At 42.6% G+C, this 487,172-nt stretch overlaps 18 protein-coding genes and 2 long non-coding RNA genes across 44 annotated transcripts; 11 read left to right on the top strand and 9 right to left on the bottom strand.

Annotated features, from left to right (window-relative positions):
* Positions 1 to 10,095: 10,095 nt before the first annotated feature.
* On the top strand, positions 10,096 to 80,850 carry SNED1 (sushi, nidogen and EGF like domains 1). The gene is made up of 33 exons (XM_053389932.1): positions 10,096 to 10,610; positions 34,802 to 35,089; positions 36,125 to 36,265; positions 38,335 to 38,497; positions 41,115 to 41,240; positions 42,861 to 42,974; positions 44,527 to 44,640; positions 45,021 to 45,134; positions 45,342 to 45,458; positions 46,053 to 46,178; positions 47,708 to 47,812; positions 49,623 to 49,736; positions 50,737 to 50,856; positions 51,800 to 51,916; positions 52,034 to 52,150; positions 53,857 to 53,970; positions 54,564 to 54,737; positions 55,653 to 55,766; positions 60,290 to 60,403; positions 61,658 to 61,771; positions 61,958 to 62,071; positions 63,662 to 63,958; positions 67,175 to 67,358; positions 69,350 to 69,462; positions 70,199 to 70,477; positions 71,918 to 72,062; positions 72,194 to 72,276; positions 72,407 to 72,508; positions 74,357 to 74,473; positions 76,131 to 76,218; positions 76,820 to 76,903; positions 77,213 to 77,243; positions 78,467 to 80,850. The coding sequence occupies exons 1-32, from the start codon at positions 10,401 to 10,403 to the stop codon at positions 77,232 to 77,234; spliced, it is 4,344 nt and encodes a 1,447-aa protein (XP_053245907.1). The 5' UTR covers positions 10,096 to 10,400; the 3' UTR covers positions 77,235 to 77,243; positions 78,467 to 80,850.
* Positions 80,851 to 81,561: 711 nt separating this feature from the next.
* MTERF4 (mitochondrial transcription termination factor 4) lies at positions 81,562 to 86,389 on the bottom strand. Of its 2 annotated transcripts, none has more exons than XM_053389933.1 (4): positions 86,275 to 86,389; positions 83,888 to 84,398; positions 82,886 to 83,070; positions 81,562 to 81,945 (listed from the first exon to the last, which is right to left on the bottom strand). In XM_053389933.1, exons 1-4 carry the CDS (start codon positions 86,308 to 86,310, stop codon positions 81,592 to 81,594), a joined length of 1,086 nt encoding a protein of 361 aa, XP_053245908.1. In that variant the 5' UTR covers positions 86,311 to 86,389; the 3' UTR covers positions 81,562 to 81,591. The 2 variants fall into 2 exon arrangements, with proteins under 2 accessions (XP_053245908.1, XP_053245909.1); XM_053389934.1 differs by lacking the exon at positions 86,275 to 86,389 and adding an exon at positions 86,129 to 86,268.
* Positions 86,390 to 87,566: 1,177 nt separating this feature from the next.
* PASK (PAS domain containing serine/threonine kinase) lies at positions 87,567 to 108,119 on the bottom strand. 2 transcript variants are annotated; one of them, XM_053389929.1, is made up of 19 exons: positions 107,979 to 108,118; positions 107,122 to 107,316; positions 106,299 to 106,534; positions 104,346 to 104,513; positions 103,806 to 103,946; positions 102,360 to 102,494; positions 101,499 to 101,816; positions 100,942 to 101,116; positions 99,861 to 100,029; positions 99,344 to 99,727; positions 97,961 to 99,141; positions 97,000 to 97,181; positions 95,382 to 95,549; positions 94,148 to 94,273; positions 93,322 to 93,456; positions 92,543 to 92,742; positions 91,865 to 91,998; positions 90,621 to 90,767; positions 87,567 to 89,669 (listed from the first exon to the last, which is right to left on the bottom strand). In XM_053389929.1, the coding sequence occupies exons 1-19, from the start codon at positions 108,043 to 108,045 to the stop codon at positions 89,464 to 89,466; spliced, it is 4,467 nt and encodes a 1,488-aa protein (XP_053245904.1). In that variant the 5' UTR covers positions 108,046 to 108,118; the 3' UTR covers positions 87,567 to 89,463. The 2 variants fall into 2 exon arrangements, with proteins under 2 accessions (XP_053245904.1, XP_053245906.1); XM_053389931.1 differs by lacking the exon at positions 95,382 to 95,549 and having other exon boundaries at positions 107,979 to 108,119.
* A 4,641-nt stretch (positions 108,120 to 112,760) lies between these two features.
* Positions 112,761 to 129,220, top strand: PPP1R7 (protein phosphatase 1 regulatory subunit 7). Its single transcript, XM_053389925.1, has 10 exons — positions 112,761 to 112,883; positions 115,766 to 115,888; positions 121,108 to 121,163; positions 122,489 to 122,554; positions 123,677 to 123,807; positions 124,552 to 124,714; positions 126,037 to 126,153; positions 126,751 to 126,855; positions 127,979 to 128,065; positions 128,806 to 129,220. Exons 1-10 carry the CDS (start codon positions 112,826 to 112,828, stop codon positions 128,980 to 128,982), a joined length of 1,083 nt encoding a protein of 360 aa, XP_053245900.1. The 5' UTR covers positions 112,761 to 112,825; the 3' UTR covers positions 128,983 to 129,220.
* LOC128414523 (uncharacterized) lies at positions 117,078 to 126,791 on the bottom strand. Its single transcript, XR_008330682.1, has 2 exons — positions 126,702 to 126,791; positions 117,078 to 117,211 (listed from the first exon to the last, which is right to left on the bottom strand). It is a non-coding gene; the product is annotated as an uncharacterized LOC128414523 (long non-coding RNA).
* An 841-nt stretch (positions 129,221 to 130,061) lies between the features above and the next one.
* LOC128414522 (uncharacterized) lies at positions 130,062 to 131,386 on the bottom strand. Its single transcript, XR_008330681.1, has 2 exons — positions 131,296 to 131,386; positions 130,062 to 130,346 (listed from the first exon to the last, which is right to left on the bottom strand). It is a non-coding gene; the product is annotated as an uncharacterized LOC128414522 (long non-coding RNA).
* A 764-nt stretch (positions 131,387 to 132,150) lies between these two features.
* On the top strand, positions 132,151 to 164,663 carry ANO7 (anoctamin 7). Of its 4 annotated transcripts, none has more exons than XM_053389924.1 (24): positions 132,151 to 132,238; positions 136,614 to 136,879; positions 140,060 to 140,135; positions 141,043 to 141,203; positions 142,124 to 142,231; positions 144,876 to 145,018; positions 147,199 to 147,256; positions 147,825 to 147,935; positions 149,913 to 150,078; positions 150,854 to 150,944; positions 151,319 to 151,415; positions 152,134 to 152,277; positions 152,358 to 152,495; positions 153,581 to 153,679; positions 153,769 to 153,871; positions 154,697 to 154,808; positions 156,228 to 156,282; positions 157,015 to 157,112; positions 157,690 to 157,829; positions 158,233 to 158,438; positions 158,675 to 158,817; positions 160,139 to 160,229; positions 161,920 to 162,039; positions 163,584 to 164,663. In XM_053389924.1, exons 2-24 carry the CDS (start codon positions 136,643 to 136,645, stop codon positions 163,641 to 163,643), a joined length of 2,757 nt encoding a protein of 918 aa, XP_053245899.1. In that variant the 5' UTR covers positions 132,151 to 132,238; positions 136,614 to 136,642; the 3' UTR covers positions 163,644 to 164,663. The 4 variants fall into 4 exon arrangements, 2 of the variants coding, with proteins under 2 accessions (XP_053245899.1, XP_053245897.1); XM_053389922.1 differs by lacking the exon at positions 132,151 to 132,238 and adding an exon at positions 132,272 to 132,363; XR_008330680.1 differs by lacking the exons at positions 132,151 to 132,238; positions 160,139 to 160,229 and adding an exon at positions 132,272 to 132,363.
* A 2,011-nt stretch (positions 164,664 to 166,674) lies between these two features.
* On the bottom strand, positions 166,675 to 219,043 carry HDLBP (high density lipoprotein binding protein). Of its 3 annotated transcripts, none has more exons than XM_053389919.1 (28): positions 218,920 to 219,043; positions 195,090 to 195,154; positions 193,216 to 193,328; positions 190,580 to 190,734; positions 189,825 to 190,040; positions 187,070 to 187,276; positions 185,324 to 185,539; positions 184,504 to 184,710; positions 183,671 to 183,778; positions 181,894 to 181,998; positions 181,317 to 181,395; positions 180,649 to 180,788; positions 180,272 to 180,376; positions 179,019 to 179,132; positions 178,486 to 178,572; positions 178,219 to 178,350; positions 176,391 to 176,609; positions 174,247 to 174,468; positions 173,903 to 174,121; positions 172,938 to 173,076; positions 172,124 to 172,278; positions 171,614 to 171,718; positions 171,055 to 171,189; positions 169,642 to 169,780; positions 169,221 to 169,411; positions 168,238 to 168,354; positions 167,890 to 168,018; positions 166,675 to 166,888 (listed from the first exon to the last, which is right to left on the bottom strand). In XM_053389919.1, exons 3-28 carry the CDS (start codon positions 193,289 to 193,291, stop codon positions 166,802 to 166,804), a joined length of 3,804 nt encoding a protein of 1,267 aa, XP_053245894.1. In that variant the 5' UTR covers positions 193,292 to 193,328; positions 195,090 to 195,154; positions 218,920 to 219,043; the 3' UTR covers positions 166,675 to 166,801. The 3 variants fall into 3 exon arrangements, with proteins under 3 accessions (XP_053245894.1, XP_053245896.1, XP_053245895.1); XM_053389921.1 differs by having other exon boundaries at positions 195,090 to 195,157; positions 218,920 to 218,938; XM_053389920.1 differs by lacking the exon at positions 218,920 to 219,043 and adding an exon at positions 208,858 to 208,963.
* A 27-nt stretch (positions 219,044 to 219,070) lies between these two features.
* On the top strand, positions 219,071 to 235,117 carry SEPTIN2 (septin 2). Its single transcript, XM_053389926.1, has 13 exons — positions 219,071 to 219,357; positions 221,047 to 221,074; positions 224,158 to 224,281; positions 225,137 to 225,223; positions 226,741 to 226,864; positions 227,747 to 227,881; positions 228,017 to 228,134; positions 229,304 to 229,405; positions 229,704 to 229,849; positions 230,790 to 230,873; positions 231,007 to 231,064; positions 232,092 to 232,204; positions 233,494 to 235,117. The coding sequence occupies exons 2-12, from the start codon at positions 221,066 to 221,068 to the stop codon at positions 232,194 to 232,196; spliced, it is 1,092 nt and encodes a 363-aa protein (XP_053245901.1). The 5' UTR covers positions 219,071 to 219,357; positions 221,047 to 221,065; the 3' UTR covers positions 232,197 to 232,204; positions 233,494 to 235,117.
* A 15,067-nt stretch (positions 235,118 to 250,184) lies between these two features.
* On the top strand, positions 250,185 to 314,606 carry FARP2 (FERM, ARH/RhoGEF and pleckstrin domain protein 2). Of its 6 annotated transcripts, none has more exons than XM_053389912.1 (29): positions 250,185 to 250,302; positions 254,428 to 254,660; positions 255,743 to 255,778; positions 268,821 to 268,925; positions 270,834 to 270,876; positions 272,108 to 272,186; positions 273,645 to 273,742; positions 274,509 to 274,623; positions 277,881 to 278,028; positions 278,715 to 278,810; positions 279,864 to 280,027; positions 280,202 to 280,270; positions 281,193 to 281,250; positions 282,582 to 282,834; positions 294,026 to 294,189; positions 296,013 to 296,102; positions 296,427 to 296,560; positions 296,952 to 297,033; positions 297,461 to 297,698; positions 299,972 to 300,102; positions 301,929 to 301,997; positions 303,558 to 303,647; positions 304,235 to 304,317; positions 304,831 to 304,949; positions 306,394 to 306,533; positions 308,224 to 308,331; positions 311,159 to 311,310; positions 312,895 to 313,453; positions 313,485 to 314,606. In XM_053389912.1, the coding sequence occupies exons 2-28, from the start codon at positions 254,457 to 254,459 to the stop codon at positions 312,983 to 312,985; spliced, it is 3,159 nt and encodes a 1,052-aa protein (XP_053245887.1). In that variant the 5' UTR covers positions 250,185 to 250,302; positions 254,428 to 254,456; the 3' UTR covers positions 312,986 to 313,453; positions 313,485 to 314,606. The 6 variants fall into 6 exon arrangements, with proteins under 6 accessions (XP_053245887.1, XP_053245885.1, XP_053245888.1 ...); XM_053389910.1 differs by lacking the exon at positions 306,394 to 306,533 and adding an exon at positions 305,646 to 305,809; XM_053389911.1 differs by lacking the exons at positions 250,185 to 250,302; positions 306,394 to 306,533 and adding exons at positions 250,574 to 250,733; positions 305,646 to 305,809.
* A 757-nt stretch (positions 314,607 to 315,363) lies between these two features.
* On the bottom strand, positions 315,364 to 331,380 carry STK25 (serine/threonine kinase 25). 2 transcript variants are annotated; one of them, XM_053389918.1, is made up of 12 exons: positions 331,243 to 331,380; positions 330,219 to 330,330; positions 325,415 to 325,645; positions 324,206 to 324,262; positions 323,668 to 323,776; positions 322,712 to 322,869; positions 321,304 to 321,489; positions 320,911 to 321,056; positions 320,276 to 320,390; positions 319,258 to 319,329; positions 317,752 to 317,888; positions 315,364 to 317,054 (listed from the first exon to the last, which is right to left on the bottom strand). In XM_053389918.1, exons 2-12 carry the CDS (start codon positions 330,246 to 330,248, stop codon positions 317,015 to 317,017), a joined length of 1,281 nt encoding a protein of 426 aa, XP_053245893.1. In that variant the 5' UTR covers positions 330,249 to 330,330; positions 331,243 to 331,380; the 3' UTR covers positions 315,364 to 317,014. The 2 variants fall into 2 exon arrangements, with proteins under 2 accessions (XP_053245893.1, XP_053245892.1); XM_053389917.1 differs by lacking the exon at positions 331,243 to 331,380 and adding an exon at positions 328,235 to 328,400.
* A 17,300-nt stretch (positions 331,381 to 348,680) lies between these two features.
* Positions 348,681 to 373,365, top strand: BOK (BCL2 family apoptosis regulator BOK). The gene is made up of 5 exons (XM_053389909.1): positions 348,681 to 348,962; positions 350,617 to 350,989; positions 360,278 to 360,406; positions 370,346 to 370,509; positions 372,392 to 373,365. Exons 2-5 carry the CDS (start codon positions 350,761 to 350,763, stop codon positions 372,515 to 372,517), a joined length of 648 nt encoding a protein of 215 aa, XP_053245884.1. The 5' UTR covers positions 348,681 to 348,962; positions 350,617 to 350,760; the 3' UTR covers positions 372,518 to 373,365.
* A 4,171-nt stretch (positions 373,366 to 377,536) lies between these two features.
* Positions 377,537 to 398,614, bottom strand: THAP4 (THAP domain containing 4). 3 transcript variants are annotated; one of them, XM_053389905.1, is made up of 6 exons: positions 398,472 to 398,614; positions 393,701 to 394,854; positions 386,880 to 387,039; positions 384,252 to 384,361; positions 383,958 to 384,061; positions 377,537 to 377,855 (listed from the first exon to the last, which is right to left on the bottom strand). In XM_053389905.1, exons 1-6 carry the CDS (start codon positions 398,552 to 398,554, stop codon positions 377,736 to 377,738), a joined length of 1,731 nt encoding a protein of 576 aa, XP_053245880.1. In that variant the 5' UTR covers positions 398,555 to 398,614; the 3' UTR covers positions 377,537 to 377,735. The 3 variants fall into 3 exon arrangements, with proteins under 3 accessions (XP_053245880.1, XP_053245881.1, XP_053245882.1); XM_053389906.1 differs by having other exon boundaries at positions 393,701 to 393,882; positions 398,472 to 398,612; XM_053389907.1 differs by lacking the exons at positions 393,701 to 394,854; positions 398,472 to 398,614 and adding an exon at positions 390,212 to 390,331.
* Positions 398,615 to 398,958: 344 nt separating this feature from the next.
* Positions 398,959 to 419,768, top strand: ATG4B (autophagy related 4B cysteine peptidase). 2 transcript variants are annotated; one of them, XR_008330678.1, is made up of 13 exons: positions 398,959 to 399,347; positions 405,908 to 406,006; positions 406,527 to 406,598; positions 408,527 to 408,625; positions 409,201 to 409,302; positions 411,894 to 411,966; positions 412,531 to 412,610; positions 413,087 to 413,283; positions 413,566 to 413,644; positions 414,254 to 414,399; positions 414,660 to 414,739; positions 415,527 to 415,620; positions 417,942 to 417,966. XR_008330678.1 is itself a non-coding variant. In XM_053389908.1 (13 exons), the coding sequence occupies exons 1-13, from the start codon at positions 399,338 to 399,340 to the stop codon at positions 418,013 to 418,015; spliced, it is 1,182 nt and encodes a 393-aa protein (XP_053245883.1). In that variant the 5' UTR covers positions 398,961 to 399,337; the 3' UTR covers positions 418,016 to 419,768. The 2 variants fall into 2 exon arrangements, 1 of the variants encoding a protein (XP_053245883.1); XM_053389908.1 differs by having other exon boundaries at positions 398,961 to 399,347; positions 414,660 to 414,716; positions 417,942 to 419,768.
* A 3,214-nt stretch (positions 419,769 to 422,982) lies between these two features.
* DTYMK (deoxythymidylate kinase) lies at positions 422,983 to 429,578 on the bottom strand. Its single transcript, XM_053389904.1, has 5 exons — positions 429,338 to 429,578; positions 427,799 to 427,907; positions 424,178 to 424,268; positions 423,708 to 423,905; positions 422,983 to 423,457 (listed from the first exon to the last, which is right to left on the bottom strand). The coding sequence occupies exons 1-5, from the start codon at positions 429,465 to 429,467 to the stop codon at positions 423,347 to 423,349; spliced, it is 639 nt and encodes a 212-aa protein (XP_053245879.1). The 5' UTR covers positions 429,468 to 429,578; the 3' UTR covers positions 422,983 to 423,346.
* A 1,520-nt stretch (positions 429,579 to 431,098) lies between these two features.
* On the top strand, positions 431,099 to 439,707 carry ING5 (inhibitor of growth family member 5). The gene is made up of 8 exons (XM_053389903.1): positions 431,099 to 431,231; positions 432,169 to 432,240; positions 433,165 to 433,331; positions 434,517 to 434,628; positions 436,305 to 436,398; positions 436,664 to 436,799; positions 437,449 to 437,510; positions 437,896 to 439,707. Exons 1-8 carry the CDS (start codon positions 431,192 to 431,194, stop codon positions 437,933 to 437,935), a joined length of 723 nt encoding a protein of 240 aa, XP_053245878.1. The 5' UTR covers positions 431,099 to 431,191; the 3' UTR covers positions 437,936 to 439,707.
* A 3,483-nt stretch (positions 439,708 to 443,190) lies between these two features.
* D2HGDH (D-2-hydroxyglutarate dehydrogenase) lies at positions 443,191 to 458,482 on the top strand. Of its 7 annotated transcripts, none has more exons than XM_053389896.1 (10): positions 443,191 to 443,269; positions 445,926 to 446,338; positions 447,424 to 447,481; positions 449,307 to 449,446; positions 450,064 to 450,257; positions 451,349 to 451,517; positions 452,882 to 453,025; positions 454,653 to 454,795; positions 455,737 to 455,902; positions 457,694 to 458,482. In XM_053389896.1, the coding sequence occupies exons 2-10, from the start codon at positions 445,933 to 445,935 to the stop codon at positions 457,954 to 457,956; spliced, it is 1,683 nt and encodes a 560-aa protein (XP_053245871.1). In that variant the 5' UTR covers positions 443,191 to 443,269; positions 445,926 to 445,932; the 3' UTR covers positions 457,957 to 458,482. The 7 variants fall into 7 exon arrangements, with proteins under 7 accessions (XP_053245871.1, XP_053245877.1, XP_053245870.1 ...); XM_053389895.1 differs by lacking the exon at positions 443,191 to 443,269 and adding an exon at positions 443,321 to 443,452; XM_053389902.1 differs by lacking the exon at positions 445,926 to 446,338 and having other exon boundaries at positions 443,236 to 443,269.
* A 442-nt stretch (positions 458,483 to 458,924) lies between these two features.
* Positions 458,925 to 463,835, top strand: GAL3ST2 (galactose-3-O-sulfotransferase 2). Its single transcript, XM_053387442.1, has 2 exons — positions 458,925 to 458,936; positions 461,972 to 463,835. Exons 1-2 carry the CDS (start codon positions 458,925 to 458,927, stop codon positions 462,788 to 462,790), a joined length of 831 nt encoding a protein of 276 aa, XP_053243417.1. The 3' UTR covers positions 462,791 to 463,835.
* Positions 463,836 to 465,800: 1,965 nt separating this feature from the next.
* On the top strand, positions 465,801 to 473,840 carry NEU4 (neuraminidase 4). 3 transcript variants are annotated; one of them, XM_053389892.1, is made up of 4 exons: positions 465,801 to 466,027; positions 468,571 to 468,797; positions 470,549 to 470,804; positions 472,294 to 473,840. In XM_053389892.1, exons 2-4 carry the CDS (start codon positions 468,597 to 468,599, stop codon positions 473,343 to 473,345), a joined length of 1,509 nt encoding a protein of 502 aa, XP_053245867.1. In that variant the 5' UTR covers positions 465,801 to 466,027; positions 468,571 to 468,596; the 3' UTR covers positions 473,346 to 473,840. The 3 variants fall into 3 exon arrangements, with proteins under 3 accessions (XP_053245867.1, XP_053245868.1, XP_053245869.1); XM_053389893.1 differs by lacking the exon at positions 468,571 to 468,797; XM_053389894.1 differs by lacking the exon at positions 465,801 to 466,027 and having other exon boundaries at positions 468,786 to 468,882.
* Positions 473,841 to 478,284: 4,444 nt separating this feature from the next.
* TM4SF19 (transmembrane 4 L six family member 19) lies at positions 478,285 to 483,786 on the bottom strand. The gene is made up of 4 exons (XM_053387454.1): positions 483,570 to 483,786; positions 482,253 to 482,333; positions 480,706 to 480,890; positions 478,285 to 478,474 (listed from the first exon to the last, which is right to left on the bottom strand). The coding sequence occupies exons 1-4, from the start codon at positions 483,744 to 483,746 to the stop codon at positions 478,285 to 478,287; spliced, it is 633 nt and encodes a 210-aa protein (XP_053243429.1). The 5' UTR covers positions 483,747 to 483,786.
* Positions 483,787 to 487,172: the final 3,386 nt, after the last annotated feature.

Genomic DNA, 487,172 nt, shown 5'->3' with positions numbered 1-487,172 from the left:
TACAGAAATGCATAACGTTGTTTTCAAAAATGTGCCTATTAATCATTTTTGGGGAGAAATTCTACTAAAATGCTGGTGAATTTTTATGAGGTTTCCTTAAACAACAAAAATCACAAATCATTGCAGAAATGTGGAAGACTAAATTTAAGATGGGAAAAATTAGTAACTGAAAGAACCAACATTGACAGATCCTTCCATCCCTAGTTGCAGTAAATTATTTGGGCTGAACTTCTGAAGTAAGGTGCTTGTTCCTTAGGACTAGTTCTGATCCTGAGCTGGTGTCAAACCACGATTCTGTTAACTTCTGCTGGGAAACACACACATGCACCCAAAAAGTGCTGTTTAAATGCATGTAAATTAGGATTAATTTAGTTGAACTGCCACAAGCCTTATATTGAGTGACTAACAATGGCAGATGACTTTTCAACCTTTCGATACCACGAGCATAGTATGTCAAACTGTGGTCCACAGACCACTGCTGGCCCTTTCATGTAATCCACAGAGAGGTTGCAGAACAATCAGAATATCTGCACGTGGTCCTGCATTTGTTTAAATTTTTTTCTGAGCAGAGATTGAGGCCATTCTGATCAGGGCCAAATTTACTGAGCAGCTAACAAGGCATTACCCTGGACCCCATGACAGTCATGATATGCTACTTGTGCAGTCCATTGATCTTTCCCTAAAACTTTGCCAGTTAAAGGGACACCACTCAGTCACCTGGCTCAGGGCCCTTGACTTCCATAATATGTCACTGGTTCTGACAATGGTGCTGGGAGTTCATGAAGGGGTCCACTGAGATCCCCAGCAGTTTGCAAGTGGTCTATGAAAAAAAGAAGTTTGGGAACGCTGGCCTGGACCATTAAGTGCCAGATAGCAAAGGGGATGGTATGCCAGCCTTTGTTGCCATATGTATTAGGAGAAGTTGAACGCTGCCCAGTTTCCACCCCCAGGTTTTGAGCTATCCATAGGCACAGAGCTGGGAATCCCAGAAAACGTCTATCCATTGCTGGCACAATCAGGCTTCAGTGAGGGAAACTTTCCATGGGGGAATTTAGCTAATCTGCTGCTGTTCCTTCTGAGCCCTGCTGTTCTTTTCTGCTCAGTTTCAGTTCTTACACAGGAATCTGTTCCTTGGCCTCAGTTCAGCATTGAAACGGACCTTGCAATAATTACTACGGCGGATATTTCTATTGCCTTTTTATTGAATACAATCACAGTTTCAAAGCATGTTCCCAGTGGGAAAGAGTTTTATCTTCAGAATGTTGGAAGCTAAACACTCGGTTGCAGCTACCAACAAACCACTACGCATAGGACCACTTTTTGCTACAGATACTCAAAGTATAATAGCAGTTGCAATGGTGTGGTCTTAAGAAAAGAAGAATGCAAAGGGATTAAACATGTCAGCTTTGTTCTGCCACTTCTCTCTCTCCCCCCGTCCCCCCCCGTCCCCGGATCACAAGCTTTGCAGAAGAATTTAGAGCTCAGGCTAGTAGCACTGAAGCTGAGAAACCGAAGCCTTGAATGTAGTGCATTAAAGTAAGTCCTCTCAAAAGCCAATGGGACTAATTTAAATGTACTGGCCACAAATCCTGCAAAACCTAGCTAAGGCTAATACGATTGAATTGTATCCAGCTCCATTCCAAACTCTGCCCAGGGAACAGCAGGGCTTTTACTGGAGCAGCAGAGCCACTGCTGTACGTGTACCCTGTGTAGCTCATGCCAGCTGGGGTGGAAGGTGGGGATGTTGGGAGGAGGCAAAATGCCAGTGTGGTGTAGTGGCTAAGAGCGGTGGACTCGTAATCTGGTGAACCGCGTTTGTGTCCCTGCTCCTCCACATGCAGCTGCTGGGTGACCTTGGGCTAGTCACACTTCTCTGAAGTCTCTCAGCCCCACTCACCTCACAGAGTGTTTGTTGTGGGGGAGGAAGGGAAAGGAGAGTGTTAGCCGCTTTGAGACTCCTTAGGGTAGTGATAAAGCGGGATATCAAATCCAAACTCTTCTTCTTCTATTCTTTGGGATCCTTTAACTGGCACAGCAGCTGGGCTCAGATTGGGACCAATGTCACTGTGTGATGGCAGTGGGCTAGGACCCAGAGCTTGGGCTGCCCTTTGAAGGCCCTGTGCCCATGGCCGGCGCACCAGTGAGGCGACCTGAAGTGGCCCGCCTCAGGCAGCATGCTTCACGGGGGGTGGGAAATCCCGATTCCCCCACTATCACCACCGCTTACCCTCTTTTCTTCCAGCAGCTACCCCTCTCCAGCTTCTGCAATGGCACCTTCCAAGTGTACTTTGGGTAAGCTGAAGACACAGCTGAAAGCCAAAGCTGTGGAGAGCAGCAACAGCACCTCACGGAACACCCCAATTTCACCAAGACTCATCCAAAAGGCATTCCCACAGAGTGGCTGTGTTGCTGCTGGTCTTCCACTCCTAGAGCAGTGGGGAGATTGGCACCAATGCCTCACAGAAAACCCTCTTTTTGCCAAGACTCTCGGTGGAATGCCCCCATTCCTTCAGAGTGTCTGAGTTGCCACTAGTTTCACACCATTTGGGGGTGGGTGTTGACAGTGTGTCTTACCCGAGGCACCAAAAGGTCTCTGTGTGCCCTTGCCTGAGCCAATGGAGTGGCTTTGGCGTTCCACAGATGGTGGCCAGCAGAGGCTGGTAGGATTCAAACAGCTTCCAGCCTGGAGCAAAGAGGGTTTGTATTGCAGTGCCTGTCAGTTGAGCTTCACTCGCTTTTATAGCAATGGGACTCATTGCATTGATTTTAGTGGAAGTGAAGTTCAGCTAACAGTCTGGATCCAACTCATTGTCTTATACATACTTACCGTACTTGGGATTAGGGCCAAATGCATATGGCCTTTTGGTAAATGGACATAGGAATAGCCTGGATGTTCCATTCAAGGCAACAGAGTGGGAAATGCCAGCCCAATCCTATTCATTTTCATTCAGAAATAAGTCCTGCTGATCTCAGGCTGGTTTTTAGGTAAGTACACGTAATATTGCAGCATTAGTTATTAATTACATGAATGGAACGTAATTGTAGTAACTTGTGTTGGGTTGTATTAGGTGTGATAAGTGAAAGAACTCAGCTCCATCATTAGAGCATGAGACTCTTAATCTCAGGGTCTTGGGTTCGAGTCCCGCTCTGGGTGAAATTTCCTGCATTGTAGGGGGTTGGGCTACATGATCCTCAAGGTCCCTTCCAACTCTACAATTCTTTGGTTTTATGATTCTGTTTTAAGTGCTATTTATCATGACCATATTGACTAGGATGACCAAGACCACACTTACTGCAGCATAACTTCACAATTTTTCAGTTATTTTGCAAGATAGATATCCCCACTACTGTCTTATAAACTGGAATCATGCATGACATAGTTAAGAACATAGCACAGCAAGCACACTGCTTCAATGCTTATTTAATTTGTTATCAATCCACACAGACCCCCTCATTCCATCTGAAAGCCCAACCCACAGCAAAAGTTTGTGAGGGTGAGCCACCAAGCATCTTTCCCTGCTTCCTTAGTAGGGTAACCAAAGGCATCCCATGAGATTTTGCTTCCTGGGGCAAAGAACAAGATGGCACCGACTCCCCACTCCACATACAGAAGCTGACCTGATTGAGAGTTGACTCTTACTTCAACACTTGTGATGGGGTAGCATCCCTCATATTATCTGTCAGCTGGCTAGATCATGGTCTCAAGACAGACTGTGTCCTCCAAAGCAAGCAAAGGCTGCTGGTGATGGGGGCATAGGCACAACAGTCAAGGGGCTGCCAGTTCTTTCTCTCTGCAGCTGCCACCTGAGGCGGTTGCCTCACTCTGCCTAATGGCAGGGCTGGCTCTAGATTGTGAGAACTATGGACCTGGGCAACTGGAATGCGGTTTGCAATAATGAGGAATGGAGGAAAGAACAGAAGTACATAAGACAAGAAAGGGGAGGAATGCTAGATAACTAAAGGGATTAGTATTAGAGATTAGTTCACTTTGTGGAAACAAAGCATGTATTTAAAGGCTCTGTACACTGTTCTTGTGGCTAGTTCTCATGTAACCTTTCCAATTATTTTCGAGACTCCCACCCTCGCCCCCCAAGTAGAAAACTGTATTAGTGGATACTAATCAGGGGTTTTGTGATGGTGGTAAAAATGCCCAAATATTTCTCCGTGTAAAAATGGGGTTGAATAAGAGACTGCTTTCACAGGAATATTCACATATTTGGATGACATCTATGGACTCAGCTGTGGTTCAGAGAGAAGCAGGCACCCTTATTTGAGGATCCAGTTTAAACCATTCAGTGCTTTTTAAACAGATGGAACAGCCATGTGGTGCCATAGCAAAGTACTGGGATACATATTCATGGGGAATGTGGTGACCTCACTCACTGCTTGTACGACCATTTTCCCAGGGGAATGAAGCCACAAAAGGGAACACCAGGACTTGCCTTTTAATGTTCATGTTAACGGCACCATATGTCTGAAAGTGGGTACATGGCTTCAGTTAACTAGTTTCCAAATTACTAATAAGGAAAAGAATTTGTGCATGTAAAACGTGTCCACAGCCAAAGCTCTTCCCTCTGCATATGGAGGTGCTTTGCTCCTACTTCCGTGAGATGGAACTGCCTCCCTACATGCAAATTGCCAAAAAGTAGGTGCAAGCCTGGTTCCAGCACTGCTGTCAACAAGGAAAAAGGAGAGCGCCTCCAGCTGGCTGGGACACTTCCCCGGAGACCTTCCACAGGAAGATGGGCAACCCAAGTAACAGGGAATATTTGAGAAGCTGCTCTTGGCTTATGCTCCTCAGTCCAAAGATGAAGGCCATCTCTGCATTCAAAACACTATTTCTGTGTCAAGAGTAGGGGACCTTTTTCACCCCAAGGGTCACATGCTCTAGGCAACTTTCTCATGGGCCTGTTGCAAAGTGGGGGGAATTATGAATTCAATTTTTAGCTTTATACAGTAGGCTTATTTCTACACCCATGCTCCTCTCTAGCCACCATCCAGGGGAGCAAGAAGAATTGTCAGAGTTTAAAGACATCTTCCAGCCAGGCAAAAATTACTTAAGGCAGTGCCAAGCAGGACCAGCAGGGGTGTGTGGACTGAGGAAGCATCCTGAGGGCCAGACAAAGAGGTGGAGGCCTTGGGCCTGATATTGCCTCCCTGTCCCCACCTGTTTCAAGACAGATTTGTACTACAATTCAACCAGCAATGATCTCAGCCTAAGACAAATAGGGCTCCAAGTGTGTTTTGCCTTTGGGATCATTCCCACTGTAGGAATGTAGACTCTTCCCTTAAGCCCTTCATAGGGTGTGCATGGGCAAAAGAGGCTATATGTTCTTCACCCATGGCATCCAGGCTGCAGTTGGTTCTTTCTGGCTTGGTTGCCCAAAACTTGGGCTGCCAGTCTTGTGTTTCCTCCTGCACTTCCAGTTCTCTATCTTTTCATGTTTACTTTGTTAGTAGGTTAGTAGGGTTAGACAAACCTTCTTGGTCCTCAGCTTACTACTTACAATTCTCCCATCAAATCTCATCAGCTGATTCTCCTCAGCCATTCCTGACTGGGAATCTTGCAAGTGGACTTCCACGTCCCCTTATTTGACCCCAAAAGCTTTTTAAGCATAAATACCTTCCATAAAGAGGAGGCTGCACTTTGCAATTGTCCAGGGCTTCTCAGGCTAATTTCATGGCAGGCTTTAAGACAGGGTGGAGGACCACTGGCTTGTGGGCCATAAACAGTGTGCAAAGCCTTTTCTGAATGGCCCACAAGACTCCTATTGTTTTAGGCCCCTAGTTGAAGTGGAAACAAGCAAACAAGCCGTTTGCTTTCCTTCAGCTTAATTCCAAATTCTGATGGGCAAGAAGTTTTCATAACTGAATAGCTGTCTCTGCTGCCAACATTCACTGGCAACATGAGGGCAACATCCATGTGCAACCTTCACTCCCTGCTGCTTTTGACGTAATTGCAGAGAACTTTTAAAAATGCAGAATTTCTGTACATAGCTTAGGGATCAAGCCCATCCTTGGGACTCCCTCCAGATCTTATTCCTCCAGTTTCATGGTCAGGGTGTCTCTATCCACAATTTCCAGGATATAGTTTGAAGATGCATAAATGATGCAGTAACCTTATGTTATCAAACCTAAGCAGGTTTGGCTTAGATAATAGACTGCTGAGTGACCCTCTCTGGATAATTCTGTGTTCCATGGAAGAAAGAAAGTACTGTTTATAAATGTAATAAATAAAATTGTTAGGGGGAGAGTGGTTATTTATAAGAAAGGCCCAAATCTTGTGAATACTTTTATATCTCTTATTTGAATTAGGTGGGCTTTCTCAGGTTTGTACACATATGTAGAAATGGGTATAAATAAATAAATGAGACTTTTGTGGGTATAGTGGAGTCCTGAACTCTAGTTTTTTTTATAAGATCCTGATGTGCCAGTTCTGTCATAGCATCATAAATCCACAGCAGCAATTTCAAAGTATTTGTTTACCTTATACTCTGCAGACTACATTTTCATAATCATTAAGTGGGAAGCATTAAACAGAAAATCACTGCTCTGTTTGAGATCTAAACTGAACTTGTATTTAAATTTATTTGTATTATAATTGAGAGTGTCATGGGGCTTTCATAGCTCTGTGAGGGTGTTTTGTGCTGCCTTTGCAGTAGTAACTTGAGCCTGCTAGATAAAATTATTTGCTTAAGATAAATGTTGCATTCTTCCTAAACCAAGACAAAGGGCTACTTGAGCATGACATGTAACTGAAAATGTTGCATTGCTACAAATAATTTCTCAATAATATTTTTAGCACCACAAAACTGCAATGTGGTATTTACTGTTAAAATATTGCATACCCTGACTTTGCAACTGTATTTAGTTCAGTGACATTTCAGGTGACGGAAATGTCAGGGGTAGAAGACAGGTATGCTTTACCTACCTCATCATACAAACTCTGGAAAGGTTCAAAATTCACTCTGGAGAGTGAAGTATAGGAGTATTCTTCAAAACAGAAGGAATGCAGCCCTGAGTCAGAAATGTCATATTCAGAATATCTTCTGGTACCCCTCTCCCAATATGAACCTACTGGGCCTTCAGATCTTTATCTGAGACCCTTCTCCAGGTTCTTCTTCTGAGGTAGGCTAAGAGGTGAGTGACAACAGAGGGGGCCTTTTTTTTTTCTCCTGTGACTGCCCAGTGACGTCTGCCTGGTGTCTTTGGGGCCAAGTAAAGACTTGTCTTTTTTCCCAGGCCTTTAATGGGCTGAGCCGATTCTGTTTTATTGCCAGTGTGCTGCCAAAGCTTCCTATGGCTATTGGCAAGGGTTGCATATTGTATTAAAGAGTGCTTAGGTTTTATATGATTTTTTCTTCTTTCTCTTCATTGTATAATGTATTTACATCTATGCTTTAAATGCTGGAGGTGTATGAGGTAACTGGCAACTAATAAGTTTAATCAATAATTACTATTCCAAAAAAAATTATTTGCACCTCTTTGGAATGAGAGTACTGAGTAACAATGCAATTGTATGCATACTTAATCATGAGTAAACCCCACTGAGTTCAATGGGAATTACTCCTAGGTAAGTGGGTATAAGAATATAGCCTTAAGCATTATTCCTATCCCTTTGTCCAAAGGAGGGTGAATCCTGTTTGGATTCAGAAGACTTCAGTTGTGATTTTGATTGGTTTTACTACCAGTATTAATTAGTCTGGGAATGTTTTACAGTAATTTTCAATAAGAATATGCAGAATAAAGACAGAAAGTTGAATTTGCTGGTGAGACAGAGAAGCTAGACTATATTTGTAATTAATCAATGGTTCCCATCAGGAAATTGCTAAAGGGTGGTATTCAGTTTTACTCAAAGCAGACACACTGAAATTAATGGACTTAAACTTAGTCATATTCATTTATTTCAGTGGTTCTACTCTGAATAAAACTTAGCTGAATAATATCCAGTTACTTTGAAGGTGCTCAGTTTTAATTCGGTGTCACAAACCACTACAGCCCCAGCTGCCCATCATTCTTTTGATTTGCTTTTTCCATGAATCTGGTAAATCAGCAGGCAGAGACAGAGTGAAGCTAGACCTCTTCACAATTAACAAAACTTATCTTATTATAAGATTGAAGACTTAACTTTCAGTGATGGGCAATTCGCCCTCATACTGAGTTCAGTGTATACAAAGGGCATCAGGAGGGATGTAGGAAGAGGAACAAAAAAGAACAAATCAGAGTTCCCCAAGAAAAGCTGAGGAAGTGTTCACTGCCATCAACAACCACATCAAGCACATACACACAGACACACACAAATTGTAGATGTGCTTTTCATAGGGCAGTTTGCCTACCATTTTCTTACTTGATGACTTCTGGCAAATTTGTATGCATGCATGGTGACACGAGGGGCAGAGCTCATGTGCAGGCGCACATATGCACATACATGCCTGCACATCAAAAGGTGCTGAGGCAGAAGATTTAAAAGTTACAAAGCTCAGCTCAGCTACTAGTTTTGCTTTGCACATTTGCTGAATTTGGCCATAAGTTATACTATCGCTGTTGTTTTCTGGCGCTCTCCCAGATTTGTTCTGCTAAAAAGGCCTTTAGAGGTTTCAGCGTGTAGCACTTCCAACAAGCAGCTGGTGTAAATTTGTAAGAATATGTCCTAGTTCTGCTCCCAAAATTAGATTGTATCTCTGTAACCTTTTCACTCCCAAGCAGGCCTGAGCTCACTTGACAAGCATTGTTTTAACTAACATCAATTCCTCATTGCAGCATTCAGATTACGCTACCAAGGGAGTTGAGAATAAAGTCAAGCTTGGTCTTGCAGGCTGTGGCTGATGGGAGTTGTAGTCTAAAACATCTAGAGGGCACAAGATAGGGGAAGTAGTAGCTGAAGCGCTGGTCTAGGATTGGTGAGATCCAAGCACAAATCCCATTCAGCCTAGGTGACTCAGGCCAGTCAATAACTCTCTTTTGGCATTCTGCCAAAGTCCTCTAGTGACTGGGGGAGGGGGGAGAATGTGGGCAGCTCATGCACTAAACCTGCACGCAGAAAAATGAGATTGACCCATTTGCAGTACAAGACTCCCATCCAAACACCTATAAAATTGATAAGGTACCTTTAGTCCAATTCATTTTTGATGCAGGAAATGATAATAAGTCAGTGATGAAAGAAAGGAAGTTTTTTTTTGTTTTGCAAGGACACCACTATTATTTTATGATACTCTGAATTCAATGTTGTTCTGCGATCACTCAGATCTCTTTTCAGTGTTCACACCCCAAATCTCTGCTAGGAATAAAAGGAGCTGGCTTAGTCCATATGGCTTATTGTTGTGACAATGGCTGGCAGCAGATCTGCAGGTGGGGAACTAAGCCTGGACTCCTTCGCATGCAGACGCAGCCCCGTAAAGGAATACTAATTAGGAAGAAGGCATCTTTGTCTAGACACAGAACACTCTGAATCCTCTCATGCCTGGGATTGAGGCGATGGCCCAGAGTGGGTGGCAATCCTAACCACTCACAAGTAAATACCATTGAATGGGGCTTACTCCCAAGTAAGTGGGCTTAGGACTGCATCCTTAACTCGGAAAAAAGGGGGGAAAGTGTGACGTGGCTTGCAAACCGATCCTATGCGTGCTTACTCAGAAGTAACTCCGTCACCCAATGCATGCAGTCAGCTGGGTAATTTTAAGACGCTGGCCTTAATGCTCTCGCCGGAGCTCACATGGCAATGGGTTATTTGCCCACTTCAGAGTTGGCGATGCTGCGCTTGGGGCCTTTCCACTCATCCTGCGGAGCGAGGGGCCCCGGACGGACCTCTGACCCCCTGGCGGTTCCAGTGCTTCCCCGCACACTGAGGTCCTAACTCCCTTGCTCCGCAGGATGAGCACCGCAGCCTGGACGCGCCCGCGGCTCCTCCGCTCGCCTGCCACGCGCTAGCCCGAGCTGTAGCGCCGCGCTTTCGCCGGCCAGCTGTCCTTAGCGCTTTAAGAGAAGACGCGATCCTTCTAACCCCGCCCCTAACCTCGGCGGCCGCCTCCTCCAGGTCGCGTCCTAATTGGCTGACCAGGGTATGAATATGTATACCTCCGAGCTGTGTGAATGAGCCGCTGTCCCCTCCCTCGACGCTGCACAGAGAGGCTCAGTGTGCGCGCGGGTCGCTCAGCAGCTGTAGCAGCCGCCGTCCCGAGCAGAGCCCTTCTCGCGTCCCGGGAGCCGGCGCTGCCCTGCCGCCGCCGAGCCAGAGGCAGCTCCTTGTCCCTTTGGCGCCACGGTCTCCCTTCCTCCCTCCCGGCCCGCGCCGTCTACGCGCTCCCTCCCTCCCTTGCCTCAGCGCCCCGTGTGCGCCTCCGTGCCAGCCCCGTCGCCTCAGCTCAGCTCTGCCCGCCCGTCCTTCGGCGCCCGCCGGGGAAATGCGGGGCCTGTCCGGCTGGGTGGTGCTGCTGGCGCTCGGCAGCTGGCTCCGGCTGCGGGCGAAGGGCGCCGTGCCCCTGGCTGACTTCTACCCCTTCGGGCCGGCGCAGGGGGACACGGCCACCCCGCAGCAGGACGACGGCGGCTCGGGGCTCCGGCCCATCGCCGTGAAGTTCCCCTTCTTCGGCGCGGCTCACATGGCGCTCTACGTGAGTAGTCTGCCTGAGAGAGACACCCCCTTTCCCCCCTCATCCCCGAGGTTGCTTACCGCGGAGTAGTTACCCTGGAATGCTCTGTGCCTGAGGGCCCCTCAGAAATACTTCACCCAACATACTTGGTCCTCGTAATAAAAGGGAGAAAGAGCGGGGAGGGAAACTCTACCGGGCTCACGGCGTGAGAGGCTTTTCTCTACAGAGCGCGCTTGCTTCCACCGACCGGGATGCTCTGCGTTGAGCTTTGCAATGCCACGCCAGGCGTGCTTTCGCTGAAGCAGGTCCCACGGAAGTTGGGTGAATCTCTCTCTCTCTCCCTCCCTGGGAATAAGTGCTCCGGGCTGCAGCCGAGACCCTAAAGCAAGCTTGGCTAATCCGTGGCGCTTCGGGTGTTGTTGGGACTCCTGGCCGTAGGCTAGGAGTTGAAGCAGCAGCGCAATGATGTCTGGAGGAGTGCCTCAGGTTAGCCAGCTCTGCTTTAAAGCTTATAGCATCTGAACTGGGCCAAAGGCAAGCGGGGATCTTTCACTGGCTTTCTCATTCCTAGGGATGAGTGTGGTGCAAAAAGCCCTGCCTTGTACTGCAGCCAGGTAAAGGTGGTGGGGTATTTTGAAAAACTTGGTTTCTTAGACTATGTTCACATGGATTCTCTTCGATACACATATTCAGTAGCCTATGTCAGGGATGAGGGACCACAAATCTCGCCACCCCGACCATTGCCCAAGCTGTCTGGGGCTGGTGGGAGCTTGAGTCGCAACAACATTTGAAGGGTTATATGTTCCCCATATCTACTTTCTGGAGCTCCTGGGGGACCAGTACAGACGAACCACAGGTGGCATGGTAGCTACTTTAAATCTGATTTCTGCAAACTATTGATAAGAAACATCTGCCACGTAAAGAACTGGGGTTTCTGCACACCTGTTTGAATGTGTTTGCTGCCTTTCTGCAGATATGTTCTCAAAATAGCCCATCAAAACATATATAAATAGGCTAAGTATTAGTGCACTGGTGGGTTTCCCAAAGTCCATCCATTTTTCTTCAGCACTTTGACTTTCACATGACAATCTTGGCTATGGGATTATATAGTAAATGCCATATAACAGGATAGCATGGTGGGGATGAGATCCCAGTGATAGGAGGCACCTCAAAACCACCAAAGAAGCAAAAGTGGAGGGTAGAGGTGGGGTAGGAGCCTCAAGACAGGATGGACCAGTGGTCTGTTTTAGATGCATGTTTTTAATGTGTCTTATTTTGGTGTGCTGCCTTGACAATGTATTCTTGTTTATATAATTGTATATTGCATTGTTGTAACCTGCCCATGGTGAAGGATAAATGATAATTTTTGTAATAATAAATAATAATAATAAATAAATGAGCATTGCCTGATAATACCAGAAAAATACATGATAGGTACTTCCAGACACATGGCTTGATAATGTAAAGGAGTAATTTATGATAGTTTTTTTAACTCCTCCTAGAGTAAATCCAGATTAAATAAGGGGGGGGGATGGACAGATACTTTTATGCCTGTGATGCCATGTGGATGCTGCAGAAAATTGCAAGCATGAAGTGCCTTCAGCCCACACTCAGCACCCATCTGGAAGCACCTAATGACACTGCCCTTGAGGAAAACACTGAACCAAAGGCATTCTGACCAATCTGCACATAATTGGTTGCAACTTGCAAGCACCAACTTCGGACCTGCTCCCTTGCACTAAAGGGCTGTTGTCCAGCCAGCTGAGTGTGCTAGCCAGCAAGAGTAAGGTTACCAGACGTCCCTGTTTCCTGGGTGCAATCCCTGCATTTACAAATCAGTCCCCTGACAAAACCCATCTATTTAGTAGGAAGTTGAAAAGTGTCCCCGGATTCATTGAAAAAAAATCTGGTAACCTTAAGCAAGAGGAACCAAAGAGTTAAACTACTGCTAGCCACAAATAACTGTCATGATTCCAGAAAACTGCATGGTGGATTTAGAAACAAAATCTCAAAAGACAATTGCTTGCCATCTGTCTTCCGGGCCTTTCAGTCCTGTTACCATGTTTTTAAACTCTTCCCCCCACTGCAATCATGATCATTACAACAACAACAAAATTCTTCCCATCCCCAAAAGCAGATTTTCAAGATTCTAATGACAGCAAATATACCACTAACTGCCTTGGCAACCGCATAGTCCGCAAGCCAGATGTTTGTACAACCAAAACCAAATTTCGTTAGCCAAGATAGTTAGATAATATAACTTTGCACTTAGGTTGGCTTTAAAGTTTGGTTTGTTTTCCAGCTGCTCTTTCCGTGTGCCTATATGACTTGGCAAGTGTTGGAGGTGGGATAGCCAAGCAGACTATTGGTTAGGCAAGGCTGTTGGGGTCAGATATAACACCAAGCCAAGGTTTGTAAGCCAGCAACAAACCATGGACTTCATCCTGTGGTTTTCCAGGAAACAAACCAAGGTTAGTCTCTGGAGCTGGGTCTACACCATGGCTAAGCTAAACAAACCATGGCTTAGCATTATGTGCAAAACAGGCCTGTGAGTAAAATCTCTAAAATCTGTTCTGATGATGGTTGGAAGAAAAACGTGCTGTGGTAGATGGCTTGTGATCTAATCTAGCCTGGTGGTAGTAAAAAAAATAGCACCATTTACATGTTCAAAGCACTTCACATGAGCCTCACAACAACCTTCGTAAGGTTCAACAGTATTATTATCTCCGTAATGCAGGTGGAGGGATGAGGGTGAAAGAGACTGATGCACCACATTATCAGTTCATTGCAAAGTGAGGCTTCAACCAAGGTCTCTCTGATTCATCTTTGTCTCTCGAGCTATATGCTCCAGCAAAAACATGTACCCAAGCCTCAGTGGATTGGACCCTAAAGTTTGACAATCTGATCAAAAGTTTGTTAATCTAACCTGGTGCCTTCCAGAAGTTTTACACTACATCTCCCAGCCAGCACAGCCAGGTTGGGAAAGACAAAGTTAACTTCGGAAGGTCAAAGGAGGACAATTTCCTGCCCCATCTCCCCTCCCATGCTCATTGTTCAGGAGCCGCCCCCCGCCCCCCTGGAAAGGCTTTTCAAGGATCATAAGGGAAAGAATGGCACATGAAATTTCCTTGTCTTATGATTCAAGCCAATAACTGTAACATCCATTGATTCACAGTCTTTAGACTGATGGTTTGTGCTGTGCAAATAGATCCTTGTTTTATACAATATGACTGGCATCTTTAAATCTAGCTGCCTTTTGCTTGGTTCCTTTTCTTTCTTTTTTAGGTCACTTCAAATTATTCCAAAGTCATCTGGATTTACTTGGGGACAGTCAACAGTTTTAATTTAATTTAAGGCATCAAAGCTGTAACAGGATGTTGCGAATCGGCATGTCTTTGCTATATTTGGCAATTACACTCTGCCGCCAAGGGGTTATAATGGCCTAAAGATTCTGGGTTCAAGGAAAATCCTTGAATGGCTTGGCCTCTTCCACTGCCTAATTCTATTGGCTGATTTGACTCTGTTAGATCTCTGAATATGATTTGTAATGCAGTGTTGCACCTTTGGGTTGTCACTGCCAGTACACAAATATGAGTTTGGCTGCATGAAACTCACCGCAAGGACATTCCTGAAGAGTAGGTGTAAAAACTAGGTGACTCTAAAACTTTTTCCCTTGCCTGCCATGATAGGAGACAGGAAATTGCTTACAATGATGACCAAGCAAAATCTAATTTCCTGGACACATTAATAGATGTTGACATTACCTCAGGAGAGTCTGTTACTGCAGCAACACAATCCAGTAGCCTTAGAAGATGTCTCTTTCTCTGCCTGTGAATAATTCACATGGAGGAGAGTCTTGTGGTTGAGCTTTCATTTAGTCTTGGTGCTATAAGCAAAGAGGGTGCTTCCATGATTGATAATTACTTCAATGTTTGTTTCAATTTCATGCACTGTCATGACATATGACAAACAAATGGCCCTCTTCTGTTCCATGCACAAACACCAGGAAATGGTTACCAATGCAGTATGTGTGCAGGGTGCAATCATTGACTTACTTGGAGGTCCATATTTGCTTACGTTCATCCTGTGTGAAGCTGTATTTAAGGTAACAGAGTCCTAAAATGAGAAAGCTGTACTGGCTTGGGTTTAGCTAGTCCGTTGTCTGGCATTTACTTTATCTGCTTATGAGGATACTTTTTGGAAAACATCTTTTACTAGCATGCATTCTTCACTGATCATCCTTTCCTGTGCCTTGTGTCCAAGCACTATTTGTTAGAATATGGCAACACTTTGGTGCTGTGAGGAATACACGCCCTATACAATAACGCTCTTGGAAATGGATGGTTAGTATACTTGCGCATGGCTGGGGTCAAATAATTTTGAGTGGCCAAGCAAGACTCTTAACCACTAGCACATGCTCTTGTCCCTGACTTTGCACTACATTTTAAAAATGCAACAAAGGGTCAGAGGCGCACCAAAGCACTCTCCTTCAAACTGGCTTTCTGGGCCTACTTTCCTGGTGGAATCTAACTGCCTTGCAGATGCAGGAGCAAGCCAGTGTATCCATTGTCCCCCTGGAGCTCAGAGCTAGCCAGAGGCAGTGGAGGCATGCTGGTGTTCAAACCACCCAGTAGATGCTAAGGCAAACTTCCAACTATGGGCTCATCCAGACTACCTTTCGTGCTGTATTTCTAGGCACAGGACTGCACTTTAAAGTGCTATGTCCAACCCCTGCCCCCCCCTTTTCTCTCTGATACTTTCCCTGTGAAAACCTGCTCTTTACCACTGAATCAGAGCACATGACAATCTCTAGAAAACCCAAATTGCTGTTTATTCTGATTCAGTGTTTAAGAGTGGGTTTTTGCAGAGAAAGCACAGAGGCGAAAAAAGAAAAGAAAACCATTCAGGCACGGCACTTTGAAGCTCAGACCTCTGCCTAGAAAGCATGGGGTAAAAGGTAAGCTGAGTCCTATATTTGGGGCCAAGGCAGATTTAGGGCAGCGTGATTGGTTTCGCTGCATGGGATGCAACCTTGTTATCCACATTATGTCTAGGAAAGATAATGGTATAAAATGCTGGAAAAAGTGCTGGCAATCAGTATAGACCAGGGGTCAGCAACCTAAGGCCCATGGGCCAGAAGCAGCCCACAGAGGTAGTTTGACCGGCCCATGAGCCACCCCGAACTGAGCTGCTTGCTCGCACGCTGCACTAAACCAGCACGGTGCAGGGACTCGCTTTTGTGGCGCCGAAAATCGCGGGTGCGCACAATCTAGCCAACGGAGGGATATAAACCTTGCTGACTCCTGGTATAGACAATAAGGTAGTTAGACCAATGGTTTCACTCTGTAGTGTAGAGGATTCCCACCCACTCCCTGGAAAGTTTATAACTTGTGGTTAGTGATGGGGAGGGGAGAGAGAGATTAGCCAGAAACCTGCATTTGGACAATATGGTAAGTGAAACCTTGGCTTAGCTCAACATGGTGTGGGAGTTTAAAAAAAGACCAGGAAGGCACAAAATATCTGAGCCCCTCTCCAGGAGCCTGCACGATCCCAGTAAGTTATCGTTTGGCTTATTGTGACATGTGAACCAGGCAAAGCCTCTCTGTGTGATTAAATCTGGCTGCGTGCCAATGTCACTGAAGGCAAACATAGTCTTTTCAGAGTAGGGGCAGTGGTTCCTGGACAGGTGAAAATGACAAAGAGCTTTGCAGCATCTTTAAAGGATAACAGACTTACTGTAGCGTAAGCTTTTGTGGACGTTCATCCCATTTAATCAAATGCATGAACTGTTAAGTCTTTGATTGGCAGATACGTATACACCTGCCAGCTGAAGATAACAGTTCATGTGCCTAATTAGGAGTGCTGTGAGTCCAGGAAAGCTTGCACTACAATAAATCTTAAAGTGCAAAGAGATGCTTTGCTGTGTTTGCTGAGGCAGACTAAGAAGCCTGCCCCTTTGGAAGTTGTGATCCTGAACATTCTTGCACTCTTTTCACACTCCTGAATATGTTTGTGGAAAGCAGTACTTCTGGTTGAGCTCTGTAGAGTTTGGAAAGAGAGCACTGCTAACCCCTTTGAACTGATATGTTCAAATTAGTAAGGAGTTATCCAGGGCAACCATGATAACTTTATGGGGGGGGGTCTACAGGGAGAGAGCAGGACATAATTTCCTGTCAGTGATGGTTTATTTTGCTTGACCCACTTGCAGGCGTCCCGAAAGGGCTCCAAGGAGGGGGGTAGATGAAGAACAGGAAGCAAAGCAATTCACTCCTAACCCCACCCAGTGTCTCAGTCCAGATAAAACCATGCAGTGGAATAAGCAGAATAGAATGGTCACATTTTTAAAATACACTTTTATATTTTTATTTTTAAAAAATACTTAAATGCCAATGGAAAACCAGCACATTCATCAAATGTGTTTCCTTGTTCTGTTAGTTCCTGGATTTATCTGGCTTCTTTCTTTTACCGTGGGGGAGTATTCAAAAATTGTACCACCCATATATCCACAGTCTGAGGTGGCCCATTCCAATCTAAAACCTCTACATATTATTATTCCCATCAAACATAGGTAAGTGCCAGTCCTTTCTGTATCAAAAACAGTGCCATCCATGTACAGAAGGAAGGTATTAGCTAGGGGAACCCAAAGTTTTACAGACGTACAAACAATATTTAGAAATAAAGCCCTAAAACAGAGGAGGAGAACTACAAAACAGACCTAGTGCAGACTGAGCATGCTCTACAGCCATAGACCCCTCACATACACGGTTGTAGTGAAGATAAACTGGAGGTGGGGCATGTGTTGTTCTTTAAACTGATTGGACAACAAATGTGACAACAGATGCAATTACTAAATAACATGTATCCCATTCTCAGTTGCTGGTGACAGGTACAGGTACCAAAGCACAGTTCTGGCTGTTTGGGTGGTAAGTGAGGGGACACTCTTTCTGCTTCCAAAGGATTAGTCCTCATTGTTTGTTGAAGGTTCTACACATGAAGCAGAAACGTATCTCACCAAAGTCAAGAATGGGCAAATGATTAAACAAACAAAAGCTCATTTTGCTCTTCTGCAAGTTTGTACACTTAATCTAAGAAACAGTGCCTTACAAACAACGGTGATTGCATTAAACAATGAATGTGGGAGAGAAAAGGTCAAGCCAGGACAGTGCAAACTACTTGCAGAAGAAAGTAGAAGGCGTAAGCGGATGCTAGTTGCAGGATTTCCATAGAAATGTCTTTGGCTTCCCACAACATCACAAGAAAGATCCAATGATGAAAAGCCTGTATGCGGATAGAACATTGGATAGTTCATTATATCAGGGGTGGGCAATTTATAAGTTACAAAGGGCTACACTGGAAGTACATAATTAGCAAGGGCTGTGTTTAATTTGCACATTTGAATATAATTAATGAGCAACTCGGCATTGGTAAGACCTCATCCGGAATATGGTGTTCAGTTCCTGGGCTCTAATGCCTTGAAAAGAATTGACAACTGCAGAAGTATTTGGAGAAGACCAATGTTGATGAGGAAAAGACTAATGAAGGGAGTGTGTTTCTGTCAATGGAGGTTGGATGGAATGTATGGGTGAGTTGTATGAGGTTGTTGGTTTTTGAAATTTTCAGTGTGTCACAATAAGAGGCATAGTTTCTTGAAAGGACAAGAGACACAATGATTTTATACAAAGACAGATTGTGGTTCAACATTATGAAGGTTTTGAAATGGCCTTTCTTGTTGATCTCAGGAAGAAGTAGGCCAGGCATCTGGTAGGGATGCTTCATATTATCCCTTTGTCACGTTTGTGTCCCACACTTTCCCTCTTAAAGCCCAAGGAGTCGCACATGAGGTTCCTGTTTTTATTGCTGTAGCAGCTCTCTAAGATAGGTTGGGTTAGGACACTATGACTTCACCAACACCACCCAGTAAATTTCATGGCTGGGTGGGATTCGAGCCTGTGTTCTGCACATTGAACCCCTGCCCTGTAGTTCTTATGCAACACTGGTTCTTGCAGGGACAGAGGCTGAGCTAACAGAACTACCAGTATTATTCTGTTCTTGCTCACAATTGGGGTTAGTTCTCATATGCAGCAGATGTGGTGATAAACATGTTTCTAGATTGTACCACTTTAGACTGTAGGGTTTATGTGATATGAATGCTTCCCCATTTAAACCAGTGGTGGCTAGTCCAATGCTGAGGGCTTGATGCTGCCCTCCACACAGTTTTTTTCTGCCCCCCACCCCCAAGACCCTACTGAATTTGGCAGTGGCAGCTATAATAATAAAAGTACACTCCACACTGGGGGGGACAGAGAAGTTTTAAACTCCAGCACCCTGTTGGCATGTAAATCACCCCCTCCCCAGTCATCAGTTTGATTGTTTAATGAGCAGTGAGGGGTTCTAACCCCCTTCAGTTCATGTAAGGTTAGGCCACATCCATTGTTGACATGCAACCCCTGAAGGCTTAGTAAAGAGTGAATGCAGCCTTTAGCCAAAAAAATGTTAGCCACACACCCCTGCTTAAACAATACAAAAAGCTGAGCTACATACAGAAAATGAATAATAGAGTCATAGAATTGTGGAGCTGGAAGGAGAAAGCCAGACTAGAACCATACACTCCTGACATCTAGCTTTCTAGGAAATATGTTTTTCCCACTTTGCCTTTACCTTCTATGAGGAGCTACTATGGAGGGTGCTGGAATCAAGCAGGAACCACAGGCAGATTCTGTTCCCTCCCCACTCCACTCATGAAAATGTTCCAATGGCCATTGTTAACTTTTTGGTTTCTACTGAGATTAGCATGTGTGTATTTTTTTCTTAGCCTGCTGTGTATCTTAAAGGTCAGTAAAACATACTGTAGTTGGTTTGACTTGTTTATAAGATGCAGTTGGATAGAAATGTTAAAAACATTACTAGCTATTTAAACGAGAGGAGAAGCCAAGGGTTTATTGATCCATGAAAGCATTTACTTTTACTAAGAAGTGAAGCCAGTCAGTCTTTATTTTATTTTATTTTAGTATATGGGCAGTTCTTCAGAAGAAACTTTGCTACTTTGAAGCAGCAAAATATCATATATGTTAAAACCAATCTGATGCTTCTGATTAATGGGGAAGAGGAAAAGTGGGACATTCTGGGATGGCTTCTGTAAATCCAGGACTGTCCCTGGAAAATAGGAGGGTCAGCAATAATTCTAATTTTAAGATATTGCACGCAAGAATCATATTATGTTGAGATAATGCTTGTGTTCTAAGCAGAACTGCTCCATGCTTATACTCACTGCTGTGACTGTCACTGCCCTTTCCCCACCTTAGGCAATCACCACAATCACCAACTTAGTTTGTGCTACTGTGAGCCAATAGTTGCTGTACCTCATGGTATTTATTCTTCCTGTGTGCATCCCATTCTAAAGATCTACCCAAATCCTTGCTCTTTATGTTTTTCTTCAGCCAGCACCCCTTTGTCACGTTCAGGTTCACTAACTGTTTATGCAACAATATCTGTGTTGTACTAGCTGGCTGTTGCCACTCTATACAATATGTCTGGGAGCTGCTTTGAACTTCCATTTGTAGTTATTTTACTGGCAATCTTTCATCTTCTTTTACATTTGACTTCTGGGAGCATCAAAGTCTTTTGTAATGTTTTGGTTCATATCCTGCCAGTGACAATCAATTATTCCCATGTTTGCTGTCATTCATATTCTGTCATAAGGTTCCCAAGCGATATGTACTTGCAGCTCTTTGTGAATAATTGTAGACCACAAACATGACGACTGTGTACTGAATGTACAGAAAGTCTGCTCTGCAAAATTTGAACTTCCAGTAAATATTATTGTTGACCCAAAATAGTGGATTTGGGAGGCACTTCCCAAAAGCTTGCCACATGTATTAATCTGGCAGCAAAGAAGTGGGAGTATTTTTGCAGCCAAAACCTTACAGCAGTTCTCCGTTCTGAGTAGCAAGCCCATTGCTGCGAGTTTTGATATTCACACCAGCAAACTTATAAGCGTGGATTGCATGCATATGTTTTTAAATATCTGTGTTCATGCATCTGGGAACCCTAAGTGGGCAAACAGTTTCTCTTAAATTTTGAAACAGGGTTTATGTTTTAAAATGATTTGGCAAGGCAAATGAAAACTCTGCTCTAACATGCTCTCTAGTTTTAAAACAGATACAGTACAGTGATGATGTTGCATAAATTTTTGAGATGCTGCAAGATTTGAGGGGTGTGTGTTCAGGGACAGGGGACATCCATGCTGGAAATGAGTTTTCCCCCAGTCTTATTTTCTAAAATAGAAGGTGCTGGTGTCCAATCCCATCTGGAAGCTGAGCCTCTAATCCATCTCTGGGGAACCTGTGGTCCTCCAGATGGTGTTGGCTCCAATTCCCTTCATCCTTGACCATTGACTGATGGCTGGGGTTGATGAAAGTTGGAGTCCAAAATCATCTGGAGGGCTACAGATTTCCCATCTCTGCTGGTAATACTAATAGTATAAGGATTCAAGGCAGCTTCTCAGTGGTGAAAGACAAAAAGTCACATACTTGCGCCCAAACCTCATGTGATGTTGGAGATCAGAGGTTGTGGGATACACAGTATTAAATGAATAAATACACCCCCCAATATTAAGCTGTTCCCTGTGGTGCCTGTGACTTCTCTTACTTGTAAAAGTTACAGTTTTGTATATTCGTCCTTATAATGCCAGCAGCAACTACAAGCAAATAAAACCTTTCTGCCTTGTTATAGTTGGACTAATAACACTAAGGTAGGTTGATGAACTTTTTCTTAAAATACCGTACAGCTTTAGAAACCAAACTCAAATCACATTTGTTTGACATGCAGATCTCAAAATTCAGCCTTGACCTGCAGGGAGCAGCTGTTTTTGCTCTACGCTCTCTCTCTTTTTTTCTTTTTCTTTTTTTTTTTGTTGCTTAAGGAAGAATTTTACATGCTCATAATGGTACGAGGTGAAAAGAGAACTCCCCCCACCCACATTCCTGGTTTTGGCAGAATCTATACTTGAAAATTCCTTAATCTAAAAATGCTCAAACGTATCCACACACTCCTCACTTCTCTCATCTTTGCTTCACCAGTTTAATTCTTCCCTTTGTTACCCTAATGTGTTGGGGTGTAGTTTTGTAGCTTGTAATAGTATTATGTAATAATTTTATAATCCGCCTGAGATCCTGCCCGGCATATGGTTTTGGAGAAGAGTTGTGTACTATTTTCCTTTTCATTGCTTATTGTTAGCGAGGGTTGGGTGTTTTGTTTTTTTTTAATCAGTAAAATCACACAGCCCTCCTGCATACGTCGCCCCCACCCAGACCACACTGGCTGAGCTCCAATCTCTACAGAATGGCTGTAAAATGCTCCTATCCTTTGTAACAGAGCCAGACTTTTAGTGGGTTGCCTTTGGCAGTGCTGTAAAAGGCAACACCAAGTGCAAGGCAAAGATGAGTCAGGCTGAGAAAGTCTCCACTAGATAGATTTTCTTGGTGCAGTAAAAGCTTTCTTCCTCATGGAACATGAAAAGGGCTAACAGGGAGGCTAGAATCTCAATCACCACCCCTCCTCCTCAAATCCTATCCGAAAATGTGTGTGTCCATCCTCTGCCTTGCCTCCCAGGTCACACAGCTGGTCCCTGTCACTGATAAGGACTTGTTCCTGGCACTGGAAATGCTAGCAGTTGTCCTCTTTCACACAAGGAGGTAATTGAACAAATCCTTTAGCAACATCACACATGCACACTTGGCACTCCAGTCTGCCTCTCTTCTGCCCTCTTCCAATATGGAATGCGGAAGGGGGCTCCTTTTCAACATGGTGCTTGCAAGTGGCGGAGTGAATGAACATATGTTTTAAATCCAAATCCTCCCCAGTTCTGAGCGATTTTATCACCACCATGGGCAAAATATTTAAAAATCAACTCCTTTCTTGGTTGTTGCTCTGAAACTTTCATTATGAGAAGGGGACATTGACAGCGATAGCATTTATGCATTGCCTGCGAAAGGTCCCAGGTACAGTTCTTGGATTCACCTGGTAAAAAGGATTGTTACCAGCTGATAGGAAATATCTTTGTCAGGGATCCTGCAGAGCTGTTGCCAGCCAGAGTAGACTGCACCAGCTTAGATGGGCAAATTGTCTGGCTTAATATAAGTTGGCTTCCTATGTTTCGGAATCTTCCAACCCTACGTTGGCTCATTGATCTTGTCAGGCCCAGTTTCCGTCTCCCACACTCTCCAACATTCCAGCAATATAGTTTTTTGTCTTCTACTGCCCATGACCAGGACTATACATGGTGTGTGTGTAATTCTAAAGATTAAGTACAGCCAGAGGTAATGGTTGCAAAGCTCAAGCAGTTTTTAGCTCTGTTTCTAGGCTCCTCTTGTGAGGAATCCGAATAGGTTTCCATTTTGTGCAGCAGAGAGGGTGAGGGGGGTGAGAGAGGAGCAGGGGGGTGGACTTTAAATATATGTGTAAGATTTCCAGGTCCGTGGCAAATGCCATGTGCAACATTTGTCTTTTAGAAAATGAAAAACCAACAATGTGATAACTGCTGCTGGGAAGCTAGTAATACTGCATATCATTTTGCACAGTGTGTTTGACATTTTATTAATTCCCACAAAAACTAGGACAAAAACACACAAAATTTGGGATTTCTTTATTCTTTTGCTGACACTGGGACAATAAAGGCATTAGTGACTGTGGATTTCCATAGTGTCTGAAAGGACTCTCTCTTGGCATGCCTGTCTCTAGTGCTGTGGGAGAAAGCTCAAACGAAGGAGAAATCTGCACAGGTAGGTGGAGCAGGATGCACACAACTTAGAGTATTTGAGAAGCTAAGCTTGGATAATAACTCTTATGTCTCTAGCCTCTAGCTACTTATATCTTTAAGAATTTTATCCTGAATATTGGATTAACAGCAAAGCAGCAGATTGTAGAAATATGAGGCGCCAACTAGTGCAGCAATTCCTTTCGTGGCAGGAGATGAATGTACTTCTCCCGTTTTCACAGGTATTAACAGCAAAAGGTTTAAGCTTCAGTTTCCATTCGTGCATGATTTCAGAGCTGACCCCTACAGCCTGCATTTCATATGTTCTCCATAGCAATGTTTTATTTGGCAGCGACCACATGGGGAGGACTCGAGGGAACCAGAATGCACTAAAACGAAATAGCTTGATGCATGGGTCCTTTGGGAAGAGATGGGTGTAACTTTAAAGGAGGTTTTCCCTCATTAGCATACTGAACTCTGGTTTCTGCTGCTGGCTGTGGTGGAAAAGACTATGTGAACGGCCTACGTCTTGGCTAAGGCTCCCTTTCCTCACAAACTTCAGAGGTGAATGTGCGGGGAATCTTGCACAGCTTTTTCTAGTGGGCCGAATTGACACCATTGCAGTAGTGCTCTGTGCTGAAGAGGGAGTCCTGAGATTTTATCTGAAGATATGGTCAAGTCACTTCCCTCAAAAGCTTGCTGCTTATATTCCATGCTGTGATAAGGTGATTTGAAGTGTAAGATTTAAAGGGACCTTTCCTGGGGTGTGTCCACACACACACACCCTAAAAAAAATGCCTTGTTGACATAAACGTACCTGTTTTACAAAGGAAGGAGAGTGCTTCAAGAGAGCCCAGCACGTCAAAAGCCCTGACAATCAGCTGGGATCAGTTCCACTATGGGAGTCCCTATAGTGCAGCTGAGGGGGCAGAAGGAGGCTACTTGGACTCAAAGCACTTTAAATCCAAGCCACTTTCTGTGGAAAGAAAGAAAAAAAATACTGCATTTTAAAACAGCATATATTTCTTTCCCTTTCCAGAGGAAGCAGTTTGTATTCAGTGCACTGGAGAAAGCACTTTGAATACATCTTATTTCTCTGCAGAGAGGAAAATGACCCATTTTTAGGAGCATTTCCCCCTCTGCGTGGACTTCAAAGGGGCCCCATACAACCAATGATCATCTGATCAGTGGTTACAGGGAGGCTATGTGAAGACATGCTCCAAGGACCAATCAGCTGGTTGGCACTGAAAGATCTTCAAAGGAGGCTACCTGAACTGCTGCTCAGCACTTCCAGTACCTTTCTTTGGAGATGTGTTTTCATCGCCAAATACATCCACCTGTCAGCCTCCAGGGGGCAGGAGAAATAAGGCCTGCCTGGTGGATTCACTTCCCTAGCCTTTTTTAAGATGCTCAGCTGGTGAAATTAAAGCCTAGTTTATAAACTTGGCTTAACAGTACATGTGAACCAGGTTACTTTTCTATTGCTGGGGTTGAAGTAAGATTCAGCTGCCAGTCCAATCAGCTTCTATATGGTGAATGGCATTGGAGAGCAGCATTTTGTATTGGGTCAGCTATGGTTCTGGGGGCTTTGGGTGAGACTTCTGGCCTATTTGGGATTAGCACCCACCAAACACATTGATCTGTATGAGTTCTTGGAAGCACAAGAATATCTACAGCTCAAAGTTGTCAGTCCTTGGTTTCATGTTGGATTTGCAGTAACACTGCAGTCCTATACAGTGGTACCTCTGGTTATGAACTTAATTCATTCCAGAGGTCCGTTCTTAACCTGTCACCGCACCGCTGGCATGCGATTTCTGTTCTCATCCTGAGGTAAAGTTCTTAACCCGAGGTACTACTTCCAGGTTAGCGGAGTCTGTAACCCAAAGTGTTTGTAACCCCAGGTGTTTGTAACCCCAGGTACCACTGTACACATTTACCTAGGTGCAGCACTCAGTGGGACTTACTTCTGGGTAGACATGCATGTGGTTGTGCTCTATGAGACAAATTGCAAAGAAGTTGCTGTGTTAAGGCATGCAACAAAAAAGAAAAGGGCCTATGACACTTTTAACAAATTTGTGGCGGATGCATCTGGCAAAAGTGTCTTACAGTATTACAGGCTTATTGCTGTAATACATTTGTTAGTTTTTAAGGTGCCATAGTCTGAACATTCCAAAGCACCACTTGTTTTTTGTTTGTTGTTTTCCACTAAAGGAAAATCAGTACAACCTTATGGTGGGAGCGGGGAGGTCTTTCGAGTTTTCAAATGGATCCTCTGTTGCCAATTGTTTGAGCTATTGAAGAACTGTGTTTTTGAGCTTTCTTAAATGTCAGCCACTAGAGAAGGGCACCACATGTTTCCGAGCATGTTAAGCTGATGTTTACTTTTTGTTTCCCCTGTCCTCCCCCACCCCACAACTCCCTCGTGAGTGTTAATAAGCTGCAGGGTTCACCCAGAAGATTGTGCTGTTCTTTGCACCACTGTATGAAGCTTGGGAATGTTCTATTTTTATCTTTAAAGACATTGGCCAGGATGTGACAAAAGCTCATCTGGAATAAGTAAAGATTTTTTTTTTCCAATTGTGGGGCTGTGACTTTTCCAGATAAAGAGAAAACTTCTAACTGTAAATGGGAGAGGCCCATTGCTCTGTAAGAACACCAACTGCCCTTTTTGCTAAAGTGGATTATGTTTCTCGCATGAGATACATGGGTGGTGTCCAGATTGGCACATATGTTTGTGGGTGCGTTACTTTTTGGATTTCTTCTTTAGGGGTTAGGTATTATTTGGCTTGGGAGCTTTTTTCCCCCCTTCGTGATGTTTCTGGGTTTAATTTAGATTTTCTCCTAATTGTTTTGCTTTCATGTGTTGTGTTTATCATTTTCCTGCTCAGTTTCTTTTTTAGATTCCGAAAACAGTTTCTGCATGAGTGCATCATCCATGACATATGTCATCAGCAGGTGGCTCTGACAAATGGCAACAATTAGAAATGGGGCGCTCTCTGGGAAAGCTTGTGAACCCCCTTCCTGGTGTGGCTTCCCGCAATATCTGCAAAGTGTGGATCTTGTGATTCATATACCTCTACTCTGTACATACATGGAGCGCATCTGCATTTAATTTAGGAATGTGCATTTTCAAACAGAATCTAGATGCAATGCCTTTCCAAAAATAGTTATTTATAATTTGGAAGCCACATCTTAAAGACTTTGTTCAGCCAACTCTCCTAAAATATAAGTGACAAGAGCATCTTCAGATGAGTCCCACTCTAGAGCTTGCCTTGAATGTGCACATGGCTAGTGAGAAATGCAGATGTTATCCCCTAAAGAAAGGTATACACCAGGCTAGTTTGGAACAAACAAGAGGGAGTTCTTTATAATGCCATAGATGCATGTACAGTCTCTCACCATGTGAAATGGAAGCTGTTGGGCTACATGGGATAATAGTTGGATTGAGTAAATATGCAGTGTATGCCCCTAGGTGATCCTAGGCTATCTCCAACTTCAGCTGAGTGTGCTTAAGCTACATTCCTAAGCACATTTGTGTGGAAGTACATGCTGGTGCTGTGGGTTAACCACAGAGCCTAGGACTTGCTGATCAGAAGTTGGCGGTTCGAATCCCCGCAACGGGGTGAGCTCCCATTGCTCGGTCCCTGCTCCTGCCAACCTAGCAGTTCGAAAGCACGTCAAAATGCATGTAGATAAATAGGTACCGCTCCGGCGGGAAGGTAAACGGCATTTCCATGCGCTGCTCTGGTTCACCAGAAGCGGCTTAGTCATGCTGGCCACATGCTGTACCCCGGCTCCCTCAGCCGATAAAGCGAGATGAGCGCCGCAACCCCAGAGTTGGTCACGACTGGACCTAATGATCAGGGGTCCCTTTACCTTTACCTTTACATGCTGCTAGAGCTTATTTCCAGTGAAGTGCACTTAGGACTGAAGTTTTAGTTTGTCATTTAAAACTGTGAAGGATGAAGAGAGACATCAGAAGGTGCCTATCTGGAGACGCTGCAGATTCAGTCAGGGATATTTTGCATGCAAACCAGATGCTCTACAACAGAGTTGCATCCTTTCCCCTTTGAACTTATATCCTTCCATATTTTGACTTGGTATCACTTAAGTTCCCCTGTAGATGCATATAGAACTGATTTCCGCCCATGACTATGGGCAAGAAATGAATGAGCCATCTTGTGAATGCATGAGCCTTTCCTGAACCCCAGCTTTGCAGCAGTGGGAAATAAAACTACTCCCTGCATTATCTGTTGTAGTCAGAGGACAAGGCTTGGTAGAACATTCTAATAACTCAAGACGTGCAAAGCATTTTCAAATGACAAACTAAAAACTCAAGCCTCCTTTTAAAGTAAACACCACTGAAATCAGCAGCACTTACTTCCATGTAAATGTGCTGAGGCTCTCAGTGGCTGTTTGCTGTGACATCCTCGTTTTGTTTTGTTTTCTGTGGACATGCTCCTGGCATCTAAATAACCTGGATTGCTTTGAAAAATCCCAACTAGCTTTAGGCAGCTCTTTCTGAAAATCTTGGCCTCTGCTTCATCCCATATTGCTTTAATAATAGGAAGAATGTTCCCATGTGGACATTAAAAGGTTACTAAGAATTTATGAAACAGTAATCTTATTCCCCTTAGTCATGGCAATAACTCAACATGTGTTTACACAGAAGGGTTTGCCTCATACAAAATGCTGACCTGAGGGGTTGCTATACCAAATTCTTCAGCAATATGCTCCGGTAAGCTCTAGCCCTAGCATCAAGAACATGTAGAGGTTAGAGGGGGTTTTTTGTTTTTCATTCTCCCTGCAACCCAGCTGGGAAACAAAGCAACAGTGAACTGCAATGTGTGAAAAAATTCTTGGGCTTACAACCTTTTTTCAGGAAAAGTGTATGTTGATCAGTTTGAGTAGGAATGTCAAAAAGGGTCACAAGCAGTGTGAATTTGTTAACTTTTGAGGTGGTTTTGCAATCCTTCTCTTACAGAGGTTTTTGAGCCATGTAGAACAAAACCTCTGTTGCTTGCTGGTGAGATTATTCAACACTTATTTTAACCATCTGGATGCAGGGCCCGTTAATATTTGGCAGCTATGATTTTCAGTTAGCAAATCTAGAGGTTCTCTGGGCTAGTCATATCCACACTACGTTTAAAGAACTCTTAAACCACTTTAAGAATCCCAGAGAATTCTGGGAACTGTAGAATTCTGGGTAGTATAAGTCTGTGAGGTCAGCACTCTTGATAAACTTCAGTTCCCACGATTCTTTGGAGGAAGCCATGGCAGTTAAAGTGATATAAGAGTGCTTTAGATGTAATATGTGGATGTGACACAAGGGGCCATGTGTGTAGGCTGCCCTAGGTGTGCATGCTTTCTGTACATTACTTAGGCTGTGTACAAAGTTCAGCCTTTGAAGGGCTATTGTTTCAGGATTCCTAGAAGCAGTTTTGTAGACATCACTGCAAGTGTCCATACCTGTATGCCATGCAGCCCACTTGAGGAGTTGTTAAATCATTGTCATTTGTACACACAGATGGCATGTCCTCTTCCACTAGTGTGCATTGATATCATTGCTCCCTTCCCTATCAATGCCCACCTCACTCCAAATAAATAAATAAATTCAATCCTTCAAGTTTATTGATATACCAAAATGCTGGTAGCAGAAAAGGGATAGGTTTTGAAAACTAGGAAACAGGTTTTAAACCCCATCAGCAGTCTAAGCATTAGGTTATATGATCTGACTTACTTACTATAATTTATTAAATTTGATTTATTAACTTTAACTTTTCTTAGCAGAAACTTTTTGTGATAAGATTGCTCTCAAAGCTCTTAAACTTCATCTTATGTAAATAAATCAATGGGACTTATTTGCATGAAAATATGTTTGATAAGCTGCCATACTCTCAGATGCATCCATAATTGAAACTGCCTTATTTTCCTTGCAAGAATTGGAGATACATACCTGGTACGAGTGGTAATCCTTTTTGAGTGGAGAAACAGGCCGTGTTAGGGCGTTGTAGGGTCATTTAAACAGACTATTGATACATGAAATAATAAGGGCTAAAAACCTCTTGTTTTCCTTGTAAATGAATCTCCTTTCAGCTACATTCCTGCCCATTGTTCACCCTCCACCACCAACCATGAATTCTATTCCTCTACTATAAAATCTGAAAAACAACAAAAGCTCGTTGTCTTTCAGTGCCTTACATGATTTTGTTCCAATTATAAATTTGACAGGGCCAGTCTGATGAACTAATCCCAATGGGATTCCATTTTTGTTTTGAGTCATAAGATGTACAGTGGTACCTCGGGTTACAGATGCTTCAGGTTACAGACGTTTCAGGTTACAGACTCCACTAACCTGGAAGTAGTACCTCGGGTTAAGAACTTTACTTCAGGATGAGAACAGAAATTGCATGGCGGCTGCGCAGCGGCAGTGGGAGGCCCCATTAGCTAAAGTGGTACCTCAGGTTAAGAACAGTTTCAGGTTAAGAATGGACCTCCAGAACAAATTAAGTTTTTAACCAGAGGTACCACTGTAGTCTTAAAATCTGTCCAATTGATGCTTATAAATTGTGCCAGAAGTGATATTGGCGCTTCCATCTTTTGCCTATGACAGTTCCATTTCTTTGAGCCAAAATGGTTCCTTCCTTACAACGTTTGATAAAATCTCTCATGACCTCAATGACTTCTAAGAAGAATGCACTTGTATGTTTTCTCATGATTTCAGAGCTCCCTCTCTGTTTCTCTGCCATCCAGACTGCAGGTAAGCCCTACTTGGGTGCTCAGACTACTTGTGTGTAAGGAAACATGCAAGGGGAAATTCACTGCCAAGTCCCATTCCCTCTCAGTCAGTTTTGATCCTTCCATAAGCTTGAGGGGGGCACTGCTGTATTGTACTTAATGCTGGGCTCTCCAAACAATTTAGAAGCCCTGAATTTCCAGGGTTCTGAATCATGTGGTGAGTCTCTACAAGTAGAGGTGACTCTGTCCTTCAGACCTTCACCCTCAAATTCATTGTGGATGGTAAACTCAATGAAGGTGATGCACCAGAGGTTGTAGCCTTACCAGCACACATCCCTTCTGCTCCTTTTGTGCTTCCTTACCTAAATTCAGTTTGGGCTTTGTACATGTACAGCAAGGGTGGGGAACCTTTTGCAGCTCAAGGGCCACATTCCCATCCATACAATCTTCTGGGGACCACATCCCAGTAGTGGACAGGGCCAGGTTCAAAAATGGGTGGCGCAGCACATGTTAACTTACTCACACATCCTTCTCGAGACTCCTTGGCAAGCAAGAAACATTATCAAAGACACATTCTAACCAGACACAACATCCAAAGAAGGACCAGTGTAGGATGTGCCATTGTAATGGAAGTGTGTCTACGAAGGGTTGTGTTGCCTGGAGAGAGTTCCAAGCATGGGCATAGTCAGGATTTATTTATTTTTTGGGGGGGAGGCTTTATGTTGGGGGGCAGAACTGAGTTATTTGCAATGCAATTGGTCAGTTCAGTATTTTTATTTATTTACTTGATTGGGGGTGGCAGCTGCCCCCTTGCACCTCCCTGGCCACATCCATGGTTCCAAGGGCCAGATAGAAAAGTCTGGAAGACTGCATTTGGCCTTCAGACCTGAGGTTATCCATCCATGGTGTATAGCAAAGTTAAGAACCAAGTCCACATGTTGAAAGGGTGGCTTTGCAGACTTTGGAAGAACATACGCTTCAGGTTACATACGCTTCATGTTACAGACTCCGCTAACCCAGAAATAGTGCTTCAGGTTAAGAACTTTGCTTCAGGATGAGAACAGAAATTGTGCTCCAGTGGCGCGGCAGCAGCAGGAGGCCCCATTAGCTAAAGTGGTGCTTCAGGTTAAGAACAGTTTCAGGTTAAGTACGGACCTCCGGAACGAATTAAGTACTTAACCCGAGGTACCACTGTATCTTTTTATATATATCATGGTAGGCAAACTGCTTTTTCAATTACTTTTTGCTGTAATGTATCATAAATGTAGAGCCTCGAATGAAGATGGTGGTTTAGGAGGGAAATGACATATTAACTGTGTGTTTCACAACTGAAATAATACACATGGTTGTTTAAGCCCCAACCTTGTCATAAGGCCATCAAATCCAGGGTCTAATATTACCTACCTATGATGTCCAGAGCATTGTCTTTGAGAGAGGCATCCTCTCTTTTCTCTCACATAGGAGGGAATGCCTCTTCTAAGAAGATGACTGCTATTGCTGAGCTTAAGCAGTCATGCATTCCTCCAGTCAACAGAGGGCAGGGTTAATACTAACAGATAGGGAAGATGCAGTTTATGGTTTCCAACCTAACACCTAAGCTCAGCACCTGCCTCCTGCATTTTCTCTCTCCTCTTGCACAAAGCAGCCATGAAACTATCTCTCACGATTGTAGGCTTAGAATCCAAAGCCATCCATGTGTATATGAAGTAACTGTTAAGTAAAGAACCTTTCCCCCCCCCCTTTACCTATGGGACTCTGTGCATTTTTTTTTATCCTATTAAGCAATGCTAGTGATGTGTGAATGAGACAGACGATGGGTGGTGAGTTAGCTCCTGCTTCTGAACTATTTTTACTCTGCTAAATATATATACACACACACACACACACACACACACACACACTATAAGTCAACAACTTTTATTTTTTGAAACTTATTAGTAATGTCACATGTGTTCCCCTAACAAAACTAATGATTCTTACTTCAGAATGATTATTTTTCACTCATATGCATATTTAATTGATGAATTGACTAAAACTCCTATTATTAATTGACCAAGTGTCAGATCCAGGCTTAGCCGTGCTTAAAACATGACAAATTGATTTCAATGGGTCAACTCTAATGATGGCTACGTTTGCATCTAGGGCTAGGGTTTTATAATTGGATGGTAGCCCCAAGAGGAAAGTAATGTTGGTTGGTTGGAGCTGGTCCTTATTGAGACTGCTTCTGGTAGCCAACCAATGCTCTTCAAGGTGCTCCTCTTCCAAAGCAGAGCACATGCAGGTTTTATGTTGCCTGCGTTAATCTGCCTTTAATCTGTTTTACATCTGCAGAGGCACTGGACTCTACCTTCACTTTCCTGTGCTCTGCTGTACAATGATGCTGTGATTCGCAGGCTCTGCTTAGATTCCAAGCCCATAACTGGCCACTCACGCATATACACAAAGCATTATTTGAATTCAGAGTTTGCTCACCAGAGTGAAACAGCCTCCTCTCCTCACCTCCCCGCCTCCCAATGTCACACCTGCATCTCAGACCACATTCCATCCACAAACAAGGCTTTAGCTTCTTTCCCCAGCAGAATTTTCCTGCTCCTTTCTGTACAGGCCAGAGTTCAGAAGGTTTGTGGTTTCTTCTCATTCCAGAGAAGTGAGTGATCCTTGTGTGCACATGGAACACGAAGGAGTCACCAAGCCAGAGGGGGCTTCCTGGGGGTGGGGGGCAAAGGACTAACTTGGGCTTGGGTTTCTCTTGTGAAATGCTCCTTTCGGTGGTAAGCAAGGCACCGCTTGCAAAAAAACAAAAAATGTTGGCATGCCGCACATGGGGGCTCATTATTACTAATTCCCTGCCTGCTTTGGAAAATGCTACGGTAAAGAGAAAGCTGTCGACAAATGCTTTGCAGCATAGCCTAGCCAAACTCAATGGAACTTGTGGTTTAACTTAGGAACCCTCTAGTTTCTAGTCTTAGAGTTGTCCTTGCCAACTTTGGAGTCAAAACTCTGCTGCTTGACCAGAGAGGTACACACTACAGAAACCATAATATGCTTAATTTACTAGATGATTAACCAAACCAACAATGTACTAATAAAAGCAAACCTGAATCAGCAGCAAGATGGATGCCTTAGGTGGCACAATTTGAAAGGGACAATAAGGATATCATCTCCAAAGCTGCTGTGGGACCAGTTTTGTACAGAGGAGCCCACATCAAGACATGCAGTGGCTGCAGTTAAAGTTTTATACCTTGCATGAAGGCATCTGCAAAGCAAATCGCCCCTAGAGCAGGGGTGGGGAAGCTGTGGCCTTCCAGATATTGCTGGACTGCAGCTCCTATCATCCCTGGCCACTGACCATGCCAGCTTGAGCTGATGGAAGTTGGAGCCCAGCATCCGTAGGGATGCAGCTTCACATGATACAATCAGAGTCATTCAGTAGTGAGGGAAGGAGCAAAAAAGAGCAAGAGACCTTTTTCAATCTGGTTCTTCAAAAAAATGCCCCTCCAACCCAATTGGGACATAACCCAAATCGATCAACTGTGATCTGGCTGTGGGCCCAGAAAAATGGATGTGATAATCACCCTTCTTGAACTGCAGCAGTTCAGAATGAAGGCAAGAGATTGCATGATCAAATGCTCCCTGCCCCATTGAAATCTTAGCAGGCTGAGGAATATGATTCCATTCCAGGTAGTTTTTTAAGCATTCAAATATGCAGTCAACACTAGCATAGTAAAGTCAAATGAGTGCTCTGTTGGATTACTTCTCTGAATGTGTAGATTGATCCCAGTTCTTCCTTTTTCATGTGGAAAATTCTATCTGTTGCTACCCTGCCTCCTGTCTCTGTTGCGTCAGTCACAAATGTTGCAGGCTCAGGATATGATATTAATCAACAAAGGTGCATAAATGGGGTGTAACAGTCCAGCATAGTAAGGAAGGAGAGATGACATCCTGCCTGCAAGGGTTTTGATTTTAAGAGAGGGAGTGGTGTCTCTCCTGCTCCAGCAGAGCTGCTCGTGTATATATACCCCAGTGTCTTTAACTTGACCAAAGAGGCAATAAATAACCTCCTCCATCTCCTAGTCCCTTCAGAATAAACCCTTTTGCCTCTTTAACACGAGGAAGTGAATAGTAAGTCCTGCTGCCTTGTGAGGTGAGTGACCCAAACGAACTGCACCCTGTTTGTTCAAATCACTGTGGCTGCCGCAGTTTTCTCAGCTGTTCCTCCTTCCTTTGGCCCATCTCCGGCAGGAGAACAGGGCATGACTTGTTCTGCCTCCTTTCTCAGACCCCTTGGCCATGGCTCTCAAGCCCTCATGTGCAGCAAGCAAGTGGCAGGGGTGGAGAGAGTGGGAAGGGGGGGTGTTTGAAAGGAGAGGCAGTTCCCTGGATTATTTTTTTGGCACACAGTTTTTCATCTACAAGCTGGAAGGGTGGTGTGCCTGCATTTTAAAGGCTAGGAAGGGGAACACGTACTTAGAAAAAGAAAAATTTCTAAAGTGCGAGGCTTGTCTTGTGGGGCAGATCCTTCCTGAATTTTTCTGCCGTCGCTGCATCCTTTTTTAAAATCACCAGTGGAAGGCATGCAAGAAAACAAACAACCTTCAGGCACAGCAATGTTTCTACCCTCTGCACAAAGTCAGGGCCCGCGAGTTCAATTTAATTCAAATCCCCTGATTGTTTACCCTTTTTCCTTTTTCACCATGCCTCACTTTTTTCTCCTGTCTAGGTCAACAACAATGGAATCATTTCCTTTTTGAAAGAAGTGTCTCAGTTTACACCAGTGGCTTTCCCCATCTCCAACGACCGGCGTGTGGTTGCTGCTTTCTGGGCGGACGTAGATAACCGGCGTGCAGGCCAAGTGCATTACCGGGAAACTAAGGACCAAGCCATTTTGATGAGGGCCACTAAGGACATCCAGCAATATTTCCCAGAATTCCCACAGTTCTCTGCCCAATGGGTATTCGTGGCCACTTGGTACCAGGTGACCTTTTTTGGAGGAAACTCGCTTTCTCCCGTAAGTGGCGAAGGATGTTGGTGCTGGGTACTGGATAAGGGGGTTATTTCCCATAGTGGATATTGGGATAACCAATGTGGTTGAATTACAGCGCACATAATCCTTGACCATTGGCCATGCTGTCTGGGACTTACAGGAGCTGTAACCCAACAACTTCCGGAGGGCACTATGTCAGCTATCCTTGATGTATATTCTATTTCATGTTTTACAGTTGCAGGCTACAATGTGCAATGAGCTGCTGAAGCAGTTAAACTTTTGTTTATTTCAAACATTTGCATTCTACTTTTTTGCTATGTAAGCCCTTATGGGGCAGGGGGAGCACACAATCCAATAACAAGAAGAATGAGTTTTAAAAACTAAAACTATAAAATTAAAAAATCATAAAAGCAGGTAGTAAAGGTAAAGGTACCCCTGCCCGTACGGGCCAGTCTTGACAGACTCTAGGGTTGTGCGCCCATCTCACTCAAGAGGCCAGGGGCCAGCGCTGTCCGGAGACACTTCCGGGTCACGTGGCCAGCGTGACATCGCTGCTCTGGCGAGCCAGAGCCGCACATGGAAACGCCGTTTACCTTCCCGCTAGTAAGTGGTCCCTATTTATCTACTTGCACCCGGGAGTGCTTTCGAACTGCTAGGTTGGCAGGCGCTGGGACCGAACAACGGGGGCGCACCCCACCGCAGGGATTCGAACCGCCGACCTTTCGATCGGCAAGCCCTAGGCGCTGAGGCTTTTACCCACAGTGCCACCCGCGTCCCTATAAAAGCAGGTACAAGAGCCCAAACAGAAAGTATGTTAGAGAGTGGCAAAACGTGTTAACTATTAAAAACCTGGAATACCCTTGCTGAAAATTCAGGCTCAGACCTTCTACGTCTTCCTGTAGTTAAATTCTGTAGAAGGCAGGTCCTATGGTCTGAGAAGGGATTAAGAACCATTGTGGCTGACTTTCCAGATAAACAGTCTGGCTCAGATTACTAATTCTGCAGTTTATTGTGGCATTTTCATGGCGGCTTTTGCGGTGCTGTTCTTTTTTCTTTCAGGTTAACACCTTCCAAATAGTCCTCATCACCGACGGCATGCTGTCCTTCACTATCTTCAACTACGAGTCCATCACCTGGACCACCGGAATGCATGCCAGCAGTGGAGGAGACGCAGCAGGCCTGGGAGGCATTGCGGCCCAGGTAGACTCCATGGTCACACCTTGCAAGCAAGTCTTCTTTCTAATACATGGCGTGCATTTTTCCAGACAGTAGTTTTGAAATAGCAAGGCAATATTTCCTCAGCCCCAATTTCTCTCTCTTACTCTCTCTTCAAAGCCATATCGGGGGCCTTGTGATAGAGCAACCACAGCTCTTTACATTGGCCAGTGCCTCGTGGTTCCTTCCCATCACAACCTCAGACTCTTTAAAGAGCCACCCAGCAGAGGCTGCAGCAAGTACAGCCTCCCTTTGGTATTCCTGCCCCCCCCCCCAATTCTGGTGTGCTGTTTTCTTTCTTTTAACCAGTGGCTGTTCAGATGTGTGAATTTACCACTAATTGATCTATGCTTGGCTGGCTGCCGGCTCTCATCTGAGCGTCTCCGGTAGGCAGGAAATTGCAGGTGTAAAGGAAATGGACCCATTTTCAATCCCAGAAATTCAGAAGTGCAAGCTTTTTATGACTGTAAACAGAGCAGTAACCACATGCTTTGGAATACTGTACAGTGCTTCAGGAACACCCTGCCCCAGTCCAGCCAAAGCAGGAGAGAGAGAGAGAGAGGAAGTTGAAAAGTTTTTCACCAGGCTTGTGACCAAGTTTGCAAAAACGTGCTGCTGTAACTCGCAAGGCGATAGTGCGCCTCGGCACGAGCACCTCACGGCTCAGCATGGCAAAGGCTTCTGCTTGGCTAGAGCTAGCAAATCTGTTCTCGTTTCACGGAAAGGAGCGAGAGTGTCCAAGATTCTCTTGGATTCACCCTGTGCAGATGAATGAGGATGAAAATAGGCTCAGCGTTCTGTGTGCGTTCCAGCAAGTGAGTCATGGATGTGTGGGGATTGCTGAGGCTTTATGGTGCCAAGAGCCATTTGGGAGAAGGGTTGCAATAAGTAGATCATCCAATCCCTCTCCCTGTCACCTTTTTTCCCCCCTTTTAATGCTGACAGTTCCTCATGTGTCATAGCCAAGATCTTTAATCATAGCTGACATGCAAAACAGTTACAGGATGCCTTCGAGGATCCTTGACTGCTCAGATGTTCTGAAAGCAACTGAAATCGAGGCTCCATTGTGATGGGTACCCTGGAGAAAGAATGCTTGCCTCAAAAGAGCCTTGCAAATAAGTTGGTCGCCCACAAAAATGTGCACTAACTGCCAGCGAACATTAGTCATTTATGGCCTGAAAAGAAAGAGCGAGCCAGCTTCTGTAAACTTTCCTCGCATGGTGGCCACAGATAAATTATCTTCATCACAGGTGACCAGGCAAATTATTGTTTACGTGGCTGCTCAAAGAAATTGCATTCTGAATATATTTATTACATTTATGTAATAAATATATTTATTACATTTGTGTCCCAACTTCTTTTTATTTTCTGTGGAAATAAAGGTGGTGTACCTAGGGGAAAGGAAATGGAGGGAAGTCAGGAGGTTAAAGAGAACCTCCGAAAAGATCTTTTCTTTTTTCTCTCTCTTTCTTTTTCTTCTCTTCTTTCTGTCTCTTTGCATCCCTTAACATTTATTTCACTTTTTATTTTTTATGTTGGATATTTTGTATCTTTAATTCTGCTTGATGGAAAATAATTGTCGAAGTTGAAATTATAAAACCAATAAAAATTTTATTTACATACATAGGGTTCTCCCATTCAGGCACTGATCAGACACAAGCCTGCATGTTTGCTGCATCATGGGCCTTCAGACCATAGTTCTAGATCTTGCATGATAGGGACTGAATGGGAAAAGACATCCAAGTCCTGGAAGGAATTATTTTCCAGGAAGGCAAAGTGGGGCCATCTTAGCAAACTGCTGCCCCCCCATCAGGGACTGGAAGAGTTGTTGTACTGGGGGGTGCACTGCCTCTGATCCAAAGCAGGAAAATTTCAGGTGGGAAGTGGTTGTAGCAGTAACCAATATGCAGAGGAATGCTTCCCTTCCTTGTGTTCTTGCAGTCCATTCTTCTGCAGGGCACTGGGGGGGTTGGAGAGAGAAGTCCCTTGCTTATCCCCACAGCTGCCCTGCTTTCCCCAGCGAGAGGTTTCACTCTCTGCCCTTGTCTTCCTAGGCAGGTTTCAATGCCGGTGATGGAAAGCGGTATTTTAACATCCCCGGATCCCGCACTGATGACATTGTCGACGTGGAGATGACGACAAATGTGGGTATCCCCGGGCGCTGGGTGTTCAGAATCGATGATGCCCAGGTGCAAGTGGGGGGCTGCAACAACACAAGTAAGAGGACAGCAGTTAGGTTTATTTAACCAAACCAATTCTTCCATCCCTTCTCTTTGTCCCTGTGAAAATCCCAGCGCTTATGAAAGAAAGGCAGCCACTGTGCAGCTGGGGTAGTTTGGGTGGGGCAAGTGGAAGCCCTGTTTTCCTCTGTGCATAAATACGGCCAGCAGGACATGGGAGGCTCTGGTGGAGGAGCCATGTTCAAGCTGCAATTTGGGAGGATATGACTGTATTGCTGCATGAAACCAAGAGCGCGTCTCTGGCTGCTGGAGAGCTATGATGTCTTTTGCCACTGCCGGCACAAGTTTTAGAATGAGGCAAGGGGAGTTTTAGAATGAGGCAAGTAGGATTATGTGTAAAATGGGCCTCCAGGCTTAGAACTGCAAGCTTTAAATAGTAGATGCCCTCTGAATGGTTGTTCAGTCATGGGAGTTGATTGGTCATAGAGTAAATAAGTGCAATCCTAGACATGTCTACTCAGAAGTAATTCAGTTGGGCGTACTCCCAGCTAAGTGTGTGTAGGATTGCAGCCCTAGTTTAATTGGGGTGGGCCAATTTCAAATCATGAGACTGTGAGTTAAGGTCATGCATGTTTGGTTTTCAGCTACTTTGGTGTTACCATAATATGTGATGAAAAGCAAAATATGAAAGATGGCCTTGCCTTTTAACAGTAACTGGAACTTCAAATGTATCTCCCAACTTACTTTGTATCTTACACTTCTTCATCGCCAGAGTACTTTATAGCTGTCTTGCCTATGCATGTGTGTGTGGTGTTGCTGTTTTGCATATCTGCTATTTAATGGGAAAATTCTTAATAAAAAATTGCAAGAGAAAGTACACTTTTAAGAATCTAAGGGCTTGTGTGCATCAGAGTTTACTGTGTGTTTGTAACTGATTGCGTTCTCATTTAATTTGTGTAGTCCACATGATGTTACCTTCCAACAATACCAGTCGTGATGCTTTCCCCCTGCAAATCTAAATTTACCCAATAGGGGGATAATCTGTTAAATTGGGGAAAATCAGGCTCCAAACTGCTCCACGTGGGGTTGCAGCAATGTGTGTGTGTGTGTGTGTGTGTGTTTGGGTGGGTGGGTTGGTGAATCAATCATCATTGCCAGTCCCCTTACCACCCCCACTACTGTATTTTCTGGCATCACTTGTCAGTATTTCTGGCACACTCTGGATGGGGGTGGTGATGATGATGATGATGATTAGGATCCTTCAGATGTGCACAAAGCTAGAAAACTGCACAAGCAAATTTACAATTGCTTGACCGGTTTAATTTGAATGAGGAAAAAGTGGATTACTTTACCTTTAATGCTCAAATGTGGAGAGGCTTTAACATGCATAAAATACCACATTTCAGCTCTGTGATCAGTTAGTGTAATCCTAGTAGAGATGTCTCTGCCACCATTTGCTTCTTTAGACTGCAGAAGGAAGATGCTGCTAGGTTCTACTAGAAATGTTGCCATTTGCAAATCTGTTCCATAGGCCTCATAAAATACCTCTCTACAAATTGGTGAGAAGCCTAAATACAATATGTATTACAAGTATACTGTAATAGTCTTCCTCAAACTGGCTATTGGTGTATGCAATGTGAGAGTAACAGTAGTGCCCAGTTTCTTGTCACAACAATTCCCCAACATTGGCACATATTTCCAAACAAAAACATATACCCAGACTTTACCAGATCTATGGCTGCTTAGACTCACATGAGTTCTCTTCTGACTCTGAGACCAAGACTTGACTAATCTGCCTATATTAAGGCTATGCACCTCTCTACAGCTCTCTGGGGCTATATTTCACCCCCTGAGATTGCCCCATCTTGGGAAATCAAGTGGTTTGCTGTCTGACTGTTTCCCAAACCATTTTGCCTTTGCTTACCATTGGTTCTTGAAGATCTGAGCTTATTTGTAAGCATGCATGCCCCCGCGCGCGCGCACACACACACACACACACTTTAATTTTTTGGTCAAAGAGTTATAGAATGTTGCTGGCATTTACCCAGCTCTTGATTCTTGGTTTTGTCACCAAAATATTGTAACTTTCCTAAAGGCAAATAGCATGTCTTTGCAGAATGCATGTTATGGGGTGTGCACAATGGGACACAGAGCTGGTCTAAACTGTTGCATGTCTGAACGCTGTTCAGAATTTCTAAGCAGAAAGGAATACTGGTACAGTCATTAACATTTTCTCTTTGTGAACTACTAATAGTTTGCCTATAAAGGAGGATTAATTTGACATTTGATGGTCAAAATGATAATGTAAGACGTTTAGAGAGCAAACAAAAGTCTTGACATGAACATCAGAGAGCAACACACACACAAACAAACAAATGGAAACAAATTTAATATACAGTATTCAAAATATTTTGAGATCGTACTATAACTTCCTACAAAATTTCAATCCAGTTTAAATGTGGATGTGCTAATTTGAATTGGAATGTGGCACTTCCATCCATGAGCCCAGTGTGTTAATTACAGAGCAAACGGGCCAAAGGCCGCAGGGACAATGGAAGCTGGATCAGTTCAATGTTATTGTTGCTGCAACACATTCTAGTAGTTCTCTAGCTATGCTATCATTTGTTGAACACTGGGTTTGCTTCTTTGTGCAGCATCGGTGTGCCTGACACTCCGCCCTTGTCTGAATGGAGGGAAGTGTATTGAGGACTGCATCACAGGGAACCCCTCCTACACCTGTTCTTGTCTGGCTGGCTTCACTGGAAAGCGATGCCATATTGGTGAGTCTTGCTCAAACTTTGCTCGCAGTCTTCTATTGAGGGGCTTCAGTGAGTTTAAGAAGAACCTTGCCAGATCAGACCAAAGGTCCATCTAATCCAGTATTCTGTTTTCACAGTGACCAAGTAGATGCTTATGAGAAACCCATATGGAGGACATGGCCCTCAACTGTGAAATTCAGAGATGTACTGCCTCTGATATTGGGGATAAATAGCCATCACGACTATAACCCACTGATAGCCTTACCTTACATGAACTTGTCTTTTTGAAACAATCCAAGTTGGCCATCGCCAGACCTTGTGGTAGCTAATTCCACAGCATTTGTCTATCCTGAATTTCTTCAGCTTCATTGGCTGACCTTGTGTTCTAGCATTATGAGAGATGGAGAAAAATTCAGCATGTATATTTTTATATACCTCTGTCATGTGCCCTCCTTATTTTTCTTTTTTATAAACTAAAAAGCCCCAATTGTAGTAATCTTGCTTCATATTAGTTTTGCTCCAATCCCCTTAATCATTTTGGCTTCCCTTTTCTCAGGGGCTGCCCATCCTGTTTCACCACGAGGTGAAATGGGAAGGTTCTGCCCTCCAACCCTGCTGCTGCCCCCCATCCCTTTCAGTGAGATTTTCCAGTGAGTGTGGACTGGGTAGAATTCTGCAGGCCAGATATAGATGCCTGGAAAGCTTCCTTTGGTCTCTGGGCCTGAGGTTCCCCACCACTGGTATAAGGCTTCTTCGTTTGCTAATATATAAATTCATGTTTCTCTTATTGACTTATTACTGCCCACCTGCAGCTGCTCCATTCCTTGCTGTAGATGTCCCATTCTTGAAGAACTGAATACCCATGAGAACTGACCTATGTTTGTCTTTGGCATGTTGTCATTATTAAATTAGCCAGTTACTTCTCTATTGAAGTGTCAGGGTGAACAAGGAACACACTAAAGCTTTCATTTAATTGAAGTCCTGGGACACTTCTAGAAAACCTCTTTGTTGAGTTTTCTGCTTGATTTGTTTGCAAGAAGATTAGATGATGTTGGCCAGTTAATAAGCATTTGTTCTGATTTGTTTTCAGGGAGGTTAGATGACATGTCAAAGAAAGTATTATCCCACACTTTGCAGTGTGTTTTTCTGTCACTTTCCATGTGACAAAAAGTTTAAGTTTTGGGAAAGTGGGCTTTTTGCACAAGACCTCCAAATAAAATATAATTTTACCAGCTGAATTTGTCGGTATGAGATTGCATGTCATCCAAAAATAGCAATAGTCTGGAAGTGCCCCTGGTGACTGCTGCCATAATTATTGCTAATAGCTACTGCAGTGTTAGAAAGTTAAACCTGTTGACCTTAGGGAAGTCATTTCTAGCCTCTCAACTCCTATAATCCTCTACAGAGGCATTCAGGCTGTCGCCAGAGAAAAGGGTATATAACCCAAAGCATCTTAGCATAATCAAAAACATATAAAGGAAGGGTTTGTTTTCTGTCTTTGCATGCAATCCACACTTCTGGGAATGATGTATCCATAGTAGACATGCCTGGTTAATTACAGATGGTAATGCATGTGAAGTGTTTCGATTGAATGTATGAGAGCACACCCTACTTTTTCGCTTCCTTCCTATTACCTTCCAGATGTGGATGAGTGCGCTTCCAGCCCATGTCAGAACAAAGCCTCCTGCATCGATGGCATCAACAGCTTCAGTTGCTGGTGTCCACCAGGATTTAAAGGAGCCACGTGTGAAGTTGGTGAGAAACATTGCGTAATTGCAAAAGGACAGGGAAATCAGATAACAGCTTACAGGCAGGTCTAGGTGGACAAAGTGTTTATAAAGGCATTCCAGTACCAGAACCCAGTACTTTTTTCTAGAAAAATAGGTGCCAGTACTCGCCACGAAGTTGTTACAGTAAGTGCCACACTTTTTAAAAACAACAAAAAGAGGTGCCAGTACTGCGTGTCCTTGAGAACCCCTTAAAGAAGAAGAAAGCACTGCCAGTACCTCTTTATTTCAGTTCTAGTCTGGGGGTGGGGCAGAAGTTAGGGATGGCCTGCTCAAACTATGGTACTTTGCGGAACAAATTGGGATAGAAAGCAGTTAGCAGTTGTAGTGTGGGAACTGTATGCAGGAAAGTTGTCTTTCTAATTCTCTGCTGAAACATTCTGGATTAGGAAATGTTAGACTGTACAAATCATAAAATGGTGTATGTTTAGGTGTTGCCCCTCCCTTTAATCCTAGTGCCAGCATCCTTCCAAGTACTAGAGGGTGGCTAGTGTGCAGTCACAATAGTTTTTTAATCAGGTCTGGGGATGGGAGACCTTGGTGCAAAAGGTACAGGTGCCTTTCTGCAACACATATATACACAATCATTCCCCAGAAGAACAGAACATATGTTCCCACAGCCTGCATAGGATAGAAATATACTATGGCTGGAGAAAAGCGAAGAGGTAAATGTGATCAGGTTTTGTACATGCAAGTTCGTGTGTGTGTGTGTGTGTGTGTGTGTGTCCCACACAGCTCTACCTGTGGCTGAATTAACCATGCAGCATACCTGAACCACTGCCCAGACAACACCTCTAAACAGAATGCCTTGTTCAGGGGCTCCTGTCTGGCTTGCCCTTTCCCAAACCAGAGCATTCCTTGGAGGCAAATCAAGTCAAGCGATTGATTCATTTGCCTGTTGATTGTTAAGAAAGTAACCATGCAATGCCCTTCACGGTGTGCTATTCACTTGGCAAGGAGGTAGGGAAAGATGGACATAAATTTGGCATGTAAATGGCCACTAAAAGGAGTCTTTGTGGCTGCTGCAGGCATCACCATCCTCCCCAATATTATGAGAACACTCCAAATTTATCTGGTTTCAGAAGTTCAGTTGCATTTTTCCAACCTTGTAAGAGCCATTGGCTGCAAACTATAAGGTGTACAACAGATTCATAGAAGGCGGTTGTTACCACAAATTGGCTTTTTGCAGCATCATTTTTTCTTGCACAGAGTCTGAAGAGAGCTGTAATTGAATCATATGCCTAAGGAAGGCACTTGAGCTTTGAGAGACCATAACTTCCTATATTCTGCCATTTCCCAGACCCCACATAGCTTCTCACTACCTATGGTGTTACAGCCAAGAAATGCTACTAATTCTGAAAGCAGGAGAAGCATGTCTGGGAAAGGGACAAACTAAGTCCCTTGTCTGAAGCACCCATGCAGCAGCCTTGGGAGGAAACCACACCACACATGCTTGTTTGTATCAATGGAATGGGCAAATCTTTTGTGAACTAATTTAAGCTCCATTTCTTGTTCTAAAGAGGAGTCTCCATGTGAAGCCAAAGAGTGCCAGAATGGCGGGGAATGCCAAGTGGCCAACAGAACAGCTGTGTGCCTTTGCCAGCCAGGTTTTACAGGAGAAGATTGTGAGACAGGTGAGCTAACAATGAATACATTTAGGCCACCAGTCAAGCAGACAAAAAGAGGTATTTGGAAGCTGTTCCAAGGTAAGTCAAGGGGATTCTACTATCAGAGGCTGGACCGCAAAGAGCCTATGTACACACGTCCACAGTCCAGCAGCAAGCATGTCTTTTTCTGCACACACATGGGATTCTTTGCTCTCTTCCATTGAGTGGGCTTATGATACCATGGGGAATCTTCACAACAGTGATTCCCAGCTCTGTTTCTACCTCCATCCTCATGAATGACAACCCTTAAATCATCCATATGCAGAGACCTATATTTGTTTTAAACATGGCTAGGCCTGCAGTTGTGGTCAGGTGTTGATCTTTTTGTTGTTGTTTCTCCTTCGCAGAAATAAACGAATGCGATTCCAACCCATGCCTGAACGGTGGGCGATGTATGGACCTAGTGGACAATTACACCTGTGTGTGTGTGGCGCCATTCACAGGACAGCGCTGTGAAACAGGTGCCCTGATTTCATAACTGCGTGGTGGCACCCTCCTTCTCCTCCCCACATAGCCAGATTCCTCTCAGTGGCGGACTCTTTGCTCTGAGCCTCTCTTTCTTTACTCTGTCAGACTCTCTCCTTAGGCCCAGCCCTGTACTTATTGTTGTGTATAGTTATTCAGCTGCGTTGGGCTGTACTGAGGCTCCCTACTCTTCTCCGCTCTAGATCCTTCAGCCTGTGAGGGCAGAAACTGCAGGAACCGACAGACATGCAACTATATTCGCCCAGGGCGCTACATCTGCACATGCTCTCCAGGCTACTATGGGAACAACTGTCAATATGGTGAGCAGGATGACCCCACATCACCTCAGAGAGATTGTCTAAATCAGGGATGGCAAACCTGTGGCTCTTCAGTTATTATTGGGCCACAACTCTCATCATCCCTGGCTGTTCCCATAAGGCCGAGGCTGATGAGAAATGGAATCTAATAATATAGGGGAAACTGGTTCGCTATCCCTGCCAGAGTAGATTCATTGAAAAAATCTGTTCACCCTCATTTTCGTAAATGTGCACCCTTTGATTTAGGGTTTTGTTTTATAAAATTATTCAGCTACTTTGGATCAGATCTACTCAAGTTAATCAACTCATATATTTATCTAAGGTTCTTTTGCAGGCTTCCACTACTGAAAATTCCAAAACACCCTAGCAACTATGCAGTTAGGATGCTTTTCCTGATATCCAACCAAAGTCCTTTGGGCTGCAGTTTGCACCCTGTTATCTTCTCCACTGTAGACATGGAGAACAACTGAACCCCATCCTCCTTCAGAGTAATAATTCATGTGTTTGAAGAACACCTAGCCCTTTTTCTTTGTGCAATATTAACCAGGCATGTCCCCTCTTTCCTCATGTTGTTGATCTCTCACAAATATTTTGTAGGTGGGCCCAGAATGCCCAGTGCCTGCATGTCCAATCCATGTCAGAACGAAGGCACTTGCCTTGAAAGCAGCCAAGGATATGTGTGTGAGTGTGTGGAAGGATACACAGGCACCGACTGCGAAGACAGTAAGTGTACCCCAGTCTGTATACAAACTACGCATTCTCTTTGCAGGGAGGGGTGCTTTAACCAAAGCAGCTATGTTGCAGTCTAGCATGAAAGGTCATATGGACAGGGGAGCCATTATATTGAGAATTGGGTTTTTGGTTTATAAACACAACGGTAGCAGAAAAGCAAATTAAAATAATATAATATCAAAACAGGGGTGGGAGGGTGGAAGTGGTGCTGGTCAGTGTTCATAGCTTTTCTCACTTTCAGTTTACAGGGGTGTGAGAAAATGCCTTTACATTCAGCCAGGGATGGAGTTCAGTTTAGGCTTCCCAATGGAGGCAAGTTATTAAGAAACAGGCATGCATGGAAGAGATAAGTGTTCCCCACCATAATAAGCATGTCTGATTCAGACTCTGGCTTCTCACTGTTGCTTTGGGTAAAATGAAACCCCACCACCAAAAAACAAACAAACGAAAACACCTCTTAGGGGAAATATAGAGAATTATGTGTGGTTGGGCACTAAAATATATACATGACCACTTGCATGTAGTGATGATGGCACAGACATCCCAGCACAAGTTGCCAGTAGGGGAAGGACATGTTAACCAGTGCTAGAAACTCTCAATGTAATGCCAATATAATGACTTAACCTGAACTACACACACACAATTTTCAAGAGCAACCTGTGATCTTGGCAAGTTCCCAGACCCAACAAGTGCTCCAAAAGATGGCAGTCCTTTGGTTTCCATTAGGTCAAAATGGGTTGTTTACATCAGCCCCTAACTGTGGGACCACATTCAACAAAGTCAGAGGTTCACATACCTTTCTTTTTTATACGCTTGTGTGGAGCAAGCTCTTCTTTTGATGATTCAGGTCACATAACAGCCCTTTCCCAGTCTATATAGACTTCCATCACGCTGTTGCAATTGCTAATGCATCGCAACGTGGCCAGGTGGTACTTCATTTAATGGAGAGTCTCCTGTGCTAAATTTATTACACACTCTGCAGTATTGTGGGAGCTGCAATTTTCTCCATCCTATCACTACGTCTTCCTGTTCCCCACCCCACTTGCCCCTATAAGTCCTTTTTGCAATCTTCCATTTGGAGGCAGTGACCCCATGCAAGGAAACACTGGCTCATGTCATTCTCCAGAAGGAGAGGGGAAATGGGTTGAGTGTGAGGTACGTCTCTTACAAGAAGCAATGAGGCTCATTAGAGTCACTGAACAGAGCACAGATAGGACCACAAGGGAGCCTTTGAAAGGTGGAGCTTGATGACTCCAGTGGGGAGCAGCAGCAGCTGGTTTGTAATTTGCAGTCTCTTGGGTGTTAATTAAGGTAAATATCTGAGGTCATGAGAAAGGGAGTAAAGGTTCTGTCACCACAACACTTGTAGCCAAACCTAATCCAGATCCCTCCCCACAGCAGCCTGAACAACACTCTGTTGGTTACTGGTAGGGGTTGTGAAGGCCTCAGTAGCTTGAGCTTTTGCTGGCACAGATGAGCCTCATTAGTCCCCCCCCCCCCGCCCCCTTGGCTTTTTGCAGAGCTCTCAGAGGACTGCGAGTGTCGGAATGGGGGGAAGTGTCTGGATGGAAACGTCACCATATGCCAGTGCCCTCCAGGATATTTTGGTCTTCTCTGTGAATTTGGTAGGAATGTTGTTAATGGCTACTGATAGGCTATTCTGTCCACCTTCTGAATACTGGTTTCTGTAGCTCAGTAAAGCTCTCCACCAATGAGCTCTTGCTTTGGAGAAAGATGAGCATTTTTCAGACAGCTTAAGGCAGGTTGAAAATTAGGTTGTTGCTTGTGTATACACTCATCCCACTTTTACTTATGGCAGGGACATAGTCCATATGCTGTTGGACTCCAGCTTTGATTAGCCCAGCTACTATGGCCAGTGGTCAGGGGTGATGAGAGTTGCCGTCCAGTGGGACATGGTGGCACTGTGGTCTAAACCACTGAGCCTCTTGGGCTTGCCGATCAGAAGGTTGGCAGTTCGAAATACTGTGACAGAGTGAGCTCCCATTGCTCTGTCCCAGCTTCTGCCAACCTAGCAGTTCAAAAGCATGCCAGTGCAAGTAGATAAATAGGTACCGCTACGGCGTTTCCATGTGCTCTGGCTTCCGTCACAGTGTTCCATTGCACCAGTAGTGGTTTAGTCATGTTGGCCACATGACTGGAAAGCTGTCTGTGGACAAACGCCAGCTCCATTGGCCTTAAAGCGAGACGAGCGCCGCAACCCCATAGTCACCTTTGACTGGACTTAACCGTCCAGGGGTCCTTTACCTTTTTTTTTAAGTCCAGCAACATCTGGAGGGGGGCTGATTTTCCCACTCCTGGCTTGTGGTAAGTGAGTTTTGCAAAGCCTGTTGGATCAGAGACAGCGGTGGGACAAAAAAATACAACCCACCATGTATACCACAGGAAATGCTATTTCTCTCAAACCACTTCAACACTCTTAAATAATATTGTCCATGTCTAGCCTTTGTTTCTGCCTAAGACAGGAAAAGGAGACTCCTGTAGTGCTTTTGTTATGGAAATCCAGCTCTTTTTCAGTTACCAAGTCATCAAGATGACTCTGAAGATTCCCATTGACAAGGATAACTGTCTTGATTTTGAGTGTATCACTGTTACATCAGTCATGCTCAGTTTCAATCTCCCATCTAGAGATATAAAAGCTAAATAATAATAATAATAATAATAATAATAATAATAATAATTTATTTATACCCCGCCCATCTGGCTGAGTTTCCCCAGCCACTCTGGGCGGCTCCCAATCAAGTGTTAAAAACAATACAGCATTAAATATTAAAAACTTCCCTAAACAGGAAATCTTTTTCAAGCCAGCCATGTTTCCACAGGTTACATCCCAGTGCCCCCCCCATAAAAAAAAATCTAAGGCAGAGACAGTGGATAACATTGCATGACCCTCTCTGCTCTTCTGATCATCACCTGAAAAGCATAGAGGACTCAATTTTCTTCTTCCTTGGAGTACTGGGTTGGGCACAGAAAGTAAACCTCTTTGCCCCACTCAGCACTGCAATGGTGAGTAAAATATACATGCACACTGCAAGGATCAGCTGACGAGTGGAGGCGGGGTTCTTTGCATGTTTGTGTGAGAATGTGGGGTGTCTATACCCACTTTTGGGCCACAGTCACTATAGGCATGTGGCCCCCAGGGGGGTTGCAATGGGGCAGTGTAAAAAAGTTAGCCTCCCCAGTGTAGAATCCTCTCAGAGTTAAAAGCAATTTAGAAACATGACATAAAATCTATTTTAAGGGAAAGTGCCTTCAGATCCATGTATCTGCTGGTTTTACTTGTGTGTTTCTTAATGCAGGCGTCACCCCAAATGTTTCTTTTAACTGTTGGGGTATTTTTAAATAAAGCTCGCCTGAATGGTACTGAGCTACATGACAGGGAACTGCTGTGTGTTTGTTTCCTCCCCGCCACTGCAGAAGTGACCGCAACACCTTGCAATATGAACACCCAGTGCCCAGATGGAGGCTACTGTATGGAGTACGGTGGCAATTACCTTTGTGTGTGCCATACGGATTACGGCACAAACCACAGTAAGTAGGATAGGGAGTCTGGGCACATCAAAATGGGCTTTGAATCTGAGGATCAAGGTGGTGGGAGAATGCCCAGTACTGCATACCAGAGAAACTAATCCAGAACCCACTCTGAGTTGTGAATACTAGGTAGGGTCCATACCCTGCAACATAAATGAAGCAGTTTCTTTGAATGCAATAAAGACTTGGGAAGGTGCAATGCAGTTAATAGAATGTTAGTTCTGAATGCCGTGGTGAAGCTGCATGTGAGAAGGGGATGCATGAGCAATTTATATCTTCTTCTGTCACCTCTTTCTCTTCACATGCAAATCAGATCCAGGTTGAAGTCCCTGAGCAAATTGTTCCTTCCCTGGTAAATGAGATAAGACTGGGCAATCTCTTTGGGCCAAACTGCACATAAAAGTAACTGTGTCTGCACTGGATACAGGGATTGATCATTATTGGAATCGCAGCACGTATGCATGAAAAACTAACCACCACCACCCGTTCCACGGCAGTCCCAAGGAAAATCCCTCCTCTGAAAATGGTATTTGCATTGGCAAGAAATCCCCCCATTGGTGTCAGTAGGAGATTTCTTTCCAAAGTAAGTATTTGCTTCAGAGGAGAGATGATCTTCGGGACTGCAAGCAGGGGCTAAGTTCCCCTTCCATGCCTTCTGCAGTTCTTATAATAATCAGCCCCACCCTTCTCATGCTAGTTGTGTTTTTAAAAGCCTGCAGCACGTTTAACATCAAGTTTAGTTTGTATCCTGAAAAGTGCTGTAAGCATGCTTTTTTTATTATAGAGATTGTGTAGCTTGTTTGTCTGTAGCAGGCACTAGGAAGATCCCCATAAATAAATATCCTAAGAAACAAGGAGTTGTGGGCTAGAGGACCCCTGGGCTTATTAATTCAAAGATGTGTGTCCTTTTTTCCATGTCATTTAATTGAGCTCCTTTCCGTGGGGCAGGTGGGGTTTTTATTTAGCATCAGCCCATGTGAGGCCATGTCTGCTTTTGCAGCTGAGCCACCCTCTCCTTGTGACTCGGATCCTTGTCTGAATGGCGGATCATGTGAAGCTCAAGATGATTCCTACACCTGTGAATGTACCCGAGGCTTCGTCGGCAGGCACTGTGAGAAAGGTATTTGCCAACCCTGAATGGAAGAACAGAAGCTGCCTTTCCAAATCTACTTTGATGCTATATATAGGACACACTATCATTTTTTTTCCTAGTGCAGGGTGATGGAATTGACTGCAGGTAATGTTCTTCCCCTCCTTTTCTCTCCCGTGGCTGGTCCAGTGCATGGTTCTCTCTCAGGTCAAAAAGACATTGTGAGAAGCCAAGACAAACAAAAAACAAAAAACCTTCAGGTTTTACTAAAATGTATTCTTCTACACAATAACAGCAATGCAGTAAAACAGGGTTTCCCAAACCTGGGTCTCCAGCTGTTTTTAGACTACAATTCCCAACATCCCTGACCCCCATTCCTGTTAGCTAAGGATGATGGGAGTTGTAGTCCAAAAACACCTGGAGACGCAAGTTTGGGAAACCTTGCAGTAAAACAATTCTGAACGCAGTTTAAAAATAGAAATGGATATAGCTTAATAGCCTGGTGCCAACAAACTAGCACTTCCAGTTGCCAAATATTCAGAAAAAAACAGCTTCTAAACACCAAAATTATATTCAGCATACATTGTAAGGCAGAAAAAATGACATAGCAACCTATCGCAAATAAACACCACTTTCAGTTGCTGTTAGTCTCTTCCAGTTGAGCAACACTTTTAGTTGACATAACTGTGAGACTGAGCAATGGTGATGTGCAAAACATAAGCTGATGCAGACATCGGGACTCCTGCTTTGGAAGCAAATTCAATAAAAATTAATGACGCTTTATGTGGAAGTGCTTTTATTTTGTCTGCCATGGATCTGTTGCCAGTCCTATTTCATTGGATTAGTCAGGGAAGGTGTCAGGGACACAGTTTAACCTGGCGAAAGGGCTAGAGGGCCAGTGAGTGAAACTCTTCCTTCCACCTGTCTTTTAAAGGGGCTTGTAACAAGTACGGATGCTTTTTTCCCTTCCCAGCAAAGCCAAAGCTGTGCAGTTCTGGGCCCTGCCGCAATGGAGGGACGTGTAAAGAATCAGACGGAGAATACCACTGCACCTGTCCTTACCGCTTCACGGGGAAGCACTGTGAGATAGGTATCTCTACTGCATGCACTGCCGCAATTTTAGCCGAGGGGATGTGGACGTAAAGGGACTTCTTGGGAGGTGTTAGGGAATTGTTTGCTATGTAACCTGGACCTTCTGTTTTCACAGGCAAACCTGACCCCTGTGCCTCAGGGCCTTGTCATAATGGGGGTACCTGTTTCCACTATATTGGCAAGTACAAATGTGACTGCCTCCCAGGATATTCCGGGCGACACTGCGAGATAGGTATTAGTGTATTATTTATTTCATTTATGAATCGCTTCCCATGAGGCATTTGCAATGTTGAAATATATATTTGTGAAACAGTTGCATATGTGTGTGTGTATATATATATATATATATATATATATATATATATATATATATATAAACTATATATAAAAACACACACATTTTAAAGCAACTGTAGCAGCACATCCCACATGGATGTTAACTGGGTTCGAGGTCTCCATTTTGGAGGTTTGTTGAAAGAGGAACACCAAAAAACAATTGAGAAGGGGGGAGTTCCAAATGTAGTTATGGGATTGGAGGGCATGCCCTTCGGGCAATGACTAAGCCAGAGGCCTATTGACATTAGGCAGCAGGTATGGTTTCTCTCCCCAGAGGGTAAAGCCATCAGACGGGGACTCCTTTTGGCAACCTAAGGGAGTTAAGAACATAAGAGCCTGCTGGATTAGGTCGATCAGCTTCTTCATCTCACAGTAGCCAACCAGATGCCTATAGGAAGCACACAGGCCGAACATGAGCACAACTCATAATGGCTAGTAGCCATCCAGTCCACTTTCAGGAGACTGCAACACTATTGTTTCCTTTATTTACTTCATAAAACTTACACACCGCTTGGTTGTGAAACCTCAGAGTGGTATACAAAAAATATAATGGCAAAGTCAATAAAAGTTCAGAACCCTACCTTCAAAACATACAAAAGTTAAAATATTAAAGCAGATTAAAAGTACCTCAACTTTCTAAGCATCTGGGTAGGCTTGTCTGAACAAGAATGTTTTATGCAGGTGCTGGAAGAGTACAGTGAAGGAGCCTGCTTGATCTCAATAGGCTGGGATCAGGATGTTGAATCTCCAAGGAGTTATAATTTACTGAAATCCCTATTTAGAAATACTCAACTAAATGAATGAATGAATGAATTGTTTATATCGCAGATTTGAGCAAAGTGTTGAAGATTTGATTGCTTTCCATCGTAGAGGTAAAAAGTAAGCTAGATGCCAGGCATGCTATGAAATTAGGAGCTGGATTTATCCTGAACAGCAATCAAAAGTACTGATCAGTGGTCTAGGTTGAACCATAGCTGGAAGCTTAGAACATAGCTGCTTGGGTGGCATAACTACAGGTTGTGATAATTGTGTGCCTTGCAGCTATGTCATTGAACTTCTAAAAATTAATCATAAGCACAGTGGAATGGGCGATTTCCATTGATTCTACAGTTCTTCAGGAGAGGAGGTTTAATCTTCTCCTTCCCTTCTGTGATCCCAATAGAAATCCCCTCTCCCTATGCTGCCTTTAGTGATTGGGGGCCGACAACTTCCATTGGCACCAAAAGGGCTTCCACCCTCCTTTGGTACCAATAGAAGTTTCCCCACTCCATTACTAACTGGAGCATGGGGGGTTATTTTCATTGGAATAGCAGCTGGTGAGGCAAGAATTAAATCTCCCCTCCTCATATGCTGCAGTCCTGGAGGAAATCCAGAATCCAAAATTCCAACATTGATGCAAGCTGAGCAGTTAGCGTAACACAGAGTTAAGTCTCTGGTGTTGGTGGTATAAAATATCCTGCAGTGTGACTGCATTACTAGGGTTAGAAATCATTTGTGTTACTGTCACATGTTGTTTCATTTTTTAAAGGTGCTTTTGTAAGCTCTGTTTGGAATACTAAATGGAACAATTTTGTATTGGTGGGCTGGGCTCTGCTTTCACAGCTCCTTCTCCTTGCCTCCTGCATCCATGTGAAAATGGAGCCACTTGTCAGGATCTTGGCAACAGCTATTTGTGCACATGCCCAGCTGGCTACACAGGAAGGCACTGCCAATCAGGTAAACGCATAGAAAGGTAATGCCCCATAGTCAGCTGTGATAGGTCATCTGTCCTAGTACAATGGGCCATGCCAACGTTTTCAATTCTTTTAAAAAGCAAAACCATTCAGCTAATGTTCTGGACTGCTTCCGGAGGTTTTTGGAAGTTCTGTCTGAAAATTTCAGCTTCTGTGAAATTTGTGTAAGACAGGTTGGAACTTGCAGCTCGGATCCATGCTAATTATTTGCAGCACCACAAACTGCATTTGGGAGCTAAGAGCAGTGTCTCTTGGAACAAATGATGCTAACCGCTGAAGGCTTGCCCTGGCGACATTAATTTTAGAGGCTGGCATTGCAGTTTTTGCTTCTCTGATGAAGGCAGGCCACAGCATGAGAACTTTTCTAACGTAACTCAGTAAGTCGCTCACACAAAAGGGAATGTCCTTTTAGGTTCTGTGTGAAGAACTAGGCCTTCACTATCCCCAGTGCTCTCATCAGGGCAGAGCCCTTATTTACATCAGTGTTAATTGTGCAGCTCATAGACTATATAACAAATGCATTGCTCTATAACCTTTCTTCTTCCACCCCTCCCCCACTCTTTCTTTTCCTTATAGAGGTAGACTGTGGTACCCCCAAGGAGGTGAAGCATGCCCAGGTGGCATTTAACTCCACTAAGCTGGGCTCTCTGGCAGAATACCGGTGTGATCTGGGTTATGTTCTCAGTCCCCAGAATAACCCCAGGGTGTGCAGAACACAAGGCGTCTGGAGTGACCCTCCAGAGTGTAACGGTAACTTGATTTTGTATTTGAGTGAGTGAGTGAGTGAGTGATCAGGTCCTTTTCAACTTCAAGCAACAGTTTCTGGTGACTTTAATATTTCATCAGAACTATAGTACTGTACTCTTCAGTGTCTGATACCTGCCTGTTGTTCTTGTGAGAAGACAAAGTGGAACCAGACCAGTGCCAGTTTTGGTTCCTGTGATTATTCCGGAGTTCTGACGTTCTTGTGTATCTTGGAAGTCTTGGAGTTGATAAAAGGAGAGAGGAAAATCCCCTTGGGGAAACCATAGCACTTCTCAAGCTTAAGGAAACGATAAGGCAGATAAGCCATTATAAAAGAACACTAGGTGCAAGCTGGGCAAAGCTGACATAGCCCATACTGTGAAAGGGAAGCAACCCCTCTTGACCAGCAGCTAACCGGCAGCATGTTGCCCCTGACTAGTGGTGCTTACTGTGTGACTAGATTTGTGTTTGCACCTCTGGTTCCTGTTATCCCCGGTTCCCATGCTGCAGTGGGAGGGGTTGTTTCTAACATGCACCTTTCCTAATGTGTAGGCTGCTCCAATCCACATGCCCTGGCACATAAGGGAGGGGTGTGGGTGTCTGTGTCTCTTTCAGGGCTTTTATGGTTTTCCATTACAGCTAGATGGTCATCACTGAGAGCCAGTGTGGTGTAGTGGTTAAGAGCAGTAGACTCGTAATCTGGTGAACCGGGTTTGATTCCCCGCTCCTCCACATGCAGTTGCTGGGTGACCTTGGGCTAGTCACACTTCTTTGAAGTCTCTCAGCTCCACTCACCTCACAGAGTGTTTGTTGTGGGGGAGGAAGGGAAAGGAGAATGTTAGCCACTTTGAGACTCCTTCGGTTAGTGATAAAGCAGGATATCAAATCCAAACTCTTCTTCTTCTCCCCTCTCTGTTACAGAAATTGATGAATGCAGATCTCAGCCATGTCTGAACGGAGGCTTGTGTAAAGATCGAATTGCCACTTTCCTGTGCTTGTGCAAAACTGGCTATACAGGACACCACTGTGAGTTGGGTAAGAGAATGTGCAAGTATGTGTGCCAGAAAGTCGCATGACGTTGTTGCCCATAGCACCACATCAGTGCTATGTCAGGGCATACCATCAGTGTTACCATAAGCCCCATTGAGAAAGCCCTGGTCCGTGATAGGCTTAACATCCAGCCATTTCTGAGCCAGGATTATTTCCTAGGAGACTTGCTGTGGCCCAGAGATTCAGCAGCAAAGTTGCAGCTGGAACATCTGAGGACTGGTGGGGAGGCTTCTAATGCTTTTGCTCTCCCAGCACTTTCTGCATCTGCCACTGTCACTAGATCCTGCGAGAGTCATAAGCAGCAGCAGCAGCTTAAGAAACCCAGCGAGGGACTAACATCTGGTTACTTCAACAATCCATCCCAGGCCAGGAGCTCCAGCTGCAGAGTGGCATTTGTCGAAACATTGGAGAACTGGGGCGTGTGTGCGTGCACCGTTGTCATCATTGTACTGTTGTGTGTTCAATATTTTTAAATAAGAACTTTGGCTAGGGAGGCCGGGTATACATACACCTAAAATAAAAATGTATAATTCTTTTTAGAGTACTGTGGTTTTCATAGTAATGTAGCTTTTGGTTCTATTCATTATTTAATTATTTCCAATATTTATATACTACCTAATGACAAAGTCCTCTGGGCGGTTAACAAAAATACAACAGGAGACAGAATAAAATCCGCAACAGAGAATGGCATCCAGCAGAACAAATAGAAAAAGCAGTCAAAGTAATATTTATGACTGAAAATTTCGAATTCAGAAAGGACCGGGAAGATTTTAGCAAGGGACCTGCCTTTCTGTATTAAGGTTCAGTCACCTGCAGAATGGGAATGCTAAAAGACAAGAAGAGTTTTGCTGCATCAGGTTAAAAGTCCATCTAGTCCAGCATCCTCTTCCCACAGTGACTATCCAGGTGTTTATGGGAATCCCGCAAGGAGAACCTGAGTGCAACAGCACTGTTCCCACCTCTGGATCCTAGCAACAGGCATGCAGAGGTATAATGCCTCTGACAGTGGAGGTAAATCCTTTATTGAGATGGTCTTGGTATAGCAGCTATAGTATAAAGAGGCATTATCAACAGCAAGCTTCCCCTTCCTCCTGACAGCAGTGAAGAGATTTAGATGTGCAGTTCCAGGTGGGAGGCCCATTTTGGGCTAGGGATGAGAGAATGAGGAGATGGGAGAAAAGGACAAAAGCAGAAGTGATACTGATAGATAGATAGATGATAGATAGATAGATAGATAGATGATAGATAGATAGATAGATGATAGATAGATAGATAGATGATGATAGATAGATAGATAGATAGATAGATAGATAGATAGATAGATGATAGATAGATAGATGATAGATGATAGATGATAGATAGATGATAGATAAATAGGGGGGAGAGAGAGAGAGAGAGAGTCCAAAGGAAAATGAATAACCTTTACTGGATGAATATTTGGTGAAGGCCAGTGGATGAAGTCTGATCCTGCCCAGATGTCAGTGTCAGTTTTATGCAGAGATCTGTCATTATAAATTAATAGAAAGGGTTCCTGGAACCCCAAGGCCATTTGAACTAGAACACTGAGACTTAATAGCTTTCTGAACTTTTTCACAGCCTGTGTTAGTTATTTCTGCCGCCGCCAGATTTATACTGCTTTATTATCTCTGCTTTTACTATCTACCTTTTAATATTTAATAATTTATGTATTTTCCCGTTGCTACTTGTTTTGATGTTTCTTACGGTTTTTACATGTAGCCTAAAACACTTCAGTAAACTGGGCGGCAGGTTTGAAGTAAAATTTAAAACCCCATGCATTTGTGAGATGCAGTTTTTGTTGCACTGCATAAGGAGAGTTATATTTCTCAGTATTAATTTGCCAGAACACGCTGTGCACCACCTCCTAAGTTAACCCACCAGTAGTACTTCTTCTGTCTTGCCTGGATTGAGATTGTGTATATTGGCTGCCATGCAGCCAATTACAGTTGTGTGAGTAATGTGAATGAATGGGTGTGCATCATAGTATATAAGGGAGTGGATGCAGGGGTTGCTGATGAAGAGTTGATGGTAGTCCACTTGGGTTGCTGGCTTGTTGAGGTAGCTGTGATAAGTGTTGTGGTGGCCCAGTTGAATGCATAGAGGTCTTGGTCATGATGGTGAGCACCAGGAAACTAAGGCTACTTAAAGTTTAGCAGGACTGCAGTTCAGATAAACTGTGCCAATTAGGCTTCTACTCTGTGTGCTCTCTACATAAATCTGAGTACTTTTAAAGCTGTGTACACACTATATAGTGTGCTGGACCATGCTGGATTTCGTCATCAATGTCAGCCCTTGTGGAAAGATAACTGCCTAGGTAGGAGAAGTGATTGACATTTTTCAACGTTACACCATCAAGTTGGATTTGTGGCACTGCAGAGGGGTTATTTTGTACTTGTTGGTGCAGCACTTTGGTTTTTTGGATATTGAGTGATAGGCCAAGCTTTACATAAGCTTCTGCAAAGATATTGAGGATGGTTTGGAGGTCATCCTCTGAGTGTGCGCACACTATGTTGTCATCAGCATACTGAAGCTCTATGACGGAAGTTACGGTAACCTTACTCTTTGCTTTCAGCCTGCTCAGATTGAAGAGCTTTCCATCTGTTCAATCTATGATTTCTACTCCGGTGGGGAGTTTCCCTTTGACAAAGTGTAGGATCATGGCAATGAAAAGAATGAATAGTGCTGGGGCAATAACACAACCCTGTTTAACACCAGATCCCACTGTGAATGCTTCACTTTGGGAGCCATTGTTATCTGCGATTGTTGCTGTCATATTATCATGGAGGAGCTGATTTTTTCGATGAGCTTGTGAAGTTGTTGTGTAAGTTCAATTCCGCCCACTTTGAAGATTTTGGCAGGTATCCCATCAGGTCCACTGGTTTTGTTGTTTTCCATTTGGTTAATAATCTCCTATCTTCCAATAAACTGGAAAGAGATAACATAAAACAAAACAATGCTTTTTAAAAAGCCACATTGACTGATTGTGGGGAAAATAACAATGTCATTGAAATACCCAAGTCATCTTTTTGAGATGTGGTATAGAAAGGCCCATCTTGCTAGAAACCATGCCTTAAAATATGGGGGGGGGAATAAACTTTATTATGTAACAATATTTCAATTGTGTTGCTTAATAACATCGCCTTGTTTCTCTGTGGAACGAGTTTGTGACTGGGAGGGGAAATTGGCAAAAGCAAGCTTTGGATGATCAGTGATCTCTTTCATGAGAGTGTTTTCTTTAAACTTGCTGAACTGAGTAACAGGGGAAGACTGCATAACTTCCCATTATATTCATATTTTCAGATAGGAAAAATTCTGTTTTCAGGTATGAGAAATGAAGACACAAAACCAAGCCCAAGCCCTTAACACAGTTGACATAGAAAGCCCTGCCTTCTGACAGGAATGGAAGGAATGGCACGGAACACACCTACTTGCTTATTAAAGAATGGAGCAATGCAGGCTTGAAGAAATGCCATTGTCTATTAATGAGGGGGAGGGGGTGCAATATAAAAACAGCCAGTTGGTTCACTAACCAATATTTTATAATGTAGTAGTTATTAATTTTCTTTATTCATATAATACATTCCTATCAATTCTAAAGTACTTTTTAACTTGCATAATGCTTCATTTACAAACTCTTATTTGTGCTTGCAAACAGGATGTGAGATGTGAGGTTTATTATTCTCTATAGCCTTTGGAAATCCCCTTCCTAAGGTCAATTATTAGTGCTAATGTGCTCTTAAATATGACTGTTCATTTCTTAGGACGCAGTGTTAGGAGTTCTGGGTGTCCCTTTCTCTTTTTCCATCCCCACCTAAAAGCTGCTTTGTGCAGAGCTGCTACCTTTGTAGGGTTTCTTCCCAGCAACAATAAAATAGCCTCTTACCCTGGTGTCGGGGACCTTTTGGTGAATCCTGTGTGCTGTTACCAGGCAAGACTATATCTGTTAATGAAGTGATAATTTTAAAGCATCAATTGGTAAAGTACCGTATTTTTCCGTGTATAAGACGCCCCCATGTATAAGATGCCACTTATTTTGGGGGACTCCAAATTACGAAAACACCCCTCAGCACTACCCGTGTATAAGACGAGCCCCAATTTTAAACCTACTTTTTTGGTTTTTTAAAAAACACACCTAGTCTTATACACAGAAAAATACAGTAATTGCTGTATAAATGTTTGACATCAAACCTCCCTGCAACCCCATTGTTCTTTGCAAAAATAAATATTAATTAATGTACTGTAAACAACACTTACACCATCATATAGCTACAGCTGGCAAGAGTTAAAATTATCTTGCTTCTCCCCTCTTCCTGCCCCACTATTTTTGCAGAATTAAAACTGTTTTGCCACAACAGAGCTTAAGATGAGGAAGAAAAACACAAAGTTCTTCACTTTCTACCCCATTACTGCTGGTTTTCTACCTTTGATAGTGTTGTTGTGCTGATGAAGTCACTGTACTGCTCCCCCTCTCCCTTCTGCATTCTCTACAGAGATTGATGAATGCCTGTCTGATCCATGCAAGAATGGTGGGACCTGCACAGATCGACCAGGATCCTTTGCCTGTCATTGTCCTGAGGGTTTCATTGGAACTCAGTGTGAAACGGGTAAATAGTCTGTTGACCCTTCTTGGAACTTCTATCACTACTTCCTACTAGCAATTCAAGATCACTGGAATCTCCCAAATATCCTTAAGCTGCTCCATCTGTTCCGCTGGTACTAACATATCCCACTTTCTTTTAGCATAAATTTCTTAATATTGGTAACAGTTCAGGTTCAAAGGCAAAGCTTTGAAAGAGGTTATTCTTGGAAAACCTGAGTTATTTTCTTTAACCAATTCAGCTGCCATAGGCTGTGTGAGCCTCACACAGTAGTCATACGAAAATTAGCATTATTCTAACCCATAGAAAATGCTATTTAAAGACCTTTCTAACTCAGAAGGTTTCAGACAGCATGGTGTCATGCACTAGCTGGCTAATACACATTATCAACTTTAAAAAATAGCAAGGTTGTTCTTTTCCTCAATTTGGATCAAAGCTGGCTTCTGGGGAAAACATCCAAGTGCTGCATTTCATGATAGAATAGATACAGGATAGATAGGGACGTGGGTGGCGCTGTGGGTTAAACCACAGAGCCTAGGGCTTGCCGATCAGAAGGTTGGCGGTTTGAATCCCCGCGACGGGGTGAGCTCCCGTTGCTCGGTCCCAGCTCCTACCAACCTAGCAGTTCGAAAGCACATCAAAGTGCAAGTAGATAGGTGCCGCTCCAGCGGGAAGGTAAACGGTGTTTCCATGCACTGCTCTGGTTCGCCAGAAGCGGCTTAGTCATGCTGGCCACATGACCCAGAAGCTGTATGCCGGCTCCCTTGGCCAATAAAGTGAGATGAGCACCGCAACCCCAGAGTCGGTCATGACTGGACCTAATGGTCAGGGGTCCCTTTACCTTTACTTAGATATAGATTGTGGCTAATGTTGTAGATAGGTGTACGCAGCCAAGGTCTCCCCATGGAAGCAACTCATCTGTAGTGAGTGGCTATGGTCTAATAAGAGGTATGCAAAATCTTGAACAGGAAATTCTGTAACTCAGAAGTAAATGGTTTGGTGCTGCATGTAAGCAGCAATTAGACAGGCTTAAGGAAACATGCCACCATCTATCTTGAATTTCTGCTGATTTCTTATTTACCGGGGAGATTAATATACTGTGCAGATGGATGGCCCCAGGGAGGGTTTTCACATGGAGCTAATGCACTGTACTACAGCAGGCATCTTTGCAAGGGATTCTCCACCAGATGCAGAGTCATCCTCTTAATTCCATGTGACACCTCCTACAGATATCTGAGTGAGTGTATTTATGCCCTCCAGAAGTGGATGCCTGTGAATCAAACCCTTGTCGGAACGGAGGAGATTGCGAAAATTACAGTGGCTCCTACCTGTGTGTCTGCCCAGAGGGCTTCTTTGGCTACCATTGTGAAATAGGTAAGCTGATATAGAATGGGAGCACACGTAGTACATGCAAAGGTTCTTAGTAGCCTTTTAGGAAAGGTAGATTTGGGGGGGGGACAGTATTTAGTCTGATCCTCTCCTGACATATTTTCCTAAGGGAGCCTGCACTGTCTTGAAGAACCACTGTTCTGAACTGTTCGTTTTGCACTTCTTCCCCAGCTAGTGACCCCTGTTTCTCCAACCCCTGTGGGAGCAGAGGCTACTGCCTGCCCAGTAACGGATCTCACATCTGTACCTGCAAAGTGGGCTATACAGGCAACAACTGTGAGAAAGGTAAAAAAGCCATTTCCATAGTTGTCTGAAATAGAGTCATTGCTAACCATGCTGATCCCAGAAAATGGTAGACATATAGCAGGCAATAAAATCCTTTTAAAATAGGTTGGGTTTTTTAATTGAGTTTTTCAAAATGAATAACATCACTTTTTATATTTTACAAATAACAGTAAAGGTAAAGGTAAAGGTACCCCTGCCTGTACGGGCCAGTCTTGACAGACTCTAGGGTTGTGCGCCCATCTCACTTAAGAGGCCGGGGGCCAGCGCTGTCCGAAGACACTTCCGGGTCACATGGACAGCGTGACAAGCTGCATCTGGCGAGCCAGCACAGCACATGGAAATGCCATTTACCTTCCTGCTAGTAAGCGGTCCCTATTTATCTACTTGCACCCGGGGGTGCTTTCGAACTGCTAGGTTGGCAGGCGCTGGGACCGAGCAACGGGAGCGCACCCCGCCGCGGGGATTCGAACCGCCGACCTTTCGATCGGCAAGCCCTAGGCGCTGAGGCTTTTACCCACAGCGCCACCCGCGGCCCCCTACAAATAACAGTAGTAAACTACAAAAGAAAAGGAAGAAAAACACAACATTCAAACCAACATTGTATTTTACAAAACGCAAAGCAAACCTATTCAGAAGGTGATTAAAATCAGCATCAACTTAAAAGAACTAAAACACATGCAACTTCTATATGTCTAAACATGCAACTTCTATTTTTTCTAAACAAAAAATGTTTTCATCAGGCACCAAAAAGAAAAGAATAAAGTGAAGGTGCCTGCCAGATGTCAATAGTCAGGGATTTCTAAAGTGTAGTAGGTGATGCCACATGAAAAGACCAATTTCTTACAAATGCAGAACAAGTATTACATGGCACCTTAACACTGCCAGTTTCACAGATCAAATCAGCTGAATGGGCATATATGGTGTAAGGCAATCCCAGAAGTAAACCGGTCCCAAGCTGTGAAGGGCTTCATATATGTTTGTTGAAAGTTGGGTTACTTTGGTGATTCCTGTCCAGTTGAACTGAACTGAAACCAGAAGAGAATATCATTCAAGGATCCAGTGCTAGATCTTAAGAGTCAAATGAGTAAACTAATGGGAGCCAAGGGCCCACAGAACCTTGCTGTAGCATTACTACCCAGTATGAATGCTCATCAAGAACTTGTTCCCACTGTGGCAAAGTAGACGAGCACATTCCCATCTGTTGTGCTCATAATGCACCATGTGATGTGGATTCTCTTTGCAGATCTGCATACTCAGTATCGCCTCAAAAAAGTTATGAAAGTTAATGCAGTTCAGAATTCCATATTTGAAACACAGCATGTTTAACGCTAGCATTCTGCCAGTCTTGCCTTAATATATTAAGTTTATATTAATCATAAACTATGCATTCCCCAACCTTGGGTCCCCACGCTGGATGGGAATGATGGGGGTTGGAATCCAACAGCAACTGGAGACCCAAGATTGGGGAAGGCTGCCTTACCTGCTTCCTCTTGTATGAAAAATACGATAATGAGATGAGGGAGGGCAATAATTCTGTTTGTTAACATGTATTATGCTTCCTTTTCTTTCATTTGCATTGACACCCTGAAGAGCTGCTGCCACCAACGTCATTAAAGGTGGAAAAGGTGGAGGAGACAGGGCTGACAATCTCTTGGCGCCCTCCCATGGACCCGGCTGCCAAGCAAATGATTGATGGCTACGCCGTGACGTACGTATCCTTCGACGGCTCTTACCGCTGGACTGATTATGTGGACCGAAGCCGTGCTGCCCACCATTTGCGGGCACTAGCCTCCGGCAAAGCCTACAATATTTCTGTCTTTTCAGTCAAACGCAAATCGAACAACAAGAATGATATCAGCAGGCCCGTCATGCTCGTCACTCGTACTAGTGAGTAGCTCATTCAGCGGGATAGAGTGGTGGGTGCAGAAATGCCTGGCTCCAGCAGTGAGGCAACTGTGTTTGCAGGTCTCTTTCAGACCCATAGAGGCACACAGCACGTTTCCCAAGCGATATGGAACAACAGAGCACAATGTCTTTTGTTTATAAGAGGAGTTTCTTCCCTATCAATCCAGTGTCATTGCTGTCACACAACAAATTAAGTTTATATATTCAAAACACAAAAACATTGGCCTGCACCCATGAATTTCCACTCCTCCACCCCCGGTACTTGTTCTCCTGCAGTGTCATCTGTTAAAAAGAAATATGTAGTGGAAGTTGCATCTCCGAAACAAAACAATTGCCACACCCCACACAATTGTCACTCGAGAAACATTTGTAGAAGAACATCTTGTTTCTCAGTGTCTACTAATCCTTTAAGTATAATGATGTAATAGAGTCCAGAAGAGGCTAAATTGCTTGGATTTTGCTTTAGGTGCATAGCAAATATTGTAAAAGGAAGAAGGAGAAAAAAATGAAGGGGGAAATGCAATATCCATTCCCATTAACATGAAGAATCCAACAATCCATTAAAAAGTTAAGAATGATGCATCAGACTTATTTAAACATATACATTTATATAAGCCATTGAAATTTGTGTCCAAATGAGATTGTCGATTATAAGATATGTTCAGATGTCAAAATGGACGTAAGATCTTCAGACCACTAATAGATGGTGGGTATTTGGGTTTTTCTAGTGGTGTTTGAAATGCCCCCAACAAGGTGTTAAAGTGCTTGTTCCCTGATAGCACTCTGTGCCTAGCTTTCTTCGCTAAGCCTCAGTAGTGGTCTCTGAACTATATGTAATAGCTGGCTTTTTTATTTATCTTTTTTTAAGCATAGAATTTCTAAGAAAAGGAATAAAAAATATAGTGGAATCACAACAGTGGATAATTCCACTGTATAGTTATGCTCGTTTGGAATGTATGTTTGCTCAAAGTAGAGTCCTGGCGGGCAAGGGAAATTCCATCTAATCAGAGAGTATGATTGAATTTCTTTTTTTGGTAGGGAAAACAGATGCCAACAAAATGACAAATGATCTTGGGGAAGATCTGCTTGCACTCTCTCCCCCCCCCCCCCGACTTTCAATTTTACTGAATGCTCCCCCCCAACACTTCTCTAGACTTTAACAAAACATGCAAGGAGCATTCAGTAAAATTGAAAGACAGCATATTGAAACCTGATGAAAGAAGAGGATTTTATGCTCTTATAACCTGCAACAAGATAATAATTAAAAGCAAAAGGAGAAGTGAAGCAGAAATTTTATATTAGGTAATGAGGCTGCCCTGAGAGATGTCGCAAACAATAGACTTTTTTTCCTAGAGGAGGGAAAATATCTCTGCCTCAAGGGCATGAACTGATAAAGCCAGAAAGAAACCACCCTGAGGGTAGATTTATTGCATAACTGTTATTATTTTACTCTGAAATTCTTAGTGATGCTCACTGTTTCGAAAGAACCAGATAGACCATTGCGCCAATCTCTTCGTCTATTGTGCTGTACATATTTCTTGTCAACCAGCTGAAGTTGGAGGCCTTTAATACAGAGCACACATTATGCTTAAAACCAGGCTTCCTCAACCTCGGCCCACCAGATGTTTTTGGCCTACAACTCCCATGATCCCTAGCTGGCAGGACCAGTGGTCAGGGATGATGGGAATTGTAGTCTCAAAACATCAGGAGGGCCGAGGTTGAGGAAGCCTGCTTAAAACCTCCTTGCTATAACTAATGTGTATATCCCATGAACTGTTGAGGGAGCTGAGAGTCTCCCATCATTCACCATCAGAGACTTTTGCTGCTTTGTAATCCTTTAAGAATTATATGGAAAAGGCTTCACTGATAGTTGTCCATCATCAGTTTAGCCTGTAACAATCCATTACTTTAGGCATTTCCATATGCAAGTGTGGTTTCTCCCCCATGTCAGTTATGCCACTTTGTCAACCTTAATGGGATGGGGATTGTACTGTTTCACATGACGGAACTAGCAGGATTGGTTGAGTGATACTGACTGAACAATCCTGGTGCACAGATAATTTATAGGAAACAGTGCTGCAGATTTGCCATATGCATTCCTCTGTAGCCTTCTAACTCCTTCTATAGCTTGTGGGATATTTGCATGCATATGATGTGTCTTACTCCCATACTAGTTAGCACCCTTTGCTTTTAACTACTTTCCTACTCACTTCTGCTTTAGTCCTACAGCATTAAGTTGGCCACACAGGAAGCTGCCCATCTGGACGGAGCCTTAGTTCACAGATTTATACCATCAAGCTTTTTTTTTAATGCTCTTGGGCAATCAGCTGGTAACACCACATCGGCAGATCTCAGTTTTGACAAATCACTTAGCGTATTCATAGGAACATCTTGCTGTTACCAGTCAAGAACAAGCCAAACGCTGTACATGGTTCATACATAGCAAGCCCTTCATCTCCCTCACCACTATGAGGTTATATGGAGCCTGTAAATAGAAGAAATCATGCTTTGAATAAGTATGGTGGCAGTGTCTGCTGAGAGAGCCTACCTTGATGTCTGGGGCATTCTGTGGTTTCTATAAATTGTAGGTTTATCCTGGCTATGCTAATCCTCTGTGTGATTTGGCATTAAAGCTCTTTTAGGTAGGGGTTAGCTGTATTGGACTCTGCTGCATGGGAAGCATAACTCACCCTTCCTAGGTATTGCCATCCATGTGGGCTAAGGAGCTCAAGGTGGCATGCCTGGTTCTCCTCCATTTTATACTCACAGCAACCTGGAGAAACTATGACTGGTCCAACATCAACTCTATGGTCCTATCACCTAGTGAGCTTTATGTCTGAGTGGGGATTTGAACCATGGTCTCCCAGGCCCTACCCTTAACACTAACCACTACGCAACACCAACTTTACTAAGTGACTGTGCCATATGGTGTCTTATGGGTGACCCTTGAATGCAAAGAAGGGTCCCATGAGGTTGCAAGATGTCATGTCCTATACTCCCAGTAAGGGAGGGAGCCCTCTGCTGTAGAAGTCTTGCCAGAAAGCCCAGACTGACCCTTTTCTTCTGTAGGAAACTACTGAGATGAGAAGGAGGCCTCCAGCGGGGCAGGGCTCACCCATGAGGATCAAGTGAGTGTGTCACTGTCAAGTGGGGTGAGTTGTAACCGCCTCCTGCGTTTCCCCTCTCTCATCCTGCCAGGACCTCACCCAGTGGAGGGATTTGAAATTGCCAATGTGACTGCTACAACCATTACTGTGCAATGGGCTCTCCATAGGCTCAAGTACGCTACGGTCAGCAAGGTGCGTGTGTCCATACGGCAGCCGGATGATGTGGAGGATCGTGCTGTGGAGTTAAACAATACAGTGACAAAATACACATTCTGGTGAGCAAGAAGCAAGAGACTTCCTGGGGGTGGAGGGAGGGAGGTGATGGTGAATGAAAGTAGGTCAGGTGGTGGCTTGTTACTTAGCCAGTCAGTGGTGCTGGGAGGCAATGAAGAACATAAAAAGACCCTGCTGGATTTGGCCATTGGGCTACCTAGCCCAGCATCCTGTTCTCACAGTGGCCAACCAGATGCCTGTGGGAAACCCACAAGCAGGACTCAGTACAAGAGCACTCTCCCTTCCCTTGTGGTCCTAAGCTATTTAAGGCTTTATAGGTCAAAACCAGCACTTTGAATTGGGCCCAGAAACTAATCGGCAGCCCATGCAATCAAGCCAGAATTGGTGTTATAATGCTCAAACAGCAACCTGGCTGCTGAATGTTGTACCAGCTGAAGTTTCCAAACCGTCTTCAGAAGCTGCCCCATGTATAATGTGTTGTAGTAATCTAACCTAGAGGTTACTAGAGCATAGACAACAGAATTTAGGCTACCCCTGTCCAGATAGGGGTGCAGCTGTGCTACCAAGCTGGTGGAGGGCACTCCGCACCACCAAGGCTACCTGATCCGCAAGCGACAGCAATGAATCCAGAAGTACCCCCAAGTTATATACCTGCCCCTTCAGAGGGTATGTAGCTACGTCAAGATCATGCCACTTCCCATCCATTTGGTCTAGGGAAATGCCCACTAACAGTGCCTCAGTCTTATCTGAATCAAGGCAAGACCACAGTCCAGCACATCCACATATACAGGTGTAAGAAGTAGAGTTTTGTTTGACAATATACTTCAAAGCATCAGGTGACCCCACTCAACAATTTCATGTAGATGTTAAGCAGCATGGGGGATAAAATTGAACTCTGAGGAACCCTCCATGGGGCTGAAGAGCACTCCCCAAATATCATCCTCTGGAAATGATAATCAAAGTAGAACCAGAACCACTGCAAAGTAGTGCCACCAACTCAGGCAGCTGCTCCAGAAGGTTACCATGGTTGATGGTATTGAAAGCAACTGAGAGGTCAAGGAGAAATTAACAGGGACACCGTCTCTCTCTTGCCAGAGATAATAATCAAAAAGGGTGACCAAGTCGTTTCTTTGCCAAAACCCTGATTGAACTGGATCTAGAAAATCAGTTTCCTCCCAAAGTGCCTGGATCAGGTCTGTGACCACCTGCTCAATAACCTTAACCAAGAAAGGGAGAGTGGCAACTGGTCAGTAATGACTTAAGATTTTACCATGGCAGGGACCACCCCCTTTTGCAAGGAGCCATTAATCACCTCTCTGGCCCAGGCAGCTCCTACTTTTTTATCAGCCAAGAGGGACAAGGGTCCAGAGTGCAAGTGGTCACCCTGATGGATCCACACACCTTGTCCAGATCCTTGAGCCTTACCAAATGAAACACATGAAACACATTCAACACAACAAGAGTAGACTGTACTCTGGGCACCTCTTGAGATTTATCTGTTCTAACAGCGGAGTCAATTGATTTTATCCTCAAAATGCTTTGCAAACAAGTCACAGTGAGCTACTGTCAGTTCTGCTACTTCCTTTGGGCCAGACTGTACTATCTGGAAAAGCTCTGCCAGATGGCATAGTGAGGATGCAGTGGAGGCAACAGTAGATGACTTCTTTGCTGCCTTCACTACTGCTGTTAGGCTAGATGATGAGCCCTCACCAGTGTTTTCTTCCACTTGCGTTCAAGCCATCTCCCAGCTTGTTTCATTGCCCTGAGCTCCGAGGTATAACTTGAGACTCTTCAATTAGAAATAATTTGAGGCTCAGATGGGACGGAAAGGAATTTGGAATTGACATTGCTTTCAGGTATTTGCCTCATGCATTCAACAGCTCTCTGTGTGCAGTAGATATTTGTTCACATTTCTATCTGAGTGGGTAGTTTATGCAAGTCTCTGACTCAGCAGCAGTCAATAAGCTTGTTCTTTGTTCCCAAATCATAGCATCTGACTGAGACTTACCCAGCGTTTCTAATCTTCCAACAGGGACCTTCAGCCAGGGCAGAAGTATCTTATTCACATGTGGACCTTGAGTGGCCTCAGTGCAGAAGACCATCCCACTGAGAGCTTTGCTACTGCACCCGTCTACGTGTGGACACGTGAGTTTGATAGAAAATTTCTCGACTTGCTTCTTGCCTCCCCACCTTTATTGCCCACTAACCAACTTTTTAAAAGCACTTTTTCCCCTGTGGTGAATCGTACTTGGCCTGAGCATTAGCTTCAGAGTTGGAGCGCAAAATGCTTAAGGGAGAGTCAGGTACAAGAGTCCTATTTAACAACAAACTCCTATAAGGCTATGTACCATACTACTTTTCATTAATATATGTTCAGAATAACTGAAAAGCTCTTTTCCGTGTGTGTATATGTCCATTTTATATTTAATGTTGCACAACTGCAACTATCAAACTTTTTTTGCTAGATTTCTGAAGCACTTTAAGGAGGTACCTGCTAAATTTGGAAACTTCCTTTTGCAAGTGCAACTAGCAGTTCTATGGTAGAGGTTCCCTGCAGAGCTGTTACAGGCATCCTTTGGATAGTGCCTATGACAGTCCCTCCTTTGTCCCCATGTCTCTGAACAGTTTCTCTTTCTTCTGTGGGAATGCAATGCCTGTTTCTTGGTAGAATCCCAGTGGCCAAATAACAACTGAGCCACCCAGAGGCTTGCAGCAGCCTAAGAGGGCACCTTTGTTTAACCATCTGAGAAAGCATGGTGGAAAGAGAACAGTTATGCCTCCAAGGGCTCCCTGCCCCTTGTTTCAACTGCCCAGTGGATGAGAAGAGTAAAGGGCAATTGAAAGGATTTCCACATTGATCTTCCTCCTTCTCCCTGAACAGGACCTCTTCCTCCTAGAAACCTCACGGCATCCAGAGTCACAGCCACCTCTGTTCAGATGGTCTGGGAACAGCCCCTGGTTGGCACGGTGGAAGGTTACATAATCAATGTCACCACCAGTCAAAGTGTGAAGAGCCGCTATGTGCCCAATGGGAAGCTGTCTTCCTACACAGTGCGTGACCTGAACCCAGGTCAAAGATATCGCTTATCAGTGATGGCTGTTCAAAACACAGATCAAGGACAAGTAACTAGCGAGCCTGCCCACCTGTACATTACGGCCTGTAAGTCCAGCTTCCCATTTCCTATGTTCATAGCTTCCTGCAAGCCTTTTGTTTCTTTTGTAATATGACATTATGTGGGCCCTAGCCTCTTAGGATGTCAGCATGTATATTCAACATATCATGAGAGAGAGAGAGAGAGAGAGAGAGAGAGAGAGAGAGAGAGAGAGAGAGAGAGAGATCCATCTACAGTCATACCTCGGGATGAATACGCTTCAGCTTAAATATTTTCGGGTTGTGCTCCGTGGCGACCCGGAAGTAACAGAGTGCATTGCTTCTGGGTTTCGCCGCATGCGCAGACGCACAAAATGACGTCACATGCATGCGCGAAAGTGGCGAAATGCGCAGACACACAGTCGCGTTTTATGTTCACTTCAGGATGTGAACGGGCTCCAAAACGGATCCCGTTCACATCCAGAGGTACCACTGTACAGCAAAAGATAGTGTTGGCCCATAGTGATTCTCTGTGATGAGGAATTTTCTAAGCGAGAGCAGAGAATACCCATTTTACATGCTGCTGCCCTGGGGATATATGAATGAGCAAGAAACAAGTAATTACAAAATTAGAAAGGTTCTCTTTAACACCCCCCTTGCTTTTGCTCATTTAGAATTTAATATCCTTGCAGATATTAAGAGAGCAAGTAAATTGTGGTTTTTCAACAACAGAATCAGCCAAGGAAGAGGGCTGAATCCAATTAGAATTGTGACCTTCGGAGGACTTAACCCATTCCCACAGTACTGTGCTGTCTGCTATTTTGTTGGTGTGGGAGCAGGGTCATTGAGAAATAAAACTACCACCACCACCGCACCAAAGCCTAATCACACCCACTGCTGTAAATATTTTTAAGGGAGTAGGAGATCCAGCTGGAGAGGGGTCTCCAAGGCAGATCTTATTATGTGGGCAGGTTCAAGTGTAAAGAGGCAGTCCCTGAGGTACTTGAGTCCTAAGCCATTTAGGGCTTTATAGGTCAATAGGTAAAGGTAAAGGGACCCCTGACCATTAGGTCCAGTCATGGCCGACTCTGGGGTTGCGGTGCTCATCTCGCTTTACTGGCTGAGGGAGCCGGCGTACAGCTTCCGGGTCATGTGGCCAGCATGACTAAGCCGTTTCTGGCGAACCAGAACAGCGCACAGAAACGCCGTTTAGCTTTGCTCCGGAGCGGTACCTATTTATCTACTTGCACTTTGACGTGCTTTCGAACTTCTAGGTTGGCAGGAGCAAGGACCGAGCAACGGGAGATAACCCCGTTGCGGGGATTTGAACCACTGACCTTCTGATCGGCAAGTCCTAGGCTCTGTGGTTTAACCCACAGCGCCACCCACATCCCTTATAGGTTAATAGACGTACCCTAAATTGTACCTGGAGAAGGAGTTGGTGTAGTTGTATTAAAGCTGGCATGATTCACTCAGTCCCAGTAAAACATAACCTTCTCTGGTCTGCAGTGCAGAAGGATGGCACCCCAGAAAGGCGCTGGAGCCAAACAGGGCATCCCCGTGTGCTGAGAAACCGGGTCCCCCCGGCATTCCTGCCAGAACTGCGTCTGCTTGCTGATCACAATGCCCCTGAGGAACCCTCACAAGCACCTAGGTAAAGAATGGGCCTCAGTTGCCATGCAAAATGAAACAGATTACACCTTGCGACTCATGAGATGCTGAAATCTGAGTATGTCAGTTCAGCTGACACTGTATGGGAACGTCCAAGTGTTTTTCTTTTTAAAGGTTTACAGAGCTAGTGGATGGCAGAGGGAGGATCACCACTAAATTCAGCAACTTGCCCAGTAGATCTGTCACTGTGAGAACACGTAAGTGCCTACTTGTATTCTTTGTCTCCTAGCGGCAAAGAATATTCTTTGTCTCCTCCCTACTTGTATTCTTTGTCTCCTAGCGGCGCACTAATCCTCAGGCTAAGGTATTGTTGGCTTCCTTTTCTAGAACCTGAGGCTCCCATGAAAGTGGAAGAAAATGGGGAGGAATCAACCAAACAGGTCAGCCAGGCACTGCATCTATCAGAACCTGAGAACAGCAAGAGGGAAAGTAAGTTTAAAGAGATAACGAGCATCTCTGGAATAATCCAGAAGTCAAAGATGGTACAAGGCCACACAAATAAAATGCACAAATAAAATATAAGTCTGCTAAAAATGAAAATACACTTAAAAGCCTGGGATAGCATCTTTGCCTGGCACCAAAAGAATAACAATGTATGCAACAGGGGAATTCCACAAATGGGTTGCCATCCACCTTCCATTGGAGAAACACCTCAAGGAACAGGCACTTTAGGGGAGAAATAGATTTGTTGTGATAATAATTAGGATTACTCTCTTGTTCTAAAGAAATAGTAATTGCTGGATGAGCCCAGCTAGAGATAGAACTTCTCTCCTTTTTATTATTTGTCATATACTCTCACTGCTACTTAAACCACCCGTCAGTCTAGTCTAGTGTTCTTTGATAGGATCTCACTGCTGTGAATTGAACAGTGGACCATGAGCTAACTACTACTCAATCCAAATATATATATATTGTCTAGAACATTTTTGTAGGCATAACACTAAGGAGGTTAAAGGAGGCTATCTTGCTGCTGTATGTGTAATCCTGAGCAATATGCACAGGGATTGAGTATTGGTCTCTGTATATACCCTGATGGGATGTCATGTGGACCATTAACTACACTAACAAATCGAACAAAAAATGGGCCATGTCTGATCAGTAGTGACGTTCACAGGGATATAGAAAGGAACAGCAAGATAAAATTATGCATAGCCTGTTAAACAGTAATAAGCTTCTGTTTTAATAGAGACACATGTAAGGATGTGCACATGTATTTGTCATTAACAATAAAGTGCACTTCTTGAATACTGTTTTTTTCTGCAAGAAAATTGTTTTGGGTGACAAGTTATCTCGGGGACACTTCACAGACAGTCCTAAGTTTTATAGCTGGAGCAAGGGGAGAATCTTTCCAGTAACTAAGAACTAGGGATTGCTCCTTATGATGTGTACGTTACATTGCACTTTTCACCTCTAGGAAATAGGTTTTATATTGTTTAAAAAAACCACAATAGAAGAGTGTGTGCGCGCAAAAGACTTTTTACTTTCTCACACACTTTTTTTTACTCCTGCTTTTTTCCAATCAGCATGTGGGCAAACTAGTCATATACAAGGTTGTTCTCTGGCTTGGTGGACTAACTCATGATCCCAGCTTGGGCACTTGCATGGTTGGCTACAGTAAACGATTGCAGCTGACAATTCCCACCCTCACCTAAAGATTTGACATAATAATGAACCATCCGAGGAGTTTCCCAGCCCCTGCAGGATCCCATGGCTCATTCCTGCACACAGGACAGACATACTTGCAAGTAACTGTGAAGAAAGCTGAGCAACTTGCCTTTGATTCACCTACTCTCAAATCTGAATGCTAGCTCCCATTTTCCTTTCTAACATAAGTAAGACATAGTACTCTGCCTGTTGCCTGGAAGTACTATTCATGCATGCTTTAACTGTTGAGTGCAAATTCCAGGATATCTTCCTTTATGCAGCCATAAATTTTCCCTTTTTTGCTGGCCCATGTAGGACCAGCATGGATAGCTGGCTTGGGTGAATATCTGATGTTTCCTCCCTTTATGGTCTTGATTTATGAGCTACTACTAAAATGAGGCTGCATTTTTAAGCTGTATTTTAAGCCGTATTTTAATTGTTTGTTGTTGTTGTTCTCTATTATTTTTTATTGTAATTTATATTTGTAATTTATTTATTAATTGTAATTTATATTATATTTTGTGTTAGCTGCCCTGAGCCTGGCCCTGGCTGGGGAGGGCAGGGTATAAATATTATTATTATTATTATTATTATTATTATTATTATTATTATTATTATCCCTTTCCTCACCAGGTGGCAAGCAAAACTGTTCCATAAACTTCTGCCAAAATGGAGGGACCTGTGTTGCTGGCCCAGAGTCTTATCACTGCGATTGCAATCCTGGATTCAAGGGCAGACAATGTGAACTAGGTGAGTTAAGAACAACACAGGCTTCTCTGGACTCTTCTAACGGTATGATACTATGGGTGCTTCCAGATGTGGATGATTTTTAATTGTTTAGTCAATCTTGACCTTCCTCCTAAAGGAGCCCAGGGCATCAAAGGGTGAAGTGATAAAACAAGTGATAAAATAATACAATTAAAAATAGAAAAGTTAAAATTTTAAAAACAACTAAAAACATGTGAATATTAGTAGCACCCAGTTGTTCCTGCTCTACTGCAAGTAGAAGAGTCACTCTGATTCCAGGCTTTACACTCTGCAGCCAAGTGGGCAACCATCCCTTTTCCCAGTGTGTATGCAATACAAAGGCACTGTGGGTTGGTGGTTCCTGTATCTGGGAGACCGGCCAGTTGCCTATTCTGGATGGAGTTCTCTCAGAAAGAAGAGTTTTGGGGTGCTTCTGGGTCCATCTTTGTCTGGACGCTCTGGTTGCCTCAGTGGCTAGGAGTGCCTTTTACCAGCTACAGCCGGCATGACAGCTACAGCTGTTTGTGGACAGGGTTAGTCTGGCCACAGTAATTCATGCAATGGTAACATCAAGGCTCAATTATCACAATGCACTACCTTGGGCCTGTTCTGGAGGCTCTAGCTAGTGCAAAACGCTGCACCCAGGCTGTTGATAAAACACTTCGTGCAGTGCATAGTCAAACTACAGAGCTTGCTCCCCCTGGAGGCAGTGATGGCCACCAACTTGGATGGCTGTAAAAGAGAACTAGACAAATTCATGGAGGAGAGGGCTATCAGTGGCTACTAGGCAGGAGTGTCAGCTTGGCCCCCCTGCCGTGGGTGCCCAGGGCCGTGGGTGCCATGCAGCATGAATAACCCTGGCACCAAAATCTGTGGGTGCCCAGTCCCTTCATGGGGAATTTTGTGGGTGCTCAGGCACCCAGGGAGTTGGCACCTATGCTACTAGGTATGATGGCTATGCTGTACCTCCACAGCTAGAGGCAGCAATGGAACCAGTTGCTGGAAACCAAAGGATGGGAGAGTACTCTTATGCTCCCTGGTTTCTAGTTGGCTATTCTTATACTCTTTATGTTAATAAGGAGAGACCACTGCAAGCAGATAACTTCAGTGCTCAAAAGGTTGGGCTGGCTGTCCACAGGATACTGGGAACAGGTTCGAGGTTCGTTATTAATTTACAAGGCCCTTAGCAACTTGAGTGTAGGGTAACTCAGGGACTGCCTGATCCCTTAGATTCCTGCTTGATCACTGAGGTCTTTGAAGGGGTTGCTGTTAGTGGTCCCCTGTGGCTCAGATGCATAACTTGTATTTATAAGGAGCCATGTGTTCAGGATGGAGGGCCCAGTTTTATGGAGCTCCCTTTCAGTTTAGCTGAGAGGCCTCTTCCCTGTTGAACTTCTGGCGCTTACTGAAGACGTCAAGATTTTTTTGGGTATGGGAATACAGTGCTCTCTCCTTCCAAACTGTTGGTTTAATGGGTCTGCTTATCTCCCTTCACTCACCAGCACTTGGGACAGGAATGAATTTAGAAGGCATTGGTTCTAAGTCAACCTGCCTTTGAATAATAGGAACATTTAACAATGCTTAGAAATTGATCTTGAAATATCTCTCTGCTTATTATAGTCCTCCCTCCTTCTCTAACCATGCCAATTTCTCTCTTCAGCCTGCAAGAAGGTGCCTCAGTCTTGTACTCGGCTTTACTCAGAAACCAAATCCTTTCCAGTCTGGGAAGGAGGTGTCTGTCATTATCTGTAAGTACTGTCTCACAGAACATTAATTCAGAGATCAAATTAGCTCTCAGTCCCATTTTGATAGATGATAGGGCCTTGTACATTCCATTTTTGTTGTCCTGCTATTAATCCCCATACACAGGGGTAAAAGTACATGAACCTCTGAAAATACAAAGAATTCTGTGAATTAAATATTCCCTGTTCTATCAAAAAAATGGTTTCTAGGATCCTAGAGAGGAGGCAGGAATAAACGTGGACAGTAAGCCAACTGAAGTTTGTAGTGCAGACATACACAAATGGTTGCAGAATGTGATTGCTGTGCAGCTTCTAAGATGTGATAGATCATGAATGATGCAAATGGTGAGCAACTCAGGGAATGGTGAGGAACTCATAATTTGGCTGCCGGTGGTTTTGGAGGGGCGGGCACTTGGGGAAAGACAGGAACTTGAGGATATACAAATGTCCATTTAGTGCTGTAGGTTTCTCTGTCAAAGTAGGAATGTTGGTGGAAATTAGGGAGGTCCAAGCTATGTGAGAGGTTCACAACCAACATACTATTCAACAGTAGCCAAGCAGACTTTTCATCATTCCTACTCTTAACTTGCATTTGCTGTTGTGGTAGATACAAGAGGATCTACAAAGTGCACCAGGATGTCTGCTACAAGGAGAGCTGTGAGAGCACTGTTTCAAATAAGGCACACAGCAGGTAAAGGAATGTTGGTGGCTTTGTGGGAAGTCATAGCTGTGGGGGAAACCCTTGGAATGCAATAGCCAACTCCTGATTTCTGACATTACTGATGGTTTAGGTTAGCAGCAACCATCTAATCTTGATGTTAACTTATGGGTTGTTTAGACCGCTGGAGTGTTTAAACCTGTGATCATTTACTCAGTCAATATTATTGCTACTTTAATTCTGCTGCCATTGCCCAACATCCTGCTGGAGCAAAGTAGCATTCAGAACAAGCAGAGTATGTTTGAATGTTTTATAGATTTAACGTTCTCTTGTTTGTTTCAGAAAACAAAGTAACAGACACTGAAGCCATATAGTAAGTATCTTGGCAGGAAAATATAGGGAATGAGGGATCCATAAACCTCTGTGCTGGATAAACCACAGAACAGGGTTGAGGAATCTGTGGCTCTTCAGTAGCTGGCTACAACTCCCATCCCTGATGGGAGCTGAAGTCTTAACAATAGCTGAGGACCATAGCTTCACCAGCCCTGCTAGAGTTAGGGATCTTGTAAGGAACAAGTTATCTAGAAGCTCGCTGGGTGGGGCATATCCTTTATCCTGCTACTTGCAGCAAATTCCTTTTGAAAAGTTTTCACAGCTGAGGATGTTGTGGGTGTTCTCTAACTGCATCATAATGGTGAACAAATGCTTTATTTATTTAGATTGATTTGTTTATTTAAAGTATTCCAAGAGGCTCTCAAAGTAGCTTATGAAAGATTTGCCCCCATCATTCTTTATTTTTCCTTGGTGTCACCAGGCCACAGGCCTACTGAGGTGAGGAGGGCTGAGCAACTGGATCTTGCTCCATCTATGGTGGAGCAGTCTCTTTGCTGGCAGAAAACTTCAAAATATTGATGGGTAGGTAGCTTGCTACTAAAGGAAAAGTGGCAGTGATTATTGACTACCACAGAAGATTTCATGAAAGGTGTAAGTGAGACAAAGAAAACAGCACCCTGATCTTTTATTCCAGGCAGATGCTGGGCGTCTTTAGTACCAGAAGGCTCAGACATGACAAAGTGACAATCTCAGAAAATTTCAGAGAACACCTCGAGAGTGTTTATACATATCTGACACTTAAGCCTGACCTTTCTACATTACAAAGATAATTGTCAACCAGTTTTCTGCCTACTTCCCTACGCATGCTGAGGAATGAAACGTCAGAAGCAGCCTTTAGCGTTCTTTGATTCTGCTCATTGAAAGCAGTATTTCTTTCAAAGCTCTTTCAGTGTGACTGTGTCTCTCTACCCTCGATAAAAAATTTCATTAATGGATCCCAAAGCTATACCAACAGAATTCCTCACCAGGATTCTTCTTGCTGTGGGAATATCAAGGATCTGCTCACCAGTGGAACTTTGACATTTTACTAAAGAGTTCAGTGTAAATATGAATAAGGAGTAAATCTGCTTGTTAACTTTTTAACACAAGTGAAATAAACTTTTTAGTAGTGAAATGGAGGAAGAAAAGAATCTTTGTACCTGTGTTTTATGCATGCACACATAATCTAAATGTTAGCTGTCGTGTTTTATTTTTCCTTTGTAGGTTCCAGAACACTCAACATTTCTTCTAACTGGATTGGAAAAAAGGAGAGACCCTCCAGCAAGATCTATGAACTTTTCTTCCTTTGCCTTGTTCAGGAGGTGTTCACCAAATAGCCATATACCTCTCTCTTTGGCAGGATTATAAGGGTCCGCTTACCTTTCTTCATAGCACCTGAATTTATACAAGATGAGTGACATGTTAGAAAAGTCTCTCTCAGGATTGAAGTCTATATGGGCCACTTGCCGCAAGGGCAGAGCCTAAAGTTTCACCAGTGATGGAGAAGCTGGTTATATAATCTGTGGCCACTGGACTACCTTAAAAGAAAAGCAAGCCCTGAAACAAATGTTCTGGATTATAACCAAAAGGAAAACCACCCTGGCATAAAATTGGATGGTCAAAGCTAATCACAAGTCTAAAACACTCCCATTTGCAAACAGTGTGTCTTTTAAAAAACACTAGGTTCTTTTCCTTTGTTTTTCCCTTTGCAAGATTAGTTAATGAAAAGCAACAAATCTGACAGCCAGCTACTGCTGTGCCTTTTTATTGCTAACAAATTACTAGCATTTCAAAAGTTATTCTAGAGGAGGGGGGAAAGGGCTGCAGAAGCTAGAAGTCTATATCCATTTTCAACAACAGATCAAACAGGCTTTTAGTTATTCAGCCTGTGGACATGCTTGTTCCATAAAGTTATTAGAAAATGCAATGCCTTAATAATTAAAAAAGTTGAAAACCCTTCTAACCACTCTATGAAGGGTAAATAGATTGCTTTCCTATTTAAGTCAGGATTGTGATGCCAGTGGAGGAAAAATAGCAGAGCATTTCTTCCTTCTTCCCAGATGTTCACTTGCTACAACTCCCAAGAATGGCCAGCTACTCAAGGAGCCTTACTATTTCCTAGATTTGCGAGTTTGTATGACTAAATATAAAATTGTGTTTAATATACATACACTGTATATTTTATAAATTAATACAGCCAGAGGTTCAATTACAGTTTACCTATTATTATTCCCATAAGTGCTGGTAGCTCTCTAGCAGCCCATTCGGCAATTGCAAAAAAGAAAAAAAAGGGGGGAAGCAGCCTTGTTCCCTAGAAAGCTAATCCTGGCAGCCTTTAAGTGTTGTAAATATAGTTTCTTCAGCAAAGGATAGCACTAACCATACCCAGCAGGAAAAGGCCCTTCCCACAGATATCACAAAAGGATAGCCTCTAGGAGAAGGGCTCACTGGAACCAATAAACATTTAGGTTTATTCCAATTATTTACATAAGTTTTGCAGCAGTATTAGCTAAAGAATCCACCTCCCCACAGAAACTGCATTTTTCACTACAAGCCTTCTCAAAAGGCATGGGCTGTAAGAGAAAATCATATACTTAATATGACTAATACAAGATCTCCAAACTCTCCCCATTGCAAATTGTAGCATTTCAGTTGGATGTTCTGTAATTTGCCGTTTTATGAAAAGAAATAGAAATCTGGATTTCTCATTCAGGGAAGGCTTCTTCAAGAGCAGTAGAAGAAAAGGAGAACTTTTAAGAAGGCCTAGCTTGTATAGATTGGCAAGAGTAGACACAACACCAAAGGACCACAGATTGCATTGTCGGAGTAGTGTTAAAACTACGTTTTAAGCTTTTCTAGAATTTTAAGCACTGATTTGTCTGAGCAGCCAATCATGTACTGCCACAATGAACCTAGGCATTGAGAAAATATGCATTTTCATGTTTCATTAGCAAGTAGAGAATTTATCATGCCCTCTGTTTCTGATGTTCAGGTTGTGAGCAGCTTATGTAGCCAAAACAGCACCAGGCTTGGGGGGGGGGACTTAATGGTTTGCAAAAGTACAAAAATAAAATCATATGGGGGGGATGACTAAAAATGGACAGAACCCCAAAACAGCCATGAGGCCACACAATGCTGATGGGAGGTGAGAATTGGAATGAAGAGGTGGAATACTGAACAGAAGCACTCCACCTGCTACAACGTTTTGTTTCCGGTCTTACTTACAAGCACTAAAATCCCAACTGCTTCAGTTTAATTGGCTTGAGGGTACATGGAGGCAATCTCACTGTTAAAAATACAGCTTCCAAGGTCCAAAAAAAGGGGGTGGGGGAGGAAAGGGGTAGTAATCCCATCAGCTAAATAGCGCATCTTTCCAGGCCCAGTAAATTGACAAAGATAGTGAGAGGTCTTCAAAGCCAGTTTCTTGTCTGCCGCACAGCAACACTGGTTTTCCCCCCAGGCACAGTCTAAAGTAGAACAGTCTGTATCAAGTCAGTATTTTATAGCCAGATTGAGGCATATATAATGCAGCAATAAACTAAAAAAGATTTTATTCTGTCAAAGTTATTTTGTTTTGCATTTTAGATTAAAATACAATTTATTTAAAAGCTAGTCTGCTTTCTTTAAGAATACGTGAGGATGCCAGTTGGCTACCAAAATCCTGTTCCTTTACCAACAATTTTAGCAGTTGTCAGCCACCAACAATCAGCAAAAGCTGTTCGCTATCCTGAGCATGAAATTTCTGCTTACAAACTGCACCTAGGCCCGCATTTCCTCTCCCATAAATCGTTATCTGTGTTTTGCTTCACAGAACCCACAACACCCACTTCTCTGTTCTGAGAACATCTGACTTTTTATTTCACAGCCTGCATTTCATCTTCCTTGACAACCCATCCCTAGCATTGCCTATTTCAAGTCCCTCAGAGAAAAACAAAATTGTTGCCATTCTTAAAAAGAAGTGCATTCTTATCATCTAGAGTAGAGGTGGGTAACCTGTGGCTCTTCACATGTTCTTGGACTTCCATAATCCATGACCTTGTTGGGTGGGGAGTTTGGAGAGACCCTGATGTAGAGGAATTCCTCAGTCCAACTTGAGAACTCCCACCTCAAGCTTACCCCACGATTCTCAGTGGTTCTAAAGGAACAAGCCAAAGTAATGACAGGAGATCACAAACATTTTGGGTTCCATTGCTTTTACACAGCTGCTGAGTAGACTTTACCCTTATTGACCACCACCTCTCATTTTTACACAACTGATGCATTTTCATTCCCCAATGTTCAAGCCAATGTTCTAGACTTGAACAGATTATACCAGTACCAAACTTCAGAGATTTTTAAATTTTATGTACTTAGTCTGAATCAGACCCTTCGCCATCACTCTCTGAATCGGAGAGATCGTTTTTCTCTGCCGCTTCTTCCTCTTTCCGCCTCCGTTCTTCTTCACGGGCCAGCAATTTCTTAAATATATTATACTCTTCCAATGAGGAACAGGCCATTTTTTCTATAAAGTCACTTTCAGAAGCTCTGATTATGCTTTTCAGTTTGGGGTTGACAACCTGGGTCTGTCCTTTCTTGTCAGGAGTTTGAAAGAGTCCCAACCGCTCCAAGAAAATAACCCGGTTTTTTATCTCAGCCAGTGATGCTTGGAACAAACCAGAATTCACGATTTCTCTGTGTTTAATCCCCATCCTGAAATAAGCAAACTGAGAAAAAGAAGAAGGAATCAAACCTTGAATAAGATATTATCAATATTCAATGCTAGACTGTGAACCAAGGGCTGGAAAGGGTTTATTATTTGGCTAAACGTGTTTTGGGATCTTTACCTTTGCTTCTCTACTGTGCCTCTTTTCCTGCCTTTATAGTCAAATCAAGGAGGTTACTAGTTCACTAACACCAGTGCCACTGGATTTCATGATGTTTCCCCCCTAAAACTGGAAAAACATCTGAAGTCCTTAAGAAGCAGTTGTGGCAACAAAGGTTAAGACAAGAGTAGCCATCCAGAGAAATTCCATACAAAACTAAGAGTGAGATACAGCACAGCATGGATGGGTGTGCGTCTGCAAAATGGTTTCCTCACTTCTTCCCCTTGCAGCCCAGCAACCCCTCCCAGATCTTGAGTGGGTCAAACAGATCCCAGGATGCATGGGAGCTGCAGGAGGAGGGGGAAACCTGAAATGCCATTGCACAAGCAGGCATATGTTGTGCAACAAACGACCATCACTTGATGTGACCCAAAGATATGAAGTCACAGCCTTTAATGCAATAAATTCAAAAGCATGTCCATTAGATAGCAGAGGAAAGTCAAATGTTACATTTCTCAGGGCCCACATGAGAGATTCTAGAAACAAATCAATGGAATGGGAGGCACAAAAGCAAAGTTTATTCTAGCTTCCATTATCTATATCAGTATTTGGAAGAGGGGAAAGAAAAGATCCTATTTTTAAAGCACATTCTAAAAAATGAGTTATATGGAAACTCCCTGCTAAAACGTATCTTTGGTCTTTGCAAGATCTGTGAGTGGGATCTACTGCGACTGGATCTTTACCAGCTAATCCACTCTGGGAATGTGCACTAACACTATATATTTGATATATAGAACCTGTCTATTATGAATTTCTGAAAATATAATGCAGCATACATTACCTGGAATTTGTATTCCACATCACCTAGCTCCTCCAGCAAAATATTTGGGCATGTTTGCAGAATTTTTGATATCTGCTGCACAGAGAAAAGGCATTTTTCTTTGAGGAGATTCTCTATGACCTCAATTCTCTTTTGTGGCAAGGTAAAAATTCTTGGGAAATGAACTGCCATATGGTTAAGGCCCACTGTTAAAATAAAGAGGAAAAAGACATAAACAATCATACCCTAGGCTTACTTTTTGGTTTGCTCCTCAGTACTCCCTGTGTACCTGTTATACATACAGCCACCCAGTCCTTCAGGCTAAAAATGTTTCCAGAGTATATGTCTGGCTCATTATTTATTGTGCAGAACTTTGTGCATTTGCATGTGTATGTACTGCAACTGCACAATGCTGGAATAAAGGAAACGCTGAGGAGCAAATGAAAAAAGAAATGAAACAATGATTAACAATACAGAAGGAATTCTTTAGACTGAGAAATACAACTTTTTCATATAAAACAAATTTGGAGGACTAGAAGAAAGCCTGAAAGGAAAAATTATGCTTTTACATCCTTTTCTAACCCAAGTTTTATCATGCAAGCACTTTTAAAATCTGCAATTCAGTTTCAAACTTTCCCTTTTCTGCTGTATTTGTAGCATCTGGGAGCACCTGGAGATGCAGATTTGCCCTTTACATTCCACCTACGATTGTGGGCCAAACTTTCACAGCTGGATCTAATCTTCTTTAAAAGACCATCTAAATCTGTGATGTATAAAGTGATCGATGAACATTTATTTCTATCAACATAATGGAGCCATGGTTCCTATCACTGCATGCGCAACTTAATTTGCACCCTTTCCTAGAGATCAGATTTTCTGTCATTTATTCCATATAATGCCCACCAGAAGAGTTAAAGATAATGCTTACAGGCCCCAAACAGGGTTACAAAAATCCAGTATGGCCCACAGCATACAATACGGTACAGATGTTCCACTCATTGCATAGCACAGAGAAAGCATTACCTTCCTTGAACGCCAGCCTCCTCAGCAGATCTGCACGGTCCTTTATATGCTTTGATGACATTCCCAGCAATTCAGGGCTCTTCTGTAAGACATTTAGTGTGGCGTCTGTGCTTAAACCCAGAAGAAGGAGCTCTGAAACTACAGCCAACCTGAGCTGAGGAGGTGCATATGGCTGCAAGCTGAACAAGTGTATTATCTGAGCAGGTCTTAGCCCCATGTCCAAGAATAGATCTGCCACCTTCCCCAGCTTCAGGAGATCTAAATCAGCTGGTCTCTCTGGCTCTACTTGGGAAGTAGCAAGAGTCTCTAGAAGCTTCTGAGAGGCTTCATTGGTGTCTGTTTTACAGCTTCCATGGGACACATTTGCTTCACTTTGTCCAGAAGAACTGGTGCCAGTCAATCTGCAGCCCAGGTGTTGAAGAGAGCATACAAGGGCAAGTGGTGATGCCTTCAGATAAGACAATTGGATAGAGTGACAGGCAAAGGGGACAAATTTGTGCTTCTGCAAGACCTAAAGGAACAGACAACAAATTTTAATATATTATAAATTACAGTCATACCTCGGGTTAAAGTTACTTCAGGTTGAGCATTTTTGGGTTGCACTCCGCGGCGACCCGGAAGTAATGGAACACGTTACTTCCGGTTTTCGCCGCTCGCTTCTGCACAGATGCTCAAAATGATGTCACGCATGCGCAGAAGCGGGTTACGTTCACTTCAGGATGCGAACCGGGCTCCGGAATGGATGCTGTTCGCATCCAGAGGTACCACTGTATTGTGTTGTTCAGAAAACTTTAGGCATCAGGGAACTTTAGGGGACCAAAGCATCCTTGCAAAAATGAAACCACACAGTCATTCTAACAAGTTTTTCAAGCCATCAGACTAGTAGTATGAGTCCATGGTGGTCATTTACTCTGTCAGTGTTTGTATTACAGTGATGCCCACAAGCACCATGAAGACAAATAATAATATTGATTTATAATCATAAAAGGGGTCATGGATTACTATATACAAAACTCAATCCGGTCTGGTATAAGTAACAAATACAATGAATCTTACACTGCTGATCCATCTCAGATCACTTGTTAGCCAACACTTGCAAAGCACCAGTTTCAAAGCAGCTCTCACTATCCCCTAAAGTAGTATGCTCTCAAAATCACAGTGCGGACTAAAAGTATTTTAATCCATTTACAACAATGTTAGCTGAAGATGGTTTAAAAAGGTAGTTTCCAACACCTCCAATTCCTACTTACAGACTGGCAATTCTAAACTATATTAACTACTGTATTGTTAAAGACATGGCAATTTTTTCCAAATTAACTATGGACATATATACCTGGGAGTAAGTCCTATTTTACTTGGTGGAACTTACTTCTACCAATTAAGTTTAGGATAGCCATTCACATACGAAACACTAAGCATACCTTAGGAGGGTATAACAGTGAAAACTAATCTATTACTTATCCATTTAAAAGCTTGTATGTCCCATCTTTTTTCACCAAGTTTACTTGGAAGCTTAAGCTTATAATAACATAAACATCAAATTTCAAACAACACAAACAAACCAAAACACACAACCAGAAAAGGAAAGGCGCTCTCTAAGTTGCCATTAATTGACTAGAAGCCCTTTCAGGCAAACTGTTCTCTCTTGCTGCCATCCTACCCCCACAGGTAACATGGGGGTACCAATACCAACTTACTATACACCCTTGTTGCAATGATTCAGTGATTAAAGTGCTGTTATTTACTTCAGGGGTGGGAAACCATTGTTCCCCCCAGACGTTGCTGGACTACAATTCCTATCATATTTGCTGCATATTTTGGGATCTCTGCTGGGGTTCTCTCACCAAACAGTACTTGCCCCAAACCTGGATCTTTGCATCCAAGAAATTATTCTTTTATGCACTTTCCCCCCTTCTTTACTTGCCAATCAACATTTAGCTGTTCTTATTTTATCTGTAAGCCACCTTGAGTCTCTGTCAGAGGAAAGGCGGTATACAATAAGCAAATGTATAATAAAAAAAATAATAATAATTCTAAAGAGGCGACCGGAAAGAGAAGTGGGCAAAGCGCCACGGACTCTAATGAGAGCCGTGCCAGAAAAGCCTCTGCAAGGGCAGGAACGAGCGAGGCTGCAGGCAGAAGAACACGCGTGTATCTCGCGTGTCGGCCTGCTACCACGAACGCGAGGCTCAACGCGCAGAGGTAACGCTTGGGCTCCACTCCGTCTAGGCTGTCTCCCACCGTGAAGCTGGGAGTCTCTCGCACATCCGCCACGGGGCAGCGAAGAAGCTGGTGCTGGTGGGCCTGGGTTTCTCGGTAGGGCTCGTCGCCTCGGGGCCAGATCTCTACCGGCCCAGCCAAGCCCTGCCGCCAAGACTCCTCCCTACCTGCGCGCAGAAGCGCCCCAGCTGCGCGCCCCTCATCTTGCGAAGTTTCCTCTCCGGCGCGAGGCTCTCAGAGGAGGAAGGTGTTCGGGCAAACGCCTCCCCCCTCGGAAACGGAAGCTGAAGGGAGAGTTCCGCCGCACGGTTGAGGGCTGGGCGACCTCCCTAGGCCCTTCCCGTGCAGGAGAAAGCTGGCTGCGTTTAGGCCGATCGATGCGGAGGGCAATTGAGCTTGGGATTTAGTCTGCTATTCTCCCGTAAAGAGTCGCTTCAGATGACATTTTTAAAGTCACACCCTTAAGAGTTGAGTGCTCGGGGTGGGGGGTGGGGAATCTGTAATGCGCACACCTGTCCCACTCAAAATAATGTAGCTAGACGCGTCCAGGAGATGGGTTTTGACCCCGGCCCTTGTTTATCAAAACAATGTTCGCTTGGAGGCAAACAGGGGATTATTCACACCCCACTTTGAAGATATATATACAGTGCCGGATTTACCTGTAAGCTAAACAAGCTATAGCTTAGGGCCCCACTCCTGGGGGTCTCAAAAAAATAAAAAGGAAAAAACAACTGGATGTACATTTCCAAAATATAAGATAAAAAATAAAATAAAACCTACATACAGCAAGTGTTTTGTGTTATGTAGGCTCCTATGATGTAAGTAATGGGCCCCGCCTGCTAGCCTGCTCCCTAAAATATCATTGGTTTGCTTATTTCTATATTTAAAGGGTGCCTACATTCTGCATGGACTGGTTGCATGGCAACATGTGCAAATGGCTTTAGATACAGTGGTACCTCTGGTTACATACTTAATTTGTTCCGGAGGTCCGTTCTTAACCTGAAACTGTTCTTAACCTGAAGCACCACTTTAGCTAATGGGACCTCCCGCTGCCGCCGCGCGATTTCTGTTCTCATCCTGAAGCAAAGTTCTTAACCTGAGGTACTATTTCTGGGTTAGTGGAGTCTGTAACCTGAAGCGTATGCAACCTGAAGCGTATGTAACCCGAGGTACCACTGTACCTATAAGGTCCATAAATTACCATATGGCACATATTCAACACAAAAAACAGCAGCAATTTGTTGTTGACAAGGGACAGCTGGACATATAAAGGGCCCCATTACCTTCAGTAGCTTAGGGCGGAGGAGAGAAGAGCTACATATTCCACCTCTCGTTCTTTGAAAGGGGGAATAAAAGTACAGAAGTACAGAAGTTTATTCTGTTCCTGTTGGAGAGGAACATTAGATCGTAATGGCAAGTGTGCAGAGCAAAAAGGGTTGCAACAAGACTGGGCCACTGCTGTTGATAACAAGAGCCTTTAGTAAATGCATACAAAGCGATTCAGCACAGTTAAGATGGAAAATCATAGCAATCAACAAAATACATTCTAAAAAGTTACGTTTTAAAATACAGCCTAAGTTAAAAGTCATGACACATGACTTGCTAGACCATTTAGCTTAAAGGTATCACAGCAGGTTAGAATTGTTTTGCTTCAATTCCTCCTCTCTTTAACCATGCTGTAATGTAGGGCAATTCATAAGCAGTTTGCACAGTAAACACTCCAATAACAAGTATCAAGATGCTTATGTAACTTTTAGGGGTGGACTATATTAATTAGACTATTGTCTTAGAGGTACCTACCTAGCATCATGCCACAATGAGCGCTAACATGACTAGGTATTCTGTTCTGTAGAAACTGATAGCTTCCTTCAAGATAAAGGAAATGAAGGCTAGCATTGGAAGTGTGCTTCAAAAAAGGTACCTCTAAATTACAGTCCAATAAAGGTAGAAGTAGTAGGGCCTATTCTATACATAATAATTTGAAGATAGTTATATTATTGAAGTGCCTACCTTCTAGGTGCACCAGAGCCAAATACAACTTTACCAACTCTTTTCAGAGTGCTCACCTGTCAGGTCATCCAGAAATGGAGCTGGTACAGAAAAGTAATCTAGAACACAGTTCACTTGAAAAATATGAATTGTTCCCAAAAGATTTCAAAACAGAATCTATAAAATGTAGATATTTTGTTCTTAGAATATATAAAAATAGCTAATGCTTCCATGAAAATTATAATTTTGCCAATTACCTGCAGAATCCATATAAAATATATATTTTTAAAGACTACTGAATATGAACTACCTAATGCCTAATTCTTTGAGCAGAATCGGTGTTTTTCTATGTCAACCAGCCAGAAATATCTGACTAGAGCTTTTTCTGGACAAAGGAAAGGATTTCAGTTTCAAATCCAATAACTGAATAAAGCTGTAGAAAAACTTTCTTTTCTCAGGTGAGCAAGAAATTTGACCTCCCACTGATGTCTACCAGATACAAAATGTCACCATTTATATGTGAACCTCAGAAACAAGGTCATCCAAGAAGCCAAGACATGGAGTGTTGTATGCGCCAATTGATAAGTTTTTTGGCTTTGAATCGTAGATCTGCTCCAAATTGTAAGGAGGAAAATAGAAGCTCTTCAGAAACCCTTCCCTAGGCAAGCCTCACTCAGTTGTCAGTTTGGCCAATACACAGCTAAAATTCATAGTATCAGTAATCTCAAACAGAATGACACCACTTGTGGCCTCCCTTTCAAACACTTCAAACATACCTGGAGTGTAGGACATCTACATCTAAGTGTCTAAAATCAAATACCAGTCCTATCCGTTCCTATCAGTTCATCACTCAATGCAGCTTTTGTAGTAAAGGTTCTGTTGTGATGAGTAATTACAATAAACAATTTTAATGGCAAATGGACCAGCTCACATGAATATACCCACTATGTAGGGTGGGCAAGTGGGATTGTGGTTGCCTGACTATTTCCCTCCACCATGAGCACCTGCTGTCTCTTCTCCAGGGCTGCCAGATGTTCAAATATAGGTGTTGCTTATATGTCTGCTCCCACAAAATCCAGTGTATAGGTTTGAATCACATGGTTGTTTCCTAGATTCTATGTAGAATATTTGTCACGCCATTTGAGTCTACAAGCAGTAGATCTTTTTGAGAATAGCCATTGTGAGAAGCCGGTACCCACATATACATCTCTAAGAAGCCTACGGGTGTGGCAGAGGAGTTCACAGTGAACAAAGTGAGCTACTGCTCTGACTCTGGTATTCCATCTCACGTAGGCAGTATGTTTGTCAGAATTCCACGTCCTCAGGGCATTTTTGTAAGGACTTGCAGGTGAGTGAGGAAATATTCTTCAAGCAAGTACCGAGGTAGATGGCCCTTGAGCTGCAGAGGTCGATGGCTCTTGCCCTGAGGCAGCAGTGGCTCCTGTCAGCTGGGGATCCATCAGCTCATAATTACTGGTGTCATCACTAAGGCTCTGCTCACTCTCCAGACTTGGGACTGCCCAGATGCTACCATGGCTGCAGCCAGAGGAATTCATTTTGAAATGGTTGTTTTCTGAGGAGTAAAAAAAAAAAGATATAAATGTATTGACTAAAATAAAAGATATAAATGTATTGACTATTAATAAACACTAAGCCACAAATATTATTCTACAGCCATTACATACTATTACTGAATTGCTCAGGTCAGCTGGCACTATGTACATGCCCTAGAACTATTTGACTACTAAGCTTTACAAGTGAATGTGCAATAAGTATGGGACTTGCAAACACAACAGGTGGAAGCAGGCATTGGTTTATGCAAGCTATCCTCCCTAACCATCTTTTTGGCATATTCTTTTGTTAAAACCCAAAGTGGGACATTCATTTCCACTAATTCCTCCAAGTGCAATTGCCATTGTGGCATGCAACAATCTCCAAATTAAAGATCACCAGTACTGCACCTCCATAAGTACAAGTGTATGTGAGTTCACATACACAAGCAAATAGGGACATGGGCAGGCCTGGTAGCAATACTTCATGAACAATGAAATCCTTACATGTCTGGGAGTAAGTCCCACTGAACTCAAAGGAGCTATGTAGAAATATATAGGACTGCAATATAAAACTCTAATCCTGACTATAGTTGTCTAGGAGGAGTAAACCAACTTAACACAATAAAGTGTACTTGCCAGTAGGCATACACTGATTTGAACTGCACAGTAGTCATACAGATCTTTTTCAAATTAGTGGAATTTGCTGCCAAGGAGTGTGGTGGAGTCTGCTTCTTTGGAGGTCTTTAAGCAGAGGCTTGACAACCATATGTCAGGAGTGCTCTGATGGTGTTTCCTGCTTGGCAGGGGGTTGGACTCGATGGCCCTTGTGGTCTCTTCCAACTCTATGATTCTATGATTCTATGATTCTATGATCAAGTCTAGTCATTCCTTTACAGAATTCATTGTAGACCTTTCTTGTTTGGAAATGCAATATAAGTTTTGAAGACAGCTTTTCGAACCTTGTCTCCTACCTGGCTTGGCAGAGACGTACACTCCCTCCCATGAGTAGTTAGCAAGGTTCAGGGGTTGTGTCACCCAAGGATCCTCCACTACCACTTCTAGAGTTGTACGATCCTCTGGAAAAGGCTGCAAGAGCCCAGTCAGCAGATTCATCAGGTCTGAGGACAACAAGGAGATGAAATAACATCAGCAGCTTTTATGCTGGTTTTCAGCTTGCCTGTCAATTGAACTGAGATTAAGCACAGCCAGTGCAAGTTTGATCATCTGAGCATAATGTTTAGCATACATCCCCATAATTTAGAAGTGTTGTACATATTCTTCCCACAGCTTCTTCCTCCTTCCTTCCTTCTTGCAGGATAACCTTTGCTTGGCTATGAAAATGACTGAAGTAGAGCCAAGCTTGCCAAATACACACCTTAGACAGCACAACAGACCAATACAAGTAGACAGGTGACTTTCTAGTTCACAAGCTAGGTCTTATGAACAATTCCATTAAATACCGCCCCCCCAAAAAAGTGGTTTTTAAGCACTGACATTCATTATTTAATAGACAAGTCACATGAGAACAACCCAATAACTATTGAATGCCACTAACTTCCTGGCATGCCTGAGGGTGGAATGGCACATTACATGCATATGTGCATAAAAAACCCACATGGCTGCTTTTCCCGCCTCAGGATGGGAATCTGGAACTGAAGGGATGAGAGGCAAGAGAAAGGATGAACACCTTCTCTTCTACACAAGAAACTAGCAATACAGAAGTTTGGATTAACTTTTACAACACATGGATAGCCGCTACAGCCAGGAAATGGTTATTCTTACTATATATATATTTTTTAAAAAATTAATGCCCAAGAACAATTAGGCTGGTTTTCATGTCACACCAATCATCATAGATTGAAGCATATGGACACGATAGGCCAATAGTAATCACCTCTGACAATGCCCCATGATGATGCCTAAAGTCACAAACTAACCTGCAGCCTTGTATTTCCAAGCTCACTGGAGGCTTGACTGGAGATGGAGGGAGGCATGAAAGTGATCTACTTCCCTACCCTCTCTAGAGCATCCAAACAGAGCAAGGGAATATTTCCTTTGATCCATAGTCCCATTCCCACTAACTGAAAACCCCATGTAACATTTTGGGGGCATGTCAAATTAAATGCACACTGAAACCAAATATAGTTGACTTGCCCAAATTCCATTCCCCTTCCTTTCAGACAGTAACTCTTTTAATAATTAGCGAAATACACACCATCCGACACTTTGTAAGGAGGTCTTAGTACAGCATCCATAGTTTCTTCCAGCTCACAAAAAGGATTTTCTCCAAAGACTATGGTATAAAGAGTTATACCAAGTGACCACATCTCCAGTTCTGGTCCCAAGTACCTATAGAAGAATGCATAGTTCAAGTCAATAAAGTTCACGCACACACACAAAAATCAAGCAAAAGGGGAATTTACTAAAAAGAAAACGCAATTAACTATCATGATATCCAGGCAGCAAAATAAACTGAAAATGATTCCTTACCAACAGCCAATATATTTCCCCTCCCTCCCTCCTACCCACAGCAGATATGGCTGAAGAAATGGTGGTTGTGCGTGGGTCTGTGATTGGTAAGGGATCATAGCTGTCAACCTTCCCTTTTTTGCGGGAAATTCCCTTAATCTAGTGCTGTTTCCCGCTGCTGTCCCGGATTGTTAGATATCCCGTAGAGTGTCCATGGGACAGGTGAGGCTGCTGATCCCTTATTTTCAAATCTGAAAGTTGACAGCTATGTCAGGGATTCCTACTGCAGCAATAAAGAGCAAGGAAGATAAAAACACTCTGTCTTTCTCTACTTTATTCTTGTTTGTTTTACAGGTCCTACCCCCAACCAAATCAAGCTACTGTTGGGCAAGGTCTATAGGTTTTCTTTCAAACTCATACATACGGATTTCCTGAGAGCACTTCTGGTGAGCAGTACTCAATTGTCCCACAAAAGGTATAGAACAACTTGTTAGGTTCCAGGTAAGCAGCTGAGCCAAAGTCTATGAGCTTGATAGTGAAATCTTCAGCAATTATAATGTTCTCATCCTTGATATCTCTGTGAAGGATGTTCTTACAGTGCAAATAGTTCACTGCAGACACCAGCTAATGAACACACAGAAAAGACCAAAATAGGTATCATTGCCAATAATATTTACTAAATGTAGAAATATTATTTTGGCTTTCCCCCCTGAAAGGACATTTAGCTATTTAAAAGAGGATATACATAATCATTTGATAGATTTGCTTTCCTCTTTTTTTTTATAGTAACTGGGCATAATATTTATCAGTTTTTTAATCCCATCCTTCCTCCAAGGAGGTCAGAGTGACTTACATCATTCCCCCATTTTATCCTTACAACAATCTTTTGATAATGTGATGATCTATATCAGAGAACGTGATGCATTTCTAAGTCTCTCTGAAATAAAATTACCAATAGCATGAGGGGGGGGTTGTTGTTTTTTAAGTAAACAGCAGCTGCAGAAGTCCCCGTTCTAACTGAGATTGTGACACAGGAAGTCTTTAATGTTTTGCCCCTACCATGAGCTCAGTTCAGATCCCTCAACCACCAATAACTATGTTCTTCTAGACAGCTTTCCGTACGATCAACTAACAAGTTGCAGATCCAGTTCATTCATGTTCTTTCTACAGATTTCTGCAGATTTCACTTCAACCAAATCTTACCTGTCTGAATATGTAACTTGCCAAAGGCTCATCCAAATTAGGTTGGTTATCAATGAATGTGAAGAGATCCAGGCCTGACCCATGTCTCTCCATCACCAGCTGGAAGAACTGCTGGTTCTCAAATACATCTAGCACCTGGTGATAAAGAGTACTGCTTCAACTTCACAAAATTTACACCCGCTCCCATCCCTCCCTGAATAGGAAATGATCTATTAAGTTCAGGATTATGTCAAGCTTACATTATAGAACAATTAAAGTATATTCCACTGATCCAAAGACTAATAAGATAATGCAAATCAGGAATAAGCAATGGAAGTTTAGGAGGATTTCAACTTCCAAGGTTTTCTATGGAAACATTAACTAGATTCCTTGTACAGGATAACTACTTAAGCCACATGGGCCTTACTGTATGGACACCTGCCCACATAGTATCTATTAAAAGCCACATATGTCAAATAGCTGTCTTCTAATTACATTTTCATCTTCTAACACCAAACAAAATGAATCTGTGCCACAACACCCAAACATGCAAGGAATTCACTACAGTGGTACCTCTGGTTAAGAACTTAATTTGTTCCGGAGGTCCGTTCTTAACCTGAAACCATTCTTAACCTGAGATACCACTTTAGCTAATGGGGCTTCCCACTGCTGCCACACCGCCGCCACATGATTTCTGTTCTCATCCTGGGGCAAAGTTCTTAACCCGAGGTACTACCTCTGGGTTAGCGGAGTCTAACCTGAAGTGTTTGTAACCCAAGGTGTTTGCAACCCGAGGTACCACTGTATATGAATTTAGATACGCATTTGCATATTGGATGAAGAGTACCTTAATAATATTAGGGTGCTGCAGCTTTCTCAGAATTGTAATCTCTTGAGTAACTCTCCCCAGCTCAGGATCGTCTACCCAGCAGTAGTCCAATACCTTCCCTTTCCAAATGAACTTCACTACAGCCTGGGAACAAAGCAAAGCAAATGAGGTAAAGTTGGGGAGTAAACTACTTTAAATAAATAGAACCTTTAATTGCTATTAACATCTAATCAGTGAATCTTAAAAGACTGTACATTTACAGAACAATTCTTATTGGATTGGGGGGTGGCATAGTGGAGCTGTCATCTCTTGAAAAGCCTTGCCAGTTCACTGTAGCCAGCAACATACCAATGCAAAATTACCGAAGACTAATTTTCAGTTTATATGGTTGTATAAATTCTCTAAGAGAAAGTGACCCCAAAATGTGAGTTTTCAGGTGTCTACTTATAGCCTGTACTGATAGGGTCACATGCATATCACTTTGGAAGTAATTCCATAACCACACACGCTTTATTGTGGTCCATAGACCCACAATACACAGTACAATAGTAAATATCAACAGTAAGGTGTAAAATCAGGCTTGCTAGCCAACAGAGGAGGTGAATTCCATAACCACTGGGGCCATCAACAAGAAAGCTGTCTCTTGTGCCCACCAACACGATTCATCTTGCCTGTGAGCAAGCCCTCCAGCACAGCTCTTAGCATATGAGGTTTGTACATGTAAAAAGGTGGTCTTTCTAGTGTTTTAACTAATGCACAGATGTGCTCACACACATTCATTACTAGCAAGGAGAAAAAACACCAACTGAAAATTACAGCAAAGTCTAGTTCCACTGACCCTTCTGAAATGCTATTTATATTGAACCTGTGAGAAACCACATCCACACAAAGCTTTAACAAATGTTAACAATTTATCTAGCGCATAAACTCTTTAACACAGTGAACAAGACCTGAAGAAGAGCCCATCTAGTCAAGCATTCTCTTCTCATGGTAGCCAACAAAATGCTTTAGGTTGGTGCCACAAGCAGGGCATGAGCATAATATTTAAATCACTGGGGGTGAAGGAATCACTGGCAGAAAACAGTGTCAAGCAACTCACTTTGATTGGAAAATAAAACAGTACTATGTATGCTCATATCTGAACTCTGAAATCTAGATATGTGAAGGATTTTGGAAACTACTAATAAGCACTTCATTCCAAAAAGCAGAAGGATTATCTGTTAACATTTGATAAGTAGTTTTGCTCTTTCACCTCCTTGCAATCCTTTTTGCACCTGGCTGTCCAAACAAATCCAAACGCTCCTCTGCCAATGAGTGTAAGTGTGTCATATTTCTTTCCATAGTCTCCCTCGCAAGCCCTCAGTCTTTCTAGTTCTTCAGCTCTTCGTGAATTCTCAAACACAGGGGTCGCTTTGATCAACTGCAGACAGATCAACAGACAGATGCTACAAAATCAGAGAGAACTAGCTAATGTTTGTCTAATCTAAAAAAATAATGAAATACCCAGTACTCTTTGTATAATCCTAACAACATGCCAGTGAACCAGTCCCAGCAACTTAGCAATTCCAGCAATCATCACTAAAGTATAAATACCACTATGAATCATGGTCAAACCTGTCAGTCAGGCTTCCCATACCTTTTTATTGTTAGGAAGACTGCTCCAGAATAGCCAGCAAATAGCTGGAAGGTGGCTGAGTGTTCTGAATGGGCTAGGGGGCATTTCTTCTCCTCCCCTAGCTAAGGATAATATAATATACCGGTAGGTTGTGGTGTATCTATAAAGCAGGGATCAAGAATGCTTTCTGCTCCACAGGTCAGATCCTTATTAGGATCAGTCTCATGGGTCAAATTTGACAGGTGGATGGGGTTCCCCGATGGTCAGCCACAAGCAGTTATGATATCACATGACTGGCAGGTTGGCAACCCTACCATCCTCTCAAAATCCCTTGTGTAACTATTAGAATCATTTTTTATATTTGATTGTGGATGTTTTTTCTGTCTTTAATCTTTATCGTGAAATTACTTGGAGATGCCTCATAGGAAGATAAATTAAACAAACAAAATAATAAAAGCTTTTAGCCAGAAGCAGTCACTAGGCCACTGTATTTTCCAGTCAAAAGTTCCATCTACCTGCCGAAATGTTTTGGGGCAACAGATTTAGGAATTGGCATTGCCTCCCATTTCTTGGGATGCATCCAAACTAGTATTCCCATCATATTTCATTTCATTTTTAACCTTCATTAACCCAGCAATAAATCTGGGCACTCTCTTTTTTAAAACAAACAACACTAAAGCAAAATGAAGCTGACTACTCCTTTTTCTAAATAAAACTGAATTTGTGAAATTACACCTGGCACCTATGCATGCTTCTGAAAATACAATGCAGTTTGCAAAAGGCCAACGTGACAATGGTGGGGAGAAGGCAGGTTTATACAGTATTGGGAGTGGACCATCTGGGGATTTTGAACTAGGTCAAGTTAGTTTCTGCCAGAAGCAACTGACTTGTGATACTAAGGGTAGATGAAATTCAACATCAAACCAAGGCAATTGTTCCACCAGTGCAAATATTTCTGCTTGCCAGACTGAGCTATCTCTTCTCTCCTCCCCCTGTACAGTGTTCTGAGGGTTCTCCGGGTTCTCCTGACCCCCCAAGCTGACAGAGGAAGGGTCTTGCTATGCTGGCTCCCATTAGTGCAGTTCTGATATTGAATGTGACCTACAGTGTGTTGCACATCCTATTTTCATATAGCTGGTTGTTTGTGTAAAAAGGAACAAACATACCAACCAGCCAAGTTAGCAGGTTGGCCTACTATTTTTATTTCATGCCCAAAAGTCAGGGGCAGGGCAGACAGAAGATCCAATATACTTACTTCTGCCAAGCTAAGTGCAGAGACATCACTTAGGTTTGGGGAGGAACTGGCCAAACTGGAAAGTAAGAACTGTGTTTTTGCTGCTGCTTGTTTCCGACTCTGAAAGTGGTCTCTCATAACCCAAATGCAGAAGAGGGCAGCAGGGTCATGCAGTTCCACACGTTTCACTTCAAAGAGTATAGCTGCAAAAATAGAAAGCTCATCAAGAACGCACTCTAATACCCTAAATAAATGGTGATACATATAATTTAAACTCTTACCCTGATAGTAAGAATCTGAAATTCACAAATGTTTTTCACTGGATAGGCTTTTAAAAACATAAAACATGTAAATTCTTAAACATGAGCAAAAAGGGTTTAATTACGAACCAATTAAATAAATAAATAGTAGAAGATGGAGTTTCATCACTGGATCTTTTCCAACAGAAGAATACTCAGTCCTTCTTAAGCAGCAGGCTGAGCAAGATCATAACCACATAAGATCATTCTAATGCCACCCATATAGGAACACCAAGCCGTTGGCCTTCAGACAGCCTGCTGTTCACTTTATAGGACTGACAAGCACTCCAACAGCTGACCAGCCCATTTGCAGTGTAAAAGCTGCAAAACCATAAAGCTGCTTGATGAAAATTAAGGCAGAGGTTGACAAGCTCTGCCTAAACATTTTGGCACACCAGAAGTTCTCTCTCCTACTTTCACTGCCAATCAAGTACAGATTGAATTCAAAATGTTAGTAAAATCAGATTAATGTTTTCCTCTGCTACTGTTTTTGCATTCCGATTGTGGATGACCAATGCATTAAACCACAGCTTGTCTCTTATCCTTGCATCAACAGGTTTGTTTTATCATTCCTTGCCTGCTTCACTCACACTGAACACCAGCTTCATGTAACCTTTCCATGCACACTTATGTCCAATTAAATATACTAATGCAAGAAGCAAAAATGTCTACTTTGAACTTACCCAGTCGAGAACCATCTCTGTGGTAGCAGTTACCCGAATAGTTGCCTTCTAGGATCTCATTGTTCAAAGTAATTGCTGAGGACTGTACAGCTTCTTGTTTCACAGGAGTTGATGTTAACTGTGCCATGCTCTGCTGCATTAATGGCATGAGATCTTCCTGGGACTGTACATCACAGTGCAGTGAACATCCTTCGAAATGTTTCCCCATTCTCTCTGCAACACTTTTGTCCTCTGAAGCACAGCATGTAGAGAGGTCGAGGTCCACATACCCTGAATGCTTGCTAGAGAGTAAGCCCTTCCGATGGCCTATTGGAGAACCGTCGCACAGTAGGGGGTCTATCTGACCACTTACAGAAATATTAATTTCCTGGTCCATGGGCCGCTCAAGATCTTCCTCACTTAACAATGGAAGCTTTATTGGTCTAGAGGCAGCAGAAAAGTCTGAATTCACCTCGCCACTAATCCTCAAGGTCAGGTCCGTCAAACCACAGCAAACAGAATCAACCTCATCACTTGGTTTCTTACCACCCACAATTTCCAGTGCAGAGACATCACAAGGTATTGATGATCCTGCTAGAATGGGAAGGCTGCTGTTCCTTTCATCAGGTAACAAAGCTAATGAATCCTTTGCTGAATTTTCTAATTCAGTATTTTCAAACCTCAAGCTCTTTCTACTACTTGTCAGATTTACTGTTGGCAGGTCATCTATCATCCCTTGAGTGTGTTTGGAACATGGCACTTGCTTGCTACACATTGGCTCATCCAGCGTGGGAGTCCCACAGGACACCTGCACAGCATCACAAGTCACACTTGCCCCAAGCCCTAAATCCTCTTCTAAGAAGCACGTCACAGAAGTCTGATCACCCATGAAAAAGTTCTCTCTTTCTGAAGAAGTAGTGGCATAATGGCACTTCATGATTTCATGTGGTGAACCAGAACTGTGTATCTCCAAAGGGTCATCTTCTTCTTTATGAACTAGATCAGATGCGCACCTGGCAAGACTCTTCTCTCTCAGTTTAGTTCTACCTTCCAACATGCATGGTTCAGAATGAAATCGTTTCGGAGAATGTATTTTGTACTGCTGGCAGTCATTTAGTTTTGCAGCCTCTGTCTCAGGGCAGCCTCCATCCTGTGAACTCTCAGAAGGTAGCGCTTCATTATGGACCAACGCATAGTCCCTGCTGTGTAAGAAAACAAGTTACTAGTTGGGTTATAATGAACGAGGGAGCATCTTCCCCATTACATTACATTACATTCCTTGCCCTTCCCTATCCCGTGGTGTAAGATCCCACTGGAGCTGTCCAGTTCCGAACATCAGTGGCAGATGGATGCCCAATATTCTTTTGTAACTGGCAAAATTTGCCACGTGCAAGTAAAACCTACCCATTCACTGGTGTGACTGACTCTGGAAGTGATGATACAACAGAAGGCAGGCCACCCCCTCTGTCCAGCTGGGTATGGAACTCTACTCCATCGCTGCTCATTGTAGTGGCAGATTGGCACTTCATTATTTCATGTGAACCAGAATCACACATCTCCAATGGCCCATCTTCTTCCTCAGATGTGCACCAGACAAGGTTTCTGCCTCGCCCTTTAGTGCTACCTTTCAACGCACACTGTTCTGAATGAAACCGTTTGAGAGAGCATACTTCGTACCGCTGACAGTTAGCAGGTTTTATAGTCTCAGCACAGCCTCCATTACATCGACTCCCAGAAGGCAGCACGTCCTCATGGGCCAGCACATTGCTGGAAGGTGTATAGCCCCTGCTGTGAAAGAAGACAAGCTGCTGGTTAGGTTATGTTGAACGAGAGCAGAATCTTCACCAGTGTTTCCCACCCCCTGATAAAACATCAGAGCCAGCTGCGTTCCTAGTGCACTTTTGTGACTGTCAAAACCTACCCATTCGGTGCTGCAGCTGCCTCTGGGGAGGATAACAGAACAGAACACAAACTACTCCCACTCTTTGGCTGGGTTTCCTTCCTGGTACAGAGTTCTGCTCCATCACTCCTTGCTAAATCCTGTTGCTCTTGCAGCAAAGCCACATCTCCAGCAAGGAATGGGCGAGTGCCTGGAAGAAAGAAAGAAAACTGTGGTATGTTGCAAGTTTTCAGCAAGGCATGCACTGGAAGACTCTATGGGCCATTCCACATGTTAAACGTTTTTAATGGCTAAATGGCTCCCCACAATGTCTTTTCTGCTGGATATGAAAGGTTAAATGAGATGTAAGTGCTTAAAATGTTAAAAATTTAGCAAGTATGTCTTGTAACATTTACATACTGACATTTTATCACCTTCTGTAATGGCACCCAGAATGTGGAATTATTCCCCTAGAGAGTCAGCCTGTCCCTTACAATTAGTTACTTTTAGGTGTCAACTCAAGACATACTTGTTTTCTCAGGCCTACAATACTGGTTGAGAGGAATTGGCTGTTGGACTGTTTTGCAATCTGGAATTTGGCTTATATTGTTGTTTTATGATATTTATATATATATATAAAATAATAATGTAATAATAGTACCTCTCACAGTTAGCTAAAATTATGTTCTTGAAGTCTCGAGCAGGCCATTCTAAGGCTAAAAGAGCAGTTGTTTAAGGGAGGGACAAGAACGCTGCTTATTTACTGTGGACAGCCCTTCCAGGGGCCATGCATCAGCCAGCCAGACAACAAAGGTTAACACCCTATTTCCTTGAATTGCTGTGTAGCAATTCTCCAGTGAGGAACAGTTTCTAGTATCAAGATCCATGAGACATATAAATTAAACCATGTTTCAGGTAACTCTGTGGTACAACCATTTCAAGTTGTTATCCTTTTATTTTTGCAGATGGATATGTCCGAAAGAAGTGAGAACAAAAAAAATTCTATCAAGAGAGAAAGTGTGAATATGACATTCCATTCATTATAATGTCAGATCCACTCCACAGCCTATTAAAAATAAAAAAGCATAGCTTTTTGTTGCATTTCCCACCTCTGTAAATTTACCTTCACTTCCTTCCACCATACCACAGCCATCTACCTCGGTTACTTTGAATCCCCCAGAGGAGCTCACATTTTCTGAGTCCACATCGTAACTTTCTCTAGATTGTGGGAGTTGCAAAGAGGAATCATCAACTCTATCCATGTACTTATAAAAACCAGGAATCAAGAATGTGATGTTCTGAAATACAAAATAAATGTGATGAAATCCCTCCTTTACCCCTCACTGCATACTGAGAAATACCAGAATAATATGTGACTGAATAAAAATATCATACGAGTAATCTTTGTCCAATATGCACTTTAAAAACCATTGTGCAATGTAGTTTGTTTCTGAAACTTTGAAAGCGAGTTCCCCCTTGCTTTGGCAGATCTTGGCTAATTTCTGACAACTTAGTTACAATGCACCACTCTATATTATGCCACTGTCGAATGGCGTCCCTCCACCCAACTAATCCTCAGCAATCAGCAGTGGACTGGATATACTTCCCAAGTGGTAGCATTCCCATGACTTCACCGTGATCTTTCTCTAGAGGAAAACAAAAGCAACAACAAAACAATACCTTCCCTAGCAGCTCCTTTTTCTCATAACCAAAGAGCATTAGAGAAAACGTATTGTTGATTCCATAAATTGTACCATCCGCTTGAACAGTGATTAGTCCACTGATGGTGGTGAACACCCAGACGGAAGCACGGAAAGAACAATCTACAGGGGAGGTGATGCTGGTGTCATCTTCTAAAATTTCAGCATCAGGTACTGGTGCAGGCTTATCTGGTACAGGGATGGTGTCTTCAACAGGTAAGTTAACTTCCAGTTTCAGGCTGAGAGGAAATGTTGTCCCCTCTCTTGCTCGGCCAACAGATCTCTGAATTTTGATATTCTGGGGGGAGGAAAAGAAGACTTGTAACATAATGCAAATTTAAGCAAATTAAAAGCTCAGTGACAGTGGCCAGGAAATCAGCCAGATGAATTTTGACTGAAGGCCTTAAATGACTATCACAGAGTTATGCACAAGAATCAATCCATGCAGAAAACTTTAAATCTTGTGAAGTGGGGACTAACAGATGGACAACAAAGTGGATCTTGTGAACCTTTACAATTACAGAAAGACCTATATTTCAAGGCTGGAACTCTAAAAACACACCATCTATTACTCAGCAGTTTGAAGATCCTACTGTTCCCTCTGCATATTTGCATGTGTATCTTATAATCAACAATCTCATGTAACTATTTGGACATGGCTTATATTTATACATTTAGAATACGTTTTATGAATTGTTCTTTTTTATGCATTCTTATTGTTAATAAGAACAGACTCCTCTTCCCCTTTTCCTTCTATTTGCAATTAAGAAGAAAAAAGAAACAAATTACCCAAATAACATTTAAAAGAACAGTTAAGTACATATAATTTACATCATGGTACCTTTGGTATTTTCTTGCCAGGTATAGGAATTTGAACAGATGGAATCATGTCTGTTATGTACTGACCAACTACTTCTTCTGATGAGGCATAACCATAGAGATGAGCAAAAAGGAGGTCACAGGAAGTAATCTCTCCCTTAAAATGAGAGTTACAAGAATTAGGGTCATGAGGATACTGCATTCTAAAATATTAGTTCTTGACAGTAATTAAGGTAAAATGGCCAAAATATATGCAAAGAGGGTAAAACTATTCAGCACCACTAATTCAGCAGACTTGGTCTCAATGAAATGCCACTTTAAGATGGATGATGAATTTCCTCGTGGTTGTTTCTTTTTATCCCCTGAAATCTAGCTAATTTAGATGCATTTGTTTTATTTACAATATTTTTAGGATGATTTTCTGTCCTACAAAAAGCCTCCAATAAGAAACAATAATTATTAAATCACATTTTTTAAAAAAATACAATCATTTACTTTCTTGAGTGCCTTGCAAAGCCAAGCAATCCCTTCACATCAACAAAAGTTCCTTACCTATCTCAAATTACAGCAGCAAGGTTAAATCATTTCTTTAAACAATTCCAATCCCCAGTTTGTTGTTTTTAGGGAGCCTCCAGTCTCGTGGGCCTAATGAGACATGGTCCTAATTTGACCCACAAGGGCATTTTCCCCAAACCATGCCCTTCTGTTATATATCTGTTATATATTCCATTATACAGCAATGGAAAACTCAGCTTTAAGCCTATTCCAAATTGTTCCTTGAGCAACTAGATTCACTGGCAGTCCCTATCAGCTGATCAGCCTGCCTGCAAACCCCACTGAAAACAGCTTCACTAGGGAGTTCTTCATCACAAATCCTCTAGTATACAGGACCTCCAAAAGGGACTCACAATAACCACCGATCACCTGATTAGTGGTGGCAGAGAGCCTCATTGAAGTTTTCTGTTTGCAGGCATGGTTTGATTTCAAACCATAACTGCAAAGAGATATTCCACCACCACCACCCCACCAGTCTGCAGAAGAAATGCCCATCTGTGTGCATAAACTGAATCCAAATCACACCTGCAAATGGACTTCAAAGTGACCTCTCTGAAGTTGGTACCTGATGCCATAATGACTTAAGATGATAAGAAGGCAGGCAACACTGTCCACCTGTCAAAGGTTAGCCCAAGGGAGGTGGGGAAAGGAAGGATCCTGCACACCGGCCAGATCTAGTTTACCAACCCATTTTAAGCAAAATGTTGTTCAAAGGAAATGGGTCATTTGAAAATCACTAGCACAAAACAACTGATGAGCATTTAATATATATATATAATGACAAAAATTGGCTGGTAAATTGCTTTGTGTGTGATGAAAACCAAAATTGTTTCAATAACTCCTAGTACCCCATAACTGTAATTGATAGCTAGTTGAAAGACATTGCTGCAATTTAAGCTAACTGGATACTCACTCTGCTTGTGAAGAAAACAGAGGCAGAAAGTCTTTCCACAGGCTCCAAAACCACCACACAGTACTGACTGCAATGGGTTTTCATTCTTCTCATCCATACAGAAACTGGGATCTTTTCATTGCTATGGGAAATAACATCTACCTATTGATAAAAGACAGTGTTAAATTTCTAATCTGTAGTGCTTAAAATTTGATCATCCATGTGACTTTAACTTTCAGTGACTTACTTTCAATATAAACCTTTTGTGTTTTTATTTGTGGAATTTTGCAAATATAATAGCTTTACTATATGGGATATGCAAGTGTGTAAGCAGATATGCATACAGTACATTACTTCTGAAGTAACAACTTTTAGGTGTTTAAAAACTGAACAAATGTTAAAGTACCTCTTCATTAAATATGAGCAAGAGCAGCCTTATATTTACATGTTGGCTTCCTGCAGGCCCTTCTGTGGCTATTAATACCTATATGAGTAGTAGTAAAAATTCAGAAATGGTAGCATATAAATTGCTGCTATGACAAATATTCTGTTCTCACATACCACAGTTCCAGGAACTACTGCTTCATATTCAGCATCATTGTGCTCTTCCTTCAGTGCTTCCATAATATCCCAATTGGATTTTGAAATCATCTGAGATAATTTCTGGCCAATCACCTCCTGAGTACTGTAACCAAGAAGCTTGCAGGCTTTGTCATTTGCAACTAGAATCTAAAACAGAGGAACAAAAGTAAACTCAGCTTTTCTTCTTCTGTTAAAAGTAGAGTTTAATGCTATTTCAATGGGGAATGAGTTATTCAGTTTACATTGATAATCCAAGTTACTTTGTACAGAAGCATTTTTATACATGCTTACTCAAAAGGCAGAGTGGAGCAACTGTAACTTTCTCCAGATCATGCCCAAAATATATGACCAGGACAAATGTCTGCTAATCACTGTTTCACAATTTACCCTCTAAAAGAGATACTGTTTTCAGTTTTATCTGCGTACTGCTCAAATAAATGTATTGTATAAATATCCCATTAACAGTGCACCATAGCCTTGTTTACTAACATGCCTTCAGTAAGTGATTCAAGCTAAAATACCAACAAGTCAGACAACTAGCAAACTACAAGATTATGGGTTCTCGGATATAGGCAGCAATCTCTAGTTAAAAGAACAATTACTTAATTGGCCCTTAACAATAAAAGTGGCATACCAAAAACAGTTATTACCAAACCACATCCAGCCCCATTTTGGTCTACAGTTTTACAGACATAGCCAGCTGCAGCTGCTCTCAGTAAAAGGGGCTGTTTGCAACTCCAACTATACACAACAATGTAGCAGCAAAGTGAAAAATTATCCATATAGATCCCATTACATTTTCAAGATAAGATATGGAGTAGACACTCTTTTCCAATATTAAAAAAGAGCAAAAGCAGCCCGACCCTATTCTTTAGCTATCAGCCAGTTTCCTTTCACCCCAACTTGGCTACTCATTTAACAAACTAGTTAGCAAATTCAAAATTGATTCAGTAATCTGCCTTGCCTCTGTCCCATGCTTCAGCTGAGCTGTCCGATTTTTTTTTTAGTTAATTTGTACAGCACAACAAGGATGTTCGTTCATTTGATGCTAGTCTGGTGCAGTATCATTAATATTTTTAAAGTTTTAAAAAGCTATGTTCAGCTTTTTAAAAGAAGAAAAACTGTTCCAGGAAGAAATTTGTGACATTACAGGGATCAAACAACGTGCCTTCTGAATGGCTGACATCTGATTTAACAGGAAGAAAGATATTAAACCCTCACCATAAAGTCAGTGCTCAAGAATAAACTATAAACCTGTACAAACTGTAGGCAGTTCAATTCCCCAGTTCAAGTTATGTACATCTCTACATGCATCCTCATACCACCATTCCTCTAACCACTTAGTTGTGCAGCGGCAGCTTAGTCACCAAACTTTATTACACTGGGCCAAGACTCCTCACTACACTGGTACAAAGTGAAGATAAGCACTCTTGTACAAGTCAATGAAGAAAATACTGAACTAGGTGGACTAGTGCTTTGACTCTGTGTAAGGCAGCTTCCTGTGCTCACATATTTGGGGTCTCATCATGAATCAGACGGATATCAAAGGTTGCAAGCATTGTTAATGATTTTTATACGGTTATTTTACCGGTTTTCTACACACCACTAAAGAGAATATTTGTATACTAACAAATGTACATGTACACATGAGTCTTTAGGAAGTGGGGGGGTATTTTTCTGCATCTGAAAAGTATGATTATCTTATATTAGTGCTGCACTATAAAATTACAAATATCTTTAGTTTGTTTGATTTTTCCCCCCTCACACACTCTGCCTGACCCAATCCAAAACTACACATTATGATGCAAATGAATTACTGCAATATATGTATAGGACAACTACAACAGGCTTTCCTACCCAGGGGTCCTCTACATACACATTCACAGTGTGCAATTGTGTGTAAGGTAACACTTTACAAAAGCTAATTATTACCTCAGTTGTTCTGACATCCACAGTGAAAACAGCTTTGTTTGGGTTGCGCACAGCAGTGGCCAGAGCCTGGATGGATTCTTCCAAAGTCAGAGCATTTAAGAGAGAACATGAAGAGGTACTGCATATCGAGCAAGAAAGGGAATTGTTTTCCAAATGAGTCCAAGTGTTGTGCAACTTACTAGCACAGATGTTCTGGGCAGCTAACGAAGATAGGCAAAAGGAACTCCATCCATTTTCTGAGAAGAAAGGGGGGAGGGAAAGTTCCACAAGTATCTGTCATTAAAATATATGTAAGATTTCAAGACAACCACGTATCAACTGTTAAAAAGAAACATAGTTACAGGCAATAATTTGTTTTTAAAAAGTTACAGGGAAGAACTAAGCATGAGAAAAAGATTAGAAAGGCAATTGTGTTTTAATAAGTTACCCTAAAGAGACAAATGACTCATTCTCTGAATACTGTCTCAGAAAGCACAGGGCACCTGTACCAGATATCAACCATTATATGACGAGATCCCATCAGTGGGAGGAAAAGGATCAATAATGGCAAAATGCCAAGCATCTAGTCAGCAAGGCTCAGCATATTACAAAAAATCATGGCATGCCTACAAAAACATTCACAATTCATAGACAATTATGATCTGTTTCTGTCCAATTTTCCAATAAACTCCTCTTTTGTTTCTATCCCATTCCCTTAGTGTTCCTTTCTCAAAGCTCTTTTTGAGAAACACAAGCATGTCCGCATGATTAAAGAGTTGAAAATTACCCCTCTGTCTTTGACTAACAAATACATTTCATACATCTCCACCTGCCAAGTAATCACCTGACAAAGATGTTTTCTTCTTGCAGAGCCTGGAAAGCCCACTCTTCCTTTTCTTGCTTATCCAGGGAAATGACTTGCTTAGTTCTTCACAGACACCAGGATGGGACAAGGCTATTGTAGAACCCACAAGGGCCTCTTTGGATGGTGACATGGTCATGCACGGACTAGAGTACTTCCGCCTAAAAAATCCAGCCTCTGTGAGGGAAACAGAAGTTGCACATTAATATCTCAGGCTGTACATAGCATTCAGTTTGACTGAACAAGATTCTGATATGTTGGTAAAGAGGCAGCAGGGCAAAAACAGGTATTGTGGGGCATGGGGAAGTTGGACAGCAAAGAGATGGCCAGTGAACATAAGACAACTCAGCAGGAGAAGGATGACCTGAAGCACTGAAACAGGGGATAGAACTAGACAGAAGCCAGCAGAAACAGATGCCATTAAAATGCTTAACAGCAATTACAGTTGGAAAACAAAACATGCATTTAGGCAAACAGCAGCCAAGCACAGGATAAAAGCTACAGTACTGGGTTTGCCACCCAAATTGGCAATTTATATCCCTAGTGGAGAGCCAACCAAGAATGAGCTGATGGGCAATGGTAGAGGCTGCTATTAGCAGTGGAGAAAAGTGGTTGAAATCACAGCTATATTCTGACAGCAAATAACCCCCATCACATGATGGGGAAGGGGCACCCAAACCAACCCACATTGTTTGGGAATGTAGTCATTGATTGATAACAATCGGATGTTTCCAGAGTCTACTATATGGAAGCAGGGGAGAACTAAGTTTACCCAACCAAGAAGGAAGCGCCCTCTGCACATGTTCAGAGGTACCCTTTATATTTAACCCTGTATGTACCGGAGCTAGTCCCTGGGGCTGAAGACGTGCTCCGGGGCTGAACCGAAGCACCTTCCTTCCCGCTCATCCCAACTTCTCTTCACTCCTGCCCGACTTCAGACGCAACCGCCTTCCTGCCCGCCCGCGGGTTTCCAGGGGTCGACCTGAGTAGGCCGAGAGCAGAGCCGAGAGCCAATGAGACGCGGCAGAACTAGCGACGGACAGCTGGGCAATCCAACCAATTTCGAGGCGGGGGGGGCGGAGCCAGCCCCCGCGCTGGGAGACAAAGAAGTAGAAAATCCCGCGCAAAACGGTTGTTAGGGACGCGCCAGCAACGTTTTATAGAGCCATGGGGGCGGGAGAGAAAGAAGCCCAACTCCGTCGCTTCCCAGTCGTCAGGCGGGGAGGGAAAGGGAAACATGACGACTTTCTCTTGCCCAGCGAATAACTTTCTCAGCGTGAATTTCTTCCACTGCCTTATACACGTTTCAATATATCTGCATGTTTATAGTCCTCACGCAGCTTGTGGTCGCTTTAAACACAGCATATTCCAAATTCTGAGTCTGGTCTCTGCCTTCCCTCGTCGTTAAACAGGCATTGGATGTGTTTTCGGATCAAGCCAATGAGCCCCTTTCTTCCGTGCTATACGCAGCTTCGACTACCCCTCGCCTGTTCCCGCCCCGCCGCCCGTTTTTATTGCCGTTTCATCTTCCGCCCGAAAGTTATTTCCCCGCCTTTTGGTCTTCCTTTCTGTATCCTTGAGGCCAAAAGCCAGCCACCCGCCACCACGCTCACTTATCCTGCGTTCTCCTTCTTGCCCCCGCCTTAGTATTTACCTCCTGCTCAACTCCTCAACTCCAAAGCTAACAAGCAAATTCTGGGCTTGAAAAAGCTTCAGGAGACACCTGTTTGGTTCCGCTTTACTCAGACCGATTAAACTGGGGCTGCGTATACACCTGAAGCAATTTTAAAACACATTTCCCTCGCCTCCCCACCAAGAACCCCGGGGACTGTGATTTGCCCCTCATGCTACAATTCCCAACAGCCTTAGCAAACTACGGCTCGCAGGATTCTGCTGTGCTCTGAACATTTCCCTAGGAAACTCATTTCTGTTTTGGGGACCATTCTGTGGGGGGGGGGGGAAATAGGCCTATAGAGATGCAGAAGCAAGGAGTTTCCCCTGGGGCATCTAAGTTCTCAAATCCTGGCAGCAGGCCAACCACAGTAGTCAAACTGCTGGCAAGCCAGCTGGTCTTCCAACATACCCACTGCTGCTGATTATCAGAGCTGGCAAAGCCCTGTGCAGTTTGATTTCAAACTGCAGGCAAAGGAAAGCAGAGGGCAGAAGACTATGACACCAGATGATTGACAGGTAGGCGACCTTGCCTACCTTTCAGGTGGCCCATGGGGGTGAAGAAGAAGAAGAAGAGTTTGGATTTATATCCCGCCTTTCACTCCCTTTAAGGAGTCTCAAAGCGGCTAACTTTCTCCTTTCCCTTCCTCCCCCACAACAAACACTCTGTGAGGTGAGTGGGGCTGAAAGACTTCGGAGAAGTGTGACTGGCCCAAGGTCACCCAGCAGCTGCATGTGGAGGAGCGGAGACGCGAACCCGGTTCCCCAGATTACGAGACTACCGTTCTTAACCACTACACCACACTGGCTCTCAGAAGGAGGTAAAGATCCAGCCCACTGAACAATCCAGTTTCCCACCCCCAATCTAGATCCTTTGCAGTCTAGGTGCAGGCCTGGTAGTGGGACAGAATCAACCTGGGTGCCTCATAGATGAGATTTGTGGAGAGCGGGGCAGAGGGAGTAGGACTGTTCTTGATCTTTCTGTGGCTTTTGATACTTTTAACCATGGTACCCACTTGGACCAACTCTGTGAGATGGGCGCTGGAAGCACTGTACTGCAGGGCTTCTGATCCTATTTGCAGTGTTGAGTCCAGACAGTAAGATGGGGTGGGTGTGTTAATTGGCTCTATGGTGCATATCAGGGCACCATTTTATCATCAATGCTTTTTAACATCTATATGAAGCTGCTGGGAACAATCATTAGGAGCTTTGGGCAGGATGTCATCATTATGCTGGTGCTGACTACACTCAGCTCTTCTCCATTACATCTTAATCAGATGAGGTTGTGCGAGTCCTGGACCAGTGCCTGGATGCAGTGATGGGCTGGATGAAGGCCAATATACTGAGCTTCAGTCCCAAGAATAGCTTCCTAAAAGAAGCAGTGGTGAGATTTCTTTTATTATTATTATTAAAAAAAAACACCTCCCTGAATCCCATGGTATTTTCAACCAGTCTCCAATCTTCCATTATTTGGCAAGGTGTCAGGGCTTCCTGGATAAAATGGATTATCTAGATCCATTTCAATCTGGCTTTAAGTCTGGCTATAGAACAGAGACTGTTTTGGTCACCTTGGTGGGTGATCTATGCCAGGAACTGGACAGTGGGAATATGTGCCTGTTGGTGAGCTACAGCTCTCCCAGCTCGTAAATCACCACGGCCGGATTCCACTCCACCACACTGCCCAGCCACGGAGACTCTCCAGGTCCTCCTCGTCCACCAGCATTCTGGCACAGCTACTCCTTCACTCATTCACAGCAAACACTCCGGCACCGTACAGCCAGACCTCCTCAACACTCTGCTCAACCTCAGGAACCCATCAGAGTAGCAAAAAAACATTCTGGGCGCATGACCTGTCATGGAATTCTACTCATAGTGATCCAGAGCAGAACTCCAGTGTATAGTGAGCAGAGCAAAAACTTAAACACATTGCAGGATTCCCAAAAAATAGACCAAAGACAATTAATATTTCATCCAACAGAGCTTTACTGCTACTGAAGGCAAATGAGCATAATGGTCACAAATCCAATACATTTAGGATTGCCACTGTCCATAAAAAATCCAGTTGCAGTAGACTTAACTTAAGCTTAAAACAACTTATAATAAGACTAAAGCTTAACAATATACAGAAAACCACACCAGAAGAGAGATAGAAAGATAAAGTGAAACCCTGGCTCCTTCTGGCTTATTATAGTCAGCATGACCTTGACTGAAAGAGATAACAGACCAAGTTTAAGCCAGCTGTACTCAGCTTCTCTGAAGGAATAACGCAAACATCATGAACCTTCTGCTTGTTTCTTTCACACAGAAAAGCTTCCAGAACCCTCTTGAATTAATCAGAATAGGAAATATCTCTACACATCAGATCAATACTTTTTGTACTAAAAAATGCAGACTGACACTGTTGGGCCTCTCAGCAGATCTTGGGGTGGGATTTGGGGGCACTATTTTACAATGGCTCCACTCCTTGTAGGGGCAAATTCAGGTGGTGATATTGAATCCCAATTTGGGATATAAATACACTAGATAATAATAATCTGTTTTGCTGTGTTTTTAGATTTTGATTGATTTTGATTTATTTTTTTATGTAAGATGCCTTGGGTCACTCTGCGAGAAAAGTATCTAACAGATATAAGAAATATTTAAACAACTCTGGCTCATTACAAAAGAAAGCTCCACATAACAAGCCATTAATTAATGGAATTCACTGCCACAAATGCTATGAACTTGGATGGCTTATAAAAGAGATGAGACAAACTAACAGAGAATTAGTCTCTCAACATGGTCATTTGGGCATTATATCTAACAGAATCTCCATATACAGAGCCAGTGTACCACTGAATACCAGTTGCTGGAACGGGGCCAACAGCAAGGGTTATTGGATTGTTTGGTTACTGTTGTAAACCACCTTCACAGATAGTGGCTGGGAAACCCAGCCAGATGGGCGGGGTATAAATAACGTATTATCATCATCATTATTATTATTATTATTATTAAATATTAAAACAAATGAATTGTAAAAAATATAGAACAGTAACACTAATATACGCCTTGCTGTGGGTTTCCTGAAAGCAGCATGTTGGTCTCTTTCAGGGCCTTCCCAATACCTTTTGAGGCCTGTGGCAAGACATGCCACCTACACTTCCCTGCCCCCACCCCAATAGGGTGGACGGAGCATCCCAAGATGGGTTGCCTCAGGTCACCTCACTGGTGCTCCAGCCATGCTGGAGCAGCAAGCTAGCTTAGTTGCTGGAGGGCACACCTTTCTGGCCACTTTCCACCCTTTGGAATTTGCTGTGTGAGGCAGCTGCTACACTCTGCCTCATGGTAGAGCCGACCCTGGTCTACACATATTCCTTTGATCCAGCAGGGGTCTACTTGTGTATGCATATCCATAGTTATATGCATTTGATATATTTGGCAAACTTCTGGCGGGGAGAGTAAACAGCACAACATTGCAATGAAAGCTGAAGAAAAACAGATGAGCCCATAGACCGCACACTAAGATCAGCCACCAAAACCCAGTTATCCAACACAGGAAGTGCAAGCACCTCCTCCCAAGATCTCCAGGGATGGGCGAACGGCAGGGAAAATGTAGTTGAGCCCTTTCCCTTCAGCCACCCTTATTTCCCCCATTCCCCATCCCCCCAAAATTCTTATTTTTTTGTTATCCGAATTGCTGGCATGGAGACAGCCAGCCTTCACATCCCAATCCAGGGGCGACCATGACAGCGCGTCCCTACAGCTGACCGACAAGCACCGCGGGGGACGTCCGCTGCCCATCCAACCCCCCTGAGATTGTTCCACCCGTATTTCCTCGGCTTGCCGCCGAGTCTCCTAAAGGAGAACTACATTTCCCAGAAGGCCGCGGGTCCAGGCGCAGGCGCAAGAAGCCCCCTGGGAGCCGCTGCGGCGAAGCCGGCCCTGTGATTGGATGCAGGCGGCTCCGATCGAGCTGCCCATTGGCTGTCCCGAGCGCTGTGCCCGATGCCGGAAGGGGGAGGGGGTGGAAAGCGTTATGGCGACGACGGTAGCTGAGACGGAGAGCGGGGAGGGCGCGCAAGAGATGATGGAGGGTGAGAGGCCGGGCCGTAGCGCGCGGGGTCCGAATCTGATTTGGGGCGGGCGAGGTTGGCTTCGGCCGTTGCGGGGAGGCTGCGGTTCAGGAGCCGTTGGGCGTCGGCGTTTTGCGGGAGGTGGGCGCTGTGGAGGAGGCTCACCGTGTGTTGGCGGGGAACCTACTTATGGGTGCAGGGGGGGCATTGGGAGGAAGCATGGTGGAATAATGGTATTGGGCAGGGGAAACTGGGGGTGTATGCAAAGCAGAGGCGGGGGGGGACTGTAAGAACCTCCCCGAATCTATATCCATATCCAGTGCATGTTCTGCATGCAGCTTGTTGGGTCTCTCTCCCCCCACCCCCAATTTCCCCCCCAAAATAAACACTTGGGTGTCTGACTTCTGTTACGCTGTTTGCGTGACCTACAAAATATATCCCTCCTGACACTGCTAATATAATTTTAAATGGGTGACATCTTTTCGAAGAAGAGGTATCTGATAACCCTCCCGCCAGATTAAGCGGTACCACTAAGTGGTCACTGGAATCCTTGGTGTCCGCAGTTTAAACTGACACACAGAGGGATCTTTGATATTCTTTAGGACCCCATTAGTTGCGTCACATGCTGCCTCTTGCCTCCCCTTCAGTGCTTTACTTTACCTTGGAAAATAGTGCATTGGGGTGTTCTGTATGGTAGTGTAGGAATTGAAATTTTAATATGTATGACTCTCTTGTACTGTGAACAATAATGTGTGACTGCTTTTTGTGGGGACAGGAAAATTATTTAGGAGAACTCTGTTCTTGGACCTTTGAGGAGGAATTGCTGGTTTTGTTAGTATTTAAGAACGATGGGTTATGAATTATGAAAAAATATTACTCTGGGGCTTTTAATCCCAAAGGCCAGTAACCATATTAAGGCATGAGACCAGGAAAACAAAACATAATGGGTGCTCCATCAGTAGTGCAAAAGAGCACTGCTGTTGACCCTCTCTATGTGTGTTCTGTTGAAGAACAGTAGGAATAGTCATCCTAGCGTCTTAGTACTTTCCCCAGTCATTACTAATTCTATTCTGCAGAGAGCAAAAAATATTAAGAGCTGAAATTTCTTCACATGCACTGTTTCAGTAATCCTTACAGCAACTCTATATGGTAGGTGAATATTATGCCTGTATTACAGGTGCAAAATTAAGATTGACAGAGTGATGTGCCAAAAAATAGGGAAAAGAGTAAGTTTATGATGCAAGCTAATCTGACATTTGAATCAAAAACATCCTAGGGCAGGCTCTACTATAGGGGTGGCAAAGTTCACGCTTGTTTGATCTGTTGTTTTTTACTAGAACCCCAAAATCTGCTGACAAGAAGCAAGTGCAAATGATGTAGAGTTATAATTAAAGGGTGTCTCTGAACACATTCTGAACCTAAGGATTTGTTTTCAGTACTGTACCAGAACTGAACTGAGCTCACAGTTATTTAACACAAAAGTTCACTTCTGGTTAGCTTTCTTCATTTTAGCAGCCCAGTATTTTATTTTATTTGGGGCAGGGTTCTTTTGTTGTTTCTCTTATTTAACAATTGGAACTTAGAAACCCTATCTGAATTACTGCAAATCATCCTGAGATCTACTAGTAGATACAGATATTGCCCATAGCTGCTGTACCAGTTCCCTCCTGTAATCAAATCTATTATATAGATTAAGCACATAAATTTTAAAAATGAGTCATCTTGGTCCCTAAGCAGGTGATTTTAAAGTAAGCTCCATGTAGGCTTGATATACTTAGGTTACTTTGTCAGATTCTGTACAGCTACTGTTTTTCTTTAACATCTGTTTAGACTTTGTGATGTTGGATACATATGGCAAACTAGATGTGTATGCAGTGATCACACATGGCGATCTGTGTGTGGTTGGTCCTCTTTTTCTCACATACATAGTATGTGCAGGAAATTCATAACATCTGAAGCAGTCCTGAAGTCTGTGGTGGTGTCTTGGAAAGATTTCTATGCCATGTGTTACATGAAGTAATTATAATCTATACCTGCAGACTAGGTGGAGAAAAATGTACAAAAATCTTGGCAGGGTGCTCTTTCCTTCTCACTGAGTTGCCATAGAACAGTCCTTGGGCATCTGGTAATAAGGTTTCTTCCAGGAAGCTTGGAGAAGAGGAATCCTTGTTTGGGCTAATGTAGTAATTTATAAAAACAAAGATCATGTAAGCTAAACACACATGATAGTTCTATGCTCCCCACTTGGATCCATAGAGAACAATTACAAGTCATGTCTTACTTTTAGCTAGACACTGTGTGAATATGCCAGTTAGCTAGTAGCTTGTGGTAGCATTGAGCATTCCAACTAGCGATGTTGTTCTTTGAATCCTATTTTAAGGCTATAGACATCTCTGCATAATACCTGTGGGTGAGTCCTGTTACACTCAAGTCTTGTGGCGACTTAAAGCCTAACCAATTTTATTGTGACATAAATTGCTTTTTGGACAAGAGTACTTTAATCACTGAAAGCTTATATGCCATAATGAAATATTAGTCTATCGCAGCAAAATCAACAAAGAATCATGGCTATTTCTCTGGAAACAGATGAACTCAGTTGGGCATACTTGTGAGTAAGCATGCACAGGAGCAGGCTGCCCTTCTCTTATGTTGCAAATATAGAAATTCCAATAGCAGGAGTGGAGAGGTTACCTGTGCCCCTCCAGATGTTGTTGGACTACAACTCCCATCATCCCTAACCATTGGTCATGCTGGCTGGGTCTGATGGGAGTTGGAGTCTATCATCTGCAAGATGGTCACAGGTTCCCCACACCTGCTTTAATACAATTAGTAGTTTATATGTGTGTCATTGTTTGCTTCCTTCCAGAAATAAAACTTAATTACAGAGTGTTTCTTTTACACAGTTGACAGGAGGATTGAGTCTGAAGAGTCGGGAGACGATGAAGGGAAGAAGCAAACGGTTTGCATAGTAACAGACCTCAGTCAGCAGAGTTTGAGGGATGAACAGAATGGCGAGAATTCAACAGGTAAACTGTTATTCAAGAAAGAGAGATCATATGCTGGTATACACTTGAAGACATATCATAACCCATCACTTTAAAGCTTTAGGAGATGAGTTAAAGCAGGAGTAGCTAACATGGTACTCTCTAAATGTTGAACAAGCATTCCCATCATCCCTGACTACTGGCCATGCTGACTGGGACATATAGGAGCTTGAGTCCACCAACATACAGAGGGCCATAGGTTAACCATCCCTTCTACCCCTTATTAAAGTGTTCTATACTTGCAGGCTTTGGGGTGCAATTTTTATACTGCACTGTATCTCCGCCTCCAGTAATACTTTTGTATGTTTTGGACCGCATTGTTACTCATTTTCTGATAGTGTGCTGCTGCTGTTCTTTGATATACTAAAAACTTAATGCACTTTAATAGATATAAATTAAGATGTTCTTGGCTGTCGTAGAATATAGCTGTTCAGTTCCTATGAGCAAGATTTTTTATTTTTGTTTCTGTCTTTGTCATTCCATATAGCATCCACATTGGCCTCTTTGTAATGAGAAGTGGCTGGTTAGTTCCTTGCCTAGCAGAGGGTGTACATGGTTCAAAAGAGCTGTACACAAGAGAATTCACAATGGTTGAAAGTGAAGTTTGAGCTTATGACCTCTAATGGGTCTGCTCAGTAATTTCCCCCCCTCAAAGTCTTACAGGAATACATGTTTGAGCATGCCATCTTTTAGAGGCAAACAGTGGTGTTTGGGCATGCCTGTGTCCAATGAACAGCAATTAAGTCTCCTCTAATTTTTTTAATCTTCAGTTTTTTATGTGATTTAAAATTGAAATTTTAAATCAAACAAAACAAAAGATGTTTATGGTTAATACTTTAAGCTTAGTACCTTTTCTTGTATTTAGGCTACTGTAATATTTTTATTGTGAAATCTAATATTGGCCAGCAATCAATTTTGATGAAATTCTTACTTTGCAGAAAAATTGTTTGTATTTGGCTTGATTTGAGAGCTCCTACTTTAATGCTGGGTTAGAGTTCAAACTTTTGGAGAAACTGTCTTGGCTGTTTCACTCATCCAAGCTGTTCTTGTTCTAATCCAACCTCTTCCTTCTGATTCAGTGTAGTACCCATAATATGTTTTAGAACTTTCTGCTGGCATTCTGTTTTGACTTGGAAGTCCAAGAATAAGCTACTCGGGTGTAATAATATGCTCCTTTTTCAGTGAAGTTTAATTTGGGGCTTTTCCAGGCAAAGTCAGACTGGAACATTTATTAAAAGTCCTCTGTCATCCAAGGCAGAGATGGACAGCTTCCCTGCTTGCTTAGGCTTGCTACATTTGGATAACCTGCAGAGTCATATAAGAACAAAAGAAACTAGAACATTCTGGAAATTAAACCCACTGTGGTCTGTCTGAATCCAAAGGATAAGCATGGGTAAAAATACCTATTTGTTGCATACACCTTTTCTTAATCTGCTACTGAATGGAAAACAGAATGTTTCTTCTTCATCCCATGCAAGTTTATAAAATGTCATACACCTTCTTGCCAATCCTAATAGCATTTTTCTTAGTTATAGCACACACATATCCACAAAGAAAATGTGGATATTTTTGTATGAATGCACACCTTTCAATATAGAGGCATATTCCTGCAGTGGCCTCAAGTCATACCAAATTATAGGTACCCACCTTGAAGGGGTTATAAAGCTGGATTGTGTTAGGTAACACTACATAAGGAGCCCATGTATGCTAAAGAGATATCCAACATTTGGGGTGGAAATGAACATCACACTATTACAAATGTTCTGTCTGCATAAGAATATCAGCTTACCAGATGGAACGATCCCCGTTCACTGATCTGGGGTTTTCCCAGCACCCTCAAGAGCCAATTTTGGGAATAGGGGGGAGCCCCAATGTGTGATCCCTTAGTTCAGTGATGGCCAGACTTGGTCCTCCAGCTGTTTTGGGACTACAGTTCCCATCATCCCTGACCACTGGTCCTGTTAGCCAGGGCTGATAGGAGTTGTAGTCCCAAAACAGCTGGAGGGCCAACTTTGGCGATCACTGCCTTAGTTGAATCCTGCCCATTGTTTCCAACCTATTGCATAAGAAACATCTGTTGTTCCTGGGATCTATTTCAGATGGCATATGTTATATGGAGTTGTGAAACAGGAGAGCGAGAGTTTTAGAGTATCATGCTAATAATATGGCAGATGCACCAATTAATATCTGAGGTGGAATGATTATGTTTAGCTGGTGATAATGTGAGGTTTAGCTGCTAATAACATTGCAGTGTTTAGCTGGTGAGTTATCATGATGTTGAAAACCAGATTTTGCCTAGCTCTTACACAAATTGTGATTTGTGATACCACCTCAGATATTATAATTATCACGATGTGAACTTCATACCAGTTTTGGACAATATTTCGCCCAGTCCTATCATGCATTTTGAAAATTCTGTGAACAATCTGGGCATAATGGCAGCATTTGTCTGGCTGTGAGTCTGGCAGGAACTTCCTGAACAAACTGCTTTGCCACAGTGGGTACAACTGGGAGTAACTGAGATGATTGGAACAAGCTCTAGTATTGTGTTCCTAATGCTGAGATAGCCTACTGTTACACAAATGACTAGTTCTGTATTAATTGCCAAGACCACTGTTGGGTTTTTTCTAATCCTGGCCTGGGGCGGGTTCATAATCTGGCATGCAAGTTTGGCACGGCAGCCTGCTTCTTTCAGCCCAGTTTGTTTTGGGCTGAGGACTTGCAGCCTGTATTTCATCTCCTGCACATGTGCAGTTTTGGCATTCTGACAATTTTGAGCTCCTTTATTGTACTTTGCCTACGTCCCTGTGGTGCGCTCAGAGGGAATTTGCTTTCAGCCTCAACCACACGGTGGCAAAAATGTCAGCTGACTTCCCAACAGATTGTGACAACCGCTTTGATCATGAATATATGCTAAATTAATAATAAGTGAGGTGGGCAGGTGGTTGCTTTGTATGTGTTTCAGTATTAACTGAATGATGACATTTTCACAGCAAAGTGTCTCTTCTGCTGGCTTGTAGACTAGTGTTGGAGCTGCACGCTGCTCATCCCTAAAATGCAAGAATTCTTGCTTTACTGGATTTCAGAACATTGGTGGCTTAGGCAACTATTATTTAATCGGATTGCTATCTGTATTTGTCCATGAATGAAATATACTGAGATGAATTCAGTGCTATTATGATCATTCTGTCAGCACAAGCATTTCTACTTGACGGTGTGAACATGCCCCTCTCCTTCCCCTACACACTGCTTTTGGGGTTCTCCCAACCTTACACACACACACACACCCCGGAGCTGTTTTTTTGGAGGGGGTAGGTAAGCAGGATTTGTCATGCTGGCTCCCACTAGCACAACTATTTAGTTAAATCCAGTTCATATCAGCCGTCCAGTGCTTATCAGGTGGTGGGAATGTGTGTGGAATTTGGGGGCATAAAAGTTGACTGTAGCAGAGTAAATAGGCAAGAGCATCCAGTTGTTTTCCCCACACCTTTCTTTCCATTAGCCCTTCTTGCTTCCTGTAGCTGATGATTTGTGAGTGGAAGCTTGCAGAAAAGGATTTGGAGGAGAGAGGGTGGCTTTGCACATAAGAGAGCAGGTGTGGGGCACCTTTGGCCAAACTACAACTCCCTTCAGCCCCAATGGGGCCAATGGGATGGTGGAAGTTGCAGTTTAGCAAAATCTGGGGAGCTAAAGATTCCCCTTGCCTGAGACAGAGCAAGGGGGAACTGGCAGAGTTGTTTATGAGATCAGGAGACCAGCTCAAGAGGTGAGGGCAGCGAATGGTTCGGTGGGTGTCAGCAAATCCTGTGTGCTGGAATAAATGGCTTCTGTAGCCTTCCTGGGTCATTATTTGTTCACATGTTTGTCAATGTCTGAGGGGGAGATTACGATGAGCCTCTTAGTCCTTCCATTGCATCCCTGCTTGCTTCTCCTGCCACATGTTGGGAAAGCAACATCTATAGTAGGAAGCTCCCTTTACTTGTGCAGGTTCTGTGCACAACTAAGAACCTTGACATTTCAGGGTTGCAAATTGCTTGGGGAGCCTGCACAAGTACAGTTAGCTCCCCACTGTCAATGTTTGCCCTTCCATGCTTGAAAGGTGGTGAAACTGGGGGTGTGACAGAGGAGATTGGAGCCCCTGGACTCTTCTCCCAAAGCAAAAACAGGCCGCAAAACCAATAAAAGCACTGCTGACAAACTTTGTTTTGAAATAAAGAGAAAGAAACTTCAGTTGCTTGGCTGCTACATTTTGGAAACGTCCTTCATTGGGAACATGTTTTATATAACAATTTCCACCAAGTACTTGAATACCGGCTTCTGTTTACTATAGTGGCTGGTGAACTTGATGGAAATTGCTATACACCTAGAGTTCCTTTTTTCCCCTGCTTGTTCCTGCTCATTGTGTTGAGGCTTGAACGCCTGAAGAGGGCTTATGTTGCTGAACATTACGTGAAGGAGAAAATCCACCCACCTGCCAAATGGAAAGCTTGCATGAATTATTCAGCACAAATCTCTGAAGTCCACTTCCACTCATGCATACAGAGTGAGAATTGCATTTAGGAATGAGGTTGGGTTTTGAAGGGGGGCGGGGAATCAAAGCAGCAAAACAGTTTCTTCAAACAGCTGGTAATACCAGGTTCCCAGTGTACTCTAATGAAAAAAGTGAGACCTAATAATATAGCTTGCAAATGTATCTGGCTGACTTTAATCATGAAGAATGTGGCTGTAGTTCTTCAGGTGACTAGACCAAGAAATTGGTGTTCTGCCACCAGATAGTCCTTGTGATTTTTGTTTCTTCCATTCCAAGAGCTGTGCCATGTTACCCAAAGGGAGCAGGCTGCAAAGATGGCCGATGACTAATCTAACATTTCTGGTAACAGTTATATAGTTTGTACAGTTAGCCACTTTGCCGGCTATGACTTTCCTCCTTTAGCCACTGAAGCACAACTTCTGTTAGTGCAATGTTGTAAATGTACTTTTTTTTTAAGGGTTCATCAGTATTGCTTCCTTCAGTGTATATCACACTTCTTATTGGCAACGTGACCACCAGGTTAGGAGGCCTAATCCACTTCTGAATACGTTAGGTGTTCCCTCTCTCTTTTGAAGGCATTCTTTCTCCTATGGGACAGCTGACATTGCAAGCTTGAGTTCAGTTGATGAGCAGCATGGGGTTTAAGCAAAGTGCATTTGTTCTATTGCAGCTGAAGCCGAGACGCCGGTGGATATGGAGACGATTAGCCTGGATCCGGAAGCAGAGGTAATATAGATTTAATTTCCATTGTAGCAATACACGGGAAGGGCCCACCGAGGAAGAACTCTGAAGCCTGTGTGATCAAGAATTTCTTTTCAAGAGTTAACAGATTTCCCCCCTTTAAAATGTATATATTGTTTCTGTGCTGAGATCTAGCGCAATGGTGGTCAGGTACTTGGTATGAGAAGAGCTGGATCACAACAGCAGAGAAATTGGGGAAGAGAGCTTCAAAGGCAACAAGATACTTTGCTGATGGAAAGTTGATACAAAAAGGGGTAGAGGCATCTGCCGTTCTCCTTTTTGTCTTTGAAGATCTGCACTGTCAAGCTGTTTTCAGATTCGTTGGTATGGTGGAAAACTTTTGATTAGACAGCATGTCAAAGGGCTCCACTTTCCCTATAGAAGACTATAAAAAGGAATTAGCTGCCTGCTCTGTGTGTCTCATTCCCCAAAATGCAAAAGCAAGTGGCATACATGGTGTATTTATAAGCATATAGTTGTAAAGCATGTAACTAACACTTTCCCCACAGGATTTTCATTTCATTCAATCCTGAATGCCTCGGTTGTGATACGTTTCAGTTCTCGAACACCGAAAACCTGGAAGTAAATGCTTCTGTTTTCAAACGTTTTTAAGACCCCAAATGTGCGATGCAGCTTCCGCCAAGGGCAAGAAGCTCTTGCAACCAATGGGAAGCTGCGCCTCAGTTTTCAAATGTTTCAGAAGCCGAATGGGCTTCCGGAATGGATTTTGTTCGAGAACCGAGGAACCACTGTACTATGGTAGTAATGTAACCAGAAGGAAGAATCGGGTGGCTTTGTGTGTTGACAAATGTACATTTGTTTACATATTTACATAAATGTACATGTGCTTTTTACAAAGGGGAGGGGGCAGCCAACTTGCTTGGCTGATGCATGGGGAGGGATTTAGCCTGACATCTGAACTAGCATTGACATCACATTTGACTTTTCATTGCAAGTTGAGGAGCTGGGCTTGTCCCGCAGAAGAAAAATAGGGCCAAATCCTTGTGTTTCTGATTGCTGAAAAATATGTAATATATTCAGCACAGAGCCCCTTCTTTTAGGAAAGAGATGTGAGTCCTGCACAGCAATTGTGCTGATTTGTTTCTCTCTAAGCAGAAGGCCCTTGGGCTTTGAGGGTTTCCATCTAGTTAACAAAGGCCAGCTTTTCTGCACACTGTGATGATATCACCCACCCTTGCAGCCCGCATGCTATAGGCCTACAATCTACCTTCATGCTACTTTAGAAGTAATGTTGAAATAAACCTTTGTGTGAATACTAAGACGGCTTGTGGCTTTTTATTGCCTTTCAGGATGTTGATCTGAATCACTTCCGAATTGGCAAGATTGAAGGGTTTGAGGTGCTCAAGAAAGTGAAGGTGAGACTCTTAAGGAGCCCTCTCTAGTTGAGCTGATATGGCTCTGCCATGGTTGCGTAACTGAGAGTATGCGTGGCAGCCAAAGTACTTTGCTATATTTCTCTAGCTAGAGGGATGCCGCATAATGGAATAAAGGCTGCATTTGAGAAGAGGGAAGCAGAGGGCACCCAGAAGTACACTAGTAGCATTCCACTGTGGGTCAAATTACATATGAAGAAGAAGAAGAAGAGTTTGGATTTGATATCCCCTTTATCACTACCCTAAGGAGTCTCAAAGCGGCTAACATTCTCCTTTCCCTTCCTTCCCCATAACAAACACTCTGTGAGGTGAGTGGGGCTGAGAGACTTCAAAGAAGTGTGACTAGCCCAAGGTCACTCAGCAGCTGCATGTGGAGGAGGACCATGACTGGATCTCCCAAACTCTTTAAAAAGCAAATTTGAAATCAGCCACTGAGTGAATTAACAGTGAGTGAATGAGCAGTGCTTGGGTGCAAGAATGTTCATTCCTTCACCATACCCTAAGCATTTCCTCCAATTCAAATTCTCATGCGCACACAGAGCTACTAATAGTTTCACCATGAGAAAAGGTAGACACAATACAGATACTTGTAATATTTCCCAAGTGGGGCTAATATCCACTTCAAGGGCAATTTTAAGCTGGAAAGTGGCATGAGTGCAAGCCTCATTGACCTGAGCACAGTTGTTTTTAGGCTTTATAAAAGACATTGGAAGATCCAGTAATTTGTACCACTTAGTTTGATTCACTATCTCCTTAGCTGGGCTGTGCAGTGGTATGCTATAGATGAAATTTCATTTTCTTCTGGCCCAAAGACTGCCAGGATTGGCAACAACATGTCGTCCCGTCCCCCCCCGCCCCAGTGAAAATGCACAGTAACCCTTTTTGGCCACTGCAGCAGTCTTCATCTGGTGGGGAATGGGTGGAGATATTAAGAATTGGTGGAGGAGCAGGAGAAGAACAAATAATTTGAGTGAGGGCAGCATCCACCTGCAGAGAACTTATTTTCAAAGCTGTTTCATACACCGTATTAAGTGCATCTGTTGGGAGTGAGACTTGTGCGTTATTGTTTTTACATCCTTTGTTTATCTTCTCTCTACACATCAGACTCTTTGTCTCCGTCAGAACTTGATTAAGTGCATTGAGAATCTGGAACAGTTGCAAAGTCTCAGAGAACTGGATCTCTATGACAATCAGATTCGAAAGATTGAGAACTTGGAGGCCCTGACAGAACTTGAGTGAGTACCTAGGCTATATAGGGCTTTAAAGGCTTTAAAGGTAATTGCCAGCACTTTGAATTGTCTTGGAAATGGACTGGAATCCAGGAAAGTTATTTCAATATTAGTGAGAGATGTTCCCATGTTTGTCTCCCTCTCTCAGAATGGCTATCCTCATTCTAACATGCTTCTTTTCCTGGATCATAGATCTTACTGTAGCTTGCATGGCTATGTAAGACAATGGCTTCATGCAGACACCATTCCATTGTTAATTCAGACATTGTGCCTAACTATACTTAGTACAAAACATGGTTTTTGGTTGCGTGGCCAAATTTGTTGTTCATATAAAGAGAGACTACAAGCTATCATCCCACCTGCAGAAGCTTCTTTCAGCCAGTATATACAAAGCTCTTTGATTTCCTTAATCTGTTGCTGGACTGCAATCCCCATCATGCCATTCTGCTGGCGGAGGTGATGGTCGTTGGAGTCCGACAACATATGGAGGGCCACAGATTCCCGCCCCCCTTGGTGTAAAGAGTGAAGTTACAGATTTAGACTGGGGGAATCCAAGTTCAAACCTCCAGTGAGCCATGAAGCTTGGATCAGTCCCATACTCTCTCATCATACCCCACTTCTGAGTCATTGTGAAAGTAAAATAGGAACCAGCTACATATATAGCACTATGAGCTCTTTGGAGCAAGATTGGGATGCTATGCCTTAGAAGATATCTACATTTTAAAGTATTTTCCTTTGTTTCCTGTTTAGGGTCCTGGATATTTCGTTTAACATTCTACGGCACATCGAGGGGCTGGACCAGCTCACTCAGTTAAAGAAACTCTTTCTTGTGAACAATAAAATCAGCAAAATTGAGAACCTAAGCAACTTACATCAATTACAGATGTTAGAGCTGGGATCTAATCGAATCAGGGTAGGTATTTGATGGTGGTCTGTAAGGATCCGTCATTGGTATAGCTGAGAAATCAGCCATATCAGACAGGAGTGGGGAGAAGTAAAAACTTTCAGGTTGCAAATGTGCTGCTGCTGACTGCAACAGTGACTTCCAGAGGGAGACTTAAGAAGCATGGAAGAAGTGTCCATTTGGCCTCCAAATGCTTTCCTTGGCTACCTCCCTGATTTCTATTAAAAAGGGTGTTGCTCCCCCTTCTGAGAATAACTCAAGAAAAGCATTTTAAAATGCAAGAGGGAAACTCATTACAGTGTTGATTGTGGTTGGCACATGGTGCTTTCAAACAGCACACAGAAAGACAACTTCAGGTTGTTACATAAGGGGACCCAAACTTTGAAAAGTACTGGAGGAACAAAGGCTTGTAACTGTATACTACTGACAGCATAGATTTGAAGGTGGAAGAAAGCCAAACTGTAGACTTGGCAAGATCAGATAGTACATTAAGAAACGTATGATTTTAGGAAACAACCCCCCCTCCAAAAAAAAAAAAGATAATGAAAGCAGGGTAAACAGCTGATAAGCAACAAGAAGTTGAGTGGAACTAGTTATGTGAAAGCGGCAACTCAAGCTAGAAGATGAAATGAAATTTTGAGACACAAATAAGCAGAATATTCTCTGTTCCAGTACATAATCAAACATCAGTGAAATAATATGACTAATAACTATTTATATTGGATAGTCAGCATTCTCTCTTCCAATCCCTTCATGTAATCACTTGTTTTGAAAAATAGTTTTAAACATAAGATACTTTTTATTTCTTTTATTGACAATGCTGACCCTGTCTCCACCCCTGAATATTCTGCCAGGTGGAATTATCTCATTGTTCCAGCTTCACATGGATTCCCCAGGTGCTTAATAATTAAGAAGGTACATCCTGCTAATGGGATTCTGTAGGCCACTTGTTCTGAGTGAGCCGCCCTAAAGATTCTGCCTTCTTAAGGAATTTCTTCTCAGAGCTTCTTTGGGAGTCCAAATGACAAAGAACTCAAACTTGAAACTGAAAGTTGCTATTCTGCAGCATTTCCACACAGCTTAACTATGGATACTGTGTTAGTTCAGCTTGCTTGACCAGTGCAAAGTTGAAGTCATCAGTCATACAGCATGAGACTTCTGATCTGAATCATCTCATGAGCCACCTTCAGTATACAAGTTTGTGATAAAGGAGTGGGTGGGGTGATGTTGGGTAATTGACTGTGCTACAGTCTTACTAAGTAGTGAATGTGTTGCAAGAGGTTTGCTTGCTAGAATCAAGGATTGTAATGTTTACTGCGGTCAATTTGCAGGCAATTCAGAATATTGATACGTTGACTAATCTGGACAGCCTGTTTCTGGGAAAGAACAAAATCACCAAGCTTCAGAACCTGGATGCATTGACAAACTTAACAGTGCTTAGTATACAGGTATCAGCCCTGGACTTCCCATCCCATTTATTTATTTATTCATTTATCATGTCTGCTTTTCTCCTTCATATGAACTTTGCAGCAGTTCAGACCTTTCAAAACTAGAATGACAAAAAGACCAGTAACCTCTATGAATGAAGGGAGGCAATTATAGTTATAGTTCAGATTGTGGAAGGAAGGAACTGTCAACCAGTTCTCTCAGCTTATCATTTTCTAGTCTTAAAATGAGTTCTCTACATTTCTTCAGCAATTTGCAATTGAAAAAATGAAAATTCTTCAGCATCTTAGTGTGAATTTATTCTAATAAACACATTTGTGTATACAGTTTTGATTAATGTACAGATTTTTACAAGCAATTTCTCCTAATGCATTTTTGGTATGATATTGTCACTAATAGTTTCATTTTTATGCATGCTTTCCTCTTAAGTAATGTGCATGGGCCAAGGTGTACATGTGATATTGTGCAGCTGCACAATGACTCCAAGACTTGTATAAAATGTGCCGTGCAAATACAGTGAGTTCAGTAGAGAGACATGTAATTTTTTTACTTGAAAAGTCTGGTTCTGTCATGTTAATCCATTTTTATCACTACCCTAGAGCAATCGGTTGACCAAGATTGAAGGGCTGCAGAGTTTGGGGAACTTGAGGGAGCTGTACCTTAGCCATAATGGCATAGAAGTCATTGAAGGGCTGGAAAACAATGTGAGTTGCCTATTTATTGTTATTTATTTGGTGCCATCCTTGTACATCCTTGTACATCCTTTACAAAGAATGAGCAGTCAAGTTTCTACCCCAAGAGGTTTGTAAACTAGACACAGACGCAAGGGAGGCAACAGAGGAAGGGGACAGAAATGGGGGAATATGGAAAGAACACACATTTATTTTAGTTACACATGTATAGGCTTAATTTCAGTAGAGCATTGGGACTAGGTGGTTGTTCTAATGACTTCATGGAACAGGTGAGTTTTGAGGAAGGAAGGAGTTGCATCATAGAGACATCCTGGAATGGCAGCTGAAGGATACGGGACAGCAATGAGGAGAGCACAGAGTTGTGTGTGTGTTTGTGTAAGCAGAGTCTTTTGAGGGAGCAGGAGACCTTCGGATTACTGAAGGTGATTGGAGATAGATGACTATAAGCCACAGGCAGGGATATGTCTGGATATAAGTGTGTGGAGATAAAGGAGGAAGGCCATGGAGGGGTTTGAAGGTAAGGAAAAGAAGCTTGTGTGGTGAAGAGGAAGCTAGTGTGAGGATTTAGGAAAGGGTGTTAATGTGGTCAGTTACAAGAGAGGTAAATAATTTTGGCAACAACACTGGATAGAAGTAGGGAAACCAATGTGAGGAAGCAGAAGACCTGCAAGGATGATGCGCAATGTGAACATGAGTTTCTGCCAAAGGGGAACAAAGGGTTGTCTTTTTTGTACTGTGGGAAAAGGAGAAGCATAGAGTATTTAGCCTCACTTGGTTATATAAAGCAATATTGAGGTAATTCCAGCACACTAGTAGTATTTTGGGAAGTGGGTTGTGGTTTTCTCTTGAGGCGTTATATTTATCCAAAAAAATTGAGTTTATGTCCAAAATTGGCCTGCTAGTTCTGGCCAGTTCAGTAATTTTTTCCAATCATGATGTTTAGATGCCAAAGGTCAAGTAGGGTTATACCTTAGGGAGAGCAGTTGACTCTGCAGTATGTATGGTTGATGAACTTTGGCTATTTTGCTACATGGCATGTCCCTTAACGCCTATTAATGTTTCGTCCAAGGGTGCACAATTTGCAAGAAGACAAGAATGAAAATAGAGACTAAAGTTTTCTTTATGCTTGTTTCAGAATAAATTGACAATGCTGGACATTGCGGCCAACAGGATCAAAAAGATTGAAAATATTACCCATCTAACAGAGCTCCAAGAATTTTGGGTAAGTCTATGAGAGGGAGACCAAGAAGTGCTTACGGACCAGTGTTTGTCTGGGAATCATAGGTGGGCAGAGTACTGTTGTGCTCATGTCCTGCTTGCAAGCTTCCCATAGGTATCTGGTTGGTTACTCTCTAAACAGGAAGAGCTGGACTAGATGGGACATTGGCCTGAATCAGAAGGCTGTCCTTAAGTTTTTAGAATGGTGGCTTAAGAGCCCGATAACCTGATCTAGTACTCAGTCGCTGATGGTGTGAGAGAGTTTCCAACTCTCTAAAGTTCTGCAGTGACAGAACTTTAATTCCAGGCTGTCCTGCCAAGCGGTCAGAAATTGGGGATCCAGAAAGGCACCTTTAATACAGCGCTCAAACAAAATTATTGTACTGTATTTTGGGGAGAGCGGATGTCATTCCCATACACTGAATTTGCATGTGTGTGAGAGCCACAGCATGGGAAGCACTGGGCTCAAATAATTAAGTCTACCACGTGCTTCTCAATCCAGTCAAAAGGAGGAACAAGCATGCATCCTCCTGTCCCCACCCTTGCCACTTGTTGGGCCTTAGGACTGCTCCTTAGCTTATACCAGTCATGTGGGAGCTGCAGCAGCAAGGATTCCTTTTGTGCCATTTGACTTAATAGGAAAAGCCCTGGCCCATCTAGGGCCACGACCCTGAGATTAAGAGTCTATTCTCTACCGACTCTCAAGAATTGCTGGCACTTTTCTTTTGTGTGTGTTTTACCCAGATGAATGATAACCTCATTGAGTGTTGGAGCGACTTGGATGAGCTGAAAGGAGCCAAGAACTTGGAAACAGTCTACCTGGAGCGAAACCCACTGCAAAAAGATCCCCAGTACCGACGTAAAATCATGCTGGCCCTTCCATCTGTCCGGCAGATTGATGCCACCTTTGTCCGGTTCTGAACCCTCTCCAGTCCCTTACCTTCTTCCTCCCTCCCTCCCTCCCTCCCTCTCTCCCTCTCAGAGTTTCACAGATGGGATTTTCATCCACACTGCATCCTCTGTCTTCAACCCTCTGACACTTAAAGAGCAAACGGCTAACCAAGAGCACTGATAACAGACCTTGCGTATAATGCACACACTTGTTGTTTTTTGATTATTATAATTATTATTATTATTAAATCTTAAATGTGTGAGATTTCCTGGTTGTGACAGTGTCTGTTCCTACTGGGCAGTCTAGTAGCATGTTCAGAGATGTACTCTGAAACCTGAGCATTTTCTGTCTGTAAAGTGTTGGGCGCTTCTGTTCTTGAAGAATTGCGTGGTGACCCATTGGTCCCCTAAGCTCTTTCCCTGTCACTGACACCTAGTAGTAATAGCCTCTGAAACAACTGTTCAGAGCTGAATAGCATCAGCATTGTTTTACATATTGAAATAAGCCCAGGAAATGGGGACAGGGAAAGGATGCTCACACTGCGGAATGCAATCTGTAATTCTGTTCCCTTTCCTAAACTGAGGCAGGACCATCTTGGATAGCCTGTCTAATGAGCATAGTAGCAAGTAGTTGCAAGCCAGCCTCTATTGTGTAGTTTAGCAGCTTCTTCCAGTCTACACTTTGATCTGCATTCCATAATGTAACAGCTGGGTGTTGTACCTGTCAATATTTGCACTGGAAATGATAGGTCACATCCTGGTTCTTCTCATTGTGCAAGCATGCCTGTATTCCATATGCTTCTATTTGCCATTCTAGCCCTCCCATCTGCAGGCGTGCGTTCTGATGGGATGCAGTTTAGCAGCATGACGTTTCCATTTGTTTACATGTACTTGAACTACTTGAGATTCCTGCATTGCAGGGGTTTGGATTAGATGACCCTCGGGGTCCCTTCCAAATCTATGATTCTATGAATACATTGCATTCCTCCTGCTGATTTATAAAGGCAGACTCCTTTATAGTGGCAAAACGAGCTGCACCACTTGTGTGTGAAATTCATATGGTGTTAATTTGTTGGGGATGAGGGAAGAATTAGCAATTCTATCGATGATCAAACTGTGACTATTATTGCCAACTAGTTGTTTTATTTATTACAATTAGTTATATTTCTCATGCGCCTTTCAAGATCTAAATCCTACCAAGGCAGCTTACAAGTAATAGTCAAGTGCATACCTCAAAAACACAATAAACAATACTAATATATTAAAATACATCAGAATCCTTCCAGCAGGGCAGTAGATCACCGTGTGGTGAGGGGAGCAAATCTAAGGGTGGGGTGTTCTCCTGTCTCCCGTTCCTAGAAGCCTTCCTACAGGAGAGTTGATGGTAGATTGTCCTGGTGGGAAAAGGGGGCAGGAGAGTAGGGAAAGGGATCAGGGTGAGATGGTGCACAGTTTTATATCTCTTAACGCTAAGTTATTTAGGACTCTCCTTTGTTATTTAGGAGTAACCAACTAAATGTATGCATAAATTTGAAGCCAATGCCTTTTCTTAGGGGCTGTTGGACATTACTTTAACTGTGCCTCATGAATATACCCACAGTGGAGGTGAACGGTCCTCTATTTTGAACAAGTGTCCTGGAAGGCACCATATTGCGAAGTTATCTTTCGGCAACTCTTGAGAGGGCCCTCGGCAAATAGTCAGAATATATCGGTTTGAAATCGTCTTTGCAGAACAATTTTCTCCAAAGAACTGAGGGCAGTACATTGTAACAATATGGCTGAACAGTGAATTGAACCTGGGTCTTCTTGGTCGACCTAGTGCAACGCTGTATTCAACTTATCCCATGGCTCTCCTGCAGAGAGTGCCGAACTTTTCTTCAGGAAAGCAATTCCGGTCAAGCTGAGCAGAGTAATGTGTGGTGCTGTACTGGCCTTGAGTAAAGAGATTTCACTCCTGAGAACTTGGCACCACAGACATTGCAATCTTTATTGATCATCTACCTAAGAGTTTTCTCTGCATGTTGAAGTGATTTCTAAATTGACCTCTCTGTTGTACCCCTGCAGCAGTATGCACTAGTCACAAGAAGGAATCAGAAAGCTGAAGAAAAGCCAATGGAACAGCTGGCATCTAGAGGAAAGAACTGGGAGGGGGGAGCAGTGTTAATGTTAATACCTTTCAAGTTTATCTTGGAAATAAAATGTTAGTTCAGTTGAAGACACAAACCACAGGGAAATGGAACCTATAGAAATGTAGAGTTTAAGGTAGACGTGAAAAAAGTTGATGCTCCACTATGTGTATGACTTGTGCCTAAATGTTACCCATCTTGATTGATCCCCGGGTACCTGTAGGTGTGAGGAATGCATATCCTGTAAAATTAAGTACTCTGGTTTTCCTGGTCCTTTCCTTGCCTGTGTTTTCCCCAATTGCCTGAAGGTTTTCCTGTTGTCTGAAGACTGAGCTTAGAAGTTAGTTAGGTTTGTTGGTTTCAGAGCTGCTGAATGCCAAGCTTTCCATCACTCTCCAATTATGATCTCATAGGCGACGGCTTCAGAACTCTCACGTCAGCAGCAGCAGGTGAGGTTTTAACAACTCTCCGTAGGACTGATTGTTGTCTAGGCCCTCCCCAACCTGGAACCCTTCAAATGCTTTGGACTACGGCTGCCCTCCACCACAGCTAATGGAGGAAAAGGCTATCAATGGTTACTAGTCATGAGAAATGTGTCCTACCTCTCCTATTGGAGACGGTTTGCCTCTGAATACTATTTGCTGGAAAATGACTCCAGAAGAGAGGCCTATTTTGCCTATGTCCAGCTTGGGGACCTCCCATAGGTAACTGATTAGTCACTGTAGGGAACAGGATGCTGGACTAGAGGCCTTTATTTGCATCCAGTAGGGCTCTTATTAGGAAACAGGAGGCATCCAATGGAGTGAAGGAGCAGTAGTCCCTCCTCCCTTTTTTTCTTCCCACCTCCCCTTCCTTCCCATTGATCAGACAAAGACTCACTTGACATGCTAAAACCTGACAAAATGTGGCTGCTTACGTTTATGCTCGGTTCTACAGATCCACACCCTCTTACCAAACAAAGGCAAGGTCCGGTAAAATTATTAAACAGGAACAGTCTTGGGAACCTGCCTGCAAGTTTCAGATTCCTCCACCTTATGCATACACCCAGGAATCTCTTGGAGTGGATGGTGAACAGCAACAGAGTGGAAAAGTAGAGCAGTGGCATTTTACTGACTTCAAAACTCAAGGGAAGAAAGACCAGGAGGAGGAGGAGAATAACAGTACGTTTAGCATCCTTTGTATGTCCTTGGAATCTCACGGGATACGTGCAATGGAGCCACTATCTGATAGCAACTCAGCAGAGGGAGGGAGAGTATGGACACAGTAACTTCATCAACATTACCAGGTATTTTACAAGCAAACCTTTCTGCATATAAATTGGAAAGCAGTGCAAAGTAGTGTTTGGGCATCAGGGGTGTTTGGGAATTTTGAACTTTGATTGTCATACCATGACCAGATTCAAAGTCCCTCCCACCTTGCATTCACCCCAGCTGAACTGGGAAGCTCAGCTCCAGTCAAGCCTAAGTCTGTCTCCTGCCTAGATTCCTTGTCTTATATGTCTGTTTTTTTGCCGTGATAGAATTTGACACCATCCACAGTCTGAAACAACTGGAGTGCAGCAGGTAGCTTCATTACAATAGCTGCATCTGTCTAATGAAGTGTTGGTTCAACACCATCCACTAAAACAGGTAGCCAGTGTGAGCTCTCCAGGTATCATTGGACTACAGCTCCCATCATTGTGCCATTGTAATGGGCTGGTGGGTGTTGTTGTCCTACAACATCTGCAGGGCACCACGTTGGCTATCCCTGCACTAAAACCCCAAGCAAGCAAGCAATGCCACAAACTGCAGAGTAAAACCTCAAACTCACTAACCTAATCTGCCTGGGATGGAGGAAGAAATCCTTCCAGAAACTCAAATCACAGGTCAGCCCAACCCAACTTTGAACTTGTAGCCACCACTGAAAGAAACTGCTGGGGTGCAAGTCCCCCTGATGTGTTAGCTGTGAAACAGAAGTGCTTCTATGTATTGCAGTGGTAGGATGTTGCTTTATTTATTTCTCAGGTCCCTTTGGCATTGGGCTGAGCATATTTCCTGGTGGCGGGAGATGGGAGGGAGAAAGACTTGCAGCAGGACATCTTCTCATACGTTTCTCTGGATTTCATCTTGGAGTCTGATCTGTACTAGCACTAGTTCTCCAGGGTTTCAGACGGGGGTATTTCCCAGCCCTAACTGGAGATGCTGGGATTGAACCTGGGAATGTTCTGCATAGAAAGCACGTATTCTACCACTCGGCGATGGCCTTTCCCCCACTTGCACTAGTGGACGTCTACATCAGAGAGATGCATTCCATCACTAGTTCCAATGCAGTACAATCCTGTGTTTGTCTAATGGGATGTAAGTGTTACTGCGTTCAATAGGACTTAACCCCCAGGTAACTGTGTATGGTAGATGTGACTAACCTGTAGCCCTCCGTATGTTGGTGGATGACAACTCCTATCATCCCTGGCCCTGGCATTGCTGGTTGGAGCCAATGGAGTACCAAAGCATCAGGAGCTCAGAGAACCACAGGTGAGCAGGATTGCAGTCCTGCTCCAGAGAAGTAAGAAGAAATACCTACTTTATTAATTTATATGGGATATTTCTAAACCTAGCCGGACCCTGAGATCATCTTCTGGGGCCCTCCTTCGTGGGCCGCCTCCTTGAGAGGTCCAGAGGGTGGCAACACGAGAACGGGCCTTCTCTGCAGTGGCTCCCCATCTGTGGAATGCTCTCCCCAGGGAAGTTCGCCGGGTGTCTTCATTATACACCTTTAGGCACCAGGCAAAAATGTTCCTTTTTAACCAGGCCTTTGGTTGACCTGATCAACATCCCATACCCATTTAAAATGTGGCTCTTTTGGGGGGGGGGGTTATTATTGGGTTATTGCTTTTATTTTTATTTTATATACTGTGATCTTTTTATGTGAACTGCCCTGAGACCTCCAGATATAGGGCGGTATATAAATTCAAATAAGAATAAGAATAATTAAACAAAAAACAAAAAAACTCTTAAACGTTACCAAATACCATCCTGTTGTACAACTGCAATGAATAAAACAGTTAAAAACAAATTTCCAAAGAGAAATTGGATACTGTCCCCAAGACAATCTTCAGTTATTTATATTCAAATGGTTTGCATCGGTTGTGAAAAAGAGCTGGACATTGGTGCAGGATTCCATAATTAGGAAGCCTAGTGTAGAATTTGAAGTCCATTTAGGAAGTTTTTTCCAAATGGTTGAAAGGCATTAATTAGTTCAAGTTTGCTATCAATTCACCATGCAGTGAATGCGGCTTTTTTTTCTTGGAAGCTAACATTTTGTTTCTAATTTCACCCTCCAGTCAGCACACAAACTGAAGTAATAGAGCCAATAACCACAGCTAGCCTCTTGTCCTTTTCCTGAATCATTTCTGGTCAGACAGGTTTATACTGCTCATTTACCATAGTTACACAACCCCAGCTGAGCTGCCAGCTGGCAAATTCAGGAAGCTGTCAATTAAGGGTGAAGTTTGCTTTCACTTCCTATGTTTCTAATTTGGACCCTTGATTTGAATTTCAAAGCCAAGGTGTAAAAGAGCTCAAACACAAAATCTGCATGTCTGTTGTTGTTTTGAAAAGATATATTCAACATTTTAGTTATGTAAAATAGTCTGGCATGGTTTTGCTGCTGCATATCACTCATTATATTGGATATGCACTAGGGCAGTTCAAGAAGAGAGTTTTACATCCGTTGTCCTGGCCCTCCCTGCCGAACAAAGAACTCAAGCTCCCAGTTCAGTTTCTGCCAAAGTCTTCAATGCATAAATCAGAACGGTACAGAGGCAAAGCACAGATTAATTACAAGGTGCAGCAAGCACACAAGAGATATAGATACAGTATATGGCCAAGCACAAGCTAAGCCATTGATCCAACAAGCCACATGCCCCCCTGCACCTTGCTTTTTGAAGGGCAGGGTGAGCACAGCATTTAGTGCAGCAAGCAATGGGAATCTCTGGAGTGAGCAAACAAGCGGGCACTCCTCCCTTTACACCTCAACTACTCCCTTGCCTATCCTCTCTCAGCTTGACCCTCCCCTCATAGCTTTGCCAAACCCCTCTGTGAAGCGGCTCTCCCCCTCCACTAAACAGCTCACCTGAGCCCAAACTGCTTGCTCACTTGCCTACCACTCTGTTATCATGCTAGAGTGGGCATGGACACCTACTGGTGGTCACGCAATTTGCAGCATGACAATAGCCTTTTTAATATGTATAGGAACATACATAGTACAGTGGTACCTCGGGTTACGAACTTAATTCGTTCCGAAGGTCTGTTCTTAACCCGAAAGCGTTCTTAACCTGAGGTGCGCTTTCGCTAATGGGACCTCCCACTGCCAGCACACGATTTCCATTCTCATCCTGGGGCAAAGTTCGCAACCCAGAGCAACTACTTCTGGGTTAACAGTGTTTGTAACCCAAAGTGTTTGTAACCCAAGGTACGACTATTCTAAAATTATAAAGAAGAAGTTTGTAATCTCAGCAGAGGCATCCTGTGAGGGCTTCTGTGGTTAAAAGGCAGCCTTTCCCTTTTTTATTTCTCCCCTCACCCCCGCAACTAAGTCCCTCATGACAATGTCTGAGGAGAAAATTGTAGAGAGCAAAGGGAGTTCTAGGACCAGCCATAGCTTGGATAGACAGACATAGTTCCTCTCATCTAATCTCATTTTATCTCCTATGCTCTCACGAGTTTAGAATTCCAGGATATTGGGCAGTATATGCAAACTAACAAACAAATAACCACATGGAAGAGCTATCCCCATGTGCATGTTGATAACTCTGGCCTTTACTGGCTGGAGGAACAAGAGGCTACATTAAGGGGTTTGGCTAGCTAGAAAGCCTTTCTCAGCTCTCCTTCCATTAACTTCCTTAAGTCAACTTTTCTTAGGTTCCAAGTCTAAGTGTTTAAAAGTTGTGGCTCAAATTAGAACACGAGTGTCAGTGAGTGCATATAAGGGTTAAAATTCCTTGTAGGAAAAGCCCTTCGAACTGCCTTTGGGCCTGCTCCCCAACATTTGAAAGTCAAATCCATAGGTATTTCCATTGTTTGCCTAGCAAAAGGAAATGTCAGTTCTGCTGCTTCAGTACATCTGGTGTGGTGTTGACTATTCTGGCAGTGAACTACACTGAGCCATTTCCTTCTTTCTGGCTACTCAGGTTGCATTCCTAAAAGGTGGAAGCTTTAAGCAAGTGAGCGGGTGTCTGTGGCTACTTTGACAACACTGGCTATTTTCAGACGTGACTTGAAGGAGCTACGTCTGCCTGCTTTTCTTGCAGGGCAGTCCTCCAACTGGACTTGTGGCCACGTGTGCTTACCATACTCTTCCTTCCCCTTTCCCATATGACTTTACCAGGATGTTCTGCTGCCTTTGTAAGCAGCTGGACTGGTTAGACAGGGAGCAGATTGCCAGCAGTAGTGGTTGCATTCAAGCTGTCTTCCTGAGGAGAAGGGGTGGGAAATTTTCTCCTTGCAGCACACATGCTTAGACTCTTCTGTGCTTTCCTGTTGGCTCAATTCCTCCTAGACGGCTTGATGGTGGCATGAAAAATAAAGATGCAGCGGAGAAAGACCAAAGAGGATGACACTCTGATCACAGATGAGCAGGATCTCCAGGAGGCCGGTTATGGGAGCTTAAAGACCACGGAGGACTACATATATGAATTCATCACCTTGGGCCCCGAGAAAGTCTCAAAGCAGACCACATATGAAAGCTTTGCTGATAACTATGGGCAGAATATAGAGGATGCCAAGGGTGGGAGGCAACCCATGAGTTACCCTGAGGTCCCACGGGTAAGAAAAAATTACTTGTCTTTTTTAGGGTTGAGGAAGAACTGGCTGTTTAGGTACATATTTTCTAGGCAGAGGTGGGAAAACTCAGGACTGGGGCCAAAGTCAGCCCTCTAATCCTCTCTGACTGGCCTTCAGGACTCTATGTGCCAATCTCCACCCAAACCCCCTATTCCCAGGACTCAAGACTCACCCCTCACCAGCCCTGCCTTGAGTGTTTTTGCCTCACCATAAAGTTGTCCTTGGACTCAGATAATGTCTCTTATCCTTTGTACAGTAGACTACATTCCAGTCGCACAAAAATTAGAAGTTCCTCCTATACACGCACCCCTTCCTATCTTCCAGGGCCAGTGAGAAGCGTGGCCCAGAAAGGAAGAGAGACTTAGGGAAAGTTCAAAGGGCCAGACAGAAAGGCTCTGAACACCACATGCTTTAAAGTTAGAGGCACATCTTCTACAGCAGGGATTCTCAAACCATTTTCCTCTGGGCCACACTTTCAGAATAAAAATTTGCTCACACCACATTTTTAAAGTGATAAGATACATTGGAAAACAAAAAGAAACAACTAGCAGTTCTTTTAAAGATCCATATCCTGCAAATAAAAATAAAAATATTTCGATCCTATCCTATCCTATAGGATATGTTTAAATATTTCTTTGATTGCCTCTGAGTCTTCCTGCCGCACTTGCCGCCCTCTCCTGCCACACCAGTGTGGTGCACAACACTCTTTGAGAACCACTGTTCTAGACAGTATTGTTACAAAAGCCCGGCGCCTGCCTCCTCTCTCTGCCAAGCAGTGGCCAGAGCGCATGGGGTCACAGGCACACATACAGGGTCTGTGTCCCTTCAGAGAACAGAAGGCACAGTGGAGGCTGCCGTACTTTAAGAAATAGGGTTTATTTGTCTATTAATACCTTCCATCTGCATGGAGGGCGTCCAGATCTTACAGCATGGCCCAGAGCATGGGCAGGCAAACTATGGGCCGGATCCGGCCCAATCACCTTCTAAATCTGGCCCACAGACGGTCTGGGAATCAGCGTCTTTTTACATGAGTAGAATGTGTCCTTTTATTTAAAATGCATCTCTGGGTTATTTGTGGGGCCTGCCTGGTGTTTTTACATGAGTAGAATATGTGCTTTTATTTAAAATGCATCTCTGGGTTATTTGTGGGGCATAGGAATTCGTTCATTTCTCCCCCCCCAAAAAAAATATATAGTCCAGCCCCCCACAAGGTCTGAGGGACAGTGGACCGGCCCCCTGCTGAAAAAGTTTGCTGGCCCCTGGCCCAGAGCATTGCAGGCAGTCCTTCCTTCACCCTCACCAAGATGGACCTCCCCTTTCTTCCTCTTTCTTTTTCCCAGAAGCCACTTGCCCTCCCCCAGAACAGTTACCCTGGCAACCTTCCAACTCTCCAGTCTCTTGTCACACCTGGGACAAGGAGTTGTTGACCCTCAATTGCTCTCTGTTGTAATGCTAACAGCTCTGCTCTTCCCTCAGCCAGCCAGACTGGTTTGCATAAGGCTGTCCAGGAATCCCCCTGCAGTTTCTTATTCTCCCTTCATATCACAAAGAACTCCAAATCCTAGCATTTATTAATTTCTAGGGTTTAGAGGAGTCCCCCCTATTTCTATAACAGTATAATTCTATAGAGCCCTATTGTGGAGGAGGTGAGCAGGGATGGGGAGGAAGGTGTTTTTGCCCTCACACTTGAACTGTTGGGAGAAGAAAGGTACAGTGGTACCTCTGGTTAAGAACATAATTCGTTCTGGAGGTCCATTCTTAACCTGAAACTGTTCTTAACCTGAGGTACCACTTCAGCTAATGGGGCCTCCCACTGCTGCTGCACCATTTCTGTTCTCATCCTGAAGCAAAATTCTTAACCCGAGGTACCACTGTATTAAGGCGGAACAAGCCAGCCCTCCACCAGCCAGCATTGTGATATCAGACCTGACATGAGAAGCCTCTGTTCTCTAGCAACAAGACCTAGATTGATTTACACCCCACTTTATGTGAGTGGGATTCCACTCATGCAAAGGGACTTCCTCTTCTCCCCCTTGAAACCCCTTGTGTCTCACAAAAGGCTGCTCTAGCAACAGTTCCCGAACCCTCACGAGCAGATTTTGAGGGGCACTGGGGCGGGGGAAAGGACAAAAAAATGAATTTCTGCCAAGCAAGTAGAAATCTGTTCTGCTCATGCACACAGCTTTGAATACAACTCATGGTTACTGTATATGACTTGTATATTATTCAAACTAGCTTGTCCTTATTGAGGAAGGAAGAGGAATAGGCAGATTTGGATGTAGTAGTGCAAGGTGGTAAAACTGGGCATGAGAAAAGCTAAACGGTAGTTGGGTCAGCCCTACTGTGCAACAAAGTGAAGCTGGTGGCTTTAGGAAGTGGAGTTTAGGGGAACAGATGAAGGTACGGTAGTATTTGGTGTCTCATGGAGGGAGACTTTTTCGAGTGCTAGCAGGTGATGGTGCCATTTGGTGCTCTGTTTCAGATGCAACAATGGCTTGAGCCAACATTAATAGGTTGTTTCATCCCTCTTCTAACTCTGCAAAGTGAGACGTTCAGCTACAGGACCCTCTTTGAGGTTATGGTAATAGTTGTGGAGGGCTGAGGAGAGCCATTGATTGTATTAGCACATAAATGATAAGACATGAACCTTGCATGCATCCTAATTGTTTCCACTTCATGTGAGTGGGCAAACAATCTATAATAACTTAAGGTTGTGTCCCAATCCAGGATTGTGGTTTGTTTCTTCTAGGCAAGCCAGGATTCATAAGCCAGCAGCAAACCTTGGCTGACAGCAAGGCTAACCATCTTGGTTTGTTAGAGAGAACAAGCCGTGATTCCAGGATTTTCCTTTCCAGATGATTTACCGACTTGCATGAAGGGTATAGTGAAACAGATATGGGGTGATCAGGCTGCGTGCACCAGTATGCAGCCCATGCAAAACACAGTATATTAAGCCAATGTTCTTGCTTTGGCATTATGGGCAAACACTGCCATACTGAGAGATTCAGCACTCAAGGCTGGAGCAGCAAATTCTTGCTTCTTGTATTTTAGTGATGATTTGGACTGACCAAAAATGATGGCACTATTCTAATCTCCTTTAGACAGCTAGCACTGCTGGACTGAGAAATATGACCCTATCTACTACTATCATTTTGTTTACAGAGGAATAAACAAGTGCCATTAAGCCATGCTGTGAAGAGCGCTGCGAACCTCTTCAGTGATGAGACAGCCAGGATAGGTAAGAGAACACAGTTCATCACTAAATGCACAAGCTGGGTAAAGATTTCTGAGATCAGCAGGACTTCCCTGATATTCTATGATATCATAGAATCATAGAATTGCAGAGTTGGAAGGACCCGAGGGTCATTTAGTCCAACCCCCTGCAGGAAGCTGAACACGTAGTTCCCCATCCAATTTGAAACCATACCAGAACCTACTTAGCTTTACAAATGTGCTAGCAGTTTTTTTGCTGCACCACTAGGAGGTGGTCATTCTTGAAGGAATGCTGCCTTAGTTCCTTTCCATTGCTCTGAGAACTCAGCAATTGTCTTATAGACACGTTTTACAAGTTTTATTCTTTTTGCAGATTTTAACTTTAAGTATGTTATTCAGGTTTTAATTTTTTGGTTTTGTAACAAGTGCATATAAAACCCCCAAAAGTTCAGGAACACAGTGACTGGAAAATTGATTTGTGCATGAGTTCCTACTCCTAACTGCTGAAGTATTACTTTTCTCAACATAGTCAAAGTTAAACCCCCCCCCCAATTTTTCTCTTTTCTGTTCTGTTCTTAGATAGAACCATATATGATATTGAAAGGCTGAATTTGTTTTGAATGTTTTGTAATGTCGATCCATCTTTTTCTTTTAAAAATCAGTTAAAAACAAAACAGAAATGTGATTTTCCTGTGCATTTGCATGCTCTAATTGGACAGCAGGAAAAGGTGATAGGTAGTGCAGCAAGAGTGAGTCCCTAGTCTGTTCCTACCTTTCCTGTAGCACCCCACTGTCATCTAAGATTCCCCTATGTCCACTCCATGCTGTTCCCCATACTTAGGATGTGACAGATGTTTAGGGTGACTAATTGCCTTCCTACTTGGCTTACTGCTGATGTTATATTTGTATTGTGTGTGTGTGCTTTGTCTCAGACTTTATTCTGGTATGGGAATCAGATTACCAGAATTTGGAAGGACAAGGTGATGTGGCTGAGAAATCAAATCGAAGGCAGAAGAGATCGCTTGAAATACATAGTGTGTGGCGAGAGAATTTTCTGAAGAAACTCCAGAAGAAAGGGATTAGAATGGAAAAGGTAACCGGACTCTTCTGTTCTAGTATTTTGTGGGTTTTGTTTTGGTTAAGTGCTGGGTGTAGCGGGGTGGGGGATGGAAGAGACTTCTTCTTTTAGCTTTTTCTTGATTGTTACTGATGTATCTGCCCTCCTCTTATTTAACCCTTTTAAAGTTCCACTGCTCAAAATTGTACCTGAAGAGTGGAGGGCAAAACAAACTCAACTGTAAGCTCAGCTCCAGTTCCCCTCATCAACAGAGCCCTACTGGTCAAAACTGTGCCTGTGTTTGATTACTCACAAGGTTAAAAATTAAAGCATAACAATACGGGTGGGTCAATCTACATCCTTTCTGTAAATAGAAGTCCCAATACCAACATTTTGTGTATTTATTTTATGGAATTATTTACACCCTGCCTTATTTGTAGTCCAAAACATCTGGTGGGCACCAGATTGGTGAAAACTACACTAATGCAATGACATGGTTTCAGACATTTTTTTCCTACTGCATCACTGGTTTATGAATGTGTCTCTCAGTACTGTGGATATGACTATACCTTTATGGCAGCCTTTCTCAACCTGTGGGTCCCCGGATGTTTTGGGACTACAACTCCCATCACCCCTAGCTAGCAAGGCCAGAGCTCAGGGATGATGGGAGTTGTAGTCCAACAACATCTGGAGACTCACAGGTTGAGAACCACTGCTTTATGGGATCAAAGCTAGTAAACTTACTTTTGGGAAAGGAAAAGTTGAGATTAATTTCAGCATAGTATAGCTGTATGAAAGTAATGGAAACAACAGCCCTATGATGCAGAGGGCTACATACATTTGTCCTCAGCTGTAGAAGATTGCTTGAGTGCCTCATTAAAAAAATACTTGTCTTGCAAAGAAGCTCCATGTAGCTGACTGACCCTAATGCTTCCCATCTCCTTTTTCCTTTCTAGCACATTGCCCAGAATGCAAGGAAGCTGGTGCACTTTATATTGCTGAGCGCTCCTTGGAGTGTGCTCTGTTATTATGCTGAAGACCTCAGGCTGAGGGTTCCCTTGCAGGTGAGAATGTTATGGAGCTTAAATGCCAGTGGGTCAAACTTTGTTCTCTGCTTAGGTTGTAAGTTTCAAGGTGGCAATGCTTCTGAAAACCAGTTGCTGGAAACCACAGGCGGGGAGAGTGTTCTTGTGCTTGAGTTCCCACAGGCATCTGCTTGGTCACTGTGCAAACAATATGCTGGACTAGCTAAGCCAGATCCCTGCAGTGCTTGTCAGAAGCCCAGTCCTGTTCTTGGCATGACAGCGTAAGTCCAGAAACTCTCTTAGCCAATCTCTTGCAGAAGCTGGCTTGACTTGTTTTTTAGGTCTTGCTGTATCCATTAATCAAACCCCACATTTACTAATACCAGAAATTATGGGGAGAACCTGGCAACCAATAATTTTAGGAGAAAGTTTCCACCTGCAAACCCATAACAATGCAAACAGCAAATGGGGCGGTAAGATTGTTGTTCCTGGACTGTGTCTTATCAGACTGCAGGTGGAGGCGGGGGGTTGCATATTTAAATGCTACCCCATTAAAAAGGTTTTCTACATAACATTCTATGTTGGAAACAAGAGTAGGCAAGAATCTGATTGTGGAATCTAGTTTCTATGTACAGGCTTTTGTTTTTATTAGGCAAAAGGTTGTGTCATTTGGTCCTCCACCAAAAACCCATGGGTCCCCTCTTCCCTGAAACTGGGCTTGAAAGAAGCATTCTGTTGTAGCCAATAGAATAGTGTTACAAAAGCTGGGTGCCTGCCCCTCTCTGCCGAGTGGTGGCAAGAGCCCGAGGGGTCCCAGGCACACACACAGGGTCTATGTCCCTTTGGAGGATAGAAGACACGGCGGAGACTGTTCTGGCTTTAAGAAATGTGGTTTAATCACCTATTTCCACCTTAAGTCTGCACTGATCTTATGGTATGGTCCTTTCCTGAAGCAGTTGTGCAAGCAGTTTTGCCAGCATCCCCTTCCAGCTTTTCTTCCTCCTCCTTCTTCCCGGAAATCTCTTGCCCTCCCCCAGAGCAGTTACCCTGGCAAGCTCCCAAATTCCCAGTCTCTAGTCACACCTGGGGTGGGGGGGAGGAGTTCCCTTGTATTGTTAATGGCCCTCTATGAACCGTTGCTCAGTCCCTGCTCCTGCCAACCTAGCAGTTCAAAAGCACGTCAAAGTGCAAGTAGATAAATAGGTACCACTCCGGCAGGAAGGTAAATGACATTTCCGTGCACTGCTCTGGTTTTGCCAGAAGCGGCTTAGTCATGCTGGCCACATGACCCAGAAAAACTGTCTGCGAACAAATGTCGGCTCCCTCGGCTAGTAAAGCGAGATGAGTGCCTCAACCCCAGAGTTGTTCACGACTGGACTTAACTGTCAGGGGTCCTTTACCTTTTACGAAAAGCTTGGCCTTTCGCTCAACATCCAAAAAACCAAAGTGCTGCACCAACAAGTACAAAACAACCCCTCTGCAGCGCCACAAATCCAACTCAATGGCATAACGTTGGAAAATGTTGATCACTTCTCCTACCTGAGCAGTTATCTTTCCACAAGGGCCGATGTTGATGCCAAAATCCAGCATCGCCTGAGCTCTGTGAGTGTGGCTTTCTCCCAGTTGAAGTGCAGAGTGTTTGAGGACTGGGACATTCACAGGGAAACCAAAATGCTTGTTTACAAAACTATCATACTACCAACCTTACTGTATGCTTGTGAAACATGGACCACTTATAAACGCCATCTCCAACTCCTTGAAAGTTTCCATCAATGGTGTCTCCGAAAATTTTTACACATCACTTGGGAAGACAGGCGAACCAATACCAGTATACTGGAAGAAGCAAAGATCACCAGTGTTGAAGCGATGATTCTTCAACATCAACTTCATTGGACTGGTCATGTTGTGTTGATGCCTGATTATCGTCTTCCAAAGCAACTACTCTATTCCAAACTTAAAAATGGGAAGTGTAATGTTGATGGTCAACAAAACAGTTTAAAGACTGTCTCAAGGCAAATCTTAAAAAATGTATTATAAACACCAACAATTGGGAAACACTTGCCTGCTAGTGCTCCAATTGGAGAACAGCCTTTACCAAAGGTGTCATGGGGTTTGAAGACACTCGAACTCAGGACGCAAAGGAGAAACGCGCAAATGCACACCGTGATCAACTCCTGCCCAGAAACCAATGTCCCCACTGTGGAAGGATGTGTGGATCCAGAATTGGCCTCCACAGTCACTTACAGACTCATTGTTTAAACCGTGTTTATGGAAGACAATCTTACTCTGCTACGAGTGATCGCCAAAGAAGAAGAGATTGTTCTTTTGATAGCCATAGCTCGCCAGGTTGGTTTGCATAAACAGCCCAGGAATTCCCTGTCTGGTACATATCCCCATTAATCAAAATCCTAGTACAGTATTTATTCATTCTTAGGATTTAGTGGGGACCCCCCCCCTAGATCCATAGCAATAGATTCTGTGTGTGTGTGTGGTACCCACAAATGGGCCCAAAAATGTTGCCAACCCCTGCTTTAACAGAACCTCAGGTTCTTTCACCTTTTGCTTGGTCTTGCCTGTGTTATTTCTCTTTCCTCCCTGTCTTGTATGCAGACTGTTAAGAGTGTCCCCCTCCCTGCACCTGCTTAGCATATACAGTAGAGTTATCTGTTGTTTTATCCCTCAGGTTGTGCCCAATATTCAGGCTGTAGCTAACTGGTCTCACAGGTTGCTGGTGAAGCTGGGCATCCCCAATATGCTCTATGATGAGGTTCCTAACTTTCCCTTGGATTACTACACCTGTCATTTCAAGGCAAATAAATTACCCTGGTAAGAATTTGGAATTAATTATTCTTTGACCCACCCTCTTCCCAAATTAGAGCAGACATTCAGCTATATATAAATGTCACTATTTTGGTTTTATTTGCTGTTTTTGATTTTCCACTATCTGCTGCTTTCATGTAGCACCTTCTCGTTGCTTTTATTGATGTTGGGAGATGGCTTTTGGAAAGCTCCCTCAGCGGCTCTTCATGTGGAAAAACAGGGCAAAATTTTAAGAAATACATCTTACTACTGGCTTTAAGGTTGCAATTCTATATCCACATACCCAGGAGTAAGCCCCATGAAACTCGGATGGACTTCTTAGTCGACATGGTTAAGACTGCAGTTTGTGGATAGAAAAAAGTCACAATACCAGTCATATTTGGGAGTCAAGTGTACCTTAGTAAACCCATGTGAACAAGATACCTCATGGACGTTATTAGGCATGACCCCACTTGCAAGTTTAAAAATATCAGAGCCAGTGTGGTGTAGTGGTTAAGAGCGGTAGTCTCGTAATCTGGGGAACCAGGTTCGCGTCTCCGCTCCTCCACATGCAGCTGCTGGGTGACCTTGGGCCAGTCACACTTCTCCGAAGTCTTTCAGCCCCACTCACCTCACAGAGTGTTTGTTGTGGGGGAGGAAGGGAAAGGAGAATGTGAGCCGCTTTGAGACTCCTTCGGGTAGTGATAAAGCAGGATATCAAATCCAAACTCTTCTTCTCTTCTTCTTCTTCTTTATTGGGCCTTCCCTTTTCCAATAAGACAATATAGTTACACAGAAGTTTTGTTTTTCATGTATTACAAATACTTACCTTTTAGGATACATCTCCTTCCGAGTCTGCTTACAGTAAACCTTAAACTAAACTTTAATCTTAAAAACCACAATGAACAACATAAATATATTAAGAAGTAATCAGGATCCCTCCAACAAGGCAGTTGGTGATAGAATGGCCTAGTGGGGTGGGGGAGGGGAGACCAAGTGAATCGGGCCTTGATGCCATCTTTTTCAATATCGCATCCTTCTCTCTCTAAAATGTTCTGCATATTGACGCTTGTTTTATATTCTATTATACATCACCTAGAGACTTGTTGCATGAGGCGGCTGATAAATAAGTAACTGGGGTCAACAGTGCCTTACAAACTATATGTGAGGATCTGAGGGCTTATGTACACTTTCCTTTCCTTTGCTCTTTCCAGGCCAGGTATCCTCTGAGATTTAAAGCTCTGTGTCCGAACTCCTTTTTTTCTGCTCTGGAGCTTTCTTTGCAAAAAGCTGATCTTTAAAGCTCAGTTGGAGCAAACGTCAATCCACAGAAAACCCAAATTGACGTTTGCTCCAATTCAACTATAAAGAGCGGGTTTTGTGGAGAAAACTTGGTCAACACAATGCACCCCTGCACGCTCTGACACGGAGCACTAAAGCATGGACCTCTGCCTGGAAAGAGCGTGGCAAAAGCTAAGTGTGAATAAGCCCTAATTGTCTCAGAAGTTTTTTAAACACACACATTATATTTTACCAATAACTTCTCCTTTTCTCGGGTTGCATACACATTGCATATACATTTAAATCACATTCAAAGTACATTTCTCCCCTCAAATAATTCTGAGCACTGTAGTTTACCCTTCACAGACTTACAATTTCCAGTAAGCTTTAACAAACAACCATTTTCTTGAGGGAGAAAATATGCTGTGAATGCACTCTAAAGTTTCAGTGTGTATGCAGCCTTGGTGTTAGAAGTGGTAGGCTCTAGGATTTCTGAGGCTGCCTCTCTTGACATTCCTGGTGATCTGCATATGTGTCTAGTCTTTTTTGATCAGAGATCTATAGTCTAGACCATGCAGTATTCTTCATATTTGTTAAGGATTAAAAACTATTACAGTGGTACCTTGCTTTTCGAACATAATCCGTTCGAGTTCTGAAACGTTCGAAAACAGAAAACTCAATAGCCGACAGCTGGGCCTCAGGATTTTGCACTCAGTAGAAGCCGCGTGGCGTGTTCGACTTCTGAGGCATGTTCGAAAACCGAAGCATTTACTCTCGGGTTTACGGCATTCGAAAACCAAAATGTTCATCAATGGAGACGTTTGAAAATTGATGTATTACTTTATTTGGGATTAAAAGCAATTATTCTCTCCTGCTTTGAATTTTCAGTAAGTTGTTGTTGTTAATATTAAACATTTCTCTCCAAGGTTTCTTGGGAGTGAACATCACGATACCTTCTTCAACACCACACAACGACACAGAATAGTAAGTCCCAAGTCCACATGGTGAAATGAATGCAAGCCTGGTGAAGTATGCAATGGGAACTGGAACTTGACTGCAGCTTCAGCACTCTTGATGGGTTTTGATATCCACCCAGTATGGTTACTGACTGGGCACAGAATCAAACAAACAAACATTTCACTTTTTCCCCTCATCCTGGCCTTTATTCTCTCTCTCCTTATTCAGTTTTTATCTGTTATTTTCTTCTTTGGTTGTGACTTTTTCTCCCTTCATCTCTCTGTACAACGTTTTGCCATTTCATAGGTCTCAAGATTCCCTTTCCTACTTCTTAACTGAGTGTAGCAGGTAGATTTATCTGTGATGACATTATGTTAAAAAAGGTAAAGAAAGAAAAACCAAGTCCTGTCATCCAAATTAAAGTATAGCCAGACTCCTGATAATGAGAGAAGGAAATGTAAAGTGAGAAGTAGAATATGAACAGTTAATCAGAATGATGGTGGAGAGGTACTATTGCAGATTTACTTTTTTTTAAAATATGGATGATGGCTGCTAACTGTAGAAGTCAAAATAACCTCTTTGTGCTTCCCTTCAGCTATATGAGATCCTGGCCACCACGTCATATGGCAACCCAAAGGCAGGGCAGGTTGGAATAGAAAGGCTGCTGAATGAGGAGGTCTTCACAGCTGCATTCCCATTGCATGATGTAAGTTGGCAAGTGCTCTTCCTATTCCACTTCCAAATGGGTTAGTTAGCCCATAGTGACACTGAAATAGAAAACAGGGAGATTTGAAAACATGAGCAGGCTGGCAGTGGCCTCAGGCGAAGGTCTTTCCATCATCACCTGCTACCTGACCCTTTCAAAAGTGTGGTGAACCTTTGGCCCTCCAGTTGTTGCTGAACTACAAATCCCGCCAGCTCTGTCTATTGGCCATGCTTACTAGGGCTTGGCGCTGTAGGTTAAACCACAGAGCCTAGGAATTTGCTGATCAGAAGGTTGGCGGTTCGAATCCCTGCGACGGGGTGAGCTCCCGTTGCTCGGTCCCTGCTCCTGCCAACCTAGCAGTTCGAAAGCACATCAAAAAGTGCAAGTAGATAAATAGGTACCACTCTGGTGGGAAGGTAAACAGCATTTCCGAGCACTGCTCTGGTTCGCCAGAAGCGGCTTAGTCATGCTGGCCACATGACCTGGAAGCTGTACGCCGGCTCCCTCGGCCAATATAGCGAGATGAGCGCCACAACCCCAGAGTCGGCCACAACTGGACCTAATGGTCAGGGGTCCCTTTACCTTTACTAGGGCTGATGGGAGTTATAGTTCAGCAACAACTGGAGCACCAAAGGTTCCCCCCACCTGCTTTAACTGGAGATGCCAGGGTGCCTTCTGCATGGTAATGACCCTGCCACTGATTTTGTGGAAATGTATGTCTCCAAGGACATCACAAAACTGTTCACTCTCAAGTATACAATCTTCCTGAAACAGCAGAATATAGAACATGCTAATTATGTATATAGGGAACAGGATCCTATGTAAAGTCTAGAGTGGGAGTTGTATACAGTGAGCTCCACTTTAGAGTGCACTTCCTTGCTGCAGACTGCTGTTTATATTGGCTAAACAGTTGTGCCTACATATTACCATAGATGGCAAAGAATCAAATGATCTCTTTTAAATCTTCAGCTAGGTCTTTTAAGTAGGCATTTTGCTCCTTTACAATACTGTAGTAATTTCACAAACAGAACTTCATTAAACCCAAGGTGAGGCTTCTTCAGGTATCTGCAATGGCACAGGAAAAGTGAAACTAAAGTAATTATTTTCGCCCTAGGCAAATGTTACGGAACATCACCAAATGCAAACAAATAGATATACTGGATTCTTTCCTTGTAGCCTAAAAACACCAGCCTTATTTGGCTTGCATTTGCCTTTGATCTGTCTGCATTTGGAATGGAATAAAGATTTGCAGGACTTGCTGAGCTTTCAAAATCTGAGTTCTGACCTACTTTGGGAGCTAAACAGCTATTTGCTTTATTTTAAAAATAAGTAAATTTGATGTAGCAGAGTTTGAGAACCCTGGCTTTAAAGCTCATGAATTATTCTGACTGTGCTGTAGATAGCTGGGGGGGAGAAATTCAGTTCAGTTTGCATCACAATGCGAGCTTACCCAGTTTGTTCTTTCCAAAGCAATACATGAACCAAAACGCAGCCGTCCTTCAGAATTTGCAATTGATGTGGAAAAATGGGAAACTGGACTTAAGCTTGGAAAGATGAAAAACTGAGTGAAACCAAATTTGACAGATTCCTTCATCCCTAGCTGAGTGTAGAGCATCTGACAGGGTTTTGGCAAGCAGAACCCACCCCTTTCAGTTATCATCTAAATATCTCCTTGATTGTTCGGAAGACAAACAATATACTTACAGTTTTGGATTTTGTTCATGCAATTCTGTGAAAGAGTGAATAGGTTTAATACTGGGCACCCCGTTTTCTCTGTTACAAATGAGGAAGTGTTGGGTTTTTTTCTAATACATATTAAAATTATGACCTATTCATGAAGGCTGCAATTGATTATTCTATTTTAAAAAGATACGTTATTCAACTCTTAACAGGGAATTTCTGCAAATTAATATAAAACACAGCACATTTTAAACAAATCTGTACTTGATATGGGTACTTTCCCTCTTCTGCCAAAAGGGTCCCTACAAGATTCCCCAGAAGGAGATTCCCCATATTCAGCTAAATCAGAGGCAGATTCTTTTCCACTACTGGGCCCAGTGGAGCAAGTGGAATAAGTACCAGCCATTGGATCACATCCGCAGGTACTTTGGGGAGAAGATTGCTCTCTACTTTGCCTGGCTTGGTGAGTAAAAGGCCGCTTATGTCCATTTCCCTAGCATCTTGTTCTAGTGCCAAACTGAGCCCAGCGTGGTTATTCTGAAATGGATTTCCCCTCCTATTTGCTCCATAGGCCATAGCTCTCAACGTTTCCCTTTTTTAAAGGGAAATTCCCTTATTCCGAATAGGATTCCTTGCAAGAAAAGGGAAAAGTTGACAACTATGTCCATGGACATGGGCATGTCAGTCAGTATAAACTGTTAGCCTGTTCTCCAACCTGGCAAAAATGTGCATTTTAGTAAGCCAGGTAACTGGTAATGGAGAACTGGGGGCATTTCAGCATTACAGACTTTAACTGGTTTTGTAGTCATTCCCTGAAACTAAAGGAATTATGGTTCACTGGAGGAAGAGATCTGGAATCTCTGACAACAATATAGTTGTCAACTATTCTATGGGAAAAGGCATGACTGGGTAGTATAAAACCAATATAAGTCTGTAGTGTAGAATACTGTTTTAAAAACGTGATTCATTTTGCTGTATGCAACTAAGAAAGTTTGCCCATGGAGGAAATAGATCAGTGCTTTTCTTGCAGTCAGAATGCACCCATTCACATCCCTAGTCCTAGCACTTTGCTATGCCTGGAAATATAAGCCTTTTTTGTAAGATGGGTCCTTTCCACAAAATGAATTAAATTGGTTCTGGCTTTCTGGAAAGCAAGTTGGTGATGGGCAACATTTAGACATAGGTAGTGAGGGCTCCCCTTCTGCAGTTCTAATATGCTTTTACCTCTCTTCATTTAGGTTTCTACACTGGGTGGCTTTTGCCAGCAGCTGTAGTGGGGACACTAGTCTTCATAATAGGCATATTTATGATGCTTGATGACATCCCTACGTAAGTTCTAATTTCTTCTTTCTCACTTTTCTGCTTGTAAAACCATTGACAAGCCATTTGGCTTTGTAACCCCCGGCTTTTTCACAGATCTGGAGCAGAATGTGGCAGAGATTTCTGCTCATTAGAAATAAGTTCCTTGGGGATATCAATAGAATGTGAATGGTGGCTTTGCCTATGCAGCTAGTGTTAAGTAGTACCTAATGTGGCCATACCTATCCTTGCAAGAATGGGAAAGGCAGCCTTAGGAACAGCAAGAGCCAAAGGCCAGAAAAACAAAGTGTTTTTTGAAGAGAAGCTATGAGTCAGTAATTTTAATGTGGTGGGTTAATTGCTTTTTTCCTACCCTTTTATTTTTGCTCCCATCTGCACAACAGGAAGGAGATCTGTACCAGTGAGGGGAAATACAACATGTGCCCACTCTGCAAAGTCTGCCCCTATTGGAACCTCTCCACCATTTGCCCAATGTTTCAGGTACAGTTTGTGGCTCTGGGACAGCGCTGATTCAAGCATAACGGTGAAGCATTTGTCAACACTTCATTAAAGTCATGTGTTAGATTAGGAGTACGTTGTGTGTTCTCACATAAAGGGTTACACAGAAAAGTACATTGGATTTACTGTGATATGCTGATCTTCTACACTTCCATGTGGTTCAGATAGCCTCCTCCACACTTACTTTGCCTTGAGCCTATGTACTTGCCCACAGACTCAAGGCAAGACATCAGCTATGTGCTATCAGTTTCCTCGTAAAAAATAATTTGATCCAGCCTCTGTTCATGTAGCATTTGTTCACCAGCATTAAACTGATACTCAATCTTTCACATTGCGTAACACAACTTTTTGAACTCAGGGCTTGCTTTTAGTGCATAATGCAACTAGCTCCGCCTTTATCTTTTGGGGCCAAACTACATGCAACATCAGCAGGCCCATGTCTTAAAATGCATGTAAAGTGGGTGACTGAGATTTAAAGGGACTTGTGGGCAGGGAAGGTTTAGCAGGAAGCGTGTTTGTCCCCCTTTGCTTCTTTAAACCACACCCCTGCTCCTCAATTTGTGATTTGGGTAGAACTGCATTTTAAAAACTGGGCTATCTGTAGTTTGCCCTTGATACAAATTCAACTCTGTCCCAGTCTAAGAGTGCCTTGGCACATGCTTAAGTGCAGCTCCTTTCCTTTTTTCCCTATTCTTTTCAGGCTGGTCGCCTCTTTGATCATGGTGGGACTGTCTTCTTCAGCATCTTCATGTCTTTATGGGCAGTCACATTTCTTGAATACTGGAAGCGGCTGAATGCTACCTTGACATACCGCTGGGACTGTTCAGACTTCGAAGATATCGAGGTACTAGCCTTGGGGGGGGCTCTAATACCACAAAAGCCCAACGGTGACACAGAGCCCACTTCAGGTTTCCTTTGTTGTAGGAACGTCCACGGCCCCAATTCACTGCTATGGCACCCATGACAACCACAAATCCAATCACTGGAGCGGAGGAGCCCTATTTCCCCACACGGAGCCGTTTCAAAAGAATCATGGCTGGATCAATGGTCATCATCATGATGGTGAGGGAGCTGCTGTTTGAGGGTGGAGGCGTCAAATAGGATGGAATCCTCTTGAGTAGGGATAGGGGAGCAATTTGATACAGTTCACATTTAGTGGTGAATCTATCTAATCTGCACTTTCAAAAACAGCATGAGAACTGAAACACAGGCATCATTTGAAATTCATACTTATCTGAATTTTGCAATGCAGCTCTCCAACCAATGTTTACAAAAATGCATACATTAGGTAAAAGATGTGTTCAGTTGAATATATTAGTGAACATAACATAAAAATGCATTATATTAAGTCTGCTTAAGTCCAAGTCTGCTGTGGCTGTGGGAGAAGCCAGAGCCTCATGGGTGTTAATGCAGTGAACCCCACTATCATAGGCTCAGGTTGTATATATGTGTAAATAAACCATATATCATAAAGACATTACAGTCTCTACTGTGCCTCATTTCTAAAAGGAAACACATACCCTGGGTAAGTGCACCTGGTACCCCTTGAATCTCACACCACTCAGGGAGATTGAGATGGCATGTAACAATATGTTATTTCTGCCCTCACTTCCTCTCTCTTGGTTACCATTACTACGTCTTGCTTTTTGTTTGGATCAAAAGCCAAGGAAAAAGCCACTCAGAAGGGAGGAAATCACGGTTTCTATGTCTGTTGTGGCTTCTATGGTCATTATTGATGACTGACTCCTCACTGACACTCTTCTGCCTCACTAAGGGCAGTTCCACACAACACATTTAAAGCATATCCAATGCACATTTAAAGCAGACGATTCCCACCAAAGAATCCTGGGAATTCACTGAGTGACTTTAGGCGAGTTGCTATGTCTTGCAACCTAACCTACTTCACAAGGTGGTTGTGATAAAAAGTTGATTCTATGAAGGAAATACATGATGTAAATGTAAACAGATAAAAAGAAATAAAAATCAGATAAAACAACATGCCACCTTGAGCTCGTTGGAGGCAGGAAGGATGGATATAAATGTAAGTAAATAAGTAAAAAAAAGTCCTCCCCAAGTCAGATCCATTTACAATAATAAAACAGCAAACTCATATTATTAGTACTCATTCAGCCTGGTTCTGTCTTCAGATTGCTGTGGTGGTGATGTTCCTGATTTCGATAATCCTTTACCGGGCCATCATTGCCGTAGTTGTAGCCAAGTCTGGGAAATACCTTCTTGTAGCTTCGGTAAGACACTTCCATGACTCTCTACCACTCTAGCTTAGGTGTGCTATTTGCATTTGGACTTCACATTCTCTCCTGTTTCCCCCTCTTAGGCTTCTCGTATTGCTAGCCTCACTGGCTCAGTGGTGAACCTCCTCTTCATCCTCATCCTATCAAAAATTTACACTTCACTGGCACTTTTTCTTACCAAGTGGGGTAAGTAGGCTGTATCTGGAAACACCGAAGCAGGTTCTCAACCTGAAGGTGCAGCTTCTTGAACCAAAACATTAAACCGGGGCTTGAAGTTGTGGGAGAGGGACAGGGGCAGGTAAATAGAAGATCTTTATTGAAATCCACAAGCCTTACTTCCTAACTCACCCTAATATTAACTAAATTGTGCCTTGCCATAATCTTTTAAAAGCACCAGCTAAAGTGGGTGGCACTAAACGTTTTTATGGTGGTGCATAGAATCTGGAATCCCCAAAAGAGTATTTTTTTACTATCTTCTTAGTGCTTGGTTTAGATCTTTGCTGTGAATTTTGGATGACATTTTGGAATATTGTCTTGCTCTGACCTTTATAGTTGTTTAAAAGTCTGCCTCTTATTTTTCCTGCACATTTTTCCTGTTTAAATTTTGGGATCTTGATTGCATGAGCATCTCCCTCATTAGTAGGCAACCCTCTACAGACATCTGCACTCAGTTCACAGGCATCCAGAGAAGGGTTTGAGTGGGTCTGGGGGCACAGCCTCACTCTCCTTCCATACAGTACCACTACATGTAAAATAAAGGCGTGAATATGGCTTAAATCAGAAATTACAAGAGTTGTTTTTCGTCCATCTCAGCCACAGTATTTAATTAAACTAGAAGGTACTTGCAACCCACAATGTGCATTAGAATTCTGTGACACTGAGATGGTTGGGGGTGGAGTTTGAGTCACCTTTGTTCACTTAAAGAACTAAGGATGCTCCTGTTGTGATTTACCACTGAGAGGGCTTGGAAGTTCCCATCATTCTCGTGGTACTCTGTTTTTTCTGCCATAGAGATGCATCGTACACAGACCATGTTTGAAGATGCGTTCACCTTCAAGGTGTTTGTCTTTGAGTTCATCAATTTCTACTCCTCTCCCATCTACATTGCGTTCTTTAAGGGCAGGTAAGCTGTTTTGGAGACGGGCAGCTTCTCTAAAGTGGATGCCATTTTCCTTTGTGGCCTGGGCATACTTGAAAGACTCATCTGCACCATTGAAATATGCCCCTACTACACGCTCAAATTTGTATAATACTGTATCCTCCTTCCCCATAATTCTGTTTCCATAACATGATATCCCATCTGCATTCAATTTAGAGAACAGGACTGCTTTCATTAGTGTGGGAAGGATACAGACATACTATTGCCTACATACTATTGTAGGTGATTTAACCATGGCCAAACTATGAGGAAAGCCCTATCTCTTGGCTGTGCTGTGAGAACAGGATGCTGGACTAAATGGGCTATTGGCCTCACCCATCAGGCTCTTCTTAAGTTCTGCCCCCCCCCCCAACAATAAAAAGCTCTGCAATGTTTTTCAGCACTGGGTCTCCAGGTGTGTTTAGAAAAATCATTAAACTGCCTAACCAAATCTATACATATATATTTTTCTATGGTGTAGATGTTGGGCTGAAACTCCCATCATCCCCAGTCAGCTTAGTCAATGGCCAGGCATGTTGGGAGCTGTAGTCCAGACATATCTGGGGACCCAAGGTTGAAGAGCAGTGGTCTAGGCCACACAGAAAGAGAGTGGAACTCAAGAAGGTGAGGACTTCTAGCCGTTCTTTTGAAGGTGTGGTCTTGCTCCACCACTCTTACCCTCATCCAAGTTAAATTCAGTAGCAAACTGATGCTTCTTCTGATCCAGCCAAGTCTCAGTTGCAGCAAAACTCAAAATTCAGCAGGAATTCTAGCTGCAAGTAGTTGCTATTGATAGCCATTGAGGAAAAAGTGAGGCCCTGTTGCCATCTACTGCCCAGAAGTAGTTATAATTTATAATGTGAATCCTCAGCGGTGAGTATTAAAAAGTCAGACTGGTTGTAGGTGAACACAAGACTGAATGTGCCAGCTATGTTAGTTTGTGATGTTTGCAATGACCTTGGGATCCTGAATCCAGGCATAGCTGGAAGGTTATGGTCGAAAGACTGATTTCTTCAGGTCAAACTAAATATTATGCATAAATAGTAAAACTCCACAGACCTTAAAAGAAGAAAAAGAAGCTATTAGGAGGTAGTGGTTTGAAGTAGAGAAGTATGAACGGTTTTGGCTTAAGAATGGACCTCCAGAATGAATTAAGTTTACAACCAGAGGTACCACTGTACTCTTTTCTGTGAGTCTGAGGGTTGTGCTGGCTGAGCCATTTGAGGCAGCAAATTGTATGAAGGTGCCTTGTGATTGGTTACGGTAGATGGAATTCTGGTCACTGCCAGCTTTTTTCCTGTGGCTTCTCTTTATGCACAGAGTAGGATATTTATGCCATGAGTAAAGAAAGACCTTGCAGCTGACTGTCTTGGCCTTTTATTTTTATTCTTTCTTCACCTTCAGGTTTGTAGGCTATCCAGGACGCTATTCCACGTTGCTGGGTATCCGCAATGAAGATGTAAGTATCTAAAGAGAGAGCAGTGCAAGACGTGGACTCTAGAAATAACAGCTGATTAGGAGTTGTTCTAGAGTGGCTGGCACCATTAGCAGCTTGTATGGGTCGTTTAAGACTGGAGTTAAAGTCTGTATAATAAATGCAGCAATAAAATAAAGAAGGCACCCTCTTTGCCAAGGAAACAGGGTCAGCCATTCCAAAGGCAGAGGCCAGATAAAGAGGGCATCAGGCTCAATGCTGGGAGTGGATGTTTCTCTAAAAACCAAAATAATCCCTCTTCTAGCTCCATCTATCCAATGTCAAGTGCTTTTAGCCAGATTATTATTATTATTTATTGAATTTATATCCCACCCTTTATCCTTAAAGAGCACAGGGCAGCAAACAGATATACCATTTAAAAACAAAACAAAGCAGAAACAGATTTAGACGTTCTGAAAGCAATTACATTTAAGGACATACAATTAAAAAGACTCATTCATTCTTTCCTTCCCCGACGTTTTAATGTGGTGGAAATCTTTTAAGTAGGCATGATGTGCTCTGAGACCCCAGTGTTTGGTGTAGAGATTCCCAGGGGAGTAGAGAATTGAGGTTTCCTTTTCACCAGCAGCAAATGAAGTAGCTAACCTGCCTCTAGACTGTTTCTCTACAGATGAGGGATCACATGACTAAATGCTTCTCCATATAATTGTTTCTCTGCTGCATCATCCTTCTAAAGCCTCTCTCTGTTTTCTCCAGTGTGGTCCAGGTGGCTGCCTCATTGAACTTGCCCAAGAGCTGCTTGTCATCATGGTGGGAAAGCAAATAATTAATAATGTGCAGGAGCTCCTCATCCCGTGAGTCTTTGTGATCTTGTGCTTTGCTGCAATGGACTATCCAGACATGGCCAGACCTGTAGAGAATCAACAAGATAAACAGACATATCATTCCCCAAAATATATAGATTTTCACTAATGTATTAATTTTTGTGCACATTTCCCCCTAACATAATATACATTTTTGTAAAGGTTTGGTTGGAGAACTGCATCATAAAATCTGGATAAGTGCAAATTTTGAAGGAAGGCTATATTTCCGTTCTCATATTGTTTCAGGAAGTGCTAATTTGATATGCTGCTTTAAATGCAAACTGAATAATTTTTTCTCCTCCACCCCTACCTCAAGATGTTGTGGCACTACACCTCTGTCAGCCCTAGCCAACATGGTCCAGTGGTCAGGGAGGACAGTAGTTGTAGTCTAACAGCTTCTGAAAGATGCAACATTAGTTACTCCTACCCTATAGATTCAATTCTGGGGCTAGATCAAAACTCTGTCTAGGCCTAGATGCAGACATGTAGCCACTAATTGATCGTCTCTTGTTGAACAATAAGAGGGCAAAACCTGAACATGTTAACTGTGTCTTCTTGCTCTCCACAGGAAGTTGAAATCATGGTGGCAGAAGCGGAAGTCTCACTCCAAAAGGAATGAGGGCCAGGAAAGCTCCACGAAGCAGCTCTGGGAGAGTGATTACGAACTGCTGCCCTATGAAGGGCTCTTTAACGAATACCTGGAAATGGGTATGAATCATTTGGGAAGGAAGGAGATGAGCAACTGAGGACAGTTCCCTGACAGTTGAGGGCTTAGTCTGTGTAAGTGCGTGAGGCACACTGAGTCCTGTATCTCGCTTTGACTATACCATGTTCTCAGGTCAACCGTTCTGGTTCAAGAGCACTTGTGCTTGTTCCACTCACCCACCAGTTGGTAGCCCTAGAGGAGTGACAATTAGAATACATGGGGTCAAAAGCTTTACTCAGGTCAAAAGAGTGTGTGCGTAACCTCCTAAGAAAAGGAACAACTTAGCAAATGCTATCCAAAGTTCCTGTGGACAGAATTCTTGTATGGGCTCATCTACATTATCTCCTGCGTGGGATTTCTTTGTGCTTGCCTTCCCTTATAATGTCTTCTTTCTTTCCTCTTCAGTCCTGCAGTTTGGCTTCATTACCATCTTTGTGGCCGCCTGCCCCTTGGCACCTCTCTTTGCCTTGCTCAACAACTGGGTGGAAATTCGCTTGGATGCTCACAAATTTGTTTGTGAATACAGGCGGCCGGTTGCTGAGCGGGCCCAAGGCATGGGCATCTGGTTCCCTATCCTGGAAGTCATCACACACCTGGCAGTCGTTAGCAATGTGAGTAGCACTGGGTCAAGGTTCTCTACATGCAGCAATACTGAGCTGGGTCAACCAATGGTCTGACTTAATAGAAGGCAGCTTCCTGGGTTGCTATGACTTTGCAGAAACTTGATACACATGTTGTGTAAAGAAGTTGGGGTAGGACGGGAAAGTGGGTGGATGTGTTCCATTTAACACTTGGAAACGAAATTGTTCTTTAGACAGAGACTATTATTGCGCCTATCTTATTCCAGGCCTTTCTGATTGCCTTCACCTCTGACTTCCTCCCTCGGCTATATTACCAGTACACTCATGCCAGCGATCTACAGGGCTACATTGACTTCACCCTGGCCTATGCCCCCAAATCTTTTGTCCTGGAGCACAATGTCACATGCAGGTAGGATCTCCTACTTTTCTGTTTTAGCTGTCTTCCTCATGGGGGACATTGGACAGGTCCATTGCTTCTAAAATTAAACAGAGGGCAGGTTCTTGAGAAATAGCTTGCCTATTTTGGGACAAAGTGTTTTCTCAGAAAATCAGATAGTGCAGGATTTTTTAAAAAATTGGAGGGGAGAATCATGGACTACTGCACATGGAATAACATACCACATACTGTCATAAACATCTGGTATGGCAACCATCCCTTGTGGGAAAACTGGTATAATATTCACCAAGAAACCAAATACAGTGAGATGTGTAGCATGTTTACTCAGAAGTACGTCTCTATGTTCTGTGGGAAACATAGGAAGTTACTTTATATCAGGGGTCACCAACCCTTTTGAACTAGTTGGCATATTTCAAATTTTGACAAAATGATGGGGCCATCAGTTTCAAAATGGCTGCCATGGGGGGTAGCATAACACAAAATGGCTACCATGGTGAGTGTGGTATAGGACGCAGAGGCAAGTATCCCAGTAAAGTGGTACCTCGGGTTAAGAACTTATGGAGGTCCGTTCTTAACCTGAAATTGTTCTTAACCTGGGACACCACTTTAGCTAATGGGGCCTCCCGCTGCCGCCGCCGTGCAATTTCTGTTCTCATCCTGAAGCAAAGTTCTTAACCTGAGGTACTATTTCTGGCTTAGTGGAGTCTGTAACCTGAAGCGTCTGTAACCCGAGGTACCACTGTACAAGGAAAAACATACAAGGTAGCCACACCACTCTACAGAAATTGCTTAGAGGGTACCCACACATTTTGTCTTATAACTTTCTTTCTCGGAGGACTAGGTGATATGTTGGTGACCCCTGCCTTATGCAGAGTCTGACAGTGTTGTTTACAGTGACTTGGCAGCAGTAGTCCAGGGTTTCAGGGGACATTCTCAGTCCTACTTAGAGATGCCAGAGACTGAACCTAGGATTTTCTGCATGCAGTGCATATGCTGTACTTCTGAGCTATGTTCCTTCCCACCAGGCTTGTTCACAGAAAAGCATGCATAGGAATTGCAGCCCTGAAAATAAGCATATTTTGGCTCCCGCCCCCCCTTGCTATAACCAAGTGGACAGGAGACTTAATCTTTAGAATGACAACCAGGATCCATATGCAGCAAATCTACTCAGGTCTCTCTTAGTTTAACTAAAGGGAATTTAGTGGTGGCTTACAGGAAGGCATGGAGAGAAGCAATAGACATTTAGTTTGTTTCCTGCAAATGTATGGTTGCAATGCTGACCACTTCAGGGCTACTCAGCATACCTCTTTAACTTACAGCTCTATCTCCACAGGTACAGAGCATATCGAGAACAAAGTGGCAGGTATTCACTAGCATATTGGAATCTACTGGCAATCCGCCTTGGCTTCATAATTGTATTTGAGGTATGTTTCCCTCCAAGTGTCCCCAGAATGCTGCCCATTCATATCTACCCACCTATTACAGCGCTTACCATATTTGGGCAGTCCTAGTTGGATTACATCACATGGTGGTGGAAGGACAAAAAAAAAAGTTGTGAAAAACGGGTTGGGGAGATGAAATGGTTACTGGAATGTGCCCCTGCCCCCAAACATAACTTTTTGCACCGGCTCACTTGTTGTTTGCAGCCCTAATGTCATTATTTGTTTATAAAGACCCAGTGTCCTACAGTAAGGTAAAGGTAAAGGTACCCCTGACCATTAGGTCCAGTTGTGGCTGACTCTGGGGTTGCGGCGCTCATCTCGCTTTATTGGCCGAGGGAGCTGGCGTACAGCTTCCAGGTCATGTGGCCAACATGACTAAGCCACTTCTGGCGAACCAGAGCAGCACACGGAAACACCGTTTACCTTCCTGTTGGAGCGGTACCTATTTATCTACTTGCACTTTGACGTGCTTTCAGACTGCTAGGTTGGCAGGAGCACGGACTGAGCAACAGGAGCTCACCCCGTCGCAGGGATTTGAACCGCTGACCTTCTGATTGGCAAGTCCTAGGCTCTGTGGTTTAACCCACAGAGCCACCCGCTTCCCTAGTGTCCTACAGTACAAGATGTCACATGTTGACTGGAGCCTCGGAGACAAGGTTCAAATCCCACTCAGCCATGAAACTCACTGGGTGATCTTGGGCCAGTCCCTGTCTCTTCACCTAACCTCTCTCATACGATTGTTGTGAATATAAAATGGGGAGGGAATAGAGTCATGTACTGCACCTCAAGTTCCTTGGAGGAAAGGTAGGATATAAATGTAATAAATAAATAACCCCCTTTCTGAATTCACTTCAGACATTGGCACGTAGGCAACTCTGTTGTTAGTGTGTAGGACCTTAAAAAAAAAAAAAAAGGAGCCAGCTGTGGTTGCAAAGAAGCTATTTAGCTGCCTTAAGTCCCAGTCCGGGGGAAAAAGGCAGATGATGATGTCAGGAACTGGTGCTGAGATGGTTTTGATGGAGCTGCCGTTTCTGCAGAATTTAGCAGCTACTGCAGATCTGGTCCAGGCAAGATGTTAAAACGCTCCATCTGGATGAGGTCATTGCTACATCCTGGTCAAGAGTCTACTGACAGTGCCACCAGTGTGTGCCTTGTTCTGTAAATAATCTACAAATGCACCTTCTTGGTGCTTGTGGAAGTCCTCTATCCCAGCTTATTCAAAGGGAAATGAAATTTGTATAGTAGAGCAATTTATATCCCATGGGTAGCTTGCTCCATGCTGATCTGTACGTAGTAAAACACAAACTACTTTTCTATTGAGTTTTGACTATTACACGTAATAAAGGGGTCACATTTTCAGACCACTGTAGTAAAGCTACATGTGCACTAGTCCTGCTTTCTGGGACACAGGAGATCCCTTATCGTCTTTGATAAAGCACCCCTTAATTGGTGAGATAGACTCCAGTCATATTTTCGCTGCAATTACATATAACTGGCAGGCTGGAGGGAGAAGAGAATACATACACTGGAGTCAGACATGCAGCAGGATTCCCCATCCATCTAGTTCTGAACAGCTGGGCCTGAATGCTGCTGCATGGTCCTGACTTGCTTGCTCCCACTCTGGCAAATTGGGCCACTGACTACCTGCAGCTTTCTTGCCTCCTCTTCCCAGCACGTGGTCTTCTTCATTGCACGTCTGATTGATATGATGGTGCCCGACATCCCAGAAGTGGTGGAGATCAAAGTGAAGCGAGAGCAGTATCTAGCTAAAGAGGCTCTGGCTGAGAACAAGGTAATCGTTTATTTTTAAATATTATTTTGAACCGGTACTTGGATTTTCTCTTCCAAAGACCATCTAAAGTGCTTAATGCCATAAACCTTAACCTAAACCAAGCCACACTGTTCCTGTGGTGAATCCCCTTCTTTGTCTCCTGGGAGAGGTTTCTTTTTACAGGACTAGGTAAAGCAGCAACGTTCACTTGCTGTCAGAAATATAGGATGTCAATTTCTCTCCCTTTCTCAGTAAGCAGCCTTGCAGCTTATGAGGGTAAATATAACCTTTGTTTCCTGTCTGGCACATGAGTATATGTCCATTGGTCTTTGTCAGGGAATCTTAAGTCCCTGTACCCACACTGTGAACCATCATGGGGGAACAAAAGTGTTCAAACATACAAGAGTAGCTCCTCTACCCTACCTACATTCCTCCCCAAATAACCTACTTTTACCTTGATACTGTATTATAGAGTTGTATCTGGTGAACTTGTCCTTCTGCTTGCACAACAGAATTGCCCTACTCCATTCCTTGCATGTTTGGGGGTTCCCCCAACCCTCCAACGCAGATTTTTTGTGGGGCAAGGAAGTTCTGTTGCACAAGCAGAAGTCCTTGCACTAATTGGACAAGTTCATTAGATACAAACCAACAGTAACAGTGTTTCCCAAACTTAGGTTTCCAGCTGTTTTTGGACTACAATTTCCATCATCCCTGGCCACTGGTCCTGCTAGCTAGGGATGATGGGGTTCAACAACAGCTGGGGACCCAAGTTTGGAAGACTGTGTTAAAATAATAGCATAGTAATTTTCTTGTATTAGATAACTAGTGACACCGGTCTATCTGTTGTGGGGGGTGTACCTTATTTTTGGAAGCTGGTATCAAGAACTGGCAATTTCAGCTGCTGATTGCGTTAAGTTCCAGCCTGTATCTCAACACCAATCTTTTTGACACATACCTTTTAAGGGAAGGTCCTATATTTTTCCTAGTTTGTGTCATGTGACAAAGCAAAGCAAGATTCTGGAGGTTGGCTCGCCCTTTGATCACACATACGGCTCCTCTGCTATCATTCAAAGCATATTCTGCCAACAATCTATGGACAGCTCCATAGAATTTTTCTAGTAACAAGCCAAGTTTCAACTCTTTTGGTCTCAGGTATGTTGACTTCAAGGTATTAGGAATTTGGAGCTTACTTTTTTGAAGCAACTTTACTGCCGGTGTGTTACGGCTGAGTGAGCTCTTTGCTTAAACTGCATGCTCCAATTACTTTACCGTATCTCAAGGGTGGCAATACTGAGGTTTGGGTAATAAGCAAATTGAAACGTAAGCTGTGTAGAACTGACACAGCTATGTATCTTTCGGTGGTATAGCAGCTGTCAGTGGAGTGGCATCACTTACCTGGCTTCTCATCACAGAAGTCACTGTAGGCCAATCTGTGATTCCACCTACAATGTGTTAACCTCACCATCATTGTCTTGCCTGTTAGTTATCACCAGCGACCTCCATGTTGGGAAGCCAAGAAAGCAATGCTTCTCTACCCTGTTGACTGTTGATTTCTCTTGTGACAGACCCTCACCGAAGTGATAGATGCGAGAAATCCAACCCCTCTGGCAGAGAAAGCACCATAGTAGGAGGCTCATGATGCTGAAAGACATTCTGGTTTTGATCCAGGCCAAGTTGCCAAGCTTCTGGAAGAGCAAGGGGTGGGGAGGTGAGCAGCCTAGAAGAATTTGACAAAAAGTAACACTTCTCTGCACAAGTGCTGTACTGTAGAAGGAGACTTGGAGCTTTTAAAGGCTTCAGGAATTTGATCGATCCAGCTGCTGCTTTAAGGACTTTGAGAAGTGTTAACTTGGCAAAGGACAAGATATACATGGAGAATGGATTAATCTAACCAGCCCACTCATCAGCTCTGCAATCATTTGCCTAACTGAACAGCTTTGTCAGGCTTTCCATGTCCTCACTGCCCAAGAAGTGACTTCTACTGATATTTATAGAGTTATAGTCTAGCAGTGAGCACAGAGGAGTCCTACATTCCTGTTTACAAAGAGGGAGGGCTGCTTTTTAACTTGTGAAGAAGTACTGCTTAGCGACAAGGAATCTTCCAAAGAGGGAAGAAGCTGCATCACTTGGATGGCTTATAAGAGTGAGAGCTGCTCTGATGAGCTAAGGGCAGATTACTGGAGAGTAGCTGTGCACTTTGCTTAGCATGCAGTGGCCAGCTTAACAGAAGATTACTGCTTGAGAAGGCAACCATTTGAGAGCTTGTACTGAGCTTCACAAGCTGCCTGCTCCTCCCTTCCTCTCACACAAGCAATACAAGACTGTGAGTATCTTCTGTACATCAGTTTGAATCTGCTTTAGCTGGAAGCTACATGTTTCAGCAATGTGGCATATGCCAAATACTAGTGATTGCAATCATGATTAAACAGTACCCCTGCTGACAGTAAAAAGGCAGAATCTGTCCAACATTCAGTATGAACAGCTAAAAAGTGCAAGTTCTTTTACAATTGTTTGGAATTAATTGTGAAAGGTTAAGAGTTAGCAGCTGTTCAGTATTTCATTAGGAAGGCAGGTAGAAATTTTGAATTAGTGACTTCTTAAAAAAAACTATAAAGTATGCAGAAAATAAAGACAACCACTCAAAAGCTGTTTCAGGTTTTATTTTATTTTTTTAGAATTTATAAAATTCCAGTGTCATCCATACTCATGAGCCTTTATACATGTTTTGCATATAATCTCCAAATTCCAAAGTTAAGGCCAAGGGATCATTGCCATGGAAACATAATATGGAAGACATTAAGAGGACATGGAGCACACCTCCGCAGAGCATCTGCTGCAAACTACATGGGACAGAGGGGGTAGAGTACTCTCAACAGTTTGAACAAATGGCTGGGTTGGGGGGCCATGCTCAATGGCAGTTGAAGCCTAAAAACACATGTGCAAGTGATGTGACTGACATTCAGACACCAGGTATACTACTGGCAATACATTAAAACACTACTACCCTGTTTGTCTCCTGCTCAGATAGTAAGAGGGCTTGTCCTGCCCCAAGTGGAATTAGCATAGAGAAACAAATCTCTCCTCCCTTCAGCTAGGTTTACTGAAAGAAAGAGACTTTCTTGACCGCTAGCCCAACAGGAAGGAAAGACAAGAGCCTTGCAGACCTTTTCCCAGTATGTATTAATGGGGGCATAAGCAATCCTGGGGTTCGGTTTTAGCTAATGGCTCAGAAAAGCTCTTTGGAGGGGAAGGGAGGCAGTAGGCAGAGAGCAGAGTTGGCACCAGACCAGCCCTGGCACCAGCACCTTCGGCAGAAAAGATATATATACCATGTAATGGCTGGAAGAGCAGCTTTAATACAAGCAGCCTTGTATCGGTTTATGGCAGCAGCTAGAATGCAGAAACTACTATTGTATGAGGGACATGACAAAAGGACAAAAACATTTGCTGCCAGACTACAGAAAGGCCTTTGCTGAATGTAGGTATTCTCTCCTCCCCTCCAAGAGAGGCTTGATTTAAGACTGAACTGCAATCCAGCTTCTTCAATTTAAGTGAGAGCCACTCCTTACCTGCCTCCCTCCCCAAGGCCTAACCTTTTGTCACAAGACTACAGACCAAATTATGTGACGGTGGTTAAGACCATCTTAGTAGGAGGGGATGTTTGATGGCATGTAGCCAGGCTGAAGCCACACACAGATCCCTCTGCTCACAGAGGAACAACAGTCATGATAACAGGAAGCAAGAGGGGCTTGACTGAAGAAGCACAGGCCACTGTCATTCCGGCTTGAGGTAGAAAGAAGGCAATAGTAAAAAGCAAAAAAGACACACTCTGAACCCTGGTATTTAAATGCCATCACTATCAAGCCTGGGGAGGGAGAAAGAGTAATGTACCCTCTAACACCACACTAATAGCTCACCACCTTCTGTGACATGCTACCATGGCACTTTTGGTTGAACCAAGTTTTGTTAGACCCAATAATACTGTCAGTTTTCTGGTTCCACTCAGCCATACTACTGCTGGGAAGGGAGAACAAAAAAGAGTGTACGCGTCCAAACACTGGTGATGAGCTGTGATTCAATACTCACACCAACAAGGGGAGAATTTTGGTACACTCAGTGATGCAGACTAACACAGCAAGGGTTATGCCCCTCTCAGTGCTTCCTGGGGCTGTATCTCCAGGCTGAACCTCCTTCTCCACCTATCCATTCTGGCCAATTTCCTCTCCCATAGCAGTATTAGATGGGTACGTGTTTTGTTTTTTGTTTGGCAGTTGAAAGGGAAAAGTTGATTGCACTCTACAAAGGTAAGGCCTTGGAGAAACAGGGCAGGAGGGGAAAAGAGCAAATATTTTGGCTTTGTAGAAAGTTGAGGAAATGCATTTCCTGAGGTTGAGAGACAGGAAGTAGATTCCTAGCTGCAGTGAGGAGATCTCCTAATGGAGCCTAGAGTGCTTTTTGCAAGGTGTACCTGGGAGGTTTGGTTACTACACCATGGCCAACATGAGACTGAGTGAAAGTTGAAAGGCAAAAAAAAAATTATGTATGTGTTTTAAGGTTGGAATCTACGTGGAAAGTTTCTTCCAGGGCAAGGAGAAAGGAAAGAGTCAAACTGAAGCATAGTGAGGCCTAAGCGCAGGGACAACAGAGAACCTCAAAAGGGGTAGCACTCTAGTTTCATTAAGAGACCCCCATGGGCAATCTGCACTGGATCCAGCCACTAGATCAGAATTCAGAAAGGAAACCTTGTGGCAGGTGGCTGGACAAGATTGCTGCTTCCACGCTATTACCGCTTAGGACCCCAAGGTAGAGTTTTGGGGGCCACCTGAGCTCCAAAACTTGGGAAATCTTCAGAACTGGTCATGTCAGGGGCCTGTAAGGAAACAAAAGCCAAGACCATAACTAGTACAAGTGCTCTGCTGCATTAAACAACATCACTGACTGTAAGAAGAGGAACTTAACTCCTCTGCACATCACTACCAGCCCCGAAAATGCACCAAGAATGATAAGCTTTGAAGGTAGTGTCTCATCCACTGCTACTACAGACAGCTTGAGGGAAGATTTTTCCAACAATACTAAAGCCACCTCTTCCAAGATGAGACTTTTAAAAAAAACCAGCTGCACCCACTCAAGAATGAGGGGCAGAGCAATACGAACGTCCCTTCAAATGGGCTGGGTGGAGGGTTCGGACTGGAAAGAGAGAACTCTCCAGGCTAAAGATGGCTTGGTCTCACTGCCGTCATGTGACAGCATCAGGCCCAACTGCCCTGCACCCCTCTTTCCGTGGCAGCTACCCTGCCTGCAGGGAATGAGGATATAGAATAGAGTTCTACAGTAGTATGATGCAGGAGCAGGATGGTGGAGGTTGCAATAATCCACACCAGTGTTCATAACCCATTGGCAATTTACAGCTTTTTTATGAGTGGCGCTGGGAGGAGTAATTGGCTAGGTAAGATGTATCTGGCCTAGTGTCTCAGGTTGTAGTGCAAAAATTCCTGACAGCTAGGGGGAAACAGACACTGTTGGAGGGCAGGTATTGGGAAGAGAGGAAAAAGGACAATAAAAAGAAAGGATGACAGAAGAGAGGGGCATACGTATTACGTTTTTCAGGGGTCAGGTGTGTATCAACTTCCATAGTCCATTTTGCACCCGTGTGCTGGCCCCCTAACCGGATACGAACATTATGACAACAGAAGTGGTGGCAGAGTCTCTCGCACCACTCCATTTTCCCTTTTTCTTTTTCCTCCTTTTTTCACTCTACACACTAATAAGAGGACTGACTCTTAACTTCATAATGAGAGGATTCATCTCTCCGGCCAAAGTCCTGGCCATCCTTTCAGTTCAAAGAGTAACTATTGAGGAAGCAGCACCTACCTTCTCGGTGTTTCCTGGTGTCCAGGGGGCATCTCTCACCACAAATCCCTTTGATGCAGCCTTAGCTTCCCCATGAGCAGGTGGTTTCATGTAGACTTGCATTGCCTCATTGTCCACCACATCTGCCAGCTGCAACACCATACAAACAAGTGTGGTCCAAGTTAGAGATGTTTATCGCAGCACAAATTCATGTGTATCCACCCCCCCAGTGCAAAAGGAGCAGTATTTTCTTGATATCACCCATATGTGGTGTATACATAAGATGCAAGCTGAGAAGTTTGGAAGGTCCACATACTGGCGTCTCTCAAGTACTAAAATCTACCTGGATTTAAGAACTCTGACACTCACATATTCCTCCTCCAGGTTCAGGATATGATCAATGGCTTCCTCCACATTCTCAGGGAGTCCAGTCACAGTCACACAATTTGGATCAGCAGCTCCACTCTGGGGGAAGCGGATGTCCACCTGAAATGACAAAGATTTCAGATCAGCTAACAAATTAAGAGAAAATAGGTCTTTGCTTGTCTCATTTCCCTGCCTGCCATACACCAAGAGACTAGAGAAAGCAGAGTGATGAAGACAATACCAGAATATTGAGGGGCCTGGCTGAATTTGTTTACGTCCCCATATAATAGCGATGGGAGAATCTGTAGTCTTCAATACATTGTTGAACTACAGCTCCCATCACACCCAGCCTGCATGGGACAATCAGGGACGATGGGAATTGTTCCCTATCCCTGGCATATATTCCCTATCCCTGGCATATAAATCAAGTTGTAGTCATATTTTCACAGTTGTACAGATTTTGTTTTCTGTGCAGTGACTGAGCGGAAGCCCTGTCTTGTGCAATTCAGTTGAATCATCAACATTTTTTCCTGACATGCTCTTAAAGGTGTTGGAAGACCATCTTCTCCTAGTTACTCCTAAAAGCAAGGGTGCATGTCTGTGCAGCCACTAAGTTATTTTCTCACTACAGCCATACATTGGAATCTGTTCCAGAAGTCCGTTCGACTTCCAAAACGTTCAGAAACCAAAGCGTGGCTTGTGATTGGCTGCAGGGAACTCCTGCAGCCAAGCAGAAGCCACGGAAGCCCCGTCGGACGTTCAGCTTCCAAAAACAGTTCAGAAACCAGAACACTCTCTTCCGGATTTGCAGTGTTCAGGAGCCAAAACGTCCGAGTACCAAGGCATGACTGTACTCATACTCTCACTGCGCAATCAACCAAGTGCCAGGGTTCTTGAATGCATTCATTACACTCAGCAAAAATAAACATCTCTGTTGTCACAGATGACACCATCTGTCTATCAGATACCATGTGCCCTTTACGTACCTTGAACTCATCCATGATCTTGCGGATGGCTTTCCCCCGCGCTCCGATAATGCGGGCGTGAACACGATGGTCCAGAGTGATGTCCTCAGATACCATCTGCTCCAATTCACCAACAATCTTCATGATGGCATCTCGGGCAGATTCAGTATTCTTCTCATAACCAGTGATGGTGATCTGATCCTGGGACTGAGGTGGAAGTTTGAAGAGTTAGTCCCAGGCCCCGAAAGACAGCAGCACATAGCATAGGTCTCTGTGGCAAGGAAGGGCCAATAGCCCGACAAGGCCGCCCAAGAGGCCATGATGGAAATTGAGCAGACGGTGCTCATTGGAGCTCTGCTCAAAAAAAAGCTCCCTCCATTCTGTGGATAAACAGCCCCCTCCCCACACACACCAGCCTCCCTCCCAGAGCTCCTCACCTGAGATTCATCATCCTTATCTGGAAATTGTATGGTGACATCATGCTCTGTGCGGATTTGAGTGATCACAGCCCCTTTCCTGCCAATGATTTTAGGGTGGTATCTGGGCTCCACAGCAACAGTCAGCTTAAAATTTCGCAAAGCCTACAACGATCAAGAAGGATGTTTTTAAGGATCTGCACAGCTGCTGCCTCTAATTAGGTGAATTATTTGTATCCAACTTTGGTAAATGTCAGATTTAGCTACATAACAGGGGAGTCCTCATACGATAGCCAAAAATATGTTAACTTTAACTCCCATCACCAAGAGCTGATAAGGCCTTAATATCATGCCCTTGCTCACATGGTTTTACTTTTTAGAAAACTTATTGGAACATTGGACCTGAATCACAAAAATCTTGCACCCTGTGTTGTAAACACTGGTCTTCATAAGAAGTATTATCTTACAAGCCCACAGAGCATCCCTGCCTCCTGTTGTCTCTCTCATATTGGGAGAATACTTTTGCCTTAGCCTTCCACTCTCTTCTAGGTGGCAGCAATGTGATATAAACCTCTTAGATTTAAATCTTAAAAGGTAAAGGTATCCCTGACCAATAGGTCCAGTCACGAACGACTCTGGGGTTGGGCGCTCATCTCGCTCTATAGGCTGAGGGAGCAGGCATTTGTCCGCAGACAGCTTCTGGGTCATGTGGCCAGCATAACTAAGCCACTTCTGGCGAACCAGAGCAGCTCACGGAAACGCCGTTTAGCTTCCCGCTGGAGCAGTACCTATTTATCTACTTGCACTTGACGTGCTTTTGAACTGCTAGGTTGGCATGAGCTGGGACTGAGCAACAGGAGCTCACCCCATCGCAGGGATTCAAACTGCCAACCTTCTGACCAGCAAGCCCTAGGCCTCTGTGGTTTAGACCACAGCGCTACCCACGACCCATAGATTTAAATCTTATTACTCCTAATTCTCATACTACAAATTATTAAAGCCCTTGCCTCACTTTTCCTCCTTTGTTTTACTTCATACCATCTCTTCATGCCCACACCAAGCTTTTCCTTGCAACCAGACTCAAAATTTCATGATTCAGAAATGTTGTTTCGGTACATGGTCTGGGACTTCAGTCTAAGCTGCAACTGCGAGTTCTGCCAATTGAGGCAGTGCTAAGACAACAGTGACCGCATGGCAGGAATACTTACTAACCCAGAACTACAGAGAGCCACACCCCTCACCTTCCAACATTAGGCATTAAAGCATTGTCTGCATTAACTCATCCTGCTTAAGGCTGCTGACAAGATCCCCTAGTCTCTTCTCACAGCACCACTCTTAATTAAAAGATCTATATTTTCTTCCTGATTTATTTATTTCTTAATAAGACAAGGCAGCTGGGAGAGACTGACAAATCACAATGGTTCTGGCACAACACATACCCGATCCTCTTGCTCAGCTTGCAGCTCCTTCACCCTCTCAAGAAGTCTGGCCTTGGCACGGTCCAGGTTAGTAGCAAGCCCACTGATAGAGATGATGTCAGACTGAAGCTCTGGGGCAGGGACTTGGATGTTCACCTACAAAAAATCCCAGGCAGCTATCATTATGTCAGGACTGGGCAGTTCCTGTACAGGAGCATCTTTGCAGCCACCCATAACCTTCACAATCAATATTTCTTCAAAGAACTGGAATTCTCAAGTATTTAAAATTGCAAAAAAACACCCCAAAACCACCACCCTTAATGTATCATTGCTGGGTTTATACAGGCTACTTTAGTTCCTTATAGCACAAAAAAAAACCACTACAACGAACAATAGGAAATATGTTATAGTACATCTCAGGTGCATGTGCCAGCACATGGATGAAAAATTGTGCTTGACTTCTTCAGTGGTCTTAAGACTGTTTCAACATTAGGATAATCAATAAGAGTGGTATTCATATTTTGGCCTATCTGTTCTCCAAAGCCCAAAAACGGAAGGAGTCAACAGAGAGCCTGCTCACCTCAAACTCGTCCATCATTTTCCTGATTCCAACGCCCTTCTGACCAATGATGAAACGATGAAGGTCGAAAGGAACTTCTACTTCAATGGTAACTGGAACCAGTGCCTGAAGAGGAAAGGCTGAAATTACACCAGCTGCAGAACTTATAAGCAAAAGAATCACTTTGCCAACAAGTACTTGTCCAGAACCCACCAAGCAAACTCTCACCCCAGCAACACGTGAAGCTGTCAAACCAAGGCCGTAGAGTAAAATAATATTCAAGATACTGAGTGTGGGTGCTGCATAACATGCCCCACAGCTAATCACCTCAAGAGGTCAATTATTTACCTTTTCCACTCAGGCCAACATCCTGCTTCTTCAGTGGAAATTATTTAATAGTCAATTAAGCAGTCCCTGGAGCCATGTACAATTAAAAGATCCTTATGAGCAAAATATGGCTGGGCCATTTTACAGCACCTAGTAAGCAAAGCTGTATTTTTTCAGGGCATAGCAGCCAACAAATAATCTTACCTGCAGGGCTTCTTTTGCTGCCTCACACTTCTCTCGACGACCAGAGATTATGATAGTATCACATTTCTTTGGGGAGCCAGGATCTGTTTCTTTGTTCTCCTTCCCTTCTCCACCCTCTTTGCCATTCTCCTGGGCTGGCGACTCTGCAGTGGGAGCTATGATCACAGAGGTGAGAAGAGTGACTACATTTTCAACTGGTTAGCCTGAAGTTGCCGGCTTGTTATCTCCAGGGCACCCAGAGGTATGGATTGTTCTCACTGTAAAATTCCTGGCCTAGGCAGATCATAGAAAAGCCAAGTCTGAAGTGCCACCTATCATTATCCTCTGTTAAAATTGCAAGAGCCAACTTCCACACCAAGTTTATTTGGTTTCCCAGTAGTGATGCCTGGCTGGCTGACATCTCGGATGCGGCCTACTGCTCATAAATGAACTACAAAGAATTACCCACCTAAATAGTCAGTTCTCAATGTGTGGTGGGATAGCCTTATTTGGAAAGGCTCGGAATCATTAAGAGTTTGCCATGTTTTCCCTTCTACCTAGGTTTTTAGTAGACGATTAACCAACTCTGAAAGTGTGCTGCCCTTAAGACAAGTCTGTAGTAAATGGAGGGCACATTTAGCCAACTCCCAAGGCAACACATCTGGGTTTAAGGAAACTGGGTTGATTAAAAAAAAAATCCACTGAAAAATAGCCATTTCACTTCTTAAGCACAGTGAAAGCATCTCAGAAGATATGAGGCACTTTTGTGTTGCTCCCCCCCACCCCACCCCCCGCGGGTGCCTGCTTTTACTGGCAGGCTTGTAAGATCTCGTACCCACGTTCTCCTCCCGGTCTGGGAATTTGATCTGAACACCATGGTCGCGGGTGATCTGCTGGATCCTGGAACCTTTGGGGCCCATAATAGAGCGGTGATACTTCTGAAGAATGGTGCATTCTATTGTCACCTGGGCTTCCTAGGGGGAGGAGAAAAGAATTTATTCCTATTTTTATCCCACTTTCCAGGTAATGATTGCCTCCCAAAGTAACTCACATCAATTTTAAACTCTACTGGGTGAGATGATCCCACACTTCCTGTGTGTGCTGTTCTAGGGTATGACCTGACCCCACCAGAGCCAATCTCAGGGGGCCCAGCCCTATGGGCAAAAGGACACCCTCCTGCTGATGAGGTGAATCCTGCTCAATATTTTCAGAAGATTCGTGTGTTATACCATTTTTATTACTGTGATTTTTATCAACTTCTCACAGTGTCCTTCTGCGGCGTGCCTTCCAATACTGCCAAATGTTCCTTTTAGAATGTCTCTGTTTTCCTTGACAATCTCATCTCTGTCCTTAGGACAGCAAAGTTCTATGGGGTTTTTGGTTATGTATTCAATCTGCCAGGATCAGATTGCATGCTGTACTGCATTTATGAATTGTTTGTTTGTTGACTATAATGTGTGCAATAATGGAAGAAAAGTATGACTGCTAGGAAATACATGCCAGGGTTATAAGAAATTAAATCACAAAGAACAGGTTCCTGCACGTCACGGTCAGACTGTTCCAGCAAACCCTTTCTTTACTTTGGCTGCAATTAGAAGGCTAGAATTAGTAATTAGTAATTAAGAATTCTTACCTAGCTTAGAATCTAAAGAGGCTAGTTTCTCAGGTGTTATGAGAGTTTATGATACACCCAGTTTTTGGTTTTTTTAATAAATGCTAGACCAAAACAGAAACAAAAACACCTAGACTAGAAAAAAAGTGACCATGGGGAAGAGAGGCTCCTCTAACATGGACACTCACCAAGTCATCAATGATCTCCAAGATGCGCTTCTTTGCCGCTTCCACACAGTCCTTTGCTCCTTTAAGGGTGACCTTGTCACTCTGTGTGCCAGGGCGTGGAAAGCTGACCATCACACCCCCATACTCCTCTGCAATGGTCCGTAGCACCTGCCCTTTCCGGATGACAAAGTGCCGGTGATGCTTAGGGTCCACCGTCATGGAATCTTCAATCACATTGTCCTGAAACACACAAGGCATCGTCACTGCCTGAAAATTCTCCAGGGCAATGATCTCCCTTAAGTCCATATGTCAACATCAAAAGGTTATCACTTCATATTGACAAATGAAGAGATCCTTTTCCTCACCAGGTTCTTGATGAGCACTTCCAGCTCCTTCTGGGCCTCTTTGACAGCTTCCTCTGTTCCCATGATAGTAATCAGCTCCTGATCTTTGTCCTCTGAGGTGGGGAAGATAATCCGGGCACCAGTATTATCACGCACCTTGCGAATGTTACCGCCTCCTTTGCCAATCAGGAACTTGTGGTACTCCGGTTTGGCACGCAAGTCCACAGTATAACTCTTTGTTTGCTAAACAGCAGGAATAAATAAAAATAAACACATCAGGATTTGGAGGTATTTCTTTACATTCTTGTCGCCGTTGTTACTGGAGAAAACTAATATGACAGCCCTACTGAAAAATCTGTGGAGGTTAACAGCTTTGAGATCCAGATGTTCGGAATAAATCAGGTTAAAAGCCCTTTTCAAGGCATGAAAGGTAGGAGTTAAGCAATGTTCATACACAGAAGCAGAACTCTGTTGGCAGGTTTCACAGTTGTACTATTACAAACAGCAGTCCAGCAAAAGTCAAATTATCTGTACAAATCATGCTAAATTGAATAAGTTTGCATATAGCTACTTCGCTTGTCACAGGAAATATTCCAATGGCTCTATAAGCAATCCCCTCTATGCATGTGCAGCGGGTGCTCATGTTAGAGAGGATCACGCCCTAAATATATGTACAATGAATACTTTTTCTAAAGTTAGATGATAAAACATGGGAAGCTGTTTGATGTAGAGTTAGACCATTAGTCTACCTAGCTCCGTATCATTTACTGTGTGTGGCAGTGGCTCTCCAAGGTTTCAGAAACGAGCCCTTTCTTGCCCTATCTGGGAGATGCCAGGAACTGATGCCGGAACCTTTGGCATGCAAAGAAAGTACTGTGCCCCATCGTTTCAGCACTCTTCCACCACACCCTCAAAGGGCGGTACAGAGGAGAGTAGAACCAGAGAAGACTTCTGTTCAAATCTCTGCTTAATCCCGGACACTCACTGTGACCTTGGACAAGACACTTTCTCTCAACTCTTAACCACCCCTGAGAGTTGCTACGAGGGCTTCTTCAACTGCACCGAAGAACGAACCGAGAGCTGCATATGTAGTAAAAGACAAATAAAATGCTTCTTCTGCTAGAAGCCAGGAAAGTATGCCAAAGAAAGTGCTTTGAGATTCTGCATTGGCTCTGAATTTGCCTCTAGTGGAGAGACCAGCCTCAGGGCTGCAGACAAATGGAGTGAGACATTATAGCTAGACAGAGGAGCCCAACAGCAGCTTGCTGTTAAGAAACCTGACAGGGCCAAACGCCCTGCCATTAAATGCAGCGTAGGCAGATTCCACCTGTTCTGCAGATTTAGGACATGCTGTTTTCAGAGCAGCACCTAAGAACTTGCACGTAAAGGGTGTTTATTTAGTTAGTAAACAGAGAGAGTCAGTTCTGAGTAGCTCAGGATGAAGCCTGGGCCTGTGAAGTTCCAGGAAGTTGCTCCGAAGGCTCCAAGAGAAGCCAAAATTCCAGACAAGCTGCATATTCTTTCGTACCCAGCTGAGTCTCCAACAGAAGGAAGGAGCAGCTCAAGTTGCCCCCCCTTCAAGTATAAATATAGTCAGCTGCAATTATTAAAGCAATGATCCCCTGATCCAAACACCAGACAAAGGGAGGGAGGGAGAACTTTTTCATAGCACAGTGACGTACAATAAATTCTCAATCACCTTTAGCAACCCTGTTGGATTAGCTATTAGCAGGAAGGGAATAAATTTAGGGAGCAGCCATATTTTAGTGGCAGATGAATTGCATGTCTGATCTTGGCATCCACAGTTAAATTGCCTTTAGGTAGCAGGTCCAGGAAAGACCTATGCCTGAGACCCTGGAGCACTAATTCTTGTTAGAAGAGACCAGGAGTTCTCAAACTTTCTATCCCCAGGGATCACTTGAGAGAGCTGAAAATTTCTAAGGCCCATCAGTCAAAATATGGGGCACAGCCAGCCACAAAATGGAAGCAGAGTTTGGCGTAATAGGCTAGCAACTGCCAACTTTATTTCCTATTAGTAGTTAATCCCCCCCCCCCCCGGAATGTGTAAATTTTTGCCACAGTGATTTCCTTGTGACCACAAATTCAAAGCTTATCCATAGGAACTGTGCTGGCAGCACCTATTTTTCCACATCCACGGTTCCTACCTTCTCTTCTGCCAGTTGTAGGAGCTGTTTCTTGGCCTTTTCAACGTCCTGGGCAGGGCCCCTGATGGTGACTGTATCGCTGCCGGAGCCTTCTGTGGGGAAGTGGATGTGAACCCCACCGCATTCCTCCATGATGGAGCGGATGAAACGACCTTTGGCACCAATGAGCGAGTTGTGCAGCTTGGAAGGGATGGAGACCTCCACCTCTGCAATGTTAGCCTGGGGCAACAGCAAGGGGGCAGGGAGAGGCACGGACAGAAAAGAAGAGGTATTTAGGCTTTCCCCCTCTTCCCTCATGCAGAGAAATTGTAGGAAGGCACAAAGAACTCCCTCTCCCCAACTATGTGCTCAGGAAGTCCCCCCCCCTCCATTATTTCTTATTCAAAACTAAGACTGACAGAGGGAATCTGGGACACGTGCCAGGAACCAGCTGGATGTGTCAGCAAACGACAGTCACTGACTGCATCAGGCAGCACTACCCCCACAGAAGCACGCCTATGTGCTTCAACACGGAGTTCTAGGGGAGTGTCCTGCTCACAGTAAAAAGAATAGCTGTTATTCAGAGATACCTTCATATTAAACCTCAGATCAGATGGATGTAAGCTGAAAAATCCTGCCCTTCCTTCTCTTTTTTACAGAGGTCCCCAATTGATTGCATATTAAATGCACACAGATCAACCTGTTTGGGTTTTTCTTTTCTCAGCTGCTGGTGAAAGCGGCAGAAGGGAAGTGGAGAGAATAACTGAAGCGTCAATAGCACATCGCTTAAAACGTACCTCTGCTGCTTTCAAACAAATACCTAAAGAGCTAGCCACAAAATCTGGCCGGCTGCTCAATTTCTGCATGCCAGCGATGAGAGGAGAGATATGACATGACAATTCTTTTCGCCTGAGAGGTTTCTATTTAAAGTTAAAAGATTTCTGATCCAGTAGCAGGGGGAAAGCAGGCAAGAGGACATCCTGAAAATGCAGGGATGTGAAAGCTACAGTCTTCCAAATGTCATTAGACTACAACTTTAATCATCCCTCATCACCTTTGGTTATGCTGGTTGGGACCAATGGGACGTAGTCAAACAGCAGCATCAGAGGGCTATAGGTCCCCCATCCTTGTGCCAAAACAATGTGTTTCAGATATACTTTGAGATCTTCAGCATGGAGGAGTCTCTGGCTCTATGTTCATTCTACATGTTTACTGTAGAATATGTACTATATAAACATATTTATTTTATACTATGGAAACAAGGGTTTCCATAGTATATAGTGTTCAGTGGGTTGTTGTTTTTAGTTGTAGCACACACTGTACTAGATGGGGAGGGGAATCCCTTGAGAAAAAGCTTCCACAGAATCGAAACTGCTATGATTCAAGGACTTAAGAGCAACTCTAAATCAGTAACTGACAGAAGCCTCCCACAAAGCCATCACCACAAAATCTCTCTTGCAAATAAACAGTGTGATTATTTCTTAGAACTGCTACCTCTTCAAACTTGACTTCTGGAGTTTACTCCAGAATCCCTTTCCACTTGAGGGTTACTGTAATACAAGCCCAAACATCTTCCCAGCATTGTGACCTTTTGATTATGTGGCTTTTATCAGGAAGAGTTGAGGGGCAACCAAGATCTTTTGATTTCTGGATGGCAGTTCACCTGGAATATTTGGTGAGTGATGTCCGATAAAGCCAAAAGGAAAACTAACACACATGCCCCCAAGAAAACCAAGACGTTGCCCAAGAAAGTTGTGGTTTCTCTAAGGAAACTGAATCAATCTGCTTGCAACTTTTTTTTTACTGAAATTGGTAATAGCCGTTATGATGAAAGGGCTGCTTGTCTTACCAACTCTTTTTGGATGGAGAGAATCCGATTGCGAGCAGCTTCACAGTTGGCTCTTTTCCCTGTAATGATAATTGTCTCCGAATTGCTATTCTCTGCTGGGAGATCAATCTTGGTGCTGCATTCTTCACGGATCTACAGCAAAGACAAAAAAAAAGTTAAAGGAACAGACATGGCTGCCTCCTGGGCCAAATATCTAACAGGAGGTGTCAGAAATACTGAGAAGTAACAAACTACAAGGATAACAAGGAAGAATCAAGGAAGTCTCACCTTTTTGATATTTGCACCTCCTTTCCCAATGATGTTCTTGTGGAATTGTTTGAAGATGGGAACTGAAATGGAGTAGCTGTTTTCAACCTTACAAGAAAGGAAGCGTGGATGAATGGAACAAAGAATAGACACAAAGTTGTATGAGTAAATGTGACTTTACCTATGTTTTACTCATTTCTCTGGTGAAGTCTTCCTTTGCCCACGTGGTTTGAAATCAAGCCACAAAGGAAAAGTGGCAGAGGTTTGAAAGCATTGCCAATCCTCTGACTCACAGTGCCAGCAAACCCCACTTTTGGCAGGGAGCTGTGTCTTTTCCTGACTCACGCTCCATGTCCTAAATTACACCAGCTGATGCACAGGTAAGTGTGGCTTGCAGGAAACAGCTTCATGAGCCAAATGAATAACCCTGCTGGATCTCATTGAGGCGTATATACCGCTGGTTCCCTATGCCTGATATAGTGGAATGCTTGGCACTAACAAAGCCCCTGTATTTGCAAACCAAACCGAAAGCAGAGGCAGAGATGATCACCTACCAGATCTGCCACCATCTTCTGCATGTACTTTGTGCATTTTTCCACCTCATTCTTGGGTCCTCTAAGTTGGACAATGTCACTCTTGTGTGAAGGATCTGGGAAGTTGATAATAACCTGCAAGAAACAGTTAATCCAAGATAATGTTAAACAGGTTGCTGAGTCTCAGGAGGTTATTTCCATACTGTGGAATTCAAAACTCAGAGTTTTTCTCTGTGCTCCAAGACATGGCCCTATACTAGTTATTGCTATATGACATCATCTTGCTATAGGTGAATTAGCACAATGTAATATGAGTGAGAAGTAGATAAAAGAGAAGGAACAGTAAAACAAAAACCACACTCTGCTGCAATAGTTGGCTAACACCCACAGCCACCCTTTTTTGTATGTGTCTAAAACAGCACCTCCAAACATTATTTCTTAAGAGGCACAGAAAGAAAGAAAGAAAGAAAGAAAGAAAGAAAGAAAGAAAGAAAGAAAGAACCTGGATAGGAGGCTGCTTTACTTTGGACCACTTCAGGCGAGACCCATTATGCTTTGAACCAAAGACAAAGCCTCACTTTGATTTTCTAAATTTTATTATTCATTTCATTTCTATACCGCTTTATATTTTAAAAGAAAAAATCTCAAAGCGGTTTACAGCACATTAAAACATCAATTAAAACAATCCAGAATAAAACATTACTGAAGAAAGTCAAATGTAAAGTTTTGGGTATCTCCTTCCCGCTATGTAAGTCGAAAGAGACAGTGTTGTCTTGACTTCAATGAAAGCCTGTTTTACATTTATGAGGAGAGGGATGTGTCAGAAAAGCATGAAAGAAGGAGCCTCCTACGAACAGTTTAAACTATTTTGAGGGGAAAAAAACACACAGACAGGATGTACCAAATAGGCAATGATTCTGCCAACCTGATGCCTTTTTAAATTTTAAATAAAGAAATATTGGGGCCAAGTGAATGGTCTAGGACAATTAGAGTTGCTGCGGAGTGTGAATAGGAAGCCACTAGGGGCCCCATTTAAGAGCACTATGCAATCCCCAATTGCATGGGGGTTCCATTCCTGGTCACTGCATGCATCAGCAGGACGTGCGCAAGACCGCCTTGCACCACACCCTTTAGCCACTGAAAATGGTGCGAGTGTCAGTGTTCACATGCATGCTGATCATGTGCAAGTGGGGAGATGCCTGTAATCAAGTCAATATAAAAATACATTTTAATCTGTCTCTCTGTCATGTGTGCGTTTCAAAGACTTTTGTTACCTCTGGAAATTTATCCCGGGTATCCCGAATCCGTTCACCCTTCTGCCCAATGATAGTTCTATGGAATTTCTGGTCAATGATCAGGTCCTTTGTGCGTTCATTTTCCTGGGGAGGAAAAATGGGGTGGGAGTCTCCATGATAAAAAGTCCCCTTGCTTGAAACACATGTTGTATTTCATTCACACTTGCACAACAGGCAGATCTACCAACCAGTCAAGCTGCAAAGTTTGACAAGCCACAAACGTCACCACAATGACGCACCACCCAGGTAGAGAGATAAAACAGAATCGCTTCCTGGTGTGTGGGAAAGTTTGGCAGGAAGCCTCGCTAGTAGTTAACACTTCTCTCCTGGACACAGTCCAGTTCTCCATGGCTCACCATACGCGATGCAAGTTCCAGCAGCTCTCTCTTGGCCTCTTGAACTCCCTGAGGGTCTCCTTCAATTCTGATGAGGTTGCTCTTCTCATTGTCTGGAGGGATTCGCACAGACACTTTGTACTGATCCTTAATCCTGTTGACTGCAAATCAAAAAGATTCTGCTAAGAACACTCGTCCACTGCATATGCTCTGCAATCAAGGCTTCAGAGTTTCAGAACAAGAGGCTTTCTCCTTTAAGGATTACTTGCGCTGTAGGAGACACTGACCTATTCACAGAGGACAAACTAGTAGAGGGGGCAGCGGGATTTCAATGCTTAGTCAACACGATGTTTTAAGAAAGAGACACATATCTTCCCATTGGAAACTGTGTTCAATAGAATAATTAGGAATTGAATGGGATGAGGCATGCAGAGGTTATTTCCCCAAGATTCCCCCCACACACATTTTCTGTTATCTATTCTAACCAGAAACAAACTAAGAAAGTTTCTCAAGAAGAACCTCCCATATTTGCAGAGAGCACATTATTAGTTCTCCAGAACACCTCAGTCCTAGAAACCCAGAAGTATAGCTAGAGACCCAGAGAGATGAGATTGTAAGTTATCTCTAACAGGGACAACAACAATGCATATTACACACACAGGAAGACACTGAACAAGCATTTAACTCACTGTTGGCTCCACTCTTTCCAATGAGATGTCTGTGGAATTTATGGTCAATATTGATTTCAGTATAATCCATCCGGTTAATCTGCAAAGAGCACGCCACAGTTAGCCAGAATCAGGAGCAAACACATACTCCTCTAGCCGAGGAACAAAGAACAGAAACAGGACAGCAACATCAGCCATGACACAAAAGATAACTAGCCACTATTAGATCCAGATGTTCTGTTGAGGAAAGTAGCTCAAGCCTGAGCAAAGAGCACACAGCTTGGGGACACTCAGCAGCTTCACCATCACTTGACCCAGATCATGTTTCTAACACAGCTCTTTGTTCCCTTTATGGCCATTCCATTGAAAAAAATCAACAGCCTCCTTTTGTCTCCAGAACTGCAGTCCTAAGCACACATACCAGATGTCAACTCCACTGAACTCAGTGCACTTGCTTTGCTATGGAATATAAATTGCATATTTAATCTAAGTAGGAGGACACAATATGAGGCTTGATGGTTTTTAGTGATGGCTTGCATCTGCACCTTCCATTTTGATAAGATGGCCACACAAATCAAACTAGGGCTTCTTAACTCACCAGATCCTTGACCATGTTCTCGATTTGTTCTTGAGCCATGTTGACATCTTCAGTGGGTCCCTCCAGAGTGATTCTATCTTCTCCTTCAGTGAATTCTATGTGAACCTTCCAGTAAGGGAGAAAATTCAGCATCAGCATGAAACTACTGAAGAGGGATCCATGTAATGGCAGGGGAATGAATGTGGCAATATGGCTTTTGCCTGCAAGCGAAGATGCTGCAAGAAACCCCTTGAACTTGTGTTTTCTAAAGATGGGAAGGAGGGGTAGGATCTAGGGAACCAGTTCATGGTTAAAAACATGTGCTGAAGCCTTATTCTAGCCAACTTAAGCTTTGGGTGAAAGACAGTTGCCTAGTAGAACAAAGCTTTCTTTGAGGTGGCACTCCATTGGTGGAATTCCCTCCCCAGCCTCATTCAACAAGCATCTACTTGACTAAACCTTAGGCAAGAGCTACCCTCTTTTTACAGATGGTATCACACACTAACAGCTGGTCAGAGCCATTATAGCCAGACATTGGAAAGACGTAGTAGGTGCCAATCTTTTATTGTGGTATAATGAAGTGTGGGATATAGGCTTTTTAGAAAAGCTTACATACAAATTAAGAGTTGGAAGAGGACAAAGCAAAACATTTTTTGTGATATGGGATGTATGGCTTTATTTCATATGTCCATGATGATTCACACAGCTTAAATCTGCACATATTAAAATAATATGTTTGATTCAGTAAAATATACATGACTAAACTGTGCTCCACTTTTTCCACTATGTATATTTCAATGTATCTTGCTCTACTCGTCTTTTCAGAAACTGTATAGAATGGCCTTCATCAGTACACTTCAGTTTCTCTGTACAGTCCTACCTCGGGTTAAATATGCTTCGAGTTGAGCGCGTTCGAGTTGCGCTCCTCGGCAACCCAGAAGTAACAGAGCGCGTTACTTCCGGGTTTCGCTGCTTGCGCAGACACTCAAAATGACATCACACGCATGCGCAGAAGTGGCGAAAAGCGACGCGCGCATGCGCAGACATGCCGTCACTAGTTACGTTTACCTCTAGATGCGAATGGGGCTCCGGAACGGATCCCGTTCGTATCTAGAGGTACCATTGTATTTTGTAACTTTTTGTGTTTTTTATATTCTTATTCTGTATAATTTTCAAAGATGCTCTTTAGTGAACGCTCAGGACAAGGTGCTTCAACACTGTATTTTCCAATCAAATATTTAATTAATAGGTTATTTACAGAAAACAACTTAGGCATTAGTTGAAAATTATATGCAAACTTTGAGGAGCACTAAGTTTTTTCACTGGCTGTGTTTAGCTGCTGTTTGGCCCTATTTGTGGTGAAATTGTTTGGGGTTTTTTACTGTTAAGATAAAAAACACAAAAACACAACCACCACAAATTCAAGTGTCTCTGAAAAGCTGATCCTATCAAAAAGGGTAATGGTGACAAGTGAAATCTGCTTTCTCATTTTCTGTCTTGCTGCCAACTTAATTTCTCCCAATTTCACAAGTGTAGAAGTTACTTGGAATCTCAGGCTCATGTTTCAAAATGCCCCGAAAGTGTGGTAAAAAGCCACAAGGGCTTTCAAGGTTTCAATTTCTCTATTCCTTCTAGGAAGACCAAGATGAGACTCTTTGCAGACTTTGCCCCTCAGACTACAAGTCTGCCTCACAGCTAATGATATATATGTGCACACACACCTTTTGAGACATTGCACTCTAACAATTCCTCAATTCCAACACCAATAGGTGATAATTCACTTTTGAGGTGCTCATACCTTTGGCATTTGCTGGGTGATTTTGGCCAGGTTTTGCCCTTTCTTGCCAATGATGAAACGGTGAAGCCAAGAGGGGGCGGAGACAGAGGAGACTGTGAAACTGTTGGCCTAAAAAAGGACAGTGTTGTTATGAAGAAATTTAAAATTCAATTAGCAATATGCATTAACTGAAACCACTCAGATGCCGGATCACTCTAGTTCCCATCGTAATCCAGTATCCTTAGCTGAAGGATCTTGTCGGGTACCAGACAAGAAGTTGCAGCGTTCAGCAAAACACAACAGCTTAAGAATATTATTATATTATAACAGCTATCTATTAGCATTTTTATGCAGCATTTGTGAAAGTTTATTATCACATAACAATTGCCCAAGGCCCAACTGTGGTCCTCACCTGAATGCCATGAGGCCCACACTGTTCCTGAATTCAAAGCCCACCCCCCACACTGCACAGTGATTTAGCCCTAGGAATAGCTGAGTGGCACTCCAATAGGAGCTCTCCTCACCTGTTCCCAGCACTAAACAACTGAGTAGCAGGGGGTAAGCACGTGACAGAACCTCCTCATCCCTGGACAGAGAAAGGGTGAAGGCTGTCTGTCTCTTTGTTTATGTGTCTGGGGTAGGGGTGTGGAATCTGTGTCCAGTTAATGCCCGCTGCCACCACCCGCTTCACTCCACTGCCCATTTCATGCAGCAAAAATTTTTGTCCCCATTGTTGACTGTAACTGAACACTCTATATGCATGCATTCTGAGCCATGCTGCATTCCAGCAATTTAGCAATCCTAACAAATGCACTGACTACCAGAAGGGCCTAGCTGCGTGGCAACCTGGTTACCTTGGCATAGACTTCAGTCAGTGCCTGCCCAAGCTTTTCAGGTTCGCCACGCAGTATCACAGTCTCTGAGCTGCTGTCTGTGGGTGGTATCTCGACCGAGACTCCAGTTTTCTCCAAGATCTCCTGCAGGGAGTTCCCTTTGGGACCGATGACGTACTTATGCTGGGACTTCTTCACCTCCACAGCAATGGTGGTAGTCTTCTTCTTCTGTAGGGAGAAAGGAGCTAGGGCATCAGTAATAAGGGCTAGGGAAAAAGAAAGGGGGTGCGTTGGGGAAGTCACCAGTCAATCTCTAGGATTAGAAATGGGGCAGACCAGAAAAGGAAACTTGTCTGTGTGTGCTCTAAAAGGAAGGGCTGGATTTTCAAACAAACAACAAACAAACAAACAAACCATGAAATATGCTAAGACCACAAGCCATCTTCTCTGTCTTTTTATATAGGAAAGACACAGAAAGAGCACATCTGTGAGCAGTTCAGTCCGCCATAAAGGCTTCCTGTGGTTTTGCTTCAGCTATGACTTTAAATACAGCTACATAATCTTGATTAGCTAATCAAGCCATCAGTGGATCTGTGTTTGTGCATAAGTTCCAGTGAGCAAGTCTCATGATTCTGTAGGTAGTGTCCTCTCCTGGCGAGCATCTGTCGCAAGCTGCAAAGATGCTAGGAGAATGAGCACACTATACGTCTGTCCCAATTCACATTTATGGAGGTGAAGGGAAAACTAGACAGGGAAGAGCACCCCACAAATCAGAGGGAAAAGACAGCTCAGGGCTGGTCTGTGCAATGGGGAAGTGCTCAGAGACCACGAAGAACCTTACCTTCTCCTCGTAGATCTTCTTAACACAAGCAACTGCTTGGGCCAGCTGCTCCTTTTCTCCAGTGAAGACTATCTCCGTTCTGTTGACGCTGGGAGGTGGGATGTTTATGCGTGTCCCTGTCTCCTGCATGATCTCACCGACCAGCTTGTTGAAAGGGCCAGCAATGAAGGGATGATATACCTTCTCCACCTCCAACCTTTCAACTGCACGCTTATCCTGGGAAATAAAGCAATATGTGCACGTTCTATTGTTTTTCCTACACAGCAAAGCCTAATATTGCAAGGAAAGAAGTGTTCCAAGCAGATGTTACCAAAGGATGTCAAGCCTACAGGAATTTCACTGACATTCCTATACTCCTTAGTGTGAAGCTCTTGAGACTGATGTTCACATGCCTCCAGCTTTTCCTGAAACATTACTCCTCCCTTCCCCAAAAGTGGCACCTTGGATAACCTGACCGGGCTGCAGACATGTGGCTTGTTAAAAGCAGAGCCTGGATCAGCAAAGTTATTAGAAGTGCTGTGGAGTGTGGGATAAAGGAAGGACATTGAAGGCAGAGGGAATTCAAAACTAGAGTCCAGAAGAACAAGGAACAGAGTGGGGTGCGGGAAGACTATTATATGATACAGTTCACCGAGATTGCTGCATCAGTGTTTATTCTTAACAGTCCACGTAATCCCCAAATATATGGGGAATGGAATAGGGGACTTGGTTTGGTTTCGGACAGTCTATGGGCAGCATTGCATGTGCAGTGGTTGAAAGTGCAGATGCAATTCATCTGGAAAGGCAACTGAAATAACCAAAAAGCCTAGGAGGTAAAGGATGATCTCCTTATTGCAGAGAACCCAACTCAAGAGTAACCTGTTTCCCAGAAACCCTCCAATTGTCTAACCAGCCTCATGCCTTAGGGCCGCTCTACATATTGATGACTGTTGTGGGAAAAATGGGTGTGTTATATGTGCATTTCCTGGAGTTGTCATCAAAAGGTAGTGCCACCTCGAGTTTAACCCACTACTATTTGGACACAGGTCGCTTCTCAGCGTGATTGGACCTGCACATTCCATATACATGGCAGGTAGTAGAGAACAGCGTATAGAGTCTTGGGCTGCAACCTGAATCCAATCCACCCTTAAGGCTTTGGGGAGCCACCATTGCACCTGCTGCCTGGCTGCTCACTCTAGCCATGGGGTGGGAGGCAAGATGCTCAGGCAGTCTTGCTCAGGTCTCACAGCTGATCTGGCCTACCATCAGTGCTTGTATGCCCCTTTGCAGATAGCATCCCCACCAGTTCAAAGCCTCAGAATGAGGTGTTCCAAGGGCAGGGAGGGTGGGGACTGAGCCACATAAGGATCCCTGTTTGGTCCAGACAGCATCCGTCCCAGTCCAGACCTGATCACTGTGCTGATGAAAGAGGCACTTGGATTGCTCTGCCCAATCCTACATAGCTTCGTATACAAAACATCTTGGTGCTCTGTTTACCCAGAAGTCCAAATGATGTTAATGGAGCTTATTTTTCAGATGTGCATGTTTAGGGCCATAGATTTTAACCGCCTGGAAGAGCAGAACAGCAGTACCTGTAATATCTTATTTGCTCAGTATAGTTGCTTATAAAACTACCCAATCGGGGAGGTGCTGTTCTGGTCTGCAGAGGCCAAGACTAAGTCAGCTTGTCTTAAAAGTACTCCCCTCAGAAAAGGCGTAACGACAGCAATGTTCCTCAGAAGCGGTAAAGGTGGGAATGCTGCTTACCTGCTCAGCAGAGATCAGCAGGATCTCATGCCGCGCCTTCTCAATCCCTTCCTTGGTGCCGGTGATCTTGATCTGGTTGCTGGGGTCATCCGGGCGGGGGATCTGGATCTTAGTGGCAGTTTTGAGCTCAAGGTCCTGCAGCTTCTCTCCACTTTTGCCAATGACAAAGCGATGATGCTCCTTGGGAATGGGCACCGTTGCTGAAGCCTGCAACAGACATCAAGATGCGGGATGAAGCCGCAGGCCAGTTCCATGACACGGATGTGTCTCTGTCACCTTAAGGCAGGGATGAGAAAACCTGTAGCCCTCGGCCTAATTTTATGCAGAAGTGAGGGGAGAGGAGGAGAAGGAAGTTGAAATGGGTGGTGCAGTGGAAGGAGGGGGAATAAACCCTCAACAACTGATCGATAGAGACTTCTGTCAAGAGCTATCTGCTTCTCTCCCGGCAGACTGCTGTGTGAGGGAGTGTGTCTGCCCACTACTAGCACCAGACAACTTATCCCCAAGAGAAAATGGCTGTACACACACACACACACACACACACACACACACACACACCTCCATTCCAGCCCTAAAGTTGGTTGACCAATCCAACAGAGCTGTTTTGCCCTGAATGCCATAATGGAGGACAGAATTTCAGCAGTGCAATTTCTCCCACCATATGCAGGAGGTGGCGGCGGGGGACTGTGCATGTCCAAGTTCACCACTGTATACAATTATCAGAGATAGAAGGTGTTTATCCAGCAGAATCAAGTAATAAAGAGATTTGCATGAACTGTACTACTTGAGGTTTCAGGTAGAAAAGCTCTCTGTCTACTGGCATCAGGCAGGCACGTTTGCTGAGCTCTTTTCAGTGCCTACTTAAATCATTTTTTGTTTAGGCAAGCCTATCCAGACACATAGATGCTGAAAAATTACAATCTTTTACTTATTAATTATTGATCATTCCAATATTTCTGGTAAACCACTTAGAGGTACCTACATTTGTTTTTCAAAAAAATATGTTTGACTGCTTCCCCAAATTAAGAAAAATAAAAGCCCCTGCCAAGTTCTCCCAGGCACACATTCTGTCCACTCAGCTTTATTAAGACTCAACCTAGCCTTCTCTCTCCCTAACATAGCATTTCATTCAGTAAAGTTATGTGGGTAGGCGAGTGATGGTGGAAGGAAGCATTCAGCCGTGCAGACTCCCATCTTCATTTAAATTTCTCAGTCTTCATTGGAACAAAAGACTCCCAGCTGTAGTGTGAATTGGAAACACTTCAGAACAAGCTCAACCACTCAGACTAGCCTGACTGTATGATCTCTAGACTCTAATGCTATATCACAGATTAAGCATAATTATGTTGAACATACCCCTCAAGCTATTTCCTATGTCCTTTCTGAACCTATTAAATTTTAGATAGTACGGGATATTAATATTTCCCTTGGTGGAGGGCATAATGCTCAAGTAAGAGTTTTCCATTGCCAGAGGGGCTTATGGGATAAATCAGGATGCTCTAAAGCCCTGACCAAGTCCCACTCGTAAACTTAGTCATGGTGTCACAAATACAGAGAGTTAGTTCAAGGTTCTCATTTATCCAAACACAGAAGTTCTCAACTGCAAGCTAAATTCTGGTGGTTGGCAGACAGGCTACAGAAGAGTTGAGAATATATGTACTTGCCCATGCACCCACTTTCTCTTTCCTGGTGATGGAGACAGAGCTCTGCCCATGATTTTCATAGCAGGATTTCAGACCAGGCAGGCAAAAAATAGGTCACTTAATGTCACTGTGATATCAAGTGAGTGGCCATGCCAACCTGTCAAAATTTGGCCCACAGTGTGTATGGAGATAAGGGTCTGGCCCCAGCCAGCCAGTTCTAGCTCCCTACCAGTTTTAGCCAGTTACAAATTCACAAGACAATCCATCGTCTTATACTATAACTGCTATGTTTACTCAGCTACCTTTGAGGGACTTCACACACCTACCAAAACCTTTTGACAGATGTCTTCATGATCACCCCATCTACATATTTACTGACATCCCACTTTTTTCTAAACACAATCCATTCTAAACTGGCTCATAGAATTCTTTGGGCCATCTAGTCCAAGCCAAGTCTAGTACTTTAGTACTTAATTAGCCAACAGCTTAGGGTCAATGGGCATTAGCCACCTTAAGGGATGCAACACCCACCACAAAATGATGTAGGGGACTCAGTCCACTTTCTCTTGCCAAGGGAGTAAGAGGGTTGGATGCTGTTCTGCCCATCGCTCATGCCTTGCCTCTCTTAAGGTAGCTGTAGCATCTCTCCTCTAATGTTGCCAAGTGCTTTACCACAGAAAGTAGTGGGGAAGAGATCCTAATTTCAATGTATTCCCCCCACCCACCCACTCCTCAGGGAGCACTGAGCTTTTGGAAGAAAAAACTTTGGGGAGTACATAGTGCTACTGTTCACCATAAAAATTGATCCCATTGTACCTCGTTAACACCCATGAATGCACCATCTATAACAATCACCAGGTTCTGGCTTCTGGAGAGATTACTTGCCTAACATTGGCTGCTAGAAAAAGTATGTGGGAGGCCATGGTTAATTAAACTGCAATTAGCTTTTGAAGCTCAGTTGAAAACATATGGCATCACTCCAGTGACCTTCCATGCACTTAAGATGCACTGCAAAGGTGAGCTGGCCTACTAAAATCCATGTTTGCTTTTATGAGCACCCGCACCTTGAGGAAAGTCACGCAGTGGGAAGAGGAGAGAACCAAGTCGCTCACCTGTGTCTGAAGCTGAGCTACGATCTTCTTTCGAGCCTTCATCACTGCTTCTAGCTTGCCAGAGACCATGATCGAGAGTCCCTGATCCTTTGCGAGAGACAGCTCCAGGTGAGCTCCCGTCTTCTGCATGATGTCCAAGCAGATTTTGGCCTGCTCCCCTTCCCCAAACTGGTTCATGTCCTTGTATTTCCTCTCTTCCAGCGGCACATGGAACACCTGCTCAGGTAAAAGGAAGTTTTGTTCAACTTAGAACAATGGTAAATTTACTTCCCTTTTGCAGATGAGCAGAGACACTTCTGCTGTAACAAGACACTTAAGCACTCAACTGATAAATACATACTGGGCACAACCCTCCATGATGTGAGTAAGCGAACCCTTAGATTTCAACACAAAAAGATACTTAACTTTTAGAGTGGAGGCTACTTTCGGAGATCAGCTACTCTGACCACCCCTTTAGTTTCGCACAGGATTAATGTAGCATTCAGGGCTCTGATGTCACTAACTGAGTAAGGTCAATATCTGGGAATGCCTCAGACTACACCGACAGAATTCTCCAAAAACTGATTGGTCAAGCAAATGCCGTCCTGCTCCAAATAGTCTTTAAGCTAGCTCTGGTCACTTAGTTATCTTTATTGCAACACTTTCTCCCCTGCAACAACATGCTGGAGGGATACTGAAAAGCATTTGTCTTCAAAGCTTACAGTAGAAAACCAAGTGTTGGATAAAAGAGGAGGGAAATCCTCTTTTGTACTGACCTGAGTGATGACAGAAGCCTTGATTGGTCGGATTTTGCTCCAGGCACCAGCAGGTTCCTGGGCTGGCTCCAAACATGCTGCTTTCTCAGGGAGAGGAGGGAAGGCATCCTTGTAAGTTGGAGGGTCATTTTCTTCTTCAGCATTTAAAGCTGCAACTAGAGTTGAGCAAGCAAAGAAGCAATGAAGGATTTCATACACAAATAGTGCTCACCCTGCTGATTTCCAAACATGCTCGAGTTCAGCGGCAGAAAACAAAGACCACAACTTTTAAAAGAAATGATTGAAACCAGCAAACAAAATTAAGCAGCTTTCTCTTTGGTAAACCACCAGTGGTTGTTTGTGTCTATCAAGCAATTAGGAAACCTTTATCTTTTGTGGAAATCAGAGTTCATCTTGACATTTAACACACATGCCCTGGACCCTCACCACCCTTTTTCTTACTGCAGCCAATGGAATTATGGGATGCAGGTTTGGCATGAAGAACAAGTGGATGATCAGTTCGGTCACCTCTAGTGTCAGAATGACCCCGCCTGAGAGTTAATTCCAAACTACTTATTGACACTGGCTGTTGTGTAGCCGACCTCTTAACAACTTGCTGAATTGGCAAATTATTTTCTTATTGAGAAAGGGAGGACCAGCAGCTAACTGATCTTCCTCTGCTTCTTTTGTTAATGTTTTACTTGGGAGGTAGGACATATTTCGCTTGCAGGCTGACCCATTGATGCTGCTTGACTTCAAGGAGCCCCTGGCCATCTATAAAATTCATTTCGGCAATTTTCACACGGCTTCGTGCATTGACGTGGGAGTCCCTTGACAAACTAAACTGACCTGGTACCTGATCACGCTTATTAAACCCCATTCATTATTCAATTTGCACCTGCCTATTACTTACACTACCTTGTGACAAAATAGTTAGATACTATTTTCTTGATAAGAGCAGCTAACAGGATTGTATGGAAGAATGATTAAACATGGTAAAGTTAAGCAGTGTTGGCTGCTGCCCATATATTGTAACTTGCTCAACACAGCACTATGAAGGACAGAGAAGAACAAATATTTAATCGTTTTGGTGGTTGTGATAAGGCTTCCAATATAGAAAAATAGGATTAAGAAAGTCCAAAAGATCGTTTAGCTCACCCTCTTCTCCTGATTAACCTAGTATTAACCCATGTGATGAAGTGTATATAAATACACCACATGGAGAGAGGGTGCACATTAAGGAACAGCTTGAAAAGAACAGAATGAAAAGAACTAGGAGAAAGGAACAGAATGAAAAGAACTAGGAGAAAGAACCTGCAGGTCAGACAACTCGTACAGTGGTACCTCGGATTAAGTACTTAATTCGTTCCGGAGGTCTGTTCTTAACCTGAAACTGTTCTTAACCTGAAGCACCACTTTAGCTAATGGGGCCTCCTGCTGCCACTGTGCCGCCGCTGCACGATTTCTGTTCTCATCCTGAAGCAAAGTTCTTAACCCGAGGTACTATTTCTGGGTTAGCGGAGTCTGTAACTTGAAGCACCTGTAACCTGAAGTGTATGTAACCCAAGGTACCACTGTATTCCGAACCTCTCTTACCTTTGTATTTTGTTGTTAGCCCTTTGCCACAGCAGTATCAAACTTACTGTCTCATTCAAGCAACAAAGACCCCAGGAAGGCCAGCTTGCACTCCCTCCCACAACAGGGGTGGGGAAACCTTCTTCAGCCTGAGAACTGCATTCTACTTGACCAACTCTATGGTAGCTTGGCCAACCCTCCATCACCAAAAGGAGTATGGTCAAGGAATAAGTGGGCGAGGCCACACACACAATATCTACACAAACACACACGCCTTGTAAAAGGTTTAAATGCTTTCACACCCCAGCTGAACCCTCTGGGAGGGTTCTCCCACTATATTTAGACTAGAAAAGGCCTTCTTAGAAGGCTCCCCCCTAGCCTAAATATGGTGCAAGGGGCATTTCTGGAGGTATGTTAACTCTTCCCTTCCTAGCTGTAACCCCCACCCCCTTCTGTGCCACAATTAGGCTTGAAAAAACCTTTCTCAAGGAGAGAGGGGAAGTAGGAAAAGCAGCAGATGATGAGGGCTGGGTAGGGAGGCCTCAGGGGCAACATCCAGCCCTCAGGCTAGTGGCTCCCCAGCAAACAGTATTAGAAACTGAGATATGAAAGCTAGGAGCTAAATGGCACCTTGAAGCTAGGTTCTGGGTGCAACAACGGAATGTCTAGGCACTCTTTTCTTATAACAAGAATACAAAGCTGAAAATGAATGAACCGTAGCTAAAATATTATGTTCATTTTTCACATGATCTAGTCCTTCTCCTGCCCACCCCCCTAATATTCTTAAGAGGGTCTCTTATCCAGTCTTCAGAGAGTAGCTGGAAGTGGGGAAGCAGAAAAAGGTCCTCCTTTCCTTCCACTCTGCAGTTTTATTCTGAAATCTATGGCGCAGTACTGCGCCCAGAGCTCAGACAATGTGTGCACTAATGAAATCCCCGGTTGCAAAATGTACCTAGAACAATGGGAGTTTTGAACACTGCCAGCGAAGTAATATTTGAGTATGTAGTAGAAGCTGAATATGCCACTTTCATGCAGAAGTTATCAAAAAGGGATTTTCCAGTAGCCTTGCCTTGCAGTCTTACCTTTCACTTGCTGCTGAGCAAGGCCGCTGCGATGTTCAGCAAAGCTCTCCTGGGTCAAAACTGCCACGGAGCTCATGGTCGATTTCCCACCCACGCACAATCCGGGTATGCCACTGGTAGCGCAAAAGGGGAAACACCGTAATAATTACTAGCAGGATGCATTTAAATAAGGAGCGAAAGTAGAAGTGGCGTGACTGGCCAGTTGCCTGGCACAAGCTGAAACTGTCCCTAGCTGAGTACCTCTTCCTAGCCACAACTATTTCTCCTAGGGCTGTAAGCAGTGCCTTTCTTCCCAGCCAGCCTGGAAAAACACTGATCCATTGCTTTAGCTGCTGCATGGTATTACTTCAGTTATTCCTTTGAGGCTGAGAAAGCACTTATTCCCCTTCTAGAAGCAACAGCAACATGCCCACCGCCTCCTCAAGCAGCCTTAAACGTCAGTGACAGTAAGCTGCACTAATATGAGGAGCTGTTGGCTGAATTTTTAACATTACAAAATATAAAATGAAAAGATGTTATCTTGGGAAATTGTTGACTAAATCAGTCTGCCTTTGCTGCATCTGCCACAAACAGTGGGCTATTATAGATGTAACTCTAGTCCTCTTCACATGCAACCTCAGCATGTACTTTTACACGTTGCAGGGCAGAGAAGCGAACATTGGCCTTATATGCTCCCCCCTAATACACAGAACCTTCAATATGACCAGAACCTAAATCAGGGATTAAGGTGCATCAACATTACTTCACACGCAGGGTTTAGTTTCTTTACCAGTTGACAGCAACAGCCAATTCTAGATACGTTAGAATAAATAGAGCAGCCTGATTTCTTTGAAAGAGCAATGTAGCCAATAATCACTTTGCGATTGTCAGAAAGTAAAGAATACCTGGACATTGGGACATATAACCCCAACCATCTTGGTTAATTGGGCATGTACAAAACTCTCTAGCACTATTCTGAATGCAGTTATACAAAGTTGGCCTTCAACTGTCCCAGAGAACAAGTTAATTGTGTGCCATGTTAAAGGTACTTACTTTTTAGCCCTGCTGCCTCTTAATTATAAGAATTAGGAAACAATTTGTGAGAAAGGGAACATAATCTCTTTTCACTTTATCTACACAATTGTAAACCTCTTTTCTGTCCCCCTTAATTATCTTGTTTCGGAGCTAATCTAGGTATTTTAAGCATTTACACAGAATTTCTCTGCTTAATCGTTTTATCACTTTTTATACTCTTAACTTGGGTATTATTGTTAGGAGGAGATGGGAATATTCAAGGTATGGGTTTGGCAAGAAACACTATTTTTTCCCTTTCCTTCTTACTGGAACACTAGAAACAATAATTCTTAAAAGCAGCAGCAGCTGAAGTTCATTCCGCATTAGGAATGGACCATATTCAAGTTTCCTTTTAAAATACCAGCTTTAAGTGCAAGCATGCATGCGCGCACACACACCTTGAAGAACCATTCTTTGTTACAGGCAATTGCAGGAGTATTTCAGGTAAGTCATGTGAAATCTATGAATAATTAATGGGCACTACTAAAAACAAGGGTGGTAGTGAACTCAATAGCTTTGCTAGTGCAACAGGATTCCCCCCCCCTTCCCCTGCAACACCCCCAAAACTGCTCACAAGGGTAGGGGGAGACCGCCAGAACAGACTGCATGGGTAAAAGGCGAAAGATTTATACTATCTGAAGAGAAACCAGATTGCATGGGGTGGTGGGAGGAGAGGTGGAGAACGTTCCATAGAGCAAAGAGAATTCCTTTCACGGGTTGAATTTTTTTAGCGCTATGCTGAATACAACTCCTAGCGTTCAATAGGACCATGGGTCAGAAGTCTGACATACAAACTTAACCACATAGATCTGTAAACTTACCAGCTAAATGGTCAGTAGCCAGAAAGTCCGTCCTGTGAGCTGCCTGTTTGTCAGCCTGCCAGCTTCTGCTTTGGGGAAAGAAAGAAACAATAGTTACTCTGCTCTAAGAGTGCTAAAATTCCTTGAAATTACAATACAGTTTCACGAGTTTGGAAACCACTCAGGTAAACCTGAATCAGGATCCGAAGTGTAAATTATTATTTTTCAATAATGAATTTGCAACCTGCCTTGCAACAAATGTACTTCCCCACAAAAAGCAAAATACAGAACAGACAAGTAAACAATTTAAAATCAACACACAAAAGGAGGAGGAAACGTCACTGTTCATATCCACATTTCAGCACATTCTTAACCCACTCATCCACATATAATCTGAATGCTGAACATAATGAATCTATACAATCAAAAGTTATACCAGCAACACTTAGTATTTTATTTCTAGAAAAATAAAAAATTGTACTAGCATTTGGGTGCAACAGTACAGCAAAGTGTTCTGCGTCATCCAAATAATCTCATCAATTTCAACTGCAAACAATAATTTAAGATTTCCTATGGACTTTGGGCTTAACTGCCTGTCCATTCTCCAGCACAAAACTACCCAATGTAATTTTAGGCTAAGAAACAGTAAATGAATAGCAGATGTAAGATATGAATTTGAAGTTTCATGGCTGTAAAAGCATCTCCAACTGGGTGACACACAGAGAAACTAACAGATTAAAAACCTGCCAAGAAAACGGACATCAGTCAGAAGATAGGAATGTAGTTTAGTGGAGCCTGGGTAAAACATGCACTTTCTTACAATCGGAGGCTGAGAAAAGTACAAGAGTTTTATTAAATCAGCTCCTGGCAATTCTAAGCTCTGATATGTGCATATGCACGCACACACATACCAATGCCCAACTTGTGCACATGTGTATGTGACTGGCATTTTGAAAACTCTACATGAGGCAAGAGCTCCAAATTTGACCAGAGATCTTTGTTTGAAAACAAACAAGTTACCAACATATTTCCAACATCCCAACAGGAGGTCAGTGGGAGTTAGATGTCTAACTACAAATACCTGTGCTACTGGGTAAAACTGATCAAACCAGCTTAGAAAAACAGCAGCAGCAGCAGCAGCGGAGACAGTCAGCATTTATGGGTAGGGCCATAATCTACTTTGAACATTTCTTGGAACAAGTGCAATCCCAGCAAAGTCAGCTTGAACGAGGCTGGAGCATCTTCGTATTTCCTCGCTTTTAAAACTAAATTTGAAATGCACAACTCTAATCACCTAAGAAGCATGTGATCGCTGCTCCAGAAGGAAAATGAAGGACAAGGATAGGAGCCTAAAACTGTAATTGTTGGGAAATGACCCAGAAGGAAGAGAGCTGAAAATTTAATACAAATACATATATTTTAGCAGGGCTAACATGCTTGCCACTCAGAAAGCTTACAGCATTAACACAGGGCCCTAACATCAGGAATTTGGTGGCTCTATGACACGGATCTAGGCCTGGTATTGGTAAATAAAAGTGGATAGATTTTAAATGGTAATCAAGAATGTATATACCGAATCATGACAACTGACTTACTGTGAACAAAACTGGGGTACAACACAGTGTTTCTTGCACCAGGGTCAAGCTGGGATAGACTAGAAGAGCATGTGCTCTGCATGAGCCAACACTGAATATTCATGTCACTATTCAAGGCCTGTCACTGCTTTAGACAAGGTGGCTTAACAGAAAACCAGTGTGGCATCTGCACTATTGTGGGACAGAAAGTACATCTGCCGGCACATGTGGCCACAGCTCAGACTGCAAAAACAAACAATCTGTCCTACAACCCTTAACGGAAGAAGATCGTCAAGGAGTTCATGTTAACTATGCTTCCCATCTATTTTATCAAACTCTTTAGAGCTTCATGGAACCATAGAATTGTAATGTACACCAAGGGTCATCAAGTCCAACCCCTTGAAATGCAGGAATCGCAGCTAAAGAATCCCTGGCAGATGGCCGGCTAGCCAACCTCTGTTTTAGGTTAGGCTGACAGAAGACGGCAACCACCCCAAGGTTGCACCCGATGAGCATCACAGCCAGGTAGGGATTGGAACCCTGGTCTCCTATACTGGCTCTCAAGAAAAAGGTACTAGGAGGACTCCAGGGTTAATCATGACTGACAGGCTCAGCAAGCTGCAAAACAGGAACAGTGGTACAGTGCTCTCCTTACTTTTACTGTCACCAGCATACAGAGGTCTGACTAATTATGTACGCTCTCCCCTTGATCTGGCCCTATTCTCAAGGCAGTCATTCTCCTGGCTCTGCCACCTTTTCTGGCCCCCAACACCCTTTGCTCAGATCTTCCTGCTAGCTGGGTATGGGTTTAGTGGCTTAACTTTGTTCCAGGAAGGCTGAGCTCAAGTTGAGACCATTTGGGTGCTGTAACTTGATTTAGTGCCTGCCTGACAGGAATGTAACCTCGTGGCACAGCTGCTGGTTTCATCATGCCCCCAGAAGCTGCGCAGATTTGAATGGCAGAGGCTAGAGAAAATGTTACTTATGAAAACAATGAAATGGAATAAAACCATGTTCAAAGCATGCTCAAGGAAGCTTACAACATGGGGGGGGGGGAGAAAATCATTGGTTTTCAACCAGTGTGCCTTGGCACCCTGAGGTGACTTGAGGAATGGACTGAAACGTTGTTGTATGCTATGGAGATTAGACCAAGGCACTGCTTTAGCAGAATATAATAAAATATTATTGGGCAAGGTGAAGAATGGCAAGGGAAGGCGACAGACAGAAGGGAGGGGAAATAGCTTCAAATCACTTGGAAATGCCAGAATTTTCTAACAGCTGGGGGTAATTCTGATGTCAGTTCAAGCTTCCCATGAATAATAATAATAATAATAATAATAATAATAATAATAATAATAATTATTATTATTTATTTATACCCCGCCCATCTGGCTGGGTTTTCCCAGCCACTCTGGGCAGCTTCCAACAAAGTATTAAAATACAGTAGTCTGTTAAACATTAAAAGCTTCCCTAAAGAGGGCTGCCTTCAGATGTCTTCTAAAAGTCTTGTAGTTGTTCTTCTCTGACATCTGGTAGGAGGGCGTTCCACAGAACGGGTGCCACTACTGAGAAGGCCCTCTGCCTGGTTCCCTGTAACTTGGCTTCTCGCAGTGAGGGAACCGCCAGAAGGCCGTCGGTGCTGGACCTCAGTGTTGGGCAGAATGATGGGGGTGGAGACGCTCCTTCAGGTATATGTACAAGATGCATGGGGGAACTGAGATGAAGAATAAAAGACTCATGTATGTTAGACTAATGCCTGACCATTCCAGTCATCTTTACCCATTTTCTTGTTGCTTCCGTGTCTACGTAAGACAGAAGTGCAGAAAGTTATTTTAAAACAAAGACAAGAAAACTATGACAGGACACTGCTAAGTCTGTCTCAAGCATCTTATGAGGGAAAGCAATGAAAGTAAGAAATTAAGAAACCATCTGGCTTCAGAGGGCAAGTCATCACCTATTTCATGTGTGATCTTTCAGAAAGAGAGTATGGCGCTCTTGGAATAAGAGGGCAGCTTGGCTACATGAGTTGTAACTGTCGAAGAATAATATCATTAATGGCTACTAGCCATGATAGCTAAGCTTTGTCTGCACATTCAGAGGCAGCAGTGCTTCTTCTGAACACCAGTTGCTGGAAACCATAGGTGGGGAGTGTGCTCTTGGGCTTGAATCCTGTAGCCATCTGGTTGGTCACTGTGAGAAAAGGATGTTGGACTACATAGACCACTGGCCTGATTCCACAGGCTCTTCCTAGATCATTATTAATGGCTGGCCGGTTTATTCAAATCCTGGGGCCACAATGAAAATACAATGCAAACGCATGTGTGTATTCTAATTATACTACTAATAAATCTGCATTAACATAATGGATGTTAGGCCACAATTAGTGAAAATATTGCTGTCTTCAGTTATGTTATGCCCTGTGGCACACTGCCAAACGCAGATGGCTGTTGTTTAAGATTAGGATCACTTCATCGATCAACTGCTTATCAACGTTTAACAAAGAAAACATTTTATCTCAAAAGTATGCAAGCACTGTCAAAAAAAGAAGCAAAAAGGCAAAAAGTGCTGCAGCATGGATTAATTTAAATCAAGGTGAAATGAAAGTTCTTTTTCAATTATTCATCCAAATAATGTCTCTCACTGTAAAATTCACATGTTTCTTGGCTGCTATAAAAACAATGAAAGGCATTTGTTTAACACTGAGCAGAGCCCAGGAGCATAATTCAAAACATTTTTTTGCATATGTGCAACAGGCACTGTAGAATTACATCTGCATATACATGCACAAATAATAATTTATTTTTAGTCTAAGAATACAATCCTGAAAAGCTAATAATTAAATATAAAATTTTGATAGATACAAAAGAAGAGGGGCTTTGCTCTGCCAGACTTGCAATTGTACGAGGCAGCTTGTTTGTGTTGGTTAAAGGAATGGATTATATTGGGTAATGCAGATATTTTAGACTTGGAAGGCCAAGACTTAAACTTCGGCAGGCATGAATGTGTTCGGTATGAACCACATTCTCAGGAAGAATTTGTATAGAGTCTGGAAGAAATATAAAGATCTGCTAGAAAGAAAAACACCCCACATCGAAGCAATTACAATTAAGAGAATTAATATGGACAGACAATGGGCGACTTACAGGGAATTGCTGGACTTTGCAGGAGGCGAACCCAGACTGAAACCTACGGAGAACTTAAGAAGCCAAGTAATGGATTGGTTACAATACCACCAAATATATGCTATGTTTAAGGTAGACCAAAAAAAATAATGGGTTTTTGGACCAAAGCTCACAATTTGAAAAAGAACTTTTACAAAATAAGGATAAACTTCTGTCTAAAATGTATAATTTCTTATCAGAATGGGAAACAGTAAACAAGCCAGAAGAGTTTATGTATGCAACAACAGCGGCCCGTGTTCTGTTAGCCCAAAAATGGAAAGTGAGTGAAGTCGCTTGTAAAGAGGACTGGCCACTTATGATGTTAGAATATGCAGAACTTGCAAGAAGAACGTATAATTAAAGAAGAGTGGGAAATATTTAATATATGGAAAATAATTGTACACAGCTGATCCATTTTATTTGCTTAGTAAAATGAAGATAAATATTCGTAATTTCGAATGAAGCACACTGCAAAGTTCAAATAGTTGGAAGACTTAAAACAGGAGTACAAATATCAACCATAGAGGCTTCCATGCATAAACCAAGTGACAAACAGTCCAGCATCTCCTACCTCCTTGCTAGTCTGTGGTTGCAGAAAACACATGACTTGTGACTCACTCCTCCCCAACAGTTTGGGTTACAGGCGCTTCAGGTTACAGACTCCACTAACCCAGAAATAGTACCTTGGGTTAAGAACTTTGCTTCAGGATGAGAACAGAAATCGCGCGGCGGCAGCAACGGGAGGCCCCATTAGCTTAAGAACAGTTTCAGGTTAAGAATGGACCTTCAGAACGAATTAAGTTCTTAACCCGAGGTACCAATGTAAATGCAGCCTTTGGTTCAATATAATTGATAGGGGATCATAATACCATTTAAGCCATTATAAGAAAAAACTTTTAACATTATTCAAATGTACTTTAAAAACAGCAGTGTCCTTTTAATGTATCTTTTTTTAAAGGGGGGGAGTAAATTCTTTGACTGTGTGACATCTGTTAGTCATACTCAGAGCAGACATATTGAAATTAAGTTATTTAAGTCACTTAAGTCCATCCATTTCAAGCAATCTACTCTGAGTTTGACTAATGTTGGATATAACCTTATGTATTTTATCCTGTCCCCTGAGACAGGTACATTTCCAATACTGGAGATCAAATAACTCTTCACTTCGAAATTCTCAGGTGGCATAGCAAAATAAGTAAATAATAGATAGTATTACTTAACTGAGACAGCCATCTAGCGCTACTTTTGCAACATTATCATGTTACTTTTTCAGTATGTGCCTCACCTGTTTATTTATTCATTTATAGAAGGACAACCTGCTCCTATACAACAAGTCTTTGCTCCCACAATTTCTTTGCAACCCAAAAGCCTGGATACTGCCAGTGCTAGCCACTAGAAATGGTTACAAACAGCAAAATAAATAAATCCTAACATTTCATAGCCATGCATTTGTTATTTCTAATCCTGTTTATACACACCCTACTCTCTAACTTCTCTTTGCAATTAAAAGTCAAACTTTTAAAATTTTGTAATAAAAAAAATAAGTTAAACATGGCTCATTTTATAATAAAGAACTGCAAGAATCCCCCCACCCGAAGTCTTATACTATTTCAACTACCCAGGGAGAGAGAGAGAGGTACCAAAACATATGGGAGGTGGATATTTAAAATCAGCCAGCTGAAAGAGAAATGCTTCACGAATCAAAAGCTGAGATGTCAGCAGGTGGAGAGGCAGACTCCTAAGGTTACAGAGACCTAACAAGCAACAGTACCAAGCTCACGTATTTTCCATTTTAGCCAAAGAACTAGACTGCAGGAATAATTATCCACTTTGCTCAAAGAATGGCCAGAAGGAAGAATTAAGAGTAAGCTTGCAGAAAGAAAGTTAAGTTATCCAGTGGTGAATCCACCATAACATTCCCCTGTATAAGTCCCAAAGAAATGAACAGGCAGCAGCGCTCTTGCATTTCAATGGGTTTATGCTGGGAAACATATTGGTGGATTGCATCCCTTGTCTCATTTGCAGCAAAAAGGAAGATTTGTGTATGACCTTCCCTCCTCTGACACAAACAGGAGGAGACTCCCAGAGGCAAAGGAAACTGGTGATGGATATGGGGATAAGGATGGATATCAAACCAGAGAGATGAAAGGTGAAAGAGGACAGTGAATTTGGAGCATTCATCACTGGCAGCAAGTTGAAGAGCAAGAATACAGCAGAACAAAGGGAAGCATAAAAGAATTCAGCTCTAGGTAGCAAACTGCAAATGCCTCATAAAGGAAACTGAAAAAAGTAGATCTGCACACATGTTTGGACCAATGTTATTGGGGGAGGGGAAAATAACAAATAAGCCACATAATTATTATTATTTTTTTAAAAAAACGTATTAAGCAAGCAGCAAACTCCTGTTAATTCCATGGAAACGGTTTCTGTGCAAAACACCAAGTATGCATGCACCCTACATGTCTAGCTATAATTTAATTTGCAACAAAATCGGCGTTTTCAGACAGCAACAGCAAATCATGTGGCAATTTAATCTATTTTAATTTAAATGTTTAGCATTTTGTTAATAGAAGCCATTATATATAATTAAATGCAGAACAAAAAGGGCTGAAACAGTACACTTCAAAGTCCTGTTGATTACAGCAAGGTCAAACAGAACAAACATTCCAAATCACCAACTATTTGTTCTCCACAAACTGAAAATACACAAGCATGCTTAACACATTTCTTTGGCCATTCCTCGACTGTATCAAAGTTTAAGCTTTTTAAAGAGGCAGCAGCATTGAAAAGAGCCAGAGCAAGGGTTTTGAAATATATTTTAAAGCCTTATGTGATCAAACTTGGACTTGTCTTTGGATTAAGTGTTATGGAGTTGTGGTGTGGTAGTTAGAGTGTTGGACTATGACCTGGGAGACCAGGGTTTGAATTTCCACTCAGCCATGAAGCTCACTGGGTGACCTTGGGCCATTCACCATCTCTTAGCCTAACCTACCTCACAGGGTTGTTGTGAGGATGAAGGAAAAAGGTGGTATAGATATGTAATAAACATACAAACCTTCACTTTTAAGTCATATAGATAGACAGATAAATAAATAAATAAATAAATAGATGATAGATATTAAAGCAAGTAGAGCCAGAAATCACGTCAGGCCCCTTGTGCGAGAACACAGGTATGGCCGTTCCATCTATTAGGTTTCCTCTTGAAGTCCAATGTTTATTTATTATAGTAAAGAAAGGAATCATAGCTAGGCAAGACAACACCAGTGCTTCAACTGCAAAGTACATGATCTTGCAGAAAAAAGCATCTACCTCCATCCTAAAAAGAAACAGCTCCATTTTTTGTCGATCACCACCTCCTGTACAGTCGTACCTTGGTTAGCGAACTTAATCCATTCCAGGAGTCAGTTCGACTCCTAAAACCATTCGCAAACCAACGCACAGCTTCCGATTGGCTGCAGGAGTTTCCTGCACTCAAGTGGAAGCCACACCGGAAGTTCAACTTCCGAAAAACGTTCGCAAAACGGAACACTTACTTCCAGGTTTGCAGCGTTCGGGAGCCAATTTGTCTGGCAACTAAGCCATTCAATAACCAAGGTATGACTGTATACTGCATCCTTACTTCCCCCAAACCTAGTATTCCCAATACACCACCCCTTGACTTTATATGCATGCATGCTAATCAAAAAATGACAACATAGCTAGATCCGAACTCAATATCCATCTCATCAAAGGGCTAATAGTACTTATGGATGCTCAGGGTTGGGCTGCAGGCTTTTTGCCATGTTAATGAAATAGCTGCCCTGTCTACTTTTTCCAAGGTTTGGCTTGCTAACCATTCTGCCCTCATGGGATTAACCAGGGCTCCATGTCACATAAGTTTTCACAGCCCAAAGTTATAGGTCCTAAGACTTTCAGTTTCCTGTCATGAAACCCTATCACGGGCATCCCCAAACTCGACCCTCCAGATTTTTGGGACTACAACTCCCATCAGCCCTAGCTAACAGGACCAGTGGTCAGGGATGATGGGAGTTGTAGTCCCAAAACATCTGGAGGGTCGAGTTTGGGGGTGCCTGCCCTCTCACAAAATGGAAAAGCTTATCAGGGTCTACGAGGGTAAAAAGGCTCAGTTATGCGAAACAATGGTGATTAGTAAGAAATAACTGATCATTTTAGCAACCAATCCCTGATGAAGTAGTATGGTTGGCAGTTTGGACCAGTTCCCATGCAAGGTCGGAGCGCCGATCTTAAAAACCCCACACACCAAATAAACAGTAAATGTCTATGTGTCTTCTCAGAAGTAAATCTACTTTAGTACAGCTTACCCCAAGGTAAATGTGAATTCTTTCACAATGCAGTTGGGTTACAGTTCTAATGACAAAGAAAATGTTTCATGCAACTTATTCATTCATTCACAAAAACTAGGAGTCAACATGCAGGACACACAATGAAAAACCGAGTGTGTTCTGCTAAGGGCCAATCATATTCAATCACCTATCTACAAGTAATTATTAATGGAAATAAGGAGGTTATTTTTATTGCAACATATGTTTACAACATAAACATTAATATGGAATGAACAGTCACATTGGAATGAATGGTAGGAGCAAGGAATTTTGTTTTGTGATATTAAAAAAATGTAAAAACTGTAACAGACTGTTTTTATTTTATGTAATAACCTGAGGGGGGGGGAGAGTATTTCTTAAAACTCTGGTTAACATTCCCGCCCCAAGAAAGCTCATTTTAAAATTAATACATTTTTACACATGAACGCGCGTATGCCTATCTCCCAAGCCGCCTGTTATTTAGAGGGAGAAAAGCTTCGGAAGGGTCCTGCAGCGTATCAGTGTCAGCACAGAGCCAAGTGTAATTTTCACAAATGCCACCTCAGCACTGCCTGTACCAGAGACCATTCACAGCTTTGGAGGGGGAGGGGAAAGGATAATCTTAAAGGGCTAGCAACCCTCTGAGAAAAAGAATTGAAAAGCATCCTTGTATGCTAAAGAGTGCTACAGAAATGAGCAAGGATAGCAATCCCCATTTGTCTGCTGCGGCTAGAAGCTTAAAACCTCGGCAAAGCCAAGTTCTATACTGGCTTGCCAGGGTTTTGTTATTTGTTGACTGGCTCATAAAAGTTGTCTGTCAGCACCAGCAAGGCCCTGACAGGATGCCATCTCCTGATCTGCGGTAGCCTGCCGGAAAAAACTAGCCAACAGTTTTTGACCCGGGGTTTCATTCTAAACCACACGCCACGGACACAGAGGTACTCCGCTCCACAGCCGACATAATTTGTGATATAAGCCATACTAAACCTGGGCTGAGCAAGAATAGCAAAATTACACTTGTAAAACCATAATTTAACACAGGAGGTAACTGTAAAGATACAGCAGCTAGGCCATACAAAAGCAACACCACACAGACCCACATTTGTGGCAAACAGATTAGCCACACATTTCTAGTGGAATACAGCAGAAAGTTTGGCACCAGTTAATTCTACAGCAGAAAAATGATCTTCCATTTAATCCGTTTAGCAAAAGTTACCCAGAATATAGAATTCTGAATATCATCACCCATAGAAAGAGTTTAAAACAGAGAAAGATACACTTTTTCATTTATGATAATGAGCAGCTGTTTAGGTTTTTTAAATAACTCCTTCAGACAGAAATAAATTCACTGTGAGCATTTACTATGCATGCGTACCCCTAAATTCGAAGCCATCTACAGAAGAATGATCCCACTGATTGGATTTAAAGTAGCTGGCTTTGTTAAAAGAAGAGTTAGGTGTGTATAAAATAGATTCAAAACAATTATTAATCTATATCTATTTGGAACTTACACTTTCAAAATTAGTTTGGCTTGAAAAATTTATGAGATTCAGATAGGAAGCTTTGAATAACTCTAAATATATTGAAATAATGAGTAACAAGCATTTTTATAAGGCACATGGCATGAAACAAAAGACTCAATATTCTCTACCACAAATCCTTAGGATATCTCCAGCAGACGCTAAATCTCAAACATATCCCACTGGTTCAATATGGTTTTTGGAAAACCCTAACATTAGTTCCATGATTAAAAAGCAGTAGGGCAGGAGAACATGCATACAAAAAACAGGAGGCCAGAATAGACAAGTTCCCATCCCCAAATCAAATCTATGGTGGCTGAGACTCACCAATTCTGCAAAAGCCTAAATATCCCTTCAACGGTGTGATTAGTCTGTTGACATCAAAGCATTTCCAAGTCTCGGACAGCCACAAACACATGCCAGACTGTGCAAGATCAGGGTCAAGACGTCTTCCCAGCATCCAACTCTTTCATGGTGACACTAACGCTTTATTACCACATACACACACCCTTGCTAGACAACACCCAGCCTAAGAACTTCAAAAGCACAGCAAGGCTTCTTCTTCTATATGGCAGACTTCAACGCCACCTTTGCACATGAACCAATTTTGAGTGATTAAGACCTGCTCTGTGAGTCAACCGCCCTCATTCCCATGCAACTGCTGAGTAGAATACAGCTTCTGAAACCTCCCCCCCTCCTGTTTCCTTGGGCCTTACTTTTATTCATGGCCATTACTTCACTGTTTCTTACATGTGCTAAGAAACAAGGTAATTGTAATTAAAGCCTGCCCTACCCTCCCAGGCCTGCCTACCAACCCAGGGAACCAGTCTCACTGGGAAGGCACCAGTGTACTGAAAGACAACCAAAGAATTGCAGGCAAAGCCAACCTCAAAGTTACTGGTGCGGTGAACACAGAAAGGGAGAGAGGAGAAGAGTGAGGTTTTCATGAATTCTACAGGCATGTGTGTTATGAGTGATTCAAAATTCCTGGCTCCAGTTGAGCAACTTGCAATAATCTCTGGAAAGGTGCCCATATAAACCTAAGATCAGCAAGCAGTCTACAGAAAGTTACAGTTTGTCCTTTACAGGGCAGTTTTGTTTCTTGTGGGGTCTGGAGTTTGCCAATAGGTGCAGAAGCTCACACAAGGAGGGCAAGGCGGCACATGCTGCCCCCGTTACCTGTAGCCTCACAAGCCCATGCCTCAGGAGGCCCCGACAACGCAGACCCTGACAAGCTGCTGCAAAGTCGCTGTGGTCCTGTTCTCTGCTGGGTACAGCAAAAGCACCACTACTTTCTCCCCACCTGCTCCCACCTAAGACTCAGGGGGAAGGGGGCACAGAACAGTTGCTGCTTGCATTCCCACCCCCCTCATAAAAGCAGGTGAATGAGTGGTGGATGCAAGGAACAGCTGCCATGTTCTCTAATCACTCATTGTTTCTCTCACTCAGTGAAGGAGCCTTTGCCACTCATTTGCCCTCTTTCACTACACATTGCTGCAGAGGATTTCACCTGCTGGGTCCAATCCCCACAACTGCGGTGCCCAAAGAGACAGCACAGGTGCAAGCTGCTCACTCACTGAGCGGCCACCTCATCCTCTTGTTTGCTCACCTATGCTTTCTGCTCTGAGTGGTGCAATGGTGGTGGATGCCTAGTGATCTGGCCTTTTCAGTCAAGCCAGTGAGGAACACACCAGGTGAGGTGCTGCTGTTGCTTGAGGGTAGCCAAGCATCTCCAAGCACAGAATCACCCAAAAATGCTGGGAAAGGATCTGTGGGGAGAAGGTGCTGCTGTGTGTAAGGCTCTGGGAGCAACTTCAAGCAGGCATCGTGCTTGCCACAGGGCAGTGCCACACACATTGCGGCCAACTTGTCAAGTGGAACGGTTGAAACCTGGCCCAGTAAGGAGGACTGAGCTCCCTGCAGTGCGAAATGAGGTGGCTCCTTCTTCCACCACCACCGCCAGCTGGCCCTTGGCAAGCCTATGCTTACCCTCTGAGGGCCACAATGGTGGGGACTGGGCGAGAGGATATCTCAGTTGGTAGAACATGAGATTCCCAATCTCAGGGTTGTGGGTTCAAGCCCCACATTGGGCAAAGGATTCCTGCACTGCAGCGTGTTGGACTAGATGACCCTTGTGGTCCTTTCCAATTCTACAATTCTATGAAGACAGGAATGACCAAGAGGTCGTAGCAGCAGCTCCCAGACTCTCTCTCTCTCCCTGACCAGTGCCAGAGGACACACTCCTTCCAGCCATGCTGTCCACAGTGTGTGTGTGTGTGCGCGTGTGTGCGCACGCGCGCTCACATGTGCAATTTTATGCCCACTTGCTCACTCTTTCTATGTTCATGTAGTAGACTGGGATGCACTTGGGAGGAAGGAGGTTGTCGTGTGCCCCCCCCCCCTCCAAAAAATAGCAATACTGTAGGCAGAAGGAACTTCCATAACCTGCAACCAGCTCTCAGGGGGGAGAGTAGTCTAGCAGGCTTTAGGGCCGCGTCCCGCTTTTGCCCTCTGCAATGTCCACATCAGCCACAGGATTAGGAATGTTGCCTGGGGCCCTCCTGCAAAATGGAGCGGGGTGTGTGGAGAGGATAGAGTACAAAGCCTCTCGTTTCGCCCCCTCCCTTTCCCGGCTTTTTCTTCTGGCTCTTTTAAGGTCAGGAGCCTAGGACGCGCCGGCCCGGAGAGGGAGGAGTGGGCTTTTTCTTCTTTTTTTCTGCCGCTGCTGCTCCTCCGCCCCCGTCGCTCCTTGGAGGAGCAGGAAGAACCTGGCCAGGAAAGTTGGTGCAAAGTTTTGCGGCTGAGTTGGGAGGGGGGAGGAGATCCGGCTGCCGCGCGCCTGTGACACGTAGCCCGATCGGTTCCCCCGCCCCTCCTCCTGCTCCTCGCCTCCCTGCCGAGGGGACGGAGCCCCGGCGCGAAGCGTGCGCCCTGTTCGGGTCGCCCTCCGTCTTCCAGGGGGAGGAATGCGGAGAGAGGGGCAGCTCCGCAGGGGAGGACGCGGGAGGACAGCCCGTGTCGGCGCCTCCTCTCTGCCTCCACGTCGGCAAGCAGCTCTCGCTCTCTCTCCTCCTCCTCCCAACCCCCCTTTCTTTTTCTCCGCTGCCCCTTCTCCGCACCCCCGCTCCACATTCCCGCCGCCGCCTCCCCGTCTGTTCTCCCGCCGCCCCCGGCCCGGGCGCCCGCCCTCCTGCCCCGTACGTGGCACTCACTCCGGCCCGTGCCTGCTTAGCTCGCTCTGCTGGAGAAGCCCCGAAGCGCTCCCGGGAAAGCGGCGAGGCACCTTCCCGTCTGCTATATGGGGGAGAGGCTGCCAATCCCAGGCTCACACGTCAGACGAGCCGGGCCCCTTCCCTTTCCCTTCCTGGGAAGGCCCGGCCCAGCTGCCAGCGACTGGGGAGGCGCGGAGAGGCGCTGGGTCAAGCGACGCCGACGCTGCCGCCTGAGCTGCAAGTCCCCCAACTAGCCCCGCCGCCAAGGGAGGCGAATTCTCCCATTTTGACTGAAGGGAAGGGTTCCAAAAAACAACTCTTCCCCCTGCCACCTCCTCCATAGCAAAACGTGGCGACCATGTGCACGTTTACCCAGAAACAAAACCTTGGGCATGTATTCCGAGGAAACGTGTAAAAAGATCGTGCCGCGTGCCTGCAATCCTAAACTCGCAGACTACCACGGAATAAGCCCCGGGAACTCGGTGAGACTTAACACGGAGTCGGAGTGAATATGCTCGAGAAATATAGGGAACCAGGCAGAGGGCTTTCTCGGTAGTGGCACCCGCTCTGTGGAACGCCCTCCCACCAGATGTCAAAGAGAAAAACAACTACCAGACTTTTAGAAGACGTCTGAAGGCAGCCCTGTTTAGGGAAGCTTTTAATGTTTAATAGAGTATTGTATTTTAATATTTTGTTGGAAGCCGCCCAGAGCGGCTGGGGAAACCCAGCCAGATGGGCGGGGTATAAATAACAAATTATTATTATTATTATTATTATTATTATTATTAACAAATATTCAGTTTTAATCGTGGACCTCAGGTGTTCAAATCAAAATACTTTGCCTATAATTTCAACATCGGCACAGGAGGCAGAAACCGCCCACACCCACACCATACGATCCAACACATTTAAAGCACAAGGCTTACCTCAAATAATTCTGGGAGTTGTAGTTTAAGGGGGCAGGAAAAACTCTAGGGGTTAGATACCTGTATGAAAATGCCTTGTCACCATAACCTAGTGATTCTTGTACACAGCACATAGGTTACATTTCATAGGTGGTTTCCTAAGTGGAGTTGGATAAAATAGTGCTCTTGGGGGAAAAGTAGGAGAGTGTATGGAACAGCAGTACGCTATATTGCACCAACCACTTGAGAAGGAAGTAAACAGTTGTACTTAATTTTCAACCATCAACTTTCCTCTGCCAGTAATTAAATAAAGAAACAACAGTAATCTAAGAGCCACATCACACAATGCAATAATTACTTAAATCTACCCTTGACTTTTAAAACCATTATTTCTATCTTCAGAAGATGGACAACAATTATTTACCCTCTCTTCTGATGTTTAAAGTATCTGAGAACTGTTAGCATATCTGTTCCCACTACATCATCTTTTAATTTGTTAAACCCTCAAACGTTATTCAGCATTTCTTCATCTAAATATGCTTCCTAGAACAGTTATCGTTTGTGTAGCTCTTATAAGATTTTCTTTTAATTCAAAATTGACAACATTCTACTTGAACTGGGATACACAGAACTGAAAACAACTTCAGATGTGGTTTTACAAGCACCAGGCAGAGCAGTAGTATAGTACTACTGCTCTGGGTCAACAAGACATGATGTTCTTGTTGATACAGACTAAAACAGGTTTGGTCTTATGTGCCATTGCATCATATTGCAGACCTGTCTTTCGCTGTTCATCCACTACTTTATGATTCTTACATTTTTATCCGAAATGCTGCTAGTTGGCCATCTCCTTATACTTGTGCATCTGATTATTATTTCTTACATGTAATACTTCATATGGTAGCAACTATCTGTCTCCTTTTCTCAGTCCCTTCAGTATCGTCTGCAGATTTTATAAGCATGTTGCCTGCTCTGTCCAAGTCTTGCAGAAGATCCTGGAACACTGCCAGGACATGGTTTGATCTCTCTTTATTGTCTGATATTGATCCACATGTTGCAAACCTTGCATTCACTAGCTAAACAAATAGGTGCCCAATTCTCTCTATGCAATACGGAGTCTGTTGCCTGATTCACATTACCTAGTATTACCGAAATATATTATTCTTGAATATTTATTGCAAATTGTCAGCAAGGAGAGTGCTTAACAATGGGCCTGACTTAGCTTGGCATGGCATGGGTATAAATAAATTCATGAAAGAGCAAAGTGGCTGCAAACTGTTTCTTAGGAGCCCACACATTTGCATGGTCCTGGTAAGCCATAGTTTGGCTTACTGTATCATGTGAATGAGGCCAGTATCAACCTGTCTTTTAACCTAGACAACATACGGTACCTTGGGGTTTCTTGAATAATGTAATGAAAGACCAAGGCTGCCATTTTAAGCATGTTTAAGGAATAAGTCCTATTAATTACACATGCTTAAAATAAAACATGCCTCTTCTGCATCAGTTTTTACAGCCCCAGCAAGCACTGTAACTCTGCAACGGTTTGAGTTTATCCCCGAAGGTGTACTCTTCCATTGTCTCCCAAGACAGACAGATGCCAACATCAAAAGAATCATATTACACGTCAAAAGACACAGTCCAAATGCATATCAGCTGCATTTTTATTTGTTCAGAAAATGTGATGTTTTGACAAAAAATCAGAAAGAACAAAGCTGTGTTTAGACTAGTAAAACAGTCAAATATCACTGTGTTGAGCAGCAACTTTTTATTGTGGTCAGTCTTCCCTATTCACTCAGGTTCACAGCTTTGAGTCAGGAAGAAAGAAAAGGTTAGGAATTAAGTAATATAAAGATGACCACTTACACGAGACCAACTCCTGTGCAACCACATATATGCATGGTGCCGGGAAATCAATGAACAAATGGATTCAAGCCTGGAAATGGCGGGGGAGAGCTGGAGAGTCCTCGTGGCTTTTGAGGACACCCTTCCCAGAGCCCGAAGATAATGTCAGTGAGGTGACTGGTGGCACAGGTGGGCTTAGTTTAGGCTGCTCAGCCTCCCCACCCAACAGCTGACATGTGGGGTAGTGCAACAGCAGCCAACACTTTTCCGCACATCCTCTAACCTCCAGCCAGCCCCAGAGCTTCAATTCTAGTTCTGGATATTTTGGATCCAGTATTTTTGATCTGGATTGGAGAAAGAGTGGTAGAGAGGGTGTTTAAAGGGTGCTCCCCAATTACACAATTTTCACTCATGTGCACGGGGTCCCAGAACGTACCCCCCCATAAGTAACGGGGGAGCCTGTATTGCCTTTCATAGAGCTTGGCTCACAGTACATAATTTAATTCCCCAAACTGCACATGTCCCCTTTCTCTTCCATATTGCAAAGCAAAATCCTCAAGTATAGAAAAATCCTCTAATATCAAATATAGTTAAATGCAATCAAAATAAGTTGTGGTTAAAAACCTTTCCATGTCTCCTTCAAGAAGAAGTGGAACCTTGGTTCCTGAATGGCTTAGTTACTGAACAAATCAGCTCCCGAATGCCGCAATCACAGAAGTAAGTGTTCCGGTTTGCAAACGTTTTTCGGAAGCCGAACATCCGACGCAGCTTCTGCTTGAGTACAGGAAGTTCCTGCAGCTAATCAGAAGCTGCGCCTTGGTTTTCGAATAGTTTCAGGAATTGAACAGACTCCTGGAATGGATTAAGTTCGAGAACTAAGGTACCACTGTACTCTCTCATTGCGAGACTACCACCATCCAGCTCGTTCTAAGCTCCTCAGAACCTGATGTGAATTCTTTTAACTGATTCACATAGTACAATCATCTTCAACTGGAAAAGTGTTTAACAATTCTTCCTGTCCAGCCTCAATGGCCGAGGTCACTATGTCTATCAATGTCAAAACATGCGAGAAGGAAGGGAAGTGCAGCATTCTGACGCTAGACAATGTTGCATCTCCATATTCACTTAAAAAAAATTAGTAGTATTAGTAATCCTCATGAGTATAGTGTTTGCAAGCGTTCAAAGTGCTTAGCATGTGTTATTCCTCTCTCGCCTTTTAAAGTTTGCAATTATGAGAGAAAGTGTGGGCTGGGTGTGCAACCATACCACTAGGGTCTTAAACGCATGCTGGTCCACACTGAAAACAGAACACTCTTGAGACCCATGTTGTCACACTGAGGGGCTACTTCACAGGAACTGCCTTCTCCACCTTGGCTTTTAACAATTTTAACATTAAAAGCCAAGGCAGAATATAACTTCCTTTCCAGGTAACTGCCCCTACAACAGCAATCCATAAACTTTCGTGAGAATCAAATACTCTCTTGAACCTCTCCAGGCATTTCTCAGCCAGATCTCCATTTCACCGTGTTTCCTTGCAATGTTTTCCCTAAACGTGTTGCAACATTCTACAGAATAAACCACACAATCGATCACATGTACTGCTAATAGATGGTCTGCAGCAAGATTAAATCCATCACAGTATAACAGGCTACTAGATCTCATTCTGTTGTCTGTGCAAAAAAACACCCTGACATTTAAGCAGATATTTTACATCCTTCAAAATATACGGTTGCAATACGAGATGTGACCTAACATGCCACCAACTCCATGCTGGAGATAAAATATATTCTGGAAGGGTTCCATTGCATCCCATTGTTTTCTGCTCCTAATGTAGGAATTTCTGGTTGTGCTAACATGTCACAGCATGACTTCAACAGGAATTAAAGTTTCCAAATGGGGGAGGACAGCTTGTCATAACTTGCACCTCCCCCACACATCAAGATCAGACATATCCTGTAGGAGGATAAAGAAGAAATTTCAGGGGAGACAAAAGGTCTGTCTTGACCTGCTTACCCTCCCACTGGATAAAACAGCTTCAGTAAGACTGATTTGCCATCGTTCGCTCACGTTTTCTCCTCCTAGGAAAAGTTGTTTATAGTATGCCCTCACCATTCTCAGATTATTAGGATGACACAAGTCTCAAGCAAGTGAGCTTACAAGAGGCACAACAACTTTGTAGTAGGTAGGGGGGAAAGAGAAAACAGGTCTGCATTGTGGATTCACAAAAAGCAAAATTTTGCAATGAGTAGTTTCACTTAGGCCCTTTAAAAATCAGTTTTTATTTCTTAATGGCCAGACTAAAGAACGTAAAAACAATTCTATAAAGTGTGCCAAATAGAAATCAATTTCTGTTACTAATTTTGGAAGAACAGGATTATCCCAGTTATCCAAGAAGGATGTCTAACCCAATCCAACTATTCCCAGAAACAAAAATGGCCAGAAAGCATTCATCACATATCCTAATACATGATGTCTTCAATCAAAGAGTGATGGGATGGTTTACTATTCAGGAAGCCATTACCCCTACGAAGGTTAATCATAACACATCAAGCCTCTTGTCTGTAACATCATGTTCAGCTGACTATAGCATTCTTCAGATTGAAAATGGCTATTAAAGTTCTCAGAGAACTGGTTGTCTGTATCGGGGTCCCCAACCTTGTGACACATGGGGGCCACATTCGAGATTCCAATGCCTAAAGAGGGTGGCTGCTTGAATCAAAATGGGACTCAACGTTATTAATTTGCTAATCAAGGTCAAAAGTAAAAAGCCAGAGGTCAACGAAGAAATGTTAACCTGAACTCAATTTACACATGCTTACCTGGTCATTTCTGTGGTTTTCTGTTAGCCAAGGCACTGATGTCCAGGTTAAAGTCTGTGACAGACACTCTTAAAATGCCACGTAAATGTCCGTTTGTAAGTTTTGACCCACACTTGGATTTGACAATTTTCATCTTTGAAAAAAAAAAATCTATGTGGTGCCAAAGAGTATAAGTATGCCTGCAGCAAATTTCTTTAGGTTGGTAAATATATCAGGTAGGCCAGAATAAAAACTATTTGTATATGTCACTGGGATTATCATTGGCTTGCAAATCAACGAATTTCATCTGAAAATAATTCACTTGGCCACTTCAAATGGATTCGGAAACATTCCTATATACAGAGGCCGCTATGGTGCTACTTGGAGGCCAGAAGAAACAATGAAGCTGGTGTATATTTGCAGGGGAAGCACAGGACAGTGGCAGTAGATGGTGTCCCTCAGGACAATGAGAAACAGTGTAGGGCTGAAGGAAAAAGCCAGGAGAGTAACAGCAGCAGCCAAGTAGCTTGGGAGCTGCCCTGAAAGAGTTTGGGGGCCACCTGCAGCTCAGGAGCCACAGGCTGGGGACCCCTGGTCTACATATAAGACAAGGGGTCTTATATTTATCTAATCTTGCAAAACTTGTTTCTGGTAGTCTCAAAGGGCATCCATATGAACAATATGATGGTATGATTAATTTATTCATTCAAGGAATTTGTGACCATAAAGATGGCTAAGAGTTTGTAATTACATTTGAAGATATAATGCTGCATGATAATACCATCAGTGACTAAAGCTGTCTTATCCAGTTTCCCCCAACCTGGTGCCCTCCAAATGTTTTGCACTATAACTCCCATCATCCCTGGCCATTGGTGATACTGGCAGGAACTAACAATGTTTAGGTCTAACAATCTTTGGAGGGCACCAGATTGGGGAAGGCTGGCCCAGCCCATGCAGCAAGATAGGCTTAATACCTGAGGGTTCAGGCTTGCATAACTCCACTTGCCAACTCACTGCAGGCCCTCTGGCATACAGGACACTCAGCACAAGATTTCCACCTGACAGTTTTCACTTGTGCGGCAGTCTGGACAAAAATAACAGGGATTTCTTCTGAGGAGATATTCCTGCCATATACGTTCTCCATATGCCAGTGCAAATAAGTTCTCACTTTTCTCTTGGGTGAAAGTCTGAAGCCTTGGGAGAAGGGAGGGATTGGCCAGACATGACAGCTGGTTCATTATCCAAGTCAACATTTGTAGACCTCTGCCACGTTTGATGGTTAAAGGTAAAGGTAAAGGGAGCCCTGACCATTAGGTCCAGTTGTGACCAACTCTTGGGTTGCAGTGCTCATCTCGCTTTATTGGCCGAGGGAGCCGGCGTTTGTCTGCAGACAGCTTCCGGGTCATGTGGCCAGCATGACTAAGTCACTTCTGGCAAACCAGAGCAGCGCACGGAAACACCGTTTACCTTCCCCACAGAGCGGTACCTATTTATTTACTTGCACTATGATGTGCTTTCAAACTGCTAGGTTGGCAGGAGCAGGGACCGAGCAACGGGAGCTCACCCCGTCACAGGGATTCAAACCGCCAACCTTCTGATCAGCAAGTCCTAGGCTCTGTGGTTTAACCCACAGCGCCACCCGCGTCCCTACGTTTGATGGTTATTTCACCATAAAGCTGCAATTCAATACAAATTTATCTACAATTTAAATCTATTAGCTTACTTGTGCTCAGTATTATTTAACTGCTCAATATGAACTGTGTAAATGTGTTGTTTCAAGTGATATGAAAACTTTCATACACTGTACATACACCTTTCACCCACAATATTCATTGGTAGCTGGAAGTTAAATATCTGTACACCAAACTTTACCAATAGGTATCTCAAGGGAAAGGAAATTTTCCAAATAGGGAAGGTAAGAACTGCTTCTGTTGTTAAACTGATTTACCACATTCAGAGGGTCATACTTCATATTTTGTCCATGCACACAATTCCTTCACAGCTTCCTTTATTATGGCTTCAGCAATCAAGCGAGGGAGTCTCTAACCATGGTTTATCATTTCAACAAAGTCAGGAAATTCTGGCTATTAACTTCAGTAACTATGAGTTACTAGCCTGGCTTGCTCAAAAGCTGGTAATCACAGTTCCCTAGTACAGATGAAATGGGAAACCAAGATTAATCAGTGAGACTTCCTAGTTTGATTACTCATACCACAAAGGGAGGAGTGAAGGGGCTGTGTACATGAAAAAGGCTTGTACATATCTCAGCTTATTAAACAGAGATAAAATCATCCCAACTAGGCCATTATCTAAGCAATCTTAATATTAAGAGTGGTTCCTTCATTCGAAATGTTTATGGATGTGTTTAAATTATCTGCATTGCTTAAGAGAAGTGAAAAGCTACAAGGGACAAAAAAAGGATTTTTAAAAAAATGGCTGTCTCAGCATTCTTCAAAAAGTTATAAGGCAATAGTTGAATTCATGCTATCTGACCAGGAAGAATACTGAATTATTCAAAAAAACATAATTCACCATGTAGACCATGGGTAGGCAAACTAAGGCCCAGGGGCCGAATCCAGCCCAATCACCTTCTAAACCTGGCCGTCTGGGGATCAGTGTGTTTTTACATGAGTAGAATGTGTCCTTTTATTTAAAATGTATCTCTGGGTTATTTGTGAGGCCTGCCTGGTGTTTTTACATGAGTAGAATGTATGCTTTTATTTAAAATGCATCCTTGGGTTATTTATGGGGCACAGGAATTCGTTGATTTCCCCCAAAAAAATATAGTCTGGCCCCCCACAAGATCTGAGGACAGTGGACTGGTCCCCTGCTGAAAAAGTCTGCTGACCCCTGATGTAGACCATACTAGATACAAGTTTTTTAAAAAAATAAAATACTGTTAAATATGCATGCTGTATTTTGAGTATGTGAAGAGCCCAGTTCCTTGCATTTTTGAAATCTACATTCTGTTGGTATTTGAGACAATAAGTGACAGAGAGTAGGAACAGGATAGGAACTGGTAGTAAGAGAGAAGTGGAAGCAAATGCTGTTACACATTTAGGCTTCATTGAGGAAGAATGCAAGTACGGGATATGACTGCAGACCAAACTTTAGCAGTGTATGTCGGAAATGAAATTCTAAATAGTTATTCAGAAGAAAGCTGTCATTCAGCCAGTAGACCTTACTTCTAAGTAAAAACACACAGGATTGTGTTGCATGTCCCATCATGCAAAACAAGAATTGCTTTAAAGTAAATTTGCAGGGGATTAGCAACTGAATCTGCATTTTCTGTTACTCACTAACCTGATTTGAAGAGTTCAATTTCAAGCTCTTCAAATTTTGCTGAGATCACACCAACTCAAATTCTGCAAATGGTTATCTTGCAGTTCATACCAGTTCCTAATAATTTATTAGCAAGTTAAATAATTCTTGTCTAATTACAGAGCTTTGGAAGTTTCTACCTTTGTTGCAAAAATATCCTGCTTATTTCTACTCTTCTGCATCTATTCTTTTATTCATTAGCAAGCTACCAATTCATAACATGCAAACCCAGGACTACTAATAAGACTGGTAATGTTGTCTTGCTGCAGTGCACTCTAATGCATGGCTACTCTAAAGTAAGTCCTGCAGAGTTCAATGAGACTTATTTTCAGATACGTATAACAAAAAAAAAAATCTTAAATAAATGTTATAAAAAGATATAATAAAATCTGTAAAGTGGCAAATGGGGAAGCTATTGTAGCCTGGGCCAACATCAAATTCACAAAAACAGCTGGCCTTTGTAATTTAACCACAGCACAAAACCAAGATGAAGGGCTTTTCAAAGCCAGAGATGTGTCAGCCTGGCAGAAAATAGTATGAACAAGTGCTAAATTCTCCATTGTATAGGTCTCAGTAGTCCATGAACATAACAGGGTCACCAGGTGCAAAGGAGAACAGGGCTTCTGTACATTACCAGTAGCTTAATATATGGCATTTGCTAGGTGATTGGCATGTAGCGATGAGGAAAAACCCCATCCCTTTTGTGAGAATTGTATCTGGCTATCCTATAGTAGGGAACATCTTACACACATGATTTTGCTTCTGTGGGAGTGGAAAATGCGGGCTCGAGATCACTTAAAGTTTTCACGGCTTGCAATGAATTACTGGGTTAAGAGACAAGCGCAAGGTTCACCGTTCGGAACCTAATACGAAGTAATGCAAAGGAACCCCCACAGCTGGTCACCTCTAGACTATCCCCCTACGACCTCTCATTCCCGCACTCTCTATGGTACTGGGCAAGTGACACCACGTGCCCTCCAGCAGCCAATTGAAATTGAAGACACCATAGAGTTACTAATGAGGGTTAATATCGGAGCTCCCGCGCGTTGCAGGCCCTGTTCCGGTAATGTGATCTCGCCATAGCCACAAAACCTTCATGAAAAGAAAGGTCAAACTAGAAAATTGCTCCGTGTATACCTTTACCGCTCCACGCTTTACGTTCTGGCTGGCCTGCGGGAGGCATACGTTCTTACCTCGCATGGGCTCGCAGCACAGCTATGCCGAATACGAAGGACCAGCCGCCATCTTGGTAAAGGAAAGGGATTGTGCGTGACCCGCCAAGATAAAGGGGGAAACTCCTCCCCCCATCCTTTTCCTCGGGTATCACTATAGCAACTGGGGGAGGCGGGGCTGAGCGAGCCAGTATTGGCTGAGTCGCGCACGCGCCTTTGTTACTACCCACCCCCATGCTTTTGTCGCGTGCGAAGGCTGGGCCGCGGGGCGGGGCCGCTTTTCGCGAAGAGGCTTGTCTTTGCCTCACGCTGCGGATGGAGACGGGTTAAGGACACAGGCCGCGGGAGGGGGTGGGAAGGCGCCAGCGCGCATGCGCCGCGGAACTCCGTGAAGCGGTTGGGCGGGTTCGAAGATTTGCGGCGGCGGTTTAGCAAGCGAGGACGGGGCGCGGCTGCCAGGTGAGGCGTTGCCCGTGAGGAGGTTCTCTCTGGGGCTGGGCAACCGCGGGGGATGGTGGCCACGGGCTCTTTCCCTCGGCGCGCGCCCGCGTGCGTTCGTGTGGCCCGCTGGGAGCCGCTGCCTGTCTCTCTGTGAGGCGAGGGGGGAAACCTCGCTTTTCAGGCGAGAAAGACCCCGCCCCCCCCCGCCATCCCTTGCTCTGGTTTCAGCCCCTTCGCTGCCTCCCGGGCGGCATTTTCGCCACGAAATGCGGGGCAGCGGATGGGAATAGGAAACAGCGGGCTGGAAGGAAATGGGGAAAGGGGTGTGTGGGGAGGAAAAGGGTTCCGACTGACGCTGCCAAAAAGGCAGATATCTGGTTCAGCAAGTTTAGCTGACTGCAAAACGTGACTTATCCACGAAAACGCATCGGGGAAGGGGGCCCTCAAAAACACTTGAGATCACTGTATTGTGGGGGGGGGGTGTAGACTAGACTAGATGGCCCTCCGGCGCCCCTTCCCACGCTGCGATTCTATGAGGCAGTCAAACACGGGATGGCGAGGGAGGAAAATCGCTTGTGAATTGAGAAGGGCTCATAGCTCCGGTGGGTGTTTCTCCTCCAAAAGAGGCGGGCGGGAGGCGCCTTGCCCTCGAAAGTGGAGGATTTCAAAAATGCCATTGCGGAGAAGAACAGCACAGCTGTGTTCGCTCTATATAGCGACAGATTTCCGGTTGGAGGTTGGGGATGTGTCGTGTGTGCTGATAGAGCAGGAGTGACGTGCTGGGTGGGCCTTCTAGGGGGCAGTTTGCAGAGGATGTGCGATTCTCGCTTACGGAGTGGGAGTCATGATTACGTTCTCCCGACTCCTGCATCTATCTGGATAACTTCCTCAGCGCTTATGCTGCAAAGTTGAGTTACGAGCGAAATGAAAATTTCCCCCCAACAATAGTTCTCTACTTGTGCATGTATAAGGTATAGGGGCAAAACCTTTGTAGGTTGAGGACATGCTGGGTGGAAAGCTCTCAGGGGGCCCACATTCCAGTCGTGGGCGGGTTCAGCTCCATACATAATTCTGATGTCCACAGAGAGCTATTTCCTATTGAAACAGGCATATGCAGTATTTAATTATTAGGAATTCCACTCGGATTTCACACTCCTATTCTGCAGGATATTATGGATTTTGGTGCTTAAGTCACAACTTCAAAATGTGTTCCCAGAATTACACTCAAGCATGTAGATATGACATTATTAAATTACTAACTTTTCCCTTTTGATTATTTTCTTTTATTATAAAAGATGTCAGTTTGGCTGTTGCTAATAATTTACCCATTCATATATGTTTGGTATTTATGTTACTTCCAGCATTTATCATATCATGACCTAGTGGTTACTATCTAGCTAGTCAATTCTTGATAGATGATCTTTTGTGGAGGTTAAAAGAGAGAACACACTACCTTCTCAGTTAAGGTTTTTATTTCCCCCCAGAACTGTTTTAGTACATGGTCATGTACTAACCACATGGTTGACATCTCTTCAGTTTTTGCCATTTTACCAAAGTCTCTTTCACTTGCTCCTTTTCACAGAAATTTAATAAGATTTTATCAATTTTAAACAACAATTTTCTGTGGGGTTTTTTTTTCAAATTTTGTATAATCTCTCAAACGCCTGTTTTTAAATATCTCAGATTAAAACTGATCTCTCCCCCCAGATTCTTCACCTCTATAAACATGTCCAAGGTAAGATGTGCCTTTGCTCATAACTATTTTGATGGTTTGTTCTTTGAATAAACATTTATATGATACTGGTGTGCTAAATTAACTAATGAAGGAATATAATCACATTGGTTTTATGCTCTCTAAAAAAATCTCCATGTTAATCCATGTTAGGTGATGGATTGGATGGATTTTTTAAAACTACGTCTACCTCTATGAAAATAAGAAGAGTCATGTTTTCTCCCGCAGTCTTTTTACCATGTCACTATTTCTATTTATTATTTTATTAAAATATTATTTTTAATTATTATTTCCAATACTTATATGTCACTTTTCACCATAAATTGCATCAAAGCAGGTTACAGAACAATAAATAAAGCAGTGGATAAGTCAAATAATACGCTGCTTAAAAGTATAGAAACCACAGGTAAACAGAAAATAGGCCTAATAAAATTTACTTTAAAGCCTTTATCAAGCACCTGAATTTCAACAGGGAGGGTGCCTGTCTGATCTTAGCCAAGGTGAAGTTACGCAGAACTGATTGCACAGCTCCTGGTGGACATGAGCTGTGCATCTGAGCCATGGGGGGGTCAACAAACAAAACATCCCCCAAAGATCTCTGTGATCAAACTGAGATATAAAGAATCAGGCACTCCTTAAGGTATCTTAGACAAAAAACAGTGTATATTTGTACAATAACCTTTAACTTGGCCTGGTAATATTGGCAGTCAATGCAGGATTTTAAGCACTCAGGTTATGTGCTGACAGTAGTCTTTCCCCACCAAAAGTCTAGCTGCATAACTTTACACCTGGAGCATCCAGACCAAGCACAAAGGTAGCACCACGTAGACTGCATTTGCAATAATCAAGTCTTGAAGTTACCAGTGCATGAATCATCATGGCCAGGCTATCCCTATCCAATAATGACCATAGTTTGCATACCATCTGTAGCTGGTAAAAGGCTCTCCTAGGCACTGAGACTGCCTTATCCTCAAGTGAGAGAGATGGATTCAGCAGCATCCACAAACTACAAACCTGTTCTTTCAGTCTTGAGTGCAACCGCAGCTGGAGGAAGCAACTGGCCATTTTCCCAGACAGGGGAACCACTCACTCACAGTGACTCCAATGTCTGGGGTTCAGACTCAGTTTATGTTCAGCCTCTCCTAACTCTGATGTTATGGAGAAATAGAGCTACATGTCACCAGTGTAATGAATATGCTTTGCCCCAGAACTAGTAATAGCTGCTACTAACAGCAGCATATTGGCAACAAGATTGTGCCCTGAGGTACACAATAGCACAAGGATCATGGGACTGAGACGCAATCCCCCAGTGTTATTCTCTGAGCACAGTGGCGCTGTGGGTTAAACCACAGAGCCTAGGACTTGCTGATCAGAAGGTTGGCGGTTTGAATCCCCGCGACGGGGTGAGCTCCCATTGCTCGGTCCCTGCTCCTGCCAACCTAGCAGTTTGAAAGCACGTCAAATTGCAAGTAGATAAATAGGTACCACTCCAGCGGGAAGGGAAACAGCGTTTCCGTGCGCTGCTCTGGTTCGCCAGAAGCGGCTTAGTCATGCTGGCCACATGACCTGGAAGCTATACGCCGGCTCACTCAGCCAATAAAGCGAGATGAGCACCGCAACCCCAGAGTTGGTCACGACTGGACCAAATGGTCAGGGGTCCCTTTACCTTTACCTTTTACATGGGACTGAGACACAATCCCCCAGTGTTATTCTCTGGGCACAGCCCTACAGGTAGGAAAAGAACCACTAAAAAAGTTCCCCTAAAGCACGGGTGTCAAACACAAGGCCCGCGGGCCGAATCCGGCCCGCCAGACCTCGTCATGTGGCCCATGTAGCCGCCGCTGGCCCCCAGCCTTCACCTTTTATTCTCACTTTTTTTTTTTTTGGACACAAGAAAGCCGCCTCTTCAGCGCATGCGCGGCAGCCTACAAGCCAGAGAACGTCTGCCCTCTAGCGGCGCCGGCCGTTCTACACAGGAAACTTCCACTTTACATGCATTCAGGAAACCTCCACTTGTTTTTATATTGAGCGCATGCCATCCTGTGATGTGACAGATCCAACGGCTGCCTGAACAACCAGCCCTTTGAGGGTGACCAAACTGCTGATGCGGCCCCCCGATGAATTTGAGTTTGACACCCCTGCCCTAAAGCTATCTAGCAGAGCTAGTCCAGGAAGATACTGTAGCCAACAGTATCAAATACTGCTGAGAGCCCTAGAAGCAGGAACAGATGCACTCCCTCTGTCTTGTGTCTGGGCTAAACACTCCTCCCTCCTTTTTGGTTGAAAATCCTGGCTATGTCAGGGTTGGGAATCAGAGGCGTACCTAGGGGCTAGCAAAACCCACCCCTTGTCGGGAGCGCAGAAATCGGATATTGGATTATGGAGTGCATGACATACAGTGGTACCTCGGGTCACATACGCTTCAGGTTACATACGCTTCAGGTTACAGACTCTGCTAACCCAGAAATAGTGCTTCAGGTTAAGAACTTTGCTTCAGGATAAGAACAGAAATCGTGCAGCAGCGGCGCGGTGGCAGTGGGAGGCCCCATTAGCTAAAGTGGTGCTTCAGGTTAAGAACAGTTTGAGGTTAAGAACGGAGCTCTGGAACGAATTAAGTACTTAACCTGAGGTACCACTGTATATGTGTGTGTGACAATGTGATGCTGCTGTCATGGTGAGATCAAATGCAGGAAAAGCTTTCTGTCCTCTGCAGTAAAGTGATATTTCCGGGTGGGGGAGGGGAGGTGCCAACACAGCTCCTTACCAAGGGTGCAAGGGAGCATAGGTACACCTGTGTTGGGAATTCTGTCTTAAAACAAGCCAGAGTTTGTTAATGGCAAAGAGGGGCAAGGGAAAGGGTTTCAGTCCTGATACTTCTGTTGTAATAAATTGTGGTGTAAGAAGCCTGGAATGATTTTTTTGAGCCAGGCCAGACTCCACAATTAGAGTCAAGGGGAAGGAACAATCAAAGGAGGTATAGAGAGTAGAGTAGGTAGCTTTTCCATGAACAATTTTTCCACCTCAAAATAGCAGAATGTAATAGTATTTAAACTAATAATCTGTAATTTACATTCTTTTCTTTTCAGCAACAGCCTGCTGAAAAGTTTACAAATCCAGAAACTCCTGGTTATGTTGGATTTGCAAACCTTCCAAACCAGGTTCATCGGAAGTCTGTGAAAAAAGGCTTTGAGTTCACCCTTATGGTGGTTGGTAAGATCACTTTTTATTTTAATAAATTAAAGTAGAATTTAGTAATTATTCATAATTTTGTTCTTGAAGATCCTGTATAGACATTATATCTGAAGTAATCATTATTCACAAGAACTAGCAGGTATAAATCTGAACCTATTAAAGAATCTGTAACTCAGTTATAGAATAGCGGGCCAGCTTCTATTGCTGAAATCTTTTTTAAGGTTCTCCGATAGCAGGATTCGGAAATGCCTCTTGAGAAGTAAAATTAGGAAATCAGGAAAGTTGATCATGCAACTTCTGGGTAACCATGCTCTAGCACATGAAAGAATAAACGGTTAATGTGGGATTTCAGATAAAATTGTCCAAACACTTGTAAAGATTATTATAGGGATGCTAACCTGCAATACAAATTAGATCCGTGCCACCATCTGAAACAATGCTGCCTTCCATTCCAAGACCTTCCTTAATTAATTATTTAAAAGATTTATAGCCTGCCGCTCATTAAGAGTGTTAACAGGGCAGGATAACAAGATAACATTTCACAAAAAATTGCAGACATATTTTGCCATATGCAAATTAGTAATCTCTCTTGCAGGTGGTTTGGAGTTCCCAAAAATAAGTCTGGGAACACACACAAGTATTAAGATGTCTGATGGGCAGAATGTCAAGATGTGAAGCTTTCCCCATAACTGGGTTTCTCCCAGAAAGAGCTTGTTCCTACATGCAGGGAACACTGAAAATTAATTGTTCATTGACTGTTGCCAAGTTTGGAATGAAATAGGTAACAATGTACAATAGTGAAAGGTCCGACCTTCTGCTGATTCATTAATATGTAATACTTTCTTACGGTTTTATTTTCATATTAATTCATAGGTGAATCTGGCTTGGGAAAATCTACTCTAATAAACAGCCTGTTCTTAACAGATCTCTATCCAGAAAGAATAATCCCAGGAGCAGCTGGTAAATATGAAATTTTGGTGTCTTCTGTTTTTGAATCTTATTAAACAGTTAATTTGTGTAAGCCAGGGTTGAAAAGCGGTGGGGAGGGGGACTTCCAGTCATGGGTGCTTAATGTAGTTTTGTACCAGTTAAGTACCTTGTTTCTTACTCCATGTGGTCACAGAAATACACAAAGCTTTTTGCAGACTTCTGAGCAGTTGAAAACCATTTCATGAAAGCCACCTGGCTGGTTTGAACATAATACAGTGGTACCTCAGGTTACAGACACTTCAAGTTATAGACGCTGTTAACCCAGAAATAGTACCTTGGGTTAAGAACTTTGCTTCAGGATGAGAACAGAAATTGCGTGGTGGCGGGAGGCCCCATTAGCTAAAGTGGTACCTCAGGTTAAGAACAGTGTCAGGTTAAGAACGGACCTCCAGAACGAGTTAAGTTCTTAACCCGAGGTACCACTGTATTAAACTGTAGTTTAGCATGAATGAGACAAGGAGGTCCTGGGCTCATGTCCTCTTCCTTCCCTCCCTCTCTGGTGCAGCATCAAAGAGCGTAGAATTTTTCTTTCAGCGTAGTTTAAATTCAGCACAGTTTAGGGTTGAGGCATACACTAAATTGAATTTTATCTAAAACAACCCCAATCCCTTCTCAACCACTCTCAAGGGGATAGGGCATGAATCCAATGCTCACTGTGACTCATTCTCATAACCTTATGGTTAAGCTGGACATGTGAATAAGACCACTGTTTCTGACACAATAGTCTTAGATGAAGGCTCTTACTTTTTATAGTAAATCATTTATAGTTGTTTCCTTTCATCTTTCCCCTTTTTGATCTTTAAAAAATACTGACAAAGTTCAAAAGTTAGAATGCAATGCAGTATTCCTGGTGAGAGAGTTGTTCCCCATTTCCTAACTATTTTAGCCTTCATGATAGGCCTTGTTTCTTTTGCCCTTCCTTTGTATCTTGTAGTTTGAGTCTCTTGCTTTTGACACTTGCATGTATTTGCTCAACAGAAAACCTTGTTGGGCCCATAGCAAATTGTGATCAAGGCCATATAGATTGATCTGTTTTAGGGTGGGGGAGCAGATGTCTTTCCTTTTGTACCAGAAGGCCTTTAAACTTTTTAATTCTACAATATAACCAATACAGTGGAACCTCGTGTTACGTACCATCCTCCTTGCGAATGCTGCGGCTTATGAGCTCTGCTAACCCAGAAGTAGATGCATCTTGTTGCAAACTTTGCCCCGGGATGCGAGCAGAATTCGCGCGGCAGCAGTGGAAGGTGCCATTAGCGAAAGCACGCCTCATGTTAGGAGCAATTTTGGTTTACAAATGGACCTCCGGAACAGATTAAGTTCGTAACCGGAGGTACCACTGTGGTTAAAAATACAGATTATTTTGCTGTTTGTGGCTCAGCTGTAGTTTAGCTAGTTACTTAGTTACTGTTAATTATTGATCTTGCTTCAAAGGCTCTTGATCTTGCCTTCAGACATCCTGAGATCAAATTTTGTTTCCTTTCCAGAGAAAATTGAAAGGACTGTGCAGATTGAAGCTTCAACAGTTGAAATTGAGGAAAGGGGTGTAAAGCTCCGTCTAACTGTGGTAGATACACCAGGATACGGTGATGCCATCAATTGTCGAGATTGGTATGTTATATACTTGACCATAGGTCAAAAATATGTACTCAAAGTTGTTCTTGAATTCATTAATTGGCTTCTTGCCAACTTAATTTCCTTTGATATATTATTCCTGTATGTATTGGTTAGTGTATTTAGCATGGGTTTTTTCCCTCTAACCACTTTGTAATCAAATCTGGAAAATGCAGAATATGAATCTACTGACTGATTATATGTAATAGGCATGTTTGGGGCAGGCACTAAAAAACTTAATTGTGATCAGGACCTCCATTTTCTCCCACTCCACCAAGTCCTCTTTCAAAACCTGATTTCATTCTGTAAGTAATGTCTTGCAGCCTCATGGTGCAGCATGCTGTGTTGAGACAGCTTCTACTTCTGTTCTTTAGCATCTGTTGGCTGGAAATACTGTATTTTTGTTTGTGCTCATTGCCAATTCCATAGTTCAGTGTGCATCTCTTCATCACTCCCTAACTTTCTTGGACCTCTGTCATATAAGCATAGGATTGCATTTAAGGGTGTTCCTCGGCTGATGGTAAATCTTCCCTTCGTACAACAGAGCAGGAATCAATTGCCAGTGCCCCCCTGTTCTCCCCTCCCCACAAAAAATCCTCAGGAGGATATGTCAGCCCTCTTTCAACCTTACCATCAACTGAGCAATACATTTGGATACCACCCAAAGTCTTATATTTGGTGGATATAAATATTTTGTTTATATGTATACACACGGACATAGATGTGTACTTTTTTTTGGAGTGACTTTAAAGTACTGTTAATAGCTTCATTCCATTTTGATAACTGCTCTTTCTAAATAATTGCTTGATTTGGCATAAGCAAGTATTGCTCAGCATTGTAGAAAAGGGATGTTTACATAAGTGTGGTGTTTTATTTAAGTTTCAGGACCATTATATCCTATATTGATGAGCAGTTTGAGCGTTACCTTCATGATGAGAGTGGTTTGAACAGACGGCATATTGTAGACAATAGAGTTCACTGCTGCTTCTATTTCATTTCACCATTTGGTCATGGGTATGTATAGCAGTACTTGTAGATTTGTAGTAAAAAATCTTTTATACAGTGGCCTAATCTTTATGCATAATATTAGGCTTTTTATTTTTTAAAAATTATGTAAATAACTGAAAATTCTAACATTCTTATTTTTAGACTTAAGCCCTTGGATGTTGAGTTCATGAAAGCCATACACAACAAAGTGAATATTGTGCCTGTAATTGCAAAAGCCGATACTCTTACTCTGAAGGAGCGAGAAAGACTGAAGAAAAGAGTAAGTTTTGGCAAACTTTTCAGTTGTAGTTTTTCGTGTCATGTTGAATCTTACTCCAAGGAAAGCTTTAAATTTTAGTAGCTACTTGGATGTCATGGAGGGATGCAGTGAGGGGGAGCCCTATTGTACCTCTGCCCAGCTTTAGCAAGTGCAGTCTATGGGTGGACTGCCCCAAGTCTGTAGAGTTCAAGGAGGCTACAGTCTGGTGCATGAAATTACAAAATAATGGTAGGATAAGTCAAACATGCAAAGTCAAAGACATGACAGGGTCAGGCATGAGTAATCAGTTGAAGTCCAAAACATCATCCAGGGTCAGCGTCAGGAGGAATCAGGAGTCAGCAGCCAAGGAGATCTAGTTTAGGCAAGATAATTCAGGGAGCTAGAGATCTGTGCTGCTCCAGCAGCTAGGAAGCTCAAAGTAAGGGTTGTTACAGGCCAGCTGCTGGTCTTTAAGGGTATCCTTACTCCCAACTTGGGGTTTTACTTCCAAGTTACAAGGTGTCTTAGGGCTCTCAGAAACACACTTTATTGTGGGTCTGTGGCCTGGACTTGAATCTTTAGACACTTGAGCTCTTGAGGACAAAGATGGTTCAACCTCTCCCTCAGACTCTTCTAATGGCTCATCTGCTGGTTGAAATGACAAGAACACAAAGGGCATCTCTGGGGGATCCCCTGGAGATGGCTCTGGGGAGGGCTGTCGGGATCTCTAGGGCTAGAGACAGTCTTTGGTCAATGGGAGATCTAGTTTGTTCTCGGGGGAGTCATTGGGCCTTCTGGCGGTTCTCTCACTGTGAGAAGTGAGGTTACAGGGTACGAGGCAGAGGGCCTTCTTGATAGTGGCGCCCACCCTGTGGAACACCCTCCTGTCAGATGTCAAGGAAATAAACAACTCTCTGACTTTTAGAAGACGTCTGAAGGCAGCCCTGTTTAGGAAAGTTTTTAATGTTTGAAGTTTTATTCTATTTTTAATGTTCTGCTGAAAGCTGCCCAGAGTGGCTGGGAAAATCCAGCCAGATAGGTGGGGTATAAATAAAATTATTATTATTATTACTTATTGTCACACTCCAAGTCAGGGCTGGGCATAACAGCCTGCAGCCTTTGGAGCTTGGCCCATATACCTTTTTTGTTGTTGTTTAATTTTGTTTTGTTTTTTGTTTGTTTATGCTCAGATTCTAGATGAAATTGAAGAACATAGTATCAAGATATATCACTTGCCTGATGCTGAATCAGATGAGGATGAGGACTTTAAAGAACAGACCAGGCTTCTGAAGGTAAAGCCTGTATCAGTGGTGGAGAAACAGTGAGGCATTGAATGGATCAGATGCTGTATGTCCTCCTCTTTATAGACTGTTCCCAGTTGTCCTCAAGTTGTAAATGAAACACCTTCAGATAAGATTTGTCCTCTATTGCAGTTCAGCTACACAACTTATGCTCCTAAGCTCCCACGTCTAATAAAGTAATTGACCACTTCATTTGAATGCTTGAGATGGTGGTTATTGCTATGGAACTACTTGCATAGGAAAGTACCATATGGTTGTAACATACTTGTTTTATCCTGTTCAATTTCAGACCAGCATTCCATTTTGTGTAGTGGGTTCCAATCAGCTGATTGAGGCCAAAGGCAAAAAGGTTAGAGGTCGCCTCTATCCTTGGGGAGTTGTTGAAGTGGAGAACCCAGAGCATAATGACTTCTTAAAGCTAAGAACCATGCTAATGTAAGCATGTTACTTTACTTCATTACTTTATCCGTTGTTATTTCATCTTCCCCACATAAACATTCAACAAGAACTTTTAAGGAGGATTAGTATGTCTCCCTGATTATTAACAGGATTAAAATAATTTCAGGGGGCAGAAGTGTTCAGAATCATCACTCTCTTTAAATGCTATACCACATGGCAATTCTAGAAATAATCTTTCCAGAAATTTTGCTGTTAGATTTGATTTTTGGCTTGGGCCTTGCACAAGTTAGCTAATCTTGACAAATGATATAAAAGTTGAAAGTCACTATACTGCAGTGTCAAACAGCCATATAGGGAATGTGCTTTTTAAAGCATTAGCTGAATTTACATAAATTGGCTTTGGTTTGTTTTGCCCTATCCTTTCTCCTGACTGTTTAGAAATTGGACCACAAAAGAAAATGAGCTGAATATGTGTGCATAGGTTAATTGCATGGTTCATGTAAATGATATTGATGTTGTTGTCTTTAGCATGGTTATTTTGTCCAGAATGAACATTCACCAGTCAGATTTCTATAACTTTACATTGCATTACTTCTTCTAAAGTTAGTTTTCAAATGTGTAGTTTTCTGAGAAGGACTGGACAGGGCTGGGGGTATGACAGTTCCCAAGATTCTTTGGGTGATGCCATGTACTTTATAGGGTGGGTGCGATATTAGCTTTGCTAATTTGCATAAACTATGTTCAGAACTGTGTGTGAAAAGGTAGCCTTGGTGATCCATGGGTAAGACTTCTGCATCTTGTACAGGTCTGTTGTCCAGGGTGATTTTCCCCTACAGAATGTAAAACCGCAGTCCTCAGAGTCTCCCAGCCTTTCCTACTCCCCAACCTTTCCCTCACACTGCATATTTTTGCCAGAATTCCTTCACATCCATTGGTCACAAACTATATATAGCATTGTGCTTCTTTGTTTTTCCAGCACTCACATGCAGGATCTCCAGGAAGTTACACAAGACCTTCACTATGAAAATTTCCGTTCTGAAAGACTTAAAAAAGGTGGCAGGTTGGTACCTCTTCTTTGTTTCTGCAGTTCCATTGAATTGCATTGATGTGTGGTGGTGATACTTTTCTTTCAAAAAGATCTAATAAAAAGCTATTTCTCTGTCTAATTGTTCCTCTTCCTTCCCTGTATATAGGAAGGTTGAAGATGAAGAAGTTAACAAAGACCAAATCTTGCTGGAAAAGGAAGCTGAAGTAAGGATTTTATTTTTACTTAAAATACATCTAATATCTCACAACTGATGTTTTTCTTTTATTTCCGTGTTCTCTTGAGGGGACAAAGGCAGTCACACTTCCATTGAAGCCCAGATATATATTACCCATGCAAGACCTATCTGGTTCTCTGCCCCAGACATATCTTGCCAGAGGGTTGGGGAATGCTCTATCAGAAGAGAAGGTTACTGCCTCAAAGTCCAGTAAATCTTGTACTTTGTCCAGTGCTTACTATTCACTACATTTAGTGGTGAAACAAGCACAAAGAATCAATCTTAACTATGGTTTGTTGGAGAAAAAAACCTTCAGTTGATGAAACTAGCTTATTTCAGGTAACCACTGCTAAAATTAACTTCAGTTAAGGGTTCAAATGCCATGCTCAGCTGTAGTTAATATGGAGCACAAAAAGAATCTTCCAATCTCCCTTTGGCCAAGCCAGAGGTGAAGTGGGAGGAGAATTAGTCTGGAGTTCACTGCAGTTCATTCTCATTATTCTAAACCATGGCCTAGTGTTCTGTTTGAGCATAGCTATTCTGTCTAGCAATTTTCATTTTAGAATGTCCATAGCTAAAAACTGCAAGTTTCCCATCTTGCTCTTTTAATGCTAAATTAAATATTCATTTTATTTGTGCACTCTGTGCAGACACACACATTAGAAATTGTGATTCCAAAAAACATAAATGAAACCATAATTGCAGCCGCAAGCTTTCATTTGTACATTTCAAATTAACTAAGGCTGTGGTACTATGTACATTTAATTGTGATTAAACAGCACTGAGTTCAGCGGATTTTGATCATTTGGCTACTTGTTAAATGCATGCTTTTTATTTGTTGAGACTACTTTGAGTACCATACTTTGAGACTATGAGTACCATAGTCTGTTGTAATGAGGAAAGAAGAAGAAAGCAGTTTGTTATACTCACTTTTGCAAAACAACAACAACAACATCTGCAGAAGGGCCATATTTTCAGAATACAAACATGGTAAAGATTGTATCATTTTCTTCTAGCTCCGTCGGATGCAAGAGATGATTGCAAGAATGCAGGCACAGATGCAGATGCAGAGGCATGGTGGAGAAGGAGACAGTGATGGCATCCATGGGCACAAAGTTTAAATTATTTGGTAAGAAACATTTTAATAGAAAAGCCATTATCTGTAAAATGCTGCTATGCAAGAAAAGCAGGGTTGTGTGTCTTAAATACACATTTTGACTTCTGGATCAGTCTTTGTGTAGTACTTTCTACATGCTTGTGTTGGTGTGCATATGGCTATCCCTGCTCTAGACAAAGCCTATGTAGTGCCCTCCATATGTTGTTGAACTGCAGTTCCCATCATTCCTGATCATTGGCCATGCTGACTGAAGCTGGTGATGGTTACAGTCCAGCAGCACCTGGATAGTCCCCATGGGCTGCAGTGTCAGAAGGGTGGTAATTCTAAGTTAGCCTTGCAAATTTTGCAGGGCTGCACATGCCACTACCCATTTTCCTTCTCCTCAGCAGAATCGGGCCTTTAAGACCAGGAAGAGAGAAAACATGGAGTCACCTTAGTACTGCGCCTTCGTTTCCCCAACTTGGAAATGTTGTCAGAGCTGTGGAGCAGGGAGAAGCCTTTTCAGTCCCGGGGGCCTCATTCCTTTACAGGGAACTTCCTGGGGATTGTGTTCTAGTAGTAGGGAGAGACAGAGGTAAAAGAGGAGTTAGGCAATAGAAGTGACCCTCTTACCTTTGAACATGGGAATGTTTTACATTTAATAGAAGTGAAGAAAGTCTTTGGCTTTGAGGCAATAGAGATATGTTGTGCTGAATATGTAGTAATGGAACAACCCATGTTACTTTTCTTTTACAACACAGGGAGAAGGAGATTTAAACCCCTGTACTATAGACGAAATGGGGGCAATTTATTTTTCTACCTCCACTTAAGACACACAACTTCATGTATCTACTTAACAAGTCATCATGAAGCAACTGGAGGGTGAAAGAAGGAAGAAGAATCAAATAGTTAATCAAGGGAATTGAGGGGGGGGAGGTAGGACAAAAGCTAAAATAGAGTTGATAGCCACAGTTTTAGTCATATTAAAAAATTGGTTCACTCAAGCAGGAATAGTGAAAATGGTGGAAGAAACCTGCCTGACAGGAATTTACATGGTAAAAGAGTTTACATGTACTATAGCTTACAACTTTTTAGTAGAGAACTATAGTGGTGTCACTTCGATGGCATAAAGCACAGATATAACATACATTCCACTCTTACTTTTTAAAAGCAATACTTGTAGCAAGAGTCTGAGCATTGCTGCTCCATAGATTCATGGCTGAGAAGCTATTTCAAAATTCATATTTGCACTACAGCTCAATTTCAAAATGTAAAGGTAAATTAAATAACAGTTGTGCCTTTCAATATTTTCATTTTGGCAGATACCTTCATGAATTGGAGCCATTTGAGACTTATGACACAGTGACGTATTTTGTGAGGAGAGATGCTTATCCTGCTGTGACTTGTGGGAGGTCCATTCACATTCAATGTGCAACTGTATTGTCATTTCTGTAATGCCTCATTTGAAAACAACTTAAGACATAGTCAATATTTTAATGTTATGGTGTAACGTGATAGTTTTTTTAACTTTGGTTACTACTCTTTTACTGAGCTGATTTTACTACACTGGCTACAAAGATATATATACTTCCTAGCTAATATTTTTCATCTGAATATGGATTACTACCACTATTTTGGGTTTGTTTTTTGCACTGAAGGAATCAACTGATCATGATAACAATCCTGAGGTCCAAAGTCTACATATGAGCTTTGAATTTCCTCCACAGCCTTCCCTGATACCCTAGTGTGGCTAATGTGCATACAGTTTTAAGACTACTTTAAACCACCAGTATCATATGGTTTTTAATGCTCACATGAAAGATCAGTGCTGGGAGCTTTTGCTGGAGAAGACAGTGACTAAAGCCTTGAGTGAACTTTTGGTCCCTGGGATGCAGTTCTTTGCATGTAGCTGATCCAGTAACAATGTAAGTGACAAAATGGAATTCTTCAGTGCCATTTTTTATTATATTTAGTAGAATATAGAACTCTGTGCCTGTATCACTCCTGCACTGCCCTACCTTTCTAAGGTTTATAGTCATTTTTTCAAGTAACTACCGCACATTAACCTTTTGTGTTTTTATCTAAGAAAAACCAATATAGTTTTTAAAGGCATTGTGCAGTTTAGAAAGCAAATCTTATAATATTTCAGGGACTTTGCCTTTAAAAAGGTCAAATATTTTTAAAAGTAGCATGATAGACCAGTCTTGGGCACATACTCTGTAAGTTAAAGGACAGCCAGGATACCATAGTCAGGAGAATGGCTGCTGATGGTAGCCTCTTTATCTGCAGCCCCAAAATGTCCATGCATGGGCATTTGCACTGTGCTTGAAAACAAACACATCCTTTTAGTCTTCATCTTAAGGAACAACAGGAACTCTGGGGTGAATCTGTAGGTTGTGTGCTGACCTGCTCTTGGTTGCTTTCACACCCCTATTCTGATAATCTGATATGTTTCATGTCCTTACACTGTAATTTGACAGAGTGTTAAGGAGAACAGAGGAAAGCTACTGTTCTTGCATGGGTCTGCAAATAATGACAGATCAAGCTGAAGATGTACATACAGAGTAAGCCTAAAAACTTGCTGGTCCCAGCAAGTAGCAATAATTTTGATTATTAAAAGTAAAGCAGGGAAATACCCCATGTGAACTTGGTGGCTTATTTTGACAATTCTGCAGAAATAGATATTTGCAGTTAAAAAAATGAAGTGATCCTGCTTAATCGTTAAATTGCATTTCCCCTTTATCCTAGAGGTAAGATAAGAAAACATGCTTGTTCTTGAAGCAAGGCTTCATTTACTTGGTTTTTGGTAACGGTAACAAGATCTTACTCTCAGCTTAGCTTTTATTGCCATAAGTGAAGGAACATTCAAATTGAAAAATGTATGCAGGAGAGGTGCAAAAGGGAAAAATCTCATAGTATGCTACTGGCTTTCTTTAAAACATAAAACAGCCTGTTTTGGGCTCTATTTGACATACTGCTCAATTCAGCTATTGCTATTGCAGCATATATTGTTACTAAACAGTACACCCAGTGCCAAAAGGCTGAATGTGGATATTGTCATGTAATTCTGACACTATTTCTAATCATTCTATATAATTTCCCTTTAACTCTTATACGTTACCATGTTATCTAAACTGTTACTTAAAACTCCACATAAACAAGTTAAAATCCCAGATCATAATAATAGGATTTATTACAAATATAATTTGTAAGAAAGGTAAGAGAAATGTAGAAGCCTAGGGCTAAACCCAGAGCAGCCCTACATGCAAGGGGCTGTGTGGCAGAGGACTCCACATAGAGGTGAAGACATCTTTGCTGATTTCTCCCCTTCCTGCAGCCTTCCATGCCACCCCCTATGTTCTAGAGCCCCTCCCACCAACTCTTCAGAGTAGATGTTCAGATTGTAGATAGGAGGAGGTCAAGGGGGAATTGGTGCAAATTGCCCCCCCCTCTCTCCCCCGACCCTTCCTTTTCCCCTGGAATTTGTTAGTGCCATTCCGAGGTTTGGGTCTAACCCAGAATGTACATATCCTAAGTAGAATCAACAAAACCTGTTTTAAAATATTCTAGGAAACTGTTTTTACTAAAATGTGATCATAATGAAACAAAGTTTAGTTTGGTACCTCTTTTTATCCTCCTTTCCTTTTCCAAAGTAGCAACTAAAATCTCTTTGTGTCCCATAGAGCATGGTTGTATTCTATATGCTTACATAAATATTATTGGGGTTAAATTATTCTACTTATTTTGAACACACTTCAAGGGACTTTTGCCAAGAACATGTTCACACAATATCCGTGTTTTATATAAGAAGTTACTACAATAATAAACCATACAGCACTGAAATGGCCATTTTTCAGTATTAGAAAAGTTGTGAAAATGTAGTGTGTGCCAAATAACTAGTATAAGCCTAACATTTTATTATAAATACCTTTGTTTTCATTAAATAATCTATGAAATTCTTCCATATGTTCATCTGCATGTGTTTGTTTGTTGGTTGCTTTGATTAGAACCTCATTACATATTAAGGTTTTACCTGTGGAATTGTATTTTGAAATGTCTTGGCTTTTTATGATCACTTGTAACCGTCCAAACTGCTAAATTTTAGTTACTAAATAGTTACAAAAATTCTTTTTTTTTTTTTAATTATTAAAAGTTGAGTATCTTTAGAGATGTGACTGTTTTGAAGCAAGCTTAAAAAATTCAGTCTGCAGAACTTCAGAACCCATTTCTTCAAGAAAACTAACAAACAGTTACAATTTTACAAGTATATTATTACACTTTTTATTGATTTTTCTAAAATCTTTGGATATTCCAAGGGCTAATTTTTTGTATGACAATATTAACATATAATTTTTCCTGTACACTTTAACACTAGCCAAGACTATTAATAAAAATAATAAATCATAATGTGTGTGTCTGCTTAATTCATTGGATAAGTTAAGAATGAACAAATGCTTGTATGAAACATGTAAAATTGTTTTGCTGCTTAAGATAAAGCTTCTCTAAATAGCTCTGAGAGAGTGTGAAATAAAATAACTTGTGTTCAGTACTTAAAAACATTTGTCTGAATAGAGAGATGTAAAAAGTGGAGTCCCTCTCAAGGACTGGTATTGGGACCTGTGCTGCTTAACTAGTTCATAAAGGATATAGAGTTAGGGGTGAGCAGTTCCAGATTTGCTGGTGATACTGAACTGTTCAGGGTTGTTAAAAAGATTGTGAAGAGCTCCAAAAGGACTTGCTTCAACTGAGTGAATGGGTGCTAAAATGGCAAATGGAATTAAATGTAAACAAGGGTAAAGTGATGCATGTTGGGGGGGAAATATGTGCTCATGAGGATTTAAACTGGCAGTAAATGGTCAGTGCACCTCAAAAGGCATAGAGTTGCAAAAGGGTCATCAAAATCATCAAGGGGATAAAGCAGCTCCCCATTAGAAAAGGTTGCAGCAATTGAGACTGTTTAGTTTAGAAAAGTTTATAGGGTTATGCGTGGCATGGAGAAAGTGGATAGAGAAAGTTTCTTCCTCTTATGACATCCAGTGAAGCTGAATGTTGGAAGATTCAGAACAGATAAAAGAAAGTACTTCATGCAGCTCATGGTTGAACTATGGAGTGCACTCTCACAAGAAGCAGTAATGACCACCAAATTGAAAGCCTTTAAAAGAGAATTAGTGGTTACTAGTGACAATGGCTATGCTTTGCCTCCCCAGTCATGCAGTAATGCTTCTGAATACCGGTTGCTGGAAATCACAGGAGGGGAAAGTGCACTTAAGGGTTTGCCACAGTTAGAACTGGACTAGATGGGCCCTTGGACTGATCCAACAGGCTCTTGGGTTCACAAGAGAAGTTGAGAAGACACAGTTGATACATCTGAAGTTGAGAGAGACAGTTCTATTTAAAATGTTTGCATTCAGTGAAATACTAGCTTGCTAGATTCCAAGGTCCATTTATGTTCAGAATACAGTGGTACCTCAGGTTAAGTACCGTATTTTTCGCACCATAGGACGCACTTTTCCCCTCCTAAAAAGCAAGGGAAAATGTGTGTGCGTCCTATGGAGCGAATGCAGGGGGGAGGCAGGCGGGAAAAGCCCCCAAGAGCTGCAAACAAGCTCCATGCGCTCTTGCGGGCTTTTCCACAGGAGGGAGAAGGGACTGACTAGCCGCATCAGTCCCTTCTCCCACCTCCCAGAAAAGCCAGGAGAAGCCGCGATCTCTTTAAAGGAGTTGCGCGGTTCTGCGGGCTTTTGGGAGAGGTGAGGGAATCCCCCCACCTCCCAGGAAAGCCCTGCGCAGCGTCTCCTGGCAAGGAGACGCTGCACGGGGCTAAAGGGGAAGCCAAAACAGCGAGGGAGATCCATCCCGCTCGCTGCTTTGGCTTGCTCCATAGCTGCGCGCAACCCCTCCGGCAAGGAGAGGCTGCACGGGGCTATGGATCCTTTAGCCCTGCGCAGCGTCTCCTGGCAAGGAGAGGCTGCAGGGGGCTAAAGGGGAAGCCAAAACAGCGAGATCCATCCTGCTTGCTGCTTTGGCTTGCTCCATAGCTGCGCGCAACCCCTCCGGCAAGGAGAGGCTATGGATCCTTTAGCCCTGCGCAGCGTCTCCTGGCAAGGAGAGGCTGCACGGGGCTATGGAGTCTTTAGCCCTGCGCAGCGTCTCCTGGCAAGGAGAGGCTGCAGGGGGCTAAAGGGGAAGCCAAAACAGCGAGCGGGATCCATCCTGCTCGCTGCCTTGGCTTGTGCCATAGCCGCACGCAACCCCTCCGGCAGGGAGAGGTTGAGCGCAGCCTGTACGCTGCTCTTTGGGGCTGGGAGGGGAAAATTTTTTTCTTCTTGATTTCCCCCCCTAAAAACTGGGTGTGCCCTATGGTGCGAAAAATACGGTACTTAATTCGTTCTGGAAGTCTGTACTTAACCTGAAACTGTTCTTAACCTGAAGTACCACTTTAGCTAATAGGGCCTCCTGCTGCTGCCGCGCCGCTGGAGCACAATTTCTGTTCTCATCCTGAAGCAAAGTTCTTAACCTGAAGCACTATTTCTGGGTTAGTGGAGTCTGTAACCTGAAGCGTATGTAACTTGAGGTACCACTGTAGTGTGATCGGTATTTGCAGGGATGCCAACAGGAATTTGGGGGCCCAACTATACCGTAAGTAGATTGGGCCCTCTGCTGCAGTATTTTATGTTGTATTTGTATGCTTTTTCGCAAGTGGTGGTAGAAGGCCCAAATCTGGCTACACAATACAGTAAGATGTCTGACAAGCAGAATGTATTATTTTTATCTGTAAGCTGCCATGAGTCCCTGTCAGAGGCTCCAGCTTCACCCATTGGCTAAAAATACTGAAAGGCAGGAAGCTAAGGTGCAATCAACAGCAGCAGAAAATAGAATGGTGACATCAGGATATTGACATCAAATTTGGATAAGGATCTTGTCTATCGGCCAAATCAGATTCCCCATCCTGCCTTTACTGCAGTCAAGCCCTCTCACTCTCTCGTTTTAACAGTAAATAAAGGTGGTAGCTTTCACTGGAGGTATCGAGGACAAACTTAAAATGGAAATTAATGGGAGTCTTTCTCAATTACCTTGCCTCGACCTGGGGATCTGCCTAAGCAGGCAGCCCATTAAAGGGTGCATGTTTTGTGATGCTTGAGACTTAAAGGAACACAAATGAAAAACAAGTTTTTCAGAGCGTTTAAACTGTAGCATATGACCAATATTTCTGATCCTGGAGGTGGTTCATTGATCAGTGTTCCTTTATATCTTCCTGCCTCAAAGATCTGTTCTTGTTCAAGCACCCTGACCAAAATTTATGAGGATTTATAATTTTTAGTATCTCATCTGAAAAGTGTTTAGTTTCTAATTTAATATTCTTTAATTATCAAAAGTTGGGGGGGAATTGGCAAAGCTGTGAATTTCAAAGAACTCCGATTGTACAGAATCTCATAACTAAATTAAAAACTATAGAAAATAGTTATAGGGCAATCCTGTATCTGCTTCCTGAAAAGTATGCCCCAGTATATGTCGTGGGGCTTAATCCCAAATAAGATACACTAAACTGCAGCCTGAATAAATTAAATATATGATATATAAGAAACAAAGGGTTTTTGCAAAAAACTTCAAAATTGATTTATGAACTTTAGTTCAACAATTACATTATCACATACACATGTTTATTACTTCTTCATAGATTGTTATATCAAACAGCAGAGAACGCTGAGCATTGCAGAAATGTTGATATCTAAAATAAACCACAGTAATAGCCCTGCAATTACCAACCATATATTGAATCAACAAAAGGGGTGAAAGTCTGCATTATGTTTTCAAACCTGGATTATTAGAGCAGAATGTTAAACCTCACAGTTAAATGTTGGTAATCCTACCTACATTTTGTAGTATTGAATTTTCTTTCTTTCCATGACCCTTATACCAAATGAGCAAAAAGAGAATGTTTAGAGAGACTCCTTGCTTAAACATGTTTCTCTTTAGTTGATTAAAAGTTTGTTTAGTTTAATCTAGCTACAGATGAGGTAACCTTTTAAAAATTTACCAGCCTTTAAGTAATGGAAAAACTCGCTCCAGGCTTTTCTTTAGAGCTTGAACAATAGTCACAGGGGGAAGCAATTTAGCAGTGGAATCTTTTTTTCCTGTCGTTGGGTAAATAATTGCTTATGGCCACAATCCTATACTCAACTGAGAGTATGGACTTGTCCACATTTGAGCAATTTGGCTATTAAACCAGTTTCCACCCCAGTAAAATGAGACAGGAGTTGTCCACACCAACAAATATTTGTGTATGAGAAGCAACTTCAGTCTTTCCCATTCATAAAAACAGGCATTCCCTTTTCTGTTTGTCTCTGCCTTCTAATTAGCTGTTTATATTATGCCAGTTAAGAAGCAACAGAGGTTGCACTCAGTGGTGTGTGAACCTTGTTCTTTAAAAAAAAAAAAATTCCAATTACTGTGCAAAAGCACCCTATCGTGCAACAGTAAATTTGCTTCTGGACTTTTCTGGTGTAGAAATCTGAGGGATCAAAATTAATGCATGACTAAGCTCCTGGTGAAATAATCATGCTGTTGAAATAATTATGCATCACACCTAGGGAGTTTATGTTCATATGAGGCCCCAACTCTTATCACTGCCAGTGGCATGGTACATTTCCTGTTTGTGCAAGCAGAAAGTTTAGGAAATATACGTGCCACACAGCTATTCATAAGGGTACATTTGGTACAATGCCATCCAGCTACAGTGATAAGAGATGAAGTGAGTCTGGATTGCTGAGGTTTGCTGCTCTGCCCAGTATTTCTGCTTCAAGGAGCTCATTTTTCACACATTGACCAGTTTTCTCATTATCTCCTTAACCGTGCCCTAATGCAATGGAGCAAGGAAGGGAATGAACAAGGAGAGAACCTATTGAGGTATTGGGGCATTTCACATTCCAACAGAAAGGTAAGTTCTCTCTCTGGAAATTTGGATATTTGTATGCTGAACAGTGTCCTATGTACAACCCAATGATGCGGTAGTAGCTGAACTCATTTGTAGCTTGTACTTTGAACAATGGATACAAATAATTCAGATTCAGCTGGAGGATCTGCCTTCCTCTCCAATCTGATTATATATATATATTTGTTTAGCAGTACTAACTGCATTCAAGGTCACGTAAGCTTATGCTATCTGTTCTTAGTATTAGTCACATAACAGGACTCTCCTTCCCATACATTCTAATAAAACTCGCACAATTTTGTGCCAATTTAATATATTTGAACTTGGAGCCAGCGTGCTGCGTGCAGATAAGAATGTAAGCAGGACAAAATGAAGGCAAAAGACAAGTGTTTTGAGATAAAACAAGAAGAAAAAAACAACTTGCATTGTATTTACTGCTTCAAGTTTGGGAGCCCAAGTAAAGTGATGAAGCAAATATTTGAATATATATAGCTAGCATGCAACGATTTGATTTAAAATTGGAAGTTTCCATTTTGGATTTGTTCTCCAACACCATGGGGCAAGCTCTGAATATGAACAGTGGATAAGAGTTGAAACAGCAGCAGCAGCACAACCGGACCCTTTCTTCTACCCCAGTTGAAACAAAACACATCTGTCCCATATTGAGCTCTACAGCCACAGCCAGCGCTGTAGCTCTCCAACTTCACCCCCAAAAAGGCACACTACTCCATTATCTCCTGAGACAGACAGATGCCAACTAATATAGATAATTTATACTGGTGCCAGAACTCAAATTTAGCTGCACACCTGTACAGTATGTAGGACTTGGGAGGAAACTTCTTTGAGTAGAGTGGGACTGAGTAAATGTGAAATGCTGTTTTATTCCTCTGGTATCATGCAATCAGGAATCCTTCCCACAAGAGGGCGATACATCATCACATTTTTAAAAGATTTGGTTTGAAACGTCCCCCATTCACATGAGCAACATACAGTACCACACTTTGTTGGATGAGCATCACAGGGACATCACCTGTTCTCCAAAAAATCTCAAAGATTATAGACAGAGGCTCTGAAGTTGCACCCACAAGCTGCTTTAATACCCCTGGGTGCAGTTCATCAGGCCCTAGAGATGTGAAATCATTTAAAGTAGCTAGGTGTTTCTTTACCACCTCTTTTCCTACCTTGGCTGCAGCTTCCTCTTTGCATCATTTATTCTGTTATCACAAAGTATTTTTCTCAGTTTTTTTCACGCAGAGAACCTACTGCATACAGTGGTGCCCCGCAAAACGAATGCCTCGCAAAACGAAAAACGCGCAAGACGAAAGGGTTTTTCGGTTTTTGCGTTGCTTCGCTAGACGATTTTCCCTATGGGCTTGCTTCGCAAGACGAAAACGAAAACGTCTTGCGAGTTTGTTCGCTTTTTTATTCAAGCCGCTTGAAAAGGCACAGTTGCGACGGACCGTGCTTCGCAAGACGAAAAGACTCGCGGAACAAATTAATTTTGTCTTGCGAGGCACCACTGTACTTGCTTGTTCCTCCTCTTGCTCCTAACATAGTTGAACAACCTCTTGCAAGCCTAAGCTCATTGTGAGCTTTGGCTTACTTGACCTTCACCCTTCAACTGTTGGCTACTCGTTTATACTCTTCCTCAGTAATTTCCTCTGTCTTACATTTCTTATACATGCCATTCTTAAATCTTAGCTCTTTAGATGCATCCCACTTTTATTGTTGAAATTGTCTATATTTGTGCCTTCAATATTTAAACTTTAAGAAACTCCCAACCATCTTGGACTTCCTTCTCTTCTACTACCATATTTCTGACCAAGGGATCTCACCCAGTAGTTCCTTAAGCTTTTGAAATCAACCTTCTTGAAGTCCAGAGTGCATGTCTGACTACACTCAGTTTTCCTTTGCTTGTGTATCATGAAACATAAGAGGACACAATCACTTCCTCCCAAGGTTCCCAGTACTTCCACTTCATCAGTTCCTCCCTTTTGGTGAGGACCAGGTTCAAGATAGATGATCCCCTTGTTGTTTCTTCCACCTACTGGGAAATGAAATTGTCAGAGATCTGAAGGGCGGTGTACTACTACTACTACTACTACTACTACTAATAGAATTTGTTGGCCCTTACATTATTAGCAGAGTTTGAGTTCCAGCAGATATCAGGGTAGTTGAAATCTCCCATGACTACTATATTTCTCCTTTTTGAATGTTTGAAAGAGGACAAGATGGTTGGACAGTGTTCTCAAAGCTACCAGCATGAGTTTGACCAAGCTGTGGGAGGCAGCAGAAGACAGGAATGCCTGACGTGCTCTGGTCCATGGGGTCATGTAGAGTCGGACACGACTAAATGGCTAAACAACTACATCATTGAAGTCTTTAGTCTGGCTTGGAGGTCTATCTATAGCAGACACCCACAGTAAGGTCACTGCTGTTTTCCTCTCCTAAAAGTTTTGCCCATTTACTATCAATCTGCCTTCCATGCTCCAGGTCATGGCTCTCTTCACAATATACACATTCTTTACATATAATGCTCCTCCTCCTCCCTTTCTGTTTGGTCTATTCCTTTTGAACAAGAGTTGTTTATACATTATTTGCTAGCTTTGTTTTGATCACTTCAGTGGGTATTTCTGCCTTGTTTTCTTTGCTTCATATTCTCTAAGCTTATTCTTTAGGAAGTAACAAGGCGTTTGAACTTCAAAACTGATGAAAGAGAAGTTGCAGAGCATGTATGCATTTGAACATAATCTGTGCTTAGTGCAGTATGTTTGCAGAATGACGTTTTTCTTATAAGAGCTAGCTAAAACAATAAACCTGTTTTATCACCAGTAAGTACAATTAAAATCAATTAGTTTGCAATAATAGAGTTATTTTATCAACAATATAACTAAATATGCTCCCATTATTTAAAGGATTAAAAAGAAAATGATTATGTGCTGCTATAAAATATACTTTTTGAGGCATTGAATAAAAGTAGGTAGTGCTTGTTGGTATCTACACAATACAATTCAAAATAACTTCTTACATGAGCCCTGTTGCTAACTTGCACAGTAAAGGCTTAGAGGACAAGCTATATTTACAGTTAACTATAATATAATGTATGTATATGATATAGGGGGTGTTTCTGTCTCTTACATCTTTAAAAATTAAATTTGTTCCTTCATTTCTTGTAGTCTTCCCAAACCCCTTCCCTTTACAGCGCTAGCTTCTTATTTATGCATTTGCTTAATTTTCTCACTGATGCTTTCAACTGGTCCCATCCTACTCTTCACAAGCTTGTGTAAGCCTTTGCTTTGGTCTAGTATGAAATAAGTTGCAAGGGATGTAATAATGGATTTGAGAGTCATTGTGACAAGTGTGGGGAACCTTTTTTGGGGGTTGGCCAGCCTGTCTCCCTTTCTCTAGCCTCTTTATACTTCTCCATGGTCCATCACCATGTAATAGACACAGCTCTTCTCATTGTGGGAAGGTTGCTGGCCACCACTGCTGTAAGGAGCTTGGAGCAGCTTCCAACAGTGGTATCCACTCAGCCCATTCTCTGCTGCTAGCCTGTCAGGTGGTGGTGTGGTTGCTCGAGAGCAAACAGGCAAGACTCCAACCTATCTTTTCCAGGCTTTATTATTAATACAAACTATTTACAGTGCAGAGCGTCGCAAGTCCATGTCTGCTCAGTCGCTATGGCCGGTCCTTGTACCTCCCCCACATAACAGTCGTGTGACCCCCATCCTTTTCCTCCCCTCTCTGCAGCCAAACCTACTGCGCAGAGTGGGAGCTGGCAAAGGGGGACTTGCCTCCCCTCCGCTTTGCTCAGGATCAGTGTTGAGGCTCTCCCTAGCATCTCCTGGTCCCTGCACCCCCTCCCCCCTGGAGCCAGGGCTTTCCTCCTCGCCAGAGGAGGAAGTGCTTCGCAAGATCTTCGGAGGCTCCCTGTAACACAACTGCCTTTCCACCTCTCGCCTCTGATGGCAATTCCCTGACATAGCCCTTCCCTTGAGAAAGACTAGTGGGGGAGATATTGGGTGTTCATGGTGGAAGGTGACATCACTGGTGGCATCCAAGAGACAGAAAGGATAGAACCTTTTTAAATGGAAGAGGTGCCTGATTCAGGGACGAAATCAGCTAGCAAGGACTGTATGGATGAGGAATGGGCAAGAAATAGTTTTCAATGTTTGTTTTTATTAAAAGGCCAATGTGGGGGTGAGCTATAGAAATATCTGAGGAGCAAGGGTACAGCCTGTGAGCTTCCCATCCCTGCTCCAAAGAATGGGAACTTGTTTTTAGAATAGACATATTTCTTGTTTTTCAAAACCAGTGGTTGCTGGTGCCCTGCAAAAATGTTAGTTATTCAAGCTTCAGTAATTTGACCTACCCAGCTCTGCTTGTGCAAACTTCTCCCTGACTAATGGAACAACAAGTTTACAGAAGTTTCTACAAATTTTCCATTCATTTATTTGCAAGCTCGTCTGAAATGGGGTAGCCTATGCTAGTAAGACTGGCTGTGCCACTAAGGTGTGCTGGAGTTGGTTGATGCTACCTATCACTGATAGCCTTTTCCTCTATGAATTTGTCTAAAGCCATCAATGTGGATTGCCATGATTACATCTTGCTGTAGATAATTCCACTGTTGTTTTTTTAAGAAAATACACTGTGCGGAAAAATCCTTCCTCTTGTCTTTCCTGAATCTCCCAATATTCAGCTTCATTGAATGATCCCAGGTTCTAATATTTCTCTTTATTTATATTTCTTTTTCAGGTCAAAGCAAACTGAAAAAGGACAGAAGACATCCCAACATCAAGCTGAGAGTACAGGCATCAAGCCCCTGCCTCACACAAGGGAGAGTGGCACTTCTTGATAAGCAAATTATTCAAATGCTGGCAAGGCATTGCCCCATGGCATCTTGAGAACTACAGAGAACCACTGCAGGCACTGATGCTTCTTGTATACAGAGTGAACACTTGCCACTTTAGCCAATTGCACCTTTGCCACAGAAGGCTGTTGTGGTTAGTAGCACAGTTGTGTGGGTGCCATAGGTCCTCAGTTCATTCTCTGTGCCCTGTATCAAAGAGTCCTCAAGTCACAGACAGACTTGGGCATAAATCTTTCCCTCTCATGCTAGACAGACAGACAGACAGACAGACAGACAGACAGACAGACAGAGACACACAAGGGTGCTGCTTTAAATACCACCACACCCTTCCTCAGTGTGGACCATGTGGTGGTGGACCACGTGGTGTGCAAAATTTAGACTTTTGTTCTTGGCCATTCATCAAGAACATAGAGCTGCTGTGATGGGGAGAGGAAGCTTTCACCACAAGTAGGACATTTGCACATGGGTCCTTAGAAAATGCTAAATTGGACATTTTGAGTGCAAGTAACATAAACCTCAGTAATTTTGGATTATACTCTTTTAAGTTCAGAAAACTACATTGGTTCATGTGGGCAGAAGTCTCTCTCAAACAGCACAAATGACAGGGTGTTAGCACTTCTAAGGAATTCTGCTTCTCTCAAATGTTCATGTTCCTACCTCACTTTCTAATGGTTGCTGTTGTCCTTTCCACCCACTAATACAATTTAGTTCCTAAACTTCAGTTTTAAAAGGAACAATACTAAACTCATGATACAAACTGAAGTAAAATTAAACTTGGCCCACTATATTATTTGCTGACCCACCAAGCTGAATACAGCTCATTAAATTTATGTACTGTGACCCACCAGGGGCCTGAAAAAGTATGCTACTGCAAAAACAGGGGACATTATCAAACCTGGCAGGCCACAGTACATATCTAATAGGCTGCATTTGGCTAGGTGTGTCCCAAGCTATGCAGGCCTGCCTTAGACAGTGACCTCGACACTTAAGAAGGTTTACTACATTAGCTGCTGTATCAGTCAGGAAATGCAGGCACAAAGCCAAGCAAGAGAGTCTTGTTTATTTGATGTGGGAGGTAGGAGCAAGCACTTAAATTGATACTAGAATTATAATTCATTCTGGGAAAGGAAAATAATTAAAAATAAATGTCACCTTAGTGTTTTAATCACCTTGGTGTCTTAACATTCATTAGCAATGACACTGGGAGCTAAGGTGCGATTGTCTTACTCAGCAATTGGACAGAACAGAGCTTGCATGTTTTCCCTTACTCTACTGTAAGTTAAAGGTTTAGATAGTTTAGGGTTGTTGTTGTTTTTTAAAAAATGGAAGCTGTAATGATATACTGTACAGGTGAGTCTGGACTATCCCATCTGCTGCAACCACCAAACTCCTATGATTCTTGAATGAAAACGAATCACCGGATCTGGATGGAATCCACCTGAGCATTCTAAAAAGACTGAAGGATTAAAATGTCAATCTTCTAACAAAAAGCTATAACTCGCCCCAAAGCTTGGCATCCATGAAAGAACTGAAATCAATTTATGTGGCACCAGTGTTTAAAAGAGGTTGGTTCTATGAAGTTACAGGCCCATTATCTGAACATTTGTTAAAGATAAAATTATTGATCATACTTAGACATGCTGTAGAATCAACATGGCATGGCTTCTACAAAGCTCTGCCTCACTATCCTTTCAGAGCTCTTTGAGAGTCTTCACAAGCATGTGGACAGGGGAAATTTGGTAAAAATTATATACTTGGACTTTCAAAAGGCTTTTGACTAGAACTCTTGTCAAAAATTCATAATTCAAAAGGACTCCCTGTAACCACTGAGCAGCTGATCAGTAATTTCAGCAAGCCTTTTTGCAGTCCATTTTCAGATGAGGTTTGGATTCAAACCATACCTGTAAATGGGCAAAGGTTCACTGACAGTGGATATAGTAGTAATGGTTCTATATAGATAGCTATAAGCAATCTCCTCTAAGTTTAGATATCACATGCTGTAAATACCAGTTGTATGAGAACAAGAGCATTAGAGGGCTATTCATGTCCTGCTTGTGCGCTACCTGTAGGCATCTTGTTGGCCAGTGTGGGAAACAGGATGCTGTACTAGACAGGTCTTTGATTTGATTCAGCAGTCCTTTTATGTTGTGTGTCAAAACTGGCAGAAGACAAAACCCCTGAACAAAGCCATCTACTGTTTTAGAAGTTGTTCACTGTCTTTTTGGCACCCTAACCCACCGATACCAGTATGGTGCATTCCAGATGCTGTGGACTATAACTTCCACTGGCCTCATCTCCCACAGCCAAGTCAGGGAAGATAGATGTTATAGACTAAAACATATGGAGGACACCTGCCCTAAAGATCTGATAGACGCCTCTAAAAGTTAACATCATGCATTGGTTTATATAAGCTTTTGGGTGCCTACTGGCTAATTAACAATTAAAATAAGATACACTTGTAAGAATAATATGAATTGCAAACTTATTTGGTCTGGACTTATTATTGTGTTCTTAATCATACATAATACATGTGAAAGATGGCAATCTTGCCATCATATCTGAAGTGTGTTGATAGAACCTGATTGTTTCCATTTGTGTATGTAAATGTGGGTCACCCAGTTTTTTCTCTGATTTAAAAAAGAGCCCAGCTTTTAATGGAATTTTGTATATTAAGTGTTTGGATAAAATGCTCATCATTGTACCTCTTCAGAAAAGGAACAAAAATAGTCCAATACACTTGTTTCATTAGATCTGGGATTTCTGTCCCTTCTTCTGTGATTTCTGTCCCTTCTTCCCCAACACACATTGAGCAACACTCTTCAAAACATGATAATAACTCTTTAGCACTATCAGGAACATATAGAGCAAGCTTTAAATAAATATATCAAGCCACCACCCTTGAAAAGTACATATTGCTTATGCAATAGGATTATGGAAACATGTTGTCAGATACACTTAGGGGAAAGGGATAGTCATCCACAACAGGAAGAATGTTCCACATTATTTTGAATGATAAGTATTATTTTCCCTTGCTTATCAGTTAGGTATGGGTTGATGCATTACCTAGGATCAAACTACAAAGCTAGGCTCCTGTAAACCCACTTGTTCCACAAACTCCTCCTCTTAATCTTCCTCTACAACTAAATTGAAGGGCTGATCCATGCTGTCATTTGTCCCATGTCAAATACGTTTTTAATATGAAATACGGTAATTGTGCAGAAAGGTCCTTGCATTTTCCATTTACAGGAGCATTATACCCCCTGTAAATACTGAGAAAGAAAACTGGGTATAAGGATCATCATACCCTGCTTGATCTAATTAAGGAAGGCAATTATTTCCGATGATGTTCACAATTTTAATTTAAAGCGGTTTTTAATTTAAAGCGGTTTTCCTCCCGCAAGTTGCGTGTAAAACTCTACTGACGCTACATAAAAACTGCCAATGATTTTCAACTTCTCTTCGGCTTTGAGTGCGCAGTTGTGAAACTTCACATACGTTTGCCGTCTCAAGTTTTTGAACGTATGGGTGGGCCATGCATTACTGTACAACAAACACGTTTGAGACTTCCCGAATTTTATTTTTGTTTTGTTTTGCATCAGCTGCGAAGAGAGGCGTCGTGTCTGATTTTTTTTTTAGTTTAGTTTTGTTTTACTCCACACCTCATTCTTCCCCACCCCCACGAGCTGCAGGCATCTGGGGAGTGGCTGCCGTGACTTTCCCTTACACGCAAAGAAGCTTGGCAGGAAAATCTCGTCGCTTTCACCGGTTCAACCCGATCCAGCTTCGCACTGACGAGCGAGGTGTGGTTGCGGAGACAGAAATGGCAGTTGGGCCGGAGAAGGGCTCCCGTGGGGTCGAGCGCGGAGGCGGTTATGGGGCAGCCTCTGACCGAGGCAGTCAGGAGAGAGGTCCTTCGCTTGGACCCATTACTCCTCAGTGCCCTTATTATGGTGGCGCCTGTGGCAGTTTAATAGCCTCCGGTAAATGCTGTTAACTCCGTCGCCGCGCCTCGCTCGCTTTTCTTCCTTCGAGCCACCCGTAGCCGGGAGTGAAGAGCCCCGCCCAGTAAGCAGGTCCCGCCCACCGCCGAGGCTGCTGACTCGGGGCTTGCGGAAGAGGGCCGTTGGAGCCCTGCCTGAGGAACTCCGCGGCAGCCAATGAGAGAGGCGCTTCTGGCGCGAGGGGGTGGCGGCGATGGCGCCGGCCTCCTGAGGGGTGGATGGGGGGGGCGGAGGGAAGCCGAGGAGGCGCGCGAGAGCGGGGAAGTGGGCGCGCAGCTGAGGCGGCTGCGTCTCGCGGTGCGGTCGTCGACTGAGATGTCGGTCTGAGGTGAGAGCGGGGCTGCGGGGAAGGGAGAAGAAGAAGCGAGCTAGGGAAGGGCGCATTCCTCGCCCGGGAGCCGTCGAAGTCGGGGCTGGGCGCCTCCTACCCTCTCTTCGGAGTTGCTTGGAGTGGGGGGGGGGGCGCTACCTCAGCAGCCCCCTTTTCCCGCTTCGGTTTGCCGCCGCCAGCCTCTCTCGTGGCCCGAGGGGACTCGGAAGCTGCGGGGTAGGGGGAGGTCAGTCCGTCGGGGGCGGGAGGGGCGTGAATTCAGCGGCAGAAAACACGACCTTTGCTCGGGAGAGAAACACGGCCGCGTCCCTCATCCCCCGCGGGGCGCGGCAGGGCAAGGACGAGCAGCGCAGAGTCCCTTTCCGAGAGGCGTTGAAGGAACGGTTTTCGGTGGCTGCTGTCCGGTTGCCTCGCCCGACTCAAACCTGGTGTGTTACAAGTGGGCTGTGTAATTCTGAGATATGCAGGAGGGCATCCTTAAGTGTGTTGCAGTTCTGCATGCTTTTAGAACTTCTTGTTGCCTTCCCGTCCCGGTTCGAGCTCTGTTCCTAAATATGAGACGCGGCTCTTCCCCCCGATCGCGTTTTTTTTAACACCACCTGGCGCATGCTGCTCTCATTATGGTTGATTTGGTGCAAATAACGTCAGTTTTTCCAAGACGTTGGTTTCAAAGGGTATACTTGAGGGTTCCTCCCCCCCCCCCCTTCTAGAAGGCTTGTAGAGTACTTACTTACACACTACTTTCAAAGGACGGTAATTAGGTGGCCATATGCTCACATAGTTGTTTCTAAGTATTTATGCAACCCAGCCTTTGATAGCGTTTGGCTCTAATGAGGAGCCTACGTGCTTTATGCTTTGGAGTTTTGCAAAAAAAATAATGCTCGCAGACCCCACCCTACAGGCTTGGTACAAGCTTCCCCATGAAACCTCCTGGTACCTTACTGTGTGCCATTATTTATACTCCAGCTATGGCCAGTGTGCAGACACACAGTGATACATACTTACTTGTGCAAACATTATACTAAACTAGATTCTCTACATGTGAATTTGTCATCCTGAAAATCTGCACTATGTGAAACTTCCTAAAAGGATTGTTCAGGCTGCAGCTTCTCTGGCATCTAGTTTCGTAGTGTGAAAATGAAATTAAAAGAAAAATATTACAAAAAGAAATATCTAATAGTATAAGATGATAGGTGTACTGATCCAGTTCTTGTTTTGCTGCATTGATCTTGTCAATCAATATTCTGTTTGGATCAATACTCTGTATGGCTTGTAAGTGTCTCAAAATGGCCTTATACTTGGAAATCCCCTTTCTGCCATGTTATTTTAGTCTAGTAAATTATATCTCTTGTAGACATTTAGTTATATTGTAGTAGACTTCATGCAGTTGATCCAAGGCCACCTCTGCCCCATTTCAGAGCCTATTGCCAGCTACTGCCAGCAGGAACACTGCCAGCAGTAGAAATACACCCATAGAGCTTTCAGCAGGTGCGCCAGAAGCCTCTGTGGAGGAGGTTTCTCGCTGACTAGTGAAGCCCTTTGCTGGTAGGAAGGCATCTCTGTGCAGTTCTAACCCCCTCAAGGTTATGGATTGGGGAGTTAGTGTTGTTCCATCCATTGAGTGGGTTTGGTTTGCTTTTTAGCTGGAGTCTTTCATCATTTGTATAATTGGGACTTCAGTTAGGTAGCACTGCTGTGGTAAAGCTTATGTATGTCCAAATTTGCATTTGCAGCTGTATCAGCGGCACACATGGATTTTTCTTGTAGGCTTGGGGGAATAGTAGATTCTGTATAGAGTATTTGTTACAGTATCCTTTGATAACTTTTTGTGTTTGATAATGTTTTGCAACAATTGTGTTTTCCCCCCTGAATGGAGGGTATGAGGATTAATATTTTTCTTAACCCATTCTGGGCTTTCTGTTGTTGATAAATAATGCATTTTCATTTACAATTGCTGTCTTGTCACATACAGTTTTTCTGATACAATGTCTGAAAAGTTATCTTCCATCTAGGATACTCTTGTGCTGCTGCTTATCCCCAAGTCTCATGCAAGGCAGGCACAAAAAGGTTTATATCAGTTATTGCTGAGGCTTGGGCAGCAACAGTTAACACTTAACTTTTTTGAGGATGGAAATTTACAAGCATACCGTGCTACTTATATCTAACAGTTTATTTTAGCTAAAGTACTTTGATTCTATTCTAGCTATTGATTTGGAATGTTGTATTAGCCTGTTCTTTCTTAGGAGGTTTAGGGCAGGTAGTAGTTAAATACACATACTAAAAATACATTTGTTTGCAAAAGAGACACTAAAGCTCACCCATCACAACTCCATTTGCAATCCCCTTGTCCAAATAAATAAATGTGTCTCTTGTTTCCAGAAGATAGACCTGGACTTAATGGATTACATCCAAAGAAGCCTGCCTGATTGTGCAATAGGATTTTCCTACTTCTCCACACACATCCTGTAGACCTCTGCCCCCACCTGCTCTAGAGTGTTCCCAGAAGATATATCTGAACTTAATGGGTAGTCCCCACTTCAGCCCCAAAATCTGCTCTAGGGGGTTTTATTAACTGGAACAGATTTGGGGGCTCTTGGGAGACTTCAGAGGGGAAGAGAAGAGGAAGTCCTGTTGCAAAAGTGAAGTCTGCTTGCACAGTGTTGGATGTCTCTCAGTAAAGCTCTGGAAGGCAAGGAAATGCTTTTGTTGGTTTGTTTAACAGAATTTATATGGCGCTTGCATGTAAAAAAATTCCTTTAAGTGGTTTACAAAAATAAGTTACTGAAAGTGCCTTTCTACACATGCACCAAGAAATAGCTCACAGTTGAACACAGAAATTATGACTGGACAAACCTCAATGTCTGAATCAACCTAGTGTATATTACTGCTTGCTTCAGAACTCACACTGCATTAATTGGTTACAATATGCTCACTGTTCTATTGTTTCAGTTATACTGAATGGACAACTAAAACTGGCATTCCTCACTTGCCTGTTGCAAGCTACTGGTCTTCTAAATTAAGCAGAATTAGAGATTTTGTCTGTGAAGTAGCAAACTTGCCACAGTTGAGAGAGCTTATATTTGGCTTTCAATTCTGGAAAGCTATATCCAGAGCAATCTTTGCAAATGTTATGGGTTTCTGATATTGATTGACTTAAGCTTGGAAGATGGGAGTTTCATTGGGAGGGAGGTTTGGAAGTACTCATAATCTGCCATATTCATGAGTTATTGGCTAATTGTTTAGATGGCATAATTAACTTGTTATGCTACTATCTGGCATAAGCTAACACAAAATGCAGTATGCTGTAATGAATATGTTTCATGCTTTGACAGTTCCATATATTTATTCGAGTTGCTATGCAGCCTCACTACTAAAAATGGAAGGTTTTATCTGTTTTAGATTTTTTTGTTTCTGTCTTTCCCTCTTTAGTACGTACCCACTTGCTGCATCATTCTGGCACCCATATTAATCCTGGATTATGGACAGGTTGAATCTCCCCGATTCCTTACTTTGCCCCTACTTCAATCCAGGGGTGGACTACAGGTTTAGGAAGGTTCCACTTTCAAATCCATCTTGTACAGCCCACTTAACTTGTTTGTGTTTTGCCCCAAGATGAAGTAGTGAGAGGGATGACATAACTCTGAGGCTCTTGCCAACTTCAAATCCTCAACAAGTAATTAGTAAAGCAACATATTCTAGTATCCTTACTTCAAAGATTGAATTTCAATCTATTTTACAACTTTCTTTTAAAATGGATTTAGTGTTTGAGCCCCAAATACAGAGTGACCTCCTGAATGTGTGCACCAATTCTCATCTGGATGTTTTAATCTTCATGGGAGATTATTGTGTTGTGTCTTCCTTGAGCTGGATTTGGAATTCAGAATTCTATCCTGAATATGTGTACTGACTTAATTTTTGTATCTCAGTGTTCAGAGGAGTTGTTATGTTACTCACTCATGCATGCTGAACAGGAGGAATTGCCCCCAAAATCTCGTTGTGGGTAGTGAGTGTACAGTGCTGTAGAGCAACTTTCAATAGCTAATTGTTATATTTTTGCACAAATTCATGGTGTACTGACTTTAAAAGTTATTAAAATAAATTATTTGTATTTTTCTCTCTTAGTTCATTGGATTGTTGCTTGATGGTGGAAAATGGGCGAGATAGAAGGCACTTACAGAGTGCTGCAGACTCCAGGTTCTCGTTTGGGAGTCCAGAAAAATTCTGGAGTGAGCACCCTGGAACCAGGACAGAACCTCTCCTCTGCTATAGCCTCAACACCTGCTAAAACACATGAGAGGTCTCTACAAATAAGGATAAAGCATTTGGACAACACTGTGGAGATACTTGATATTGAGGTAAAACTTTCAGTATAGCTTTGGATTTTTGTCTGTATGCAACATGGAAAAGGGATTCATTTGAGAAAGGGAGTGAATCATAGAAAATGCACTGAATGAGGTTAAAAGGTCTTTAGCTATTCTGGTGAGGCACATAGGAACAACATGTTATGTTACAAATATAATAATCTCAAGAGCAAATCAAACACATGGTTTAATTTATTTATTTTCTCACTAAAACCCTATTACATGTGGGAGTTAAAACAATGTTAAACCACCATGGTAAAAATGTATTTACCTCCCCATATAGCCTGTATGTGGCCATGTAAGCAGGTGTCCTGTTTTTTTGGAGGACTGGTTTATTGTCAGTGCCCCTGTTCTTAAATGGGGTGGAGGGATGATATGAAGCAAATGGGGGAAGTGAAGTGGTTTTTCCATTTTTCTGTGTTTGACTAATGATAAGGAGTGCCCCCAACCAAAATGTCTAAATATTATGAAACTTGGAGGAAGAAATATATAAATAAACAGGATAGTCTTGAGGATACCGCCAATGTACACCTTGGCTAGGGCCAAATTGGCTTTTTCTGTTCCCACCCCCATCATGCCTGTGCTCATATTGATAGAAAACAAGAATTCTGAAGCACTTGTTTATGAGTGTTCTAAATTAATCTTTTCTGTAGTTTCACTTGGAGGAGAGAGGCAAAACTAGATTATCATTCTAGATTATCATTAAGCAATTAGTGGGGGAAATGCTTTATGTCATTTACCCCTGATACTTTTAGGTAATGTATTTCTTCATAAATGTAGGATACGTTTTCATTACAAATGGTTGTACAATTCCTTTAGTCATAAATACTTCAAAACATTGCTAGGTGAAATTTTCTTGCATAATTCAGATATGAAGTTCTTGCTTAAAGTTTCTGAAAGAAAATCTAATGTAGCTTGATATATAGTTTTATTGCCAAAGAAGTACAGATTTTATCTTGAATGTGTGTCTCTTGTAATCATATTTTCCCACAACTGGAGCTTCCCAAATGTGTCTTTTGGTGTAGGCTGTTTGAATTGGCTATCATACTAAATAATGTTTCCACTTCTTGATACAGACTAGTTGCCCACACTTTCAGATGCACTGTAATAGAGTGAGTACTTTATTTTGTGTTCTGTAACTATGTTTTGTGTGAATTCTCCTCCTGCACTAACTGATGCTGTGACCATCACTGACCCTGATTAAAAGAAAACCAAGTATGTTCCTTTGAGTATTTCAGTGTAATCCACCTTCATACAACTAGGGGAGAGGATTTTCTAGAAGGGATTTTCCAGAGGTGACTTAAGTATCCTGTGACTGCTTAACAAAATATATTAACATGCCATCAGGGTGCAGTTAGTTAATGCACGTAGCCAGTTGCAGAACACATCTTCCAGTTGCACGAAGAGAGTGGAAAAATAATTCTTAAATTCTTTTGAAAGCTATTGAGTATTAGAATATTCTCTTTAGCTATTTTTTAAATAATTGTCTGATACTTTTTCTTTAGATTTCTTAAATTACTGTTTGGTATTTGAGTCATTTTAAGTTTTCTTGGCTTGTTGCAATAAGTTATCTATGTAAGGTCTGAATCCCACAAGTGAAAATGGCCTGCTTTCAAACTTCCATTAAGTTGGGGTTAGACAAGTCAGATGCTATTATTTTATCATGTGTGGTTTATGTGCCACTTCAATAAGCATGGTATAAAAATGGGCACACTTTGCTCTTGTTGTCTTAAATCAGTATTTATATGTCTTGATTTACTTAAAATCAGATCTGTATATGGTTGACCATGACTCACTACATTCTGAGGTCTAAAATAAAGAACTGTTTTTGGAACTCAGAAAGTTTATTGAGCTATACAGGAAGTAATCTGGAAGTTTTTACACGAGGCTGTGATTTCCTGTGGTTATACAGGAAAAAACAGCTGCTAACTAAAGGGAAATATAAAAGCATAAATACACAAACAAAACTGCAGTTAGGCTAAAGAAAGTTTGTTGATTTGAAGGACTGATGGAAAGAAAAATATGTTAAAATAATTTCATCAGCTGACTACTTGTAAACACTTTGTAGGAGTTTGTCCTGTGAAGTTACTTTTGACAATATGTGCATACAGCATGTAGTAGTTTCTGGGACAGCATCTGGCAAATGCCCAGTATTCCATACTGCTCCCAAAGAAGGAAATAGATTTAACTCAAAAGGTTGTTGTTTTTTCCCCCCTGGCAGATACAATCTTTTCCTTATTCTGATTTTTCTTTTGGTCATTCTTTCATAATGCATTTGTTTTATTTCGTGAAGCTGTATGCTATGAAAGTATTAACTGCTGTAAATGTGCAAAATGGGGGAGGATGAACTCTTTCAAATCCCTTTAAATACTGTGCTACAAGAATCAAAAAGATGTTAGGATAGTCAGTGCCTTGTTGGTTGAGTAGGAAAAAAATAGACAAAATTCCAGAAAGAATCATTGCCAGATGTTTGTCATGACTCTGAATACTCTAAATATGGCCAGTTAACTGCCTTGAGCTTATTTTTATCTGTCCTTAGAAGAGACCTATAATTCATGGCTGTGGATATTACAGGTTCTTCTTAAAAAACAATTCTCCCTGTTATTTGGACTGCTATATTGTTAAGCCTGTCATTTTGTTAATGGCTTGACTTTCTTTTGAAACCGTTTTTGAGAACAACTGTTTTACCTCCCATGAACTACAAGCCAGTAGCAAGAAGTGGGCTTCAGCTAGCACTTGGTTTAGTTGTGTTAAATTGTGCTTCCTTGACAAAAGAACTCATTTGTTCCTGGTAATGGCATTTCCTTATAACTGATTTTTCAGTGGAACATATTTGAGTCGTTTGGGGGTAACTAAAATTGTTATCTAGCACAGAGACATAGTGCCCTAATTGGCAACTACATTGGCCAGTAGCTTGTCTGCTCTTTGGCCTGCTTCTCATGTCATGTTAAGCCAGTATTAAACCCTGGTTTATTTAAACAATGGTTTATTGAACAAACTAGGCTCAAGTTAAATGATGATCTGCAGTCAGTCAAACTAACTGTAATTTGTTTCAGCATATTCTGTCCTTTTATTCCACTTCTTGTCCTCCAGCTGTCTCAACCTGACATCCACTAAACCTTTGTGGTGCCCAACTGCTGACATTGCCTCATTGCCTCATTTCCCTTTCCATTGGTTGGCTGTGAGAGTGATGGTGTGGCAAACAGTTACCCTTCCCCTTTGTTCCTCCAAGAAATATCCATACTTTGTACCTTTAACACTTTTCATTTTTCTCTGCAATTTTTATTTTTTGTTCCATATCTGGTATGCAGTACCATGAAGTCATGCTTTGAGTTTAGTAAGCATTACTTGCTTTGGCACTATTGCATCTCATTCTCTACCCTTTTCTTCTGCTGCTGGAGGGTTTCTTTTTTCTTTTTTTCTGGAAAGACTGCTTTTACTAATTCACATTTAAGTACTTTCATTTTTTAGTTGTAATAAATGTCCAGACCTCATAAGAACATAGTTGAGATCATGAAGGATCAACATAGGAAATGTTTATTGGGACTATTTGACAAATTAAGGAATGCAGTACAATATTAGATCATCACTCCCTGAACTTCAGAGCATGGGAAGTCACCCAGAGATATATAATTTGGCATGATTGTTCAGCTTTTTTGATTGTATGATAATTTGGAATGTTTTAATGTGGTTTTTATTGGATTGTTAAAATGGAAAATTTAATCATTTTTTTAAAAAAGAACATAGATGAGATCAGTGCTTTTTTTCTGGGGGGGATGCATACCCCTAAACATTTTGTGAATCTAAGTTTGGCTTCATTGAGGGACAGTATTTCAATATTAGTAGGAAAATGAGAGTACCCCTAAACATTTTTTTTTTTTAGAAAAAAGCACTGGTTGAGATTAACAGTTTCTGTACTCAGTTGACATTGACACTATCTCAGAAAAGATGCTGCTACCACTGCCCCTTAAGAGCCTACTGGCAGTAGAGACCTTGGTGTCAGCCTTTGTCACTTGCTAGTCTGTAACACAGTAGTTCCTTGTTCTAATTATTTGCATTTACCCAGAATTTACACATAGTCCTTGGAAGTGTCATGGAGATGGTCAGATTATGAGGAAACAGGGGAGGAATTCAGGGAGTTCAAGCTGGATAACCCTGGGGAGGGTCCTGGCAGGATAGGGGAGGTGAACCCCAAAATGTGTCTGAGCCCAAGCAGAGGCCGGTAATCAAGGGACTGGAGAGCTGCATCCAGGGGAGGGACCAAGTGGTCTGGCAGAGGAGCTTTATGCCCCTGTGACACCAGGACCTCTAGTCAGATCCCTCTTGCTGTGGAGTCAGCCCCGGCACTGTCTCCTTCAAGGGAGGAGGCAACTGATGCTGAGCCAGCACCAAATCCTACCTCCATCCCTACTGGTGAGGCACTGTTGTTGACATACTCTGTAAGCCCAACCTATTGAAGAAGTGCCTGTTTGCTTGCCCCATCCCAGGACTTGGCTGGTCATCATGCTAAGTACTATACCCTCAATGTCCTTCAACAGGAAGATGCAGGGTACGTGTCTTGGTTTATACTTAGCCGTGTTTCTATACCTTTTATGCATCTATTGTACCTTCTAACCCGCACCTTGCCTTTTTACCATTCTGATTTATTGATTAAATAGCTCATCAGAAACTGAACTAAGAGTTCAAGTTATTCATCAAGCAGTGAAGGTCAGGACAAGAATCTTCTTTTCCCCCCTGAAAATAAGAATACATTGATATACAATGTAAAATTGCACAAGAAAATGTTTGTTAAACTTTATTACCTTGTTTTGCTTCTCAAAATGTTCAAAAAGTTCTCAAAAAGCGTGTACTGCTTTTCCTCACCAGCTATTTCTGTCTCCATGCCATGTCATCAGTGTTCTAAGATAATTCTTACCGTGCATAAGTCAAGGACTTGCCATCCCATTTCCTTTAGCAATCCTAGTGAGAACACCTTGGGGAAAGTCTATGCACATAGGTTTAGCATGAAAATATGCAAAATAGTTTCACACACACTCCACCTTCTTGGAGTTCTGTACTTCCCAATTTTTTATGTACGGGTGTACTTTTTGTAGTTGTTTCATTGTCTGCCTGGTAATGGATTATAGCGCTGCTGAAATAGTAATTCCACATTACTGAAAATTATGAAGAGCTATATGAGTTTGTCATAGCACTAAAATAAATTCACAACTTCTGTGCTATATTAAGGATTATATAAATAATCCTCAAAAGTTCCAGGATTATATTTGTCCTTGCTTTCTATTATTTTTATCCTGCTGTTTAGCCTAATAGCATCACTGTGACTTATAACTGAATAAAACAACATCAAAATGTCACAGCATCATAAAAAAGGGATCAGTGTTGTTGGGATCTACCAGTTTGGTCTGTGAACAGCAGATATGAGCAGGGCTACAATTTGAAGCTGATAATTTCACTTTAATGAGTTTACTGTGAAAAGGGAATAGAAGAATAAGCAATTGCTCTTTAAAATGAAATGTTTAACTTAATAGCTGCTGTTGGAACTGCTGAGTGGAAACATCATCTTATATCCATCTGTCATGTTTGATGACTTGTTTGATGACTTGAATTCCTGAGTAAACTGGAGTATCCAGGTGGTTCATATGTATTTGTATGTATGTATTTTTTTCTCATGAGATTTTAATGGGTCTGTAGCATGTTCTTGGATTACATGTAAATGTGTGAGTGACACTGTCTTCAGATTTTAAAGCTTATCAGAAAAGCTTGAAGAAACTGAGACAGTAAAGCACTTAGCATCATGTCTTGTGTGCTGGTCCCGTTTTAAACATTTTCTGAGAGTTTCTAGCATAGCTTGCAAGGCTAAGATGGATTGTTTAAATAAGGCTGCTGATGTATTCCAGTGTGGTGTAGTGGTTAAGAGCGGTAGACTTGTAATCTGGGGAACTGGGTTCGCGTCTCTGCTCCTCCACATGCAGCTGCTGGGTGACCTTGGGCTAGTCACACTTCTTTGAAGTCTCTCAGCCCCACTCACCTCACAGAGTGTTTGTTGTGGGGGAGGAAGGGAAAGGAGAATGTTAGCCCCTTTGAGACTCCTTCAGGTAGTGATAAAGCGGGATATCAAATCCAAACTCTTCTTCTTCTTCCTGTGGACATGTTTACCTGCTATTAAAATGGTATCAAACTACAGTGTTTTGTGGGCAGTGGCCTCTTCAGTCTTCTGTGTGAAAAGCCAGGAATAGCCAGATGAAGGTTTTATATCATTGTATCTACTGTAGTGTGTTGTAATTTTGATGGCAGAAGCTGAAATCCAGAGAAGTACTTTGGGTTTACCCAGGGGTCTCTGCATGTCCAGTGGAATTCCTGACTTCCCCCCCTTTGTACAACTGAACCTAAGTCATATCATTACTCTCTAATAGTGACCCTAAAGTGACCTCTAATAGTGCTTGTAGAGCTAACACAACCTGGAAATATTTATTACTTCAAATGCTAGTGGAAATCATTTTTGTGATTGAATGAATAAAGCTTATTCTGTATCACAAACTGCTTATCAAACTCCCTTCAGTTTCAGAGGAGATTTTGTAGGGGGATGCTGTTGAGGAAACATGTTTCTTGGTCATGCAAAACTAGTCATATAGTTTTCTGTGCTTAGGTGACTGGAAACAGTGTTCCTCGTTCTTGTCACAATTATTCTTCAGTCATATTGATGACCTCAGTTTGTCAGGAAGAATACTAAAATAATTATTAAAATATTTAAAAGAGCAAATGAAGATTGTTTTTGACTGAATTCTGTGCAGAATGTCCAGCTTATGTATAGTCATGCTTCTTAACTTGGAGAAGGAAAATGTGTTCATGTCCTTACAGTTTTGCTATACTTCTGACTTAATCTTGCTTGTTATGTTTCATTGAAGATGAAATAAAATAAAATAAAAAATAAAGAACAACCACTAATTCAATTACATTTTGCTTCAGTTTTTTAATGACTGAAAAGGGATTGTATCTGACTAAAATCATGTGAGTAGAGCTGCTTTAATCATCTTAATATGAGAGTCAGATACAAATCAGAGCTTTTAGAGGGTCACAGAACTTCCTAATTATCAGTGCATCATGAAATGCATTTACCTACTACATTTATATTGTTTCTTTTGTTATTGTGTTAAATATTTTTGTATTTTTATACTGAGATCCTCAGATGAAGGTTGGTATATAAATTCAATAAATAAATAAAATACCACTTTTCTGCAAGTGCACTCAAAATAGTATGTAATTCAAAATAGTGGCATACAATCTTATAGATATGAAAGAAAAAGAAATGAGAGAAAGGAAAAATGTTCATGTACCAATCTTGCATAGTGTTACATACTTGTTTTAATGGCCAGGTGGAATGGCTAGTAAGTGAGATTGAGAACATTCATTACCTTCCTGCCCAGAACAATAAATACAATGATTTGGTCTGACTGTAAAATAAGAACATAATAAGAGCCTGCTGGATCAAGTCAGTGGCCCATTTTGTCCAGCATCCTGTTCTCTCGCTGATTGATCAGATGCCTGTTGGAAAACAGGCCCGAGGGCCCGAGAACAAGAGCACTCTCCCCTTCTGTGGTTTCCAGCAACTAGTATTCAGAATCATGACTGTGTCTGACTGTGGAAGCAGAGCATAGCCATCATAGCTAGGAGCCACTGAATTCCATGGTTTAACTATGTGGTATGTAAAGAAGTACTTTCTGTCCTGAATCTTCCAGCATTCAGCTTCATTGGATGTCAGTGAGTTCTAGTGTTACGGGAAAGGGAGAAATTTTCTTTTCCATCCACTTTCTCCATGTATACACTTCTATCACATCATTTCTTACTTGCCTTTTCTCTAAATTAAAAAGCCCCAATGATGCAACCTTTCCTCTTAGGGTGTTGCTTCATCTCCTTTATAATCTCTCCATCCCATGTAATCTGGGGAATAGCTGCTGACGGAAACTGTTCTAGGAGAGTTTTGACTGTGTGTATGTGTGTGTTTTCTAGCATTCAGAATTTATTTGGCATCAAAATCCCAACCCTATAATGAAATTGATTGTTGGAAGAGTCATGAAATGTCAAGGCTAACTTCTCTCTAACACTACTGTAAGATCTTAGGAAGGCACTGTACAATCCAGCTTTTGTGTAAAAGTACTTAATAGAAACTCCTGCTGTGTTCTAGTGTGATTGAAATTGGTAGAAACCTTCTACTTCCATTTTAGTAAAATTTGCTTACAATGATAGTGTATAAATGAAAATGTATTTTGAAATATACCACTTATATACTAGACAGAAATGACATAATTAATATAAAGGTAAAGGGACCCCTGACCATTAGGTCCAGTTGTGACCGACTCTGGGGTTGTGGCGCTCATCTCGCTTTACTGGCCAAGGGAGCCGGCATACAGCTTCTGGGTCATGTGGCCAGCGTGACTAAGCTGCTTCTGGGGAACCAGAGCAGCGCACGGAAATGCCGTTTACCTTCCCACCGGAGCAGTACCTATTTATCTACTTGCACTTTTGACGTGCTTTTGAACTGCTAGGTTGGCAGGAGCTGGGACAGAGCAACAGGAGCTCACCCTTTCCCGGGGATTCGAACCGCCGACCTTCTGATCGGCAAGTCCTACAGCACCATCCGTGTCCCTTTTATAATTAATATACAGTTAATTAAAAAGGCAAGTGATGGAAGATAACCCGTTCAAGATGTTCAAAGTTTGGCTTGAATGTGATCAGTTAGTTCATACTGAATTCTCATTCGCAAGCCCTACATTGCATTCCTCTAGTATTAGAGCGATAACAGATAACAGTTGTTGATATATTTGGGTCAGTGCTTAAGAATGCAAACTGTGCTTGGAATGCATTTGGAAAAGTCTTAAAGATCTTCATATGTTTAGTACTAGATACCGGTTAATGTACATGAGCATGTTGTCATTACACATGTGTCTGTTATTCTGTATGATTTAACAGTTAAGCCCTTGCCATTACTTCAGAAGGCACTCCATTATGGATATATTGCTTTCCTGTTGCCTGAATTCCATCCACTCCTTATTCTGACTAATGAGTGAATTGCTGCATGAAATTGACTAGAGTAGAATGTTAAAAATAATGTAGCTTCTGAAGACTCTTCAGATTGGACTTAAAAGACAGGAGGCTGTGTGTGGGAAGCTGAAAAGAGACCCCAGAATTAAGAGAGTTAGGAGATCTGATTTAAGAATGAATTGAGTCAGGAATAGTTTGCAATAAAGAAAGGCAACAACATCATGGAGGAAGAGCCAAGGAGAAACAAGCTATTGCAAGATCTAAGGTAGGGCCTACATAGAGTCCTTTTTTCTGGGGGGGCCACAGGGGTACACATACCCCTAAACATTTTGTGAATCTAAGTTTGGCCTCATTGAGGTGCAGTATTTCAATATGAGTAGGAAAATGAGAGTACCCCTAAACATTTTTTTAGAAAAAAAGCACTGCCTACATATAAGGGCATATAGGGTCTACGGACAGGAAGAAATCCGGCTGTTAGCAGCTTTGGAGTCTGTATGTTTGTGTTCTGGGGGCCCAAGGAAGTAACACAGCCAGAGAGGATGTGTTTGAATTCATATAGATTTGAATTAATTAATTTTCACCAGTCTATATCTTAAAGATAAAGCATATCTTTAACAACTGTAGGTTGATTATTTGTTATCTGAAAGATGGAAACTGCTCTCATGAGGGTGTACCATGAGAGTGTATAGTAAAAATGAAATGCACAGGTGGATAAAGAAAAAAAACCTGCCCTAACAAACCTTCTATTCTAATGATTTTGGAGAGCTTGAAATTTAAAAGAACATCTTGTTTCTTCTTACTTAGTTGAAAGTAAAATTTATGGAATGTTAAGGGTGGTACTATCATAATGTTGTAACCATACAATTGTGGCACTATGAATAAACCTTGGCAACATAGGTTTCGGATATTACTATTGAAATATTTATGACCTAATAAATGTTTTGGAATTTTGCATTGTCAAGACTGCATAGTACAGAATGTACAGAATTTTGCTTTGTGTAGCTTGAATGCAAGTAGATGTGACATTAATCCAGGAGTAACAAATCCATGGCCATGTATATGGCCCCCAAACTTTTTTGACACTTCTCAAGACCCCCCAAATTCATTTGTTTAATTTTATATTTCTTTATTGACTGCTCCTGTGGGTCCCCCACTGTAATGTCATGGTGTTAATTGTGGTTTTTTGGGTGCTTTTGCCCTAAAGTCATTGTCAGCAGAAGCAAGGCTGCATGCCTATCACTATTTTTTTCAGCAGTGCTTCTGCAGGGTTCAAAAAACTTCATTTGAAGTGCTTCATGTTTGTTTTTAATTTGGCTGCTTCTGATTATAGTTGGAAAATAGTGCATCTCTTTGGAGCAGTGTACAACAGCTGAGACATCTCTCGCGAAGCTAAAGCAGCAGAATTCAAAACACAGTACAGTAGTTATAAATAACTTCAGCAACTTAAAATACATATACGCACACACACTTTACATATATTTCATAAGCATGTCGTCATGCTATAGTTTGACTGGCCTCGGACAGGTGGCACTGCAAGCTACAGTGATGAGCTGTTGGGCCATTGAGTGAGTGGCCGAGGAAAGGAGAAGGGATCCAGAGGCTATATATTCAGGTCCAGGTGATGCAGGTCCTGCTGATGTGAGGAGGAAAGTAGTGGATTGAGATGCAGGGTAGCGGGCCAGGTGAAGCAAGGAGGAGGGATCCAGATGATGCGGTAGTTAGCTGGTTCAGACAAGCCATGGAGAAGTCTGAGCTAGTGGAAGGGGGGGGGGGAGGCTGGCAGGGTTATTGAGTAAAGATTCTAGGGTGTTTGAATGAATACTCAGATCCTTGTGTGTGTGTGTGTGTGTGTGTCTGTATACACATGCACAACACACATACACTGTCACACATGTATGCGTATACCTATATATATCTAGGTAGAGATAAGCATTTGGCATTTTTAGTAACAGCACAAAAACCACAGTTCTATAGAACATGTTATGTCAGTCACTTCTCTCCTAGCTTAGGCTTATGAAATCTATTTAAAATATATATTCTGCAGCAGGGGTGGAGAAACTTTGTTGGTTGGTGAGCTAGGTATCTTTGGCTGATGGGTGGGGCCACCCATCTGTAAATCGTCTGATGTCATGATGATATCCAGTGACTGATAGGTGGGTGGGCATGCATGGGGGTGGGACAAAATAGCACCCAGTAGGATTGAATCCTCTGCTCACCAATTGATCAGCAAATGATTCAGAACTGCTGGTTGCAAAGGGTATGCTTTGCCCCCAGCAGGATTGAATTGCACTCCCAGTCCATCAGCTGACATCACTCGTTAATGCCAGCTGATTGACAGGTGGGTGTAGGTTGGGGGAAATGGACTTGTGTGCCAACCTGGACCCCTTGTGGGCCAGAGTTCCCCACCCTTGTTCTACTGTAAAAAGTGGTCTGTAGAGGCAGCTTCTAACAATATCATAACACTTTAAAAATAAAATTGAATGGCTGTTTATATTTGAAGAAAATTCCCCCCCCCCTAAACACTGAAGATACTTCAAATAGTCCAAAAAGCTGTCAGTATTCATTTTCACATTTGCACTATCATCTTTTATATTAGAGAGTTGCACATTTTTTCAGTTGACTATTAAAGGATGTGTCTTGCTCATTGTGAAACTATTGATCAAATCACGAAGGCAAGAGCTAGGAAAAATTACTGAAAATTATGTTGTGCATTACGTAATTGTTGATACATGGCCTGTCTAGGAGTCTGCAGTGATGAAGGAAAGAAGGGATTAGGACTATGGCATCAAATATACCATGCTGGGGCAGGTGAAGGTTGGAGTTCTTGCCTCCGCTCTTGCCAAAATATACTGTCTTCTGCCCAGGCACTTACACTCCCCGCCCCCCAGCTATTGGGTACCAGTTGCTCAGTTTTCTCCCCCACCCCTTTACTCTTTTATTGTGACCACAGGCTATAGCCACATGATCAGAGAAAAGATAGTCACACTGGTGATCAAATATGTGGTGATCTTGGGGTGCTGTTCTGGACTAAGGTTTCACAGGAGTCTGACCAGGTGCTGTTCCTGGGTTTTTAGGTATCTCAGGCATTTTGTTATTGTGGTGTTGAAATGCCAGGCTTTCTTCCAAACATATTGTTCTTGTTAGCAGAATGTTCTCTTCAAAGCTAAAGATTCATTCCTCACTCACACAACTTACAATCATTTCATTTTCCATTTAGAGTATTAAAGACTGATATACATGAAGCAAAAGATGCAATATTGTAGAAGTGTAAAAGCAGTATATAAATAAATATTTAATGTTTACTAAGAGTTGGGATAGACATCATGGTGCCCATCAGATGATGTTGCAGTTATGTTGGCTGCAGGAGTTGCCGGAAGGTGTACAAGGGACTCCACTTTGGTTTGGTTAGGGTTTACTCCTTAGTGGAGGAAATTGCAGGTTTTAGCATCAGATCAGCCACAGGTTGTAGTGACATCCAAAGCCAGAAAAACTATGGGCAATCGTAAAAATGGTTTTCTGAACCAAGCAAACTTCAAACGATAATTTCTGAAGATGCTTTGTTTCGCTAACTATAGTTAAGATTAACCATGGTTTAACATTTGTACAACATGTTAAACTGGTTAAGTGAAAACTGAAGCAAAATAATCTGATGATTTTGTGGCTATGCTGGAAGAATAGAGTATGGGGATTATGGAATCCTGAGATTTGACCAGCTCACACAGGTAAACCATAGCTTAGTGTTGTGTTCAAGCAAGGTCATTACGTGTGCTAGAGCAGGGACGTCCTACTCCCAATAGACTGCGATCTACTCACAGTATAAAAATCTGGCAGTGAGCTACCCATTGTCTTTTGATGGATCAATGTTGTTGAGCCTTTTTTTTTTTTTAAGGGAGCAAATGAATGAATGGAACTGAATGAATGAATGGAACTGAATGAGCATTGCGATATACACAGAACATAATAAAAAGTTGATTATATAAAACACACAGCTGAGGGTCCTGAATCTGCAGTCAAATAGTGGACCTTAATCTGATGGTCCACTTTTTTTGCTAGGAAGCAAAAGTTGCTGAGCTTTTTTTTTGGAAAGGCAAAGTTGTTCAGCTTTTCTTAGGAAGAGTGGTTGAGCTTTTTTTAAATTCTTTTTTATTTATTTATTTTGGGGGGAAGGAGATCCCTGAGGGACCAGCGATCTACCAGGAACACCCCACAATCTACCAGTAGATTGAGATCTACCTCTTGGACGTGCCTGTGCTAGAGGATCATGGAATCAGTTTTAATCAAGTGATGGCTTTAAAGTTTCGTATTGGATTTAATGAGTTTCTAATATATCTTTGGGCGATTATCTCAGACTCACCCCTGAAAAAGTATCCATCTTTGAGAAAGTTACAAAATATTCCCATGTTCCTTAGTTTAACTGAGCTGAACACGTTTTTCACTCCAGTTAACAGCCATTGAAATTTTGAAAGGAACCGCTTCTCTATAGCACTCAGAAACATCTCCACAAGGGAGCACAGTCTTTGACTGACTTTTAGCTTGTTTCAAAACAAAGCATTGAATTCAAAGAGGGATTGGATTGAAGGTGGATGATAGGACCAAGGTCTTAAGATATTGACTTAAGAGAGATCTTTCTTCTGTATATGGTCAGAATCTAGTATATATTTTCTCCAAGATGATCTAAAAACTTTAAAACAGCCTGAGGTGAGAAACCTCTTCCCTGGAACTGGATAATGAGTGAGATCCACACTCATTTACTCTGACTTTGACTAATTGGATATTGCCCAGTCTTTTTGATATGTATTCATTTTTGTTCATGTAATGTTTCTCAGCTTGCCTTTAAGACTTTACAGAACAGTGTATCTATTAATAGGCTGTGTATTTTTATATGGCATGAAAATTTTAACAGTTGTGGTTCATTTTTTTGAATGCAGGCCACATGGAAGTGGCAAAGAAAGAAGAATTCTAATGCATTGTGTTGATATATGTGCAGAAGTAGCATTAAATTGGCATGAACTATTTTTATCTTTTTGTTTCCAGGTTAAGCTTTGAAACCAACTTTAGCCATTACTTTTCAAGTAAACTCAACTTTACATTTTCATTTTATTTTAAATTTTCCAGTCAAAATGTTATGGCCAGAAACTGCTGACAGAAGTATTTAATCGGTTGAATTTGGTTGAATCGGACTACTTTGGAATTGAATTCCAGAACATGCAGTCATATTGGGTATGTAATATGTTTTTATCTGAATATAAACACCTGTAAATAGATGTGTTTTCAGCTTTGTTTTTAAAGGAAGACATTTGGTAGTTCTACTCTGGTTAAATTTGCACAAAAATTCCTTTAATGTAGGAGAAAGAGGATTATATTACAGGTAAGCAAAGCTGCACCATAGTGATGCAGCTGCAGTTGTTTCAAATAATAACCCTACACAGTTTTGTTGAATGCCATTTTTTGGTCCTTCCATTTTTAAAACAAGCACTACCTACTTTGCTTATTATGGAGCTCTCTTAATTTGAGTGTTTAGTTCCTTTTCAATGAATTTTATTAGTTTTTGCTATGATTCAAAAAGAACGGTGTTTCAAGAAAAGACACCAAACCACTTGATTAGCATTTTTAGAGTTGAAATGAAGTGCTGTATAAATTGGAATCTCGTTTCTACTGAGTAGCATTTGTACTGTATCTTTTGACATAGAATGAAGATGTTGTGCTACAAGGGATAAAAGTAAAACGTAGATCAAACGAAGCTGTTTAGGAAGTCCATGACTGGGATCAAGTAATATAAGTAATGAAACAGGCCTGACAATACCTATGACACAAATGGCATAAGGCTTGATGTGAAGTCAACTAGACATGTGCTGGAGTGCACCATTGCACATGTTGTGTGTCGGTGAAGTTGCATGGACTACAGTGGCTATCCCGATCCATATACTGCCATAATTGGTGAAAGGCACTGCTAGCCACAGAGTTCACTTGGACCTCTAATGACAAAGGTTTATCTAAACTACATACCTGATTGTTCAGAGGGAGTGCAGTATCTTCAGGATGTAAGAACCTACCCACAGAGCCTCTTTCTCACCAGGTTTCAAACTCAGTTTGTTGGCCCTTATCCAGTCCACCACTGCATTCAGGCATAGGTCCAGGACTTGCACAGCCTTCCGTAATCATGATGTTAAGGAGCAGTAGTAGATGTAGATGTTAAATAGCACTGGGGACCAAATTGTGCCTTGCAGAATCACATAACACAAGTGCAGGAGGCCATAGAACAGTGTTGTCCCACTGTTACACTCTGAACTCACCCACACAGGTAGGAACAGTGCTACTGTAATACATTGCCTCCTATACTGATCCTGAACAGTTGATGTAGGAACATATGGTCAGTGGGATCAAAAACCACTGAGAGATCAAGTAATCGTAACAGTATTGCATTTTTGCCGTCCCTCTTCTGAGGGTGACAAAGACTGATTCAGTCATGAAACCAGGCCTGAACCCAGATTGAATTGAATCTAGACATTCAGTGTACTCAAACAACACTTGCCTGATGTACTTCATTTGATGGCAGAATTTGCATATTTAGATGTAGAGTTCTATCTAGACCTTTTGCAAAAAAACTGTTTTTTTCCTCAGTGGATAAAAAAAATCTTTGACGTTATTTTTGAAGTTTCCATGAATAAATGCATTCATATACTTGAAAGGAATTTCAAGTCATTCATTCTAATCTTTGCCCTCTAGCTTTATTATCTTGGGCAGATTTCATTCAGTCTCCTCACTGAAACCTCTAGAAAGAGTTGCCATGAGTTTCTTGGGCAAGGGACTCTGTTGCACAAGCATTAGTGTAAATGAATTTTCCTGTGATCCTTCCAAAAGGTGCTCTGCCATAACTAGAACTCAGTGCTTTTCCTTCATTCGCTTCAGGAAACTTTTTTCCTTCTGCTACCTTTTCCACTATATTTTTCACTGTCTATGTATAGACATTTTGAGGTTTATTCCTTTAGCTAAAACATTTGTTTAACTGAAATGGGGGTGTAGCGAAGTATTGGTTTACAGGTGCTAGAATTATTTTAGCTGTGTGGTTTTATTTACTGCTGCAGTGTTTGCTTAATTATTCACCTAAGCCCTTTTTTCCTTGTTCAGATTTGGCTTGAGCCTATGAAACCTATAATTAAACAAATACGAAGTAAGTATATATACTATTTCTATTAGTGTTTCTTTCTAGAATTCTAGCAACTTTTTGGTGCTATTCTTAACATGGCCACATTTGGAAGATTAAGGCAGGATATCTATGAGCTGTGTGCACCCACATGCAGCCCCTTTGCTGCCTCTTTGTGCAAGCAGTGAAACCATCCAGGAAGCCAGAGTTAACTGTAGCTTCCTGTTAAGTCTGAACTGAGAACTATGGTTCATGTCTCCCAATAAGCCAGGATTTCGGAGCATACTTTTAACTGTGTAAGGTGCATGCAGCTCATGCCTATGCTACTTTATTAAGCCGGAATTTGATTGCCTGACTTTCGGCATCCTGGTACCCTCCAGAAGTTTTGGGCTACAGCTCTCATCATTCCCAGTTATCGTGGTCAATGGTGAAGATGATAGGAATTTTCGTCCAAGACATATGAAGGACACTATGTTGGGGAAGACCGTTCTAGAGATTTGAAGCAAATGAAGATAATCTGTTTTGCATGACACACAAGTTCACTTAATCAATGGAACTGGAGAACATTCATATGGAAAACACAAAGTTTTTTTAAAGGAACTTTACAAAATTACATTCCCACTGGCTCATCAATTCAAATGCTTTGTTTTTAGAAGGTTTTGTTAATTAGTTTCATCCTGCTTTTCTGTTTCAATAATAAAATGACTTATATCAAAAATAAAAATACAACAAAAGTAAACAAAACATTTTAAAATGCTTTAATTATCAGAGAATGCGCCTGTTCCACTGTTCCACAGATCAACATTTATTTTCTGGCTGCAATTTCCTTAGAATTTGGATCACCTCAGGAGCTTCATGAGATCCTATTTCAGTTTTTGATTATGCCAACTTCCCACATTCATTCAGTCCATTTTACTGTTCTTTGATGTTCTTGTATTATTTTGGCTCCCAGTTTCGCCATAATCCCTTTCCTTCCACCATTTAGTAGTTTTCAACAGCTACCTACCACTGGAACTTTAGCTAGCATAGGTTCCTCTCCTGTATTTCAGATCACTTGCTTAGGGTGTATATTACAACCATGTTTCAGAATTATGTTGGTATACTTCAGAGTTATTGTATTTAAATTAAAATGTTCATGATCCATTCAGTAAATACCTAATTCCTATTACCTCACTTTTGAGAGTTGGCAATTGGTATTCAAATTCAGTGTTTCAACTATAAAGGTAAAAGTTAATAGAATTCATTGGTTTTATTTTAGGACCAAAGAATGCATTGCTTCGTCTAGCAGTAAAGTTCTTTCCTCCTGACCCTGGTCAGCTGCAAGAGGAGTATACCAGGTAAACAATGTGGCACTATAATTTACAATGGAAATAGGAAAGAAGGATTAATGAATTATCTTTAAACTCAAAAGACCTGTGAATTCACTGCCAGAGTTGGTATGTGTGTGTAAAATGACAGTTTTACCTGATCTAATCAAGTGGCAGTGATGCTGCTTCAGCTGTGTGCAAAGAGGATATACTTGCCCAGGATGTGTTCAAAATATCCATGTTTAAAAATTGTTGCAAGAGATAAAGAACTTGTTTGGCTGCTTGGTGCAGTGGTTTCAGGCTGTTATCCTGACCTGTGCATATTTACATGGGAGTAAAGCCCATTAAACACAACAGGACTACTTCCGAATAAACATTTATAAGATTACACTGGTATGGTAGTTTACAAATACTAGGACTGGTTCTTCAGGGTAGCAAGTCGTATTTCTGTTTCTTGCCTTTGGATGTTATGAATTTCAGGATTGTTTATCTGATATTTCTCATTCTGTTCCCAACTGCTGTGCCATTTGGTTGTGTTCTCTTGTGTGCATGCTTTGAGTTGAAAGTACCTATAAATGGTGTCTCCTATGTTCTTAACTGAGTCTCATTGAAGTCTTCCTCTTGCAGATCTACTCACCTCCAGCCCTTTCATACCTGTTTTCCTGCTGAATTGTGCCATTTGTGCTTCCTATATTGTTTACTTCAGCCCACCTACATACCTTTCCATCAGTGATTCTGTGCTTGTCAGTTTTTCTATTCAGCTGTGATTTTTGAGTTTCTGCTAAAACTACTTGCTGCTGTTTTCTGTTGTTTGCACTCCTCCTTTCCTAAATGACTGCCATTGATGGCTGCAGGGTATACTGGATATGTTGCTATGTTTGAAAAGGTATCTGTTTCATGGTTTCTCCTAAGTCATAGGAAATGGGTAAGGATGCATGTTCTATCATGCTCTGTGGAGGATTGTACTTGAAGAAATAATAGCATCACAAAATTATTAAAATAGACTTTGAAAAACTTAAATATGTTGCTTAACTAGAAAGCTTTTGGGGGGCGGGGTTCTTCAGGACATGAGTCAGTCACAGGGAAGCTAGTAGGTAGAGAGGGTTGTGACGGTAGCAAGAGCTATAGCTGAACCTCACACTTGAACATGTCTTAGCCACATTTGATACAAAGCCTGCCAGTCTTAGAGGTAGTGCAGTTGTATGTTGCTTGGTGACAGCATATATCTTGGCTAGCAACAGCTGGTGATCTGATGTGGTAGTAGTAAATGGCTGTCACTAAGCAGGTTGGCGGTATGAGGGGGGAGGAGACAATGCTATATTACTACTCTTAGTTATCACTCAGACATTGTCTTCAATGTCAGCATTGTGCATATATGCAGCTACTTACTGGCCTGTAGCACTCCTGCATGGGCCATTTTTCATTTCCTGCTGCTAAACAACTAGTAAAATGGACAAAATATGATGCTATTGATTTCCCCCCCTTTAGGTATCTATTTGCATTGCAAATCAAGAGAGATCTAGCTGAGGAACGCCTTACCTGCAACGACAATACAGCAGCACTCCTCATCTCTCACCTTCTGCAGTGTTAGTATCTAATGTCACTTATATATTGAGCACACAGATGCAAAGAATCCATTCAGCTTCTCTACAGGTTCCTTCATCAGTAATTATTTTGCTTCTTTGTCATCCAGCAGTTACAACAGCTTCCCTGGTTAGTTTCTTGCTTCTGTTATAGTTGCTTCCAGAAGCCATTTTTGATTAACACAATTGATTTGCACTTGTGTTGCTCATTAAATGCAAGCATCTACTTGGACTTTCTTGGGCTCTTTTGAATCTGATATAAATACCATTTACAAAGAGGGGGGAAACATAGGAGGCATACATTCTGTTTCAATATCTGTTATCATGCTTTCAGTAAGTCTTCATACATTCTGAATAATGTTCCCCTTTTCTGTCTTATCAGCTTGCTTTTATAAGTTTAGTTTTTTTAAAAAAAGTTAAATGTGCCTATGTTGAATCTCCTTGGGAACTTAACTACTCAAACATATGTTGATTCTGCTAGCACAGGAACATTGAATTTTCCCTTTTCCCGACACCCCTCCCCTCATGAAACAGATCCATCTATTAAGTCCATTTTGTGAATCTGGTGGGTGCCAGTCATCAGGATGAACATTTGAAAACTTTATAAAGGGGTACCAAATCTCGTCATTTGCATCCCATATATACTATTGAGAACCAATGGTTATTGTAAGATGAAGATACCTTCAAGGATCCATTTGCTAACTTTATGGAACAATTGCAATAGTGAAGCAATATTTCCTTTCAAATATATTTTTCTCTTCTATCACAGCTGAGTTAGGAGATTTTGATGAATCTGGGGACCGAGAGCATCTTAAAAACAACCGGTACTTTCCAAACCAAGAAAGACTGCAAGGAAAAATACTTGAATTTCACAGGAAGCACGTGTAAGTGTAAATGAATGTTTAATTTCTGGTATTCAGCATAGCACTATTTGTTGCTGTTATTGATAACAAAATAAGCTTGTCTATATCTCTCATTAACCATAAGTTATTTCACCTATACCTTCATAGTAATGCTAGAAGGAGAATTTAGTTGTGTTGGCTAGGTGACCTGTTGGTCCTAAAAGCAAGAAAAGTCTGTGGCATGAAATTTGACTCTTATAATTTACTTGCAGAGTGGTATAATATGCCCAAATTTGAGAAGAATCCATTGACAAATGTCAGGACTACAAATCTTTAAAAATGTTGCTTTTAGAGGTTCCACATTTCTGACCATGTTCATGCTCAGTGCAAACAAACATCTTAAATTCTTTCTTTTGATTGCTTAGACAGTGACAAAGTCAAGGAAAAGACAGAAGACTTCGCCTCACTTTTTTTTTGAAAACCTTGTTTCTAAGTTCTATTTTTAAAAAGTAATGTAAATGCGAGGTTGTCCAATACATACTCCACGGGGCTTTTGAGTACAGAAACAGAAAGGGGAAGTGCTAGCAAATCAGAATATGCTTGATTGGCAGGTAGACTTTCCAGAGTGGAGTCTTGTCCCAAAGGTGAAATATATCTCACTCCACTGAGTAGGTTTGCAGCAGAAGTTGTAAGTTCAGACTATAAGCTGGGCAGCTTTCCCTCAAAGTAGGAGTTTGGTGTTGGTCCATTGATTTTCAGTGGGTCTACTCGGAGAATGACTTAGATGGATAGAATCGTTACATTTATTTAATACTCTTCCTTATTGTACAGTATAGTCTATTAGATGTGTGACTCTGAAACTGACCACATAATCATTTAATCTGCTCTTTTATTACAAGCTTTCTTGAATAGAAATGAAATTTAAGAAGAACCGATTTCATGGGGTTTAAGCATAATGTTTTCCTCTATGTTTTCTCCTTTAATAGGATATCATTTTGAATCAAGATGGTGGAATAAACCTTTCAAAATAGCACTGATTTTAAACACATATTTCAAAACTGCACTGATTTTTTTGTTTCTTAGAATTCCCAAACAATGGGTATGAGGCTGCTACATTATCATAATGGTCATTGAAAACAAACCCTAATCCAATTATCAGTGCAATTTAATGTATTTTGTTCTCTGTGCTTAACATAAAATATATTTTATTGTGGACACAGCACAGCAAAATTCTCTGTGTAAACAGGAGACTTCCAACTTCATGTTCCTCTTATAGTGCTAATGCAAAGGTTGAGCAATCAGCAGGTGTGTGGTGTTCTCTGTGTGTTGATTCTTTCCTACAAACTGGATATTAAATCCCCCACAAGGCTAGGTTTCAAAACCATAAATGAGTCCTAACTAAGGGGAAAGTAACCCAGTGATACAGCATTTGCAACATATAATTAGTGTACATGTGAGGGGTTAACTATGTAAGGTAGTTAACCCACCCCTTCTACCAATTCTCTAAAAGTGTTCTTTAATCCATCACTATTTCACCTGCCATTGGCAAGTATATGATTGGAACTATGTTTTTCAAACTTGCTTGGGCCTTATGAATGCCAATGTAGTAATTATACTTTGTTCACTTATGCAGTTTACAAATTAATGTAAAGTTATCCAAGTTAAAAGCAGCAGAATTGGCCAATTAACAATGCCTAATGGACTTTTCAAAGTACTGTACAGTATCTTACCACATTTATGTCAGTTTGACCCTAATTTATTGTTGAATATTGCAATAACGTTTAAATATTTATTGTCCATGCAAGGGCAGAACTTTTTTAAAAAAAACAAACAAAAAATCCTAGAAGCAACTGCAGGAATATATTTATTGTTGAGAAAATTCTGCAAATTGGCTGTTCACTGGTTGTAGGATGGCTAAGCGGATTGATCTGCTTAGCAGATAACAAAATTAGACCAGATTGTTTTCAGGCCAGTCTGTGAGGCTTAGTCGACTGAAAACATCTGAAGATAATTACTCACTGTGCTTTACCCTTGTAAACATTTGCTTGCATAGGGTAAATCACTTGGCATAATTAATGGTTTTTCAAACTTCAGAAATAAAGTATCTTCTGTAGGTGGAAAAGGTTATTTAAGAACGTTGATCAGTTTTTTTAGGCAAACATTTATTCAGGGAATTCATCTGGTCACTAGAATAGCATAGAAATGTTGACCATTTTAATCTGTAATAAATATCTCTATAATCTGTGTGCATGAGCCTGTGGCTTACATGCCCCCTTCTCCACTTTTGTGTGATGGAGGAGATACAGGGAGTAGAAGGCAACAAGCAATCTGTAACAGCCGTGACTGTTGATCCCCAAACAGGCAGAGGAACCACAGCTTGGGAGGACTGTTTGCATTTTCAGGACTTCTACTACCCAAGGTGTTAGTGAATTGACCTAGCATGTTGCAGAGGGTCCTAACACCACTTGCACACAACTGTGGCACATCCACACCATACATTTAAAACACAATCAGTGCACATTTAAAGCATATCATGTCCCCCAAAGAATCCTGGGAATCAAAGTTTGTTAAAGGTGCTGGGAATTGTAGCTATGTGAGGGGGAAACTACAGTCCCCAGGATTCTTTGGATGAAATCATGCACTTTGAATGTGTGTTAGATATTCTTTAAATTCATAACGGGGATCTGCCCTTGTACTAGGATAATACAGTCATTCTCATTCAGAAGGCAGACTTAAGCGCAACTGTTAAGGATTGACACCTATCAACTGCAGATAATGGGTGGGTGTGAGAACCACCAGGAGCCAGTTGTCTATATACAAAAACACAGTCAACGGATGCTATTGTAATGCATCTGTCTTGAACATTGCAAAGCTGTTTGGTACAATTGGGCTTGCCTGCTTACTGACTTGCTCTCATGTTTTCAAACAAAGAGAGATTAGATGTTGGCATATCTTTTACAAAATTATGGAATACGTAGCATTTTGCATTTAAAATTATGAAATACAGGGCATATTAAGGATACACTTGTTTTAAAGAATAATTAAATGTCTCTGAGTTTGATTATGACTTCAACTAGATTGCCATTTGTTCTTCCATTTGTAACATATTTTTATGCTAGTTGGTTTTTCTCTTTTGGTCTGGCACAGTAAACCTGAATAACTCTGAAGCTTAGTGACTGCTTACTAATATGGATATGATCTCATTAAACTTGTTGAACTATATTGGAGTCTTTTTCCTGTTTCATATCTTTGGATAGTATTATAAGTAATTAATAATATTTTCAATCTTGCTAACACAGGGGCCAAACTCCAGCTGAATCAGATTTCCAGGTGCTTGAAATAGCTCGCAAGTTGGAGATGTATGGCATGAGATTTCATCTGGCATCTGACCGTGAGGGAACAAAAATTAATTTGGCTGTATCAAACATGGGTGTACTGGTATTCCAGGTAGGAAAGCAGTATTTAACGTGAGAAACTTTTTGTAGTTATGCAGACAGAAGACTTTAAACCCAGAGGATAGACCCATATGCCTGCATGTAGAGCATGTAGCAATTGATTCTGAATGAATGGCTACCACATCCTTACTACAACAGTCTTTGCAGTCCCAATAGACAATGTGATGTTTGCAGATGCCTTTGTGGCAGCAGCACTCTTCATCAAACCCAGATGGGATTAGTAGGGCACCATTGCAGCAGCTTCTTCTTTGAGACTAATGGGAGCGTTTGTAATACTGCCTTCATTACGCTGGCTTGGGCTGATGGGAGTTGTAGTCCAAATGTAGTAGTAGTTGTAATAAATCTGTTACCACCTTTCACCAGCAGGTCCCAGGGTGGGTTACAACAATTTAACTTTCAGAATTAAAAACAGTTAAAACAGGTTGCAATCACAGGAATAGTGTGGATCCTGAAAAGACCTATCTCAAATGTCAAAGGCCAGAGTAGCAAGGTCAGGGAGGGCTGCTTTCAGGACTAGAGGTTATTTTAACAGTCTTGTTGTTTTAAACTATCAGTTATCTGATCCAGACGATATGATTTAGATAGAAAAAAGGTTTGACAGTATAAGTCTATAACTTATGTTCTGTTTAAATCCTGTGTATAATATACCTCAGTTATTTTATATTGAATTGAACACAGGGTAATACAAAAATCAATACTTTCAACTGGTCCAAAGTCCGAAAAATAAGCTTCAAAAGAAAACGATTCCTTATCAAGCTTCATCCAGAAGTTCATGTAAGTACTTCCATTATAATGTCACTTCTACAGTTTCAAGCATGACTTAAATATGAAATAACATTCATACAGTATTCAGTACTGTTAATGCCTGAAAACAAGGTTCATAGGTAATAGCACTATGATAAAAGCATGTTAGTAAAACCCGTATTCCATTAAAGTCTGAATTCTGACTTGTCTTTCAAAGGAGCCCATGTGGGCATCTGAGGGGGGGGGAAGTTTAAAAGGGGTCTTTACACTTGTAAAAGTTGGGAACCACTGCTCTATAGCATGTTCTCGAGACCTACATTTAACCATGATATTAAAAAATATGCCCCTGGACCCTAGACTATGTATTTTGTCTATTTTTGAGAAAGGTGATGAGGATCTTATATGTAAACAGTTAATTGTATAATTTGTAGCCACTTGATTAGTTATTACACAGGGCTGGAAAGATGCTTCATGATGTACCCTAGATAACTGGTTCAAGAAAGTTAATGTTCATTGCCATCTCAGAAAAAAATGATGGGATATTTAAGCCATTGAGAGTGATGTTGATCCTTCTGATTTCACCTCTGGAGGTTATTTATGGAGGGAGGTTATTGGGTTGTTCTTGTTTTTATTTTGATTATGTATTCTGTGTTTTTATATTGTGACATCCTGTGAACTGCCCTGAGACCTGCGGGTATAGGAATTACTATTATTATTGACATCCCAGTCACATGGGTTGCAAATCCCTTTGAAATAAGATTTTATGGGGTGGCTTCTATAGACAGGCAAGACCTTTTTCTTTATTCCCGTTTCCTTCATTGTACAATGTAAGTTGTGTTTTTCTACCCCATTTACAATTTTATAATCAAATCCATTATATTCACTCCTGATTTTTTCTTTTTCTTTTGACTTTATTATCAAAAGCTCCTTGTCTTGAATATCTATTATTTGTTGTTATTTGTTGTTTTTCTCTTCACTTCTATCATCTATTTTTGTTGAATAAAGTTTTATTAAATATTTTCTCATTGTAACCTTAAATGAGCAGAGGTAGCATGATAAAGTCCCATTGTGTTTCATTTCTAGGGTCCATATCAAGACACTCTGGAGTTTCTTTTGGGAAGTAGAGATGAGTGCAAGAACTTCTGGAAAATATGTGTTGAATATCACACTTTCTTCAGGCTGTTTGATCAGCCAAAACCAAAGTCAAAAGCAGTCTTTTTCAGCAGAGGGTCATCTTTCAGATACAGGTATGATATAACCCAGTTCATTTTGATCCAGGAAAATGGAACCAAGAAAAACTTTGGAAGTAATTCCTTTTAAATTAAAGGTTTAGGATCTTTATTTCTTGAGTACAAGAAGCCCAGAATTTTATGTACTTTCCTGGATATTTTTTTGTAACATTCACATTTATTTCTTCACAGTGGGCGTACACAGAAACAATTGGTGGATTATGTTAAAGAAAGTGGGTTGAAAAAAATCCCATATGAAAGGTAACAAGCTCTTTTATATAAGTAAAGAGTCTTTAATGTTCTTATTTTGTATCTTCCTTAGTCTAGTCTACAATAATGAAAGTCCTTTTTTCCTAGCGATTGTAAACTGTTAAAGTATTATTATTTTCTTGAGTTTTGTCAGCTTCAGAATTTGACATTTTTATATTCCAAATTTAATTAATTAAAATGCTTAGATACTTGACATTGGGAATTATGTTGAGTAGGAAGGAGCTATAATTGACAAACCATTTAACATGTTTCAAATTCAGAAAAGTGATTTGATTGAATGGCATGAATATATGTTGGCTTAAACTTCACTTTTGCTTCACATAGTGCCAACTGGAGACATGTAGTCTTTTTTTGTTTCAATGTTGTAAACCATCTTGCATTTGTTCATTGTTATACTTACCGGATGGTATCCAGAGCTTTCCTTCTGCTGACAAAAAGCATCCGTCAGCAGAACAGGGAGGGAGATGATTTCTTCTTCTTCCATGCTGCAGCCCCCTGCGCACCCCAAAATTGGCTATTGAGAGTCTGGAGAGGTGTACCAGATCTTGAACATCTGGACCACATGAATAAACATTTTAAGCATTTTTTGAATGTTAAAAATGTGTCCTATCCCAGATTTGTATTTTAGATATTTGTGTTGAAACTTACAGAATATGGAAATACATTTTTGCAGCTTTCCTCTCTCTTTAGTTAAAATTATAATTTGCAGTCACTGTGTCTAACAGATACAATTATCCATGAATGACAAAATTCTGAGGCTCATTGATTTATTACTATTGATCTTTATCACACCTAACAGCCTTATGAAGTAGGTTATGCTTCAGGAATAGCTTCTTACTGAAGGCCCCATGTTTGCTTTCTGTGTATAGCTAATGAAGTGATCAGGGTATCACAGCATATTCTTTCTTTACAGGAGGCATAGTAAAACTAGAATGTCTGCTCACACCTTGCATGCTGATACACCCAAACAGGTTAGTCTTGATATTAACCTGTTTTGAATTATCAGAAAGATTATGAAACTCAGCCTTTTCATTCTAAAGCATGAATGACGTCCGCATTTAAAATTATATATATTTTCAATCATTGCTCTGTTCAGCCTTGTCCAATTCTGGTAGTAATGTTAAATATGTGTGTACTGCTGAATCAACTTCAGAGTTTTTCAGCTTGTACAGGAAAACGATTTTTCCTAAGTGTTTGCCTAGGGAATTTTTAGCTTTTTTCTTTTGAATGGCAGAGCTCCATGCCATATCACAAACTGCATATAAAACCTACTTGCAAAGGAAATTTGCTACATGGAATATATATGGGTGGGTGGGGGGTGCTGTTCTAAAAGCATGAATCTTATTTTGGGCTCATGGAACAGTGCAGTTCTTTGGATCCAGATCAATATTTGGTCCTAAATAAATCATATATCTTTATCAGCCAGGAGGTGTAGTTCATTATCGATATGATTTACCAGTGTATAGAAAATAAATCTCCTTACTGTTGCAATAACAAAAACTTTTCTATAGATGCCATTTCAGAGTGTCAAGATTTCATGCATAATTACTGGTACAGTTAACACAGTCATATAATGAATCAACTTTCTCTGGTCCCAAATCCAGAATTCTAATCCATCATAGTGCTCTCATGTAGACCTTAGGAGGAAGAGTTATCTGTAAGAATCCCAGGGCCAGTTTTCTCCATTCATCTACTCCGAACATTATATCTGGAAAACATCATTAGTCATACTATGAAGAGTTCATTCATCCTCAATTTCATATAATAAAGATACATCACCTCACAATAATTCCCTCTGCCATTTTATAAAGACCAAACAGGGCCACTTCTACATAAAAGAATAAAGGAATGAATGCAAAACAGACATGAAAAATCTAGAGAAACCAGTGAGTGATCAATACAATCTGCCTATGCCTAATAGTCACATACTACATGTATCCTTCCACCATATCTGAAGAAATAGACTTTCAAAGCTCAAGACTCAATGAAATGGTTACCTTTAAAAAGTTGGCACAATATGCTTTTTTCTAAAATTAATACAAATCATGGATGACTGAACACTTGAGCCAGATTTAAAATGCCATAGATAGAGCAGAGGGCACCAATTCAGCCACCTTTGTCATGTGGTAGTGTCTCTCACACTGAAAACGAGCAAGGATGAGTCCCACAGTCTTCACAGTCAAGTCATCTCGGTAAAATTCATGAACTTATAAACATGTTTATCTGTCAGTTCAAGTGGACATGGTTAGATGTATCCTAAAACAGATTGTCTAATAGCTTCCTCTCTTGTTTTTCTCCTCAGAGTGCCTCATTTACAGATGGATTAAGAACCTCTGGGCCTAATGCATGTACATATGCCTCCTTTCATTCGGATAATGCGTTAGCCACAAACATTGCCAGCTTGCCCACTTTCTCAGAGAGCAAGCCTTTATTTTTGGAGCCCAGAATATCCCATACTAGGAGCTTGGCCGCAGAAGCAAATAGTGGGACATCAGAAGAAACTGGGAAGAAAGTGATACAGCAGCCTGGATCACCCGTACTCCAGTCATTCCAAGGTGTTGGGCTTTGTAATGTTGCAGAAAACTGCACCCCCACTTGTACTGATGTTGAGAGTAGCTGTGGTTTAGGTGTAGCAGTAGAAGGTAGGAATACTTGTAAAAATGACAATTATGTGGATGACTTTACCACAGGTATGGCCATTGCTGCTAAACAGCATCTGCCTCAAGGTAGGGGTGCCTCACTTGTAAAACTGGTTAGCTCCCAGCTTCAGGTTTCAGAAGAGTTCATTGATGATGATCCAGCAGAAATGTCCTTTTTTGCTGGAGGTTCTGAAGCATTTTCCTATTTGTATGATGGTTTAGATTTGCAGGAGTCAGAGCTAACTAATTGTCTCTCAGAGTCACCTGCTTTAACTAAAGAAATTCTGCAAAGAAATATGATGTCTTCTCAGTCAAGTCCTGATAGGTGCTCCATAGAAGCAGTAGATATGAACATGGACCATGAGTTTGAATTTGAAGGAGAGAGTGATTTTAATGGGAATGAACAGCCATCAGATACCTCGGAATTGTTTGAAGTTAAAGCTCAGGCAAGCAGAATGCAAAGTCTTCTGAGTCCTTCTGAAACTAGTTCATTAATTAACAACCGTTCTGAAAGTAGTTCTCTCAACAATTTGACATTAAATGGTATGCCATTTTTGCACACTTATAGCTCTGCTAATCACTCTGAAGCTAGTTCAATGGTGAATTTTCCAGCATATTCAGTTCGCTCTGAGTCAAGTTCAGCTTTTCAGTTCACTGACATTATTGACCAGTTGGAACAGCTGAGCTATCCACCTACCACTACAGAAGACTCTAGTAGCACTGATGACTCATGGGATTCAGAAACTGCAGCCCCATTAGACATAAACCTCTTTTTCAACAACCCCTTTGCTGAGGCTACTAGAGAGAATTTCACTCTTGATTTTCAGAATAATCTTAAGAATCTCACCCAGGAAGATAAAACAGAAGACACACACACAAGCCATTAATATTTTGGTTGATATTACGTAAATTTATGCTTTCAGGAATCTGGTTTTGAAAGATAAAAGATAATGTAGATTGTTTCTGACCTGGTTCATTCTAGTGATTGGATTTCAAATTCATGTCCCTTTTTAAAATCCTTATCCCAATTTTTCTCAAGCCATCATAAATTAGTTGCTACTTTGAAGTGTAGATGTCAGTGGTGCAGACTAGCCATTATAATTTTTCTAATGTATTGTACTATGCATTTTTTATCACCCAGCAATTGTTCAAACCATCTGTCGTGAAGGTCACTGCATCACTGAATTTTGAACTTAAGTACACTTTGCAAATAACAGACCCTCTACAAAGCATCGCTGCTGATGAGCAGTAAATGTCTTGAAAGGCCATTGGCATATTTTGTGCTTCCTTGTTGGTGCTTTGTTAGAATTTTAACACATTACGCTGCAGAAACAAGCCTATAACAGGGATAGGGAACCTGTGGTCTTCCATATGCAGTTGGACTACAAATCACATCATGCATGGCTATTGGCCTTGGGAGATAGAGTGGAACAGCATCTGGAGGGCCACAGATTCCCCACCCCTGCTGTAACTTAGCTGAATCAATATGAAAGGTTTGCTTGAGCTTTTATTTGAAGATGGTACTACTTCAAGGAAATGATCTTATTATTGTTAGACTATGAATATACAAGTGGTATTGAAAGACTATATTATGGCGGTAAGAGAGTTGGCAAACCTGGTTCTCTCAGGTCTCCTGATAGACATTGAAGAATGTATTTAAGTTACAAAGCAGGAAAGCAAACCTTGTACAGGAAATAAACTAAAATACTGTTAGGGCAGTGTCTGAAAGGATTATATCTTGAGTTAATTAAATAGGCTTGTGTATCTTTCCATTATAATTTCCTAATTATGCCTGTGTGAAAGGGAAGATTGTGCAATATATGAACTTCACCAGATTTTCTGTGGTGGTGGTGGGGAACCAGGCACATCTGGTTCGTATACTCTGTGATAATTGTGTTTTCACTGTGGATTTCCTATCATACTTTAAAAAACCACTTTCATAATCCTCCTGACCAAATTCTTATTAGACTGATTTTATCAGTGTGCAGCTCAGCATAATGGAGTGATTGCCTTCAGGCTACCAATTAGTTTGCTTTTTGTTCTGAGTCTTTCCACATACAAGATTCACTTTCACTAGTAGTTTATCATACCTGTAGTGATATGCTCCATGTGCCTGAAATGGTTAAATCCGCAATAATTTATACTAGTTGTGGTAGTAGCACATTAAATAATACATATAGTAAACCCACAACTTAACCCGGGGGTTACGTTCCAAGGGTCGCGCCTGAAGCCAAATCACATAAAGGCAAAACACACTGGGTTCAAATGTGGGTGGGATTGCCAAAGTCTTTTCCCCAGGACATCCCTTCCATTTTTAAAAAAGTGTTGTTGTTGTTGTTGTTGTTGTTTTGGCCAAACACATAAAGCTGGATGTGCACAAGTTGCTGGCTTATTGTACCATGGAATGCAATCTTTAGATGTCAGATTTTTTTTAAATCAGACATCTCTGCCCCTCTACTTTTTCAGAGAAGTACCAGGACTCTGTAGGGCCAGGTTGTGCTTCATGTGGGTATGTGGAGAATATCTGCAAATATTCTATATTTAACTTTGATTTTAAGTATTGCTTTGCTTATTGTAAAGCTATGTCGGTGATGCCATAAAGTTATATTACTAGATTAAAGGGTTTTCCCCCACTTTTGCCAACCATAATTCAGAAAGGACTTTGCTTAAGTAAGATTTTAAAGTTAAGAATACATGCACCTTTGCTGATACAGGCTAGGAGTTCTAAAATTAGATATTGGCCATGATCAATGACTGGTGGTACATGCTGAGAATTGTACAAATAACTTTGGTTAGTAAATGGTAATGTGAGGTAATTGTATTTCTTCTCAGAAACAACATATCTATGGCAATCCACTTCTGAACTCTTGGCACAGTACAGTTAATTTCCTGTTAAAGCTTCCTATTGAATAGATCAGTTCAGTTACTAAAATCAAACCACCTTTTCTTTTCCATTTGGAGCATTGCACAACACCCATATTTTATTCAAAACCATCATAATTAAATACAAGATTGGTCAAATGCAGGTGCATTTTCTAGATGTGCCTGTTAACTTCCCCAGAGGCTTTTCTAGTAGCTGTTGTTCTTAAATATGTTGTATGTTTTGAAATTAAGTAAAATATTCAGGATTTGTTTGGATTCCATGCCCTTCTGTTTTGTAAGTACTTGTAGGGTACTTCCCTATGAACGTCTAACATTTTTTTAAAAATAGTATTTTTTAACAACATCATAGTTTTTCTGTTTTAAACACATTAAATTGCCTTCATTCCCAATATGAGATTGTTCCTGAACTCTCAAACTTTTTAGGTAAGTCTGAACCTGTTATTTATTCTTAGTGAAATATAGTTAAAAATAAATTTCACAATACCATACTCAGCTTCTGTTTATCTCCAAGCTGTGAAGTTATGGACTGACAAGGTTATGTTGATTGAAGTTGGGACTGATATGCATAGCAGAAAAGAAATGTGTTGGGTCAGCTGGTTAGTTTCCAGTAGTGTGGTGGTTTTTTTAAAGAATTCAGAATGTGGACAATGGAGGGCTGATCTAGAAGTTGTAAGGAACCAGAGATTTGCTCTGCCTCTTGATTGCAGACCTCACGGAAGACCTTGGGCTTGTGTGTAGAAAGATTTCCCTTTTTATTATACTCCATGGGGAGATCTCTTGCACTTTCTTAGTTCTCATAGTGTATTCTACTTTCTTCTGAGAAACTTGTCATAGTTCAAGTCTGTTTTGTTCAGTATTAAACCATCTATGCTACAGAAAATGAACATTTTTGTTCACCCTAGTCATATCTTGTGACATCGTTAATTTTGCTAGTTTTATTATTATTTTTACTGTTTTGCTCATTTCCCGCTTCTGTTAGTACAAACCTAGTTGTTGGTAGAAAAACTTGCCTAGAATTCCAGTTTTTAAAATAAATGTGCATGTGTGTTGCAGATTATAGCAAGTAGCAGCTGATTGCCTCGGGGTCAACAGGCAGGTGGGGAGCAAATTCACAAAGTGAATGTTCCTTTGACATTAAGATACATTAGGGGAAATCAAAAATCTGTACATAATAGGTAGCTTTTTTCATAGTTGCAGAAACATCCATGCAAGTGAGTTTGCTCCATTGTACACTGATAAAGTATTTGACTGCACTTTATGGTACATGGGTATGTAGTATTAAATATTCGGATTTTAATCAGATATATTCAAAGCATTCTTAACTGACATTATTATAGGTTTATAATCATTCTGCATTTAAACATATTTATTTTGACCCAATTAAAAATAAAGGATGAGTTGATTGATGGAATATGCATTGACAAACATATACAGTTAAGCTTTGGCAGAACTGTCCACACATAATTTATAATGTTGTATCCATTGTAGAATTGAGTATATAATTTGCTCTTAAAGCAATTTCTTTTTCTAATAATTATTTACCACTTGACTTGAGTAGTGACATGCTTATTTTGCAATCTGGTTCACTTTTAAATTCAGTTTACTAACCTTAAAAGACTAATGAATTTCCTATCAGATTATATTCTTATGGTTGGTGTGTGTGTTATGCCTTTAGAAGAGCATTAATTAAAAACCTGTTGGTAATTCATTCCCATTATTGTCATTTTGCCGAGTCTTAAGTGTTTAGGTATTACATGCAATAGTTAGGCTTTCATTGCAAATGTCTCAGTACTGATTCTCACAGTGGTCACTTATCTTTAATATTCAACTCCCCAACCAATTAATGCAGTATATACTTGTATGCACATGCTGAATAAATTAATATTGTGAGTTTTTTGCAGCTCTTCACGCTTAACTTCAGCTCCAGCTAAATATTTTACTCCTTGTTTGTGAAATTTTAGGGGGTTCATCCACTTAATGAAGAATTTGATTTTCAATGGTTCATCAGTACTTAAAATTGGTATGACTGAGATCATAAGAAACAGTTTGGCATATTTAGGGCCAAGTCATAGCTTTAGTATGTGGAGCACATAAAAAATACAGACTCTCTGTATTGGCAACTGACTGCAAAGGTTCAGAACATACTGGACATACATATAGTAAAGCTTTATGCTTCAAATGATTTGTGCCTTAGTATGATGCGTTTCTTAGTACAATTGATACATATTCAGGAAAAAAATACATTTATTGGACTGGAAATTCTTACTACAACTTTTTGATCATGATCATTTTTATACTCCAGATGTTTGTTTTATACTTTTTGTTTTCCGTTGAAATTATTGATGATATATCTACAAATTTGTACTAATTTGAAATTGTTTATGCAATAAAATGAGGAAGTCTTTGATATGAATGATAAATTTGCTTTTACCTTTCATTAACGGTTTTGTTTTTTAAAAAGGCTTACTATTTTATTTTGTAAGGCTGCCTTACTTTAGAAGTGTAGTAGCTCTTTATAATGCAACGATTTATTCTGGAATACAACAGCGAATTTATCTTGAACCATTTTTACTCTGTTCTTTCTTTAAAACAAGCTGGCCATGATCATAAGTTGTTTTAGTCTTACATATTCTATGAAAATCTATAGTATAAATTATATACACAAACACAAGTAAAAATCTACTTAGCTTGTTTCAGGCAGATTAGTCCGTGAAGCTCACCAACATTTAACTTACGGGATAGGCCACGAAATATCTATGTAGCCTATGCAGATTAAGTGTTCTACATATCCAAATATTTTATGGTCTCTCTTGTTTAAAGCTGCTCTTTCATTATCCATACTTGATTAGCATTTTTGTTTGACAGTATTGCTTTAATTTGCACAGTGAACTACATACAGCTGGACCCCTTACATACAAGAAACCACCTGGGATTTGGGATCAAAAATCCTCAAAACTTGCTATAAAAAAGTATTTCTTCAACAATTTTGACATTTTCATATCTTTCTCATTTCTTTGTTTTACAACGCAGGCTGTAACACTTTAGTACTATTCTACAGACAGAAAGTTCCTACAACACACATTCAAGTGTCCTGTGTCCCGCTATTTAGTACTTGATATTCAAGCACTGTTGGCACTCGGTTGTGAGCTCTGCACATTCCCAGTTGGCTGAAATTTTGACACCAGTATTAACATTTTCCTCTTTCCTAGCAATATTGATATCTTCAAATAGTCAGTCAATTTTTCCTCTGTGCTGGTGTCACAGGGCAGATTACAATAATTCATAATACGGGTAATGCCTGCTTGTAGGGGTTGGGGCACCTGCTTTCCTCCAGAAATTGTTGGAGTTAGAGCTCCCATCATGGTCAGTGACCAAGGTTGGAAATTTTATTCCAACAACATCCAGAGGACCACAAGTTCCCCACCACTGGCTATTCGGAGGCACTGGCCCTCAGTTTGAATTAGCATTGCTTTCCATCAGTGATTCCCAAGCCAAATATAGCTACCAGTTTTGTAGTTGAAGAGGGTCATTTTTCTGACAGTTCAAATTTAAGTAAAATGCATCCTGATGTAGGAAACAGTATATTGACACAGTGGTAGAACTTCTTATTTAAATAGTGCTTACTATACTACCTGGAAATATGATTCCTCAGAAGGTTAATCCTTAGGAGTAAAGCTGATGCACTGGATGCAACTGTACTGTAATGACAATCATATTATCAAGGGCCCTTTTTATTTTCAGACACAGAATATAAAAGAGGTTCATCATATTTTGGGAAAGGAAATGCACCCTACCTTCTCATCATAATATTGTTCCATTTTAAAATGCTATTTGGGAATGTTAATAACCTCTTTGAGAGTATCTGTGTGCTTTTGGTATCGTGCTATGGAACCATACAGAGAATTGTGTTCTGTAAATATGAATGCACAGAACCAGTTCTTTAACTACCATTGCAGGTAAGTAAAATATGCATCTTAGAACACATGGCATGGGTAAAAATGCTATTTCAGTTTACTAGTGTGCAAACACTTCGTGAGCATATACTACTTAGGTGTGAGAGCAGAAGATGTTACAATTCCTCTTTTTTCTTTTTTTCTTTTTTGCAAAAGACATCAAGATCTGGGGGTTTCCTTACTTGGTATCTGTGTGGCACTTGCAGATATGCTATTTACTTTTGTCTCTGTGCAACCATGAATTCCTTCTTTTGTACTTGTCTATACCTGTAGCAGTCATAGAAAGGGAAGACATTAGGCAAAGAATGAATTGCTTTTCTTTAAAGGCCTCAGCCTCTTATAGGAAGGGGCTACGGCATCAAGGTTTATTTACAGCTTGAAGTAGCAAATTCTGTTCTTACAATAGGGTCATGGAGAGGAGGAATAATGGCAATGAGTCTTTTTCAGTGGGGTATTTGGTTTTAGAGGGGTTATAAAATCCTATTTTGATTACTCATGTCAAAAGGTTGAACAGCTTGTAGAAAATAGATTTCTGTTCAAAATAGTGCAAGAAATATGTCCTAAAAATCAGACTCTTCGGGTATTCAGGAGACATTTTTTCATCTGCAATTTTTGGGGGTTTTTTAATGGTATTAAACCGTGTGTAGGATTGGAATGCTAGCCTGTTGTATTTTTTGAGAAGCTGTCACATTTCTTTTTGAAAGAAGATATTGTATATATACAATAGACAGCTACCCAACCCTCAGTTTTCAGAGGCAAGTAAAGACTGGGTGCATCATTTATGGAGCCATAGTGTAAGCACATTGGGGACTTGCTCGGTTTTCAGAAGTCGTTTTGAATAAATCACAAATCTACTTTTGCTAAGTTGTGCACTCTTTGAAGGTTCTAGCATTCATTCATTCACATAAGTAGGATCCGGTCTGAAACTATTGTGAAATCTTATCCATAGTGTCTGCTGCCATTTTATTGCATGCATACTAATATCAGCTAAGTGTATAGCATCTTTTTAAAAACCTGGCTTATTGTGACTTGTAATGTGTTTATACAACTTGTCAGTGCATCAGTGTCCAACAGAAAAGCTGATGGCTACAAACATTTTGTAGAAGTCATACTTTTAATATACATAAATAAGAGTTTGAGGAGTTTAACATCTGATTGCTGTAGAATGAGGGGTGGGGTGGAAGCACAAATGGATTTTTATGCATTATTGTTGTCTGCGGTACTACTGAAACTCACCTGCTTTCAAGAAAATCAGTTTACTTAGCAGTAGTTTGACTTCTAATTTTTCAAATTAGGAAATGCTTGTTGGATGTAGATTTTCAGAAGACATGACACTTGAGAACACCCCCCCTTTAAGTGCTGTTAAATTGAAGGTGTTGTGCTTTGCATTAGCTTCTCTACAGCTTTAGTCCCACTTCTGTGACATGATTTGCATTCATCTAAAATTAAACAAACCTGCAGCTGAAAAACTACATAAAACTACTGCTTCGAAGTGCAGACCTCTCTGGAAACACAGAAGTTGGACTCAGTGGCAAAGGAAGTGCAGTTTTACACATGGTCAGACAGGCTCATCTACAGACACACACAAAAGGCACCACTAATTATAAGGCAAAAGACTTGCTTCTAAAGTTCCTCCTGTGCTTTTCATATCCACAACTTTCACTCACACTCTAAACACACATTTTCCCTCTTTAGATACTATCAAAAGTAGATGCGGCATCCCTTCTAAATAACCAGTCAGTTGTCAGGCAGGCTCCAAAATTGTCTGTTGACTCCCATGTATAATAGAAGGCCTTTTAATAGTCACTGACTGTAAAAATCATGCTGATTTGCATTGTTTCAAAACCACTCCCATCTTTAATCTCACCCCACCCCATTCCCATGATTCTCTTCAATTCTTTTGCTTCCTGCAGAAGATGAGAGGTGGGGCAAAAGCAATTCATCTTCAGAAAAGAAAAAAGAAAAGAAAAGAAAAGCTGTAGCAGTATTCCTTTATCATATACCTGTTAAAATGCAATGCTGCTAATGGGCAGTGTGAGACACTGGCAGAGCTTTCTTTACTTAGTGTGTTTTAAGGAAAGATTTCACCCCCACTGCTGTTTCTACAATTGTGGTCATAATGTACTGGATGCCATCTGCTCACAATCTCATATGCACACAATGAAAAGGATATTAGCCTTGAAACTGAGCAGCATTTTCAAATAGAGTTTTTTTTAAGAGAGAGAGAGAGAGAGAGAGAGAGAGAGAGAGAAAACATTAAAGAGGAGCGGTTTCTGTTGGAAAGGAAATGAAATACTAAAGACTCTGGGGGAAGTCCAAGCTGCTTCTTGCTTGTATTTGACTTGTACGTTCATGCAGATTTCCCGTAAACTGCTTTCCCAGCAAGGAACAAATGTCAACAAATACGCTGGATCTTACAGATACGATACTAAAAGTCAGGAGGAGGAGCAGGGGAACTGCATGAGCTGATACAATACACAGTAGACTGGCCAAAGAATGTTAATAGTTAACTTCCCTGATATTCTGAATCTCTTCCAGGTGACCTAAGTGTAACACTGTTTAGCTTCCTGAGTTAACCAGTGAGAATGCATGCACTTAAACTTCCTCTCCTTTTCGTAATGCCTCCCCTTTCTTTTGGCATTCATTACTTTTAAAAGGCTTTGCTTCCTGAGTCAAATGAGAGAGCAGTAGTGTAGCACTGTAGCAGAAGCCTTGCAGCTGGCTGCCCTCCAATTTCTTAATCCCGCTTCAAATAAGTGTTGAAAAGTATTATGTGCCTGTTTATTACTGGGCCTTAATATCACTTTGAGTGGATACTTTGGGGCAGTTCAGTAGAACTTTTTTTTGCTGTTTACAGTGGAATCAAGAATAAATGTTGGCCGGAGCACAAAGCTTCATGCTGTCTTTCTGAGGCTGTACAGAATGGAATTTGGAGTGGGAGTGGCAGACATATCTGGGGCAGCACTTACTGGTGTCAGCGTAGGAGCCCTCTCTGGCATTACCCTGTCCAAAACAGCTTTAGCATTGGAATAATAATGATAATATATATTAATTATAACAGGGAAAATGTCAGCCATAATTCAAATGCAAGAAACTTTCAAAATGCATAAGTAGAGAAGCTGTTTTGCTTTGAAAGTGAGGGACAATGGGATGAACAGCCTAATTTTGAAGTTTTGTGCTCTAGGTAGCAAATCGCAATGCTAGGGCTCCAGAATGCTTAACATTGCAGTTCGGATCTGTGCCATTTATTTCCCATTTCGTGCAAAGCTCCTGTGTTCAAGTCCCTCTTGTGGGCTTCTCGTGAGCAACTGGCTGGCCACGGTGAGAAGAGTGCTGGACTAGATGGGCCTTCAGCCTGATCCAGCCTGATATTCTTACATGATACTGATCATGGAATTGGCTTGCATTAAAACTGAGACACCTTCTCTGTAGAGAACAGTATTCTGTGAAATAGCTTGCTTGCTCTAAAGAAAAGCTACAAGAAATGGAAAATTTACTCTAGCTTGGTAATTGTCACAATGCTAAAACATTGTTTTGATAAGCTTCTTTTTCACTCCTTGCTACATAACAATTAGGTTGTGCCGCGGCTGTCCGGACACACCCTCAAACATTACTTGACAAATGAAATAACTTCTCTCCACCCAGTTAGTGATGCAACATGGTTTAAAGACTGTAGAGGAAGCTGTATTTAGTATGGGTAGTTATTTAAAAGCTGCTATGTGGTTCCAAAGTCAGGAAGGGCATGCAATCTGCATTCTCCCTATTTCTAGTTTCATATTTCCTATCCATACATACACAGTTTCTGAAATCAAATGTATGCTGAACTCTGAAAACATGGAGCTTTCCCATTTTTGTTCTCCTGCTTTCCATTCCCTGTTTATCAGGGCCACTGTGTCTCTTGTGATCTGTTTGCAGAAAGTAGTAAGAACTCTCCAAGAGGAGTATGTTGAAGCAGTATATTGTGGTCTTGATCTGTTTAGCCATAGCAGAGGGAATGGGATTGTTGGTGTTGTAGGTTGCTTTTGTTCAAAAGTCTAAATTCTTAGCTAATTCCAGTTTGACCTCCAGGAAATTGTACCTAACATTTTCAAAGACTGCTTTAAAATATTTGTGGGCTCATTTAAAAAATAATAATAATTAAGCAAACCAGGGGAGACAACTACTTGCAAGTGTTATGTGGATTTGGCGATGTGCCTGGTGGTATTTTGTTGAAGCAAAACCAATTCTTAACCTCTTTCTCCTCCCCACTTCCTTCCTAATGTGACACTTAGGTCCTCAGCTGTCTTCCTTTGTAATGAAGAGTCCAATGACTCTGAACCCCTCGTTTCATGTGAATATGAACACACCTGGCCAGGGCTCATCTCCTCTTTTGAGTCCTGTTCTGAGTGATGTTGGTGGTGCCAGGATAGAAGAAGAGGATGAGGCAAGGCGTAAGGTAAGGCAAGGACAAGGAGGGTGATTTGTGTTTGTTTGTTTCATGAGCCTCTGCTTCAATTTATGATTTCTTTGTTGGGGCTTATTCACATTTACCTTTCCTCTACTCTTTCCACACACAGTCCATGGTTTAAACTTCTGTGTCCGAGTTGCCCCCCTCCCCCCTTTTGTTTTTACTCTACAGCTTTCCCTGCAAAAACCCACTCTTTAAATTTCAATCAGAGGAAACAAAATCCACAGAAAACTTTGAAGAACAGGTTTTCACAGGGAAAGCTTGGGGCAAAACAAAACAAAATAAACCACTTGGACACAGAGCGTTAAAGTGCGGACCTCTGCATAGAAGGAGCATGGCAAAAGTTAAGCGTACATAAGCCCTTAGATATTAGCAATGTGCAAATCTGCCAGTGCTATGCTATCGTACTGACTTGTGTACTATTAAACTTCCCACACAATGGTTTTTCTTGACCTATGTTAAAATAAATACACGACACTTTGCTACTATAAAACTGCTAGAAGGAACAATCCTTTGTTCCAGCTGTTTCAAAGTGAGATATGAACTAAATGCTTCTCTTTACCTCAAGAGCACCATTTTTGTCCTTTCTGTTTGTGGGGAATAGTTGTACTGTAAAACATTAGAGACAGTTATAGAAAGTACATTAATTCCAACTCTCTGAGTGCTTTTCTGCAGTCTAATAATCCACTATTTCTTGTCAAAAACAGATCCTTCTCTTTAACACATTTTTCAGGTGGGAATGAGCTGGTTTTGTTGTTTAGCAAGCTCAGCTCAACCCATAGACAATTTATCTTATTTAACAACCATATTGATTACTGCTGGTGAATCATGCTGGTGAATCAATCTTGGTGAACGTGAAATTAACTAGAAGAAAAGGCAAAACCCTTATTTTGCATGTCTAAGCAGGAGGGAAATTAACTATACAATTAGGAGTTCTATCTTCCCACTTTGTATCTTACACTTAGAAGAATTTGGGAATTTGGGGTTGGGCATTTTTGTGTTTGGAGTATGTTCCATAATCTTAATCTAGGACTTTCTCTATTGAAAATAATACAGTAAACCTCAAGGTTGTGATTTGGTGCCTTATCTGAGGTTAGATGAGATGTATTAAAAAGCAAATTTGTGGCTTCCTGTACCCATGTTTCTGTTTCCATCAGGCTCAATGTGACAAAGAGGTTGAAGCTTTTCGATGCAGTGTGTCTCTGTCCAGACACATACAGCCTAGAGGATCAGTGCTGTCATTGTTGCATGACCCAAATAGTGGGGTGGGAGAAAATGTTTTTTGCATCAGCACCGTATCTGCAGTCCACTCTCCTGCTCATATAGCAGAGGAAAGGGAATATTTCATGCCAGGACCAAATAGATTTGATGTCAGTATGGGACAGTGCTGTTGAGAATGCCAGTTACCATCAATGTCAGGAATGTGCACCACTAGTTGAATCCAATCTGTGAATTAGGGCCACTGCTGGTTAGTTCTTACCGTATCTGCTTGGTCACAGGTGACAGTGTGTTTCAAGCAACTAACTCTAGATCAGGATCAGGGTGTGGCTTAATGAAACTCATATTCACATCTCAGGTTAAGGATTCCTATTGCCTCACCTGAAGAATACATTGGGCATAGTTGATTCAAATATTTCCTTAAAAAGCCACATACTTCAAAGCCATTTAGAGCAGGAGGCTTTGGTTTTGGCTCTCCTTTTATATTGGCACATCTGGATGGTCAAAGTAGTCTTATTATATAGCTCCACCAAGGTTTCTTAATAAGAAACATTTTCTGTTTCATTTATTTGGGATTTGCTTTTATCTTTCAGAGGTACCCAGCAGACAAAGCCTATTTCATTGCAAAAGAAATTCTTGCTACTGAACGAACTTATTTAAAAGACTTGGAAGTCCTAACTGTAGTAAGTGATTTAAACCCACTTTTCCCTAAAAAGAGTTGTTTTAATAGTTGTATGTGTAAATTGTAAATTGTAAATTGTGTGTTATTGCAGTCCCTTAGCCTCAGGGTAAAATGGTTATAAACTGGAATTTCCCAGATGGAATATTTGCAAAACGTCTCTTGTGCATCTTGTTTAGAGTATGTGTCTGCTGCCAAAGGACTTGTTTGATATTGTTGAAATTTGTTTGCATGTTGTTGTTTTTCTGGGTTCTTTGATACTTTTTACATTGCTGATACCAAGAACAGGAAGCCAAACATCTGCTTCATATTTATCTCTCCTCTGCAGTGGTTCCGCAGTGCAGTTGTCAAGGAAAATGCCATGCCTGAAGGTCTCATGACCTTGCTGTTCTCAAACATAGACCCCATCTATGAATTTCACAGAGGTTTTCTGAAAGAGCTTGAACAGCGGCTAGCACTATGGTAAGTGTTAACATCATTGTGAAGGCAAACATTTGAATCTGGTCAAAAAGAGTAGAAATATGGTTTCTTTGTTTTAAATTTTCAGGTCTGGCATGCCTATTTTTGCAAAATACATATAAACTTCAGAGAGGTTTAGTTGATAGCATACAGTGTTAACCCTTTTCTTCCGTTTTTAAAATGATTATTTGATTATTGAGACTCCAATTTGAGCTACAAATTGAAACAGGAAACATGGTTAGTTTGCTGAGAAATGAATGGAAACAGTTTTGGAACTCTTTTATAGTTATTGTTAGTATGCTTTAGTTTCTAGAAAACAGTTCCTACTGGAAAATAATTGTAAGATTCAGTTTCCCAAGAGCAGTAGCACAATCTTCTCACACTCTCATTGCAGGGAGGGACGTTCCAACGCTCCCACGAAAGGAGATTATCAACGGATTGGTGATGTCTTGCTGAAAAATATGCATATGCTAAAGGTAGGGAAATAACTCCCAAGAATCTGTGTGTTCCTTCATGTTCAGTGGGCTGATTAATATATAACATTAAATCATTGTTTAGCGATGTGTACTCAAGGAAGGAGCCCAGGCGAAATTCTTGCATGCGCCTTCTAGCCTGCTGCTCCTGCATGACTGGACTGAGGTCTTCAGCAGTGTTGACTTCCATTTTCATAGAATCCTGATTTGTTACCTATGAGCCAGATATTGTGGTTTAAAACAAATTCCAGTCTGTTTCAAACAAGCTGCTTTCAAATTCTGGGTCATGAAAGTGTCTTGTTTGGGTAACAGAGTTTGCTTTAAACCACAAGATTTGGTTTGTGTGCAATGACAGCCCGTGATTATGTGAAACTGAAAGTAAATGCTGCCAGAGCCTGTACTCATGGCCGCATCTTTTGTGATCCTACAGGAATATACCACCTACCTGAAGAAACATGATGAAGTCCTGTCAGAGTTAGAGAAAGCAACTAAGCGCATAAAGAAACTGGAAATGGTTTATAAGGAGTTCGAACTCCAGAAGGTGTGTTACTTGCCACTCAACACTTTCCTGCTGAAACCCATCCAGAGGTTAATGCACTACAAGCTGATCCTGGGGAGACTTTGCAAACACTACGTGCCAGATCATCGGGACTACACCGACTGCAGGAGTGAGTGACAGATCAGACAAATATCTGCAATGCCAATACTCGACACATTCTGTATTTTCATTTTATGTTGCTGATTGACAGAAATTCAGTTGTCTTGGTAGAAACAGTACACTCGTAGCTTGGATCCTGAATGCTTTGCGAGTCGAATGTTTTGGCTCCCAAATGCCACATACCTGGAAGTGAGTGTTCCCAGTTTGTGAACGTTCTTTGGAACCCAAACGTCTGATGTGACTTCCGCGGGTTCTGATTGGCTGCAAGAGCTTCTTGCAGCCAATTGGAAGCTGCACCTTGGTATCCGAATGTTTTGGAAGTTGAATGAACTTCCGGAATGGATTCCATATGACTTCCGAGGTACCACTGTCTTGCTACAAAACTAGTTCATCTGGTTTCAGTTATTTTTAACCTCTAGCCTATGTCAACCTTTCCCAGGCATATATGACAGCAGGTGAAGTCAAGTTCAAGCCATGACTTGAAACTTCTTTTGCATCCTAGCTTGAATTTAGGCTGTGGGTTTAAAGGAAGTACAGTGGTACAGACGCTTCAGGTTATAGACGCTTCAGGTTACAGACTCTGCTAACCCAGAAATAGTACCTTGGGTTAAGAACTTTGCTTCAGGATGAGAACAGAAATCACGCAGCGGCAGCGGGAGGCCCCATTAGCTAAAGTGGTACCTCAGGTTAAGAACAGTTTCAGGTTAAGGACGAACCTCCAGAACAAATTAAGTTCTTAACCCGAGGTACCACTGTATTGGGACCAAACACTTTCCTTTTGAAGTTAAATCACTTAATTTTGTTTGTGTGTGTGTTTAATAAATATATTGTCCTACATCCCCAAGGACCTGGTATGGCAAATGTCATGGTGATGCCCAGTGATTGACTGGTGGGCATCCCTACCCACCTGTTGGGTGGGGGGGACTACCTATTATTTTGTTCCACTTTCTGTGAACAGTGTGACACTGAGCCAAGAACTGAGTCACACCATCATCTTACTTGCACTTAGTCATGTGAACGGTCTCCATTGGAAAATACTGAGTCATGTTAATGCTGTGGAAAGTGTTATCTTTGACTATTGCAGTAGTTAAGTTGTGAACATAAAAGTATAAACTCATCCTTATTGGCTTTGCATCATACATCTCCATTTAAAATACAAGTGAGAAGAGTATCTGCCATAGTTCTTATAGGTGGGGCTGTGTGCATTCTGCAGATATAATATACAGGGCAAAATTGGATATCATGGATAAGTGTGACATTGGACCAGCTCATTACTGTCAAACATAAATGTGGCATTCACACGTGTGAATGACACATATTCTGCCTCCTAGGAATTATTGTGAAATTGAGTACTATAGCAATTAAGAATAATGGAACCGTCTCAGCCTTAACTTTTGAAGAGTTGTTCTAGTGAAAGTTGTAAGCAAAGAAATCTGCACAAAAAGCCCAGTACATGAGTAAAACTGCCCACCATGAGGATCTCTGTAAATAATAATAATACTAATAATAATAATAATAAATTAAAGACAGCTGAGAAATGTGGGTTACAGTCTCAGAAGCCAAAATAGAGTTATTACACATATCTCCATTACTGTCCCTGGGCTTATATACTGTGCTTGCTTCCAAAATCTCTGTCTTCCATTCCTTACTTTTCCACCATCTTCTGCAAAATATATTACTGCATTTTGAACACCTATTTCTTGGATGTAAGGTATAATAATTATGAAAGTGCAACCATGTTTGATTTTGCAGTTTATTTTGAGTACAAAATTAGGTAAAATGAAGTCTAAGTGGCTCTTTATGGTTCTCACTGGGGAAGAATGTAAGTGGAGCTCTGCAAGATCAGATCAGAGGCCTATCTAGTCTAGCCTTCTTTCCCACAATGACCAACTTATATAGGGCCCATGAGAGGAATTGAGTGCAGTAGAACTTTCCCTCTCTTGTTCCTCAGAAACTAGCATTCAGCAGCATACAGCCTCTGATACTGCAGGAAATACTGCCATTGTGACTAGTAGCTGTTGATACCATAGCATTGCAAGGTTTGGGTAGATCTAATTAAAATGGCATGGTCGTGTATGTTTAGGCTAGTCTGTCCACTTACCAATCATTTGGAGATTTCGGTGATTGCATCTTCTCTTAAATAAGTACATGTAACGTTCCATTTTTCCTTTTGGAAAAAAAGCAATGTTCATACACTGCTTCAATTTGGCCTGTACTTTTGTCCATGCTTCTCTGATTGGTTGGTTTGGAGTAGACCTTTTCTTTTGTAATTCCTTTCTGCAGGTGCACTGAAAGAAATCACAGAAATTACATCACAGCTTCAGAACAGTCTCATCCGTTTGGAGAATTTCCAGAAGCTAACAGAGTTACAGCACGACCTGCTTGGCATTGATAACCTTGTAGCAGCTGGCAGAGTAGGTAGTTCTTTCCATATTTTAAGACCTGTGTACTTCAATTGTTTCTGACCTTTCTTCTTGCTTCTTCCTTTATGGGATGATGGCTTTAGAAGTTGTATTGGTTTATTTCAGAACTAGGGAAATCCAGTATGTTATTTCCAAAAAATATATCTCAATATTGAAACTCTCATAAATAACCATTCAAAAATTGTATTTGCATGTACTTACCGAGTTGTTTTTAAGGTTGGCAAAACAATGTGAGAAAAGGCTCCTTTGAAGGGCCTTCATTTCAGGGATCACAGGCATTGTTTCAGTTTTCCCAGTCCTTCAATTATTGCTGATCCACAGAGGTAACAGGGACCAGCACAAGTATGATGCATGCCCATGTGTGCAGGCTCTCTTCATGTATTCATTCATCATGGACAAATCCTCGGGAAAATAGTACTTGCCTCTTAGACATTTTGAAGACTCTTAGTTGTGTACCACAACACTATAAAGAGTTTTGGAAACTGGACAAACATCCTCCCACTTACGCATGTTCTACTCGCGTGCGATTGCATATATGTGCAGTGCCAAAAAATAGATAAATAGACTCATATAAATGACTATAAATAAATATAAATAGACTCAAATGGTAGGAGTCAGCTGGAGAGTTCTTGACACTTGTAAAGAAACCCTCCCCGGAGCCCAAAGAGGACATCAGATAGCACAGAAGAAACCCTGGGGAGACCGGAGGCACAGCAGGGCTTTGTGTAGGCTGCTCAGCCTCTCCGCCAAGTGGCTGATACTGGGGTAGCGCAGCAGCAGCCACGTTCCAGTGCATCCTCCTACCTCCTGCCAGCCCCAGAGCTTAAACTCACATCGAAGAGAGAATTGTATGGAGAGAGCGTGTGAGTGAGTGCTGGAGAATTGGGGTGGGGTGAGATTTAGAGGCTTTTTAGAAGGTACTCTCCACTTTACGCAATTTCACTTATGTGCACAGGGGCCCAGAACGTAACCCCTGCCTAAGTTGGGGGATGCTTACATTTTATAAATGGAAGAGGTGGTCACATAATTTGTGGTGAGTCTGGCCATTCTTAGTTTTAATAGAACACTAACTGAGTGGCCAAGTTGTGACAGCCTAGCTGTTTTAAATAAGTTTGCTCTGGTGGCCTAGATGCCTTTTGTAGCTTAGTGGCACACTTCCAGCAGAGAACTAGAAGTGGTGCTGCTGGTGATGAGGGAAATAATCAGAGCAGAGGTGACTAACCCACAGCCCAGATCTGGCCAGCCAGTCCGTGGGAAGTGGCCAGATGGCTGCAATTTTAGTGCTAAGCACTATCACATCAAGAATAAAAATAAAGCCTTTGCCTTCTAATTGTTCTTTAAGAGTAAATGGCAGCATTATCATGCATGCATACATGCACACCCACAGACTCACCTCTCTCTCTCTCTCTCTCTCTCTCTCTCTCTCTCTCTCTCTCACACACACACACACACACACACACACACACACTGAAGTGGGGAGAAATGCTGTGTTTTTCTTTGCACAAACCAATCTACGCAAAGTAACAGGCAGCCTGAGTGTGTGTGTGATCTTATGTGTGAGAGAGGGGGAAGAGTACGGTGTGTGCCTGTATGTCTGGCATTGTGCTTACTGTATGTGTCGTGAGTGGGGTCTGTATGTTTAGTACATGTATATACATTGGCCATGTCCACCACTGGCATGTAGGCCTCAGAGAGGTGGGCGACTGTAAGAGAGTCCTCTGGCCGAAAACAGTTAGCCCCAACCCTGAAGTAGAGAGTGCTGCATTTCACAGAAGAGCCATCAAATGTACTAAAGCTTTGTATATTTCCCCCCACAGGAATTTATCCGGGAAGGCTGCTTATACAAGCTTACCAAAAAGGGTTTACAGCAAAGGATGTTCTTTCTGGTGAGCTGATGCTTTTGATCAAGATTTCAACTTGTAATGAGGTTTCTGGAGCCCGTTCCCCTGTACGTAGTTTGATTGGGATTGGTCAAGACTTAAGTTTCCTGTACATATTCTGAGGAGTACGGCCTTGTTATTTGAGCCTCGGTTGTTTCACAGCCAAAATATAAAGAAGCCTTTGTATACAGCATGGAACGTTTCAGGAAATGTGAGGCAGCTGCATAGGTGGGTCCCCAAACCCTGACTTTATCCAAGCTCAGATTCTTTGCCTCCTCATGGGGCTGGATCCTCAAGAGATAGATAGCAGAATGGCCCTTGATCAGTAACTGCTTGTTATGATGGAACAGTAGTGGACTCTCCTTCCTTGGAGATTTTAAAGCAGAGGTTGGATGGCCATCTGTCACGGGTGCTTTAGCTGAGATTCCTGCATTGCAGGGGGTTGGACTAGATGACCCTCAGAGTCCCTTCCAACTCCAAGATTCTTTTGAGTCTATGATGGCTGTGTACTTCATCCAGTATTGAAAGCAGAATGCCTCTGAATGCCAGTTGTTAGGTAACACAAGTGGGGAAGCGTTACTGTGCTCATCTACTGTATGTGGGCTCGTCATGGACATCTGGTTGGCCTTAAGAACAGTTTGCTGGACGAGATGCATCTTTGATCTGATCCAGCAGGGTGGTTCTCATATTCTCAGTTTGCCATATGGGCAGCTAATTTGTATGTGCTCTTGTTCCTCATCAGATTTTGATGTTGTCAGGATCCGTTCCTTAAAGGAGCTCCCAAAAGAAAAGAAAGTGGGTTCTGTTAGTTGAGCAGTCTCTTTCTTGATCCTAATTATGCACAGAAAAACTATAGGGTTTTTTCCCTTGGTGTTGAAGGACTCTTTGTAATCATGTATGAACTGAAAACTGGTTGGTAATAATTTGTGCCCTATAATTACAATGAGAAACTGTAAGCATAGTGTAATGCAGATATCTTGAGTGGATAAAAGTTAAATACTTTTACAGAGAAATATAACAGACAGTGATAGTTGGTTTTGTTACTGTTATGCTTTACTGTGAACCACTTGCAGCACAATTTAAAGAGAAAACTTACATTGGTTTGCAAATTTATTTGGTTTGCAAATAAAGCTACAAAGGCGTTTATCCAATGGTTGTATGTGTGGAGGGCAGCTTGCCAACAAATTTTGCTATTTTTCTCTGCCCTCTCTGTGGCCTCTGCAAAGGTTTGGGGAGCCCTCTGAACAGTGTGAGTTGTATTGTTTGGGGCTGCAATAGGAAGGATAAATTGTGCATGGTTCCTCTGCCTGATTCCAGGCAATTTCAAATTCCTACTGCAGCCCCAAACAACACAGCCTCACTGTTCCAGAGGAACCCCCAATTCAATGGAGAGGATTTTCAGAGGAGCTCAGGGGCTCCAGAGCAGGAGGAGAGAAAAAGACAATAGTTGCTAGAGCTGCTTTCTACTTATGCACTTTTTGGGTGTAACCCAAGGATTGTGACAAAACATAGAATTGCCTTTTTTCCTAGTACCTAAATGATTTTGTAAACTTTTCCTTGCCTCAGTTTTCAGATATGTTGCTCTACACCAGCAAAGGAGTCACGGGTACCAATCAATTCAAAATTCACGGTCATCTCCCTCTTCATGGGATGCTGGTGAGTGATACATCAGACAGCAATCAAACATCAAAATAATAAAATGTGTTTCATGTTAACCTGGGCTTCCTCTTTATACTGAACTTTTAAGGGACTCTTGCGAAATGCGCAATTCTGGTTACTGTAGTTTTTCTCCAGTCATTAGTAGACACAGATTTCTGTGCTAGATTTAAGTAGTCAAAAGAACAAGCACTGCCAGTTTTTTGGCATTGGAGTAGCTGGCAAGACGAGACAACTCTTGATTGTGCTTTTGCTATTTTCAAGGCTAGCTGGAGGTGCTAATTGGTGTTGCTTCCACACCAAAATGCTACATTCCCTCCCTCTCCTTAATGGAACTTTTTTTTATGTGTCTGTGTTTGATTTTCAGCTGATAGTCCTGGATCCTCCGGTGAGTAATAAGCCAGTGACTACTATGCTTAGCAGCTGCTGAAGTGACAATGCAATTGTAGCTGATAGTTTTCCCATTAGAAACAAAATAGAAACGAAATACTTTTAATGTAGCTAGTTGCTGTTGTCACACCATTTCTTTTAGTGTAGATGTGTGTGCTGTTGCTCACTGAATGATGAAGAAATTTCCTTTATTGTAGGTGGAAGAGAGTGAAAATGAATGGTCTGTCCCTCATTGCTTTACCATTTATTCAGCTCAAAAAACCATAGTAGTGGCAGCAAGGTAAGCATTTTCTCAGTGCTCAGTTGTGAAAAGGTAGGAGTGTTAAAGCACTGGTAAAATAGGTGTCTTTCAGTGTGTGCATAAGCCACTATACCCCAGGCTGCACAATGTGGGAGACCACACACTCCCTGAGTCATTATGCAGTCATCTGTTGAGGCAAAATCTGATTTCCCCATGGAGTAGTGCTCCAAGCTTACATTAAAGTGCAATAATATGTTGCTTCCTCTCATCTTTATGAGACTTCAGATTTCAGGAGGAATAGAAAAAGATTCAAACTGTGTTGTGGTTTTATCAAACCTGAATTTGTGTGGAATTTAAAACTGTTGAGGCAAGCTTCTGCAGTTGCCAGAATGGTAACATTGACTGCAAATTTTGTTATTTCAGTGGGAATTTATGGAAATGTGAAATTGCTCTAAGTATGGGGCAAGCAGTGCTTTTCTGGAACCATAAATCACAAACAGCAGCTGAGCTCTGAAAATGTGCTTAGCCATCATTCCTGTCTCTATTTTTCAGCACTCGTCTGGAAATGGGGAAGTGGATGGAAGATCTAAATATGGCAATTGAAATGGCCAAGAAATTCACTGAGAAATCAGAGATGTTTCTAGAAAACTCAGTGTGCAATCGCTCTAACAGTGAGTAGCTTTCGTGCCACTTGTGATTAGTGATTCTTGGTTAGTTGTGTGCTCTTCAGGCCTCTGAGATGGAAAATGGTATAGATTACGCAGCCTTCATTCAGTCTTTTTCACTAAGTAACATTCCATACCCTCTCTGATGCTCCAGATATTTCAGGCTTGGCAAATAAGAACTTCCGGCTGTTAAAGCAATAATAATGAAGTTTATAGTGTGTAATCTTTCCTTACCACCCTCTTACACAGGAAAGTATTCATCCTTTTAAACCACAGTTCACTTACCAATGTGTGGAAGTCATTGAAGTAATATCCAGTGTACTCCTGAATGTCTCCTTATGTATGCATCCGCCCCCACCACTGGGCCACTGAAGCACACTGTGGCATTCCTCAGGTGGAAATTATATATTTCCTAGGAATCCCCTTCTGCTACAAATCAAACCCTTCTAGGATGCTTCTGAGTAAACTTTTTAATATTTTCCCCATATAACAGAGTGTGACTTTTTCCTATGCAATAACTTTGAGGTGTCCTATCCTTCAAGCTACCAATTATGAAGGTCATGGATGTCAGAAGGAGAGTAACCCATGCATGCCAATTCCTTTTGTGAGGGGAAGATGCTATTATATGTCAGCAATCCTTGCTGCTATCACTACCCCTGTGCCCACAGCCTGTTAAATGTTTGCTCCCTTCTCCCCCCTCAGGATCCTCAGATGAGGTATCTCTAGAACAGGAGTCCGAAGAGGACATACATTCTTCTCGTAGCTCCCTGGACAGGCAGAGCCACCACCGTGCCAATACTACCATGCATGTATGCTGGTACCGCAACACCAGTGTCTCCATGACAGATCACAGTGTGGCCGTCGAGGTACCCAGCAGCAGAGCACATATCACTATCACTTTCACTTACCACTCTGTCTGTCTTGGTTGCTGGTTTATCTGCACTGTATACACGTGTGCGGTTTTAACACCCCCATTTCCTTCAATAACTTCAGTGGTCTTGTGTGAGAGAGCAAATGAATGAGTAACCACAAGACATCTGAAGATGTTCTTTGTATGTGTGACTGCATGTTTCCATCATGTTCTCAACAAGGGTGTGCTTTGGAGAAGAAAAAAAGATAAAAAGGGGGGCTTTGATATATCAACAGCTGCCATTCACACTAAAAAGCTAATGAAAGAAATCAGCTTTGGGGTTATGAAACCAAAAGTTTGTGATCTTGCCCACTGAGAACCCTGTTTTAGGTAAATTTGTTAAATCTTTCTGACTTCTCCCCAAAGCACCATGGCCCCTTGCACTGCTGATCTTAGGACTTACAAATAATGAACTTCATAACTTTTTTAAAACTTTTTTCATACTATTTCTTTTAACAGACCTTTTCGTGTACTGCCCTTTCTTGTTCTAAATCACCTTTTTCTTTCTTTTTCTCTTTGCCCTGCACCCTCTCTGCTCAGTTTTCTGCTCTCTTGCTGTTTCTCCAGAGCTTCCTCCTCGCTATTTGCTGGGCCAGACTCAGCGGCCCAACACAATCACCCATGTTTGCTGGTACCGGAACCAGAGCCTATCCCTGTCTGATTATTTGTGTATGATTCAGGTAAAGCTGCTTCACTCACTCTCAGTATTGATAGGATCTATGAAGAAGGTCATTTTCTACTTGTACCATCTCGTTATAGCTCTCTTAAACACTGTTCTAATGTGCAGAAACAAAGATCTAAAATATTGGAATGAATGGTAAGACATCCTTTAAGTCTCTTGCAGAAATCAGCCAGATTAATCCCTTTATTAAGAAGAACCCTGGATACACATGCCATTGTTTTGATGCATTTCATTTATCCTGTAGATTAGATCACAGCAAGTTAGGTTCCTTCTCCTTCCAGTGGGGCTTACTCTTCACCTTACCAGCATGTTAACTTAAAAGTGGCATTGCTGCCATGTGCTCTGCAGGGCTTTTTACTGTGTGCTTTCCCTCAACATTTTCTGTCTTCTAGTTGTATTGTCTCCTTAACTAAGAATGCAAGCTCTGTGTGTTGCTTACTGGTTCTTAGCATGTTGTAGACAACAAAAAAACGGGACTTAAAGTTGCACAGTTAACACAGCACGGACATGAATCAGTTGCATCCATAATTGTTCTACCCTTTCAGTGGAGGAAATGCAGTACGCAGAGTTATCACTGTGAAAAAGGGGTGTGTGCACAAATGGACATTACATTAGTAGCTGGCATACCTGAGAGAAGACACCTTGATGCAGGATGCCCTTCAGAAGTTGCTAGACACCAACTCCCCTCAGCCGTAGCCACTTTGACCAATGGTGAGGGGTGATGGGAGTTGTAGTCCAACATCATCTGGAGGGCACATTGGGTTCACCTGCCTTAGAGCCTTTTTGGTATGATCAGGAAAAGCCTGACTCAAACAACCTTTAGTGGAAACAGTGAAATATCCTATCTGGACTGAGTGGATCTGAATGGGGAGTAGGTAGCTCTGCCATAGAGCAGGTGTTCCACAGCATGGCTATATTAAACAGACATTCAATGGAATGCAAATTGTAATACAATAAAATAGAATATAAGAAATAAAAGCAAGAAAAATGCAATTAAAAACCATACAGCGTCTAGCATGGCACATTACAGTTACTACAAGTGGAAAAACCAGTTAAGTGGTTTTCAAGTTTCAGAGCCACTGCTACAAACTGAATAAAAAAATAATGCTGTCTCACTTCCCACCTCCTTAAAAACCTGGGGGTCAAATGCTTAAAAAAGCAATAAATAAAAGGACTGTTGGGGCAATTGGGGTGTTTTTGCTGGTCTGCCAGTAAAATAAATATAACATACACAATGCTTGACAAGCACTCCAGTGTTGTAGTTTCAGAGCAAAGAATCCCAAATAATTTGTTGGGGGGGGGTTGTAATTTTGAATGGCTCCAAATTACACAACCATGGAGTTGGGTGGTGGCTTTATATTGCTTGGTCATTAACTTCATCACAGGGAATAGCCAATAAATGTCTGTGTTACACACCCGTGCTCCAATATTGGAAAAATATGGAACTTTTCTAACTGCACTTGGCAAATTATATCACCACCATAAAAAGGTAACTTTTATACTTCTTGCACAAAATATCTAATTGTACAAAAAGGCTCTGAAGCAGTCTTTCTCAAATTCAGTCATCCCCTAGAAAAAGTTATTTGTTTTTTGAATCTGCAATGCAAATTTAACACTAGGTTTTTGTTGAGTGGTTGTGGAGAATGACTACTAGTCACTTACACTATATTTTCCTCTCTCTCATGTAGAACCAGCTGTCAGGATACCTACTGAGGAAATTCAAAAACAGTAACGGCTGGCAGAAGCTGTGGGTTGTTTTTACAAACTTCTGTTTGTTCTTCTACAAGACGCACCAGGTAAGATGGATGTGGCACAACTTCAAGATGGTGCTAGGCATACATAGGAATGAGATGCAATATGCCTTGTGAATCCATTCTTAAAGGCTTTCTTCATTCTTTGGTACATTTTGTTTGTTTTTTTCAGAATTTCATCAATACAAAAACAAAACAAGAAAATCAGAAAAATACAGCAAAAAGTAAAACGAAAAGAAAAAACCAAAAAAGAAAAATACAAATCTCAAATTACAACTTTCCATTTGCTTATTTCTTGAACCTCCTCACACCTCCCTTTTTGTATTCTAGTTTGATTCGTTATTCCAGCAAATTCTTCCGTTTCTCAATTTTAATTTAAATGATTAGTCTTCACAAACTATCTTATCAATTAATTCAACATAACCTTTCCATCTTTTAATATAATCTGTTATTCAATTTACCTTAATCTTTTTAACCTTATCTTATCTTAAAAATCTTAAAATTTCAAAATTTACATCATATTCATTCATATCTCCTTAAATCATTTCTGCTAAAGCCAATTTGGTTCCTTTCCAGCATGTTCACTAATATTTCATTAATGTTACACTAATTCCAAAATTAACAAAAGAATTTCCCTTGATATCTCTAATTTTTATCCAACGTCCCTTCTTCCTGGTATCGGGTCATGTCAGTCCTTTCTGTCCATTACATCCAGTCCATCAATCTGGTGTTCTTATGTCTGATGCCCTTAAGTCTCTTCTTGGCCCCCTCTGCACATTTTCTTGTCCTTGTTTGTGCTTGCGCACTTCTTTGTCTATTGTTAGCTTCTTGGGGAGTGGGTCTCCGGAGGGTTCCATCCAGTAATAATTTCCATTTTCCTTCATCAGGCTGGTCCCTTCCCCCCAGTCCCACTCCCTGTCGTCATCTTTGTAATCCAAAAAGTATTTATCCAAAAGATAGTTGTTCGCCTGTTTCATAGTCCCACTAGAGTTAAGAACTTCCTTGACTTCAAACACTTCCCAACACACTCCAAGTTCAATCAGTAACTTTTGTTCCTGCCGGACTTTGGATCTCTCCATTCGTGTTGTTTGAGGGGGAATCACTGCCTCTTCCTTCTTCATCTGCCCTTGGACCTGCCTTGTCAAACCAGATTCTTGAGTTAGTCGCTGTATAACTTCTTTATCCTTATTCCCTGTTAAATCATATTCGCTAGCCACAGCGCTCATCAAGTCCAATTTTTCATGCATCAAATTCATTTTCTCATGCAGCTGCTCCAGCATGCCAAGGGCAGACACTAAACCTTCCTTCCAACACATTTCTGTTCAAGGTCAAACGGCAGGTCCCACGATCCAAATCTTGCAGCTGTGAACTACAACAACAAACTGACAGGCTCCCTCTAGGGGACACAGTTTCTTTTTGTATCCATTTTTAAAATGTATCCAACAAAGGAAATTACTTTCGATTTCAAATCCTTTCGATTTTCAAATACTTTGTATCTTTAAAATACAAAAATGCAGAAGGTGGCGTTGAAGTTAATTTGTTTCTCTTCTTTTTTAATACTATCTGTCAAAGCACTCCACTTTCAATCAATAGATGTCTCAAACAATTTCTGTCCCGACACCCCGTCCCCAGGTTTGGGACGATGGAAACTTAAATTCCTTACTCTCTTGCTGCAGGATTAAACAGTCAAATTCCCCCCCCCCCCCTTTTCTCCTGCTTTCAAGGGGGGTTTTATTAGTTGTAGATGCAGGAAATTTCCAACTTTAAAGCAGTTTTCCAGGCTGTTAGTTTGCAAGGTCTTTGCTTCAGTCTATATACAAAAAGCGGAAGGCGGACTTCCTGTTTAAACCTTCCTGCTTGTGCCTAATTCATAAATTTTACAAATTTCTTGATCCAATTCTCCATTTTTACTCACGGGTACTTGATTTAGAGTCCAAATCTCATCAGGAAAAAGTCAGCGCTCTCCGGCGATGGCTGCGTGGCTTCCCTCCATGGAAATAGCGATCGGTTTGCAGCACCGCGCTGCTCACCCCACTTCACTCCGGAGCCCCGAAAAGGGGTTTCCTCGTGAGTAGGGGAGGCGCTCTTGGTGCTCTGCCGAACCCCACGTTCCCAGGCTTCTCCGCCTGGGATTTCTAGTGGGCCCCTGCCTTCGCCGCGGCGGGAAGACCCAATTTCCACGGAGCCCGTTCCTCCGATCGGAGGAACTCCGCCATTCGTCGTTGGCGCTGACCCGGAAGTGCATTCTTTGGTACATTTTGTGAGCGTTGCCGCTGTCAGCAACGAGTTGAATGCTCCAGCACAGCTTCAGCCAGTAGTCATTGGCACATCTCTCTGGCAATTCACTAGGCATCGCCAGACCACAGTAAACTAAAATTGATTGTAATATGAATAGCATGTCTGGTGCTCTTTAAAAGCACCTAGTTGGAGAAAATTGCAGAGAGGGTTCCCAATTATGGCTTTAGTTAGGCTCTCCAGCCGGCATACAATACCTAGAACTTGGGAGAGCTAGTTCTCTCTGACTGGTATATTTGTGCTGGCTGGGAACTGAGGGTTTTTGTTTTTACTTGTAACTTGTTTTTACTTGTAACTTGAAGTTACAAGTGGGTTTTAGTACAGGAAGTGAACATTTTGTGCAGGGGTTCCGTTCCTGACCCCTGCGTCTATTGGCGGAGCGCACATAAGCCTGCTCTGCCTCCATTATGCTCTCTTCTGGCTCTGAAAGGACCTGTGTGTCAGTGGTCACGTGGCAATTGGGCACCTGCAGAATGGTTGCTGCCTGTATTTTATTTGTAAACTGCCCTGAAAACGGTGGTTGAAGAGTGGAATGGACATCTGTTAAATAAATAATAAAATTTGGCTATTTTTTCAGGATGATTATCCATTGGCCAGTTTACCACTTCTTGGTTACACTGTCAGCACACCCGTAGAGGCCGATGGCATTCAGAAGGATTATGTCTTCAAACTGCAGTTCAAGTCCCATGTATATTTCTTCAGGGCTGAGAGCAAGTACACCTTTGAGAGGTAAGTGTGCTTCCTAGACATAATTTGCAAAATGCATTCGTTACCTGGTAATGAGTTGAGGAAGCTGCTGGAATTTCACAAAGAAGTCATGCTTTCTGTGGCCTTGACCATATTAATGAATGAGATAACTTTTGGTGGGTTCTGCTAACTTCAAAATCTGTCAGTGAAAGAACTCTGTGCAAAAGTAGCTCAGATTGAAGTTGTACATATATGGAAGTTTGCACATCACCTGAGAAATGCTCCCCCCCCTCTCTCAACCCACCTGGAGCAGGTGGTAGAGAAGTGAAGGCCTAAAACTATATATATGGAAAAGCATCCCCCCCCACGGCCTTTCCCCCCATTTTTCCAGTAAGGGGAGGACTATTTACCGCATTAGGAAATTGCAATTATATTGTAAATATGTACAACTCAAATCCATTTCTGTTTGGCTAAAGAGATACTCTGGCTGTGTTCACACATACCATATGGTTTAGTGGAATGAGGCTGATTGAAGCCTTGTTTTAGCAGTTCTTAAAAGTTGATGACTGAGAGGTTGTATGTGGTTGCAGGCAATGTGCACTGCAATCAGTGATGGGACCTGTCTAGACTTTACATTAAAGAATCTTTAGGAAGATGTGCTTAATGTTCCAAACTTGATGATCATTCTCCATAAAGATAAAAGGTAAAAGTAAAGGTACCCCTGCCCATCAGGGCCAGTCGTGACAGACTCTAGGGTTGCGCGCTCATCTCGCTCAAGAGGCCGGGAGCCGGCGCTGTCCGAGGACACTTCCGGGTCATGTGGCCAGTGTGACGAAGCTGCATCTGGCGAGCCAGCACCAGCACCGCACATGGAAACGCCGTTTACCTTCCCGCTAGAAAGCGGTCCCTATTTATCTACTTGCACTTAGGGGTGCTTTCGAACTGCTAGGTGGGCAGGAGCTGGGACCAAACGACGGGAGCTCACCCCGCCACGGGGATTCGAACCGCCAACCTTTCGATCAGCAAGTCCTAGGCTCTGTGGTTTAACCCACAGCGCCACCCGTGTCCCTTTCCATAAAGATACAACTGTGCAAAATCACTAAAAAATAGCACCACCGACTCTATTGAGTCTTCACCATCTGGGCTGGGTGAAACAGTAAAACTACTCATTGGCAGCAGGAAAACCAGGAGGAATTTTTTAAAAAATTAAAATTTACCTTGGGGAGACCCTTCCTTTTGAGTTTCTGTGCTCTTCATAAAAGTGATCTGGTGTGCATATTACTCATCTAGGCAGTGGAAAAGAGGAGCATTAACTGCCAGTCCCCTTCCTTGTGGGTTAGGACTCCCTTCTATAACTCTCCCTTTGCACTATAGTAACAAACCTAGCATAATTGTACAGACCTTTGTTCACATTATCAGGTGACTGTTGGGATACTGTGGCTCCTTCTTTACAGTAAGTTAACTTTTAAGTGTTAGTCTGAGTGTTAATCTTACTAAAATCCTCAGCAAAATGGAAAGCGAAATATTAATATTCCTACTAAAAACTATTATGTAGCACATTCAAAGAATGATAGTGAGTAGGTAATGAACTAGGGCCATGACAGTTGACTTTTTTTCTCTTGTCAGGTGGATGGAAGTAATAAAGAGAGCCACAAGTTCTCCAGGGAGATCCAGCCTCTGCCTTCCTAAAGACGAAAAGGAAAAGAACACAAACTGATAGAAGCAGAGCTGGGTCTCTGTTGTAAGTTAATTATTTGCAGTATGGGGGAAAGGAGCCTGAGCATGATAGTAGTAAAAGGAACCCATCTGCTCCCTCCTGTGGCCAAGTTAGCTGCCTCGTGGAAGATGGTGAATTTTGCTTAGTGTAGAAAGCTCTCTCATCCAAAGGGACGGCAAAGACTCTGGGGAATTCAGTTCATGAAAAAAATATGGCTGCTGGATTTACATGACTTGCTTCTTTTGTTGGGGTTTGGCCAATGTTAGTTCTCTGGCTTTCAAGTGGTTTTCTATTACTTGTTAATGCTCAGTCTCAACTAAATAATCTGTGTGCAACTTGTTCTTTCAGCCTACCAGCCATACATGCCTCACACGCTGCAAGCAATGTTCACATTAATGTTAAGATGGAATTTCTCCTCACGGTAGAGCGGAGTGCTTCAGAAAATTGCCAGGAAGCAACTTCACCCTTGTTACTTTCTCAGTGCAAACAAAGTTGAAAGGATTGTTTTTATTTGGGTAGTGGGCATGAGAAAAGAGGATTCCACAGTCAGTTTGAAGGGGTAGGAAAGTATACAGAAGATACTGAAGTATGCAAAGATGAGGATAGCGGACCTTTTAGTGTGTCTGTACCGCTGCAGATAATGTTCTGAGTTCTCTTTCTGTTCTGGGCTTGAGAGTGGTGCTTGTTATGTTTTGGCTAAGTTCTTTTAAAAGTTATAAATATGCATACAGAGAGTTGGAAAGGAAAGGCAGCTTCAGCAATAAGCAGTCCGTTTTTATTACCTCAGCCAAAACATCTATTGTAACAGATGTCCAATAAGCACGCATGTGCAGCAGTAATAAAAGCCTAGTATTGTTTGGGGGTGACTAACTATGGAAGGGTTTATTCCTTCATTAATGACACACCTCTACTTCTTAGTTCCTTTAACAGTGACAGGCCAGGGTGGGGGGAATACTCAGGGACTTAGCATGAGAACTGGTGCAGACATATATTTAAAAGTGCATATTCAGGAATTAAGGCAGATCAGTTGAAACAAGTACTGCACAATGGCAAGATAATTGAAATCCCCCTTTTTCTCTATAGTGCTATTGTCCTGAGATCATGGAGGCAGAGCCTACGCGTTTTATTTTTTAAGTTCATATACTTCTTTCATGGGACAGATAAGGTTTATCACGTTACCCTTGGATAGTAGTAGAATGTAGTCTGCTGGTTTGAAGGCGGTCTTGTCATGTTATACTGTGTTGAGCAACAATGTGGTGATGGGTAGTGTGCTTTAGAAGAAACTGAGGTAAAAAAAATATTTATATATTGAACACTGCATTTTGAAGTATGGGCAATTAAAGGAGGGGCAGGACATGGGAAAAATACAGATGTCTTTATTACTCCTCATATTGACCCTTAAAACTATGTAGGTCAGTCTTTTAGGTAGAAGGTTGGGGTTGGTTTCCCACTTAGAGGGCAAAGGGAAGGTTTATTACTTTTTTTGTTTGACATCGTCATTTATAAGGAAGCTACAAAGTGCTAAATATTCTTCTCTACTATTATGGCCATTCAATATACATTAATGTATTTTTTTATTTATTAGTGTCTGTTTTTGGAAATAAACTATTGTAGATCTCTAGATGGCTCACAAGCAGTTTGTCATAATCTAATTTTTATTCCGTTCAGAATTTTCAATATAAAAAGGACTCCCATCTCAGCAGTGCCCACATTCTCATTTCAAATGCATAGTTTTCCCTATTTTATTAACTTAAGACCTCTAGTGAGCTGTGGCTAGCCTACAACTGAATCCTGATCAAGGTTTAACCAAAATTGTCCACAACAAAAAACACAACTGAGAGTTGACGGGGGCCTTGTGGGCAATCTGTTTCAAGCCCCTGCTTGTCGTAAGAAATCCTACAGTCTTCACAACAGATGGCTGTACAGCATCTGCTAGAAGAGCTCCAGGGAAGGGAGAGTCTACCACACCCCTAGGTAAATAATTTTACTGTTGAATTGCTGTTACATTCAAGATGTTTCAGCTAATGGTCAACTGAAAGCTCCCCTCGGATGAAATTTAGTCCTGTCCTTTGGGGCACCAAATTACAGTTCATTTTCCTTCCCTGCAGGTATCTTCTCCAGGTTAAACATACCCAGTTTTTTCAGCTCCCCAACCCCCACCACCAAAAAAACTCTGATTTATCTTAGTGCAGTGCCTAAAACTCCCCCAACCAGTGTGTGGATAGATGCACTCTAGCAAAACAACCCTGGCCCTTCAGTAGCACAACTGAAATCCCACACTGCATTAGATCAGACGGAAAATAGTCCTTACTCCCCTGGAGTAACTCCAGTCCAGCTTTGGAGTTTCTAGCAATGCATAAATAACCATATAGTCAGCATTAACTTGACAAGTTAGTTTTATTGAAAGTGGCAGATCCCTCTCACTGCTCATTTGAAAAACTAAGACATTGTTGTTTTGAATACTAGAGACACTGTGAGAGCTTTACTGGTGATTTATTGTGAGTTAAATGCAAGGTACCTTTTATGAACAGCACAAAGTAGCAGCTTCACAGCTTCCTGTTTTCCTTTCTACATCATTCCCATATGTTTCGTAAGCAGTCCTGGAGGATAATGGTAAAGGAAAATGGATTCTTCATATTCCTGCCCATGTTCTCAACTCAGCTATCCATGAGCAAAACTGAGAATGCAGCAACTGCAGCTCTGAAGACACGGTTCTAGCATAAAGTATGAATACCAAGAAAAGAGCATTTCCATTACTTTCCCCCTAACATTACTTGCAAGGGTATGTAGAATAGGCAATTCCACCTCCACCCCTGAACTCTATCAAAAGAATAGATCCATACCACTGTCAATGACTAAATGGTTTTACACATTTAGGAAGTGACTCTTTTCAATATGACTACTGTCAATTTGTGTGACTACTTTAGACCTTCATTTCTTGAAGAGGAAGAACTAGTTGGAAGTCTGAAATACTTGTGGTATTTATAGGCTACTTCTCAGCCAGAACCAGAGATAATGGCCATAAATAAATTGGGCAGAAGTACTGTTCAGGTCCACAACAGAATGAACAGTTCAGAAGAGACAGGATAAGTTTTAGAAACATCACCTAGAACTTCCTCCAGCTGTTGGCACCACACATGTTATTTAAATTTAACTGAATTGCAGTCACATTTCAGAGAACAGCAAACTTCCATGAAGTTTGAAGACATATACCACAATCCTTTTACACTGTAGGTGTAGTTAAGCATTTAGCTTCTCTCCCTCTTTAGCAAGTGCATAATACTCTTGATAAACTATTTGAATTGGATATGAATGTATCCATGATACTGAGTGTTCACACTCAAGATAGTAAGTAGCAGCAAAAGGCCTTGATTGAGTAGGAGCACATCTTTTCCAAGCTGCTGCTGGTGAAACATGGGCTAAGTGCAGAATGCAAGCAGCAGTCAAACCTACCTCACAAAAGGAGCAAGTAGACAGACAGGAGAAGGAGAAGGCAAGCTTCACCTGTCTCAGCAACTGTTAGGCCAATCTTCTTGTTCTAATAGTTGAGAAACCCTAAGCAAAAATCTTGTTGAGTAGCACCAGCATATGCCCACCTAACTGGGTAGTGATAATCCCTCCTTGCTGATGAACAATGTTCACACATACCTCTTGCCAAAGCAGGGAGCTACACAGTCCCACCATTTCCCTTTTGGAATGTGTTTATCTGAATTTCCATTTTCCAGCAGTCAGGATTTTTGCTTTGAAACAAGGTCTGACCTGAGAGAAATTGGGATATAATTAAAAACCTCCATGAAGTACACTGTAGAAATTACCCTCCTAGGGCTCTGCAAAGTAGTCCATGTTCATTTGTGTTGTAAATCCCATCCAGGGTGGTCATGAAACACACACAAAGGCTCTGAAATGTCTGGGAATCCATAGCACAATGTTAACATCCAACAGCAGATGGCGATGGATTCAATATGCAGTTCTTATGGAGCTGGGGTGGGAAAAGTCACCCTCCTTTCAATGAGTAACAAAGATGATGCCTCAGCGTGCTGAAGTCAGGTGGTTCCTGCTGTGTGAGAACCTGAGGGAGAGAGAACGAACAATGGATGTGCATCAGGCTTATTCATAGTAAATTCTTGGTGTCAGCCTCACACCAACTTTCTTCAAATTCAAGCATAAACAAGGAATAGCAACCTTGTAAAAAACTCATCTGTCCTAATTTAACGGGCAGGTGATGCAGATGTTTGCCCCAGGCCACGTGCTAACAAATTAATAGGCCCAGAATAACTGTATTTTGAGGGTTAAGTTTTTATTGTACAGACAACCCTCAATTTGCGTGGGGGTTGTGTTCCAGGTCATGGCATGCGATGGTGGAGCATGCATAAACCCTGCCCTTTTTCCAGTCACTTCTGGGTCGCTGTCTTACACAAATCAACTGGACACATGTAAATCAGCCATTGCCTGTATTGTGTTTCTGTAGATGTAACCTAACCTGGGACCTTATGGTGAAGGACAGTAGCAAAATACAGTTGTTGTTAATAATAATAATTTAGATTTCATCATTCCACACAACCACCAATCAAAGCACCAGAATGCTAGACAGTTGCCTAGGGCAGAGTATGTGGTCCTAAGCAAACAGCTATATCTTGGGCCCAAACTAAGAACAGCAGCACTAGAGAAAGGTGTACAGGGGCAAGGTGTAGGATTGGCTTCTCTTACTCATTCTAGCCCATATCCTCACCAAAAATAGTCACATTAACAACACTCAGAACTTTTACCTTTGCACTCGCTCTACCATGTGTGCAATTAGTTTGTCAGAGATTCCTGGACAAGACTCCTCAGCTAAGCTAAAGGCATTCTCCAGTTCCTCCATGGCTCCCACGTTGCCTCCAGTGTGCTTGTGCTTGTCTTTGAGCTGCCAAGACATTAGAAAGCTCTAAGTAGCAGCACAAAATCCTTAATGCCAATTTTCATGGGAGGCAAAAACATTTGCTGTATAAAGAAGTACAATAGGCATCTCTAGAATATGGGCCAGTTCCACAGCCCCAAAGGCCGTAGTAGTACAGGGGTGGAGAACCTCTTTCATGCCAAGGGCTGAATTCAAACTTTGGAGGCTGCATTCCATAGGTGGGAGGGGCTTGAGGCAGAAATGGGGAATAAACAGGAATAACCTCTCACACAAACAGCCTTTCCCCTATCGGAGCATAGGTCTGATTCCCCAAAACACATACAACCACCCATCACAGAAATCTTTTAGACAAGGCTGAGTGGACACACAAAGTTGCACCTTAGCTCCTGTAGGAGGGAAACTCAGAAAAGTCTCTATTGGTGCCTAAGACAGTTTCGATTAGCATGCTATTGCTGATGGCTGGTAATGGTGCCAAATTTAAACAGTACCTTGAACAAGCAGAATACAGAATTAATCAGCTGCAGCAACAGCAACGTTGCCTAGTTGTAAAAACTGCCTAAAGCTACAGTAAGTGACAAACTCAAGGGACACATAATGATTCGGAGCTGGACGAGGCTCACTGGAGCAGGCCACTGCTGTAATAACTAAGCACACTAGATATCAGGAAATTTGCACCCTGTTCCTAAAGCCATATACATAGAACTAAATCTCCCCAACAGCCTTGTGGCTGTTGGCAAGAGTATGCAATCAACCACCCAGCACTATACTGCACCCAGTTGTTTCACTCCCTATGTGATGCCCAGTGTCCCTGGGAAGCTTGCAACTCCAGCTAAACAACACATTGCTTTCTTAATACATGCAGCTACATAATTGCTGACCCAATTTTACCAAATTTAGACCAGAAAGCCAGAGGACAACTTTATCCATTGTGGATATAGCAAGGTGTGCATGTTTTGCAGTCGTGTCCTTCTTTAGAGTACTCTGGCCCTGTGTACATATTACTTCCTATCTGATCCCTACTCACTGTACCATATATTGTTCTCTTATACCACCTAACATGTGTCTGGTTCAATAACTCTCCCCTTCATCAGCTGTGCAAATTAAGTGGCTTTGAGCTGTCCTCACAGATCCTGGCTCATAATCCAGGGATCAACCTCTTTTGCAGAGTTCAAGCTGCCTCCCACATCATAAGGATGCAGAACAGGGCAAAAGATTACCGGTAATTCTAATAATTACCATACAAGTGTGAAAGGTCTCATTTCTTACCATCACTTGGTTGTCAGCTCCTACTCATTATTCTAACCCAACATCCTCAGAGAAACACTTCATATGTTACAGATAATAATTGGGGGAAATTCAGACCCTGCCACCTCACCTCTCCGAAGACAGGACGTACAAGAGTAGAGAGACACTGAGACCGTGGTTGCCGCTTGATAGGCTCAGCAGGCTAACAGGAGGAGGGAGAAGAAGGATGCTATTGAATATGACTCTGAACAGTTCTTTCAACCTGTCTATGAAAATGCTTTGCTTTGACAAGCGACATAAATCTACCGTCACGAGCAGGAGCAGCAAAAAACAATGTAGATATAGCATCCGTTAAGAATCTTCCAGTTTGTGCTGCAGCTCCTACATGGACCCTAGGAGAAGCCTAAGGCAGATAAATGGCACAAGCAGGAGTAGCAACCTGTATGCAAAGAGTATGGTGTTACACCATTTTGCAGCAGCAACTAACAGCAGGTTTACTATTTGTAGCAAACTTCCTTTATCAGGGATGGGCCAAATTTGGCCTGCTACAGATCCCAATGTGTCTTAACAATGCCATTTTCCTCAAACCATGCCCAGCTGCCCCATGTCTGACATCAGATGTGACTTCAGGTGTGGGGCAAGTAGAGGCACAGCTTGGGTGGGGAACTCAATCACACAGCCAATCTCTGCAGAAAGCAGCTTTGCCAACCGTATTTCTCGCAATTTCCCTATACTTTGCACTTGGCAGCTGGCAAAGCTTTGTGCGTTATAGTTCCCAAGCACCTAGAAACCAGCTGGTTACTGGGTGGTTAGGAAGCACTGCACAAGGAACTTGGATAGGTAGGAGGGACAACTCATCTGTCAGGGTGGGGACAGATAATGATCTGGTCCACCAGTCCAAAAAAAGTTTCCCAAACCTCACCTCCATTCTAGCTCCACTGCATTAAATGGAATCTTCCATGAGTTAACAAAAAACCAGAGCAGAACAGGCAGACTTCAAAATCTAAAGCAAGATATGTTCTGCTCTGACAGTATCAGGGTTAATGGGAGAAACACTACAATTCCCGCACACTGGCTGCTCAGTCCCTCAGAGTGACCACTGCTGGCTCAGGGCTCTGCTCCCCAGCGGTAATGGACACCACACTGACCTTTTGGGACCCATGATGAGACATCCCTTTGTGCAGCTTGTTCAAGGAATTGGGACGAATGGTTGGTGGGAAAGTCCAGATTGGCCCTTGATCTCTTTCATCTGCATCTCCATCACTAGAAACAAGAGGGGTGAGAGTGCATTTCATTCAAAGAACACTGGGTAGAGGAGTGCCAAGATTTGCAGGGGCAGGGCTTCCCCAACGGCAGGCTTTTCCAGCTTAATCTTACTTAAACACAAACTCAGTGTTTGCATTTTCCAACCATTATCAAGGGGCTAGAATGTACTTGGTACCAATGGATACCAAACTCATAGCCCAGAACTGGGTATTCATATATTCCATGTCACCATGCAATTATTTAAAGACTGGAAGCAGCCAGCATGACAAATCGTACGTTGCTTTTTGTGCCCATCTGTACTTCTCAACAAGCTACATAAAATCTTACTGGTCCACCTTACAGGCTTTATCGGTACAAATACAAAATCTGCAGAAACTTTTCTCAGTGAGCAATCACACCCTGATTATTCGGGTGCAGAGAAAGGGGAAGAAATGAAAGATTTTCAAAGTAGGACAAATGTTTAAAAAATATTAAGCAGGTTACAAATGTTTTTAAAATAAAATGGAAACATACATACATGTCAGAGTCATCTGAGCTTGAATCCTCACCATGCCCCTCTGACTTCCAGCGTTTGTACCGGTCAATGAGCTCCATGAGAAATGATGTTTTCTTGGTGTAACGTGTGATAAACTTGTGCTTTAGCAGTTCCTTTGCAGTGGGTCTCTGCACAAATACAAGAGACAAGGTGTTTTAGCTGGCAGGGACCAGACCATAAAGGTGGACAGCTACCACTGCCACTTTCCAAGGAGTCTTTTCAATTTGAACAGGACTAAGGCCTACTCTGCACATTCCTATGGGTGGGCTCATTTCCAAAGACAAGCATTTCAGAGCTCTGCTACCTAGCAGCTGCCAGGTTTTCTGACCTGACACTCAGGCTCTGCTTATGAGAAGAGGCTGGAGCAACACTTACAAATCTGGGGTCCTTGTTAAGGCAGGCTTCCACAAATTCCTTAAAGGGCTTACTGTGGTGTCCCTCCAGCGTCGGGGGGTTATTCTTGGGAATCAGGAAGAGAACTCTCATAGGATGCAGGTCAGAGTTTGGAGGCTCTCCCTTTGCCAGTTCAATAGCAGTAATTCCAAGGGACCAAATATCTGCCTGGAAGAAAAAGGAGAACGATCTGTGAACACTCAAGTGTTACCATGGCACAGAGAAGCCAACACTCATTGACTTGAGCTTTGATGCTGATTCACAGGAAAAGGGGACTCCTCCAGAGACTCAAATCATTCACTTGCCTCCCATAATTACCCGACTTCTGTATGTGATTGAGTGAGTGACAACGTGTGTGCTTATCATGTGGGCTTCTCCTTGATCCATATGTCTAAAATGAAACGGCATCTAAGGTAAAGTTATTTCTGGTTGACACAGATTTAGAAGTTCTTGAATAGGTGTGTCTGAGCAAAACATTTTTACTAAGCCTACGATTTACAAGATAATCCAGAAGGTCAGACTGCTGTAGGTTGGACAGCAATAAGACATGGAGACTAAACATGTATTTAAAATCTCTCTTTTTATCTTTTATTAAGCAGTCCTATAATTAAGCTAACTATCTCTTAGATTTGAAATCTTGTAAAGTGCAAGAAGTTTTTTGTGCTCTTCATTTTCTAATACAAAAGTGGCTGTCTTTACAGGGTGTGCAGTTAAGCTCTGATCACAACTTGTGAATAGCAAGCATTTAAATTATATAGGGAATTATGATAATACCAGTTGAAGCAAAACAGTTTCTTTGTTTCTTTGTCACTGTGTATTATATTGTTGTAACCTGTCCTGGGATCTTGTAGTGAAAGGCAGGTACGAAGTCATAAAGAAATACATATTACTGATTGTTTAAATACATCTTTAAACCTAATGGATTGCACCATAGTTCTGGGTATTTTTCACTGTCAAAGCCGGCTGCATTTCTAATCATGAATTGGACTTTTAGGATGGGATCCAACTAACACATTCTCTTAGCACAAGGATTCCTGATTGCACGACAGCACTTACCCACCTCTCCTCCCCCCACATGCACCCAGTGCCCTCCCCAAATCTGATCCAGAAGGTTTGGAGAACCCATTGAACAGATTTCTTTAAAGTTGTGCAAATGTGTGCATAAACATACATGAACCCCTAGAAAGCACATCCTTCACTAGAAAACTGAAGGGGGCACTAAGTGGCCAATGATGTGTATAGCAAGACTCGGAAGCACATGCAAACTTTACCCACCTATATGCACCTCTTTCTAACGTAGGCAGAACACAGGATAAGGAGACAATGTAACATGCATTCTAAATGATGAGCTAGGGTTCAAGTAGGCTTTCACCTGCTCCTCTCAGCTCACCTTGAAGTCATAGGCTGACTGCTTGATGACTTCAGGTGCCATCCAAAAAGGAGTCCCAACAAAGGTATTCCTCTTGATTTGGGTATCTGTTAGTTGGCCAGCCACACCAAAGTCAGCTAGTTTCACATCACCTTGCTCTGAAAGTAGCACGTTAGCAGCTGTTCATAGAAAAAATAATAATAAAGGCAGCTGAATCAAAGGGGAATACAATAAATTATCTTGCAGTAAGAAATGGTGCCTTTCTGAAGCCCCGGTAAACATGTTTTGTGTTAATTCCTGGTTTAGTACAGGGGAAGAAAGTAATGGTGCCTTAGCAACTGCATAAAGGAAGGCAGAACATCCCGAAAACTGGCTCGATCCTCCCTGCTACTGCTAAGCCCAATCCCTTATGGCTTTGCAAATAGGGCAGAAGGGTTATATTCTCACCCTGTATGAACTACCAAAGCTTGTTTAACCCCTACCTTGTTCTCAATTCTTAACCCGCTCTCCAGCTTTACTTCCCTTTTCTATATCTTAATGGTACAGCCACTCCTCAAGAAGTCCACCCTTTATAGCCAAGTTACTGGAGAAAGTAGTGGCAGAGCAGCTGCAGGCAGTCCTGGAGGATACCTACTATCTAGACACAGGTGGGGAACCTGTAGCCCTCTGCATACGGAAGTGTAATTCCCATCATCTGTTCTGCACCTGAGACCCTTCTCAGTCTGACTTCAGGCCTGGCTATAGAACTAAATCCGCCTTAGTGGTCCTGATAGTCTTCAGACTATTCTGATAAGTGCACAAATTACTGTCAGAATTCATACTTCTCGATTTAAGGAATGATCACAGAAATGCAAATGGGGGGGGGATTGTAGCACAGACACCTGAGATTGTTGGTGAAAGCAAGTATGTGTGGTTTCAATTGCCTCATAAGAGAACTGATAGGAAAAAAACGAAGATGTGTATTTTGCAAGCCTGACCTTTGATGTCTCTGTGGATTTTCCTCTCAGAGTGAAGATAGTCCAAACCCTTTAGAATTTCTCGGAGAATGGTGGCAATGTAGGTCTCCTCCAAAGGTCCAGGCTTGAGCTACAGGAGAAGTGTAGGAATGACGGTAAAGGAGTGAGGTACATTTAATACATTCAAACCGAAGTCCCTCAATCTTCCATGCTTAACAAACTTTAGATGTCAGGAACAACCATTTGCATGGAGGTCAGAGAGAAAGAGAGAAAAGAAGAATGCAGTTATGCACACATGAACTTGTACATGAACTAAAGCGGGATCAGAGAGCACCTCCAAGCTGGGCTCTGATTACTGATTAAGTATTGAGCTGTTCATTCATAACCACTTGGCACAAATGTATTTTGTTGAATGATATGGGGAGTCTACCGGGTGTGGCAGTTCTGAATGTGGGTTTGAGATAGTACTTCATGAAACCAATGTGGAATTACTTTTAATTTGATGTTCCAGGCTGAATCTTGTCAAGGTATCTGAACTGAATGACAAAAAGGTACTCACTAGATCCAGTGCTGAGCCACCTCCCAAGTACTCCATGATTATCCAAAGCTTGGTGCCCTGTAAATTAGACAAGGTGTTGTGTGAAAGCAGTGACAGTCATTTCTATATTAAGGCCACTCTGGGTTTTGCCTTAAAAACAGCAGAAGAAACACGTCAGCCCTGTATTCCTCATTCAGTTTTCGCATGTCACAATGAGACCTGAAATGCCTGGTAGCATCATGATCCACATTATCTAGACATATCTAGTGATATTTTTTGTTATTCTCAGAGTTGAATTATATGAGTAATCAGAAGCTACAGCTTTTGGTGGACTGTTCCATTTCAGCCTGTAGATTGTTGTGGTGAAAAGACATAAAACCTTTTCTATATAATAAACAATAATGATGATGATAACAATAATAATAATAATACCCTGAGAAGAGTGGCAGGGCAGGGTGAATGGTTCTGGCCCAGCTTTCTCCATTACACTGCTACTTACATGTTGTAAAAAGTTGAGTGGGAAAGAATTCAAATGTGATCGATGACAACTAGTCATGACAGCTATATTCTACCCTCCAGTATCAGAGAAAGTATGCCTCAGAACCGGTTGCTCGGGAGCAGGAGAGTGCTATTACACTTGTGTCCTGCTTGCAGGCTTCCCATAAAAATCTGGCTGGCATTGCGAAAACAGAATGCTGGACTTGATGGGCCATTGGTCTGATCCAGCAGGACTCTTATGTCCCAACTGCAATACTAGCAAGTATTGAGATTGCCCAGTGTTGTAGCTTGCTTCTTTATCTTGCTAACAGCTGATTATCATGACACTCTGGCATCCTCAAACTCATGACAACACTAATAAAGTGCAACTCATAAGCAAGGAAGGGGTTTTCTCTTTAATTCTTGGAGTTTGAATTTTACTTAGATTAGTCAAATTTTCTAAGTCACTAAATACATGCCAGTTGTAAGAATTTTTAGTTAAGCATTTCTGATTGCACCAAGGAGAGAAGCCTCCAAAGATGAAGTCCTCTTACCATGTTCACTCCTGCACACTAATGTCCCAGCCACAAGACTCACTGAGAACTCTTTATGGTGGGGGGGGGGGAGGAGAAATGGATTCAGTGGGTGAACTAAACCCATTTCCCTTGTTTAAGTACACAAATTGCAGTCATGTTTGCTAGTAGCTTGTCCCACAAGCACTGTGATGCAGCTTGCCCTGGTAGCTTCAGTTACCTTCAAGTAGGAACCGTAATAGCGGGTGATGTAGGGACTGTCACACTGACTGAGCACCGTTATCTCCTGCTGGATGTCTTCAATCTCATCCTCTGCCTCCTCTAGGTCAATTATCTTGATAGCTACCACTTCCTTGGTACGGTTGTCAATTCCTTTGTACACTTCCCCAAATGAGCCTTTACCGATCCTCTCCAGCTTTGTGAACAGTTCCTCTGGATCAACCCGAGAGTGCTGAGTCAGTAGGAATAAATGGGGTGATGGGTGAAGAGAAGAAGAGAGAGCTAGTCAAAAAAATAATCTGTAGCACTTTATGTCAACCTGCCTTGGGACCTTAGGGTTAAGGGTGGGTAATTCATAAACATAATCATCATAAATAGCAGGGATTTAATGATTCACCTGTTAGAGCCATTCTATCATCTAGCATAAGGCTCACTTCTCATTACAAAGGCAACAGGAACTCAGCCCAAAAATGTATGTATGATGTGGAAATAGATAAATTTCACTCTTTTTGCCATACTAGGACAACTGAGGATCACCAAATAAAATAAAAGTTACTGTATAAACATTTAAGACAGTGAAAACAGATAACTTCTTCACACAATACATCATTAACTTATGGCATTCACTAACACAAGGCTTTGTGATCGCCACTAGCTCTGATGGCTTTAAAAGAGTAGATTAGTTAATGGAGGATAAAACTATGAACTAAAGTAATAGCTGGACAGAACCTTCATGTTCATGGGGCAATGTGTCTCCCAATGCCAGTTACTAGGAAGTGGTGACAACAGAATATGGTTAGTCCCTTCAGCACTTGCTTGTGGGCTTCCTGAAAGCTGCTGCTTGACCACTTCTTGTATAGGATTCCAGGCTCGGTGGTCTGGTTGTTTAATCTGACTGAGCAGGGTTTTTCTTCATTCTTAAACTCATTCCATCATGAAAAATGTCCTAGTGAGTTCATTAGAAATTGCTCCTAGTAGACTTGCTTAGAACTGCTGCCCTAGTGTACCTGACAGGCCAACACCAAAGCCATGCCTTTCCCAACATGACACAAGGGTTATTCATGATAGAAGTACCCTAAAGTCTTATCATCTGCACCTCTGTGTATGTGCAGCAAGTTGGTCCCATGTTCAGTATATCTCCAACCTGTCTGAATTCTGACTTTCTGAGTGGAAAAAAATATTTAGTAGGGATGTTAAGATTCTGGAAAAGCCCAGAATTCAGTAGCGAATTTGCAATTCCACCTATATCAGAATTGCACTGGAATATAATTAAGATCTGCTGAAATCTGATGGGTTTCCACTGTGGTACCAACAAGACTTTAGGAATTTAGTAGGCCTCACCCCCCACGCACACACATATTGATCATCATTCTTGCACTATGAGCCTGAGCCTTAAAGTGACCTGAAGCTTTTGCAACCACTGAAATACGGTCAGCTTCCAACATCTGAAATGTCAAAGACAGGTACTGGAAACTAGACAGTCATTTAGATATACAATCCAGCGCTATCAAACTATTACAGAGTGTGCCTGTCCATCTGTATCTAGTGCGTCAAAGGGATCCAAGAATGAATCATGAACCAGGAAGAGCCTGCTTCAAATACTGCCTAATCCACACACTCAGCTAGGTAACCTTAAGCAAGCTAGTATCTCTCTGCAATGTGGAGATAACACTGAACCACATTACCATGGTTCCTGTTAGGGTTAGAAAACACTGAACAGAAGAGCTAAAAATAACTTAGCATTCATAACATCCAGAGGGGTAGCTGTGTTAGCCTGCTATAGCAAAAACAACACAAGTTCTGCACAACCTAAATGTCTCATAAATTTCTTATGGCATAAGTGTGGAAGTGATCTGATGAAGTGGACTCCAGCCCACAAAAGCTTATACCATCATAAATTTGTTAGGGTTACCTGATATGGGATGACAGCAGCAAAGATACCAGAAAGTTGGTGAGAGGATTTCATTTCCAAAACATATACACAAAGCTGCCCTATCACAAAGACAATGAGAGTGAGCCACATTCAATCTGAGAAGCCTCACCCCACAGTGACAGTTAGGAAGGGTTGCGATTTCTCCAGGGTTTCCCTCAGACACCACAAGAATACTAGAAAAGTTGGGGAGAGGCTTTAATGTCATGCCCACCCCAGCACCTATCTTCTCTGCCCTATAACCAAGATAAGCTCTAGTAAACGGTGCTTAGGAGTACCTTTGATGGAAAAAAATAATGTAATTACACCAAAGATGAAAACTAGCTTATACCAGTGTAACTTTTTTTCAGTGCAGAATTGTTTTTTGAAGCACGGATTACAAGCTGTCCCTGTTAATGGATTTTCCACACTGTGTGTGTGTGTGTGTGTGTGTGTGTGTACACATGCGCTGCTTAGGGAAGAAATAGTACAGACTCGCTTATAAATCTGTCATCAAAAAGGACCACACCTGTTTCAGTTCCCCTTCTTCCCAAGATTTCAATCTGAGGCAAAGGCAACGGCCTCTTATCTTTAGTAATTAAACTGATAAGATGCCATTAAGAAACCTTTGGACGGGGTATGAGAGATAAACAACCTCTCCTACTCAAGGACGGCAGTTACCCGCTCAAAGTATGAGCAGGCCTCATGCTTTGAGTTCAGCCCCACTCTAATAGGGTTCTCAGTCAACAGAACAGAAGAGGGCAACCAAACATCCTCCTGTCTCCATAGCAACACCCAAACAGCACAGGCCTCTGAAAGAATGCCTGCTGGCAATTTAGTGAAGTGAAATGTGAGCAACAGGGGGGCAGGAGAGAGCTAGAGCACAAGAGACTGAGAGGAAATAAACCATACTTCCTCAACCTTCCAGTTATCTTGGACAACTGGGCAGGCTGGGATTGATGGCGGCTGTAGTACAAAACATCTGCAGAGCACCAGCTTGGGGAAGGCTGAAGTAAGCCAAGATCTCATGAGCTAGAGAAAAGACGTCAGAGAAGGAATCCTAGGAAATTGTTATGATCTGTTAAGAAAAACAGCAGGCAAATAAAGACTCGTCAAATAGGTCACTTATGAGGATGCAGCACGATGCAGCCAAGCCAACAAATTGGATGAATCACCCAAAGAATGTATCCTGATCACAGAATAATAGAAACAAGAACCTTGAAAAATTATGCCTTCAGTAGTGGTCCTTCCTGCCTGTCTCTCAGGTCTCAACACTGCTCAGCTGCTTTCCCTCAAATATACTCCTTGGCTACTGACCTCTCATCCTTGCCACATACAGTTGTAAACCTTGGTTTACAAACTTAATCCGTTCCAGAAGTCCATTCTTAAACCAAAGTGTGCTTTCCCATAGCAGCAAGGGACTCGGTTTACAAATGGAACACACTCAACAGGAAGCAAAACATGTTCTTATTCCAAGGCAAAGTTCACAAACCAAAACACCTACTTCCGGGTTTGCAGTGTTCTTAATCCAAGTTGTTCATAAACTAAGCTGTTCTTAAACCAAGGTACCACTGTAACAAACATTGGACCCAGGTAGAACAATATGTTTCATTTTAATAATGACCAAATGTGCTTCAAGAGAACAAGTCATTATGCAAATGTTTAGGAGCACAGAGAGCTGCCTTATACAGTCTCAAGGGCAATTCCTCTTTCCAAGCCTAGCCTCTCAGTCAGGCCCTTTAATCATCAACTCTCTTTCTACTCTAGTTTTGGCTCATCTGCCTGCTTTTCCTGAGTTGGGTTACTGCTCCAAGCCCCTCCTCCCCAGCCTCTTCTTTGCTGGGTTTGTTCTGTCACCTTTTGTCTCCAGGCCCTTCCACCACTCTTGCCTTCCATTCCTCTCTCCTCCTCCTCCTTGTCTCTCTCTCTCAGCAGCTACAACCATTCACACCACTAACTCCTCCTAGATGCAGCTGAGCAGAAGGATCTTGGTACTGGCTTCATAATCCTGCTACCTGTGTTTGGCCTGCCCTCCACTCTGGTGCAGAGGAAGGCAGAATATGTTTTACCAGATCCTGAAGTTAGGTGATGTAATCATAGGGAGAAGTCAAGAAAAATCCTGTTCCCTTCCTTCAGCTTCAAAAGATTTCCAGGGCTACCAAGCCAGAAAGACCAGATATGCAACGGAAGCGAAGATTTTAAGAATACTAAGTGTGGTGCCTTATACTAAATTCCACACTTGGGCACAATTAGCAAATTGTGCTGCTGCACCAAATAGCAAAAAAGAGGCAACACATCAAAGTGGTACTGTTATTTTGTTTTTTACGAAACAATATAATAACCTTAACATATCCTTTTGGCTACATGGAAAACTGTTCAGTGCTCCTGAATAAAGCTTTACCAAAACGTGTAGTGTATTTTAAGAAAATAAAATTCACAGTATCATTTGGAGGCATTGCCTTTCTGTTGATTCATTTTGATATCAGTAAAACTGACAAATCATTCAACACTACAGTGACCTTAGATGCCTTCCTTTTAGTCAATTTCTCATTTGGAATGATAGCTTTTTCATGGGGAGTATGCTTTAGTTTAATTTAGGGTTCATCCACACTTCCGTTTGCCCTACTGCTTTCCTCTGGGAAAAGCAGCATTTTAGCACTGAATCAGAACAAACAGCAATTGGGTTTTCTGTGGATTGCCATTTGTTCTGATTTAGCGCTAAACTGTGGGTTTTCCAGAAAGAAATGGTGGGGCAAAGGCAAAACCTCTTGCACCCGTGCCTAAAAAGGAAGAGACAGGCAGAACTTACTTGGGCCCATGCATTCTAGGCACTGACCAAGTGGAAGCGTAGACAAGCCCTAAGCTTATTCAAAAACAGCCTCCAGTTCTCACTTACCTGATTGGCAAATTCCCTCAGGTGGGCCATGGCTGAAGATCAGCACAACACCCATTCACCAATCTTCTTACACAGTAGTTAAAAATGTGCTCTCTTCTACGGGTCACTTAAACTATTTAAAAAGACAAAAACAAAAATGCAACCAGTTATTATTGTAAAGCCCCTGTGAAATGACTCCACTGCACCATAAATGCCAAATAATAGTTTCCACAGGCAGCCCTACCCTCTTCGAGATAAAGAGATTTAGCCTACTTATATCATGGACAACACATTAGGTGCCACAGGTAACCTGGGCCCAGTTACTCCACTCCCAGCTTTCTTCTCTTATTGCCTAGCCTACTTTACCGGGTTGTTGTGAGGATGAGGTGGGTAAGCCCATATCCAGGTCTCTCACCCTGAGCTCCTTGGCGGGAAGGTGGGATAGACACACCATCACCATATTTTATGAACGCACACTTAACAGGTGGCCAAAACTGATTTTACAGTTTGTAGAGCAACTTAGCCACTGGGAGTGAAGCCCAAGCGAAGGAGTTTACTGCACAGCGTGACCAAGCCCCTTAAGAGAGCAAAACCTAAACAGATTACACCAACCAATCCCTCTGGAGCACGAGAGGTCGTCCACCTCTATCTCCATGCAGAATAACTTTATAGCAAGCACGACACAGGCTGCAACTCCCAAGGCAACCCCTCCCCGTCTTCCCCGACCGTAAAAAGGGTGGGGTGCTGGGGGAGCCTCTTTCCTACGAATTTATGAATGGTCTTGCAAAGACACAAGAGCCGAATCCTGACTCAATGGCTTGTGGGTTTGCAGGTCCGGCCCGGCCTTAAGGTGTGCGTCCCCTAGGAGGTGCCCGGGGGGGGGGACAGGCTGCCCCCTCCCCTGCTGCCCCCGGGCACAGCAGCTCCACCCAGCCTCCAGACACAACTGTCATGGCAACGGCTGCCGCCGCCAGCCTTGCTCTGAGCAGCCCTGGCTCCCTCCCCGCAGAGCAGCAGCCCCGCTCCGGTGTCCTCCGCGCCTCACCTGCGCCCCGAGGGTCCGTCCCGCCCCGCTGACCCATCGCGGCTCCGCGCGCAACCACCTCGGGATACTCAAATCGGTTACAGCAACTGCAGGAGAGGCAGGGAGGAGGGCGCCAACAGCCATGCGCAGGAATCTTCCCTCGCCGCCTCGGCTGCTGGGAGGGGTAGTTTTTGCAGCCCCGTCTCACAACGGAGTGGCCGAGCCAGGGACTGTCTTAACCAGCATGCACTCGGAGAAGGCGGGACAAGCAGCCGGGAAAGCGAGGGCTTCCGGGAAAGGTAGTTTGTTCAGCTTTGCTGTGAACATTCCTACGGTCTGCGCGCTCCCGGCTCTCTTTCCTCCTGCCTTCTGCTCGCGGGGGCTGAATCATGCAGCTTTCGCCTAAAGCAAAATGTCACACGACGATCCCTTAGCCGAGGCTTTTTGCTTTGTGCGGTGACAGTGCTTCCCTTGGCTCCCTCAACCCCGTTACCTACCATGGATCAGCTGTGAATCTACAGCATTTCGTCGATTCTGCTCCGTTCGTCCTTACAAATGCTGACTTGCATCTCAAGCAAACATTTCTGACAGAGATCCTGGAAGTCCTAGAATAGGGAAAAACCTGTTGTTTCCTTTGACAATTATAAGGCAGTTCATAACTGGTAGAACGTTGCCTATGTTGTCATATTGATTTGGCACATGTTTTTAGTACTTATGTGTGTTTTAAAATTGCTTTTGTTCTTGTAAGCAGTATGTAAATAAATTTTGTTAAATATTTTTTTTAAAAAAAACCAACAACAGCTGTTTCGAGTCCTCACTTCCAAGATAAGAGCTAATTCTCCCACATAACTATTGGGCAGAACTGCAGCTGATCCCTGGTCATCTGCATTAAAAAAGAAAAAATGTTTTTGGCCCTTGTACCTCACTTTACTAGCATGCCCAGGGCAGCTTATCTCTTTATAAATGGCTTGGATGAAGGAATAGAGGGGATGCTTATCAGATTTGCAAGTAAGATGTAGCTTCGAGAGGGAACATCTTTATCCCAGTCTGCATCCGTATTGGAACTGTTTTTATATATGGAATTGTGTATCACCTTAAAAGATAAAGATCTTGCACATTAAATTTGGTTTAGATAAAACAAAGTGTAGGCAGGTTAGTATGCCTAGCTGGCTGGCAGCTTTAGCAGGTCTTGCTAGTCCTCAGTTTAAACAAGGAAGTAGGGTAGGGTCAAGTCACATTGCTCAAGTGAAGGATGGAAAATGCATGACTCTTACACGAGTTATATGGGATAATCTTGTGGTCACTTAAAAGGCCTTTGAATTTACTTCTGCTTCAGTTATACCAGTCTAGAATATACACGAATAATCTATGAGCACTGTCCAAGATCTTAAAAACTGATCTATTGGTTTGAAGAAACATGTGCGAGGGTAACCTTGGTGAAACTGAGGTCTGGGTCTGATCAGTGAAAGGAAGGTGGGGTATAAATGCAAGAAAATAAATGTGTGTTGTAGTTTTTATGTAGAACAATAGACTGTGCTATCTTACTCAGAGGAGTGTCATTCTTCATAATTACCATGAGAGGGCACATGCTGTCTTCACCATGTCTACTCAGAAATAAGGCCTATTGAATTCAGTGTGACTTACTTCCAGACAATTGGGGTTACTTCTGCAGTCTAACTTGCATGTCTATTCAGAAGAAAGTCTCATTGAGTTCCACGGAGCTTATTCCCAGATAAGCAGACATAAGATTGCAGCTTCATTCATTTTCAGTCTGGTGAGCTGGGACTCATTGCTGGGTCACAACTAAACGCCAGTTGCATGACACCAACAGTAAAGGTAAAGGTACCCCTGACCGTTAGGTCCAGTCACGGACTTGGGGGGTTGTGCGCTCATCTTGCTCTATAGTCCGAGGGAGCTGGCGTTTGTCCACAGACAGCTTCTAGGTCCTGTGGCCAGCATGACTAAGCCGCTTCTGGCGAACCAGAGCAGCGCACGGAAAAGGCGTTTACCTTCCCGCCGGAGCAGTACCTATTTATCTACTTGCACTTGATGTGCTTTCGAACTGCTAGGTGGGCAAGAGCTGGGACCGAACAACGGGAGCTCACCATGTCGCGGGGATTCAAACCGCCAACCTTCTAATCAACAAGCCCTAGACTCTGGTCAAAATATATATTAAAAGCTTGAGTGAGTCCCCATATGTATGTTTGGGTTAAAGGAGTTTCCAGAGTGAAAACATTGAAGACTTCTGGCTTGATATTATTATTAGTATGATATTAAGTATATTTACTCAGAAGGATTTCCTAATGACTCTAATGGGACTTGGTCTTTATTTAATGGGTGCCAGCAAGCTACCTTAGGCTGCAGTCCTATGCCCACTCAACTAGGAGTAAGACACAGTTAACACAGTGGGATGTACAGCTGAGGAAACATCACGGGGTTCTAGGAGGGGTAGTACCTCTGGTGGGGGACATGTTGTGCTCCTTCTAGGGTAGTTTGTCCACCTTTGGTCCCCACCCTGCAGCACTCAGGAGCCACCAGTGGCTCCTAGAAGATGTCTGCATGTGAAAGCAGCCACACCCAGGGAACTTAATTATACTCTAGTGCAATTCTGATATAGGTGGAATTGCAAATTTGCTACTGAATTCTTGGCTTTTCCAGAATCCTAACATCCCTACTAAATGTTTGTTTCCACTCAAAAAGTCAGAATTCAGACAGGTTGGAGATATACTGAACATGGGATGAACTTGCTGCACGCACACACACAGACGTGCAGATGATAAGGTGCACACCTTTGTGTGCTCAACCTGTGCCTGGAAATAAAAAATGTGCCTTGGGGGTCCCTTCCAAAACTACAGTGCATTGGTTCTATGATTCTGTGAGCGATAGGTTTATTTATTGTTCACATGGAAGATGGAACAAAGTTCTTTTCTCCTGTTCTGGAAGGTGGGACTCAAACCCAGAGGTTGGGTGGCCATTGTCACAGGTGCTTTAGCTGAGATTCCTGCATTGCAGGGAGTTGGACTGGATGACCCTTGGGTCCCTTCCAACTCTACTCTATAATTCTATTATTATTATTATTATTATTATTATTATTATTATTATTAATGAAATAACTAAAAATTTGTGCAGCTCTTTGTGGTTAAAAAGACAAATTGAGAAGCAAATTAAATAATTAGTTCTTCATCTTCCAGACTCCAACTATGAAGCCTGACCTCATAATTTCTGGTTGGCGAAGCTAAAAATTGCTTGAAGTGGTTGCTGTGGCAATGCATTAGCTTCCCACGCACAGTACAACAAATTTTTGCCCTTTGGTTGTACTGAAACTCTATTCTTACAGAAATTACCAGATTAAAAATAAACCCAAACCCTAAAGAGCTAGGTATGGCTCATACTTAAATATTGTGCGATGCTCTTTGTATCAGAGGTAGACTATTGATAGTCTACATATACTGTATTATCATCTTGCTGAGTAGCATCAAAAGCAAGAGTCTCGAACATGGTGCCTGTGGGTGGCAAACACACTTTCCAGTGCATTTTCCTGTCCCTTTGCTCCTCACTGAAGTCTGATATTTTGGGGGAGTTGGTTTGTTGTGCAGGTTCTCCCAATAAACTGTAATTGAACAACCTGGCTTTGCTGATGCATGACTGAACCCCACTCAAAAATAGTGACAGCCGGAAAGTGCCCTAAGTCTTTAGTACAACGGACCTGATTACCGACATGGACACAGCTGGGGGAATAAACGTGCGTGAGAGGAAATGTCCTCTGCTCAGTTTGATGGATGAGTGATGAGCTTTGAAAGATCATGTACCAGACTGAAGCTTTGGGTATCACTCATCCACAGCAAAACGGAAAGGTAATTTTGGTTGCAAGTGTTTGCTAGGGTTGGGTCTAGCCTCCAGGTGGCAGTAGTCCCTTATCAGCACCACCCCAAATCTCAATCATCCACAGATCAAAGAGTTGTGAATATCACTGTGCTTCATGCCTCACTTGAGAGCTCAGCTTACTAGAGCTATATACAATAAGGTTTCCCATAGAGAAAAGTGTTTGAAACTGAGAATACAAAGGGGAAACATAACCCACTACAAACTTATTCTGTGTATGACCCAATGAAACTAGTGAAAGTGGTCCAAGATGTTCCATGTAATTTAGGGGTCAGGGCTCTTTTTCAGACTGAGCACCACATTCCCTTGTCGGGAACCTTCCAGGGGTCACAATGATTGGCACTGCCAGAGGCAAAAGAAGGCAGAGCAGTGAATGTGACTCCTACCTTTGTACTGTAGGCTACCTTCCAGCCACACAAAGACCAGAGGTTTCCATATACACAAATATCTGTATCTTTCATCCTGGCAAGCAAGACAACGACAATGACTTTTTCAGACTATTATATCGTTCTTTGTGCTACGTTTATTGGCTTGCTTGTAGTCATTTTTTACTGTATTTATGTGAATAGTTTTATTTGTGACCCTAGAATCTTTTGATGATACAAATTTTAAATAAATAGCAACTCCATTCAAGCATATGACCTATGGGGAATGAAGCATTGTGGCCCTGATGACTCTACCTTTTGGGGACAATGAAGTCATGGTGAATGCTATAAAACAGGTACATCCAACTCTCTAGAGACTGTGATCTACTCCCAGTAAGAAGGTAAAGGGACCCCTGACCATTAGGCCCAGTCGTGGCCGACTCTGGGGTTGTGCGCTCATCTCGCTTTATTTGCCAAGGGAGCTGGCGTACAGCTTCCGGGTCATGTGGCCAGCATGACTAAGCCGCTTCTGGCAAACCAGAGCAGCGCACGGAAACGCCATTTACCTTCCTGCTGGAGCGGTACCTATTTATCTACTTGCACTTTGAGGTGCTTTCGAACTGCTAGGTTGGCAGGAGTCTACTCCCAGTACTGTATAATAAAACTGGCAGTAGTCTACCCATTGTCATTATTGCCCAGAGTGGTTGAGGTTTTTTGGGGGAAGATTACATAAAAACGATCACAACACAGTACACTGTCCTCCCTCCTTACAACACAATGCAGGAAATACTAGCTTTCAAGGGGGCACAGCGTGCCGTGATCGATCAGGAGCACACGCGATCACTTTTCTTAATCCCACGATCGACCTGGAGCACACCTCCAATCTGCCTGTCGGTCGTGGTCGACCAGTTGAACATGTCTGCTATAACAGAATTCAGTCTCCCACCCTACTTCCTAAGAAGCTCATTCTTCCTTTTTGTTCTTCCATTAATGGGATTGGCTGTGCTCTGCCACTACAGTCAGAGGCAGGAATGCTTCTGAATACCAGTTACTGGAAACCGCAGGAGTGGAGAGTGCTGTCCTGCTTGGGTCCTGTTTGCAGGTTTCTCACAGGTATCGGCTTGGCCATGGTGAAAACAGGATGCTGAACTAGACGGGCCATTGGCATCTTGCAGGCTCTTACATTCTTATGTGGTTATGCAATATGCCATCATCATTTAACTATGAATTTAACAGCACAGTCATGGGCTTTCCTACCTGTCTCATACTGAAGCCTTGAGTGCTGAGTGCAGTGATGCACACCTGTGCAGTGACCTTTTGAAAATGCCCCAGGGTGCTAGCTGACACAATCTACCCACGTAGAAAAAATTAATACTGTAATTACCTGTCTCCGCATTGCCAAGAAGCCCAGGACATGAAGTGAGGAAGGCTGCTGCCTCTCCTTGCCCTGAGGCTGCTGCCCCTACAGACAAGAGAGAGAGAGAAATGGGTTTGAAGCCGGTTCTCATCTCCACCTCTGCAAGTGGTTTCACATACTTCAAAGCTCGTCTTTCTGTCTGTCTCCATGCAGACCAGTTGCAGAGATGAAGGAGTGGAAGGCAATTATTTCAGTAAAATTGTTCTGGATGCCACACCAATAAAAAACACTCCCATAGCCAGATTGATGCTTAAGCTATGTATTCAGGGCTGCAACCAGCAAAATTTAAATTTAATGTCTTTCAGTTGCCTCTGCTCTTTAGATGGCAATGTGTTTTACTTCACATGTTTACCAAAATGTGGCAAGCCAAACCTCCATTTAAGGGCCTCTTTCTGCTGGATTTATGCCCCAAAGTCTTTCTATCTTGATGGTGGAAGAACATGTGTTTTGGGACAGAAGTGTTTTCCAGGGACTAAGAAAGAGGTTTTTATTTGGACAGTTGTTGTTGTTGTTTAGTCGTTTAGTCACGTCTGACTCTTCGTGACCCCATGGACCAGAGCACGCCAGGCACTCCTGTCTTCCACTGCCTCCCGCAGTTTGGTCAAACTCATGTTCATAGCTTTGAGAACACTGTCCAACCATCTCGTCCTCTGTCGTCCCCTTCTCCTTGTGCCCTCCATCTTTCCCAACACCAGGGTCTTTTCCAGGGAGTCTTCTCTTCTCATGAGGTGGCCAAAGTATTGGAGTATTGGACAGTACTATCTGACATAAAATGGTTGCTGGGTTATTGTTGCTGTAGATTGCTGTATTTTGACTGCTCTTTTTTTTTTAAAAAAAGTTTTGATATTTGTTTTATTGTGCATTTTTAAATTTATTTAAGCTGCCATGTGAACCTGTTTACAGGTTAAAAAGTGGGATATAAAATTGTAAATAATTAAACTTTAACTAAATGTTACAGTGGTGGCTATGTTCTTCTACCTTCATTGTCAGAAGCAGTATTATTATCATTATTATTATTTCACCCAAGGATCACAAGGCAGTTTACAATATTGTATACCTCTGAATACCAGTTGCTGGGAATAAACAGCAACTGTATTAGGCTAGTCACTGTCTCTCAGCCTGACCCACCTTATAGGGCTGTTGTGAAGATAAAAAGGAGAGGGAGGGAACCACGTATGCCACCTTGAACTCTGAAATATACTCAGAGTCGCGAAGTGATTTCATGCTCTTTATTCAGCTCATAGTGGTGAGGAGGAATGAATGGATGTCCCCTCGAAGTATCTGCTTTATATACATTATTTACACAATGGGCTGCACATGATTGGCTAATTCCGGAATTCTACTGTAAGCCAATCAGGTTGTGGATTCACTTCTATCTGGAGCATGATTGGGTAGTTCCTGCCAACCAATCATACTGCTGCATTGTTCTAGGACCAATCAGACTGCTGCATTCTGAATCCTATTGTTCTAGGACCAATCAGACTGCTGCCTTTTGGATCCTATTCAACTCAGTACATAACACCCCTCCCCTCTAAGTTCCAGTCCTGCCCGGGAGGTCGCATTCATAGTCCTCGAGGTACGCTGGCGGCCTACGTGTGCGTTGCGGCCTGGGGTGTTCCCTGGTCCGGGGTTCAGGTTCTGGCTCGTGTTCCAAGGATGCTGGCTGTGATGGGGCTATTTGGTCTGGCGCAACCGGCTCGCTCAGTCGTGGTTCTGGTTCCGGTGTCCTTTCGGCCTCGCAGGTCCTCTCTGTATTTACTGATTCTGCCTCTCCTGCTGGCCCCTCGTGCTCTATGGGCCTCACTGCCCCTCTGTTCCCTTGGGACTCCTCTGACCTTTCCTCCTCCTGGTTTTCTCCCGGGAATCGTCGCCGTATCTGGTCGCAGTGGCGGCGCCAGCATTGCCCCCCATCTGTTAGCACCTCGTACGACACGGGGCCAGTGACCCTGGTGACTGTGGCGGGTACCCATGCTGGGCCTGCCCCAAAATTCTTTGCGTACACTGGGTCCTGGGCCTCGAAGGTCCGGGGGTTCCTGCCTTCCCCCACCACTACCTCATCCTGAGCTCTATCAGGGTGAATGCGGTCCAATCTGATTGCAAGGCGCCAACCCATTAGTAGTTCAGCGGGGCTCCGGCCAGTTGTTGAGCTGGGGGTGCTGTGCTGTGCTAGAAGGAATGTGGCAAGGCGGTACTCCCAATCCCCTTGCGTCATGCGGCGAAGGGTGTCCTTGGTGGTCCGCACCATGCGTTCTGCTTGGCCATTGGTGGCAGGATGGAATGGCGCCGAACGGATGTGGCGGATGGCGTTCTGCGCTGTGAAGGTTTGGAATTCTCCTGACGTAAATGCAGTCCCGTTGTCTGAGACGAGAGTGTCAGGGAGCCCGTGGGTTGCAAACAGCCTGCGTAGTACCCGGATGGCTGCGGACGTAGAAGTGGACGGTACCAGTGCGACTTCCAGCCATTTGGTGTAGGAGTCCACCACTATGAAGAATGTTTTCCCCTGAAAGGGGCCAGCGAAGTCCACATGCAGGCGTGACCATGGTGCTCGGGCGGACTCCCAGGACTGGACTGGGGCCCTTGGGGGATCTGGGCGGGATTCTTGGCAGGCCTGGCAGTGTTTGACCCAGGCCTCTATCTCTCCGTCGATCCCCGGCCACCACACATAACTCCTGGCAAGGGCCTTCATTCTTACTACCCCTGGGTGTGTCTCGTGTAGGGCTGTGAGGACCCTTTTGCGGAGGGGCTGGGGAACAACGACCCTGCTTCCCCATAACAGGCACCCCTTGTGGGCCGACAGTTCATGTTTGCGGGTTGTGTAGCCGGCGAATTCTGGCCCAGGGCTGCTGCTGGGCCATCCCCTCCACACCCAGTCCAGGACCCGGGAGATGACCCTATCTTTCTTGGAATGGTGTGCAACTTCTTGTGCCTGAATGGGGCGGTCGGGAAGCAGCTCCAGGCTCATAACCTCTTGTGCAGGTGCTGGGTCGGGGCCTGTTTCCGGTAGTGGTAGCCTGCTGAGGGCATCCGCATGGCCCATCGCCTTCCCCGGACGGTGAATCAGTGCATACTGGTAGCTGGCAAGGAAAATTGACCACCTGAGGACGCGAGGAGACAGCACTTGGGGGGTCTGCTTTTCAGGGGCAAATAAGCCAAGCAACGGCTTGTGGTCAGTCACCACGGTGAAGGGCCGCCCGTACAAGAAATCATGGAATTTTTTTACTCCCTTCACGATTGCCAGACCCTCGTCGATTTGCGAGTAGTTCCGCTCGGTTGCGTTGAGTGTCTGGGAAAAGTATGCCACCGGTACCTCTCTTCCATCCGGGAGTTGGTGTCCCAGGACAGCGCCAATTCCATAGGGCGAGGCATCGCATGCTAGCACCACCGGCAGCCTCTCGTCGAAGTGTGCCAAGACCGAGTTTGAGACAAGCAAGTCCTTGACTGCCTGGAATGCGGCCTCCTGGCGCTGGCCCCACACCCAAGGGGCCCGCTTGTCCAGGAGTCTGTGTAGGGGCTCTGCTACCGCCGCCTTGTGGGGAAGGAAGGAATGGTAAAAGTTCAATAGTCCCAAGAAGGCCTGAAGTTCAGTCTTGTTCTTGGGCGCTGGGGCATCACAAATGGCCCGTACCTTGTCCCCAGTCGGGTGGACCCCTTCTGCGTCCACCATAAATCCCAGAAAGTCCACCTGAGGCACTCCTAGTAGACATTTTTCCCGCTTCACCTTGAGACCCGCCGTCTGGAAACGGTGCAGAACGGTGTGGAGGCGGTCCTCAAACTCCTCTGGTGTGGGCCCGGCAATCAACACATCATCGAAGAAGGGGGTGACGCCAGGAATCCCTTTAAGTAGAGAGTCCATTAGATTCTGGAATATGCCTGGTGCCACGCTGACACCGAATTGCAGCCGCTTTACCCTGAATGCTCCTCTGTGCGTCACAATCGTCTGTGCCTCTGCTGTGGCCTCATCTACTGGCAGCTGTTGATATGCTTGGGCCAAGTCCAGCTTGCCAAAAATTTTCGACCCAGCCAGGGTGGCAAGAACATGGCTGACCACTGGCACTGGGTATGCATGGGCCGTGAGGGCCTTGTTTATGGTACATTTGTAGTCTGCGCAGATGCGGACTGAACCATTAGGCTTGACGGGCGTGACGATTGGGGTTTCCCAGGGGGCATTAGGCACTGGCTCCAGCACTCCTTGCTCCACAAGCCGGTCCAATTCCTCGTCTATACGGGGTTTCAGGGCGAACGGGACCCGGCGGGCCTTGAGCCTGACCGGTCGTACTGCGGGGTCAAGCTGTAGAGCAATGGGGGGGCCCGTATACTGTCCCAATTTCCCATCGAAAACCCCCAGAAATTCCTTGCATATGGCGTCCACGTCCACTTGTAAGCTAGTGTGGTTCACCCCGGTGACGGCTAGCCCCAGTGGTCCAAACCATGCCAATCCCAGTAAGCTAATGTAGGGGCCCTTGACCACAAGCAAGTCCAGTTGCCGCGTCCGCCCTCGGTATTGCACCCTGAAGGTCCCCACCCCCATTGTGGGGACCTTACGTTTTTGGAAGTCCCGGAGGGTGAATGGGGCCGGCCTGAGTTTGGGACCCCCAGTAGGACACAGTTTCCTTAAGGTCCTTGCCGAGATTATGGATAGAGTTGAACCCGTGTCAAGCTCCATGCGGCATGGGGCCCCCTCTATCTGTACGTCAACATAAATTTTCTCTACGTTGGGGTGGGGCAACTGGTATACCTGGAAGTCCGTGAGCTCTGTCGAGTTGCCTTGGTGCGTTGGGCTCCGGGACCTGGGGCTCTTGGATTGGTCATCTGATGCCTGGCGTCGGGTGGGCCGAGCCCGACACACCCGGGCGATGTGTCCCAATTTTCTGCACTGCCTGCACTCTGCGTTGCGGAAACGGCAGGTCCTCCTCTCGTGACTCTCTCCACAGCTTGCGCAGTTCCCTCCTTCTCGTCGAGGCAGCTGTGGTATGTGGGCTGCTTGAGTGCGCTGCTGTACTTGGTGCACCTCCTCCCTGTCGGATCCTGAGTCGTCGGTGAGGTCTTCGTGGTGGACCCTCAGTTGGGACAGCTGGCTCGGCCGTGCCTTTTGCGTCGACCTCTCGGCAGCTTCCGTTGCCAGGGCCTCCTCCAGAGCGACCTGGAACGTTAGGTCCTTCTTAGCGTAGAGGCGTCGTTGCAGCTTCTCATCCTTCAGGCCACCGACGAGGCGGTCACGAAGCATGTTCTCCAGCTCTGAGAAGTTGCAGAACCGGGCGGCTTGGCGGAGAGAGGTCACAAACCCAGTTATGGTTTCCCCAGGGGCTTGCCGCTTTGCATAGAAGGCATTTCGACGAGCCACCACTGAGGGCTGTGGTGAAAAGTGCCCCTTCAGCTGTTCCATTATTGTTTTGTATGGAACAGTAGCGACGTCTTCAGGCGCAAGGAGGGCCCGGGCGATTTCAAACGTCTCCTCTCCGCAGACGCTGAAGAATATCGCCCTCTTCTTGGCGTCTTCTTCGTCGGTGACCCCTTTGGCTTCTAGGAGGAAGGTGAAACGGGAGGCGTATGCTTCCCAGTCTCCAGATGCTGGGTTGAATGGCGAGAAGCTGTTGTCGGTTGCCATTCTGAGTTCCTTGTGTCCCGGAGCTGAAGCCTGGATACACGGTGCGAGGCAGCGGTGCGGCAGGTGGCGGTGCTGCGGTGCTGTGTGTGGCAGTCAGCTCAGCTGGATCCCACCTTCGTCGCCAGTGAAATATACTCAGAGTCGCGAAGTGATTTCATGCTCTTTATTCAGCTCATAGTGGTGAGGAGGAATGAATGGATGTCCCCTCGAAGTATCTGCTTTATATACATTATTTACACAATGGGCTGCACATGATTGGCTAATTCCGGAATTCTACTGTAAGCCAATCAGGTTGTGGATTCACTTCTATCTGGAGCATGATTGGGTAGTTCCTGCCAACCAATCATACTGCTGCATTGTTCTAGGACCAATCAGACTGCTGCATTCTGAATCCTATTGTTCTAGGACCAATCAGACTGCTGCCTTTTGGATCCTATTGTTCTAGGACCAATCAGACTGCTGCAGTTTGGATCCTATTCAACTCAGTACATAACAAACTCCTTGGAGGAAAGGTAGAATATGAAGGTAATAATAAATAAGTATGAATACCTACATACAAACAGGACCTTTCCACACTTACTATCTGTTAAAAAACAGCTGCAACTCCAACCTGTTGAGCAACATTTACTGTCTGAATAAGCAGCTATGGGTTGTTAGTAGAAGGAAAGCAGCAGACTGGTATTTTGTGTCCATGGACAAGCATTTACATGTGGTGCATGCTAGAATCAAGATGGAATCATCTCCATATTCAGAAATTTAACTTCTACACCATAATCCTTCACACTGCAATCCGAAAGTAAGTCCTGTCGATTTCAGTGGGACTTAATGCCAGGTAAGTGTGCGCAGGATTGCAGTCTTAGATACCCCAAAGGAGGAGCCTGAAACCTGAAATACTCCACAGACTGCATGGATGGCTTCCACAACATTTATTTTCTATGTTTATTGCACATACGGCCTTGGACCCTTGTACTTACGGGACTGCCTCTCCTGGTACGCCCCGTGGAGGACCTTACGGTCCACAAACAATAATACTTTGGAGGTCCCAGGCCTCAAGGACCAGCATGAGTGGCCGGGCCTGGTGAAATTTTAATTCCTTACCCCTATGATTATGATTTGTGGCTTCCCACTTAATTTTATTTTGATTTTAAATGTGATTCAAATTGTATTTTAAACTAATCATTTGATTTTGTGTTTTTAATGTAGTTTAATGTATTTTATATATTTGGTGTATAAATAAATTATTATTATTATTATTATTATTATTATTATTATTATTATTACTACTGTATTTTAATGCATCACAAATATAATGTAGCATTGCATCGTTTTGAAATGTAAGCCACCTCACGACCCTTTTGAGGACTGACAGGTAGGGTAGAAATAATAAACAAATAATTTCCTTCCAAAGGCAAAATACGGACAAAATAGGCACCATTTCTTCTCCCAAGGGACAGGTAACAATAATGAGGGTTGTCCCTGCCTTGGTAAACAGGGATAGTTGTAGTGTTTTGCAAGCTGCAAAAGGGATCAATGGGGAAAGCAAGGAGCACGCATGTGTGATCTCGTGTGTGCACATCTATGTCAGAAGCACTATCTACTATAACAACAGGCTCATGAAGGGGTTTGCCAACTTCAAACATGCCTTCCTCACAAGCGGTGGGCAAAGGCACATGTATGACTGGTTTGGACATACTGGGAGCAGAGCTTCTGGGGCACCGCAGCAAGTGCCACAGCTATGAAGTCCAACCGAAGTGAGAGGCAGGAGGGAGGGCGGATTTGGGCATTGCACAGGGCACCACTGAAATTTGAGATGCTAAGGTTCACCACTGATGTGAGCCCCTGTTGTGACAGAGTACATTACATGTTGTATTTTAAGATAGCTACAAAAAACCAACAACCCTCCATACACAATAATAACTGTCTGTTTCCTATACCAACATATCATCATTTCCTGGAAAGTAAGGGCAAAAAGTAATCCCATATATTCCACCAGCCTTATATGACATATCAGAAAGTTGAGAAATAATATAAAGGGCTCTCACATACAGGAAGTTCTGTTTAGCTATGTCTTCTTCTTCTTCTTCTTCTTCTTCTTCTTCTTCTTCTTCTTCTTCTTCTTCTTCTTCTTCTTCTTCTTCTTGTGTTTCCCCCCCAGGAAACATTAAAACAAGATGCAATTTTGAAAATGTCGATGTGTCTATGAATATGAAATGAGAGAAGATATGTCTGCCTTTCCCAACATGGAATCTTCCAGATTTTTTGTGACCAGCCAGCAAGAGAGAACCAGGTTGAGGGATGCTGGAATAACTTAACTGAGAAAAATCGTAACTTCCAAAAGCATTCCTCAAGTCCTAAGCAAAAGGGGGGGGGGATGTATTAAAATCCTTCTTTGCTATTCCTTTTCCATGTTATTTCCATTCATTTGTGTTATTAACTCACCAGGGTGCTCCTGTGCCTTTAAAAGGTAGCGAGAGAAGCCAAGAAGAAGCTGATTCATCTGATCTAGTCACATTCTTAGGAATCCTGGGGGCTTTGTGCACGGTTATGAGGGCAAGTGCCATGTGGGTGGCCAAGTTTCCCCCTCAGGACCTGAATTCCAACAAGAAATATGGGGAGTAGTTGAACTATGTTATACAACAGGATCAGCCAGAGGCACTGTGTTCAGCAGTCATGGTGAACAATCCTTCTAAAAAGATATTATAAACAAAAGGGCAGCGTCTCTGTGTGAGGGTTCTCTTTATTTACATCAGGAGTGGGCAATACGTGAGCCTAGCATTGCATGTGGCCCTCAGTTCAATTTAATGTGGCCCTTGGCTTAATATCAAAGGCCTGCTGCAAGATGATGGTTCAGATCTCTGGCAAGAGAGATGCTTATACCACAGTCTGCTGGGAAGGAAGGAAGGAAGGAAGGAAGGAAGGAAGGAAGGAAGGAAGGAAGGAAGGAGAAACAAGAGAGGGGTGAATGCAGGAATGCAGCTTTCTATTTGAGAATCCTTTCATTTTTCCTATTATTATTATTTATTTGCAAATTTAATGAAGAAAAAAATAAGCCACGATCAGTTCACATTCTGAATACAATAACCAGCAGTGCTTACATTTTAGTTAAACATAGAAGCTAAAATAAGCCCTCCAAATATCCAGCAAGGTATCCACAAAAAATTGACATCAATATGAAATATGTTCTATTGTGGCCAGTGCCATGAGATCCTCAGAATGTTGTGTAATAGATGGTGGGTATTTATCTTTCCAGGCTCAAAAGTAAAAGTCTCTTAGCAACCATAAGGGCTTGTGAAATTCAAATCTATCCCGATACTACATGAATATAATTTAGAAGTACATGAACATCTGAAAATATTGATGATTTCGCCATTACAAAATTGATGTGAATAACAACTTCGGACCAAAAAGAAGATATCACTGGAGAAGCCCACACCATGTACCTCACTGAGGCATTCTTAGTATTGCATGGTCAACATTTACCGTATTTTTCTGTCTATAAGATGCCCCCATGTATAAGATGCCCCCTATTTTGGGGGACTCCGATTTAAGAAAATCCACCCTTGGCACTATCCATGTATAAGAAGCCCCCAAATTTTTGACATTATTTTTTAGGGGGAAAAACTAGTCTTATGCAGTACACGGAAAAATAACTGTAGAATTCTTTCTAAGCATGCCTTTAAACATTTTCTTATTATATGTGCCAAATAACTGAAGGAGGAAGGTACACTGAATGCACTTATGACTAAAAAGAGAACACATTTTTAAATTTTCATTCTAGTTTGTGTGGTTTTCTCAAGTCTGTAAAGAAGCAGGATGTAAATTTATAATCCACCGTTTTGTTTTCTTCACATTACAGATATGAAGGAGATTATGTCCATCAAATCCTGTGTGACGTTCAAGAATAAGAATTTCTCATGCCTATCTCATCGGTCCACATGGCAATAGAGGACAACCAGTGACTGGTCTGCTTGAAATGAGAATGTAGCCTGTCTTCCCTTGACATGTTTGATTAGCCCTTCATTGATTAACCCTTGGTGGAGGTGGCAGGCAGAGGCTAGGACTCAGTACGTATAGTATCTGATACATGTGACAGAGCTTGAATTCATATGTAATGAAGAGGAATAACTCTCAGTTCCCTCAATTTCTCACCCTCAACCTTAACCCTGCGGAAAGCCATCTAATTAGATTTGAATTTGATCTTGACTTGTTTTTAGGAGGTAATTATTGTTTGATTTTATATTAATGTTATATATTTGATGTTAGCCGCCCTGAGCCTGGTTTCGGCCGGGGAGGGCAGAATACAAATAAAAGTTGTTGTTTTTATTTATTATTAATTAATTATTATTATTATTATTATTATTATTATTATTATTATTATTATTATCCTAAATCCAGTTCACCAGTTCACATTTCTGCAGCAGTTTGCAAACCAGTAAAAATAATCCTCATGAAAACATATCGGCATTTTAGCGCAAATTTATCCTAATAAATACATCTTAATGGAGGTTTTTTTTTTGTAAGCAATTTCTCCTGACACAATGCATTTATGTTATTTTCACTAATATATGCATTTATATGCACACGTTACCCTAATATGTGAATTTTTGTACACATTACTTGGCAGGAGAAGTGCATTGCAAAATTCAGAGAATGTGGTATTTTCGCCAGAGAGCACACTATTTGTGTTGCTGTTTACTGTGTGGATTGTGGCTGTGCCATAACCACAAGCAATCGTCAGATATATCTTGCAATGTAATAACTGACAATGACCCACTTCTCCGCCCCCTACATGTTCTCCTCATTTTGAAATGTATGTTTTAAAAAAAATATCTGGAGGCTATGCACTGTAACACTGTACAATGTTAGCATAAGGGTGCTCATCTGGTGGTTATTATTTTTAAGTGGTGAAATGCAACAATTGCAACAATGCCAGCACTGTTTGAAGAACCTTTGGTTAGGTGTAATTTTATTTTCCAGTTATTTGAAGGTTCAGTGTTCCCTTTACCTTCCACTGGAGTACTCAATTAAATCAGATTGTTGTTGGGTTTTCTTAAAGCAGCAGTGCACTGCCTCTTGTCATTAAATGAACATACGATTTCACACGGGTGCCTCCAGCTTGTTTATTTTGTGGGAAGAATTCAAGCACACAACGGAAATTTAGCTTTGCACAATTCAAGTGGAATAACGTGCTCTGTCACCCTATTGCAACAAATACACTTAGACTTTTTGTGGTTTGGAAGGTGATGGGGAAATACACTGAAAAGCATGGGGTGAATAAACGATTGATAGGAAATAGGAATGGAGGAGAAATTGCATTCAGTTTGCATTTAAAAACAAACTTGCCAAATTCACGCTCTCTGAAAGAGGATGTGAACCATAACAGAGCCATCCTTCAAAATGCACACTTTTCTCAGGCATGGGGAGATGAGCAGCAAAAACCCATTAGGGGTACAATCATACGTCGGGTTGAAGTAGCTTCGGGTTGAGCATTTTTGGCTTGCGCTCCACGGCAACCCGGAAGTAACGGAGTGCGTTACTTCTGGGTTTCGCCGCATGTGCGGAAGCGGCGAATCGCGACCCATGCATGTGCAGACGCAGGTTGCGTTCGCTTCAGGATGCAAACAGGGCTCCAGAACGGATCCTGTTTTCATCCAGACATACCACTGTATTTGAGTTAGTGGCTCTGGCAATAGGTTCAGGGGGAGTTGTGGGAACAGGCAGTGGTTCACCAGTTATCTTAGGTTACATTACCGTAGGCAGTGCTTTTTTTTGTGGGAGAACGCAGAGGTACGCATACCCCTAAACATTTTGTGAACCTAAGTTTGGCCTCATTGAAGGGCATTATTTCAATATGAGTAGGGAAATAAGAGTATCCCTAAACATATATTTTTTAAAAAAGAAGAAAAATCACTGACCTTAGGTAACCAAAAGGCTGCCAGCAGCCCTTTGAGGTGGGCTGCTGTTTCCTCATTTTAAAAGATGAGGAACAGAGAGGCTCGCAACCCTCTCCCTCAGGCCTAGACGCCCCTTTCAACAACACTTTACTGATAGTGAGAACAAGATCGTTGGTGTTGCAACACCAAGAGCCACACTCAGCCTTGCCAGGCACAGTTCCCTGGTGCCTCCTTAAGAACGAGGAGAAAGGGGCGGGCAGATTCTTTCTAACCAGATTCAACTCCTCCCGCTAGTTAATCCACCTTCCTTACAAGGCTACTGTTAGAAGCTGGCTTTCCCCTCCCTTTGAAAAAGAGCAGAGCCAGAGCTGACAGCGGCAAAGGAGGCTGCAAGAAGAGCGGGACCGTGGCTCCAGGTCTTTTGGAAGAAGCAAGTGCAGCGTGGCTTCAGCAGCTCAGCATCCTTATAGTCTCTGTGCAGCCCAGGCCCTGGAGAAGGGGGCAAGTTCTTCCCAAGGAAAATACAAAAACATACGAAGCCAATCTGCAGATAATTGGGGTGGAAATGCTCTGGAAAGGTAAATGGCTTTATAAAGCTGAAAAGCTTAATGGTTTGGGTTTATTTGCTGTTTCCTTTCCTTGTGCCCTATTTAGAATAGGCCATCCCATCCCAGGACTCCTGTTGCTGATGTGTGTACCTTGCTAGGTTTCTAACTTCTGAGCAAAAAGTTGCATTGTTGGTTATCCTGTATTTCCCGCCAAAATCAGGTTCAAGCGGTTGTTTGATACCCCAGTGCTATTTCTGACCCTCATTTTAGGCCCTTGTGTCTCTCTGGATCTGGAGTGGGTGGGATGCTTTGCTCTTGTCATTCAATGAATGCTTAGGGCTGTTCTGCTCATCCTGTTAGGGGACCAAAAAGAAATCTCAGTATGAAATAGGCTGGAAAAAGATGGTGCAAATGGCACAGCTTGCTGCTAGAGACATTTAGGTAAATCCCAACTTGTTTTATGTCCTGCCGGAAACCTCTGTGGAACCTCTTGGTCCTCTTGTCAGGGTTTCAGGCTGCTTCTGCTGTCAGGCCATTGGCCAATCTTGGTCCAGTTATTTACAGGGTCCCAGGCAGTGGTCTTTCCACCAGGAATTGAATCTTTGTGCACATGGGGTGTGTGCTCTGACTGCTGCTGAGCTATGCTGGTCTTTCCATTGATGTTCTCTGTGTGAAGCCGGAATTTCATTTTGTAAATAAATTCTATTAAGGTTTATAGAGGAAAAATGCAAAACATAATCTCTTTCCCCCCTTTTTAACCAAACTGTCAAGCCAGAATTTCAGATCTTGTCTATGAGTTGTTTTGTTAGGGATGTGCTAAATCAAGGCTCGGGTCTGGGAGTTAGTTACCAGACGCAACTGGAGAGGTTTATTTGCAGCTCTGTGATTTTTAAATTAATAACATCTGTGAGACAACATTGATGCAATAATAATGTCTTCTTACTTAAGATCAAGAATTTGGTGTGCCTATCGCACCAAACAAAATCCCTTTCAAGGTTTCTGTGTTCTGTCTGTCTGTCTGTCTGTCTGTCTCATACATGCCCAGAGGAAAAAGTCTGGGGTGACAGTTCTTGTTCTGTGAAGAAGCCAAGGGAGACAGCTTGTTGAGACCCTTATTTCTCAGCCAGCCATATTTTGGTTGAGTGGATGATGTGATTTGGTGTGCACATTTTTTGCTGATTCTACTGCCACTGGGATTTTGTATTCTTTGGTGGTTACTTTATTGTTCTCTGTCACAAAAAACAACAATACAAGATGGGAGTATCTGTCTTTGAACATTACTTCGAGATTCTCACCAAATTTAACGTCTGCTGTGCTAATTCTTAAAGGGGGCTAGTGGGTCTGTAAGAAATAGCATTAGATTTGTAAAAATTCTGCCAGCACCCCCCCCCCCGCTCTTGTAGATGTCCTGCAGCCTACAAGATGTGATTTGTGTTCTGGGGTGTTTACTTTTGCTTTTATTTTTGCAAGAATCACTAAAGCACCAATGTTTGTGTAGGCCCCGTTGAACACAGGGGAACTTCCTTTGAGTAAAAAATGCATAAGGTTGTGATGTGATTCCGTTACCAGCATAAATAGTGTTAAGTATTAAAATACAACATCGCAATGAGATTTGGATGCCTGGATATTCCTTTTGTGCCCTTTTTTTAAGTTCATGGATTTTTCAATGTTCTTTATCAACCAGGCAGCCCCAAAGAGCATTCGTGGCAAGAGCTGCAGTGAATCAGGATCATAGTGAACCACTGGCCAGCTGTAGATTTCCCTGGAGGGATCCTACTACCAGCTCATTCCTCATGACTGCTCCACCCTGCCTGCTTGGGGCTAGGTGATGAAGATGGAGGTTCTGCGCCGCTCTTCTGTCTTTGCTGCAGAAGTCATGGAAGTGTTTGATCGGACTCCTACAGACAAGGAGCTTGTATCGCAGGCCAAAGTGCTCTGCAGAGACTTCATTCACTCCAGGCTGATTCGGGCTGGAATTGGCTGGAACAAGCCTGAGCAAAGCACACCTGTTCCTGGTGGCAAGTTAGCAGAAGTGTCCAACATACTTCTAAGATTAGGTAAGTGCTGAAACTGTCAGTGCCTCTGTGAGGGTGGCAGGTTGGATTCCTGGGATTTCTGCCTGGATCAGGGGGAAGATGCTGTTGAGTGAAAGGCTCGGCAAACAAATCCCCCGCAATCTTGCTAATTTCTGCTAGGGCATTCAGGTGAATGGTGTTTGGTCATATTCTTCTAAAACTGCTCATGCCTGTAGAATCAGAAGTGTGTGGTATGCTCAGCCCAGACTTCTGGACCTCCTCATTGCCCATGAGTGCTTGGGAAAAAATTGATGACAGTATGTGAACAGACATAGTTTTAACTGTGAGCCTACTGGGGAAGTGAACTCGTTGCAGTTTAGACATTGTGGGATACAAATTTAAAACATCATCAGCATCAGAAACATATATTCCATCTTCCTAGGATTGAGCATAGGTGAAATTTGTTTTCCTTGTTTGCATCACTGATTGGCCATCCAGTGTGCATTTATAAAGCCACTTCCTCTGTTCATAGACCAGGGCTGTGCACAGAGCTGATTGGCTGGTCTTTGTGTCAATCATGCAGTCATCACTACCCTTTCTCAGGGCACATTTAAATATAAACTTTTTAGAAATAAAGAAAAAAAGCCCCAACAAACAATCAAATAGCTCTGCAGATAATTAAAAAACAAAAATACGCCCCCTTGGAACAAGGGGAAGAGTGGGAGTAACAATCAGCCTACTCTTTGGAACTTGACACGTGTGTCCATTTGAGGAAGAAAGGATGGGAGCAGATAGAGTTCAACCTGCTGCGCCCTCTGTTGTTCTCAGGTACAATAACATTTCATTAGTCTAGTTCAGAGGTATAGCTATATGCCCTCCAGATGTTGTGGATTATAATTCCCATCAGCCTCAACTTGTATAGTCAATGGGTGTTTTAGTCCGCAACTCGGGGTGTTATCACGTCGGCTACCCATGCTCCAGTTGTACTACTCCATAGAATCTGACTCAAGATAGTATCATTCTGTTTGAACATTTTGCTGTGCTCAAAATTTTTTAACCAGGGACAAAGGAAATACATGTGCACATCACAAGCAATGATGCCACTATCATACCCTGAAAAATAATTGCTGCCTATAAGATAAGACTTTTTGAGGCTAGAATCCCTTCAGGCATTTGCTTAGCAACCTGCCCATAATAGATTAGTGTTGCATCTTCATTTGTGAATAGTAAACTTGTGCTTTCAGTTGCCCTCGATTATGACAGATGGTGAGCATAAGGGATGCTGAAATAAGATTTCTACTCAGTTGCAAGAATCTTCTGCGGTCAGAATAGTTGCACCCCACTTTTCCAAAGCACTCCAAGCAATCAGCTGTCATTTGGCTTTATACTGTGAAAACATTATGTGGGATTATAGTACCAGGGACAGACCTCAGTAACAGCATCCTATGCAAGGCCAAAATTTGAGATGCACACCCCACAGCCCTCCCGTCTCCTTCCCAAAGCTGGCTAAGGCATGGGGAAGGATGTGGGAAGACTCTGGGAAAGAGGCAAGAAGGCGCCCCCTCAGCTCAGCGCCCTGTTCTGGGTAACCGGTTGTGCCACCCTAAATCTGCCTCTGATAGTACTAGTTATACATCTCTTTTCTCTCTGTTGTTTGGCTTTGGTATCGCTGTTGACACTTGCCAAGTCAGTACTTGAAGAGCCAATTTCTTGGCTAAGGAGATTTGTACGAAGATGGGAATTTGTTCTGGCATTTTTGCTTGTTCAGATTTTTTACAGCAATAAATAGCAGCATACAGTGCACTTATGGTATTTAGTTATATAACTGAAAGACCCAAATGGCCTACCTTTGCAATGTTTTGGTATCTTGATACTCTGGAGAGGAATAGTTTGATGCTGGGGGTTCTGTCCTGCATAAAGTGTTTCTTAGAAAAAGTGGGCTTCTTTATTTGTCAAATGTTTTTTAAAAAGATGACACCTTTGAGAACAAGGTTCCGAAATGTTGTCACAAGGAGCCTCCATAAGCCAAATGCTTTTGTTTTTGTTTAGTCGTTTAGTCATGTCCGACTCTTCATGACCCCATGGACCAGAGCATGCCAGGCACTCCTGTCTTCTACTGCCTCCCGCAGCTTGTTCAAACTCATGTTCATAGCTTCGAGAACACTGTCTAACCATCTCGTCTTCTGTTGTCCCCTTCTCCTTGTGCCCTCAGTCCTCTACATATCCCAGTGTCTCCTCCATCTACAAGAATGAGAGAGAGAAGGCATCAAAGCCTTCCCTAAAAAGGACAAATTAAACATTTTTGTTTGCTCGAGATTATTTGAGTATGCAGCTTTGGCATATTTATGAAGAGGTTATACACATCACTGATACTGATACCATCAAAATGCAGTGGGAACACCAGTCTTAACAGCTGTCCTTTTAAATGTCTGTTCCTGGACTTTTGTACAGCTGGTTTTAATCCACCTCTCATTCTTTGCTTTCAAAGTCTTCCCTTCAGGCTGAGACCTTGGAGCATAATGTAGACTTCCTTGTAGAGGTGATCCCATTAGTTTTTAGTTCTTTTCAGAACTGTTCATCTCCAGTGGGGCTTGTATTCCTTTTTGTTTGGGCCATTCCTTTGCCTTCTTGCTGTTCTCTCCATCAACTGCCTTTGCTCTTTATTCTCTCCCTGTTGCTCTTCCTACACTTTTTTTTGTGTGTGTATTTACCCATTCAATTTCCCTCCAAGACTGAGGCCAGAGTGTGGGACTTGCATCCTTTAGATATGCGGGTGGCAGTGAGTGTTTCAGAAAGCCAGTGCAAGTGCTGTGGTGCGAATCTTTGGCAATTGTCCTGGCTGCTAACGTTTTGAGTAGGATTTGGCTTATGGGTACAATAACTTGGCATTCCATCTAAGCAATGTGGCTTGAAATCAAAACATTCATAGAAGGCTTGAGGGAAACACCCCCTCCCCTCCCCACCCCCTACTGAGCCTTTCTTTTCCTTCTGCTGTAAACAACCCTATATGGTTACGGAAGCCATGCTGTATTCATGCTCTTTCTCAACAATGTGTACGAAATATGGTGACCCTAAGCTTTTGTAGCCCGTGCCAAGTGGTGCAACAAGTCTGACTCGTTCCAGCTTTGGTGAGAGCGGCTGGGGAACACCTTGTGTGTCTGGAGTTCCTATCAAATTTTTGAATGGATGTCTTAATTCTCAGTGAACAGAAGGGCAATTACTTGGAACCAGTCCAGTGCTGAAGCATAGGCAAAGAGACATGATATAGGTGCAATAGCTTAGGTGTAGGCCTATCTCCCCAGTGAATCTCCTTATAAATGTCACAGTACTGGCTATACTTTTGGGAGGGAAAAGCTTAACAGATCTTGAGGTGAGCATGCTATTCTTTCCCATACCTTATGCATAAGAATGTCCATGTTTACCTGTTATCATAATTTATAGACACCGGTCCTTCATTACGCAGTAATTGCACGGCAGTTTCTAACATGCTGTATAGCAGTTGTGGGGAACCTTTGGCCCTCCAGCTGTTTCTGAACTACAACTCCTATCAGCTTCTACAGGCATGGCCAAGGATGATGGGAGGTGTAGTTCAGAAACATCTGGAGGGCCAAAGGTTCCTCACACCTGAAAGAGAAGAAGAGCCCTGGTGGAGCAGATCAAAAGTCTTATCTAGTCCAGCACTCTGTTTCCTACAGTGGACAACCAAAAATGCGTCTTGCAAAACCTATAAGCAGGACATATGGGCAATTGCTCCCTCTCAGTGTAACTCTCAGGCAGAAGGGACGTCACCTGCATTTTCCAGAGCTGTTAAACTAACAGTCATAGCTGGCAAGAGTCCCTCACTGTGGATTATTATAGGCAGATGTCGGCAAGCGTACACGACAACAAAAGCTTTTGTTTTGCATACTTTCCCAGGCAAGTTGAGAGATTTCCAGGGCATACTTAAAAGGACATTGAGTCTGAGCTCTTTGGTCACACATAGATTTGTATAAAGGTATTGCAGTATGGGCAGTTTCATTTGTCAATCCCTTTCCTAGAGAACTCTGACATGGAGCTTGCCTTTCTCTTTGCAACTACCACACAGCGATGGGGGAGAATTCCAAGTCCGTTTGCACTGAAAGGCAAACCCACCTAATTTGCACTTTCTGAAACAATATGAAAATTGAAATGTCATCGTTCTTCAAAATTTGCACTTCTCCGAATTCTGCAGTGCAGTTCTCCTGCAAAGTAATGTGCACAGAAATGCATATACTGGGGTAAAGTGTCCATAAAAATGAATTTATTTCAGGGGAAATGCCTTGCAAAAATGTGTCTATCAGGCAAAATTACATACAGATGTCTACATCAGGAGAATTTTGCACTAAAATGCTGGTGAATTTTCAAGAGATTTTTTTTCCAGTTCACAAATTGATGTGGAAATATGGAGAACTGAGCTTCAGATTGGAAAGTTGATAACCTGAGAGAAACAATAATTGGCAGATATACCCATACTTAGACCATATACTGACTTGACGTTTTCACTTCTCTAACCACTATGACCTCAATATCTCTTTACTGGATGGTCACTACAAGTTCAGGCCCCATCAGTGTATATATGTGAAATTAGGATTATTATTATTTTGGCTCAATGTATGCCACTTTACACTTGCACTCAACAGCATTTTCCATTTCACTGGCCACTTACGCAGTTTGAAGAGATGCTTTTGGAGCGCTTTGCAGTCTTTTTTATCATTCATCTATGTCCTTGAGGAGGAGTGGGCAACTTTTTTCTGCCAAGGGCCACACTCTTTTGTGGGTAATCTGTTGAGGGCCACATATCAGAAGTGGGGGCAGAGCCAAAGGTGGATTGAACCACTCCTCTCTCTCTCTCTCTCTCTCTCTCTCTCTCTCTCTCTCTCTCTCTCTCTCTTCTTGCACCATGTTATTCATCTGCCCACTCGCTTTGTAGACTAATGGGGAGAAGACTCCAGAAAAGGGGGAGTCATGCTAACTGTTAGACACATTAATGTGTTTGAAATCTCAGCCATACAAGTAATACATATTTTTCAAAGGCCAGTGATCATGTGAGCGTTATGCCACGGTGTAGCTGCTTGTGTGCTCATACAGGAGGGGAACCACAGGAGCCTTTACTCCAACCAATTTGCAGCATTGCTAATGTAGAACAAACCTTTACCAATTTACACTATGCCCTATTCTTCCTTCACATGCAATGTGCTTCTCTGCTGGGAAGCAGCTGTCTTCAACTTCCTCCCTTCTTTGCCATATCTCAGAAGGAATCCCCCATTCCTAGTGCAGAGAGCTCCCCTCCCTCACCAGTGGGTAATGTTCCCTCTTATCAGGCTTGTGCATATATAAACCACGTTTCCTTTCTGTTTTTGTCAGATAACATGGAACAATCCAGCCCTTCAGAGGGTCAAATGTTTTCCTTGCAGGTTTCTCCAAAAACTTGGCTTTTAAAAAAAATCTGTTTAAATGCTGACTTAATTGAGAGTGCCAGATGGTTGCATGAATGGCAAATAATCAACACTTTTTACTGTCCTTAATGAGACTAAATGAATGCAGTGCTGTGGCTAGTTACATATGAGCAGAGCTGTAGCTAGGTGATCTTGCGCCCCTGGCAGAACCGTTCAGCTTGCGCCTCCTAGCCATGGACAAATAAGCTCTTTCCACCACTTCTCCAACCCCACCCCCCATTCAATTCACCCTCTATTTAAAACCTTTTCTTAGGAGGTAATAATCAATATTTTTATTTATGGACAAAATTTTAGCAGATTTTGTGCCCCCCCCATCTGTGCCCCTGGCAGGGGCCCACCTCACCACCCGCTAGCTACGGCCCTACATATGAGTCATGGGGCCCAGGCACAAATTGGCTTCTGAGCAAATAAAGATGGCTAGCTAGTCATCCTTATTTGGTCAGAAGTAATTAGCTGAGAAGCTAATGCAAAGGAGCTGAGGCTCATCCTCTACACACACACACACACACACACACACACACACACACACCAGATTCACCCTATCCCTGAATGAATGCAGTTCCATCTACACAGTACTAATGTCTACATCATGACAACCTTGTCATTATTTTAGCCTCACAGTCACCTGGCAAGGTAGATTAGGCTGATAGAGATGGTGACTGGACCAAGGCCTGGACCATGCTCCTGTGTGTAAGATTAGTTAAGAGACGTCCTCCAACTGCTTGCTAATATTTGTGCAATATCTGGCACAATATCCAGTAGATGCTATCGCACAGGCACATTCCACAAAGCATCCACAAGCGCAGCTTCCCTTCATGATACAAACAGATGGTGTCAGGGGAAGATGCAGTATTATTATTATCATTATCATTATTATTATTAATATACTGTCTTATACCCAGAGGTCTCAGGGTAGTTCACAGAGGAAAATCAAAATATAAAACCACAAAATATATAGTCAAAATAAAAACAACAACCCAATAATCACCACCCCAAAAAACCCCCACATTTTAAAAGGGCATACGGTGTTAATCAAATCAGTTAACTGGCGTATCCTGTAACTGAAGCACAGTCTAGAGGAAATGTGCATAGAATGTATACAATCAAAGAGAAACAAATATGTGTCCGTCCGTCCCACATTTGCCTAGTAAAATTGCTTTGCAGAAAAGCCCTAGAACTATAACCAGGAGTGTGCACTGGTCTAGCACAAACACATTTGGGACTACGTTTATTATTTATATCCCTGTTTGCATTTTGAAAGCCCAAGTAAAGGAGGGGTAAGCATGAGGCTGTGTAACAAGAGAATGATTAGACATGACTATTGGTCTATAGGGCTCAGTGTTGTCTACACTGCTTGGCAGCAGCTCTCAGGGTTTCACAGCCCTACCAGGAGCTGTTGGGGATTGAACGTGAGACCTTCTGCATGCAACGAAGACCCTCTGCCACTGAGATACAGCTGTTCCCAGGATTTGCAAAACTCCTGGAGGATTCTGTTAAGTTCATGTGTCTTGACACTTAAACCTGACTATTCTCTCTGGCCACTTTCCAATCTCTTGTGTTTTATAATGGGTGTGACTTTTCCTGTTTGACATCCTCACACACATCTGGGAAAAGGATACAGAAACAAGAAAAATGCTTGGCACACTTGATGCTTGCTGGTTTTGAGATCGCTTAGATTCAGCAAGTTGGTGAAGGATCTTGGGGGCAAGGGAAGACTATTCCAAGTCTAAATATCTCATGTTATTATTTGTGGGAAATAACTGGTGACATATTTAATCTGCCTTATTTATGTTTCACAGCTTCAGGCAGGCCTTGTACTACTTCTGTCATGTCCCAGCCCATAAAATACCTTCTTTGATAGACGACTGACAAGGAGTTGAAAAAGGGTTGTCCCATGGAAGCTATGAGATACTGTTGGTGTCTCATTGCTGAGCAGCAATGTGCAGAGCTCAGTGGAATGCGAGGCCAGCCAACCAGAAGAGTCTCTGAGCTGCACTTGCCTGAAGGCAGAGTCAGCTTCCAAGGTCAGGTCCAGTCCTAGAGTTGGGCAAGCAGCAATCTGCGTAGTAGGATGGTTCAGGAGTCAGGAAATCCAATGATCATGGTGGTCAAGGGTCAAGACGAACAGGAAGCAGGAAGGTAGGGCCAAGAACTACAGGCATTGTTATCAGCACCTGACTGCTGCTGGAAACTCTGTGTTATGTACTGAGTTGAATAGGCACTCTGCTTAAGAAGGTTGAAGCCAGCTGGTTCTCATCAGTGCCTTCTCCTCTGTGTCCTTGCAGGCTGATCAGCTGCAGGTGGAGTCACTCTGCCTTCTTCACCTTCAGGCTGCTGTTCAGCAGGCGAAGCTGACTCCTGGCTCATGGCATCCACATATTGCCTAGTAGGGGCAACATATTGCCTAGGCCACATTTTTCCAGGGGCTGGGGGAACAGAACCTTTTCTCTAACCCTCTCTGAGATAATACAAGAACACCATGCACACAGATGGTGTAGTGACAATAAAGGTTTTTTATTATTATTTATTATTATCTTTAAAGACACTCTGAAGATCCTGAAACCAAATGTGATCAGAGAATGACTCAATTTATTGATTCATTTAAAGCATTTGCTATCTTCAGTCCAGAAAGGATTTTCAGAATGCTTGACAGGAGGATCTAAAAAATATATATGCATACAGTTTAGCAACTCAACAACCCAGCACAAAAAGCCCATTTCTTTTATTCTGCTGCACCATTATTTTTTGAAACAGCAACTGTGACTTATGAGAAATATTGCTCTCTATCTGTTTCTGTGCACAATCTAAAATGCTTGTTTTGGCACATAATGTTTCGAATTAGGATCCAGGTATTGAAAACTTGCCTCCATAGGCTCCCCGCCTCCCCCCAGTTCCGGCACCTCTCCGGTGGGTGCCATTGCCATTCTAAGAGAATGAGAGAGGTGTTTATGGTGAGTTCCTGCACCTCTTTTTCTAGAAAAGACCTCCCTGTTCATTTATATCCCTGTTGGCCTGTTACTGTGCGGCCATTAAAAATCTGGCCAGTGGAAATCCGAGAGCGAGCCATTTCCGTAGTGCATGCTGAACACCATCCCCAGTGCCAGGAATCCATGTGGTTAACCATGTGGTGCTTAATTAATAGTATTTGTGTGTTTTCAGCTATTAGCTCCTGTCAGGATTCTACTGGTTAGTTGTGTTTTTAGACACTTGTATTGTGTTTATGGGACGCGGGTGGTGCTGTGAGTTAAACCACAGAGCCTAGGACTTGCCGATCAGAAAGTCGGCGTTTTGAATCCCCGTGACGGGGTGAGCTCCCGTTGCTCGGTCCCTGCTCCTGCCAACCTAGCAGTTCGAAAGCACGTCAAAGTGCAAGTAGATAAATAGGTACCGCTCCGGTGGGAAGGTAAACGGCGTTTCTGTGCGCTGCTCTGGTTCGCCAGAAGCGGCTTAGTCATGCTGTCCACATGACCCGGAAGCTGTACGCCGGCTCCCTTGGCCAATAAAGCGAGATGAGCGCCGCAACCCCAGAGTCGGTCACGACTGGACCTAATGGTCAGGGATCCCTTTACCTTTACTGTTGTGTTTATTTGAAGTCAGGGCTTGGGGAACCTGTGGCGCTCCAGATGTCTCTCATCATCCCTGACTATTGGCTATGCTGGCTGGGGCTTATGGGAGTTGGAGTCCAACAACATCTGCAGTCTAGCTTTGGGATATCCTCCCCCTGGTGCCACAGGTTCCCTCACGCTTGTCTCGGGTACCACAGATCCCCACCTTGGGAATATTAATTGAAAGGTGGGCTACAGATGTTTAAAACAAGTCCTTGTTTTTGTTTGAATTGTGTGTGTTCTTTTTTCAGGTGATGAGCTGGAGTACATCAGGCCCAACCTGTACCGGAACGTGGCACGGCAGCTAAACATCTCGCTGCACTCGGAAACCGTGGTAACAGATGCCTTCCTGGCAGTGGCAACTCAGATCTTTACTTCAGGTGCTGTCCTGCAATCCGCAGTGTGGGTGAGGGAATGAGAGGGATGAGAAATGAAACAAAGCTAGGTGTGTAAGCACAGGCATGTTTTGGGTGAGCCTGTTGGGTGGGGCCCACTTGGCAGAGGATGCTGGCTGTATGTGGTTTGGCAGTGGATGCTGCACTAATGATTTAACACAAAGCCATGTTTGTTTACTCTTTCCTCCTATATCTCACCAGGTGAGGAGATGCTGTAGCCACTCCCCATTTCTCTCCTCCCAGCAGGGGAATCCCTTGCTTTTGAGCTCACTCTCACTACACTCCCAGCAGTGACTGACTTTGTTACATAAAAAATACCTTTCTGTTTTTCTAGTTTTTTCCTCTTTTTCACTCTTGGGATGGGACACATTAATGGCTGCCAAGTTACTGCTTCCGTCTGGGGTACAACTGTGCACAAATGACTTTCCAAAATTCTCTACCCTCTAAGTGAGCAGAGGAATTGGGATGGCATGGGCCTAATTTTACCATATTTGTCTTGCGAGAGGAATAATTCTCTGACAGTTTCTCATAGCTAGGGCTTATTGTTATCAGTACAGTGGTACCTCGGGTTAAGTACTTAATTTGTTCCGGAGGTCCATTCTTAACCTGAAACTGTACTTAACCTGAAGCACCACTTTAGCTACTGGGGCCTCCCACTACCACTGTGCCGCTGGAGCACGATTTCTGTTCTCATCCTGAAGCAAAGTTCTTAACCCAAGGTACTATTTCTGGGTTAGCGGAGTCTGTAACCTGAAGCGTATGTAACCCGAGGTACCACTGTAGTGGTAACACAGTTTCTTTACTTTTCCCTAAAGGGATGTCACTTTTATCCATAAGATCAAACCCTGTTTTCTGCTTGTTTGAATTCCTGTATTTGTTTGTTTATGCTTTTATTCTATTGTTTTACAGTTTTAATTACATTGTTTATTGCTTTTATATTGTGCATTAGCTTAGAGATTTTTTTTTTTTAAAGTAGCTTATAACAGCTACTAAATAAATAAATTAAATAATTTGGGGCTGCCCAAAGCTTATTTTGGCATGCAGATTCCCATTTTATTTAGGCATGCATTTATTTTATTTAAGGCATTTATATGTTGCTTAATCATGTCCGGTTGCTCACTGTGAGAACAGGATGCTGGACTAGATGAGCCTCCTTTGGCCTGACCCAGCATGGCTCCTCTTATGTTCTTATTAGTATTTCCACCTGTCAATTCATATTTCCAATTATTTGAAGGGAGGGTCTCACTTGAGAGTGACTTTTGTTAAAAAGAAAACATTGAACCAGAACTGCCTCACTCTGAGTATGGTGGCAGTGGGTTTGGAGTTGCTTAAAGCTTATTCGGGGCTGGAAGCATCGTGTGTCCAAACACATTGTATGAAAGCAATGCTTTTGGAGAGAACACTGCTGCACCTTGAAGGGGCCAGTTGCATATTGAAGTATATCATGGGTAAAGTAAAGGTAAAGGGATGCCTGGCCGACTCTGGGGTTGCGGCGCTCATCTCTCTTTATTGGCCGAGGGAGCCGGCGTACAGCTTCCGGATCATGTGGCCAGCATGACTAAGCCGCTTCTGGCGAACCAGAGCAGTGCACAGAAACACTGTTTACCTTCCCACCGGAGCGGTACCTATTTATCTGCTTGCACTTTGACGAGCTTTCGAACTGCTAGGTTGGCAGGAGCAGGGACCAAGCAATGGGAGCTCACCCCGTCGTGGGGATTCGAACCGCTGAACTTCTGATCAGCAAGTCCTAGGCTCTATGGTTTAACCCACAGCGCCACCTGCGTCCCTTTATAGTGGGTAGCCCAATGCATATTGTGGGGTGTAGTGCACATAAGCAATTCCTTGTTAATGGATACATGGACAGCTCTGAAGTAAGACAGTAGAAATTTGCTCCAACCCTGTTATTTCCTGTTGCTATCCCACCTCCAATAGTTGACAGACCAGGGGAATGTTCCAGGAATCTCTTCCCACCTGCTGGGCAATTCAGAGCCATCCGCTGAATGTGTTCTGAGCAGAAATGAAAGATGCAGTAGTCATTCAAAACAAACACTCTGATTCAGGCTTATTTTCCATTCTCTGGTACAAAACACACTGACTCCTAGAAATGACTAGTATATCCCACCTCATTTGTAGTTAGTAGGGTGACCAGGGGTAAATGAGGACAGGATTGTTGCATCCTTAAGAGCTGTGTAGCAGAGGGAATTTCAGCAAGTGACAGAAGAGGTGCTTTCTTCTATATATTATTAAAGACTGAGAAGCTCAGAACTCTTTTGCATTGGGCAACCCTAGCTGTGAATCAAACGCGACCCATCTAGGCCTTTAAGAGCTGCTAGATGGAATCAAATCAATGTCATTTTTCTGAGGAGATGCTGGAGGCTTTGCTGGTAAAATGCAAGCAACAGTTAAACTTAAATGTTAAAAGTAGCAAAATAAAGAGCTTCAGTCGTGCCTCACCCAGACATTCCACTCTTCGAGGAAGAAAAATCAATGCCAGATCCAGCAATTAAGGATAGAAAGCAGCTGTAGTGAGCGCTTTCAGAAATTGGACTTCAATGTTAAAATTCTGCACTAATGAGATGTTTGATTTAGCACGCGCACACACGCACACATACTGCAAATAAAATAAAAACTGCTTTTCTTCCAGAAAATGGTTGTATGGGTAAAATTACAGTACAACCCTTTGCATATTTATTCAGAAGTAAATCCCCCTGTGTTCAGCTGGGCTTGCTCCTAGTTATGTTGTTCTCTCCCTCCTGGTCAATCGTTTGGGAGCTTCAAAAGCTTTCTTCCGCCCGAACATCACAGTGACCGATGCCAACCGACACCGGCACACTTAGGGATCCACAGAGTTTGCGCATTTCGCATGACAGACCTCAGCAACTCAGCATTTTGGCTAATCTACTTTATTTACATATAAACACACACGGAGGACTGCAACATGGCTCCCTCTCTCTCTAGCATCAGACAGCAAAGAGAAAAAGAACAGAGGACAATAGTCCCACTTCACGAAACACAGTAACACAAACATCCTGTCTCCGTAACTTCCCACTCTATGGAGTCAAAACATACACCCTCATGTGATAGACAACAATCCCATGACTGCAGTTATGGATCAGGAATTCTAACAGATAGAACTGTGGGTTTCATCTTGCAGGGGGCATAAAATTGACCAAGATGGTGACTTTTCAGATGGGAGAGGTTTTTACTCTGGTTCAAAACTGGATACAAAACACATGCATGTTGTGTCAGATACAAAGTGTATGTTACATACATGTCCTTTCTTTTTGGGCATGTGAAGAAGTTTCTTGATTACTCATTCTGGTGTTTAAAGGGTTGAGGATTGAAAAATATACATTTGTTTACTTCACATAGGATGAGTTTATGGTCCTTTGGCTGATTTCTGCTCTGTTGTCCACATAACTTCCTTTCAACTGGACCTGCTGTGCTCTATCACAGTACAGTCATCATCACCACCATTATTTTATTTGTATGCTGTCTTTCCATAGTTGAAACTATGCTCAAGGCGGCTCACAACATGACAAGATTTACATAATTACAAAAATAACAGAAGTCATAAACAATAAATAAAACACATCAAAAAGTACACAACCAAATGGAAACAATTTCCATGTAAATCATAAGATCTAAAACTAAAGATACAACAAGAGTATCAATAACAGCAACAGCTCTCTCTCACACACACCCCGTAAACAGTACTCCAGCCCAAGAATCTGTTCAACAGCTTCAGCTTTTGTAGCTGGAGTCAGTCAGCACTCCACTCTCCCAGGCCAGATGGGAAAGGGCCAGCAAGGCAGGGTTCAGGTCTTCCAGGGTGCACAGCCAAGATGGTCTCATTTAAAACAACACAGATAAAAATTAAAAACAATTTAAAAGATCTGGAAGCCAAACATCTGATGGGGCTTCTGATTGGCTGCAGGAGCAGCCAATCAGAAGCAGCACTTTGGTTTTGGAAGTTGAACGGACTTCCAAGGTACAATTGTACAGCTAATCTGCTAGATTTATTTAAAGCATTATTGCCTTGCAGTTTAGCTGCAAGTCTTCTAGATGGTGATTCTTGAAAAAATATGAGTTAGCTTGTGGTGCTATGCAAGGAAGGAACTAGAAAATAAAACGTTACATCCGTTACGCTTAGTCTGAATCCAGATAATTATTTCCTATGCCTCTGAATCCAACCGGCACAATCATTGCTTTGGGCGAGGACGTAGAAACTATGAGCAAGAGAGTGTCCCTATTCAGCTCTCCAACTAGCAACAACAAATGCTTTTAACATGCTTTCAGCCACCCCAGATATATGGGTGTTGTTTAAAAGAAGAAAACTGATCTTCCTTTTCTTTTTCTGCCTCTTTCAATACATGTTAAATACATGGAGCTATGACTTCAAAAACACACTGATGATTTTGACTACAAGGTCAAGAGTGGCGACAGCCCTCTTCCTGTGTTTGTGCTATAAATCTCAAATATTGGGCTTGATTTCAAACATCCAATGAATGTCTGTGGGAGCTGCTTGCGTTGGAGTCCACAAAACTTTGGGTAAGGTTTTTGTTTAGTCTGGTCAGTCTTAAAACTGGCCATGTTGCTCATGCTGCTGCTGAAGGAGAGCTTTCACTGTGTGAAAGGACTCTCAACACAATAAAGCAAACTTCTTCAAAGCAGTTGGCCTAACTTAGCCCAGAGGAAAAGGCTTTTAAGTGGGTGCTTTTAGACAGCTGTGTATTGTGCCCTTGGGCAAGACAGAAATAGAAGCTGCCTGTCATGGTCCAAGGTTGTGCCATGAACTGCCTCAGTCATCACTTATGATGGAGGCTACTACTCTCCATCCAGTTGTCAGGTGAAATCTGGGCCTAAGGTGACCATGTTTCCTACTTGGGTCCTTTACTGGAAGGGCTTTTAGAGAACAGTTCTCTGTTTGAAGCTGCCCTTTGGTTGAAGGGCTGAGCAAGTCCAATTTAAAGATAAATAATCCTAAAAAGGGAGCAGGAAGCTTGAAATTGTCCATTAACAGTTAGCTCCTGGAAGACAGAGTGAATAGGCATCAGGTGCACTAGGCAAGGGCATATCTGTTAATTTTGGTTTGTCTCAATTTCTCATTTCCTCAATCTTAAATTCAAATCTCCACATCAATTTGTGATTTAAAAAAAGTCTTTATGAAACTTTGTCAGAATTTTAACTCAAATTTTTATATATATTTTTTACAATTTTGCCAAATATACAGATTTTAGCAAAGTGATTTCCCTTAATATAATGCTTTTTGTATGTTAGTTTCACTAATATAAACATTTTAATGCATGCTTTCCCCTAGTATACATATTTTTGTGCACAATATTTGGCTGGACTGCATTGCAAAATTCAGAGAAGTGTGAATTTCAAAGAATGGTTATGTTTTGATTTGTTTATTACTTTGGAAAATGCAAATTAGGTAGGTTCTCTTTAGATGTGAATGATATCAAATTTCTCCCCCATCCTGGTCATGGCCTGCCTCTCTATAGTGAGATGCCTTTTTCTTTAAATTAAAGTATTTTCCCTAAATTTGAATCTGAATATAATAAATTCAAATATGCAAATTGAAAATTTGATGCAAATCTGTGTCCCGTTGTTTTCTTCTTTTGGGTGGTGCATTCCCTCTTTTGCAGCAAACCACACATGCCCCCGGACCATGCCAGGTAATACTAATGCTGGATTTAGCAAGCTCTAGTTCTTAATTCAGGCACTGTCTGCAATGAATAGCAAGAAGCCATGGTCAAAGTATGCATGCTTTGTCTGTATAATGTTTGTTCCCTTTCTTATAAACCCACAAGCAACCCCCTTTTCGTAATCCAAGAGAGAAATTAGATTGAGTTCATATTTAATGGCAAATCAATCTAATTTGAACTTTCTGAAACAACATGGCAGCCTTCGAAATTCACATTCCTCAAAAATCTGGAACACAGGAGCCAGACATTTGCGGGGTGGGGTGGGGTGGGGAGAGAATTGTAAACTGATGTGGAAATGAGAACTAAATTTAACTTTGAGAAAAATAATCTGAGAGTCAGTGAAATTGGCAGATTCACCCATCTCTAAATACAACTCATGAGAAGTTTGTTTGGGGGTCTGAATGGAGAGCTGTGTACTTTGATAATGAAGTTGGTAGACTTATTTGTTTAGCTAAGGGAAATGTGGTTTTCTGAGCTTGGAGACAGACCAGATACTTACCCTCACATGGCTTCCTGGCTGTTTTCCAGTACCTGGGAGGCCAGGGCAGGTGAGCTCCCTCCAGATTATTCACATTTGCTCTCTCTTCTGTGCTGTGCAGTATATTTACATATCTTGGCTTCACAGCTGGCTTCCATCTGGCATCTTTTAAAGCAGAAGAAGAGACAGCTTTTTTTGGCATTGCTTGCCAGCTTTGAAACAGATATTTGTTTTTAAATTCAGCTCTGCGATGTGGAGATGCATAGGGACAGCCCTCCCTCCTGCTGGTTTCTCCCCTCTGGTTTATTCTTCGCTTGCTTTTATTAGGATAACACATACGTAAATATAAATAAGTGGTGGTATTCTTAAGTGTCTCTGGAAATAACAGTTGTCTCTTGCCCAATTGGATCCTGAATTGGTGGCAATCTTTTTGAATTGGATGTGGATTGGTGCCTCTTGCTGTTTGTGGGCAGGCAAGAGCGGGAGGGATTCAAAGGAACAGGCAAGCTGTCTATGTCACATCTGTGAGCTCCCAAATGCTGGTCAGACACTGCCCTTGTACTGCAGAGTGTTGTAAAATGGAGGAAAGTTGTTCATGATAATAGTAGGCATAAACAGAATGGGAAATTGTCTTGCCTGCTGTTATGTACTGAGTTGAATAGGATCCAAACTGCAGCAGTCTGATTGGTCCTAGAACAATAGGATTCAGAATGCAGCAGTCTGATTGGTCCTAGAACAATGCAGCATTATGATTGGTCGGCAGGAGCCACCCAATCCAGCTCCAGATAGAAGTGACTCCACAACCTGATTGGCCTACAGGAGAATCCCAGAATTAGCCAATCATGTGCAGCCCATTGTGTAAATAATGTATATAAACCAGATACTTTGAGGGGACTTTCATTCATTCCTCCTCACCACTATGAGCTGAATAAAGAGCATGAAATCCACTCTCGACTCTGAGTATATTTCACCTGCGTTAGCTATCAGAAACAATGGGGCTGTGGCACCTTAAAGACTTAGCACATCTATTATGGCATAAGCTGCCATAGACTAGAGTTTGTTTCATCAGGTGTAGCTGATCAAGTGGACTATCGCCCACTGGTCCCCAAACTGTTTTGTTTGTCTCCATGAACCACTTCAAAACTGGTGAAGGTCTTGGTGAACCACTTAATGATTTTTCTGCCTATTGTAGTGTTTGTTGTGCACTGTGCTTTGTAATTTTCCATAGAATTCAAATTGAAACACAATGAAATGCAATATAAGAAATAAAAGAATCAATAAAAATACAATTAAAATGAACAGGAATATTTAATGCGATGGATGTGCCATCTCTTGTCCTCAACCACAAGTCCACAGACTTGCCAAGGAGCAACGGAATGAAGCTCACAGACAGGGGTGCCAGCTTGAATAAAATATTGGGGGGGGGGCAGGTAAGCTGTGTCCTGCATAATTGATCAAAGACACGGTGCGCACACTATTTGAATGGCAATGACTGTCAACTTAGAGGGGGCAGCCCCCTCAAACATTTTATTGGGGGGGGGCCGAAGGGACCTCGGCCTCTATGAGTTGACTCCTATGCTCACAGACCACTGATGGTCTGTGGACCACGACTTGGGAACCTCTGCTCTAGTCCCTTGTCACAATAACTTGTTGGTGGCGATGCTTGAGGATTTCATTTTGTCTGCATTTTAAAGCAAATTGACCAGATTCACATGGCCTTCTTGACTTCTTCAGATTTTGTATTCACAAATGTTGTGAATTTTTATTCCTTTAATTTTTTATTTTTTTTTACAACAAGAACCAGGAACTTGGATTCTGCTTACAGGAGACAGAGTTTGTAAGGACCATGTCATCAGAGACCTCTCTTTTGTCTTCTCTGGTTGTGAAAGCACAGCAGCAGTCTTGAGCCCCAGTCCTCAGTCCATTTAATCAGAAGCAAGTCCCACAGATTTAAATGAAGCTTACTCCAAGTACATATTTATGGGATCATAATGTTTGGTTAAGTAATTTTATTGTATTTTTAAAAAATTGAATGCTGTTGTGGAGGCTCTGCTGAAAACCAGTCTGTAAACCTTAAATTTATTTTATCTAAAATAAAGAACAGGTGCACGCTCTGTAAAAGGAATGGGTGCTGCTTATATTTAACAGGCTAAAATGAGCTATTCTGCATTTGAAAACAAACACAGCTGCCTTGAGGCTGCTCAAAAGAACCCTTCTGCTTTTGTGAGCTTGTTCTTTTGAGCAGCCTTCAAAAACGAGTATAACTATTTCATGGATTAAAGATAGATTTTGGAAACACATTGGGAACACCAACCTGCGTAACTATCTTTGTCTGGTTTCTTGACAGCAGCAGTTGACGCTCTTCTTTTTGTGTAGACCAGCCTTCTCCAAACTGGTGCCCTCCAGATGTTTGGAACTGCAACTCCCATCAGCTCCAACCTGCATGGCCAATGATCAGGGATGAGAGAGGAGGGCACTTCATACCAGCTCTAGTACGAATGGTTGGACTTGCCCCCTGAGGGCACTTCTGTCTAGCTGGTCACATTTCTGGACGGGAAGCTCTGCTGCAGGCCAGATTAACTGGCTGTTCAGCATTCTACTCTCTTGCTACATACTGCACCTCATTCACCATTGCTGAGTGTAGGCAGTAGATAATGAGAAAAACTGATAATATATTGAATTTCTGTGTGTTTTTCTACCAGACTAGACATTGACTATACAGTATTCATGCATCATACAACATCTGGGGTGTTTACCTCCCTAGATCTCTTTCTCTTTTTTGGTAAAAAAAGAAAACAGCTGGGTTTTGTGAGAACACCAAGTTAATTCGGCTCAAGGATCTTATCACCGTAATCAGAACAGGGCTGATGACATTGCTTTGATCAGAGTGTGTGGTCAAGAACCTCATGACATTTTAAATGCCTCTATTGTACACTCTCCTTGTATGGGAGGTTTACCATGCCTAAAAGAGTTAAGAACGTGGACTTGCGTCCAAGGTGCCTTTTTTGTTTGCTTGTATGTATGGCCAAGCTAGCTCTGTCTCACAGCACTTCACAGAGAGGATAGGAAATGTCCTAGGTAAGGGTTTGTGCTCTTGGATGCTCTTGAATTTAGGAGGAGAAGCCAGCCAGGCAGGCAGCCTGCGCTGGGTTGCACATCAATCCTTGCCAGATGGATGAGTCAAGGCAGGCTGATGCTGTCCATCTTCATTTATTTATAATTTTCATTTATAACCTTCTCGCTATCTAAAGATCTTGAAGCAGTTTGCAATCGATAAAAATGACCTAAATGTAATATAATCTCAATAAAAACCATGTCAAGTGGTTACACAAAAACCAAACAAATACAAAAATAGCATCCATATACATAAACACGATTATCAATATTAAAAAGTCAGGGAACATTATGAGCATAATGAACATTATTCATACAGCTACTGGCCCAATATCATTCATCATTCATTCCACACAACCACTACAATCATTAATTACCTCAGATGTTGTCTCTTATCAACCAACCACTTCAGGGTGCCAGATGATGCTATCCATTCTCAAAATTGAGGCCATCCAGGCATGTAGCATTGGAAGGCTTGGGAGGCCAGAGATTAGTACATAGTAGAGCATCTGGTTTAATGGCATAGTGACTAGAGTTTGGGGCTGGGGTCAGGCCCTTTCTCCCCCCGGTTTTGTAACAATCGTATGCTGAAATTCTTCTCCCCTCCCCTTCTTCCTGCAGGCATAACGTGGGGTAAAGTAGTGTCTCTCTATGCTGTAGCAGCAGGCCTTGCTGTGGACTGTGTAAGACACGCCCAGCCAGCCATGGTCCATACCATTGTGGATTGCCTGGGAGAATTTGTACGCAAGACTTTGGTGATGTGGATGAAGAGGAGAGGAGGCTGGGTAAGCTTTTCCAAAGAGCGAATGTGCAAGTTACGGACACATTACTGTCATGAATAAAAACAGAATGGTCTCATGAGCTACCGGTAGGTATAATGCCTTATAAACGCCATCTCCAACTCCTCGAAAGATTCCATCAACAGTGTCTCCGAAAAGTTTTACACATCACTTGGGAAGACAGGCGAACTAATATCTGTGTACTGGAAGAAGCAAAGATCACCAATGTTGAAGCAATGATTCTTCAACATCAACTTCATTGGACTGGTCATGTTGTGCGGATGCCTGATGATCGTCTTCCAAAGCAACTACTCTATTCCGAAAATGGAAAGCGTAATGCTGGTGGTCAACAAAAGAGGTTTAAAGACTGTCTCAAGGCAAATCTTAAAAAATGTGGTATAAACACTGTCAACTGGGAAACACTGGCCTGCAAGCGCTCCAGTTGGAGAACAGCCTTTACCAAAGGTGTCATGGGCTTTGAAGACACACAAACTCAGGATGCAAGGGAGAAACTTGATAAGAGGAAGGCACACTTAGCAAATCCACACCGTGATCAATTCCCACCCGGAAACCAATGTCCCCACTTATGGACTCATTTTTAAAACCGTGGAAGACAATCTTACTCGGCTATGAGTGATCACCAAAGAAGAAGCAGAACGCAGCTAAATACTGGATAGAATTCCCATTTATGGAGCTATGTTTATTTATCTGAAGCATTTTTACCCTGTCCTCCTGGAGCAGCAAGATCAATAATAAGCCCTTGCCCTCATTTTTACAATCTAAAAGACATAGCACAAAAGGAAAAAAGGATGTGTGGATGGAGGGGTAGAGAGAAGGGACAAAAAGCAAATAGGCATTGGCTGTTCATTACAATGACTAGCTGGAATGGTAGCAGATCAAGGAGAGGAGGAGCCACAAATTGCTGGTTGAATTAGCGGTGGGCCTGCTTCTTTTTTCTCCCTAGGCTGTAGCCTGATGTAATGGCTGCTACCAGGGACATTTGATGGAGGGAGGAACTTGAGAGAGTTGACATCTCTCAGCAGAGCTGATGCTTTACTTTACTCCCTTAGCTATAGCTTTGCCAATCCACCTTTGCCCTGCAGTGATCCTGATTATACTAGCTCTATGCTCCCAAAGCTTTCCCACTGACCTGCAGCAACCTTGACTATATTTGCCATCAAGCTCCCTGCACAATTCCACTAACCTCATTTGCTCCTGACCTGCCAATACCTTTGCTATGAATCCAGTTTTCATCCCTTTGAGGCGCATGAGCACAGAATTGTTTAGGACTGCTGCTGCATGTGCTATGAGAGAGACAGACACATCTGCTGCTAAGGATGCTGGGGGAGGGGGGAGATGGTCTCCTGACCATTTGCTTGATATGTGCCCATGGCCTTCACATCACACATTATGGTTCATAGCACATCCAGGCTAAAAAACCGTAACGTTGAGTGTTAAGTGTCCCTTGCTGTGGGTGTGTTATTCAGATCAAGAAAGAACAAAGCTGAAAACAGGCAGTGACGATGCTTACTGTATAATCTTTACAGGAAACGTTTTATTTTAGAAAGTAGGGTGGAAAAGGATGATACTGAGAACTTCTGAAAAAAATAATATGATTCATTTTGTCAGCGATAAATGGATAAAATGCACAGCCATTTGGGTCTCAGTATAATTGGGAAACAGAGTGGTGGTGGTAATATTGGTGGTTGTAAAGCTCTAGGGAAATATTTTAGGGCTGGTGACCTGCAGAGAAAGGTGGGAAATCTTCCCAAGCCATCTGCTAGAAATATTTGGAGAACCATGTGAGAACACAGATTGTGTGAGTGCGAAACATTGTATTGATGACAGCACATTTCTGAGTCTCCATTTTCTTTTTCTCTCCCACTAGACCGACATAACAAAATGTGTGGTGAATACTGATCCCAGCCTTCGCTCCCATTGGCTTGTGGCTGCTATTTGTAGTTTTGGCCACTTCCTGAAGGCCATCTTCTTCGTGCTTTTACCGGAAAGATGACATCCAATTGCCTATTGAAACCATGTCTCCTTCTCACGGACACAGCTGGCACAGAGAAGGGGAAGAAATGAGACGATGAAGAGAGGGGCTGGGCAAATGTACATTCCACTTGTCTGGCTTTTCCAGCTGCCTCAGTGCAAAGACTTTCCTCAACAATGGGGAACATTTCTCCTGATCACTTCTTACAGCCAAGTGCCCTTTGTGCTTTCTAAGTGGCTGGAATCATGTACATAAGGTTGGGAGGCTATTGGACTTGCCATTCAGTTATTTATTCTTTTCCTCCCGTTCAAATTGTGTCACATAATGCATACACACCTAAGAAATCCTACTTGGAGTTGCTATTAAGAAGCAAACTGTCCACTTCATTTGCAAAATGATAACGGCTCCTTTGTTTTTTAGTCAGTCAGTAGATTCTTCCCATCTTCCCTAAACCCCTGGCTAATGTTGTTGTAAGATGGATGTTTTCTGTAAACACCCGAATTGTGCAGTTGTCTTTAGTCATCAGAGCTCTGTCACCCTCTGCCTGAGAGGGATTTTCAGCATGGATAATATAACTACCTGCTGCATGTTAAAATTTCCTTACATGAGAGAAGTAAGACCAAAAATAAATGAAAACATTGCCTAAAAAAATTAGGGCAGGGCCACAGATTTTCCACCCTCCATTTAAGAGGAAGAAAAATTCAGAGACATTTAACTGCAGCAACTTTTTGAGTTTTCTCACCACCCTTTCTGTCCCAAATATGAAGTTAATGTGGAATGCAGGCAATCCCATGAGCATGTTGTATCTTATGAGGGAAGCAAAACGAGACATCAATAAATTGTATCAACTGCTGTGTGTTTATCATGTACAGTGTGTGACTATTGTTGCTGTTGTGGCAAAATTAATGCCAAATGAATATTTTGTTACATGATCGGTATGCATGTATATCTTTTATGCCCATTCAATGGCCATTCTTTAACTCCAAGAATCCTGGGCACTGCATTTTAACCCCTCAAATAGTTACAATTTCCAGCAACCCCAGCACCCAGGGTTTGCAGGAAAGATTGTGCTTCGAACGTGCTTTAAAAGTATAATGTGTACTACACAGCTTTGGCAAAGTAGCGTCACATCAATTCTGAAGTCTGGGTGGGGAAGCTGGCTTTGCAGTCCAAAAGGAACTCTGGAAAGGAGAACTGACTTAACAGATCCACCCCCTGCCCACACTCCCTTGTGCACATAAAGCTGTTGCATGTGCTTCTAGAAATGGGAAAAGCAGAAGTAGGAGTGGCAGGGACATGATTCAGCCCTAATCCACAGCGTGGGGACTCTGACATTTCCCTTCCATGAGGGCCATGACCTCCCGGTGACATCTTACCATGGATGTGCTGTAGGAGTTCCATGTCACCTCTTGCAGGAGCAGGAAAAGAATTACAGATCTTCTGCTTTTTCTGCTTCTAATACGAACCGGCTCACGGAGATGCATCTCGTTCAGTCTTTTCATTCTTTACATACCTGAAAAGGGTAAGATTGAGGTATGCTACTAATCCTCTCTTCTGGCTCATGCTGTTGTCCTCATAAATTCTCAAGGGAAAAGTTCACACGACACCATACCAAGCTGCATCTCCTCTCCCCTGATGCTGCATGTGTAAGTCACCGGCTGTAGGGCTTGTCCCAGCTCACCCCCTGCCACACAAGAGATGGGTGGAGGCAGATATGAGAAGCACACTCTCAGGCCTCCCATTCTTTGTAAAGACCTTGCCCACTAGGTGCTCAGTTACTGGGAGGGAGGGGCTCTGCCAAGTCCTATGGGGATCTATTTGCATATGGCTGCTGTGCTTGCATAACAGATCATACTCACATTATTGTTATAAGTTTGGAGAGGGCAAGGATCCCCTAAACTCCTGGGTGCTAATCCTCCCCATAATTCCTGGATTTAGTCAAAGTTAGAATTAATCAAGGTTTGATTAAACTCTGCTGGATTCCGCCTGGCATAGAGGGTGGGTCACTGGAGGAACACAGCTAATAATGGTCAAACTATTAACCCATTAAGAAGGTCATTAACAGATACTTTCTGGGCCAGACAAAAAATGGAGAAAGCCCCTCCCTGAGGTGAGAGGTAGCAGAGACAAAAGGCCAGAGTTTCAGGAGGGAAGGGCAGAATTACTCTGGGTGGTGAGCTAAGCAAACGGGGAAAAGTGCCAGTTTTGCAAGCTGGGGAGGGAGAAGTCAGAGCATGAGATGAGCAGTCTGTTTTAGGCTGCAGAGAGGGTCTGATACAATCTTGGAATCTGAGGCTGCAGCAATGGAAGGATCAGGGCCCTCTTGGGATGTGAATGCTCTGCACTCTCCATGTAGGTTCAGGTTGTACAGTATATATGTGTAAACAAACCATGCATCATATAGACACCACAGTTTCTGCCGTATCTTTATGTTCCAAGGAAACACAGACCCTGGCAAGTGTGCCTGGTACCCCTGGAATCTCACACTGCTTGGAGACTGGAGTGTAACAATATTTTGAACTTCTAAATACTTAATAAGCACTCACATTTTCAATCTATACCGTGCCTGCTCATAATTGTACCAGAATTGTTAAGTGAGCATAAAGTGATTGGAATGTATGATTATTCCTGCTGATGGCCATGAAAGATTAACTGGATTAAGCAACACCAAAATGTTTTTCCCCGTGGCAGTTGGCCAGTTATGCTGGCATGCATTGCTGGGCCTGCCCAAAACATTTTTCTGCCTGAGGCAAAGAACAAACTGGCACCCTCCCCTTCTACGTACAGAAGCTGACTGGACAGGCAGTTGAATTTCAGGCTGTGTACGCACAATCCCTTTAAAGCAATTTCCCTCAAAGAATTATGAGCACTGCAGTTTACCCCTCACAGAGTCACAATTCCCATTAATAGTGCCCAGCGTCCAGAGTTATTTGAAAGAATGTGCTTTAAAAGTAGAGTGTGTATGCTTCACTTCAGCACTGGCAATGAGACTGTGTTCTCCACATGAAGGAAGCAGATTAGAAAGTTCTGGAAAGGATGTCTGTCCTCCCAACAGAGAGGAATGACTGAAGGGTTCAGGAGAGAAGCCTGAGAGGTTATCCTGTTCATCATATGCTGCCTAAAGTGGTCACTTCACTCTGGCCAGCCTTGATTCATAAAGGGCGAGTTGTGTCTAAGGAAATTACACAGACACTGTGTGACCTGCTGCAGTGCAACTCAACCTCATTTCAGCTCAGTGTAGAACTTTGCTTACAGATAAGGCTTCTCACCACATGGGCTCTTGAGAGTTATAGGAAGGCTATCATAAGGGGACAAGGGGCATGTGATTGACTTAACTCTATCTGCTAATCTATCATGTTTATGTAAAGCCTAGTGCAGATTAGATAGCAGAACACTTTAAATGGTGAGATGATAAGAAATAAACTAATATAGAGTAGGCAAAGTAAATGCCCTGACAAAACCCTGTAATCTATTAGAATTCAGAGCCTGAAAAACCCCATTTAAAAAGTCACCCTAAGGATCAAATGCTTAATTTAAAACTGTTGGTGTGTAGTTAATAAATGGAGCTGGAATAATGATCAGCAGATATTTGGGGAGCATTGTGCTTAGCTTATGGAACCAATAACTTAAAGTTATACAAAACTGGGAACAAACTAGTTTTGAATATTTACACTACTGTTCCTTCATCAATTCCATGTCAGTTTCCCCCTCTTCATCTAACTCTTCCTTCTTTTTTACATATATGACATGGTATGGGGGGGTGGGGAGGGTTGAAAGAGGAAGGGAGTGACTCTGAGATGAGATTGTGAAATACTCAGTAGTGTGTAAGACCACAAACATCTCTCTCCCACAGCAGTTATCAGATAAATCAGCGAGGTTGTGGTGAATGGCATCCTTTTTCTAAAATAAAGCTTTTGCTAGGAGGAAGAAAATGGAAATAAAACCCAGTTTCAGAGGACAATAGAGGATAAAGTCCAGGAAGCTGGATGTTATTAGACTTGTATAATTTTATACTACTCTGTTGTGACATTGCTTATTATGTTATGTGGGCTGGTGTTTTTTTTATTGTGGATTCTATTGTTGTAAACCTCCCATGGGCACTTTTTAATGGAAAGGCAGAAAAAAGGTAGCAGAAACTTGGCCATTTGTTTTAACGTTTCCAATGCTATTTATTAAACATACCTATGTTTAATAGGCAAGGCTTTTAATGTGCAATCACAAAGCCTCCATCAAGATCCACACATTGCCATAAAATTGTAATTTCCCCAGTTTCTCCCACTGTCCTACCACTGGGCAAACTGAACCAATTGCCACAGACAGGGTGGCAGTGGATTAGTGCCCTCTTGGTCTCGTTTCCCTTGCAAATCCACTCACAGCTCCAATGGTGCTCTCTAGAGTGGCTGCATCTCCATGGCTCTCTTGAACGACAAAGCTCCTTCCTCAGGGTGAACCCTGACTACATGGTGGACAGACCATAGTAGAATAATTTACTGAACATAGCAGAGTTATTTCCTGAGAATATGAAAAATCAACACAGCTCACACTAAAAGCAATGACTGAGTAGTGCAAGGAGCTTCCAGCCTGGAACCACCACAAAGCTGTAATGGAAGATAGTGCAATTGTTTTTATCTCTATCCCATACCTTTTGGTTAAGATCAAGTTATTACATGAAGTTCTTGTTTTACCCTATTCAACAGAACATGGATTATATAAGAAACCTGAAAAAGATCTGGGCTCTCATCATGACATGAGAAATGAGTTTAAAAAACAAAAGCAAAACATAGTCTCTCTCAGGATTGCTTAACTTCTTATAGGTATTTATCGGTTCTAGCCATAGCCTGCATTTAATGAGAGGAATCCATGACCTCTTCCTTTGTATAAACCACCTTGTTTGCAAACCATAAAGATTGCAAAAAGAAACTGAAGACAGAAGTCTCCCGTCACCTCCATGCTTCATAAGGAAAAACTATCAATGCTTCTTTAACAAATGACAACATGGAGTCATTTCTAATTCAACATAATACCATTCCAAGCTACACCTTTAAAAATAAAGGCTTTTTTATTGGCTTTTGGTTTTTTAAGTCTACCATTACAGAAACCTTAGAATAACTTCCTTCAGCAACTATAGTTTCTGCTGTCAGGTAGGAACTGGATCACAAAGATACAGAGTCACTACTTCCAAGCTGCTTCCGTTTTCTTGGCCTCGATTCCTCTGTGGTGAAACAACCTCCTCTTTGTTTTAAGGAGTCACTTTCTTGTAGGTAATGTGAAGGTGCTGAGTCATTGGCTGCGTAGTGGTTGCCATGGAGACAGTCTGTTCTAGTTTCCCATCAGAATTGAGCCTGAATTTTCTAGTAATCTAAGGAGGGAAATAGAAAACACATGGCTTATTATTTGATCCTGTTTATAATTCAAGAAGAAAAACAGCAGCAAAACAAACCACTGTCCAATGACTTGAACCAAATCTGTGTCCTCAGGACTGGGAAGCAAAATGGCTCATCCCTGCAAAATTCTTATATCCCCACCACCCAAGTATTATTCAAGAGGGACAGATAATATATCCCATAAATCAGGAAAAAGGTGAACTATTTTGTTCAAGATTTTTGCTTATATTTTGTACCAGGATCCTGCTCTGAGATCACTCAACCTTTCAACAACCATGGAGAGAAACACATAAGACAAAATAGTGAAGGAAAACAAAACCCACTGCTAATCATTTGTGATTGCTTTACTCAGCATTGTGCCTCATTTGAAAGCGTCTTCTGCTTCTAATTTGCCAAGCTAGGGTTAAACCAAGTATGAGAATACGAAGGCAAGAAATTACAATGCTGAAATTGAAGAAAACCATGATGGAGAATTGGATTAAACATATTAAATAAAGGGGAGAGGGGAGAGAATAATTTAGAATTTGATAGCTATGGAATACTGGGGGTCTTGCACCAAACAGCCCATAAGTGTAAAGCAAGGCACTGTAGTCAGAGCACATTTTGGCAGAGGCCAAAAACGCCCCTCCACTTATTTCAGTAAAAGATTTCTGCACACAATCCAAGGTTTTGTGTATGCTAAGTTGGTACCCTTTACCCTTTTTTGCCATAGTTAACATGGTTTTTAAAGAAGAGTGGAGATATCCGGGACTGCGGGATCCCTGCCAAAGAAACCATGCCAGAAGTTATTTTGTTAAGTACAACTGCAGCAAAAACACCTACACCCCACCAATATGCAGCTATTGAAACAGAAAAACTTCAGCTCCATTAAAGCTCTCTAATACACTTGTTATTTGGAACCATATATTGTGAGGAAATGCAAACACAAACCGCACCAGTAAAATCAATTTCCTGTCTTTATTTGAAGAGGTCTACAGAATAAAATACTTTCCCCCTTTTAAAACAAACCGCTGAATAGTGGTAATTTTTACATAATCACCCAGGAAATGTATCCCAAACGTTACAGGCAAGATAATCTGAGACAAGGAAAAGGAGACATGGGTGAAGTGGGATGTGTCTCCTGCTGCTCTCGCCAGCAATAGAAAGCTTGACCCCAGGAACTGGCTGGAAGACCTATAGCTTCTGGGAGTTTGCTTCCCCCCTCCCTCCAAAAGGAACTCAACAGCAACTGTAAGTCGCCCTACAGCTGCAGAAATCCTTAAGGGAATGGATGGAACAGGATAAAACCTGAATAAACAAACCTCTGGTGTTATTGTTCCAGTGTTGGAACTGAATTAATATGAAGAGTGAGTGGTCTTGCTTTTTCATGTTCTTGATTTATCAGGGCCTTAATATTTAGTACATTAAACCTTTAATACATACTGATAATTACCATGCTTTTCAGATAACATGCTTTGCAGGTGAACCTTGTGTGTGTGTGTTTTGCATTATAGGTGGGCTTGAGCACACTCAAACGGGAGATTATGAAGTTGACTTGCTTTCACCAACCACAGCAAACGTCAAACGTAGTTTAGTGTTCAAACAAGGTTACTTGTGGTTAATCTAAAATGGAAGTGGAAGTTTCTCATCTCCTTATGTTAGTGCTAGAGGAGAGGGGGAGGAAATAGCATATAAGCCAAGGGAGGAGAGGCCAGGCTTGTTCTTGTAATGCATCCAGTTACATTCAAATTGCAGCCTGTGCCTTTCCCAACTCTAAATTCTACAATGCTTTGACTGGAAATTCAGGAGCTATTTTTATCAAATGTTTTTAACAGTGGTAAACCTTGACATCTCTACAATGAACTAAGTGGTATGTTGCATTTTTGAAGCACCCACCCTCAGACAAGTCACTAGAATATAAACAGAAGTATACTGGAATACTGTTAGCATTGCTTTGCTGCAGGGTACTTACATAACAATGTAGGCTAAATGTACCAATAAATTAAATTAGTTCCACAGTCCAAAATTATTCAAACTCTTTTAACATTATGTATTGGACAGCTATAAGCAACAGGGATGTAAGAGGGCGAGTGTCTGTAAACAAGCAGTTTACAAAAGGTCATAAATAGATATTCTGAGTATCTTTGTGGGATGTGGTTTTGTTGTTAGGCAACAGTCAAGAAAAATGAAAAATGTAAGGGTCCAGTGTGCGTGGGCTCATTTCAGAGCATCTGTGAAACGTGGGATCATTATATTTTTAACTGGCCACCAAAATTTTACATTAACTAAATGGTTAAAAACTCTTTTATAGGGATGCTAAGAGCTGTAGTACAATAATATCTAGAAGGGACTAGGTACCCCCACCCTGGGGCCTCACCATTACTTTTTTAATTTTAATAAAATCCTCTTTCTTTATAATTCATAACATTACATAATTCTGCATATCTGGGGGCTTGCTGTTATCTAGAAATGAATCCCTGACTTTTGAGTGGCCCCATTTAGCTTCCAAACTGATTGACACTCAGTCACCTGAGTTCATCCTCAGTAGAAACAATTAGGATCTGCAACAGAATGTTCCAATGTATTATCATTTCCTAATAGGACTCCTCTTGTTCAGGGTTCAACCCAGTCAGTTTGCTCCAGGGAGCCTTTCATCTACACCCATCACTTCCCCACTTTTTTCTTTCAACTGATACTTAGCTTCCATGGCCACTGAACATGTAGTTCCGTAAATCTTGGCGTTCCACTGAATGTGCCAGTGCCTCCCTCTTGTTTCTCAGCAGCCCCATTTGATTAAGGTGAAAGTTGGAGCTTTTGGGACATTTGGACTTAAAAGGAGTAAGAAACAAGATTCAGGCTCCACTTTTAAGTATGGAGGTCTGGCTGGAAGAAATATGGACCCTATCGGGACAGAGCTTCTCCGAGATCTGGTGTTTAATATTAAGGACTACCAAAAAAACCGGCAGAGAGGAATTGAGAGAGAATTAAGAGCCTCGGACGTGAGGTCTCCAGGCTGATAGTAGACTAAGACTGATGGTCATTTGTTGGGGATTGAAACCGGGAAAGGGTGGGGTGGGGTTTGGGAATCCAAAGGGTGCAGAATAATAATCTGGGTTTTTTTTAATTTTGTTTTGTTATTAGTATGAAAATTGGGGAATTCGTGGAAGGGAATTTGGGTCGACTTTAGAAAAAAGTTTTAAGAATGAGCACTGATGTTTAAATACTGATGTTTATAAGTTAAAATTGGGGTTTTTTAAAAATGAATTAAACATAAAAAGGTCAAAAATTGGGGACAAGAACTTGTTGAATTAACAATTTGAATTGGAATATAAGAAGGGGAGGTGTGGGGAAGTCAGGGAAATATGTTATTGAAAATAAGGATTGTAAACTTTATGTGTTTTTAACTTTTTTGTTTTTCTCTTTTTGATTTTTTAATGTATAAAGGTGGAAAAACTTAATAATTTTTTTTTTAAAAAAAGAGATCACATCTGCCAGTTCTTTTAATACTCTTGGATGCAGTTCATCTGGCCCTGGAGACTTGAATACATCTAGACTAGCCAAGTATTCTTGTACTATCTCCTTAGTTATTCTGGGCTGTGTTTCCTCTGCTGAATCATTTGTTCCAAATTCTTCAGGTCGGGCATTGTTTTCTTTATCGGAGAAGACTGAGGCAAAGAAGGCATTGAGGAGTTCAGCCCTTTCTGTGTCCCCTGTTTGCATTTCACCATCTTCTCCTCTGAGTGACCCCACTGTTTCTTTGTTCTTCCTTTTGCTACGAACATACCCATAAAAGCCTTTTTTGTTGCTTTTAACCTCTCTAGCAAGCCTGAGTTCATTCTGTGCTTTAGCTTTTCTGACTTTGTGTCTACACGTGCTGGCTATTTCTTTGAATTCCTCTTTGGTGGTTTCCCCCCTTTTCCATTTTTTTGTATACATCCTTTTTTAATCTTAACTCAGTTAAAAGTTCTTTAGATAGCCACCCTGGCTTCTTTAGGCACCTTCCATGTTTCCGTCTCATTGGTATTGCCTGAAGTTGTGCTTTTACTATCTCCCTCTTAACAAACTCCCAGCCATCATGAACCCCCTTTCCTTTTAGTATTACTGTCCATGGGATCTCACCCAGCACTTCCCTAAGTTTTATGAAGTCGGCTTTCTTAAAGTCAAGAAATTGAGTCCTAGTATGCTTGGCTGCTCCTTTCCGCTGTATAGTAAACTTCAGAAGAGCATGATCACTCGCGCCTAATGATCCTTCCACTTCTACCCCACTAACCAGGTCATCATCATTGGTTAGGACCAGATCTAAAATGGCTGTTCCTCTTGTTGCTTCTCCCACTTTCTGGACAATGAAGTTGTCTGCAAGGCCAGTGAGGAATCTGTTTGACCTTATGCTCTTGGCTGAGTTTGACATCCAACAAATATCCGGGTAATTGAAGTCCCCCATTACTACTATCTCCCTTAAGACCTTGTGCAGTGCTACCAAATAATAATAATAATAATTAAAAGAGCAATATGCCTTACATGAAATTATGTGAACAACATGAAGAGGAAAACATGTATACAAAGAAAAAAGAAAAGAAAAGGGAGGGAGGGAGGTGGGAAGGAGGGACAGTCCTACGAAGAGAAGAGACCTGTTGGCTAGAAGTATGAGAAATTATTGAACAGATGAAATCCTTGAGATTAGGTAAGGAAGCGTGGGGTCTAGCAACATTTTTTTGGTTTTTTACAACATCCATGAACAGTCACAGCCTGCGGAGCCAACAAGCACTCCATCAGCATGGTGTTTTCTTGTGTTGCCTTCTAACAGAGCAGAGAAAGTGGTGGCAAGCACCAAGATAAATGTGCCTCCTTTCATCCAAGTCATAATTAAGGCTCAGCAGGGTAAACAGCCCAGGGACAGGACATTTCTGTCTCTCTACAAACCAGGGGCCTTCCCAGGGCAGACATCCATATTAAAATAGCCAAAGGACACCTGAGGACAATTTTTGTCTCTTCTGTATAGTATCAGGCCAGCCAGCCAGAAACCTACTATTCAATTCAAGAGGAAGGAAAAGTCAGGACTGTTGAAACACTGGGAATGTCTGGTACAAAATACTGAAAATTTGTTCCTGCTTCTGAAACCTCAACCAACCATTTTGACCCTCATTTACCCGAGTCTTGTGAGGGGTAAATGAGGGTCCCAAAAATTAGGTAACCACAGTCTTGACATGTGCCACAGAGGTTGTAGGCAGGAGGGAGAATATTCACTAAAATATCCTATCAAGTCAGGGGTACACATTTTGGTCAGAGTTTTGCAACTCAGAGTATGAGCAGTTTCTGCTAGTGTAACTATCAACCAAGCAGTGCTGCTGCCAATCTGTGGGGAGACGGATTGATAGAAAGGTCTGCTGGGTACAAAAATCGACAGATATTGGAAATCAGTTACAAAAACTAGGTAGGGCTGAAGAGAATGTCAAAGTTAAAGGCTTCTTGGGGCATGAATGAGTCAGACACTTATCCAGTGAGGCCCTGCACCACTCTTTCTGATTAGCTATATAATTGCAGGCACATCTCCCTCTCCACCCTTTTCCTGTGTGAGATCATAATCCTTGGCCATATCTGGGACCTCTTGTGGTCTAAGTGGTTCTACTGTACTAGTGAGTTCAAAGGCCCCATCATGAGTCTGCCTTCGGCCATTTCCTGAGATGTGGAGCTCAAGTCTGTGGAGCTATAGGAAATTTGGGTTCTAGTCTTGATGCTCTTCCCACCTTCAGCATCTAAATAGCTGCCACTGCCAGAATACACAAAAGCTTTCTTGTAGTCACTTCAGCATCTCCCTTCTGCAGGAACTGAACCCTATCTGTTTTATCCCCCAAATTTTGGTAGTTGTTTGCATCTGCTTGCCGGCTGACTAAGGGTTCAAATCCTTAACCACTGAAGTTCATAGCTACAGATGTTAGTTGCTCTCTTCCGCTCTTTAGTGGTCTCTTTCGAGCTGCCCATTTCACCTTGTGTACATGCCCTGGGTTGGGAGATATCATATAACTCTTCAGGCAGGCAACAGAATGCCGAGTACAGATTTGTCATACCAGTTCAGCTGGACCACACTTAAATATACTCACTTGCTCTACATGGGGTTTCTTGGCAAATGAGATCCTTGCTACAGAGTGGGAAGCTATAGAAAGCTCCTGCCCATTAACTTCTCCTTCCTCCACCTCTACCAAACCTGGATCAAGAAGAGAAATTATTAATACTGGCACAGTTCATAGAGCTGGAATACAAGACAACACTTGGCTTATAAGCAGGCAAGAGAGATTTGTTGAAAGTACGGCATCAAGCCACTTTCTGACTGCTTTAAGGGAAGCTGGTTTTAAAGGAGAAAGAGGAGAAAACCTGCTATGTAATTAGGCTAGTACCTGTATTCTGAGCACTGATGAAGGCCACCTTGTTAGTGTCAGGTTTGATGCGGATAAATCCACATTCTCGGTGCATCGGTTTCCTGGTGTCTGGATGGAAGGCGTTGAATCTATTAGGATAGGAGGATACTAACATTACCATGCCTCTGTAAACACATCCTCCACAGAAACTAGAACTCATCCAGCTTTTTCAGCATCATTTGTATGAAATGAAAATAGTGCTCCCATACTTGTCCTCAACAAACAGTAAACCTGGAGTCCCATTTAAGAAGTATAGGATCATATTCAATGCAAGTCCTATTCAGAGTAGACCCACTGAAGTTAAGGGCATTTCTAACTTATGTTCACTCACATATGGCTGAAGATAGTTTCTTGGATATCTTTTTTCCTCTCTTGGAAATTTGTACATTCTTTTAACTATGCAGTGCATTTTTGCCTGTCCCATTAGATACTTGTCAGAGTATATTTTTCATTTTACTTGGCAACTCCAGCAACTCCTAATAAGGAATATTGAGGTGTACCTATCACCGCAGGAGTAGTATGACAGTGTTCTTCTTCCTCGACATAAAACGCTGCAGTAATACAAGTTTCCTTACACATAGCACTCCTGAACAGTTCTTTTAAAAACTACAGAACTGTGCTAGTAAAAAAAGTGCTGATTTTATACATCAGGTCCAAATGTCATGTCGGCAGCAAAGAATGCTTTCTTCCACAACCGCCCTATTACCGCTCCCATATTTATGATGTTTCTGGATCATTTCCTACACTGCATTTCTGCAGAGGTCATGCAGAGAAAGAATGGATGCTCACTTTTGGCCTAAATAGTCCCCAAGGAGCAAGGCAATTTTGCCATTTACAGAATCAGCTGGCAAGTAATATTTTAAAACACAACTCTTTCTTTAAAGCAACGTTATAGGGGTTCAAATCTTCCCAATTAGTGAAAATCCGTATTTCAGCTGGGCAATTCAGCAGAAAGAGTTATGCAACTAGAATAGGCATGTGGCATAGTGCATTAAATTCCAAAGCATACTGAACCGACCACTTTTTAGAGGATATAAAAACTAGCAGCTTTAACAAGTGCTCCCCCCCCCCTCGAAAAATAGGTGCCAGTATTCACCACAAAGTTGTTACAGTAAGTGCCACAGTTTTCAAAAACAACAAAAAGAGGTGCTGGTACTGTGTACCCTTGAGTACCTCCTGGGGGTGGGGAAGCCATGGCTTTGAGAAAATAGTATCATGCATAATTGCAATCATTGAGGAGGTGTTTGTTTATCTTTACAACAGCATAAGGGGAATATCCTTTCAACTCTCAAATTTCACTTTCCATTTTAAGAACACAAAAGACTGCTCAAAATTCTAAGAAAAACTGTTTTTCTCAAAACCATAACATGTTAGATTTCCAACTTTCCATTTGTGCTTATATAGAAATGCATCTTTTTTTGAGTCAAGAGAGCTGGAAAAATTTCAAAAATATATTGAAAAAATCTTTGTGATGCCTGGAGGATAATAAATCATACATTTGATCACACCCACTCTTGCTTTGCTCTGGAAAAAACATTCCATTCCCAGGCTACCAGGAAGGACCCCATTAAGCACTTAAGCCAACTAGAAGAAAGTGTACAGAACTACTATATCACAACATCCCATATGACCACTGTTCTCCCACAACACATTCCTATGCCATTGATGCCCCTTCAATCTGTTTAGCCCCTGTTTAGGGAAGCTTTTAATGTTTGATGTATTACAGTATTTTAATATTTTTTTGGAAGCCGCCCAGAGTGGCTGGGAAGCCCAGCCAGATGGGCAGGGTATAAATAATAATAATAATACAGCCACTGCTGCTTTCCCCCACCTAATGTGACAGACTTGTATTCAACAAATCACCTGGCAGCCATGCATAAAAGGAATTCCATGCAGGTGAATAACCAGGCTGGTGGAGGAGGGTCATCTCCAGTCTACTTGGTAGAAGGCCAAAGTTTGAGGGAAAAACTCCTCTTAGCAGGGCAATATAAATGTTGCTGATTAGTAAATTTTGGGGTCTTCTTTACAAAGTCTATGATCCCTAGACACCCAATTCCTTGGTGAACCCACAAACAGTTGCATAGCTACCTTGACCTTGCAGCTATCTCTGCCTCTTCTGCCATCTGCCCTGCTCTTACCTTTCCCTGGCATACACAGCATGGGAGCACTGGGAGGGAATGGGAAGCAGGGAGAAAGCAAGATCATAAGGGGCTTTTAAAGGTTTTGCTGCCTATTTACTTTCTTAAAGTGCCTGGGAACTCAATCTTGCACCAGAATTACTAGTAGGGATGTGGAGATGTTATATTGCCTGCACAGTTACTTCTGTCCTTTCATTTATGTTTGAGGTCTTTAAGAAAACTGACTGCATCACTAAGGATGACACCTAAATGTAAAAATCTATGTGGCGATAGGTTAATAGCTGCTTAGCAGCTTCTGAAAAACAGGATGTCTATTTCTAGGAAGAATTTGATTTCTATTCTACGCACTGATTTTATTTAAATTGATTCTTAGCTTGTACCTCACTAACAGTCTCATTTGATAAACAACACAGATTATTTTAAGGTGTCCCTGTTGCGGAAAACTCCCCTCAAAAATAAGGAAACTTACGAAAAATTCAGCATGGGTTGCCCCACGTGAGAGATGCACACTTCTTCGAGGTATTGGAAGGGCTTCATTGCAGGGAAGGTACCATCTCCTGGGGGGTCTGACAGCCAGGTGCCCAGCATCCAGGAGAGAGGCTCAACCACAGGGTTCAACTGCGGGGTTTCTGTGAGAAGAGAGAGACTGAGGATAAGCAAACTGCACCAAGACTTTGGGCAATTAGCTCTTACCACGTCAATGTTGGCCAACTACTTTGCATTGGTGAGACAGTTCCCAGTAGCCATGTTGCGTGTTGTACCATCCTCTTTCATTTTATCTGTTTTTATCCAGCTCTGGCCGCACGAGAGTTCAGGTGGTTCGAAAGTTCAAAACAAACAAATTTCATATTTTACAAACCTGGCTCGAAATAAATTTTTGACTAGCTATGTGCATATAGGCTCCTTGACCATTTCTTACCCCCCTCAGGGTCAAACTATATGTTACAGAAAAGATCTGCAATCAAAGCAGCAATGCTGGGGAAGGGCATAATTACATCAAAGAAAAACTGCTGGAATGTTCACAGTCCTGAAGAGAAGAAGAAGAAGAAACAATAATACAAGTATGTCATTTTCCTAAATGACGCTATCATAAATTTTCAGGCATGGAAAAATTTCAGCTGGAAAACCAGAGCTGGGCAAAGCTGTACACACCCAAGTCCCCTTCATATTAATACTGAATGTGCTGCCACACATTCAAATAGCTATATATGTGTACACAAAGAGCTACTAGCTATATACAAATAACTGTATCAATGGCAAGCATTATTTTAGACAGAGAAAGCAATGTCATAACAAAGCTATAACCTGTAAGTTGGGAAACACAAGTAGGAACCAGAACAAAGCATTGTAGTCTTCCCTGCTTCCTAACAGGAATGGTCCCATTCAAGGCTCAAGCCAGATGAATGAGTGATTGACGGTACACAAGACTGACATAACTATGCTTTGCATGAACACCTGACCTCAGTGTTCTCAAATGTCTGCTAACGTCCAGCAGTATCTGATTTTCTTGTTCTTTGATGATAGCTCAAATAATAATACGATACTGGTATGGTAAAATGGATTTTTTTTATGATTAAATTACCGTTGTAACTCTTCAGTATAGTACCCTTGTCTACAAGCACCCAAAGCACACTTTCTTTAAAAATGAACACACAGAATTCTACAGACTGACTTGTCCTTTTAAAAATTTGACTGCTCCATGCAAGATGGCAAGCACTCCATGCAAGTGGTATAGTACTGCAGGGGCAGGCAGGGACGAAACACTTATTTGCATCAGGGACAATATCTATATCTTTAGGTAGAATTTTATTTTATATGGAGTGCTTTCCAATTGTTGAAAGCAGAGTAAATAAGAATTCTTTTTGTTGTGAAGAAATTATAACTTGTGAGTATCTATTTAGGTGCTCTGTTTATTATTTCAGTTTATGTACTAATGTTATGTTTGTGTTAGGCAAGTCTATTCTTTTTCAGTTTTTAAAAAATACAATCAAATGGGCATAAAAGGATATTTCAAAGCTAACTTTATTCTACATAGAGCAGTGAGAAGTGTGATGGGTGATGAGCTATTTTGAAAAGCTCTCTTTATCTGGGCAGATTTCAATGAAAACTCTTTTCCTTCCATCTCCTTAAGCATAATATGGTGGCAATATTTATGACAAAGCACAATTTCCATGCAATTACAGTAGTATAAGGTCATGCAAAAGTCTGACCTCTCTTCCTTGAAGAACATATGCAGTTTATAACAAAGAGACTTGTGGCAACTTGAAGACTAAGAATTTATTATGACTTAACTTTTGTAGACTAGATTCCATTAATTTATAAGAGGATGAAAACAGGGAAGCTTGCAAAGCTGAAAATGTGGTTTTTGCTACCATCTAGTGGCTCAAGTAATAATACAGCAATTCAAAGCAGCCTTCCCTGAAAGGGTGTAACATGGATCCGTATTACAGTATCTGCTCCTTTTTTTTGTTTGTTTCTTTTGTCACTTTTGTTACCTGGAATGGTATCACTAAATGAGAACAAAGAATAATTGAGAGGTCACTGCTGGACCTTCCAGATTCATTACATTAAGAGCTCATCTAAATACACTTGTAAAGTTCCAAAGGCACTGAATCCTTTGCAGTTGTATCTTCACGACAAATTCCATTGAAACACATGCAATTTGAAAAGGAATAGTGGACTGCAAAAAAGATGACAACCTTTCTGTTAGATTTGTACTAAGAGGTTGTTGGTCAGAGATACCAGAGAATGCTGACTCAAAGTTGAAATTCAGCTCAAAGTTATTCAACTTATCATCCAGCCCGGACCGGTAAGTATATCTATGTTTATTTTTACTCTAATGAAGAAAGAATGTGAACTGAAAATTCATGCAAAATGTTAGATGACTAGCTGGTCAAAAATCTTATCTGATTCATAATCAGCTACCTTTTTTTCTTTTAAACACATAGAGAATCCCAGGGTGTTTTAAAGTACATCTCCTTCCTCATTCTCAACCTTTCATACAGTACATATTAAATGTCATATTGTGCAACTCCAAAGCACACATATGGCCTTGGAAAATCTCCTTAAATACAACCAATAAGTTGATTCTAATAAGATATATTTGATTCTACCGCTGCATGGTCTGCTTTGATTCCTATTCTTAATTACTATTTTAAAACTATTTAAAGTAAACTCTGTAAAGGTTTTTTTTTTATTAAGCCATATATAAAACTTGCTAAATAATGCATATATTATTTTATTGTACTTTCATTGTACACCCCTGAGGGTGGCCAAGAGTGTTTGTTAACCAAGTTCCCCTCTCACCATAAACAGAAGTTAACTGAATAGGAAGGTTGTGGGCTCTTCCCTGTTTTACTTGTAAACTTTTACCCATGATGAAGAGATAATAGAATCACAGAATTATATAGCTGGAAGGGACCACAATGGTCATCTAGTCCAACCCTCTGCAACGCAGGAATCTTTTGCCCAACGTGCGGTTCGAACCCACAACCCTGAGATTAAGAGTGTCAGACTCTACCAACTGAGCTATTTGGATCAAGTGAGCGAATGCATAATTCTGAGGTCTCATTCTGAATACAATCCCATGGACCACACAGCAGCTCCAAGTAAAGTTGCAGAGTGCAGGTGCACTGTGCTCTGTTGAGACAACAAATCTCTGCACACAAAGGCTGAGAACAATGGCCTGCAGGATAATTTAAATAGGCACGAAACTTAAGAAGAGCTCAAATGGAACCCAAATCTCCGTTTTCAGAATGTCTTAAGTGTTTCGATAAAAGTGTTAAGCATTTTAGACTGTACCTGTGTCTGTTTCAATGCTGGCCATATCGTGAAAGATTATTTTTAGCTTGTTCACTCTAGATCGCTTATCATTCCCTATTCTCCAGGAACACTGTGATGCAATCTAGTAAGACAAGACAGGAAACAACCTTGGGACTCTACACAGAGGTTACCCCAGTGTATTCTGGGACTTGTAGTTTAGCTTAAGCAAGCTATGGAGAGAAGAAATCTACAAGTATGGCATATGTTGTGACTCATAATTCCTTTCTGGCTACTACTGCCTTTTCATAGACAGAGGATAAGCTACATAAAGGAATTTAAAAGCAAACATATATGTATTTACATTCGAGTTTTATCAGTTAGTACAGATGGCGATCATTTCGTGCAGGGGTTCCGTTCCCAGTCCCCGCACACATTGGTGGAGTGTGCGTAAGTGTGTCCCCGCCCATTATGCTCCACCCTGTCCCCCTTCTTGTCTCTTCCAGGTACAAAAGGACCTGCATGTCAGTAATTGTGCACTGATTGGAGATGCCTAAAATGGTTGCCACCTGTATAGCTGATTAGCAAAATTCTACTTGGAGCCTTTGCTGCAATGCAAAGGGGAAAACATAAAGCAGGGGGAAGGCTTCACATATACTCATTTGCAAATAATATGCGTCTCAGCAATAATATTGCATACCCTCTAACATGTCCCAGAGGAAAACCGGGACACACGTCTTTCGAGGCCAGGGAGTCACGTGACTTCTGCAAGAGCACAGCCCCCCAAAATGGGATGTCCCACTTAAATCGAGACAGTTGAGGGGTATGATATTGCAGATTAGCAAAATTGCATCAGTAATTCATACAAATTTTGTCAGGCAAAGTTACATATGGAGCCTACAACTTTGTCCTTCGTTTCTTTCATTCTTACGAGACTAAGTAATCTGTAAGTAACAGTGTCCACACAGAAACATATTCCTTGTTTCTCTACAGAGCACACACAAAACAGTTAACAACTGTTCAAAACATCAATCAGAAGTTGTTGTTGTTGTTACTAAGGTTATTACCTGCCCTTCACCAGCAGGTCCCAGGGCAAGTTACAACAATTTAAAATTTAAAACTGTTAAAACAAATTACAGTCAGGGGAATAGCCTGATCACTGCCAGCAAGGTCCTGCCAGATAGAGTTGATGGGAGTTGTAGTCCAACAGGTGGGGACCCAAGTTTGAGCAACACTGGCCTAAATCAGCACAACAAACTAAAGCAAGGGAGGCTAACCTGTAGCCCTCCAGATGTTGCTGGACTACTTCTCCCATCACTGGCCATGCTGCCTGGGGTTGGTGGGATGGCCACAGCTGGACAGCTACAGGTTACACACCCCTGGTCTCAAACCCTCTGGTAGTAAATAGGTTTTGTATATGAATTCTGAACGCCTTCATCACAATCCAGCCATGAGAGGTATGCACATGTCACCCTTATTCCCTTATAGGCAAATGACTTCCACTGACCTCTTTAGCAGCAAGGAAAGGAGAAAGTGTGGCAAAACCTTCCACAGTCCTCAGTGGCTAGAGTGTTTTATCCTACCTCAGCTCACAGATCTTCTTCTCCAATGGGGAGATGTTCCAAGTAAATTTCAGGCAAAATTTGGCTAGTATACCTAGACAACCCTGATGTGAGGAGTAGGAAGGAAGTTTGGCCCCTTCCCCTCCGGGGCTCTGAGGATTTTGGTGCACACATACAAACACACTCCACTGGAACACCTGACTTGCCAGGTCTTGGCCACATCAGCATTACTGAATCTGCACTGTCATTCCACTGTCTGCCTCCTGAACACAAGAAATGGCCTAAGGTAGGCGCGCTCAAGGACCATATTATCTCACAGGAAATCTTCCAAGGTCATATGTCAGTAGCAGGTAAGCCAAAGGCAACAGATGTGACTCTTACCTTTTGTTGCCAGGCAAAAACATTCACTTGGCTTTTAACTATATATGGGCTTTTTCCGCGGGCGGTCTTTTTAATGCTGGGTTTAATGTATGTATGTCTTTGGTTTTTTTCTGAAAACACTGTAAGTCACTTTGTACAGTAAGCTACATTCCTGCCATGCAAAAGTCAGAAGTTTTGTACACACACATACACATGGTTCTTCATTCAGAGAAGGATACATTCCAGCCAGGCAAAAGCATGCAGAGGATGCAGGGCTAGTGATGAGTGTGGCCTGGGGGGAGCTCCATGGGATGGCTAGAAATGCCAGGAGGCCTGCATTTGTCTTGCAAGCCTATGGCTTGAGCAGCATTTTTTTTTAAATAATGCATCTTATTTTGGGTATAACCAACCACAGAGCCTAGGACTTGGCAATCAGAAGGTCGGTGGTTCGAATCCCTGCGACAGGGGGAGCTCCCGTTGCTCGGTCCCTGCTCCTGCCAACCGAGCAGTTCGAAAGCACGTCAAAGTGGAAGTAGATAAATAGGTATCGCTCCGGCGGGAAGGTAAACGGAGTTTCCGTGCGCTGCTCTGGTTCGCCAGAAGCAGCTTAGTTATGCTGGCCACATGACCCGGAAGCTGTACGCCGGCTTCCTTGGCCAATAAAGCGAGATGAGCGCCGCAACCCCAGAGTCAGTAACAACTGGACCTAATGGTCAGGGGTCCCTTTACCTTTACTTTACCTTTTATGGTGTACCAACTGCATGTCAAATGGTAATTGAACTGTGTTTGGGTATAAGAAAGCTACACATTCAGAGGGAAAGCATGCTGAGAAATCATGATATTCATAAATGAGAGGTATATGATGGATAAACCGGATTCCCAAGCAACTTTCAAACAAGTTTTAAAACTGGCATATTAATGACTCACCCATAGGCAGTAATGCAAACAATCGAAACCCCAAAAATGCAATTCTAAGGGCAATATTCCTCCTCTCCTCAAATTTCAGAGCACTGGTGCATGGCGTAAGGGTGGGGAATGTACGTGTGAATGTTTCGGTTAGGGCGGCCAAGTGCAAAAGAGGGTAGGACGCCTGCAGCTTTCCTAGTTGTATAAAAGAGGAAATCTCAGCAGATGTGGCTTGCATAACAAGCCACACCTGCTGCTAAAATTCTCTTTTTTACATGACAATTTAATGTGCGGGTTGCTTGGCCTCTTTTGCACCTGACGATCCTAGTTTCAACAACAAAGTATACAAGTTTGCAAGCAGTTTCATTTTCAAAAACTGGAAGCTATATCACCAATAATAAGGTATTTTTAAGGAAATGGGCAGAATTTCACCTAACACGGACTTCCGCTAGTGCAATGGGACGTCCTGCCCTCTCCTCTCACTGTGCGCCCCCTGAAATTGGCTCGAGGGGCAGTTGGGAGAAACCACAGACCAAGACTGAAGGGGAAGAAGAGGGGCAATGATTCCATCTGGCAAGCTGCAATGCATGCAGTGTGTGATTGTTCATTATAACGCAACATTGAATCCCACCCATTATATTTAACTAAATGGCTTCATATTTTTATATCAATTTCGCCCTGGCTAAGTGCAGAAGATACTGACCACAGTCCTGGGACAGCAGGTTGCTCAGGCATGGGAAATTGATCCTCTTCAGTTCATCTAGTTTTTCCTTCAGCTTTCTAACTTGGCTGTCGGAGCGACTGATCTTTTGTCTCAACTGCTTTAGCTCTCCATTCTTCTTCTCTACCTGTTCTCTCAAGCAGCACACTTGACTTTTGCTCTGCCTAGAGGAGAAGCAATACGAATGCAGGGAATCAATGAGCTTGCAGGCTCCTGAAGCAGACATGATGACCTCATTGATGGACATGGGGTTGGCATCCGTTTCTCCCTTCTGACCTACAACAGCTTCTGTTGCTGGCTTAGGGGTCAGATCTGCAGGAGAAGCAGACATGTTCTGGGAAGGTTTCTGAGGGATAGCAGTGAGAGAGGAAGTAGAGGAGGATTCTGTTAAACTAGTATCCTGCTCCAGAGTGTTGCTACTACAGCTTGGATCCACACTTCTCCTTAACCTTTTCCTTTCTAGTTGCTCTTTTGGAAAAGATGACCTCTCTCTAGTGTGCTTGGAGAAAAAGCTGTAAGAGTGAAGGGAGCCAATAAATTTGCATGCGCCAGACACAGGAGGGGTGAAGTCATCCTCCGATATACCACTTTTGTCCATTTTCAAATTCCCAGAATGGATAACTGCTTCAGAACAATCCTCCAGAGTCAGTTTTCCTGGCTTATTTTGAGTCACTTTTGTGACTAGGTTATCTGCTAACATCCTCCTGAGGGAGCCTTCAAGTTGGTCCTGGAAATTTTCTCCCTGCTCTGACATTGACCTGATTTCAGCTTGAAGAGTCACTTGCTCTATTTCTTGAGTCCCGTGAACTATCAAGTTTTGGTCAGATGATAAGATTCCCTCAACTACCTCACCGCTTCCTTCCTTTGGTTGATCGCCATCTCCTTCTAGAGTCTGACTTGCTATTTTCCTCCTCCTTTTGACATAATCCCTGCTCTCCCCTCTTTTCTCTGAAATATGGAAGATGGTTGGCACAGCTGTGGGCTTGAGCAGCCGGTGCTGGTCTTCGTGCCGTTTTGAAAAACTGTCTTTAGTAAAGTGCTCGCTGCAAAGAAAGGAATACTTGGTGGGAATCCAGTTGTCCCGCTGAACTGCTTTTAACCACTGGATCAGTCTCTTTGAATCCTTTAAGGGAAACCTTCAAAACAGTGTAAAGGAAAAGCATTACTGTGTATGCTTTTTGCCTAGAGCTTTTCAAAGTAGCTTATACATTTGAGTTACGTTTAAGAGCAACCTGAATTTTATAAAAAGACAGTCAGTTAAGATAACATTGCAGGGCGCAGAACTATGCAGCAGTAATTACATTTTCTACAAATCAAAATTTGTCATGTATGTTAAGACTCTTTCAGCTTTGAACCTATTCGTTCATTTTTTAAAATGCAGTAACTCTGGACTAACTGAAAACGGTTCTTCAAACAGAAATACATACAATTCAGTAACATTAATGACAGTTAAAATATTTTTATCATTTAGCCACTTGCAAACAATTCTTACAATCCAACCAGCAGATTTAAATGAGTTGCCAAGTGCTATGCTAAAGCTGCAACTCCTATGCAGGGTTGGATATGGTTAAGCCTATTTCTTTCCAAGGGGCTCAGACTCACCTAACTTTGCATTAGGTCAGGCTGAATGATAAGAGCAGCTGGACAGATGGGTCTTCTACAGGGAAAGTACTATAGTAAGGGCACCACCACCACTGGTAATCTATTGCTGAACTTTAGATGGTACCCTAGTTAGGTTATCCCTGCTATACCTTAAGTCTAGATTTGGGAGCTTAGCAGCTAGCCATATCGCAATGTATTTGTACCAGTCAGAAATATATGTCCTAATATGGACCCTGACCTAATATGGAGTTATGCAGTCTTCCAGCTTAGTCTGAGATCACTGACCTCAAGAACTGCCAACTAAGATGGCACATAAATATCCTTCTACCTTCCTTCCCAGTGCAGTGTGAGATGCAGACAAATAAGAGGAGAGGATGGGGAGACACTGCTGGGGTTACCACTGTTCACTCTGGGGAAGAGAAATTGTAAGCCACACCAAATAATGTGTGTGCATTTATATGTTTGCCTGTGTCTTGGTTCAGGCAGAAGTGCATCTGAAGGTACGTCAAGTGTTGTTGACGGCACTATAGAGCCTGATCAGCACTGTAAAGTTAAAAGAGCAAATAGTGTGAATGGAAGAACTCCATCTGGCTCCACTATATTGGTGAGTTATCCATGATGAGAGAAGCAATCTAACCCATTAACCTGCTTTGTGAAACAGACTCTTCCAAACTGTAGAGAGAGAATATCAGGAAAGGTATAAAACAGTCTGAAATTACCACTTCAACACAAAGGCAGAAAAAATGGGTTTTCAGGTGTCCAGCCTTCTGATTCAATACACCTGACACTGAAAAGTTGGATGGAGACTATGCCAGTTTCTCATGTCTATCATGAGCAGACAAAATTCATTCTGGGAGCTAACAGGAAACCTGTGGTGCCACAGGCCAAAATGATCACCTATTGTGGGGGCGGCTTGCATGATCTACTTTATGTGTGTGTTTTTAATAGATCTCCAAGATCCTCCAACTGAAGCCAGGCAGGGGAGCAGGACATACTTTAACAATAAAGAAGTAATATGTTCAACTCAAAAATATGCTATATTTAACTCATTCAAGGAAAACTAAGATATAAGTGTAATAATAAATAACATCAGCATTGTTGCTGATCTACTGCAAATTATATCTACTGGGATATCCTTATCCAAGTTCTGTTCACCCATAGTGCAAAATGCCATTGTTGGATGACAACTTTTCCTTTTTCATCTATGTCCACTTTAGTATTAGTTACTTCTGTTACAACAGAAGCTGCTGCCTCAGTGCAGGCCAAGTAGGTATTATAAAGTATTTATTTTGCTCAATTTAGATGTCATACCAAATCATGGGTAAAGAGTGCAATCCTCTGCAGGTTTACCAATGACTAAGTCTCACTATGTTAAGTGTATAGGATCTAACTATTCTGGTTTAGCATGCTGACTGATTTGATATGTCATGATTTGCAATCAGTCAGCAAACCAAAATCACAAGTAATGGTTTGAAGTGTATCTGCACTTGCAAACTACATTATGTCATGTCTGAAATGACAAATTATAGTCATGGTCTTTGCTTCATTTCTGGAGTGCAAAGCAAAGGGGAAATGAAAGCAAACAGCTTTAAACCATGGTTTGCTTGTACATTGGAAGCTCAAAACATGATTTGGGCTCTAACCCATGCATAGGCAAACTCAGACCGCCAGATGTTTTGAGGCTACAATTTCCATCATCCCTGACCACTGGTCCTGTTAGCTGGGATGATGGGAGTTGTAGTCCCAAAACATCTGGAGGGCCGAGTTTGCCTATGCCTGCTCTAACCTATGGTTAGAGCAAACCATGGTTTGATGTACTATGATATCTGAAGAAGTGTGCATGCACACGAAAGCTCATACCAATAACAAACTTAGTTGGTCTCTAAGGTGCTACCGGAAGGAATTTTTTTATGATATCTGAAGTAAGCCTGTGCTTTGACAAAAGCAATAGCTGTTGGTCATCAGTCCCACTTTAAGAAACAATGTAATGAACTTTGCTACTCTCAATGACAGAACAGTTTATGTAATCTAAATCTGCATATAGTCTAATACAAAAAGAAAAAAAAATATGTGGGCAAAATATGGAGTATGACTCCCATCATCCCTGACCATTGGTCATGTTGGATTCAATTGACAAGACTCAGGAGTCCAACATCATGTGGAGGACCACAGATTCCACAGCCCTTCTCTAGATCAGAGACAACACCCCTTTGCTGAGAATCTACCTTTTGCCCTGATTGTGAATTCTTGGTTGCTGCTGGAAACAAAATGCTGGGCTGGATGAAATTTGCTTCTTTTCTCAATTTATAAATATATATTGTTTTCTCAAGTTATTTATAGTAAACTCTGCATATCTTTGCAACTTAGCTATTTGTCATTTCTATATGCATGGGTGTGGCATATTTCTTAACGCTAGGGAATGCTCTTCTTGCACGCTACCAGAAAAGCAAAAAATCAGGCATTTCTAATTGTTGCCATCTGCCGAGATGTTTGCTGCACACCTGATGGGCAAGTTGCTTTCTCCAGTGGGTGCATACACCTTATTCCCAGAACTCTGACAGGACGAGACAGGCAAACTTACAAACAGGAAGGCTGTGCACTCACAGCTGTGCTCCACACCTTAAAAGTGGGGTTTACTTTTAGAGTTCAGGACGTACCCGCCCTGGAACCTGTTTTCAAAGGTTGCGCTTCTGCTATAAAACGTGGGAAAGTGAGGGACGGGCGGGGCAATGGGTCATCATCATCGCCATAAGGAAGCATGTGCAGAGTGCCTCGCTCAACCTTCCCGGGGGGTGGGGGCACAGCCCTGACACACCTCTCTCAAAATTAGGTTAGGCGGCCGGAGTTGTATTGGCGGAAAGAACATGGATAAGGGATTCTCTTTTGTCCCTCGATCTGCCTGGGAGCGGGTGGAGGCGAGGTAATAAGGGGGGGGGAGCGGATGCAAGCAGCCAGGTATGCGAGCGGGGCACCCCGTCTTGTTCCGTGGGGCATCAGCCCGTCAGGGTGCTGCAGGCGGCGGAGGAGGAAAAGCAGGAGGCTCCTCGCCCGCCTGCCCGACGTATGTCACGGAGAAGGAGATGGGCAGGGCTGTGCTCGAGTCGCCCTCCCAGCACCAGGTGCGACCTGTTCTTGCCCTCCCCCTGGTTACCTGTGGAAGGAGACGGCCGCTCGACCCCGGGGAGCTTTGCCCTGCCGGTTGGAGCAATTCAGCGCCGCGCAGCAGATCACCATCTCGGGAGGCCGCGCGGGCGGCCCTGCCTCTCCCCCCACCTCCACCTCCTCCCCCCCCCCCCGCTCCGCGTCCGTACAACAAGATGGCGCAGCCTGTCGAGTCACCTCAGCTGCCTCGCCGCACCCTGAACGGCCACTTCCGTACGGAAGGAGCAGCCGTTTCACAGGGGCGGTCCTCAGGCGGCGTTTGGTCAGAGCGTACCTGCATCTACAGCACACTTGCCTTTTAAAAAAACAACAGCAGCAACGGCTTTTTACCTCACTGTCGGTACACAGAAAGAAGGCCGGACTGTTGTGGGGCTTTAATATGGTTAGAATGGAAGTGTGACGTGAACTCCTAGACACTGCAATGTTGCAGGTGGGGGGGTAAGGGGGCGGGGCGTTAAGGTTCCGTACACAAATATGGCGGCCTCCACGGTCTGAGCTTTTCCTATCCTGTGCTGGTTGTACTACTCGGAGAGCTCGGGAGCACATCCTGAAGAAATCAAAGCGTCCCCCACTTCAGAAAGGTGCGAAGTTGGACCTAAAGGAGCCCGTTTGGCGGAGTCACCCTCTCCGTACAGCAAGATGGCGCCTCCCTAGCATCAGGAGGAAGCGATGCGGTGCAGAAGAGCTTGCTGACCTCTTCAACGAACCTATCCGCCACTCAGATGGGCTGCGAAGAGCTACGCGATTGGGCGAGAGTCGGACAGTCGAGGCGAGTAGGTTAGAGTGCGCCGTTGTGGTGGTCTGTTTCTGTAAGGAGACAGCCGTGGTCGCCCCTGAATCTTGAGCGGGGGCAGAATGGACGCGGGTGAGAGAAGGGAAATGTCTGGGTTACTGGAATGGGGAGGCTATTCGGGGGCCGGCGGGGGGTGGGTTTCTTTGTGTCTGTGGCTCAGGGGTGTGAAAGGGTGGAGGATCGGTCTGTTTATCAGGAGAAGCTGGTGTTGCGGGATGGGCTAGGGAGAGGGTCGTTCAAAGAGTGGGGAGATGGAAGGGGGGCGCTCTGTGTCGGGGGCACAAGAGGTCGTGTCTCAAAAAAGAGAGGGGGACACACTTCCTTTATAGAAGAGGTCATTGGGTAAAGTTGTTAAAAGGAGTCAGGCAAACGTGGTACTTCGCTTCCCGGTCTCGTTTCTGTAATAGACACACAGCTTGCTATGGCATTGTATGCTATTTATGCATTCCCTGCCCAAGCCAGCCTGTTTTTTGTCTTCCTAGCATTAGCAGAGAGTGGTGTTTTCAGTCCACAGTGCTGACGCTTCATCACCGGTGGGTTCTGTGACCTAGTGAAATATGCCAGGGTTGAAAGTTTTATGAAGTTGACAAGAACTTGGGAATTAGTGGGAGTTGGTGAAGTTTGCTTGTGAGGCCTTGTAAGCTGAAAGTGTGCTTTCGTTTTTTTGCTCCCCGACATGTTGCTGCAGTAGATTCTCCTTGGGGCATTGTGAGACAGTGCGGCTGCATGACAGCTGGTTATAATACTATGTCAAAGTGCTACAACTAAGATGGAAAAACCGTGAGGATAGTAAATAATAAGACAGCGAATCAAGTAACTCTCTTATTCTTCATCCCCTCCTTGAACTTCCCCAGTAGGTGGAAAAACATGTGATAGTCAAGGACTGAAGTTCTTAGGTTCCCCCCCTAAATGAGATAACTTAAGCAGTACACTCACATTCTTAAATCTGTGCCCTACTGAACTTTGTTGAAAACCCCTAGGTGCCTCCCAGATAACTGATCATTTCTGACAGAAATGATCAGCATTCTCTTTCCCCCCCTACTGGCATACCCCTACCGATCAACTGCCATGTAGTAATCAGCTGTTCTGAATCAATCATGGTATGAAATGTATGGCTCCTAAAAGTATACAAATACCCTACAAAAATATATGCTCTTTATTTCACAACACCATAGCTCCATGACAGCCCTATCTTTTGGAATTTTGATCAAGCCATATGAAGTGAAAATAATTAGAATTAGTTGCAATACAGTATTAGAGTCATTTGATTGCAGGTAACCTGTTTCCTTCAGCCAGAATGCTTGAGGGCAACTCAGAATTGTGTCTGTGATCACTTGCCTTGTGGAAGAAGATTCCTAGTTCAGATCAAATTGTTGGCTTTTACTTGCTGTGTATTTGATGTCAGCCACATTTTAAAAAATTACATTTGTATTCTGCCTGTTCTCTCAGGAGTTCAGAGTGGTATTTTAGTCTCCCAGAAGCCCTGTGAAATGGGCTAGACTGAAAAATAGTAATCTGTCCAGCACTACAGAGTGAGCTTTACAGCTAAAGACCAAACTATTAGCACATTTTGTCTTAGTGTGTCTGTGTTTGCTGTTTTTTGATTTTTACAAATACCTGGTGTGTGTGAGCTGTTTCAGGACTATAGTGTGGCAAAGGTATAATGTCACCCTTTGCTCCATACCATGGTTCAGTCCAGCTGGGTTTGTATTGTATGCAAGCTATTTTTTAAACAGGCAAACAGCCATAAAAGGGTTGGTGGTGGTAATAATGTCATTACTTTGGCTGTTATTGGGTTTCCCATATCCAACTCTCTAGCCACTGCACCTACTGGCCACCTGTGGAAGGTTATTATTATTGTTGTTATTATTATTATTATTATTATTATTATTATTTACAGTTTTGCTCTTCTGTTTTCTGTTGCTTGGTCACATGCTGAAGTCATGCAAAAGGGAACCCTGGGGCCCTTTTTGTTTGTGGGTTTGGTGGTGGTAAATTTTTAAAAGATTTCCCCCAATTTCATCCTAGTCATATTTTGACATATTTAAGAGTTGGGGCTTATCTCCAGTGCCTTAACACTACCCAATAATTTGCTTACTTTCTTGAAACTGGCACTATGATAAACACTTTATTTTAACATCGGTTGCTAAGGATCAGTTGCCCAAGAAGTTGCTCTTGAGCTAGTGAAGTGACGGCTCAGTAATTGAGGTTGCTTTCTTTATTGTAGCTTGGCATTCCAGAAACACTAACAGTTTATTCTGTTCTGATCTTTGACTATAATCATTGAGAAATGAATAAGTTTTTCTCATTACTAAGAGTCTTAACAATGGCCATTCTTTATCAAGCCTGGTCATTCTAGTTGTGGAAGTTGCAAAGCAGATAGAACAAGTGGTTTTGAGTTTTTTCATGTTGCCTACGTTCACAGACAGCTGTGAGAATGATGTACCATTTCCCAGAGTGTAATGGCAGTTCCTCGTTATATTTCATTTTTTGTCCTTCCTTTGACATGTACTATAGAATCATTTGTCTATAAAAATGATGGCTTTGTCCGGATAGGCGATGTAAACCTCTCCTGCTTTGACCAGTAAAAATAACTGTGCATGAATAGCCTATAATGGTGGTAATTGGCCTGTGTTATTTATTTATTTTTGGATTTGCTTCCTATGAAACTTATTGAAGCGATTTCACAACACAATAAAAACAGTTAAAACAATTGCATATATAAAACAATTTGAAATAAATTCAGATACTGACAATGGAGACTCTGCCTGTCTGATATATAGTGGGAGGGATTTCCAAAGGGTAGGTGCCGCCATATTAAATGTCCAGTTCTGGCACTGTGTGGAACACCCTTCCTGATAAGATGGCATTTCTTTGTTTTAAGTCACTTTGAGTCACTTTTGTGAAAACAACAAATATTGATGGGGGTAAATAAACTTGATGCTTTCTTTGCTGGTTTGTGACTATTTACTACTACTACTACTACTACTACTACTACTACTAATTTTATTATTTGTATGCTGCCCATCTGACTGGGTTTCCCCAGCCACACTGGGCAGCTCCCAACAGAAAAATAAAAATACGTTAAAACATCAAACATAAAAAACTTCCAATAATAATAACATAATACATCCAGAATAGAGAAAACTATGTTGACTGCATCACTACAAATCTGGACTTCCTGATTGCTTCCACTTTGTTAAAACTATGTTTGTGAGAGTCCTATCTTCTTTGGATGAAAGAAAGTATGGTGATATAAGAAACCAGAGGCCTTTCTCTTGGGCATGGTCGGCCAGTTGGTGTCAAAAAAGGATAGAACTTTCTTTATGTATGCTACAACAGCAGCAAGAATACTTATTGCAAAGCATTGGAAGATGCAAGATTTACCCACTCTGGAAGATTGGCAGATGAAGATGATTGACTGCATGGGATTGGCAGAAATGACCGGCAGAATCCGTGACCAGGGAGAAGAGTCGGCGGAAGAAGATTGGAAGAAATTTAAGGACTATTTACAGAAATATTGTAAAATTAAAGAGTGTTGAATGATGTTGGATAGAAATTAAGGGGTTTCTAGCTTTAATGTTTTGAGATAAGCATTTGCTGAGTAAATAATTTGAACTGGAATACAAGAAGGGGAGGTATGAGGAGGTCAGGGAAATATGTCATTGAAAACTAAGTATTGTGAATTGTACGTGTTTTTTAAACTTTTTTGCTTTTTTCTTTTTGTTTGTATAAAAATTGGAAACCTTAATAAATATCTTTTAAAAAAGAAAGAAAGTATGGTGATATAATATATGAGGTGCCAATTGAAGGAATAACAAAAATAGATAGTAAACAAACATGAGTGAAGATCATACAATAGAATAGAAATAATAATACTTATAGTCCGTGGCTTCTGGTGAGAGGAGGGGGGATTTTTACCTTCCCTTTTATGGATGCCAGGGTGCTCATTGCAAAATAAATCAAATAATTATATTTAATTTATTTCCCACCCAAATATTCTAATTTTTTTTGGGAGGGGATAAAATAAATATAATCAGCGGTAGCAGGTTGCCATCTCCTAGAGATCTCCTGGATGATCTTTTAGCTTTGTATGTATAGTTGAGTCCTTTTGATTGCCTTTCTGACTCCTTGCCACAGTTAATTGACAAGAGTTTTTCCTTGTACTGCACACTTGGTAAGGTTGCCAGAAGTTATTTGTTCCAGAGCAGCCCCATAGAAGTCAACAGATGAAAGATACTGCAGCTGGTACAACAAGCTAATAATCTAAACCATGTGCCTGTCTATGCTGGGACCATCTTTCTGCTGCTTATCATCATACTAACTTGACCACAGTATCATGTGGTTTATAATATATATCAATCTTGATATTGAAACATCTTAATGCAGAGGAAATATTGATATGTGACTTGATGGGCATCCTCACTGTCTGGGAACAGAATATAATAAACTAGCAGTGGAGCATGATGCCCTCTAAGGTGAGGCTGCAGAGCATGTGAAATTTGAACTGAATGTATGATCTGGAGATCTATCGATTTCTTGACTACACAAAATGAAGAAGGTCAAGGAGAGAAAGATGTGACATTGAGGTGCATATTTGTTTCAGAACCTTTATTTGTTCATGTTGATTCAGATTCCTAGAAATGGGGTGGTTGGTTCCTTTGGTGTTGCTAAAGAGGCCTAGGATTTTCTCTTTTTGTAGATTTCAGCCTCCTGCTACTTGTTCATCGTGTTACTTTTACTGTTGCAGATATGAGTAAATTGGGGAAAGGTTACATTTGTTTACCAGATTGATTTCCTGCCCCTCATCACATTTGATCCCAGAGTAGGCTGCAACAATATAAAATACAATATGTCAATAGAATACAGTCGAAAAACATTTAAACAGGTCCATCTCTCATGTAAACCCCAATATACTCAGGTGGCTTAGACAAGTGGTTCTTAAAGTGGGTGGCAGGCATGCCAACTCCTAGGGGTTGGAAGTGTTTTCAACTCCCTTGAAATCAGCTGACAGGGGGCCGGGCCCCCTCAATGCTGAGGGGGTAGAGGAGGCCAAGTGAGGAGCCAAGTGTGGCTGGTTCCTCCTGAGCATGAGAAAGGAAGCCATGCCGCACTGGGCTCTGCCTTCCCCTGTCAATGGAACATGTGCATGATGTCACACACTTGCAATGTGCACGGGGGGCCCTCAATCTTAAGTGTAAGGTGGTTCCTCTGGTAGATGGTACCCACCTGGGAGGGCAGTGGGATTACTTGGGGGGAGCACAAGAGGCAGGGGCACTGCAGGTGTAAATGACTATCAGCCTTTGAAAAGCTGGTATCTTCGGATCAGGGGCGTCAATTTTGCTGATTTAATGAAACTATATATTTTGAATTGGATTTTGAATAAATGTGCAGTTGTTACTGTTTTGAATTTTATTGTGTGAGTATCTTCTTTAGTGGGTCATGCAAACTGCTATTCTGAATAATGCTTTTTACGGGATAAGATAAGGGACACTGGAGAGGAGTTTTTAGAACCAAGGGGGAGGCTCGAAAACATTTGGGACCCACTACGTAGACTAGAGGAAGAGTTCTGTCTTCAACTGGTACCACAAAACAGGCAAAGTAAACACCAGCCAAGCTTCAAGAGAAGAGTGTTCTACAACCAGGACACCATTGCTAAGAAGGCCCTCTGGCAGTGTAGCATGGAATAAGTGTTGGAGTGTCTCTTTTGCTCCCAATAAAAGTGAAATGTAAGACAGGTTCCTAATCTGTAAATTGGGAGTGAAATAGCACTTCTGGGGATGAGGGAGTCTTCCTCGCAGCAAAAACCCCTGAAGGGTTATAAGGAGTGAAGTGTGTAAATTTTGATAATTGCATAATATTCTTCTCGTCTAACTCAAGGAAGGTTGTAGCCTTCAGCTTTTTCTCTCTGAGTTGTTCTTGCTCTGTTACCTTATCTCCTGTTGCTCCTCCTTTCTTTATTGTTCTTTCTCTAAAAAAAACTGAAACCAAAAAAAGTGCAGCTGGTGGCTTTGGTGTGACCCACCGGTTGAAAACCACTTGAGAACGTACAGTGAAAGACCAGAATCTAGATGCATCCAGTAAGTGGCTGGATTCCAGCAGAGTATCTATCTTGGCAGACAGTGAACAGAAAATTCAGCTTGACATGGAGCAATGTGTGTCATGTTGTTCGCAAATTGGCTACTGGTTCTTTTGCTGTGTGTTTGGGTGTGAATAATGGTGATGAGGCCACCCCCACTACTGGCTTTCTTGTGTCTACGTATGCTAGAAAAGGAAGAAATGAAATGTTGATGTTTTAAGATTGGTGATGGGCAGATCAGTTCATAAGCGTGCATTTATCAATCCATTCTTTTCTATGTTGGTGTGGTGCTTTTTTAAAATCTTTATGAAAATGCACATTTAAATATGGACTTTTGAACTTATTTTCTCCCAAAATATATTTAGAAGTGTGCATTTTATCTGAAATCATACATTTTAAAAAATCATTTTAATACCTCTTTGAGTAAGGAAACTGCATTGCAAAAATTTGGTAAGTATAACCTCCAAACCTTACCTACATGTTGATCCTCACATGCAGGGACAAAAGGCTCAAAAGATTAGTGACGGTCTTGTGTATTTTTGTTTTTGAACAGCTACGCTCACGTACGATACTCTCAGGTTTGAGTATGAAGACTTCCCGGAAACCAAAGAGCCTGTTTGGATCCTGGGGAGAAAATATAGTGTATTAACAGGTATTTGAAGGGCTATAAATATTCCAGTCAGCTGTGTTGCTAACTCTACTTTTTGAAGGATTGGGGTATATGTTTGTGGCTTTGATTTAACAGCTTGCCTTTCTCTTTTCCCTTCTTAACCACCTCCCCTGAATATTCATAGAGAGAGCAGTCATCATTCAAATACAGATGTGCAGTCCACCCTCCTTCCTCATTTTCCTGAATGAGCTTAGGCTCTGGAATCTAAAGGCTAAAATAAAGAGGAAGAGGGAGAGAGCTCCCAATAAAAGATGAAATGTTAATGTGTATTCTCCCACATGCATACTGTATTAGTCTTGGCTTAGTTGTCTTATACCTTTTGTAGTCTGTAGTCCAGAGAGCTGATGAACCTAAAAGGTTCCTAAACCTCCCTAAAAGGAACCACTTAAAAAAAAAAGACTTCTCTTGGTTTGGTTAATTAATTCGGTGACAGTACCACTGAATCAGCACAGTGTCAACGCACTTCCAGAAAAAATGACATTTGGTGTTTTCACTTCTTTAGAGAAAGAGGAGATCCTGTTAGACGTGACCTCTCGTCTTTGGTTCACATACAGAAAAAGCTTTCCTGCCATTGGTAAGTAGGAGAGTTCATTCACTATGTTACACCATAAATGAAGTTAGTTTATTTCTTAGTACCCAATTGCCCCTTAGCTCAGTGATGACAGCAGGGATCATGCGTTGAGTTGTGCTACCAAAATCTGAAAGCCCTGTTCTGCTCATTGGAGGGTGGCATAGAAGCATGTTGCTCTGCTAGGTTCTGGAAAGCAACTTTACTTCTTCCTCTGTTCTGATGCGACATCTGATTCTATTTCTGGTATTCATAGAAAAAGGAAATGTGCTCCCACCTTGAAAACAGGAAACACACAAAAAATGCAGAAGTTGAAAAATACAAAGGAAACTTGCTTTGGAGGGTGGGTGGGTGATGATTAGAAGTCTATTCCCAGAATAATTTATTTGTTGCATATCTGTATACCCATACCCTGGGATCACTTGTTGGGCGAAAGGTGGATTAGAGATGAAAAGAAACATGAAATAGATCAATACTTGACTTGCAAAAGAGGAAAATAGCTTATATTCGTTAAAATAATTTGGCAATATGTTACTTTCAATAACATTGCTATTGGATTTAAAAAAAAATGCTCTGGAAGCCAAAGTTGATAGTTCTAAAGAATGCTGAGGTTGGAGAGAATTTTCAAGAAGGTGACAACCCACATCCATTTTAAGGTGTTAAAAATAATAATTAAAAGTATAGGTGGAAATTAATGTTTTCATATACGGTTAGGGTTACATGGAAAGCATTATACTGAGTCAGACTCACTAATGTCTACACTGATTGGCAGTGTAGTGTGTTCTAGACAGAGGACATTCCCAGCTCTACCAGGAGATACCATGGATTGATTCTGGGACCCTCTGCATATAAAGATATTCTACCACTGAATTAGGGCAGTGTGCAAAACTCGCATTATTCTAGGCGCATTTTGCAACTGGGAATTTCATTAGTGTGAGCAGTTTCTAAGCTCTGGGTGCAGTACTGCCCCTAAGATTTCAGATTAAAACTGAAGAGTGGAAGGAACGGAGGACCTTTTTCTGCCTCCCTTACTTCCAGCTACTCTCTGAAGACTGGAGAAGAGACTCTCTTAAGAATATTAGGGGGTTGGGCAGGGGAAGGACTAGACCAGGGGTAGGCAACCTAAGGCCCGTGGGCTGGATGCGGCCCAATTGCCTTCTCAATCCGGCCTGCGGATGGAAATCAGCGTGTTTTTACATGAGTATAATGTGTCCTTTTATTTAAAATAACATCTCTGGGTTATTTGTGGGGCACAGGAATTCCTTCATTAATTTTTTTTCAAAATATAGTCAGGCCCACCACATGGTCTGAGGGACGGTGGACCGGCTCACGGCTGAAAAAGGTTGCTGACCCCTGAACTAGACCATGCAAAAAATGAGCATAATACTTTAGCTGCCGTTCATTCATTTTCAGCTTTGTTTTCTTGTTATAAAAAAGAGTGCCTAGACATTCTGTTGTTCCGCCTATAAGCTAGGTTTAAGGTGCTCGTAGCTTTCATATCTCAGTTTCTAACACTGAATTAGGGTCATTCCCCTTCTCCCAAGTTATAAGTTGTTCTTATAATGGCTACAAAATATCTGTAGCTCTTTTTCCAATACTATGTGTAATCCAGGTTCAGTGCAATAAAAAAAATGTGTGTATGTGTGTTACATAAATATATTTTACTTCATCTAATTTTTGCATTTATTTTTCTGAGCTGAAGAGTAGACCAATATGATACAGTGCAGTCCTATGAATGCCAATGCAGAAATAGGTCAGACTGTGTTCAGTGGGTCTTAACCCCAACAAATGTAAATAGGATTACAGCCATAGCCGGGTTTCTGGGCTTTCCAACCTATGTCTGCTCAGGTATACAGTGAAAATCACATTGCCCCACACCACATATGCCACATGTGCCACTATGGTTGGTTTCTATTCTTTCTTTTTGGTTCCAGGGGGAACAGGTCCTACATCTGACACTGGCTGGGGCTGCATGTTAAGGTGTGGTCAGATGATCTTTGCTCAGGCCTTGGTTTGCAGACACTTAGGCAGAGGTAAGTCAAATCCCCCCCAAAACAAATGAATATGGTACTGTGACAATGTGATATGTTTGTGTGTTCAGATACCAAAAGGGCCTTTTAAAAGCTGTATTTAAACTGTGATGAACTGGACAATAAAGCTGTCCCTTAATAAAATATTCCAGTTCAGCCTTAGTAGCACCATCTCCTTCATAATAGATATTATGTTGGGTAAAAGTGCAATTCACAAGGGACATGCTAACCTACAGTTATTTTGGTGGTGGGTCAACTTGCTTGCTCCTTGCAGTGTGAAGTGTTTTTTGAGCATGGATTTGTCACAGTAGGAATAAATTGTTACTGTTAGTGCTACATGACAGGAATGCAAGTAAACATTCAACTGGAGGGTGTTAAAACAAGATTGAGGTGTCTTTCGCTACTCAGAGACCAGACTGGAAAGTAAAATGTTGATTTTGCTTTCCTTTTCTTTGCCAAACGGTTTTGTTTAATAGTTCGGGATTACAGTCTTCAATATTCTTTGCCATTTTTTGTGATGTTGTGAAAACAAATAATGTGTGGCGTTGAGAAAATTGATTAGATCTTCTATATCTCAGATTGGAGGTGGGTGAAAGGGAAGAAGCAAATGGAAAACTATTACAATGTTCTAAATGCCTTCATTGACAAAAAAGACAGCTACTACTCAATCCACCAAATAGGTAAGATGGATACCTATGCTGTGTTTCTATCCCTTCCTTGCAGTAAGGAGTTCCTGATTTTAATTTTTTTGAGGGAAACTACTTATAAATTGCACTGTTAACTATATACTAAGAATGTCGACTGTGTTTAGACAGTAAACTCATGCCAACTAATGAGGACAATGGTATAGTCAAAGCATCTGTTGCTGTTGCTGTAAAAGAACAAAACAACATATGTTGTTTGTGCTGTTCAGAAAGAGAGGTCGTTATGTGAGTTTTGGAGGAGGAGAAGGAAACATGGTGATGGAGGTGATTCAGATTTCACATTTTATGGAACTAGGTGATCTAGATGTGGGCCATTTCAGAATTATGCTTATTTCTATAATAGTGCAATCCTATACATATCTACTCAGAAGTAAACACCATTGGGCTCAGTGGGACTTTCTACCAGTGCATAGAACTGTTCCTGAAGTCCTACTTGTCAGTGTAAAGGTAAAGGTAAAGGGACCCCTTACCATTAGGTCCAGTCGTGGCCGACTCTGGGGTTGCGGTGCTCATCTCGCTTTATTGGCCGAGGGAGCCGGCGTACAGCTTCCAGGTCATGTGGCCAGCATGACTAAACCACTTCTGGCGAACCAGAGCTGTGCACGGAAACACCGTTTACCTTCCCGCCGGAGCGGTACCTATTTATCTACTTGCACTTTGACGTGCTTTCGAACTGCTAGGTTGGCAGAAGCAGGGACCGAGCAACGGGAGCTCACCCCGTCACAGGGATTTGAACTGCCGACCTTCTGATTGGCAAGTCCTAGGCTCTGTGGTTTAACCCACAGCGCCACCCGCGTCCACTTGTCAGTGTATTTTTCCTTTGTAGCTGGCTCATCTGGACAACACTAGAGCCCATGCAATTAGACTTTTTTTCATTTCCTATTGTAAATCTTGTCCCAGAGAAGAAGGCTCTAATCAAGAGATTTTACTCTGCAGAGTAGGCTACTGTACAGTGAGATAGACCTTCAACTTCCTTTCATCTGTAACAATACAAACAAGATCTCTTGGCACATCTGCTTCACAGAATGTGGGGTGAAATGCACACAAAGTGAAGCCCAGTGAGACTTTCCTGAATAGCCTTCAATTCAAAATCTTCATGCTTCTTCTGCGCTGAGCAATCAAATTACTAGGGAGCCATTAGAAATCTATTTGTTTTTAATTTTTAAAAGTCCACTGTGGTTTGACCTTTAATATTACCCTTATATTGTCCTGCTCACAAACAAACAAATGAAGACAATGGTATATTTTTAAAAACTGTATGTTTTATATCTGGTGCCAGAGAACAACTCTTGCTGAATGTTTTCACTAGACAAAGTCCCTTGTGAGTCAGTCTCTGGCAGCTGTATATATCACCTAAATGGTCTTGTGAATCCACTTCTGGATGGATGGACCTCCTCCATATTTGGTGATCATCTGATACTAGGCACTCTCAACTTAATTAGGAATCACAATTACAGTGGTACCTCGGGTTAAGTACTTAATTTATTCCGGAGGTCCGTTCTTAACCTGAAACCGTTCTTAACCTGAAGCACCACTTTAGCTAATGGGGCCTCCCGCTGCCTCCGCGCCGCCGGAGCATGATTTTTGTTCTCATCCTGAAGCAAAGTTCTTAACCCGAGGTACTATTTCTGGGTTAGCGGAGTCTGTAACCTGAAGCGTATGTAACCTGAGGTACCACTGTAAATTAAAATCCTGGTTTTAGCATAACAAGCAGTGTGATACTATGCGTGCTTACTGAGAAGTAAATCCCACTGAGTTAAGTCTGCTGATGCTGTGGCCCTATACTAATTTATCCAAGTAAATCAGACTCCTGAAAATAGGATAAGAAAAACAGACAGTGTGACTGTCAACGCCTATTCATATGCTTGGCTATGGTCAAGCAGTTAAAAAGAGTCAATAGATTCTCTGTGTGTGGCACATTCTAAGATTTTTGAGGACTGCTTGAGAGTAACTAATGAAAAGTCAGGAGTTGCCCCAATGGACATCACAATGATTGGCAGCACCCAAACATATGTAGCAAACACAGAAGTTCTAATGCTTTCAAGGCTAAGGTGCAGAAATGTGTTCTTAGGGGTAAATGGAGAAGGCAGGAAAGATGTTATAACCCTGGTCTCCAAATATGCCAAGCAGCTGCAATATGATTTAAGGAGAACTGTGGGTTCTTGGAATCTTTCAAAATCTGGTGAACAGAATGGTTTTTCCAACAACAAAAACTGTGTCAGATTATTATGGCTTTCCCCATGGAAGCACATTTTTGGTACTTTCCTGGGTGCTTCTGGAGATGTCTTGTGCGTTACGGAGTGCGAGCATTTCTCCCCCACTTTTTAATACCTAAATCATTTCAATAGTGATTAGAACGCTTTCCCTAAGCCTTCTAATATGCCTTCTTTGAGGAGTATGCAGATTGTTGCTTGATACATTTTGCAATTATTTCATGGCCCTTTGGCTCCAGAGAGGTAGCAAAATCTAAGTATCTGCTAAGTACTTTAAGTACCCATAGTGCTTCAGAAAGAGCCTTGGCTGAAATTATGGACCAATTCTGGTTTGTTTGCTGTTTGCTGTTGCAGCCCAGATGGGAGTTGGAGAGGGGAAATCCATAGGCCAGTGGTATGGACCAAACACAGTTGCACAAGTACTCAAGTAAGTGCTCAGTGAATCCAACTGTCTTGGGTATTATTATTTTTTAGTACACAAAACTCTTAGTAACTGTTACTGCGCTAAAAATTAGAATGATTTGCCTTGGATCGAATGATTAGAAAACATTTCTCCAAATCAACACACATATATGCAGTTCTGACTTACACCATATCACAATATGCATTTTGTATTGGGTTAGTGGAAGGGGTGATTGAGGTTAGGGTTCCATATAAGTAAAGAGTCTATGGGGAAGGCGGATAGCCCTATGTAGATATTCTGCTTCACTCGTTATTAGAAGGCCAGCCTAGACCATGTCTCATCTCTGACCTTTTACTATGATGTTTGTATTTTATACACACGGGGAACATCTCCTGTGAAATAAGAGCTGCAAAAATTTGCTCGCTAAAATAATATGAAAAATAAGACTTGGGATACCATATTTGCTACATGACTACCACCGGGTAGCAATCTGGATTTCCAAAGTGTTCTAAACCCTTGATGTAGTGGCAGATTCTTCTTTCTCTATTGCATTTGCCTCTAACTTTCTTCTCGTTCTCTTCCTTCTAGAAAACTTGCCACTTTTGATACATGGAGCTCCTTGGCAGTGCACATAGCCATGGACAATACTGTTGTGATGGAGGAAATTAGTAAGTGTTTCCTTTGTGGGGCTGTGTTGTCTTTTTGATGAAATAAATCTATATGGAATGGAATGGAACTGTGGAGTGTCTTATGTTACAGCAATGCTTCCTGACTCTCATGGGGATGTGCTTTAGAAACCCAACCAGAAAAGCCAAATGGGTACAATTAACTTACATCATTTCAGATTGTAAAGTGAAACTGATTCTTAACTATGAACAAGGGCACTTCCTTTAAAGAGGGGAAAGAATTTTACAAATATCAGACCACTGACTAATTTAGGTGGGGCATGTTAGAGGTGGGTGCCTGAAATAGGACAAGAGCAGAAATCTTCTCGAGTGCTTTCATATTGTGCTTGGAGGAAAGTGGAAATGTCCTATTGTTGGTGCCCCAACTCTTAGATTCTATGAACACAAAGGATGTTTTTTTGGCAGCTATTTGAGACTTTTGCTGAAAGTGTTTGTGCTTATGACTTATCTCTTCATAGGAAGGCTGTGCAAGCTCAGCTGTCCATGTCCTGGGGCTTCAGCATTTCCTGCTGCAGAATCGGACTTGCTTTCCAACGGTTATCCAGATGGAGCAGAATGTATGGACAGGCTATTGTCCTGGAAACCTTTGGTGCTCCTGATACCTCTTCGCCTTGGTCTCACAGACATCAATGAAGCCTACATTGAAACACTGAAGGTAGAGGGGGAAATTACTTACCTGGGAGCAGAACTTGTTTATGAGGAGACATGCCTAAATTGTGCTGTCAATTACCTTGCTCCTTGCAAATCTTGTGCACTGCGGTGGTCCTCCCTTGCGGCAGAACATTTGTTCTAAAAATGACTGTTCTGCTGCCTTTTCCTGAATAATCTGCAGGCCAGCATGTGTCTCCATGTTTCTAAACACAGATTGTTCTTTACTTGGGTAGATTTTCCAGTTTATGCCAGCTGATATGTGACTCATTGCCTGCCTGTTTTCCAGCACTGTTTTATGATGCCTCAGTCCTTAGGAGTCATTGGAGGAAAACCTAATAGTGCTCATTATTTCATTGGATATGTAGGTGAGTAACTGTCGTCAGTGAGTACATCAGTGGGTTACCTAGCTAAATTTTGGGAGTACAGCTATAAGCCTACCAAGGGAGCAACTTTATCAGATGCACATTGCCATGTCACATGGCACGCCTTGCCATTAAAGAAGAATGCTTTGCTAAATAACAAATCTTTGTGTATCATTTTGGTTTAGATAAAGTATTAATTGTTGAGAAATAGAGTCAGTGCTTCCCCCCACCCCTACAAAAATAGGTGCCAGAACTCACCATGAAGTCGTTACAGTAAGTGTCATGCTTTTTAACAAACAAACAAAAAAGAAGTGCTGATACTCACCATGAAGTTGATACAGTAAGTGCCACGATGTTTAATAACAAAAAAGAGGTGCCAGTACTGTGTGCCCATTGGGTACCCCCTGAAAAAAAGCACTGAATTGAGTGGTCCCTCATGCATTACCATCTTACGCCATTTTTCACTGTTTCCTTTTGCAAGTATTTAAGACCTCTCTGACTTTCCCATTCCTGATCTTCCCGAAATGTAGCAACAGCGTACATTTGATCCGTTCTCTTCCCATGGGAAGTCTAATATTGTATTTCCTTTTTATGGTGTCTATTTTTGTCTAGGTGAAGAATTAATCTATCTTGACCCACACACTACTCAGCCTGCAGTGGAGCCCATGGAGAGCGGCCACATCCCTGATGAGAGTTTCCACTGTCAGCATCCACCCTGCAGAATGAGCATTGCGGAGCTTGATCCTTCAATTGCAGTGGTGAGTGTGTGCACCTGCAGTGAACTTTCACATTGTGAGACAGCTGCTAACTGTCTTTCAGCTCTCCATTAGTTTCTAGCTGATTCCTCTCCCTACAAGGACCGTGGTGTTGCCTTGCATCTGCTTCTCAAAATGCATCTGCTTCTCAAAACATTTCCAATATATATTCATTTACACAGAACACGAGACACGATTCTTGCTGATCTTGAAGGCATTTTCTGTTAATGTTAAGCCAATGCAAACTTTGCCTTTCCTTGTAGGGCTTCTTCTGCAACAATGAGGAAGACTTCAATGACTGGTGCCAGCAAGTAAAGAAGGTTTGTCTACAGCAAGTCCTTTGGTAAAAAAGGATAATATGTGCCCAAGTAACTTTAAAAAAATTATAGAAGTGAATTCAGCTTTGATGGACACTGACTAATACATTGGAACAGAATCAGCATTAATGCAAAGATGTGTTGACCATGTGATCTTAGCTTGACTTCTTTGAGACCAGGGCCTTCCTTAATAGCCATGTGACCAGCATCTGGGATAGGTCAGGAATGAGGAACCTGTGGTCTTTTAGATGTTGCTGGATGCAACTCCCCTTAACCCTGTTCCCTATTAGCCATGCTGACTGGGGCTGATGGCAGTTGGAAGTCCAGCAACATTGAGGAAGCCACAAGTTCCCCATCCCTGGGGCAGAGGAACGTTCAGGTTGTACTTAACTAGGGAAATGTTTCAGCTGCTTCTCTTTTTAAACCTTTTTGCCTGCTGCTCCTCCTGTGAAGTTCCCCATGAAATATATATTTGTTAATATATTTATTGATCATTTGCATCTTCCAGGATTTTTTTTAAAAGTCATGGTGTTTTGTAAAAGAGCATCTAAGGCTACAATGCTATGCAAGCTTTTAATAATAATCAGCCCAAAATGGGGAATAAGCCCTAATGAATACATCCAAACTTACTTTGAAGTAAACATGCTTTGCATTTCACTGTAAAATGATATTAAATAAGCAATAGCTTTTAAAATAAATCCATAAAGTGTGAAACTGTCTTGCTCAGCATTAACAAGTTATGGTAAACCCTAGAAATACCCTGACTGAGGAATTACCAGCTAGTTGTACACTTTTTCCATTATTTTCCAACAGTTGTCACTGATCAGAGGAGCCCTACCAATGTTTGAACTGGTTGAACACCAGCCTTCACACTTCTCTAGTCCTGATGTTTTGAATCTTACTCCAGGTGATGCTTGCCTATTTGACTGTTTTTTGGTTACTCCAATTGCATAATTGTTGTGGTAGCTTTTAATTCTTCTTAACCTAAAGTATATGTCCTAGATGAGGCATTCGGCATTGGAAAGCGCACTGAAATTATTCATTTCAGTTGCAGTTTTGGAATGTTTAATCCCATATAGAATCACTATTAAAATGAACATAGTGACCATTTAGGCACATTTTCTTTCATTAGAAGGGATGAGGAGACCAACCTATTTCTTGCCAGAAATAATATGCATACACTTGTGATACTGGTCTCCCTTCTAGCAAAATGTTAACTAATGCTTTACTTATTTCACCATTCCTGCTTGTGGGAAAACGTTTACTTTTAAATACTATTTTCTCTATAACTGTAACAAACCCCCCTTTTGTTGTTGTTAAATTTATATCCCACTGTTTCTCAAGGTGACTTATGTGGGTCTCCCCCTGCTGTTATTCTCACAACAATCCTGTGAAGTAGGTTAGAGTTGACTGACTCGAGGTCTTTCTGTAAGCTGCTAGACTGAATGGAAATGTAAACCCTGGTTTGCTAGGTCCTAGGTAACCACTAAACCATATTGGCAGTCTCTCCAAAACTTCTCTCTACAAATTTTAACGGAGAATATTTGGTAACATTGTCATTACATAATTTTACAGCCGCAATTAATATTTGTCAACCAGCATATAACATTTGGCAACCAGCATACAATATTTGGGGACGCGGGTGGTGCTGTGGGTTAAACCACAGAGCCTAGGACTTGCCGATCAGAATGTCGGCGGTTCGAATCCCCGCAACGGGGTGAGCTCCTGTTGCTCAGTCCCTGCTCCTGCCAACCTAGCAGTTCGAAAGCACGTCAAAGTGGAAGTAGATAAATAGATATCGCTCCGGCGGGAAGGTAAACGGAGTTTCCGTGCGCTGCTCTGGTTCGCCAGAAGCAGCTTAGTCATGCTGGCCACATGACCCGGAAGCTGTACGCCGGCTTCCTTGGCCAATAAAGCGAGATGAGCGCCGCAACCCCAGAGTCAGTAACAACTGGACCTAATGGTAAGGGGTCCCTTTACCTTTACTTTACCTTTTACAGTGTACCAACTGCATGTCAAATGGTAATTGAACTGTGTTTGGGTATAAGAAAGCTACACATTCAGAGGGAAAGCATGCTGAGAAATCATGATATTCATAAATGAGAGGTATATGATGGATAAACCGGATTCCCAAGCAACTTTCAAACAAGTTTTAAAACTGGCATATTAATGACTCACCAGAGTTGGCCACGACTGGACCTAATGGTCAGGGGTCCCTTTACCTTTATACAGTATTTAGTAAATTAGAATAATAACTCTTATGTATCCTCTTGAGCAGGTAAAAAAACCAAATATTGTTTAATTTTGATATCAGATTTAGAATCTGAATTTTGAGGTGAAACTCCAAATTGTGAAACTTTAAATTTTGTCAAAGGTTTGCGAAAATCCTTATCAGATCTGATTTGAAATTTGTTTCTAATATTTATCATAAAATTATAGCATGCTTTGCTTGAGTTTCTGCTTTTTAGTGTACACTAACATTTTCTGTGGTTTCTGTTGGTACTGTTTAACATTTTTTGCCAGTACAATGATCTGTGTGTTTCTATTGTCCACTCATGTCAAACTGGACCTGTTAAATTAGCTGGACATGGTGAATCTCATTGCCAGCTACTTGAACTTGTTCTCTTTGGATCATAGACACCATGGCAATGTTGTTGTTTTTTGCATCTAACCCATACGGGGAATATAGTGAAGAGACTCACATGTCAATATATATATATAATCTTTCATACGGTCAGTGACCAGAAAGCAATTTGTAAAAATAAAACGTTAAAAGTGGTATTGTGCTACAAATAACAGTAGAAATATGGCCAATTCACAGTATGACTCACATGTCATTAATAATGTGTCCAGGCGCTAATTCACACTTTCAAAGCAAAGTATTGTGCTTTATATAGAATGTATCACGTGTAATATGCAAGGGAACAAACATAGCTATTTTAGGATAAAGAGTGTAGCATCATAGCACTTTAGTATGCTCTCAGTCTTCAGAGTTAGGGAAATTACAATATTCATTGACCTCTCCCAGGTATAACAGGAACAGAGCCTGTTTGCATGTTATCTGATCAGTGTTTTTCTTTTACCTGCACAAGCAACTTTCCGTAATGTGCTGGTTCCCAAAACAGTCCAGTAGCGTTCCTGGTCTTCTTGATAGATCTAAATATATGTGCTGGTGTAAATAATTCCAGGACTATATTAATTATGATTATACCTCTCTTTGCCTTTCAGATTCTTCCGATGCAGACAGACTGGAAAGATTCTTTGATTCAGAAGATGAAGACTTTGAAATCTTATCTCTTTAAAGAACAATAAGAAGCTAACTCTGCCAATTTGTGTTTTGGGGGGAGGGGAGCTTCATGGAGAGCCTAGGGCTACCAGCTTTCATAGGTGCTTGTTGACATCCCTGCCTCCCATCCACCCCAGCATTCTGTGCAGCCTTGGAGCTGAGTGGATTTTTTTGCAGTGGGATCAAGAAACGGGTCATCATTTAAGGCCTTAATAGATTTAGTCAGGCTTTCTCCGTGCAAGAGTACCTGCAGGAAAAGGAGGCAGTGTTTCCTAGGAGCTGAAGATTATTTTTATGTTAGCAAGCCAAAAGGGTGAGCAAGAATAGTAAAAGCCCTTCCGAGTGCTTGGTTCTTACAAGTTCTGTTATTAAGGAAAACTTAAAATCCCATTTGCTTCTGTCTCACTTTTTGTAGTTTGATGTGGAAACCAGCATAAAACACAGACACCTATCCAATAGCTGTCTCTTTAGCCCAGCAGAATGTGTTCTGTGTAAATTGGGGGGTAAAAGCTCTCACAAGATGATTTGCATCAACTGTTGCTACTCATGCTTTAATTTATCTCGGATACAGTGCTTCCAGAGAGATGTATTACTGCTTTTAAGTTCCAAAATGGCCCTTCGTTTTAAACTCTCATACTCTGCCCAGTGGTGTCATTCTAGAAATCATGGAATCTCATCATGCATAGCAAATGATACAGTAAGAAGTATGGGTCGAAAATTACAAATATAACTTTTCAGTATAGAGAGTAGGGAGGGCTTGGACAAGTGCTCTCTTTCAGCTTGGAGGCCATTCACAGCACATCCAAAAGGAAGAACTGACAAGTTAACCAGGATATGGCTTCATTAAATATAACCTGTATTTGTTGGGTATTTTTCTATTCCATATTAAAAATATGGTGGCTGCTATTTAATAAAATGTGGTGGTAGAAACATCCACCAGCTCACTTGAATTGAAAGTACCTCTGCTTCCTTCTCTTGATTCCATCTCTTTGTGTTTAGATTCTGATCATGAAATCCGGAGATTGTTACATGGATTTAAAATGCTTTGCTTTAATGCCAAAACTGTGATATTAAAAGCCTGGCGTGGTTATTGCCAGAGGCTTGGCCCCCTCTTTCTTTCCCCGGTTTATACACTACACAAGGCTAAGTTTCTCTTGTGTGGTGATGTTCACTTGCTTTTCAGTTTTATGTTGTGACTTGTAAGGTATACTAGTTTCTAAAGAAAAGCTCAGCAAATTCTGGATGCCTTGAAATGTTAATTTACCAGCTCTCAGCTAGGCTGGAAATGGTGGCTGTTGTATTCTTCAAATAGCATTAGAGCTACCTTTGTTTAGAAGAGATGAGAATGGCTGGAGAGGACCCGCCACTCCCCACCCCCAAGTATTGACCACCTTTTTGAAATTCAGTCGCTTCATTGATGGATGCTGGAGGTGGCAAATATGTTTACAAAGCATTTTTTCCTGCATTTATCAGCAGTGCTATCAGCCTAAAAGATGGCAGTATAGCCATCTATAAAGTAACTGCATCTAGGGGTAACTGGTCTACTGGTAGTAGGTAGTAGGTCTGATTGCCCCTTAAAGCTGCCAGAAAGCAGAGGTCTGAACCATGATGCTTATTTGTCATTGTTATAACTTGCTGTCTTTCTCTTGCTGTTTCTCCTCTCCTCTTGATCATAGACTTTTGGAGGGAGAGGAGGCAGAGGAAGTGGGGCTGTGCTCCATTCATCAACTGCTTTCAATTTGTATCTGAATAAACCAAGTTAAAAGAAACCTTTGTATTTCTGGTACTTCTGCCCTGCTGAGTCGGAAATGTCAGACTAATTGAAAAGTGGGTCATAACCAAATGCTGTTTGCAACATATTCCATGAAATTTTTGGCCTGCTCTGTAAGATAGGGTAGAGTCCCTTCCCCTGAAGGATCAAACCAGGAGTGGCAAGAAACATTCTGCTCACTTCTCTCCTCCATATTCTGGTACTGCTTGCTTTGTGAGGCCAAAGCTGCATTTTTCATAGAATCAGAATTGTAGAGCTGGAAGGGATCCTGAGGATCATCTAGAATCAAGTCCCTCAGGGCCTCTCCTTGCACGCTGCTTGACAATGCTTGCTCGATCTCTGTAGAAGCCAGAGCATTTCCCCACCAGTTTGTGCGATGCAACGGGTGCTCCTGGGACATGCTCGGTTCCCTACTTATCCTGTGACAAGGGCAAAATATAGGACAGGATCTGGCACTGGTAGATGCCTCACTGCTCTTGTTGAACATGTGCTCTTCTAGTCACTGAGTCTGGGACCAAACTCTTGGTTTCCTTCTGCATTGCTGAGAAGTAGGCAACCTCACTAGGAAGCAAAGAAGATTGATCCTGCTTATATAATACAGGGTATAATGTCATCCCAAGGTTACGGACTAACTTCTGGGAGAGGCAGAAAAATGAGGTACTTGTTATGTCCTAACACAGCAATCAAACATGAGGCCTAAAGGTTGCATGCTGTCCTTGAGGCTTTGGTAGCCCTGGCACTGCCAAGGATGGTGCTGGGGATGAAGCGTAAGGGCTCAGACAAGGTCCTAGAGTCCTCCACCTTCCCAAAGCCTAGTTAGTGCTTTTTCAACTTTGAGAAGAACGTGAGGGCTCTAGGACCCTGCCAGAGCCCCATGCCTGCTTCCCCAAGTCCAGCGCCTTGCGAGGGCTGGGTGTTTGTATCTTTAGTTTTCTATGTATTTCTGTTTTCCTTTAACACATGTAAAAGAATACTGAGATCAGAAGATAATGATGGAAGACAGCCTCAGTGTCTATATTGCACCTTTGAGACCATGAAATGATGTAGTACTAGAATTGCATCCTACTGTAACCTCCCCTGCTCTTCAGTCCAAACTCTAGTTACAGATAGGTAGCCGTGTTGGTCTGCCATAGTCAAAACTTCTGAAGAAGTGTGCATGCACACGAAAGCTCATACCAAGAACTAACTTAGTTGGTCTTTAAGGTGCTACTGGAAGGAAAAAATTTTTTTTGTTTAGTCCAAACTCTGATGGTGATCTTGATGGTTACCTATAACTACCCTCAAACTGAGTAGTAAGAATTTTGAGAATAGCCCTGTGGCTTTGTCAAAACTTTCTGGAAACAAAAAACCTGATTTTTAAATAAAATCCTACCAGATATCCTAGTTTAGGTATAAAGTCTAGCAATGTCAAATTACATAGCACCAATGATCAAATTAATATTGAATTCAACATAAAAACTTGAGAAATAGCCTAGGAATTGCCTTATTTTTGTTTTTTTTTAATGGGGAGGTGGTATGATTAAAGGATAGTTGAAATGTATTTATAGATTGCAGCTTAAGTTCCAAAGCCCATGAAGCGATTTATTATATTAGAAAAGGTACACACAATTCCAAGAGAACACCAACATGAGTAAATAAAAGATTTCTGGATATAAAATGCAAGACTGCTTTCTTTAAGAATAGGAAAGTGCAAAAATTGGCAAATAAGTTAATAGTAAAGGACAAATTTGAAGAATGCATTTCTAAATATACAAGCAAGATGCTTCTTTAAATACATCACTAATAGGAAACTGAACAAAGGCTTTATAACCATAACAAGGTTTGAAGGTGATAGTGGGAACAATATTGTGAATCTGCAAATATGCTAATTCTCTACATCAGTCTACACTTTAGAATATGGTGGAGACCCATATCTAAACCACTGCTTCCAAAGAACACACAAAAAAGTCAGAAGTTAATAATAATAATAATAATAATAATAATAATAATAATAATTTCTTTAGAAAGGAAAAAGTCAAAGAAATATCCCAAGAATCTGAGAACTAAAATACAGTACTTTCATTAAGACACTGCTCTAATCAGGATCTTTACTACATAACTGGACAGCAGCCCCCGTAATACTACTAAAAAACAAACACCATAAATGGGGCTAAGATAATTAGCAAAGAAATGGTTTTAGTTGTAGTGTTTTAAAAGCGTGCAAACATTTCTCCTTTCATAATACTGAAATCCAGAGTCATCCAGTGAGCTGCCAGTTGAGTTTTCAAGGCTCTTCAAATGTTGTTGGACTCCCAATTACCATTAAGCCGAGCCAGCGTGGTCAATGGTCAAGAATGATGGGAGTTGTAAGCTAAAACTTCTGGAGGGTTCCTGTGCCATGCTAGAGTTAAGATTCCTTATTAAGTTAGCCTTATTTTGACCATGTACCATAACCTCAACTCTCTCATATGACACTTTCCCTCATTTTTGCAGGAAACGAAAAATACTGTCCGTGGCAAAGGGTTGTGTGTCGCTCCAAGTATTTAGGTTGGGAAGTTGATGCACTATTCTCTGTTGGGAAGGCAGGGTGAAACATCACATGAAGTCACCCTAAAGCATCTTGATCTAGAGCAGGGGTGGCTATGTTGTGGCCCATCAGATCTTGAACTACAGTTGTCACCATTTCCAACCCCTGGCCATGGTGGTGGAGGCTGATGGGAGTTAAAGTCCAACAACATATAGAGGGTGACAGGTTAATCACTCTGTTCTAGAGTGAAAGGTGCTTAATCAGCACTGGGGTAGGCATGTTTCAAGTTATTTAAGCCATCCTATCAAGTACATATTGCAGGGATAAGGAACCTCCAGGTAATTCCCTTGCTGGCCCTTGGAACAAGCCCAGGCCCCACCCCTAGCCTCAGCCCATACCACTTACCAACCCAGCAATGGATCTTCCTTGACTGCTTCTGTAGGGCTGGACTACATCCTTGAACTCTGATAATGCCTCTTGCTTGTGTGACTGGAGAGGTGCATGTGTGTACAGGAACCTTTGAATTTTGCATAGCTGGAACGAAGCTTACCATACAAAGGGAAGAGTTGTTTTGTTGTCTACCCACTTCTTGCCTCTCAGACTGTGTACCACTGGCACGTGACCTTCTAAAAGGTTGCACATGAGGCAGTGTGGTCTTTGGGCTGAAAAAGATTCTCCACTCAACATAAGTTTTTGCTCGACAAAATTAGGTGAAAATCTGAGATTTATTAGTAAACTTCTTCCCCCTCATTACGAAAAGAAAAACTGTTTTAAAATTATGACTCTGGAAAACAACAGCTACTATACAGCTGAAGTATTAAGTCTCTCTTGGCAGGACAAAAAGACCTTTGTCTAATGCTTCTTTCAAGCATCTACTCCAGTCCAAGTCCCGACAGAGCTGCCAGACCAGTCTCTTATAAAACGCCACCCGAAACAGAAAGAAGAGAGCTGCATCAAGAGCAAGTCTAACAAATCCTATTTGATAATATAAATACAGTGTGGCTTGAAGGTGAACGGTGCAGATTTTGGCTACGTGAGAAGTGACGCCTAGGAGATGATATACTCCAGTCCTAGTTCCACAGTTCTCCTATGGGTTTGTACTGAGCTTCTCGCATGACCTCCTCTGCAAACGATTTTATTTCATTATGCAAGTCTTCTATGCTCTTTGAAGCATCAATCACCTGCATCCAAAACAAAACCACAAACACATGAAAAACTCCTCATGTACAACCCAACTACAGAAGAACGGTTGGTGAAGAAATAAAGTATCAAAATATACTAATAAGGTATTATGTTGCTGTCCATGTTTACTCTCATCCTACAAGTTTTTCTTCCCCTTCAACAGATGTTTCAGATTTCCTAGAAGGGTTGTTTGATTTTTTGGGGGGCTTATGAATCCCACAGTGCTCCTCCTGAAGGTTCCTTTTTTACCTTCCAGTTTAAAGTCTTATCTTCCATCAAATGGTAGAAGCGTTGCAGAACTTTCTCCTGAAAAGAGCTGTACTCATATCGTTCATTTCCAAAGTCTCCTCGTTTGGATGCTTCAGACAGGCTCAACTGAAGAAAAAGGATCAAGTCTGGCTTTGGAAGCCCAACATCAGGTTGCTTACACCATTCCAAGGAGAAGTTCTGTTTGGAGAGAAATGAGAGATGCAGCAAGCAGCCCAATGAAGCCAAGGAACAATTTGACAGGAACACAGGAAGCTGCGTTATACTGAGTCGGACCACTGGTTTAATCTAGCTCAGTACTGGGTACCACTCTCTGATATTTCAGACAGGGTTTCTCCCTTAACTTGCTTGGAGATGTGAAGGATTGAACCATTGAACCTGAGACTTCAATACAGCAAATCTTTCCATAAATACTATATTTATATGAGGCTGAATTGGTGTTTTTTACCCACCTCTTTAGCACCTGTGAAGGCTACTCCAGAAAACGCGTATCTGTCCACTACCAGAGTGATACCTTGGTTTAACTTCTCTTTAATCAATGGCCTGAATGGTAGAAAGATACCACTGTTAGAGAAAAATCGAAGCATAATAATTTGGAATAAAGCAGTGATGCAAGGCATAAAATTCCTGGGACTGTATTTATATGGAGAAAATGTTATGACATTTGGATAAAAAAATGTAAAGGAACCCCTGACAATTAAGTCCGGTCGCAAATGACTCTGTATACACCCTCATTAAGACAAGAGTACTCTGGGACGTGGGTGGCACTGGGAGTTAAACCACAGAGCCTAGGGCTTGCCAATCAGAAGGTTGGTGTTTCGAATCCCCGCACCGGGGTGAGCTCCCGTTGCTCGGTCCCTGCTCCTGCCAACCTAGCAGTTCGAAAGCATGAAGTGCAAGTAGATAAATAGGTACCGCTCCAGTGGGAAGGTAAATGGCATTTCCGTGCGATGCTCTGGTTCGCCAGAAGCAGCTTAGTCATGCTGGCCACATGACCTGGAAGCTGTACGCTGGCTCCCTCGGCCAGTAAAGCGAGATGAGTGCCGCAACCCCAGAGTCATCCGCAACTGGACCTAATGGTCAGGGGTCCCTTTACCTTTTACTCTGGGTGGTATACTGTAAATAATAATGCATTTTTAAAAAACGTAGTTTCATAAATTGGTGATTTCAAAGTTGCAAATAATTTGGTAAATGTGCATGCTAACAGTTTTTGGTGTCTTCATTTTCTTTCTCAAAAGTTTAAACAATGTAAAGAAATGTATGCTATTCCTGTAATGTCTATACAAGTATTCCAATAACCTAATTTCTAAGACGTTTATTTATAAGGCTTTGGATTTGACTATAACATTTAAACCACACTGAGTGCAATCACATGCATGGCTACCCAAAAGCAAGTACAACTGAGTTCAATGGGACTTCTTCCCAGATGAACATGCACAGAAGGGATGGGAAACCCGTGGACCTCCAGATGCTGCTTGGTTACAGCTCCCATCATCCGGCAATGCTGGCTGGCGCTGATGAGAGGTGGAGTCCAACATCTAGACGGCCACAGATTCCCCAACCCTGGTGTATGGGACTGCAGCCAAACTGTGCTTCTGTATATTGATTTCCCCCCATATTTGGTATTTGAGTTCCACAACTTTTGACTATTGTTGGGGGGGGGAGGGGGGAATCTGACATATAAAGTTAACATGGTATATATTTTAAGTTTGCTTACTACAGCCAAATAAAAATTTGCTAAATGGCTAAGTAACCTATTTCTTAAATATTTCCAAACTCAGTCCTATTTAAGAAGTCACCAGAAGTGGGCTAAGAATTGCTTGGATATTTTTCTTCTCCTGCATAAATTATGCCACATCATTTTGAATTACCCTATTTACTTGAGTCTAATGCACCATCAAATCTAATGCACACCTCAATGTTCAGAACCATGAAACAAACAAAAAAATTATTTGCTGGCGAATGTAAATGCACCATGGAAACTAATGTGCACCTTAATTTCCGCAACGTAATTTGGCCAAAAAAGGTGAGCATTAGATTTGATTATATGTTGTTAATTAATAAACATTTAACTAGGAAACAATGCCTCACAACTTCACCAGTAAGAGATGTTAAGGCATCAACACTATTACCGGTAATTCACTCCTTGTAAGTGCGGTCAATAGGTAGACAGTGAATAGGGAAATGCAAGAAAACACTGGGCACATCACAATACTGTGAATAAGGAGCATGCTACTTTCTCTTTCAGTCTACTCAGCCCAGAGCCAGAAGCAACATAGTGTGAATCAACAGCATACATTAGAATGCTTCTCATTCACAGTAAGCTATAAACCATGGAATACTATTACATGCAAACCAGCCCACTGCGCTGTTATCAATAGAATAGGATATGAAAACAGATGAAAGATTATGTGTTAACTACAAGTCAAGATATGTAATAAGTAGATGTATTCTTACATCAAGAATGTGGGAAAGAAATCAGGAGGGGGGGGTGTATGGAAGTAAGTGAATCGATAAAAGGGAAGGTGAGAGATTGGTTGCATTATCATCAAATAAATGAAGTGTTTAAAATGGACAGTAAAATTGGCTTCCAGGTGGAAAAATCAAAATTGGAGACAGAATTGTTAGAACCAAGTACCAAGAATTTGTCAAAAATGTATAATTTGCTGCTGAAATGGAATACACAAGATGAAACGGTTAAATCAGCTATGATTAAATGGGCTCAGGACATTGGTCATAATATTTTGTTTGCTGATTGGGAAAAGTTGTGGACCACCGGGATGAAATTTACGGCATGTAATGCCTTAAGAGAAAATATTATGAAAATGATTTATAGGTGGTACATAACCCCAGTCAAGCTTGCAAAGATTTACCATTTGCCTGACAATAAATGTTGGAAATGTAAAGAAAAGGAAGGTACATTCTTTCACCTTTGGTGGACGTGCCCGAAGATTAAGGCATTCTGGGAAATGATCTATAATGAACTTAAAAAGGTATTTAAATATACTTTCACCAAGAAACCAGAGGCCTTTCTCTTGGGTATTGTCGACCAAGGGGTGTTAAAGACAGATACAACTTTCTTCATGTATGCTACAACAGCAGCTAGAATACTCATTGCGAAGTACTGGAAGACGCAAGATTTACCCACACTGGAAGAATGGCAGATGAAGGTGATAGACTACATGGGCTTGGCAGAAATGACGAGCAGAATCCGAAACCAGGGAAGAGAAGCAGCGCAAGAAGATTGGAAAAAGTTTAAGGACTATTTAAAGAAATACTACAAAATTAATGAGAGTTAGAATGATGTTGGATTGGAAAGTAAATGGTTACTATTAGTAATGGTTAAGACAAGGAGAATAAGGAAGATTAGCTTGAATTTTTATTAAAATAAGGGAAGATTTGCTGAGTAATTGATAAGAACTTGGAATACAGAGAAGGGAGGCATGAGGAAGTCGGGGAAGAAAGGTGTAAGAAACTAAGATATGAAATGGTACATGTTTTTTGTTTTGATTGTGTTTTTTGTTTGTTTATGTATTTGTTATATGTTTGTGTTGTTATAAAAATCTGTAATAAAAAATTATTATAAAAAAAAAAAAAGGAAGTAAGTGAATCGCAATTGCTTCTATTCTGGATTAGTATTTATTACCCTAGCCTTTTGTAATATATTTTGCATCCAGTCCCTGACAGCAACTGTAATTCCAGCATCATGCATGAATTTTGATCAAATACAAACATTTCTCTTATCCTCTCTTCAGCATGAATTGCCAACTAGACAGAATAAGTTTGATTTTTTCATTTTTTGAGAAATATGCCTAAATTCCAATTATTAAGGCACTTGACTCGTGGTGACATTCAATAACATCTACCTGCTTGCACAACAGAAATTTGCTTGCATAGCAAGAGCAGGTAGGGGAACCAATGAGAGAAATATGAAGACTTCCTGTGGGAGTAGACACCCACCCACACTACATTGGATCTCACCCAGTATTTTCCCAAAGCAGAAAAGCAGCATTGAATTAGTGATAACAGGGGCTCAAAAAGGTACTCATGTATTTCATAAGCATTCTATTTACACTTGCTCCCAGCGATTAGCAGAAAATAGCAGATGCACTGTATGGTCCTCCAAATTGTTCTTCTTTTCCAAATAGGAACTTATCAGTCGTCCGATTTCTGTAGTTCTGTCTGCAATAAGATGTAGACAAGAGTGGAATAAGACAAACATATTCAGCTTCTATAAATTCTGTAATATTCTCTTCCCAATGTACATCACTATTGGAAGCATGAGTCAAATGCTACTTCTAAACTTCCTAAAAAGATAGCAGTCTTCAATATCATAAATATACATTCCCCAGCATCTAGGCTATGGTTACCAGATTTTTTCCCATGAATCCGGGGACACTTTTTTTTTGAAGCTGAGTAGCAACAGGGAGTTAGTAGTGAGGCAAAAGACCCTGAGGCCAAGCAAACATGCATATTGTATAAAGGTGCAAAGCCCTTCTTTCGCACCCTGTGAAATATAAACGTGCAGAGTTTTTTAAAAACTGGGCAACGGCTGCCCGCCTGCGACTCCCGAGCCTCCCCCGATCTGTCAAAACAAAGGCGGCAGGAGATATGTACCACAGGACGTCCCGGTTCCCCTTCGGCAATGGCAGTGGACAGCTCCTGAAGCCCGCCAGAGCCAACTGCGCTACCAGGCCAGCTCCGGGCTGCTGAGGCTGCTGCTGCTGCCACGTTTCCCAGGGACAGATTTGCAAATCTGGGGACATTCCGGGGACGGAATTTGTCCGGGGACAGATTTGCAAATCCGGGGACTGTTCCCAGGAATGTCTGTTAACCCTAATCTAGGCAGAAAATAGATAACCACGATCCCAACCCACAAGTGGGATTACACCCACTTTATGTGTTACTGCATCTTCCATCGCTGTACCTTTGCTATAAGGATGGTTTAATGCTATTTGTCTCTCTCTGCGTGTCACAATGTATCCTAACACACATGGTCATGCCAGAATGCCAATTCAGTTAGAAAGCAGATCTAAGATGGTAGCATCGTACTTAGTTTAAGTTATTCTTTAATAAGCACTATTTTGCACCATGGTTTCAAAGACACTCAAGAAAGTATAAAGTTAAAGAAGCCTTCAAAACACACACACACACAACCAACCAACCAACCAACCACAACCATAAAGAAACTGACTTTTTCGAATGTCAAAATGATTAGATATTAGATAAATTAAATTAAGAAAAACTCGAGGAGGTTATCTATGAGGAGGGCCAGTGACTCAGCCCAAAGCTATGACAATGCTGAAAAGGAACGCTTTCTACATATCACTAGCACCGCCACAAAACGTATTAGATTTGGCCCCCTTTCCCACCCCATTGGCAGCCTTAGGACAGACAGAAATCCCACAGATGAAGCGTTCCCGCCACTGCACCTCCGTAGCGGGAGAGGCTGTGTGCACCTGTCGACTTTCACCCCGCCACCCGTCTGTCAAAGGCACAGACATGCTGCCACAGCAGGGGAATTGCCGACAACCTATACAGGTAAATCTAAGGCAGTGTGGCGAAGGGGCTGCGCCATCCTGTAGCTGCCGCGACCCCTAAGCCTCGCATACCGGGAAACCGAAGGAGTTCGGCCCGGTGTCCCCCTGCCAGCAGGCCCTCCACCAGCTTTCTGGTCTGCGTGCTTTTGCCAGCTCGGTCCACCCCCTCCAGCACGATCAGCGCCCCTCGCCTGCCAGCCATGGCGCCCCTTCTCAGTCAGCGGCGAAGGGAAGGCGATCGAACGACAACTGCAAGCTTCCCGCGCTTTTGGCGCAATCACAGAGTTACAGTCCTCCGGCGCATGTAGAGCGGCTCTGGTGTAACCATGGTGACCAAACCCTCGCGCGATCACGGAAAACACAGCAAAGCGGAAGAGTCTGGAAAAAAGCAGAAGCCGACTGCGCGGTGCTCGACAGGATTAATCCGTTGGAAGCCGCTTTCTTTCTAGGCGTTTTTTTGCCCATCTCGCTGGTATTAACCCTTAGTTGAGTTTGAACGTAAGGTATAAAATACCAAAGCAAACGCACTCAAGAGCACAACGCTTTTCTGATGTCGGCGCAAAAGACTTGCCAGTAAACTTGTACCCTTAACGTGGGGGAAATCTTGTTACGGGCACCCGTGTTTTGTAGCTAAATCCCTCGGGGATTCGCGGGCGCGCGCGTTTTGCATGCACCCGTGGGATCCTGACGAGCGTTTCACACATTCGCCCACCCACGCCCCATGATGCCCTTTTAAAATGTGGAGGTTTTGGTTTTTTAGGGGGGTATTGGGTTGTTTTTATTTTGAACATATATTGCGTGGTTTTATTTTTTTATTTTGTTCTGTAAACCGCCCTGAGACCTTTTTTATATATAAAAATAAAATGCCAAGAGAGTTTTGGAAGGGTGGGTTTAAAACAGAAACAAAAAACTTAAGTAATGATGCGGGGGGAAATGGAGGTCCATCCATATTGCACGCAGCCCGTTATAAGTGGGGGCATTAAACCGTCCTCCTTTTCATGTAATGAACTAAATAAAGCTTTCAGAATTACGTGCAACCATATATATTTTTTCTATTATAAATAAAAATATGTTTACATATTTATCTGTAAGAATGATCTCTTCTTCCATGTTGACGGTAACCAGCAGCATCTAGTCCACACTGGAAGCCCCCATTCTCCGCAAGGCTCACCTGGGCTATAAGCTACACCGAAAACCGTGCCACTTCTTACAGAGTAAGCACGCGTAGGATTGCGCTGTGCGCCATAAAACATCTTTCTTCTCTCTTCACCCACATACCCTTTGAAAAAAGAGCGATTTTATGGGTACATGAAATAAGGGACATCTTGAGGAGGTGCCAACGAAGGGACGCTTAAAAGTAGAATGTTTCTGTCCTTGGGTGGATGCAGAAATCCTGAGAAGATCCCCCCTTTTATTTTTTACTCCGCTAAGGCTACTTATACTGTAAAATACAAGCCAGCTTTCCGGGAGACTGACACGCGTTTGCTCTGCCACGTCTATACATCCCGAACCCGCGAGCTCCCGTGCACTTCTATTTATTTGAAGGAAGCTCCGTCGGCGTTTTCCCTTCCAAACAGACACGTGTACGCCTGGAACTGCCTCACGCGAATACCGCGCGGGAAAAACGTAGCCGGACCTGCGCGGGAATTACGACGGGAGGAATGGGGAGGAAGGCACCACGCGCCGCCTCCGCGGACACCGGAAAACGGCCCATTCCGGCCGATGGCGAACGAACGTTGACGTCGCCTCCCCCGCCACGCCCCCTCATTCCTATGCAGCGGCGGCGTCCGCTTGGCCAATCGGCGCCGGCCTCTCATGACTATGCAATGAGAGCCCCGACCGGCCATTGCGAAGGCGCCCGCGTGACAGCGCCGAGCGCGGCGGGGCCGGAGAGTGGGCGTTGGCTGGCCGGCTGGCTGGCGCGAGATGGCGGCGGCGGCCTTGTACCTGGAGCACTACCTGGACAGTGAGTGAGTGCGGCGTTGGGCAGAGGGAACGGGAGGGAAAGAGGCCCAGGCCAAAGCCGGGCGGGGGCCACGCCGGCAATTGCGGCTGCGTCACACAGACCCGGCGAGGGAGGGGGCGGCGGGCGAGGTTTCTTGCTGCGTCATTGCGACGCGTAAAGGAGGGATCTCCGCGCCGGCCTTCTAAGGGTGCAGCTGCGATCCTTGGCCACCAGGGGCCGCTCCTACTCTACTCCTGTGAGCGCCGCCTGTCAGACGAGCAGCAAAAACATCCCCCCCCCAATGCTTTTAAGGCGCGTCGTGTTGCGCATTCTCCAGGACTGCCACCTAAAAATAAATATAAATGTCAGGGTTTCTCTTCTTTCCCCAGCCGTGTGACCAGTAGAAATTCAGCAAGTCAGGTGGCGAGGAGAGCGCCATTATTTGTAGACGGCTGTTGAAGTCAACATAGGAAGCCAAGGCATAATACTAATACTATTGATAATAGTCGCTTTAATATTCCCATGTATTCAGCCCCGTGCATCAGTACTTCATTAGCAAAGCTGCAGACCTCTCAACTTAAAAGACACATGGTTATTTTATTCTTAAAATCTGTATTCTGTTTTATTGTCAAAACCTCTAATCCGTTTATGTAGAGCATAATATCCACATTAAAGTTATGAATAAAAGACAATAAAAACAAGCTGACCTAAAGAAAACACAAGCTTTCATAAAATGTACCTGCCCCGTAGCTAGTGGGAGCACCCAGCTCAATATGCCATATACAACAGGGAACAGATAAAGAGGAAGGTGGTAGGGTAAGGTATTTATGGAAAATAGGGTACCTGGCGAGGTTTATGAATGCTTTTTGTTATGCGTAGTTGGTTTGTGAACGTAACTTTTATATTAAGAAAGTTATGGTAGAGAGGGGACTGCAGCATTTCTGTTTTTGTATTTCAGGCATTGAAAACCTACCTTGTGAGTTGCAAAGGAACTTCCAACTTATGCGTGAGCTGGATCAGAGAACAGAAGGTGTGTTCAGGTATTCTGGTTCACAGATCTTCTTGTGTGCTCAGCTCATGCTAGATTTGCACACATCTGAGATTCACTTGTCATATATATTCACTGGGAAAGTGAGAAGTAGCCCATAGCAGAGTTCCTTCAGCCTCCCAAGTTTTTGCTATTTCAGTGCAACATGAAGATGGGGTGTGTGTGTGTCATAGTGTGGCCAACAATTGATTCCATTGTTTCATGTGCACCACTTCTAGCAAAGCTTGTAGGAGCAGAATTATATAATGCTGTATTTACATTTGAGTTTGACAAAGCCTTGTGAAGGACTGTAGATGTGTATGAATTGATCTTGCAAGCACAGTCTTACTACTTTTTAGTCAGTTGTGCCTTACTAAGGTTGGAGAACATGCCTGCTCATTTGAACTTTTAGAAGCACAACTCAAGAATTCAGCTGGCACATGTGCTTTGGTTTAGTTGCAAGTATTTTAAAATGAGGGAACAAAGGACCAATTAAGTGGTCAGATGAGAAAAGAGGACAGTACTCCTTCACTTTTAATAGTCATGTAGCTGAGGGAATGTCTGCAGGTGTAGCTTGCATAACAAACTATGTCTCCTAAAAATCCTTTTTTTACACAGCCACTGAATGTGCAGAAGCCCTGTACCTTTTTCCCCGGGCTACCCCAGAGAGACATTTCTTTCATGGTTGCTAAAAAGGTTTCCAATTGTGAAACATATAGTTTGATCCTAAATCAATTTACTTACAAATAATCCCACTGAGTTCAATGGGATTTTCCCACAAGTAAATGAGCTTTGGGTTGCAGCCTCACAGCTCAGTCTTACTCAAAATTAACCCCCATAAAGCTCAATGAGGCTTACTTCTCAGGTAAGTGAGTATAGGGCTGCAACCTCAGTCTCATGCACATACTGTCTCCCATTGCTCTTCAGACAAGAAAGCAGAAATCGACAGTCTTGCTGCTCAGTACATTTCAACAGTGAGGAGTTTGTCATCAGAGCAACGGGTGGAAATCCTGCAGAAGATTCAGAATGCTTACGCAAGATGCAAAGAGTACAGTGATGACAAAGTGCAGCTGGCCATGCAGACCTATGAGATGGTAAGGTTAGATTAGGTAGACAGAGGACTTGTGTTTCAAAATGAAAAATCCACCCTCTGTATTTCTTACTTCTCCCATAGCTACCTCTGAAGCTTGTATTACAGGTACTAGTCTTTCTGCGTAATTAGTAGCTGTTGACTGACACAGACATGAGGATCCATGATCCCGGGTTCAGTTAGAGATAAAAAAGATAACAGGCAGGCTTGCGTCACACATTCTCTACTTCAAAAAGAATCCTGATGTGGACTGGGATTGTGTACAAGGTTGTGACCTCTCCCTGTTTAATCTTTTACAGTCTGGGAGCAATGGGGCAAAAACCTGAGGCTAAAGTTATGGTGCTGGCAAGCAAGTAGATTTGTCAGCAGTGCATTTATCAAAATTCTTTCTGTGACTACATGTTCTTATTCATTGGACTATTACAGAGAGAAAGTTGTTTTCTGAGGCAGTGCAGGAATCTTCACTGCTTTGAGAATCCAGGCTATGGGGTTTATAGTGAGGGTCAATACAACTAGACTTGCTAGGATTCATGGCTCTCTGTTGTGGGAAGGGTTTGGGGGTGGTCAAGGATCTGCCACATTTCCTTAATCTGTACATATGTGAATGACTATGGGTATTTCCAGACAACTTGTCCATGGAGCATTCACCCCGATTTGTCAGCACAAGTTTATGGGGAGCTTAGATGTTGGCTACTTAATGAACATTCCTTCTGATTTGTTTGTGAGGTTAGATGACATTGAGTCAAAGCAAGTGTTATCCCAGTTCATTTTCATGTCACTTTCCTTATCACCAAAAATCTGAGCTTTGGGGGAAGCAGGTTTCTTTCACAAGACCTCCCAATCAACTATATTTTGCAACCTGAATTTGCTGGTCTGTGATTGAATCCCACCTGAAAGTAGGAACTGTCTGGAAGAGTCTCAAGACTACAGAGGGACTGTGTGGTTTGTATTGACCACCTTCCTATGGTTGCTGGTTTTTCTGCTCTGTCCCTCCCTCTGCTCCCTAAATGGTCTGTGAGCGGCTGTGTTTAACGCACACACCAACCACAGTTCAGATGAGAGAGGTGGGTTGAGGTGCATTGAAGTGATAAATACCAGAAAAGGAAGATAGCAAGTTGAATCCGATGATTTCTAGAGATATTATTGGATTTTGTTTTCTTTAGCTGTGTGGTCTCTCTTTCTGATGTAGGTAGATAAGCACATTCGACGGCTGGATGCTGACCTGGCACGATTTGAAGCTGATCTGAAGGATAAGTTGGAAGGCAGTGACTTTGAAAACCCTGCAACGCAAAACCTAAAAAGTGTGTACATTATGAATAGTGTCATCTCACTGTGAGGAAATCCTTCTATATACTTTTTAATTTGTTATTATTATCATCTATTAGACTTACAAAACTTTTAAAACATAAATACTAATACATTATACCATAAAAAACAGAACAAAACATCCCCCATAACAGCTACAGGAAGCTTTGGCACACACTAGTACCAAAGCAAACATCTTAAGTGAGTCTATCGAAAGCCTGGGGGGTGGGGAAAATAAGGCATTACCTGGTGCCAGAAAGATACCAACAAAGGCACCAGGCAGACCTTTCTTTCCTAGTAAAAGCTGTTTCTCATACACCATGAGAGTCTTATATAAAAAGCATACATGCCTGCTATGAGGAACAAAGGGAGAAATCAGTGAGGAGAAACATTTAGTTGTACAGAATTGAGCCATAGTTTTTCTTCAATATGGTTTCCATAATTTTGGCATAAAGCAGGCAAAATTATGTTGATTAAGTTAATATTAGGAAGAGTCCTCCTACCTCAAACCACAAATCCACCTGGTCCAGTTTTGCTTTATAACCTGTGTAAATTCTTCCACAAGGTATTGTGCATTGACAGTGGCTTCCAGAGTTCTTACTCATACAGAAAATAAAGTAGTACCAAGTTTCTCCAAACCCATTTTCTAATCCTTTAGCTTCTCTTAGTAAGTTTTTTTGATAAAGCAGTTTGCCTGTGGATTACATTTTGTTCCTCTGAAATTATATATTTGTTATAAGATCATATATAGAACAAAAATTCTATTAAAATAAGAGTCTGGTGCACAATGTTAACAGGGTAAAACTGTAGTAGTATTTTTTAAAATGATTATACATATAAACAGCTTAGGGTGATTTGAAGGTATGTATATATGAGCTATTTTCATTTGAAGTATTGTCAGAAGCAAATTTATCAAACATTAGTTTATTAGGTACAATCTTCAATGTATTTTACAAGGAGTAAACCTCATTTGACTTGGTGGGTCTTACTTCTAAGTAAACCTGTATAGGATTTTACTGTTAGACACTTCTTGAATGTACAAGTAGAATACATTGTTATTTATCTTAATGCCCCAGCTTACAGCCAAGTTACTTGAACAATCGTACAAAAAGATACATAAGATTGTTGTCCAACAGGTAATATCTTAGTGATTTTGGTTAGTTACAAATTTTACAAATGTCAGGTTCAGATAATAGGGGAAGTTGTGCTGGATAAAGTTGTAGGATTTTTTCAGTGTATAGCTACATCAGAGGTTGCATTGGCAAATGGTTTCTGAACAAGGATCACTTTCCAATTTATATAAAGTCTGGAAGAATAGATGAGAGAAAAAAGAAAAATTAATCATTTTTGAATCATTATGGTGCTTCAGAATAATTGAAATGGTACCTCGCGTTACAAACACCTTGGGTTACAAACACTTTGGGTTACAGACTCCGCTAACACGGAAGTAGTACCTCAGGTTAAGAACTTTACCTCAGGATGAGAACAGAAATCACGTGGCGGCAGTGTGAGGCCCCATTAGCTAAAGTGGTACCTCAGGTTAAGAACGGTTTCAGGTTAAGAACGGACCTCCAGAATCAATTAAGTTTGTAACCAGAGGTACCACTGTATAGTATAAAACCTCTGGTTTTTCTTCTTATGGTGTAGTTAACCAGAAATAACTGTCTTTCAGAGGGGCGAACTCCAAAGGATAAGAAAAGCTCTCGGGGTCGGGGCCGGCGAACATCCGAAGAAGATGTCCCAGTAAAAAAGAAACCAAAACGAAGGTAAGTGACTGCAGTCTGCAGTTAGCTTGTTCAGAGCAGCTTCCATTTGAATTTTTTTTTTCTGCCAATGTGCCATAGTAACCAGATTTTTTCGCATGCTTAGTTTCACATGCTTTATACTTTCTCCACTTTTGCTGTCTTGGTACTCTTCAAACTAACCGACCTCCCAAATAGTTCTAGTTAGTTTCAAACTGGAGATAATTTTTTTACCATGCCAGAATCACTGGCATTTACTCAATATTTGTTCACGTTGCTCCCATTGCAGGTCTGAATTAGCTGATACCATCCTGTCGGTTCATCCTTCAGATGTCCTAGATATGCCGGTGGATCCCAACGAACCAACGTATTGTTTGTGTCACCAAGTATCCTATGGAGAAATGATCGGCTGCGACAATCCTGATGTAAGTACTGAGATAACCCAATGTGGCCATACACACGCTTCCCTCCTCAAATTCTGCGTGAAGGTGCTTCCTTTAGAAAGAACGGAACTATGCAAGGGGAAAGAACCCCATCCAAGTGACCAATAGAAGCTGCTTCCAGACTTCCCCTGGTTTCTGAGCACAAATTTGAAAGCACTTTTCTACAGCAAAAAATCGTAGCTTATATATTTTAAATGAAAAGGTGGATCTGGATCTTAGGACTCACTGGATTTGATACTTCACTCCATATTTGAAGTTGTTTGTGCACCTTTCATACATATACAACCCTGAGGTCACGTCTACACCCCAAGCTAACTTGCTTCTATTTTCCCATCCTGGAATCTTCAGATGAAGGGCATTATACAAATGTTAATAGTAATAATGATAATCGTTTACATCATGCTTTACGGGCCATTTGCAGTGAGTAGTGCATCCTGTGTCTGCAAAATTTGGGCACTTCACAAGCAACAAAGGGCTCATGAAGTTTCCTATGTGATGTGCAGTATATGCCCCTTCGATTGTGACATGCCAGGTACCAACCAGGCTCCCATTTCTGTTAAATCTGATAAGATAAATTAATGTTATCAAGCTCTCTAAGAAAAAACATCTTTTACTCTTCCCCAAAATATAGTGCCCAATCGAATGGTTCCATTTTGCTTGTGTGGACCTCACCACGAAACCCAAAGGGAAATGGTAGGTGTCATGAATAATAACTTTCTACACTTGTGTTTTCTTCACTTAATTTTCTTCATTGATACTTTCTTCACTTTACCATAACAAAAGCACAAAGGTCCTTGACCGAAGGCTCACAATCTAAAAGAGACAGCAAGCTTATATAAAGGGGTGGGGCAGCCTTTGCCAACCTTGTGTCTTCCAAATGTTTTGGACCACAGTTCCCAAAAGCCACAGCAGCATGGCTATGCTGGCTGCAGCTGATCGGAGGTGCTGTTCAAAACACGGTAAATACTAGAACCAGGAAGTTAAATGTATAATTCTTGAGTTTTATTTTTCCCAAATGTGACGTATTCCCAAAGTAATGCATTGAACTGAACACAGTGATTCTTTTTTTAACCCTTAGGTTTTGTCCTCGCTGTGCTCAGGAGAAGAAAAAGAAGTAGAATGGGAATGTACAGTCTGAAAGAAGAAAAAGTTTAATATATTCGTACATGTTGCAATATTTTATTCTATCTTTTTTGTCACTTACCTATCTTGTTTGATTTGATATTTAGCAGTGGCCAGTCATTTTTCTTAACGTTGGGGGGGGGAGCTATCCTAATGAGAAAAGGAGGATGTGGAGGAGGTTTACTGTGGTGATGGTCACCTGGGTTTCACACTTCTGTGGCACTGCAATCAATGTTATGAAGTACTAAGAGTAGCCCTGCACTGGAATTTCTGCTCACGTACTAAAAGTCTGTGAAATTGCCTATATGGCCTTCCAGGTGAACGATGATTTTTTGTTTTGTTTTGTTTTGTTTTGTTATCAACAGGGTAGTCACTCTGCTCCGCACAATATTTATGAAGGATTTAAAATCTTTAACTGCATCTTTACAGAACCTTATAACTACTGTCAAGGAAGGAATGTGCTGTTCTGTTCCTCAGTTGCAGCAAGCAAAGAATTGTTTCTTACAAAGGCAGATGAAAAGTAATGGGTATTATTTTGGTAAGGTGTGATCCACAAGTAAATTTCAAGAGTAGTACACCTGTTCCAGTTGCTTTTGAATTGTACACTACTGCCTCTGCGCTTCATACGAGTCCCTCTGAAGTCATCTATCTTATCCTGATGGTAAGCAATGAATGCTTAAATTGAGGCACAAAATGTCTAGGAGACATCAGTATAGTTTGATTCACTCATGAAACGAAAATAAGGCTTATTTTTCATTGGCTAAGCTATTAGATGTTAGACATTAACAATCAGGAAAACCAGATGTAAAAAGAAAAACTTTTTTTTTTTAAGGAAAGATTCCTAGGACTGCAAAGCACTAAAAGCAATTTGGTGTAATTTTATACTGAACTTTTATCTGGTTTGAGATGTCTGTTCTCTGTCAGCACCGAGATGCCGTCCAGTATAAAATGTGAATGTGGGTGCCCCTTAAAGCAGCTTTGAGTTGGGAGACGGACAATATTTCCCCCCAGGAAGCTGGTAGAGCCATCGTTGCCTGTGATGCACACAATATCATCACTATCCTCTCTGATAATGCAGGCGGTTTGGATCCAGAGTGTTCCTTTCATGAGCCCACCCAGGGGTGGCTGTGGGTAGGATTTCTGCATTGCAGGTGGTTGTAGTAGTAAGCCCTTGAGGTCCCTTCCAGCTCTGCAATTCTATGAATGAAAGGGCTTCTTCCCATTGCAGAAGGGATTGAGATCCAGTGGAGGCTCACACCGGAGGAAGGCAGATTTCGTTTATTCCCTCTACATCTCCCCATGCCACCTCCCACACTGTTAAGGAGGGTCACCCAACTTCTTGGCATGGTTTTGCAGAGGGGAAGGAAGAACCATGAAAATCACCTCTCCCTCCTTTGTGAGTATCCCCTGGGCAGAACTCCATTCACGGGAACTGGATCCACGCCAGGGTTTGCAGGCTTTATATGTAACATCAAAAACATGCAAATGTTGTTTGACCAAAGACAATGAATAGGGAGATAAAAATTATACATCATGGATCATGTTGACTCTGTCATACCAATATTTGTTAAAGATGATCATCTGTCTCCAGCTTTGCATTTCTCAGCTAAAGGCTGGAAAAAGCAGCTCAAGAAGGATGGATAAATAATATTATGTACAATGGCTAGTTTGTCTCAACTGTGCTTGCATTGTGAGATAATGTTGATTATTTGCATATGGTGATTAAAAAACAGCCAGCATATAGCACGCACAGCTGTTATCTGTTCCAGTGGTGTGGAGTTTGTTAAGGATTCAGGTATACCCCAAAATCACAGTGATGAGTTATTCTTCCTTCTTGAACAACTTGGACCACGTGATACCTGCAATTTTGCAGTAATCTCGCTTCCCTTCTGGAAGGTAAAGGAGAAAACTATCACAACAACAAAAATGTGGAGCTTTAAATTGAGAAAAGGTATATTTGTTTTTTTCTGAAAGGACATGGTTTGGGGTTTTTTGTTAAGAAAGAATGCAAGTCCTAAGTTCTTATTTCACATGACATTGATTTTGCATGGTTTTGTAGGCAATTCAGTGAAAGTATTCTTTATTTGTATCACTTTACTTTCTATAGCTAGATCTAGTTTTCAGTGATCACATGCACATTTGCATTGGCCGCATAAGAGTGAACTAATTTTGGAGGTTTGGTTGTCATAACTTGCTCTCAGAATGTTTTGTCTCTACATAATGTTCTGCTGTTGTCAGGCTTAAGTACTTACTGGAGTAAGTTGTCACTCTGAGAGTTAACCCCTAAATATCATGCACACAACTATGGAACTTAATGCAGACAATGAGGACATTAGACCATTTAAGTCTTCCATAACCTCGTGCCCTCCAGATGTTTTTAACTACAGTTGTCTTAGCCATTGTGGCCAATGGCAAGGGATTATCAGAGTTCTAGTCCAACTTCTGGAGAGAACTAGGCTGGGGATGGTTGTCCTATGAGACAGCATTTTCATATAAAGTTTGGGTGCACTAAATTAGCTTTTCCCAACATGAAACCCTTGAGATGTTTTTGACTACAATTCCCTTTAGCATGGCTGTCCAAAACATCTGGAATGCTCCAAGTTGGGGAAACTCTTTCTCTTTTAATGCAAAGCAATCTTCCACAAGATGTGATCCACCAAGCTGTATGTGGCTCCAGCAGTGTTGTTATGGTTATCAAGATGCTTGACAATTCCCTGGCTTTTGCAGTCATGACTACAAAATAGGAAATGAACCTGATGGCAACAACACATAGTGGATTGTAGATGGATTTTTGGGGGGGGGGGTCACAGCTTTTGCATTGTGCATTTAGATTTTAGTAGGAAGTCTTATAAGACCTCATGAATCAGTAGTTCAGTTATCAATAATGGACATGTGTTTTAACTTCCCATACAGTCATGTTAGCTTCTATTATAATAGCAATGACTTTCAAGATCTAGTCCCCCCTTTTTCCACTTACATTGTATCTTAGATAATGGAAAACTAGTGCTATAGGTTGGCATACATCTTGAAAGTCCTTAAAATGTGTTTTGGGGTAGGAAGTTAGTGCTGCCATGTAGGTATTGAAGCAACCTGGACCTGTTACTTTACCATAAACTAGAACCAATATCATGTTTCCGTCCCAAGGAATTGAATGTTTTGTTTCCTTTGAGGCTCCAGACAGTAGTGAAGATGTGGTGGCGGCGGCAATATTTCACAGCACGGTTTCTCGTGCTGTATAGTGTTGAACTGTACACTACAGATGTCATATGTTGCTGTCTTGACTATAAACAGATTGTCAACTAGATCATGTTCTTTCAAGTTTTTTATATCCATGCTGATAATGGACATTGGGCATTCTGGTCTGTGAAGAATGTATTCTCCTGAATTTTGAATGTATCCTGTTTAATAATAATTACTTTTGTCAGGATTTAGAGCACAGGAATAATCTTCCCCTCTTTTTTTTTTAAAAAAAAGATAAATCTACATATTTTGTGGTTGTCGCCTTTTTTCATAGTTTAACTCACAAGTAATCAAACGACAGAGGCTATACTTTCTTGTCAAAGGAATTAGATTTATGTTTTCTTTGTAAATGGAAGAGAATATTAGAAATCTTTTTATTAAAATGTGAAAATGTTTATCTGTATTTTTGATCATGTTATAGATATAATAGGTATATTGTTACAAATAAAGTATTTTTGAGAACAAACAACTGCATGTTTTGTTTGCTTCTGAGGTATAGTGTGCAAATGGCAAGTTCATGCTACCAACAAAATATATGTACATATACTTCTAGCATTTAATTGGGTCTTGTGGAAAACGCTGGTTACTTGTATGTGTGAAGGTGGACAAGAAAATCTTGGATCCTGTGAATTGTCAAACCCAGCTAAATGCACTAAGGTGACATGTAGAAATTTGAGAGAACACTGAAGTGTCATTTGGTTGATCTATTCTGAAACCAGAAAAAGTACTACGTTGGAAATAAATTCCAAAACCCACTCTTGGACAATACCTTTATCAAGAATAATCAAAGTTACAAAATCATTAACAGAACTCTTCATGAGGGTGGATGTTAAGCAAAAGGGAAGGGAAAGAAACCTGACGAAACAACAAAAGAGCATCCTTTGCTTTGATCTTAAGTATATTAATTACAGCAACCATGACTACCAAACTGCAAAACTTAGTACGCTACCACTGTTCATCCTAGAGTGATGTACAAAGCTGGCTCATTATCGGTGAAAAGGTGCCGGATGTGATTCTCAGATCTAGATTACAGCACCTAGTACAAAGTTTCTACACTAGTTTGGAAATGGTGCTGATAACAACCTAAATCTCTTCCCTGTTCCTCTGCGGACAAACGTCGCCTCCCTTGGCCAGTAAAGCGAGATGAGTGCCGCAACCCCAGGGTTGTTCGCAACTGGACATAACTGTCAGGGGTCCTTTACCGGTAGGCTTGGCTGTCTACATGCATGCCCTGTTGGTACTTAATAGGCATAAGAGAACCAACAAATTAGATGGCAAAGGCACAGACAAAAAGGAACTCTTACAGCTCTGCATGGGAAAGACTGAAGTTGCTCTTTGGGTACAGTTCAAATATGTGAGGGTGTGGACTACAGTTTAATTCAATGGCTGCTGTTTTCTATACATTTCAGCTGTGCAAGTCTAAATAAGCAGGCAAGAAATGCATTTATTAGCACAGCTCAAGGACCCATTCCAAGCAGAAGCACTCAAGGAGGTTGCGGGTGAGAGAGCTGTCGAGGCAGAGCCTGGGAAGCGTTTGGAGAGCCAGAAAGAGATGTCTGGTGGGCGATATTCAGCACTTGGGCCCAAGGCTCCCCAGGCCTTGTGCAGGCGCTCAGTGCTGGTCCTGACAACGGTAGCCTGGTGGGAGGAAATGTGCATATCCGGTTCGAGGCAAGTATAATATGAAAAGGGTAATAATAGGGCTTATGACCATCAACCAACATATAAAACTTGTGAAATAAAGGTAAATCCTTTCTGCATCTCTTTTTGCCTCAGCTTACAATAAAAAAAGACCCCACACAAAACGGCAAATTAAAATGCATCCAAAGTATTATTAACTAAAAAGGGCTCAGAAATGGACAAGATATGCGAAAAGGCAGGCAGACAGACTTGACGCGCCCGCGCGTGCGCACAAACGCCGAGCGCAAGTCTTCCCTCCGCCCCGCTCCTTGCCTGCCTCCTGGCTCCGCCCACAGGGCGCCCCTCTTTTTTGTTTGGTCCGGAAAAGAGCACGAAAGGGAGGAGCAAGCGGAGAAGCGAGCGGCGCTGCCTACCGAGAAGTGCGCGAGATCCCGTGGGCCCCGTCCAAGGTGAGCGCAGAAAGGGCGACTGCAAGGACGCGCGCGCTGGTGATATCTGGGCTTGGCAACGTCTTTGGCTGCAGCCGGTTTCTAGAGAGCTACCTGCTCTCCGGAGCCTAGCGGTGCCTGGGTCTGCATTTCCCTCCCGGTCCTAAACACCACAATCAGCTCCAGGCAAAGGGGCGGATCGAGGTCTGACACCGCGTCTTGCTCTGACACCCATCGCGTTCACTTTATGTTTGCACCCAAACAGTGACTTTGAGGGACCTGAGGCTTCCTCCTCTTACCGCAGGATAATTCGCGGCCAGTAATAACATGCCTAATGGAACTTAACAAAGGAAACAGCCATGTTACTCCATTACAGCAAAATAAACAAATACACACACATACAGGTTTATAATACATGCCAGCTAAGTGCATGGCAGTTAAAGAGTGCAGGAGAGGACACCTCCTTATCCCAGAACGATCTTAAAAGTTCAATATAGGAGATCGACAGAAGGAGGAGAGAGGAGTGGAAGCAGGGAAGCAACAGCAGTTGTTTCAGTTGCATTTGCTTCAGTTACCGGCTGAATTTGAATAGGGCAGGCAGGGCCGGATTTAGGTTTGATGAGCCCTAAGCTACAGAAGGTAACATATACTGAAGGTATATGTCCAGCTGTCCTTTGTCAACAACAAATTGTCGCTGTTTTTTGTGTTGAATATATCCTGTATAGTAATTTATGGACCTAATAGGTATCTAAAGCCATTTGCACATAACAAATAGGAGCCTACACAAACAAAACACTGTTGCTGTAGGTAGGTTTTATTTTATTTGTTTTTTATCTTATATTTTGGAAATGTACACCCAGGGGTTTTTTCTTTTAAAAAATTTTGGGGCCCCAAGAGAGTGGGGCCCTAAGCTATAGCTTGTTTACCTTACACATAAATCCAGCAGGTAAGGGCAACCGTATAGTTAAAGCCATGGTTTTCCCAGTAGTGATGTATGGAAGTGAGAGCTGGACCATAAAGAAGGCTGATCGCCGAAGAATTGATGCTTTTGAATTATGGTGCTGGAGGAGACTCTTGAGAGTCCCATGGACTGCAAGAAGATCAAACCTATCCATTCTTAAGGAAATCAGCCCTGAGTGCTCACTGGAAGGACAGATCGTGAAGCTGAGGCTCCAATACTTTGGCCACCTCATGAGAAGAGAAGACTCCCTGGAAAAAACCCTGATGTTGGGAAAGATGGAGGGCACAAGAAGAAGGGGACGACAGAGGACAAGATGGTTGGACAGTGTTGTTGAAGCTACAAACATGAGTCTGACCAAACTGCGGGAGGCAGTGGAAGACAGGAGTGCCTGGCATGCTCTGGTCCATGGGGTCACGAAGAGTCAGACACAACTAAACGACTAAACAACAACAACAACGACCAGAATGTGGTCCAAACCCGCCTTTAAATCCATATCAACGAAAAGAAAAGAACTCACACTGAAACTCACCTACAGGTGGTACCTAACACCAAGGAAACTAGCGCTAATACACCCAGGAACCTCACCAAAATGCTGGAGAGGGTGCACCTCCACAGGCACATACCTCCACATGTGGTGGGAGTGTCCCAAAATCCAACTATTCTGGACAACAGTCATACAAGAAATATGTAAAATAACTAAGCAAGTAATAGACATCACCCCAGAATTGGCCCTACTAAACATCTTCCAAGACAACAATGCCCATCTACACCACAAAGAACTCATAACCCACCTGCTTTCAGCAGCCAGAAACACCATAACCAGACACTGGAGAGACCTGTCAGGAGTAAGCATGGACCAATGGTACCAAACAGTATGGGAAACAGCCCTACTAGAAAAATTAACTAATAAACTGAAACTGACACGGGGACAAACAGAAGAAGACGCCTTCACCCCGGTATGGCTCTCCTTTATCACATACACAGCCCAACAGGACAATGACAATAATCCACCAACAGCATACAAATCAATATGGCTAACCTGATCCAAAACACCCACCCACCTCACTCACACACGAAAACAAAGATCACCACAGCCAATCACAAGCAAACAATCACACCCTAGGCCAACCCCAACCTCTCTCACCACCAAAGGAACACAAGTGAACAACACAAGCAACGCTGACACCAAACTCTACATACATTAAACATAATAGAAACACCGTCACCCGACCCCACCCCCATCCATCTTCCCTCTCTCCACCCCCCTTTCTTTTCTTTTCTTTTTTTCTTTTTTTTCTTCTCCCCCTAATGCCTCAACAAATGAACCGGATTTGTAAAAATGTTACATGAAAAAACAACAACGAGGCACTACACTTACTTCTGTAAAACAAGAAAATCCTTAATAAAAAAAACAAAAAACAAAAAAAACAAGGGCAACCTTTGGCACTCCAGATATTGCTCCCAGCATCTATGACCATTGGTCATGCTTGATGCTGGGGCTGATAAGGGTTGTATAGAAACAAGAGGGTTGTGCTTTCTTGTTGTTTCTTAAGTGCTGTGTCCTGAAGCTATCCTGCCCTTGATCGTGATCTTTCACTTCCTGAAGGAGTTCTCTTTTCCCATGAAATGAGATAGCTGAAAATAAAATAAATCAAGTCGAGTGCCTTTCAGAGGAAGTTGATCAAACTGGGTGTTTATTTTGCTTTTGCAATTCAGGTTCTTCATGGCTGTTGTTTGCAGCCTTGTCCGGCATTTCCCGTTCAGACACCGCTGGTCCTTACCAAGGTTGCAGATCAAATGCCAGAGAAAAGCCTTGAATGTGTGGACATGTGGGTCCCCCCGGTCCAAACTTAAGAAAGAAGGAACAGGGCCATTGAAGAGAGAAGCGCTCATCATGCCTTCCATCCGATGGAGCATCAGTCACTTGCCCAAGAGATGTCTGCATGCTACCCAGCTTCACCTCCAGGAAGTGATGCTCACCAGTGAGCGATATGGGGTGCAGAGGCTTCCTTTTGCCCATGTTTCCAGCACTGATGTGTCTTTCTTTGAAAACCTTATGCCTGGCAGAGTCATCACAGATTTAGATGAATTAAAACTCTTCAATGTGGACTGGCTGAAGTCTGTAAGAGGTATGTTATTTTGTAAAACTGCTTTAAGTATTTTCTACACCAGCCCAATTGGGTTGGACTACAAATTTCATGGCTCTGCTATCTGGGGCTGATGGGAGTTGTAGCCAAAACACCTGGCGAGCATCAGGTTGGGGAAAGCTGAGCTGCACTTACTGGAAGCCGTTCTCCAGAGTTTGAGGCAGGAGTGTTTCTCAGCATCACCTGGAGATTCTGGGGACTGAACCCTGGACCACATGCTCTGCCACCGAGCTCCAGCCCTTCCCCTTAAGGCTATAAATCTGCAATGTACCGTATTTTTCGCCCTATAGGACGCACTTTTCCCCCTCCAAAAATGAAGGGGAAATGTGTGTGCGTCCTATGGGGCGAATGCAGGCTTTTGCTGAAGCCTGGAGAGCCGCAGCGCCAGCCCCACAACATCGGGGGACAGCAGGGAGGCAGAATGCCGCCATCCCGCTGTCTCCCGACGTGGTTTGGAGGCTGACGGCGGGGAGACGCGTGCTTTTCCCCGCCGCCAGCCCCGCAAGCTCCGGGGACAGCGGGGAGGTGCAGCGCGTCTTCCCACTGTCCCCGGACCTGGTCTGCAGGCGGGCGGCGGGGAGAAGAGCGCTTCTCCCCGCTGCCTGCCCCGCAAGCTCCGGGGACAGCGGGGAGGCGCAGCGCGTCTTCCCGCTGTCCCTGGACCTGGTCTGCAGGCGGGCGGCGGGGAGAAGAGCGCTTCTCCCCGCTGCCGGCCCCACAAGCACCTGGGGGGGAAAGAAAATTTTTTTTTCTTCCCCCCCCCAAAAAAAGCTTGGTGCGTCCTATGGGGCGAAAAATACGGTACTTTTTACTACATGCACATGAATTTTAGCCATATTAACCAGCACAGGTATTTTTTTATTTGGGGGGTGGTAGGGGAAAGCATAGTGCGGGCGAGCTTCTATTCTATTTTAGAATGTTGTACTATTTTATTGTTGTTAGCCGCCCTGAGCCTGGCTTTGGCTGGGGAGGGCGGGATATAAATAAAAATTATTATTATTATTATTATTATTATTATTATTATTCCAATTTCAAATGAATGTTCTCACATCTTGTTTACATTACAGGCTGCAGTAAAATACTGTTAAAGCCACGGACAACAGCAGAAGTATCTGAGATTCTCAGGTAACAAAAAAACTGTGTTTCCGTGAACTCAATAAACCACATTAGAGATGTCTGTATTTAGGAGACTGTGCCTTACTTCTGTGTTGCTCAACTATGTTTTAAGATATGCACAGTAGTACCTCTGGTTGCGAACGGGATCCGTTCTGGAGGCCCGTTCGCAACACGAATAGAACGCAACCTGCAGCAGCGCATCTGCACATGCGCAGGTTGCAATTTGCCACTTCTGGGCATGCGCGTGACATAATTTTGCGTGTCTGCGCATGCGCAAGCAGTGAAACCCGGAAGTAACCCTTTCCGGTACTTCTGGGTTGCCATGGGATGCAACCTGAAAAAACATATCAGGAAGCAAATGTAACATGAGGTATGACTGTATATTATCTTGTTTTTTATCACTATGAGTCATATTCAGGAGTCATATGATGGTATCTCAGAGTCCTTTCTTATGTGTCTCTCTCTGTATCCACTCTGATAGACAGAGGCATATGAACACCCAGTAAAAGCGTTAGGTCAGTACTCTTTAAAGAGAAGTCTGTACAGTGGTACCTCGGGATGCAAATGGGAACGCAAGACGCGACGGCGTGTCTGCACTTGCGCGGGTCGGGTTTTGCCGCTTCCGCGCATGCGCGTGACGTCATTTTGAGAGTCTGCGCATGCGTGAGCGGCGAAACCTGGAAGTAGCGCGCTCCGTTACTTCCGGGTTGCTGCGGAGCGCAACTCGAATGCACTCAACCCGAAGCACATTTAACTCGAGGTATGACTGTACTCACCTTCTTTCCTTCCTTTTCTCTCTGTGAGCAGCAGCTGAATCATATAGAGCAGTGATGGCCAAACTTGGCCCTCCAGCTGTTTTGGGACTACAATTCCCATCATCCCTGACCACTGGTCCTGTTAGCCAGGGATGATGGGAGTTGTAGTCCCAAAACTGCTGGAGAGCCAAGTTTGGCCATCACTGATATAGAGAGTCCATCACATTTGAAGGTGGTCTGTTCTCCTGTTTAGCAGCTTTTGCCATTAGGAAGTTTCTTCAGCTGTTAGCTGGAATCTGCTTCCCTACAGTTTCCTCCCATCCCATTAGTCTTGTCCTCTAGAGTAACAAAGAGCAAATCTTAGCCTTTAGTGTTAGCTAAACTGGGGGAAAATGCCTCCATAAATATGGTATTCTGTTTTTGTTTTTATTACTAAATAAGTTAATTGATGATAGATGAGATGATTTCAAATAGAATATGGTTCCTAACGTGTATGTACTGTGAATCTAAAAGCTATAGGAGTTTTTTCTTAGTCTTTTCCTATGCACCTTTCTCCCTCTCTGCTTATTTCCCCCCTCCTTGCCATCTGTATGATGCTTAAGTGAAAATGCCATGAAATTAAACTAAGGGTGAGCTACTTGCCCACCCCTGTGTTAAAGGGATGCATAGCATCTCAGGGCTCATTCACACAAGCAGGTAGATTGGTGTACAATCATGTGCCAAAAAGTGTGAACCCAGAGCACATGCAAGACAGCTTGCAACCACTTCCAAGATCCTGGCCAGACTTTCCCCCATCACTACTACCATCTTCATGTGTACCACTTAATTTACATTTGCGTGGCACCTTCATATTCTTTAGGATTTTGAATCTCAACCCACTATTTGAAGTCTTACTGCAGTAATGGGATTAGTATGCATCTTAAAACTATTGAGTAGTAGCAGCCAAGTTTACTCTTGAGTCAGTCTAGAACTTTGATCTTAAAAAAAGACTTTTTCGTTTTACTAGGATCGCCTTTTCAAAGGCATTATAATATGCCCTTAGGAACAAGACCCCATGGGCAAAATGTGTTCCCTTTCAGGTACTGCCATGAGAGGAACTTGGCTGTGAACCCTCAGGGGGGTAACACTGGCCTCGTTGGGGGCAGCGTCCCTGTCTTTGATGAGATCATTCTCTCCACAGCTCTTATGAACCAGATCATCAGCTTTGACGACGTTTCTGGTAAATATATCTTCCCAGGGCAGGGGAAATGGCTACGCTATCATCCTCTAAAGATTGCCATTCTCCTAAATTAGGGAGTAGGGAGTGTGGCCCTCCAGATGCTGCTGGTCTGCAACTCTAACCATCCCTGCCATTGGCTCTCCAAAAGCATATGGAGGGCAAACAGGTTCCTCAACCCTGTCTTAAGAGTTTCCATCAGGGCGGACAAAATGGGAGGTTCTTGAACCCTGAACGGCAGAGCTGATTCCTCCCTCTGCCAATAGCAATGGGATGTAAGCTCAAGTAAAGGGGAAGCAGAGGTGGTTTTCTATTCAGAAGTGTTGGGAGGTCATTGCCTAGTAGCACAACCCAGAAATAACATCTGGACAGCAAGAAGTGTAATTCTGGTTGTGTTGCTGGCATTAAATGAAAGAACTGGACAATGGTGCCAGTAAACAAACAAGAAAACCCACCTCACAGATCCTTGATGCTGAGGCTGTTTGGGGGGTGGGGGTGAAGAATGTTGCTTCGTTGCAAAGGCTCTGACAGACAGTAGATCTCTTTGGGTTCAAATTACCCCAACGAAAAAGGAAAATTACATCCGTTTCTCAGACTGTAACTGGATACTGATTTTTCAGGAATCCTTGTTTGCCAGGCTGGCTGCATTTTAGAAAACCTCAACCAATACCTGGAGCAGTTGGATTTCATCATGCCGCTTGACCTCGGAGCAAAGGGCAGCTGCCACATTGGAGGGAACGTAGCTACAAATGCCGGTGGTTTGCGTCTCCTGCGCTACGGCTCTCTGCGAGGGACAGTCCTAGGACTAGAAGTGGTAACATGAAACTTTGAAAGCTGCTTCCCATATTTTATCATCTTCTTGTCCTTGACCATTGGAGGGATGAACTAGAGGCCCACAAAGCCCTAGCTGGTGTCCCATCAGCCCCCTTGACCTGATACGCTACAGACATGGGTGGGAAGTCCAGGACATCAGCAGATGTTCATCCTCATCATGCTGCTGAGCTGGGTGGGGAGGTTTCAACCTCTCTGCCTACTGAACACCACCATCGCGATACAGGTTATTTCCTCCTCCTCACTCACCAGGTGATTGTTTGCATGAGCTGTTGCGAAGGGAGAAATTGTATCTGTGTCCTATGCATGAACCTGTCTGCCTGCCTGCATAGCTTCCCCAATGTGGATATCATGTGTGTATCCACACACTGGTGTGTATGTGTGCGCATGCTGTGGTGTGTGTATGCTAGCTGTGGGTGGCCATGCCCACTTCATAGCCCCACTGGGACATGGTCCCCTGGAGATGTGGGAAGGTGGTGACTTGGTCCTTGGACCCCAAAGTATTAGCCAGCCCCATCATTCAGCCTGGACACTGAGGTCCAGTCCAAAGGCTTTCTGGCAGTTCCCTCACTGTGAGAAGTGAGGTTACAGAGAACCAGGCAGAGGGCCTTCTCGGTAGTGGCGCCCGCCCTGTGGAACGCCATCCCATCAGATGAACAACTATTTGACTTTTAGAAGACATCTAAAGGCAGCCCTGTTTAGAGAAGTTTTTAATGTTTGAGGTTTTATCGTGTTTTTAATATTTTTTGGGACCTGCCCAGTGTGGCTGGAGAAACCCAGTCAGATGGGTGGGGTATACATTATTATTATTAGTAGTAGTAGTAGTAATTTCACTCCCACTTCAGATGCACATACTGTTAATTACTGAATTGTAATCTCTTCATTCCATTTCAGATCCAACTCTGCTACTGTATTGTCTTATTAAAAAGTTCCCTCCTGAAATATTCTGTGTGATGGCAACTAATTAATCTAATTGAAAATGTTATGTTTAATCTTATTGTAGCCTTTTTAAAAAACAAAAACACACACCCTCTCAAATATATCAAGGAATTATCTAAGGATGTCCTCTTCCAGGTGCTGGCTGGTGGCTCTTTGTTGAACTGCTTGGCATCTTTGCGGAAGGACAATACTGGCTATGACTTGAAGCAGTTGTTCATTGGGTCTGAGGGGACCTTGGGCGTCATTACGGCAGTTTCCATTCTCTGCCCACGAAAACCCAAGGCTGTGAATTTGGCATTTCTTGGTAAGAGCTATTCTCCTCTCTATTTTCAGAAGTGTTATTTGTAACTACTAGTGGTATTTTAGCAAGACTAGACTTGGACACAACTCCGCTTATGGTGAAACTGTTACAGCCCTCGAAGACAAATTGGTTATATTTATATTTTGTTTCCACTGAATATGATGACTGACTTATTAGGAAAGGTTGGGATAAGAAGAGAGAAAGCAATTGGCACAATCAGCAGGGTAAGGGCAGAAAATGCAGTTAACGTAACCAGCAGATCACTCTTCACATATGTCTGGAATAGTTCTGGGCTGAGCTTCAAAATCAGGGTGTGTGATGGTCCTACAGGCAGCAGGGTGAATTGCCTGCCTGGCCCAAAGGTTGCAGATATTGCCTGTCGCCCAGATAGCCTGGTGGACAATGCTGGGGTGGAGTCAGTGGTCGTGGGACGTGTTGGCAGCAATCACATGGGGAAATGTAAACATGAGGTCCTGGAAGCAAAATTTAGGCGGCTAGGTAGGATGCCTGATTCAGCAGGCACGCCATACTTTCTTAATAAATTCACTGAGCCAAGGAACTGTCAATAAGTTATAGCCGAATCCTAACCTGCTCTACTCAGAAGTTATTCCTATTACATTCAATGGGTCTTATTCAGGTAAGTGGGGTTAGGATTGCAGCCTTAGGCTATTTTATGGGTGTCATTCCTAAAGCTGCTGTTAATGTTGTTTTGCAGCATGGAAGTCTCCAGCCTGAAGAATGTTTTTTTTTTTGGGGGGGGGGAGTTCTGTGTTTATCAAATACCATATATACTTTAGTATAAGCCGACTTTTTCAGCACATTTTTAATACTGAAAAAGCCCCCTTCAGCTTATACTCGAGTGAGGCGGGCAGCGTCGGCGGAGGGACGAGCGAAAGGAGCCCTTTCTCGCCGCTGGTCCCGCTGCCCGCCTCTTGCAAGGGCAGGCACAGGAGCCATGGTTGGGAGAGGTGCTGCGTTGTGCTTCTCCCAACCGCGGCTCCTATGCCTGCTCTTGCAAGCGGCAGAGGCAATGGCAGAGAGACGAGCGGCCCGAAAGGCCTTTGCCGCTGTCTTCCTTCTCCACTCCCAGGTTTGTGGTGTGGTGAACCGGCTTATACTCGAGTCAATAAGATTTTCACAGTTTTTTGTGCTAAAATTAGGTGCCTGGGCTTATATTCGGCTTGGCTTATACTCGAGTATATACGGTAAGTTGTCCTTTTCATCTTTCACAGTTTTGCACACATGTGGCTCCTTTCTAGAAGGCTTATTGATGTGTATAGGTGTGATGTCATGTTTCCTCCTAGTAGTTTTTTTGTTTTTTTAATGCAACTTTCTTTTCATTGTTTTATGTTTTCCTTTGTGTAAAGGTTGTCCAAGTTTCTCTCAGGTCCTGAAAACTTTCACTCTCTGCAAGGGCATGCTGGGAGAAATCCTGTCTGCCTATGAGTTCATGGACAACGAGTGCATGAAGCTGGTTGAGCAACACCTCAAATTAACCAACCCAGTTTCAGGTACCAGCTAGCCATATGCAAAATTCACAGGAGGGATTCCTTCACCGATTCTGTTGGGGATGTGGGGGGCGGGGAATAGAATCAAATGGTTGAATTGAAATGTACAGGTTCCCTAGGAGCTTTCTGTGCTTGCTGCAACTCAGTTGTCCGCTGTAATCTTGAATGCATTCATTGCTCACATTCACGCTACATCATGGATTTTGTAGTCTTAAATAGAATAGAATTTATTATTTATACCCCGCCCATCTGGCTGGGTTTCCCCAGCCACTCTGGGCGGCTTCCAACAGAGTATTAAAGTGGTCTGTTAAACATTAAAAGCTTCCCTAAAGAGGGCTGCCTTCAGATGTCTTCTAAAAGTCTGGTAGTTGTTCTTCTCTTTGACATCTGGTGGGAGGGCGTTCCACAGGGCAGGCACAACTACTGAGAAGGCCCTCTGCCTGATTCCCTGTAACTTGGCTTCTCGCAGTGAGGGAACCGCCAATAGGGTGGAGACACTCCTTCAGGTATACTGAACCGAGGCCGTTTAGGGCTTTAAAGGTCAGCACCAACACTTTGAATTGTGCTCGGACCTGTGCACACATATTATACCTGATGTTGCCATGCATCAATATTTTTGTTGTTTTGTTAAACTTCTTATTCAGTGTTTACACATTGTTAACAAGCATTACACACATACATAATGTTATCTGTATGCACCTTTCCATAGTTGAAGCCATGCTCAAGGTGGCTTAAAATACATACAGTGGTACCTCAGGTTACATGCGCTTCAGGTTACAGACTCCACTAACCCAGAAATACTACCTCGGGTTAAGAACTTTGCTTCAGGATGAGAACAGAAATCATGCTCTGGTGGCGTGGTGGCAGCAGGAGTGGTGCTTCAGGTTAAGAACAGTTTCAGGTTAAGAACGGACCTCCGGAACGAATCAAGTACTTAACCTGAGGTACCACTGTAATTACAAAGATAACAAAAGTAGTTAGAAACAATAAATGACATCAAAAAGTACACAACCAAATTGAATCCATTTCCATATAAATCATAATAATATATAAAATAAAGATACCAAAAATTAATATCAAAAACAGCAAGAACCCTCACCCCTGCCAATACCCCAGCCTATGCATTTTTTACACCATATGTAGTTGAAATTTCTCTATCATTTTCACAAATTCACAGAGCCATCTAAGGAAGGTGTGGGCAGGAGAATCTGGAAACAAAATGTTTAAACCAAAATCCACTTTTTCTGAATTTTGGCAACTAGTCCAGTAAAAACAGGATATAGGCCAGGAAACTGTGTCATGTGAGGCATTCCACAGATTCATTTTTCTTTGGGGATTTCTTTTAGGTTAGAAATACTAGAGAAACAAATTTTTGATAAAAAAACCAAGATGGCTGCTAATGTGACTTCAGGAAAAGGCCTTTTCCTCCTGTCCTTTGGTTGAACCATTTTGGGCAGGTTGGCAGGATTCACTGAAAGTGTCTTTTAAAAGATCCAAAATTTCAGAGAAACACCGTTTTCTTAACTTCTGCGTGGTGCAGCAGGAGTCACTCCAGTGAATATAGTGTGGTTTTTAGCTGTTGCAACTGATAGTGACAGTCTCCTTTCTGATTCTGCTTTTCCAACTCCAGAAAGTCCTTTCTATGTGCTAATTGAGACTTCAGGTTCCAATTCTGCCCATGATGAGGAAAAGCTGAGCCACTTCCTGGAACATGTCATGGCCTCTGGTTTGGTAGTAGAGGGAACTCTGGCTTCAGAAGATAAAAAAATAAAGGTAATTTCCCATTTCTCCCTAACTGTGCTTGAATTGGGGCTCTGATTTGAGTCTGAACTGCGTACCAATGGATGTGCAACTATTGGTGTATGTGGCATACACCAGTGATCCCAAATTGCTAGGCATTTATCAAATAGTCAACGCTGTCTAATTAATTAATTAATTAATTAATTAATTAATTAATGTTCTGCTTTTACTAAATTTATGTCCCTCCCTTCTTCTCAAAGGAGCCCAGGGAAGCAAACATTGAGAGACAAAATAATACAAACATATTTAAAATAATTCCAAGGCAGGTGCAGGCTGGGAAAGATTTCAGATTAAAAAGCTTGAAAGAGGAAGGTAGGCACCAAAAAGGCAGTAGAACTGGCACTGCCTGATATTAAAAGAGGGGATTCCAAAGAGTGGCTGCTGCAAGAGGGAATACCGTGTTCTTATATTGTTCAGAATGGACTTCCTGATAAGATGGTACCTGCAGGAGTGCAGTGATCAGTTGGGTATATAAGAGGTGAAATGATCATTCAGGTCTCCAGGTCCCAAGCTCTCTATGACTTGATAAACCAAAACCAGCACCTTGAACTTAACCTAGTAGCTGATTGGCAGTCTAATCTCTGTGAAAAACAAATCAGGACAAATGTCCTTTGAGACTTGTGTGTGGCTGGTCCAACTGCAAAAGGAAGACTTAAGCTGCTGTGGAATCGCTCATTGGAATGACAAAATAATATCAGACCAGCACTAAATAGGCTTTTGGTGATTTGTTGAAGCTAGCCTAAACTCATTATTCTTTGAAGATTAATTGGTTCTTTTAACATAAACACCTAAGTATTCGAGATGACTTAACCAACAGTGTTTAGATAGCAGGTCACTTTTGTAAAGCCATCCATGTGGAATGAAAACGAAAGCATTTCGTTTTCCATCCAAGTCACCGCTTGGGTCCGTTGCAGGCGCTGTGGGCTTTGCGGGAACGGATCACAGAGGCCTTGACTTGCGACGGATCCGTTTACAAATACGACATTTCGCTGCCTGTGGAGAAACTCTATGATCTGGTGACGGACATGCGGACACGGCTGGGTGGCAGTGCCAAGAATGTGGTGGGCTATGGCCACCTAGGTAAGCTGGAATGTGTTTGGAAACAAATGGCCTTTACTGATTTGGATTTAGGGCTCTTTAAAAAAAATATATTATTGAAGTTTTCTTGGTTTACGAAGGTATGTGCAATGTCTCTTTTTTTCAAGTTACATTTTTCCATAGGTCAGTTTCATTTGTTGAGAGGACTTAGAGTTCTTATAGCAAAGTGATGTATAAGGAAGTCCTTGCTTCAGCTCTCACCTGCTCTAGGGGGTTGTATTAGAGGGGTCCCTTCCAACTATACAGTTCTAGGATTCTATGAGCTGCTGGATGGTTTCCGGCCAGCTTCTGTCTCTCAGCCTTAACCAAAAGGAAAAGCCTCTCCTCCTAACAGAGGGGAGGAGTTGTGAGCGGGAACCGGTTCCTGCATTGGAGGGGGGCATATTCGGCCCTTCGTCAGCTTACCTGGCTGCCGTGCTGCGCCCATAGGCCAGCCAATAGGGCTGGCTTGTGGGTGGGGTTTAGCCGCATTCAAGCGGCCGCGGCAGCTCCATCTTCTCATTCTGCGCCCCTTCGTCGTCGGATCACCCGCCCACCCTCCCTTTAGGTCATATTTATGCATCTGACCTTGCTATGGACTCAGGTTGGTTGCCCTGGTTGCCCAGGGGGCCTGGTAGGAATTTTTATCCATTTGGCAAATTGGAACCAGCCTCTTGGTTTTTCGCCTACCTCATAGCAAACCGCCACAACTTTTTGGTTATTGGCGGTTAGGCATTGGAATATGTGTCGTGTGTTGGAGGGCAGGTGTGGCCATCATCTACCCCTCCCCTTGTTGGGTAGTCCGTTAAAGGAATCCGGCGGTTGTGGATCCTGTCCGATGCCCTGCTGGTGGCTAGGGCCTTGGCACGACCCCTGGTGACATCAGGGGAAGCTTCAGTTGTATTTGCATCAACAAACTCCTCCCGCTGGTTGTTAACCTTCGGATGACTGTCTGCTGAGTGGGGTGGAGTCATGTTTAGACTGTTTGATCCAATGCCTAAAGCCAATACCGCTCACATGCTATAACCAATAAGGTTGTGGCCTTCTTTAGCCCATTAACCTTAAATTCATGTGTCCCTGTGTCTTATTTATCTCTAAGCGGGTGTCAGGTCCTCGACTCATAAAGAGTGATGAAATAACTTCACCAAAAGAAAATGAAATGATCTGCTTGCCATCTGAAAGGAGGTTGCTGATGATAAAGGGTTTTTTTTTTTAGCCATGGTACCTAACTTACAGAATGGCCTCCCCAGGGTGGTTCAGTTGGTGCCAACTGTGATGTCATTATGACAACTGGGAAATACATTTTTATTCCCCGTGGGTATTCCAGCACCTAGTGTGAGTTATTTTTTATCTGCTCTGTCGATAACAGAACAAATCTGTTATGATTTGTTCTGCATCTTCCTTTCAGCTGTGGTTTTTACCCCTTTTTTGTTTTATTCTTTTTTATTGCACTGGTAGCTTACTGAAGCATGGCCTCTAGAAATCCCTTGGACCATGAATACCCAATGTGTTGCCCCCAGATGCTGTTAGACTACAACTCCCACCAGCCCTAGCCAACATGGTCAGTGGGATAATGGGAATTGTATTCCAGCAACATCTAGAGGACGCCACATTGTCTACCTTGCTTGTAGACAAATAATATTAATGAATAATCTTCATTATATTTTAAAATGACCCTCTTTTCTAGAATGAAGAGAGGAATTAGGGGGAGCCACTGCACTGCATGCCCAGTAATTGAATGTGTTTTCTGCTTTCTCTTTTGAAACCCACCAATTTGGGACTTTGCTTTGGCAGGAGATGGAAACTTGCACCTGAACATCACAGCAGATTCCTACAGCCATTCCCTGCTGGAGGCTATTGAGCCATTTGTGTATGAGTGGACTTCCCAGTACCGTGGGAGTATCAGTGCAGAGCACGGTCTGGGCTTCAAGAAGAAGCATTATATCCACTACAGTAAACCCCGGGAGGCAGTCCTTCTCATGCAGCAATTCAAGGCCATGTTGGACCCCAAAGGGATTCTAAACCCTTACAAGACATTGCCGATTAAGGGTGCATGATGGTGACTATGAAGAACAGGATCAGGAGACCTTTGCGTGGAAGTTGTCTAGCACGGGAGCTGTAAGCAAATTGTGAAACTGCAACGTGAAATGGAAGTTTGCTCCCCACCCACCCCCAACAAAAGAAATAGTAAAGGAGTTGAATTGTCCTCCCAGTATTATCTATCTACCAAGCTCTGAATTATCCGAGAGGCAGAGAAGACAACATTTGTTTTCTAAGGCTCTTTCTTTCAAAGCTTCTGGTTGCTCCCCATTTTTAGGGCTTTGTTCTTATCTGAATACAACATGTAGGAGTGGAACTTGGGATAAGAGAACAATTTGCAGGAGGAAATTCGTGGCATAGCTTCTCTTGCCTTCTTGTTGCAGCTGCATACATTCAAAACACAAATCGACAGCTGCAGGATTTGCAAGGACCTTGAAGAAGATAAGAGGGTATTCTGTGCTTTGAACCAAGTGTGGGAAACATTTTACCTTTCTTCATGGAAAAATAAAACCTGTAATGAAAACATTACCTCAATTTCTCTACGTTTCAAAGCAGCCCTTCTTTATAGGTTCCCCATTCTTACTCTACAAAAACTTAAATTGGAGATTGGAAACCTGTGGCCCTCACATCACCATCATTACTGACCATTGGCCATGTTTCCCTGGGGTTGATGGGAGTTGGGAATCCAAAACATCCAGAGGGAGCACTGGGTTGGAAAAGGCTGCTCAAGTTGTCTTCCTCAACCTGGTGCCTTTCAGAGGTTTCAGGCTACAACTCTCATCAACGCCACCTAACAGCCGGTCACTGTTTTGTGACTGCTGAACATGTGTCCTGCCTTCATTGGGCTGTTTGGGGTTCCACCCCCCTTTCCCTCCTTAAGAATATCTACTTCACCGAATGTTGGTGTTGCCTGAAGCCTCCTGCTACCTCCCATTTGTGTGTGGATGGTACGTTATACTTTAGCTGCATAATGAGCCATACTTAGATGGTGAACATGGTATCCGTGTGCACTGGTACCTCTGGTTACGAACATAATTCGTTCTGGTGATCCGTTCTTAACATGAGGCATGCTTTCGCTAATGGGGCCTCCCGCTGCCACCGCATGATATCTGCTTGCACTCCAGGGCAAAGTTTGCAACCAGGAGCATCTACTTCCAGGTTAGCGGAGCTCATCTTCATAAGGAGGCTGGTACATAACAGGAGGTTACACTGTATTGGATACTTGGTGGAATGTAATAATCTTTGTTAGGCAGTGGGGTTTCTTGGGTGGGTGGGGCTATAGTTCAGTGGTTAGAGCACACTCTTGGCATGCAGAAGGTGTTGGGTTCAATCACCTGCATCTCCAGTTAAAAAGATCAGACGGCAATTGATGGTAAAGGCCCTGAAGCCAAGCAGAGCCACTGCCTGCCAGAGTTGACAGTTCTGAGCTAGATGGACTAGTAGTCCCGACTTAGCATAAGGCAGCTCCTTGTGTTCTAACGCTCTCATGCAACCACTTGATTGACACCCAGTGCCCTTTTAAATATGGGAGGGGGGATTATTGGTTTGTTTTTGTTCTTGATTTTATTATGTATTTTATATTTTTAATATTTCAATTTTATGTTGTGAACCGCCTGGGATCTACTGGTGTAGGGTGGCATACAAATTTAATAAATAATAATAATGACTTCAGCATGGCCATAGCTCAGAGGACAAATAACCCCCTACATTGACTTCCAGTTCCATCAGCCTGTGGCAAAGCTGTTGTGCTCATGCCATTGCCCCTGCTCCCCATTCAAGCCTCAGGTTGGCTTTTGGCGTATCTCCACATTCTGGTTGGGATGAAATAATAATAATAATAAAGGTTTGCATGTTCAGAACTGTAGGAGTTACCATTTGGTCACTATACTATAATTAACTAGTGCCTCTGGCACTCATAGTTACAAATGAATTCTGTTAACTGTGGAAACTATTGTACTTTCCCAGGTGTGAAGTGTAGTCCTTTTACTCACAAGAATCTTGTTGTTTCATTCACAAAACATCCATCAAAGGTGGGTGGTAAATAAACAAATAAAAAGCAAGTGACCTTTTAATGTGTAAAGCAGGAGTCAGCAAACTTTTTCAGCAGGGGGCCAGCCCATTGTCCCTCAGACCTTGTGGTGGGCCGGACTATATTTTTTTTTGGGGGGGGGGGAATGAACTCCTATGCCCCACAAATAACCCTGAGGTGCATTTTAAATAAAAGGACACATTCTACTCATGTAACAACACACTGATTCCCGGACCATCCATGGGCCGGATTTAGAAGGTGATTGGGCCGGATCCGGCCTCTGGGCCTTAGTTTGCCTACCCATGGTGTAAAGAGAAGAGGATTAATGTGTAACACTCAGAGCAGCAAGTCGTGAATTCTGCCGCCTGGGGGTGCTGTGACAGCTGCCAACCTCGGGAGAAAGCCACACTGGGCTTTCAAATCAACACATGGTAGGCTTGTGTGAAATTCCATCTTTTGAGGAAATGATTTGGAACTAATGTTGCTGATGAGAGTGGCTATTGAGAATGGAAGTACATTCTTCCCAATGCCATAGGAATCTTAAGTGTCGTGCAGTATGTTGTTGTATTACAGTATATTCTTTGTGCCACTGTTTGCAGTCCCTTTTAGACCGAGAATAACTACGTAACTGCATAAGAAATGCATCATTACTGATGACTGTACAGGGAAAGAAAATTCCAAAGCTATGGGAGACCATATCGTATCAGCAACACAGAAAGCTGGCGACATCCAGAGCTTTCCCAGATGTACCTGGAGAGGCCAGAGATTGATGTGCTGGCGCTGGTGCACACTCACCCATTTATAGCACAAATAATGTAGCTTTCTCAATGCAGAATTGTTCGTGCTCATTCTCGACATGCTGCTTTAAATCTAGGTTGCTTCTAGATTCTACTGTCCCCAAGGGTGGGTGTGGATACTTGATATGTATTTGAAAAACACATAGCTTATTCATGCCCTTTCCTCCCTGCACATATCCCAGTAGAAGAAAGAAGGAAGTCTCAGCTGTGATCTGCGTATACACTGTGATAGAATTTTTGAGGTCTTAGATATATGGTATATAAGGCTCCTCCGAAGGCTGGCGGTGGGGCGGAGGGCCCTTCTCCCCGCGCCAGCCTTCGGATGGCTTTTCTGAAGGCTGGCGGTGGACCGCCAGCCTTCAGAACAGGTCCGGGGACAGAGGAGAAGCGCAACACACCTTCCCCTCTGTTCTCGGACCTGTCCTGAAGACTTGCGGTGGGAGGAGGGTTTTCCTTCCCACCACCAACATTCAGAATGCTGTTCTGAATGTTGGCGGTGGGGAGGAAAGCCCTTCTCCTCACCGCAAGCCCCGCAAGCTCCGGGAACAGAGGAGAAGCGCAGCACGCCTTCCCCTCTGTTCCCGGACCTGTCCTGAAGGCTTGCGGTGGGGAGAAAAGCCCTTCTCCGCACCGCCAGCCCAGCAAGCGGTTTCCATAGGAACGCATTAATTGATTTTCAATGCATTCCTATGGGAAACCGTGCTTCGCAAGACAAAAAACTCGCCGAACGAATTAATTTCGTCTTGCGAGGTACCACTGTATTCAAAAGTCTGGCAAATTGCCCTTTTAGAGAATATTTATCCTAAAATCTAGGGGATATAGTACAGTGGTACCTCGGGTTAAGTACTTAATTTGTTCTGGAGGCCCGTTCTTAACCTGAAACTGTTCTTAACCTGAAGCACCACTTTAGCTAATGGGGCCTCCTGCTGCTGCCACACCGTAAGAGCACGATTTCTGTTCTCATCCTGAAGCAAAGTTCTTAACCCGAGGTACTATTTCTGGGTTAGTGGAGTCTGTAACCTGAAGCGTATGTAACCTGAAGCGTATGTAACCCAAGGTACCACTGTACAATGTATTGAATTCCACACACCCCATTCAATACGGTTGTATGATTGTGCAAGAAAAGATATCCTCCTTCCTTTCCCACACCCTCAATCTCCCTTGCTAAGGATCCTGACTTTCTCTGTTCTGCTTTTTATTACAAAGGTAAGAAGAGTAATGCCACGTGATACTTTCTATTTTGCTATCCTGCGGGACCCTCCTTCATTGCTGGAATCCTCCAATGCTTATTACAAAACATATTCACCAGCATTTCAGAAAACCAAGACACTGAGTGAGTTTCTGGCATCTCCTTGGACGTACTACAATATAAGCAAAAAGTCTTGGAACTTTTATGCCAGGAACTTCATGTGGTTTGACTTGGGCTATGACAACAATGCAGAATATGATGACTTCTACATCCAGTCTGTAATACAGGATATTGAGCAGAATTTCCAGCTGATGCTGATTGCTGAATACTTTGATGAGTCCATGATCCTTCTGAAGAATATGTTATGCTGGGACCTGGATGATGTGGTTTATTTCAAACTGAACACCTGGAGCCTAGACAGTGTTCAGACTCTGAATCCAGAATACAAGGAAAAGGTGAGAGATTGGTGTGCTCTGGACTGGAAACTTTATACACATTTCAATAACACCTTCTGGATTAAGATCCAAGAGAGGATGAACCTAAAGACTTTGTACAAGGAGGTTGAACTTCTGCAAAAGAGACAGAAGGAACTGATGGAGATGTGCCTCTTGGAGGAAACATCAGTTGATGGAAGCAAAATCATAGACAATAAACTGAAGCCCTTACAGCTGGGGCTTGCGAAAATCTTGGGCTATCACCTCAAGCAGGATTTAGACAATAAGACCCAGATGATCTGCCAAAAGATGATCATGCCTGAGCTCCAGTATACAGCATATCTGTACAGTCACCAGTTCCCAAACAAGACGAGAAAACCCATGGACTTCCCCACTCTATGAAACAAGATTTGCTTATGATAAGGATATACAATTGTGCTGCCAATATAGGGGAATGTAGTCTCATTGGAGGGCAAATGGGGCACTGCCCCACCAACCTCAGGATGCCCTCACTTGTCTACATTCCTATTTGCAACCAGTCCAGGGGGTGGAACTGGCTATTGTCTTAATTCCTCCTTGCAGTACTCCACAGGGAGGAGCCAGAACTGGTTGGTTCTGCTAGCCATTGCCCCAGCTCCACCTACTGTTGGTCTCCCCTGCCCCTGCCCCACTCCCATCACAGTGGTCCAAGCCACCACTGTATAGTCTCAAGTCTCAGTGGTAAAGACCCTGACTCATCACATGTGGGTGGTGGAGATTTTATTCCAGTGAGTGTTTGCCTAATTCGGCATCTTTGGTCTAATCCTCTTTTAAAGCCATCTAAATTGGTTGTCATCACTTTGCAGTGCTCTGGTCCCCAGTAGTTTGCAGCCACTCTTCTTTTTAGTTAAAGGTAAAGGGACCCCTGACCATTAGGCCCAGTCGTGGCCGACTCTGGGGTTGCGGCGCTCATCTCACTTTATTGGCCGAGGGAGCCGGCGTACAGCTTCCGGGTCATGTGGCCAGCATGACTAAGCTGCTTCTGGTGAACCAGAGCAGCGCACAGAAACACTGTTTACCTTCCTGCTGGAGCGGTACCTATTTATCTACTTGCACTTTCATGTGCTTTCAAATTGCTAGGCTGGCAGGAGCAGGGACTGAGCAACGGGAGCTCACCCTGTCGTGGGGATTCGAACCGCGACCTTCTGATCGGCAAGTCCTAGTGTCTGTGGTTTAACCCACAGCGCCACCCATGTCCCTTCTACTCTTCTTTTTAGTACATATCAATAGATGAACCAGGTCATTTTACTCAGTTAGTCAATGCGATGCTGTGATCTTCTAAATATGGGGTGGGAACACACATTACAACTCACTGAATGACTATTTTTATAGAAGGTTCAAGTTCCCACAGCCTTGTTCATGGTTTCATCATCCTTCAGTCAGTTTTGCTCTTATGCTGTAGAGTTACTAGGTAACCATTATGGCTCTGAACCATGAGGTCCTCTGAAATCAATTTCCAGCAATGTATTGAAAGCTCATTTTGTTTGGTTTCATTCCATCTTCTAGGCCTTCAGTTGTCACAGCCCCCTTTGTCCTCAGGTTTCTGCTCCTTGCTTTGTTTAGTCTCCGCCTCCCCGCTTTTCTTAATGGGAACATTTGGACTCAGCTCAGTGAACTGGAAGTAACTCTGTCAGCACGAAACCTAGTCGCACAACATGTCAATTGATTTGCGACTGAAATCAAAATGCAAGAAACTCTAGCCCATGTTACCAACTGCTCCAGTTCAAGAAAAACAGCAGTTTAAGTCCCCAAATGCATGGTGGTTAGGAATGAGGAATAAAATAGAATCAGTTCCCACTCAAAGGCATGCCAGCCTACTTCACACTTCCTGAAACAATGCAAGAACCAAATCACAGCCATCCTTCAAAATCTGCACTTCTCCAAATTTCTCAATGCAGTTTTCCAGGCAAGTACAAGAATATTCCGGTAATAGGGTAAAGTTGCATAAAATGCATATATTAGTTGTTAGCTGAACAATGCTAGCTTGTGCATGTTTACTTGGAAGTAAGTCCCACTGTGTTCAGCGAGACTTGCTCTCTAGTAAGCATGTTTAGGATTGCAGCCTAAAGCAATTTTTGTAAAGGCTGGGGAAAGCTTGACAAAATGCAGAAGGTGAGGGTCAGGATGATGGCAAAGGTGAAGGGCACTGCAAAACATCTGACCAAAAATTGTTTGCTAGCATGAAGGACATGAGGATAATGCTAATTCCTGTTTCTGAGGTTCTAACACCTTTATCAGAAGCCTGGAAATACCGTATTTTTCGCTCTATAAGACACACTTTTTCCCTTCTAAAAAGTAAGGGGAAATGTGTGTGCGTCTTATGGAGCAAATGCAGGTTGTGCAGCTATCCCAGAAGCCAGAACAGCAAGAGCTTATAGAGCGAAAAATACAGTATAGAGTACAAGCTCCCTGCAATGTTTCTAGATAATTGTCTGATGAGAACAGTTTAATGACATGAGCAGCTTTTCATTAGGAAGTAATGCATTCCGTATATCAATAAACTATCAGAGGCATATGGACTGCAGCTGACATTTTGTGTACTCATAATGTGTACACTGGTGGCACTGCATTGGAGTCAGAGTAAATGGTAATTAATGTGTACACGGTCTAAGTCAATAAATTCTGGTGCTTACACCCTCTCATCGAAGCATCCTCCAAACATAAATATCAGTTGCCATCTGGTACCCTATCCAGGTCACCCATCCTACTTTATGGACCTCCGGGGTTGTCTAGTTCAAGTACCGTATCTCTCTTACAGTTCTTCATCTCTAAAGAAGGAACAGCAGGCAAGTCTTGAAACTGCCCATCAGCCAAACAGAGAATTATAGGTAGGTAGGTAGGTAGATGTTATTTGTTATCTGTACAAAGTATGGCTTTGTAATCTACACAGATGTTACAAAGGATAAGACAGTTTCCCCAGAATTCCGTTCCCAGGCTTTCCTTTGAGGAAGGAAGGGGTGGAATTCCGATAATAATGTCGCTCTTCCCAGACTTTAAGGCTGCTAGTCTGGTTTCTTTCCATTTGCACAGATAAAAGCAGAGTAAAGCCACATAGGCCAATGGGCTTACTCCAGCAGCATTAGAGAGGTGAACATGACATTCTCCCTTCACTGCCATTACACTAGACATATGATTCTGATTATGGAGATGTGCGGCTAATGTAGTCCACATATACAGACAAGTAGATATGCCCCGTGAGAGTTTCCCAGTTAGTTAAAAAAATTAAAATAAAAGGGAAAGTGATGGTCACAGGTATCTGCACATGGACATTGCTGACTGTGTCCTCACTGTGCTCTGACAATGAAGTCTTTGTCCTCCATTTGCTGATTAAGCTGCTGGCTGCTGGCTCAGTGCTTTCCCCCCAACCATGGAACAAGTAGCGAGCCCACTGGGTCAGAGGTAGAGGGAAGCGGGGGTGCTTGAGAGTCAGAACGTGACGAATGAAATAAGGCATCACATAAGCAGTGAAGGAAGCTGCTGAAATTGCATCGGTCAGCAAAGCGGAATTTGTAAAGGGCTCATATGAAGACAGATCAACATAAATAACTTATCAGTGGCTTTGGGGACAAAAGACAACCTACCAAGCAGAAAGGGGGCAAGGTTTGTGGTTTCGTGCTTGTTTTTCTTCTGTAGTCTCCGTAAGTTTCTAGATGTCTCCTTCCTTATTTGGGGCATGCCTAGATGGACTAGGATTTTCTCCCTCCATTCCTTAAACTTGTAATATCTCTTCTTCCAAGAAGGGATTAAGAGGAGATTCTGCAGTGTAGTGTGGGCACTGCTCCCGTCTTACCCCTGCCTTTTGGCTGCTACCATCCCCTCCCCAGATAGTGTATCGTGTGACACTCACCCTACTTCCTCTGAGAAATCATAAAATAGTGCAGAGTCCAGTGCTTACCTGGGCCATTCCTGTTTTTTCCAATACTTTGCTCTTTCCTACCAAACCACCATCTGGCATACTGTTCTTGGTGTCCTCCATTCAGTTCCTTTGAAAAAAAGAAAATCACACAAAGAGCGATACAAATGTTTTGTCTACAGTGTTCAAAAAACTATCTGTGTGGACTCTTTGGTACTATAGTGGGACCTAAACCTTTCTCCTGAAATTTATGGATCCTACAAGAATTATGTGTCTGGTTACCATTTTTAAATGAAATTGCTTTTCACTTATTAATTTCTTGTCACCTTTGTTGTATTACGAGCCCCTGCAGATTTGCCTGTTAACGTGGGCATATCCTGCAACATATCCTTGACACAATAGTGCATTAGGTAAAGATAAAGGGACCCCTGACCGTTAAATCCAGTTTCGGACAACTCTGGGGTTGCAGCACTCATCTCGCTTTACTGGCCTAGGGAGCCGGCGTTTGTCCGCAGACAGCTTCCGGATCATGTGGCCACCATGACTAAGCCACTTCTGGCGAACCAGAGCAGCGCACGGAAACACCGTTTACCTTCCCGCTGGAGCGGTACCTATTTATCTACTTGCACTTGATGTGCTTTCAGACTGCTAGGTTGGCAGGAGCAGGGACCGAGCAATGGGAGCTCACTTTGGCGCGGGGATTCGAACCACCAGCCTTCTGATCGGCAAGCCCTGGGCTCTGTGGTTTAGACCACAGCGCCACCCACGTCCCAGAGTAGTGCATTACTGGTGGGTTTATTCCACTTTAGTCTAGTTTAGTTAAACATCATTGCCATCTGGTGGGGCTGTTGCAGAACAAAAGTACAGTAGAAGAAAAATAAACCAGAAGATTTTGTGGTATAAAAAGTTGCGGTATTTCAGCAGGAAGTTACGGGATATGTGCTGACTGGAAATAAAGCAGGGTGACCATCCCAAAACATTTGCAGGAGCAAAGAGTGTTAAGTTGCCTGTTTTTGTATTGTGCATGGGAGGCGATGTGGGTTGGGATTCTGGGACATCATCCCGGCATCCCGGCCATCACTGCTTGTCAGTTAGTGATTGCCAGGTATGACTAATGTGGAGCTAAGCATCATCAAGAATTGTGGGTGATGGGGTAGAATGGTCAAGGATGAGGTGGGAGCGGCTGCTGGTGAGTCTGCTTTAGATTTTACTAACATTCTGTTTTTGGAGATGGGAAAGCATAGGATTACAACAACTATGTTGTGGTGGCTGGCATAGCAAGACCAGAAGATCACAGTCACATCCACACTGTAGATCAGTGATGTCCATTTTTCAAAGGGGGCCAGATTTGATGACGTGAAGGGTCATGAGGGCCAACCAAAGGGTCAACCAAAGTTGTTGACCTTTTTCTAGGATTGAGGTTGTTGACCTTTTTTATGATATTACCCCAAAGGTCTTGAGCTTTTAGGGTTGAAGTTCTTGAGCTTTTTTTAGGATTTTACCACAGGAAATAAACTGCCACAGGGGCCAGATTAAACCAACTGGTGGGTTGGATTAGGCCCCTGAAATGGACTTTGGGTATGCCTGCTGTAGATTGACAGATTCACCCATCCCTAGTTACACAAAAAAAGTCTCTGAATAATTGATAATATATTAAAAAAATAGACATCAGTAAAAAAATACATTATAATATGCACATATTTGAACGAAGACACATACACGTAATAAAAAATACAAAAAGCAACACTCCCCATAACAGCAGCAGAAAGCTTTGGCAGCACACTAACAGCAAACAACAGCATCATAATTCAACCAAAATCTGAAGAAAATGTACATTTTTTTCTGGCACTGAAAAAGTGTCAGTGAAGGCGCAAGGCAGACCTCACTGTTCCACAAAGAGGGTTTATTAAAAGAATTTGACACAGAGCTTATTGGCAGCGCTCTAAAACAGGCCTGCAGCAAGCTCTCTCCTAGGTCAGGAGTGGGGAATCTGTAGCCTCCCAGAAGTTGGACTCCAACTCCCATCATCCCCATTCCAACATGGCTGGCTATCGGAGATTATGGGAGTTGTAGTGCAACAACAAGTTCCCCATCCTTTTCCTCAGCCAAAGGAAGAGATGGAATTAGGTGTCTGGAGGCTTGGGTGCACATTGATTTGCTGTCCTTGAAGACAACACACACCCTTCACCGACTTCACAGGTTCTCTGCTTACAAAGAATGTCTGCTGTGTGGATTTTGAGTTTCAAGTCTGCTGTGTAGATACATCCCACCTCTCTCTTTGGTATTTTAGGGCTTTCTCTCCTTGCTGCAAGTGCAATGGGCTCTCGCCATTTCCCTGCCCGGACAGTCTTGTTTGAAAGGGAGACGAGCGGAGTGACATACCGAGTGCCAGCGCTACTCCACATCCCTTGCGTTGCAAAGCTGCTGGCTTTTGCCGAAGAGCGGCTGAGCGTTGATGATGCTCATGCCAATTTGCTGGTGCTGAGAAGGGGCACTTTCTACAAGAACTTTGTGGACGTAAGACAAAATGAAGCCAGTTTTGCCGACACCGTATGACAGGACTGAAACTTAAGGCATAGAGGAAATTATCTGTGACATCCTTGTGAGTTTCCCACAGGCATCTGGTTGGCCACTTTGAGAAGAGGGTGCTGGACTAGATGGGCCATTGGCCTGACCTAGTGGACTGTTCTTACATCCGTCTCTGCGTTGCTCTTTCTTTGTCACTTCTTTTGTTGTTAGGAATAATATAACTGGTGCCTCTTGATTCTCTTGACTCCCACCTTGTTCAGCCACGCATATAGCAGCCATAATTGCCAGGAATGGACCAGAGCAAATTAAATGATAACAGTTTTTTTTCACTCACTATATTTAGATCCTGCTGCAACCAGCTCATCTTGGCTGCACTGAATAGTCATTTTTCTTATGCTTCATGTGGCCTGCGGTAGAGTAGGGTTTGTTCACAGGGGATGGTTGACACTGTGCTCTTCATATGATAACTTAGGCATAAAACTGCTGTTACAGATGATGGGCAAAGCTTTCTTTACACCCCACCAGGCCCAATGCTTGTCAACAGAGGCAGTGTACATATTCAGCTCCTTATCACTGAATGATCAATACTGAAAGGACCAAAGTTCAAGTACAGTGGTACCTCTGGTTAATAACTTAATTCGTTCCGGAGGTCTGTTCTTAACCTGAAACCATTCTTAACCTGAGGTACCACTTTAGCTAATGGGGCCTTCTGCTGCTGCCGTGCCACTGTTGCGCAATTTCTGTTCTCATCCTGAGGTAAAGTTCTTAACCCGAGGTACTACTTCCGGGTTAGCGGAGTCTGTAACCCAAAGCGTTTGTAACCCAAAGCGTTTGTAACCCGAGGTACCACTGTAATGTGTGGAATCAGCCCTAATGGTTTATGGATACCTTTAAAGATAGAAGTTGCTCTCACTACTGCTACTGAAAACATAAGAAGACCAGACCAAAGTCCTGCCTAGTCCAACATTCTGTCCTCAAAGTGTCCAACCAGGTGCCTAAGGGAAACCAATAAGCAAGACATTAAAATTGGATATTCAATTGAACTCTACCATCCACTGCACTGCCCACTGATAAACCTCATTTCCATTTCTTGGTCTCAGTCTTTTCATTTTTATCAGGATAATATGGATCTGTCCTACAGGGTGGTTGTTGCAAGGGTTACTGAACTAATGCAGATAAAATGCTTTGAATACTTAACAGTTTTGTATAAACAGTTCTGTATACCCGTAATCATGTTACCCATCTGCTTTTGGGTATTCTTACTCACTCAAGGGATTGACTGGTGCCAGTAACACTGGTGTAAGTGATTGGCTTAACGTCAAGTACTTTCAAGCTTTCTTCTCTTTCAAATACTACCTAACACAATGTGATCTTTCCTTTGGAATGAGGAGGGTCCCAGTGAGAGAAGCCTCCAACCTCAAAGATGGTCTCCTGATTAAAGCCCACCACAATAAATGAAAATAAATTATCTCAATGAATAGAATATTTCTGTATGATCAGACAAACACAAGATTGCTAAATCAACACCTTCACACAATTCCTTATTTATCTTTGAGGAGTCTCTTTTCCTTGTTTTTACTGACCAGCTATGAATTAATCTCTTGACCAGATGAGCAAACCTTATGCAATAATGGATTCCTATTTCAAATGAAGTGATTAGTTTTTTCAGGGGAAGATGCCGGGGGGGGGGGGAGGGAATGAATTGGCTTCCTAACTCTTTTACTGTTTTTCTTTGCCAGTGGGAAGATATGCGAGCCCTTGAAACAGCAACTCTGGCACATCATCGGTCCATGAACCCTTGCCCTATCTATGATGAGCTTACCGGCATGGTTTTCCTGTTTTTCATTGCTGTGCTGGGCAGAACCCCTGAAGCCTTTCAGATCATCACAGGCCAAAATGCTGCCCGCCTCTGCTATGTGACTAGTTCTGACCAGGGCATCAGCTGGAGCCATGTGACTGACCTCACCCAGCAAGTTATTGGCGTGTCCATTGAAGGTACGAGACACAGGAGCAGTTTACTTACTTACTTAATTACGGTAATTATGAAATGTATATCCCACTCTTGCTCCCAGAGGAATCCACAGTGGCAAACAACAAGCAACAAAACAACAACAATAATAAATCTTTAAAGCATCTTAAAAATAATTTAAATACAGATCCAGACTGGGAAAGATCTCAACTTAAAAGATCTGTTGAAAGAGAATATGGTCTTCAGCAGGCACTGAAAGGATGACAGCATACTTACCAACTGACCCAGAAAACAAGGACACCCCATTTCCCACCGTGACAATACAGCAGCCATTTGGAGCACCTTGGTCTCGTGCAATTTCGGGCCAAGAACTTGCCCCCCCAGCACATTTTCTGGGCCCGCAATCTTGCACAGGATTTTGGACCAGGAAAATTGTGTCCTGGATTTGGGCCGCATTGTGCTGGAGGGTATGCAACAGAGACAGTGCCTGTCTATTATTCATGGGGAGCAAATTTAGAGGGTTGGTGTCAGAATACGAAAGGCCCAATTCCTACATTGTCTGGAATAGACCTCCTGATAAGGTGGTATCTATAGGAAGCTCTCACCTGCAGAGCACAGTGATCAACTAGATATATAAGTGGTGAGACAATCTTTTATGTTAATAAAGGAGAAGGAATGGAGAAGGGGTACATTTAATGAGCATTCATTCTGATTTGTTTGTGGGAAGGATGATGTCGCATCAAAGCAAGCAACTTGCCTGACACTTTTTTCATTGTAAAAGCTTTGATCTTTGGGGGAAGTTGGTTTGTTGCACAAGAGCTCCCAACCAACTATAATCATGCTACCCGAATTTGTTGGTTTGTGACTGAATCCCACCCCAAAACAGTGGCAATTTGGGAATGCCCAAAGAGTTTTGTGGCACCTTAAAGAGTAACACATTTATCAATTTATTATAACTTATCCAGAAGTTTGATTGTTTCCATGTGATATTAAATCAAAACAATGGTTTCTTGTCCCACTAGAGGTGTTCACTGACAGAGCAAAGTTTGGATGCGTGTGCTATCCGCTTTGTGTTCATTTTGCATACCATTAAGCTTTAATTGAAATGTCACAGACCATGTATTTGGAACATCATTGTCATTTGCAACTTTATTTCTTGACATGTCCTCCTCACTTGTCAAATGAGAATAACATTTCATGCATCTGATGAAGTGGACTCTGTTATACAAAAGCTCCCACCATAATAAATGTGAACTTCATTGCCACTTAGTGGAAGGGCCATAGCTTAGCAGTAGAGCATCTACCTTTCATGCAGAGGGTCCCAGATTCAATCCTCAGCATCTCTAGGTAGGACTGGGAGAGACTCCCTCTCTGAAAGCCTGGAGACCTGCTGTCAATCAGCACAGGCAGTCCTGAGCTAGATGGACCAATGGGTCTGTCTCCGTATAAAGCCGTTTATATTCATGACTCTTTGTTGTCATTTTTCCTGACCCTGTCTTTTTCCTTTTGCTTCAGACTGGGCCACTTTTGCGCTAGGCCCTGGGCACGGCATCCAACTGAAGTCAGGCCGCCTGCTATTGCCAGCCTATGCTTACCATATTGACTGCAAAGAGTGCTTTGGGAAGCTCTGCAAAACCACCCCTCACGCTTTCACCTTCTACAGCGATGACCACGGGCAGAGCTGGCAGTTTGGTGAGTTCATCCCAAATCTGCAGACCGTCGAGTGCCAGATGGTGTCGGTGGATGAGGAGGACGGCAGCAACGTGCTCTATTGCAACGCCAGGAGTCCTCTGGGCTTCCGGGTGCAGGCCCTTAGCACGGATGACGGGGCCGTATTTCACTCAGGCCAGCTGGTACAGCGGCTTGTGGAGACCCCACACGGTTGCCATGGCAGCATCATCGGGTTCCAAGCTCCACTTTACTATTTACAGCACAACACTTGCGAATTCCAGAGAGACACCTGCTCTGATAAAGATGTGGGCTTCCTACCTCAGGGTTGGTCTGATATGAAACACCCACCTAGTCTTGCCTCACCTACCCCTTTTTTCTGCAGCCAGCCTCTGAGCCACCGGCAGCCTCAGGAAACAAGAACTTCTGGTGTCTGTTCTGGTCCCATCTCATCAGGTAAAGGACATGCTGATCTAGAAAATGCTAAAGCTGGAAGTATTTCGCAATTGGGCTTTTCTTTCCAAATGCCAACATGGGTGCTATATTGCCACCCAACGAGCTCCAGATCCCGAGTCAACCTGGGGATTTACCTCAGCACTTTCCCTAGGGATGCTGACAGCTGGACTGAGCCCTGGGTTATTTACGAAGGCCCCAGCGCCTACTCAGATCTGGCCTACATTGAGCTGCCTTATCCAGATTTGTCAATAACTGGGATCCCAGCCATAGCTTTTGCCTGCCTGTATGAGAACGGGGTGCGGTCCCCGTATGAGCAAATCTCCTTCAGTATGTTCACGTTGCATGAAGTTCTTCAGAACATTCCTCTCACAACTTCTGCCCCAGGTTTGAAGCAGCCGTCAGGCGGTAGAAAGAGAAAGGGGAAGAGTTGTGTTATTTCTTAAAGATCATGACAGAGAGCCAAACTTAATGTCATACTAAAGATGTCACTAGAAACCATGTCAATTTTTATATTACTAATATCAAGCGCAAAGGCAGATTTTCATAGAGAATGCAGCAAGCAAGAAGGAGTAGAGGTTTAATCTTTCCCTCCTGTTGTATTCTGCTAACTGAGTTTGTGTTTTGATAATTTTGCCCCTAGGAGCACCCAGTAGCTGAGGAAGGAGGTGGAAGGAGGGAGAAGAGAGAGGGAGTTAATAATATGATTGAGAATGTGGCTGGAGGTTATCAATAAAGCTCTCTTTGAAAATCATTAGAATATCTTTCTTCTGGTTGAAGGAATAATACAAAACCCCTACAAGTAGGAAAGCATAATGCAAAAGCCCATGGGATTCTTTCCAAAAGAATTATCTCAGATATCCATTCAGTCTCCAGTTCCTATGCTATCACTGCTACTTTGCTTTCAAACAATGGAACACACAAAGTAGAGAAAGTGACCTATTCACTTAGACCAGCCTTCTGTATTGGCTTTTTGCAGGGGGCTTCAGGGAGTGGGGAATCCCCAACGTGCCAATGGATGCTGATATTAGCTAAAGGGATTTCAATCAGGACTGTGGTATTAGCTGTATACCCCCTGCCTGGCACCAGCACCTTATGCATACCCCCCCCCCCGCACATTAGATGCAAAGACACATAAATGTCACATCTACTTTAGCCCTGTAGTAAGAGAGTGAAACCTGTCAATTTTCTTAAAGGTCTTCCTGAGCAATCAGGACCGGGCTAGCATGGGCCTGCCACCTGCTGGCCAATGCTTGACCTGCTGGCCAATGCTTGTCTAGCAGAAAATTCTCCCCTGGGACAATAAGAAGGATGGGTTTCCAAGTCAGGCTCTAGAGCTCCTCCAGATTGCTGCTTTATTGCAGGTGTATTCTGCAACAAACTCTTAACAACAGTGCATTAGTCATGGGGTTTTTTTCTGCTTTAGTTTGTTGTGCAATTAATGCTTCCCCAAAGCTTCCAGGTTATTGCTGCCTGGGAGGGGCTATAGCACAACCAAAGCAGAACAAAAATAAGCCAGAACATTTGTGGTATAAAAAGTTACAGGATTTCAGCAGGAAGTTACAGGATATGCACTGAATGGAATGAAGCAGCGCGACCACCCCAAAGCATTTGCAGGTACAAATGTGATGGCCTGATAGCATAATGAGCACAAATCATCATTAATGTGCAATAAAAAGGATGTCTGGAGAGGCCCTTTGACCCAATATTAGGGCATTAGTGGTGGATTTCTTCTGCTTTGTTGTTTTCTTCTGCCTTTGGGGGAGGGGCTGTTACCAATTACCAGTTCGTGATATCTCAAAAATCTGTTTACAGTGGTACCTCGGGTTAAGTACTTAATTCGTTCTGGAGGTCCGTTCTTAACCTGAAACTGTTCTTAATCTGAAGCACCACTTTAGCTAATGGGGCCTCCTGCTGCTGCCGCGCCGCTGGAGCACAATTTCTGTTCTCATCCTGAAGCAAAGTTCTTAACCCGAGGTACTATTTCTGGGTTAGTGGAGTCTGTAACCTGAAGCACATGTAACCTGAAGCGTATATAACCTGAGGTACCACTGTACTATATTAAGCCATCATCTGAAAACTCCTTTGTTAGTTTCACCACTTTTTATGTGAGAATAATGGTGCCAGCATGCTGCTAGGGCTTCCAGGGGTTCAGGATGTGAAATTCTAATTAACAACGTCCCCAACTTGAGGTGAGGCAATAGTGTTACAGTACAGTCAATTCAGGTGTGTAATGATTGTGTTGAAACTGAAGTGAAAAATAAACACTTGAGGGAAGTGAAAGACAATGGGGAAATTATGGAGAATGCAGCCGTCCAGAATGAATGCTATCTGTCTTCTCGGGAATGAAAAGAGTGGGTGAATTGTATCAGAACTGAAGAAAAATGGCATCACGGTGGCATCTGGTAGCCCTGAATCCTTTTATAATAAGTATCATTGGCTGAGATCATTTTAAAAATGTATAGAAAAATAGTATCTTTATTTATTTTCACACAAGTTTTCAGCAGCTTCAACCAACAAGGCCACCTATCATGGTGGCAATTACCACAAAACAAGGCCTGAACATAACACAGCTAGGCAATTGTTTTCTGACACGTTTTGAATGTTATGGAAGAAGAAATACAGGTCATCCCACTCAAAATATACTCCCCTCTCTCTTGAAAATAACAAGTCTCCTGAACCTACTCTTGTAACAGAAGGTAGGGTTGCCATATTCCCAAAGATGAAAATCCGGGCAAAGTTGTTGGGCTTATTTTTGGGAAAACATGGACATAAGGCAGCCCTACAGAAGGTATACAAAACACAGACCTGGAAACACTGCCCTACCCTTCCCAATTCTTCAGCAGCATAATCGGAAAATATTGCAATTCTTTAAAAATTAGCTGTTCGTACAGATGTACTGTCCATTTGTTTTCCTTAATTTTAAACTAATTAAACACCAATCTTAATATGAGTATTTGAAAGTATTGAATGGATCTTTGGGTAGTACGACTTGTCAACTCTATACACTCCCTTCAGGGGTGAGGAACTTGTGAGCTTTCAGATGCTGCTGGCCTCCAACTTTCATCAGCCCTGGGCAGTCCAGCCAACGGTCCTGGATGTTATCTAGGAACACCTGGAAGTCCATAGGTTCCCCTTCCTGGAGGGTGGGAATGTGTATGGTTGGCAAAGAGAATTCAGGAAGGCAGTCTCTCATGTGCGCAAAACAGATTAGAACTGTCTCCTTGATGTTGCTCTGTCTTGTTCCTAGACCATCCTTGCCTTTGAGAAAATGTACACGTTTCTAGCATTTGACTAGCTCTAAACTTTAAAGTCTGACTAAAGCAGCACTGATCCCTTTCTTAGACCAATGTATTAGTTGGCTCTTAGTGGTGCCTCTTTCCACTTGCCAACCAGTCCATGACACGGACCTGTGAACTGATGATGCCACAAACTCAAAAATCTGTTGCTCATCAGGTTTGGCCTTCTCAGTTGCAGGGCCTGTGGCAAGGGAGGCAGAAAGTAGAGCCCCAAAGCCAGAAGACCTGATACAAACTGAACCTGTGTGCAAAAAATCTCTACATTCATGCCTCCTGTGTAGCCATTCCCCCCCCTCCCAGAACAACCCAATGTGCTTTCTGCCTTGATTTCATGCCGGCAGGAGTGTTTGAATTTTAGAAATAGCAGGAACACGAAAATGTGTTCATTCAGCATAGGAAACGAGGACTTGGGTAGATGTTAAGGAAGTATAAATAATTAAATAAATAACACAACAACAGTACTAAATCTCAAAGCACAGAGCTCAATAAACCCAGGACGTCATTTTAGATCTGTGACACTGTAAGCATTTCCTTAGTGACAGCAGTTCCAGTCTACATCTCCTGACTGTAGCTGACAATGATGCCCATGGAAGACAATGATATTCCTTGCACTGAAAGGTGGGTGATGGCTTATTACTGTCTGGCAAGCAGCATCTTGAGGCTTCAGGAACAACAGAGGAATCAGAAATGTGCAGAGGCTGCAGCAACGAAAGTTGATGATTGCGGATACAGGTTAATGCACATATCTTTGTAATCTCACATACAGAGATTAAGTAAACAAAGTCTGTCATCTTGATCCTAAAGAACTGATGCTGCAAACAATAAAAATGTGGGGGCCAAAGTATCTGAGTATGCTGGTCTGGGTGTTTCACAGAAATCTTCATCAGAGTTTGACTCAGTTTTTTCTTCCTCTTCTTATTATTATTTGAATATATACTCCCTGGAGTCCTCTAAAAGTTGCTGGACTACAGCTCTCATCATTCCTGACCATTGGCCATGCTTGCTGGGACTGATGGGAGTTGAAGTCCATTACCTCTGAAGGGTCACAAGTTCACCTCTCCTGATATAATGTAATTGCAAAAACGAGGGAAACAAACTGAAATGTCATTATTTTCAAAACTGCTCAACTGTTTTCAGCAGTGAGCTGCCAGAGCTAGAACTAGGAACCAGTGCATTTTGCTCAGGGCTGTGTAAAGATCTATGTAACTTTGGGACTCCATGTTCTAAAATATTAGGAGCAGACGTTTTATTCTTCTGTCCCAGAATCCTAGATTTCTTTCATGTCTCCTGCCTGCCGTCTTCTTTTCATTCCATCTTGGGATGTAATCTTTATGGCTACAACTTTAAGACTTCTTTTGTTGTTATTTTTGGGTGCCCTCCCCTGCCCCTCTCACTACTTTGTGTAACATCCTGCCTGTTTAAGAGGTCTGGAGCAATCAAAAGCTTGCTCACTATTTTGCGATATTTTGATTGGCTCTAGCAAAAAATATTGCTGAATTGTGGGTTTTAGCATTCATCTTATCAACTTCCTTTCCCCTCTTCTACTATTGCTGACTCTCCCAACTTACTCCCCAACTGCACGTGTGTGTGTGTGTGCGCGCGCGCGCACGTACACACACACAGAGCACCTTTTCAAGCACCCACAAAGCTATTTGGTCTCTACCTTCTGCTGAAACCACCATCAGAACCCTGCTCTATCCCTTTTAATATTTCTAGACTAGAGTACAAAACAGACTGGCAGCAGCTGCTGCATGATGCAATATGAGCCTAGTGATCTGTATCTTCGCTGCATGTCTGACTTTTATTGCTGCCTTTTTGGTAATGTGGCAATATGGAAGCTTTCTCTATTGGTCAACCAGCATTCATATTATGTTATTCCCCTTCCCACTATCACAAAGTAAACTACTCTGACCAACTGCTACCCTTCTTATTAGGTATCTGCGTTGACAAGGGTAGAAGGAATGTTAACAACCACCACTTGCTTCTATCTTCCCCTGTTGGTGTGTGGATGCAGGCGGAGGGACCATTCACAGGCCATATGCAACAACAACAACAAAGTTACAAAATTTTAGTGGATTCCTGTTACCTATTTCTTTTCACATAAGCCACAGAAACATCCAAAAAAGCCATTGATGATCTGGAGAACAGCAAGGACCATTTCCACTGTGCTGATGATTAAGAGAGCCGAGAAGAAATAGACATTCCAGCTCACAATATTACGTGGCTCGATGCACACTTTGTTCCAGAGGGCAGGATCATACAAATAATTCCGAGTCCTTAAAGGAACAGATTTTGAATGAGAAAGTTGTAAGCGAAGATACATTATAAACTAAGGATAAGGGAAAGCTGTTCAATCAGGAGAGCACTACATGTGAAAAGGATCTAGGAGTCTTGGTTGACCACAAACTTGACATGAGCCAACAGTGTGACGCGGCAGCTAAAAAAGCCAATGCAATTCTGGGCTGCATCAATAGGAGTATAGCATCTAGATCAAGGGAAGTAATAGTGCCACTGTATTCTGCTCTGGTCAGACCTCACCTGGAGTACTGTGTCCAGTTCTGGGCACCACAGCTCAAGAAGGACATTGACAAACTGGAACGTGTCCAGAGGAGGGCAACCAAAATGGTCAAAGGCCTGGAAACGATGCCTTATGAGGAACGGCTAAGGGAGCTGGGCATGTTTAGCTTGGAGAAGAGGAGGTTAAGGGGTGATATGATAGCCATGTTCAAATATATAAAAGGATGTCACATAGAGGAGGGAGAAAGGTTGTTTTCTGCTGCTCCAGAGAAGCGGACACGGAGCAATGGATCCAAACTACAAGAAAGAAGATTCCACCTAAACGTTAGGAAGAACTTCCTGACAGTAAGAGCTGTTCGACAGTGGAATTTGCTGCCAAGGAGTGTGGTGGAGTCTCCTTCTTTGGAGGTCTTTAAGCAGAGGCTTGACAACCATATGTCAGGAGTGCTCTGATGGTGTTTCCTGCTTGGCAGGGGGTTGGACTCGATGGCCCTTGTGGTCTCTTCCAACTCTATGATTCTGTGATTCTGTGATTCTGTGATATTTTTGTACATTTTAAAATAATAATAATTTATTACTCATACCCCACCCATCTGACTAGGTTGCCCCAGCCACTCTGGGAGGCTTCCAACAGAATATTAGATAAAGATTTCTGGATTTACTGGGTTACTGAGTATGCTGTCCTGTGCTCCATTTTTCCTTGAATGGTTTTACATTTACAATATAATATTAAATATTGTCTTCCCTGGTTGCATTGTCTCAAGACCAAAGACATGTGGTTGCCCTTCCAACACCAACATTGTATAAGTTAGTAGCAGTAATAGTAATTCACCTGGACAGAAGACCTCTCTGCCTTAGGATTCCTTGCACTTGCAAGTGTCGCTGCTTTGTTGACATCCCGGTTCTACTGACATTCCATTATGATAGAGTTCCTCAATAAGTGATCCATGCATGCTGAGACTCCTTCAACTTTTCCCTCCCAGCAACGTTATCCCTACATATTCTTTGGTGCTTGTTGCAATTGCCAGTGCCCGCAGTCCAGTTTCTCTGTATATGTTTTGATGCACAGGACAGGGAATATTCCCCTGGGAAATAGCTCAAGCTAGCCTCACAATTTAGTTGACCAATGCCAATACGGTCTCCTGAGCTGCATGAGCCACATTGAATGGGAGTCAGTAACAGAGAACTTGTTTAGAAACACTGACACTGTCTATATAATTGTTCTGTCTTCAGGACCAACAATATACAGAAAGCCGTATGCCCTTTCAGACATCCTTTTTATTGTGCATTCATGATTATAGGTGCTCATGATGGTACAGTAGTAGTTCCGCTTACGTAACCCTCTGGTTATGTAAACTTCGGGATACATAAGCCGCAAACCCGGAAGTATTTTACCAGGTTTCGCCACGTGCACATGCGTAGAAGTGGTCCTCCAGTGGCGGAAACCTTGGGATCTAGCCGGACCTCTGGAATGGATCCCGTCCGCAACCAGAGGTACCACTCTATTGGGGCAGTTATATGTGATCCCACTTTCAATACTGTTTGTTCCTGCAAAAGCTTCAGGGCAGACATACTGTAGCTTCCTGCTTAATTTCTGCAACTTTTCATACCACAACTGTTCCAGGGATTGTGGTAGTCTTGCTTTTGTTTTACTATAGCATAAGAAGGGTCCCCTGGACAGCAATACTGCAGCATCACTCAGGAAGCATTACAGAAGAACTAATAAAGTGGAATGATGTTTGGGCAGTGCAGCATCCATTCGGCCCTATACTGCATCAATTAGACGCTGCAGAATACACCTGACAAAAACCCCACCTCTCTGTAGGGGCCTATCATCAAGTCATTGCTTGCGGCTCATTTTTTTGGCCATGACTCTGAACTCAATGGAGAACGAGTCTCAGTTTTCACCACTAAGCAAAAACAGCTCTCAACACAGGTTAATAGGCATTGCTCTTCCATAAAATGACCCATGACCTCCAGGTTTTTTTACCTGATGTTTGAGGACTGACTGTGTGTTTGAAGGAATGGATAATCCCACTGAGTCATCTGCGTCCCATTGTGGGTGGTGGAGCTATAAAAGCAGAGAGGTCCCTCTGTCAAGCCCACACCAGACAAAACAAAGCAAGCAGCTGATCCCACCAAGGCCAGTCCTGATAATACAATGGAGAGAAACATCTGTGGGCAAAAGAGGCACAGAAATTAAGGGCACTTCCAGATGACCTGATAACCGAGCAGTGATCCTGACTTGTTTGCAAGGAGATGAGATGGCGATGGCTATTTAATGAGCGCTTACTCCGTTTTGTGTTCCAGTGCAGTTTCCTGTCACTTTCCTTATCATGAGAAGTTTGATGTTTTGAGGAAGTGGGGTTATTGCTCAAGACCTCCCAGTCATTGATAATTGTGTAACCTGAATTTGCTGGTACATGACCGAATCCCACCCGAAGGTATTGACAGTCTGGAAGTGGCCTAATTCCAGTTATGCAAGACCCCTTCAACTGTACTACTGAACCTCAGTAATTAGGAGCAATGGGAAGGGAGATTGGTTCTAAAGGGCTTTATGGAAACGACCTGAGTAGCTATGGTAACTTCTGATTGTTATACTACAGGCACCAGGTTTTTCCCCCTGCTCCAGCAACAGGCTGCAAGGCTCCTGGATGGGGGAATGCACCCTCCAAGTTTGGATTAGAGTGGGGCATGACAAGGTCCTTGACCTTGGCAGTGACTAGTGGAGTCAGGTTGAAAAGTGTAGTGTCTGGTCCATTAGGACAAATGGGACTTCACCATTAACCTCTTTCATCCAGCCCCCATCTGCCTGCCTTCATGTTGACAACCAGCCTAGGGCTGGCACTGCTTGTCCACTTCCTTCTCCTTGGTCTTAAGTCATATCAGGACCATACTCTCAAAGCACTGCAATATTCCTTTAACAGTCTCCCAAACAGTGTTTTTTTCTTTAAAAAAATGTTTAGGGGTACTCTCATTTTCCTACTCATATTGAAATACTGCCCCTCAATGATTCACAAAATATTTAGAGGTATGCGTACCCCTGTGTGTCCCCCCCCAGAAAAAGCACTGCTCCCAAATAATCCTTGTACAGTGGTACTTTGGGTTACAAACGCTTCAGGTTACAGACTCCACTAACCCGGAAATAGTACCTTGGGTTAAGAACTTTACTTCAGGATGAGAACAGAAATCGCACGGCAGGGGCAGTGGGACGCCCCATTAGCTAAAATGGTACCTCGGGTTAAGAACAGTTTCAGGTTAAGGACAGACCTCCGGAACAAATTAAGTTCTTAACCAAAGGTACCACTGTAGTCTGTTAAGGGCACTGAGAGCCATTGGGAGACCCCCATTCCCCTCACCGAACCACATTTTTCAGAGTTCCCTGGAAAGAGGCATTGATTGTGAAGCCACTCTATGAAAATGCTGAACCGTGTACAGTATCAAACTGGAACTTTGTCAAGAATCTTGACTGTTAAGCCCTGCCATTAAAGCTGAGGGCCTTTCATCAGCGGAACAAATGAGCTACCACCCTCATACCTTTTGGCAAGTTCCCCAAGTGCAGGAGGCGTTCTTTCCCCTGAATCCAATAACTGTGATCTGAACTGCGGCTGGGAAGACCTGTGGAAGACAGAAGTGATTCAGAATGAACACCCTTCTCTGCTAAGCGGGAGGGATCAATTTGATTCTGTTTGAATCTTAATGAGAAACTACCTCATTTGCACTTCTTGAACCAATACACAAATTGAAACTTATTGGGGTGGGATTCGGTTAACAAATTTCGCTAGCTCTGGGTAGCCCAGCAGCAGCATGGCTGCAGGTGGAGTCCTGTAGTTGCGATCTTCAGTCTGGGAATCTGTGTGTTTGCTCATTCATACTAAGCCAAGCAAAGCAGGTCAGAGGGGCTTGCAGAAACCCTGGAATGTAGCTCACTGCAGAACATAGCAGACATATATATATTAAAAAAACATGTGCAGCAGATCACTGGAAGAAAAGAGCCAACCAGAGAATGCAAATCAAATGAAACCACACTCATGACAGCTACTCTCTCTTTTTCACATGCAAAACAAACATGGAGTAGCATGTCACACAGAAGAAGCATGCACAGCACCCTTTCAATGCACATGGGTTAAACGGCTATAGCTCAGCCATCCTTTTTGAGAATTTTCAGAAATCTGGGGAAGAATCCAATTAACTTGTTCTGCCAACAAAAGGATGTATGGCTGTGGAACATCCCTCCCTCTCCACAATGCGTGCCCTGTGTCCTCCAAATCTGCTCCAGAGGGTTGGTGGGACCCCAAGGACAGATTTAGGGGTGCCATGGGGGAAAGGGGGGTAGGGATGCTCCATTACACAAGTGTCTATCCTTGCACTGGTGGTAGCACTACATTGGATACAACCCTGGTCAATTTATACAAGATATAAGATACTGCATGCCAAACTGCCATTGGATTGGACAAATTTTCTTCAGAGTATCATGAATGGAATTTTCAGGCAAAACTGAGAGCCAGTGTGGTGTAGTGGTCAAGAGCAGTAGACTCGTAATCTCTGCTCCTCCACATGCAGCTGCTGGGTGACCTTGGGCTAATCACACTTCTCTGAAGTCTCACAGAGTGTTTGTTGTGGGGGAGGAAGGGAAAGGAGAATGTTAGCCGCTTTGAAACTCCTTCTGGTAGTAATAAAGTGGGATATCAAATCCAAACTCTTCTTCAGTATATCCTTGCTCTGCATGTAGCCTGCCCACCTCCAATGACAAAACCTTGTTTGGTTATAAACAACAAAACAGAAGACAGAAGACAAAAAGAGCGGCCCTTACGGTTTCCTACGCAGATTCTTGACAGAAAAATATCCACTTACCAATAAGCCTCCTCCCCACATTCCTGGCATCAGCATAGCTTTCTTTGTGATGTGACCCATCTGTAGATAACGCCATTCCCAACTGGGAAAGAGCAGGAGAGTGTTGGCAACAACAGAAAGCAGGCCCAGGGTCAAGAGGCATGGCCCCAGGATCCTAGCACATGTCCCCACGCACATTGTCAGCAGAGAGCCCTGCAAAGATGAAGAAAAGTGTCACAGACTGTGTAAGCATTTCTGTTTTCTCTGGCTTTAGAGCATTTTGTTTGAGTACATGTGATCCACAATGCATATGGGTCCTGTAGTTTCTTGAGAAATACTGCTGATTGGTGTGTTTTCCCTCAAACCAGTGAAGGACACCGTTGAAATAAATTTCATTGCCAATTTGCACATGGAGTGAGGTATGCCATCTTGTCCTTTGCCAGACTGCCCCAGCCCCAATGGTCTGCACTGGCTGTTAAAGGGTCATGTACAGATTAGTCAGAGACACAAGACTCACAGAATACAGATAACTACACACTGAAAACTTGTTAAAAGCAGACCAGGAATGTGTCCATAAGGTATTTTGCCGCCCCCGCCCCCCCACACCGTCAACAGGGCAAAGGGAGAGAGAGTTAAATGGGATGGTTTGCAAATTTCCTAATGTGGAAGCATCATTTCCTTTACTTGCAGTGGTTGGGCTGTAAGTGACATTGCTTAAGCCGTCAAAAATGGCACTGCCCTTGCATAAGAGCAAGGTTTGCAGATGTCTAAAAATATCTTTAAAGCCTCTGTGGTGTGGGGGTGGAGACTCTTCAAAACAGCTCAGCAGAGTATACTGAGTGGTCATGGCATGGAATGCTAACAGGTAGTTGGGGAGATGGGGCAGGGGAATGGAATGGAGTATCCTGAGCAAGAACATTTCACACCACATTTTCTAGCAGGTCCCACCCATTTATTTTAAGGCTAGATGTGCCTTGGACAGCCAGGCTGATGACAACTCTGCAATGCTAGTTTCCTACCCAAAATACCCTGACCCTCTCCTGACTGTCTTTCCCATTACCTGGGCATGCAGTAACATGTCATTGACACATGAATGGCACATTTTAAATGGATTTATACTGGACCATCTAGTCATCACTCTACTTTATCGGTTGTTCAGTGATGTTTCCCCGGTGCTTCTGCAGCTCAGTTGGTTAGAGCATGGTGCCGATAACACCAAGGTCCCAGGTTTGATTCCTGTATGGAGCAGCTGCATATTCCTGGGGTTTGGATTAGATGGTTGCTCAGGGTACCTTCCAACTCTGCAATTCTATGACTATTGCATCCAAACTTTAACTTTGCTCATTCCATCGTCCATGCTCCTGCCATCCCTGCTTCCCTTCCCCGCAGCAGTAAGTCAAACTGCAATGCCAGGCCACCAAACTTCAATTTGCACACTTTAAAAAGCTTTGTTTGGGTTATGACTGGTGTGTTAAACCATCCTTGTTTGCAGGGGGGGCGGGGGGCAGACCACAAGAATGCCAGCATATGGCATCTATAAGAAGTATGTGGGAGAGGCACAAGAGTGCAAGTTTCTCTCCCCACACCTTTTCATGTTATTTGTGCTACATTGCCATGCAACCATATTACCATTTGATTTTGCCACTTCTAAAGTTGTGGGTTAAACCACAGAGCCTAGGACTTGCCGATCAAAAGGTTGGCTGTTCGAATGCCCATGATGGGGTGAGCTCCCATTGCTTGGTCCCAGCTCCTACCAACCTAGCAGTTCGAAAGCACATCAAAGTGCAAGTAGATAAATAGGTACCACTCTGGTGGGAAGGTAAACAGCGTTTCCGTGCGCTGCTCTGGTTCGCCAGAAGCGGCTTAGTCATGCTGGCCACATGACCTGGAAGCTGTACGCCAGCTCCCTCAGCCAATAAAGCGAGATGAGCGCCGCAACCCCAGAGTCGATCATGACTGGACCTAATGGTCAGGGGTCCCTTTACCTTTACCTTTTAAAGTTTTTATGCTCAGGCTGCGATTCCTGTGCTAAACCGTAGCTCCTTCCAACACCCTGACAGGAACGCAGCTGTACAGCATTGACAAAAAGTTTGGGACAGTGGGTGTGTCACAAAGAAAGGCATTTAATTTGGAACATTGCCAGGGTACCCTAGTGCTATAGTGCAACAAAAGCAAAATAACAGTAACAATCAGAACATCTGAGGTTCAAAAAATCATAGGATTTCAGCAGGAAGCTGTGGGCTACGCAGGAATTGTTAATGAAGCAGCATGGGCATCCTTAAACTTTTACAGGCACAAATAGCATTGGATGCAGGAGTGCATTTAACCACCCTGGTACCTGCAAGTCAAGAGCACAAATCAGCATGAATGCACAATAAAAAGGACATCCAGAGTGTCCCCCCCCCCCGTTCCTTGTTATTCTTCTCTCTCCCAGGTGGATGGTTTTGATTGCCTTCTCCTATTTTCCCAATACACAGCTTCTCCTTAGGTCACAAAATTGGTAGCTGACGTATGTTTGGGAAAAGATGCTCCCCTACCCAAATCCCATATAATTGCTGACTCTTTAGGCAAGAACTCCAAAAACCTCTGGAAGTTCAGCAAAGCATGATATCCCGCACAAAACACCCCATACCACACTCATGTAATTCAGCATGGCCCTTCCCCTCTGGAGACTTATGGCTATATGTTTTTTAAAAAACACATATTCCTTACTCCCAAAGAAATTCCAGAAGGATGTATACAACTTAGCAACTTCTAACAGTTACAGTCGGAGATTATACAGGACTCTCACATACCCACACATGCCAGCACCTGGTGAAGACCACCTCTTTATTTCAGCTGGCATTTCAAGTAAAGACCCCTCGCCCCAACATACACAGCAAGTTTATAGTTAATTTTATCTAGTTTTATTTGTTTATTTCATAAAATTTATAAACTGCTTGTTTGCAAGAAACCTCAATGCGGTTTACAAAAAGATTAGAGAAAAAGATAATTTTGTCTCTGTTCTGTTGCCTTCTTGCACATCAGGTAGAGACTATGGGTTGCCATATGTCCTCTTTATCCAGGACAGGTCATTTCATGAGAGTCGTCATAGCAATCCATAGTTAAAAGTAGAGGTCGGCAAATGTGTCCTCTTTTTTGCTCTCTAAAATACGGCAACCCTACAAGTAGTATATAAATGAAATAATAATAAACTAACAATACTGTGCTTCCACCTGGATAGCCACATGCTATTGTAAATGGGACACTGAGATATCACAAAAGGGTAGTAGACATCAGAGTTTGTTTGTTTTTTAATAACTGGATTTCCCCTAGAAATGGTAAATCTTGATTAAATGAGGGCAGGGAGGAGGGAATATGGGTTGCCATTTGATGATGACAACGTTGTGTGAGCACTGCAGAAACATGAATGCATGAGGAGTACTGATCTATTATACAGCCAGAAAGAAGCAACACCTGTTTCAGTTTATAGTCTAGAAATGTCCTGAATCCATCTCAGCTGGGAAATGGAAAGTGAATTCCAGTTTCAGGTTCCTCAACTCTTTTGCCACCACAGCAAACCCACCATCAGCTGGTCCTTACAGAATTAATTCCTCCCAGGCCTTTTACTTACCTTTGAGAAAT

The sequence above is a fragment of the Podarcis raffonei genome, chromosome 5, assembly GCF_027172205.1.
Source record: "Podarcis raffonei isolate rPodRaf1 chromosome 5, rPodRaf1.pri, whole genome shotgun sequence".
NCBI lineage: Eukaryota > Metazoa > Chordata > Lepidosauria > Squamata > Lacertidae > Podarcis > Podarcis raffonei.
This window is presented reverse-complemented; position numbering and strand designations above follow the sequence as displayed.

What these genes read in the sequence shown, in the direction of transcription:
- MTERF4 (XM_053389933.1), bottom strand. Translation starts at nt 86,310, where the DNA reads ATGAGGGGCGCGCAGCTGGGGCGCTTCTGCGCGCAG. An exon ending in TGGGGCGCTTCTGCGCGCAG is followed by an intron (nt 84,399 to 86,274) that starts GTAGGGAGGAGT and finishes CTGTTCCTTTAG; the next exon opens with GTCTTGCAGAAGCACAAATT. An exon ending in GAGGCTGGCGTTCAAGGAAG is followed by an intron (nt 83,071 to 83,887) that starts GTAATGCTTTCT and finishes TTATTTTAACAG; the next exon opens with TGGGCCTTAACCATATGGCA.
- FARP2 (XM_053389910.1), top strand. Translation starts at nt 254,457, where the DNA reads ATGGGCGAGATAGAAGGCACTTACAGAGTGCTGCAGACTCCAGGTTCT. An exon ending in TATAATTAAACAAATACGAA is followed by an intron (nt 270,877 to 272,107) that starts GTAAGTATATAT and finishes GTTTTATTTTAG; the next exon opens with GACCAAAGAATGCATTGCTT. An exon ending in AGTGTGCAATCGCTCTAACA is followed by an intron (nt 304,950 to 305,645) that starts GTGAGTAGCTTT and finishes CTCCCCCCTCAG; the next exon opens with GATCCTCAGATGAGGTATCT.
- SNED1 (XM_053389932.1), top strand. Translation starts at nt 10,401, where the DNA reads ATGCGGGGCCTGTCCGGCTGGGTGGTGCTGCTGGCGCTCGGCAGCTGG. An exon ending in TGGGAACAACTGTCAATATG is followed by an intron (nt 45,459 to 46,052) that starts GTGAGCAGGATG and finishes AATATTTTGTAG; the next exon opens with GTGGGCCCAGAATGCCCAGT. An exon ending in TGACCCTCCAGAGTGTAACG is followed by an intron (nt 54,738 to 55,652) that starts GTAACTTGATTT and finishes TCTCTGTTACAG; the next exon opens with AAATTGATGAATGCAGATCT.
- ANO7 (XM_053389924.1), top strand. Translation starts at nt 136,643, where the DNA reads ATGCAGCGGAGAAAGACCAAAGAGGATGACACTCTGATCACAGATGAG. An exon ending in CAGACTTCGAAGATATCGAG is followed by an intron (nt 152,278 to 152,357) that starts GTACTAGCCTTG and finishes CCTTTGTTGTAG; the next exon opens with GAACGTCCACGGCCCCAATT. An exon ending in ATTGCGTTCTTTAAGGGCAG is followed by an intron (nt 154,809 to 156,227) that starts GTAAGCTGTTTT and finishes CTTCACCTTCAG; the next exon opens with GTTTGTAGGCTATCCAGGAC.
- D2HGDH (XM_053389896.1), top strand. Translation starts at nt 445,933, where the DNA reads ATGGCTGTTGTTTGCAGCCTTGTCCGGCATTTCCCGTTCAGACACCGC. An exon ending in CTGGCTGAAGTCTGTAAGAG is followed by an intron (nt 446,339 to 447,423) that starts GTATGTTATTTT and finishes TTTACATTACAG; the next exon opens with GCTGCAGTAAAATACTGTTA. An exon ending in CAGAAGATAAAAAAATAAAG is followed by an intron (nt 454,796 to 455,736) that starts GTAATTTCCCAT and finishes GGTCCGTTGCAG; the next exon opens with GCGCTGTGGGCTTTGCGGGA.
- BOK (XM_053389909.1), top strand. Translation starts at nt 350,761, where the DNA reads ATGAAGATGGAGGTTCTGCGCCGCTCTTCTGTCTTTGCTGCAGAAGTC. An exon ending in CAACATACTTCTAAGATTAG is followed by an intron (nt 350,990 to 360,277) that starts GTAAGTGCTGAA and finishes TTCTTTTTTCAG; the next exon opens with GTGATGAGCTGGAGTACATC. An exon ending in AACTCAGATCTTTACTTCAG is followed by an intron (nt 360,407 to 370,345) that starts GTGCTGTCCTGC and finishes TTCTTCCTGCAG; the next exon opens with GCATAACGTGGGGTAAAGTA.
- SEPTIN2 (XM_053389926.1), top strand. An exon ending in GCCATCAATTGTCGAGATTG is followed by an intron (nt 226,865 to 227,746) that starts GTATGTTATATA and finishes GTTTTATTTAAG; the next exon opens with TTTCAGGACCATTATATCCT. An exon ending in AGACTTAAAAAAGGTGGCAG is followed by an intron (nt 230,874 to 231,006) that starts GTTGGTACCTCT and finishes CCCTGTATATAG; the next exon opens with GAAGGTTGAAGATGAAGAAG.
- PASK (XM_053389929.1), bottom strand. Translation starts at nt 108,045, where the DNA reads ATGAGCGGGAAGGAAGGTGCTTCGGTTCAGCCCCGGAGCACGTCTTCA. An exon ending in CTGTTTTCTTCACAAGCAGA is followed by an intron (nt 102,495 to 103,805) that starts GTGAGTATCCAG and finishes TCTCATTTTAAG; the next exon opens with GGAGAGATTACTTCCTGTGA. An exon ending in TATGGTGGAAGGAAGTGAAG is followed by an intron (nt 100,030 to 100,941) that starts GTAAATTTACAG and finishes TCTTTCTTCCAG; the next exon opens with GCACTCGCCCATTCCTTGCT.
- STK25 (XM_053389917.1), bottom strand. Translation starts at nt 328,351, where the DNA reads ATGAGATCTTGGCTTACTTCAGCCTTCCCCAAGCTGGTGCTCTGCAGA. An exon ending in ATAACTGGAAGGTTGAGGAA is followed by an intron (nt 325,646 to 328,234) that starts GTATGGTTTATT and finishes CTACTGACTCAG; the next exon opens with CACTCTCGGGTTGATCCAGA. An exon ending in AGTCAGCCTATGACTTCAAG is followed by an intron (nt 321,490 to 322,711) that starts GTGAGCTGAGAG and finishes TTTTTCTTCCAG; the next exon opens with GCAGATATTTGGTCCCTTGG.
- ATG4B (XM_053389908.1), top strand. An exon ending in CTACTCAATCCACCAAATAG is followed by an intron (nt 409,303 to 411,893) that starts GTAAGATGGATA and finishes TTGCTGTTGCAG; the next exon opens with CCCAGATGGGAGTTGGAGAG. An exon ending in GGTGCCAGCAAGTAAAGAAG is followed by an intron (nt 414,717 to 415,526) that starts GTTTGTCTACAG and finishes ATTTTCCAACAG; the next exon opens with TTGTCACTGATCAGAGGAGC.
- THAP4 (XM_053389905.1), bottom strand. Translation starts at nt 398,554, where the DNA reads ATGGTGATCTGCTGCGCGGCGCTGAATTGCTCCAACCGGCAGGGCAAA. An exon ending in CCTGCTGTCCCAGGACTGTG is followed by an intron (nt 387,040 to 393,700) that starts GTCAGTATCTTC and finishes CTCTTCTCACAG; the next exon opens with AAACCCCGCAGTTGAACCCT. An exon ending in AGAAACCCCATGTAGAGCAA is followed by an intron (nt 377,856 to 383,957) that starts GTGAGTATATTT and finishes TTCCCTCCTTAG; the next exon opens with ATTACTAGAAAATTCAGGCT.
- DTYMK (XM_053389904.1), bottom strand. Translation starts at nt 429,467, where the DNA reads ATGGCTGGCAGGCGAGGGGCGCTGATCGTGCTGGAGGGGGTGGACCGA. An exon ending in CGAACTCCTTCGGTTTCCCG is followed by an intron (nt 427,908 to 429,337) that starts GTATGCGAGGCT and finishes ATCTTATTGCAG; the next exon opens with ACAGAACTACAGAAATCGGA. An exon ending in ATAAGACTTTAAACTGGAAG is followed by an intron (nt 423,458 to 423,707) that starts GTAAAAAAGGAA and finishes TTTTGGATGCAG; the next exon opens with GTGATTGATGCTTCAAAGAG.
- HDLBP (XM_053389919.1), bottom strand. Translation starts at nt 193,291, where the DNA reads ATGAGCTCCGTGGCAGTTTTGACCCAGGAGAGCTTTGCTGAACATCGC. An exon ending in AGAACATGGTCAAGGATCTG is followed by an intron (nt 181,396 to 181,893) that starts GTGAGTTAAGAA and finishes TGCTCTTTGCAG; the next exon opens with ATTAACCGGATGGATTATAC. An exon ending in AGACCGGGAGGAGAACGTGG is followed by an intron (nt 172,279 to 172,937) that starts GTACGAGATCTT and finishes CTGTGATCATAG; the next exon opens with CTCCCACTGCAGAGTCGCCA.
- TM4SF19 (XM_053387454.1), bottom strand. Translation starts at nt 483,746, where the DNA reads ATGTGCGTGGGGACATGTGCTAGGATCCTGGGGCCATGCCTCTTGACC. An exon ending in TGTGGGGAGGAGGCTTATTG is followed by an intron (nt 482,334 to 483,569) that starts GTAAGTGGATAT and finishes TGTCTTCCACAG; the next exon opens with GTCTTCCCAGCCGCAGTTCA. An exon ending in AGTCAGTCCTCAAACATCAG is followed by an intron (nt 478,475 to 480,705) that starts GTAAAAAAACCT and finishes TGTTCCTTTAAG; the next exon opens with GACTCGGAATTATTTGTATG.
- ING5 (XM_053389903.1), top strand. Translation starts at nt 431,192, where the DNA reads ATGGCGGCGGCGGCCTTGTACCTGGAGCACTACCTGGACA. An exon ending in CCATGCAGACCTATGAGATG is followed by an intron (nt 433,332 to 434,516) that starts GTAAGGTTAGAT and finishes TTTCTGATGTAG; the next exon opens with GTAGATAAGCACATTCGACG. An exon ending in ACGAAACCCAAAGGGAAATG is followed by an intron (nt 437,511 to 437,895) that starts GTAGGTGTCATG and finishes TTTAACCCTTAG; the next exon opens with GTTTTGTCCTCGCTGTGCTC.
- PPP1R7 (XM_053389925.1), top strand. Translation starts at nt 112,826, where the DNA reads ATGGCGACGACGGTAGCTGAGACGGAGAGCGGGGAGGGCGCGCAAGAG. An exon ending in GCCTGGATCCGGAAGCAGAG is followed by an intron (nt 121,164 to 122,488) that starts GTAATATAGATT and finishes ATTGCCTTTCAG; the next exon opens with GATGTTGATCTGAATCACTT. An exon ending in TTGAAGGGCTGGAAAACAAT is followed by an intron (nt 126,856 to 127,978) that starts GTGAGTTGCCTA and finishes TGCTTGTTTCAG; the next exon opens with AATAAATTGACAATGCTGGA.
- NEU4 (XM_053389892.1), top strand. Translation starts at nt 468,597, where the DNA reads ATGGGCTCTCGCCATTTCCCTGCCCGGACAGTCTTGTTTGAAAGGGAG. An exon ending in TCTACAAGAACTTTGTGGAC is followed by an intron (nt 468,798 to 470,548) that starts GTAAGACAAAAT and finishes TTTCTTTGCCAG; the next exon opens with TGGGAAGATATGCGAGCCCT. An exon ending in TATTGGCGTGTCCATTGAAG is followed by an intron (nt 470,805 to 472,293) that starts GTACGAGACACA and finishes CTTTTGCTTCAG; the next exon opens with ACTGGGCCACTTTTGCGCTA.